A 526,860-nucleotide genomic window follows, 5' to 3' on the forward strand; every position below is an offset into this window, starting at 1 on the left:
AAACAAATTCTAAAGATGGCATTGTACATCGTTTCAAAATCGTGAGTTATGCTTTTTGACTAACGAACTGAAGAAACAAACATGTTGACCTCTTTTGCGTAGTATTTTCTTTTACTCAGCATCCTCGGGGCAGAGTTGCACCTTGGAGTGTTTATAGAAAGTTCCAGTCTCTTACCTCTCCAAAGCGCAGTGCTCTCCACATACGAAGAGAACCTGAAATTTTTAGAGATGTGTTGTGCTTGAATTCCTGACACTCTGACCCTGTCATTTCTCTGGGCTTCAGACAGCTGTGTCATTACGCACCACAGGGCTTGGACGCCTGGGCTGGAATGCACTGCCCTTGTCCAAGCCCTGCAGGCTGATCTCCCTGCACACTGCCTGTGTCACGCTTAGAAATGCGTACAGAACCCTCACAGTCCTCTAAATTTAAAGCTTCATGCGACATCCCTGCTTGCACTTGAAAGCATCTGGTCTCACACCGTCTATATTGCTGGTAAGTTTCGTCTGTGTTTCTGGCGGTTCTGCAGAATCTAAATAGGATTCGCTCATTTCTGGTAGACCGCCGCATTTATTATATTGGATATTGCCTTAAAATGAACTGTTCGTTCTTTCTCTATATTTTGTATGATTCGATTATCAAATGATTTGCTGTTTTGCTCAACAGACTTCAGAAAAGAGTCCCAGCTGCCTTCAGATCAATTGCTGTGAAAAACCTAGAGCAGGGCTGCCTAACTCTGCCCTGGATATCTACCGTGATGTATGCTTTTACTCCAGCCCTGACAAATCACGCCTGATTCAACTGCTGGAGATCTCATTGAGCTGCTAATTAGTAGAGTCAGGTGTGCCAAATTAGGATTGAAAGGAAAACCAACAGGATGGTAGATCATCAGGAGCAGGGTTTGGCAGCAGTGTTCTTGAGAATAGCATAACAACCAAAGTACTGCTTGAAATGTCCTATGATGGAGAATTTTTTGGTTAGTCGACACATGCACCTTAACCCGTAAATGTATCCGGATAAAGCACATTAAAGGTTACAACTTTCTTTCGCAAGATCTTTTCTTCATGGCACAATTTATATAATAAATATTGAGTGGCAGACTCTCAGCAAAATATGAGACTTTGCACGTAGAAGATATTGGAGCTGCATTGTGCAATTTTGTGATGGAACTTTGACATTTATAGTTTGGAATGTGGTAAATGGCATCGCTGTCCTTGATTGACATGGCTTTGTCTATTGTAAGGACACCATTACAAAATGGCTTGTGTGCTATGCAATACTTCTCCCTGGTAAACATCTGTGACTCATCCAGTTTCAAGTTGCTTTTTTTATCCAATGTAGCAAACTGGTCAGCACCACGTATCAATGGCAGATATACGTAGATGGCTATTTAGCTTTGTCATGTTGTGTTGGTAGGAATTACATTGCTGCTAAAGTTATTATTCAGTGAAATAGCTGGCTGTTTTGAAGACATACTGTTAACATTTGTCCTACATTATTTTGGAGGGTGGATATCCTGCCTTGCCCGATATATCCAAAACGGTCATGTCATGTGTGAACAGACACTGAATTTTTCTTATGTAGGAGACCTATGTGTGAACGGGGAGATACGCTAGCTAACCCAGATAATTGAACACAGCATGTTGTGGGTTTCATGTGTGGAAGGGGCTTAGATTGTACATGCCACCCCTAATTAAAGCTTGCAGGCATCATGCTGGAGAAAATTTGTGAGGTGGCCTTATTTTACCGGATGTCAACACTGCTGTTGGTGGCTATTCTAATGTGTAGGAAGTCCTTCTGAAGAGCTTGCTTTCTGTCACAGAGGTAATGAGTATTTTGGGACAGGGAGGTATGGTGTTATTGCCCAAATCTCCCTCTAGTACAAAGTCATGTTATGTGGGAGAATGCATGCACGTGTGCACATCTGTGTGTGTGTGTGTGTGTGTGTGTGTGTCCGCATTTGTGTCCGTTCGTCCGTGTGTTCGTGTCTGTATGTGTGTGTGTGTTTGTTTCTATAGAGTTGGAGACAGACTAGAGACAGCAGTGGGATCATTATCATCTGTTCATCCAGCCATCCCACTAAATATGGATAAGGACTCCAGCTGAACAAAAGAGGTGCTCAGAGTGCCTTGGCAGCTGTGTGAGAGAGATCACTGTGTATTTACATTCTGAGGGGACTGAAGAAAAAAGGAATCTGTACCAAACAATGTTGAGGCACATGGATGCTTTCCTTTCATTGAGGTGTGAAGTCACACTGTGGAAACGCTAGCTTCTTTAAAGTTTCCACTAAATAGAAAATGTAACTTGTAGATTTTAGCCCTTTAAGAAAGGGAAGATGCAATGCAATAGGAAGGATGTCTTTTGATTTTGTTCTTGTTTCGTCCGATTGGAAACGTGTACATACGATGTCACGGTTCGTCAGACCGCTGCAGCAGAGGCTTGAGGGTGAAGTACAGAAAAGCAAGCGGAGAAAAGTGAGTTTTCATGAGGGTGCAGTTGGGAAGACTGCTTGGCTCTCGGAGGTTTATCTTTCTGGAGTAATTCCCATCGGTACGTACGCTCCTTTCCTTTAAATAACAACAGCGCTTGACCCCGTGCTCTGACCCCGAAAAAATCCTCTTTAGGCAAGATGGCGAGGGAAAACAGGCTTTCCTGGAATGTACAAATTGGATTGGTTAAGGGAGCGCGCTCGCTCACTTTACTGCGGCCCTGTTGACTTAACAAATATCCTTGAGCGCACCCGCAAGACCCCCTTTCCAGCCGGCACAATTAATGTAAGCGGTTCTTTTGAACTCCTCCGCGCTCGCTCCTCCGCGGTATCAAACTGGATTATCCAGTTGCCTCGTAGAGCTCTTTATCAGTGTGCCGGAGAGGGACTACTCTTTGTTCTCCCCCGCAGCGAACCGAGCCTCAGCTGGCGCGACGATGCAAGCGGCTCTATCGGCAGAATCTCCACCTGCGAACGGCGGGGCCGCGCGAAGGCTTGGCCTGCGTCAGCGGCGCTGAGGTGAATCCAGCTCAGCGCGTCCCTTCAGAACCTGCCGGATATTTATTTTACCTCGCGGTTTATGCCAACTCCGGAGCCTTTTGTGAACGCGCGTTGAATCCAACGCACTCTAATTAGCTTCCTGTTGTCTGTTAATGGGGGAGATCGGGTAGCTGCTAGAGGCTCCCCCCCCCGCCCCCCACATCACACAGAGCGCCCTGACTCGCGGCCGCTCCAGCACTTCGCAGGTTAACTCCGCGCAGGGCTCGGGTTACGGGCTCGCGGGCGATCCGTTACGAGCCTTCGCTTGCGGCGGCTCCCCTCAGTGCGAGGCGGACGCTGCAGCGGAGGGGATGGCCGGCTCGGTGCGCTGAAGCCGCACCGCGCAGAGGGCGAGGCGGGCCCCATGGAGCTCCCCGCCCCCCGGGCCAGCTCCAGCGCTTTCCTGGAAACCTTGCGCCGAGGGGAGCCGTGGCTAGCCCGCGCGCCCAGGTGAGAGAGGCGGGGGGGGAGGAGGGGTCCTTTGAGGATTTGAGGAGAGCTAATGGTGAACAGCGCTGGGCTCTGTTACACTCTCAGGCACCTTATTCGTTCTTTTCTCCTCTGCTTTATCTTGTGAATCACATTGTTAGGGACATGTCCTACATTTGTGCCTTCGAGAGTGAAATCCGCTGTGCTGTCTGACAAATTTTATGAAATACACTCTTAAGTATTCGCTGTTTTGTGAATGCATGTTATTTTAATTTGCCGAAGGGGCAGACTTTTTTTGTTTGCCGACAGGTTTTTTTTGTTTGTCTTGCGTGTCTTTAATTTTCAACATTTTGTTACTTGTGAGCCTTTGTACTCGATCTGAGTGATGCTTTGAGTCAATCAAAGCAGTACTTCGTGCACGGTTTTGCAGATAGACTTTAAAGAGAGTTGAAACTGTGCCTGAGGCTGATAAATTTCTCTCTTAATCTCAGGCTGTCATACTGCCAGAGTGTCTGCCTCACTTCGGCTACCAGGCACTCAGTAACAATAACCATGTTCTGTGGCTCTTAAGCACCAACACAGTAAAATGCTTGTGCAGATATAAATTGCCATTTCAATTTGAAGTTAAGATGACTTCAAGGATTATTTTAGCATTACACTTGGTACAACAAAGGATTTATAAAGGAATCTACAGTGTTTTTTTTTTGTTTGTTCTTATTTGTTTTTTTTACATGAAACTTGTTACTCAGACAGCTTCTTGACAACAGCCTGTCTGTCACTGGATGAATGATGAATGTGCCAGAACTAATGAGCTGCCACACAAACACAATTCCACAGACAGGCTCAAAACCTTCCTCTGTCCTCTTTAAAACCCTGTTAACAAGGTTGCCCAATGCCCTTCCTGTTCATTTACCTCTCGCTGGCAGGTTCCAAACTTCAGGACAGGGGGCTTGTTTCTGAGGCCCACGCCTCCCACCCAACATCCCCAGAGGTCATGTTTTCATCTATGAAGGAGAGAAAACCCCCTTGTAATTGCAGCCCCCCCCCCCCCCTTTAAACTGTGAAGAAGAGAAGGAAGTACATGATGTCATTCATGTGCGAGGCTTTCATCCCCCACAACCCCCGACAGACATGTTCAGTGCTGGCTCATTCAGTCTGCAGGGTTCAGGGCCCACCACCACCCCCCCTCGCTTGCAGTTACCAAGCCATACCAAGCTTGTCTCTGGTCCCTGGTGCAAAATGGCTGCTGCTGCTGTTAATTATGCAGACTCCGGGGCTTTCTCCTCATCGCTCACAGTGCTGCTTACCCTCCACTGCACTTCACACAGAGAACAAAGAACACGCAGCGAGGCCTGGAGACGCACGTTTACAGCAGGCCCAAAGGGGGTTTCATTTCTTGGGGGCAGTGAAAAATTTTATGGGTAGAGTGGCAAGAAATGCATAATTTGCACTCATGGGTTAAGTTATAAAATCTATAGTTTCAGCAGCTGTGTACTGATCATTTTCATCAGTGACAGTGCAGTGGTTATAGAACTGGGCTTATAACCCAGAGGTTGCAAATTTAATTCCTATGTTGAACACTACCACTGTACACTGTTCACAAGGTACTTAATGGAGAGTTGCTTCAGTATATACAGCTGTATAAATGTAAAACAGTGAAAATAACTCTGGGTAAGAGTGTCTGCTAAGTGGCAGTAATGTAATGTCATTTTTAGGTTTGTTTTTTTATCATCGTGACTCAGGATTACTGTAAATATACTTCCTGGCACTGTTCTGAGTCATTGCTTGTTTTGTGCTATACTGGTGTTTTCAGCAAGGATTGACTATAGTTTGACTGTATGTTTGTTAAGAAGCCGTGTGAACAAACTGGCAAAAGGAGTTTCAGTGATTAGATTTGGGAGCCTGTATGGGTTTATAATAATAATGAAAGCCCTGCCAGAGACATTGGGGTGTTCTTTTCTGTGTGGAAAATTCACACTCAGCCACCCTGTCTGTCCCCTGCCACTGTTCCCCTTGTTTTCCATGGCTACCGTAAAAAGATGGATTGTTCACCGAGGTCTGAGGAACACTGTTCTATCAGTGAATTCTCATTGGCAGGGAAATGGGTAGGCACTGGGATCAGCAAACACTGCCAAGAAAACCCCCCTAATGAGCCCCCCTTCGACCCTTAGTTGGAACATTCCAGGTTGGCATGCCTCTTTGTCAGGACGATACCTCCCATGTCCTCCCTCTCCATCTTCCTCACTGCTCATTTGCCGGACCAGCTGCGGCCCTTTTTTTTCTGGGGGCTCCTGCGGGAGTCAGACCTACCCTGTCACTCGGCTGGTTACCACGGCGCTCGGCTCTAATCCCCGCCCAGAGTAAGCTGGTTTCATATAGAAACGTGCACAAGGCAATCCACAGTCGCACCCGCTGGTTTTACACCACTCGACCTGCAGGCAAGCTCAGAACCCCCCCTTGGCCCGTGCAGAGCGGCATCTCGCTGCTCGCGCTGTCAGAGTGATGAGTGGTCTTCATTAACGCGCTTGAAGGATGAACAGCTCAGCCCTTGTTTACCGCGGCCTGTCAGGAGCGGCCCATTGGCTTGGGCCCCGAGTGATGGACTTCAGGCGCTCTGTCCCAGAGTTCACTTTACGCTTTAGTTCACGAATCACATTAAAGAGATTCTGCTCTATAGTCACAGAGGCCTGTTACATTTCCAGAGACCGATTTTTTTTTCCTTGGGAAGGGACGGTGCTTACAGGCCATCACTCATCTGGTGTGAGTGTACTTTCAGCCGCAGGGATGTTCCGGATGCCACCGAACATCATGTCATGTCCACGCCAAAGATGCACAACAGAGTTGGGTGGTTTTCTTCTCATGTTGACTTGGTATCACAGGTACTTTGATATCACAGGCCGTTATGGGTTGGCCTCTTCAATTCTGTGCATGTTGTGGACTTGTGGCAGATGTGTACTGTTTAAAATTTTTTATTTTTCTCTTGTCTTGGTCATAACATTAATTATCAATTGTGATGGCAAGTGTTGTAGCACATACAAGCGTATACAATGGGAAAACCTTTGGGATTCTGGTTGGAATTGTAATGGGAGGACAGGTTGACAGCCAGGGTATGGCAGACTCAATTGGAGTGACAGGGCCTCGGCCAGAATCAGCCTAATCAGGTTGCAATTTTTACCATGGGCTCAGTTTGCCCATGTAGGTCACATAGCATGCAGGTACACCTTCCCCAGTTTGCTGCTGCTAACTATCTGGCCAAAGGCACACAATTTATTTGAATCGTAATATCTGTAGTTCTTGCCCTGCAGCCTTTTGTGAGATGGGCAACATTGCAGTGAAGGTGGCTCTTCCTGTACTTCCTGGCCCACTGTGCCAGAGTGGGATGGACCGTATTCATATCCTGTGAACGTGATTGAATGGTGACATACACTCAGAGATGGTGTGCGATAGATACTGTGGTGCGGGAAACTGGACACTAACCAAGCACATGGGTCTCTATGGCAAACATGGAGCTAATTATGAGGGGAGTTCATACAAGGGAGACATGCAGAACCTCATTGACATGGGGATAATGCAAATCATAATACTCCCCATCTCCAAACCCCATCAGCCGAGCTGATAATATCCAGTGTGGTTTAAATGGTGTTTTGAACATGCTCCCTCTCTCCTCCTGCAGTTGGGACGACAGCAGCTCGGTCAGTAGTGGTATCAGCGACACAATTGACACAGATGACATCAACACCAGCTCCTCCATCAGCTCCTACGCCAACACACCAGCCACCCCCCGAAAGGGCGTAGACGTACAGGTGAGCTTGCATTGGCGACTGCAGTCCAAATGAAGGCCTTTGAGATCCTGCAGTCTCCCAGTTGGAAATGGTGAACAGAACTGAGGCATACCACTGAGCCCACACCACTGTGAAAATTAGTTTCTAAAGGTCCCGGTATGCTGAGGTCTGTTGATCCCCTTGTACACAGTTAAAGAGATGGTTGCAATTTGGCCCTGTAAATGAACTTAATTAATTGTACAGCTGGTTTATGGGCCAACCGCATTACTGGGAGCAGCAGGGAATAAACTGCTACCTGCTTCCTTTTTCTGTGGTCTGTAAGCTTGCTTTGTCCTGAACTTTAACTCTAATGAATTTAAGCCCAAGTTTACATTTTTAAGATTCTTTGGCACGTTCTGCCATTGATGTCATCATTGAAATGATGGGGAATGAATTGCAGTCTTGACTGTATCAGGCACCGAATTGGCCAAAACTCAGTTTCATATCAGGGATCAGAGGGCAGGTTGGTCTGCGCCGGTGTTGTTTAATCTCAGCGCCCTGGTGTAATTTGCCTTGGCTGCTTCAGTCCTGATCATTCCCAGGATAGCCATGTTCTGATAACAATACTGCGTACGGGCTGAGACCACGAAGAACATGCACTTCTCACACAACTCCATATAAGGGCTTTTTTTTTGCTTCCACATCTTCAGCTGGGATGATGGCAAATCAGATTGGGGGAGAGAGGGATCCCTGTTGTGAGAGTATTTCTGTTTGTCATTAAGAGCAAAGCCCACAGATGCACAGTATTATAAACCACCACTGCCTAGAAATAGAAATGGATTTCATTGTTTAAAAGTTTTAATTGGGTTAACTGTAACCCTTTTCTGATTAGGTAGTCTTTGGCCAGTTCTGACTGCTGAGTACAGCCTTTGAAAACAGAAGAAGAGAATGAGTTTTAGGGAGACGTGAACTTCCAGGAGGAGACAGGACTCTGTGTTACATGATTCAGGCATGTGAAGCAGCATATGGTGACCAAATGTACCTGTACTGCAAGTATATTTCAAAGTTTCAAAGCCGGAGAGGGGTCGTCGTTGAAATTTGCCCTAATGCTTCTGAGAACTTGTGAGAAGCTGAGGACGTTTACAGCTGTGAGATGTGCAATCTAAGACACTGGGCAGACCGTCTTAGCTCCTGGAATTTATGTCCAATGCTTTGCCTCAGGGCACAAGGTCAGGGTCCAGTATTCGTATGTTTATCTTTGTGAGATTTTCTTGCAAGGGACATTGAAAATGCATTTCTTTTTTAAAACTGTCCACAGTTGGAGAGAATAACAAAATATTTTTGGATATTTCCTTGAAAAAAACATTTTACTTGTAGTTTTCATAGCAGTTTGGCATGTTAGAAAGGCAGAAGTCTTTGTCAGTACAACCTTTGGTCACCTTCAAACTAAGCAATTATTAACTCCTGCGATGCCTTTTATTCACATTTGTTGCTTTATAGTTTTGACTGAATATTCTCTCATCAACTCCAAAAACTAGTCAGGAGAGCAAATGCTTTCATTTTCAAATTAATGTTTAGCTGTGATTCAGCATTGTGAATGGTGTGGGCCAGGTGTGGCACCTAGTCCCCATGAGACTGCCATTGTAGCAGGCTCAGGTGGTGTGAGGAAAATACTCACCCAGCAAACAGGCAAGCTGCAGGGAAGTGTAGAAGCGAGAGAATGATTCAACACTACATCTCTCTGCAGACCAGACACAGTGCTGCCACGCCTTGCGTTTGTTCCCCACAGCACCAGACAGACGCGGAGAAGCACTCGTCCGTGGACCGCGCCGTCATGTGGTCCAGCGACGAGGTGCGCAGGTCGGACGGGGGCTCTGACAGCGGGGTCAGGATGGAGCCCGGCTCCAAGTGGCGGCGCAACCCCTCGGACGTCTCGGACGAGTCGGACAAGAGCCCCTGCGGCCGGCCGGCCCCCGCCATCTCCCAGACCGGCTCCTGGAGGCGGGGCATGACCGCCCAGGTGGGCATCACCGCGCCCCGCACCAAGACGACAGCGCCGGCGGTCTCCAGCGGAGTCAAGACTCACGGGACCGGTACGTACAGACACGCCGGTGCCTGTTGTGTCTGCCGCTGCAAACCGACATCTCCCCCTTTGTTTCCTCCTCCTCCTCCTTGTTTTAACTATTAATACATTCACTGGGCCATGGGAAAGTAAGAGGGGGGAAAAAAGCCAAATGCTGAACAGTCTGTCAAGAAGTGAGATCAGGTTACTGGAGATAATGTGGTGTCTGGGTTATGTGTCACAGTGTGCAGACTCACACTTCTGAAGCTGGAGGCGGATCGAGCTCTGAGTTCAGACATGTTAGGACAGCTCATAAGGAACTGTGGCACTGTGATGCACAGTTTACTGTAAATGATGCGGTTGTGCTATGTGGTTGATGAAGCATTATTGCTGCTTTGCGGGTGCGCAGGTAAAACGGATGACGCCAAGGTGTCGGAGAAGGGCCGGCTCTCGCCCAGGTCCAGCGGCATCCAGCGCTCGCCCTCGGACGCTGGGCGGAGCAGCGGGGACGAGGCCAAGAAGCCCCCCTCGAGCACATCTCGCACCCCGACCAACACCTTCGGCTTCAAGAAGCAGGGGTCCGGCATGACCTTCATCACGGCCAGCGGGGCCACCATCACCAGCGGCTCGGCCACCCTGGGCAAGATCCCCAAATCCTCCGGCCTCATCGGAGGGCGCTCCTCGGGCCGCAGGGACGGCCAGCAGGCCCAGGACGATGGCTACCTGCCCGTCAGCGCCCGCGCCAACCTGCAGTACCGGAGCCTGCCCCGCCCCAGCCGCAATGGCGCCCGCAACGGCAACCGCTCCTCCACCAGCAGCATCGAGTCCAACCTCAGCAGCAAGGCCGCCGCGCTCCCTGGGCCCAGAGCCCGCGAACCCGCCAAGGCCGCCGGTGGGAACCCCCTGTGTTCAGCCAATCAGACGGACCGCGAGAAGGGTGTGTCCTCGGATGCAGAGGTGGTGATGCCCTGCGGCTCCATCAAGGCAAGCCCCACGTCCCAAAGTGGAGGGGGCCTGGTGCCCCAGGGAGGGAGGCAACAAGGAAGCAAGTACGCCGATGTGTCGTCCCCAACCCTGCGCAGGTAGCTACCCAATCCGCTCCTCACTAGCACAAAGCATCAGCCGTCCTGCATTGCTGTGCCTAACGTCCCTTCATTCAAGTCCACGGCACCTGTGTACAATGTTCATTTACATCATGGTGGTTACATTTATTTAAGAAAATATTTTAGGTAAAATGGCGGGAAGTCCCGCATTGGTAAGACAGTCTGGTTAGAGAAAACACTACTTCAGGCAAATCAGGAAAAAGCATTGGCAAAAAACGGGAGAACAAGGGAAAACTGCCGCTCACACTGACTGCATTCAAACCAAATTTGGGTTGTTGTATACTTGTGAACAATGCAGAGGGCAAAAAAATAACACTGGCTTAATTTTTTGAGTATGAAGGCAGATGCAGGTTTTAGGTTTTAGGGTTCACGCCCTTAAAATCACCAGGGAACAATCAAAGCCTTCTCTGCTCTGTGCCTGCCAGCTCAGCACATCAGTCTGTAAATGCGTTGGGCAGAGCAACGCCTGTCTGAAAAGTAATCTTAGATTAAAGTAAAGCAGTTCCTAACCCCAACACATCAGTCGCTCAAGGTTATCGTATCATTACGACATCCTTGTTAGAGTCTTACTTTGCCTGTGAGTGGCCTTGCTAGCATTCACATTAATCTCTTGGAAGATGAAAGGCTGCCCCTATCATCAGACCACTTCTGTGCCCCCCCTCCTCCCTCGGGCCGCTTGGAACAGTCCAGTCCGATTAATTCAGAGGTCCCTGAGTTGATGCAGACCAAAAGAGAAATGTTTTTATTTGGTCTGACTGGTGAATGGATTGTTTTGGGGTCGTTTTCAGTTATTGCACAGGTTGGATGAAGTCATGAGAAAAGTACATAGCTTATTTTATCATTTGTACTTTTGATGTTAGTTTTTAATTTGTTTTTCTTTTTTCTGTTTTGTTTTGTCTTGACATTACTGGGGTCACTGCACTTTTGCCCCTAAAGAACAATGGAAATGCAGTTAATGTGACACACAGGAAAGTGAAAATGAGATCTGCCATCAGTATTCATCATTTAACTGTGGCATTGAGTTGCAGAGAAGGATTCAATGTTAATGTCTTAAATGGATCCCAGGGCCCTGTGGATAAAGTGACTGGAAGCCTCATTTGCTTTCTTTTGCTCCCTGTTGCGTTTGTGCTGTGCTGGTGAGCTCAGGGCTCTGTCTGTCCCTTAAGGCTCCGCCCCTCTATTATCCACCTGAGGTCTGTTTGAATAGCCGGCAGTGTTGACACAGCAATGATGAATATTATGTGTGAAAACATTGTGCTTTTTCCTCACATTGCCTTTAGATGACCTGTGCTTGCAGTGCAGCACTCTCTCTCTGCACAAGTGATTCATTCTCTCTCTCTCTCTCTCTCTCTCTCTCTCTCTCTCTCTCTCTCTCTCTCACATACCCTCTTCTCTCTTTATTGTGTAAGGCTCTTTGGGGGCAAGCCCAGCAAGCAGGCTCCAGTCACCACGGCAGAGAACATGAAGAACTCCACGGTCATCTCTAACCCCCACGCCACCCTGGGCCAGCAGGGGGCGCTGGACTCGCCCTCGAGCGGCACGGCACTGAGCAGTGGGGGCAGCAGCCCCCTGTACGGTGCCCGGGTGGGTGGAGTGGGAGAGCCGGCCCTCTCCTCGCTGGCCTCCAGCCCTGGCTCGGCCTACTCCGCCCCCACCAACAGCCTGACCTGGGGCACCACCCTCAGCAGCTCCTCCGCCCTCAGCAAGGAGGGCCTGGGCTACCCGTCGGTCAGCAGCCTGCACACCAGCTGCGAGTCCATCGACATCTCTCTGGGCAGCGGGAGCTTGGGACACCAGGGCCCCAGCAAGGAGGAGGCGCTTTCCCTTCTTGTCAGGACCGGCCTATCAGAAAGGTGAGGGCACCACAGGGCACGTTTGAGGTGCTGCCAGTGCTATTGGTAGTGTGATATTTAGGGCTGTGAGGTACTGCTAATGACTAATCAGCCCATATAAACAGCTCCTGTGCCCCATTTGAACCTCATAGTGGCACTGAAGCCCTTGTACATTTAAGTGGAGATGTTTCTCGTATGGTAAAATGTTAAATTGCTTTTTTAGCTGTTTTTCTTCCTTTCTCAATGCCAGCCCAGTAAACCAGTATAATACAGTTGGCATACTGAAATAAAACAACGTCATTTTATTAGAATGATGTCAGTGTCCCGATTCTTGTCTTGTGCAAAGTTTCACACATTGGGCCATTGGTAGATGACAACAGTGATGGAGCTGAGTATACAATACTCCCTGTATTTTGCAGGAGCATCCAATGGTGTTTTTGTGTTGGTCTTACTTGTTGAGTGAGCTCTCCTTCTCCTTACCCTGTTTTCTAATTCTATCTCTGTTTTATTAACCCTTACCCCACAGTCCCCTGTCTTCCCCCTCTGCTAGTCCTAAATTCAGCCGAAATACCTTACCTCGGAAGCAGGACAGGTAAAGGTGTCTGTGTTGTGTGGTGCGCACTGTGCTTGGTATCATTGTGGCTAAACCACTGGCTTGAGTATGTCTTGTTATGTGGCGTGATGTGCTGAGCTGCGCCTTGTCCTGAAAGCCATCTTAGGGAGGGCTGGTGAGATAGCGTGCTTAGAATGATAGTGAAATATTATTTCCATTTGAGTATGTGTTTTTGATTGACCCACATAGTTTTATGTGCACAGAAGGATAGGTATTACAGTGCTTTAGGCCACAAGCCCCCACCGAATGCCCCTATATCAGTCATTGTAAAAACATTGCTGGTCTGCAATCTTCATCAGAAACTTATGCGTCTAAAATATCCTTCATTGCACAGAAAATATGTCTGAGGCAGAGCCAATCAAAAACATGCAGTAATTGTGGAATGATATCAAAAACTCAGTGCAAAAATGGCTTGTTTATCTCTCACAATCCATGTAGTGCCATCTTCTGGCTGAATTGATATCGGAAATGTTTATAATTGAGACTAAATTTGTGAACATTTTCAGCAGTCCTATTGGGCATGAAAAAGAAGCCATCAAGAAACTTCATGTCGTCCTTGTTGCATTTTGTTCAGTGACCACATTTACTTGCACATCATTATTCTAATCTTATTTGGAAAATTTAAATATTCCGATTACGATACAGCCCAAACACCTTATTCTGAAAAGTGAGACTTGCCCATTTCGAATATATGAAATTAGAATAGGATAAATTGTATAGGCCTGTAATAATCCACAAATAAGCATTTAAACACCTTATTCCATTTACAACTCTTAAACAAGGTCTGTACATATATTGTACAGATTTGCAAGGTGTCTCAGATGTTGAAGTCAGCTAGTTTACTGTAAAAATGTTGTAACAAGCACAAAGCCTGCACTTCTGGACCGAAAAGGAGATGGAAGTCTTAATTTCTGTATTAAACTAATTCATCATTGAGCATGATATGCACAACAGAAAACATTGCAATAGTGTTTTTGTAAGGCTGTAGCAGACAAATTAAAGATGCACAGTTCTGTCAAACCCCAAAACAAATCAGACACAGGTAGAAAACGCGAGAAGCAATGTATTAAGTAGAGCTGTCAAAGTTGGCAAATAACTTGTAAATGTGATTAAGCCGAAATAAGAATATGCTTAGCTGCGTTAAAAAGTTTCACATGTTGATCATTATATTAATGGCACAAGTTAATGCATTAACATTGACAGCTCTAATTTTAAGGCAGTCAAACAAAACAATAGCAGCCTTTTGCACCCAATAAATTAAAAGAAACTTTATGCACATGGAAGAATTACTAGGATGCTGTTCTTTACCACTGGCTGAATAACATGAACTGAATATTGAGCCTGTGTACAGGAATAAGATTAGGTTATTCCTTTCATAACACGTTCATGGCATAATCGGAATATCAGACTGTAACTGTAATAAGGATGATCATTCAGAATATGGTGTGAATGTAAATGTGGTCATTGAAACCGTGCTGACGTGTGATACAAACCGCGGATTTTAAGGCTGCAGCTGCTCATCTCTCACCAAGCGGTGGTCCTGTAAGTGCAGGTGTGTCCTGTCAGCACATTCTTATTGGGCAGCTGCTGGGGTTTTTCCTCATCGTCACACTGGAATATGTCATCGCTCACAGACAGTGCCAGCAGAAAACATTGTTCTCAGCGTTGCATGAATAACCAGCGAGCCTGCAGCAAGCTGCTTCATGTGAGGATTAGAAAGGGGCAACACCTTGTGTTCCTATTGCCCTGACCCTAGTATCTGTGACTGCATGGTAAAGAGTGCACGGCACACCTGTATTGGTAATCGAACCAAAAGTAGCGCCCCGTTATCTGTTCGTAGGGCTTGATGACTGCTAAATCCCTCCCAAATGCTTTGCCTTGGTTGTCATCTTGTCTTGAGCTTCTCATTGTATCAGAACATGAGCAGGTAGCTCCTTGTAGTCTAGCTGCAAACCTAGAACTGGAAAGGCTGTAGCGCCACCACTTTGTAAAGGGCTTTTTCACTCTAGCAGCACTCTTCTGTCAGAAAGCTTGAGCTGCAACATGGACCTTGGGCATTTGTCACTCAGAAGAAAAATAAATGAATCACTTGTGCATGAATCACTCTATGACTCTGACAAATCTGATATGAGCCAAATCAAGAACTGATGTATAATGCAGTCTACAAAAGAAAAAAAGCTTTAAAGGGAGTGGGAAGTGGCAGGAATTCAGTCAAATTGTTGACCCACCCCATTAATCACTTGTCATAAACGCAGATTTGCTTGTCGAGCTTTTACTGTAAAGGTGAACAAAAGGACAACATGTGCGTTTAAGCAAATGGTGTCATGATGTGTTGGCTGGCAGGTGGGATTTGATTATCTCCCAATAGCCCTAATCTTCACAGGAGACTAGACGATAGAAAGTGGACCAGATGAAAGTGAAGTAGCTTTCCTTCCCAGCTCTTGGATTTAAATGATATAATGTCTTTTGGGCTTCTTGTCAGATCAGAAAAGATAGGACGAGTTGCCTTCTTTGTACGCAGTCAGAGCCTTAAATTGTTTGACATCCTGTGGCTTGGATCTGGAATCTCTTACGTGTGCAGTTCTGGTACCCGGCCCATTCTGTTCTGCTATGTCCTCTGCCTTTCCCTCTCCTGAGGCATGTGTTTCTCTGATCCTCTATCACAGTGACCTGCACCTCCACAGAAACACACTGCCAAAGAAGGGACTCAGGTACCGGTGGCTCTGACTGCACCCAGCGCTGCGCTCTCTCTTTGTGTTTGGGGTTGCCACCCCTCTCTCGCTCACTCTCTCAGTCACTCGCTCGCTCGCTCTCTCTGTCGTCTGCTTGCGCACACATGCTTTGTTTTTTATGTTCTTTCCACTTGTACTTTGCCGCTTTGTGTCATCAATCACCGTTGGCAGAGCCACGTGCACACGTGCATGTTTCCCTGTAGACCGCTCCAGTATTTCACTAGAGCTGCGCACTCTTATATTGGCACTCGGGTTGCCGATTTCTTTTAATTTATTCGTTTTTTGTTTATTTTTGTAGCAGAGACATTTTTGCTGTTTTAATTTTTAGTGTGAACTATGTGTTGTCATCAGTCCCAGAATGGCATCGTTACAAACTCTGCTCGGGCTTACGGAGTGCTCTGAGGAAGGGAGCCTCTCACTTTTATGGTTTCTTTTCCCAGAGTCCCTTGCGGTTATGGAGTGTTGTGTAGCATTTCCCCTGAGGGCTCTCCCCCGGGTGGGAGGGGAGGCTCACGGTGTTGACAGCCAAGCTGACTTAAACCTGGAAGTGTAAACACAGAGACTGTTATAAACTTGGAAGAGTAAATACTGAGGTCAAGAGGTCAGCACACCAGACACCTCTACTGGGCCCTGGTGTCATTGGTTACAGAACAAACTCCCTGCACTCACTAAAGCATATCTGTTGCAGGAACATTTGATGGGACATTCCATGCCAGTTACATGCACATTTTACCAATACATTGTTTTTCATGCTGGATGTGAACATGGTGGATTTTTTTGTGTCAGACTGACCCACACTATTGCCTGTGCTTTGCGTTTGTAGTCCTGCTGCTTGTTTGTTCATATGTAACTGCATCCAGACCCTAATGTAATGGAAACGTTTTCGGGAGGGACTACTGTGCTTTGTTGCTCAAGTCTGACCCTGCGTTATTTATGTAAGAGACTCGCTTCTGTTCATATGAAGCTTTTCCTATACTGTTACTATATCACTTGCAAATGTTTGTAGTCGAGCAAAGGAAGCCTTTTTTCATAACCATGAAGAATCCCCAAGGTTCTGGCTGCTACGAGTTACAGCACGTGAGAAAGGGCTCCGCTGGCTGTGATATCCAGTCTTGTTGTGTCTGCTGCCCTCGTGTGTAAGCGAACCGCGTCTGCCCTACCTGCAGGTACGCCCCGTCGCCCCAGCTGCGCAGTCACGAGGACGCCAAGGAGTGGCTGCGCTCCCACTCTGCGGGCGGGCTGCAGGACTCCGCCAGCAACTCGCCCTTCTCCCCCGGCTCTAGCATCACCTCGCCCTCCGGGACCCGCTTCAACTTCGCTCAGCTGCGTACGTTCCCTCCCGCGCGTCGCTCACCTCCTGCCGTCGCCCTGACAGCACGGGCTTGGCCTAACGCGCGACTGTGGGAGCAGATTGCTCTGACTACCTGTTAACCTGCTAACAAGAGAAATAATAGCCACTACTCTTGAGTTGCGGCTAATTTACATTACATTAAATTGCTTTTCTGGGGGGAACAAAAGTAACGATAGGTAGGTACTACCAAGGTTTTGCCAGTACTTGGTGGTACCTTCTTGTGCTTGAACATCTGATTCTTTGAATACAGTGCTTCTCATATGTTTTGTAACAGCATTTTGTGTCCAGTTATATGCAATGGACATCTGCCTATCATCGAGTTGTATTACTCAATGACAGTCGATGGGATTTGTCATTGTCTAGTCTGCAACCAGTCACAATTCCATGACCAGGCATATTATTCCAAATCCAACTTAGTGCTGTAATGTGGCATGTTCTGTGCTGTTCTTGAACTATTCACAGGCAGACCATTTGAACATGGTATGCAGTTCTGTGATGTAGGATGTAGGTTCATTGACATTTATCAAAAGAGTTCACCCGCGGTGCTGACCTGTATGGTGACGTCATGCTTTGCGTGTACCAGCAGCCAGCCCAACCACAGCTGCGCAGATCAACCTGGCCAACCTACGCACAAATTCCATGTCCAATCAGGAGGGTCCGTACGACCCTTACAGCGACTCCCGCCTCCGCAACTCCTCCATGTCGCTGGACGACAAGTCCCGTACCATGAGCCGCTCCGGCTCCTTCAGGGATGGCTTTGAAGAAGGTAAGCCTAAACCAAGAACCGAATGACTCTCTACCACACCAAACCTTCGCCTGTCTATGGTCTCCAGTATTGCAGTTTATGCCATAAGCTCAGTATTGTTGTGTATTAAACGTGCAGAAGAAACCGAAGAAAGTCCGAAAAGCATGATGATGTACCAAGATTACAGTACTCTCATTATATTCTTGTAGTAAGTTGCATTTTTTGGGTATATAACCAAGGGGTTAAACCTCTGAAAGTGGAAATGGAGTTCAGCTATCCTCCCCTAGAGAGTTTTATGATGCTTCAAATCTGTTTTTGTTCAAACATCTGAAGGAGTGAACAAAACCATAAAGAAACCCTTTGTTATTTTCTAAGGAGTATTCTGAGGTTGGTTTGGTTGGATAATTAACTACAAATTCTTGGCTCTGAAAAGATATTGTGATTCAGTGCTCATCCCCTGGCTTTCCAGTTTGCCAGTTCCCCTTGGTGACGTAGCTCCTTTTGGCAGGAGTACGTGTCCTGCAGGTCCAAGCATAGGCCAGACAGACAGTCGAGCCGGGCCGTTCAGACTTGCGGTGCGATGCAAAGCAGTCTGATAGACATCAGGCTCCAGTCACAGGCGGCTGCTTTGGGTTCATGCAGAATGCCAGCTGTAAAACCTGCTTTCATTTGCCCGAACGTGGTAGCAGGAAACTGTCACCCAAATGTTTATTGAATTTAAAAGATTTAGGATTAGTCAAATGCAGGGAAAATTCCATTTTTATTCACATCACGGTGCGTGTTCAGTGACCAAATCTCCAATATTTTTGCTGGAACATTGTTACTTTTTTCATTTTCTCTATCATTCGTAACAAGTCAAAGTTGCCCTTGGCAAGGAGTCCAATTACTGTTCTAGCCTGAAGGCTGAACACACGTGTAGTTCTCTATTCTATATCAAATGCAAAGCCACTAAAATGGATGTTTGACACGATGGATATTTTTAGGTTCTCCACAGGATCCGAATGGCATCATGCTTTATCGGTACTGCCCAGCTTTGTATGTCTTTCCTCTTAGCTGTGAGTTCTCTCCTGGTTCCCCAAAGACACGAAGCCTCACCATATTTGACATTGTCTGTCTGATCGACACACTGTAGCAGCCTCAGTGAATAAGCCCCATTGTGCTTAGGATCTTCCGTCCGTCAAAAGACTAAGAAGGAGTGTATAAACTCAAAGATACTGAAACAAAACAGTCTAACGCCTGGGGGCAGTCTGGATACATTCAGTCAAGAATCTAGACGATGCAGCCCTGCATACAAAGCAGGTGCTTTTACCCCGTAGGGCCAGTTATTCACACTTTACCTTTTGTAGTGCCTTATCTTTTCCCAGCTCTCTCACAGGGCTTGAAAATGACATAATTATAGGGCAAATTAAAAGTAGCTGACATTATAATCAGGACACTTGATGACAGACGGATCACACAATGCAGAAAAACCTTCCAAACAGTTTTTCACAAATAAAAGATGAACGCTGCATTGTTCATCACCGCTAACTGTGATAACATTGAATGGATGTTTTGTTGCAATGCTTGTTATAACTACTGTTATTGCTAACACTGAGCCGCCGCTTGACTTAGAACAATGGCAATCACATGATGCATTCCCATGCTGCTTCCTAAGCTGTCTAAGCTTTATAAGTCATGCTGAAATACTTATAATATTACAAATATTGTCAGTATTTTTGAAGAAATTAGTGTTTCGTATAGATTTACAGATGAAACAGTGGTAAATATCCAGCTTTCTTGCGGTTGTTGCTGTATGTACTGTGGTGGGAGGAACAGCCATTAGAGAAAAACAACATTCCCAAATCCCCATGCTCATCAAGTTTGGCCACACAGGCAACTTTGTCATGAAGCATCTTGCTGACACAGAAGTGGAAATTTATCTTGGGTTGTACTTTGATATGTAATGACAGTAATTTTGATAATATGTGGCAGGAGTTTGCGTTAATGGCTTTAGTTTTCCTATTGGATAGGGTTACTGCTACAAGGATATTATTTTATGTGATGTTATGGGAAATCAGGCGGGGGTATGGGAAAGTATCGTTGCACTGTCAGACTTACCAACAGAGTTGGAGGTGGTGGGAGGTGCTTAACTCCTAACAGAGTGACCTGCTAGCATGTTCAGTTGAGTTAAATGTGTCATCATTCATCACAGCCTCTAACAATTAATTTACTGTAACATTTCTCTGTGCTCAGAAATCTTACTGTTTATTTCTTCTGTTTTATGTCTCTAGTTCATGGCTCATCACTGTCTCTTGTATCCAGTACCTCCTCTATCTACTCAACGGTGAGTTCAAGTGAGACCGTTTACTGTTGCGAGTGTAAATATGTATATGTTGTATTTTTTTCACAGAATTATATGTTTGACGTCTCATGAAGACAAAGTGTTGGCTTGTGGTTCAGTGCGTCTGTAAGTGTGTAAGTGTGGTGTTTCAGACCTGAGGGAGGTTGTTAAGGAGGCTGGGCTGTCCTGGTTTGGTCACAGGGGAGAACTGCATCAAGCTTTTAGACTTACTATGATACACAGATACGCCCACATGCGCACATACACACAAAAGAGGGTTTGCTTTCCAAGTTCAGTGTTTTCAGGGCATGTGAGCCGTGTTGGTCCCACCCATGTGGAATGAGCCAATGCCCTTGCTTTCCTCTGGGTGGGCCGTGTACTCGGAGTCGGTAGTACACTGAAATGACGGCGTCTCTCTCGTGTGGTAACATGGGAACACTGCAGTCCTTAAGAGCAGGTGTCAGACCCACGATGACGGCCACACTCGCCTCCACTTACACACCGAAGCCTTGGGACACGGTAGGGAGGCTTTGCTTGATCAAAATTGAGTGTATTCTTTATGACTCAACTGGATGAATGGGAACCCAAAAGTATGTATGTATGTAATTTCGTTTTCGTGTGTTTTTAAAGTTCTGCGGTGTCTTTTTTTGCTGGTGCTTTTTTGGCTATTGTATGTGTTTTGCTCGATTATGTAAACATATAATAAAGGAATTAATGACAAAAGAGAGCTCATTGTAATGTTAAGCACTGCAATGAGCTCCTGCTCAGGGAAGTACATGCTGACTTTAGAGGTTGAATAAAATATGTTTTTAAAATGCATAGTTCCCAGTCCAAGCTATTGAGGAGAGTGGTGAATCTTCATTTAGTGCAATTTTATCCATTTAGCCTGTTAAGCACTGACTAGTCCATTAAGCACATTTGCATTAATAAAAGATTCTGTTCCAGATAAGATGAGGATTAAATCAGCTGTATTGTCTTTGTGTTACATTTATTCCTCCAAGATGCTCCCGAGATCTGATCTTCACAGACTCCCTGCAGGTTCCATTTCTGCGTATCCAGACTGACATGGTTAATTTATGACAGGAAGCACTGTGATTGGCACTTCCATGTCTGTTAGGAAAGCAGCAGTGCTGAAGCCGTTGCAGCAGTGCATCATAAGTGTCAGCACTTTTACAGCATGTCGAAACATGAATATAGCCGCCTCAGGTGTATTCACCCTGACCCAGGGAAAATAATTTCATAGCAGGGTCACTTTGTAACAACTAAATGTGTGTTTGTGTTACTTCTGAGACCTACCTGGCAACTGCAGCAAAACACACTCCACACCAAGAACTTGTACTTCAGAATCTTATATCAGATCTATTTCAGCTGGGTAAAAGAACAGCTGGATGGAAAACTACTCATGGAAGCCGTGTAAATCTTATTAACTTGATCTTAATGGATTATATATGGGTATATATACCGCTAAGAACTATATTATTAAGTTTACTTTTAACAAAAATGTGTATATTGCCTATGTAGTTCTATTGTATTTCAAGCTGATACGACAGCAGTTCCAACTTGAAGTACTTTTCTCATAAGTTTTGGACCAGTTCATTTCCAGTTTAATTGTTCCGCGCAGAGTTAAGGAAACAATGCACAATGCAGTAAATGTCATTCTGAATCACTCGCTCCCTCAAGCATAGTCTGTGCTTTGTCCTCCATTGGAACTATTACCAGGGAATCAAAACAAGTCTTTGTTGCTGCTTTTTATGGAGAACCCTAATTAACCAGGCCTTTTCTCCTTAATCTATAAATTATGCGTGGCTTAAAGGCAGAAAGTCATGTGCTGCAGGTCCCATCTCATTCCAGCTTTGTCTTCCTGCAGCAAGGTGATACAGGCAACACCGTTGCCTGGGGAAGCCTTTTCCAGAAACCATCCCTGTGTTTGTTTATCTGCAAAGTGCACTGTCTTGTTCAGCCAGTTTAATAACCTGACATTTTGTTTTCACAGCCTGAAGAAAAATCGCAGTCAGAGGTAAGGATGTGCATTTTTCATACATTTTTCAGAACCTTTTTGTTGTTACAACAGATAAAGAGGGCTCCAAAGTGGAAATCTGTTTATTTGTGCCGGCCTGGCATAGTGGACACTGTTTTTGGCTCTGTATCTAGGTAAAGGCCTTTTTAAAGTCTTTGAGCAATAAGGTCTTACGAGTCGTTAATTTGCTTCCTGTATGGGCCTGGGTCATGGGGGGAATCTGTGAACACCCCTTCTGTCCCTGTTTTTCTTTTCAGATCCGCAAGCTGCGGAGAGAGCTGGACGCTTCCCAGGAGAAGGTGTCCGCACTTACGACGCAGCTTAGCGCAAACGTGAGTAAGGCAGAGATAGAGCCTCTGTGTTTTCCATTTGTCCCAGCCTCCCCGCAGGCCCGGCTCTCATAAACTACAGCAGACCCCCAGACGAATGATTTGGGAGCCAGTGTTCCAAGCTTAACGCTTTCCACCTTGCATCCAGGAGAGATAAATGCCCCCGTAAATTACACCAGCATGCCTTCACCCAAACAAAAGGCACATCCTTTTAAAAACCTGACGGTGTTCCTGCACACCCAGGCCTTGGGCCTTTGCCATGACATTTGTTATAAGAAAGAATTCCTGGTATGATTAGGAAGGTCTGCTTTGTTGTATGGAGAAGGGCTAACAGCTGGTTACACTTATGGTTTTTTAAAATATATATATATATATATACATACATACATATAATTTCATTTTCCTGTGAGGAAACCTGGCGGAAATATCCAGCCAAGAGTTTGGTATCTGTTTGTCGACGGCGCGGATAATGTTTGGGTTTGGAGCGTCACCGACGTCTGTCTTCACCCCTGTGCCCTGCGCAAATCGCATGGCTGCCCTGATTAATGCGATAACGCACCTTCCAGCTCCCTCGTGTGCACGGCACCACCTTCTCTGCATTTCATCTTCCTGCTTGAGCAGCCGCGCTCCGGCCCCCACCGGATTCCTTCATCCGTCATTTTGGACCATATTGGGAGAGTCGGAGGCATATTGTGTTTTCGCATGGCTGGTTCTGTAATGTTAGTTTCTGTGAGGAGTGATTGGCCTTTCCTGAGTGTTGCACCACATTATATTTTCCATCAGTTATACATTTCAGTGGTTTGTTTTTCTGTGACATAGATAAACATACGACTTAGTACTGTTCACGCATTAAGGTTTTTGTAGCACTCCCTTGTTCATATTGATTATGCTGTTTGTGCTTTAATGAAGGTGAGTTTATTCTTCCTTGTTTTGGTGCTCAGTATGGCTGTGGTTATTGCAGTGAGCTAGGATAGAATATGTTAATCATTTGGCACGCAGTGATTGAGTTTGAATTTCCATAAATCAGTGTTCAGTGTTAGAGTAACATTGACCAGATATTGAAGTCAAAATTACACATAGCCAATTCAACGTGTAGTTTCTTGCTTTCACAGATTGTTAGCCATGCTGAATTTGTGGACTTTTTAAGCAGTTGTTGTTTTAAAACACATACTGCTTGCTGCTGTGAAGATGTGCCAGAGCTGTTTGGTTAAGTAGATGGCTGGGGGCTGTATTCCTATTAAATATGGTCTATAAACTCACTCTTGGATTTAAACGAACTATTCACCATAAGTTGGCAACAAACACATTTGATTTTGTTTTTTCAATAACTATATTGCAGCTATTGACTGCAGAAACTTATTTGTTCTGCTAAGTTGACCTGAATGGGTGCAGAGATTTGTAACATCTCATTATGTGCGAATCTGAACTTCCTTGCCTGAGAGCAAGGCATTTATGCAGTAATGATAGCCAGCAATAATTTGCTTGTTGTAATTGACACTACGTGATAATCACAGTCAAGAACTGGCTATACTTCCTTTGTTCCCCAGAATCATCACTTTACTTTATTGCATTTGTCATTATTTTTCTTCTTTTAATTTCTTTGGGGAAGAACATCTCTCTTCGTTGTAGCCCATTGGCATGACTGATCTCAGCCTTTTGGCTCACCGTCTGTCCTTGCAGCCAGTGAACCCTCAATCACTGCCTTCAATGTCTCTTGTGAAATCTTCCTCCATCGACTTCAAGCTCATTAAACAACCGGGCCTTCCCTCAGGAGAGATGCAGCCCAGCCACTCCTCTTTCCTCAAGTTACAAAACTAATGACAATATTTACACATTATGGACAGAGTGACTGACTTGAATGGAAATAGTTAGACAGTTTTACCGTTGAACCTGGGCTTAGCCTTAGTTAGCCTCCGTTCTCCACGGCAAAACAAATTAAGTGGAATTACATGCACGACCTGCCTCGGAGCACCGAGAAATATGACAGCGGAGCAGGGTAATGAAAGCCTTCCTCTGGCCCGCATCCATCGGGGGCACAGGAAGTTTCGCAGTTCTGCAGGCTCTTAGACCTGCCGTCCCCTCCGGCTCCCTCCATCAGTCCGGCCCCTCTCGATGAGTGCGCTGGAGTTCACCCGTCCTTGTTCCTTAACGGGACCCGGCGTGGGTTTGAACCTTGGTGGCCTGGCTGACGTGACCACACAGAACCTTCTGCGAAGGTGGGGAGTGGGGCAAACCTTGATTCGTGATGGCGTCTTGCCCTCCTTCTCCTCCTCCCCTCGATGGAAGGACTCCAAGTCTTTGCTTTGTCTGTACGAGTAAACTGGCTCATGTTACGCGGAGCCCGCTGATAACATCAGGACCTGCGTTTGCTTATCCGCCGCTTACCGCACGGCAGGACAGTCGCAGTCAGGAAGCTCGCCCGGCACGGCGTCCTCCACCGCCTCGCCACTTCTCACCCTCGCGCTCCAACCCGGAGAACATGTCGGGATCTCTCACCCTGCCAGACGGTGCTCCCGGCCCCAAATCGGGGGGCCCGGTGATGTGGCACCCTCTGAACCATTACCCTTCCCTGAGGAAGCGGCCGCACCTGACAAGGAGCAAGAGCCACAGCCCGGACTATCAGGAGAAGAGCACCCCTCTGTTTGAGGACCTTTCCATCCAAAACATCAGTGAGGTGGGGCCGAGGGGGCTTTGCTGTGAAGCATTGGGCTTTACTGTGCTGATGAGGAGCATGTTGGAGAACTTGCTTTCCCAGGATTCATTACCCATCAAGGGTTGGATCTTTTCCTACACTTTTCCTTTGACAGTACTTTTCTTCTGAAGCCTTTGTCATTGACTGACACTAGGGCTTAGTGCAGAGTTGAGATGAAATGAAAGCTGTTGGTCCTATTCTGTGAATGGCTGGTTAAGATTGGGTTTTCTTCTGTGGCAATGGAACAAGGCAAAGTATTGTATTGCAGTGGGACAAAAAAGTGGCTAAATATATTTGAGCTGTACAATGAGCTTTAAGATTATTTTAAGAAACGTTTGAAGTACTTGTATAGTAGTAGAAGCAATGACAGCAGTAGTAACAGTAGCTTCAGAAAATTATTATTGGTAGTAGCAATAATACCATTACAGTTTTGTTATTCAAAAAGACAAGCATGCCTCAGGACAGATTGTTTGTAATTCCTTGAAAGCAGTCAGGTGTTCATGTGGGCGTGAAGCTAGTGATGAAACTTAAAAACAATGTTTCTTCACACTAACTGAACTGTGACGTTTGGTGTTACCACTGTTCATACATACAGTGTAAAACGGTTCCATCTGCATCAGGTTTGCAACAGAAAATGTACCTTTCCACCAAGGACACTCCTCTGTACACTTGGCATAAGACATAGGGTCTCTTATTTCAGCTGCTGGCAGTGATTATGAGGGCTTGCATGGGCCTCATACTGATCTCTACCTTGCATTACTATCGCTGGAGCCGTGTCCAGACAGGCACAGTTATCATCTGAGAAGCCGCCCTCATCCTCAAGATTTGTGTCTGCATTTATTAGCATCTGTCCAGGTGTAGCTATCTGTCCCATGTGGCTGCAAGATAACTCCTCTCGTCGTAAGGAAATGCATCATTGAGCCGACGTGTGCATGCTGGGTTCTGCTGAATGGGATCCAACCACAGTCCTTTAGAGACCATAATGGGATTAATCCACCACGCTGGGTGCCGCGAGCACCTGGCCGCTGGCTGTGGTGGGCACTGCTGGCCTGTCACTGGAGGGGATGGAGACGCTAACGCGGGACACCTGTGTTTGTTCGCAGGCTCACCTGGTGGCCGCCTTCGAGCAGAGCCTGGGGAACATGACCATCCGGCTACAGAGCCTCACCATGACCGCCGAGCAGAAGGTACGTGTGGTTCGTGTGCAAGCGCAGTGCTACACTTTTCCCTGTGTGCATGTACTGCACATCGCACACCGATTGCAGCATTGGGCGTAAATTGGTTTTTGCCACACAAATGAAGTAAGCAACCCAACATCAGGTGAGACAAGCATGCAGTCTGTTTATTACTAGTTGGCAACTAACAGGTGGACAGTAAACAAACAACAATGGGTACATCTGCAGCCCTCAGATGTGTAGTATCAGCATGACACTTTGGTTCAACTAATCTGGTGCTCATTGCTGCCTGAAGAAGACCAGATAACAAATGGCATGCTTATTTCATTCGAGTTACTGCTCATACTTCTGTGTCGCTTTGTAAAGCAGCTGACACCCCCAAAGTTCTCATTGAGCGTAAGTAATTCCTCAGTGGGAAGCTGTTGACAGGTCAGCTGTATGAGGTCAGCCCATGGTCGTGAGATCACACTCACCTTGCATTGTCCCACAGGACTCCGAGCTGAACGAGCTGAGGAAGACCATCGAGTTCCTGAAGAAGCAGAACGCCGTGGCGCAGGCAGCCATCAACGGGGTGATCAACACGCCAGAGTTGACCTGCAAAAGCCAGGGGAATGGAAGTGGTGAGGGTTATGGATGCTCTGCCTCTGTCAGAATCCAGAGGAGAGCAGTACATCATGTACATCACTGACAACATGCAGTACAAACCAGACCCACCTGTGAGGGGAAACACTGGAAGCTTGGTCATACTGAAATAGGATTACCAAAAAGGGTTGTGTTAACACTGCAAAGTCCACTGTTCTTTTTTTTACTGGAAGGCCATTTTTATGCAATTTAGATGAATGCAGCACTTATACTATTGATATTGAAGATACAAATACTTAAATGCTTGCTTAGTAGTTGCAAAAGTAGTTTATGTCTTGGTTGTGTGAAGTTAATTTGCTCACATGCAAGTTTTCCCAGTTTTGGGTAGGTGATCATATTTAGACACATGCACACACACACACACACATGCACATATGCATGCACTCTTCCACATATTATGACTTTGTACTGGAGGTACAGTACATATCATGTGTGTTTATATAGAGCGCGTGCAGTGAAATACAGTGATAAGTGCAGTAATCAAATTACACAGAGAAAATTACAGTGTAATGGTGTGACTTTTATGGCTAAGATGGCCTCTCCTCTCCTGTCCCTTGTCTGCGCAGCCTCGGACAACGGTGAGTCGCAGCCGGACCTGCGCATCCGCAGACAGCACTCCTCGGACAGCGTGTCCAGCATCACCAGCGCCACCAGCCACTCCAGCGTGGGCAGCAACATGGACCAGGACGCCAAGAACAAGAAGAAGAAGAAAAACTGGGTCAGTGCCACGACAACTTAACTGGACTGCTGTATTTTCCATCGGAACCAATGAATTTACCCAAAACACGCAAACACCACCGTGGTACTCATTTGGCAAATAACAGTACATACAGGATATACTCCGTCTGGAGGTTGACAGGTGCTATTTTAGCCCCAGATGCTGAGCATCTGAATGTAAGCCAGGGATCTACACTTACATTTTGTGCTCGTAAGTTGAAAAATGTCAGAGCGCACTAATGCATCCCAATTAGTAGATGTGCACCTAAATTATTTTTCAAGTTAGCATACGTCAATTTTCAGGAGCAAATGTTCCCAAAATGGGAGTGCTGTAGAGTTGCTTATTTTGCTGAATTAGCCATAGGACAGTTCCAGTTTCCTTAGGTGTGTTGTGCAATGTTTTCTTGCGCACGTACTCACACCTCCCACAGTGTGTGTCGGGAGATACTTATCTGCTGTGTGTACCTGCCTTGCCCTGTTTCTCACGTATGTGTTTCTCACCATTGCGTCCCTGCACAGTCTTCTTGTACAGGAGGAAAGGTGAATACAGTAGACATGGGAGTGGTTTATATGTGGACCAGAGGCCAGAGTAAATCAAAGCTTTGACCCATCTTGCGGGCAGTAGCCCTGTGCCTAGCTTAAATCCACTCTTGTTCCTGGGTGTGACATTAGCCTTTATCGCAGGGGTCAAAGGTTTTATTTAATTCCAGCCCTGGTTGCCTTGTGGTGTATTAGAGTGTGTAGCCAAAACCGTGTTCATGGCTTTGTGTGGATTTTACATGTCCCCATGGTCAGTGCAGTTAACTCAGTGCTTGTTCTTTTGCTCTGTCCTCAAAAGACGGTGTCCTGCACAGGAGTGAAGGTGAAAGATGACGGTGTCCAGAGAGAGTGTAGTCTTATCATTTCTGATGTCTGCAGGCAACAAATACCACCTAGGGTGTCCTGACATTGCATTATGTATTATCAGACTTCTCACATTGTTTGTTTCGTTTTTCATTTTAAGTATTTTTTCTACAGTTTTACATAATACCCAAAAGCAATACATTATTTTGTTGCCTACACGCATCTTAGAGCTTGAGATTAATTAAGTCCTCTGGAGATCCATTGAAAAATGAACTTGGAGAAAGTGCTCGATTAGGTGTCCAAACCCACAGGACAAAGTTGGGCCAAACAAGAACTATACATAACTGAAAGGCACTTCTCTAGGATCATTTTTTTCCCCAGAGAACTTTAGGTACTGGCGTGTTTCTAGAGTCACCCCAAGCTCTGCTGTGTGTCCTTGAGTTTGCTAGCTCCTGTCATAGCTGAACCCTACGGGTATAGATTCTCTGTGCTTTTCATTTAGCCTGGCTTTCTTCTTGACATTTCCTTCAGCCCTCGACCGTGATTAATCCAGCCCCAACAATGTGCTGCCATGGCAACAGTGCCAGGCCTAAAGAATTTGCACAACACACATTTTTTGGACTTTGTACTGGTGCGTTGCAAACTTTTTTGTGGACGTGTCAGTTATGTGTACAGCCACACCATGGCACACACTGGCAATCACCTGACAAATACGGCCTTTTGAACTTCAGACCAAGATGCCTATCCCTAGCACTAGGGTATACGTCCATTTCGGCTTAAAATATGAACACACAATCTTACATCCTGTAGTAAATTGGCCTTTCCACAATAGACATCTCTGCTGTTCATCTGCGGTACAGGGGCCCTCCATGGTTCTGTGACCATGCAGAAGGCTGAACGCTGTTTCTAACAAAGCTAAATAAACACAGCCATACTGTAAGCCGCATGTGACTTAAAATGCCCGACTGCACTCCTGGACTCATTGTGTGTTGTTTTTGTGTCCTTTTTTATTCCCCTTTGTGCTTCGCTTCATGTGGCAGGTCTACGAGGTAAGATAGTTCTAACAAACCGCTTAACCTTGCTAACCAAACACTTTCTTTAACATCACTAACCCTCTCTTGCCTTCTCTTTAAAATTATGCTTCCCTTCACAACTTTACATCTGAAAATTAGCTGTTTGCTAACTGGCATTTAAAGGATTTAGGATGCGTAAACAAACGAGTTGAAAATGGCACCTTGTTTATGTCTACCTCCCAGTTTATCGTGGATTTGTATTTGATGGGTGAAGGTGAAGTTCAGGGCCATTCTTTGCATCTGGTTTTGAGCAGTCGGTTCCTTATCCCTCTGTAACTGTGAAATCCAAAAGCAGAGAAATGGTCATTCGTATCATTCATAAAGGTGCACCATGTTTATTCACCATAGCCTCTGATTAAAGGGGCTCAGATGATAATGATAGCACCTCGGTTCTATCTCTGGAGCAAAGTGGCCATCCAGTGGGATCGGGTCACTACTGTTTCTCTCGAATATGTTCTGTGAATGTTCTACTTTTGTTGTACTGAATGTACTCTCTTTTTCCTGTCCATGGAGTGCTGACAGTCTTCTCTGCTCTTCATTGCAGCTACGGAGCTCTTTCAAGCAGGCATTCAGCAAAAAGAAGTCGCCCAAGTCGGCATCCTCGCATTCGGACATCGAGGAAATGACCGACTCCTCCCTGCCCTCGTCCCCCAAGCTTCCCCACAACGGCTCCTCGGCCTCTACGCCCGTCCTGAGGAACTCCCAGTCCAACTCTCTGTATGTGCCCCCCACTCCTCCCCTTTACTCAAAGCTGGCGTGTCCTTCAGTCGGTTTCAGCCGATCAGATCCGGCCTTACTGGGCGTTGTGCACTTGATAACCTGGGGGGACTGTCATATAACACCACTCAGTGATTGGCAACCTGTAGAGTTTCAGTTGGTGAAAATGTAGCCAATTAGATCTCCCAGAGGGTTCTATGAGTGAAAATAATTGTCTCTCAGTATTTCCTGTGTGGTTTTCATTATCACTTTATAATTTGATCCCTGTTGAGCTCACATGTCCTATGACTCAGCTCCACAGCATTATTTGTGTGTAGTTTTCATCAATCTGATATGAAGAGAGTCCCTGCTTTTTGATCAGTTACACGATCACAGAGGACTGCACTGGTGTTAAGCGTGTCCTCCACGTATTATTGATGCAAAGTGTGTTACCTATATATTATTGATGCTTCTATAGTATTTGGTGCTTTTTCTCTGTGTGCCATTGTTGCTAAGCAGAGTCTATGCGTATTGCTGATGCTAAGTGCGTTTGCTGTATAGTCCTGCTGATATGCTTGCTGTCTGTGTGTGGCTGGTGCTAACCGTGCCGTTTGCTCCGCGCGTTCCCGCAGGCTCTCGGAGTGCACGGACAGCGAGGCGGAGACCGTCATGCAGCTGCGCAGCGAGCTCCGCGACAAGGAGATGAAGCTGACGGACATCCGCCTGGAGGCCCTCAGCTCCGCCCACCAGCTGGACCAGCTGCGGGAGGCCATGAACCGCATGCAGGTGAGATCTCCCACAGCGCACCGGGCCCCGAGTCGGATTTCACGAAAGGGGCCCGTACCGCTACCGCGGGTGGCACCCGCACCACAGCAGGGCAGCGAGCGCCAAATGAAGCTTATGAAGTCATTTCATGAGGGGCCCGTGCCACAGCTGTGAGCCACACCCAGTCAAGGAGCTAGCACTGTAAACAGACACACACACGTGCACACAAGCAAAATGAGAGAGCACACTGAAGCCCCGATCCTCATGCTAACAAGACTTGCATGCAAAGCTAGTCTGTGGGTTTCAGTGAATGCAACCATTTGTGGTTTTCGTGCTGTACTTGAGGAATGGCATTCAGTCTGGAGCATCCTACACGGAAGTAAGGCCAAGTAGCTTCAGGAAGCTTCAGGCCTACCATGCACAAAGAACGAGACACGCAGACCACGCAAGTCACAATCGCCGTGATTCAGGAGTGCTGTTGTGTAAGAGCCTGGCGTAGCCGTTGGTGTGATGTATGGGGATGTGTTTCTCCAGGGTGAGATAGAGAGGCTGAAGGCTGAGAACGACCGTCTGAAGCTGGAGAGTCAGGGCAGGTGCAGCCGGGCCCCGTCCCAGGTGTCCATCGCCTCCTCGCCGCACCCTTCTGTGGGACTGTCCCAGCACAGCCTCAACCTGTCAGAGTCCACCAGCCTGGGTGAGTCTGTGCGGTCACACATGAGTACTGGAGGTATAGTACATATCATGTCTGTGTGTTTGTATAAGCATGTGTCGTACATGTGGACTCGAGGTATAGTACATATTATGTCTGTGTGTTTGTATAGGCGTGCGTGAGTGAGTCTGTGTGTGACTGTTTTTGTGCTTTTGTATATGTGCGCCTGTATTAGAGAGAATGTGTGGCAGCTATTTTTGTGTGTATGTTGTGCTGAACTCGAAAAATGTGGGAAAACACATGTATCTGCATGCAGCTGCTTTCCCCGGCTAAAATACTCTGAGATTACTCATGGACAATGGTGTGTGTTTGTGTGTGTGTGTGTGTATATATGTGTGTGTGAGTTTGTGTGTGTGCACGCGTGTGAGCACACGTGTATCGGTGTGTGTTCCACAGGCTGCTGTAGTTCTGCTCTATGTTCTGGCTCTCTAATGAGTCTGCCGTGTGTCCCCGTCCCCTCAGACATGCTGCTGGACGACAGCGCAGACAGCGGCTCACGCAAAGAGGGGCGACACGTGAAGATCATGGTCGTTCTGGAGGAAGACGTCAAACGGAAAGAGGTCAGAGAGACCAAGGGCACAAACCATGACTGCTCAGGCACAATTACAGTGACACGCAACATGTGACTGACCAATAAGGCAGAGCTATAATCACGCACATACGCTAAAATGAACTGCTTAGGTGCGTAAGATCACGCTCCCTTATCGCTCTTTTGTATTGTTTGGACAGGAGTGTAGACCTCGCCACTTTCTTATCGGCTGCATAGGGGTCAGCGGCAAAACCAAGTGGGACGTGCTGGACGGGGTGGTCAGGCGCCTCTTCAAGGTAACCCCCCCCCCCTCCAAAAAGAAACCCATCCTGTTGTTGCTAATTAAGGACTTTTCACTGAGGTCACTGTGACCAAACTGTGACCGTCTGACCGCCCCCCTGTGCCACAGGAGTACATTGTCCACGTGGACCCGGTGAGCCAGCTGGGCCTGAACTCGGACAGCGTGGAGGGGTACAGCATCGGGGACGTCCACCGCACCAGTGGGGCCGAGACCCCAGAGCTGCTGCCCTGCGGCTACCTGGTGGGGGAGAGCAACACCATCTCTGTCACACTCAAAGGTACGCCCAGTTCACTGTCTTCTCTGTCACTCACAGGTACACCCAATTCACTGTCCTCTTCCTCACACTGAGGTACACTCAGTTCACTGTCCTCTTCCTCACACTGAGGTACACCCAGGTCACTGTCCTCTTCCTCATACTGAGGTACACTCAGTTCACTGTCCTCTTCCTCACACTGAGGTACACCCAGTTCCCTGTCCTCTTCCTCATACTGAGGTACACACTGTTCACTGTACTCTCCATCACACTGAGGTACGCCCAGTTCCCTGTCCTCTTCCTCATACTGAGGAACACACTGTTCACTGTACTCTCCATCACACTGAGGTACGCCCAGTTCCCTGTCCTCTTCCTCATACTGAGGTACACACTGTTCACTGTACTCTCCATCACACTGAGGTACGCCCAGTTCCCTGTCCTCTTCCTCATACTGAGGTACACAGAGTTCACTGTCCTTTCCCTCATACTGAGGTACACAGAGTTCACTGTCCTTTCCCTCATACTGAGGTACACAGAGTTCACTGTCCTTTCCCTCATACTGAGGTACACACAGTTCACTGTCCTTTCCCTCATACTGAGGTACACACAGTTCACTGTCCTCTACTTCATACTGAGGTACACCCAGTTCCCTGTTCTGTCCCTTCTGGGCCCTGCTTATTGTACCCATCCTTTTAGGTGCTTAGAGGTCTGTAGAATCATGCACTGGACTGATGGATACATGCTGTTGGAAATACAGTATCTCTATCTTTCACGTGGACTATTTTTATTGTGAACTATTGAACTATTGTGAGCTATTTCTGCTTCATAATCAGAGAAGCCTCAAGTCAGTCACATCCGATTGTTGTGAGCTTAGTGGGCTAAACCAGAATCTCAGACATGACCTTCAGGCCTAAATGTTAAAAATACATTTTAAGTTAATATCATTGCTAACCCCCAACAAAAAGGAATGTTGACAGCATTAAAGCCAAGCATAGCCAATTATGTTTGTGAACAGTTTCAGAAAATACTGTTTTACCAGTGTCTTAAGATGGGGTTGAAATGGTATATGATTTCACTTTATGTACATTGTTTATTTATTTATTTATTTATTTTTGAAGTCATCTTTTGAATCAGACTGATTGGTTTGACTTTACATTCGAGTGGTCTTTTATTCCCCCAAGATGTTGGCAGGCCAAGTTTAGCCCTCAGGCCTCAGGTTTTGTGTCTCAGCCTCAAATTATTTCTGTGTCATTGTATTTTCCAGGAGTGGTTTCTGTACTAATCTTGGTCAGGAAATTATTTTACATTTTTTCCCATACTACCAGTGAGTTTTCTGCTTTCTGAATACCCACTGGTAAATCTTTTTCAGTGCTATATGATTGGTTTCTTTTCAAAAATGTTTTGAAACAATTATATTTAGAAAAAAATATTGATTCCATTACAAACTCTGCAAAGTCAGTACCCATATATTCTACTCATTCTAGATATTAGATGCTTCTCTCCTAGCACTACAAATTCTTAAGAGCTAACTGGAGTGTTTATGGTTTTTGCTGTGATCAAGGATTCAATCAATATTTATTCTTTACATGTAAAACACAAAGAGGCTACAGCGTGTTAGCATTGTTGTCCTTCTTATGAAAACATTGAGAAAGCGCTTCAGGGACGTTTACGCTGTGTCTCCAGACATTTATCCCTCTCTCCCGCCGCTCTGTGTGACGGCGCTCTCTGTCTCCCCCCGCAGGCGTGTCGGCGCACAGCCAGGACAGCCTGGTGTTCGAGACGCTGATCCCCAAGCCCATGCTGCAGCGCTACTTCTCCCTGCTCCAGGAGCACCGCCGCATCATCCTGTCGGGCCCCAGCGGCACCGGCAAGACCTTCCTGGCCAGCCGGCTGGCCGAGCACATGGTGCTGTGGGAGGGCCGCTCGCTGGCCGACGGGGCCATCGCCACCTTTAACGTGGACCACAAGTCCAGCAAGGTGAGGCTGCCCTGCCACTGACTGCTACGCTTTACGTCCTTCCGCTCACACCGGAGCAGAAGGAGTTTTGTACGTTGCTAGGGGTGTTCCTTATGAAGAATTCTGTTATGGCTGTTGGAGTTCTCAGTGTACTGATTCCTAGCAGTGCTATGAAAGTCATAGGTTCCTTTTCATGTCCGTGTTATGCGTGAACATTTTTAGGCGGAAAGCAAGGCGTTAAAAAGTGACAGCTGGGCGCTTTCTGACTTTAATATTACTCTGAAAAACTGTGTTGAATCAGGGCCCTCTCAGCCATGCTTTGACATGCAAATCCTGAATAAACTGAACATCGGCTGCCTGTTGATTTCAGGAGCTGCGTCAGTACCTGTCCAACCTTGCAGACCAGTGCAACAGCGAGAGCCACACGGGGGACATGCCCCTGGTGGTCATCCTGGACAACCTGCACCACGTGAGCTCACTGGGGGAGCTCTTCAACGGCCTGCTCAACTGCAAGTACCACCGCTGGTGAGTCTGCTGACCTCACAAACATGGATGAACGCAAACACAGCCCCATCTGCATGCAGCTGCTTACCCCAACTTTAGCCAGTCAGGGACAATGCGGTGTGTGTGTGCGTGCGTGTGTGTGTGTGTGTGTGTGTGTGTGCATGCATGTGCGTGTGTACAGTATGTGTGTGTGTTTGTGTTTGCATGCATGCGCCTGTGAAATCATGTATGGTTTTTATGTCATTCTGTTGCTTCATCTCCATGCAATATTCTCTTTTTTTCTGTGCCTACAGTCCCTATATCATTGGCACAATGAATCAGGCCACGTCTTCAACTCCAAATCTGCAGCTTCACCACAACTTCAGGTATGCTTTTATATTTGTAACCTTTTTTCATTTTTGAAAACTTTACAAATCTTAAAATGTGAGACAATAAACATATAATTTAAACAGAATCGAACAGCAGTTTGCTTGAACTTTAAGCAAGCATTATTTTTTTGGCTATTACAGAGATCAATCCCTTAAGAAATTAAGGAAAGTAAGAAATTACTGGTAAACTGTCATAGACTGTTTCCAGTTGTCTGTTTGTACACATCTTCCTCCACTAGAGGGCATTATTTAGTTATAAATGTCTCAGATGTGACAGGCAGGGTTGCGCTAAAGGGTGAGCTCTGACTGATTGGTGGTCCGTTCCCGGGGGGCGTGGTTTCAGGTGGGTGCTGTGTGCCAATCACACGGAGCCGGTGAAGGGCTTCCTGGGCCGCTTCCTGCGGCGAAAGCTGGTGGAGACGGAGATGAGCAGCCGCACGCGGAACATGGAGCTGGTGAAGATCATCGAGTGGATCCCGCGCGTCTGGCACCACCTCAACCGCTTCCTGGAGGCCCACAGCTCCTCGGACGTCACCATCGGTGAGACCGGCAGCCCGCGAGTCATGGTTTATCACAGAACCTAACCTAAGCTGGGGTCTGAGCTTCTGTTGTCTATAAATAACTGTCAGTTTGATGAGTTAGGTTCTGTTATTGATGCTGGGCTTGTTTCCTTCCAGGGCCACGCCTCTTCCTGTCCTGTCCCATTGACGTAGACGGCTCCAGGGTGTGGTTCACAGACCTGTGGAACTACTCGATCATTCCCTACATGCTGGAGGCAATTCGAGAGGGCCTGCAGGTACTGCGTAGCGCAGTGATAGAACAGCCATTTCTGTTATGATGGTAACCATGTCTGTTACCATCACAAGCTGTGTTATTACCGTGACAACAATTAGAAATCCACTGCACTGAAAAAATGGAGCTGATGAGTAGAAACTAGGTTGTCTGCCACCAATATGATGAGTGGCTATATATTAACACTGGCTCTTTACATTGACTCTGGATTTTTACTCTTTGCATTGACACTGGACTTTTACTCTTCACATCGACACCAGACTTTTACTTTAGACATTGCCTCTGGTTCTTTACTGTTTACATGGACTCTGGCCCATTTGTCTTTACATTGACGCACAGAAATGACTGCCTCGCTTCTGCTGTTTACTAATAGTCGAAGTGTAATGATGAAAATGCTTGCCTTGAGTGCACAAAAATGCCATGTTTATTGCTGTTATAATTGTTACTTCGGCAAGGTGTATGATATATGTAGGTAATTATCTGCTGCAATGGCGGGCTTAAATATCTATTTGTTGTAAACATGGCATCCGTGTCCCTGTTGGCAGCTCTATGGGAGAAGGGTGCCCTGGGAGGACCCAGCCAAGTGGGTGATGGACACGTACCCGTGGGCGGCCAGCCCCCAGCAGCACGAGTGGCCGCCCCTGCTGCACCTGCGGCCCGAGGACGTGGGCTTCGACGGCTACTCCGTCTCCCGGGAGGGCTGCCACAGCAAGCAGGTCCCTCAGAGCGACACTGAGGGAGACCCCCTGGTGAGTGAATAGCACATTCCCCCTCCTACTCCCTACCTTAACAACCCCCAACACCCCCGCCCACCACCGCCCTTACTCACCCTTACAAACGCTTACCCTTCGTGGTCTTTCACAGATGAACATGCTCATGAGACTCCAGGAAGCAGCCAACTGCTCCAGCCCCCAGAGCTACGATGACAGCGACTCCAACAGCAACAGTCACCATGACGACATCTTGGACTCGTCGCTGGAGTCAACATTATGATGGCTGTGCTCTCTAAAAACAAAAACAATGAGAAAATTGTTCTAACCTGAGACAACTACTTGACTGAAATAAGGTGTCACTGTTGCTCCTTGCTTTTAACCCATAGCAGTGCAAACCATTTTCATTGTTAAATTGTTGAAAAAAAAAGGGTGCGGGTAACCCATAGCAGAGAAAAGAAAAACTTTTTTGTAAACGGGGGAGAAAACTGCCCTGCTCTATTTTTACAGTGGTATTTATACAAGGCTTTCGGAAGCCCAGATTTATGATGTGAAATTTACACATAATGACGTGTATCTGTGGAGTGAAGCGTAGTGCCATGCCCTTTTCATCTCACTGAAGGAACTGTTGCCTACGCTGCTGTGAACCAAACAAGCCGCAGGTGGCTGGACCCCTGACAGTTTTGTGTCCTGCGCTCCTCAGCTGCAGATGGTGCTTGCGTGGTCATCCTGGTGTACTGAGTCTAGATCTGCTCCCGCCCCGCCCCGCCCCGCCCCAGCTCTGACCCACGCTCCACCCCTGCTCCATCCACCTCAGCCCATCCTGCCCCGCTTTGATCCTACCATTTCCCGCCCTATCCCACGCCTGTCATGCCATGCTTCAGCCAATACTCCCCTACCTCATCCTGTCTCGCCCAACCCCTGTCCATTCCCTCCCTCTTCCCGCCCCTAACCGACCCTGCCTGGCCTCACCCTTTCCCACCCCATCGTACCTCATCTTTGTGCTACCACTGTCTCAGCCCTGCCCTGCACACAACTGCCCAACCCCTGCTGTAGAACACCCGCTTCTACAACTGCCTTGGTTATATGCTGCCCAGTATTTTGGGGTGACCATTCTCTCCTTTCCAAGGCAAGCAGTCTTTTAGCATCTAGCTGCAAAAGTCTGTCATTAAGCCAGATGAGTTCTGATTGGAAACATCTGAGTGAGAGTGTGATTTTGCATCTTAGCCTGAGAGGTTTTACTTGTGTACTTGTTTCATTCAGTACACCATATCTGTTAAGTCTTTTTGATGTCAAACTTGGAAGGAGGTCTATTTCCCCTCGAGATTTGAACCATTTTATTCAAGACAATCTATTTGACCAGTTGCATTATCTTACAGCTGCAGCTGGTTGGATATCTCTTGATGTCGGGCTTTACCTTGAGCATATTTTCTTCTTTTAGGGGCATAGAAACACCTCTACCATTGTAGCACTTTTCATGATACTGTAGCCAAGAAATCAGAACATTATGAGCTTGACCAATCTGCAGTCTCTGAGATTAGCAGTTAAATCTTGGTGCTAAACTTCAGAACAATGCCTTACTACTTTTGTAATAACTGCATTTACGCTATATTAGTATTGTGTCCTTATTTTGTGCATAAAACTACAGGGCTGTAGTGTTGCCCACTTCAAATTCAGCATTGGACAGGCAAATATGAAGTGCTGTGACACTGCTATCCCTAGTGCCAGGACATTGGGACGCTGTGAGGCAACAGTGTTTTTGGATTCCATATCAAGTCTTTACAGCTGACTGATAAAGAAAGGTTTCCTGGAGTTTAGCACTTGTCAATGTATTGAGGTTTGTGCCCAGTATCAGTTCAGAAAAGTGTGCGTCCCGACAGCCCATCAAGGAGAGGAAAGGTTTCGCTTGGTGCTCAGTCTACGGCCCTGTTTGCCATGCACTGTACAGACTCTGGAGGAAAATTACCAGAAGAGACCATGTTGATTTTTAGGGTTTTTTTACAGTATGTATGCCTAATGAGCCTTTAATCTTTCCATTATTGTCGTGCTCATATTTTTGTAAGAGAATGATGTCCCTGCATGAACCACTTTTGCTGCTTTTTGAGAAAGTTTACTTAAAAACAATGGGCAAGAGCAAAAAGGCTAGTTTTTGTGGGTGTTTCTTTTATTTGTTGTCTGACTGAATTAGGTTTTAAAAATTCTAATTGCAAAGAAACAGTACAGCCCATCTCCAGTCCAGTCATTACTGTTGAGATGGGATACCCAAGAATACCTGCTATTTTTTAAATGAATGCTGGTGTGTGAAAATGCAGTTATGAGAATTAGCATGGTAGTGATCTGGATTCAGTGTAAATGGGATTCTTACTCTTGTAGAGAGGTTTTTGTTTTATCTGGTTTCAAAGGTCACAGCATTAAGCATTTTAACCCTGTTGAGTGATGCACCACTTCGATTGTATCTCACAACTCTTCCATTGTCTTTCAAAGTTTTACCTGTTCATTTTGAGTGTTCCCTAGTTACTAGGTCTATGCAACATTCATTTTGAATTTTCAGTGGAAGCCAAATTGTTTCCTAGTGTTTTAGGTACTACCACAAATTGTACAGCAAGTGAATAGATGTGTGAATAATTTTTGGGTATGTATTTTAACTAGCATTTCTCTGTACATTTGAATACAATTTTTGTTATTGTCATTGGAAGCACAGAAAAAAAAGAAGTGTGGTTGTTTGTGTAATTGTGAAACTTGTGCCAGCTGGAATTTGGATGCTGAATTTTTACGGAAGATTGCTGTTGAATCTAGTAATATGAAAAGTCTGTTAATGAACATGTACTTTAATAGGTACATCTTTCTTTGTAACATAAAATGTAAATATTTGACTACCGTGCTACATTTTGATGAATTTTTCTAGCCATTTTTAAACAAAACTATAAAATAAGTATTTTACCTACAGTCTGCTTTCATTCACACAAGTCTTTCCAGGGCAATGTTGTCAATATATCATGTGGCTCCCTCAAGAATAAATTTGAACACTGTACCAGTCTTAAATTATTCATAATTCAATAAAATGAATGCTTATTTATTAATTGTTGCCGTTTAAGTTTTTATTATATTTTGAGCATGGATTTACATCATTTTTAGGGATGCACAATTTGGACATTTTGGCCTGGTAATAACCATTTGCCTGGCCGTGTTGGCCGATGCTAATACCAATGCTGAGAATAGCCTGTTTTACATTTTAGCATAAAAGCAAGTTACAACCAAGGTTCCACATTCATGAAAGAGTGATTGATTTAGCCTAGTGGAAATTCCATAAAGGTTTTAGTAGAGGTAATGAAGGATGAATTGCACATGCCACCTAATATAGAAGTTGCTGCATCCGCTGGTCCAGAGCCGGTACCTCCAGCGATTCCCTAAACCAGCATTGTGCTGCAGCTCAAGCTCAAGCACCTCAGCAGAGGTGAAGGCTGGGGCAGTTGGTTCCGAAAAGGCCACCAAAATCACTACCAATGCCCTAACACTCGGAGCACAGCCAAACTGACACTGTAGTTAATATTCCTGACTTTCCACTATCACTGTCAAACTAACTGTTTTAAAGTTCTACCAAAGGATCTTTCATTTGAAATTAGAAATCAAACCACAATGTGTGACGCCGTTTCACTTTTTACAGGAATTTAGATTTCAAAGTCTGGTATAGGCAAATCCTATGTTCACAATGCTCCACAAACAAACAGAACTGCATTTGATACCTTTGTATCCCTAAATCAAAACCATCAATGAAAATTGTGATGCTTGTTGTTTCCGGGTAAGATCAATGAATGGTCAAAAACTATTCTGAGGTTATACGGTTCAATCATTTGATTCTTTCTAGATTGAACTGTGTAACTCCTCAAAATTACATTCCCAAATGTGTAACCCAGAGCCTATTAACACTATGGATGGTAATCTGATTTAGCAAGTTACATCATAAAAATATCTAGGGATATGGTTGGATGAAAAACATTGTTATAAAACTCATGTATAAAACCTTTTCTAGTTTAAATTAAGCTGGGTTTTTATTTTAGAAACGAATTATATTTTACTTCCTGCCTATAATTGATGATGGTGATACAGTAATTTATATTTACAGGCTTCCACGAGTACTTTACATATCCTGAATAAAGTTTATCATGGTGCTTTGCATTTTATATACAGTGCTAAATATCTTACCACTGCCACCTTTATAAAACTACTGTTCTTACCTCCATAGCTCAATGCAGATGGATACATTGGCAGCTTTTAATTTCCAATGGTTTTATTGGAAAACTTGCACCATATTTATCAGGACTTATTAACCATTGTTCTTCTAAATATAATCTGCGTCCATGTAGCAATTTTCTTCTTACTGTGCCTCGAATTTTCTCAGACTTTGGTAAAACGGCTTTTAGTCATTATGTCCCATGGAGTTGGAATAACTTACAAAAAATAAAATAAAATAATTACCAGTGGGAGGTTTATCAAGTCAAAGAGTTTGTGCTCTGCTTGAAAGTTTTTGAAGTGCATCGTGGTTGTAATATGTTATCAGTTGCCCCAGGACTTCTGTGAATGTTTTAACGCGTTGGCTGTATTGTTTTGACTGTTTGATGTTTGTGCGCCTGCTGACCCAGTGTTTGGTATTTATTTTAGTCGTACGATCATACGTAAATAAAAACACGACAAACACTGATCATTTTGTGCAAAGCATAATTATCTCTGCCATATGTTGCCTCTTCTGTGATCAGGGACCGTCAGCTGACTTGAGCAGTACCTTTATATCAATCTACCGTCCGCAGCACATTCTTCTGCCTAAACGGTTTTTCAGAGGGGACTGCTCTCTCATTGATTATCCATTTTTCTCATAGTAGAATGTACACTCAAAATGTAACGGTAGAATCGTGAACGACATCTATCCGCCACTCAAAAACTATCTTGCGCCCTGCCGACAGCCTGGTGATTGTAAATATCGATTGGTGTTTCGGTTGCGTGTATGGATAACCTACATTGCAAACTCTGTGTAATATCGAATCCATCTGTATGATCCATCAATGTAGCCTACTAGGTGCATATAGATTCACTTGTCCGCTCAGACTGGTTTTTTACTTTTTACATTCATTTTGTTGACGTTCCCTCATATCTATGTATCGAGAAAAACAGACCAAATTGCTTTTATGGGGGTTATGAATTCACGTTCGGCCGGTCAGGTGATTGCAATAACCCAGTGCCTATGGGGACCTCGCGAGGACATTGTTTGTAATGCAAGTTTAATTCCCTGTGAACTACGTGCTTAAAAAAAAAAAAAAAAACTGGTGACCCTACTTTTGACCTCGGGAAATCAAAGCAAGAGAAACCGGAAACCGTCGTTTGTAAATTTGCTTACGCGCAAATACTATACCAGTAAGTCGCCCAGTTTCGGCTTTAGTTTTTGCACAAATTTGAAATACTCATCTTTAAACAGCCACTTCTTAGTTTCCCACAGAGAATGGAGAATTGTAATAACGGCATTAGGCTACTCTGCGTAAGTATTTTAAATAAAGAAATGGTTCAAAAGATTGTGGAAAACCTTTCCAGAAAGAATGAACACGTGGAGTAGCCTAACCTGTGCAGGAAGCTTCATCAAAGGTATCCAGCATCCCGACGTAGGCTACTTAGTAAAATGATTAGTAGGCTAATGTTAGGCTAAAACGTTATCGCATGCAGCGTTCTTCTAAATTTGATTTCTGGGTGGAAATTACGGAAATTAATTCGACTTTATTCTTGTATGTGAGAGATATTCAGCTACTCAGTGTCCTGCACCCCCACCGACAGTTTTACTAGGTAAAGCCTTTAGAAACTAGATGTGAGTATTTATTTATTTATTTTGGTGACAAAATGTAAAGTATATCCTAGGCATATTGTTTGTACTTTATTGTGATCTCATTTTGGCTGTTGTTTATTTAATCTAATCCAAGAAAATCGTAAACTTATAATTACATTGGTTTTCGTTTACCTTTAGGCTGTAGGCCTACATCTGAAATGGTAACCTATAAATGAATCCAAACATGTATGTTTTACAGCCTTCACAGCAGCAAAATGATTTTGTATGTACACATTTAGCCTAACATTTTAATAAACAAAATCATGTTAAAATCGCTCATAATATTGTTGATATAGAATGTTGCCTGCATACAAATACAATAGTATTTTTGTCCATACAAAATATTATTGGACCTAAGAGACTATATCGTAGCTATACTTCTCAAAAACAGTGCAAACGGCAAATTATTTCGAAGAGCTATGCCCATTTACAAAAAATAAAAATGTCGGTGTTCCGAGTTATCAATCCAGTTGAATCCCTGTTTTAATAGGACTCCGGTTTTCATATAGCCTAGGAATAAATTGTCCTGTTCAGCAGATATTTTTAGACCTATCTTAAGTATATCTGCTGTAGCCTATGGATGGATCATCCTCTTTCAAGCGTCCTTTTGCTACGTAACAGGTGTATGTCGATGAAAGCTATGTCGGTTTACATTGGCCAAGCATGCGGCATAAAATGTATATTTAAGTCAGTCACGAAACTGTTATTTCCTCGTCCTCCGATTCTGAAAAGTCTGAGTGTTTGCTGGAGTGGGACGGAGACGACTGTCGTGATTCCACATTGTTTAAATTCTTCCGCTCTGTGAAAGTGCAGCAGAACGCCTCGCGGGGTCTCTCTGTGTGGAAAGTTTCATCCTCTTCATCCGAGGACTTTTTCCCAACATCGCTAAGATCTGGGTTGGGGTTCATTTTCGTGGGCAGGGTTTGCTCTCGACACCCTCCGGAAGATAGTAGTTCCCTCTCTTTTGAATTCCTCCATTTCATTCTTCGGTTCTGGAACCAAATTTTTACCTGGACAAACAGAAGAAGATATTAGCCATTATATCACAGTTACAACACTCCTTAGCTGTGGTGTAATCACAATATGCAACTGCCTGTTATGAGTTAAGCCTATTCCTTAAAAAAACAAAAAACTGTGTGCTAAGTCAAATTGGAATCGTGGTTAGGCCTACGTAGCCTATTCGTTTCGCATTTTACAACCGGGCTTTGTTTATCGGCATGGGCGAAACCAAATCATGAAATAGTTTTCGTTGAACACATGTAAGAAGTGTTATTAAACCGAATACCATTAGAGGATGTTGAGCTAGTCAAACTGATAATTAGCCTACCTGTGAGTCTTTCAGCCCAAGTTTTGCAGCCAGTTTCTTTCTCTCGGGCTTGCTAATATATTTCTGTTTCTGGAACATTTTCTCGAGGGCTTTACGCTGCAAGTCAGAAAACACAGCCCGCCGGAGCATTCCCCTCCTGGGTTTCCCTCTCGCAGTAAGCGGCCAAGCGAAGGTGCTCGGAATAGGAACCGAAGTCGATGCTTAGGGAAAACAAAACAAGAAATACAATTAGATAAACCTTTGTATCGAATGCAAGACGTTTTCTCCCTGGCGAAAATAAGACTGAAGTGCTCTTGCTTTTTGTTGTTGTCTAGTAGGCTATTTCAAATACACGTAAATATTGCTAACGTTTTGTGTTATTTCGTTCAGTAAAATACTCCAGGCATCTAATTAGCACATTGCTAGGCTCTCACAATGGCATTGGTATGGTAAAGAGGTAGGCTAGGGTGTCCTTTGAGGACGTTCCAGAGAGATATAGTGAACTAAATGGAGTGTGAACGGTAATTGTGTAGTAATGAACTAAAAGAAAAAGACTGAGGGCAGGCAGCTAAATCATATATTATTGTAACAAAACACTTCTAAACTAAACATTCGCATTCCAGGACCATTTGAAAGTTATTGATGGCGGGAGGTGCATTTTGCCAAGTTTCCAGTTTCCATGTAGGCTATAAACACGAAAGGCTCATGCAGCTCAAGTTGTTTTGTAGAAGTCTTGACACCACTAACGAACCTTGCTATGATGCTCTGTGCTTATATTGCAGCAATGTTGTATTTCGTTTTGTAGGTTTGAAAATCCATAACGTTTCGTTATGATTACGCCTACTACTCAACAAGACCCTCCAGGTATTATGACTTGTAGACAGCCTTCACGATTACATTATTATTCATTTTGATTGATTCCTCAACCACTGATTGTAAACTATGATGCCATGTGTCTGGACCTCCCACCACTACTGCACGCAACTATACATGTGGTCTTATGGGAATGCTGAAAAACGGAATAGCTCACAATGGGAAATTAGTCCATGACTGGTAAATGCCTAGCTGTGTCATGACAAAAATCAGCCCTGTGTCTGTGTATGGCTGCCCAAGGGGAGCTGACCAATTTGTCATGGTGCTGAAACCATTGTCTGCGAACAGTGTCTAAGGGCACTCGCTCTGTGGGAATACCAGGGCGACGAAGAGAAGCCAACAGTTTCACTGTGAGAAGGGACCCGCCTCATTTGCCCCATGACAATTTTGACTAATTTGTAAATTTGTACAAAACGTTGCAAAATGTCAGCAGTCGCTCCTTTTGTTACAAAGGGGCATCGAAGTGACGAGACTGATTCCGCAGTATTGTAATGTTTTTGTCCTCAGAGCCACGGCCTATAGACAATCTAGTTTGCTTGCAGTTGGAGGGTGCTTGAAACAACCAGATTTTTGCTTACATATGGTAATATTATAATACAACCAGATAATGTTAAAAACGAATACCTGATAAATATGAAGATCTAATTAAAGGATAGGAAGGCCCATCAAAATAAGGAAATGGCCGCATGCACTGAATGGAAGACGATGGCGCTGTAAAGAAAAAGAAAATACAGAAAATTAAACTCAGAGGTAGTGTGTTTTGTGTTCCACACAATTTCGCTTCATAAACATTTGTAAGTAGGTTACACATTTACATAACTGTTTAAGTAAACGAGTCAAATAATATTTTGCGTTAAAACTACACAATACAGTATTTAATAGTTTTGACAAAATATTTAATCATGTGATCCCTCAGCCCAAAGTAGATAGGTAGCCTAGTTAAGGGATCACATCGTGTATTTTTGCATTAACACACATACTCAACATTTTGATTAAAAGGAAAACTTACCATTTATTTTTGGTGGCGCTAGGATTGCATTTACTCCAAATTTCAAATAAGTCGGGTCTCTGTTGGTGGAAGGTGAACACAGGGGCGAGTGATTTTCACGAGCCACGGTTGTGGAGGTGTTAAAAGCATCCGCCGAAACGATTTTGATAGAAGTGGTTCCTGAGTTTGCAACAAACGCTGTCGGTGACGAGACTGTACGGTGAAAATATATTGGTCGGTTGATCCGCAACAAATCCTCCACTAAAAAGGTGGAGTGAGCACTAAGTGCTGATTGCAATGACCGGGGCAACGTCCAAGCTGCTGACGGCCTAAAGAGGTTAGGATGTGTAGAAGGTGGCGTCATAATATTTGGAAACATCATAGTGCCGTTTTAAAAAGACTTCTGTATAATATTCTCTTGGGCTGATGGGTAGTTCTCTGTTAGGACCCAACCTGTGAGGGATTTTATAGTGGTCTGCTTTCAAATGGCCTTTCAAAACTGACAATTCGGACAATTGGGCTCAATGAGATTCTCCACATGAATTTTTTCAGTCAGGGATCTCAGCGCCCTGATTGGTTCAAGGGTGTAATTTATGATAGGATTAGACTTGTAGTTAACAGTTTTGCATATTCACCGCCTCTTTGGCATACGCTGTGTGTTTAGAATTCTAGCACGGTTATTGTTTGGGCGCGACATTTAGCCTACTTCAACTGCTTAAAACGCTATTTTGAACGTTACAAATTTCACGCTTGCTGAAGGGGGATTTTAAAGGAATCTGTTCGTTATTTAAGCCCATGCTGTTAGACAAATAATTAAATGGGCCTATTCGTTAAAAACGGCTGCCATGATGCTGTGTGCAGATATTAAAGTTGGTGTATTTATTAGGCTACTGTAAGATGTGGTGTATGCCTAGGCGGCTACTTGCTTTAAATTAAATTAACAGATGTTTTTTTTTTTCTTGTTAGCGTAGGCCTAAAAGTGAAAATTATGGTGGGCTATTTCTTTACTTGAAGAATAAAGAGAAAAAGTTTCGTGTCGCACAGATCTGTTTTCTGCTTAACCACATCGTTTAGGCCAATATAAGTTGCTGTACGCCTGCATGTTGTCAAACTAAGTTCACATATTTCCGCTGATGATGATGATAATGATTTATGACTGCCTATCCATACAAATAACAATAGGCCATTTTTACTGCCAGCAAAGTATTACGCTTAAAACTACTGATGTTTGTCCCTTACAGATGATTTGGTTAGTTTTATTAAAATTATTGCATGAAATAGGCCTATAATTTGTTTCAGAGAAACCATTGTTTGTGTTTGCTTATTCTTTGTGTTAGATGTTCTGGAGTAAAGTAGGCTATCAAAAGGATTTATGGTCACAGAATGATTTAACATATGCGTTAAATGGGCCTGTTCTCCGTTCATTTCGCTGGCTTCGCTGAACATTTGCAATATAAAAAATAAAGTGCAGCCCCGGCCATACATCTCTTATCCTAGTAACCATGAGCTGTGTTCTTCTGCTGTTTCTCTTTTTCTAAGACAGTAATTTATGAAAAAAAAATCGCATTATTCGCCTTAATTTCTATGTTTTGATTGTGTTTCAACAGTTTAAGCAATATATGATTAGATTATTTTAAACCTCTGAAACTTTAAAACTTCATCAAAGTTTAATTAGACTCATCACATGCCTCATCTGTGCTGAAGACTACACCTTACTTTATTTTAAATTGGTTAAGAAATTGGTTTATTTTGTTGGTTAAGAAAACCAATTTTATCTTGAAACTGGGATTGCTTCATAAGATTTTGGAGCGTGATTTCTATAATAGATCACAAAATAGTTTGTGATAACGGGAAAACGAAGATGTTTAAAGAATTTGGGGAAATGTTTCTTTTTTTATTTTTTTACTTTAGATCATTGTTTGCTGGTCAGATGCAGCCACCTGCGCTACACATAGATCCAGTTCAATAAATATGTCTCAGCCAAACTTTCTAGTAACCTAGGATACTATAAGTACCTGCAAAAGGCTGGAGAAAGAAGAATACATAGAAAGACACGGAAACCAACAAAAAGCAACGAAGAATGATTTTTGGTCAACATTTTCTTCTGTCAGTCCAGAAGTCTGAAATCAGTATAACTGTGACTAATGGCATTTGACTGCCGCTCTTTGTTTTGTTCCACTGACGACGCAAAGTCAGCGTTCAGCCAGTTTAATCGCCGAATGCACTTGTTGATGGAAGCCCGTAAGTCGTCTTTCTCAGCAGCTCAAAAAGCCAGTTCGTAGACGTTTTTTTGTGAAATTGTTTGCATAAAGTGGATAGTTCATGCCATGATTTTACCAATCTATTATTTGGTTCACAAATTTCGCCCCTCGTGTTTTTTTTTAATTAACGAAGTGAATTGATATCAGCCAATTATCCTAATCTTTACGGTGCCAATGGATATTTTATTCTGAGAAACTACGCCTGTTAGTCATAAGGAACCCATCAATCACAATTAAATACATAATGAAATAAAATAAATACAGCGTAATTTTCGGTTAATATGTAAATGAAATTGCAAAGGATGAACAGAATGTCATGATAATAGAATATAAAATATGAATAATATAACAAGCCTAATGGGCATAAAGTGATAAGTCAAATTATGTTATTGCCCCAGCCTTAAAAACAACATAATTATTTTTTAATTGAATTGCTGGTGCGTAATGAGATGCTGACATTTTCCATTGTAACAACGTGTATTAGCTTGTTTACGATGGAACGTGATTTTCAAATAGTTTTGTGGAGGTCGGAGCTAAGTACCGTCGGGATTGAGTTATTCCCTCATTTTGTCATAAACGATGATCTTTCGTATATTGCTGATTCTATGAAGTGTAGGATAAGCTGTGCGTCCGTTTCCGTTAGGCTGATATTAATACACATTTTTATCAATGTACAGAATTGTTTTCGAATTTCCAGCCGTAGCCTATTTTTTGTATGAAACCGGCATAGGCTACTTTATTGTAGATGACGTTGAAAATGATTGAAAATGGCTTGGGATACTTAATATCTTAAAAGTAAAAGACGCGTTATGTTTAGACAAAGTCGTGCCGTCTGGTAGATATTCATATGGATAAAACATTTTAAATTTGTGAAAGCGTTTAATGATATGAAAATAAAGTTACTGGACATTCGATACTGCTGGGACGCTTTTGATCTAGGTCTATGCTTTGTGTCATGAGCGTTCCATTAAATTATTCCTTGATTATGAAGAAAAAGAAATAGTGAAAAGTCATTATTCTTATTGGTTGTCCTTATGTCGTATCGTGTGGGGCCAGTTTGTATTCAGGTACGTAGGCCTACCTGTTACAGCAGAAACTTAACGGTTGGTGAAGAATATGCGTTTCCTTTTTTTATAGGCCTCACATTCTCTCTGTGCCGAACAAAGAGATGGTTTGCAAAAATATATAGTTTACTCTCAGTGACTGAAGCAAATGTGATCTTGTTTTTAATGCCACAACCAACTGACAGGCGTGGATGAATTCCATTGAAGACACTTTCCAAAAAAAATGGTCTGCATCCAACCCCGCTGAAGGTTGTACAGTAGTGTAATAAATATAAGTGGGAAAACACGAACAATTTCTATTTGAAATAGGTCACTGCTGAAATTTACCATGAGCAGTAATACCTTGATTCCTTTTAATTGAACTAATCCTCTCTTCATTTACACATCAAATTTACCTTCAAATTGGAGAAGAGGGGTTATGGAGGCTATCTTTTAATGAGACAAAGGCCAAAGCATTTAGGCTAAATTAATGTTATTATTTTCAGTCAAATGACCTTGTGACAGATTTGAACCAGGTTACACAGCTCAAACGTGACAGATGGCGTCCGTTGCTAAAACTTTGCCTCGGTTTTTTTTTTTTTTTTTTTTTTTCAAATAATAGTGACATGCTAAATTTGTAAAAGGGTGGATATTGACTAAATATTTTTAACAGCTGTGCTTGTGAGCCCAGAAAGTTCAAAATCAAGGACCCAAGTTTGAGGAACACTGCTTTAGACACAGCCAAGTCTGTCTGACCACCGACGGATCTGTCTACAGGTGCAATACCCAGGGAAGCATTGATTTCATGAAATGGTTACTAACGTAATGTAATGTAATTGATTAAATATAACTTTTTATGTAGTGATTATGAATGTCTAATTATATTGTCTGTGCATGTACATTTAATTTGAATCTGAAATAAATTTAGTATAATTTATATTAAGGAAAATAATGTACTTTTTAAACCAAAACTCTCTTATCAGAAACGATCCTCAGAAACGTTTAAGTTTTTTTTACCCCTTAAAACAGTGAAAGACTTATCAGATATACGTTTTCAGACCTTCCCAGTAAGAACAATTTGGTCTGTATGAGAATTGTAACTATCATACGAAGCCAGTTACAACTGTCATATAAAGTCAAAATAATTCATATTTGAAAAGGGTCGTCTTACATTACGCATGTTGTTTTAACAGCCTATAAATGGCCATGATGGCATTTCTCAGGCTTTACAGTCCAGTTCATACTTGATAATTTGCACATGCTGACATACCCTGAGTCATTGTAGTCTGTAGGCTATACGGTGTGGTAAAATGATAACTATTAAATATACCCTGATCGAGTACATTGTACCGATAGCAAACATTTTATCCCTTGTGGAATCGAGTACTGTCAGTGCTGAGTTTACACACCATTTTACTGTCTTTAAAGAATACAGGGAAACGTCTTGCTTTAATCTCTCAAAGAAAAAAAATATATTCGAGCTGAGTAAGATAGCTGCCGAAACGTTTCGTAGTCGTAAATGAGAGGTAAATGTATTATAGCTGGGTTGTAAATGTAAATTTGTCTGATTTGCACACATTTAATACAATTTTTGGCTTATTTCTGAGAATATATATATATATATATTCAAATATAAATTTACATTTCGCCTTAAACTTTAACTTTGCGTATGAATCTCACTTTACGAGTTTGTGCATTGTTTTTTTGCACAGACATTTGGCAGTCTCGTTTCACTTGCCGGTCGTAACAGTCAAGGAAGGAGCCAGTTTTAAAGCTGAATTTGCCATCTGTCTATAGGTCTTCTGGTCAGTATGCAGTCCATCACTGCAATCTGTGACATGCCATTTTGAGCAGAATGTGGAGGGTTTAGGAGAATGCCATCCTGAAAGAGTCCAATGGAGAGAGGGTGACCGTGTGAGCTTGGTGAACCCACAGTGGCAGTGTGCACGCTTGTTCCCCTGCCACATGAATGACGGGCGGCAGCGCTTGCTGGCTTGCCGGTATTGACGTGGTTTAGCCGAGTAATGGGATTGAAACGCACCATAGTATTTATGTCAGTTCGCATCTCGTCAAACTGATCACATGTGCCGCCGTGAAGTGTGGATTCAGTATTGAGAATTTGGTCTGTGGCTCAGTGTTAAAGGAACCCAAAGCCTTGTTTAATTCAGATATAATTCTCCTGCGAGTGTTTATTGATGAGTACATTTGCATAACAGCAGAAAGCCGTTGCCTTTTCAGCAGCTGTATATGTATGCCTTTTTCAGTCGCTCCCTTGCCTCAATAAGTTTAGTAAATGTATGTTGTGATGGACAGGACATTCTTGTGAATAGTCAAATGAGGCTACAAAGAGGGAAGATAATGTGTGGAAAAAAGACATTACACTTTTTCCACTCGCCAGAAAATATGTTTGTTAATAAAACAGGGCTGGTACAGAGGCAAATCCTAAGAGTAAAATAGTTTTTTAAAATTTTATTATTATTTTTTTTTAAATTAAACTTTAAAAGCATCATTTTGATTATTTAAATTCGCTCTGCATTATAATTAATATGGAATATGACCAATCTCTACTGTTTCCATTCAGTTCCATTCAATCTTAATTGTATTGCACTTTTTACATGCAAACTCACAAAAGGGGAGTCCAGGTCAATTTAACACACTTTTGGACCGCATCGTCACAGATTGTAATGAGATTTGTCATGCTGATTTGGTCTTATAAGAAACCCCTGTAACTAAAATGACTCTTTGACTAATCTGGGAGATACAGGTTACATTGTGGTTGTATATCATGGTAATTGGTGGCTGGGCTGTGTTTAAGGTGGTATGTCCAGCACTAGAGAATTGAGTTTGAACTTTCTACATGCTCATGAACCATCTCCATTGTACATGTTTCCATACCGCCCTGATACGCTTGTGATGGATTAATAGATCACCCAGGTGTGCTCGTGGTTGAACTGGTCACGGCAATTGGATGGACATACACAATGTTGAACAGATGCACAATCCTCGTATCAAAGGTTCTGAAGGAGCACTAATTTAGTTCATCTCCCTCCATATTGGTTTTGTCTATTCTAGTCTTGGTTGCATTGCAACCTTAGTGGGTACATTCATGGAGTTGCGGTAATTAGCCCAATCTTCATTAGCCCATATCTCCCAGAGTATTGATCTGAGACAAGTGTAATTTTGGTTTAAGGGGTTTCTTATAAGACCAAATCAGCTTGTTAAATATCATTAAAATCTGAGACAATGCGACCCAAAGGTTGGTTGCAGAGTGATGTATCACACACACACAACACACAGTGTTGACTGTAGCTGGTCTTAGGGGTCTTAGGGGATGACCTATCAGTCAACATTCAACAGGTTAACTCACAAACCTCTTCACTGAATAACGGTTAATGGTTGAATAGGTACTTGCTATCCACCTGCAGCAGTTGCACAGTTGTCTGTCCTCTAGCAAAATAGCTTTAGTGGCGCAGCTGGCAGGGCACAGAGTGGAAGGGAGGTAGTTTGCTGTTATCATGCATTTTTGGAGTACATTGCTGTTAGTGTTCACCCTCTCAATGGACATTATTGAAATTGGATGGGTCTACAGTTGTAACTGGGCATGACTAGGCCCAACATATTCTTACAGCCAGGCAGGATTTCTTATTCCTGAAAATGTCCTAAAAATTCCATAGACCATATATAAACAAATAGCTTAATGTTATGTTCACAACACCCACCCGCCCCTGTTTTTCCTTTCTTGAAATTCAGTTATATGGTCACACTAGGCATGACAAAATGATGCGATTAAGAGTTACTGGCATGGCACAATCGTGAAGATTTTCTGAATCTCTCAAGTACTTGTACATTACAATGTGCGTGCAGTCAATTGGCCTGCGGAAGCCTGTAATTGATCCAATTACATGCTTAAATTAGACAGTGGGAGACAGTCCCAGGACCGATGTCACAGCTTTACCAACCAGGATTTAACACATCCCGTTTATCTGAAATGGTTCTTCATATGACATGAAAAAAACTTTATACTTCATTTTATATCACAAGGTTGAAGTCATGCATTTTAACAATTTGAGACGTTTAAAAATGTCAGGGATATATCACAGAATTCTGCTGGAGCTCACCCAAATTATTTTGGTTTTATTCATAATAGTAATTTTCCCTTAAGCTACCATTTACTCCCCAGCAAGACACTTGATTAAAGGGCAAACAACAATAACAGTACTGCATAATTTTCCGAAATGGCCACAGTAAATTAAATACGAAAAATAAAATGTTCTTATTTCATTTCAGGTATTTGTCATCTGTCAAGTAAAATGTTGGGAGTAGCAGAGAACTTTTTAAAACTTTTAAAAATGCAGACCTGAGATTTTTTTCTCACACATTTTCACTTAAAGGCCAGTAAATATAAATATTTAAAAATGTATATTTGTACAATGGATCTATGTCCAGACATGTAGTAAATAGTATATTTTTTTCAACCTCTGATAAAATAAATATACAAAATGGCCCATTATTGTCTTCAGTGTTTGGGGGGAAAAAAGAGTATATATGCATGGTCTGTGAATGATGTCTTTACTAAATGCTGCAAAGCTAATATTAACTGAATGCAAGGGCCAGGACAAAGGCTTTGAATGTAAAGAGTAGAGGGGGGAAACAGAGAGGCTTAAAGCCTTCGCTGCTGGGGACAGCCACAGCCACATTGCCGTCTTTGCTCCCGTCCGTTGATGGCAAAGATGCAGGGCGAAAAGGTCCCAAACATTCCTTTGGGGTTTTCTGAACTCCACAGTCTCTGTGAAGAGGGGCCCTTTATTCAGAAGTGTTCCAATGAGTCGGTGCCAAGTTGTCCTTTGAAATGTAAAAGGAAAATGGTGGCAGTGGTGAAAGTCCAGCAACAACCTCTGCTGCAACATAAAATATGCTCACTATGGGACAATAAACATTCAGCAGCTGCTGTTCATTTCATTGGGTTTTGTGCAGGCACTTGTGTTTATTTTGCTTAAACTGAGATATCGTTTTTGGAATACGGCATATTGCAAATAAACATTATAAACCTACTAAAACATGCAGCACGTTTTGAATGTGAAAATCTCAGTTTACAGGTTTATAAGTATGCCAGAGGGAGAGAAGCAGAGCCATTGGTGCTGGAGCTTTAGCTCAAACCCATCCGAGAGAGAAACCAGGTCGAGCTCTTGGCCTAGAAGTGACAGTGCAAGGTGTTCTTTCTGAACCCATTGATGATTCCTCTCTCCATACACACAGAATCTGTGTTCCTGTGCTCAGCTAGAGAGTCCCTAACAAAAAGAATCATTTCAGAACTGGGGTCTTATGGAAGGAGTTGACTCAATCTCTTTCGGTGATGAAATCTCACCTGAAATTATATGTAAGTGTAGGGGCTCTATCAAATGGTCCAAGGGAGGGCTGCCATTGGTCCTCCAGCCAATGTTTTGGTGCCATAGTATTTTGTTTAGACCCAAAGCTCTCTTCCCATAATAATACATTTTATTCTTAATTAAACATGAACCGTCCGGTATATTTGTAACCAGTATATTTGTATATTTGTCTTGGTTATTTAAATAAAAATAAAATATATATATATATATATATATTACCTTTTCCTTAATATTTAGTCTGACTGGAATAGGGGTGTAGCTTTCATTGGCTTATAACCCGCACAGGGTCAAAGCAAATCCTAAGGCCATTTGAGAGAGGGCAACACAAAAGGCTGCTGGGGGTGTTGTTAAAAAGAAAGGGCTCATTCTATGGGGACTGAATTTGGTGCAGAGATGAAAACTTTCATTTGCAGTTTCGCTGTATTCATTGAGGCACTGCCCTGAAAGGGGACCAGGACAGAGCCAGACGGCTGGGTGAACTTTTACTCCGACTCACTCTGAAACCCAGCCTGCTTTGGGCCTGTAAGGGATGATGGGGCCAAATGCAGGACATCCCAGTTCAGGGATCCCCCAATTAAAGCTCAAGGCTCATCATGTGGACTGACATCCGAGGCTTCAAAGAAATTGGAATGTGCCAGCTCCTTTTCCTACCCAGTTATTCGTGGCCACACTCAGAGCTTGTTTTCTCTCAGCATCATTTTAAAACATTCTGAATTAAATGGTTGAAACATTCTTCTCCCATTTACTTCTCATTCAATGTAACCTGCCGTATCTGTCGCATTTCAAGAGGTCGGTATGCTACCTTCATTTGAGTAAACATTTCTGTCCATGTGCTGAATAGTACTTAAATATAATAATTAATTTTTATTCTAATCAAGTTATGGTACTGTTAGCAGAACATATACATTTCCCTGGGCATACTATGCCTCCGAAAGTAGTTACTCTGGATGCAGTCCTGTCTTCATCTTCATAAAGATTTCTTAGATTCTCTGAGGCCAAGGGTCTTGTCAGAACCATTAAGAAAGCATATGGAAATCTACCCTTCATATTTTTTAGATTATACCATGAACCCATGTATTGCCATGTATTACTCCATCAGTAGTGTAGATAAAGAACAGTGTAGCTGTAGTGTATTGGGTCCTTCAGGTCTGTGGAAAGTTGGCTTCAGTTGTTGCTGCTCACGCTCAGTAGTAATGGGAGTCATGCTCCTTTATCACTTAAATAACTGTCCACTGCTCTTACTTTCTGTTCTCATTAGGCATCTGCATTGGTCAGAAATTCTTCCACCTGTCAATCATGATCAAGTGCTGCTGTGTATGCGTGTTTGTAAGGGGAAAACCCCTGCCTTTATTAGCTTAGTATATGCTGTGTCTGGGAACAAAATGAATATTTAATGGTTATATTTCATTATATATATATATATATATATATATATATTATATTATAAGAGTAAAACATTTGTGTGTTTGTGAAAGTAGGAATTCATTTTCATAAGTGTATGTACAGTACGGCATAATCAAGGCAAACATTGCATGATTTAGAATATAGGATTAAGCACTGCCATTCATTCATTGTAACACTGACTTTGAAAAATGTCTGTGGAAATTCATTCTGTGCCTTCTGGTGACCACATTGACATTCAAATTCTATTGTAACATAGTCAATGAAAAATGAGATGGTAGGGCCCTTTCTTTGGGTCAGATACATGCAGTAATATTATTTTAGGTTTTGAAAACTGAGATGATGAAAAACGGGTTTAAGCAGACAAACCACATCAACTATCCAATAGGAAAATATGCCAGTATGTCATTCCCTGCTTTGGCTCCTGTGTCAGTGTAATAATAATAACACATTGTGAAAGGGCATGAGCCAGAACAAGCAGGCCCAAATGATGGGCAGATTAGCAGAAACAGATGGAGGGGGTTGCACTCCAACTGCTTTAAACAGACGCACGAAGACAATGTGTAAGCAGAGTTCATTGCCTCCAACAGATACTGCCAATCAAGTCCTGTGCCCCTCACCCCAATGCTTGCTGAATCCTTTTATATATACACCGAGAAGAAAGAATGGAGTTTAGTTAACACAAGAAGATCTTTCTGGCACATTCTACAGAACCTCGCTGAAGGACCTAATGGATGGCCCATCCCTCAAGGTTTTTTGACCTGTTTGGTTCAGTGAGGGCAAGAGAGGGATGAGACACAGTGATATTTGTTGCCCGTATTTTGTTACTGAAGAAACCAAATGAAGGAATGGGGTGAAATTTGTCAGGTGAAAATTTACTGGATCATCGTTTAGACATTATGATCTTTTGTATTATCCGTAATGGCCTTTTACATTTAATTAAATTCTACTTTTAAATATTCAGGTCCCTAGAAAATTGCAGTGCTGATGGTGCTCAGGCATGATGGTTAAAAAAAAGATATTTAGATGGTAGGAAACACTGAGCTGGTGCCTCCTGGAATGAGTCACATGGAGTACATAATTAGCAATGCTGTATGTTAGCCTTTCCTGCTGTCACTCCATTAACAGTCATCATAGCTGAAATGGATCCAGATTGAATGCCAAGAGCATTTTACGTTCACAGCACCTAAAATTATATATAGTGGTAGCTCTGCAATTTATAGTTTCATCATTCAGGAAAAAGTTTATGCCAAATTGACCACGAAAGGTGCATTTCACATGATATGCAAACACAATAAAAGCCAGGACAATGGCATGTCCTCGTTCTGGAGTAGTGAGGTCATTGGAATGTAGACACAGAAGGGGAAGTCCAATCAAATGATGACCCTAAATGAATTTTAAAACGATAAGCTAAGAAATTGGAAATTCATTTAGTGCCTATATTCCATCATCCTTGCTCTACTCTAGAATTAAAAAAAATAATAATAATTATATATATATATATATACATACACTACATGTCCATCCAAAATTCCTCAGGGACAGAGGCACCAAAGTACACTTGTGAAGAAAAAAGATGTAAAGATGCTGTAAACAATACACCCAAACCAGTTTTAAAAGTGTAACAGAATCTTTTGTCAGATATAGCCTGGCTATGCAAGTTGAATCTCCAGTTGCTTTGGGTGTGTTAATGCAGTGACGGCAGAACAGGCCCATTTACTGCTTGGCTAATATTTAAGTCCTTAGTACCTCATCGCATGGTTAACATGTCAGAATGCTGTTTTACCCAAGGACACAACCACAATACAAGGGAAGGAAGTAGATCTTCAGGATACAGCATCTGTAGAGCAGATCATTATCAGTTGGCTCCATCCTTTCTCTAGTTATGTATTTACTATTGTATGCTTTGTAACTGGTGCTGCAGTGCAATGATCTTTGAGTTTTGATGTTTACTTTGAATGCTCTCAATAGAGCCAAAAGGAAGAGAAATAGTATTTCAATTAGACGTGGAATTTCTGCATCGAAGGGCAGAAATCTTAGCCCAACCCAGATGTTTGACATGAATACCATTAGTAAGTTAGAAACAATTCCTGATTAAATTTTGTTTTTACCTGTATAAATGTTGCATTAGCTGTAATGTTACATTTGTAGTTTTATCTTAAGCAAAGAAGTCATCTTGAGAATAAGCATTATACAGTATATTTTTTCTGTTGATAAAGGAGGATTTTATGTTTTCTGTGCAGTGCTATGGAAAAAGTAACTTTAAAAGTAACAGCAGCTCACGTCCCTTGCAGACTGGGCTGGAGAGAGAGCTTGTGGAAGTGAGTGGGAGTCTATTCAGCAGTGTCTGAGGCCTTTCAGGCCTGTCCATAAGTGGGCAATCAGCCATGGGCTGGGCTTTATCTCTGTGGGCCTCCTACCTGCACTGGCCCCTCACGGGCCTCAAAAGAGCCTCATTCACTGAACCCAAGAACAATGGCCAAGGGGACAAACAATTCTGAGGAGTCTATCATTTTCTATGGTGTTATCTTAGGCGCTGAATAAAACCAGCAGTCCCCCCTTCCTGGCTCACAGTCAGCAATGTCTAAGGGAGCCAGTAGTACTTTACAGGCCTCATTCAGAGCTTTTCAACAGGTTCACAAGGGCAAGGAGTGCAGTGTATTAAAAAGGGATAAAAATGTCACATCACTGAGGCCAACAGCACCATGGCGGACTGAGGAGTTGAGCTTGTGAAAAGACAGAGGCTTTGTGGAGCTTGTCCGCCCTTATGTGCCTACAATAAGACCCAAATCCCGAAGCAAGACTTAAACATCAAATAAAATGTAACTAATATGTGTGTGTTTTTTGGTGAAAATTGTGCATATTGCATATATCATTTCATACACAATTTTGCAATTATTTCCCTGCAATTGTGTTCATATCTGCAAAATATTTCGTCAGATACTGAGGAAAAAATGTGCAGTATTGAAAATGATTTTCTTTGACTCTTAAAAAATGAGTTCCTCCAAGCTTGTCAAAGTGATCTAGTAGCCTGTGGAGTCCCGTGTTAAATGGACAACCAGCCACCTAGCTGGATCCTAATTCCCCGTGTCTAACACAATAGCAGTGATTATATGGTCATCAGTGCAATACCTTTTTCTTCTACTCAGTCAGTGCCCAGACAGATGTTCTGTCATGCCTGTTTAAGGCCATTACTTCTCTCCGGGGTCACACTCCAGACAAATTAAGGGTAAACACTATTAAACGCAGTCTGAAACTCGCTCAAAGTGCTGACTTTCACTTTTGCCTAGAATCTTGAACAGGAGCTTTATTAAAGACTTGGGATATAGACCAAATCACACATTACCAGTACTGTTGAGATTTTAGCCGTCAACAGCAAAATTACCAGAGGTTTATCATTTTAATAGGATGATTTGCTCAAGGTTTTACTTTGATCCTGCCCCTAGATACCAAAATGAGATTTATCGCTTAGGATGGTTGCAGAACAAAAATGGAAGTAGACATTGTTTACAGATTGCTTCAGCAAAAAGCTTGGTTTTCAGTTGGAAGATTTGTATGACTCTTGTTTGCTGTAGTACTTGTGCTTTTGCATGGAGAAGTTAAGTTAAATGTATATTGTCTCTCTTTCACTCTTCCTTTTTAAATCTTATGAAAATTTGCAAAATTACATTACATCTACTACATCAGATCATTCTCCATCACATGCCCGGTAAATTAACACACGATGCAGGTTTATAGTTGTGAATTCAAACGGCCACATCTTTCAGATCCATTCACTTGCCCTGACACTAAGGCAAATTGGGAAACAAATTGTTTTAAAATGGAGTTCCCTGTGCTTTGTCAATAGCCTCCCGTCCCCAACCCACACTCGCCCACACACCCCCTACCCTCCTCTCCTCCCAGTCCCACCCCATCTCCTTTGTTGTTCTAATGTACATTTAATAGTTGCATAGCCACGGACATCTGCTCGAGGAAGCTGATCAATATGGTGTAAAAGTTCAAAGTAGCCCCTTCATTAGCTGTGCCTGCTTTACAACCAGAAGGCAACAATCTAAAAAGTGAGCAACGGCAATGCAGGACAATGGTGACCCCATTAAGCAGTGATTTATCATGGCGGGTAGGCCTGCTTAACCTTTGGCCAGCACTGGGCTCCATCCCCTTGGAAGGCTCTATTGTTAGCCCAGGGGCCTCAACCTGAGTGAAAGGAAACAATGATGCAGTTAAAGTCAAATTAAATTATAAAAGCACATCAAATGGATAGCACTCTGTCTTAGTGGGCCAGTGGCTAAAAAGTGTGGGTATGGTGCAAACTGTCTCCTTCAATAAAATGACTGTTACCATAATTTGGCTTTGTTGGTTTTACATGCATTCATTTTTAAAAATATATTAATTCATTCAGTTTTGACAAAGCATTTTTTTTTGATTGTCACTGCTGCCATTGCAAAACTAGGTGTCTCGTACCTATGAGACTTTTTTTTTTTTTTAAGTGTTCTCTTTTTATTCTGTCTCCTTTCCGTCATTGTTCCCTAAACATGGCTATTATAATGGAATAGAAAGCTGACTTCAATCTTAGAAATGTATTTAAAATATATCTCAAAGCCCTGCAACTAATTGCAGGTTTTAACTTGCCAATAACTTTACCAGCCTCCTTAGCAACTTCATTTAAACACTAAAATATACTATTTCTGAAGTTTACTTGTAAAAGTAAATGTTCTTTATTTGCATATATTATTCATGTGAAAGTAGAGATATATATTTGAGCTATATGCTGACCCAGTTGCCCTACAAATGAATTCATATATATTGTGACAGCAGTATCTACATAATGAATGACTCCGATGAATGGAACTGATATTAAGCAATCAAAAAGGGCCATGTGGTATTTTGTAAAGCTTGGCGGCTGAGCTTCACGCTCACTGGACCAGCTCGGCTGCATAAATCTCAGCGGAAGTCGGGCGGATAAAATTTCGCCCGTGGTTTGTAAACCGTTTTGTTAATGCGTTGTAAAGAAAAAGGGGGAAAAACTTAAAAAGAATGAGCGGTGCTGAAAGGGAACAGTTGTGTGGGTGTGGAACACTGCCTCATGTCCCTCCTCCTCCCATCCCTGCCCCATTCTAACAAGCCCTCACTTAGTCACACCACCTGCCCGCTCTCATTCTTCAGGCACACAACCGCGTCTGACAGGAGCAACAGACGGAACCACGGCCTCAGTGTGCCAGAGGTGGTGGCAGGCGTGTGACCGGACACCAAGAAAGGGGAACCGAAAATTAAGCGGTCAATAATGTTTATATTGCCGGCACCACTGTGGGGTTGTACGACAGCCCGGACCGCACGGTCAGCCGCTATCAGCCCAGGCACTGTCATCCCCTCATTATGCCTGGAGGCCCAAGTTTTTATCCTTTCATTAACACTCCTGCTTGTTTCCGTCCTGTGGAAAGTCCATCAGAGCATTGGCACTGAGGAAACTAACTGCCTTTAGGAATGGGCACAAGTAGGTTTGAGAACAGGCTTTTTATTTTATTTCACAGTGTAATGACAGCGGAAAGGTTTGATTAGATCTGCCAGGCAAATCTGTGCCCTCATTTTCCCTAGCAAACCCAGACAGGAGAAGCAGCCAGATGAGCAGTGCTGTATCACTGATAAACTCTGACTCTAATGCAGAGGTGAACAGCTAGAGCCGTATTTGTTCCTGGTATTCATGCCAACCTCTGACCTCAGTTATTTCATTAGCCCTACCATTTATGCCTTCTGATGTACTAGTTACATTTCTTGATAAGCACATGATTGACAGCTGAGGTTGTCTGTTGGCTGTCTGTTTCTGTGTCCCTCGATGAAACCTTTTACTGTCATCTAATCTAAATTATGAGTTAACCAGTGTTGGTGTGTACAGCCAATTGGCTCATTTAGCCAGGGTAATTGGTGGAATCAAAAACCTGCATACGCACCAGCCCTCCAGGACTGGAATTGCCCACCCCTGACCTAATGGCCTTGATCCTGCTCTGTAGTCAGGAATTCCCGATGGGACCTGACAGATTATATCTGATAAGCTAAAGCCCCTTGTTGATTAGCCATTTGCCCCTCTAACATCCGATTTAACTGAGCATGTAGACATCTGGTAGTGCTCGACTTCTCACTCCCAAAGGTCTTCCCTGCTACCCTAATTGGCACTGAAGGGTCATGGTCACAGGATGGTCAAAACATATGACCTAATCACTGCTTTTGATCTTATATCTTCTCTACATTTACTATGCACCATGTTCATTGGTGCTCCGTTGTGTACCTCCCTTTGTGGGAGGTGTTCTGATGAAATGCACTGTTTCAAACATGTTTGCAAATACTAGAGACCAGGGACATTATAGGTCACATTACACCAAGGAGGGAACAATTCACCCATGCATTAATAGCACTGTGAATAAGGCAGTAGTCCCACTTTTGCACATATGCCTTTGTGTGTCTATTAGGAAAATTATCCTTTTTATGGCTGGCATGATTAATTTGCAATGACATGCCTTAGTGTGTCTATTAGGAAAATTATCCTTTTTATGGCTGGCATGATTAATTTGCAATGACATGAAAAGTAAAATCGGCTATGCCACCTGTGATTACACAATTCTTAATCCACGTTGGCCAACTACAATACCTATCGCTGTTGTTTTTTTGTTTTTTTTGTGTGAGTGATGTTCCACCTTTCAGTAGTTCTTGGTGAAGTACTGTATCATTCAGTCCAGTTAGTGAAGAAAATGATGTGGAAGACTATAGTGTATTGTGTGTTTGATGAAAGTGTCTGATAATTAGAGAAACACAATGATATTATTTTACTTTTGGAGAGTTCTGTGTTTTGTTACCTTTATAAATATGCTGAAATGTGAGCCAGAAAACATTTTCCCACTTTAAAACTGAACAGCTGTGTATTAAGAAAATGTGCAAGGGTTCAATGCAATGGTGAGATAAAACAGTATTTCCAAGTACCTAGGTACTCTGTGGTGTAGGCAATTATGATGAGGACTTTGTTGTATTAATTTGGAAATGATTTCATGATTCTGTCAGTGTTAATAATGAAACATTCCATATTACCAGACCTCCATGATCAGTTTGGCCAATTTTAAATGGTGCCATCTTGGCTGTGTTAATTTACTGGTGCAGCTATGTAATACTGTGCCTACCCATTTCCAACATAACCGAAAGTGTTGGGCTGAGGTGTATTCAATTGTACAAATGCATAATTTAATTGAACGGTTACAGTTTGACGATTTCAGTGAATGCTAAATTACTTTTGTTAGTTCGAAACTAGTTAATGGGCTCAGTAGCTAATAATCTGGAGATACCACCTGCTGTAGTTCCTGTTAACATACACGCCAAGTTAGCTTGATGAAACTGGGGAGATTAATCAACCTAGATTAAAAAAAAAAAATACTTGTCCACCTTTAAGTCTGGAATTTATTCACGGATAACACGGTTCTTTTGTATTTAAATACTGCAGCTTGAAGAAAAGCAACTTCAACTTTCTATTGAATTTAAGTATCTACAGCATATTTTTTGCTCAAATCCAAACGTGGTGATTAAATCAAAAATAAAGGTGGTGGTGAAGGTGGCAGGTGGCGGAGACTTTAATTATCTTTTCCTTTTGATCTAATATTTGAATTTTGTCTGATAGTTACCACTGAAGTAATGGTCAAAATTCACATAGCTTTTATTTCTCTTTTATTTTGACCATGCTATACACCCTCATAAATACTTAAGCTGTACCTTTTCTGCTGATATTGGTAGGTATACAGCAGTCCGGGTGTTGGTGGGGGGGTGGGGGGTTGTGGAGCAGTACAAAATCCCAAACAGAGCAAAGGTGAGCTCCCCCCAGTCTTAGACAATGAACTGAGGAAACAAAATAGTTCCCCCCTTTGGCTCTATCATAATTATTTAAGAAAGTCATATTGTACATTATCCTGAAGAAGTGTACCAGTTCCTGTTTTCCATCATTAGGAGTCACCAGCTCTCCTGTTGTTGTGCCATTTTTGCTTGTCTAGTTAATTGTTTCGCATGTCATTGTTTAATTTGGTTTATTATTATATACACCTGTGTCTCACTCGCTCTCTCTGCACTTCATTTTCTAAGTACTTTGTAATGAGGCCATTATGTTCTCAGTTGTGTTTCATTAGTTCATTTGAATTAGTTGTTTCTCAGAATATTTAAGTTCCTTATTCTCCCTTAGTTGTTGCTTGATCTTAGTGTTTGTGTTCACACCTCACTGTCCTAGTCTCTTAGGGGTCAATTTCAGTGTGCCTAGCTTGAGTTTAAACCTCAAGACCAAAGAACTGTATAACAACTGGAGCAGCTGTCCTATGCTGCGGAATAGCGATTAGTCATTCCACTTGAAATGCAGTTCTGTGGTCTAGAATTCAATATGAAGCCCTATATGCACTGTGCAAAGAGTCTAACTTACGAGGATAACTTACCCTTGTGTCACATCTGGATTAGCTACAATGTAACATTTGCACAGTACCTATTATGCTCAAACCATTGCTTTCATTCCTGAACTAAAACTTTAGATAGCACAATGGCACAATGATAACCCACCAGAAAGTCGAGGTCAAAGAAGAGAGTGGGCATCACATTGCCATTGTTTTCAGTTAAAACATAACAGACAACCACCTAAGCTACAGACTAGTCAAAAGCTGTGTTTTCCATTCTACTGTGGACAACAGGTGCCGGGGACGAATGGGTTGTTCCTGACATATTACTGGAAAGCGAAGCCGCTTCTGACAGTTGCATGGGATTATAAGGAGTCAGGCCTAATTGAGCTGATCTTTACAATAGGATCAGCTGCGTGGCACCTCACCCGTGGGGCCTGCTCTTTGCCAGCCTGTCCCTCTCACCAGAACTGTGCGTGAGCTGTCGAGCTTTCATAAGAAAACAATAACCAGCAGATTGTTCTGTCAGGCCCCATTAATTGCTATCATTAGCATCACACTCTTGAGTCTGCAGTACGCTGCCCCTGTAGCCTGAGCCCCCTCTATTGAAAAGGGTTGCAAGTAAGTGTGCTTGGTTACTGTATTATTTTTTGATAAATGTGTACAATGCCTTGCAGTAGTATTCAGGCTAGGGCTGTCATGATATTAATATTATCATGGCATGATTATCATGGCACAAAATATCACAATGGTATTATCGCGATATATATGGTGGTAATGCGATCATTGAAATAGAATGCTATCATTTATCATTAACTTTGTTTATTGATTTCAAATGAGTGTCTGTATTTATGTCTGTCGTTACTTTGAGGATAGCAGTATTTGAAGCAGTGTGCCATTACAATTTAAATATCAAAGCCTATTAAATATGTGAGGAAATATTAATATGTACATAATGTATATATAAAAAAATAATAATGTAAAAAAAATTAACATAAAGCACTTTATAATTTACTTTGTCTACTGGTTATTTCGCAAAATCCACAACAGCTAGGGTTAAAAAAAACTGTCCAAATTCAACAAGGTTTCTATGGAATGACTACTTTTCACATTGGAATTCACTTTTGCCAATTTTTCTGTATAGCCAAGGTATTTAAGAACTGGACAGAGTAAAATGTTTTTTCTTTATTTGACCACTTTTGACAACTTGTTAGGCCAGTGGATACTTATTGGATTAGGTTCAAAATGGTGTCAGAGCAAGAAAACAGCTATTGCTATATGAACTCGGCCATTTTGGATTACAAAAACATCTAAAAAAAACATGGGGTGACATAGCTCAGGAGGTAAGAGCGGTTGTTTGGCAGTCAGAGGGTTGCCGGTTCGATCCCCCGCCCTGGTGTGTTTTAGTGTCCCTGAGAAAGACACCTTACCCCTAATTGCTCCCAATGAGCTGATTGGTGCCTTGCATGGCAGCCTTTCATCTTTGGTGTGTGTGTGAATGGGTGAATGAGAGGCATTAATTGTAAAGCGCTTTGGATAAAAGTGGTATATAAATGCAGTCCATTTACCATCTATATGGACAAAAGAACCATACAGATGCAAGCACTTACAGCAAAACAAGCTATCAAAAAAAAAACCCAATAGATTCTCCCTGCACCCCCTCCCCCCCTTAGGAAATGTTCTCACAATATATCATAGCAGGATTTTTGCACAATTACTTTTTTTTTTTTTAAACATACCAGTTTTTACTATATATATATCGTGACACCCCGTAATTTCCCACAGCACATTGGTTTCACCATTATAATTTCCTATAGGGCTGGTGATTTGACTGGTGTGAGTCTTCAGGCACGGAAGTTGGAGTGTGCCCGTATAGATTGTGCTACCTTTAGATGTGACCAGCTGTTTATAGAAGACTGGTCACAGGTCCCCATACTCCGGAGGTACAAATGAGTGGTCAGGCTCCTCTATATCTGCCGACTGAGATCCTGGAGATGGGGAACTGGGGGAACTAGACAAAAGGTCAGGCAGTGACCATGACATTCTGTCCCCCACCCCAACATAGTTTCTGAGACTCCATCAATGTATGGATTATTGCATTTGAGCCAGGGGTGACCAAGGACTAGGGGTTTTCCAATCGCAACTGAATATGCAAATACGTTGTTTTATCTCCCCATACTCTAGGGGTCTGCCATCTAGTGCGGTGACAAATATGGCTCTGATAAACTTACCAGGGGTATTTTTTGCCACTGATGGACTAATGGTCTATCAATGAAATTTCCAGAAGCAACCAGAGTCAATAAAGGCTGGCAAGTTAAACTGGGACGATGCCCACTGTAGCCTGGGAGGGAGCAAAGTTCATGAAGTGGAGACATTGGGAGACGATGATCGGGCCACACCCTGACAAGTCTGCCCTTTTCCCACCAGTTCAGGGCATGGATTGTGAAGGTGCCCTGATTGTCTGAAGTAAATGCAGAAGCGCCCTTTCTGGTGCGGTGCTGGTGTGGTGCTTCCCAGTTGCATCGGTTCTTCCGAAGTGGTCGTCTGCATCCTCTAAACAGCTTTTACAGATGAAATAAAGTCACCATTGCCTCCACCTGCTCTCAGAATTCAATAGAATAGTCGAGCACATAATGTGACCCTCGCCTCTGTTCCACTACCGGGGTGGTCAAAACTTTTACTCCTCTCTCCAGGAGAAGATTGGATGCTGTCACAGATCAGTGACTGTCTCTCCCACACCGCCGTCGCCCAGGCTAGGGCTTTGCCTGAGAGCAGTGAGATAACAAAGGGTACTTTCAAGTGTTCGGTGGAGAAAAAACTAGATGGCTGGAGCTCGAAAGCAAGGGAGCACTTGGTTAAAAATCCTTGGCACTTACCCAGACAGCCATCATATCGTTCAGGTGAGGGAGGCTACGGCTCTCAGGAAGATGGAGGTAACCTGCCTCTCGATGAATCTTCCCCGGGTGTGGCTGCGGTGGACAGACGATGAACCGCGGCAGGGAGGGTCTGAAGGTTTTCCGCTGTTGACTGCAGCAGCTGATCGTGCTGGCTCGTCGTTGCACCCTGCCTGGCCAGAGCTGCGGATACCTGACTGACCTCCAAACACAAAGGAAAAGAACCTGAAACAAAAGTAAGTATCGAATAAACTGCTTAACACAGGAAAACAACAAGCATGAGAAGGGTAACTAGAACAATACAGGAACAATCGTGAAACTAAGACTTGTAAGGTATGTGAACTGACAATTAGACCAAGCAACAACTAAGGGAAATTAAGGAACTTAAATACACTGATAAACAAGTGAAGCAAATGAACAAATGAAACAACTGAGAACAAAACGGGCTAATTTCTAAATCCTCAGACGATCAGACGACTAGTGAGAAACAGGCGTGCCTAATAATTAGCTTAAAACAATAATGACATAAGGAGTGACTGCACAGGCAAAAATAACACCAAAATTGGCAAACTGGTGCTTGCTAGTGGTGTGAAGCAGGAACTGTTACATATTTCAAGTTTTTCTTTTTGGCAATGATAACTTAAAACCAGTGTCACCCCATGAAATTATTTAGTTTCACAGTTTTTTAATAAAATATCACACTGAACAACAACAACAAAAAAAATCTGTAAAAATATGAGAATTGATCAAGGGTCTGAATACTTACAAAATTACTTTTGCTATGTGATAGGCTAGGATAGCATAAGGTGCCTGAACTGTTTGAATAAATGTCTTCCAGGGGATGTTTAATAAGTATTTATACTGCAGTCATCCTCCAGCAATGGTGATGATGGGATAGCAACTGCTTAAGGTGAGGCAAGTTAGCAATGCAAATAGATTATAATCAGAGCAAGGTATTAGAACAATATAATTGTGTAGAAGCAACATTACATCAGGATACGTGAGCAGTCCAGTTCTGTGAGACACGGGTGGAACACAACATTTTCATTCTAAAATAAATTTCAACACACATAATATCAATGTAAAATAGAATGTGTCTTTTTTTAAACAAAAACAATATTTTTCATTTTAGAGACATTAGAAGAGGTGAAATACAATAATCATTAAAACGTCCATACATCCAGACTTCAAATTAACATGTGGAGATGACAGAGCTTTGACAGCAGGCACTTCTCCACTGAAGACTAGAATGAATACCTGCTGGTAAGAACAATGAGGTGACATTCGCTGTTCATGAAGGGGCGATTAGGAGTGTCTCTTTTTGAATCAATTCAAAGACCAGGGATTCTACAGGCAAGTCAGTCAGCTACATTAAGAGTGGCAGGGGATTTGAATTCATTTGTACTTCATTGTTTTATTCTTTTGGCCTCATGTTACATTGAATCTCTAAGGCAAAAGAGCAGTCTTTCTTGAAAGGGGCATGCAATCTTTTAGTCTGCCAATGACACATGCATTCATGGGTGGAAGGTTGCCAGATGGCAGCCGTTTTTGTTTATAATTCCAGCTCTGGTGATGACCAAGAGTTGTTGAAGGTGGCCTTCTTCCCATTATGCAATTGAACAAAAACATGTAAGATCATAATTCATATGTAATATTTATTTTGCCTTTGTTTAAAGTGATTGCACCCAATGGACACATAAAATGACAAAATACAGACTGGTTCATGTGCCTATTTCATCTGGATTATTTCAGAATGGATGAGTAAATCTTAAAGTCATAACTAAGGCTTATCTGTGAATATGTGCCCATTCAATGAATTATAAAATGTTGTCAAATGTTTACATGTTTAAATCAATCGTAATGTTTACACGTTTAAATCAAAGTTTACACCCATGGATACAAAGGTAGTGTGTAGGCATGGACATTTGACTTTTTTATGCAAAACCTTGAAAAAATGGGATTTATGTGAAAATATATTTGAATGAACTATACATGTGCATTCCTCTAAAAGGAGCTCTCAGTATAAATTTTAAATACTGAATAATATTGCCAGTACACAACATGGATAGTCAGTAATGCCCTCTGCTGGCAGAAAGATGTATTTAAGAAAAACCTGGAAACATTTATCCTAGAATAAGAAAATTCATGATATTTAATAATGGTGATAATGAGATACAGTAATAACAAAAATAAAATATTTTTAAAAATTTAATTACTAATGAAAGGTGAATCAGTGACATGAGCAAATGTCTTTGGCAGCACCTTTGCTATGTCAAACAACAACTGCTACTACTGCTACTACTACAACATCAGTAATTTTGGTATCATTGGATCATTTCTAATCTTGTGTTAAATGGCATTTTCTTATTTTTATATATATAGCAAAATAACGGTCCACAGAACAATTACTTAACATGTTGGGTAACGTGCTTTCCCTCCCATCTTGCCCTGGAACCGATAGTGCACTACTTCATTAATGTGAAGGTCACTTAGTCTGAGAATCAGTGACAGTAATAAAAAGGCTGCTACTGAATCATACATAAAGGAGACCACAAGGAAGACTTTTTTCATCAGTGTATTATGATGAATAAGAGTTATATCAAGCCAATGCAAAAACAACATCTATTTGATAGAGGTTAGGGGTATGTGTCACCTCATTGAATAGACTCTTTTGAACCAGTGTGATGTTGGTATAGGGAAGTAGGATGGACCTCTGTGTTCCAGGGAACGGGTGTAAGCTGTTAGCAGGCATGTAAGAAGGGGAAACCACTGGCACCATGTGGGACCAAACCGTGAAATTAATGTCAGTTCACATTTCATCACACGGTGGCTGTGAATTGAGTTCACAGTGCATAGGGCTGAGAAAATCCAAATAAGCCAAGGGCTCAGTTTAATTTATTCTACAATCTACAGGCTGTGAATGATGTTGAAATGAGAGAATGCCCTGACTGGAGCCTAACCTGTGCTATGTGAAGCCTGTAGTAATTCCTTAAAGAAAAAGGATGATGTTTTTTTTTTTTTTGCATTTGTAAACATAAAGCTGTGTAATAAGTATACATATTATGTATATCATTTCTAGTATAATTTTCAGGTTTTTCAGAAACATTTAGAAATATGTGAAATATTGTAATATGTTATGGATTTATAGATAGATTCATGTGTTTGTTTAAAGTTATGACAATCGTTTGAATTGTGGTATTTAATTACTTTTGTGAAAGCTTGCTCAGAATTTACAACATTTAATTAATATATTTTGTACATAGCTTAAGTCTTCTCATTCAATTGCCTTATGTCCATGTTTGAATATGTTCTCTCTCTCTCCCTCTCAAATGATTGTTTCAGAACACCCAGACTGGTGTTTCAGTACATTTCCTGTAGAAAACTGTAGTGATGGTGAACTCCCAATGGCAAAGTTTTAATTGAAAACGTAGTATTTGGTTTTTAAATAACAACTCACAACTTCGCAGAAAGATTCCTGAAACCAATACTGTAATTAACAAGCGAGGATGAAAGCTGTGTGATTATTGCCCTCTACCGGCGAGCGCGATCTCCCATGTTAAGTTAAAGAAAAAATCCACCGCAGAAGAACATCAACCTTATTTAACAGACCAGGGCGTTACTGAATAAGTCTTTCTTAGTGGCTGGCCAAAGCAATCTGTACACTGCGGCAGGAACGAATTTGGTAAAGGTGTACGTCTTTTTCGTTTCTGAAGAACTACGGATCACTTTTTACTTGTAGGCCCATGTCTATGTCTATGCGACAGTAAGAAGGCAGACTCTTTGGAAAATATTTAAAATAAAAGTCAGAACGCGATAAACGCGCATCTCAAATTTTGTTTTCAAACATAGCGAAGTTTTGGTATTTAAAAATACTCTTTTGTTATTATTATCATACTTTCGCCCATGTTGTTAGTAAGAAACGCGGTAACTTCTAATACGATCCTTATATTTTCGGAGTATCAGTGATTCCAACCTCTTAGTCATAATTAACAGGTCATGTCACTACTGAGGTGCTCTAACAACTCTAGATATAGCCTAATATGTAGACAATGCTTAGCCTGTGCGTCATTTAATCCACTATGTGGCTAGGTTTAACTGTAGTGTGATTAAGTGGGCATGAGTAATGTCGTATGTATAACTGTTGCTATGAAAATGAAATGTGTCGGCTGTCATGCATTTATCATCTATTGCCTTTTTGCTGCCGTGTGGGAGTTTTGGTTGAATATCTGTCCACTGCTCAGCTGTTGCTTTTAGGGTGCCACGTGGTCACTAGTGGCTGTGGGAGTGTGGAGGTGAGTAGAGTCGTCAGTTTGCCATTGTTTAGCTGCAATGAAAGTAATAGCTTGGTCAAGTAGATGTAAATATCTTTCTTGTAAAAATAGAGATTATTTAAAATCATTCCAGCTAACACAAAACGTTCTCTCAATGTTGCTTCCTTGTAATAGCAATGTTAGCTTCAGGTCACGGACAGATGAGCAGACATTCTCATGGTACACATCAGAATTCATGGTTCCTTCAATAATGGCAATTCATCTAGATCACAAGGCAGCAAGGCATCCACATGCATCACACTACCAGCATGCTTGACTGTTGGTATGATGTCCTTACTATGAAATGCTGTATTTGCTTTATGCCAGACATAATGGGACCTGTGTTCTCCACAAAAGTTCCACTTCTGACTCATCTGTCCATATAACATTATCCCATAAGTTTTGGGGATCATCCAGGTAGTTTTTTTTGCAAATGTGCAACAACCTGGACTGTGAAAAGGTATTGCACACTCATGCAGATTCTCTGATACTCTGCACATCCTCTGCCTTTGTTGTTCTTCTGGAACTCTGCCATTTAGAAACTGCTCTTCCTCTTTACTCTTCTCTTCTTCCCTAATGTTCAATCCTCAATGCTCTTTCCCTTTTGCTACTCTCCCTTTCTGTTTTGTTATCTTTTTTAAGCTAGTTAACCTAGATGGCTAAATGCATTATACAATAAGCCAGTTCCACTATTGCAATCACTTAATGTAATTCAGGCAAAGGAGTCTTGATTCTTTTGAAAACATCTGCACAAGCTTTTTATTTACATAGTGTAGCATATCAGAAGATGAGCTGCCATGTCTGGCTGTAGCAAAATTCAGAAACCTTCTTTAATAAATCAGAAGTTCAGGCTTTGATTCCTGTTTACTGGAATACTGGCAGTATATTTGGGTGCAGTAATATGGGACCTGTTTTTAAAGTGAGAAGGTTTGTTTATGCAATATGATAGACACTACAGGTCAAAAGTTTTGGTACACCCACAATTTTCAAGTAATCAGAGTTAAAAAAATAAAAATAAACTGAAATATTACTTATCAAAATAGCCACCTTTTGCAGTAATAACTGCTGAGCATATTCATGGCACTTGTTTCTGCAAAAGCAGTCCTCTGGTTCTGAAAGTCCACACCCCTACTCTGCTGTAGAAGTTCCCGTAGAAGTTTTGCATCTGTGTATTGCACAGATTGATCGGTGGTGTTTTTGTATGCTTAAATGTATATGTATGAAAGCCGTGGAATAATACATGTTTTAGACATTTTGACACAAGCAGGCTCGTCTTTTCATATGATGCATAGTTAGATAGCATCTTCCCATATCTGTTTGCAGCACTCTTATGAAATTACTGAAGGAGTGTTATATGCTTTAATGCAGTCAATGTTTCAGTGATATCATTGATGCATCCATTTGAATGCTTAGACAAAGTGAAGTGCTTCCTACCCATTACCTCAGTTAATTGAAATAACACCAAAAGACCAACCAAACCCATCCAAGTACCAAACCAGGTGTGAAATGCATGAGCTCTGGGTAAACTATCTTTTGAGAGAACTATAATTTCCCGTGAGAAAAGTAAAATGCAAAACAGGGTGGATAGTTGAAAACAATGATGCAATGTGAGCAGCAAATACACTGCTACCTGGTGAATAGACAGAGACTCTTCTAAAGTTCATATATTTGGTCCAGACATCAAGCGTTTTCCTGTTTTGTATCCTGGTTTGAAACCAGTTTTTTCTTAAGGTATTCTTTTTTAAGGTATTAATGTGTTACTCTTCAGTTTCACAATGCTGTGGCATATATACATTTTTTATGAAGAAACTATTGAACAATGACAAAAGGTACAGGGGCGCTGTGCCCTTTAAGCGCAATGGTTCATCTTGATCACAGCTGGTCCATTCACCTTTTCGGCCTTCTATGCTTGCTTTTCTTTCTGTGGCCAGCAGAGGGAGATGTGTAGCTCTTGAGTGCACTACCTGCCGTGTGGAAAATGGAGGGAAAATTCTGCTGCCGCAGAGTGGCTCCTCTTCATGGTCCGCTGTCTCTGCCTCAAGGGTGTGCTTGAAATTCATTACAGACAGTTAGCTGAGAGCCCGCTGATGAACGGCGAGGTCCGCAGGATCGCCTAAGCTAGCGGGAGGCACTGCTGAGCTGGGGGAGGACAGGGACCTGGACGGGGCCTACTATAGGTCCTGCAGCCACCAGGGGATCGTCAGTGAGACACTGAAGGCAGAGCTCAGTACAAAGCTTGGAGAGGAAACCAGATTACATGTAAGGTTCTCTCAATGTTGCAGGCATGTTGATCATGTATATACATTGCGTATGAGAGGACTCGGAGAATGGCGAACGTCGTCACATCTTACTGTCGCAGGGCTGCGTGGACGCTGTGAGTTTGGCACATCTTGCCGTCGCAGCGCTGCATTGATGCAGTGACACTGCCTCATCTTACTATTACAACGCTGAATAGACACTGTGAAACTGTTAGATCTTGCTGTCACAGCGCTGCGTAGACGCTCTGAAACTGTCACATCTTGCTGTTGCAGTGCTGCATGGACGCTGTGAGTTTGTCAGATCTTGCTGTCGCAGCGCTGCATGGACGCAGTGAAACTGCCTCATCTTCGGTCCTGCGTGGACAGAGCGGTACCGCAGAGATGCTTACGGGGAGGGTTGTGGAGCGTCAGCCTGTACGTTTCCTTCTTGGGTCCCGCTTTCGCACGATCGACGCCTTCCTAAAAAATTTACGCCACAGCGGCATTTGCGTCACACTTACGGGTCCGTCACGTCCCCCACTTCCCCTGCGCGGAGCGCGCGTAAGAGGAGAGCTGGCGCATCCCGTCGAATAGCCTGCGACAGCGAGACGTCAGTGTTTTACTTTCGGCCGTAAAACAGCCCCCCGTTGACGCATGGAGCCCATGCTCAACTGTGCTGCATTTTTAACCCTTTCGCCCCCTCGCTCCCCTCTCTCTCAATTTTACTCTGCGTTACCGCTGGTACCTTGAAAAATAAAGCCCCAATGTCCTAATTATGTCCCATCCGAGCAGCGCTTTACTTTCAATCATTCGGTGTCTATCTGAGCCCAAAATATATGAGCAATTTTTCTCTTTGTTTTTTGAAAAGCTTTTAATTGCTGGTGGAAAAAAACTTACTCTCAGTTTTCAGCCTTGGGGTGTATACATTTTATGAGGCTGCACACTTGCATGCATGAAATTGAGTTGTGTTTTTGGTGTAGATGGCATTTCAAATAAAAGGCACTGTACCAAAAAAAATTAGGTATCATTAAATGCCACGGTTATTTATGATCCGTTTACACTTTATTCTGCGTTCGCCCGTACGTTTCGCGGAGGCAGGAGAGAGGCGTTTGCGGCTAATTCGCGTTGCGCGCGAAGACGTGTTCGTGTGTAATTAAAAGAGGAGCGGCGCCATCACTTCGCCCCGCTCTGAGGAGGCGCTTGACTGGCAGGTTAATTAGCGGTTTGGCGCTCCGACGCCGCCGCTGTACCGAGGCCCCCCTGGCAGGGCCCCCAGAGAGATGAATTGATTCAGGCAGCCGGCATCGCGCGGACCCCGGTCGCCGCGGCAGCGGTGCAATTGATTCATTCAAACGGGAGCAAACTGTCCTGATTGGCCGAGCTCCGGTTCTTCCAGCTCTCTGCTCTGTTAAAACAGGGATGCTTTCTCTGGCACTATTGTCGCAGTGTTTTAGGGGACCGTTTTTATGCATCTGACAAGCATCACAGGATTCCAGTACAGCGCGCTACAATCTTTTAATTAAGTGGCTATTGTAAAATTTAATAAGGGTAATTACTACCCATTAAACCATTCTAAACTTGCATCGCATGCATTTTCGTGATTTCTGTTCTCAGGGCTGTACGTTTGAATCAAGGTTTAAAAATAACTGCAAACAATTTGGGTATGTGCCATGGTTCAGATGCCCTCCCAGAATGCACATTATGTAGCTGACCATTAGTTAGTACATGCACACAGTGCACCATTGATGTACGCAGACCCAGACCAAGTTGAATCTATTTTCAGTCAGTTTTTTTCCCACTTGGGCTATGTACTTAAATGCCACTGCAGTCTAGCAGTTTAACAGGGCTTGTAACCAAAAGGCTGTCATTCTGATTCGGCCATTTCTGTTTCACTTATAAGCAAGGTTCTTAACCTAAATTGCACAGTTTGAGCACAGTGCTTAAAAATGTGGCCTCTAAATTTTTATGTAATAATAATAATATTTTTTATTATATATGGTAATAATACTAATAACAACAATTATGATGTGTTTTTAACATTTGTGATTTTTAACATTAAAAATATATATATTTAAAAAAAATCTTTTTATAATTTTTTGTAATGCCCTCAAGGGCAAGGTTGCTGGGGCTCTGAGGCTCTGCTGACAGTGCTTGATTTAATGCACCCAGACTTCATTAGGCCCAGCGTGCTATTCTCCCAGACTGCACTGGGCTGATAACAGCCGAATGTGTCCCGGGTGTCGGTACAGTGTGTGACGGCCCACACCGCGGCCATCCGTTACACCCCGACGCTGACAGTTTAACCCTCTCAGACAGAGCGGGACGACTGAGCTTATCTCGGCTCTCACGTGACTGCAGCTCAATGTGAAGAGTATGCCCAGCCTATGCAGATTTTTCAGCATACGAACACTTCCAGCCTCTGAATATCAGCGCACAGCTTTCCTGTGGTAAGACTGCGCCTCCTTTGCTAACCTGTAGGGGGCGCTGGACTTAAACTTCAGGATGGGGATCCTGTCCCAAGTTTGGACCAGTGGTTGCTCGTATATCATGCCGTGGACGTCGCCAGACGAGCCGCTCCATCAGCCTGGTGCGGTGATATACGGCCGTCTGTGATGGACAACAGACTGCGAGCTAAGATAATACTTTTATTGGTTTTTGTATCTTGTTTCCTCCGCCTGATTCACATGTGTACCATAGAGTACAACATCAGTGGCAGTCAAAAGTAAATCCTCCTAAGAGATATCATAGTGCCTGTGATTGTTGCTTTACATTCTATTTATTTATTTATTTTTAGTTTAGAGGTTTTTCTTCCAGCAAAAATGAGTTTGACCGATGGCAGGATCTGAACTTTGTTTACTTAGAACCTGTTTCTTATTTTCTTTTCTTAGAATGTTTGTTTGTTATATTGGAACATAAGTAAAATAATATATATTTTTGCAATAGGCATGTGAAGTTTTCTGAGACAATTTCACGTAAGTAATTAGTTTTCCAAACATAGCAATCTTTTAATTGATGTTCATATGAAAACACTGGTTGTTCATCTTTCATGAATGCATTTAATGAGTTCTTTTATAATTTATGCACCAATTTTTTTAAATCTATGTAGACTTAATATATTGACCTCTTAAAATATAGATAAAATAATGCATTGATAATTTTTTTCCCAATTCCTTTGTAATTGTGAAAAGTTTGAACTGTGATGTGTACATTATAAATCAGCATCATTTCAATGATGAAAGTTGTTTTCCAAAAGAAGGGCTGATACTTCCAGAATGTAGTTTATTTTGGAATCTACCCGTCAGTCTTGCAGTTCAGCGACCCTGTTTTGACATTCTGTCTGTATCCCAGTGTGGGAATAGATTTGAATTCTGATTTGGGAAGTTCACGTCCAAATTTATATGTATTCTTTTAGTGTGGTTTTATTTTATGAGAAGCTACGGTTGAAAGAATGATCTTATTTAGTACATTCATTTGCGGTCCAGCCAGTCCCCCACTGATTTTGCTGCTTTTAGCATTGGTGCCCTCTGTGTCCCTTAATACCCCCTCTGTGGTGTGTCTCACCCTCTTTGCGATCATGTGATGGCTCCCCGTGACCTCTAGCCATCTGTATTTCTCTCTGGTAGTTTACTGCAATGAGACCCACGTCGGTAGGGATGCTTCAGTGATTTAAAGTCCGTCTGTGAGAAGTTCACGGCCCGCACCCCACCGCTGGCACGTCTGACATTACCTGGCATTGCGAGAACGCTTTCAGCCAGCGTGTGGTTTATGGCTTTCAGTGGAGCCTCCGCTGCCCGCGACGCATTAATCACAACCGAGCTCGTTTGCCGTTCTGCATTTCCCTCGCGCCGCTATGTGTGCGCTTACTTTTCCGTGTCAGAGGAGAGGCGCGTTCTAGCTTTCAGTGCTTGTTGTGTAACTTTACAGCACATAAGCAAACAAATATATGGAATGATAGAGGCTTTAATTTAACAGCCCACTGGTTCGCTGTCAGAGTTGATGTAGACCCGCAGTCCAATGTCTATTGCTCTCAGCTCCTGGTGGCTGTTCACTCCGAAGTGCACCGCACTTGACTTTGTCATCAGCCGCTCTGTATTAAAGTCGACGTTGTTTATGGCAAAGAGTCTCCGTTTGCTTGTTATGAGCTCATTAACATGCATTGGTTTCTGTACATGTAATGAGTATAATTAGCACTGGTGCTATTGATTTTTAGAAGACCGGGTTTATAATCCCCCTTTCTTTCAGCTAAACAAGCTTGGCAGCGAGAAATTGGCTGGCTTTTAATATTTTGATGAATCCCACTGGTTTCAAAGTACACTCTTATTTGTGTACTGCTGTTAGTGCTGGTATTTAGCCAGCATCACTGCAGGTATAAATGGCTCCTTAACAAGGCATACTGATACACACTTTAAGCTTGAAAGTCTCACGTAGATTACCCAAGACAGGTTTTCTCTCCAGTTTTTTTTAAATAACTGGCAGTTTACTGAAATAATTGGCAGAAAAAACGTAAGTTTGGAGTACGAATCCTGGTGCGCGTTGGACCAATCCGGAACTGTGTCCAGGTGTATTGTGGGATGCAGAATGGCCCACTTGACTTGCAGGTGGAAAGGGAAGAGGGAGGCACGCCAAAAGCCATTTTCACACCGGCGCACTCTCCCGTCCCCACGGTTGTCTCTGGCGTCGTCCTCTAAATTACACTTGTAACGAGATTAGCGTGTTTCCTTTAGAGCTGGCCAGAGAGTGATTGTGGCATTCTGGGAGAATGAGATAGCAGTAAGGGGCAGAGATAAGGATCGCTCCGTATAAATACATTTTAGGGGTGTGAGTAATTATTCTGTCCTCTGTAACATTAGCTGTCACGGTAATGGAATATTTCGAGAGATTGATATGGGGGCACTGGACAGGGGGAGGAGGATTATTAAAACTTGGGGGTGCAAATTGTTTGTAGGTCGCCCCCTCCCTCGACATCCACGGGTCTGCTCATCAGGGTTTGTGTGAAAGGATGGGGTGGGAGGAGCAATTATCAAACTGCACTACTTGTTCCCCCTCCTTTCCTTGTGATTGAGCTAGTGGTTTTGTTTATAATGATTTTTCTGTTGCTCCTCAGCAATTAGTGCAATTCTATTTGATCCACTGTCGGATACTGTGTGCATGCGCATGAGAGAGAAACAGTCACTCCATGTTTTACATGAAGCAGAACATTTACTGAGATGAGTCATGCTTTATTGGAGTTTAGCAAACAAAAATGAATGTGTTTAGGTAGGTCTTAAAATTGTAACTGTGACAGGAAAATTTGAATATGAAGAAAAAGGAAAATTAAAATGTTAACGACTTGGGTTTACAAACTGGAACAGAAAATGAAATAAAAATAAAAATTGCATATGTTTGGGGACAGTGAATTACAAGCAAATAAAATTATGAATTCAGTTGCAGCTGAACTTCCTTCTGGAAAGTTGTGTCCTCACAGTGCATTTAGTATTTTGTAAAAATGCTGAAAAAGACAGGTAATGTATATTGTAGCAGAGTGTGTATTAATAATAATAATAATACATTTTAAAACTAAACACATCCATTGAATGTTTTTGAATTTCATGATGGTTGGCAACAATTAGCTGCCATTGTTACGGACCGTTGATAGGTCATACCTCTCAAAATTAACAATTGACATAAACTTTGGGGAACTCATATTTACATTTTGATACTGTTAGTTTATAATACTGTGTTTGGCTCCAAATGGAAACTTGGCTATTTCATAGAGAGAAACCCATATTGACCGCCTTATTTGTGAAGAGGTGTTTTTACCTCTGTAATATCAGTACATTTATGATGTTATTTCATCTGGTGGGAGGTTAAAATGCACTGTGTCTGCAGTAAGTATATTTATGTTTGTAGAACAGCCTCAGTGTGGCAATGCTGCTATATAGTGGCTGGATTAGTGGATTAACTAGCTGTATTTGGGAGCTTTTGTTTTAGGTGTGTGGTGTTATAGGATTGGCCATGCAGGAGTTTATACTACTTATGTTCAGCTCAGCTTGCTGCCTATGTCTATTTTTTGTGATTTGTTTTTTGAAATATTGAAAAAAAAAAAAAGCTTTTTATAATTGTTTCTGAAAAGTATACATGCTTGTTTATAACAAAACCCAAAATCTCTTACAATAACTATGTGAATTGGCACACTACCCCTCAGACTGATTATGAACACTGATTTTGTAGTGGCAAGCTCCCCTTACAGTGAAAATCAATTTGCAAACCCAGCTATACACAGGTTTTTTTTAACCATACGAAAGGAATCGATCTTGTCAATCAAACTGTTCCCCTGTTCTTATACATTCCTGCTTTTGGGAGGGGCATGCATACCTCATGAGGAGTTGTATGTCAACAGTTAGATGAGAAGTACCCTGCTTAACAGAGAACCCTCATTCCCGTGTTGCTGATATGGCCAATTATGCACTGCTCCAGTCTGACACACTCAGAATTATATTCCAGGCTGTGGGGCACATCACCTAAACAGCTATTGCTTTAGCGTTTAGCTGTAGCTGGACACAGCACCTTAGATCCCCTTGATAAAGGTGTATTTAACCACACAGACAGAAAGCTCCAGCGATAAATGTACAGCAAACAATTTTATTTTGAGCTCTGAAGTTATCCAATATTTGCGCTGCATAATTTCATGCACCAGTGAGGATGTGATTACAAATCCTTGCATTGCTGCAGCTCCCTTACCAATGCTTATTCATCAGCTCAGTGCCGGGAATAAAACACTTCACATATGGTGATGTAACATGAAAACCTGCTCCAAAAGGCAGCTAGACTCCTTTCATGGTTAACGGGAGATAACCCTATACCTGGGCCAGCTCTTACTTTACTTATTGGTGGAAACCCTTAAACAGGATGACTTGCAATGTTTGCGTGCTATGTTGCAGATCAAATGGTATTGTTAGGAGAACAAGTCTTCATGAAACCAAAAAGTATCATGCACTCACTGATGTGAACCATTCATGCAGTTTCTTTTCCTGAGGGGAAAAAACAAAATTGGTTTATTCAAACAATTTAGTGATCAATAGCGCCACAGCAACAATATCTTGCATGCAGCTTTGAGGAATACATCAGACCAAACTGGCAGATGTGACATCTGTTGTAATTTTTTTAGGTCCTAATTTTCTTACAGTACAGTATTAATGGTTTCATTTTCAGTGACTGGCTACAATGTAATAAGGTTATCAACTCTAAGCTATGTCTTTAATGTAGCTTAATTCATTGCCCGCTTCTGTCCTGTTCTACTGCTGAAGTCTCAACACTGGGTCTCACTCAGAATACAGGTCCCACTTCATGCTTTTTCCACTACTGAAAATGAAGGATAGCGAACATAATCTTTAATGACTTTGAGGCCATGACCATTAATAAAATTGAAATCCTTGTCACTTCTGATATTTGTGTTGATAGCTTCAAAAGCTGAAAGGCTAACGTACATCATCTGATTGGGAATCATCATTTCAACACAGCTGATTAATTTTGTATGTAATTAGATGTTTTAGAAAATGGTGATAATTACTCCGTGATCTGTGATTATTGAGCTGAGGTACGCAGCCTCACGCTGTTTAGGAAATCGACGATCCATCCCTGTTCTTTTTCAGAGATGGGAGTTACATCTAATAAATGTAATTGTACTACTCCTCCCCCTCCATAACTCACGGTTTAGATAACTCATACTTGTGAATATGGCTCCCAGTTTGCAATGTTGCTTCAGTACTGTGTGTAATGGAACAAACAAACAATAGAACACGCACCAGAAGAATGACCTGCACCTGTAGTTGAAAGCTGTTAGCAAAAAAATACTACCTGTCTTTTGCTTGAAATTACAAACTGTAAGTTGAAGCGTCAAAGAGAGCATGTTCTGTCCTATCAGAACGATTGAAGGCTGTTGACTCAGAGAAGCTCTAGGAGGGTAGCGTATACAGGATGAGCTATGACTATAGTTAGGGAGATGGCTCTTGTCATTTCAGAACAGACACTGGGAGGGGAGCAGCTGTCAGCTGAAGAGCAGGCAGCTTCAGACAGCCAAGTTCAACTTCAGCCGCTTCCAGCAGTGCTAATTCCAGCCCTTAAAGACCCCTGTCACTCAAAACATGTTTTTTAATGGTTAACTCCTCTTGGAAGCATGGATTTCACTAAAGAGGTTGATTTTTGTGCAGAACTTGTTGCCTTTTTCCATACCTCCCTGAAATCTGAGTTGGAAACATGCAGATACGCACAAAATTTGTGACTTCACAAATATGTCAAACCTATCATGGTCCACTATGCAAAGATATTACAGGAGAATTACATGAGTGCGATGTGCTAAACGGAAACCTTAGTGCACAGGAAAAGCTGACTAGTAAGTGACATTCTCATGACAGTTGGTTGAACATGGCAGACTGTGCAGTTAGGATGCAGTCCCGAGGTAGGAACTCCCCTCATTACCAAAGGAGCCCATTCTAAAAGAAACGCGGGTGGAATTTGTTTATAAAAATCACATGAATGTACCTGACAGCATAGAGGGAATCTGTGTTTGTAGCGCACATTTTACAGATGACTGCTTCCAGAATCTGATGCAGAAGTCGATGGGTTTCGTGTAGAAACTGATTATGAACCCAGATGCCGTGTCTACTATACTGCATATCCCAGGACCACAGCAGCAAGCATTTCTAATTTGCATAATCATAGATCCTGGCATTCTCAATGAGGGTAAAGGTGTAGAGTAGCCATTTTCAGTAGTTTCTTATTTTCTGGTGGAAAAAACCTTATTATACAAATTATTGTTCAATATAGAACATTTTGAAGGGTTTAAGAACATTTATTTTAAAGTGTCAAATTACATTTTGAAATGTTTATTGTATACAATAAACAATGGTTGCATTATTTATTTATTTAATAGTTCTAGTCTTGAAAACTCTCAGGTATATTCAAACCCTGACATGCGAGTTTCTGAGTGGGAGTGTTCAGTATTCAAATTAGTGTACAGTAACACTGTAGGCTGCTGTGCTTTTTACTTCTCACAGTTGGGCTTCCGTACTTTAAATACGACGGCCCATTAAACACTTGAATGTTACTATTTGAAGCATGGCTCTGTGATTACTATTATATCCCTGTTATATAATTACATGCAATATATAATTTTAATACAATTGCACCCTAATTTTTAAAGGCATGGTTTAGTTGTACAGTGCTATTACTTTCATTTAAGTGATTCCCTGTTTATTTGGGCCTAATTTGTTTTCTTGTGAACTGTGCTATGCAGTTTTTGGCTCGTAAAATACATTTACTACATGATTGTGATTCTCTTGATGAGTATTTCTTGAGCACTATTCTTACCAGAGTACTTGGCAATGCAGAATTCTGTAATATGTTTCAGTTACACCTCAGTAGTGTTACTCTATCCACCTACCTGTGATGCTTTTGTGATAGTGCTGATGCACTAGCCCTAAAACCAGAGAAGGGAGCCACATAAATACTGTTTAATTTTAAATAAGCCATAAAACCAGATACGGGAGCCACATAAATATTGTTTATTTTTGTATATTTTGTTTTTGTTATTCTGTATCTCAGGATTCTCACACTTCACCATTTAAGCCCATACCTGTGCTCAAGTGGAATGCCAGTCACTGATTGAAGCATCAAAACCCGCACATACTCATAATCACAATCACTTCCAAATTGAATGGTTGGTTATGGTCAGCTCTTGATAGGATTGTATCAATTGAATATAGAACTGGGCATCCTCTGAATTAGACATTCATGTACCCCTTCATCCATTATTATTAAAATACCATATTAAATGGTATATTCTTCTTATCAATGTATTTATGCATTTTAAAGAAGGATGAAGGCTCATCATTCACTGCAAGTCATACATTGTACATTCAGGACAAGACACAAGTACACTTAAATGATAAGTTTCCGCTCATATGTTAACAGATGTATTAATATTCATAGAGGTAGTTGGAGGAGACTCACTTTGTGAAAAGTAGTGCGTAGGATGCCAAAACAGTGCTCTCAATTCTTATGTCCTTTGAGAGTCATTTAGAAAGTGGGTCACACACACTGAAACCATCCATCCTTGATAACCTAAATCTCACCCTCTAATTAAGAATTAGAAACACCTAGAGTAACAGTAGTAGTTTCCTTTTTTTATCAGCCATCTATCAGAATCTCCATTTTGGTGTAAATTAATATCAAGTAAAGTCAGTCACCATTTGGACTGATGCATGGGATTGAATGCTAGAATGGTTTTTATTCTTAGATTATAATGTCCTTAGGTTTTATAAATATGCTATACTTGAAAATAAATGTGCAGCAATTCATCTTTGAAGATAGAATGTCATGGCATATAATAAAATGCGGCCTTCACGTCAATCACTTGAAAAAATTGCTGCAACTCTACTTGGTGATGATTGATGGCCGGTAGTTGGAATCTGAACTTTCTGCTGCCTTATTTGGAATGCAAACAGAGGGCACACACCTAGTGAGTTCTGAAAGTCCTGGCTGACGGTGGTCAGATTATTAGAGAGAAAGAGAAAGCCGCACACTATTTACTACCACTGCCAGATTTATACAATAACGTTCGGTCCGCCTCTATAGAGAGGAAGTGATGTAAAAACATAGGGACTTACCACTAACCCTTCACTGACTGATGAGAAGAGCAAGTTCCCCGTCAGTGGTGCTGTGGCTTGATTCATGAACTCAACATTCATTCTGGAGAACAGGAGAATGGTGAAATAACATACAATTTCTGTGTTTTGGAAACGATGCGATCGTGTCCGAGGAACGGTTTTTAAAAATGGCTGTTGTTTCCTCAACATTGATCGGCGAAGTGAAGAAAAGGCCTTTGAAAATGAAAACATTAATGCTTTCCACTCCCACCCTAAGGATAGCTGTAACTTCAGGTCGTGTGCGAAAGCAATATGAAGTTATTAGTAAGTCTGATGGAAACCGTAATAAAACTCAGGGAGGAATAGAATGCGCTGTCTAAGGGCGACCAGACAGCTTTCCATTATCAAAGTTCATCAATTGCCATTTTCTCTCCTCATTTGAGATGGCCCATCGTGACACTGACCGGTGATGAATCAACCTTGGCGTTTTCAGCGAGCCAAGCCCTTGTCTGGTTCTGGCGTTCTGAAGGAGTGCTCTGAGACCCGGTCCTGTCACTTCATAATTTAAAAGAATTGATCCGTACTCTGAGCAACAAAAATAATAAATAAACAGTCTGTCCAGACAAGAGGGTATGGCTAACTTCTTCATATGTCAGCTCTGCTGTGCTGGAAAAAAAAAAGTTCATAAAACTGACAAAGGGGTGGCAAAACTGGTGGTCGAGCCATCAGTCACGTTTGACTTTTTTGGTTCAGCGTTTCAGTGGCCAAACATCGATGTCAAAGAAAGTCTTGCTATCTGTCCGGCAGTCCCTTAGCGGTTGCGTTTCGATGAACTTTCTGGAAAGAAAAAATGTGTTTGAAGACCTTGAAAAGCAGAACACCAAGGTTCAAGTCCTAGGAGATCTTGCTCACAAAATGCCACGAGCAGACCACTGGACTGTGAAGCGGACAGATTGCAGTGGGGCAAGCACGACCGGAATTGGGTCCTCACAGCACCGTAGACCCAGTAAATTAATCATACTGATCCTCTACGGGCCCAAGGTTGATGATGTCAAAACTAAGTTGTTCGTTTTCGAAAATGTGTCAACTGTATAGACTGTATAAGCTTTTGGTTCTCCACACTGGTCGGAGATGTGAGGCATTAGTTCTTTAAAACTTAATTTCCCAGGACAAAGGTTCCCATGAGATTATCTCAGTTACTGCCAGTAATAAGCAGGACAAACTTACTAAATTTCATTAGCGTGATTGTGTCATAAACTATATTGACTGTGAGAAAGTGCAACCACAGAAATGAAGGCACAAGGTGACAGTGATTCAAAAAGCATAACTTTAATGACTGGCAGGTTTTCTCTTTCTGGGCAGTGTGTGTGGGCTGGGAGTTAGACTGATGACGGATTCCCTCCTGAGCTTCATTATCTCCTGGTCCAAGTCTTACCTGCCTGAGAGAAGGGCCTCTGTAATCATTCATTCTGTCCCTGTCTGTCTGTTGCTCACTCACCTCTAGTCACAGGGCCCTGTCTGAGCCCATCAGTGACTGCCAATCACGTGTGAAAGCTGCACCCCCCCCAATCCCCCCTTTATGTACAATCACAATAGTCAGCCACTATGGAGGCCCCAAGTGACACTTCAGAACAAGGTATAGTTATAAGTGCTTCATAAACACTTCATACACCTGTCTTCTTTGGCATTCAATCACACATGCATATCTAAGTCAAATGTATCTATGAATTGTATGTGGCTCTGAAATTCTGTGAAATAGACATTGTGCCAATGATTACGTTAAGCAGTGTTCCATTTTCAGTTTAAACTTGTTGCAATTTTTAATGTTCATTTAAATAAGTTGGCAAGCCATATCCCAGTCTTGGCCTTGGCTTAACATCGTAGTAGCTGAACTGTTTGTTGAAATGTGTCGAATCAAACCTGCGGTCATTTTATTCGGCGTCTGGTCGTTTTAACGACGAGAATCCTCATCAGCGCTCCCTGCAAACTGAGCACTGGTGCTTTATGCCTGAGTTGTTATTAGCCCTGGGGGTGTGTTCTCACTGTGGGAAATGAATGCCGTAAAAGCGATTAACATAAGCATCTGCTAACATGGTGGGGGAGTCTGAACTTACTGCTGTGTGGGTTTTCAGAGGGCACTGGCCTCCTGCGTGCCAGCATGTGGGATGCTTGAGTGCCCACTGCTGACCGCAGTGGATTGAAGGGATTGACTGTGGAAGGCAGTTGGCTGCAGACCTGTTATTGCCAGAGTAAATTGCTATAACCATTTCCAGCATACTGAATGGTCAATCATTGTTCTGCGTTGCAGAACTGAAGATAGAACGCATTTTCATTGCGTTTTTCACTGGGCCTTTGACCATTGGGTCTATCAGTGGGGACTGGGGCAGCATTCCAGTATGGGACTGAGTCTTAGGGCCTGTTTGTGAATACACACGCACACACACACACACACAATCCCAAAGATAAAGTCCTTCCATTTCGGTTTCCTCAATGTGGTTTTAGAGGAAACCCACGTTTGAGCTAGGTGCAATAGCACAGCACCGTTTCTGCTCTTGGCAGTCTTATGTCTAGTCTTAATGAAAAGAAAACAAACTGAATTGAAGAGAATTGCTCTAGAGCTCCGCGTATAAAAAGACAATCACACTTCCCTGCTCCATTTGGAGAGGGACTATTATTTTTCCCTTTGCCCGAGCGTAGCCGACCGTTCTCTTCCTGCTCTTTGACTGAAATCCCCTTACAGGAGCCGGATCGGGCCCCTTCTGCGATTCCGGCATTGATAGTGCTCGTGAAATGGACGGTGAGGCAGCCCCCCTGAGGCTGTGTAATGATGTTCTGCAGTAATTAGAAGAGTGTAAATGAACGCATGGTTGGGCGAGGAGTGGAAATGCTAGGTGTTTTTTTTGGCCCAGCGTGGTACCGCGCTACCGTATCTCTCGAGCGTTTTCGATGAAAATTTGCAAAATAAAACCAACGAAATATGCTGGAGAAATCTATCCTCCTGGGAATCCAAAACAGCATTTTAAATCTATAGTGTTATCCTGTACACAAGTGGGTGAGAGATTCAGATACAACTGCGAATTACAGATGGATAGATAAAGCGGTTAGGTAATGTTTCCCTTATTCACCAGAGAATTATCCATTTACCTCAGGTAATTCTCCCTGCACACTTCTTCAATACTTCCTACCACCCCTTTGATAGCAAACAAGCCTCGCATACGAAAGCAGCAGTGCCCTGCTTTCAACTTTCACCGTATTAAATTGATTCCAAACTACATTTTCAGCACTTCACCTATCCTGTTTCATATTCTGCCCTTCTGAGAAGCCATCCATCAGGGATTGCCCCATGCCAAATCTTTCCAGTCTGCCAGGGCATTGTGATTCACATTGCATCCAGTGTGAAATGCATTGATAAAATGTCCAATGTCTCTCTTAGCTTTAGTTCATTCATCATTTATTTTTCTTCCGATTTGGTATCCCGGTCAAAATACTTTTTACACAGCCTTCAACCAATAATTAAAATTCTTTTACAAAAGCAATGGAGAGGTAAAAAAAACACAGTAAAACTGGAAAAAATACAAGCATCATCCGTATGTTTTTGGCAGTTTGCTATGGAAGTACAATATGTACAATATGTATTTTATTTCTAAATTACAAACAATGAAATCCATCCTAAGATCCTAGATGATGAGTTTCATCATTCAATTTGAATTAAGGCATTTCATCAAAAACCAAGATCAAAGTCAAGTTCTATTCATAGCTCTTGCATTCATTATAGAAGGTCAAGTAAACGTGCATGTTCACCCAACAGATTTTTTCAAAAATTAAAGAAAATTGGGTTGTTATCAGAAATATCAGCATTTTATTTTACCAGATATTTGTTATTTGGCATCTTGAGCATGTCTTGATGGAACTTCAAATTAATTTCATTTTAAGAAAAAAAATGTGGAAAGTGTTTTTTCTAGTTGGATACATACACATTTTTAATTAAGCCAATACCCCTTACAGCCACATTTTTTTAGATACTAGGGGGTAAATATATTCATTGGATTCTCATTTTTCTACCCAAGGTCCTTTCTGAAATGCTAATTCAATGAGCTGGGCGTAGTTACACTCTCCAATAGTCCATGACCACTACATTAGGCATCATCCGACTAATTCTCTTACTATGCTCAAATCATCAGCCCTGACATCCAAGTTCCCTGCTCTTGCCATAGATTTTCTGCTGCCTTTAATTATTTCCCCTCTGTGTTTTCCCACTTCAGCCTCCTCAGCCTCCGATCAATGGAGCTCAACAGTGTGAAGGCCAGAGTACCTCAGCTACAAAGAACACCTGAATATTCACCTTCAGCGAGTCAAGGCTAACCGGTGTGTTTACCTCAATCCATGATAAACTATTTGAAGAAAAGGAGCACATTTAAGCCTTTTGGTGTTCTTGCCGCCTGCAGTTTCCCCCTTCAATGTCACTAGGAGAAGGACGATTTATAGCAAATTTTTTTCTTTTGACATTTTGAATCAAAAACGGTATGTAATCATCACGTAAATCTTAGCGTAAGGTAATGTGATATAGAAAATAACACAAAAGGGCACAACCTTTTCATTATCTACTCTACAAAAATGTATCAGATGTAATTTCTCTACAAGAAAAAAAAGTAAATGGCCCTTCTAGATCAGTAACTGGTGAAGGCTCCTTTAGCAGCAGTACCTCTAAACATTTCTTCGAAGTGTTGCTCAGTCTCACATCACCCCAGAGAAATTCAGGACCGCCCTGTCTTACAGAATAGTTTCAACGTGCTTTCTTGTGTGAAAAGCTTACATCAGGTGCTTTGTACTCATCTCAACAGGCTTTCAGTTGCTTACAGTAATAGATCATACTTCAGAATACTCTGGTACAACGTGATATACTTGAGGGATCTTGAGCAATCAAAACAGTCCAAAGCCATCAAAATCCCTCCGCCATGTTTTACAATGTAGCGGGGTAAAGCTGCGGGGTTCCTCCTAGATAATTCTCCCTTTGAACTCCCATTGAATTTGAAAATTAGCACGGAAGAACCCCACAGCTTAAGAGCTGGTTACAGTGAGCTGAGGAATGGTGCATGAAGGCAGCACGCGGTAACTTTCCACTGCGGATTAATATTCTGCTCACAGGCTCCTGCGCAGGTTAGCTTCTTTTTATCGGTAATTAATTGTGAATGTGGTAATGCTGGGAAGGGGGGGGGGAATATGAGGGGTAGTTGTGTTGTGTAGGCCTGGCCACCCAGAGAATCATGGGAAACAATGTCAGGTGTAATTCTCCCTCCAGATGGCTCCCCATACAGGTGAGGCAGCGGCCTGTGAAATTACGTCCTAAATTACACAGCAGATGAGCTTTGTGCAGTGGCCGCTCTGAGGCCGCTCTTCTGATGCCCGGCTTCAGGTCCAAGGACATAATGCTGTCTATCTCACCTGATAGGACGCAGATCTCATAGGTTATTTTCCATTGGGTGAGCAGGGGTGAAGAGGCGGGATTTGGAGGGGTAAATAAAGTTCAGCTGAAGGACATAGTCTGTTAGGTGGTGGAATGAGGCTGCACATTGCAGAGCATTTCCATACCAGTTTTTCAGTCTGGGAGTTGCCTCTAGTTTGTCTTCATTTGAATCAGTTAGAGGCTAGACTCAGCCATGCATTATCTAGTGGGCTGGAATGGACATTAGCTGCAAGTCCTCCTTCCGAGCTTAAGTGATAAACACAGTTTGTCCACAACTGTTTCCTCAACCAGATTTATATTCCTGCTGGCAAGGCTGCCTGAAGGCTGATCAATGCAGATACTTCAGTTTATTGTACTTGGTGTGTTCATGTGAGTGTACTCTAATATAATGGTTCTAAACCTTGGTCCTGGCCACCACGGTTTATGCTGCAATCCTAGTATTTTTTGTAATTGCAAAAAAAAATTATTTTTTCTTAATCAGGTACTTTTCATGTTTAGAAGGATTACTTGCCCTCTTGAGCCACATTATGTCAGACATAGCTATAGAATGCCCTGAAGAATAAATGTCCCATATTCACATTGTGATACATTACAAATGAATACAGAAAGAGGTTTAAAAAAAAATGTAACCGAGTTAAAGACTGAGGTAAATTAACAGGCTCCTAACTGGTGAAAGTATGCACACCTGGTCACTAAAACTGAACATTTGGTACTGTAGATAATGAAGAATTCAAAGAAAAAGAAATCGATAATGAGCCAAATTTGTATTTTTAATATGTTGAGGGGAAATTTTATGAAAGAACCTAAGCACATGCTCATCAACCAAATTAGGAACCTATTGATTCCCCTGAGTCTTTAATTTCATTGGTCAAAAAAATGTTACCTGTTTTTATGCATTTGTTGGCAATATAGCACAGTAAGTACAGTGGGACTTTTATTCTTCATGGCAGGCAAAGACATTTCCGACATAATGTGGCTAAATAGGGTAAATCATCCCTGAAAAAGCATGAAAGGCACCTAATTAAGAAAAATTGACAGCTTGTTAACATTCTGGGATTGCAATTGTGGCTGCAACAAAAACCAGCCTACACAGTGGTCCCCTAGGACCAAGGCTGAGAACTGCTGCTCTAATATAGGGTGTAATACCTGGTGCTCAAAACATGACCCCTATTCTTAAGCATATAAATTTGCATCATATCAAACTAGCTCCTTATTTCACAGAGGCAACTTAGAAAATCCATAGTAGGCCTACACCTGCTGCATTTTTGAAACGGAACAATGTAATCCTTTTACTGCAACATTACGGATACATTTTTAGAACAGAGTGAGCTTCAGTGGGTGGCCTCTGATGGATTATTCTTTTCGTTTTATTTTAAAGGGTTTGTGCACTGAATGTGACTTAGTAGTTGGATATCATCTCTCCGTTTTAAAGACTGTGTGGGACAAATAAACAGTGACCTTGTCTTATAGCATTTGATGTGTGTATTAAAGGAAGGAGGGAAGCAATGTCTGAATCCTATCATTGTGCCTCATTAAATTCTACTGTTTCTAGACCCTGTGGTGCATATAACACTGCTGGCTTATAAGATGTGCTATGAATAGAATTTTAGCTGCGTGTGTACACCCAAGAAAGTAATGGAAAAAACAGCTAGTCAGCAATATGGTTGTTGATCCAGGATGAAGTCAACACAAAAGCTCAATTTCTAGCAATAATAGAATAGTACTTGGGTTAATGTGGTGTCTACTCGAGCATATTATGGGGTCAAGCAGAGGTCGCCGCAGGCAGAGGGGATGCCGGGTAGGAGGTGGACGTGGCAGGAGGACAATGCGCATGAAGTCAGCACATATTTGGCTCCCTGAATTCCCTGGAAATTTGACTAGGCCCAGCCAATTCCATGGCTCATTCACATTTGCTATATTGATTTGAAAGAGTGCATATTGCAAAGATTATCACGCTCCATCTGACATTGCACCTACTGTGTTTGTATGTTCTGAGACATTTTTTGCATATTTTGCTGTTTTAGTGACAGCTTTGAAGTATAGTCAAGGTACTTCTCCCCCAAACTGTCTCTGCATGTGCTGCTGTTTACCCTGGCTGCTCACAGTCTAATTAAAAAAAAAAATTAAAAAGAAAAACATTTTAAAAACTCTATTTTTATGTATTCCCACAGCAGAATGCCCATTCATAGTTCATTGGGGGAAAATGTGCTCCATCCATTCAGGATGGTGCACTCTAACTTGCACAGGAAGACCACCGGAAAGCTGAAGGGAATGCCCTGCTAACTGAAACCACCCTTCCCTGGCCTAGGCTATCGCTGATTGCTCATTACTCCCAGAGGACTCCCAGGCCAGTCACAGTGGGGTATGTCACTGCCTTGAGGACTGATGCTTTACCTGAATGCCCCCCACGGGAGCCTATTCATTTATCAAGCCTCAGCTTATCTGTGGATCTCTCCCCTGTTTTCGCAGTGTTTCTGGAAGAGGGAGCAGTCAGTTTTCTAGATGGTTCTCTCTGTGTATTCCAGAGGATCACTCTTTACATGTAATCCTGATATTGTAGTTTAATAAAGGTCCCGCACCATATAGTTAGTCAAATCAATCAATCAATCAAATTTTATTTGTATTGCATATTTCACAGCAGTTGTAACAGTACGCTTTACAGGCAACCCTGGCCTAAACCCCCACAGGAACAAGCCTAAGGCAACAGTGGCAAGGAAAAACTCCCTGTGGCAGATGGGAAGCAGAGGGAAGTTAGTATATATTATTGTTTTCATGTATTTATGAATAAAAACTAATTTGATTGCATATTTGAACATATTTGAGATGTTTTCACTCGTTAAGCAGGCTGAGCTCTGTACGTCCCAGGCCGACTGTGGAAGGCCCTGCTGTACGCGATGGGCCTTGCGACCCCGCTGACCGGGGGCCCTGGTTAGCGTCGCGGAGGTGCGTCCGGGTCGGCCTTTCGCTCAGCTGCCCGGCCGGAGCGCCCGCGATCCCGCAGCCCCGCCGATTGGTCACGCTCGGCTGGGAAAGATCCTCACGCGCATGAAAAATAGTTCCATTATTGGAGGCTTCCAGGCGTTCATTTGGTGTATTAGATTTCCACAATGTAGGGCGGCCTCCGCTATCATTTAGCACTCCTTTGTTGTTCGTGTGTTCATGGCGGGCTGGGGGGGACGGGGGAAGAGAGGGGGAGGGGGGGTATATAGGTTTTTGAAAGAGAGTCTGTGGCACATCAGGGTCTCGGAGAGTAATTGCCCGGCGGGATGCGAGGCCACTGGTAAGCATAGGAGGAGGAGGTGAGGTGCCTCCAAATCCATTAGGAAGCTGATGGCCATGGCTGAGCACTGAAGGTGTCCCTCCCCAGCACCCACAGCAGCTGCTTATAGAACAACACATCGTCCGAGCCACTGATTTGACTGATGTGGGGCGGGAGCGTGGCGCTGTTAACCGGTGACAGGCGGAACCTGGAGTAATGGTAACCTGTCTCCGCGCGGAGGCGGGCTGGTTTCACCGCGTGCCGCGCCGCGCCGCGCACTGCAGACACTGCATACGTGCTAATGTGCTAGCGCCCACGTACACTTTACAGTGTAGGCGGGCATCGGGTCTCACACATTATCACCAAAGGTTTTTTCTTGGCCCTGTGACGTTATGTTGACTTGCAGTTTGGCAAGGAAGCCCTTATCTCAGGGGTGGGCACTGTTTGCATTTTTAATGATTTGATTCACTCAGACTGATAACTAAATAACGGGCTGGAGAGCAATTCGGGACTGATGGAAGCTTTTTAACACAACTGTAGGGGCTAATGACTGTCACAGCTGTAAAACGATGGGAAAATTAGATCAGGACTGATTCCATGTTCTTTGACTGAAAATGTGGGGACCCATACCTAAGCGTTTCCTAGGATTTATCGTCCTGTGGACATTGAATTTCAGTTGCTTCTGTTGTCAGTTTGTGTGTGTGTGTGTCTGTGTGCATACATCTGTGAGTGTGCGTGTGTTTGTTGTGTGCCCCCATCTGATGTGGTCCACAGCACCTTGTGACTGACCTGCCTTAATGATTTGTGACAGGCAGGACCCCGGCAGTGGAGAGGTTCTGAGACACTGCTTTTATGGGCTCGTAAGGACAGCTGAAAGGTCACCTCTCGGGAGATCATTGGAGGGGGAAAAGGAGAGGGCACTGACACGAATAGAGGCCAAACCTGGAGCGCATACAGTAGCTACAATCCTCTTTCTACATTCTTCTGAATTTATCTGGGATCCCTAAAGCCAATCACTTCATGTCGGATAGGAATGTTTTCTATCGGACAAGAAGGTGATCCAGATTATCAGAGAAATTTGGTGACTTGAATTTGATAGGTCATGGCAGAATGATGGAGTTTTTTCAGTGCAACCATTTATTTCTCATTAGTATTAGTATTATAGTTACACACGTGTGAATTGACATTTTAAATGTGAAAAAATAACAAAAAAAGAGCAACGTACATTTGCAGGTTTTTGTATGTATTTATAAAGAGGGGAAATTTGACAAATGTGAAAACATAACATAAAGAGGTAAAACTCATCACATATCCCAGTACTGCAGAATATCTTGGGCTCTGATATCTGTCTGCAGTCTGCAGTCTGACACTGCATCTGGCAGTTGTAAACTGACTTTGTTATTTTGCCATAACCCGCTACCTCGGTTACATTTGAGAGGGTGGCTGCCTTTCTCTCTCTCTCTCCCTGCAACATTAACCTCTCTTTATCCTTAAATGTCTGGGAGTTTGTGAGGTATTGCTGAGGGATGAAGGATTTTTCCACTCTTCCCCGGCGACCACGTGGTTTCCGAGGGGCGGGATGACATACAGGCCCGGGGCGCTGAGTCGAGAAGGACACAGATGTCAAAGCCATGAATCTCCCTGGCGCCGCGCGGGCGCACGTATGCGCTCGCGCACAGTCTCGCAGAGCGCCGCCCGCTTCGTCCAATCAGCACTTTCTCTCTCTCTCTCACCTGCCTCTGCCTAATTACTCACTCCACTCATTACAGAGAGGGAGGGAGAAGGAGCAATGTGCCGAGTATGTCAGGTAAGGTGGCTCAGGAAGGCCCAGGGATTCTCGGCCAATCACAGTGGCTGTGTGAGCTGCCCATCATTTTACTATTCCTTTTACATCATGCCGTAACAATATGCTTCCGGTTAACTAGGTACAATCCTCCAGTCATAACACTTTTTGCACTCAAGAGTTGGTGAGTAGGTTGTTGCATTTCTTGCGTAAAAAGATATCTTGAAATCATGCATAGCCCTATTTTACAGTTTATGCTCTGCCTCCATATTGTCCTTTCTAAAACCTTGGCTTTATATTTAATCTTATAAGGATACACATACTTAATAAATATACTGTATTTTTGCTAGATGATATCAATGGCTATCATGCAATACTTCCACTGAAAGCTTGTTTTCAAAGTGACAGTTCATTCAAACAATAGTTTGTAGTCACAGTGGATTATCTGGCTGTTTAAAAAAAAAAAAAAAAAGTATTTTCCTTCCATCCATCTCTTTGTCCGATGTTGATTAATGTATCTCATCTAGTTCCTGGTATGATTAACTGCAGACATTTCTATGAAATATGTACAAATGACAAAATTAATGTAAGTTTACTCCACTCCCCAAACAGAATAATGAAATGTAACAAGTGAAGTACTGCTTGTGTTTTCTCGGGAGAAAGACTGCTTGTTTTGTCCTTGCGTGACTCTGGCCCTGAGAGAGAATTATGTTCCCACAGTGTGTGGTGGAGAGGGTCAGTGAGTATGTAGTGGTAATGATTCCTAATGCTATACCACAAGATACGCAAGGGTTCCTGGGGGGAGTTACAAGCCATGGGTTCAGTATGGCAGTGTGATGTCATTAGGCAGAGGAGGAAGGGGGTGTGGGGTGGGGTTACGGTTAGATATTATTAGCCAACTTTGACCAAGAGAAGTGGAACACAATTGGCCAGGTGTACAGTTACCACTGCCAATGAAGCCAAATGCTGCCATTTATCATCGGTGAAAGATATGCCTCTGCTCATGCTGCTGTAGCTCTGTCCTTTAATAATGTGTGCCCTGTAGGGTCTAACACAGACACTGCCCTTGCAGGTGAGTATGAGGCATGCTTTTCAGCTAATCCCCTTTGTTTGAGTGCAGGTGACACAATTGTGTCTTATGAGCCACAGTTGGCGATTCCAAATTTTGTATTGAAACCCATACACAACTGTGTGAACTGTTACCCCTTTGATGAATGCCCGCATGTGTAAGAACACCAGCTGAACTGACAATGAAGTGCCATTGGAAATTAAAAATGGAATCCACTGTATCTATCAAAATGGACCAAAGTGTCGTCCAATAAGGGGTCACCAGTAAATAAACTGAAACAAAACAAAAGTAATTTAGGAACAATCAATACCTTTTATTTCAGTTTGTCCGTAAAGTCAACTTATTAGCCCACACTTTGTAACATAAAATATTGTATAAATAATTTACAAAGGCATAGAATAATTGTTAGATGAAATAATATGTATTTTGCTTTAACACAATAGTAATCTTTTGGTCTCAATTCTTGTATGAATCATGATTGAGAGAGAGTCTGTCTCCTTCCTTAGTGAAGGTAGATACTGTTATTGTGAGGGTCCACTGTGGAATTGACATGTTTGCACTCTGGCTGCACTCTGGTGAGTGAACTCCAGGGCTTCAGCAAAGGCCTTCCTATTTGGTTTTCTCTCAAAAACCCCCATCACGACCACTTAATACTTGGCACCTTCCATGAAGGGAGATTTTCCATGTGGCAAAGGGGATCCTCCATCCTCTGATGACACTTGTGTAATGCAGTGTTTGTCATGAAGGCAAGACCTGACTTTTTATAAGACCTGGGAGAGACAATATGCAGAGAAGAGAACTCTTGAAGCTTACATAATTGTGTGTGCTGGGACCCTATATCTCACTCTTCGATCGTGCTCATTGACTCACTTGGTAAGGGATTTCCATCCCATATTTAGAGATATTGGTCGGCTTTAGATTTCCTCAGTGAGCCAGCAGAGGTTTTACCCCAATATTTCCTACTCTATTGAGGAGATATAGTATAGTAGGTATAGTAGCTGATGGCAGAGGCTGTTATTTTCATTGGAGGGAAAGTAGATAATTATTGAAAAATGAATGTACAATGCAACAAGATTGGAACAACATTGGCTGCAAACAGTTATAATCTAGCTCAATTAAAATAAAATGAATGCCTCTGGTGTTGTATTCAAAATTGTATTCAAACTGAATTTATTAGCAGTTCATTTGATACATTTCCTGCTTGCAGCAATAGTAATATTGTTTTAGTAGTGCATTTGTCTCTGTGATGCGAAGTAGGAAAAAACATTAGCATTCAATACCCATTCCATTTGTGATATGATAAATACATTCATTACTGTGGGTTGGAAACGTATCTGATGGATGTGATGGGACACACCCATGGCAAAATTGGTTTCCTGTTTACCTTGCAAGTGACCTAATTCCACCAGCAGTGTTGGTCTTAATGTTGAGATAGTGACTTGCACTGAAACTCAAACTTTGTAATGTTTGCTGCTTTATAATAAACAATTCTTACAAAAATTAATATTCAGCTAAATAACGTAGTAATAGTGTCCCTGTCACACAGTTTGGATGGCACTGATATAAAGCAATTATTAAACCAAGCATAACATATATATTTCCTCACTGAGAAAATCTATATATAGTATATATAATGCACCTAATCATAAACCTGAAACATTTTATACCTTAGAGGACCACTACACCCTAGTTTCAGGAAAATGCTGAAATTACTATTAAATGGGGGAATAGCTGTTGTATGCCTATATTCCAGAGGGACTTGCTAGGTGGTGGAAAAGTAATGCATCAGCAAGCCCACTGTATGTTGTTATTTCTATTAATACAGCTAAAAGAAGTGCTTTGTGGGTGGAAATGGCTAGATTGTGCCATCCCCGTTTCTTCCTGGTTGTACAGGGGGTACAAACAGACAGAATTGCATTGCATTCTGGGACACAGGAGGGTACTGATGTTGTCCGCTGTGCTACAGAGAATTGATCCCCCCAGAAAAATTCTACTTACTGCAACGCAGTCACTGATTGATTAACCTAATTATTCTTTAAGTTCTACTTTAGTAAACTACATCACTCTTCCAGCATTTACGTAAATGCTGTGCTGATGTAAATGGAAAAAGTCCCCCTTTCACTGGAATTCAAGCTTATTGTAATGCCATTAAGCACTTTATTAATGGTGGTCTCTTTTGCAGAGCACGAGGCATACTTTTCATTTTTATACCGATCATGCGTGTGTTCTCTCAAGGTGTTAAATATTATTTATGATTTCCTCATTACCTTTAATGGAGGGCTTGTAAAATAATGGGTTTTGAATTTTGAATCAATACTAAAATATTTTTCACTCCGAAGAACAGAAGGCTTTCCAAGCCATTCGCTGCAATGCAAGCCAGACGCTGTTGCAGCTGATAGAATCTGATGGTACTGCATTTGTTACCACAGAAATGCTACAAAATTGAAAACTGTCGCCCGGGATTAAGAGCCTGCCAAAGAGAGGAGTCATGGGTTTTGTTCTGTTTGATGGACATGACTGGATGCAAGCTATATAGCATGCACCGCTGGACCGAGACAGATCATCTGTTTCTGACAGTTCGACGCCACTGCCCATGTCAGGACCCTTTCAGTGTCAGGTACTGGGGCGCAGTTGTTCCGTTTGTGACCGGATTTGTTGTACAGGCGTGCCTAAGAACCTTAAAAATCAAGGCTTCAGATGAGGGGTCATAAGGACCATACAGGGTTGTTCAGTTTCCGAGTTTCAGACATGGTCACAGTGTTCGCTGGAATGTTTGTTCTTCTCTTGCAGATTCATACACATTGTATATCTTGGATTGGGCATTTGTGACTTCTGCTTAAGGATAAGTGACAGGCCCTAGCACACAATAAGTGGGCCCTACTCCCTACCTTCCCCCCCTCCACCCCCACCCCCCCAGCTCTATCTCTCACCACCTAATCAAGATTGTCAGACAAGAAGATTAATTACAGGTGCTGAGACAAATGGACGGGGAGATTGGCTGAGATGGTTCATTTCAAACTTCAGATGAATCGAGCACCTGCTTGATTGATAGCAGCTAGCAGAGCTTGAGTCCTGCAGGTGAGGGTAAATCCAAGTCACAGAGCAAAGACAGCACATTTATTTATTTATTTATTTATTTATATAAGTAGTATGGATCGATGTGAAAAGAAATGAAAATGTTTTGACTATTCTCCTTCAAAAGCGACGTACAATATGCTCTTATTGTACGTCGCTTTGGATAAAAGCATCTGGGAAATACATGTAATGTAATGTTTTGTGGTGCCAATATTCCAGGATTTTTTCTGCTGCTTTTCAAACTATTTTTTAAATCTGGGAAAAAATGGCTGAGTGATAATTTGAGAGTGATATTATTTTCAGTCTCTGCTGAAGGCCATGGTTCTTTGTACTTAAGCATAGGTTTTGGATTCATTAATACTGGGTCTTCATTGATTATAGCCTTTGGTTGTTTTTAAATGAGAAAAACCCTTCCTTTATTTTTTTTCCTGTCTCTAAAAGCATCATTACTGCCTTGCTGTATTTGGCCCAAAGGGCGATGTCGCATGTGAAGCGTATTCTGAGCATTGAAACCCATTCGCTTCCACGTGTGTACTTGGGAGATATACGTGATAAATGTTGGTGGAAATAGGATTCCACGGTGTATTTTGCAGTATATTTCAAGGAACTATTGACATTCAATGAGTGAAATTCTTCCACTTTCTCAGGCTGGGCCTGTGCCTTTGGTTTGCCGCTGACAATCCATTCATCATATCAGCCTGCCTAACCTTGCATTAAATCAACAGTGCAACCAGTTCAGGGTTTTTTTTTTTGTTTTTTGTTTTTTCCACAGATATAAAACAAATTCTTTTGGGTGCATACCTCCCCTCACAAAAGCCACTGTGTTGGGGTGAGGTATGACACCAACTGTTTACCCTAAACATTACTGACACATGCTGGTCACCCTTTTTCGATCTTTTGTTCCTGGTTGGACAGAACAGCAGAATAACTATAGCAGGCTTTTTAAAAATAATATTGGTCTAGTGCCAGGGTCTTGCATTATAACCATGCTCAATATAGGAAAAACACTGACCCACAGCTCTGACTGTTAACCTCATTTAATTGGTACAAGAACAATTTGCCACCCTTTCTTTTATTTTTATGGAAGAAAAAAACACTTGCATTTATTTATAAGTCAAATAAATTGAATAATTCAGTAGTCCAGTCTTAAATAGAGTGCAAGCTGATTGTCATAATTGTTTCCCCATCATATTAATGATGATCATGATAGCTTGTGAACTCAGCTGTCATTTCCTTACAGTATAAAAAACCATACCTTTTTTCACCTGTTTTAGTGAGCTTAAGCTTTCTTTTACTGAATTATTTTAAAGGGACACAACTATGGAGGTTGTCAGGCTATTAAGTAGGGTGTAGACACCCTCTATGGCAACACGTCCGCAAACCTGTATGTGTGACATCACAAATATTTCAAAGCATCACCTCTTGCTGCTCAGGATCTACGCCCAAAGTGCAGGGGTGAGAGTGGGCCGTGCTCTCCATTCACGTCTGTTTACCAACAGAGCTCCGGTTTGGGTTCAGGCCTGACGTGTGTAAAAGCAGTAATAATGAACCTCGCACCCGTAATTACAAGCAGTCGGTGCTTTGTGTTAGACTGGTGGTGATAGGCTTGGGAGTGGGTTCAGGTTGGGCGGTACTTTGGCAAGGAGAGCCTTCTAACCCTCCTGTGAGGTCGACTAGCGCAGGAGTGCTACGCTTGACTAAACCCCATCAAAAGCGCATTATCTGCCCGCTCCATGGCCAGCTGCATAATTGTATCAGGCTCCGCCACACGCTGCTCCAACATGATACCAGTAAAGGAAAAATGATGAATTGCTCCCTGTTGATGTAAGTGATGATGATAATTATTAATTTTCCTTTCCCCTAAGAACTACGGTACCACGCTGCCTCAGCCTCTCTCTTTTTTTTTTGTTCCCTTGTCTCCTTTGTGGGTTTCTGGAATTTTGCTTTCATTATTTATCCCTGACAGATTCCACGTTGAAGGCTAAACGCTGATGAAAATAAAGAGTGTGCATTTCATTTGTCCCATTTTTGTGCTCTCTCTCTCTCTCTCTCTTTCTCTCTCTCCCCCCCTCTCTCTGTCTCTCTCTGTGTCCCCCATTGAGAGGTAAAGGTAGGAGTTTTGTGTGGAACTTCTTTTCATTTCTGGCTTGCAGCTACAGTACCTGGCCTCGTTTCCTCTTTTAGTCCATCGATAGCCTTTGTCTTTGGCCTTTGTCTCAGTGGAGGGTGAGCACAATAGCCTCTTTTGTGCAAAGCATTAGTAAGCCCTACATGAGCTTTCCCTCAAATTATTTAACATCTTAATTTTTTTTTCTTTTTAATAAAATAATTTAGAACTGATGCCATTCTCTTCCAAGTTTATAAATAATCAGTGAAACAAGCTTCCAGTGAATTTTATTTCTTGTGTTCACGTGACCGGTTTAGGTGACCGATCCTGTGGTCTTATTAGCTTGCAGGACGCCTTTTATTTTTTTAGCCCAGTGGAGTAATGACTCTGCTCTCGCGCTTCAGAAATGCTAAAGCTGTCTGCAGTCGGTCCTCTGAAGGCGGGATGTTTATGGCCGCAGTCAGTTAGTCATCACATTCAATTTCCCTGCCCGTGTTTCATGGGACGGGTTTAAATTGGCACTTCGGTAGGTTGGCCAGTCCCATCAGAAGCCTGTCATCAGAGAGCAGTCAAGAGGGTCCCCCAGGTCCCCCGTCCCACAGGAGCCTCAGCAGACATTCCTGCATATACTGTATTAATATTGGTGCATTCAGCTGATGTAATATTTCCCAGCGTTGCAGCCTCTACATCACTGATTGGACAGTTTTATTTAAAATGTTGTGTGGCTGCTACCGTTGCTGTTGCGTTGCACTGCCATTGGGAGGCGTTTGGTGGGTTTGTTAGAATGCCAAGGGGGCTGGTACTGGCTGCCCTTGTGGTGACTGCAGGAAAAATGCCTGTATTTTAGCTGGGCAATTATAAAGTATTGTAACTGATTCTTGTTTGTCAAAGAACACGGACTAAATGGCTTTGTACAGTATACATTGTATGTGAAATTAATCATTTAAAAAATCCATCTAGGTAGACTTGTAGGTTGCTATATATTAATACGAGGGAGCGAGAGAGATGCATTTTTCAATTCAGCAGATTACAAAGGTCTATGTGTGTGTGTTTGTTTGTGTGGGTCTGTTTGTGTGTCTGAGTGTTCTTGTGTAAGACTTGTATATCAACTGATTATGTAACACCATATATTTTGTTATTGGTGATAAAAGGAGAGTGATCTATGAACTAAATCAGGTGAGTCTGCTCTGCTGACAAATAACTACAGCTATTTTTTGTAATTAGGGTCTAGCAAATGTTCTGTAACGATCACTCAAATTCATAATAAAGGACTTTGGAGGCTTATGTTAGTGTGAAAAAAGCCAAGGTCATGTGTCAAGGGGTAGGTAGAAAAACACCTGGAAATGTATATTATCATTGCAAATCCCATAGTGAAAAGAGGTGTTGTTGAATTTTTAAATTAGCACCAAAAATAAACTGGTTGCTTTCAGAACTAACCCAACACTACAAATGACACTCAAACGTACATACTTGCATGTGCTTGGTTTTTTTTTTTGTTGTTGCCGTTTTGCTCTTCATATTTTTTCCCGCACTTTCAGCTGTCTCTATCGATAAATACTGATTTGCTCTGTTGGAGGGCTGCCAGGTACATGCAGTCCAGACACAGTGATTATGAACTGTGGCCCCAGAGGACTTGTTAAGAACACAGGCACAAATCTGCCACGTAACCCCAACGTTTGTTACAATCATCCAGCACACACCCGTAATGTACCACATATACCAATTCATGTGGACTAACATTATGTCTGTATATCTGCTGGACAATATGTTGTAAGGTGTAGGTAATGATCATAGTCATTTGTGTCCTTGGCCATTTTTTGTTAAATGTTGTATAAAACAGACACATAATATGATGAATAATAAAACCGATGCACGATAGCTCGGTTTGGGAATAAGGCTGAGGAGTAGTTTCAGTTGTGAAGGCATCACATTGAAGTTCATAAAACACATTGAGGGGGTGGGGTATGATTCTCAGTCGGTGGATTAATGGCAGATAAGAATTGATCGCTTTCTCTGCTTCTTCTTATTTTAGTCTGCTTCAGCTCTGTGCAGGTTTGGATATCTCTCCATTGATTATTGCTCTCTTTGTCTGCGCGAGGCTTCCTCTGTGTTGTCAGCTGTGTCAGGATTAAAAGCTATTAGTTCCGCATCATTGCCACTACAAGCATGCTCCCGAGATTGATAGAGGGGCTCTGCTGCAGAGGGAGAAAATGCAGCGAATCGCCCGCTTGCCTCGCCTCCTGAGTCTCACAACCAGACGTTCAGCATATATTATGTTTAGTATGGAATTCAGCATTTGTGCCTGGAACATCCAGGTTGCTTTTGTCCATGAACTGACTCTGCTGATTTGCCGTTCTGTTCTGAGATAAACGTGCTTGTTTGAGATAACTATGCGGCTCACTCCATTTAATTTGTGTCCAACGGTGTCCCAATGCACAATTGAGCTTGTCCTTTAATGTAAAGCTGATTCAGTATCTTTCCCGTGCAGTTATTTTTTTTTCCCATGTCAGCAAATTGCGGCACTATTCTGTGTTTGGAGGTGGGGCATGGAATGATGATTATTCCTTTCGAACGAGTAACAGACCTAGGGGTGAAGTTCTATGTTTGAGTCCAGATGTTGTAAGCATTTTCATCTCTGTAGGTTTGGAAAACGGGTGTAAAGAAGAGAACAGTATCGAACCAAATTAGGTATAATAAAAAAGTGAACTTTGCTTTTATCTTCTGCTTACTTGCTTATCATACTTTTAAACGCTGGTCTTTCCAGTTTCACAAAACAGTTTGTAGGGTTTATTATAACATCATGTTTTATGTGTTTACGTTCCAGGCTGTTGTTAGACATTTTCAGCATTTTCCCGGGCAAGAAGTACACCGACAAGGTAAGTGGCGGCGTGTTACTTAACGGAGAGGCAATTACACATCTGTGCGTTCTTGCTTTCAGCCTGAAGTGATTTGAAGGAAATTGGCACACGCATACCTGACCTGCCTGCAGAATTGAGATTTCCCTGCTATTGAAGATTAGGGTGCTGTGCCTTTAAAAGGAGCCCCACTGTCATTTGTCAGAGATTTTTTCTTTGAGGTCAAGCTTAATTATTTGAATTGAGGCCCTTGAACTAAAGTCAGATTTGCGCAAATAAAGGTAACATCCTATTCAGAACATCAGTCTTAAGATTGAGGATATTTTTCATATAGAGATGCGCTGTATCTATCACCAAGCAGACAGCAGAATCTTCAAAGAACTCAAAAGATATATTAACAGGAAAAGATAAACTACAATGAAAATCTCCACACTCTGTCACTAAAGCACTTTGTGAACCTTTATCTCTATTTTCCTCAGGATATGTAATTCTAATTCATGGCAATTTCTCAAAGTGTTGAACTCTTGAACGCAAAATTATTTTCCAGTTTTACGTTATCACTTGAGTAGATTATAAGTCATTCCTTACCTTTAGTCTGTATTTAAGACCAGGTAGTCATTTTGGAACTCCTGTATATGTGTCTTTTTATCGTGGGGAAAATCTATTTGCCAAAAAGTGTCTGACGACGATGTTGCAATGGAAGAAAGGTTGTGTTTTTCTCAGTTTCACCTCTTTTGACCAGTGCATGCGATAAGAGAGAAAATAACAACTCGAGCAGTCATTTGAATTGGCAGAAGCAGATAAGAATTTTATCCATTGACATTCTGGAACACTATCTTAGCATTCCTGAAAGGTTGCAACCAAATTATCCTCATTTGGGGGGGGGGGGTATGATTATGATTTGTGTGATGTGTTCTGGGGTCTTAGATCGGCACATTGACATTCACAGTGTTCCATAGGTCAGTGATAATCTGGCTGGTGTGACCTATGGCCACCATTTCTGTTTCTACTAATTCCAACAGAAGGGCCTATGCTTTAAAAATAGCAAGGCATCTTCTGAGAATTCATGGAAAGCAATTTCCCTTGTGGGTTTTCCCTCGTGCGGCATGGATCACGCCTCATGCCTGCATGTGTTGGGGCTGAATAGGTGATTTTGATGAATGCGGTAGGGTTTTTTTCCCCTCATTGCCACCCCTAATGGCGGCCAGTCTAGCATGTCCCAAGAATGGATTAGGTTCTACCCCACCGGTTTCCTGAGTTCTGCTCTTCAGGACCGGCTGATTTCGCGGTATTTGTTATTTCTGTGGCAGCCGTAAGCGACGGACTCTGTGATGAGAACTCCACGCGGTCACTGTGCTGCTCTCGTTCTGATCTGGGAGGACAGCAGAGGAATCCTCATTTTGAGCGTGCCCCAGAGCCGCATATCGGATCTTCATTATCTCTCTGTTTCCCGTGATATTCAGAATTCACGTCTTATCTGTGATAAACCTCAAACTGGATAACGGCTCAGAATGGTCTCTGGCTTTGCAGGCCTCTGTGTTATTACCAATTAGTGAGCTGTGGGGAAGAGCGTTGGAGCTCAAAGGCTGTAGAGAGACACAGGCCAGGGCACGGTTGCTACGAGTGCAGTATTGGATTTGGGTCATCGGGCCCTACCAAAGCTCTTTGTCTTGAGCTCTGCTGTGACTGAGCAGTTTTCTTCCAATTTGAATCAATCAGGCTATCGTACCTGTGAGATAAGGTGGATATGGAACAAGTCTCCTTCTCCTGCTGTCTTCTTAAGCCACACAGAGCACATGTCATGTGAGATACACTATTCGCATATGGTGAAGCCATGGGGCCATGCTGCAACAGAGTGGAAGGGGCTTATCAATGTATTTAGGAGCACACAGACAAGACTTAATCTGAAATAAAAGTTGCCTTTGTCCTCTCTTGCCTCTCTCTCTACAGTGGGTCCATGAAGCATTCTGGTGAGCACATACGATAATGTTCCCCGTATGGTGGCCCAACATTTGTATTGATGTATTGTATTTTATAAATGGAAACTGTAACTATGTATATTGCAGTACTAAGCAGAATATCATATTGTTTAATCATGAAATGGTTAATGTGTGGTATATTATGATCATGGATGATGCTAGATGTTGATGGACACGTGGGCGGGACATGTTGCAGGTTAGCTGGCAGCCTGTCAGCTTTGAGGATATTTACATCAGTATCAGGAGAACCATGAGATACAGCCCTTTTTATACATTGTTCCCCAATCTTGGGGGCCAAGTGTAATCAGACAGTTGGCTGCACAGCTGTTTCTTGGCCAGCTGTGTGTGCTTGCATCAGGAGTCGATGCACTTAGTCTGTTGTTGTTGTTTCTCAACATGAGTACCAAAGACGTGTCAATCACAGTAAAGCAGGCCACCATGAGACTGAATCATTGTGAATCATTCAGACACATCGCCAAAATATTGGCTGCTTGGTACATTGTTAAGAAGCCAGAATGCAGTGGTGAGCTCAGCAATTAGCAAACAACCTGGAAGATTGTAGTGCACAACCAAAGATATTCAGTAGCGAAGAAAAACCCCCTTTAAATTGTAGAACAGATCAAGAACACTCACCAGGATGTAGGCACTGATGTATCAAAGGCTACCATAAAGAGAGGACTACACCATCATTACCTCAGAGTCTTAACCCCAAGATGCAAACCTCCGGTCACCCTCGAGAACAGAAAGGCCAGGTTCCAGTCTGCTAAAAATACATTAAAACTAGAATTTTGGAACAAAGTCTTATGGACAGATGTCACATGCATTAACCTGCACCAAGTTACAGAAAGTGTGGAGGAAAAAAAGGAACTGCTCATGATCTACAGCGTATCACCTCATCTGTGAAATATGGTGGAGGTAGAGTTATGACCTTAATCTCATGTCTTTAATGGTGATGTGACTGCTGATGGCAGCAGTAGGATGAATTCTGAAGTGTACAGAAACATCTCATCTGCACAGATCCAGCCAAACATGACAAAACTCATTAGATGGTGCTTGACATTTCAGGAGGACAAGGACCCCAAACACAGAACTAAAGCAACCAATGAGTTTTTCAGGTCCAAAAAGTGGAATGTTCTAGACTGGCTAAATCAATAACCTGACCTAAATCCAACTTGCTGAAGACAAGACTGAAGGCAAAACACCCCAGAAACGAATAGGAACTGAAGATGGCTGCAGTACGGGCCTGGCAGAGCATCACCAGGGAAGATACCCAGCATCTGGTGATGTTTATGGATCACAGACTTAGTGTACGGCTGTCATAAGTCCTAAGGCAAAGGATTTGCACCAAGTACTAAAATATGACAACTTTAAGATTATGTTAATTTATCCAATTACTTTTGGTCCCCTAAAATGGAGGAACTATGTATTAAAAGTCCTGTAATTCCTAAATGGATCACCCAATATGGTGTAAATACCCCCCAATTAAAGTCCACAGTCTGCACTTTAACCTCATAATTGTTTCATTTCATCAAATGCAATGTGCTGGAATACAGAGCCAAAACAACAAAAACTGTGTCGCTGTCCAAGTACTACAGACTGCACTGTGTGTACGTACGTGCGTGATTACATTCATATGTGTGTGTGTGTGTGTGTGTGTGTATGTGTTTGTGTACATGTATTATACATCCCCACTAACTTATGCATTCCTGAATGTCCATCTGAACATTACAGAAAAAGTTCACCAGAACATTGTAAGTATTTCTCTATTTCTTCATGTCAGACAGGAGATAGAGGAGGTGATTATCACACTTAATCAGCTCATTCGCTCCCCCTCTACACAGCACTGGTCCCACGCCCTCTTGGGGTGTTAAAAAGAGATTACATTTTTACACCCTCCACTGGCTGCCTGCCTACCACTCTCTCCCTGCAGCTAGTTTTAGAGCACACGACAGTGCATAGCACTGCCTGCCCAGGAAAAAAAATGCTTCTCACTCCACAAAAGAGGCTGCCTGTTTTACATCAGTGGAAAGAACAGCTCAAAGACAGACCAAGGGCAACAAACTTTGCATCTCATCTTCAGTGCATTTAGACAAGGGGAGGTGATCAAATCAAAGCCTTCCTGATTAATGATGGTGAAATGAAACAAACTCCTTTATAAAAATAAAACGACTGTTTTAAATATGGAACAAAGTCATTGTTTTGTTGTCTGTCAGTTCTGGCAAGCAGGTGATTTATCTCATGCAAGCCAACAAAAGTTATTTACTAAGCCTGTGTATTTTTCCTGTAATTAATTTTGGAGGGAGTGATGATGTGCCTCAGTGTATGAAAGGAAGCAAGTGCAGTAGTGTGGAGAGAATGACTCAAGTTGTGGCTGGAGTTGGCAGGTTAATAAATTGAATGGAGGATCGTTCGCCAGGCTTCACACTTTGTGCAGGCTCTAAGGATTAGAGCTTCAGCAATGGGTAGAAAAGAGGACTTATTTTTTTATAGAGAAGTTATTTCTATTTAGTCTCTTGTCTGTATCGTCATTACACTTTGAATGTCATTTTGTCACGTACCCATGAGGAGTGGTCACAGAATTGGTAAGTGATTGCTGAACAGAACTGAGGTCAATGAAGCCTACAGTACAAACGTGGCTAAAGCACGGGGTTTCCAAGGTGACGTGCTGTTGTCTTTCTGCTATAGCCTTTCCTCTGCATGACCAGAGGCCCACTGGAGCAAGTCTACGCAAAATGTCAGGTCACGCTAACTACGCCGGCCTTGTTAAGACCACGTGCGTGTTTTTGTTGTGTCAAGGATGGCACGCGTGATGTGTGATTCTTCAATATGCCACAGAAAATGCCGTATCAGCATGCTGCTTTTCACATCACTGCAGAGGTAGGTGTGCAGACAGGGAGATGGACACTGCAGAGCTCTCACTGTTTATCAGTGGTCCAGATCTACAGTCGTGTACTGACAGGGAGACGGCCACTGCAGAGCTCCACACTGTACAGTAGGTCAGTGGTTCAGACCTGCACTCATGTACTGACAGGGAGACAATGCAGAGTTGCTCACTGTCTGTCAGTGTTTCAGACCTGCACTCGTGTACAGACAGGGAGATGGCCAATGCATAGCTACTATCTGTCTGGTCACAAACATATTCAATTGAAACATTTATTTTTCTTTTTAAAAACACCAACATGTATTTAAAAAAACCCAATAACCACAATTATGTTCACAACTTACTGTCAAAGAAAAGCTATTTTAAAACCCGGACCATAGCAAAAAGGCAAAAACAACACCATCTACAAAAATTTTCTCATACCAAACAAAAATCTTATATTCTAAAACCGTAATGCACATTACATCACGTATACAGAAAAAAACAAACAAACCTGGCAAAAGATCACAATGCACATAGTCATCACAAAGTCAAACTTTTGAGACACCTAAACACAACATTAAAGCAACAAACTTTTTAAGGATAAAACTATACATGCATTGGTTCTCCACATGCTGCAGTTGTGCTGCGGGTGTCTCTCTTGCAGGGGTGGACTAGATGATCAATTCTTGAAGTTAATGAAATGTTGTAATCAGCAATTTAATTCATAACCTTGTTAGTCAAGGAGGTGACCGGGGTGATGGCAGCAGTGACAGCAGATGACTGTGATGAAGGTGATTTAGTGTGTTGAGTGTTGGTCATGGTTAAAAAAAAAGTGTGAAAGTGATGTTTGATATTTTGCACGAGACACAGATCAAAGCAAATATTTTACATTTTCAAATCTGTGAATATTTCCAGCACATCAGTTTCACTGCTGAACTGGTAATGTTGTGTAACACAAATGAGATTCTCTGTTGGGAGAGTGGTGTACTGTGGGATAGCAGTGGGCCTCCTACAGAGGTAGCCATCACTCATCAAGCAGTACAACAGAAGGTTTACATGGGTTTTTCCTTTGACAAAATGATGCTTTTAAGTAATTCTGTTTCACTTAAAATGTTAACAGTGATTGAGGTATTATGTTGAATTAATTTCATTGTTTCATTTAAGTTGTGATTAAGGCCTTTGAAGATATCACTGTTAAATTTATTTTCTGGCTCTGAATTTATGACTAATTGTCACTGATTGAATGTAAAATTGATTGTTTTCCACAAGATGATGACAGCACAGTACAGGAAATCCCTCCAAATACCACATGTGGAGTTCTGCAGTGTTTAAGCTCACAACATGAGGGTAATTATTCACTTTTGATGTACTTTGTATTTCAACAGTTTAACTTAAGTTCTTTACTCAAAAATGTAAATGGGCTGTCCGTACCTTCTATCAGCAATGCAAAAGATGGGCCTCTGAGCCCACTCATCTGCATTAGCCAGATTATAATGAACCTGCAGAACCCCAGAACACATCTGCTGTATATTATAGGTGATATATTAGTATATATAGGTATATACTGTAGGTATGTAGTGATATTTTTGTGATGTGATGTATCTTTACTCTAACCAAGCAGTAAATGCAGAAACCATATTGTGACAATTTTATATTGATAATCTTTAATGAATGGTTTAATTATGATTTTATAATGCTCATTTTTCCATTGTGATGTAGTATATTTTATCATTTTCTGCAAATAGTTGTGAGTGCTGTATTATGTAGTTGTATTGTGATTTGTCTTGACGCTGTGTATCTTATACGTGCTCTGTATTCTTTAATGTAAATGGTGTTCGTTTCTGCTTTCTTGTGAAGTTAGACTTGCAGCAGTAATCCTCTTTCGAAGCAGATTTGGTTCTCACTCCCTCAAATATGAAATACTTAAGTGCTGCTAAGAAGGCATTTGCTTGGAAGAGAGACTGTTTGCTGATAGTCTGCAAAGCTTTCATATGCTGGTCCATTCAGTCACTGTGCTAAAAATATACAAAATCACATGTAAAAATTTGTTATTTGCTCCCTCCATTTTGCTAACATTTCACTAGCTGAAACAAGGAGTGTAAGGGGATTCTTATGGAAAATTAGGTTGACTGTTTGATTTGACCGGATGTTTATGTGAAACTGTTGACAGTGTTGGATACAAACTAAAATAAGCTGAGGCCACATCAGGCTGGTCTTATAGATTTATTTGTTGTGTTATGAGATATGAAACAAACCGGTGTCCGTATTCTCTATTATGTCTGTATATTGAAAAAATTGCTATTAAACCAGTTCTGATTTGCAGGTAGCCACAACTGGGCCTACCAAACCAAACTGAATGTATTTTAAATGATTTCAAGTTTGATTTTATTTCCATTAATGGAGCAAACCTAAAACAACAAACCAGAAAAAACTAGCCTACTTCTGAAAGCACACCAGAAGACAGTGAACATCACAAGCGAGTGAACTTGACCTTAGCATGTCCTAAAACTAGCCTGGTCTACCTTCACTATTATTTGAGCACTGAAACTCTGGACTGGATTTTTGTAATACAAGTTATCCACTATTTTTTATCCACTAGTTTAGCATTGACCCATGTCTTATTCAGCCAGTTTCTCAGTAATTTCACCCGTCTTTAAATTTTAGGATATTGAAATGACATTGTATCACGGAAGCATGAAAAGGATTTTGGAAATGTGTTACTATTACCAGCATTATTCTGCATGGATGAGCCCTGTCGAATGACCCCAGGAGTGCATTTTATTTATACTGAATATTCTCTTCGTGGAGATGTGTTCCCCTTTCATCACTGTCACCTTAATATTGAGCCCAAGGGCAGCCTATATTGCTGTGTCCCTAGACTGGGCCTTTAGCACTATTAGCATTGCTTTTTATGTTGGTAAAACATTAAGCACTTAAATGCAATCTGAACACAAGGCAAATGCATCGGGTTAATCAAGTAAAATGCTCAGTCTCTTACTGCGAGTGCCCACTTCAATGCAGGTAGAAGTCATTTGCAGGTACACCTGCATCTCCTGCACAACGCTTCTTCAGAAGAAGTCGCACTCCTGTGACTGAACAAAACTGTAGATTGGCTTTTCCGGCTGCCGTACGTAGTCTTTGCAGCACGTTCATCCTTGTGAAACGAGGACACAAACGCACTCTGTTGATAAGTGCTTCAGCCCCTTCTGTTCGAGCTGGAGCTTCAGTTCCACTTATAGCTGCAGTGTATGACTGTCATAGGGCACTGTAAGTCAGCACCGAACCGCCGCCGAGGCCGATAAAACCTCGCCAGCCATCTCGGCTCAAAAGCCGCAGTCAGCATTTCCTTTTGTCCCACTTTAACCTCCAGCGAACGGGTAGGAAGGGCGTGAAGAAGGCTTGTTTGCCGACTGAGTAAACATTCATTTTCCCTGGCAATCAAACGTGCTGTTAATCAAACTAATTATCTGCCGTATTATCTCCTAGCCATAAGCGTGTCGCCTCTACTGTAATCATATGAGCACTGATTGCCATCTGGATAGGCTCTGCACACGCATGTCCTCACATATCAGCGCGAGAGCACTGCACACTGCCGAAATGTACGGACTCTCTAAGGCACTCAGGACAATCACGAACACTGGTGGAAAAAAAGTATTACTGGGAAAGAGTGAATTAAATGGGGGTAACTGCAAATTAACGTTTCTGTGCTTTAAATGCTAATGGCTGAATTAAGTGTTAATAGGAATTTTAATGACATTTAAAATTATTTTATGCTTGGAATGTTTTCAGTGGACCTCTAACAATTTGCGGGTGTCCCGCAGAAAGTTAAGTCGGTAGTATCTAATTTCTGTTCTTCTTTCACTTGTCTATTCCTCAGGGGTGGTCAGCAGGGACGGAAGGCGTCCCAGAGTTAAGTGGAGCAGGTGGACAGCTTCCTGAAAGAAGAATCCAAACAACTATTTGAAGCCCAGCAATACTTCTTAACAATAGAATATTTCATGTTTGAGCGCCAGCTCAAACAACATGGAAGCCAAGCATGGCATTAAGAAAGACGTTCCTGTCCTCTGACGAGCCCTCACACGTGCTCTCACACATTACTGTAGCAGCCAGCGAAACCGGAACAGGAACTGGACCTTCTAAATTGGGGTGAAAAAGAGAGAAAGAGAACGTCATCCTAGATCTGATATCGAAGCCATTTATAGTCTACTCTTTCCTTCTTTCTTGCTCACTTTTTATAGCCTGGTATGAGAATGAGTGAACAGCAGGACTGCGCTTTATGTTTTATCATAATATGAATGGTGGCGTAACGTTACCGGCTGAAAATGACGCATGAGCCGTAAAGCCCTATCACTGCACGCGCCTCCCAAGAAATAAATGAATCCTGAACTATTTAATCATGTAAAGAAAAATTAATTCCATGCTTGAGTCATCATTTGAGCTGTGCGATCATTCTTATTAGCGCATCAGAAACTCATTTAATCACGTGACTCCCTCTGAACTGAAACTAGATTCAGTTTAATTAAATTCATCCTTTTCTAGTTCAGGTATATTGATGTGCTTCCATTTCCCTTTTTCCCCACTGATTGACAGTTAGTGCGTTTGCGCATTTTCGCTTTTTTAAAATGATCTGAGGAAGAGGCCGCGCAGAGCTGCCCCAGTCTCAGTGTGAGAATGTGTTGCAAGTTGATTTTGTGCTGCTGTTTTTCAGTAGTGAAAAAGCTTCCTCTGCAGGGCTCCCATCTGTCTGTTCAGGAATAGCAGACAATGGGTTTCCAACCAAAAGTGCTGACAAAAACACACACATCATTGAACAGCTTGCTGACATTTGAATAGTTTTTTCTCTCTTCAAATTTACTGCAATATCACAATTACTCATAAATTAAATTTAAAAAAAGTATTTGAAAAGCAGCATTTTCTCATTGATCTGGACCACCTGGTATACTGTACAACATGACATAAACGTCAATTACACTTAAGTACACGAGTATACTTTAGGTGTACTTCAGCATACCATTTTTTCACTTGGGGTATATTATGGCACAGAAATTTTATTTATTAGATTTCACTTATCGAACCTTTTTCACATTAGGGTAGGTCAAGTTAAATGCAAGGATTTCACGTTTTCTACTTTAAGGGGAATTTATTCAAATGAGGGAGTTTACAAAATAAATGAACTCTAATGAGGCTAATGCAGTTAAAATTTAATTGGTGGATCCGTATTGACCTCATTTATTTTTTCAGCGCTGATTTGAGGTTTAGGTTTGATGATGCTATTTTTGGTTGAGCGAAAATCAAAATGCCGCCCTAATACTATTGTCTTGGTACTTTTGTGATATGATATGGCACTAAAGGCGGTATGACTGCCGGCCGCTTATACACAACACGAAATTCATTTCACGTCACAAGGTTTCTAAACTCGAATTCGAATTATATAGCGCTGTGATTTATTACGAAATTAAATGATTCTCCGTGTTATTTAGATGTTATAAATAAAGACACGTTTAAGCTACCCAAAAAGAATATTACAGGCCACAATCTGAGTATATTAAGTAATCTGCCCTCCCGGACACACTTTCTCCATTTTCGAGAAAACGATAAAGGGGCAACGGTGAGAGTAGCAGAAATCAATTACAATTATTCTTCGTTGACAAAGTAATTAAGGCTGAAGTGGCCAGTTAATTAACTGCGGAAAGGCTTATCAGTGCCGCGCTCAGATTTATGGCCAATTCTGCTGGTGCGTTCATTTCAAGTGATTATCAAACATTATCAGGGAACCGCAATACTGTTCTATATACAGTCTTTATATTAAGTAGCTATGGTCTTCTGGCACTGAAGGCAAATCACCCCAATTCACGCGTTTATATAAGTCTCCTGCCATGTTTTAATAATCACAATGTATAGCCTACTGATGGTGTCATAGCCTACAGACGGCTTAACATAAAATACAAAACATTTTCTTACATTTTAAGGGAGGTATAATAAAAGGGGCAGGCTATACGCTGTCTGGCAGTTTATCCCTTTCAAATGTAAGGCTGTGGTTAAAAGGATTCGGCTGGCGATGCGGAGTACTGTACGTCTTCAGTGTCAGCACTAACTATTGCTAAAGATAGAAAGTCACGCCTTTTTTGGCTTGCGTCAAAGGTTAATAGGCACCATCTACCGATCTTACTCCCCCTGTTCTACGAAAATAAACCTGGATTAATCCATGTCACACCTTTCACAGAGCAAAGCACGTACAAATTCCTTTACTTATTTGTATCACCATTATGTATGTGTACAGGATCATTAAATATATAAATATATTGCTGCCAATAATGTATATATAGATTTACATGATCCCTTTTATATAGGCTAGCCCACGTTTGAATATCTTCGTGAAAAAAAAAAAAATATTGATACATTATCTGTAGTTGCTAATATGCTGACTGTCCAAACGCCTTAGAATATAGCCTAACCTATATTCTCTATGATCTATCATTACTTTTTTTAAAATTATAAAAAATGTATAATAGATCATAGAATACAATCATACTTAAAAGGATGCTGAAACACTGAAATGTATTGTAAATTATATAGACAAATAGGCCTATATCTTGTATATAAGCGTGTCTTATAAAATATCTGTATATTTAGATATTTGGAGTGTAGTCACATCAGAAAACAACGGTCGTAATCATGTGAATAGTAGAAAGGGAAAAGCAATCAAATAACCGAATCTGTTGGAATTGCTTCGGAATCGCAGAACTTTCTTCCTCTGACATCAAAAGTCCCACTGGGTGTAAGACTGAACAACGCGTATTATTATACTTGCGCATGATATCCAACGAGCGGTGAACGTCTATATATTTCCCCCAGAGACCAGTTTTAATCAGCTCCAAATGAGTCAGTCGAAACACGCAGGCTCAACCACAATGAGTGACAGCAAACCAGAGCTTGCGCTTGTTGTCCCTTTAAAAATCTGAATCCAAGGCTAATAATTTATCAAACTCTTATTATCTAGAAAATGTCACGCGAAGGGCACCTTGCTATGCACTGACGCAAACCCAATCTTTCCCACGGAGGTATAGAAAGCATTGCTCTTACCGCAGCTAAATTCATTCGGTCTGCAGTCTTTACTGCTGTTTTACGCCTTCCTGCTACAACAGGCATGGTAAGTACTTTGTCAGCTTACATTTTTTTGCTGTTTTCAGTGTTCTGTCGGTAAGCTAAATAAAGAAGTTTGATATTCGAGTATTTTACCCATATTTTGAAATACCTTTCAGAACCCGCATTTAATTTTGCTGAATGTTGAGCGCTGGCCATGGTTCTGAAACTCTCACGCACTACTGCTGCTGTCTTTTCTGCCTCTCTCTTAGACACGGATGTGTTTTTTCCGTCTGGAAACTTTGTAAAACTGCACGTCCGAAGCTTAATATGTCTATTTAATATATGTATATTTTTTTTTTTTTACGATTACTCTGCAATTCGCTCGAGTGCTTCAAACCGCTTAATTTTTTAATTTTGTTCATCCGGGTGCAACCTAAATTGATACGCTAAGAATTCATCCTCTATTTTATTCATGTATGTTCGTTTCGTAATAAATTGTGTCTATGTTAATAAATCTATTTTTTAAATTTTATTTTCAGAAAGCAATTACTGTAGGTTATGTTTACATGTTTAACATGTTTTAGATTTTCTCCCTCCCTAATCTGGAAAATAATATGTTTTGGTTGGATATGCTCAGCCCTGCAGACCCTGCAAGACTGCTTGTCGGTGAACGCAGGGCTACAGCGGGCTCAGCAGCTTGTCTATTGCCCATAAACTCAGTGGAAGTGCTGTGCTGAATGACAGGGGGGAAATGGGGCGTAAAATTAAAGAATCTTTTTGTAATGCGAGAACTAGAACCCAACATCGTGAGCTGAAAGGCAAAGAAGCGGGGCATATATGCAAGAAGAGAGGGCTTTTCAAATACGAGGGAGTCCAATTTCATAAATGTAAATTTCTGATTAAGGGCTTAGTATTTCCCCTGTTGTGTGTTTATAGTTATACATTAAGCGTGGCTGATCCCTTGACATTTAATTTAGTCTTTTCTGTAGTAAAAGTGTAAGTATTTTGTTCATTAAAAAGACTGCACTGTGCTCATAGATGAACAGTAAAGTTGCCTTTGTAGTGTGGGTTATTATTTTGTCATTTAGATGTCTGTCTGTGATAATGAGACTAATGGGTAGATCTGATTTTGTAGGATATTTCCGAGCAGAGGGAGATGGCCAAGCAGCCGGTGAACAATCCAGTCAGTTTTAACCCGTCAACCCAGCATGAAGGAACCGATGGAGTTACAGCAAACAAACCGGAGAATGTCCAACACCAACCTTCCGACATGCAGCCGGCGCTGCCGCCGAATCCAATCAACGAAAGAAAAACTTTTTGTCCTGTGGAAAATAAGCAAGGAGAGGCAGAGGTCAACAAAGCGTATGGGACGTTTAAAAACCCGGCCCCTGTGCCGGTTCCCATTAATTCTGCACTCTGCAAGGATTCCACCGGAAGTGCGCTGCCTCGAACGGATGGTTCTACAACTGTTCATAGCACATTAATGTCTCACTGCACAGACGGGTTGTCTAATCAAAGTGTCACAAGGAGCGCAGTGGAACAAAACAACGCCACGGGCAACTGGACTTCCGTGAGCCAGACCACAGTTATACTCGGGACAGATGGTAACACTTCTGTCTTGCCTGGCACAGCGACCGAGGTAAGTGGTTTCAAATGGGTACCAATGAATGTTTAAATACAGGATGGATTTCCGTCTTGTATACCCATGAATAAAGGAATGGTGGTTAGGCGGGAGATTTAAAAAAAAATTTTTTATTTTGTTTTAAAGCTGCCGTGTATTAGCTACAACACAGTAGCCTACGACTTTCTTGCCCTCTGAATGTTACGGCACAGAAACCCGCAGCACTACAGCATTTAGTTCGCTCAGCACGGTCAGTAATGGAACCGACAAGACGAGAATGTAATTGTTGGTAATAAATTGTAAATGATTGTTGTGACTTAAGCTATTTTAATTATTTAAACAAAGGAAATTGCAATAACTTGTGGGGTTGCAAGCGATTGAGAATGTAGTGAAATTGCTGCTCACAGCCTCTTTAAATGGTTATTGTTTCACCAAATTGTTTCCACTCTGCAGGTGAACAGTTGAACAGGCAATTATAAAAACGTGTCTTTTTTCAATTGAACAATTAACATGTGTAACCGAAATGAATTATGCAAAGAGTGTCCCAATTATCTTAATTATTTGTTCAAGAAAATTCAAACGCTGCTTGAAGATGTAGGCTATTGTGTGTCATGAACACAATTGTATTTAAACATGTATTATAATATTATAATAGACGTACCTTATATGTAGTTATAACAAGTATGCTACATTTCCCGAGAGTATTTTACGCGAAACTGTTCCATCCAAGTAGCACCAGGAACATACCCCCCACCCTGTTCTCTAGGGACTGGTTACAACTCGTGGCACTGCGGAATAATGTATTACATAAGGATGCGGATTATGGCTATTGTTCAAAACCTCAGGGACACTTCTTGCCTAGTTAATTGATTTTTCTGTTTTGCATATTTCTTTTCCATTGGTAAACATGTAGCAGTCTCTTTGGCATAGGACTTTTAACATGAAAACCCCAGTTTCTTTAAATGTAGGTTAGCCTAGCCTAGAACATTGTACACACCCGAGCCGGCAGTGATGGCATGCCGATCACATTTTTCGTATAATGAAAACAGGCGTTGTTTTAACATGTTGATTAATTTCAAGACTTACACTTAGGCTACTTGGTTGTAATTTTTGATCTATTGCACATGCAATCTTGGCCATACCTGGAACGTATATGTAAGGCAGAAGCAATTTAATGTTTAAATAAATGTTTTCTTTAGGATGACGATGACGACCAAGGAGATGAGAACAAAGCTAGGGGAAATTGGTCAAATAAAATGGATTTCATTCTCTCCATGGTTGGGTATGCAGTCGGTTTGGGTAACGTGTGGAGATTTCCATACCTTGCCTTCCAAAATGGAGGAGGTAAGAAAAAAGAACTGCTGTGCTAAACCCATAGTTGTATTATCACGAACTTGAGTATTACTTCATAACACTAGCAACTAGAACGATAACTAGGAAAATATTTTCACCACAGCAGACTAACACTTCATGCTTTTTAATACGTAACATACCCCGACAAAGCCCCTGGCTATAATATTACAGCAACCGAACAGCGACCCAAGACCCATATCATTTGTGTTTTATGCCTGCCATGAATATGTCGCTTAAAGGTGTTATTGAAATGCATGCATTAGTTTGACAATGGCTATTTAAATGGAAAAAACCCTATCTGTACCATTTGTGTTCGTGGGCAGTTTTGAATCTTTGAATTATACTATAAATTATTTTCTTGATTAACAGTTTTCATTTTACAAAGTGGATATCTCAAAGACACTGTGTACCATAAAAAGATCTATTGGTGTTTTGCTAGTGGTGCTACTACTATGTAATTACTAATACTACTACGACTGCTACTACTGCTACTACTACTACTGCTGCTGCTGCTGCTGCTGCTACTACTACTACTACTACTAATAACAACAATAATATCGAAAATAATGAGCACGTGTGTATCTTATTGTTATTACTACTATTATTATTATTATCCGTGTGTGAAATTGTGCAATGTAAATCATTATTTTATAGAAACTATTTAAACTTCATTGCTGATAATGCAGTATTGAAACATTTCTGTCCAGCGTCTCCTCAGTGAGATTCTTCTGAAACGTTAGATGACAAATATATAATAGCCTATATGTAAATAATATGTGAGATTGGTGTCCTTTAATACGTCTACATGTTATCATCTCACTTGCAAACACGTGTCTGGTCATATGTTAACGTTAATTTGTTTCAGACCATGCTTAAACATGGCATCATTTCTTTGTATAGGTGCTTTTTTGATACCATACCTGATAATGTTGTGCCTCGCGGGAATTCCTATATTTTTAATGGAAGTATCTCTGGGCCAGTTCGCCAGCCAGGGCCCCGTATCTGTATGGAAAGCTATACCGGCTTTGCAAGGTAAATTTATTTACGTTTACGTTTATTCAATTTCTATACAGTTATGCTTTTTATATTAAGCAGTTCTGTTAGGACATGAAAAATAATTCAAACTGATACACTTGATATTCCTAAGAAAGTGGAGGAAATACAAACCAAACAAAAATATTTTACGATATGTGGCTATTTTCTGCACAAAAGCTACGGTTCTTTTACATTGCGAACTATACAAATGTGATGATTATAACCAACTTCTTTCCTACATAAGAATAATTTATATATTTCGTCTCATTTATTTATTTTAGGTTGCGGGATTGCCATGTTGATTATATCTGTCTTAATAGCCATATACTATAATATTATTATGTGCTGGACATTGTACTACCTGTTCGCTTCGTTGAAGGGCTCACTCCCATGGGCTAACTGTAAGAATTCGTGGAACACCATGGACTGTAAGGACAAAGATATGCTTCTTTTAGGTAAGAGAATGAAAAATGCCTAGCGTGAACGACCAACTTTATTAATGCGCAATGCGCCGGCCTGCTCTGTGGCGAAAAGAGACGCAATGGTTAATCCTTTCTTTCAAAGCTGAACATTATAGCATTCATCTGTAGTATTGAATAGAGTGAATATAGTCTATACAGCCACATTAAATTGTTTTGATATTTACTGTATTTAATAAGATATGAGAAATACAGAGATGTAATCAAACATCATACTTTTGATTCGATATTATAGCCTTAAAGCATTTCCTCGCTGATGAACAATTTGCTATTTTTGACATTTTATTAGTGTTTAATTAAGTAAACATACATGTCATTATTAACAACGAATCATTTTGTCTTTTAATTTATAAAACATGTTTAAAAATAAAATGATATTGTATCTTACAATAGGCTAATCTATAATCCCCAACTATCGTTAAGTAATTGTTGGAATTATAATAAAATCTTTGTGAATGGAATGTCTTTTCCCTCCAGATTTTTATATTGTAGGCTACAGTGTCCCTAAAAATGCTTGCTTGGCAAATTTACTGTATACAGCCGCTGAGCGTCACTATGTGTAGAAGAGCCATCTTGTGGCCTTATAGAAAATTACAGTAGTTAGTTCACGCTATAATAATACGACTGTAGCATCTTTCACTGCGGTTTGGTATCTATTGATCCGATATGAAAGAAGATACTGATCATAATCACAAATGCAAATATATATATACCAGTTTGCCTGCAGCCACTGCAAATGGAGTGTAGGCTACTCATCCGATGCAATGTCGCTTAAGCTCCGTTTTCACTGCAGGGTGGAAAGTATGACACAGTAAAAGAGAATAACATTCGGTGTTAAATTATATTCGCAATTCAATTTTCAAGTTAGTGAAACTTAATTAATTGATACACTTCTTTCCCTCTTGTGACAGACTCTTGTATACTACGGGACAGGAACATAACTTCGGTTAAGAACACAACCTTCTGTTTGACGGCTAATGCGGTTGGGAATCTAAGCAAACTCGCCAATCTTACATCAGAAAACAAAACCTATGTCAGCCCCAGTGAAGAGTATTTCAAGTAAGTGGATGTAAATTAGTACAAGTGTATTTTTGTTTCTCCGATTAAACACTTACTTGCTGCTCGACTGATAGAAAGGTTTCGGGTCATTTGCTTTATTATTGGCCCATCATTGGTGCATGCGCTGTCGGAGAAAAAGTGATCTGGGTAATTCTAAATTAGCTTTTAGGTCTGCTGTCTGCTCCCCTGTGTAAACAGATAGTCAACATCCTTATATGTTCAGTCTCCTCACAATACTGTCTGAAATGCATTTTTATTGGCAGGTACAACGTGCTGCACATTTCTAAAGGAATCGAGTACCCGGGAGATATTCGCTGGCCTTTGGCCCTCTGTCTGTTGTTGGCCTGGATAATTGTCTATGCATCTCTAGCAAAAGGAATAAAGTCATCGGGGAAGGTAAGGCAAACATTCAATCCTGGTCATTCAGCATTATGCCCTCGCCGCTGTTACAGTAACTCTACTAGAGCTCTCCATATCAATACCAACTTTCTGGAATGATCAGAATTCCTGTCAAAGATTTCCCTCTAGTGTATTTTTAATAAAATTGCAGTCTGTGTGTTGAAATCGCGCGCTTGTGCTGTTAACGCTTAAATACCAAATACAGCCAATGACAAACCATGCCTTCTGTCTTCGTTATTTTCGTAGGTGGTGTACTTCACAGCCACTTTCCCCTACGTAGTGCTGATCATTCTCCTGATCAGGGGGGTCACCCTGCCTGGGGCTGGTTCTGGCATCCTCTACTTTATAACACCAAAGTGGGAGAAACTGAATGATGCTAAGGTAATTACTTTACACACCATATTTTTCTCTTCAGGTGGACATACTACCAGATATGACATTGCTAAAATTGTTAGCATGGGGTAGCATTTTACGTGAACTGTGGAACTTGAGTTTGAACTTGAGTCGAGTTTGGTCGTGGTGGTGTTTGGTGGTTGGGAGGTAGATCACATGGGCTCTGTGAATCACCTCTGAATCTTCCATCTATCACAGATGAAAAAAAACATTGCACAACTGTCCCTACAACCAGTCATAATAAATGACACGCATATGCATATTAAATGAAACACGGTTCTGATTTGACATTGTCAATATGGCTTCTTTCTTGAGCACTACTACAATGTGACAAACAAATAACCTGAATTTATGATGAAGCCCTGTTTTTTAATGCTAGATTCCTTTATCATGGAACTAATAGACATATATGGTACGGTTTCTGCAAGGTATTATGTTTGTCTTTAGAATACATTGCTAAGCTTAGCTTCATGTAGGTTCTCAATGCTGTGGCTCCCCCTGCTGCCTCCCTCTGTAACCTCCAAACTTATGTTTTTTTCTAGGTGTGGAAGGATGCTGCTACTCAAATTTTCTTCTCACTGTCTGCAGCCTGGGGTGGACTCATCACTCTGTCTTCCTACAACAAGTTTCACAATAACTGTTACAGGTAATGGAGCTTTTATGTAGACATAGATGGGTCCAAATATATTAGGCTGGGTCTAGTTCCTCAATGAGGATGCTTTTTTTGCTCTTTGTAGTGTGGTTGAATGAACAGATATAGATGCAGGCAAGAGCTGCTTGTTCAATATTCACATAATACTCCTGTACCATAGAACTTATAATCATAAATGCGTGTAAATACCCATACACATGATCTGTTGACTAAGGATTTATTACTAGGATCTCAAATCCAAATTCTGGAGTGCTGCTGTCTGCTAGTATTTGAAGTGATCCTATATTTCAGTTTCAATTCTAAAGACTTTATTTATTCCCGGGGGGAATTAAGCAATTAAGTTAAGCGCTTAATTTAAGTCATTGATTGGCTTAAAAGTCTGTGCACCTTGTTTTCAAGGCCTGCTGACTGAAAAGAAATCACAAAAACCAGCAGAAATTGCAGTCCTCCAGGACTGGAGTTTGAGACCCCTGATTTACTGTATGTGGCTAGTTTGAATGTCATTCACTTGTCTGCTAATTACAAATATACATGTATAGTACTTGCCAGTGTGGAGTAATAACTATGGTTCTGTATCTGGGCAGGGGGAATGCATATTTTTAAATAATGAATAGTGCTGTGCTATTGGGACTCCTAAACAAGAAACCTACTTAACTTTGGGAGTTTGAGAAAGAATACCCAAGATGTTCTCTTCTATTCTCTCAACAGACACTGTAATTTACTCTTATAAGGCTAGGAGGCTGAATGAATGTAATGCTTTAAGAAATTGTCATAATGTATGTGTTAAACATTCAAGTACTTTCAAATTCTATATCCCTAATATATCATGCACACTCATAAAACACAATGTGAAAATTTATGTATTTGTATTTTACTTTGGTTAATTGCTTAAAAAGTGGGTTAGCTTCTGCATTATCCAGCTCTAATGGATAATAGGTTTTAATAACCTATAGTCCATTGTATGTGACACAGCACATTGCAGTAAGATGATTTAGACAGAATATAGATGTGGGAAATGGTTACACACTAATCACGATGTGCTGTAATATGTGAGTTGTGTCCTGTAAGTCTCACGCAATAGAATGTTTTGCGTATTAAAAGTTTATTTGAGAATAAAAGGGATTTCATATACTTTATTTAGTTAAAATGCACTCTATCAGAGCTGAGATAACATTTTTGCATGTGGGAGAGTTAACATTTTGCATCTGAAGACTTCATGTGTTGTGTAGTATAATGGGTAAGGAGCTGGTTTTGTAACCTAAAGGTTGTATCCTAATGGTTGGAGGTTCGATTCCTCGGGAGGACACTGTCATTGTAACCTTGAGCAAGGTACTTAACTTTCAGTGTATATGTAAAAAGTAAAAAAGTTGACACAACTATAAATAGTTGTGTAAGTTACTCTGGATAAGAGCATCTGCTAAATGCCCTATGCCCACAAACGACCTCAGACAACAGAGCTAATATGTTGTGTCAGTTTCAGACTTGATACCATCATTGATGCCTATATTCATTTTGTTTATTCATTTATAATTTCCTTAAAATCCTGAAAGAATGACTGAAAAGCTGAAAGATTATATACCTCTCTACCTGACTGATAGATTAAGCTATAATGAAAGGACTGTTTTTTCAGCATGTATTAATTATCTTTTCCACTAGAGGGCAATAGTGTCTCTAGTTTGTGAAGACCTACAATACCAAAGCATCATTACTTTAAGTGACTTACATTTTGTTGATTCTAGAGCTCAACAAACAAAATTTTAAGGTGTTCCATGTAAGTTTGTTTTAAAGAACTTTTGTTCATATTTGGTTGAATTTCCTTCACATCCTGACAGATATCAAAAAATTAAACTAAGAAAAAATCTGGTCTCTGACTGCCCCAGGCTCTGAAATCAGCCACTCCTAATTTCACCACACCTGAATCTTAACAACCAATCAGGACAGCCCTCTGCAAAACATCTTAGTACTGGGCTAAAGAAAAACCTGCACCCAAAAGAATGGACCCCCCTGATATAGTGAAAAGTGAAAGGGAGTAATAAAAATGAGCCATCGTTGACCGGTGACCGCCAAGGCAGGTTTCACTGTAGTTTGTCACTGTATTTGTAGGAGATGACCCATATAAGGACAAACCAAGCCCACCCATGCTGATTAAACATTTGACTTGAAAAGGACATACAGTGCTATCTGTGGCCAATGCTTGATTTCATCCGCATTTAATTTTGTCTTGATCGTGTCTCCTATCTTCTAGAGATACAATAATAGTGACATGCACGAACAGTGCCACCAGCATATTCGCAGGGTTTGTCATCTTCTCTGTGATTGGTTTCATGGCCCACGAGCTGAAGGTGCCCATTGAGAAGGTTGCTGATGAAGGTAAACTGAATAATCGCCACAGAGATCATGTTTAGCATTGGAGCAACAGTCCTGCAACAACTGTACCAATATTACTACATTGCATGAATTCAGTATGTGTCAGCTTAGCATAGGCCAACAGAATATGTAGTGCATACAGCTAAGTATGCTTGTATGTTATATATATATATATATATGTATATATATATATATATATATATATATTTAAATACATTAAAAATATTTAATAACGGTATTTTAAATGACAGATTACCAATGATAGGACTTTCCATGAAACATATAACTATATATATTATACAGCATGGCATAACTTAATGTGGGAGATGCATTTTTTTTCTTTTTTTTTTTCGAGCAGCCTTTTGCCGCCTCATACTGTACACAGAACACACTGTACTGCTGCTGAAATCACTTACGTGATTGGACCATTTGTCTTTCCTCCCCTTTTTCCTAGGTCCAGGCATTGCCTTTGTGGTGTACCCTGAGGCCCTGACCAGGCTGCCCCTCTCTCCCTTCTGGGCCATCATCTTCTTCCTCATGCTGCTGACTCTGGGGCTGGATACCATGGTAACGACTATTACTACCGTCTGGAAGTCTATTCTGGAATGTGCAGCTCACACCTTGGCTGTATAGGAAGCACTGGATACTGTAGATTTGCACATGAAACACCAGAGGGGTTTTGCCACACAATGATTCAATCCCCACTATTGCATTTTTGTATTATGCGGCATCTACTTTTGCAAATAATCAAAGATGCAATATCTGTTTTTCTGAAAGCTCAAAGGAACTTGTTTTGCTTCTGATTTGATTGCAATACATGTTCTCCTTACAATCTTCCAATAAAATCACAACAGTACCATGGACAGAATGTTGTACAGGCTAGTGGAATTGAAGGGGAATTTAAACCCGAATTAAGAATGTTCTGTTCATCTATATTATGGCCAACACATCATAACATGTACAGCATATCGACCTCCTAGCTATCCATCTCCTGTCCTGGAATAATCTCACATGTCACATGTTTTGCATCACAAGGGCAGACATGTTTAAATCACTTGGGCAGTTTCATTCAGTGAAGCACAGTGTTACGGATGCAGGAAACAGAAAGTAGTATGTGAAGGGTTCAATAAATTACAATAACATTGAATTTTGGTTTACGTTTCCTTTTGAATGATAAGCATAGGGCCTATATCCCAGTGACATCATGGTCTTTTTGAGGTAAAAGGTTTGTTTTCAACACACAAATTACAGGTCACAGAAATTATTTTGAGGGTGAGATGGGGCATATCAAATTATGATTGTTATTTTGGTTGGAGTTGCCCTTTATGCTAATGAGTAATAAACAAAAAACTCATTAAGACCTTTCTTTAAAAGTGTGTAACTTACTCATCTAACATACTACTGTGTATAATGATATGGAGCTACTGATGGTGTTCAGTCTTGCGGTTATCCTGAGATGAACCATGCAGAATTGCTATTGCTTTCACAGCAGCATGGGTTGTTGATATCTTCTAAAATAAATTGCTCTCACTGTTTAAGAATCTTATGCAAGCATATAGTATGTGCTTCAATGAATGGTGGCATTTCCTTTCCATTTTGTAAAAAAGGTCTTGATATAATTCTTGTTGAAGGCTAATTTAAATAATAAAAACACATTTCACAGAATAAAGAGCATATGTGGGCGTACAGCGCCTGAACAAAATGAATCAGCATGCCTTCTTTAACAAAACCGTACCTGAGTGAGAAATTTGATTAATTTTTCCAAGACTGGCTGAGGTTGACACTCTTTGAAATGATCCATTACTCTTAACACGCTAATGCTGAGTAGTTATATAATTGTGTTAAAGTTAGAAAAGAGGTGAGTTTAAGAGGCAAACTGTTAGGTAGCCTGTTTAATTGTTACTTATGGGAGATGGAGTCTACAACCTATAATGGTTGACATTTAAGAATGACAATGAATGCCACCAATGTACACTTAGATGAAACTATTCATAAGCAATTTGGATATAATAAAAGACAAGTGTAGCAATAAACAGATGTGAAATGTTCATAACTCCATTACTTTCTCCCCAGGAAAGGTCCAATAGGAACCAGGGGTAGAATCATAATTTTTCATATCCCTCCAAAGCCCATGACCCCTTCAGCATCCTTCCCACCCACTTTGCTCTAGCAGAGAGAGACAGAGAGACAACCTCAAATACAGTACAAAACAGGTCCAGGTAGAGTTTATTGAAAAAATGAAAAATGAAAATGAAAGAAAAAGTCAAAATCAATCGTAACTCTGTTTTCAGATTCGGACCTCATTTTGATTCCACATAAATCCTTCAATGCACCTGGAGCCATTGCTCTGTTGTGGCTGGGTTATATTTTTCTATTGATGATGAATGACTCTTCTTGCAAGGAGGATTAATGTTCTTACTGTTTTGGCCTTTGTGTGTACTGGATCATATACTGCATGTGCCTTTTTTGTTTCCGCATTTCTGTACTAAGCAAGATTAAATGAATTTAAAAGGAAAGGCAACACACAAATCTAGCATTAGCATTTTCTAACTTCAAGGTACTACGCTTAATATGGTCTATTAAGGTGATTTTGATGAATTGGAAAGGAGAACATTACACTTCCTGTATCTGAAAATAGGAATTTATTTCAAAAATTTTTGTTTGAAATAAAAAAATAAATTTCCCTCCTTTTGGAATTCCCAGTCAGAAGTGTTTTCCTGACCAATAATAGCTTTAAGCATCCACCATCATTTTGAGATGGTGCATAGTGGCCTGTTTTTCATATGCATATTATCCACAATGAGATCAGCTGACTCGCAATACCCAATTATCTACAGTGTCACCCAGGGAGGGAGGGCTCCCCCACTTTGTCTGCAGCAACTCTCATTGGTCGATGGAAATGTCACAGCCTGCCCGCCCCGTTTGAGTAGCTGCACCTACTGCCCTTGAACAGGCTTTTGATGTGTAGCGAAGTGGCAGCTAGCATCGTGGGCTTGGGAAGAGAGAATGTGAGCCTGTTTACACTCTCCTGAATTGAGGGAGGATACGTGAACTATAGCAGTAAAAATGCTTGGATTCAAAATAATACGAGCCGAACAGAGATGCAAATGGACAGATAGATTGTTGGTCAGGGATTCAAAGGCCTCTCTGGATTAACGACCAGGGTGTTGGAGGTTAAGAACGCTTGAGTGCTCAGGCCCGTGCTTCTCTGTACAAATGAGGCGTCTTACTCGAACCGTTTTGACTGCTGTCGAGCGAGGGTGGGGGTTACACGCTCAATTTCATGCCCTCAATCCCTTATGGGAAAACAACTCTGCAATCAGGCGCTCTTTAATTAGAGAGAAGCTTAATTGCCTGATGAGCCCGAGTCCTGTTTTGGTGAAAATGAATTAAGCTGAGAATAGATTGTTTTGAAAATAAATTTGCTCTGCGACTTAAACAGAATAAATCAGCGTTACTGCAGATTAGTATAATGTTAATGTAAGATTTGTAACTGTTAATCTTTTGTCAACAACACCAACCCCTCCCCCCCCTTCTTTTTCCTTCATCTCTTAGTTTGCTACCATAGAGACCATTGTGACATCGGTATCGGACGAGTTCCCCAAATACCTGCGCAAGCACAAACCCATCTTCACCTTGGTGTGCTGCATCAGCTTCTTCGTGCTGGGCTTCCCCATGATCATCGAGGTGAGCCTAACGCTAACAGTTTGGAGTTTGAACTGTGGCTAGGCGGGTAGCTCCAGCGTGATCACACAAAGCCTATTCATCGCGCCGCGGTGAATGACGGGGAGATACTGCCGAAGTTAATTAAGACATTAGTTAGAAGACTGAATGAGAGTGCCCTGACAAGCACAGACAATTGACTCCTCCGTTCTGTCGCTCGTCTCAGTCAGATGGACCTGGAGTAATGACCAGTGCCCCAACACAAAGTTAAATGGGTCAAACAGGCATCATTAAAACCGCTGCAATGCCTGCTGTTATCAGTTAGAATCATTAAAACAGCATGTGCAGCATCCCATAGATTCTGGGGACGTACCATAACACATTGACCACTTATCTACCTTGGAATCATATGTAGCAGACCATTCAAAATGGCTGAGTACAAAGGAATTCCTGGAGGAATAACTAGGTTTCTGTGCTGGAGTTGAGTGCAGGTTAAAAAGAAATATTGGAATGCAGGTTACATCTGAGACTGGCTGCTTGGATTGAAAGTGCTGTTTATTTCTTTATCCCATGGTACCTCTCTTTAAATATTGCAGAGTGGGATGTACATGCTGCAGTTGGTGGATACATTTGCAGCCTCCTATTCTCTTGTCATCATCGCCATCTTTGAACTGGTGGGGGTGTCATACATCTATGGTAAGCTAAGCATTGTCTTTAAAAAGTGCTTTTCTGGCAAAGTGATTTCATGTTTTGTGCCGCTGCCTAATCCCTTTGGGAATTACAATACTACCAGTTGTCCACCACTAGATGGCCCCAGCTCCTTGTTGGTCACCGTCAGTGGTCTGCTCCTGTGGTTATCAGTGAGGGAGCACAGGTTGCTTTTGAATTCCATTTGAGCGCATTGGAAATAATTCTCTATTGGGAAACCTGGTTTTTGGAGGAAAATCAAAATGAAAAAATAAATTGTTTGGAGGAATAAAAAAGTGGGTTGCTCTGTCCCATTTATCCTGTCACTCTCTCCTGGTGGAATAGTCACTGTTTAGAAGTCCTATTTGCCTCCCCCCTGACTTTGGTTTAAATAAAACTAGGTCAGTTTTTTGTTGTGTGCCACTGTATTTGTAAATGTAGTGAGAACTGACAACTGATGTTCTGACTCATTCCAAGCTCTTTTTTTTCATTTTTCAGGTTTGCAGAGATTCTGTGAAGACATTGAAATGATGATTGGATTCCAGCCAAACAAGTTCTGGAGAGTCTGCTGGGCCTTTGTAACCCCTACTATTCTCACAGTATGTCCAACCATGCCTACTCAGTTGGATATTGTGTTATCTTATGTAATAATAGTTCCCATTCACTATATGTTCAATATTTCACACTTCACAACTGGGAAATAATTCACAACTGGGAATTATCTGGAGGGCAGAACAATGATAATTATAATTCCTGAATAAGGGCAGACATTATGACAGTTAAGTACAGGTTCCAGTCAATCATGCAAGCCAGGCAGTATTGCGCCAGAACCACTCTCTGTGCTTACAAAATCAGCATCAAACTTGTGGTAGAGTCATTTCATTTATTCCCCTTGCAGTTCATCCTGGGCTTGAGTTTGTACCAGTGGAAGGTGATGACCTATGAGGATTATACGTACCCCACCTGGTCCATGGTTCTGGGCTGGCTAATGGTCATCTGTTCAGTCATCTGGATTCCCATCATGTTTGTGATCAAAATGCACCTGGCGCCCGGTACCTTCATCGAGGTAAGGACACAGAAGTGAAAATGGCTTTGTCCACTGCCAGAAAAAAAAAAAAACGGCTCAGGCCTGAGTCAATACCCTGATCCCTCTCATTAAACTGCAGAGGATGGAGAACTGGGTTCAGCATTAATTTGTCTAGTACTCCGTGAGTTCAGCAGAGAGAGTTAAATGCTCTGATTTATCTATAGTGATGGGACTTCAGTGTGTGAACTGCTAGTGCCATTCTTCTAGGCGTTATTAAAGGAAGGACACTCTTTTTGAAGGACTGACCGAGGCAGTCCTTACGCCATATGAAAGAATGTGTGCTCTTGGCAGAGTGATACTAAATAGGCTCTTCTCAGTCCACAGAGATGATGCACATCTGAAGTCACTGCAGTGACACAAGTAAAAGCAAAGAAAACTGCCTGATCAATTAATCCCTGTAAAGACCACTGCGTTTAATTATCCTGAAAGCACATCATACGGGCCCCGCATTTAAGGGTATTTCCTTTTTGGTGACTGATTTGTTGAAAATCTATCTCAGCTAAGCAGACATCACTTGTCTCTCTGAACAAATGTAATCCCCCCCCCCCACCCCTTTGTCTGATCCTTTAAATTCTGATGACGGGGTGGGGGCCCTTTGTTTTGTGTTCTGTGTGTGGAGGACAAGGATCACACCTGTGGCAATGATTGAAAAGTGACACATACCATGTTCCCCTGAAGTGGACATGAAAAAAATGGAGACTTTTTTTCTGTTGGATGTGTCATAATGGTTGCACTGCAATATTTATCTGTCATGAATATGTCTGTATCTGGGGCATCATGCATTATTGCGCATGTTATAGTGTATCACACATGGAACTGAATGAAATACAATGCTTCAAGTGTCTCTGAAGGGATGTATGCCTTGCTGAATGCACAGAATACAAGACAGTGGTGACAAACATGATAAAATATGCAGTGGGGCTGTATTATGCAACTCTGCTTTAAGATGCGATACCCACTGTTGACTGCTCAGGTTGTATGAATCGCTAAAGCAGATTCAGTGCAAAATGAAAGGTCTTAATTATGCAGGTGTGCCGTGAACCCGTGATATGGACACACAGACCACAACTTTAGCTGCAGTTCTTCTGCCCTGATCAGTAATCAGAGCTGCTTGTCCTGTCCGTGTGTCTGTAGTGCTGCATTCTGGGTAAATATAATTGCTTCTCTTCTTCCACAGCGCTTAAAGCTGGTGTGCTCCCCTCAGCCTGATTGGGGCCCCTTCCTGATGAAGCACCGTGGCGAACGCTACAAGAACATGATCGACCCCCTGGGCACAAACTCGCTGGGGCTCAAGCTACCGCCCAAGGATTTCGAGCTGGGATCCCAGTACCAGTAGCGACTGCAGGGGGCTATGGGTGGAAATAAGGCACGTCTCCCCACTCCTCCCTCTCTCATTCCCCCTCTCCCACGCTTACTCCTTTCTTCTCTTCCAGGTTCCTGAGTGGAGTAAGTGACCCAGGTGGAACCTTTCCTTTTTCCCCTGTGAATGCAGTGTTTTTTTTTTTTCCCTCATAGACTCATAGACAACCAACTAATGAATGCAAAGCCCTTTCAAAGAGGTTGTTCCAAAATTAAAATCATCTTGTAAAGCAATTTGTCTCCTAGGGAATACTGGGCCATGCAGGGCTTCTCCTGACAGATGTGTTTTCCATGGATTCCTGTACTTTAATGATAATAAAGCAGATGACACAGGCACAGAATGCGAGCATCTGTGACCCATTAAAATAAATTCATGGACAACAAAACATTAGCATTTATCAAGACCAAATGACTGGTCATAGCATCTATTAAATTTATACTTCTGCTATGAAATCGCAATATTGGTCCCATAAACTGGCACATTTTCATCATCTTTATGCCAGTAGTTGGACTTGATTGATCATGTGTGTAATTACATATCATATATACAGTATTTCCCCCTGTAAGCATTTAACCTATTTACCAACTTTAATGTTATCAACATTTATTGTAAGAAATATGTCATTTGTGCCTACTTCTATATCCTTAATATCCTCTGAATATGGTTTTGCATAATGCTGGCTGTTCACTATGTTCTAAATAGAAAAATGTTACTCTTCTATAGTTCTGTGTTGTAGAGTCTAGGCTTACTGTTCTCTCTTGGCTCAAGAGTTGATTAAATGTTCCCTAGCTCTTCCTCTATATATGGAATTTAATACATATTCTCTCTTATACTTACTCAAAGCAAAGCACATGAGTAGTTTAGAGCACATCCGTGTTGCTCCATCTTGTGTCTTTCATACTGTACATCAGTATGCTTTTCATCTTATCATACTGTAAGGACAAACACAAGTCACAGTGTGAAATTGCACTAGTACTTCGCTACTTTTATAAATATACTCAATGGCCATATATGTGTGCATAAAATTATATAGACTATTTACTGCTATAATGTTGTGGTCTCTTTATGGCACTTGTGGGTCATCTCCCTTTTCATATATCTAGTTTCAGTAGGCTTAAATATTAAGAGAGAATGTGTATGACTGTATTGTTGTATCTTGTGCAAATGGGAACACTTTTTAAAATGGTGGTCTTTGTGTCCATGTTGTGAGCGCTAGTGTTGTCATGTCCCAATGAGTATTATGAACAGTGGCTAGAGGGTGAGAATAGTTTTGGAAGAACAACTTTCATTTTTGGACCTGTGCTTTTATGGGATTCCTGTTGTGGAACTCTGGGGACAGTTTTGACATTTTGTCTGCCTGTCTGCCTGTCTATCTGTTTTCATGTGTCAGGGTCTCAGGTAAAACTGACTTCATCAGCCACATTTTGTTGATGCTATGTACGTTAGCATCCAGAAAATTAAATGTAGTGGTTTTATATTTCTTGCCATGTCGCTTTGAGACATTTTGAAGGGAGTAAATACTTCCTGGACAAAATTGGCATTGTAGACAAATGGCTTAATGTAATTTGTTCAGCTTTTGAAATTAAGACTGTCCTCTTTTAACTTGTGCCTAATTTAGCTTTAACCAGGCATTATAAATATGTGTTTTCCAAGGGACTTTGCCAAAAAGAGGTTGTCTCCAAATCTTGCAGTGTTTAGATCATGAATAATTTACAATAATTTCAAGGAGTCAATACAATCCTTAAATCCAGAGTGCCACTGCATCAAGTTGTTACCTTAATAAGCTTATTCTCCACCTGGATGGATGTAACTTGACTGTGCGTTATTTAATTGAGCTCTTATCTTCCAATGAAAGTGAACATTGTTTGATTTAAAGGCGTTTAACTCCTCAAGCTGGTGATGGGTGAATGAACTGTACTGTCAAGGGAGAAAACATTTCTGAACCTGATGACTAAAGAGATTATGCCAGCATATGACCACCATATACTGTAAAAAATATTATTCTTATGGTGAAATGAAGTGCTAAGTTTAAAATAGATGTTTTAATAATTGTTTAAAACACAGGGACAAAGCATAAGACAAAGAAAGGAATAAGAAAAGAAAAACCATGTTATGTAGTGTGTGTAGTGAAATGTTATGTTTTGTAATCATTTTATGTAAATTATTTCCCTGTGTGCAGTAAAATATACCCTGTAGATTTACATATTTCAAAACATTTCACTCACATTTCACTGATGTAGCCATATTGAAATTCTTATATAACACGCTTAGAAAATATACATATACATACATTCAGACACAGACACACACACGCACACACACATACACATATGTACACGCATGCATGCAAGCACACACATATTTACACACAGATCTATCCTGAAAAATGTTAAATTCTGTGACAGACACAGACAGATTGCAATAGAAATTTATTTAATTCAGAATTATTTATTATCCCTGAATTAATTTATGTGTCATGTGGTTACTGTGTCCTGTGTGTCCTGTTTCTCTCTGACTTTCTTGACCAGAGCTATGACTGTAGAACCCACTGCTCTACTCCATCTGTTCAGTGAAAATTTCAACAAACACTTTGGCAGTTTTCCAAAACAGAGAAAAAAAAGAAAAAAACTGCATCAGTCAATGACATTATTCTACAGAAAGTACAAGCAGGAATACAGTACAGTGCCTGTGAGCAACTGTGTCTCTGGCTGAAATCATACTTGTGTTCTCCTTTTTTCCTCCTAAAGTTGTAAATCACAAGGGATTTGCTTTCAGATACAAAATCATTAACAAATTATTATAAAACAAGGCAGCAAGCTTGACGTTTTTCATGTTTCTGTGTTTTTTTGTGATCCTGTTAGGGCCTTTTTAGGTATATGTATGCTTGTGCCCCTCCTAACTTTCTGCTTTGCATGCACCTGCTATGTTGTCATTGATGTAGAGTTCCATGTCACTTCCTCAGAATACCGGCATGTGGGGAAAATCATTGTTTTTCCTTGTATTCAAATTTACAGAAAAAGCATCATTTTATGCCTACAAGTCAACTTTAGGCAGTAGCTAACCAAAGAGGGAGACCTTTATGAAGGGTTCTGAGATAAGAAAATGAAAAAAATGTAAAAGAAATAAAATTAAAAGAAATAAAAGCATGTGTATTTGGGAGACAGAGATACTGCCAGTTGTTTTCCATTAGTGTTCATTGATATGAGCCAATATGTTACAATACATCTTCAGGTAACCATTGGCCTTATAGATGTCTTATAATTGCAGAATATTATATGTATGTCAAATTATAGATGCAGAGCAATCTAAAATCTGCCATATATATGTATGTATGAATATATATATATATATATATATATATACATACATACATATACACAAACATATGTATACAATATATATAAAATATCTTATGTAGTGTATGTTGTGTCTTTTTGGCACTTTATTGTGGACCTATCACTGTATAGGTTAAATTTCTAATTACTTGCGTAATGTCATATATTTTGGTGTGTTCTATGTGGGGTACTGCTGCCTATGGATATAGATATGTACCTCCGTCAGACCGTGACATCTATTGGATTGCCATACAAATAGAGTACAAATATAAAATTATGATGTTTTGAATCTTGTGCTAGAAGAGAAAATATATATAATATTATGTGAAAGGTACTATTTATTTTAAAATGTCATTCATTCTTGAGGCCCTACCTCAGATTTTGTATTTATGTATACAAATGCAATTTATGTATAATATCTTTGCCTATATTACTATGTCATAAATTAGAGTTTATCAAATAATGTATAACTTCCAAAATCTCTAAATAAATGTCAATGTTTTCAACGTCAGCACTGTGCCTTCTTATTCGTACATGGTGTGCAACACAGACAACATGACACTCTACAGAAATTAGGCAGGTTGGGGTTGAGCCTAGCATGATTAATAGGATCCTACAGACACAACTCCCAGGAGAAATTTGTATTGCAGTACCTATTCTTCTCAAAAAGGCCATAATTCCCTGGAGAAAAAAAAGAGAGCGAGATAGAATAAGGGAGGGGGGGAGGGAGGGCGAGGAAGATAAACAAGGAAATATGTAGTTAACCATCTTTGATGAATTCTCATACACTGAAAGGAGGCTATTAAAGCTAATCCAGTCAAGACAATTTGCTTCCAAATTCTGAATATTGGCCAATAGAGACCTTTAAATAGAACACAGGGTTCCATGCTAGTATTACCCATATCTATGTTCCAGTTTTTGTTCACAACAAATTATGTGCCAAAAATAATATGTATGATTACTGACAACAACAACAATGTCATTGTCATTATTGTGAGCTTCTTGGCTTTGTTAGGAAAACCTTCTTCCGCCAGCAATAGAGTGGGAGGTGTCTATTTCTTCTAAAGGGGAATAACGCAGAGAAATCGCCTTTAAATAAACTTAATCTTGTGCAGCGGACATAATTTTAATTTAGAAAATATTTTTAGTTTATTGTCATTTCCTCAAAAACCCCGAGCACAAACACCCAAATGTTTTGTAGGTCAGGGGCAGCACCACTGCACGGGTACAGACGGATCCCCCATTTCAGAAAGGTGGAATGGTCCAATCAGATACATCCAACATTGGTGTGTGCCGCATAGTTTCAAGACGGGCACACGAGCAGCTGGTCAAGTTTGGATTTCTGTGAAGCTCAGAGCTTTGCATTTCTCTGAGGAAACTGTACAGTTCCGACCACCACACACAAATGGATATTTTAGTGGCTATTTTACCAGTTCTACTCACAAGTAAACCAGGTAGGTCCCAATCTCAAGTCATACTAAGTGATGCTATGCGCGATACATTTATATTGCAGATTGTGATCACAATACATCTAGTGGCGTTTCGGGTATTCCTTCCTGTGTTTCAGTAGTCTTCGCGATGTAACTATATAGTGGTGTTTTCAAATTTGTCTGAAAACTTCCCTGTTATGGTGCAGCCAAAGCTCCACTAACGCTTACATTTTTTTAGAACCGATTGCAAGGCATCTTTAGAGAAACAGCCAACTACCCCAGGGTTTAGGCACATTTCTCGCACGGCGTCATTTAGCAGCTGTGACAGGTGTGATACGAAGCTGCGTTAAGTACCGACGACAAGATCAGAGATGTATCAGATTAAAACTGAAAACGAAAAGCCTCTTATTTGCTCCCAGTTTAATTTATATGACACGCCTTGTGAAGTCGCATAGGTACTCCAACTCATAGATACGTGCTAACCAAATAGGCTACATATCAAATGTTTCCGAACTTTAATGCGTGAAAAAGCTGGTGTGAAATTATCTTTGTAGGCGATGTCAAGCTCTTGCAACTTACAAGAGCACATGGGTCTGTTCTTTAAACAGCGCGTCCAGTAGTAGGGCGTGCAACGGCGATAGATGCAGAGACGTAGGCTACTTCGAAATGGGACCGCAGTCAAAATTATACACAGGTAGAAACTCGAGGTGGGGGGTGTTTCTAATTTTCATTACACCCCAATGTCAAATGAAATGTATTTGGTACGCGAATTAATGCAATATTGTGAATAGCCGCAATGGTATATTTTGCCAAACCAGTACATGCTCCACATCTTTAAAATTAAATTGTGATATTTGCAACCACTTAATTGTTTGGGCCAGCATGTGTAGCCTACTTTCTGCCACCAGTAACTGACTCGGTATCAGCTGAGTCATCACCAGTCATAACCCCAGCTAGAATCGGTGCTTGGGGTTACAATATATCTATAATGGTAACCAGGGAGTTTTAATAATTGCTTTGTATGTCTCCTTTGAGAAGTAGGTCAGAGGATATTTGTTTGAAAATTATTATTATTTTGTCCGCACAAGAACTGAATACTATATGCAGAATAGAATGTTTAATGCAACAGTTTATGTTCTGCAACATATTTTGCATTTCACTCACAACTGTCTTTCTTCTTAGTTTTAGGTTTTGGGATAGATCCCAAGTTGCAAATAGATATCATCAATGAACTGGACTTGGCCAATGCAACTTTTGGAATAACCCAGGTGGCAGGGCTTCACAACAACAGCAAAGCCTTCCTGTTTCGAGGTAATGGACTGAGTGCGTGAGCCAGCGACACTGAGGTTCTGTGGAGTTAACTGAAATGTTATGTTGGACAGTAGAACATCTTAACTGATCATGATTGCCGATTGTGATGTGAGAAATTTCATCGCATTTCAATATTTTTTTTCTAATTAAAGGCAATGACATTACATTAGAAGTCCATATCTATTATAAAGACACTATTATTATAATTAGACATATATTTAATAACACCGCTCTTAAATTGTTATCTTTATGCTGACAGTAAATGACTTCATGGTCTAATAAAATTATGTGAAGCTTGAAATGTAATTAAAGATGATGAGATGCACCCAGGAACTGCAAATGAGTTAACATCAAGTTTGTAACATTGTGATTAACAGTATCTGAGCAATGTAATGGGAAAACATGTTGGAGTTAGATTATCTTGGGTGACTTCAACATTTTAAGTTCTTTCATTTCTTACCTGCAAATAACATACCATGTGATTATTTGTCAAATCCTGAACATAGAACAACTACATTTTATTGATTAATTGGTGCTCTTTTTCTGACTTTCTGCAGCTACTCTGACTGTACTATTTTGTCTACTACTACTGCTACACGTTCATTTGTAGAGTCATATTTAGGCCACACTTCTAAGTGATTTGCATAAATAAAATAAAACGGAAAACACCAATCTTGGCCGACCTCCAAAAATGTGGAAAATGAGCTTGTAATAATGTTCAGAAGTGCTGCAGACATTGGATCATAACTGTTGTTGGTGTGACAAATAATTATTATCACATGGGATGGATATTATGAATGTGTAAATCAGCAGGTGAAGTTCTAGGTGTTGATTGTTACCTATGCTGCATTCCTAGCCTCACAATCATGCACTAGTGTTATTTCATTAATCTTCTTCCAGGTAGTGCTAAGAATTATCAATCAACTAACAGCAGTGCCAATGATTCTGATTGCAATTTGAAATATATATTTGATTGTTATTTCTGGAAATTATTTTCCTTGCAAAAATTAGGTGCCAGCCTATTTATGAATGGGATCAGAGTAGTTGTGCTGATCTAGGGTCAGTTTAAAGACTCTTAGCTCGTAATAAACAGGATATGGACTGGGGAAAACTGAGCCTAGATCAGTACTCCTGAGATGCTTTGAAAATAGGCTCCTGGCCACATCTCTGCTGCACAGACTCTTGACTGTAATCTGGGCAGGTGGGGCTCCATGGCCATAATTCTGATACTGTGACGACAATGGTTTCTCATTTTAAGGGCTCTATACTTGCTTAATATTTCAGGAATATTGTCAAAATATTTGCGAGTCTAACAATCTGGTTGAGTTAACTGTGCCCAGTCTATCTTGGTTCTTTATTAGAAATAAAACAACAAGGATCTGCAATCTTCTGACCACAAGCTGTGTAAAATGTCTCCTTGGTTGTTGGGGAACTGTTACTGGAAACAAAGATTTATTGCTGTAATTTACCCCCTAAATTACAATAGCCAGAAGTTACAGATGGAGCTTTAAATAAAGTTGTGATCAGTCCCAGCACTATAATGCCGCAGAAGAGATTAAAATCAAATCCACACGTTTAAGTGCTTGCAGCCTCTCTTTGTTATATGTCATGTTGGTACACTAGAATACTGACATTCTAACTGCTCTCAGCCCTGTAATTAAGATATAGTAATATTGATGTAGCCACATTCCATTGTGGTTTGTGATTATAGCAGTCCTAGTGCCCCGCAGTTGCAGGAATATGTATTCTGCGTGAGGTACTGTGGCTTTATTCTTTTAGTGTCAAGACCAGAAGAAAGAGAAACAAAAAGACTCCCCATGTACAGACTGGTTGTTATTTCACACATTTAATTTGTTCACGACTGCAGTTCTTTCTTGCATACTGTGTTATGCATAATTTGCCTTGCACTCTAAAAGCATGACAAAAAAACTGACTTGTACCACATGTAGAATTTGTACTTGATTGCAACAGTGTTCTTTTTTTACTTTATTACTTTGGAATTGTTTATAAAAAACTGGAACAGGTTAGTTTAGAAATTAAGTAAATAAATGTGGAGCAGTGTGATGAGCTGTGGGCTACAGCAAACAAACAGCTGAATAGTGTTTAAGGCAGTCTGTTCTGGAACTGCAAGTCGACTGATTCAGTTAAGAGGGTGTCCCTGGTCACATCATCATTACTCGAATGTTGTCCTCTTCAGTACGTCTGTCATCTATAGTTTCACTGCTCTGAAAGGATATGAAAACATAGGTGGCTGTGTTTAACAGCATGATGCCATGCCCACTGGTGTCAGTGAGGTACATGCTTTTCTGTGCTTTGCTTTAAAAAGTAATGAGCTGCCACACATTCAAGCTGCCATGTGGAAATAGCCTATGTTGTCTTTCTGTAGATAAAATGTATTATGCATCCATTGCGAAATTGAGAAATGCATTTAAATTGCCAACTTTGCTGACCAGAAAGGTACAATTTCAGAATTTTGTTGTTGAATTTGTGTCTGGGTGTTCTTAATGAACATATTTCCAAGCCAGGGTCTTGACTTAACTGAACTCATACAGCTCAGTGCTTGTCTGTTTAGCCTTTCTTATTGTAACAATTGCACAGTTGGTGGTGTTCAGAAAAGAAGCAGCCTCAGAAACAAGCATACCTGAGTTTCCGGTATTTTTCCAGTATTTTAGCACATTAAACACCAGTAAAGATTTTTAATAGAAACATCTATTTTCACTGACATTCAGAACAAAATGCTTTATTCGTAGGCTTTTATGTATTGGTTTGTGTCATGTTTTGTTGAAATTCTTTGCAGATCTAAAAAATTAGTGTAAAAGTTCACCAGCATCTTATGAGTTAAAGAATTTTGAATATATGTTCGGACCAGGCATTTCTAACATGAGTTTGAGAATAAAATTGTTGCACATTCTAATGAGGCACAGCCTGGGGAAACGTAAGTGAGGCTGTGCTGAAATCAGCACGGATGCCACTTTGCTTTCAGAAATGGTTTAATTTTTGTTCTTTTTAAAAAAAGGATAATTCACATTTGCTGGATCAGTGGTCAGACTGTATGCCAGGAACAGGCTTTGCACTTCGTAGAGGTTAATTAACTCCCAAGAAAAGTTATCTTTCGCAGTCAACAAGATTTCAATTATCTATGCCTCATATGAGTTTCCATTAATACAAATTTTAAACATTGGCGATTTTTTCAAATGGATTTTTATTCTTAATTTTATATTAAGTTAAAGCTTTTTTCGCATAAATATATCTAATTTGTAGCTAACTTTTAGAAACTCATTTAGAAATGAGTTAAGAGAATATGTACAACATTAATAAAGATGTGAATTTAATATATATTGAAGTAGTTGTTATACAAACACAATTCTAAGTATTTTATAAACCACAATGAAATTCTTGATTGGGATATAGGCTACTCCTTAATTCTGTATATATTATATTTAACCCTTGTGTTCAGTTGGGGTCAAATTGATGGATTTTAATGTATTTAGATATGTTTTGTAACCAGTGACTAAGCCAGTGTAAATGTGGTTCCTGTTTTATTTTTATTTGTTGTTCATCTGTATTTGATTTGTATTTTTGCCTATATGGTTTCTTAATAATGTCAGTTTAAAACAATACATATTGATAATCTACTGCATGAAAACCTTTTAAATTAAAATTTTTCATGCATAAACATAATTTATGCCCCCCTTAGATTTTTTTTATATAAAATGAATGAATGAGGCCCGCACGGTGATGTAGTGAGTAGCACTGTTGCCTCACAGCAAGAAGGTCCTGGGTTCGAATCCCAGCCTGGGCCTTTCTGTGTGGAGTTTGCATGTTCTCCCCATGTTAAACTGCGTTTCCTCCGAGTACTCCGGTCTCCCCTCGCAGTCCAAAGATGCGCAAGTAGGCTAACTGGAGACTGTGGTGCGTGTGCCCTGCGATAGATTGGTGGCCTGTCTAGGTTAGGATGTATTCCTACTTCTCGCCCAATGCTCGCTGAGATAGGCTCCAGTATCCCCTGCAACCCTGCCCAGGATAAGCAAGTATAGATAATGGATGGATGGATAAATAAATGAATGAATGAATGACACTTTCATTGTTAAATGTATCTAGCAGAGGTAAATGTTGATATTGTTTGGAATTGATATATAGAGTATTTTGCAATCATTTCTGTCTGTATTTCAGAAAATAATTTTTTTTTCTCGTATCAAAACAAAATTGTTTTTTGATTACTTGGTGGGGTCACCTAACTAGTTTTGAAGAAAAAAGTAATACTTGCATTATATTGGATGTCAAAGTGACGGAAACATTTCATTATTCTATGTTTCTGCTGATGAGTGGGTGGTTCTATACCGGAACAGAATGTAAAAACGATTGGACTTAAACTCTTTTGTGATTGCTTGAACTACACACGTAATTGCTAGGAATACAACTCTACAAACATTGACATAACTTCCTTAGTAACCAAGTTATTTTAATAATGAAATTGCCCTTCTGCCACTTAACTGTAATTATGGTGCCACACCATTATGGGAATCTAGAATTATGCATGCACTGTATTCATGAGGTCATTTTTCAAAAGGCTAACCTCTGTGGAAAGACCACATCCTAACAATTTGTTTTCAGGTTCTATTTCTTTTCCTTGCAAGCAATAGAAAATTGTCACAGGTATCTTTCTCTGTTTTTACATTTAATTTTCAGCTATGGTTACTAGCAAGCCAGTTGTTGCTAATAAAGCAAATGGTATTCCTGTCCTCTCATTCCCCGTTCTATGGAAAACCCCCCTGTTCTGCTCGTTCCCCACCCCCCATCCCCCCACCCCTCCACCCCCCACCACTACATATACTTTATTTTTTATGTATTTTAAAAATAGTTTTCCTTCATGACCTATTTTTCTTTCTAGGTCATTGATTTACACAGGGTCAGGTGCTGTTCGGATCCCATCTTTACCAGTTATAAACCTGCCGTACTGTCACGGTGTGCAATTCCTATTGATAAGTGTGTTCCTGAAAGCTATTTGCCCCTTTGGACTACAAATGATGGATACTCTTCATCAGAAAAAAAGATGTGTCTGCATAGCCCACGTAGTAGCCATAGTTGTTAAAATGTACAATTAATTTATGTGAGGATAGAAATAAAGAATTAATGCTCAACATTTGCTTCAGGACACATTAATATAAATCTGGCACAAATGTTGGAATGTATTCCTGATCTTATTCAACTTCAGAAACTGAGGCTTAATGCAGCAAAATAGTGGCTGTGAAATGGTTTCCTTTTACTGAAAGCATTGTTCAGAGACTGTAATAATGGTTTTCCTTAAGGTGCTGAAAGCATTATACTAAGGAGTACTTAATGTAACAAGGCTCTTTATTACCCTTATTAATTACTTGTGATGCAGAAAGAAAACGATTAATTCATGGTTCATCTTAAATATTCATGATACAAATTGACTTTTAAAATATGCGCAACACTGCGTTTCAATCAAATAGCATAAAACGCAAATGTATGTTTTGGCAGTTTTGAGCATTTATCTTGATCTCGATTATTTTGTGTGGTCTTCATATGCATTCTACTCTCTGGAGTTCACAAGCAAAGGCTATTCAGCCACCTACAGCATTCTCCCTCCACAGTCCATTTTGTGTTTGTTTGTTTGTGAGGATTCATTAAAAACAATGGATGTAAAACAAAATCCATTCAGGCCTGTAAAATTCTGGTAAAATATACAGTATGTAAATTCATTAGTTGAGAGAAAAATATGAAATATTGAATATTTTCAAATTAAAATGAGAGTAAGTTCTGTTCTCTCTCAGTCTGTGCCTGATACCCATTAGGGGTGTAAAAGTTCATTGTTCAACCACAATGTGAACACAAACTGGTGTTAATGTGTCTTGCAATATGGTTTAATTTTCTTTTTTTTTATTTTTTTATGTTTTGCTGCACTGTCGTTGCCAAATGCATGAGAAGATTCCTGTGTACCTAGATTGTTTGTGTTAATATGCTCTGTGGACTATGCAACAGCTTGCTCACTTTTAAGAGCTGCCCTTGTTTATTTGAAATCCATTCGAGGTCAGCAATTCAAATCTTAGATTTGTTGCCTGTATGGCTAATAGCACTTCAGTTATAAGAAACAATATAAAAGGGTATCTAGTTAGAGGGCCGTCTGGGTAGTGTAGAGGTATAAGCACTCGCCTACCACCGCAGAGGGTTCAATCCCCGGCAGCGGTATTTCCGGCTTGGTTAGACGTCCCTACGAACACAATTGGCAGTGTTCGCGGGTGGGAAGCCGGTGAGGGTATGAGTCCTGATCGTTGCATTAGCGACTCCTACTGGTTGGTCGGGGCGCCTGTTCAGCAGGGAGGGGATCTGGGAGCGATAGCGTGAACCTCCGCACGCGTTACGTCTCCCAGTGAAACTCCTCGCTGTCAGGTGAAAAGAAGCGGCTGGCGACTCCACATTTATTGGAGGAGGCATGTGGTAGTCTACACCCTCCCCAGACCGACAGAGGATAGTGCACCGACCAGGACCGTGATACAGACAGGGAATTGGTATAACGACTAAATTGGGGAGAAAATGTGAGAAAATGGCAAAAAAAGGGTATCTAGTTAGAACATAATTATTGTTTTATGTTGGCTTTCCACAAGATGCAGCTCAATAAGATACAATGTAATAAAAGGCGGACAACTTCAAAGTAAATACCACCCGTCTTGCATATGCAACCCGTCATTTCATTCATTGTAAGATGATCCCTAAAGTTCTGGTTCTCTAGGGTTAAAGCTACCGTCACACCTAGAATGAAAGCTAATAATACAAGCAATACATTTGTCTCAAGAAGACAGAATGCATATGTTTTCACTGCAACAGTAATTATAAATACAGCAAAAACAATAGCTATAACTATGAATTTCTATGAAGATCACTAAAAATTGCTATGGATTTGGAAAGAATCCCTGAGCAATTTATTCTTCATGCAGGCTCAATGATAAAACATCTTCAGCCAATCAAATGTTAGTTCTAAAGTGAAAATAATTTTGTAAGTAATTTTGGGGAGCCTACCCAATTGTATTGGCAGGATAAATATGTGCACCATCTGCAGTCCTTGTTGGCCAGTAACGACATCACCATTCATCCAGCTTGCTCATGATAACATATTCACATGGGCGTGTCCAATGAAATGATGAAATCGATCGATCGCTCAATTATCCCCGTGGTGAGTCAGCACTATAAAAATGAATTTCGGTGAGCTCTGAAATGAATGCGAGTGAATTGGGACACCCGAAGGAAGAGTGATGCCATTAATGGTGAACAGGGGAGGGTAATGTTACTAGCATTCACACTATGCAAATACAATGGGGTAAGCTCCACAAAATGACTTGTTATACCAAAGAGAAATATTACCAATAAGCCTCCAAATGGTGCTCACTAGGTAAACCACAAGCAACCGATTGAACAGTGGGTGTGGGTTCAGAATGACATGTCATCATCTTGATTGGCTAAAACCCTCCTTCCCTCCCTCCCTGGGTGATTCTATTGCATATTATGTAATACCCCGTGGGGCTGCCAGATTCAATACTGGACAGGGCCCATCCATGCACTAGAACACACCTTGACAGGATGAGCCAGCCAGCAGCTCCACTGCAATTATTTTACTTGGCATCCAGGATACATTTGTCTTTATGCTGGCTAACTGAAATTTCAACTGACACAAAATACTGCTGGGCAGCAAAACATTTTTTGATTTGAATTTACATAAAATAGTCTCCTGACAACAGGCTTTCAATTGTTTATCTGTCACAGAAAATGTTGATGATTCAAAAACATCTAACTCCTCAGCTGTCAGTTGGTTATTGTTAGCTGCCACTGTTTCTTACCAAGGCAGACACTGCACCCATCTCCACTCTACTGTGATTTACCCCAGACTAGTCTGAGAAAATGTCTTGTGCAACTGCAAGAAGCAGATTATGGAAAAACAAAGCTGCATAGCTTGTGCTCACCCAATTCCTATCGAAACCTAGAAAATATGCAGCAGAGTAAGGTGAGAGCTAGTGAGAATCAATTTCAGTGGCTGGCCAAACAAACTGTAAATTATGGAATCTTTCGGCCTCTTAAATCGGCTGCATGGCAATATTTGGCAACAAAAATCGAAACTGTGTTTTTTCGGGTTCCTGTCCAAACACATTCAGAGATACTGTATATCCATGCAGATATCCCTGTAGAGAGAACCCATGAACAACGACATACTGAGACCAAACTCTTATTCTCGGAGCAATGATTTTTTTTAGAGCATTCATGTTTATGTCCAAAATATTTCATTTGAGTGTCTGCAGAAGTGTATGGTTTTTGGGTGTTGTTTGCAGTCCCGGTCCACATGACTTTTGGTGGGTCATTGTTCAAGAATGCTCTCGACAGCAATAACTGTTATTTATATTACATGTTTACTCAACGTGTTTTGAATTTAAATAAAGTATATTCCGAATACAGTGTTTTATTCATATATATATAATTTTTTGTTTTTTCATCGGGGACCAATGTATGTATGTGAAATTACCCATGACTCAGAAACTCTTTCTATGTACCTTGTTACACTTCGAAAACACATTGCCTATGACAGGTTTTTACATTTTTTCTCTTTTGCCTGCGTCCTAGTACATTTCAGCTTTGACGTCTGCAGTCTCCTCCGACCACATACACTGTAAACAGCTCTTTAAATTGTGTGAGAGATGGAGTGTTCTGATGGCGCAGAATTTCCCATCATTTCAGAATGCCTTGAAAGCCTGGGAGAGGGCTCTGATCTCAGAGGATGGGCAGATTGTGAAAATCAATCTGACTTGGCCATCATTGATTACCAGTGCTCGGGCGGGAAGGAAGAAAGGGGTGAGGCTTGGAGGAGGGGTATTGGGCTTTTGAACAAGTTGGATTTCCCGGCCTCGTTTTTAAAAATTTGGTTTGAGCGCAGCTCTTCACTTGCGTAGATGTTCGCCAAGGGGTATGTAGGGTATTCTAAGCTGCTCTTCCCTGGCCGTTCAACCTTTTTCTTCTTTTTTTTTCTCATAGGAATTGTGTAAATTGCATCCTGTTATAAAACCATATAATCTGTGCAGGTTTTTGCAGTGATTTGTCCTTGTGAAAACATACCAAACCAGGGTTTTGGAGCGTGTCTGGCAGCGGGAGTTTTGGAGTGAAACTGATCTTATTTTTGTCTCATAAAGACACAGTGGCACAGGAAAGGAGGGCAGACTTGATACAGTGCGTTGGAAGGCTGTGGTGGTTTTTAAAAAATTATTTTTTTTACATTTTACATGACAAGTTCTATAGATTTAGTAAGACTTTTTACCCTCTGGTGATATTGACTAGTGTGGATAAAAATTTGTGTAAACTTGATATGTGTTAACTAAGGTGATGGCGAGCTGGTTGTACAATACTATGCTATTTTCTGTGGGATCAATGATATCAAGCGACCAAACCTATTTATGGGGCTCATTTGAACTGCCGGTAATCAAGCACCATTTGGTGTTGCTGGGGCATGATTTATACAAAACAAAGACAAAGATTGGGGAATTCATGTGTACTATTACAAGTGAATTGAACCATTTGTAAAACTATGAGTTCACTTTAAGTATTGATATCTTAAGAGACATTTTAACAGCATGTAGCCACCATTTATTTAAAAGGTGTTTTTAAAATGAGATACAGATATATATGGTAAATGGACTGCATTGATATAGCGCTTTTATCCAAAGCGCTTTACAATTGATGCCTCTCATTCACCAGAGCAGTTAGGGGTTAGGTGTCTTGCTCAGGGACACTTCGACACGCCAAGGGCAGGGTTCGAACCGCCAACCCTCTGATTGCCAGACAACTGCTCTTACCTCCTGAGCTATGTCGCCCCCTATATATAAAGTTGTTCTGTTTGTAGTACAAATCTGAATCTCCAACTTCTCTAATTAAAAACTTCTTATTAGTCTAGTTTAGATTATTTTTCAGATTTCTTGCCACAGACAGATAAATATTTATTTATTTTGTGCCTGATTAGGAAAGAGTGCTCTAGTAAGTGCAGCATAGCCATGCTTTTTACTGCGGTCTTTTGGTTTCCTTGCTTGATAGTAAAGAAAATACAGTATGTAGCAAATGATGATCCTAGGTCAAAAGTACCAGATAGGAACAAAGGTTGGGAGCATTTACTCTGGTAAACTTTTTTTTTCTTTTGCCTTTTGAACATAACTGCCGCAGTAACTATTATTTATTTACCAGTGTTCAAAACAAAGAAAGACAAGACTTCTCACTTTGCAGTGAATTTCACAGTCACGTAAGGCACCACCAAGAAAGTCCCACAGGTAATGTCCAGTCTGGCTTACAAAGCCTAACCCCCTCCCAATGAGGGACAACCATGAGCTCTCTCCAGAAAACTGGCAATCTTTCCAAATTTAGAAACAATCTCGCTTTAAACATAAAATGTTCTATGCCTAATGGACAGTGTGTCACACCAATTTAATAGATCATTTTAATCTTTTCCCTAAGCAGGAATATAATATTAACTTTACCTTAAAGTTAAAGCCTACTTTAATAGTATTTTGATAGCTCTCTAAAAGCATTTTTGTTGCAGACTTTCCACCTGCTGCAACTTACATTTAGTTATGTTTAATTTGATGCTTGAGAGTTAAAGCAGTCTGGCATTTTTAAAGAATCCATCACCCACAAAGTCAGTTTTTCTGAAGTACAAATGAAATATGCCTTACATAAATTATAATTCCTGATGCAACTGCGATTAGAAAACTGAAAACAATGTGTGTACTAATGCGATGTAAATGGGAGCTGGCAAGTAAGACCAGCACAGCAAACATTTTAAATGTGAAAAATTTCCAGTGTCCATGTCAGGCTCATGACATAATGCAGTCAAGAGCCATGTGATGAGTAAGTACTGTGTATTATGATATAATGGAAGCAGCTTCTTTTCATGTACAAATGGTTGTTCAAGAAGAGTAGCTGCAAGTAGAATTAGCCACTTGCTATGAGGAGATTTTCAGCATGGTCCCAGATACGATTTGAGCTCATAATAAGGTTTTAAAAGACTATTTCAGGACAACTCCGCTAACTACAGTCCCATGTGAGCAGTTAGAAAAAAAATAGGGCTCATCTGAACTCATTTCTGATTATAAAAAAAACTTTCACACAGAGAATGAGCCAGTACTTCACCCTACAGAAATGGCAAACTTTGTCTGAAAGAGGCTTGGATTGCGTAACTTTCTTCTAAAAATCTGATCTCTGCGGGAGGAAGTCCTGAATCATTCAAGGGAGGAATTAAGCGTTTTTTTTTTTTTCTTCAATACGAGCTGGGTTGTGTAATTATCTTTCTAACGAATGCAGTGACGTGTAGTCACTTTCATCCATCTGCTATCATTCAGATGATGAGTACGCCAGGACTCCAGCCCGGATTTATTATCACCATTTTCATCACCCTCCTGACTGGCGGCAGGACTTCTGGTGTAATTCAGCAATTTCACCCGTTGCTTGAACACCCTCCGAGCAGCTCATGGATGTCAGCCATTACTTTCACATGCCTGATAATACCTGCTGTCCCTTCTGCTCCTTTTCTCCCCCCCTTATATGTAGTTCAGCTGAACGATGCAGCTCACACCAGGCTTGAGATCTGGTGAATCAGTGTGGGCTTGCTTTCAGATTTAAACCAAATGAATCTAACTGTCACAATGTTGATTTAGATGACTTGCTTCAAATACAAGAGATTCAGAAGCACTTCCTGTTATTAAACGCTGACGTTTTTAGGGCAGCACTGATAAATTTAGTTCAAATTTATTGATTCAAAAGTCTGTGTGTCATTGGCTGTGGTAGAGGTGGGAAATCAATGACTGAATGGCTGAACTGTGTGACTGTGACATGACAGCAGAGGTGACATGTTGCTGTTCAGTTGTGCTCTGTGCTGAACCTTCTGCTGGGGGAATGGGAAAAATAGTTTGAATGCATTAAAATTGAAGGTGTAAGTGGACAATATGTGAAAATGTTAAAGAGGAGTGACTACTTTCTGAAGGTACTGTATGTGGCATTAAAAGGAGTGGCGAGTCATCATTGCCTAATATTTTAATTGCCATTGGATCATTAGTTCAGCTTTTTGAACATAAAGGAAATAACGGGAGGGTAATCTGTGAAACGTTTTGCATTATTCTTGGGATCAGTAGTGCGACAGTTCAGCAGTGTACGATCCTGTTACCTACAAGGGACACCAGTGTTTTTCTCCAGGTGATACAGGAAAAGGTACATGTCTTTCATTGGTGGTCTTGGATGTACGTTGGCTGAATTATTGAGTATGTGTTTGTTTGGTCTATTTTTATGTGGGACTGCCAACCTCTTTCATCCTGAATAACGACAGAACTACAATTGTGGTTGATGTATATATTCAGTAGGAGAAACTTGATTTATATTCAGCTTGCATAGGATGTACACTATGGTTTGGACTATTTTTCTGTCTAGGATTTAAGAGTTTTGAAACGAACTGCGAAACCTTCTTGATGCCAGCTGCACTCAAATAGCAGTACATGCAGTACACAGTGAGTAACTGGAAATATAATGTTCCTTTTTTACCACAAATACTTGTCAGTAGTCATTAAATACCCATTCTGTATTGTAAGTACTGAAAAGATACTGTAGATACAGAATTTCTTTCAATGTATGTTTTTCTTTAGTGGAGACAACTCCCAGGTCCTCAAAATGCATATTGCTTGTTTGTCTCCAGCGTATCTCCCCCATTTGATGTAAATAGACACAATTAGCCATATGCTCATGGCATATTAACTTAAATTAACTACCAGATTTTAGCAATGGGTAATAGTATTTTAGGGCATTATCAATTAAGTTCTGTTCAGGATTTCACCCGTGGATGCTTTGTGTTTCAAATGTGCTTTATCTTAATGACTGGTTTTTTTTTTTCTTTCTTCCTGATCATACTTTCTTCCTGATCAAAAAAAAAAATGAAAAAAAGTTCATGATGGAATTTGAAAGATTTGACTTTGTTATGATCATTGTGGAATAATTGTGTTCAGAATACCCCCCTCCCCCATTATTTTCCAATTTTCTACTGTGGGTGACATTTTTCAAACCAAAAAGCAACCCAAAAGTCCCTACTGTTGATATATGGATGGATTTAATGACAAAGATTTTAATATTATACCACTTGCTCGCAGTCAGGTGGCCATCGTGCAATTATAATAACTCATTATAAACGAATGATTGATATATAATTGCTGTTCAGTAGTTTTGGATGTGTCATTGGCCATATGTAATTATGCACATGTATCAGTGTATTTAGGGTAAGTTCAGGATAAGAATAGTAATGACATTTAACTATATTATTCTGAGGACTGATTGCTGGAGAATGAGCACAAATCAGAGCATTGAGGGATAAAATGTTCCAAGTCTGTGACAATGCTTCCCAAAATAAGTATTTAAACGGCCTCTGTATCATTTTGTTCAGACCTGAAACGGCTGGTAGAAAAAAACTAGGAATGTTGACAAGGGTAAAAGCATGTTCGTTTAGGTAAATTATTTGTTAACTATTTATTTATGTGCGTACTGCTAATATAAAAAAATATTTGGTTGTCCCAAGAACCTGAATCATAATGTTAGGGAACTTTATCTGTTGTATAATAGTTACTCATCATAAAAAATCGTCAATAGTGCTTTTGAGAATTCTGGAGCCAAATTGCATTTGCCTAAGAATAGATAAAAAATAAAAAAATTATTTCAAACTATTTAATTTCAAACTCCTACAGCTTAAATGAATGATTTGTTGATTGTTATTATGATATTATAATAACCATATTAAAATATTTGTTGTTGAACTGCATCTAATAGTCTTCTAATGCCATAAATTATGTATTTTGCACAAAACAAGTGCTGTTTTTGTAAATTGCAACAGATTTTCCCAAATCAAATGGCAAATATTTTTGTGTTTGCAGTTGCAAATGCGTTCGTACTCTACCATGGCCGCTAGTGCCAAATTTTTGCAATGTATGAATTATTTTTGTGTAGGCGTTGTACATGTCATGTTAGGATGTTGCTGCTGTCATTACTTGATGTTTTACCAAGCTTTCCATTTTTTGTCTGGTTGCTTCAGTATTCAGGAGCAAAAACACCCCTAGCTCTTCATTTTTCCATTCTTTCCGAGCCATGTTTTTTGCTTTGGTGCTCGCACTAACATGACGTCCACCACCAGGTGCAGGTCAAACGGGCTCGCATTAGATTCCGAGAGTCAGAATGTTCAGGAAGATCATATGGTCTCCAAGGTCATGCAGCTTAAAAGCGTATACACAAAAAGATAATCACCTTGCAGGCCGCTCTGACCTTCCAGAAGGTATCTGGCTTGTTGGAGTTGTTTTTCGCTAATAAACATGTCTCTGTATTTTGTAAAGGTCCGTAAACCACAGTCCACCACAATATTTGTTGACAAGAATGTTGACATTATAGGCCTACTATTTGATATGGTCAAATACTGCTAAAGCTGAATTTGCAATTGTGATCAACTTATTTTAAAGGTCTTTTGGTTTCCATGGCCATATTTCCTATTTGCTGCATAACCATATCTGGTAATTACAAAATACCTATATAAAATATTGACTGTGTTGTGGACAGTGAGTTTATGAATTTGAATAGACAAGCAGGATGAGACTGACCCAACTGCTACCCAGCCTGTGGAGTTAAACCAAACAACCCAAAAATCATTGAAACAACCCAGAAAATGACCCAGCAAGTTTAACCCAGCATTTGGTTTGGAAAAAACAAAACAGTATTTTTTAGTGTGAACCCCAATGCCCCTATACCAGGAACTTGTAAAGTCAGCAGCTCATCAGAAACCTATATAAATATCTAAAATATTTATCATACACAAAAACTGGGCCAGTCAAAAACACACTAAAACTGAAATGAAATAAAAACATCATGAAGTGAGCCATTCCTATAAGCAAGGATCTGAGACGTTAATCTGAGACCGCCTAACAAGTAAAGGGTTGTCTGCTCAAAAAGCACATCCCAATAGCATGATCAGAGGCTGGAGACTTGAAAGAAGTTGTTCAAATCTGATTCCTCCTCAAGGCATTGCAGTGTTTTGTTTGTTGACTTTACAAGATGAGGAAGCCTGGCTTTTATGTACCATTGGTTGCTACATGGGCAGTGCAGCCGGCGTGACTGAACATTGTTGTTTCTGATGCTGGAGAGAACATCTTTCTCAACACTGCAGCGGGAAAGGAGTGGCTACATCCAACATAGCTGCAATAGCTAGCTATCATTAACTAACATGGCAGGCTGTAGTAGTTGCTGTTAGAGAAGAGTAGATAAATTAGGAAACGTTTTGTCATTTTTCAGTAATGTTCTAGCCATTTGCTGCTTTTCAATGACATTTCAGGATAAGCAACTTGGTTCAACAAGTTGACTGAGCGCAAGAACACTTTACTTGCTTTTGTATTTCATGATAGACAAAATCATATGGGATACATGTGTCTGTAGGCGATCATCTGTTACTTCACAAGGACACATGGACCGATTTATAATATCTGCAGTATGTGTGACCTTTGTGTGACCGATACGTTCCCTGTTCTGCTTTTGATGGTTGACATAGCTGAACCCCAATTCGCCCAAAAAACACATCTGTTTGAATGCAAAACTTTTCTGATAATGTTAGCTAACCAGCTAGCTAGCTTGTAGCAGAGTAAAGTGGAGCTGTACAGCATTGACAGCAGTTTGTGCATGTGAGCAAGATGGTGCATTTCTCACAGAACAATGACGTTTTGCATTTCTCACGGACCACCCCCTTCTCACCAACGACCCACTCTCCAAGAATGCAACTACCCATATGTGACCACCGCAGTGTTATCACGTTGTTTCTGTAATTTTACAGCAGTAAGACGGCACTGCTACATTATAAGAGGGATACGACACTGCTGCGAAAGAAGGATACATGTTTTTCTTCGTCATTACAGAAAAGGCAGCAGGGGTTATTTATCTCTCACATTTATGAGGTGTGCATTTTTCCTGGCCTCAGGAATGATGATGGAGTATGTCAAATAAACCGGCAACATCTGGAGTGCTCTTTAATTAATAATTCATTCTCCGCATAATTACAGATGCAGAGAATGTGAATCCTCCGACTGCCTCTCTGATACGAGTCAGCTCTCTGTATACTCTAAGTCTGAACTTTAAGGCAAAACATACTAGCAACACACATTTTCTCTTTTTCACTCCTTGGTGTATAATTTTTGTGTTGCTCTCAGTGAATTAGTTCTTTGGTCACTCTGTCAAGTCCAGGTGGGGGCGACATAGGTCAGGAGGTAAGACCGATTGTCTGGCAGTCGGAGGGTTGCCGGTTCAAACCCCGCCCTGGGCATGTCGAAGTGTCCTTGAGCAAGACACCTAACCCCTAACCCCTAACTGCTCTGGCGAATGAGAGGCATCAATTGTAAAGCACTTTGGATAAAAGCGCTATATAAATGCAGTCCATCCAGTCCATCCAGGTAGCTTGATACACTGGATGGGTAGGTAATGGCTTCCATCAGGGACAATTTTCTGCATATTTTAATCAATAAAACATGCTCCGATTATATTGGTGTGCTGTGTGATGTGTCTCGGTTTCCTTTTTGCATTCAATGATAACCCTGTGTTTGTGAAGTACTGTAATGTAGGAAACCGGTAGTGCAAAATGGACAAGTATCTTCACAGAATGAGTAAACTAATTCAGACTACAACTGGTAGTAAAGAAGCAGCCACAGTTTGAATGCGGAGATCAGAATCAAAATAACGAGGGAGAATGAACAGTATAGTGTTGCGTATGTAGATGTGTACTCATGTGCAAGGTGCAGTAGTCTCAGATGCAGTGTGTGCATTGGGGTGGGGAGGGGGGCGAATTTGGAATATATCTTTGCGTTAAGACGGCCCAACTGATGTTGGGATCATAATAGTTGTTGCATCATAAAAGTGTTACAGTAGCCTGAAAACTCATTAAATCTGTTGCATCACCAAACCCAGTAAAGTGCAATAAAGAGCTTTTCCCACCTAGCTCCTCCTCTACATCGCCATTTTAGATGCTCTACAGGCTTTGACTGGGTGGTACCAGTGCCCCTCTCCTAAATATTTAACCTTTAAGTTGTTACTACCTTCAACATACTGAACTGCTTTGTTTATTAAACCACAAATGTATATTTAAAATGTCACCCCTGTTAAATGAGCACGGGTAAGCTTTATTTAGTTTTTGTGGATCTGTATCCGCAGAGGAATGACACTCTGCAAACTGACACACCAAGTCTCTGTTTCTGCTGCTGCTCTCCAAGTGAATTTATTGAATTGTTACCCGCTGGTATCAATTTGAGGCGTGTTTGAAGAGGCAGCTCGGCCCAGACGGAGGGACGGCGCGACTGTGCTGATGAAGGCGGGCCGAAGCGGCTCGGCTCGGCTCCAATCTCGGCCCGCTCCCCCCGTCTCCCCCCGTCTCCCCCGGTACCTGCAGTGATGAAAAGGATTGCCAGCTCCTAAGGTCACCGCATAAATACAGTCACCTCCAAAATTATTGCCGTTCTTGATACAGACAAACAAAAGGCTATATAAAATAAACAACATGGGTATAGAGCTGTATATTATGCTCCGGACAACAATATTCTTTCAGTCTGATAAAGTTTCTCAAGTTTAACAACTGTCTCTTGAACTCTTGAAATTTTTTGGTTGCTTGAAACTTCTGAAGGGAATATAGGAATGTTTGGTTCTTACAGTGTGATAAGTCTGCTGTCGGCTGTAGGTCAGCACCAGACAGGTTATGAGGTTTTCATGGCTGCTTCATTATTGGCTTGGTGTCTGAAGTGTGCGTGTGTGTCTTCTCTAATCTGACTGTGGCTTCCTCTACTCCCCACAGCAGTCTGCAGGGTTTTAAGAATGTTTTTACTACCCTGGCACACACCTCCTTAAGTACCAGAAATGGACTGAACATTCTGACCTTGAGTGACCTCACTCTGGACTATCTCGGTCGCTGTCCCTCCAGTGCGCTTATCAGCTGAGCGGCCATTTAACATTCGGACCGCACTCTTCTGGCTCACACTCTCCCTGTGTGTTTGCTTTATCTGTTCGCGTCTGTCTGCTGCGAGGCCACTGGAAGGTCAACATTTGGAAGCGACAGGCAATGAGTTTGAGCCTTTATCCTTTGTACCAGAGCGCAGTGGTGAGACTCTAATGAGAATGAAATAAGTTAGACTCATGCTAGTGCTTTACCCAGGAGTGTGCTCTGCTGCTTTGTGTCTGTATGCACTTGGGGTGGGATCGTCTACTTGAGTAAAGAAGTACAGTACTCACCAGCAGAATCGTAATCGCGTAGGAGAAAATGGGAAAATAAGAATTTATTTGCTCAATGAAACCAATATACAAAAATAAATATATTTTAAAATGGAAAATGCCACGTTGCGTGTGTCTGCCTGTGCGTGCGTGCGGCACAGGTTTTTTTTTTTTGTTGTACATTTGTCCACTTATGTATGCGGTGTATTCACATTTACACCCTCACCCCCCATGCCACTTAATAGTTTCTGTTTTTAATGTTTCTCTTCCTTGTAATGATGCCATCCATGCACAATGGGGTAGCAGCAGGTAAAGCTTAGGAGCTGGAGCTGGGTTTAGCAGTTGATTGTCGGAAGCAGTAGCCACATAAGCTACAGATATCCCAGCCCAGCACACCGATTAAAAAAAATATTTTGACTATTTTTTAGGTGAGAGATGTTGCACAAGTACACAAAAATATTCACAAAAATGTTGCACTGAGGTCAGAATATGATATGATTATTGAGAAGCTTTTGAGAAGTTGCATATGACATAACTTACAAGATAAGACCAAGCGTTATCCTGAATCCTTCTTGCTGTCTCTCATTCACACTTGGGAGTGGTTTTCCACTTTACTTTTTTGTGTGATGGTCTCTTTGACAAGGTGTCCTGTCTTAAAGCACTACTTTTAACTTAAAAAGATAAATTCTTGATTTGTATCGAGTACGTACAAGGATGAATAGAAATTGCAGAGGCAGAGCTGTTCCTCAAAGAGAATGAAGAGGTACAAAACACAAAATCTGCTTCCTGTGCACATGGCTCTCCAATCATTTAGATACCAGGAATCATATATAACAACTGCTGATGAGACTATATCTATACACAGCTTGTGCCCTGTGATCGCTTCTTTGGTTATAAAGCGTTTGAGTAAAAAGCTATTCTCTCTCTGGCAGTTATTCACTATTGAAAGAATTTCAGTCCCAGTTCTAGTTTAGGTTTTAGTTTCATTTACTTTCATAGCTTTTTACATTTTTTACTGTATATTTGGAGCCAGTTGTTTTCCCAGTGAATTTTCAAGATTGAGGACATATTTTTGGTGAGTTCTGCAGCATGGTCTGATAAATATTAAGGAATCCGATTCACTGAATGACATATAGAATTTGAAATGTAACAGAATTCTGATCACTTCATAATAAAGACAATGTAACAACACCGTGCTGTTCTCAGTAATGAGATAAACTAAACAATCAGATGAACCTGATGACTTGCACCTAACATCAGGTAAATGTTGCGTAGCCTTCATAGCACCAATAAGTATAAAATTAAATTAACAGCATACATATTATCCAATTTATGTAGACAATATGTCTGTCTATCATGGTTTAAAAAGACAATTTGGAAATAAATATAAGCCTGAGGGCATCCTGTGTTGTAATTACTAGGAAGGTGGGCTGACCATTTGAAGAAAATGAATTGTCCTGTGAAAAAAATATGGCATCTGGCAGCACTACTGGTGTATTTCACTAATGAGCTAGATCTTGGGCTGTGCATTCACTCCCTGTGTGGGACCTACCTAACTAGTAGAGAGTTTTGTTCATTGTTATTCACATTTCCCTTAGGTATAGCAATTTCTTTATCTGTATTCCAGTGGTTAGTATTATACAGAAACTATCATTTACAGTTCCAGAGGAAGCACATATTGTAATGATTGATAAGTTGCAAGTGTCTGATGCACTGAGGCATAACAATCAGGTGGTTCAGGTTTTAGTTTCTATTGCTTTCATTCGTTTAAAAATCAGTATGCTGCGCTACGGTGATGACCCATCAGCAACTGCAGCAATTGGAATCTCCAGTCAAATTCCTGCCCGAATTATGGATGTCCTATTCGCTACGTATACATGTATGCACTTGTTGTATGTCGCTCTGGATAAGAGCGTCTGCTAAATGCCTGTAATGTAATGTAATGTATAAGCATGCTCATATATGCCCCCTGCTGGTGGCTTGAGAGAGTGAAGACAACTCTTAGTTCTCCTCTGAAACACGCAGTGCCAGCCAGCTGCTTATTTTCACACTGCAGCCGCAAGCCACACACGTGCAAAGCTGGGGTCAGAGGAGACCCAATCATACGTGTGTGCAGACAGCAAGCCTTGAGCACCCGGACGAGCAACAGGGGTCGCTTGAGCAAATGAACACTGCTATCCCTGTCGACCGAATCCCTCCCGTATATCCCTTGGGTGATGCAAAGCTAATTGTGTGCCACCCCTGCGGGGCTGCCGGTCGCAGTCGGCACTGGCATGGGCCAAATTAGATCCGAGCCCGCGGTGCTCACTCATGCCACTAGGGGGGCTTTTACTGAGTGAGCTGCCCAGCAGCCCTGCTTATATAATTCTCAGTGCTTTTCTGACTCATATTGGTGTTTATTTTACGGCTCAGGTTTTTATTCATTTGGAACATTTACCAATGGCAGAGGAAAGATATTCAATATTATTATTTTTTTCTTACTTTGGAAGTTAAGTGTGGCTAATAACTGATTTTGAGATTTATACTAAGCTTGAAAAATGTTGTCATTGCGTTAACTGTTGAAATTGATATTTGCACTGCTGACTGCCATCGGCTCATCGGTAAGTAAGATTAAGTTCACCGCCGATAATTCTAAATATGTCCATTAATTTGTGCATTACACAGCATATAAACAACAGGAAAGGGGGGTTTCCGTGATGTATCATACAAGGTGCCGCCCAGTTTTTGTTGATACTGTACTCTCAGGCCAAATAAATACATCACAAGGTGTTGGAGAAAGATTATCTTGCTATTTGGAACCAATGCTCCAGTGTAATTTCAAGAGAATGCAACTCAAGCAAGGATTTTAATTAGGGCTGTAAACCTTAACACGTTTACTCATGCAATTAATTTTGATGTACAATGAACACTGTTTCATACATTTATATGATTGAATTGAAGAGTGGAATATTGATACATTTTTTCCATGGCTCATATAGGATAATAACTAAATGTCAGTATTGGCCGATTGTGTTTGAACAGTAGGGTATCAGTATCGGCCCAGAATTTTCATGCTCACGCATCATAATGCAGGTCATGGTGGATCATCAAATATATATATGCATGTGTCTTATAATAAATACTGTACCTCAAAATGTGGAAGTTCAACATAGATTGTCAAAAACAAAGCCTAAGTTCTCATTGCGTCCAGTTTTTGGGTTTTATTATGCTGGCATGGCCCTAGGATATACAGATGGGTATGTTTCTCCCTGCCCCTTGTTCTAATCTGAGCCGACTAGCTACCTGTCTAGAACTGGCACTCAGCCAGCTGGAAACAGTTCTGGCAAATCTATTGGGAGAACCCTTGGAAATCAGATTGATTTATACCAGCCCCGGTTCAAGACTGCTCTGATTGGGGGGCAGTCACAGATTTTAAAGGGGCAGCTTTTTTTCAGGACACAACGTGTTTTGGCTTTGTACTCCAGCATATTGGGTTTTAAAAGGAAGTGGGGGAGGGGCTATGCATAAAAATGGATCACCCAGTATGGATGTAAATTAAAGATGACAGTTTTTTTTAACCTGATATTCATATTGTTTCATTTCAAATTCAATGTGCTGGAGTACAGAGCCAAAACAACCAAAATTGTGTCACTGTCCAAATTCTTGTGGACTGCACTGTATATTGTTTTTTCTTTTCTCAAGTTGTAGTTAGGTATTACTTTATTTTTCTAAATGATGAACTAACAGTATATTTATACTCATGGCCAGTTATATGCATGTGGTCAGGAGGTTAATATCAGACTGCTGCCTTGTTTTTTGGTCCATTTTCCTTTGCAATTTCCCCCACCACCTCCTCTCTTTGGTGATTATGTTTAATTATGAGCTACAGTATAATACACAGCTTTAATTTTATCATATTCCAATTATGAACTACTATACAGGGATGCAACTGCACTAAGTTTCCTTCTAAACAAAGTTACCATTTTGAGTATCCACTTGTAATGTGACAAATTTCCAGTCATTTCCTACTTTCAGGCAGATAAATTATAACATGAAACCATAGAATACAATGTCATATTACTGATAAATAATAACAAAAGTTGACATTTCCAAGTTTTTTTTGTGGCAGTTTCCCCCCAAGTTGTCATCTAGGCGAAATACCTCTACTAATTATAAAACAGTGAGGATGGGTAATTAAAAAGTGTCCCTTTTAACAATCCTCACACATGGGCACCATAGAATGCAGAGGATTTACGAATAATAACCAATAATGTAACGTGCATATGTTTTTGGAGGTGGTAGGCTCAAACATTTATCCAAATAATAATCAGACCAACGACAAGGTTTAATAAAAATTTAACGCATCTAAACTAAAATCCTAAATGACTAGATAAGGGAGGGTATGGAAAGGGGACCAGAGAGTTGTGTGTATTCACCAGCACACTTGGTGCGAGAGAGAGTAAAGAATACTTTGTTCGGAGGGATGAATGAACCAGGCTATAGCTTTGGCCTGGTAATCTGGGGAATGGGCTAGGCCTCTGGAGATAGCTACACTTAGCTAATCATTTGCATCTTGCCATTCTAAATACACTATATGACCAAAAGTATCTGGACACCGCTTGGTCTGGGGCTGTTCTTCAGGTTTTGGGCAAGGCCCCTTAGTTCCAGTGATGGCAAATCTTAATGCTACAGCATACAATCACATTCTAGACGATTCTGTGCTTCCTCAACAGTTTGGGGAAACATGACAATACCCCTGGGCACACAGCAAGGTCCATATAAAAATGTTTTTTTTGACAACAGTGTGGAAGAACTTGACTGGCTTGCGCAGAGCCCTGGCCCCAACACCATCCTTCATGTTTGGGTTCAATTGGAGAGCCAACTGCAAGTCAGGCCTAATTGCCCAATCAAAAAAAAACGTTACCCTCTCATATGTGGCTTTCCGTCCAGACCACTGTGCATTGCAGTGTGTAGGAAACAATCTATTAATAGTACTTTGCTTGAATAAGTTCCAGCAGAGCCAGAAAAATAGGTTGAATGAAGTGTGGATTCTATTCACGAGATTTGAGAGAATGCTTATTTATCCATTGTTGGTTCCTTGTGAAAAATCTGTGGGTTACATCTAAAAGTCTCTGCAAGAATCTGCAAAAAAATTAATAAATCTGGAAACATCCAGACTATAGTAGTGTCAGTGCTATAAGCACTTGACAGAAAGCATTAGAAGAAAAAAATGTATCTGATGTTATCATCGAGTTAATGAAGCATGATGACAAGTATAAATTATACCTGTGATCCTGCATGGATTCCCATCCACAGCAAGTGTAGTTGATGAATTTTCCCTGCATGGTTGCATAACTGATGATAAACATCACGAAATACCACAGTGTTTAAAGCCCTGCCCGCAGTTTAATAACTAATGCTAATTGCCTAAAGAGCACAATTATTTAATAAACATTGAAGACAGAAGTCGGCTTTTCTGATCCACCAGTTTGTAATTTTGGGATTAAATACTTTTCTGACCCATAAAATGTGTTCCAAGAAATTCTAATTGCACAACCTGCAGGCACACCATATGCACTGCATGCCATGAATTAGTGGAAGTATCTGCCATCTGCTTCGTGTTTAATTGTCTTCTTTGTTATCTTTTTTTTTTTCCATGAAGGAAATTTCCATGAAAAAATTCTGATTTTCAAAAGGACTAAGGTGATTGTGCACGTAGTTAATATTCAATGTCACTGATCTCACAATTTGAAATATGTGGGTCTTTATGACCTGTTGTACATGCGACTGGATGCGATACGGCAGTTCCCACACTCTAGAATCCTCGTTGTTGTACGTATTTATTCTCTTTGCTGCTTAACAGGAGAGACGTGCGGAAGGCACTGTCTCTGAGGGCACAGGCCTAAAGGGAGCAGAGGGTTGCCTGTGAAGGAGCATGTGGAGAGACGCGCTGTCTCTCGGGTTATAGTCACCAGCGGTTTACAACTCCAAGTAAGCCTGTTAGCTAGACTGCACGTAAGCTAAAGAAACTGATCCACATGGGATCAGTTTACTGCCTTTACACGTTGCTGTCGTTCTGCAACACAACAAGTAGCACGTGCGTAGTCTATGTGACAGTGAGCCAGCACTGCTTCCAGCTCCAGCGACGATTTCACAAAACGGCGGAAGAATCCGAAAGAAAACAAGCACGGAACCGTCCAGACCCACGGCGCAACTCACTTCTGCAGAAACATTTTAGCTGGCACCGCCTGCGCATGCTTCCCTAAAAGGTCGTCCGTGAGTGAGTGAGTGAGTGACCACAATTTACCATGCATAGCCCACGGCGACAGTTCCTGCGCTCCGTGGGAAAAACAGGATAAAACGGCTTTTTCTACAGACAGAGAAAGAGAGATCCAGAGACGGCACCCAAGTCAGAGTTTCTTTGGTCAAGCCAGCACCACATGTAACCATCTGCGCTCCTGCAGTAAGATTGATTAACACCCAGGCATTAACTAGCTTTGGAAATGCCTGTTTGTTCTTTTCTTTTCAAAGAAGTGTTATCGATTGTATGTAATGTTGTGTTCCGATTATGCCACGTTGCTTGCTAGTTGGCTACGGCTGCCTAGCCCCCATACAGTAGCTAACGTATATAGCCTACTCTATTACATTAGTTTACAGCCCGCCTTCTTTTTAACCGATATCTGTACATGTGATCACTAATATTCATTCGATATATGGTCTCGTATATTTAGAATGTCATGGTGTACTGAGATTAGGTAGATGTAGCGTCAGTGGCCCATTCGCCTGGTATCCAGGCCATATTTAGTACCACATGCGAAAAGGTAATTCATGATTCGTTCCAACAGTTTTTGTCCTCTCCCGCCCCACATATGCTGGTGAATGCACATGACTAGACACACACACGCAACACCCTTGTCCCCCTTTCATGTCCTCCCTTATTTAGCCTTTTATGATTTTAGATTAGCTGTTTGTTTATTTTAATATATTCTGTTTTATCAAACCTTTCATTGGTCTGATTACTATTCGGATAAATGCTTGAGCCTACCACCTCAAAGAACTTGCGCATTTTGTTACATCATTGGTTATCATTTTAGTATTTAATATTGCAATTTGTAATCATGATTTAATAATTAATTTTATGAGACTAATTAATTATGAGACTGATTATACTTGATTTAATATTTATACCCCTGAATTCCTTGGTGCCTACTTGTGAGCATTGTTGAAATGGACACGTTATAATTATTTGTCCTCAATATTCTACATTTCATAGCGGTGTTTTCCTCTGCACAGGGCACAATCTGTATCGTCAGTATGCCTTGTTTTTCATTCTAGATTATTACAAAATAGACTCACTGAGACCTTGTGTGATTGAAGGGAAAAAGCACCTTTTGAAATAACTTCTGTTGAGCTAAATTCCCCATGAATGATTCATTTCTTTGGATTCTCAGAATTCTGAAAGCTGTGAAGAGAATCATTCATTGATATGAGTACTGTTAAAACATTCAATGAGTGTCCGTATAGCTCAATTAAAAGGGATTGATTAAAAACACCAATTCTCCTAAAATAAATCACCATAATTCACTTATTAATATTCTACCCTCACATTGGGGAAATTGGAAAAGTATATCAGTACACATGTACCATTTTGTCAGGCACTTATCATAACCAATACTGTAAGCAGTTTCAAATTAAATGCAAAAATTACCCTCTTAAGCAGGTAATTACCATGCCCTGTTAATGTAATAAAAGTCAGGAAAGTAAAAAGTAATTATAAAATGAGTAATTAAAGACCAACATGCAGTATGCTGCTGACGAGGCTGGACCCAGGCAGCCAGGCTTCCACCACCAGGCTGACAAAGAAGCAGGCAATGCCATAGCTGGGAGGGAAAAAATCCTGAACCAATTTAGCATGGATTTCATCCCACCAACACCCCCCCTCCCCCTTCCCCAATGCCCCAGAGTGTTGGGTAACGGAAATGGAACACAATGGAGGCTCATTTTATCAGTGCGTGCCGTGGGCTGGAGGATGTTGTAAGTCCCAGATTGTGGTCCCCTGGTGCCGTACACACCGACCAAGAGGAGCTTTAAGCAGCGCTGCATCAATGGGAGAGACCACGTGCGCAGCGGCCTTGGGCCTTCGCTGGGACCAACTTGCCGGTTTCCCGTGGATGAGAAAGCCGATAACGTTTATCTGCTGCGTCCCAGTGTCTCCCAGGGGCCCGAAGGCTTCCCGTCTGTGGATGCACCCAGATTTCTGTCAGGGACCGGGCACTTGTTTTATAGCATGGTGTCATGCTTCGCTAACTATGTGGAATGATTTACTGATGGTTAGGAGTTCAGGACATGGTATTTTGAGCTTACTAAGTGGAGTTTTATTGGGAGGCACTTGTTTAAATATAAATGAGTGGAATCTTTAAAATGATTCCATTAGGACAAAAAGACACAACTAGTGGAAATGCTTTTTTAATGTGAAACTAGTGTGATGTCATATGGCATGTAACCTTTAATTATAGCTGGACTTGGGTAGTGTTCAAAAAGATGCAAGCCTGCTCATACAGGAGGTCTAATTCCGGCAAACTGTCTAGACTTGATGACTTCATTGGGTCCGTATAGGTATGCCTACTCATCACAGCTACGTTTAAAGTGTTACAATATGTGATCTCTGTCCATTCCCCATCTTCTTCTCTGCTGTATTAACCCAATTCCCAGGAAGTCAGCACTTTAAAAGTATCTTTATGGATCATTTGTGATAGAACCCGAGTAGTCTGTGAATTGTTCCCTCAGTTTAAAGCACAGGAATTTGCTGTAGACTAGAGGGTTTCATTTAATTGGATAAGGGGGGACTCAAACTCTACATTGATGGGCTATTTGTTTAGCTGGATTTTTGTCTCATGGGGCAGCCTGGAAATGGCAGCAGCTGAGGCAGGCACAGGGTCCCTTGCTGCTTGCAAATGCCCGAATACCTGGGTTATTTTCACCGTTTTCCCTCCCCAAGCTGCCGAAATTAGACCAGCTCCCATGGGTTCCCTCCTGAAGATGAGCTTTCCTGGGTTCCCAGGGCTCACCGTGGTACAGAAATGGCCAGAGAGATCTCATTTGTCAACCAACCCCCCCCCCCCCCCCCCCTACAGCTGGGCCTTACATTTCAGTAAGTGGGCATTTGGGAGTAATCCACAAATAATAGGTTTCCTCATTCTTGGCAACAAATACTTTCGGGGAATTGCAGATTTGTACGATCCAAAGCCGTCATGCTTGTGCAAACATGACTAATTACAGATGGTAACATGTGAAGGTCAATGATGGTTTTAATTGAGTTGATGCAGAACATAAGTAATGCAGATCTCAGTCTGTGGTGCGCTGTTCACTTGCACTGGGATGGCTGTAGTGTGATTTTTTTTTCTGACTATCCTGTATTATAAATAGATGGAATGGTGCAGTATTATAAATTTAAAACCTAGAAGTTGAATCTAATGTAGTGCTCTTAAAACATTCACCCTCTGCTTAAAATTTGATGCAGTTACTTTTCCGTTGCACTGTCTGATCTAATTTTTAAGAATGGCAAGTCACAAAACTGAGCTTTACCAATGGGAATGAGTTTGCCATTATATATTATGAAGTTGTCCATCCCACTTCTCATATATAGCCATGCACCTTGTCTTTATGTATGTGTGTGTGTGCGTTCGTGTGTGTGTGCTTGTGTTTGTTTGTTTGTTCTAGCCATTTCTCTGGTCTGTGGCTTACAGCTGCCATTGAAGCATCAGCATTGTGGCAGACAGATGCAGGAGAGCAAGTCCACACATAACTGTGTCAGTAGGCATCTGGGGCTGTATTTTGGCCTGGGGTCCCTGTACATATGCATTTATCTATCAGGGAACCGGTCCAGACATTGATCTGAAGGGCTGCCTGCTTACATAGGTCTTTCCAATGGAAACAGTGCACTGGATACCTAGAACCTGTTCCACTATGTCGCTGAGTCTTTTCCAACAAGATAATTATTAAAGAGGGACTTTCAATTGTCTTCTTTAAACCATCCCCACCCCCCACCTCCTTCCCCTCAGAAAACTAACTAAAAAACTATTTATATGTTATTGTTCTTGAACTGTTGTACTGTTATATCCTGAAGGTGTTGTATTAACTGAGTTGTATCTTACAGTAAAGCTTTTACATGTACATTTGTTTTTACGTTCTTTGCAAATGTTTTACACTCTGAAATGTATAGAAAGATACATATATACAAGAGAGTTACTCAGGAAAGATGTGTGAATATTTGTAATGTTCATCACTGTCCAGTGTGAAGGCACTAGCCATTTCTGTTTATGGCACATAAATGTTAAGTAGGATAAAAAATTATTCCACAATTGTCAAATAAAACAACATGGGCTTCAGTTTTTTTATTCCCACCAATTGCAGAGGATTCCTTGTAAAAAATAAAAAAAAAGTTGTGGGAGCTGACAGCTCAATGCAGTCTTTTGGGCTGGCCTCTCATAGTGTTTGTAAACTTGCGTTTTCTCTTATCTCTGTAAATCATCTCCATGATCCTCTGCAAGGCCCCTGCTTCACCTTGCATGACTGCTGACAAGGCTTTTACCAATGCAACTTCCACATTGAAAGAATAATTTTGAAATTGGAATGCTCTGGATCGAGCCTGAGCTCCCGCGCCCACCAGCAGAAACCTTCCACGGCCGACTATTGGCAGGGTTGGGCCCCAGGAGGTCCTGGGAAGAAGCTTAACGTTCTTTGAGATCAAGCCTCTGGCAGTGACCCCAGCTCAGATCTTTTGAAGATCACAGACAACTTGACTCTGCGGCAACATCACATCTTCAGTGAAAGGCCAGTGTGAAGGTGCAGGAATTAAGTAATGCTGACTAATATGTGATCAGCTTGGGCCAAGCTGGGCCATTATTTTCCTGGAGATTTGCTTGTTGCTATCTGTCATTCATTCATAGCTGCTCGTTTTACTTATTGGAAGATACAGTAATTCTGTCTGCAGGCTTGGAGCAATGTCGTTATTCTATGTTTGGTGTGTTATTAATGTGCAACATTCTCATGCGGTTATTATTTCTGTATTTGTTATTCCTGTTTCTGTCTGTTCTGGGGAGGCACAGTGGTACAATGAATAGCACTATTGCCTCATAGCAAGATGGTACCACATTTCAATCCTGACTGAGGACCTTTCTGTGTGGAGTTGGCTTGTTCCTCCTGTGCCCGTGTGGGTTTCCGTGGGTACTCCAGTTTCCTCCCACAGTCCAAAGACATGCAATAGGCTAATTTTAGACTTTAAATTGCCCTTAGGTATGAATGTGTGAGGGAATGGTGTCTGTGCCCTGCGATGGATATGACCTGTCCAGAGTGTATTGCTGACTCTTACCCATTGTATGCTGTGATAGGGCGCAACACCCCCAACCCCCCTCTCCTTCACCCTGACCAGGAATAAGCTGTTTAAGAAAATGAATAAATGAATGGATGGATGGAGTCAGTTCATTTTTTTTTCAAATCTACAGAACTTGGTTCCACATTTATCCAAAACTCATTCTTATTAAGGAGCCATCTACTGTACAGCGCAATGTTCCTTCAAATAGATGAATACCAACAATCCTAAACTGCATTTACAAGTGTAGCATATTACTTGTTCCTGGAAATCTCTCTCTCTTGCTCTCTCTCACTGTGCTTGGTGGTAATGCGCAGGCGATGTGTCCCATGTGGCCTTTTGGACTGTGATTGTAACTTCCAAAATGTCTAGAGAATTCAGTCTTTAACCTTGCCAGAATTTTAAATTGCATATTACTTGCTAATGGCATTTTTATTTTCATTTGGTTGAATTTGTGTTACTTGGCAACCACAAGAGGAAGCATTGTGACTGGAGCACCTTTCCTTGCTCTCAGGTTTTTTATCTACACTTTATTACACATTGAGAAAAACCTTCTGCCAAACGCCTGAATCTGATGTAGCGCTCCTGGTCATCTTCAGCTAGTGCACAACTCCATTGCTACACTGACTTTTCCACCTCATATTTCTTAGGCTTCTCTAGTATGTGGTTCAGTTACCTCTATTAAAGCCCCAGTGCTGCCTGAATTCACTTAAAACCCCACTTACCGTAGAGTGGTTTTCTTATCACTGCCATTCCGAACCTCACATCCCCACATCACGTAGATCATCCTATACTCATGGACTGTTTCTCCTGTTCTTTCATTCCTTAATCTTTTCCTTTTCCCCAAGGCCAATCAGTGGTAGAACAAGCTGCCAGCAAAGTTTTGAATCATTGGGGATCTGGTTAACATGCACCTTTTAAACCTGTACTCTTTAAAACCTTGTCTGATTTATCATTAAGGACCTATGTTAGCTTTGTTTCTGTAGAATATGTTCCTAATCAACCCACCCGACATCCCCAGCTGAACCATTTTCCTTTTTGCAGTGTGTGATATATTCTCAGTGTGTTTTATGTGCTCATTTTCGTTCTCAGGATTTCGTTTTATATTGTAATTATTGCAAATGTTGTCAGTTGCTCTGGCCTTATTATGAGAGAATACAAAATAAAAGAAACAATACTCTAGGAAGGATAGAGCAGGCAGTCTACACCGATTGTGATAATCCTCTACCTTGGGGGAGTTGGAAAACACAGCAGCATACAGAAAAAAGATAAGTCTGCTCACTGCTCATGAGTAGTCATCTCCAGAGGCAGAGTGTACATCATCCAGAGTACACCCCCCACCCCCCCCCCCCACCCCCCTACCCCCAAACCACAAGTACAGCTCCGGTTCTCATCTCATCAGCTCCCGTCATAGCCGATAAACACCAACTACATGATGAATGAAAATGTTGCATGCAAATAGTCACTTCAGTTTTTATTATGCCTGGAAACCTGTTTGTTAAAGCAGGCACAGGGCGTTCTACAACAATGAAATGTGACTGCCAAATGACGCCAGCAAAATGGCAATAATGGCAAATATTGGATATGATCATGTATTATGAAGTCATCTTATTCAATAGGAAATTTTACACATAATGTTAGGGGTTTAAAATGCAGTCATAGCCTTGTATGCCATGAAAGTGAAATGACAAATATTCCCGTTGCTATTTTTAGGACTGTCGAGTGATTTAAAAATGGCTGATTATAAGTTTTTAAAATTTGCTCAAATTAAGCCCTAACTAAACAGATTTCCATTAAAAACATAAAATCATATTTTGAATGTAAATAAAACAGAGACAAGTGTAATTCGAAGGAGAAACACTGTTTAAAAATATATTGGCCAATATCAAAAACAAGTCAAAAAGTATAGGTCACGGTCAATTACAGGTTTTACAATGTCACATGTTTTCTTTCCACTGAGTTTTGATAAGACAAAGCACCTCTTCACAGGGCTGGACAAATCAGCAGTCTGGAGACCAATGTCTATTATTGATCAGAGGGCTACCACTTGAATTTATGATTTGTTCACCCCTGGCTTCAACATATGGCATGTTTTATTCAGGGTATCAGGCTTGTATAGTAAACACAAATTTTAACTTTGCATTCAATAGCTCTTGCTGATTATCTGTCTCCGTTATCATTTGTCACAGAAGCCATTTGTAGAGTTGGCTAGCTATTAAAACCACAACATGCCACCTGATGTAAATTTGAATCGTAGGAAAGTGCATAATGAAGTTTTTACTTCATCCCCTTGTTGACATTGACATCATACATTTTTGTAAACAGTCACTTTATTGCACACGTTTAATGGTTGTTTCCTGCACATTTTCTCACATTCACCAACAAGGGAGTTGATCAATACAAGGGAGTTACTGGTTGTACAGATTTCTAATCACTGTCTAAAGGTCCCCATTTATGTGTTCAGCTCAAGTCTGATCAGAGATGGCAGATGTGTTCAAGTGGCATTCTTGCAATGCTTTCTCATTGCTTTTCCTTCCGTTTCAATTTTGCAGATGTGGAGAGAGCCGTTCATGCTCCGGCTCACATCACAGAGAAAGTGGTTCAGCTTTTCAGGAATAAAAGCGAATTCACCTTCCTGGCCTCCATCCAGCAAAAGTCCGCCACATCAGGAATCATATTCTCCATCCATGAATCCGAACACAGGTAATGCATTTATAATATTCCTTTGTAAGTATCATTTTAAGAGGCCGTATTGGCAGGAACTGTCAGTGATTTTAAACTGCTAAACGAGAATGGCCCTATTGTTAATGTAGCATGAGCCTCACTGTTAAATTCCCATCTCATTCATTGCTAAACCATTCAGTGATGAATTCCATCAGACAGAAAAGATCAATTTCAGATTATTTTAGACTGGTAATGTGTGCAGTATGCATTAATGATGGAGGAACAAGAATAAAAAAGAAAGTGGGACAGTGGTCATATGCTGAGCTTGTTATTGCAGGATTAACTTTTTTTGAAAGTAATTTCTGACAGAATGGTTGACCACATGTGGAGATGTTCAGTCCCTTGATGTGTTTCATAAACTCGTGTATAGACATTCTTGCCTGCTGTTGAATTCTCTGCTTCATGAATGTGTGTCATCAGTAGTTCTTTTTAATGGCGCATTGAACATTTGAGGTATTCTGAGAAATTTGCTGTATGTGGTCATGGTGTTTATTGCAGCTGCTGTTGTTTTACACTTGGTTGCAATCTGTGAAAGATGGACGGACAGATGCAGCATTACCCTTTCATGAGGCCCACTTAAATGCTTTCAAAGAAATAGTTTTTTTTTGTTTGTTGTTTTTTTAAGGAACAGAAAGAAGAGCATCATTTTTTTCCCGTCAGATGCATCCAGCACCATTAAGTACAGCAAGACGAGCATTTGTGAAAAGTGTGCACAGTTCTGGAAATGGGACATAATAAACTGTGGTCTGGGGAGTTGGTAAAAAAATAATTTTTAGCTAATTACAAAAATGAAAATATATAGATAATAAATGAAATAAAATAAATAAATAAATAAATAAAAACAAAAAATAGCCAGATGGTTATTTTTCTAGCACTTTCTATGGGCCTGGAGAGAGGGCTGGTGGGCTGCAGAGGTGGCTGTGTTCACATCCTGTGCCTTTCTCACTCCCAAGGTGACCTCTCTCAGTGGCACACCTTAATTACCACGCTGCCCTTATTGGAAACCAGTAGGGAACATCGGCCTTACTAAATAGAGGCATTGAATTTTCAATGAATCTAATTGTTGCTTAGAATATATTATAATTTTCTGTGGGTTTTTTTCCCTTCTTTCTCCCAGATCACAGTCAGATCTGTGCATTTCCTCTCCTCCCACCATCCCTGTGCACTGCATGGGCTGTGAAATGCCTGAGTAGCAAAGCTTTGCAGACAGCCTGCCAGTGATATGAGATGGAGGATGAGGGTGTTCCATTATTCAAAGAGAGCACTTATTTATCATAAGAACAAGGACAGACGAGCTGAGGAACTGCACCCTGTTTTACCAGTGTATGCCAGGAACCAGAGTAAAAGGAATTCTTAAATTTATTTGTTTATTTTGTGAATAAGGTCCCGTGTGTTTGCGTCTCTGTGTCTGTGTGTGAGCTTTGTTTTGGCAAGAACGGTAGTGTCAACACACCTAAGCGGAATTGCTAAATTTGTACATAACACCCAGTTTGGTAGTTTCACTGTTTGAGTCAACAAATCACGTTGGGCTGCACAATAAGGAAGGAGTAAAAACATCTAGCCAGATTGCTAGTGGTTAACTTACTTGCAGGTCCAACAGAAAATATGCCAACTCCAGATCACTTTTCATCCCCTTTGTGAAGCTGCCACATTCAAGGAAAAGCAAGGTCAACTCTTGTTTTTGAACAAGCCCTGTTGGATTGTCATTTTGCTTTGTTGTACTTGTGCTTCTTCACCTCTGTGATAGAGTGCTAAATTCCTGCCCATGGAAAAAAAAAAGTGACTCGACCTAGGAACTGGATTTCCCATCAAGGAATACTTTAAAAAATCATATCTTCTCATGAGAAAAGAATTACACAAGTTCTTCCTCCAAACAATCAATGTGTTTTGCATATCAGTTGATTGTAAAAAAAAATGTATTTAAAAAATGTTATCCTCTCATTTAAGATATTGTTAAACTACACAACAAACATTTACATCATCAAGCTCTTGTTAGCCAACGAGCTCTTGTTGAATGCCACGGAGAGCTTTATAACATAGTTTTTAACAATATCGTAAATCATTTTACAATCAACTGATATGCACAACACATCGTTTGGAGAAAGAGGTTTCAAAGTAAACAACTACTGAACACAATGAAACCAACCCCTGGCACACCCACATGTAATTTATTCACCTAAAATCAACCGTTGAGACTACATAATAGGCGTACTACTGCATTTAGACACAATTCTCCTTCACTTCTCATTTTAGCCCACAGTCGGTGCTTCAGTTGAAGGGGGGAGATTTGACCCCTGATAGTTTTCCATAAAGCATCAGCATATCTACAAGTATATTCAACAACATGCTTTGAAATACACAGTGTAGTTTCATTTAGGAGCTGCTTATGTTGCAATGGATTTACCAATGATGGCTGAATGATGGTTATACCCGAGTCCCTGAGATTTTTGGTCATTTGGTACCTTACCTTTTTGCTTTTTCATCAAGCCAACACAAATGTCCAAGGCTTTAGTTACCCGATAATGAAAGTTTCCTGTTTTCAGTCCTCCCGAAATCACCCCCAGGTCACCTGTGCTTTGTCAGCAGCACTGATATTCCCTTTTTACTTTTTGTTGTAAGACCCACAATAGAGAGCAACGGCTTGTCAGATCCATACTATAGAACAAAGGGCTGCTCTGCCCACTCAGCAGCACACCGTGACCCTGCCTCATATTATGAGCCGAACCTTCGCTCTGGCGATCAGGCTCAAAGTGCTGGGAGATTTCAGAGGGCGTCTTGTGTCCCTATTCTGTGCCAGCTTCCATTCGGTTTCTCTGGGTCTGGTATCTCTATCGCTGGGGGCACATTCCTCTGCCTTCCTCAAAGCTTTTCCTTTGTCCACAGCCCTGGATCTCACTTAATCTTGAGTCATTTCTGGCAAGACTGAAAATGTGAAGGCTTGCACTTTAAACTACTAGTTGAAATGTACGGAAGCTGCTGATGGGTGTTCCGCTCTTGTTTGATATCAGTGGCAGCTGGTGCCTCCAGAGTCTGTGGAGGCAGTTAAGAGGAGTGAGCTACGGGAAAGTGGAAATCACAAACTGAATTGTCATAAACAAACACCAAGCATAAAAGCTGGATGAATTCTATTTACTGGAGCAAATTGTGGCAGACCTGACTGCACAACAATCTGTAAACAGCAAAAATAAATAAATAAAATGAAATAAAATGAAATAAATAAAAATAACTCCATGACCAATCAAACTCTCCACTTATTTCTCATTTTGATTGAACAGTATAATGGCGAAAGATTCTATAAATTTTTGTCATCGCTGTCAGTTTAGAAATCCCTTCTGGTGTGGTTCTCATTGTTTACTTTCAAATTTTGAATAAAGTGTGCAGAGGGACCTGTGAAAGTGGGCTTTTTGAATATCTAGATCGGTTTTATTATAAATGGCATCTGCTTGTCGTGCATATTACTGTAGATGCACATCAGAACAGTAGGAGGAAAAATAAAAGTAGTAATGCTGTCTTGTCTGATTTAAAACTAATAAATATGTACAAATCTAGCCAAGCCATGTTAAACTGAGTATTATTGAGTGTTTATATCCCCTTGCCACTTGAGAGTAGCATGCCATGGAAGCTGGAGGTTCGTGGTGCTGCTTGGGAGAAATTCAAACATGTTTAATATCCTTCAGCCGCTGCAAAAGTGCTCTCTGGAGCAGTACAAGGCCCTCACAGGGCATGGTGCATGACATGAGTTAAGATTCTACACTGTAGGATGATTTCATTGTGTGCACGCTTAGCTTTAAATGGTCGTGGCAAAACACTGCAGAGATATTAAAATCACTAAATCGGGGCTGAAACTGTTTAGCTTCACGTTTAGCATGACCAGCCTTAGACATAGGCTCTCAGTTTTTGGTGGCGCAATAAACATCGTAAAAACATCAAGTTTTACCTGATGGGTTTGAGTCTGTCGTCTGCAGGAGTGCACTGTGGTGTTAATTTAGGCATTCACAGCTATCTGAGATTAGAACTTTAGATGACTTGCTGCGATTTAACAGTTTTTGTTTATAATTGACTGAGATGAGCTGTCAGATCCTTGTTGATAAGAACCTTTATACCTTTTCTTTCAAGACAAAGAGGACCTGTGTTCGTCCATCCTGATAGTCATTTGATTGTATTGATTAAAGAAATCAGAATGATCGGAAATCCCTTTGATGTAAATGTGTTTCAGTGTCATACCAAATAATTCCAATGTCTGTTACTTTAGAGTATGCTTGTTGTTTAAGATTAATAAGATCCTTGTGCAAGAAGTTGCTATGGAAACGGGCTGAAGAGGAGTTTTAGTCATGCGTGTGCTGCATTAAGGCTAAAACCATTCCCTTTGATTTCCTAAAACTTTCAGGGACTGATATGCACATGTATTTTGTGGCTCAACTTGGCCTTCATCTTTTTACACCTTCATCTCTCAGTACTATAGTGATCTTATTAGTAGTTAACTGTTTCGTGAAACAGGAAAATATAGACTTTTTTTTTGGTACTGCACAAACCATAAACCCATCTTTTGCCTCTTGCCACATCTTTTCCTTGTCTGTACTTTTGATTTAGTGGAAACCTGCAACCCAAAATGAAAGTATACACAAACAAAGCAGCAAGGCCATAAAAGCTTTCCCTTTGCAGCATCATCCCCAAAGGCAACTTCCCACTCCAAAGAAAACAATTTTGTCCAAATATCATTTGCAAAAAGGACCAAAATTGTGCCAATCAGCAGAAAACGGTCACCACAAAAAATGGAATGTTTCTGTCCGCCTACCACTGGGATTTGAGAATAGGTTTTTGTTTTAAAGAAAACAACACTGGAAAGGGGATCGCCTCATCTATGTCACTGGATGTTCATAGTGTGCCAAAATAACGAAGATGTGCCAAAAATGAAAGTATGCAGCCGCCTACCTGTTCCTAACATAAATAATCCAAAACCTTTTTTGCGGTTTTCTTTTTTAAAACTTCAGTTACGCTTTTTGTTAACATTTGTATAGTGGGAATGTTTGTTGTGAAGGAATTCAGGAAGAAAAGGGAAAAATGTAGTAATCTAATGAGGAGTATTAAAACCAATTAAAATATTTCTTTCCCTTCCACCCCTGAGAGCGCTTTATATTTGTTTTAAGGAGCCAGTCGGGAATGCTCTCTCTGAAATTATCCATGGTTTACCTTGCAATTATCATTCATGCAAGCGTTAATGAGTGGTGAAGTACAAGACTTAGAACTTGACTACAGGACTTGAAATCAGTTTGATGGCTCCTGGAATGCATGAACTGAGAGAAACTGAGATCTATTCAATCAGCATTTTGACTTTTGCTTTGTCCTGCGTTCTTCAGTGTTAGGACCATTTAAGTGATTTTGTCAGTTTGTGGCAACTATTTGTGAAGCAGAAAATGAACACTTTTGTTTAATTACCTGTCAAAGTTGAGAACAATTGTAGATTAAATCCAGGGCATTGAAAACCAGACATTTCAAGTCCATGCAGGCTGCAGTCAACGTTTGTCGATAAATATTACGGTCAATTAAATGCAATTGTTACTTCTCCCCCGGCAAACACAATCCCTTTCATGAATTTTTGTTGCTGCTAAACTTGCCAAACTGTGTTAAGGGCAAATATTGATTGAATCCAGCCTACCATATGTTGGCTCTTACAAGACTTGAGCTTGCCTTGTCCACCTAGGCATTTCCTCAGGTTTTTGTGTCCTGGAGTTGATCAGTAAACCTTCACTGATGAATGGACTCTGAGGTGAGGAACTGCCCTTGGGAATAGCCCCACTGATCTGGATCTTGCTTAATGCCTGTGCAACCATATTACAGAAAGGTTTATGGCCCAGAATAAGGGACATGCTTTTAATTAGGTTTATAAATAGCTATGCAAAAAAACCAGCATGTTTCCAGTGGGTTCTCTTTCACAGTAACCGACACTCCTATATTGTCCTCCTGGCATGATTTAAAAAAGATTGATGTGCCAAATTGACAATGCAGCTGCTCAGAATATTAATATGAAGAACCTGCTCTCGGGGAGCTGTGGTGTCCCTCAGGGACTAGTGAACAGCAGGAGAGCTTTGTGCCACTCAGAGAAAATTGGACTATGCCATCCCAGGACTACCTGGGTTTGCATTAAACACTTCCTGCTGTATATGTCTTCCCACTGTGATGGTAATATTTCCCACTCACAGTGACTCAATTGCTGCTTCACTGATGGCCCTTTCAGACCCATCTCTCTCATAATGGCTTCAGACACAAAAGAAATGGGGCTCGATATTGCCTTTTACTTTTATGGGCTAGTTTCGCAGGTAATCATCTTTTGCTTAGATGGTTAATATAAGACCTCTTTCTAGAGCCGAGGTGCATGGTAAGTATGCACATTACAAATGGAAGTAGTTCATATTTTAGATCGTTCGTATTTCGCTGCCCCAGAAGTGCCTTTGCGACACATCTCATTAATCTATATGCCAACCTCAGTTTAATCTAATTGAAAAATTACTTAGAATTTTCACTTTTTTTTTTTCTTTCCCCCCTTCTGCCCCACCCCCTGCAATGCACTGTCGATGGCAGCTGTATTTATTTCGAGAGGTTCCCGGTTTAATGTAACGGAAAATTAGGAGATGGTTAAATCCACACTCTGAGAAGCCTCACTTGGTATTCCGCCTAGCACCCCGTCCTTGTTCCCATAAATATGGATGAGGGCTGCTTGGGTCTGGCCGGCGCAGACGAGTCGAGTTCGCAGCAGTTGTGGGAATTATAAAATGTCATGCTCAGCTGACTACAGCTCTCTCATTAAAGGCTCCTGCCCCTTTAGCTCCCTGTTTATCAAAACCATCAGGAGCTGATCATATACATACACCACAGCCCCTGTGACCCGGTGTCACTTGGCCCTGTTTCATCACTTTGGCATCATCAAGGAGTTTTATTGAGTGGGCCTCCGCTCAGCCAAGGCTCTCTTTTTGCATGGCCTAGCCCCTGACCTCTGTTCCCCTGGCGCTGCCTGTAAACGATTTTCTTTTAAATTTGTTTTTCCTACCCACCACTTCATTATGCAGGTAGAATGCGATTGTATAGTCAGAGGCACCCTTTGTTTGGTTTTGTTTGACCCCACACTGACCTTGTTTTGTTACGTCTCTTTGAAAGAAGGCACAGTCACTTTGAAAAGGACTTGAGTGGCAAGGGGGGATGGGGGCGCGGAGGTAAAAAGACTGAATGGAGATGATGCTCTTAAGGAAATTTCAGCTGTTTTGTCAGACCTTTTTATACAGTTCTTACTCACAGACTTAGCTTTTGTGTTTTGTCTGGGGGGTGCATTTTTGTTCTCCTTTACTTTGCTTTTTTATTTGGAATTTTTAATATGTAATATAGCTGAGGCAGCCAATATTGTGTGGCATAAGGTTGAAAGTCAGGAAAGCAGATCTTTATGTAATACTCTAAAGATTTATTTTTTGATTTATTAAATCTCCTGATCATTGATGACACTTCACCTGGGCATTTATGTTTGGGGCAGGATTAATATGATTTTTGAAGAAGGGAAAAAAGGTTTTTACATTTTTTTGTGTGCACATGGCCTGTTTTTCTTTATTAAAAACCACTGCATGTGGGTTTTTAGTCCCAAACCAAGGCTATGACACGTTGGCCTGTAGAGATACTGTACGAGCCGTATCCACAGTTATTGGTGATTATCTGTCCCTCCAGTTATTTTGAGATGGAGAGCAGTGGCCTCCGGGAGGAGATTCGCTACCGCTACCGCTTCAGAGGGAAGCCCCGCTCCGAGTCCTTCCCCTACAGGCTGGCCGACGGGCAGTGGCACAAGATTGCTCTGTCCATCAGCGCCTCCCACCTGCTGCTGCACATCGACTGCAACAGGTAAGGCACGCATCCGCTTCAGAACTGTATGTCTGCCAACATTACAGTAATGTGTTGGCAAGTGTAACATTAACGCAGAAATGTTACTCCTATGTGTGCAAAAGAACTTAATGCATTTGCTAATAATGTGTTTAAGTCTGTTTGATTTCTTACTAATAGTTCAGTCTTATTCCCTCTTTCATTTAATGAAGAAAAATCATTGTGTTTGATGTCATTTTTAACACGATGTCAAAAATAGGCTGCTTGCGAAACAGGAGCCATGTTCTGGCTCAGAATGTAAAAGACTGGGTTTGTTTAGTATTCTTCACTCTGTGCAATTCTACTCTCTGCCCTGAGCTATCGATTCTGCTCCAGCAGACAATGGATACCTGTAATGGTGGTGTAGCTGTCCCAATCAATCCACCCCTGAACATGAGCAATGTAGCTCCTTATTGGCGGATCTATTAGTCAATGGCTGTGAGGGCATTGTCTCCTTCACTACTTTTCAAGGATATTCTCACTAAGAAAATTTTTTTCTTAGTGTACGCAAACGATGCATAATTTAAGCAATTGAGGAACAATTTATTATTCCCAAACTTCCTTATCTTCTACCCTTTGATATGTAATCAGAAGGGCAAGAGGTTATCCACATCCAGCATTTTAGAAAGTGGTTATCTGTGTTTGATGTTTTGTCATAGACCTAAGCAAACACAGAGCATGGAGGTGACTCCAAATTGCCCCAGTAAATATTAGCAGAAGGATTTCAGTATTAACATTACTTCCCGCTGCTTTCTGTCAAGCCCATCTGACTCATTTTTATACCAGAGGCCCTGTTTCAGGACTGAAGGAGAGACAGATACACTGCTGGTGAAAACAAGGGTCAAGCAGACTTTGAATAATGCTTTTGCATGCTGTCAGGTCTGTCAGCATTTAAAAGCATTGCATCAACAAAATAATGCAGAAGTGTGATGGACATGGCCAATGCGTGAGATTTACGAGCCCCAGTAACTGTGTTTGCCTTTCAGGAGCAATAAAACACTGTAAAAATATGTGTTAGGGTTCCCGAATGGTGCTCGTCTGCAAAAACTCAGCAAAAAGGCTCGGCCCTTTAGCCGAGGCGAAGCTGGTTCAATGTTTGGCTTGTTCTTAAGTCGTTTATGAGCAAGTGTCACAAGTGGATTCTTCCCTGATTCTTGGAGCTGAAAGTTGCTAGTTGTCAGTGAGAGGTGTGCTTCACCACTAGCTCTCTATGGAAAATTATCCATGGTGTCTCTGTAGTGTAGAGAATGTGACTGGCCCATCGCCTAGGTGGAAATGATTTAGAAATCCAGTTGATTTTTGCCTTTGGCAGTTATATAGGCTATATAGTCAACATACTTTTCACAATCCTGTAATTTTGTTGTATTATACTAAGTATTATGATGGTGATTTATTATTTTCTGTATGTTTTATTTATTTGTTTTGTTCTTGTGCAAATGTATGCAGCATTAAATCACTTCTCTGATGTCTCTGCTACCAGGTGCTTCAGACCAATGGTGAATTTCTAATAAGCTTGTGATAGCTTGCCAGAGCCAGATGTTTGGAGGTGGAAAGCATCCTTTTCTCTGGAATTAATTTCCAAATTAGTAATAGCAAGGGTCACATTGAGACAATTATGGGCTGTAATTGCTCGTTCAAATTTATCTTTCAACCTCATCCCTCACGGTCATTATTATCCCACAGTAAATTTCCTGCTTTTATGGTCATGAATCTGTTTGGCTAATTACGTTCATGTCTTTGGATATGCTTGTCAGGTTCCTGATAGTTTTTACAGGGTCTTTGTAAGGTTTCTCTTCATGACTTACCATGTAGCAACATGAATTTGCATTAAATGGTTAAATTCCCAGAACATGTTGCAAGGCCTTTGCTTTAAATTGGATCTTTTTGACTTTTTGTGTTGCATTCTGCTTGGAGCCATTTTGACTAATTTTAACAGATAGCATTATGCACCATACATTGGCTTTTGTTATAGTTACAGATATGAAATTATGTTTCACTCAAAGCTGTTTTTTTTTTTTTTTTTTTTTTTGCGTGTGTGAGCAGTAATCTTTGGTTTGGGATTCAAATTTGAACCACTTCCTAAGAGTGCATGGTGCCATGCAGAAGGGGAGTAAGCTCTTGAGCCGGCAGAGAACGCTTGTACCTTGTGAAATGTGTCATAAATGTAATGTTTTGTAGTCTTTGCGAAGGAACTGCAGTCCAAAATGAGCTTGAAGATATGTCCAACTGCTATTTTTCTATATGAACCACAATCTTTGTCTGTTTGCTTTAAGATGGACTTATTTTCTGTTATTGCTTACAATGGACCTACATCAATAGTCCCCCTGTTGAGTTTTCTTTGTGCTGAGCAAAGAGCCTTCTTTCAGTTCAGTCTGAAGACATTTTAAAGATTGCAGGTAAATGTTCTGCTTTAAAGCTGAATGGCTGGTGGAGTGCAACTTGGCCTTTTTCTTGTTTTGAGAAATGTGAAAAAGTTTAAACTGAATAAGTGAGTTCTGCCAAAACCATTATGAAAGTGTCTTGTTTACAAACAAAATTATACACATGGAACCTGCATGGAACCTGCAGAATTTCCCATACTGCACATGGCCAAGGACCTACAGTCTGTATGCATCAAGGATACATCATTCTTTCTCATGAAATTCAATGGTTGGTGGCCTTATGACCTAAGTCGGCAAATAACAATTTATCACAGATTTAGACGCTGAACAGTAAATCATAGTGCCAAATATAATACTGATCAAACAATGTTGAGAAACATTACTGAGTGCTGTGTAAAGTTATTAGCTTGTGGAAAACACATTAACTTAGGTTCATTTGACCTAAGGCAAAAAAAATTTTTTATCCCCCCAAAAAATGTAGTTGTTTGAAGTGTCCTCAGTTTATTTTAATAAACTAGAGAGAGGATCATTCGTAGATTCAAGCTTCTCTTGACTGCATGAAAATGAATGCCTCAGACATTGGGCTTGCCATAAAATCTTAATTTCTTAAGCATACACTTCTCTGAGGGTCTTGGTTTATCTCCTTAATGAACAACTCACTCCTTCACATACAGAGACTGATGGCTTTATTTTTGAGGAAGATGTGAATGAATAGATATTTTGCCCTGAGCATCCTACCTGATTACTGCCTTATTTTCTGCTCCATGCTTTCACTGGAAGGTGAATGGACAGCTGTATTAATTCTATCAGCATTTTAGTTCAAAAGCAATGGAACACATCCACTGTAGATAGTCCTTTTGGTTTTGTGAATTACAATCAGTAGAGAACCTGGCTGACCAACTGGTTGATTATGAGCCAGCTACCTGCAGCCAAATGTCTGCTTCCATCAGGCAATCTTCTGTGATTATTGTCTTCATAATAAAGAAATATAAGGTATTCATGTCCACAGATCCTCTGCATAATTCCAGTTTTAGTGTGGAAGCTGGTGCCTCAGAAGCAGCATTCTCTGGTAAAGTTATCACTGATAGTATTTCAATTCCAGGTTATATATAAATAAAATGCTTCTACTCACAGCTGCTGATACAAAAGTGGATCTGTAAAGCTCTATAAAACTGGTATTTATAAAAACTAAGCTTCCCTTAGAAATTTGTGAAATTTCAGCCTTTGGTGGCATTTGCTCAAATTGCATGCATTGTGCACGCACCTCTTCTGCTGTATGTACATAGCTATTAAATGACTGCTGTCTCTGAAATTCTCCGAAGGTGGTGTGACTTGGTATTCCAAATTGGGGCGAAAATAATAGGGAGATAAGGATAGTGTTACATAGGTGATATGAGGTGGGATAGATTGTAAAATCGCTGTCTCTTGTGGTAGAAATACGATGTAGGTAATTAATCAGATTACAGAGATGGGGCTGACAGATTAGTTGGATAGTGCAGCAGGAAAGGTGGAAATAATAGAAAAATTCAAAGGAAAGAAAATGTGAATTTGGGGGTTTGGCCTGGCTTGGCCGGAGTTTTCAAACTGTCCCAGCCTAAGGAATCCCTGGGGATGGGGGAAGTCTACAGCACTGGAATGAGAGATGATTCCCATCTTATCTCCTCATTCCTTGGCTGTCCCTGCTGCAGTCACGTTCCAGGCACCACAAAAAATACAAAGCCATATACAAGTGTCCCTTCTGTGCACCCGCAGCTGTGTGTGTTCGACAACCCAGGATGTGCAACCAACCAACCACACCTTTAGGCGATCAGTCATACACCTTGACCTTATGATTTCCCCCAAGAAACATTTTACCAAAAATACTGGGAATCGAACATTGGGAGAAGTTGACGTTGGAACGTAGGGTAGACTGTTTCAGTTGTGGAAGCTTGAAGTGTCTCCTCCCCTTGATTAAAATCTGAAATGGAGAGAATTTGAGAGAGATTTCTCTCAAGCTAATTTCTTTCTAATTTCTTGCTTATTATTGCGACATCCACAAAGGTGGTTATCATGATAATGCTTAGATGATTTTTAACCTCTCTGTGAAAACAATTTTATATCTTCCTACAGATGGATCATAAAAAAATGTGTATAGTGCATGTGTCCATGTATGCACACTAAAAATGTATGGTCTAATTTTGTGTCTGAAGAATATCATGGAATTTAAAAATTATATTACACACTTAAAATTATTAACATTGTTTTCTCATGTCTTTTAAATTTGAAGTGACTGTATTTCCACTCAGTTTCCAAACATTGAAAAGAAAATTGCGTATTGTTTGAAAGTGGCATGAAATGCAATTATTTAACTTCCATTTCACTGGCCTGAGGAATATGATGTCTGCATCGTGTACTATTTTACATGGGCAGTTCCAAACTGGTGGCATTTCTTGATTTCTGTGCAACTGAAACTCTTTCATTAATACCTGATGTGCCTGATGACCCATCATGGAATGGACCTTGACAGATAAAGAACCACGTAAGCACTGAAATAGCAACAAATTGTATCTGGCCCTTCGGTTCTTAAGATCAATGGGAAGACTTGTAGCAGAGCTCAAATAAAAATGCAGAGGAATAATAGTAGCTGTCTGCACACTCGAGGCACCAGCATGCTCTCTGCTGATAATCACCTTCTTTCATTATAGAACCTAATGAAGGAGAAGTTTAAATGTCAATAAATGTTAAACTGAATACCCTTGCATTCAAGCAGGAAGTAGGTCACCTTGCATATACTCTCCACTGTCATCAGAGCCTGCTGTTGATTGTAAGCTAAAGAGCACACAAAACAATTTTGAAGGTCTAGTAAAATGTTAAAGTAAAATAAAGTAAAAAGAAATAAAATGAAATCACACCTGAAGCACAAACGCAAGGCTCGTTTATGAAAGATATTTCACAAGGTGTGGGTTGAAGTCGGATAACAAAAGCATGCCCTACTGGACGTCACAATGTTTGACTATTTCTAAATGTTTTTCTTCACATTTGCTCTTTTAAAATGCTGTATGCAGCAATGCTTCTGCATATCTTTCCTGGAAGGATTTGTTCAAGGTAAATTGCTTCAGGATACAACAGCAACCCAACTCTCAATTGACTCAAACGGCTGCTTTTCCCATTTCTTAATTTATTGATTACACTATTTGTTAAATTTGTTTTATGGAACATCGGACAGTTTTCTTCATTTCTCGAGTCTGGTATGCCCCGTACCACTGCTAGAGCAATCTCTGGATCTCCAGCCTCGAGGAAGTTGCAGACTAGCACATGCCGCACAATGTGCTCGGTTTCAGCCGCCTGTGCATTTCACTTCTCAAGTCCAGCTGCTGGGCTGCACAGCCTGCATATCTTACGCAGCGAGAGCAGGAGAACCACAGGCACCGACCACAGAAGTTATGATTGCCTGATGAGGTGGAGACACCCTGCCAAGTGAAAGACTTCCTTGGAGACACTGGTCAATTCAGGCTGGCCTGGACCTGAGTGAACACAGCATCTAAGAGCCTTGTTTGTTCAGATATTGCATCTTCAAAATATTCTCTAATCCACTATTATTTCTGCATCTTTACTGAAGCAATTCATGCAGTGTTTTTTGTTTGTGGATTCAATAGTGACCACACTTTGTTTTGAATCAGAAGATATTAATCAATAAATTAAATAGTTGTTTAATTTATTGATTAATAATAAGCTGTTTCTTTCTTAATCGGCCATCTGCCCAAAATGTGTTTCCTAAGCGCTGGTCCTAGTTCACTCCTCTGGTCAGTTTGTCAGAGACATCTTGTTTCACGCCTTCAATACTATGGACACTGCAATGGGGAAATATTTTTTAAGGAAGGTGAAAATCTGGGGAAACTCAACATGTATTGGGCTGCACCGTGTATACATCTAACACTGACTGCACAGTGTTCTCGGGTCATTATTGGACCTTTCCCAGCACCCATCAGGTGTCTAGTCTAGTCTAGGCTGTGGTCACATGGAGTCGCAGCTCCATGTGACCACAGAGAAGCTAGGGAAAGAGAGACACAGCCTGGAGGAGTAGATTGCACTGGGGATGCCCAGGGGAGCAATGGCAAGGCGCTTAATTTATTTTCGCCAAATATGTGTCTGCAGGCATCAATAGCAGACACGGCACGTTATAGCATGTATCCCTCTATAACACAGCCAGGAGCTCAGATGCATAGGTTATGCTGTTCTTCAGTTAGATCCAAGCACGGTAAGAACATGAGATTCAGCATTGCGAATGCCAAGTTGAGAAACTCGTCCTCCATCCATGAAGGATTTTCAGGGGAACATTTCATTACTTCAGTCAAAAGATCTTGATTTTTTTCAGTTATGCTTTTAGAAGGCTCATTTTTTTAGACGCTAGAAACTGGGATTCTAGGTTCCTTATCTGGAATTATATCCTTTTATTCCATTGATTGCTTTTCACACATATGACCGGCGTCTCCAGTCTGACAGGTTAATGCCTTGGCACGTCACATCAGGCCTAGCTTAGTTACATAGAATCATTTGCGTCCTCCTGAGCATGTGTAGGACAGTCCATCATCTGTGGAACACAGCTGTGAGTATTTCCAAACATTTCACCGAAGATAATGTCTGCTTTTGAGGCGTTGCGGACCATGTCAAGTGTATTTTATAGAATATGCAAATGCAGAGGTTGAGGGATATCCAAGGTCTTTCAAGGTCTTTCTATTGCAGAGGCATTAAGAGAAAATGGAAGTGATTGCCATGTGTTTTCCATTTTTGCTCTCTTGTACCCCTTTTTATTTTGTGTAGTTTCTTGTCTTTCTTTACATTGAATGAATCTTACAAGTTCTGGTCAGAGGTGAAAAAGAAGAGGGCAAACATCATAGCATACTTTATCATTTAATTGGATTTCAGAAAGAGACTGTCAGTTACCGTTCAGGGATAGAGTGTTTATGGAAACATAATAACAGCATTGATTTAAGCAACACTATTTTGGAATGAGTGAAAGAGATCCTTTAAAAGAGAATGATTGTTATTTTCAGAAAGCTTGACTTTTGGTGTCATTTTTTTTCTTTCTAAAATGGGATTTATGTATTAAACTAAGTCCTTTTTATTTAGGAAAGTTTTATTAATATTATTATATTACTGAACTAGCCATTCAATTAACATTTTATGCTCTTCACTTTTTGGGTTTAGAGTAGAAACTGCCCAACTGACATTGCCCAAATATTTAAGGGTATAATAGATGCTGAAATGAAAAGCCAATCAGATTTGCATCCTGACATCAAGGTGTTCTAGAGTTCAAATGTGTCCTGTGATTTTCCTATTGAGCATGTGCAGCACAGGTTATTTGTCTTCTTGTTGGGTGCTGTTAATCCATCAAGCATGAGCTCCACTAGAGAACCTATATTGTTTGGCATTGTGTCTAGGATTAGGAGGGTTTCTATAGCAACATGTCACATAGCATATTGATTGCTTGAACTGGTATTCAGGTTTTATATACAGTGGTTGGGATGGTTGTTTAATTATACTGTAAGGATGAATCTATTTTATCAGTGCCCATCTATTCATTAAATGCAGTGTGAAATATACCTCTTCCACCAAACCCCTTTGTACAGATTCCAAATCTGACTAATCCTCACCCATTAACGGGGTGTGCTGTTTAAATGTGAGCATCACAGACACTTGGAAAATATCTTAAATGAAGCAAGACACTTGTACAGTTTACTTGTACCATTTACTTGTACCAGCTTAGATTAGTTTGTTGGTAGAAATAAAGTAACACAAACACAGTTATCTTGGCAAAGATGCAAAAAGTTTTTAAAAGTTTTTCTTTAGTTTGAAATGAGGTACCGAGATATCACATAGATAAAACAGGCAAAGCTTTACATATCCTGGATCAAAAAACCTCCTTGATCTCACCGGCCCTACAGACAGTTATTTCCTCAGCTGTGGTTCATTGCAATCACATCAGCTGTGGCCCATTACCTAATTATGGACTCTTTAAGAGGTCTAGCTCCCAGGCCTAGAGAGGAGGATGTTAGGAGAGTGTTTGGGAGCTGGGCTATGCATAGTATGGTGGGTTGGTGTCTGTTTTTGATTGTTTTTGTTGTTCTCTTGCCTTCAGTGTGTTTGGTTTGTATTGGTATTTTTGTGTTTTGAAGATTTATATTGATTTGGTGTTCTCTACTAATAAAAGGTGGTAGACCAATACTTTTTTTGTTTAGTTTCTCCTGTCTGTTCACCATGTGAGCAGTGGCCACCCCCAACCCTGCCTCACAAAATGTAAAGAAGGCTTGATTTATACAATGAATGATGTGTGATCTGATTTGCATTGTTTCTAACCCATTACAGGCACGTATTTTTAAGACTCTAACATGCAGGCCATATTGCTTTACCAGGTTAATGCAGTGCAAGTTCACAATGACCATTAAGAAAAAATTTTACATATATTTTGGCACACGTAGTAAATTATTATTTACTATAGCCAGTTTGATTAATCTGGAGGTACTTTGCAGTGCTCCTCCTGGTGAAGTATGTGCATCTGGGATGCCAGCATTGTGTAGTACCCATTGTGCACCAGAATATGGAAAGATGTAAGAGGAGTGATTTATTTTGACAGTTATACTAGGGCATGATGAGCTGAAGAGGTTGACTTGTCAGTTCACTTAACTTGTGCTGAATGTGTTCAATATAATCCTGCAAATACTTGACCTTGAATATCCCAGAAACAGGAATTCTTGCTGGTGCTATTGAAAGATATAGCTGAATTAGTATGTTATGAAAAGCCTTGAAGATAAGAGAGCATAATTCAGAGATTTCTTTGATACTAGAACAGCTAAGCCAGGCACTTTTTAGGTGTAAATTACCAAGCTACTGAGAAAGAGATGCATTTGCTCGTTTGTGAGTTTTTCTATACATATGTGTTCTTTCCCACCCCACAGAAAAACACAGTCCACAGATAAACAAGCTGTAATCATTTCCTTCTAAAAAAACAGGAAGCACAGTCAAAATTGCTGCTTTTAAAATTATTTATATGTCATGTCTAGCCAATTGACTGACTGTTTGTTATTTAAAACTTGTCCTCAATTTTCCCTTTATAAAGGGTAGTGTCCATTAACTGCTTTGTTTTCTAGACTGAAAAGAGACCTTTGTGTGTGTTATTTATTTTTTTATTTTAAAAGTTTATCCAACGGACCATGTACAATAAAGCATTGACTTCAAGCTTGAAATCCGATGTACTATACAGAGATATAGCTGAACAGCTAAGGTGAACAGTGCGTATGAGTCCCTCATTACGGTTTTTACCTACTTCCATCCTAATAGGTAGTTGGAAAGCTCTACTCTATCATTTAATTAAACAGGCTGCCCTGAATGCCACAGAAGGGGGAAGAGGAGGTTAATATGAAGTCACACATGGCAGTTTGAAATTTATGCCATTAGCTATCAGTGAGGTCACACTGAGATGTGCACACCTTGGTCAATGAACATTGGTAAATTTGTGTGTGCCTGCACTAAATTGAGAGGAATAAAAGTGGCTGCACCCAAAGTGTCTACACAGCGAATAAGCAAGCTGCTTTTTGTTGGTGGTTGAAGTTTGTTTCCAAAATCAAGTAAGTTTTAAGGTTAGTAGGAAAATGCAGGAAAAATGCTTTGTTTCATAACTGCACGTACTTTTTTAACCACCCCTCTGATACTTACAAAATCGGCCAAATCATCTTCTGTTCCGACAAGTTATTTTTTCAGGGTAGAAATCCTTTACCTGCCTTGCTGATGAAATTCCACCCATTGTATAGTTCTGGTATGGAAACGCATTGCAAAAAGTTACCAGCCATGAATTAACTTTCACATGCTGACGCAGAGCGAATGGTGCAAGGTCTGATCGCCTTATTAGAAAGGAACCGGTTGGAAAGTGACAGGACAAGTAGCAGCATGGAGTTAAAAGGCATCCTTTCAGGATTTCAGCACTCAGCACAAAGAACAAGCTTAAGGCTGCTTTGGCATTACGGTCTGTGTTCTGGTATGGTGCACTAGATCAATTTCTGAGTTGACAAATTGGTATGGCCTACTTTGAGAGGAGGAAATTCAGCTGTGACAACATTCACTTTCAGGCGATGTGATGGGTACCTCCTTACATCAGTAGAACTAGCTGATATTCCGAGAGGCATCATACACATTTGAATGTATGGACTCTTTGAGACTTATTTTTTTATTTAGCTGTAACCTGATGTTGCTCATTGAAAAAATCTTGAAGTTCTTTGTACTGCTGCCATTTTCTCTTGTATAATTTCATCTCCCTAATGCACTCATTTTCACATTCATTGCATGTCATTCCTCATTTTTTACATTTTCACACAAGCAAATTTTTGTTTGCTCATAATTCATATTTCAAATAATTCCCCACTGAGTCTGTGATATGCTGTGAGTTAATTATGGTGGAATGTTATTCTACCTTCAGATGGAAGGATGGGTCTGTAGTGGTCTTTGCTGGTATTTGATTGAAATATAAAGCATGTTCTGATCACTTAAGTGCTGTCTGGGAATAATTTTAGTTGGCATATTGAAAATTAATTTAAATATGTTTTTCTCCTCTGGATATTGTAAAATATACCTATATTTTGTTTGTTCACCAATAAAATATTAATGTTTTAGTCACATGGGGGTTTCTGAAAACTGGCTATAGTAATAAAACTGAGGCCCTTCAAATCTGGCCGAGACACTGTCAATATTGCTCTCAAAACGAAAGCTGCACTTTTGATAACATCTTCCTGAAGATTAAAAAGAAGGACTTAATTTTCTGTTGGTTCTGGAAGTGAAAACAGTGTTCAATAATTCATTTTTTGATAACAGCAATTTTCCAGTTAATCGAAAAAGCAGTTTGATTCATTTTGTTTTTGTTTTGTCTTTTCTATTTGTTTATTTTTATGCCTGCACCTCGTTCTTCTCCCCGGTGTGGAATGCCCAACTGGGTTTTTATCGGCACTTCTTGCCGCAACCTCGTCTCTCATTTGAGGAGAGCGCAGATGAGCGTGCGCTTGTTTCCGAAGCATGTGATGTCGGCTGTCGCTTCTTATCGCGCTGCAGTTTACCAGTTGATACTTTGCGCAGCCGAACACATGACTTGCGGGCTCAATGGACCAGCGGGGATCACTGCTGCTCAATGAAATGTCATCCAGGCCGACTGAATCCCTCCCATCCCTGGGCAGTGCTAGAGCCAATTATACTCTCTCATGCCAGTCTGTTCTGAGTTTTCTGTTACGCTACCCTGCTGAATAGGATTTTCTCTGAGCCATGCTCCATGTTATTCTCTTCATTTATAACTCATTCATCCAACAGAAATTAATTCTGAAGACCAAATTCTGAATGCAGTGATTGAGCGAAGTTCTGAGAAGAATAAGGAATTAGCTTATCAGTCTCCATTGTGCAGTGAATCTTTACCTTTTGAGCTGTCAACATAATTGACTCTAAGACTGAAATGACAGTGATGTCTTTTTTCATGGATAAAGGATAGTGTGGCTATTATTATGATTATCCTTGTTGGTTTTCTGGGCAAATGCACTCAAGAAACCATTTCTGTTTTGTTTTACATTTTCAGACAGTGCTCTTGATGGTCCCGGCCCTAGCCTAGAACTAAAATGTCCCCACTGTTAAATTACCAGCCTAATTGGCATCTCATTTTCTAGTTTCCATGTGCTGTGGTGGTGCAGGGGATGTGCTGCTGTGATGATTGCATTCCTCAAAGCCTGCTTAATCAAGACTTGGCTGATGGTTAATTTGGTAGTTAATAAATTATTTTATAAATGATATTTAATATGTTAAATAGTTAGCACCTTGCTAAAGATAAGGAATACATTTGGCCCAAGGCTATCGACTGAAACCCACAATTGTGTGTTGGCAATGCAACGGTCTTGACTCGGCAAGGCAATAGCCGTGCCAGTGGCATCCATTCTGAAAAGGGCAGCAACAGTGAGTCTGTCACACCTGAGGAGAGAGCAACCCCACTCTCCAAACCCCATTCATCAACACGCCTGCACTTTCCCCTCTCTCTTTACCCAGCATTATTCACTGCTGCTTTAGGAGTGTTTCTCTTTGCGTCACACACTAAGGAGGAGTTGTGTCGTTGGCAGGATTTACGAGCGTGTGATAGACCCTCCACAGATGGACCTGACCCTGGGCAGCGGAGTGTGGCTGGGACAGCATAGCCACAAACACGGCCTGTTCAAGGTAAGAGCACCATGACACCATGTCTGCACACCCAAAATTGCACTACTCATTCCAAAACAGTGAAATCCAAAGATGCCATGATGAACTGTAATGTGGACTGTGTTACTTTCTACAGCAGACGTGCTGTCGGAAATGCATCAGTTAGTAACCGCAGGTTATGAGGTCATGCACCTATCGTACATCGCTTTGGATAAAAGCGTCTGCCAAATAAATGTAATGAAATGTAATGAGCACCTTTCATTAATAGGGTCTTTTGTTTCAAACTGTGTTATCAGTTGCATGTGTTATGGCAAAAAGTGCAGCTTTGCTTTTTTAAGCAAATAACCTTGCCTACACAGAGTTTAAAAAAAAGAAGTAATGGGACATACATATACATATATATATATATATATATATATTGCTTCGTACTCTGCAATTTTTGATTTGTAATCAAATGCGTATGTGGTCAAAGTGCTCATTCTCAGCTTTTATTGTAGGATGTTTTTATACATTCTGGTTTCATCATGTAGAAATTACAGCACTGTTTATGCAAAGCCCCCCAGGGCACTGTAATGTTTGGGACAAATTACTTCACAGGTGTTTATGATTAGCCAGGTGCATTCAATTGCTTCCGTACTGCAGGTGTAAGAGAGCTTTCTGTATCTAGTCTTGATTCAAGGTTTTTGATTGATTTTGGAGTCTATGATTACCATTTGTCAACATGAGGACCAGAGTTGTGCCAGTGAAAGTCGAGGAAGCCATTATGAGGTTGAGCAATCAGGGGGAAAAAACAATGAGAGACTTAGGCCAAACCTTAGGCTAACCAAAATCAATTGTTTGAAACATCATTAAGAAGACAGCACTGGTGAGCTCAGTAATCTCAAAGGGCCTGGTAGGTCAAGGAAAACCTCTACAGTTGATGGCAGAAGAATTCTCACCATAATGAAGAAAAGCACCAAAACACCTGGCCGACAGATCAGGAACACTTTACAGGAGACAGACGTGGATGTGTTAGTGACTGTCCGCAGAGGACTTTACAAACAGAACTACAGAGGCTACACTCCTGATGACCCAATGTCTCCAAACTCATTTGACAGCACTTCATCCCACAGCCAGACAATGATCCCAGACATACCCCAAAAGCAACAAATTAATGTTTTAATGTTTTTAAAAAACATTATTTTTGACTGGGCAAGTCAATCACTTGAACTGAATCCAACTGTACATGCATTTCTTTTGCTGAAGACATAACATATGGCAACCAGCTCCCAAAACAAGCAGGAGCTGAAGATGTTTGCAGCATAGGCCTGGCAGAGCATCACCAGAGAAGATGCTCAGCACCTGGTGATGTCTGTGGGTCACAGACTTTGCATGCAAAGGATATGCGACAAAGTACTGAACATGAATACTTTCATTTGGATAACATTAATGTGTCCCAAACAATATGATACCCTGAAATGATGGGCTATGTATAAAAAGTGCTGCTATTGCTGTAATTTCTACATGGTGAAACCAAAGTGTATAAAAATATGTCTTTGTCCCAAACATTATGGAGCTCACTGTATATATGACAGCCCAAGCCCAAGAGGGGTGTGTTGCCTTCACGTTTTTCATTTTATACAAAAGCGCCATGTGTTAAGGGTCCTTTGTTAGAAAAGAGATGGCAAAGTAAACCTGCAGTAGTTTATCACTGTTCTGGTGTTGAGGGAAATAATAAGAAAAGAAGAGGAATGACTTCACTGGTTAGTCTTTGTGTTAGTCTATGTGTAATGTGATATGGAGCAGACGTAGCAAATTATCTGCATCTATATTTGTGTGCAGTGAATTTACTGTACTGTGGAATTGTGGGGGGAAACCCATATACTTGTTTGTAAGAAAGAGCCTTTCCAGAATAATGATTAATATACAATATAACGGTTAATTTATCCATTTATAGATGGAATTAAGGTAAAGGAATATATCTTGGTTTCATTTCCTACTGTAGGTCTCTTTACCTCTGCTTATTTCATAGCTCCTGCCTCTCTCTCTAGTTCTCTCTCTTGTTGTCTGGCCCACTTGCTCTTTCTCGCTCTCTGTCTTTCTTCCTCTAGTGCACTTTCATGCTCTCTATCTCTCTTTGTCTGCAGTTTCCCTCTAATTACTGTTAGTAAAACGAGCATAGCTATTCCTTTGGGAGACTTTACGGCAGTGCAGAGACAGATAGAGGTTACAGTGCTACCTGTCTCACACCTTCCAGATCCTTCTGAAAGGACAGCTGGTGAAAGAACTGCTTGCAATTATTATTTTTTATTTCTGCATTGATTAACACCAGTGTATTATTCTGCATTATAAATGCATACAGGCAAGGTGATAATGCAGCAGGATTGCTTTGGAGTGCTCTCCTGTATCAAGCCAATGCAGGCAAATTACCTGTAATTTAAATGTGCCAATATCATACTAAAGAGCCATAAGTGGACAATTAAAAACAAGGCTACACAAACACACACTTGCACACGTACAGTACACATCTACTTACAAGCATGGTATTTACCGTCCTAGTATGACTGTTCAGTGTTTTCTGGATGTCAAGGAAGACCAGATTATTTGAAATGCTTTGCTGAAAACCATGCAGAGCAAAAGCAGCTGTCATATTTGCTTGTTTGTTTGTTTGTTGTAGGTCTGTAGACAGTACTACTCTATATACAGCCTGTCTAATAAGCAGACATCAAACTTGTTTCACTTAATATGGGTTGCATTTTTTTGTGTGATGTGAATATATTGTTGCATAAATATGCACGACATGACAGTCCTTAAAAAAGAAGAGTTATGTTTAAGTTCCAGTTCTGTGTGCCAACTGGAATAATGGTCCAATGCTTACCTTGGTTTTAAACTTGATGCTATTTAATTCATTTTTATAATAAAATGTGTGTCTTCTTGAATGATTATTAAACTTTAATACATTTTCTTGTTTTGGAAGTATTTAAACCTTTCCATGAAACACATTTTGGCACGGAAGGCTATTTTTATCGCTGAAAACCTCAATAATATTTCAGCATTTACTGCAGTACTACCAAACATTTTTCATCATAATGCAGTCATGGGTCCCAGATTTTTGCAAGTCCAATATAGCAGGGATCTTCCTTACACATTGAAGATGACATTAAGGTATATTTTCACTCACCCCCAGTACTATATATCATCCAGATAATTTAGCTGAGATCTGATATGTTTTCTAGATATCTGCTGCAACTCACCCCATTACACTCGACCTCAACGAGTCCCTTTTGCGGCCTTAAACACCAAAAGTTTACATTCGAAAAAGTCAACGTCTCTTTCCAAATATCATTTTTTTCCAGATGCATGTGTCTGTTGGCTAGTAGCCCCCCAACACCCCGTGCCGACTGCCGCCGATGACTGTATAGTTCCAAACAAATACAATTTATTTTGGCTAATTATAATGAAAGTTCTATCCAGTTTGTACTTTGTTGTAAGTACTTTACAAATAGCCAGAAATTATCTTTGACATTATTTATCATTTTAGTGCCAATTGTTACCATGCTGTAAATCATAGCCACCATCCTGTTTTTGCCGACTATCTGAAATTTCTGTTGTACAAGGTGGCCTGGATTATTTAGTATTCTACTCCTTGCGTATTTTAATACAAGTAGCAGTTGTCGGTTTAATCTTCAGTGTTAGCCATTAGCACTTAATGGGAAAGCCTCACTATTTCTTTGTCGCAATTCATTATCAGTCTGCCGTAATAAGTACATGCCAGCTGTATCCAGGAGCCAAATGATGAGATAATGGTGGTGTGTCAGACATTCAAGTGGTGAGCTCATTGGAGGTTTTTGATGTACGAGGTCCTGTTTTAATAGTGAGTAGGTTTTGTGTTTGCTTTGGTCTGCTGGCATTCAGTGCATGTTTCTTTGCATAAATATGGATTAGATTGCTTGTTATGCAATGACTGGTGTGTATGTGTTGATTTCATTAGCATATGTATTGATTTGGTAACATACAGTTTGGTTTAATTGAATATGGATGTTTTACTTTTGTGTGTATATTGGTTTGAGTAGCCTATGTATAGATTTTCCAGCATATTGACTGGTTTTAAATGCCTAGGTCATTTAAAAATACCAAAAAACCCCTCCTCCTAATAGCCAGGTCTATAATTGTAGGTTTGATGATCATGCATTATGCTTGTTATTGGGAATAAATAACGCCTACAATTGTTTTGCCTTGCTAAAGTTCACCTTCAATGCACACACCAGCAAACATATATTTGTGTGTGTGTGTGCGTGTGTGTGTGCAGTACACACACACACACACACACAGAATTATCCCATCCCTTCTGGTTGTAATTAATGAGAGCATAGTCATGTGTTTTTTTTTTTTTACCTTATTTCTGTTGAAAATACTTCTTTGAACCTTATACAGCTTTTTTTGTTTTCTGAAGAGTGTTTATTGAGATCTGCATTTTTTTGTTTATTTTGAGCCAATTTACTATTTTTTCTTTCTGGTTCTTGAGCAGAGTCGTCTTAGATGATTACTTGCAGTGCAAATGACACGATTGCTGCAAAATGCACTGCATTGGTAAAGTTTATGACACGCATCGTAATTACGACAGACGTTTTCCCGTCTTTAGGCTAACATGTGGCACAGAGAAAACGAAGACAATGGAAAGCTGTTGACCTGCATAATCATCGTCGAGTATTGCATAATTGCACGTTACATGCCTATAGCTTTGTCCTGGTAGGTATTCCAGTTCTCTGCTGTCAGGGATGAACGGGGCAGCGCCTACGTTGGCACAGTTTAGCCTCGTGAATGACTGAGCAGGGAGGGATATGAGGCTTTATGAGTTTGCATGTTGATAGACACGCTGCGGCGTCGTTGTTGCGGATGGCAGGCGATGAGATGAGGTGGTTTATGGTCCCCGTCTTACAGTGCCCTCCCGGTGCCCCGCCATTCAGAGCCAGGGCAACCTGCTCTACACGTTCAGCCCCCTGTCAGACACCGGAGCAGGGAATTTCAGTCAATGAGACGTGACCGTACACTGATGCTCACTGACAAGCACACTCCAGGGTCATTACCCCTTCATCCGGTCCTGGTAAATAGTCCATGTGTACACAGTCACTCTGAATAAACCATTTATTGAAATAAACCATTTTTGGACACTGATGAATTTATGAGAATGGAATTCTGGATTGGACACATTTGACTCGTAGTGTGGTGTCACTGCGGTTTATTATTATTTTTTTGTTTGTTTTTTAATTAAAATAATATAAATTATACTTGTAAGCTTTCATGGGAATTCCTGTCAAAGACCCAGTCAAAAGTACTGATGAATAGATCACAAAACCATGGGTGTCATCTTGACCGGTAACACTAGCAGAGTTTCTGCTGGAGCAAGTCATTTTTAATGTCCTACTGTCTGTACAGATGCGGTTAAATTAAAATGTACTTTTGTATCTTTCTGCCACTTCAGGGTATCATTCAAGATGTCAAATTAATCTTTACTCCAAATGGATACATCACACAGTGTCCGAACTTGAATCGCAGTAAGTACACCAGCTCTCTGACTTGTTACCCAGGGGAGCGTGGCTGTGGGGGGGGGGGGGGGGGGGGGGGGGCTTTAGAGATGTATGTGCCCACACGATTCAGCAGAACAGCTTTCTGATGTGTCTTAGTGAAGCCTGAATACATTATTTTTAGTCTTTCGTTCTAGTCTTTATTTTAGCCTTTTTTGCTAATATTCAGTTTTTAGTTTCTTGTGAAGAGCCTGTAAAAATTGAAACCCTGTAATGTACAATTCTTTTAAAAGCCTTTGAGGGCACGCTACTTGTATCGCATTGCCTTTCAAAGCCATAATAATATGGCAATTTGTCTTTTTTTACAGTCAGGAATATTGATGTGGAGGAAAGGGCCCATTTTATCAAGTGAAGCCAGTAATCCCACAAGACTGTCTATTCAGGCAATCTCTTTTCTCAGTTGAACATTGGTCTCAGCACAGAGTGGTCCTTTCAGTCAATGAACAGGGAGCAGAAATATAGCTTGTACAGTTAAATTTGATTTGTCTTTTGAGTGTGTATGCGTGCTGTTTTCATGTCATATAACATGGGTGCATTTATATTAAATCTCTGGTTTTCCCCAGTTTATAATGAATGGGCATGCATCTGTTCTCACAGTTTCTCAGAAATTTCCTTTTCCTTTGACCATAAGTAGGCACACACAAAAAATGGAAACCTATTTGTATTGTGCTTGATGCTTGTTCAACACAGGGTTTTGTTTTCATTTTTAACAGTTTATAATTACCACTCAGCATTTAATATGAGGGAAGGGATGATTCAAATTTTCCGGGTCGTTGCGCTGACCCTGAAGTCACCCAGTCGTAGCTGAACTGAAATTACATGTCAGTTTATTTCCTTGGCCATTTGAGTTGTTGACAGTGTTTCATCTTAGTATCTCTATCTTTCTTTCCCCCTCTCTTTGCTCTGTCTGCTCTCTGTTCTCTGTCAATCTCACTCTACTTTTGTCCTGTTGAGCCTGCCCAACTTGTAGTGATTTCCTGAGCCTGGTGCAAGGGATCATGGATCTGCAAGAGCTGCTGGCTAAAATGACACTGAAGGTTAGTGTTGCAGTTATACCCTGGGTGGGGCCAAAGATATGCGGGGTGTCCAGAGACAGCATTCAGGATATGTTATGTGTCTGAAATGATTTTTAATGGGAACGTTTAATTTACTGGCTGTACTGAAATTATTTCCTTAGGAGATGTGCTCGCGCTGGGCAACTCACAGCTCTTCCAGTTCCAAATTCAACACCCAGTAATTAACAAATTAATACATGAAATGTATTCACAAACAACCTGTCACAAAGCAAACCAATTAGTTTACTGCTTTATGACATTTCGAGCACATGTAGCATAAAATAGAACTAGAACAACTAGAGTTCCAGGTCTAGGGCCTCCCCGGTGGCGCGAGCAGACAAAGCGCTAGTCCTCAGTGCTGTAACATACCCTACAGAGCAGAATTTTATCCTGGTTTTGTTTGTGCGTACTGGACTGGATGTCCCATGGCACCATGTCTAATTACCCATGGGGTCATCCAGGGAGATGTGGTTTCAGCTGGCAGGGCATCTCTCACCTCATTGCGCATTAACCATTCCTCTAGCTAATCAGGGACCTGTAGTCTGCCTTGCCAACTGTGTGTCTATTGTCATCCACTGGTCCTTTGCTGGGGAACTGTGCAGCACTGAAGAGAGTCAGCCGGCAGAGGCTGTTTTCAGAGGACATAACTATCAGGCAGAATGAAAAAGTTCTTTTTAAACAAAGTTTAGTTTTTCGTATTTCAGTTGACATGTCAAATGTCACACGTGATCTAAAGACCCTAAAATGTGGTGATTAAAGATGCAACAAAGCTTTAATATCTGTGCTGAGGTTGTGAATCTTTTGGACAAACCCATGATTATCAACTACAGATAATCATAGGAATGCATTGTGTGAGTCATCCCAGGTTTTACCAGTGGTTATTTACAGTACCTTCTTGTTGGTGGCTTTTAATTGCTACAGTAACCTGGCCATAGTAAGACCTGTGATGGCTCAAATTCCTTGGGAGTGCTGTCTGTATTACAGCACACAGGTCATGACACATTTATCCACCATTTTCCCATTATGAAACCATAAAAACTGAGTAGGTGTGCATAGTTTCCCAGGCCATTGCCAGGTGACTGTGCTGTGCTGTACAAAACTGATGTTTTGCTGGCCCGTCTTATGCAGTCTTTCGCTTCGTACCACAGTTAATTACAGATATATTCATTATTTTTTTTTTTACAGTAAAGTATGGATATGAGTCACAGCAGGTGTCGGTGCTTCATAGAAACAAAAATTTACATTTGCACAAAAAGTTTTCAAAAATGAACTGCGGAAAGGCACTCACGACTGCGGGGGATAAACATTTTCTTTCGGAGACGAGGCTATTTGCAATTTGTTTGGGCGCAGAGGAGCTGGGAAGTGGAAAAGGGTCGTTTTTTTTGTCGCATCCACCGTCTTTCCTGCAGTGTGAAGATGCATCCAACCTGCTTTCATAGTCAATAAGCAGATTAAATAAGCAGACATAAGGAGATTAAAGGTTTTGATCTCATGCTGTTGCATGCTGCTCGGTTTTTGGTAAAAGAAGAGGATTAATATTATTATGCAGGCCCCGCCGAACCATGGTGACTGGGGGTGATTTCACACCTACATCATTTGGTTTGGATTTTCTGACCTTTTTGTTCATTTTGTTTGGATCATTTTGACTGGTGTGGTATCATGTGGAATCTGGTACAGACCAAAGAAAATGCAAAAGGTTCACCAAAAAGCGAATCTCGGCCCTCTTCATTCGGACTGTGGTGCGTATCGTTTCCTGTGTGAGAACTGTTTCTATACAGTCTGACCAAGTAGAGTAAATCACAATGTCTGCACTGTGTTATTGGTTCACAGCAGGTTGTTTGAGTTGTGTTTTTGATTTTGTATTGTCATTTTTGCAATCAATAATTGATTCGACTAAGGTAAATTCCAGAATTATGAAACACATTTGCCATTTGTATGTTTTTTTATTTTATTTATTTTTTTTTTTTACATCAACCAAACGAAAACATACTTTCATGTCAAAAGAGATATAGAATAACTATGCTTGGAGTAATCAATTAAATTATTTTCATTTCATTTTTTTCATTGTATTGAGCTGTGTTTGTGTGTGTGTGTGTGTGTGTGTGTGTGTGTGTCTCTCTCTCTGACATGAGCCCAACTAGAACATTATCTGATGTGCAGTGAATGTGCAGCTCTGATACAACATTAGAGCCACTGCAGCTAGGCAAACATATTTACTCCGTAGCACTTTGCAAGGGCTAGGCTATATGGCATTGTAATCATGAATGCCTACCTCACTAGTCTGGCATCATACACCACGTAGTGCTGCTGAGTGGAACAACAGAGAAAACCATAAACAACAAGGTCGCAATTGCCCACCAGTGGTGCTCCATTCTGCTTGCCTTGCTGTGATTTAAATTTTTATTGTATTCCTGCCGAAAGGTCCGTTTTGTATTTGGTTATGAGAAACTAACTGGGCCAATAGAATGCAACAACCCTTGTGGTCTTTGGTTGAGACTTTAAAAGCACTATTATATGTGAAAACACCCTCATGCTTGAACTCCATAAACTGGGTCTGTTATAATGGAAAATTTTTTACTGTGCTACTGTAACAGCAGGGAGCACGTAAAATCGTTAGAATACTCTCTTCTTCCAGCGCAATATCGCACATTGCTTTAAATTTCCCTTTGGATATTGTAGTCTTGCCTGTTCTAATAACCCGGAAAAAGCAAACAAGGAACCAACATAACATGATACAGCTTGGTAAACTTGAATAATTCGATGCAATAAAATTTTCAATTCACGTTGTGGAACAGCGGATCACAACAACAACAACATCAAAAAACATATTAACCAGTGGCTTGTTGGATTTCATTGTCAATACACTTTTCATGAAGGCAGTTCGACAGCACTGCCTCTTGTTTTAATAACAGTGGAACACATTGAAAGCATATTGGATGTCGAAGTAAACCATATACTGTGTATTCTATTGACAATCCATATGCTGGAACCATTCCTATTCAAATACTGTTTAAGTAATCGATGTGCAAAAATTAATAAATGACAATTTTTGAAAATAATTTTCTGCTTTGCCAAATCAAAAATTATTGACAGAATGCGCAATTTATTAACACAACTTAAATTATTTCATTTTTCTGTTTATTGTAAGTTAAATGATAAAAGTAATGACATGGATATCCTTTTGCTCAGCCTAACAAATATCTTGCTGCCTCACATAAACCATTTATGTCAAATGAAATAAATGTCTGTTCTTTCTGCTGATGAAAAACATTGCCTGTCTGAATGGTATGAGTGTGAAAATAGATGGAAAGAAAGGTGCTGAGTCCAGAAATGTCCACCAGGCTACACTCTCAAAATTTCTGGGGACAACATGGGGACAAAATCATGCACAATTGAAGTGGAAAGAAAACAAATGTAAATTGACGAGGCTGGTTTCCAGTAGTTCTTCATTTCTTAGCCCCTTGTGCAGTTTGCACTTTTTCATCATTGCCTGCCTCTCATTATTGTTCATTGTGACGTGTTAACATTTTGCATTAAAACTGTAAAATAGAAGCAATAAATAACATTTAAATGATCATAACAGACTGGATGTGGCCTTTAGTGTCTTTGAATTTTAATGTTAGCTGTTATTAGCACTTACTTGTATTATGGTAGTACTTACTGCTGTAATTATGTACCCAGATGTGCATGTTGGTGTGTTGATGCATGAACGAAAGTGGACTGTAAAAGTGTGATCATTTTCTGTTTATTTTTGGTGAACTGCCAGTTCTGGATTTAGGGCTGCTTAGACAACCATGGGAAAAACTGTCTAATAACAGACAACTGGAGCTGTCTGAAGCATATCTTTTACAGTAGGAAATGTCTGCAGTGTTGTAAATCCCACACTGTGCATAAAAGGGGGACCCTAGCTGTTCTGAAATGTTTCAGTCTGCAAATGTGTCTGATTTACAGGCTCTGATGATTGAGTCTGCATTCCACTTGTGATGCCTGATCCACATAACCCAAAATAGGTCCTGTTTGGAATCATTTGCAAATAAGCAAAGATAGTGGATAATCCAATCCAATCACATAACTCGCTTGTTTTTGAACAATGAAAATGCACAGTTCTGAGAAGCGAATTGATTATTTATTCACAATTAAGAACCCATAACGTCTATACTCACTTTGAATCTGTTCTAAATGAATTACTGCAGTACTAGTTGACAGTGTTTCTGGTTCACTATGAAGAACAGTTGTTGAACACATTTTGTGATTTTAGAGAATACCGCATGCTTGATTTTATTACATAATTTATTGAAGTCAGAATTGAAAAATAATTAAGCTTGGCTTTCCTGCCAGTAATTACATTTGAATGTGTCTGTGATTTATTCTCTGCCTGCCCCTAGTGAATTAAGTGGGAAATGAGGTCTTTGTAAGAGGAAGAAAAAGATGATACCACATAGAACAAAGCATATTGAATCTTGTTATGCCTTGAGACATACTGATTTGCACATTGAAGCTGATTGTAGAAAGGCTGTTTAATATTTTTTTTAATTAAACAATTAAAGTATCATATTGTTATAGTGATGTATAAATATTTGTTCTTTACCAAATGAGTAAATAGAAAAATGCAGTTGTTCCTCAGAGATGCAAACCTCTGAGTTATGGTCTGACCAGCTGACCAAATACTCCATGAAACCAGAAGTAGCATACATTTACACCATATCAATGTCAAGCTCTTTATTATCATTACCAATGCAAAAAATGGCTAGCATTATACTGACAACCATTCCATTGATTAAAAAAGCTTGAAATGCTAGACAAAGGGGCATGCCTCAGCACTATTGCGAAATGGCACAATATGTAAAAAAACAAGTGTTTGACATAAACAGGCAGAAAAACATGAGTTTGCAAAAGAAAACTAAATTGAAGGTCACTTTAAAAAAAGGATCAGAAAGCCAGGATTGGAAAAAAATGTTTTGTTCAAATGAGATCCCGATTTCCACTGTTTTGATTACAAATTAAAATAAGCTTAATAGCTATAAAATGAGAGTAGCCTAAAAAATAAGGTGACTGGAATGGAAGTACCACTCCCAGTCAATTTTGTCCAATTCTTTTGTGCATTTTCACAAGCACATACGAGCCTGTGGTTAAGACTGGAACTAATAATCAATAGTAATAGACAGCTCTTCTTCATAAATTACTGCTGGTATACTGAGTTTGCACAATAAAGTGTAAATTCACTGCACATTAGCATTTTAAAAGCAGTTTCACCACTGAAAATTCTTCAGCACCACTCTGTCCTTTTATTGGGTTATTGATCTGGCCCTGAAAACAGGGTTGTTGAATGGCAGATTTTCTCCAGCATTACCATTATATTAGATCATTTTTGCATAATGATTCTTTTTTGTCCTTTTCTTGGCACATGTTAAAGACTACAAAATTGCACAGTATAGATTTTTCCACTATGTGCAATGAAAAAAAAGTTCTTTAATGTGTATATTCCCTTCATGCATGTGGCCCCAGATGAACAAAAGCAGGAAAAAATGACGAGCTATTTAGTTAGTGAATGTTAGGCTATATGCCTCACCCTAACTTTTACCTTGTTTCCTTTCTAGTTCTTATGCAGTTCCATGAGCTGTCCTCATACTCAGAGCTTGGTAAAATAATGAGCTAGCCTGATAAAAACCAAGATTACAGCTGCCAAAGGGGGACTGCTTTTGGAACTCCATAACACTCAATACATGAGTAGATTGGAGTACGATTAGGTTTTAGGATTTTATTATGAGTTTTTTATTTGTTTAGGAGTTTTTCTTTTATTTTGGAGTTTGCAAGGTTTACTATGAAGTAGTGCTGAAACCAACTTTTTCATGGGGTTTCTGCTAACGTGCAAATTAGCTAGATAGTCCTGCAGTGAAGTTTTCAGAGGCCTGTTAGTGCTATGTTTGTAGCGGAGACTAACCTAAAAATGGAGTGCCTTGCAATGTTTAGATATTTTATTTACTTTCTGTGAGCTGCCTGGGTCATGGGCATTTGAGTGCCCTCTGCTTGTCTGTTCAGGGCCCTTTTCATTTGAAACTGTTGAAACTGTCACGGTACGCCTCTGTGCTGGGGTGATCTGAGTCGACTTTTGCAATGGGAAAAAAAATGAATTGTTGTTGAAAGATCTGTAAGCTTGAAGTTCTCTGAGATTGAGACATTGAGAGATTGTCAAATTCAGCATTGTGCCCTGCTCTTTGTGCGACCTTTTCTGTGATCAATAGAAGTGCATCAGGTAGATAGAGTGCCTTTAAAAGGTTTCTAAGTAAATGCCAGCAGATCTTAGGAGCGGTCAGACTGAAAGCCACGACATTCATGGATTGTCATCTGTGACTGGGCCTCTGTGACACATGTGTATGTTTAAAAAAAAACCAGTTTCTTCGGTTTCTGTGATGAGGAAACAGTTGACTTGCGGGAGTTGTTGGGGGTGTGATACTATCGGGCCTGCGTCTGATCATCAGATCCCACTTTTGATCTGTGTTTGTTGACACTGTCTCCGTGCACAGGGGTGTAAGGGCAGAGGTGGAGGGCAGAAAATGCTTCATTGCCTTGGATAAAAGTGTGTTCGGTTTTTATCTTCTCAAAGCCTGGTGCCGTTATTTTTTCGTCAGTTGAATTACGCCGAATCGAGACTCAACCAGCTGGAGGGCTGTCACTGTGAGAAGACCTGCAAGGTGAATGGCATGGTGTACCGGGACAGTGAGCAGTGGGTGGAGTCAGAGAACTGCAGAAACTGCACTTGTAAGGTAGGGCTCTGCCAAATTGAATCTGTACCAATACAGTGACCCACCTATTTTATGTCACTTCACGCAACCAACAACAGACAGTGAATGTATCTAGATGAGGAATTTCATGGGTTGCATCGATGGATGTAGGGGTTAAGGTGAACATAGTACTGGGTATTAGCCATCTTCTGCTGCCATTCTGCTTAACTACCTTAGTTGATTATAGGATTTAGCATTGAGACCTTTGAATGTCCTGAATTATACAACATAATGTAATTCCAAACGCACCTCTGAGTGCTAGAGTTCAATTGGATATGCAAGTACTAAATTGACCAATACAAAAAGGTTGTCATGGTTCCTTAAAATGAGTAATTTGGGATGACTCGCAGATAATTATGTGGGCCATGGCACAATGAGGAGCTCGAAAGGGCATGCCTGAAATTTAACTGGGACACTCATCCCATTAACGCAAGACATAGAAAGCTTAAATATTTTAGAATCCCATCAATTTCAAGTCAACAACGTGGGAGAGGGGTGGCGGAGGGAGTAACACAGTTAGCCATGTGTGAGATGGGATTCGTACTGTACGTGAGGTGACTTGCTTTGTGTTTCGAAACTCTTCACTCAGAACGGCGTGGTCGAGTGCAGGAGGATATTCTGTCCCCCCGCCAACTGCTCGCCGGACACCCTCCCAGTGCACGTCAAGGGCGAGTGCTGCAGGAAGTGCAGGCGTAAGTACGAGTCCTCAGTGGCATGTCAACCACCTCATGAGGAGGGCCGATATCACCTGAAGGAGACTCCACTGTATGTCTGAGATTTTAGCACCCCTTTTATTATTATTATTATTATTATTATTATTTATGTATTTTTTTTTTTTTTTGCGGCTTAACCTCTAGCTTCAGATGGGAATTTTTTCCATCCTGGCTGCATGCTGCATGCCTTCACCTTGTCATAGAACTCCAGGGCTTCCTAAGCTTGGTCCTGGGCCCATGTTCATGAAGAGTGTGAAACATTCTAGGGAAAAATACTTGAAATTACTGATTAACTGTCCCATAACCAGGACATGATGAATGTAGCTCTGGGCCTAGAAATGTTAGGTTTTTTTGTGTATTGCTTTGGGAATAGTAGCACACATGCACGCACATTCTTTTCATTTTTTTTTTATCATTGGGATTTTTCTAGCAGCTCTTCAATCATTTTCTAATACATTTTTTAAATGCTTTGAACTTTTTAATGTCATATTCAGTACACAGTACTTTAAAAAATTTATTTATTTTAAGGTGTGCAATGTAACATTGTATTATGCTATGCTATTTATACTTTTATTTTATTTTTAAAATTTCTTAACATTTTGTTTTTTACAGCGAAATGTAGGTACATGGGCAAGATATTTTCAGAGGGACAGAGAATTTTGACAATGAGCTGTCGAGAATGCAAGGTAAACGTTTATTTTCCTAATTACATTTTACTGGTCTCGCAAATTAGACTAAACTTAATCTTTTGAAATTGATCAGTGGACCTTAATACATAGGAGTCCCAAGCAAGTAGCTCAATTTCTTCTTATTTTGTTCTTGTCAGCAATTAATGTAATGCTGTATGCTAGGAAAGGTAGTTTCTGCCTCATGAGCTACCATTAATTTCTTTATCCACAAAGAAAATATCAGCTTTTTCAGAGTCAGGCTGTGTAAAATGAAAGAAGAAATCACCATTAAATTTCCATTAAAGATAGTCTTTCCAGTCTTCCAGTTGAACCTTCAGGCAATGAAAAGTCCACCGAGTGATGTTGAAACTTTTAATTTTTAAGAAGTTAATGCACTTTTTTTGTTAAAAACATCAGTCATTTTATGATATATTTTTACGATCAACGATTAAAAATGGAAACCTGTGGAATAAATTTTTAGCTTCTGAGTCTTTGTTTTTATGATTTTTTAGAACTCATTTTTATAGTTAGTGAGGGGAAGCTTAAACTGCACCTCAGGCAATAATGGGCTTAAAAGGACCAATTGGTCAATAATCCATACACTAGAACAGTTTTAAGCTGTCTGCTTTACATTTCAGTCCACAGAGAGTTAACAGAATGTAGAAGCAGAATTCAAAATCTGTCTTTCTTTCTCTCTTCACTTTTAACAATATCCCCCTCTAGTCACCTTGGGTACTGGCTGGCTTGAGAGGATAAATCATGCAAGGCCACTTTCATCCCTAGTAGGCACTGAGGTTGGGCAGGGACTAACAGTTTTATTTCGAGTGTGGTTATATCACATAGAAGGTCCCTCTGAGACTTTATTATCTGCTTGACCTTCAGGCTTTCCATATGGCCTTATACTTATACTTCTCAGAAACAGAAAACTGGGTGACAAGGGACCAGCCAAAGCATTTATAAAACATGTTAGCCTCTTTAATAAAACACTTTTGACTTGTAAGTATGCATAAAGTTTTGAGCTATAGCTGTGGATGTAAGTGTGTACTGTATGTGAATATATGTGTATATGGTGCCCAGTCCAGACTCTAAGGATCAAGAATCTATCCTTAACCATTCGATTGTTGCTGACACAATAAATGTGCAATGGCTGCTTTTATTATAGTATTCAGTGAGCATCCATTCCGCAGGGACCCATGGTGAAGAATGTATTCATGCTGCTTATGTACCTGTGCGTTTGGGTTCAGGCTATTGTGGCAGTGTGAATGCACTACTAGGAGGGCGTCCATCTGAATATTTAAGTTTCAATGCATCATTTTGCAATTTAATAGTAAAACAGTCTTATGGTAAGAGACTATACAGTGTACGCAGCCTACTGAATCACTTCAATTTAACGTTAAATAATAATCCTACTTTTGTGACCTATGCAGCCTATTGCATGCACTTTTATAAGTTATGAATCTGAATTAACACCTGTGTATATGTATGAGGATAAAGCCTCTGGGACGAAACGGTCGTGACTGATTTTTGGAGATTGTTTGTTTTTGTCAGGCCTTACTATTTGGCAAACCAGAAATGGCCTTGGGCAAAGCTCTCTATGTTTGAGCAGACCTGCAGACATTTAATTAAGCTGGAGGCATGTGTTTTAACGTGGAGACCCAAGACTTGATTTTCAGCTGCACTGTGCTCAGCCCTGGACAAGTAAGGAAATCCCATGCACCCCAAACTCTAGAGACTTCTGGTTTAGTTCTGGTCATGGTCTCAGGTGATGTCTTTTAAGATGCCTTCCTGTGTTTACAGTTACTAGGCTATTCTTCCACCCATCTAATATATGAAATTTAGGAATAGGTCTGCTATATACAGCCTGGAGAGTGAATGGATTTTAACAAAGGGGAAATGGAACAACAGGAACCTACCAGGGCATTGAATTACAACCTGTAACAACCCCCAAATCATCACAAACAGCACCTGGTCAGTTTCCAGCCCCAAGGAGCCTAAACATTGAATAGAAAAGCCATCCACACCATGATACATATTAAACTATTTGAGTTGGGCACAGTGCCAGTGCCTCTAATGAATTACTCATGCCGCACCTGGAAGAGAATAACCTTTATGCAACATGAAGGATGGAATTATCTGAACTTCTTCGAGTCCTACACTTAACATTTTGAATCCTCTTCTCGTTTCAATACAGTATCTCCAAATATAATCTGAATCTGTCGCAGGTGGACCTACAGTATATGCGTTGGTCATAAAGTCCTCAGCCATTTTTTTTTATGTCCCACAGAATGGGATGATGGTGAGAGTGATGGAGAGTTGTCCAAACCTCAACTGTACGGTGAAGGAACAGATTCTGCCAGAAAACAGATGCTGCAACGTCTGCAGAGGTACGCTTCCATGTGCTCTTGCCTCTCGTGTGCTTGGGATTTGACAGCACCAATGCCCGGTTTGAGTTATCCATCGATCCATTTTGTATCATTTCTTCCTTTTTTTTCTTTTCTTTTCACGAACACTGTTGTGGTATTGGCTGTTGTACAGAAAAGAGCAAGCTCTGATTTTCTCCAACTAGTCAGCTAGAATCTATTAGACATGTCCATTGTGTTTGGAGATGTGCTTTTCTGCAAAACGGATAATTGGTAAATAGAGGAAGAATATTTAAATCTCACTTTTTAAAACCTGTGGCTCTGGTCTTGGACTGCTTAAATTCCCATGTGTCTTGTTCAGCGCCAGGCATGGAATTGTTTTGTGTGAATTGCATTTTGTGAATGTAGCATATGGAACATCAAGCCCTTTCTAGTACCGAATCCTGAAGTTGTTCCACAAGCACTGTGAAGGGTCCGAGCCCATGGGAACGGACGATTGTGAATGAAACACAAGGAAGCTTTCCTGCTTACTTTAAAATACAGGTCGCCTTCCCTACTGCATCAGCCCTCCCATGTCAGAAGTACTGAAAGCCAGATTAAAGTTGCAGAAGGCTTCTGTATGGCAGTACTGCTGGAAGAAAGCAATTAGCCTGTCTGTAATCTTCCTCCGGACGTCTGCTTGCACATTCATCCCCTTTCATTTGCAGGCCCTTATATTTCTCTCTCGTCCCCTGTGAATTGGCTCAGTGCTGTTTATTGCCTGGCATTATCCCCCTTTGGACCAGGTATTCCCTGTAAAATTGGTTATTACCAACGAGTCATTAAATCTGCATATCCTCCCAATTCAACTGAAAGCAGAGTTTAAAGGCTTGGCAGGGAATTGTGGGATGCGTCAGTGTGAGCGAGCCGTCACACAAACGGCAGGATTTATTTTATCGTCTGCTGCAGAGTCGGTCAAGTGAAGTCAGAAGAAGCCTACTTTTGAAAGACCACCTACCTTCCCCTATGATTGCATTTATAGTCGTACCTTTTTCATCCGGGGGTGATTTTGGTGAAGTAAGATTTGAAAATGTGCAGACGGAGCTGTATCTTTAATAAGACCTTCACTGAGCTCTGGTATATATAAAAAAATTTAAGTGCAGGGTTGAGAATAATTTAAATTTAGATTTTAGTATAAGTCAGTTAACATTGAAAAGATGTTCAGAAATATTATCTACTCTGGATTCCACCATGATTTGGGAGGAAACTCTCTCAAGCTCTTCAGTGAACAGAATGTATGTATGGCGAGGTGAATAATTAGGCTTTTGTTCATCTAACAAAGCAAACTGCCAAGCTGTGATAATAGTGCTTTAATGCACCCTCTCTTTCTCATTGTGCTTTTAAGTGAGGCTACATCAACAATGAAGTGTGTGTGTGTGTGTGTGTGAGTGAGTGTGAGTACAGTATGTGTCATCATAACCCCGATAAAGTGCCCAACACTTCTGTAAAGGAAAAAGTGTTATAATGCAACAATTTTGTATATCATAAAGGAAATAATACAATGTATGTGTAGCTTTCCGCTTTAGTGTAAAAACTGTTTTATTGATGTTTTTCCTTAAATAGCCTAGTTTATAAATGATTATTTTCCTGTTATCATGTGTTTGAATTTTCTCAGTGTAATAGGTGTTTTTTTGTGATCACTCCTATTTCTGCAAAGAAAGCTCCTGGTGACCGGCTGAACAACAGTGCTCTTTGAAGCTGCAGCAAGTCTGGAGTTCTATTCAGTTTATTTTCCTTTCAGGCTACGACTTCTGCGCTGAGGGACTTAACTGCGGGGAAAACGCCGTATGCAAAAACCGGAATAACAAAGCGGCGTGCGAGTGCAAGAGCGGCTTCGCATCCGTCCACGGAGACGCTACGTATTGCGAAGGTAGGAGACCTTCCAAAAAAAAAAGAAGCCGAGACTACCCACTGTGGCTCAGTAAAACCTGCGGAACAACAGAGGGTTCTGGGCCTCACAAATGCGACAGTTTGAACACAGCTGTTATATAAAGAGATTAACGTCTGCGCATCGCCGGTGCTCTGCTGTGACTTTGCTTTGTGCGTTCTCCATTGCGCCGCGAGCTCGGAGGCTAGCGCTTTCACAGTTAATGTTGTTTTCCTGGTTGTCATCATCGCGGTGTCAGATACAGTTTGCTCTGTCGGGCAAGTAATTTACGACGGTCATGACTCCTAAGGAAAGCCGATGGTGTTTAAAATTTAATTCATAACCAATTAAGGGAGCATCTGCAGTGCTGCACCTGCCTTGATTGGTGTTGGTGGCTTGATGTAGCCCTGGGTGTTGTTTTCTGGTCCCTAGTCTTTTATGAAATCCTTTTTCTAAGGGCACAATTCTGATGCCTTGAGGAAGGCTGCATGTGGTCATCTGGTTATTTGGGTTCTAATCAGAACACTGAATAGAACTGAGGCACATATCACTATCACTTCTGTCACTTACTCGTCATGCCTCTTTCTGTGGAGGTGTACAACTGCAGGGGGAAAGCTAATATGAACAATAACAAATGTGGTATTCTTCTATGTCCTGTTGGCCTATTTTTAATGTCCTGTTGTCCAGGGCGACGGTGTAGTATAATGGATAAAGAACTGGTCTTGTAACCTGAAGGTCACAGGTTTGATTCCTGGGTTCTTATTCCTTGAGCAAGGTACTTAACCTGCATTGCTTCAGTATATATCCAGCTGTGTAATTGGATGAAATGTAAATGTAATGTAAAAGTTGTGTAATTCCACTAAATGCCTGTAATGTAATGGACATTACTTGGCTGTGTTGGCTAACAAGTCGACTGGATTCCCAGTAGCTCTAGCCAAACTGGAGCACCCTTCCCAGCTTTCACACCCATTCTGTGTTTGATGGCCATCTTTTCTCCTTACACTGTAAATGCAGGGAAATCGAAACTGACCCCTCTACTGTTTGATCACAGTGAGCACATTTGTATCCAACCATTGCACATCAAAGATAGCAGGAATAGCAGGCCATACCATTGGGCTACGTAACACCAGATCTTTTAATGATTTGAAACACTAATGGGTTTTTTTTTTGTTTACCCTATGTCTCATGAAAAATGAAATAATGATTCATATATTCCTGATATAGCTTTTTTTTGTGCTACTAAATAATTGTGGGGCTTGCTTCCTGTACATTTTAACGTACATGAGGCACTTAACGCTGAATTCCAGTGAATTAGTTTAGGATCATTGCTAATTGTATAAAATAATGATTCAATTCTATTTCAGTAAATATTCATATTCATTCATGTTATAATTTTTGTGTTTTTGTCACGTTCCTGTATGTTGGGATGGACAGTTTTTTTCTGAGAGTGTGCCTATGAGTCTTAAATATACAACAAATGATTACAGCTTGAATATATTTAAAAATCATCAATAAAAACAGTCTATATCACGTAATTGTTCTGACAGAAAGTGTGCTTATAGTGGTAGTTTGCCCCCATTTTCATTCTGCTACATCCTGAATCTGATGAGGGCATTAATTTTCACTGTGAGAAACATCTCAAGGTCAGAACTGAGTAAATGGTCAGTTAATTGATTAATAAAATGCTGATTATTTTCATTTCCAGACCACAGTGTAGCAGATGTGTTTGTTCCATGCTAACTGACATTCAGGTGAATACAAATTACAGTATAATAAATCTGCTGGACGTACACTCTGATACGCCTAATGCATATGTTATTCATTTTAAGCTGAAGCTAATGCTTTAAAAGCGTGACTGTTGCTATTAAATGACTGTGTACTGCCCTTATTACACATTTCAATTGATTTTAATATCGCGTCAGTGTGTATTTGAATATTTACTTTAATAGTTTTTTCTTCCTGTCAGTATTTGAAATACCCCGTTGGATTTGTAAGGCTCTCCCCGTGTTGCATATAGGCGTGTATCAGAACCTGAATTTTGTACTCAGAAACGGACAGAGAATGCGTTCTGCATCGTTCAGGGAGCGAGAGCTGCCGCAAGAGTGAGCATCAAACTTTTGCGGCCGCCCGCCTCTCTTTTCTTTTAAATTTTTTTTCCTCGGCAGTACTCCAGCTGAGCTGCACAATCTGTGCACCAGAGGACTGCGTTTGTTGCACAGTTGGCGCAGGTCAGACCGCAGTAGCCAGATTAGCATCAGATCAGGGGAACGGCTAACGCGCCGATGTGGCGGGGCGTACCCCGTCTCACACGACCCTCCCTGAGCGACGCCATGGCCAGTCACTCAGCTCCTCGCGCGGGGGGAATGGGGGTGGGGGTGGGTGGGGGGAGGGGGCTGCTGCTGACCAGCTCTTTCACGGTCAGGATTCCCGCGGTTCAGATACTGGCTGCGGGGCATATCTCTGTGCTGCAGTCTGAGGCTTTAGCTCGCACACCGATTGCAAGCCCTTGTATCTCATTTTTTTTATTTTATCTTCTGCTGAATGGTGCTTTACCGATGGTTTGTGCCCCAGCTGCAGTGCTCTTACCTGACCTTTAACTGTCGTCAAATATTAATATCTCAGGGCTTAATCCACTGACAAACCAGCCGCGCTTGTAGATGTCAGGAGACTGGATCTTAAGCAGTTGGATACACGGTATAGTGGGTAAAATAGCTGGCTCAGCTGTGGCTGATGCAGAATACAGTGTTTGTTTACAAACGCTTTGCATTAATGAGCACGTGCGCCGCTCCCGGGTTGTTTTGAGTGAAGGACGGGCGATTCCGTGCACCTGCCCACGAAAGCCTTCTTGAATTTCCCGCTCTTCCGCCGCGCCGTGACCTGGTTTGCAGCGTGCTGTCGAGCGCTCATCGACGGGGCCCCCGTGCCAGCCGCGGCCAGGGCCTGAGCAAGATAAGCGGCACGTCTATCGGCTGCTGTGATGGATTTCACTTCCAATGTGGATCGATCAGCAGGCAGCTTATCGTTTCTGCCATTCCCCTGTTCTAAAGCCCAAAAAGTGACTTCTCCCAGCATCCTGCAACTTCATCACCTTGGCACTAACAGATGCAGGAAGGCTAATAACTGCAGTGGGAGCCAACCCACCACAAAGCACCTGCCCAGTAGTTATAAACTGCCCACTCATCCATTCCTTCATGGCAAGGCACGCAACCTTCTTGGCGCTAATCACGGAGGAGCCTTCCATTAGCAAGACAGTCCACAGGTGTGTGCGTGTACTGTACATGCCAGCGTTAATTTCGTCACAAGTGCCTTCCTTCCCAGGGATGTGCTGCTTTTCCGCCATTGCACTGGTTTGGTTATTACTTCCTGGGCTTTTGGAGAAACCGGAGAGAGGTGATTCACAGTCTGTAATAAAACAAGTGCGGTTCATCTTTATTGAGTTGTCAGCGACAGAAAGCCACTCGCCCACATGATTTACCCCAGAGATCCAAATTGTTGTTGGCAGCCTCCTTCCCCTGAATGTTAATGTACGAACTGTACGTGCAGATCTGTCAATTTGAAAATTCAGAAACACATAAATTGCATTAGACTTTGAATTTGATTAGCACAGAAAGCTATGCTAATTTTGAAGGAGAGGAACGTACAGTGCAAGGTCATCACTGAATACATTGTCAGTTCAGTGATTAATAAAATTCTGATAAAATTGTCAGTTCCAGGCTGCAATGTAGCAGCTGAGTAATTGGTTTGCTGCTTAATGACATTCGGATGCTGTACAGTCCTGTACATTTTATTCATGTGGTCGTCTTTGAGGCTATGTTCATTAGATGTAAGGGGCAGCGAGGTTGGTGTACAACTAGAACCGAATGAATAGTAGCCGTCAAGGCAATTGTATCCGGAGAATGCGTATGCATATCCTTTTCCAAAAAATGTTCTTGTATAAAGCATGAACTATGTATATAACCACCATTGTTTTAGATTTGAGTGGTTAATATTAATTAATATTAATCTCTGTCTTTTAGTGTCTGAAGATTTCTGCAAAGTAAAATGCTTAGAAGCCAAACTGTGCAAACTTTCTTATTACAAATTCCCCCATTATTTCCACTGCACATTTATAACAATTCAATGTACAATTCAGCCTTGCTATTTACCTTTTATATATCTGCATAAATCCTCTGAAATGCAACCCATCCACTTTAACCACCTTTTAATGCTTCACTGACAGTCCGGCCAACATTTCCTGCATTAATGGGTATAGCATGGCCCCATAAAGAATACCAGTGAATGATTTAATGTACGGTTGTTAAATGTTAAATGGCGCCGATTAGCCTCGACATGAACATATCTGGAACCTGGGCGAGTGGGATCTCAGTGCACATCTGCGCGAGGCCTCCCTCCCCTGCTGGAACACGGAGCTAAATTAGGCATGCAGATCCGACAATATGTCTGTCAGTCGAGCAGAAAAGCCGGGGATCCCCTGCAGACTCGCTGGGAGATGAGAGGAGCCCCACCTGCTCGTCTCCCTCTGTACCCCGAGCGCGGGGAAAGGAGGCGATGGAGAGCCTCCGCGCGTTCCCCCCCTGATCTGAGACGCGCTGGTGCCGCCTCGAGCCGGCAGGCCCTTTCGGTCGCAGCGCTCGTCTCGCGAATCAATCCGCACCGCACCGCTATGCACGCTGGGCCTACTTTTTTTGTTGTTGTTGCAAAAATCTAAATATCAAGCAGGGCTTGCGCTGGGCTAATCATGTGCATCTGTCTTCTGACGGGCCAATGAATGGGCTGCGTTTGAAATTCTTTGTCCTCTGGTTTGACAGCGCTGAGTGCCTCCTTTGCGCGGCAGTGTGTCTGGTGCCATGCAGATCTATTGTAAGCTTTCGCATGCGGTTGACTGCCTTTTAAAAGACATAAGCTAAAAATACAAAGCCATGTTTCTCTGTTAGTAAGCACATTATTTTCTCATAAAAATCTATTATTCCGAGGAACAGACTTACAGGACAGCAAGAAATGCGAGGTTATTTCCCCAGAGATATTTGCATAATGTGGTTTTTTGTAATCTGGTTTGCAGTGCCTTCTGAATCCCGCTGCTCATAATGCCTAACGCACGGTATTTGCAACGCATGCCTTTTTCAAGCTTTCAAGCCTCTCTCTCTGTCGGCAATGTACGCATGCACTGCATGCTAATTTTACCTCATAAATGCTATTGACTGTTTTAACTTCTGTGTAGCTGTGGGTGTGTTGTCTGCGTGTGCATACCTGCTGCTGATTTTTGATTATTTTGCAGCCCTAACAGAGGCTGTACTCAAGTTTTCACTGCAAGCTTTGAACCCGCAGCCAAGCAGTACTGTAAAGTGACACTGAGCTATTTATTGCGTAAACTATTTTTGCACTGCTATTTTCTATTTTCTGTACTCTCTTAAAACGCCTCTTTTTTAGACTGAGATCACTGCAGCAGTCAGGGATTGAAAGAGACAGCGAGGTCAGCCCCCCCCCTCCATGTTTGATGTCCTGTAATGTAATATAGGCTAATCCTTTCAGGGCTGGGAGGTCATGCCCTGTGTATTCCGCCGGTGTGCGTTCTCAAGCGGTAAATTCTCATAACTGTCAATGGAGCTACAGATTGACATATATTTTCCCACAATTATTGTGGTTAACACTCTTGTGACCTCATCTTTTGGACTCTTTAGAACAGAGATGCACTTCTAAAGCTGCAGGAATCTTAACAAGAAGGGAATGTGTAAGAAGGACATTTTTAGAAAAGAAAAATGCACTATTGATCCAGTTCCTTGACTTAAAAAGCATAAAAAACTGGTCCCGAACAGTATTTCTGTAGAGTAGTTACAAAGCAATAAGCAAGCCAAAATCTAAGTTTGTCTTCATTTTAAGACCAGATTTTGTTTGAGACACTTTGTAGAAGATGGGATACTTGTAGAAGATGAGGTGAATGAAATACTTTGGTTCATTTCCCTCTCTCTCTCTCTCTCTCTCACACACACACACACACGTGCACACCGACTCCCTCTCACTCTGTCAGTTAGATTTTCATAATGGAAGAAATACTTGCCTGGCTTTCCCATATTAATGAGAACATGCACACCTCCCCCCCGTCCTTGGCATTAGATGCTGACAGTGTTTTATCTTAGTGTGTCTCTCTCTCTCTTTCTCTCTCTCTTTTCTTTGAGTGTGTATATGGCAGTGGCAGGTTGGTGAAAGTGAACAGGAAGTTTGGAGCCAGGGGTAACTCCCACAAAGGGAGTAAAGGGGATGACAATGATTCAGTGAGTGGGTTTGACCGAACAAGCCTGTTTTCTGAGATAAGGCCCACAAGTTATGATTAACAGTGGCACTGCCACAATAAAAATGCTAATATCCAAAAGCCTTTTGTAGGTATTTGCTGGTACCACCTCAAATCTCATGTACCCTGACAGACTTGTCACCTCTCACCTAAGACTTTGGGTGCATGCAGCTAATTCTGGCCTCTTTAAAAATCCTTCCTCCTTAATGTCACTTTCTTTAAACCACATACATTTCTGAGAAGGATTTAGAATGTTAAATGAACCCCTTTGATCTAGTAGAAACTTGCATAATGTCACCTTTGGACTACCTATCAAATTTCTGCTGCTTCAAGGTTTAGTCAGTAAGGTCTGATGTAAATGCAAGAACTGATTCTGTAGGTTTTATGACACATAATATTATGACTTGCACATTCAGGTCTTCTGTGTATGCCTCTGATATGATGTAGAGACCTCATTTGGTTGGTAAAAAATATTTCTACAAAACCCGTTGTTTGTGTGGGAGTAACACGACAATGGCAATCCATGGGTTACATATTTTGTTTGACTGTAATTATTACATTAAAATGTGAGTTGCCTGCCAGGTGGTATAGCATATTATTATGTGGGATTATATAATTATTTCTTGTGATTAAGAAATGGTAAAAAAAGTCCCTTTAATGCCCCCATATGCTATGACATTATGTACCAGTGAGTTGTAGTTGCATTGCAATCATTGCATTTAATTATTTGAATGATGAATACTACGAAGGAGTCCTTGTGTCCAGTCCTTTGAGGACTTATGAAGGTATACATGGTCTGCGGTTCACAGAACAGACACCATCTCATTTCATTATTGCAGAAATGAAATGGCGTTTTTGGAAAGCCCTTATGGGAGTACAGTGCTATCTGCCACAAAGGTCAGAGAAGGCATTATCTTAATTAGAAAGCCAGAGTACTGCACAGGTTCCCCTTGTCCATTTCTGCTTCTGCTTGGCCAAGCCATTGCAGTACTGCGAAAGTTGTGCACCTCATTTTATGAGGACCTCTGGAATAATCTGGACTTAAATCTCTTCACACTGTTAATTGCACCAGTGGTTTGAGGAAATAATGATCTTATTATACCCCGGTAATGAGAGGATGGTCAGAGTGAAGACATCATTCTTTTTCTGTTAAGCAGAGGTGCGCAACTGCTTCCAGCAGGCATGGTATTGCTAATTTGCTGGCCATTCAACTGAGACGTTGGAATGGGAAAAGCTATTGCCTTGTCTTATTGAAGGAAATTGCTTCCGTGTTACAAAAAGGCCATAGCATTGCAGAAAATGGCATTTTGGAGGGAAAAAAGATGACCATATATCTTGCAATATTTACAAAGAAACGGCTTCTCGCAGAATTGTTTGGCTGCCCTCCTATGCAATGTCACAGAACAATCTGCCTGTTTAGAATTCAAGACCCTTGCAGCTGTTGTTTACTCTCCTTGGGATAAGCACATAGGTAAGTGTAATCTTGACACTGGTGATTGGATATTAGATGGCCTCATATTCCTGTTGTTGAAATGATAATTTATTTACTCTAAGACATTTAAATGTATTAAACAACTCTTAGCAGATCTTCTGTTTTGTTCATTTGAGGGTGACATTCATAAGCAGGTCATACTGTAGGATCACAGTAGGCCATTTCACTATTACGGGAAATGATGTCATACATCACAGTTTTGTCACCTTTTTGTGTATCATAATTATAGGGGTTATTAAACATTGTACAATGACATATATATATATGTACACACACACACACACATATATATATATATATATATGATATACGTATGTATTCTTTATTGTCGTCTATTGCATTGTTCTATCACCACTTATAGTTTATTCTTTAATTACAGTGGGCTGTTTTCATAGGAGTAATTGAAAATGAATTCAAACTCAATGTTTAATTCAGATTCAGTCACTTAAAATTCATAAATTAAAATTCCACTGCAAAAACACTGCTGATTGAAAGTTGTACTTCACGAAATGTTCAGAAGGACCCGTATAAGGTTTTAGAAGGTCATTTTGTGAATTTGTTTGCTTAATGACGCAGAAACAACATGGATTATGATACTGATATTCAAAAATATTCATGAGTTTCATTGTCATTTTTATCCCATGTGGGGAATGCTTATTTGTGTGTGCTTCAGCCAATTTCGTTTTTGCCATTCTCTGGTGGCTGTCTAGCTCGGCTATTCTTGCCTTTTACATATTGCCGCCTGCTTATCTTTTGGCTACAGTGCATTGTTTCCAGCTGCAGTGTTTGCATGTGTATTTCTGTTCAGAAGCACACAAATGTCTGCCACAGAATGTGAGATCACCCCCTAGAGCCTGAGGAGCAGGGTTTGTTTCTTTGGATGGAGGCAGCAGTATTTAGCTTGACAGTGTAACCCTGTATTTTATTGGCTCATCCAAAACCAACAAAGGTCCTATCCCTGTTGCATATTGAATTATTTTGACCTTTAAGCTGTGCTCTTACTGCGTTTGACAGCCATGGCTGTATATTAAATTGGCCTGTTCAGAATGATAAAATGAGGCAGACTTTGTATATGTGAAGTATTTCTATGGTGCACATTTCTCAAACTTTATTTTCTGAGGCTGTCATTCTGTTGCTTATTAGCAGTAAAAAAATAAAAATAAAAAAATAAAAAAAGACTGAGTGGTGACATTGAGGGTGACACTTTTTGACCACTGCTTTTCAACTTGAAGCTGAAGAAATTGTTTCGGCGCTCGAGACAGCTGGAGTGTTTCCCTCGGATTTGTCATGTGCAAACGAACAGTACTGTACAGGCAGTACTTCTGTGTGAAAGTACTTATGCATTATGGATGGAGATTGCAGATTGTTCCCTCTCAGTAGCACCGCAGGGGAAAAAAAGCACAGTTCACAATGAGGAGTTTCCATTAGAGAGGCTGCATGCATCGTGTCTGTTCGCTACACACAAACGCTGTACTGTACAGTATAGTGCCTCGAAGGTTCGGCACCCAGTGTGGGGAGATGAAAGAGGGCGGCAGTTGAAGAAGTGGATGGTGGTGGGGGGGCAGGGAGGGGTTACATTTGAACCTACCGTCAAAAACCGCCGCTGATCTCCACCTCTTTTAAAGATACCAGTATGTTTTATTTAGGTTTGTACATGCGGAATCTTGAGCTGTTTGGAGAGACTTTCTTAGTTGACTTCAGTTCTTTTCAAACATCGACTTTGGAAGAATTTACATGGGTAAAGCAAATGTAAACATTTATGAAACCTTTTTTTTCTTTTTTGCTGTCTGTTGATTAACCCTCTGCTGATATCCTCAAAACATCATTTTATGCTCTTATCAATGGGGTATTTGTGAAGGCGGTCATGCATTTTGGGTATTGTTGTATTGTGGTATAGCATTGCTTCCACTGACAAAAGTGTTTCAAGGACTTCGGGTTCACGCGTGCTGTTCTGTGATGGATTGTCCTACCACGCTGACAGGTTGGTTATTCATTCATGACCACATATGAAAATGACCGAGTTGATAAACTAATTAAATGAAGCCAGGCTCTTGACCTTGGGGGGAAAAAAAGAATAAACATCTTGAGGGAAAGTCTGACATGTGGCACCGCATCCCCCGCCACCCCATCTGATCTTGTAACTTGTAATCATCAGCCTTTCATCGCCAGTGACAATTTATCACAGGCTGGTGTGAGGCTGCTCCTGGAGAAAAGCCTCAGATGCTATATGTGCAATGGGATGGTCGGCAATTGATTAAATGCACAGATAAAAAGGTCAGATTGATTCTTTAAAAGCAATTGAATTGTCAGACGGTTTTTTTTTTTAAATCTCCCCCTTCCTCACCTCCCCCTGAACCTTAATACCTTTGTTTTGCTTTGCGCTGTTTTCGGTGGAAGTTCACAGATGACATCAGAAATGCTCTTGACAAAATCCTTGTTGATGAAGATGAAATGCTTTTAAATAGCCATCAGCAACAATGAAGAAACTAAATGTGAATTTAAATGTGAACACTGAGCCTAGGTAAATGTAGGAATGGGGGAAAACATGGATAGCATTGCTTTGGAACAGTGCTTTATTTTGTGTAAACATGCTGATTCATAACAATGCCTTTGGGTCCGTAATTTGGTTACCAGAAAGATTAGGAATTCAGTTTTTAAAGATTTTAAGTTGTCTGGCTAATGACATTTCAGCTATTTTATTCCCTCCTTTTTGAGTATCTAGGCTGAGAATAGACCTGATGAATTCTGAAAAGCAGCTTTTATTGCTGATTTCATCCCAGAAACTCTGATGGACTATTGTTTGACTACATGACCCCCTTGAAGCATATGAACCTTAATCTTCAATAAAAAAACAAGAACACCCAAGATAGTTTTTTTTTTTTTTTTGTTATATTTGCTTATTTTGGACACAACTTGGCAATACCTCGACCTTCTATTTTTTATGGAATGAGGGAATTCTTTTGTTTGCACAAACCTCCATAGATATAGACAATACAGTAGTTATTATTAACGTCACCAAACTCGTAATTATCCATGATTTCCTGAAATAAACCAATTTGTAACTCATTCAAATCAACTCATTATTGAAGATATTTAATATTGCAGTACATCATTTTTATGTTGTTTCCATTCATGTGTTGCCCCTAGTTAGTAATTTGAATTCATACACTGAATAATTTATAGAATAAAAAGATGGCTATGCAAGATATAAACAGACTGGATTGTTCTTGCATGATAATTTTATCTCCTTAAATTTCCTTGTCTTAGTATCCACGCCGTGACCTGCACAGAGAAATGTAAATGAGAGAGGCACTTGACCACTGATAGTGCGGAAAGGGTACAGGGGTCGGGTACACTGGCGGAAAATCAGCCTCAAATGCAGACACGGTAAAGACCTCAAACATTCAAATGCAGTGTGGGAGAGTGCAGTGCTTATAGGCATGACCTTCACAATGTTATGTGCGATCTGTACTTTGACTTCCTCAGGTTGAGACACACAGGAAGTATGGATAATCATATCACAAGTCAGTTTGAGTAATTTACACGAACCTGTTTGATTTCTTTCCCCCTTTAATCCCCCTTCAATTTGGTCTGACACACAAGCAAAGGACTATATTCATTTGTTTTGATTACAGAGAATCTCACAAGGATTTTAACATTTTACGTGATCCTGCTGTTCCCCTGTGACGAACAACTTGCAGCCATGTACCATAATTAGGAAAATAAGTCATTAAAAATTCAAAATACATTGATACATTTTATTTAAATGTGTTACCATTATAGTGAATGTGATTCTGAACCATTTTGTTGTCACGATGCTTCCATTGGGTTTAGACAGTTTGCTGTATGATACTATCCAACATTTAATAGAAAATGGCATTCTTTAGGACAATAAAACATTTTCACAAATGACTGTGACACTAGAAAGATAAGGATAGCATGCCATAATTATGTCCCTGCTGAAATAATGAAGGCCATAAATTACCTAGAATAGAAGGAAACTATAAAGAGCGTGACCAGGCACATGATAAACCTTTCCAGTATTTCAGACCGCCCAATCACCAGATAAGCTGCATGAATTACAGCATATTTATTTGTTTGTGTGCTGGATATTATCCTTGGCTTGACTGCGGTGCTCTACGGATCCCGGTCAGAATTTGTTTGTATGTTTATTTGGCTAAAGTTAATTGCAAGTTAATTCTGTTAAAAAAATAAAATAAAATAAAAACATATATAATTGTAAAATGCTACAACCTTTTGGAATCATATGATACAGATTTGCCTCACTCAAATAATACTGCAGTAAAAAAAGTACATTCCCTCATTTGGCTTTAATTGCAATTAAACAAATTTGTGGAAGTCAATCCAATCATTTTGGAGGTGGGGGTGGAAGGGCGGTGGAGGTGTTGTTAAATTGGCTGAAATCTTATCTACAGGGCCTTAGGTTCTTTGAAAACCATAGGTAGCCTAATACCACCTGCCTGTAGTGTAAGTAAAATAGGCACTCAAGTTGCAACAAATATGTCAAAGAAGAAAGAGTTAGGCCCAGATGCACAGAGCCAAGTAAACAGAGTGTGGCAAGGTTATTTCCTGGAGCAGTGCTCAGTACACATGCAGAAGGGTGCCAACTGATGGGCAGTCATTTTAACAGTTCAGGTAGAAGAAAAATAACATCAGAGGCAGAGGACAAATATCTTGTGATGTCTGGCAAAAGAAGCAGTCGTAAAACTGCACCACAACTACAGGAAGAACATCCTTTTAGACCAGCTGATCATAGTTGCCTTTTCACTATAGTCAGGGAACCTGGTTTCTCTATAGTTGCATTGAATTCTTCCTGTAGTTGTGATGCAGTTTTATGACCGTTTCTTTTGCTATATTTGTCTTCTGCCTCTCAATCTTCCTGGTCTTCTGCTGTTAACATTACAGTCCATCATCTGGACCCTTCTGGGTGTGTACTGAACAATGCACATGGGACTCTTAAGGTTCTTTGCAATTTCTCGCTGGGAATAACCTTCTGGCCACAATGTTTACTTGACTCCAAACATCTAAGCCTAACTCCTTCTTTGCCATGTTTCTTGCAAATTTAGTGTCGGTTTTACTTGCACAACAGGCTAAAAGGGACTAGGCTACCTGTGGTTTTAAAAAATTGTAACATAGCTAGGATTTCACTGAATTTAATTTAATTACCCCTCCACCTCTCTCCCACCCCTCCACCTCCCACTTTGCAAAATGATTGGATAGACTCTTTGAAAATGTATTTAGTTGTAATTAAACCCATATTAGGCTATTTTGAGAAGTTGTCTCTAAGATTATTTTTCAGCAAAACTCAAAAATAAGTTGTATATCACAATCAACGTTCACAATTCTCAGGATGGTTACTTTGCACACCGAGAATGATAAACTGTCTCAGAAACAGTGGAACCAACTGAGACAGGAGGAAGGTCCTCCTGAGAAGCAGAAGACGTGTGCCCGGGCTTGAGCTGTCCCATTGATTTCTGCTTTGTTTGTTTTGTTGATTGGTTTCATTTCCATGTGAAGGGGTAATGGAGACTGAAATGCACTCTGAGGAGACTTTCATTTAAAGTGGGGGAAAGCATGCGCTTGCTACATATTGGCTGCTGACAAGTTGAAACAATTACAGGAAGATTGGCTTCATGGGATTTACGGCAAACAATCCCATCTTGATTTTCTGCTCACTAAGCTTCTGAACACCCGCCAGTAGAAAAGATTTTTCAAGCCTTCTGTCTAGGTGTTACAGTACACCAGGGGAACATGCTGGCCTGCTGGAGCATCAGGGTAGGTGGATCTTTTGCTACAAAATTCATAAACTGACAAGTATGTATTGGTTTACTCTCTTGTCACTCACGATGATGAGCAATAGTTCTTGGAGGGCTGGCATCAATGCAAGAATTGTTTCTAAAAAATAATGCTGGTTGTTTAAATACTACGGTTTTTATATCGGTGCTGTGTGTCTGTGGTGTTGCTATATTTTATCAACTTCCTGAAACTGAAAGATTATCTATGGCAGGGCTGAAAATTCTGTTCATATAAAAATGCATTTTACCCCTTACCGAGCAGTTATTGTAGAACAATCATAAAGCTGTTTTATGTCCATTAAACTCCACTTTAAATTGTAATAAGTGGCCAAATAGCTGGTAACAAGTAGTAATTTCAACTTGCTGCAATTATCCTTTCTAATTCTGTGCCACTAGGGGAGAATAGTAGTTTGTTATTTAGTACTTGAATTCGCTTTAAAGGAAGCCCTCCCTTGCATTTTCTTTACATTCCCACTGTGGTTTTCACACATTGAGATCCCCATAGTACATTTCTCCTTTCAGCATTCAGAGAACATTAAAATTAAATGCCAAACGCCTCTTTGTATACAAGGAAGCATTCTTTCAATGTACACACATTATGTATATATTAGGGATGTATCCGAATCCGAATACTGTATTTGGGAAAGCACGAATAATGCGATGGAAACAGATATTTCTTCTACCCGAAGTTGCTCGATATTATTCGGATTCTGAAAAATTATTCGGAAAAAAGGGTCAGCTCCATGTCAAGTTCTCATGGCCTCTATCTAACGTTACACGGAGAGAGAGAGAGAGAGAGAGAGAGAGAGAGAGAGAGAGAGAGAGAGAGAGAGAGAGAGAGAGAGAGAGAGAGAGAGAGAGAGAGAGAGAGAGAGAGAGAGAGAGAGAGAGAGAGAGAGACTGCGCTGCAAAACGTTTAATAAATAAGTTCTGTGCGTCAGCCATTATGTTTCTTCAGACCGATTCTAGATAAAAAATGCCCAGTCTGTTTGCCACATAGGACTTAGATTTCACTAACAAGTCATTTCATTTACTACACATTATTGAAAAGTGATCGGTATATTCTGTAGTCGCCCCCACCAAGTGAGCGCACAGCAGGCAGCGGGCTGAGAGCTGACCGTTCCCGGCTATCACTCAGGGAAACTCTCGCATCGAGGAGGAGGTGCGGGAGCTAGCGAGACACAAGCCTGATGTGGCAGCTGGATTTCTTTCAAACCCCCGCAACCTATAGGCCTACATCAAAATCAAGCTTAGAACCTGTAGTTTTTAGCAGTATGTGTTATTTTCCTCCATTTAAAAAAACCCAGTCGAAATATTGAAAAAACTGACGTTTTACCTTGTATTTCAGTCAATATTCATCCGTTTAAAATGTAACATGCTGTATGTATCAGTCATAGGTCTTGGCTATAATGAGCACGAAATCCATTCATGGTAACAGTTGCCACCCAGAGAAAATATGAGGACATCAGATGGTTTGCAGTCTATCCAAACATAGTTCAGTAGGGGAAAACTAAATAAATAATTAAAAATAAAACCGGCAAAAAAAGAAGGGCATGTAGGCTATTACTGTTAAATGTAATTACTGTTGTAAAGTAGTAATTCACGTTTCCCTAGCGAACTGCAGTAACGTTAACACATCAAGAAACGCGAACGCAGCATCATTGAAATTTAAGATTATTCCCTTCAACTGAAGCACATGTTTCTAGATATCTTTACTGTAAATAGTTTCTATTCCAATGCAAAACGGAATCTTTCGATTTATAAAACATTTTTTTCTGTTTATGATTGTTCAATGCACCCGGGGGGGGGGGGGTGCTGGGGTTCAGACAGTTCATAAAACTTAGTTTAGTTCAAAATAAAAAAAGAGAGAGAGAAATATGAAAAGTACAGTATGAGGATGTGGAAATATATTTCATAATGAATTATATGCCAATGCATTGCATTGCATTGCATTACAACATTTGCCTGATTTAACGTGACGTCCGGTATGAACCACGACCACTTCCGTTATTCTATCCGAATACAGATACAGATACAGATAATTTTGTTGGTTGAACGGATACAGATACAGATAGAAGATACAGATAATGACGTCTCTGCACACCCCTAGTATATATATGGTATATACTTGTCAACTACAGTAATTCCTTAACGGTTACACTGGAGGGCACTGACATTAAATACAAAGCAAAGAAAAAGATTAACCATAGAAAAAGTAATTTTTTAAAAGCAGAAATCTCTAAATAATTTATTTTTCATATTTTTAAATCCAGACAGATTTATTTATTTTCAATTGCCTAGCTGTTAGCTTTTCTTGTATTTTGAAAGTGTGTTTTTACAGGCCTTGAAAGCAAATATCATACTCATGTCCTGATTTTATTTCAGCGTAGTCATGGTCTTGTATGCTTGCTTAAAATGTAGTTCCTGTATTTTGAAAAGGTCACTTTCTGTTGAACAGATTTGTCTGAGGACTAGTTTTGTGGTCTTACATGGAGTGTGGCTGCCTTCTGTATTCCTGCTATGTCCACGATACAATTGCATCATTAAATTATTAATTTGCAGATGTTCTTATGCAGGCAGCTTATGTATTGTCCATTCATGCACTCACACATGCACATCATTTCATATATTTAATGAGGAAATTCATGTTAGAACAGTAGTGTCTCTCCACACTGGCCTTTGTTCAAAATACTGTCCTTAATGAATTATAAAACTCTGCCCTAAAGTGATGTTACTCAAATGATTCTTTTATTTTAATTTTGTTTTTGGGACCAAACATCATTCTTATGTGCAGCAGGTCTGTTTTTTTTTAGCTGAAAATTTGGTGACTTTGGGCTGCCAAAGCATTGAAATCTCTGCTAACTCTGCATTCCATTAGCACCGTTGGGATTTAATAGACCAGCGCATTTGGAATTCCCTATGAAGATTACTGTCATACGATCCATGGCCTCTGAGGACCGTGTGCTGTGTTTAAAAGAAGGCATTCCTGCTTTGTTCTTTTTTCATGATTATAGCTTTTTTTTTTGGGTATGACTTCATTATAAGAAAAGGAAGATATCTGATTCAGGAGAGAGATTCAGTTGAGCCTGTTCCCTGGAGTCCTTTACCTACTGGGAAATTTGGAGGTGATCTGATCAGAACATAGCCTGGCTTTACTGACATGCCTTAGATTTGTTCTTTCTGTCTCAGACCTGTCCCAGCGGATTCAGCTTGAGCCCATCCGCTTGGACGAGGAGCTGCTGCTAATTTGGATCGGGAGTTTTTGAGTTACACATCTGGATTAGTCCAGTGCGACTCTTTTCCCAACAGAATAGACCTGACTTACACCTCTGTAATGAATAAATAAATAAATAAATCAATAAATAAACATGCTGTTGTAGGAAGCCTTTTTTGTGTTAAAAAGAGTTTCACAGATTTGACGTGTTGTTAGAGAAAATGATCAAATTCCCTCTGCTGAGAAGGCATCTCTGTGCTGTACAAATTGCACATTGCTTTGTTGTGTATGCGTGCGTGCGTGCATGCGTGCTATTATTGAAGCTAAGACATTACAGACAATCTCATCTCTGCTTATCTCTGCAAGCAACCTTTACTAATTAGTGTATGCTTACTGATTATTAATGCAAGTGTATTTTGTATGCTTTTGTTTATTGTTATTTTATTATTTAATAATAAAATATATTACTTTGCTTTGAAACCATATTAAATATGAGTTTAAACCAGCATAATGCAAACACAAGTCTTTCTTGGAGGAATAACAGCAATTCTAACCAAGTTGTTTATTGAAACATGGAAACAGATATTTATGCCTTTAAGTCTTTGCTTATTGTGTGTGCATACAGTGTGTCTATACACATTATATGCACCGTTGTTGAAGGTTATTCATCATTTTAAGCTAATTTATTGTGCAAGTGCCTGAAACCTTGACATTCTGTCTTTCCGGAACAATGTAAAAATAAGCCTGATTGCTGCCTGGTGCGTTTCCTCATGATGTAAATGGCAGCAGCTAAATCACTTTAGGGTGGTTAATTGTTCGTTTTGTTAATTATTATTCATAAAAGATTGGAATATATGAGTCTTTTTAAAGTATGGCACTTAGACGAAAGACTAGAATGTCTGTCATTGTTCCAGTATTCGTGCAGAAAAACAAAAAAGACTCACTGTAAATATATCACATTTTTTAAAAGGTTAAAAATGTGTTGTTGGCGCTTGAGAGATTGTTTTATGTGTATAATATGCATGCTTGAATTTCTTGTCGTGAGACCCAAGTGGCAGTTTTGGTTGCTCAAAGAAGTGAAGATCTTCTTCTCATTTATTTTGTACAACTGATTTAGAATTTCCTTTGGAAATAAATAGGTTATCTGCAGAAGCCTTGGTAACATATAGAGGAGTACTAAGGAAAAGGAATATGTAGAAACCAAAAAGCTTGTTGTGAAGGAAGATCAGCGTACCCCAGATTCTATCCACAGGGGGCCGAAGGAATGCATTTGATTTCAAAGCAATGTGGCTGTCCCGGAAATAGACTGTGAGCTGGGGTGCAAACCTCCTGTAATCAATAATGCTGCTGGACAGTCTCGCCCCAGCCGCAGACTGACTGAAATACACCCCCCCCCCCCCCCAAAACCATATTAGGGACACATGAGGAAAAGTAATGAAGCTTGAACTTCACTTTTGTAGATCACACCTGTTCTAGGACACTGCCCGTTGCCACGCCCCTTCCCCCCTCCCCCCCTGCTGGCACAATCCACCCTTCACCCTTGAGGTGGCAGGTGTCCCCTGGGCATTCGCGATGGTGCACGTCCCTGTGCCAGATGGCACGAGCGTGCCCCACGCGGCTCCACAGGCACGTGCCCTCCCAGGGCACTTCTCGTTCCCGCCACCTCCCATGCCAACCGACGGAGCTCGTCCTACCAGTCACGGTGCGGCGCCAGCCAGGTCTGCTTAATCAATTAGGAGTGGATTAATTCCGGCCAAGTGCCTGCATGTCCTCCCACTCACAGCTGCACAGCCACAAACAGTGATAAATAGAGTAGCCGCTCTGTGCTCTATCTGCAACAAGCAGCTCTCATTCATCCCAAATGCAATTGTGTTTTATACTGCAAAATAACTAGGTCTTAGCACACAGCATTTTTGCCTTTAGTCACCATCTATCTTCTTGGTTTAATTGAGCATGTTCTCTTGTAGAATGTATAATTGTTACTTCAGTTTGTTTCACAGACCTAGAATAAGAAATATTGTCTGCGCGGAATTAATTTTTATACGTATGCTAATGTTAAATGATACGTCCGCACACAACTGCGTGCGGCTGTGTCGGAGACTTTAGGCCACCGTAATCTGCGCAGCGCAGGCCTGTCAGTTTGCAGTGTCAGTTGCTCTTTTCCACCTTCCGCAATGTGTCCAAAAGGCAGAAGCAGCAGCAGCAGCGGCGGCTGACCCCTGTGATTAGTATTCTTACGGCTCCGCTTAGCTACACTTGACCGCTGCGGGACGGAGCCGCCAGCCGTCCTCTGACCGCCCAACTGAGACGGCTGCTGTCAGCGCCCTTTCATTCCAGAGGTGGGGGCTCCGAGCCTGCACTCAATTTGCCAGGGGGCAGGAGCGGTCCGTCCCGCGTCCCCCCCCCCCCCTCTCTCTCTCGCGCTCTCCTCGCGTGGAAATGTTACCGGCCTCGGCCGCAGTGCAAGAAAACACTCGGCCTTTAAAGATGGAGCCGCAAAATATCGTTTCCTACGCTGTTGCATTTATAAGATATTTATCATGTGGTTTGATAGGTCTCCCTCCCCTTTGGGGGACAGTGGCATTGTTCCATGTGTTTCAGTGGCATACCGATATTGTGCGGCTTTCTTTGTTCCTTTGTCTTTGTCTCACAGCATTCAGTAAGATTAAATTTTCTTTTGGAAAGCATCCGCATTCCACTAATTTAAGTCTGTAAATTAGGGCTAATTTAAGCCCTATCCATTTTATGCAGAAGAAACTGAAAAAGATTCAACGGTAAAGCCAGGGGAAAGCTATATTCACACAAACCATTGAACTGAAATAGTTTCAGAACATGTGGGCCTATATTTGCTGGCATGTCTGTTAGCGGTGATATCCTCAACAAGATGACCTACTGGATTAATCAGCCCCCACAAGCTATTTGATGGATGGGCTGGCTCAACTTGGAGTTTTCACTAATTGTGAAGTGGTACATTTTCCATGGTGATGATTATCAATGTGGATATTTTACAGTTTCACTATTTTTAATGCTGTAAATGAAGGGCACATGTTCTTTCAGTAATTACCTTGGCTGTGTATCAGTTTGCATGTTCCAAAAAAAACTGGAAAAAACAAAATCCGGAAACAACAATTGTGTTTTACTTTTCAAAATTTTAACTAAGTTTAACCAACAGATTCACATGAGTGCATGCATTAAAATGATCAAATTACGGCTTGCTGTATTTGTATGTAATAGCCAATCTGGCTATCATTCCTTTATTAAATGCTAGCAGAAAACTGAACATCTTGCATTTCATTACAAAGAAAATATTGAATTTGTTGTTACTTTGTCACATCTCTGCCTACTATGTCTTCCAATGCTGGGAATAGTACTGTATCTAGAGCATGAATGAAAGAGTGAATGAAGGTTTGAAGGTTCAAAGGCCCTTAGGTTGACCAATGCCAGTCACTTCGTATCATCACCTGACTGGTGACCCATGCCAGAGACCTGGCTGCTTCTGCTGTCCCTGCAGCATTTCAATGGACTGGGACCTACTGGCGCCGGCTGTTTCCTGTCCTTATTTCTCATTTATTATCAGCAAAGGAATCTGAAGACGGTTCTGTAATGAGCAGCTGCCTGTGGCAGCAACTGTTGTCTAATATCTTGAATAACTCTATTTTGACAAGCAACACAAATTGTTATTTTGAGCCACGGGGGGAAAGGGGGCATGTGTGCCCTTCTGGTAATTCTGGCTGTGATCAAACATGGAAGAGAAAGAGGCCCGCTGTGCTGACAGTGGATCCGATTGCTTTTGTTCTCCCGGCGAAAACCTTGCGGATGGCGAGCCTCTGCAGGAAGCCCTGCGGAATGTCATTTGCAGTAAATGACATGCATTTAACACATGGGCGATTCTTCACCCGTCTGATTTGGAGAGAGGGCAGTAATGGAGTAATGGGGATGATCTCTTAACATTCCGTTTCCCCCTCCCCCCCGGTGAAAATGAGGGCGAATGGTGGAGATATGACAATTAGGTTCCCGAGGTAAAAGACAAGCAAAAAAAAAAAAAAAAGAAAAAGCGTCGTTCAAAATCGGTCTGCTCATGGTCTCCTAATAATGCGACTTGAAATATTCAGCAGCTCTTACTTAATGTAATAGAAAATGGTTTCGCAATTAGTGTCAGTCTCTTGCTTAATCACAAGTGCGAGCTTGATATGGAGTAAAATGCCCTTCCATTAGAGCAGAATCGCTTTTGCCAGTCAGTTGTTGGAGAAATCTTTCTCCTCGCTGTGCTTCTCCACACAGGGAGCTGTGCGTGACAAGGCCCACTAATTTACTGGGTGTTTGTAGAGGGTTGCGTCTCCCAGTCTCCGCAGATGGGAGGAGCTGAATATTTATAGTTCTTGCAGGGGAGAGTGGTTGCCTTGGAGAGCCGGTTGACTGTCGGTCGGTGTTGGTTCCGCCCAGCGTTCTGGTGAATGACACGCCTGTGCCTCGGCTCCCTCCCCTCCCCAGGAAAGCGTGAACAGCTGGTCCCCCATCAATCCTTTTCATGCCCTTCATTGTAAGTCAGGCTCTTCATCCTGGCACTGCGAATGTGCCACTAGGCTGAGCTCGGACACGTCCCGCCCACTTTGCCGATGGAACGGCAGGTAGAACGGGAAAAAAAACCCCCAACAAAAACATGATTAATGGCTGACCCACTGCCCCTACAGCGTGTGCAGGCCGGGTTTCCTCACAGGCAGCGGGAACCCTTGACGGCTTCTTTAGCACAGCCCGGCATCAGGGGCAGCTAATTTAACGCTGAATGTGCCATTTCTGGCCTAACCTTTTCTTTTTCCCCTCCCCCACCTGTCCCACACCACTCTGCACAGTGCATGAATTGCAAATATGTCATCTGAGTGAGGAGGGGGGGCAGCTCTTTGGAGAGCCTCCCCGTGAGTGACAGTTTATTGTCTCACACGTGTGGCGGCTGTGGGAGCCTTATCTGAGGGCTGCCACACCGGGCCTGAGCGACCCTTCTTTAATTGGACTTTGAGCGAATGAACATTTATCGCGCCACTTTGTTCCCTCAAAAAAAAAGCACACGGCCATTCGCCGCGTCTGCCACCCGCTTCCGCCCGCTCTCAAATTGCGGAAAATAGCGGTTGGCAGGGGTGGCCTGGTGCTCAGCGAGCAACGATTTATCATTGGCCGATAACATCTGGGCGGCGTACGGAAGCAGGTTTGCGCAGAAGGACACTGTGTAAGGCGAGACACAGTGCGGCACAGATAAAAATAGACCTGGCAGCACCGAATAGCCAGGAGGAGGAGGAGGAGAGGCAGAGGCACGCATTCCCGGAATCACCTGGCTTCAGTGCTAATGAACAGTCGGCCAGATTTCAGACAATGGATAATGATGCAAATTAGAAATGCCGTAATTCAAATGGCTTCTATATTTGGTCCAGCTGTGCAGGGGAGCACTGTGAACTACATGATTAAGAACTCCATTGAGCTACTGTACTGACTTCTAATGACTAATGGCAGAAAAACAGGAAACCTTGGATGCTCTGGCACGGTTTAAAATATTTAAGTCTAAACATAAAAATTTGTACCAACCAAGATTTTGTATAGCGTATGCCATTAGTCGCTAGCATCATATACAGTAACACGGTTTGAGGAATTATGTGGTTTTGCATAAGTTCCCTATAAAATAGATAGACTGAATAAAGAAGTGCTACATTACGTTTGTTTAGCAAGTGTACGTTTACTGGAGCATGCAAATATGTTTGTATGTGAGGCTATCTGCGCAAGCTGCAAACATTAATCACAATAATTGTAGCAAAACTGGAACTCCAGTAATTACTCTGTAATTACTTTGTAATTACTGTCTTTGACAACAGTATTGAATCAACACCAGTGTTGTTTTCGTCACAAGTTTTTGATTTAGTCATGGTCTTAGTCCTTTGACTAAAACAACATGACTCTTGTAAAAAAGAAATCGCATGCATTTGTGTGCACATCTGTGCGTTTGTCAAAGGAAATTATGGAAATATCAGGGATCCGGGGCTATGCCTTTGAAAGAAGGGTTGTGTAAAACTGAAACTCCAGGTATGAATAAAAATGGTGGCAGTACATCTCATGGGTCAACTGCTGCTATTAATCTTAGTTGTATTTGTCAAATGGAACAGTAAACCAAAATGATCTTAATGTGGGAAAAAATTTTTTTTCATGTGTGCATAAATATGTATGTGTGTGGACATATGTCTGCAGGTCTTAAAACTTAATTTTGTCCAAATGCCCTTTATTGCAGCTGCAGCTTAAAAAACAGGATCTTATCTCTGCACATCTACTCAGATTCCTTCATTTTTCCCACAAGCACAATCTCTTGTGCAGGGATTGAGACGATGTGCCGCCTGACCCACTTTTCCAGGTCTTGCATCGCCGTGGTGTGGGCCTAGCCTGGCCATCTGTTGTCTCCTCTCATTCTCTCAAACCGAGGTCTCAGGACAACACAAGCAAGCAGGGTTATTGAGACACCAAAATATGTCACCTCTGAGTGCCTGTGGAGCAACAGTGGACCACCCCTTCTACAGGAGGACCTAGGGACCAGCTCCCTGCCTCTTGTCACCTCCTCCCAGTCCACTTCACCAGTCCCTTTTATTTTTTTAGAAATGTTTTTAGTATGTTTCCTGTGCAAGCCTTTAATACAGATACTTATGATTAGCATGCAAATGTGCACAGATTCAATGGCTTGGCACTGAAATATCCATCAGAAAATGATGGCCATTGCACATTTAATTTCATATGTGTAGAATTATGAAAGTGGTGCTGCAAAACCATAGGTCTGTAAGTGCTTCCTACTGAACACATTGTGAACACAGCTCAGTGCTACAGTGTGTATTGGGGAAAATCATTTTGATATATTTGCAATGAACATCTGTTCACTGTCTACATGTACATTTTACTGAGCGTTAAACTAGTCATCACATTCAACAAAAGGCTCAATCTTTTTAGCCCATGAAAATTATAAGCTGTTTTCCTTTAACTAACTAACCACTTATTGAATGCAGTCCTAACGGTACTGTCAGGCTTAAATACAGTGTTTACTTATTGAACTCATATTATGATCCTGATACTTGTGAATGTATTATTTGTTTAGACATAAGTGATCCTTGAAATACTGTACTCCTTTGGTCATTATCTCTGTTTAATTGTATGGAACGACCAAACGAAAACAAATTTCCTCTGTTGTCTGTAATTTTGCTTCAGGAAACTGTCTGGTTGATCTGAGACCAGCTGAAAGGCTTTGTGTGCATGTGAATTTGTGGCCTTACATTGAAGGTGTGATGATCAGAAATAGCAGCAGTACATAGCAACCACTCATTAGTGGTCTGGTGAAAACTGCAGAGTAGTGAAAAAGTATTTGCCTCCTTTCTGATTTACTCTATTATTGCATATTTGTCACACTGAATGGTTTCAGATCTTTAGACAAAATTTATTTAATGAAAAGTTATCAAACACCCGTATCACCTATGTGAAAAAGTAATTGCTGGCATCAACTTAATAACTGGTTGCACCACCTTTAGCAGCAATGACTGCAACCAAATGCTCCCTATAATTTCATATCAGTCTTTCAGATTGGTGTGGAGGATTGATTTGCAGAATTATTCGCTTTAATTAAGACAAATTTGTAGGTTTTTTGAGCATGAACTGGTTATTCCATATCTTGCCAGAGCATCTCTGTTGGGTTGAAGTCAGGACTTTGACTAGGCTCCTCCAGAATGTTAATTTTGTTTCTTTTCAGCCATTCAGATGTGGACTTGCTTTTGTGTATTGGATCCTTGTCTTGCTGCATAGCCCAATTACGCTTCAGCTTCAGTTCACAGACTGATGACCAGACATTCTTATTAAGAATTTTCTGGTACAGAGCAGAATTCACGGTTCCTTCAATAATGGCACCCAGGTCATCCAGGTCCCCACACCCTCACACTACTATCACCTTGTTTGAATGTCGGTATGATGTTCTTCCTGTGAATTGCTGTATTTGCTTGATGCCAGATATAATTGGACGCGTGTTGTCTAAAAAGTTCCACTGTCGACTCATCTGTCCATAGGTAATTATCACAAAAGGTTTGGGGATCATCCAGGTGCTTTATTGCAAATGTGAGACGAGCATTGATGTTTTTCTTGGTTAGCGGTGGTTTGCACCTTGAATCCCGTTTTTGCCCAGTCTCTTTCTTATTGTGAAGTCATGAATACTGACCTTAGCTGAGGCTAGAGAGGGGTGCAGTTCTTTGGATGCTCTTCTGGGATCTCTTGTGATTTTTTGGATGAGCTGTCGCTGCGCCCTTGGAGAAATTTTGGCAGGCCACTGTTCCAAGTGTTCTCCATTTGGAGATAATGGCTCTCACTGTGGCGCTCACCGAGCTTTTGAAATGTAATCTTTTCCAGACTGATATATTTCAATAACTTTTTTTATAGACACTTCTTTTGTGATGACTACTTCACTCTGATGGTAAGGTTCAATATGAGTGAGGTTTAGATTCAACAGGGCTGGCTTCAGTGGAGCCTGGCTGCGTTCACTCAACCAAATCTGATTATCAATCAAATTTGGCTAATTGGTTGATTGAGTAGCTAAGGGATACCTTTTTCACATGGACCATATGGGTGTTTAATAACTTTTTTCATTAAATAAATGAAATAATAATTTATAAAATGTATTTTGTGTTTACTCCGTTTTCCTTTGTCTACTATATTTTGAAACCATTTGGTGTGACAAATATGAAAAGATGGAAATCAGGAAGGGGGAAAATACTTTTGTCACAGCACTGTACATGTTTTAAAGGAGGACATTCTGAGAGACATTGATATTTTTTGTTGTGATGTACACTGCCATGAAACCTTGGCATTTGTGGGCAATCTGTAGAAAGACAATACAATTTCATATCGTCCCTGGTTCCAAGGGTACTTTCCTAGTCATCTAGTACCATCTGCATGTTATTAAATATGCTGGCACACATCCAGTTTTGTGAAGAACAAAGGTGTGTGATGTCTGTTTGTGCTCTGTTTTTTCCCAGCATCAGTTCATTTTCTCTGTTCATTGACACTCTTTAGCACACGCACAATCATTTGCATTCAGCAGCATCTGTGCAGCTAATATTTTGGCAGTCAGTGACATCACACCTGTGAGCACTCCAAGCTTAAGTAGGTATTGATATCAGAGTGATGCATCATGGGCCATGTCTACCACACTCTTGAAATAGCTGTCACCTCCGGATGTCACTGTGGTACACAAGGTACCTTTATGATATAGGCCTATACATTTCTATTTCTTTTTTGTGCTGCTCCTGACAGATTTAAAATGTGCTGTGCATTTCATGACTGTATATTTTCTGAAAAATTTATATTGGGTTGTGGATGACATATAGTTACCTACACAACAATATAGCAGCAGTGAGAAAGATAGGTTGCCATTTTGAGTATTCTTAATGCGATGGCCGACATACGTTGTCTAAATTTCTTGCACATATTTTTAACTTGAACATAGTCCATATTAGAAGCACTTTTCTATGGACGCTCACCATCAAGTTGAGTTTTCCAATTTTAATTTAATGCCAGATTATAATTGCAAATGATGAATTATCTATGGGGATTGAGCTGGCTTCAGGCAATGTCCTCAAATGCATCTCTTCTGACTGCATCCTAAATTACACACAGGAAACTGTTGATGTATTGGGACGTTGTGCTTATCTGATTGTACTACTTCAGTGGGAGGGGAAATTTGCCAATATTGAAGCATACACTTAAGAAAATGATTCTGTCAGAGTTACAAACTCATACTAGCCATTTTATTTTGTTCAACATACACTACATGGCCAAAAGTATATGGACACCCCTTCTAATTAGTGAATTTGGCTACTTCAGCCACACCCAGTGCTAACAGGTGCATAAAATAAACCATACAGCCATGCAATCTCTGTAGACATACACTCACCAGCCACGTCATTAGGTACACCTGTTCAACTGCAAACTGCACCTGTTAACGCAAATATCTAATCAGCCAATCACGTGGCAGCAACTCAATGCATTTAGGCATGTAGACATAGTCAAGACGATCTGCTGAAGTTCAAACCAAGCATCAGAATGGGGAAGAAAGGTGATTTAAGTGAACGTGGCATGGCTATTGGTGCCAGGCGGGCTGGTTTGAGTATTTCAGAAACTGCTGATCTACTGGGATTTTCATGCACAACCATCTCTAGGGTTTACAGAGAATGGTCTGAAAAAGAGAAAATATCCAGTGAGCGGCAGTTCTCTGGGTGAAAATGCCTTGTTGATGGCAGAGGTCAGAAGAGAATGGCCAGACTGGTTCGAGCTGATAGAAAGGCAAACTTTGAAGCAGATGGGCTACAGCAGCAGAAGACCACACCAGTTGCCACTCCTGTCACATAATGAAGTGGCCGGTGAGTGTATATTGGCAGTAGAATGGGTCATATTGAAGAGCTCAGTGACTTTCAACATGGCACTGTCATAGGATGCCACCTTTACAACAAGCCAGTTCCTCAAATGCCCTGCTAGAGCAGGCTTGTTCAACTGTAAGTTCTGTTATTTTTAAGTGGAAGTGTCTAGAAACAACAGCTCAGCCGCGAAGCGGTAGGCCACACAAGGTCACCGAACAATACCACCGATTGCTGAAGCGCATAGCGTATAAAAATTGTCTGTCCTCGGTTGCAACATTCAGTACTGATTTCCAGACTGCCTCTGGAAACAATGTCAACACAAGAATTGTTCATCAGAGTTATGAATCACACTACTGATGGCAGTCTGATGGATGAATCTAGGTTTGGAGAACGTTACCTGCCCGAGTGCATAATGAGAACTGTAAAGTTTGGTGGAGGATAAATAATGGTCTGAGGCTGTTTATCATGGTTTGGGCTAGGCCCCTTAGTTGCAGTGAAGGGAAATGTTAATGCTACAGCATACAATTACATTCTAGAGTATTGTGTGCTTCCAATTTTGTGGCAGGACCATAAAGAAGTGGTTTGCCGAGTTTGGTGTGGAAGAACTTGACTGTCCTGCACAAAGCCCTGATCTCATCTCCATCGAACACCTTTGGGATAAAATTGAAAGCTGACTACGAGCCACGCCTTATTGCCCAACAAATTGGGCTAAAGTAAAGTAAACAAGCTAGAGCTACTATCGATAGCTCAATAGCTAGCTAGCTAACTAAACTACTTTAGTTAGTTATTGCTCAAAAATCTTGATCAATATTACCTGATAAAACCTAGCATCTTTACTTTGTTTACAATTTGTCTGTATCACACGAGCTTTGGTTGTGGTCGCTGTCACAACTGATGTCAAATAAGCAGGGATACGCTGCCCCCCCCCCATGTAGATACACTACACTGGTGGGAACCGTTGTGGGGAGGGATTGCGTTGACAATTTGCGCACGTAAAATTGACGGATGAATTGTGTTCGATGCGTCAACCATGATACATTGTTACAAATGTGCTCATCATCCACTGCGACGTAACCTGCCCTACACTGCACTGCTGCCAGATAGGCCTAATAGACAATAATAGAATACTACGGTTATTAGTGTGTATATTAGCTTGCAAACGTTTTTTTAGGATTTATAAAGCAGTCATACCCAACATTTAATATGCACACATTATCAAGTTTATTAAAGGCAACAAAATATATAAAAATCCCTGCCTGGCACGAGGCCCACACAGGCCCGAGGCAGTGTACGGTTGCCCCATTCGACCTTCCATAGCGGTGGGCCTGGCTTTGTAGTTTTATTGAAGTTTCCTTAATTTTTCTACAGGTTGAAAAGAATAGCTGTCCCTGTCTGAATTTTTAAGTTGAACCTGCACTTCAGGTTCTATTGCATTGTTTTGGAAGCCTTTAAATATTCTCACAGAATATAAACAGCGAAATGTGCAGCGTCATTCATGTCTAACCAAGGCATAAATCTCCACTCCTGGGGGAACTGCCGAAAAAATCATCTGTAATATCCCAAAAAGTGAATTCATAAATCTTGATTGCTTGGCGTATGCAGGTTTCTGTTGCAGGTTTGCCTTTTATTTATGCTGCTAAAGTTGGTTATTCAGGGGAAGTGATTGGTGCTTGTTCTTACTTGGCTTTTATCCACAGAGCCTGGTATTATCTTTTTTGTTTTGGCTGTGTCTGTGTTTTTATTTATTTTCCATTGGTATTTCTATTTTGTTTTATTAGTAACCGTGTAGATGTCTCTATTGGTTTTGTTATTGGTGGTGTAGAATTGCCCCAAGGTTATGTCCAGTCTTTGTTCTGCATGGTGTTGTGTGTTATACAGAGTAGACATTGCTTTTTTAGGTCACCAAATGGAAGAGAGGCACATCTCTCGCTGGCTCCTACTCGTAAAGTGTAGGGGACTAACTGAGTGACATGAAGGCCCTTCTGCAGTGGTAACCTAACGACCCAGGGATTAGTTAAACAGAAAGGGAAATTGTGTTTGTGAGAATTTTAGAGATTATGTTCTTATGGGTGGGGTTATTCCTCAGCATACAGCCTAAAAAACCCCTATATGGCTAAGGGTGGCATTCGTTTTAAACAATTTTAGTATTTCAATTAAAATTAAAATTAATAAAAAAGTTTCTTGCTCATACATAAATTTCCTTTCCTTACATTTTGATTGAGTGATTAAATCTGCAACCAGATGCTGTGGAGAATTGTCATGGCTACAGGGCATTTATCAAGGTAAAAATGGATGAATAACCTTTTTTAAGGGATATGCCTTTAAGCTACTACTGCCCTGGAGAGACAAAGCAATGTTTTCTCACTGCTGTGGTCTCTCTGGCACATTTGGCTAACAATAAGGATAATAATGGCTTGCATTTATTTAGCACTTTTTCACACACACTAGTGATGGGAGGGGGACTCTCCTCAAACCACCACCAAACCTAATATAGTCCAGACTCTGTATGACATGTAGGCTCATGCTGACTCTCCACTGATTTAACCACATGGAAACATTGTTATATTTTTAATTCTTCTTATTGTAGAAATCAGATTTTATTGGGAACACTGGTCCATGTTGTCTGAAGCAGACACAAAACTTGTATGTGTAGAGGAAAGCCTGGATGTAATTTGAGAAGAAAATGCCTGTAACATTGTCAACTTAATATTTTTTTCCTCTTCCACTTCAATGCTGTCCTGCTTTCAGGAGACCCGTGCATTCTGCTTTTATCTTTAAAGAAATTCACATGCATCCACTTTGAATAATTTGTGCAGTCTCTGTTTCCTTGCTCATCACTCCTCTTACTGCTGAGAAATTATTTTTACAAATGAACATTAATGCATTTCCTGTCTACCTCTATTGTCCCTTTATATTGCACCACAGTAGTGTGCATCCTGTTATCCTGGAGAAAGAATATTTAGTTTGCATTCAGACGTTTTTATATTTTATCCCCAATTTTCCCAGCTCGAACTTGTTGATCTCCTGTTGACATCAGGAGATGGCAGACACATGACACTTCCAATTCACATGACGCCTATTCTCGCTTCTATTCCCACACACAGACCCACCACCGAATGTATGCTACCAGCAGTGGCATATAATCAGCGGAACTACCCAGCTTGCTTGCTATCTTTCCCCAGCAAGGCTGGGCCAATTGTTGCCTCGCCAATGTGGACCTCCAGCCATAGCTGGAAATGCCACGACTGGGACTCAACCACTTTGCTTTTGGAACAAGCGTCTTTACAGCGTGAGCCACCTGGAGGCCTATTCAGACTTTTATAATTGGAGAAAAAAAGCATTACAGTATTAGCCACTCCAGAGATCAGCCTGCTAAGGATTGAGGGAAAGAGGCATTGTGATCATTTGGATATAATAAGCATTTGTCAGACCAAGTGTCCCACTGGGGACTTTTTTCAGGGCCATTGTTAATTATACCAATCTACTAGGGATAATCTTCACCTGGGAAATGCCACAGATCACCTGTGTGTCTGCTTATCCACTAGCAGAAAAAATAGCTCTGTCATTAAGCATTGTAACCTCAAAATCACTTAAATAAGGGCCTTTTTGCACTGTGATCCGATGAAATGTAAGTATTTTGAAGTCGGTTCCTTTTTTATAAAAGTGTGACATCCAATCACTTTCCATCCATTTTACATTCTACATTTTACATTTCATAAAATGTACTAATTAAATGTAAATCAGTGTAGGCTTCTACTGATAAATATATCTAAAACAAGAAAAGGGCAAGTTGTTATTTTTTAGAACAACAGCTCTTTAAATCAGTATGTTATAGCATTGCATATCATTACTGCATTATACAATCTTACACATTATGCTGTATGTTGCAGAAAATTGTTATCCTCCATTTTCTTAGCTTGGCTGACTTTCAGCATTGTTAACCAGCAATGGTAGCATTTTATTACAGGTGTTTGATTTCTAGGTCCTTCTAAAGAGGGGTGTACTCAAGTAGATTTCTTTCAAGCAGTCCTCTGTGTAATATGAAATCTTAAATTTGGAGTAGAATGAGATTCAGAATTTAAAAAAAAAAAACTTGAGCTGCCAGTTGGACAAGCATTGCAAAGAGCACTCTTCAAGTAAACTAATTAAACCAGAGGCCAGTGTAGAGAGAATCTGAGCACCGCCAATATTTCATGGTGAGGCTGTCTAAAAAGGAAATGCTGATAAGACAGGGGGCATTCCTTAATTAAATGCGGTGGGAGATAATTTTTTTCCTATATTACTCTGTAACGAAAGCCTGTACATCAAACGGAGGTGTCGGCTCATTCCTTTTCAACAGTGCGAGATAAGCGATATGAATTTGTTGTGGCCTCCTCCATGTGCCACCGTCGTGTTCTGTGCACAGTTTAAACTCCCCCGATGTAATCAGTGTCCTTTCATTGCTTGTCTCACGCTGCTAAAGAACCGCAATAGCAAACATCAGCCTTTTATGCTAGGATGAGAGCTGTGTTTTAATACAGAAGAGCGCAAAGGTGAGTGATATTTCTCTGACAGAAGCAGGTTGTAGCTGTGAATATTTATTTGAGAGCATAACCAGAATGTACAGGAAAGTACTTGCTCTGCTCCAATGGGAAATGCACAAGTTAGACTGCTCCTTTTTCCTGAAAACCTAATATATCTGTTTTACTCCAAAGGCTGCTTTCAAAGTGTAGCGTCTCTTGTGGCCATTGTTTGATATCAACTGTAGTTCTTTTCGCTAAGAACTATTACCTAGTCAATCCATGTTTTTCAGCTGATTTTTAATGCATGCGTTGATGTCCAAACATGCATAGTAAACAGATCCTTGTGTATTAGTCAGGACAGCCAATTGAAATATTGACTGCAGATTGAAGAGCAGGTAGCTCTTTATAGCACAGTACAAGTTTATATTACATCCGCCTGTTGGTGAGATCTGAAAGGGTTGGGAATTGGGATTAGATATAATTACTGTTGTTAAATAAATGTATATGGCACACAGGTATATTATATGATATACAGACACACACATGTATTCTATTGCCTTTAAAATGTAATATTGTTGGCAGTGTCCCCACAGGATTTCTTTGAAGAAGGGGTGGTGAGATGGTACAATGCTACTCGGGATCGAGTCACGAGTCGTCGGGGGGGTTTGGGCGTTTCTGCTGTATTCATGGACTGGAGGGTGTTTGCGAGGGCATCCACTTGCATTTCATTTTTGTTTTATTCCCTTCATTTGGAGCCCCCTCGGATGGATTGCACCCTAGATGACTGCCTATGTCACCTATGCCTAGCGCCTTACATGACGTGACCTGTGTAATATGACAGTCCCATATGTTTAATTTTTCCACTTTGTGTGCACGGAGTGTACAGAATAGGCACCTCAATAAAACTCCTTTCTGCCTTGCCTGGCTGTTTGTGTTGCTTACACAAGTGGCAGAGCATCCCTAAAGATGGTCAAAATTGTTTTATATAAATTGTAAATGACATGATAAATGTAATTTGGCTTTGTCAATACAAGTGCGTCAAATATCAGAGACGTAAAAGCTAATAAGAGACGGGAAAATATTGAAAAAGGATGTGGGAAGAGAGGATTAAATATTCAGTGTAACATTTACCGTTATGATGACAAGCTGGCTAAAGTAGCTTTGTTTAAATACTGCTCTGTGAATGTGAATATTTCTGAGTTTTATTTTCTAATGAGGATTGCAAATGTTAGTACTGAATTACTTTTATAGGCTGGTTTGTAGCGAGGGACCTCAAGTCAGGCTGCTTTCCACACAGACTCCCGGTGTTTTTTTACAGCTTGACTGCACCTGTATCATTCGCGTTGGCTTCTGTATTATCTGCGGTTTCACTGAGCACGGAATGGTTCCCACTGTCGCCATTCTGCCCAGTCTTGTTTATATTTACATGGAAGAAAGATGCCTTTGCGCCTACATCATGGCAGATCGGGGTATTACTACTTCTCCTACTTCTTTGGGTTTAGTTGGCGATCACATTCACTTTTAAGGTCCATACACCGCCACCTACTGCGCTGGAGTGCGAGGCCGGTCACAGCCTACCTACATAAAATTATTTTGCCTAAATATGTCCCTCTAAAAATGCTTAAAAACAGCCGTACCCACCACCTCTTTCCCTGTTCCTTTCCCTAACATCCCATACATTATCATCCCATCCCATCCACATGTTTCCTGTCTCCTCTCCTAACAACTCCCATCTACATATACAACATCCAATCTACCATCCAAGTTCCACTGTTCCTCTCAAACAATCTCCTATCACATCATACAACTCAATACATCGCCTCCAACTGTTTCCTCTACTAAACACTCATCACATAACCCTGTTTCATGTCTCCCAATCCGTTGCAATGATGCATTTAGTCCTGCATATAGTCGTAATCTGCTCCTTATAACTTCCTCTCTCTCACGATTCTAATTCCCTACTGATTTTTTGTGTATATTATAATAATGCCTCCTTTTGCTACTATTGTCCCATTGATTTTGCTAGATATTGATCCCTGATGATCATGATCAATGACTTCCCTATGGCCCAGTGCTACCTGTATATCGACCCTCTCCCTCTTCCCAGCAAACTTAGCCACAGCATCTGTGTTCTAATTACCTTCTACCCCAACATTAGCAGGTAACCGACAAAAACAAAGTACCACATCCCATGCTTTCCAAAACCATCAACATCACCATTATATCCACAAGCAAACCCCCCCCTATCTGATCTACCAGACTTCAGACTATTGCTGTCTGCTGCAGCAGAATCAGGGCATATCACTGAGTGGTTTTACCTCCTCTACCCATCTTAATCCTATAATCATAGCCATCATCTCAGCTGTATACACTGACACAAGATCCGATAGCCTGGTATAAAGTCTGATATCAAATTCTGGGATATGTACCTCTCCTCCCACACTGCCACTGACTGGATCCGTCGATCTGTCTTTGAACAGCCTGTCAGGGAAGTGAGGATTAAATAAAATATGCTTAATTTCTGAATCCAGAAGTTTCAATAGAGCTATGGTTAATGTTAAATGGACTGCATTTATATAACGCTTTTATCCAAAGCGCTCATTGATGCCTCTCATTCACCAGAGCAATTAGGGGTTAGGTGTCTTGCTCAGGGACACTTCGACACGCCCAGGGTGGGGATCAAACCAGCAACCCTCCGACTGCCATACAACCGCTCTTACCTCCTGAGCTATGTCACCCATTCTTATTGAATGTCTGGCACTCTGGCACTCTGAAAACTGAAAACAATTGCATCAATAGTTAAAATTCCTCACTTATCCAACATGTAAAATTAATCAATTTGATTAAATTTGTTAATTATTATCAAAGATAATCAATGGCTATTCCCCAGTGCCTCAACAGGTGATGACCGGAAGGCCCCACTGCACAATCTCAAAGCTCTTCCCTGTATTTTATGTCGCTGTATGAGATTTGTTTTGGCTGCCTCATCATAAAGAAAGTACCCATAGTCTAAATATGACCTTATTAATGCCCAATACAAATGTATTAATGATTGTTTGCATCCCAATCATATCCTGTTACTGCCGTCATTAGATTTAATACCTTCCTACATTTTGTGTCAGTATAGTATTTTTTCCATTTAAGCCACTAATCTAACCACATACCTTGATACTTAAATTCTTCTACTTTTCCAATATGTTGTTTGTATATTTGCAATTTTGCATCCTTAATCCTTTTCCGAGAGTAGATCATAAAATTGGACTTAGCCACAGACATTTTAAATCCCTAAGTCAATGACCAGTCTTCCACAATATTTACAGCTTCCTTATCACGTATTTCACATTTCTACCCATTTTCATATTGCTCCCTCATCTGCATACAGGGCCACTCCCACTCCATCATTATTGTGAGCAATACTGGCCTAACTACACTTTCCTGGGGAGTACCATTATCCACTTCAAATACATTTGAAAACTATGACCCCACCCTTACTTAAATGCCTCTATCGAACAGAAAGTCCATAGCCCATTTATATAGATGCTTACCAATGCCATTTGCATTCAACTTAATTAACAGTCCTTCCCTCCACATGGTTCTAAGCCTTCTCTATGCCAAAATATATGAAACTCACAAAAACCATTTCTTTCATTGTCAGAGCCTTGTCGATCTCTGTACATATTGTCACCTCACCAATGCATCCATGGTTGATCTCGCTTTCCTAAATCCATGCTGTGTATCACTGATCAGTCCCCTGGCTTCCAGGAAATACATCATACTGTTCACTATCATTTTTTTCTATTATAGGCAATAGGACTGTAGCTGACCATTCTAGAGGGATCTTTTACAGGCTTTAAAAATGTAATACTGCCACACATTTAAAACTCATCCATCCATTACAGACCAGTCCTCTGAATCTTATTTTATAATTCTAATATGGCTGCCATTACATTGTCTGATGCATGTTATAACAAACTTATCCAGGGGCCATCCTTCCACATCCCTCCAGAGCCCTTGTCAATTCATACATAATAAACAAAACCCCCCAAAACGAATGATTTTGTGTATTGCTGGAATGCACTGTCAAATGAACTCTCTGCCATTATTTTGATGCACAAAAAGATTTGAATGGTCAACACCAGCCTCACAGCTATTTACATAACTGAGGTTTCCCATGCGAAATAGGTTTAGGTGATTTCATTTTAAAAAAGGTAGCAAATGTTGGCCAGTGGTTGCATGCAACAGTATTAAGCACTCAAAAATACATTGTTTCCTTATTTTGGCAATGAAATAAACATGCTCACTCTAGCATATTTACTGATAATAGAGTGCTAAATCCCACAAACTATAAATTAAAGAGAGAAACAGATAGCACTTACTAGAATATGTCAGAAAATAAATGAAGAGGTCCGACCCCACACCCAATGCATAATTGGATCAACAATACACAACGTGACATACACTGACAACCTGGGAACCATTGCCATTATTAGGCTAATTCGATATCCATCACAGCTTTCAATATTACAATGTTTCAATGATCTATTCTTCTATTTATGCTTTATAACAGTCGGCAGTGAATATCCTTGCATTTATTTCATAAAATGAAAAAAGAATCCTTGGATTTACTTAATAAAATTATGGACAGTGGTTTAATGCGGTTATTAAGCATATATGACTTCAACTTAATCAGTTGCAATGATATACTCAATAATATTGCATGCAACCACTGTCCAACAATTTATTTTTCTGAGTGTAGGCCTATGTTATGTTTTATTGGCTTATGGTATATGTTCTGAATGTGTTATAGCTTATGTTGAAATATTATAATTGGCTGTTCCTATTTTAGTTCCTAAATTACATTTGCACCGGTTTTTCTTTCGAGAAGCGTGTAAAATTTATTTAAGCTATTATTGAAATTAACAACAAAGATTACATCATGTTCATCAGAGTGATGCATCCCTGGTCAGTGGCAGCTAATGTACATACACTGAATTGAAAATTGAAAGGGGTGGGTGCTAGGCTTGGCATTAGTTTCAAAGGATGTATGCTGGAATTTCAAGGCAGTGTGTGCTTCGAGACCTTTGTTCTTGGTTCTAGAAAAATGTAATCATTTTGTTTTCTGTTCCCCTATATTCTGTGAACTTTGACCCCTGTCAAATGGGGCTTCGCTTGCCTTTCCATCAGGATCTGCATGCTGTCAGTATGCTACCACCGTGATGGGCTGCTGCAGCTGGACACAGTGAGACCTTTTTCACCCTACAGGGTGGGTCTTAATGAGGTTTCCTGAACTGGCCTTCAATCACAAGCCATTGTTTCTGTGGGTATCGCATTGAAATATGACCCCCCAGAAAGAAGTTATCAAACCATTCCTGTTGCTTTTTTCTTATTTCTTTTTTGAAAAAATGTACTCTGCTTGTGTCACCAAATTTGCTCAGACTAGATTCAGCAAATGACAACCTGCCTAGCTCAGAACAGCAAAAGAGTATAATTTATTACAGAAAATCACTGTCAGTCTTTTGTGCTTTCGTTTACCATGGGCGAGACAATTTTGTCAGGCAGACATGTTTCGATTAACCTCCACTGCATACCCCCCGTGCAAGCTTTACCCACAATCCTGGAAGAAGACAGCCATATTTTTAGAAAGTTTTTTTAATCTCTCCTCCTCTCTCTCCTTTTCCCTCTCTCTCTCTCTCTCATTCCCCAGGCATGACCTACATCTGCCTGAAAATAAATAAGTAAGGCTGCAGGCACCCGACGAGTCAGAGAAATTAATTACCCCTGTGTGAAATGACAGTCCCTTGCTCTGTCACAAATCCTCACCTGCTCTGTATGCTCAATGTCAAGAAAATGTGCAGAGATCAGTCAAAACAGATGGGATTAGCATCAGGGAGAGCTGGGAATGGAAGACAGAGATAGAATTGCCTTTTAGTCCAGCAGTGCTTTTTTTCAGACACTTTTCCCTATATAGTATTTTGAAATGCCTCTGGTATATATTCATGTGTATTAAATGATATATATATTTTTTTAATTACATCACGTGCACGGGCTAACCTTTTCATGTTCATGTGACCTTTTTTTTTTAGCATTGTCTATTGTACCTGCTCCTCCACTGGTCTAACCACAGACCTGTGAATTTTCCAGCAGACCGTGTGTGGCAGGCGCTAGTGGATTGCATGCATATATTCATCAACAGATGAAATATGCAGGGAAATTGTGATTTCACCCTGAAGGAGGAATGAAGGACATTTGGAACCTCTATATGATACTGTGTGTGGCTGATCGTGCATCCATAGTACTGGAAAACAAGTTGAAAGAACCTTAATGTTTCCACTTTCTTTTAGGCTGTGACTTTACTGTATGTTCTGACCTGACTTTGGCAACCTTTAGCATCTGAAAGGCTGATTAGATGATTAGTAAAATGTGCTCATAATGATGACTTTCTACACATGGTAACATTAGGCAAATTTATGGGTGGACAAAATTATAATCTGTTTTGTAATTGGCCATATTATCTGAATTTGGGTGATATGCTCAGGCGAGGTATCCTCCAAAACTTCCCAAATTCATTCTCTTCCTCGTTCTGGAGCTGTCAGATAAAAGCATGTCACTCTACATCTCTCGGCTACTCGAACCCTCAATACCATGCCCCCTGACTGAGAGTTTGTGTGTGATTACTTGCGTGAGAATCGGGATTATGTGTTCACTGAGGGAATGATTTACGAGTAGATTTTTTCCATTTTCCTTTCGCTTAACCCCTTAATCCCAAGAATTTATCAAGGCAAACTTTGGTTTGCAGTACTCTAAAATAAAGCCTTATAACTTTGTGTCAACACACTGCAGGGACATGGATTATGGCTGTATTTGAAGGACATAAGTGTTCCAACAAGACTAGAACCTAGGTAATATGTGGGGAATTATTCATGGTACACAAATAATGTAAATAAAAATGTGAATCTCTTGTTTAGTTTGCAAAATACACATCAACTAGTGGCAAAATTATTGTACTCAGTTTATCCCCAACATGTTTCCCACCACCGGAAACAGATTGTGCAAAAAAAAATAAAAAAGCTGTGAAATTCTGCAACGGCTTTCCCAAGATCTGTCCCAAAGCCTCCGCAAATAGCATATTTTGGATGTTTTGAAGTTATCTATACCACAAAACTCAAAATGAAAAAAACGTTTTCAGTGTTTCAGTATTTTACAAGAATTAACATTATGTTGAATGTTAAAATACGCACGCTTGCAGGATTTATAACAGAACAGTAATATTAGTTCACATTGAACTTTAGTGACTAACATTAGTGACTTTGCCAGAAATTTTTTACATTAGAAGCTTTGCAAAAGAGAAAGACGGTCTGTATCTGTGGCAGCTGCAGTGGCTGATTGTGATGTCAGCTGCAGGTGTGTTGTTCACATTCTGAACATTCCATCAGTGTTAATCAATGGGAAATTTTTTGCAATATTAAATTGTAAATATCTCAAAAAATATTTGCACTATTGACACAAAAAGCACCGGCAACAAGGTGAATCTACTACCCAAACTTCGTAGGTCTTGCTGAAAAGCTGTCGGAGGAGTACCATACATAAAATGTATGTGGAATAAGAATAAATCATGAGAACACTAAATTTTCTATTTCAGTAAACGTACATGCCCACCAGCAGGCCTATCCTTCTGTCTAGAGCACCCTCTCCAAGCAAGTCTCCGCTTTACAAATCTGGAAATAAAGCCTCTAATTCAGATCTGGTTTTTGAAGCTCTTCAATTACTTATGTCACAGTGTAAAACCTTTTTCTCTGATCCACCATAATTAGAAATATATATTATTGCACAATACTAAGCTGTTTTGAGCACTAGTGCACTTCAGTCTGTGCACTCTCCCTGCTTGTCAGCACAATCTACTTTACGCTCTGGGGAGGGGGAGGCATATGCACACTTGGATTACTTGCAAATGGCTGGACCCATAGACACCAATGATGGCTTATTTTACAAGTTACAGTGTTGTTTAATTCATGCTATATTTCATTCAGTTGATTTAAAGTAAACCTGTCACTGTTCCAACAACCAAACATCTGCTGACTGAAGAACTCCTGTACATAAAGAGAGCCTCGGATGGTCAGAAAATGCCGGCCATGTTGTAAGTGGACACTTAGAATTGGATTGAGTTGGAAATGGTGCCTGACGTAGCAAACCGCTTGAGCTTGAATACAAGCGGAGGAATTTTGGATAATAAAAACGTTCACATGGACAAAAGAACCATACAGATGAAAATACTGGATATACTAAAAGTGAGTGCGATGTAGGTACATTACATATAGACATTTGAAAATTTTTTATGAATGATTTTCTTAATTCGGTGATCTGATGCTGTTCTGAAAGCTGAAAGGGTATACAGTTTTTTCCTTTCTTTGGCCTGGTCTCTCCCAACAGAACCTACTCAACAGAGAATAATCGAGAGAATAATCCACAGTGGGTCTGTACCCTTGGGATAATATAGTCTGCATGTCCCAAACAGAATGTGTCACATGAGCCACCATGAAGAAAAGATGGTCCTGGCTTTAACTAATAGAATTACTCTGCATTGAGACTAGTTTGTTCCAATGGATTCTGCTGGTAGATGTATCTGTTTTGTTAAACTAAAATTCTCCCATGAGTGTAATAGTTGGCAATGAGTAGATAGTGTTATTCACCATTCAGAACACCACTGGAATACACCAAGGTGCAAGGTAAATACAAATTGTGATTAGGAGCAGAACATGGGCAAACATTGCAAAATAAAAATATTGCATTTTTTAAAAATAATTACACACATTTTTATGATTTTTATCTACTGTACATGTGACAGATGTTCTTAGTTTTTTTACAATGTAATTTGAGCCACAGCATTGTGCGAATTTGACCGCACCTTGAGAAACGCTGGTATAACTTATGGCACTGTGCTGGGCTCAGCAGGACGCAGTTTTATGTTCTTGCAGTAGAATGGAGACTGTGATGTATAGTTGAGGCTATTCACACTCGCGCATTAAAACGAAGACAATTTAAACTCAAGGAAAAACCTGTCTGGGATGACAGCATACATAATCACTCCAGGGGGTAGTTTATTGGCCCTCGGTACAGGTAGCCTTTAACGTTGATAATAAGAACGTTCTACTTTGATGCTTTTCAGGGGCATTCGAGCCTCAGGACTGTAGCGACAATTGAAGTGGTTTATGCTGGGTGGGTGCTTACGCTTCATATTTTTACTTCTTGGAACTTTTTTTATAGGTGCTGTAGATTATTCAGCGTCAGCTTAAAGCTGTTAAAAGAAAGCATTTTGTGCATCTGGTTGTAAGTACGGTAAGAATTTTATATGCAGGGAGCTCCATATCGTTTTGGACAAAGGCAGATATTTTTTTGATTTGGCTCTGTACTTCACGCCTTTTATTTTGTAATCAAACAATTCACTTGTAGTTAAAGTGCAAATTCTCAGCTTTTATTAAAGGGTATAAGAAAACAGACACAGAGACAGAAAACAGAGGCCAAACAAAACATTTTGGTAGGTTTACCAAAATCAACTGTTTTGAATGTTATTAAGAGGAAAGAGAGCATTGGTGAGCTCAGTAATCACAAAAGTAATACTTCCACAGTTGATGATAGAATATTTCTCACCATAATGAAGAAAAAAAACTAGTGTTCACAGAAGACTTGCACTACAATATGCAGACCATTAGTTAGCTGCAAAAACAGGGTGGCAATGTTAGTTTTCTAAGAAGTACCTGAAAGAGCCTGCGGAGTTCTTGAAAAGGGTCTTGTGGACAGATGAGACCAAGATTCACTGGTATCCGAGTGATAACAACTACAAAGTGTGGAGGCCTATCCAACTATTACATTTAGCTAAGTTCTTAATCTTTCCCATCTACTCGCTGCACAATTCTGAATGAAACCCTTTCACATTTAGCCCAGCCCTTTCTGTTTCTGACCTTTGTTGGTCATGTACGGTAGGAGTGTGAGGAGAGTGTGGTGCTACTTTGGCTTCTCATCATTCAGCTTGTGGAAATACAGCTGCCGAATGGTAGCGTGAAGCATGCATGTTTTCCTGTGATTATAGGTTATGTGATGAAAAAAAAGAAATTCAGCTAATATGAAATCAGAGAAACGTGTTACTACTAACTTATGTTTTGGCGCACACATGATCATGTACATATAGAGGCCCTTCTAAAGAGACTGTTACCTGCCAAGAGTTATTGCTGGATGGTAGATGGGGATGTAGATAGATGCTTATATTGTACATAATTTTTGCCATTAAGGTAAGCTATTTAAATAGATATTTATATGCGGCAACATTTGAGAGAGTGAGTCTGTGGTCCAGGTCCACTTGTCATTTTTGTGCTTGTGTGTATTAGTGGTTATAGCGTTTACATTGTGTGTGATTGTGGTGTATTTATGGGGAGAGGAAGTACCAATTTGGCCGGAGGTTGAGAATTTACAGTAAACCCTGCAATTTCATCTGGGAGAGCTTTTGTGAGTGCAGGGTGAGAATGGCAACTGAGTGAATAGCCACAGGGTCTACCACCGGTGAAACTGGTCTACCATTAAGTTACATGATGGTGTTTGCAGTATATGTATGGAATACTCTGTTGGCCTTCAATGTTCAACTGTATCATTACAGACCAATCTAAAAGGATTTTAAAAATCTCAGCAGAGGTATTTTATGCACTGAGCCCCTGTTTTTCAATTTGTCTGAGCTGTACCTTGGGAGGAGGACTTTTTTTTTTTTTTTTTAGATTTTTGGATTTTTATTTATTTTTTAACGGGGCATGATGTGCCTGTTTTCCCATAGATATTGATGAGTGTGCGACTCAGATGCACTACTGCCTCGCCAACACTGTTTGTGTGAACCTTCCTGGGGGCCATCGCTGTGACTGCCTGCCCGGTTTCATCCGTGTGGATGACTTCTCCTGTACAGGTAAGACAACACACTATACTTTTCCTACACACTATGCCTTTTGGCCACTGTAATACCTATAGCAGTTGTTACTCCATCAGTATACTCTTCCTAGTCGCATTAACAAGTGGCCAAGCAAAGCTTTTCTTAGTAATGACAATTGCTAATTGATAATAATAGCGCAGTTGGTGCTAATGATGAGGAGAGGATTATAGGTTTTGTGTAGCATACAGTAGGATTCTGTTGTTGTTATATTATATTTTAGCTTCTGTCACAAATTGACTTGAGTTGATTGCTAACGTCTTAATGCATCCTTAGCTATATGACACAAGCAATAACAAACAAGTGGTAAAAGGGATCTTAATAGAACATTTTTTCTCCTCTACATTGGCTTTCTGATATTGTAGTCTTCATCTTGTTCAGCTGCAAACTATGTTTTGCTTCTGTTTTATTTTTTCTGGCCTTTTATATTGAACACTGCTAAGACAAGATCCTTGTCTAATTTTGATAGTACACTTCAGTGCATAATTTCCTCCTCAAAACCCAAATTTACTGTGGTGCATCATTTAGAAGAATTGGCATTCCCTAAAGGGACATTGGTGAGAAAACAATGACCTGGAAGTATATATGAGCTGTTATTTATAGATATTTTGTTTCTGAGTAGAATGCAAAAGTTTTGCATGAGATCCTAACCCATGTCCCTTTAGGTGCTCCGTAGCATCCATCTTGCACTATAAAAACAAAAACATTGTACATAAGAGTATTTGGTTTGTAGTTATTTTACAGAACTTTTATGATGGCCTTGAAGGGCAAGACAAATGAACAAATTAGAAAACATGAAAACAACTTTTCACAAAATAACTAATCTGAACCCGCAATATGTGTTGTTGATGTGTTTTATTAATTGTTTTTGTGTTTTCTGATTTGTTAATTTGTCTTGCCCTTCATTGTCACTCTATGCATATCTTTTATAAATCTTTTTATTTTTTATTTTATTTTTTTACACAAAATGCAGAATAAAAATGAAGAGGACACCTAATCTAGAACTTTCATATTGAAGATGTTCATTTTTTTCAATAAATAGCATAACCTCTCTTTTAATACTGAACTGTGATACTGAAGCAGTCCTTTCAAAAAAAAGGTAAACTACTCAGAAGTGCTAAAATAGTCTTCTAAAAAATAAAAGCACAAGACTTCTTGGATATTACTATTAATATGTGAAGTGATGCACTGAGCATTTAAAACAGGTTTTTCTTTTCTTTTCCAAATGCTTAATCCTGTATATAAGAGCCCTCAGCTGCTTCTGTGAAGTAAAAATCTGTAGTATCGACAACCACAGTTTGTGGATGGTTTTGATGAGCGTCATCATATTGCTTTCATATGAGAAATGAAATGAATATGGTAAGCCAAAAAAATAACTGGAGAATGGAAGATTTTGACGGCTCTGTGGTTTCTCTTGTTCACTTTTGTCAATGGTGGCAATCCATTGAATTTTCCCTAGGCTGTTGACATATTAAACCAAGCCCGTGTGATACTGAGCACACTGCATCATTCTCTTTGTGTTTGTATTCATTCAGCAGGGCAATTCAGTGTGAACCTGGCAGCCTGTATCGCATCTTCTTTGTTGTGAAATGATTGGTTCTGTGCATCTCATTAATTATACCCTGCTGCTTTGTGCAATCCTGAAAGTCTAACTCTCTAGCACACTGACTTAGGTGGTCTGATAATAACAGAAGACTGACTGGTTGATTTAGTTTTTGTAGCTCTGAAAGCACCAATGCATTTTTACCCACCTTGCCCTTAGGCATTATCCTCCCCTTACCTGTTACAGAAGCTACAGATGCTCTGTAATTGCAGTAACTCAACAGCAGGGTCTGCAGATGCGGTAGAGGGCTCATGGGTGGCTTGTCGGGTTTTACGTGCAGTGCACTCCGCGGTCTGGTATTCAGTCCTAACCGCACCAGCGGTTGGCAGTCACTCAGGGTGGTGCGCAGTCGAGAGTTGCGTCACAGAGGGACGGAAATTGCCTGTTGTCGGGGCTGTCCCTGACTCAACGTGCAAGATCAGCGGATCTTTGATGAGGCACCTGCGGTACGTCTGCGGCAGGCTGCTCAGGAAGTGTTCCCTGAGGCAATGCCTGCGCAGCCCAACAGATGGACTGTGAACCAGTGGTATAATAGGCGTGTGCATTCCATTTGGGAATTAAGAAAAAAAATGTGGCTTGTAAAAAGGTGATGAGACCATATTGTCTAATTATACTTGCTATACTTTTTTTGGATTGTAATGTAAATCATTGAATAGCACAGATTTTTTAGCGGAATTATTTAAATTTAAATTAATTATTCAGTTATTCAATTAAATTATTCAATTAATCTAAAACTCTAGGGGTAACTCGGATAATCATTTTTAATTCAAGCTAAAGAAATGATATGGTCGGAATCTGGTTTAAAAATACATTTATGTCACACCATTTAAAAGAGCTGACGGGTGACATCTCTGTTCAAGTTTTCAGGGTTTCCCTTTTCAATGACTTTATTTCACTGTGCAGTACAGCCAGTTGAGGTTTTTGATTGATTTTGTTTTTTTCCTGGAATAAATCCTCCAATGACTTTAAAAATGTAAGGATGATTAAAGATATGATTTTAGGAGTGTGATGTACCAATACCAATAACAGATAATTTATCAATTGCTGTTTGAAGGTCATGCCTTGTTCGTGCTAAGGGATCAGAATCTATGATTTGGGGGCAGTCAAGTTCTTAAATCCATTCAGTTATTACATTACATTTAATTAGCAAGCTTTTTTTCCAAAGCGATGTACAAAAGGGCATCTCAAGGTCATTGGAACAACTACAAAACACAGGTTCGATAAGATACAATACTCATTTTGTACAGTTATTCTTAGCCAAGAACACAGTCCAGTTCACACAGTGAACATTATTCTGACCTAACCTAAGTACAGATAAGTGCTTGAATGGAGGTACAGTACATGTAACATGAGTGGCACGAAAGAGGGGAATTACTAGTATATCAGAGGCGGCTGGGTGGTGCAGTCCATTTCGTTGTTGCCTCGCCACCGGACCGAGGACCTTTCTGTGTGGAGTTGGCATGTTCTCCTCATGTCCCTGTTGGTTTTTTCGCCAGGTACTCTGGTTTTCTCCCACTGTCCAAAGATATGCAGTAGTCTAATTGGAGGCTCTAAACAACCCTGCCCCCCTTGTCCCTGGCCAGGAATGAGTAAACCTGTAATAATTAATGAGCAATCCCCTACAAGTAGCATTATTGCTCGTATACTGTGGTCCCCGTTTACATTACAGAATCATGTTAAGAATGTAGTGACCCAGCAGCTATGCCTGGAAATTTCATACAGATTTTGTTGAACGATAGGTAGAATTTTTGTTGCTTATTAGATAGAAGGACTTTATAAGTCAACCAAACTGATCCGGTTACTTCTGCTGCATAGTTTTGGTGGGGGGGCTCTGTGGTTGACTGAGAGTGTCTGTGAAAAACTGCTCCATTCTGATGTCTGAACTCTTTGGTCTGGTGCCACAGAAAGTGCACAGGCCACATTAATGTGTTGGCACTGTGGAGACAGATTAGGAAACAAGTCCCTGTGCAGTTCTATTTCGAAGCAGAAAAGGGTACCATTTTCCCTGCCAGAGTGCTGGCAAGTCTATATTAATATTCTGAAGGTGGTGCTGTGTCTTTTCCATTCCACCGCCCTTTGTTTTGTGCTAATTGGCTTTGGGGCTAAAATAAAAAGTTTGTCAGCCCACTAATTACGGCTTGCATTGCGAACCGGTCGCTGATTTTTATTTTGTTTATTTATTTATTTCCGGCAAAATAAAAATCCTTTCGAGTGCAATGCACTGCACATAATCCTGGGTGTTTTGCTCTGTAAGCCCTGCCGTTTTAGTTCTGCATTGTATGACTTGTTCCAGGAGTGCTGAGCAAATGAGGGTCACTTTAACGCGCTAGTCATATTCACCGACTAATATTATCTGTGTACCTAAGCCAGATAATGCGTACAGGTTTCTCGTATGAGCGCACTCACGGCCTGCTTTTCCATGTCATCTCCTACCTCTCAATATTTAAAATGAGCCTGACATTTTCTGCCCTGCGCCTTATTGCGCTATGATTGTGATGTGCCGCACCGTGTTTCTTGTTCAAATATGGCGCTCTCTCTCCTGCATGCAGCGTCTTACTGTGGTGCAAGGGGGGGGGGGGGTAGGGGGAGGGGGAGGGTTTGCACTGCGATAATATTTAACGTACCCTTTCATATGACTGCTGAGCTGCTGCCGCTTCTTCCTCTCTGCCTCCTGCTGCTTATTATATTGCACTTCGGTCATCTCTCCAAGATACCATCTTGTTCCATTTTATGCCGTTATAAATAAAGAGCGGGACTTATTAGAAAGCTTCGGCTTTTCAAGGGCAATCTGAATAAGCGAGCAAAAAATGCTCTGCCACCTGTGTGAGTTTTGTTTTTCTCGCATTAACTGTTGGCAAACAAAATGTATTGTATTCAGCGTGGGGTCAAGCAGTTGGAGTTTCCATTCTTTCCCCTGTGTTCAGCTCACTGAAGAAATACCCCCCACGGCACTGCCAGGCAAACACCTCCACAAACTGTTGTTGCTTCTAAAAAAAAACAGTATCTTATTTTACTTGTATTTTTTTAACTGTTAGCTTTGGCACTAGAATAATGTGCAAAATAGGCTTGTGGCTACCTAACTAAAGTGGTGACCTACACTGACCAGAACAATATCTCATTCTCTGTCAAACCATACATCCTTTAGGAAGAATTACGAGTCAATTTTTTTTGTATGCAAAAAGACTGTGACATAACCTGTGTTTGCATGGAGTTTCCCCTATATATATATATATTTAAAAAGTTTTAGATGTGGTTTTTTCATTTGCTCATCTCGTTGCACAATAAGTGGATAAGCCATCTGCTGCATATAATGAAATGGGTTACCGACTTCAAAATTGCAAGAGAAAAACATTTTATTTTGAAAGATACAATTAATTTCATGCCCCAGCTGGGTATAAAATTTCAAAAGTTTATGGTAATGAAAAAACTATACTTTCTTGGGTATATGCTTATATATTGAATTCAATCCAAAATTGAGTTAAACAAATAATTACTTTTCAGCTCAAATGTAATGAAATCCAAAAACTTGATTTGTTTTCCACCATTGCCTTATTGGTGACCACATTCCTGATTTAATTTTGAGAATAGATTATCTCAGACCGATTGACTTGCCCAAACAGGGAGCAGACATCTATGAACAATCTGTAAAAGTATGGCTGGGAGTTTAAATGTGTTTAATCAGCGTATCACAAGAGGCAGCGATGGCCCATGATGCATTATCCTCTCTTTCTTTTCTGAGGCACATAGAAATTATGTGAAGTGAACGTGTGCAAGTAGAATCCTTGAATACCTTGACTAGCACATTTAAAGTAGTAAAAGATTTTGTCAGTAATAGGTAGTTTGGGGTATTCGGCAACTTATTTTCCCCAAGGTCTGCTTTTCAGTTTTATGGGCTAATATAATGGGTTGCAACTTCTTATGGTTTCTCGACCCTGTATTTGTTATGCATATGGGAGCTTTAGAACACTCCCCTGAAGGTTATAAGATCTTTACAGAATCGACTCAGAATATTTATTGAAGCTACATCCTGCCGTCAGCTGCATGTAAAATCTTTTGGCCAGGTGTGCATCTAGCCAGAAACCCATACACAGTCTCATTGGTGTACAGTTTGATGAGCCGTCTTGAGACTGAGAAGAACCAAATTTACACTCAAGAATTAAAATTTTTTTTTTTAAATAAAATCAGTTCTGAGTAATGCCTTAATATCTGAATGGAAGACAAAGGCCATTGTACTAACCATCCATTCTCTAGCCGAGCACTAGACCTTTGCTAGTCTGTCCATTTAACATTAATTGTGTATTACTGTATGTTGTAAAACATTTTAAAGACTTAGCCCACATGTTCTTGGTCATGTGCTTTGTCCTTCCAGTAGATCGAACTGGCTCTGTCCCGAATACTCATTAGAGACTTTGGCTGTTGTGCTGTGGAGACGCTTCATCTTTGGGTGTCTGTACTTTTGTAAAATCAATAATTTGTTTGACAGCAGTTGTTGGATGTTAGTATGCTAATGAAAAAAGTATAACAGAAGTTCAGCCCTATTTTCTTTCCTGCACTGCAAAGTTGTTAACACCAAGCCATGCAACTACACTTAACTACAGGCAGCAGGCTTCTGAAAAACAAAAGGAATTCATTATTAAGTGTAGATATTGGGAGTACGTACAGAGCTCTAGAAAGCAAGAATTTTGACGCCAATAATGATGTGTCTGTTTATGCATCCCACCAAACACATTCGCATAAATCGCCTAGTGCACACATTTTGTTATCCTAAATAACGTTACACATTTTTGTCTAACATAGTTTCCACTGTTGCAGTATATACAGTACAGTACAAAGAAAGCAAGCACTGTTGATGATATATTAAAATTGCCCAGGCAACCTCCATTCTTTGTCTATACACATGAGATTATAAGGTTTTGGATTTCAGAATTCTTATCTCCATGGAAGCACAGCATGACCGGTTCACACGCATCGTCATCTCTCGTTGTCAAGGGTCGAATCTGATATGATTCATCCTGACATGGAAATCATTTTATAATTATCCTTGACGAGCTTAAATTAGGCAGAGGTTATGTGTATAATATCCAGAATTGTTTTCATTTAGTTTTTTTTTGCTCTTCACAGTTCCAAGATTATTCCGGCAAGCCATTTAGATCAGTATGACTTTGAGGAGTCAACAAGATGCATGCCGAAAGTATCAACACGGAAGACCCCTGTTTATACCTGGGGCACCCTGTGAATGTTAAGGAGTGTGGAAAAATCTTCATTGACCTTCTGTCTAATTTAGCACTAGGCCCTGCATTTATTTTCCCTCTCTCCAAAGCTCAGACTCATTGTAAGTAGAAAAACCATAAAGGGGTCACCTTGCATCCACTACCTTCCTCCATCAATTTAATTCTAGGTCCCAATAAATAAAGAGAGCATCAGTGCTGCATCACTCGCTCACTTGTGGCTACAAGGTGGGGGATGGTTATGGCCCAGATGGATGAACTTTAATGCGATCATTTCAAATGATTCAAGATTTTTGGCCTCAGTTGAGTTTTTTTGTGTGATGTTTGCTTCTACCTAACTGTTGGGAAGGTATTAGAAGTTAAGCTGAGCATGATTTGGGCGTCCAGGCATTTTCTGAAGAAAAAAAGGTGAGAGATAATGATCTTTGAATGAGGTAAATCTAGGACACGAGGATGGTGTTCAGCACAGCAAGACACTTCTCAGTAAAGATCAAACTTGTGTCTGAGTTTTTGTAAATGATCCATATTCCTCATATTCTCAGGAAAATTGAAAAAATGAGAGCAAAACGGACACAAATTTAGCAGTGTTTAGCTTTATTGTGTGTACTGCATCTTCCAAGTTGATTCCAACACTATGCTTCTTGTCATGGAGGTACCCACCTCCATGAAGAGACTGCAGAATTCTGCCAGTAAGATTTATTTGTGCCAAGTGACACTGGATGACTTCAGTAGCCTAAAATGGATGGATGGTTTGGCATTACTGAGATGTATTTAATCTTCACTGTAGACTGATGTTTCCCAGATGTATAATAAACATATCTGCACACATCCCGTACTTCATCAGTCAGAGAATTTTTTTGGGAAAATTGTTTAATAATCTGTTAAATTTGCTTCAGGGCTCAGTAAGTGCAACTCATTCATTGATTCCTGCATATCCTTGAGTATCATGACAGACAATGGGGAAATAATGGGGGATAGGGGGGATTGGGGGTTGGTGTCTCTGAAAGTAGAAGCCCTTCGCCATGAAATCTGAGAAAGGAAGTTGTTTTGGAAGTAAAGGTTAAGGGAAAAGCCTTGCTGCATTAGTAGACACCACCTTTTTTGCCCTGTTGATGCTCTGATGTCAACCAAGTCAAAAGTTGGCAATCGACATTCAAGTCATATTTAAGTTGACTTGACTTGACCACATTTTGATGTAATAGGTAAGTTGCCCTATGCAAACCCTTGGATAAATATCTCCCTGGTAATTTACTGCACATTTCTGTTAAGCACCTTTAATGTTGTGTGTGCTTCCTTTGGAGAAATAATGGATTTCCAGACAGAGGAACACAAATTAACAGGAAAATTTGATGAATGAAAAAAGTAAAATCTGATCAGGTGCTATCAATTGATTAGTAATATGTTTACCATGTAGGAATGGGTCCCTTGTTTTTCTTATCTCATTATATAATGGAATGAAATGCAGAATTTGCCATTTTCCATTCTGAAATGGAGCCATTGGTGAAGCAGTTCTGTGCTGCAGGCTAGCCAATTATTTCATTGAGTTTCTTCAAAGCTACATCAGAAACCTGCCTATCATGGACACTTCTACATTGAGATTATAGTGAAAAATATATATTTTTAAAACAAATGGTCTCCTTTTTTTCCTCCATATTTGAAATTTTTCATTTTCATTTTCCCTAAGGAACTTAAGGAACTCCTACTCCTGAATTTGTTTGTGGCTGACCAACAGAAGGAAATACAAGATGCTGACTATAACACTCGTCTTTAGCATGCATTCTTTTGGTTTGCTAGCTAAAAAAGTGAATATAGTGCACTATATATACGTAGCGAATAGGGAGTGGTTTTAGATAAAGGCTAGGTTTCAGGGTATTCACTATTCATGACATAGTCCCATGGCTAATCAAACGGAAAGTGTATTAGCGGTATTGTACATGCTGATGTGTCTCAAACTTAGTATCTTTCTCTGCTTGTATTGTTACTATATTTGCAGTGTTTATACTGTATGTCTGGTTCATTCCCCTGGCTAGATGTGGTTTTAAAAAAATTATTGAATTATTATAACTTACCATTCCACAGGTAGATTTCATTTCAGTCTATTATATTCAGTCACTGGAATAATTCTTAGCCAAAAAAACCCAAATATATCTGATAGTAATTGCCTAGTTATGGCCAGAGGAAAATGGGCACAAACAGTGTCATTTTAAGCTGCATAAGGCATTTTCTTTGTCTTGCATATTCTCAAAATATTAAATTAGTATTTCAGCCATATACTTTCGCTACAGCATGCCTTTGCAATTTAATGAAAGCACTGTACAAACAAATGTCAAAGGATTTTGCCATGCTCCACTTTTTAAAAAAATTACAATTACAATTCTTCCTGTTCTGTCCTGCAAATTAACAAGCAGCTCAATTATTGCAATACATGATTAGTTTCTTCATAGCTAGTTAATACATATTCATCAAAATGAGACACACCACAAATAGCACAAGGTATATTAACATGGGGAAATTTTTGTAATAAGTATGGCATTGTTTGCAGTGTCATTTGTCACAGAAAGTATCCCAGAAAAAATGAAAGGACACATGTTTAAGCATGTTATAAGACACATTGGATGACAAACCCTTTGTATTTAAAATAACACGACTTTGAAAAAATGAAAATTCTGTATGTTACTATACGTGTTCTTTCTTTTTTTTATTTTAAAGCACACCACATTTAAATGAGTAGGCAATTTCATTTGTGCATATACAGAGCGAAATGTAGAAGTAGAAATTTCATACCCCTTATGCCCAATGAAAATAGCTAGCCACTCTAGTGTTAAAGTACAGTTATTAGTGAATTTGCCAATTAAACTGGAATGGGAAATAGATTTTTATGGGGGAAAACTCTGTAATTATTTGAAAATAAACCACAGGGAAAACATTTAGCTGTGTTCCAAGCTCATTGTAGGTCAGTGCTCCCTTCCAGCTGATTTACAAATGGATTCACTCTCTCACCAAAGGAGCTTTTCAAACACACATTCCATTATTTTATTTTAAACATTGTTTTCTGTTTTTATAGACAGACATTATCTATCACGCAATTTATAATCTATATACTTATAGATTGTGCAAGTATAATTAATAAGTATGTGGATAATCTTTTGATTTATTTAATAATTTACGGAAAATAAAGTGAGGAACAGGAACGATGAGCCATACTGGCAGCTGGCACTCTCACCCGTGCCCCTTTCTCTCCTCACAGAGCACGACGAGTGTGCCAGCGACCAGCACTCCTGCAACAGCAACGCCATCTGCACCAACACCGTCCGCGGGCACCTGTGCACCTGCAAACCGGGCTACGTGGGAAACGGGACCATCTGCAGAGGTAAGGCCCCTCCGCCCTCAGCGGCATCGGGGTCTCGCGCCCGAGCCACAGCCGCCGCCGCCGCCGCCGCCGCCGCCGCACCTCTCTATACCTCCTCTCCACCCCTGCTGTGATTGCCGCAGACCGCTAGTTGGTGGGAATGATGAGAATTGATTTTGGTGTAACAGCCACATCTCCCTGCGAGCTGTCTTCCACTTCCAACACCCTCTATTCTCAGCCTTTACGGCCCTGCCATCGCCGTGGCGAGGATATGTCTTATTTCCCAGAGGAAATAAAAACAAATCTCCATGGGGTATTGGGAACATCTGGCCAATGGCCATATATATATACACACGCAGTAATGTGTAATGCCAGTACTGTGCAGGATTGAGACTAAGGGAAGGGTGGTGACTGTTCACCGAGGCACAGTAAATTCATAATGGGTCTAAAAACAAGGCAATGACAAGAGAAAAACAAACTCACAGTGGCAAAACCTGAGGAATCTAATTGGAGATCCCTGCCACCTTTGGAAAGAGTTTTTTTGGGGGGAGGGAGTGGGGGATGAAAGATGAGCCAATAAGAACAGAGATTTGACTTTTGGTTTGAGTTTCACTTTCTTTCTTTATTTTTTATTTTTTTACCAAAGTGAGCCACATAAGAGAGATCTGTCAGCAGAATAAGGGGGTGTGGGTGTAAATGAATTGAGGGAAAATTTTGCTGAAGTATTTTTCATGCAGAGTTGGAAGTGTCGGGCTGATCATGCAGTAGAAGCCCTGGCCTCTGCCTCTGGGACTGTCAAAGCCAGGCTTGCCTCAGCGCTAGATCCTTTCTACATAGCAGGGAGCACATTTTTACATTATGTTCTTTGGACTTACTTGCATTACTGCAGGGAACAAATTGCGATGTGTAGCCAGCAATTAGGTTGCCTTCTTTTAAAGACTGTAAAAATTCACCTGGTGCTGTCAGGTGAACTTATCTGCCTTTAATTAGAACAGGGAGATAGTGGTGGAACTCTCCGTGTACTTTATTGGCCATGTGACAAAGAGCTCTCTTTCCAGCATCTGGCAGCAGCAGATTCGGGGGGTGGGGGGGGGGCCTTCAACGGACTAGCGGATACAGCACCGGCTGACCTATGGTTGTGTAATAGAGATGCACGTTTGACTAAGAGGCAGCCATGTGACTGGTCTTGGGAGAGATCGATGCAATTTTCCATCCTGACAATTTGTACGCTGGATTTCCCCCCAGCATTACAGGCACGGGGCATGCTGAGATGTGGATAAAAATAGGAAGGAGGGGAAAAAAAAAACTAATTGCACAACTTTACTGTTACATTCACATATTTCACTCTGTGTTAGATGAATAATCTGCATAGAGTCTGCTGGGGACACAGCGGGTTTATTGCTTTTGGGAAAAGTAGAACAACTTGAATAATTTACTGATTTCATATAGGAGATGTGAATGTTGTGCATATAGCTGTGGTTTATACAAGCAGTCACACTCATTATTGCACTGTATATTCACTACAAATTGGTTTGCTCTTTAGATGGCTAAGATTAGAAATGGTAATAATCAGTCTGCGTACTAAGTGTGCTAAAAGCCAAATTTTCTGTACTATGCTATCCATATCATAGTTTTAATGTTTTTAAATGAATATGTCACTTGATTATTGTAATCAGCTTATGCTCCAAAATATGTTTTGATCATTATGAAAAACTGATGGAATAAAGATAATTTAAGACTTACATTATTTTATGGCACTCTAATGTGAATCCAACCTCCTAAAGTTTTACATTAATCTTAATATGGCTTTTTGCCTCTCGGTTTGAATGCTCTTTGCAAAAGAGCAGGTAGTTTGTTTAAATAAAAAATACTAGCCTACCTTTTGTGAAAAATAGTGATCAGTTGACAATGTCAACAGTGCTTCATTGGTAAGCAAGACTACTAGATGAAGCCAGCCAGTATGGACGGACTAATGCTGGCACAACCTTCAAAGCTGACTAATCTGACTAACCTGGCCTTACCCACTCTCACTGACAACCACTCAACCGAGTCCCAGTTCCTGATCATACAGTAAAACACTGCAATCTAGGGACACAGTAAGTACATTTTACAGGGTGAATAAATTAGAACAAAAAATAGGAATGCTTCAGACATTTCAAGTTTAATTGCTGTTTGCTTTTCTACCAATCTATGACACCACAATTAACGCCACATGAGTCATAAATTGGTGGGAAAGCACATAGCAATTACTGTAAACTTGAAACGTATTCCTATTTTTTGTTCTACATTATTCACCCTATAAAATGCTATCATTTCAGCAGACACATATTTTTCCTGGCTGTTTTTGTGCACATGCCAATACAGCATATGGGGCAAGTGGTTGAAATGAGATGAGAAAGAATTACATTGGCTATGGATTTGGACCAATTGCATTAATGACCAACCATGGAATACTTCTGGAAAAATGTATTCCTGTATATTAACGTATGTAATGTATATAATGCACAGTAAAACCACATCCATGGTTGAGTACTGACAAGGGACAATAGCACAAAATAAATTCATTTGCAAGAACGTCAAATTTTACTACCGTGAAATTGTCCCTTGTCACTACTCAACCATGGATGTGGTTTTATTGTGAATTATATACATTTATACATTATATAACCTGTTTGTTCAGATTTTTTTTTTTTTTTCTGGCATGAAAAATAAATATTGTGCCTCTTTATATTGGCTTTTTATGTAAATAGAGTCAGGTAGTGTAATGTTTTGTGTTCACATACAGAAAAAAACATAATTTATTTATGTCAGGTTTTCCTAAGCAGTTGCGCTGGTTTTATGTAGGCTGCAGTGTTTGCTCTGCAACAGATGTTTATAGCTGGGTCATGCGTAGGGTAAGGACAACGTTGTAAAGAAAGTCTTTTTTTTAATTACTAATATAAAGGTTCTCTCTCAGGGTCTTGTTTTTTTATTTATATGTGCACAGTGCAGCAGGCGCATGGCTGGAATGACATAGTGCCACAGATAAACACAACCATGAGAAACCACTTCACAGCGGAGAGAGGAACAATAACGGTGTGCTAGTAAAGCTCAGCCGTTTACTCCAACCCTCAGGGACATCATTAATATATAGACAATGGCACGGAGGCTGGTGAATTGATTTGAGAAGAAGCAGTAATTCTTCAGCTCATTTTGATGTATTACTTTGCTTTTAGAAATAAAGAGGACCATGAGGTTTGGTAGAATATCTTCACTGGGTTTTTGTGTTTCCACCCCCACCCCACTCCACCCCCCATGGAATATGTTGAAATGATGTGTTCGGCCCCGCCAAAAAGACCAATACAGTTTTTTTTATTGCAACAACGCAATAATGCAGCAATTTCAGGTTTGGAGATGGCGTAGATTCAAAAATAAAAGAAGGCAGCTACCATTGCATTTCTGTACCGTCTGTTCAAGTCGGAAAGCGAGGCTTCTCCCCAGTGAAGCAATTTCGCATTTGATATGGACTGAGACCCCCCTGTGTTGTAACCGAATTCAGAGCAATCGCACACATTCCACAGCAGTGCTGTTCTTACCTGATGTCATTCATATGTAGCATATGCATGCATCTGTAAACCTGTCGGTAGCTGACAACTGTTTGCAAAAAATAGCTTACTATCCACCATGTGCACTCAGACACAAAACAAGCTGAAATGCCATAAAGCACCCGTGCTGTATTATGTTGATTAGAAAAACTCAAAAGAACCATTCAGTCTGAGGTTTGTATTTTAGGATCTACTGTGTGTGTGTGTGTGTGGAGGCATGGGTGTGTGGTGTGTATATGCTTGTGTGTATGTGTGCGTGTGGGTGTGTGTGTGTGCACAGTGCTGTAACACTATACTGCCCCCTTCATATTCGAATGTCCTCCCATGTATTGGCTCCACTGTCCACCATCCACCACCACTCTAAGCTAATCAAATGTAAACCGATACATTATTTAAATCTGTTTTACCACCAGTGAAAAAGAAAACCGTTTGGGAAAATGGCCTCTTGCAAACACTCACATACCTAATGCCAGCAGAAAATAAACAAACAGCCATGAATAAATATTAGTACATTAATAAACCATAAATGCTGTGGATAAAAATTCCTAAATATTTAAATTAGATATTCTATGAGTGAGAGAAGTGAGTGGCTTAACTTGGATGTTCCTGATCAAAAGAAGCAGCGCGTCTCAAATTATTCCACTAATTTATGTTGTACTCCAGTGTTTAAAATTGCATTTTAAAAGAAAAGACTCTTGAATTTGACGATAAATGCTTTTGCTCTAATAGTATTTCAGTCTAGCAAGTTGGACAAATAATTACATTTCCAGCCACATCTATAATCAATTTGTGTACAATTGGCATAAGCCTCTTTGAAACAAGAATTATAAAGATGAAATGTAAATATATACATATGCTTTGCACAACAGTATGGATTGCTTAAAAAGGTTATTCATCCGTATGGTTTTGTTCTGAGAAAAATACCTGTAGTTGCTTTGTGCCAAGCCTACATCATACTGAAGGGCGATTTGGGCTGATAGCTATGATAAGTTGCAGTGCTTTTGACACAAAATAAGTGAATTGCTTATTTGAAATTTTAAGTGCCCTTATTTTCTTGTCGGTGAGAATGTCTAGAAGGTTTTTTTATTTCCTTCACTTTGATCTTTTTTTATGGACCCAAAACTGGAAATTGCCAGCTAACACGAACTCTGATAGTGTATAACACTGGGGTAATATATACTATACTCTGTATACATTACTCTAGCTCAAGCATATGTACAAGAGTAATGAAAAGCTACAAAGGATTACAGTGCATAGATTTATTCTGTTCCTCCTTCAGAGGTTCAACAGATATCTTTGTCCTGCAGATATCTGAGTCACTCACTGAGCAAGACAGGTGTTCGACGCTGAATAAGTTTGTCAGCCTGTATCCCTCCCATTATGCTCCAAGTCACAAAATGGCAGTTGGATTATTCTTTACTTTGCCTACGGCTCCAGAAACTGCTGCAGATTAACAGTACGTAATTGCACTGTAGCTGAAGGAGCCTATGATTAAAATGCACCATTTTCCAGGAGACAAAAGCAATCAAGGCCTAAGAAATTCTGAAGAGCCTAGTTTCAGCTGTTATTATTAATCATGGGAAGATTCTGATTAAATGCTAGCGCAATCAATTCCAATTTTATTTCTAAGGTTGATCTTGGCAGGACATGTTTAGAACCGGCAAGTGCTGTCTTTCGGATTTACACATTGTTTCCCCACACCGCCGTCCTTTGAACAGCTCAAGTATACTAGAGCAGACAAGCAGACATCCACAGAAGCGTTGCAGTAGAGCAAGACCTGTAAACCTAATGGTGAGAATTGAATCCTAAAATGCGCCTTTCACTGACGGCACGGATTTTGTTCTATCAATTTTGGTAAGCAAAGGGGACGGCGGTTTTTCTGGGAACAACAAAGCATTACATAAACATCTTCTGGGCACATTGCAATAAACAGGCACACAGTAGTACAATCAAAGTGAAAGATTTCATTGGTATCATCAGTAGACTTAGTCTCGTGTGACTGTGGTAGTTAGTCACATCGGTCAGTTATGATCAGGGGACAGCCCTCAGCTGCACTGTCTGATTGAGGGTAACAGCTCTTTTTTTATTCTTTTTTTTTTTTTGCGGTGGAGGTGATTGGTTTCCCCCGTGACGACTTGGCTATGGTATAACAATTTTCACCCCGCCGCACGTTTCTCTCTTGTAGTTCATTTTCTAGAGGGAGGGCTTGGGAAAAAGAAGGCTCCACTGCAGTGCTGCAGGCCATGGGATTTCAGGGAGTTTAATTGAGTGTACGTTAGAACATAAGATATCATTGGAAGTGTAAAACACATTTTGTGCTGTCAGTTTTCATTACTGAACGAGAAGCAATCAATGGCAGAATGGTAGGACGCTAACTCCAACACATCGAGTAAAATACTCAAGCTCAGGAATGTCTCAGAATTTTGTAAAGCATAGTACGATGAATCATTTCTCTACCAGTTTAGAAAATCACATTGAGATAATTGCATTTGCATTGCATTTTTGAGTGCCAATTTGCTTTGTGCTATGATAAACTGTGCTAACTGGATTCCATTTCAATTGACATCCCTCAGTTCAGTTTCTCACATCTATTCAGTTGTCATTACTATCATTTTATATATTGTATTGCCTTTGTGTGGGATCCATGCATTCTGTATGATAATAGGTTCTACGGTTAGGCTTACAGTAATGGATTCATAAGCAATCATTTATTTAAGCAAATCAATTTGAGAGGGCTTTTTAAAATAACAATCTGCATCATTATTTGTTTGTTATTTTAGGAAAAATCTGTGGTAACCAGAGATACTTGTTTGTCTGTTCGTGATCAACATTGAGCATTGCTTGACATACTGTACAATCAAACCATAATCAACATCTTTATGATGTTGTAAGACTTTCTGCTGTTGCTATAAATATTTTCTGATTACAGGGTGTTTTGTATAACAGGTTGAAGTTTGAATCAGACAGAAACACAGTGGTACTGCAGTCAGGCTGGATAGCAATGTTTGATACAAATCTTGGGCTATGGCATTATTTTGTTATTGATGGTGGTGAGGGTTTTCAGTGGATATTTAGGTTCATAAACAAACTCCATGAGCATATACATGCATGCATGTATGTGAATTAAACTAGAAGTACACGACAACAATGTCAAGACAATATCCATTATTAAAACAAACATATTAGTGAAATTTTGTTAATTGTGATGGATATTGTTGGGGTATTGTTGGCAAAAGCACTGTTCTTTGCTTTAGCAAAATATTGGATTTTGAATCCAAAATAATGAAATCCAGACATGAAGTACACTGGATTGTAGACTTAATGCATCGTAAGCCTTTGGCTCTATAATCTTGAAGACTGTCAATGGTTTTTATTAAAGGGTACTTATCTGTAGAACTTTTGTTAAGACATCGGCACAAAAATGTTTAACCTCAAGAATTAGCGCAAATATCACATATTTCCAGCTACAAAACGAATATCCAACAGCTGCATGGGTAAAATGCTGTAAATGTTATGTAGAAAAGTATAGTGTAGAAATGTAGTTTTCAGTTTAGAAAGATCAAGAGTAATGATTTGGAATTCATGGCCTGGTGTTCCTCGATGTTCTGAGACTGCTTTAAAGGGATTTTTCCTTGCATGGGTTTTCTTTTTTTTATATTTTATTTCAGTCTTATTATAGTGTTTTTAATGACCCAGACAATTCTGTGTGTGATAAAGGATATTTTAGATACTTAGATGTTTCTGATAACCTACTGGTTTTACAATGGCTGACTGGGACATTTAGGGGTTTCAGGTCTGAAGCATGGAAATAAACTTCAGGTAACTCTGAAACCAAGTGTACAATGACAGTACGCCTCTAGGTGATATACATGTACATATTACCTGATCTTATTTTCAGTTATAAGGGTTTCATACAGAACTTGATATGGCTGCACTCAAGGACATTAGTACCGACATGTTATAAAATCTTTTAATTATCTTTTAATTGTGAATAAATTGTATAAAACGAATTCATCCATATGTACAGCCTTTGGAAACTTAACAGTGCAGTACAAGCTGCTTCAGAGTTCGAGTTGTTTTAGACCAGGAACCTTGAATTGTAAAGCTGGCTGGTCATTAGAAACTCCCGTAAATATCTAAAGCATCCTTAAATGCACAGTGTATAACAATCAAAAACATTCATTAAAACTCAAGCCCAAAAAGTGAAATATTACATGGAGGCCATCTTTTGTATAGGCTAAACACTCTCACAGAGCCAGCTGGCTCTGTTATCTGTTCTCATCAATGTTTCAGACCAAGAGGACATGCTATTATCCAGTATCCACTCATCAAGTGTCCCCACTGCTCCTGATTATCTGCTTTGTGGCTACTTTTGTGCTTCTCATCCACGCCGATGCCCATAGCCCATTAATCTAGTAATGCTCCCATAACCACTCGACACTTGGCCCAGTCACAGACACTTTAGGTTCCCGTAAAGACCTCCCTGAATGAGCACTTACTTTCCCGCCACCTCCCCAGCAATGGCGGGTCACGGTCACTGCCACACTGGAGGGGGGTGGGGGGCTGTCTGGGCAGTTGCCCAGATCAAATAGTCAAGGTTGCAGTGAAATGCAATAATCCCACTATGGGGCGTAAGTGTAATATAAATTTCATTACAGATTTATAAGGCTCAGGCCACTTAAAGCAAAGCTCTAGTGTCTGCAGTGGCTCATTAGTTCTTGAAGACTGTACTCATTTTATGTTTTTGGCAAAGGAGTGTTTTTTTATTTTTTTTATCTGCAGAGAAATGAGGTTTAATTGGTGGTGCTCCTCAGAAGTTCCGCCGAAGGTCTTCAAGGCATAGCAGATATACTTGTGAAAAGGAAATGTGCTGGACAGCATATGTCTTGTTAATGGAGATGGGATGAATTATGTTGGGTTTGGTTCCTTCAGACAGAGCCTCAAATTTTTTATTGATTAGTTAGAGATGAGTCATTCTCCCACCTTTGCAATTTGTCATGTATTTGTGTATTTTCACCGGGCTAGAGCACTTAATCTGACAGGCAATCATTCATCATGGGACTGAGATCAGGTTTTAATGATTTGTAGAAACTTTAACATTGGATCAATCATTAACATATTTAGTAAACTAATGTTTTATTTTGCCTTTTAAATTTGAATACACATGTGTCTGTCTGTTGGTGTGTAGTTTGCTTAGTTTTTTTTTTTTTTATCCCAAGGGAGAATTATTTTATTGTCACATGGTATTCCTTCAAATGCCTAACTGGGACCAGCAGTGAAAGCAGGGTCAGGATGGACTGATCAAACAGCCCCAGGATCATTTGCATTTCCTCTGCTTTCAAACAAAAAAAAGGACGCTTCTCTCCTGGGAATACCGTTTGCTTAAAAGTCCTCCTCTGGGATGGTTCTCATCAGTAACCCCCAGAGTCCCAAGATGTTCCCTACTAGAGACAAGCTGTTCATTAGTGAACAGAACTGAGACAAGCTGTTCATTAGTGCCCAGCGAGCAGGACGCATTTAAAGCCACTTGTGCTACGCAGATGACAAGGAGTAGGCTGGCCATAAACTGAACCAGGGAGGGTTGGTGCTGAGGTCCTCCAGGAGCTCACTTTAGACTCTGACAGCGACGGTTCATCTCTCTGGTGTGGTACTTAAGAGCTTTGTTATTCTAATCCCTCCAGTGAAAACTGCTCGTGTTTATATGCTTGGTTTTATTCTACTTTCAAGTCTTTTGATCACTTATAAATAATGCACACAGACATGAAAAATGTTGTATCCTCTGGAACTTGTTTTATGGCCATGAGCTTCTGAACCATTTGAAGTGTTATCATTAATTCTATATTTCAGATTATAATTTGAATAATTAATGAACTCAAATAAGAAAATGTTAGAAAAAAATGAAATGAAATAAAACTGAAAAAATATATAAATTGTGTCCCAACTGGAAAAATAATTAATGAGGAGAAATTGAAGAACCAAGTGTATGGTTTAAACGTTATTGAGATTTAGCATTCTCTGACAACTTGAGACTGATGCAGGGGTTAGCACCACAACTGAACTGAGAATAATTTAGCCTGTTCAGGTTTTGTACGCAATTTTTGGCATATAATTGGAACTCACGGCTCTTGATCTCACATTGTACACAGCCGAATGTCAAATGGGGAAAAATATGTAGATATGTTTTCCTGGGACATGGAAATTAGTACAGAAATGATAGCTTTGCCACTGAGACTCCTAAAGGAAAGACAGCCTGCACGTATGTCATTAAAATGGCAAGATGTTTATGCTCTTATGAGTGGCACTGTAATTGTCCATTGCAGAAGTTTGTCTCTTTAGGAAAGTAATTCTGTCATTTAAAAAAAGACATTTTGCATTTGAATTAAAATTCTGCATGCCCCTTTTCAGGAGTCAATCTGCACTTTGACAACAGTCAGTCTGATGTCTTATTACTTGAGCCACCACTTGAAAGAACACGATTAACGTCTGGCTTAAAACTTCATTGCTATATTTTTCTAGCTCAGAAACTAAAATGGCATGAAATTTGTGGCCGCTCAAGTGACATCCTCCACAAAAGTTATGATTTGTGACAGACATTATACTTGTAAAGTTGTAAACAAACCTCTCACCTTTTGAGGCACTGTGTGCCAGACTGTAACAGGAAAAAAAAACAAAAAAAAACCAACTAACTGAAAATCCAAATTCTTAAAGTCCACTCAGCGCACCTACTTTGACCCTGGGTTTGTGTGTCCTTGGGCATAGGCAGCGACATAAATAAATGACATTTGGAAAAGTTAGTGACAAGAATTTTAAAGGATAATCCATCCTTTACCCCCTCCTCTCCCAGTCCCCTTTCCTGGTGAAGGAACCTCCTACTCTGTCCATCACCTCTTCTTGGCTATTCTGTCAACATTTCTCAACACTTTCGTTTATATCAGAGGCTTATTTCAAGCATTGACTGGCTGTCATCTTCCTGTCCACACACCACAGATTAGACAGTTGTATCAGTCTTAAAATGCAGACACATTCACATGTTCAACCCAGTCTTGGTGAGCTGTGTTCCTCACAGACAAGACACTCTCTGTGATCAACAAGTAATCACTGTTAGTCGAGTATGCTGGGAGAGTAGAGATCGGCCTTGTGGAACACATCTTTTTTTATTATGTGTTTAATTGAATTCCAGGGACTGTCATGCTCATATTTAAACAGACATTACCATGATTGATACCTAGGTATTTATATAATGGAGAGCCATTTTGGTTTCCCGTTCAGTTCAATCTTACAAAAGGTCCAAATTGAGTCATGCTTCATTTCTGTCCACATTTGTTTCCCATACAAACTTATATAACAGGTTTCCCAAAACCAATTTCAAAACCGTCAGCAGAGAGTAATACAATGTTAGCCACATCCATGCTAATAGTGTAGAATGGAGAAATGGGACCATTGTTTTTAACTTATTCATTAGGAGAGGTTCTGTATTCAGTGCTGAATCACCTTTGGCTGCTGAGAGTTATCCATTGTTTCCGCTCTTCTGCCCTTTTACTTTGACCTATAAGGGCACTGTGGTCTAAGATTAATAAAGTCTGAAAATAAGTCAGTATTGAACTTCTCATTCCGGTGGCATGGAAGTTTCCGGTATTTTACCTGCAGTATATCTAATATTCTGGTTCTCTTCCTTAGTGCTTCAGTCAGTAAAGGTGCTTGCTGCCAGTGTATGTGAGACCCTTTTGCCATAATTCTCGTGGTATGAACCTCAGCTATGTTGTGAGATGATGGCAATCACAAATGTGAAGTTACGGGCCGTTTGGTTATGGCATAGGTATGGTGGCTTTAAGTCTACTTGGGCTCCTGTAACACTGCATTTGTTCATCTTAAAAAAAAGGCCAGGTGCATCTGGCCTCTTCTGGGCTAAGTGCATTGTCATCAGTGAGAGACATACCTGTCCTTAAGTCAGTGCAAACTCTCTTATTGCTGTGTGGAAAAATAACTGGCCCATGGAAGATGTATTGTTGGAATCTGTTGCGGTGCTCCCTGCACCAGGTGTAGGTAGCACAGAGTTAACTTGACGGGTATTGTCCATTCTAAATTGGGGAAGGAAAAATGGAGAGTGGCGCTGTAGCCTAAGGCCACCCAGATGAGATAATGGAAGTTACTTTTGGATGAGTTTATGTCACTGCCCTTACTGTACATGTGTTGGTTGCATAAAAGTTGGTTGTGAATTTTGCACTTTTGCTTTCTGTAATTGTTCTCTCATGTTTGGTTGAGAGTGTAATGACCAATATTAGGCTGACAATATTGCCACTGTCGGAAGCTACCTGCACAGCTAATGAGAAGCAGTTCAGTGAACTGAGAGCTGTTGTCTCCCTTCCCCTTTTCATTACCACTGAATCATGATGTATCCCTTAGACACAATGCAGATCCATCAACTGTAGATCATCTTCATAGCAGTAATTGCTTGCGAGATAAAATGTTGTGCACCATCTGTTTCAAAAATTGTTTTTATTTCCCTTGTTGACTTGTGTGTCAAACCCTGGTAATCTAGTTTGTGTAATACCCTTTTAATTTCAACTGCCTATAAATAAAAGTAAAAAATATAAATATTTAAAGTGCTGAATGTTTAAAGTTTTTTTGGCATTCACTGTGATGCGTATTTTAATTGCCATATGGTAGACCATTTAGTCCTAGAGTAGAGCACAGAAATATATAGTGACTGTCATTGGGAAATTAGACCTACAGTAGGCAGGCTAACAACATGAGGTTAAAAGATTAGATGGTAAGATTCAATAAGAGTGAGGTTTAGATTCAACAGGGCTTGCTGCAATTAAACCTTGCTGTGCTTTACCAGCTGATTCTATTAAACCTTCAATTAAATTTGGTTAATTGATTCACTGAGTAGCTAAAGGGGCAATGACTTTTCCACATGGATGATATGAGGGTCCGTTAACTTCATGAAATAAATGAAATTATTTTTTTATTTGTTATTTTTTTAAATAAAAAAAAGTATTTTGTGTTTCCTCCGTTTGAAACCATTTAGCGTGACAAATGTGCAATAATAGAGCAAACACACCTGTTATGACTGTAAATGTTTTTAAAGGTGTTTACTGTGTTTGCACACATCGACAGTATATCTTATTCACACACCCATATGCATGCAAGATTCTATGGGAACATGTGGACCATATGCACCATTTAAGATCATAATATGATTGGGCTGACCTTGTGTTCATCAAGGAAAACAGCCTGCTTAAGGACTTGGAAAGTGCATTTGTGTTTATTACACGTTTTGAGTGCAATTTTCATGGGCACGATCATTTATGTAAGATGATATATCCTGTAGTACAAAATACCCACTTTTTTGGTAGCCTGCTGTTACTCTCAGAACTTCCCTCCCATACCGGGATGCATTCCCTATGTAGCATCTGTAGATTTCCCCAGTGCAAACTTGTACAGTGTTTATAAAGCAAACATACTGCTACTTATGTCTGGCAAAGTATGATGCTGCCTGTCAGGCTTAACAGAGTTGCACAGATCAATATTGCGATATTACAAATTCTGTCATTTAAGCCAGTCTTATTTACCAGCCTTAATTGTCATTGTTTACATCAGTGCAGGGAGCTTTTTTACTAAGTGAATTACTGTAGATGGAGGAATATAGGGAAGCAGAGCCTTTTTGTCTCGATGGGGATTATTTGTTTGTTTTCATAATGTGTTTGTCTACAACACGCAAGTTCTGTGATCACCAAAAGTTGTTTTTGTATCAAAATGAAAAACATTTATTTTAAAGAAAAAAACTGGGTTGAATCCAGGCCTTTATGTAAATTAGGAATTTGAAATCAGGTTTGGAAATGTATGTGTGCCTTAAAATGTGTGTGCTTAATGTTTTTTATATTCACATGGCTAGAACTGGGAATTTGCTGGAAAGGTTATTTGTTGAGTGCAACATTTAAAATTCACTCCATCACCATGTTATATTATATGAGTGTCACTGAGCTATACTTAAATACATCTCAGTCCCAAATAGCATGCACAGTGTGGCACAGTTCATTTAATGTTTGTCAGCAGTAGAGTTTAAAGATGAGAATTTTCTTGTGTTGTAGTGTGCTTACCATTTCGAAAGCCCTTTACTTAAAACTGGCAGAGGCATTTTGAAGGATATCCATTTCACTTTTCAGTTGGAGTGTGATGTGCTTTTGTAAAATAGTGCACAAAAACAATCATACTCTTTTCAGATTGATTTAATAGAGTTTAAAGGTCCAGGAAACTGGATTCAAATTGTGGTTATATTCCCCAGAAGTAGCAATTGATTTTCTTCTTAATATTTATTTCAAGCTTTTAACCCAATTACAACCATTAAATTGCAATAAACACTTTTAGATTATTGTGACCTGTTAAGCTGGTAAGCACTGGGCGGTTGTATATTCTGCGTTTATTAATATTCATATGTGTAAGATACATCATATGTAAACCATTCCTTGTCACTAGGTCAAAGCAGGTTGTCCAGTGCAGTGACATTAGTCTAGCAGAAGGCATGAAAGAAAGCAACATACTGTAAGGTAGGCTTTACCATCAAATAGTTAAACCTATAAATCATTCAACATGTAATAATGTTGTAACACTGAGGTACTGTACACTAATGTTAACTCAACAGCAGTCTCAAACTCCAGACATTACACCCAAGTAAAGCAAGGTTTTGATTCCACATATCTAAGCTTTAAAGCTATTTAATTATCACTAGCTAATGGTAGGCCTACTTACAGTACCAATCCATCACGTGTCTGCTCTGCAACAACCGTTCACTAGCAGCAAAATTTGGGAGGGAGGTAAAGGGAGGGAAGGCACTACACCATGCACCAGAACTAGTTTTTAGCAATGCCAAATTGTTTTTGTAGTTGGTGAATTCCTCATGAAAATGGGCACTACAAATATTAACTGTTGGGGTTATTGCAATAATGCAGTGCCTGTGGGCCTCCAGAGATGAAACCCATTTCTTGAGGGTCTCTTTATTTTTGGGAAATGAAAAAAGCAGATTGGTTTTATTGCATCCAGAAAAGGCCCACTGCTTTTCAGACTTAGCTTGCCCGCACCAAAGTGGCAAGAGCATCACTTTTCAAGTAGAAAGGATTTCACTGGTCTTACTGTTTTGGTGACGTGCATTGTACCCAGCTAACCCTGCCCACTGAAAACCTGCCATTTAGCGAAGGGGGCAAATGAGCAAATCTTGATCCAGCCCTTTTTTTTTTTTTTTTTTTTGCAAGAATGATTTAAAAATATTTATGGGGCCATTTGCGAATGTAAAAAAGCATTAAACAAATTCACAGATTTCAGTTTCCTGGACCTCGATCATATGCACTCTTTCCTGTTGAACAGCACCTGTGTCAAAAGCAAGTGTGTGGGCATGACAGCATTTAAAGCATGCTGGTTTGAAGGTTTGCATTCTGTGTGTGCTTGTTTATGCATAAATGCGTTTGTGTATGTGCGCGCGCATGTGCCATTTCTTTTCATATGACACCAGGTGAAAATTTTGATAAGGCCCTGTCCTCATCCAACTTGGAATATTCAGCCTTTTTTTGCAGGCATTGCTGTCCTATCTCTAGATGTAAAAATCAGTTACTTTGTAACAAATGACAGAGTGTAGGCTGTATGTATTCGCAACAGTCACAACAGCTAACATATTTATTTTTAAAGCCAAGTTTAAAGCAAAACACAAGCAACAGCTCCTCCATGTTTACAATTCCCCAGGAAATTCTGGCACTGTAACAATGGCCCGGAAGTACATATGCGCTGTTATTTATAGATACTATTTTCTCAGGAGAACGCAGAAGTTTTGCGAGATTTCGCAAAAGTATTTATTTATTTATTTTCCGCACCTATGTCCCTTTAAGGGCTTGGTACCATGTCATATTCTCAGATGATGTTAATAAGCATGTTTTGATAGATTTTATAGATTCCATATGTGTCAGTAGAGGGTTTGGATGGGTTGAAAGGTGCATGGGTAGAGTAGTGGAGGGGAGGTGGTGCTTAATTGTAGAGTAGCTCTTCAACCTTGTTCACTCTGCATGCCTCATCTGCATCCCACACTCTGTGTACGACACATTTATTACATATTTATTATGTGTGCTTTTAGTTATGTGTCTAAAAAAAAAAAAGGTTTGTGATGTATTCAATGCACACATTTCAATATCAGAGGGTCAAATACGGTTACATTAAGTTGCTTTAACATGATATTTGTGCCCTTGAGGTTGTTTACTGTTAGTCAGTTACTCGCTAGGAGATATTTCACATACATACAGAACAATAAAGAAACAAAGCCAGCTCCTGTAGGTGAGAGTGGATGCGGCTAGCATGTCTCTGCGTTTTTAATACGCATAGCTGTTCAACAATGAACTTTTCCACTAACTATAATATTTATTGTGAGGGCAGTTGGGGATAGGGACTGGGAAGCAACCCCTTCCCCCCCCCATGTCAAACTCACTCCTACGCTCCTGCTTGTATGATCGAACCCTGCAGTCCCTGCTTCAAAGAGATCTGAAGTACACTGATATTACTCTGAACATTATGGTACATAGATTTGAACTTGAACTGACTTTTCTTTTAAAAGGCTGAACTATTTCCTTAATTTGCTAACTTGAAATACAGTTCACGTGTTTGTTGTTGATCATTTTTAAACGTGTTTAGTCTTGAATAATTAATACAAATTAAATTTACATTGCATGCTGCTGTGACAATTAAAAGTCTGAGTGAATCAGTGGAATTGAAAAAGAACCGCTAATTATCAAAAACTCTTAAGTGCTTAGCGGCCCTCAGATATGTTTTTAAAGAATTTCTCATTTAATTTAATTCCAGTATTGTTGTGGGGCTTCAACATGCTTCGGTTAACACACTGTTGTATGCAGGCATGTAGAAAATAGTTTAAATAAATACAGTGCTACGTTTGTCTTTATATTGTTTGTATTGCACACTATAGTAATCCTGAATCTCACTGGGGGAATGTTAAATGTAAGAAATAAGATTAAAAATACTCAGACAGCTGTGTCCTCTGGCAGCATTAGTAAAGCTTCTGCCAGCTACTTAAGCATACAGGATGGAATAAGAGCAGCCTAATATCATCTAAATGGCGCTCTGATGACATACATTATTGCTAATGACAGTATTTATAATACTATGATCATTTTCAATCTTTAATTTGCAATGGCCTTCACATCATAATTTTACATCTGTTTAGATTCTAGATGTTTTTCCCCCCGCAATGTGCATGTTGTATATTGTACGTATTGTTGTTTTAATGTTTTAAAGCAGTGAATTTAATTTAGTAATTAATCTGTTAATATAATGGCATTTTGTTATAAATAAATTATCAAGCTTCTCTCATGTCTTACACTTGGATGCTCAGTCACGTAAAGACTGTCTTTATCAATGACACAGAAGTGCTTCCCACAGTATCATAATGCAAAACCAATCTTGGATTCTAATTTAAGTCTTAATTACAATGCATAAAAGTGCAATGAACCAGCAACCGGCTGTATTAAACAGCTGAAGTGCCTTTAATGCAGGCTCATGGAATGATATTGATCTATTATTAAAAGAGGAGAGCGCCAATACCTGTCTCGCCGTTCCCGCCAGTGATTGAACTGACGCATGATGGAGGGGAGACAGGTGAGCTCTGATTCTAATACCAAGGGAATCCTGTCACATTTCATCCAAACCTAATCCCCAGCCTCAGGGTACTGATCTGTCTCTCCTGCACCTTTCCCTGTTCCGTGCTGAAACCACCGCAGGTCAAGCTAGTGCAGAGTCTCCTGCACTCAGGATCTGTGTTGGGGGGGGGGTTTGAGTTTCACCCTCTCACAAGGCCATAGTGGAAGAGCCCTGAAAATGCTCCACTTAATTGATGCCATTAGTATGACAAGCTCCAATTTGTGCCGTGCTGATGAAATTAAAAATGATCATTATAGAAAATGGTGTAAATTGAGTCAGGGTAACTGTAATAAATTTTAAAGAGTGCGTTCTATTAGCGCAGAACCAATCAGCCTCCTAAGTAGGTCCTGATAGAAGTTTTCAAAAGAGGGGAACCAGTCAAATTAAAGGCTGTAATGGCTTTTGGCACAGTCGGTTTATTTATACAGTCGTGTGATTATTATCCTTTTTGAAGGCCACAAAGAATAATATTGGCAAATTCTGTGGGAGGCACGCTTACAGCAGGGCCTGGGGGTGTAGACTAGAGCCACGGAAAACTGGAGTTATTTCATCAAGCTATTCTCTGTCCTTTTTTCCCCAATGCCTTTTGTTCAATTGAAACCACTTTCACCCTCTGCCCATCCTCATCCTGTCCCCCTTTGTTGCTTGATTTCTCTTTTTTGTGATGGGAATTTTGGAATTTCCACGCGTTCACAGTACACTTTGACCTCCGGCTACAAATGTTCAAAAAATACAATACATATACAGTCAAACGTAGAATGGTAGAAAGGCTATTTCTTCATGGTCAATTTATGACAGGTTTTTTTTTAATGGAGTGGGAAACCCAAACAGGAAGCTATAGATGGAAATCATTCTGTAGAAAAATACTTTCACAAAAGAGTATAATTTTTGTCAATTTAAAAGGCAGTATTAGAAATTTTTTCCAAAGAATGTTGAAATGACAGGTAAATGTGTATACTTGGGAAAATCACTTTGTACTTAGAAATACAGGGTGAAAAACCATAACATTTCATGGAAAATGTTATATCCCTGACTCCCTACACTTTCAAAAATGCCTGAAAATGGAATGTAGAGCTTCTGTGCAATTTTATTGTAAAACCTGTGATGAAAAAGAGTTATGTGGGAAGAATATTTCACAGTGATGTTCATTTTCTGACAACTTTTAATCAAAAGTTTCTTATTTATTCTCAAATTTTGATTGCCAATTAAGTCTGTAAGCCAGTCCTCTCCTTGCAAAAATCTCCATCAGCTATGCAGGGTGTAGACTGACTAGCATACACTTCCTCCAAAACATGTTCAGCCAATCACCACTTCTTTTCACTCTCCAGTCCATCAGCTCAGCTGCGCAGACACACAGCCCTAATATTAAACACCATAGATTTAATCTGCTTACATGTTTTTTCAACATTTTAGCAATAGAATTTCACTGATGTTCATTTTCTCAGCGCGTCAGGTTGTCAAAATAAATTGTAAAATTGGCATTCAGGTTACCAGACACCAGGCACCTTCAGACACCAAATCTAAGCTATTTTTAATATAATAAATATAATAAAATAATTAATATTTTAATAATTTCAGGTATTGAGCATATTAATTATCTTAACCGAACTTAATTAAGCTTGCTGCTTTTGTTATCAGGGCATGTAGGGATAATATTATTTAGTATTAAGGTTTTGTAACATTTTGTAACTTGTATTGTGAACCTTTTTTAAAAAATGTACTGTAACCTATGGTTTTGCTGTGATGCTTTCTAGCAGATTATTATTATTATTATTATTATTAATAATAATAATAATAATAATAATAATAATAATACCTAAAACACACATTTGAACAATTACTTAATCCCTTTGTGCAAGCCCCCTAGTGGCCAGGATGCCAGCATCCTGAGATTTCCCAACTCAGACATTGTGCCCCTGCAACCAAACTATGAGTGGAAACAACTATTTCTTCTAGCTTTTACTTGTAGATGATACACAACAACTAAGCCAAATACAGAGTTTCTTGGTGCCACCATTGTCATGTTGTTTGTCCATATAACAAGCACCCCCTGCCTACTGTCATATACAACTAATGTGGCAACTTGGACTATACCATCTATCTGGGAGTGCATACAGATATTCTTAAACCACCAAAAAAATGGTATTCTGCCATAGCCAAATATATATATATGGAAATATATTTTTTTAATGATGAACTTCCTTCCTCTGTTTGACCCTCCAGCATTCTGTGAGGAGGGCTGCCGTAATGGAGGAACTTGTATATCCCCCAACACCTGCCTGTGCCCCTCTGGCTTCACTGGGCGCCATTGCGAGAAAGGTAAGACTCCTCAATACCTGCAAACTTACTGCATGAATCAAAAACTTCTACAAAGCCTTAAGTGAGGACTTAAGGGAGGCTTTTTTTTTGGGTGGGGGATTTCTACACAATCCCACAATCCTATGTTAGATGACCTTGAGACTTCCTCCTAGCTCTGGTCTAACTTCCTAGGGCCAATAACAAACACCTCACCTTTGATTTCTTTTACAGCGGGATGTTCTTGATAACAAGTTGATTTATTAATGCATTGGAGTGGCAGAGGGGTCACTATGGTGGCAAAATTGTTTTCCCTTGCCAATATCCCCTCACAGCATGTAGGAAGGTTGCTGAAATGAATTAGTGTAGCTTCTAGGATAACGGGAGGCGGCTCATTTAGCACTCTCGTCCTCTTTAATAAGTGCACGTCGCATACGTTCCTTCTGACACGTCTATTTAAAAAGCCTGCTGGGAAAAAATCCCCATCCCCTTCCGGATCTCTCGGCTTAGAGAGGCCCTGTCAGAATGGGTCGGAGAGCCTTCGTCCTGTCATCATGGCCTCATAAGAGGTTTCCAGGCTTAAGCGATCAACCCTGCAGTCACAGTGTTCAAGACCTGCTCGCGCGGTCACACGGGAGACGCGTCGAGGTTAGGTTTGTGCCTTATCAGCAGTTGCGCCAAAGTGCCGGTGAAACTGCTGCCTTGGCCCTGAAGCTATGCAGGTCTTGATATGTTTGTTTTTCTCGGCTTCTCTGGGTTTTTTCCACTTTAGCCTGGGAATAAATGGGATCTTATTCTAGACACGGCGTGATCACTTTTTGGACCCTACATTAATGATCTGAAGGAGACCAGATAGCCCACTGGGATTTGCTCAAACCAGTTCTGTCAGGCTAAAATAAGCCATTTGCCCTCTTTTCCTTCCCTGACGTGTCAGTCCAAGCTCCATCTTCAAAAGCACAGTGCAAGTAAAGTGACCAAGCAAAGGCTTTGCATTTGTAGATTTATATGTGTTAATAGCTCAACAGAAATCACAGCAGATGCCATGCTCCAAAAGATGTGTTTAGGTTCGTTATTTTACATATATGTCAAGCATATCTTCATAATGACTGAGATTTCAGTTTTGCGTTCTTTGGCCTAATTTATTGGTTCCACACCCTACTAAAGAGTATGCGATTCTTTAACATGAACTGTTTCAAACTGAGCTGGGTGCCATCAGGAAGGCCAAAGCGTGTTTTTCCTACAAAAAATGTAAATGCAATTATACATCTCTGATATGGGTTGTTTGAACACCTTTATCAATCACTGCTTCCAAAGTGTATTGTATTACACGGTCTCATCAGGTTTTGAATATCAGCACTTACCATCATGGTCTGGAAAGGACTTAGTTGTCATGGAAACTTATTTTGAACAAAACCTTGAGTGATTAAATTATTGCAGTTTCTTTTTATTTTTTCCTGAATGAATGCTGATTGGTACCCTATTGCTTTCTTTGAATGCAGCGTGTTTTGCAAGTGGTAGCTGTATTGTGGTAATATAGCATTATACCTGACATTTCCTTCTGCCCTTTGAATGAATACTATCTGTTATGCCAATTTGAGGTTCTGATACCATGCCAAGATTAAACTTCATGTACTGGCCTACGAATCTAGCAAACTCATAGAATATATGGAGTGTACAGTGGGAAGAATGCTAAAAATAACCGTGCATCAAAGAAGTTCGGAATTTTAGTGTTACAGAATTAGAGTTCGCTTCGTGCTGCAGAAGACTGTTGCCCTGAGGAAGCCGTGGCCGCTTCCAACATTGGACGGCAATGTCATATACAGTATTTTGTGCGGACGGGGCTGCAGGCGAGCAATTACCAATCCGACTGCCCTTGCTGGCCTTCCCTGTCCGTTTCCTTCAGTGATTTGGCCTGTTTCTCAGGTGCATCACAAGCTCTGTGAGCTCACCACGAGAGCCTCCGCTTTCTGCCTGCTTCCGTCCCTTGCAGGCATTGCTATTTCCAGCACTGGCCTTGTTTCACGCTAAAAGTGCTTTATAATCACTTGCCTCGCACACTGATCGGCTCGGTTCTAATCAGATTAAAGCCCTTAATCTGTGTTTGTGTGTGAGAGCTCCTGTTATTTCCTAACTAAAGACGATAGGGAGAGTTGTCAGGTCGTGTTTTCGTGCAACTGTCTACTCACGCACTGATTTAATATAGCTACTGTATGTCGCTGACCTGTGGAAAGAGTACCGCAGGCAGTGTTTCTGTTCTCTGTTGATTGGAGAAAATCATATATGAAAAATGACAGTTGGGACGAGAGTGAAAAACTGGTTAAACTTAAACTCAGCTTTATTTCCCGTTTATTCCCTTCACTGCTTCTTCAGACCATAACATGCTTGAGCCATTTCTGTAACATGCAAAAATGTCCAGCTGTTCTTGGTGCAATCACATTATTGAATTAGTTATTTCTGGGGGTTATCAGTTGGTGCATCCAGTTAAAGCACATGGCTGCGTTTCCGAGTTTCGATGTACCTTAACGTTTTACGAAGGTTCTTAAGGTATACCTTCTTAAGGGAAACCGCTTTTTTACGAGTGTTTCCCAGACTATACCTTAAGGCAACTCTTAAGGGACAACTTAAAGATACATCGTAAGTTGGAGCTGGCCTTCACTGTGGTGCTGAAAAATTTATCAATCGATGCCAAGCGAATCGATTGTCTCACTTGTAAAGGCTTGTGAGTGACATTTTAATATAACAAGTGTTGTCATAATCATTTTACATCAATCTAATATTGCAGAAGAGGAAGCTATGCCTACTAGAGATCATCTGCTAATCTCTTTAAGAGTCCGTTAAGACGAGACGTTGTGATAGTTTCAATAAATACGTACATATAGGCTACAAAGGATAAAATAAAAAAAGCATCAATCGGGACATATAAGCCATAGTCTGGGACTTCGTGGAAGCCCAGGGGAAAGGATATAGGCTACATATGGGTGAATTATTTTGTTCTTATTGAAACAAAGGTCTAATGTTAATTTGTTTCTGTCACACAATATATAGGCAACTGTAGCAGCATATCACTGCACTGCACTGATTCCCGCGAACTTTTCTCTGCAATGCAAAAATGATCGTAGATGAAAGGCAAAAGCGCGTCTGTGGAAATTGATCATGATGAATTCTATACCGGGTGCCTTATGAATAGGTCTACCTGTTAAAGTGATTTGTTCATCCACCTTAATTTGCTGTTGGATAATCTTAAGTTTAACCAAGAATATCATTATTGGGTTGTTTACCGAAAATCGTAAAACAACATGGTAAGAAAAATGTTCCGTAATGTTGATATTTACCCAGTGCTATTGTTTTATATAGGAGGTGTGAACTAAAGGAAGGGGATGGAGATCATTTGGCTATGTTTGTCCATTATGAGCCACTGTACCTGTATGTGTGTTTATGGCTAGGCCAATCAACGTGCTCTAGTTCGGTCATGCAAGTAGACTCACTCAACGTTGTTTTTGCACACACAGGTTTTATATTCTTAAGAAACCGGCGGTTTGTTCCAAGTCAGTGTGATCATTGACTCACACACAAACGAACTAATTTCTACAGGGTATGCAGTCAGAAAAGCCATATCCTAAGTTAGCGCCACTACGTATAAATTTAAAAAACTTTTTTTTTTTCTTTTCACAAATTGTATTATTATCATGGATAGGCCCTATACTTACCATCATGATGGGGATAGACAGGTAAAACGACAACATTCTCACGACGTGCTATGCACAGACACGTTGATTGGATAGTTACTTTTCGTAAAGTAAATATTAAACTCATTTTCGCATGCCGATGTGCTACTAGATGCGCACTGTAGTACAACTGTCGGTTTGAAAAGCAAAATGTTGGCGTAATAAGGCTGAAACCGCGGAGCGCAGCGCTAAGGGACAGCTTACGAGTGCCCCAGACCACCCTTTTAAAGGTATACCTTAACTAAGGTATACCTTAGTTAATTTATACTAAGGTATACCTTAGTTAAGGAGACGCTGGGAAACAGCTCGAGAGCTAAAGGAAGAGCTTAAGGGATACCTTACGACGCACGTAGCGCCAAGGAGACTCTGGGAAACACAGCCCATGCTCTTTCTGCAGTGATTGATCACATAAACTAGTATACAGTACTGATACTGTTTTGTCTTGTTACGAAATAACCCACAAACAATACTTGCAAAAAGCATATTGTCATACATTCATTGTGAGGCTTATTAATGCCTTCATTAACACGTCAGTATTCCTTCCTAAGTAAATACTATATTTGTTTGCTTAGCAGACGTCCTTATCTAGGGTGATTTGCAGAGGCCACGTTCTAGATCCCTACTTGAGTATTTGGCTGAAGCCATTCACATTATGTATCTTGCACAGGTGTACAACAGCAGCAACTCAGCTAGCCAGTTCCTTATACTTTCACTGTCCTCGACAGTCCAATGATTTTTAAAGGATGGCATAATATGTTTTGTAAAATGTTAAATAATATGTCATGACCTGCGCATTGTGTTGTCATGAATTACATTATTACACCAGCTTCATGAAGGCATTGAGAATGTCCGTAAGGGTACACACTGTAAAGTGTGACTAGGTTTTTTTCCCTTAACATCTTTTATAATATCTGCACATTGGTATTATTAATGAATATTGAAAAGCTTTTTTTCTGTGTGATCACCCCTCCTGTTTCTGCGCTTGATTCTCAACTTCTGTGTTCCCTTTTGCAAGAAAAATTTGCACCCTACCATATTTAGTGGTCAAATGCAAAGTCCCATAGTTCCATATAGTCTGAAAAGAGCATAATTACCCATCTTCATCATTATTCTAATCCATTACCATGGTCCTGTTTCTTTTGAACCTCTTTTTACTGTGTTTTAATGTTTTGCTTAATTAACATTTTCATTATGTGAATAACTTGATGAGTAATGACAACTATTACAGAAATAGATTTTTTCAGGCCATAAAGAAAATTGCTTTATATACAGTGAGCTCCATAGCATTTGTAACAAAGCCATATTTTTTTTCTTGATTTGGATCTCTACTCCGTAATTTTAGATTTGTAATCAAACAATGCACATGTGGCTCAAGTGCAGTTCCTCAGCTTTTATTAAAGGGTATTTTGGTTGTACCACGTTGAAATAACAGCACTTTTTATATGATGCCATAATGTTTGGGACAAATTGATTCACAGTTGTTTCTAATTAGTCAGGTGGGTTCAGTTGCTTCTTTACCGCAAGGGCTTTCAGTATCTAGTCTTAATTCGGAGCTATTGATTGTCTTTGGGGTCTGTTATTGCTGTTTGTCAGCATAAGGACCAGAGCCGTGCAAGTGAAAGTCGAGGAAGCCATTATGAGCCATTATGAAATATGAACAAAATAAAAACTATCAGAGCCATAAATCCCCAAAATTGCCAGTCCGCCAGATGATACCCTGTGTCATACGCCATACATGTGGTCTGGGCAGGTGGGTGGCGAATGGTTCAAATAAAAGATTAGACTGTTTCTTTCACACAACACTAAAATCACTTCTAAACTGTAATTGAACGTAGTTTTGAAGTATTGAAAGTGGAACTATCGGCCATTGAGACTAAGTTTACAATACAGCACTCTAGCACGGTGTTTATGCCCTCACAAACAGTGGTGGAAAGTTTGTGCACCATTAGTATGTGCTCAGTCATACAGTTCAACACATACAAGAACAGCGTGTTTATTTTAAATTAAAAGGTTCATCGGCACACTTCTCTCAGAGAATTTTTGGCTTTTTCCGGAAGTATCCGACGAAAGAGCATTTCTCCCCTCTTTATTACACGGAGGAAGCGGCATGGGAGAAGAAAGCCAAACAGAAACATGAAGCTTGATGTGGAAACGACTCTGAACCCTTTCAAAGCAGGTGCTTGTAAAGCAAAGACTAACACATCATTTCAGTAATTAGTTTCCTCCCCATGGACCCTCTGCCTTTAGCCCGGGGTGTTTGGAAGATTTGTTTTCCTTGCCGCTTGGTTGCATATCCCCCGTATTATTCCGGCAGTAGCGCTCGGCGGCGCATGCCCATCTGCTGCTTCCACAACTGGGTAGGAAGCGCATTTATTTTCTGCTTTTCATAATTGAGCCCCTAAGGTATGATGCGCTGCGCTCCGTGTTCTTCGTTCTCAACTGAGGAGCGGCCTTTAGTCTTATCGGCTGAGGAAGAAGAGGTGAAAAGCATCAAAAAATAAAAGTAATGGAAGAGGATGAAGATTTGTCCAGATCATACTCCGTCTGCATTCTTCTAGCAGGGAGAAGCATAGAATATACAGTGCCACGGTGAATTCACAGGCCAAGGCAGAGAGACTCAATATGCTTAAACTGAACATTTTGAAGGGTAAAATAAGTTTTCATTTAATGTCAGCAGAAACTACAGAGGCCTTTGAACACAATATTTGGTGAAAGCACCTTTGGCAAGAATTGCAGCTGTAAGTCTCTTCCAATTTTTGCACACTGATGTGCAATTTTTGCCCATTCTTCTTAGCAGATCTGCTCAAGCTCTTGTAAGTTTCTTGTGGATCGCTTATGAGCAGTAGTCTTCAAGTCCTGCCACAGATTCTCAAAGTTTTTTTTTTTTGTACCTGCAAGCCCAATGGCAATGCAATTAGAAGCCGTCATCTAACAATAACTTTTTTGTCTTAAATTATCTGTTTATCTGTCATTGATTCAAGGTGCAGCGCTATAACCCGTATATCTTTGTAAAGTTTAGACTCTTCATGGTTTGATGCAGAGGACTGTGTTGATTGGTAAAACCACTAGAGATAACAAAATAAATAACAAGACAACTGTTAATACTACAGCAATGGTATTGCCCTCATCAAAATTCCACTCTGAGCTATAAGCAATCAATCCACTTTGTACAACTGTTTTGAGGAACATGTATCTCCTGACTTTTCCTCCAATACCTCTCTTGTGGCCGGACCCAAGTGGAAGATATGTGCATTAACAATTTGTCTTGACTAGAACCCGTCGCGACCCCAAACCCCAAAAGGGGTTTCTCAAGAGTCCCTGCACACTTGCCATGGATCTTGGACTAGCTGATGAGCTGACACATCACCTAATGTAATTAAGGACTGGCCTCCCCTTTTATTGCTGTTAAGTATTGAAATGCAATTTATTTAACCCGGACATCAAACCTAAGGATAGCGTAAAACTTGTAATACCTGAGTTTGCCAATTGGGAGCGGGAATTTGAATTGAGGTGCAGTGAAAGTGAGCTTTTAGGGATAATTGAGGTGCAGATACGTTTCTTTGGTGACTGTAAGTGAGAGGATGAGCAGTGTGATAGTCACATCCATCCACTGACAACCTACGAGCCAGGACAGTATTGCACTGTGATTTAGGATGTACATCTCTGAACCAGCACTTAGACTTTCTTTGGATTAAAATAGCTCAGTCTAGAACATCTGTCTTAATTTCTTCTGAGGTTTCTAATCATTTCAATATTTCAAGAGACGTTTAACAGTTAAACTACAATGAATGGGTTAAATGGGATATTGTGTATAATGAAGTGGACATCACTTAAGTGTAGATCTCCAGTTATATCTAAATCTAATTATAGTAGTATTTCAACCTTGTCATTAAATGGTAATTAACATGCCTTCTGTGTGCTGGACACCAGTTACTTGCTAATAATGTTTGCTGTCCTATAAAATGTTTTGACAAGCAGAGACCATCTGGAAATGATTTTTGTGTGTGTGTATATATATATATATATATATATATATATATATATATATATATATATCTTTCAACAGCATAATTGACATTTCTGGAGTGAATGTTATTCATGGAAAATGTAATGATCTTTGTGTGTGTTTAGAGAGGATGCTATTATTATACAGGTAATGTGTACTGGTTGTAAGACCTACTGGAAAGTTAAGTGCATATTACTGCTGTGTGTATTGTCGGGGAGGTATCATAAGATATACAGCAGAGGCAGTAACAATGGCTTAAAAGGTTTTGTGTTGTTTTTACAGCCGATCTTTACAGTCTGTAAAGTATTTCACTGAGCTCTGTCTGTAAACTACTTTTCTGAAAGTTAGGGTGGAAATTAATAAAGAAAAGTTGCATTTAGATTCTTAAATACATATTCCTTTTGTCCACACATCAGGGTTTTTTTTAGTATTTATGTTTCCTAGTGCTAAGATGAGCTTGGCAGAGAATATTCACTTTAGACAAAGAAGATAATTTATTGTTGGTGTTAGTTCTCGTGTAGATTTACCCATGCCACAAAAAGAATGTTTTGTTCCCTTAAATTGAACATTGCTGTCAAATACCAAATGTTTTTACAAGTTTACAAATGCATTTTAAAATGAAAGACTACAATTATTTATTATTAATTAGCTGCTACACGGAAGACTACAGACATTTCTGCTCATTACTGGCTGGCAAGGTCTAAAAGTCTTAAGAAGAATTAGCCTTCAGTTGGCTTGCTGAGTGAGTAAATTAGCATACAATCTGCCTAGTGCCTACTAATTTAATCAGATTCCCAGAGAAACGGAAATGAGATTGCTATCTGATATTTAATCTGTAGTTATACTATAATAAAATAAAACGCTTTATTCTAAAATAAAGTTTTTTTTTAAATTAGACTGCAGGCAAGAATACAGACACATTAGCTATCTTTCTGGCAAAGCCTATAATTCTCATGAAGAGAGCTAGGGCTTCAGTTAGCTGGCTAGCAATTATAAATCAGCAAAGAGATAAAGGAAGTTGATTGTGGTTATTTTTCCCCATGGAATGTGTTTACTTGGACATTATAAAAAATATTTTCAGTAACTGCAGACTCTTATTAGATAAACATACAGAATCATTGTCCCTTTAGCATGTTTATGTCAAATGCCCTTATACCTTAACACTAGATGTTATAGGTCATTACAGACAATACTGTACTCTTGGGGCACTACAGACTGTTGTGACTTTAAATTCATGTGATCACTTAAATGAAATAATTTTGATTAAATAATTTAGTCTTTCCAATTGCTGCTCACCTGTTATGTATTTGGAGAGTTAAAATGGTATCTTTAAAGATGGGTGTGGAATAATTTTGTCTGACAGCTTACAGTGGCATAACTCTTTATATTTAAAATGATCACAGTTGTTCAGAGTGTCAAAAGCATGATGTGAAGCTGAAAATAAGAAGGAGGACCCAGACGTCAAAATTTCAACCAAAGAAAATGTTTTGCAGAATAAAAAGGTTTTCAGATCAGCAGCTTACAAGAAAATGGTTGCAAATATTACCTATCAATTAGACGACAGTTTGAAACAAGTATTTATGGATATGTCAAGATTCTGGGGAGGTGCACTAGTTCAGACTGAATGCCATTTTACAATGGTATGAATTGATTTTATGATATTTGGGCTGTTTTTATTTAGCCTACTTCATCATGCTGGTTGTTAATATCATGGGAAGGTTATTACACAAGCACTACATTTCTGTACCTGTATAATTTAGCATGTTTATAAAGAATTGATTTGTAACTTGGCAACATATAAAAAATAATTTTAAAAATTGTAAAACAGAGAAGCATGTCAATCTTGGTGTAATATTATGTAACAATAAGATATTGGAATGCATTGATGTCAAAGGGCTCGACATTATTGGCTCTTGGTGAACCTGTAGTGCACTTCTTGAAAGCAAGGCTACATATCCTAGGTAAACTATGCATATATCGCAGACACGAACATACATGACAAGTTTACCCAAATTAATATTGTCTCCTGCATCTGTTTAAATGAGGCAGTGAAACCTGAGGTCCAAACTAAAAGTATCAGCTACATTTTATTCTGAAAATGTGTATTGTAATGCTGGTTAATTTATGTTCAAAGGAAATGTGCTTTTTGAAGTCTGTTTCTGTTTTGAGTTAGAATCCTCTAGTGTTAGTACTGTTGCACATGTTGTCATTTATAGCATCTTTGAATCTCATCTGGACTGCCCAGCTTTCTCCACCCCTCCTCCACCCTCCCCCTCACATACTGCCATACTGCTACTGACTGCGCAACTCCTACCTCTCTTTTCTTCACATCCCTATTAAGTTAAAACAAGGTGCTCGCAATAATGTGCTTCCCTTATGGTAATGTAGTGGGTGTTGCTCGGCCAGTTCGCTAGTAGGCATAGTGTGGCACAGTGAAGCGAAGTCTTTGTCACAGGTTACTGTGACAACACGCTCTAGCAACGCAGCCCTCACGTTCAAAATAACACTGTTGTTAGCTAGGGGTGGTTTCGCCTTTAGCTGTCTGTAATGCATTCGTCTTTGGAGGCTTTGGGCGAATGAGAGGCGCCGGTTCAAATCTCACCTCAGGCTAAGTATGTGCTGCTTTGACCTGAACCTTGACCTTCTCACAGGGTGCTGCGGAAGACGTGATCTGATAAGTCAAGGGGGAATCCTTCTAACTTGGGACCTGTTAAATGCATGACCTTTCTGGTCTCTGTCCTTTTGCAGAAAATAATTTTGGGCATAAGAAAAAAACTGAGATTGAAATTAATTAAAATTCAAAATGCCATTCTGCAACAATGGTAACTTGTGACAGAAAAAAGACATTTAAAAAAATCACTGGTTCGGGAGGTCATCTTGAGCCGTTATTGAGGAGCACAAGAGATGGAACTCATCCAACATATAAAAGAAAACTTGAAGAAGCCAATCTGTGCGCACATTTGGAAAGAAACTGTAAGGAAAATGTATGTGGAACTAGGCAGTGTGTGTGATATTTGAATATCAGAAATGCAGCTTTGAGTCCACATCACAAACAGGGCTAGTACCTGCAGTGGTTGATCCGGCACTCCTGAATGAGTTCCATCCATAGAGGGCTACTTTTTCCTTAAAGTAGTTGTTGGATCTGAAAAAGAGTACTGCAGTCCAGTCACTGTGAGTGAAATCCATTAAGACAGCACCAAGCTCTGGCAGCAGCATATTTTCTTTAGTAACTGAAATCTTGGATAGATAATGAAATGTCATGCTGTTGACTTCCTATGTGAAGCACCTTAAGCAAATGCCATGTCCTCTGCAAAACATTGATGTGCAATTAAACCAAGGGACAGTGGTTGGTTGTGAAACTGAAAAATGTTCTGCCTAGTGAGCATAACCATCTGTTCAGGGTTTTCTGATATATAATAACACTCAGAGGGAGAGAGAAAGCGAGCCACAGAAATTCAAAATACAACAGCCAATACCTAGGTCAGGCACCAACTGCTAATATTCAGAAGAACAAGCAGTCTGCTCTTAAAGCTGCTCATTTTGTTTGATAAAACATCCAGAGATTAACTTCCAAACTGTGTTTGTGTGTTTGTGCTTTTTTGTGGTGCTTTCCCCTCCTGTGAGGCAGACATTGACGAGTGTGCAGAGGGCCTCATTCAGTGTCACAACCACTCGCGCTGCATCAACCTGCCTGGCTGGTACCACTGCGAGTGCCAGAGTGGTTTCCATGACAATGGGTCCTACTTGCTCGACGGGGGTTCCTGTGTTGGTAAGCAATTTAAAAGTACTCGTCTTGCTCCTCACTTCACAAGCACTGCGAAAGGCCTTTCAGTCTCATTCCCAATTAATTCTTCCGGGCCTTCAGAAAACGCTACGGACAAATTCAATGTGCGGAGTACATTAAGTCAAGGTTTTTTGGCAATCAAGCTTTCCTGCTGCCGTCCTCACATGTTCTTAATAAGGAAACTACCCCCAAGGCAATGAGTAATTTGTAACGGGTAAGTCTCAGTAATGAGGTAGTGCTAAAAAGGAGCGCTTTAACATAATTAGTTATTTGTTGGTTGTTTTGTTCAGCCTTGAACACTCATTAGTTCTCCGAATGATGTACTGGCGGGTTCTTCACATTCCTTTAAAGACTGAGACCCATGACTTGCATGTACATGAAGAGTTTCTTAACCTTGCCAAAATGCTAATCATATTGTGGAAATGCAATATATAGGCAGAGGTAAGTGGCCTTGGTGTGTGTGATGGACAATTAATGATCTTTACAGTTTATGTATTCAAGGAAATTACAAGGTTACATTTTATTTTTTTTAAATGTGACATTTGAGTGGGAGTGAACAACACTTTTCTGGTCAGAATGTAAATTTTCTGACAAATTCAAAAAGGCATTTCTTTTGGTCTAGAATATGGGCCATTAAATTATTGTGCACAGTGATTTAACATTTAGCTGAGGGCCTCTCATGCCCCCTAAAAGGCTAAACCCTTTCCCCCTCCAGGACCTGTGACACCACAGGGCATTTGGAGAGAGAGAGATGGACAGTGGACAGTCTGTCCTCCTATCATTTGTTTAACTTTGTTCAGATTATAGAAAGCAGAAAGGGGTACGAGGACAGAGAGGTTACCGCACTATGGACTGTGTCATCGGTCGATGACTTTTTAAAGCCCTATGTTGCAATAAACCAGGGGCATAAAACAATCTCTAGTCTTGGAAGGACACAGTGTCTGCTGGCTTTCAGTGTGTTTCATCATGAGTGATTAATTTAAGTTGTTGATGGGCAAAACAGTCCACACATCTTGTTTTAAAAGTGTAAATTGGCTGGCGATCGAAAGGAAGCCACGAATAAACACTGAGTAAACACTGTAAACACTGAGACACTGCAGCCCTCCAGGACTGGAGTTTAACACCCCTGCTTTAAACCAAGGGTATGAAATAGCTACTTTTTTACTGTTCTGTGAGCCAAACCAGCACAAAAACAACAGAACCATGCCAACACAAAAATACAAATGCTAAAAATAAAAGGAAATAAACTCAGATTTTGCTCAAGATGCTGGTATGAATTTTCTTTCATTTACTTAAAAATCACAAAAATTACATCCTTCTTCCATTAGAGATTTTACAGGATTGTTACTTTGAATGCTGTTATGTAGAATCCCACAAATGCAGATCATCCAGTCTCTTTGGGAGGGATTTTTTATATAGCAGTTTCCACAATGTCATGATAAATGTTGACAATTGTATCAGGTGCCTTTATTTGTTTAGTGAAAGAGGATTTCATGGCCCAAATAATCACAGCACAAAAACATTCCTTATGTCGTGGCTCTGTTGCAGTCGCAGATACCGTCACATTAATGACCAATTTATCAAGACTGGTTGTATGTATGCAAGCAAATAAATTAAACCCCCCCTCATTCACAATTTTGCAGTAGAAGACACCATTAAAAAGGGTCAGAAATATGTTACAATAACATAAAAATATGCATGTGTACATAGTATATATATATATATATATATATATATATATATATATATATATACACATATAACAAACCATGGAGGATGTAAAGAAAATATGACGTGATGTTAGGCGGCATACAAAAGAAAAACTATGAGGGCAAAAAAATTATAATTACAAGGGCAAAAGACACAGATGGTCCAACTTAGGAAAGAATATTAACTCCGATAGAGCAACAGGTGGAAAAATCTCTAAAAATGAGCAAGTTGTGGGGGTGGAAGAAGTAGACACAGATGAACTAGTAATGGGAGAACACCACACAGGGTCTGAAGATAAAACTGTAATCTCAATTCATTATACACCCTACTGAATGCATACACAGAAAAATAGATAAAATTCTCAACTGCATTTTTTTACGAACCGCTAGCTGATGACTTCAATAGAAGTCTTGCATCCTTTCAATAAAACAAATATAATTTCATATTATATCTGAAAATAAATGAGAAGTGACTAGTAGAGACATGCGTGAAACATTTTAAATCTTGTCTCATTACATTACATTACATTGCATTTATTTGGCAGACGCTTTTATCCAAAGCAATGTACAATAAGTGCATATTGAATGTCATCGGAACAACTACAAAACACAGGTACAATACAATTATGTAACAGTTATTCACAGCCACGAACACATTAAGTCCAGTTCACACAGTGAGCATAGGTTAGGTCAGAGAATAATGTTAAGTCAAACTAGGAGGTATGACAACAAGCTACAACATCAAGATAACAATACAAGTGCAATATAAGTGCAGAATAGAGGTACATGCAATGTGAAAGTGGTACAGGAGGTAAATGTGTCTCCTTTCCAGAATACTATGCATCGGAGGATGCATTTGTTTTAAATCTCTGCTCTATGCAGCCCACAAGGGAAACTGATTTGTTGGCCGAGGACATGTGTATAGCCCTTCTCTGTCATACTGTGTGTGAGCTATAGACAAATTACCGCCTGCCTTTAGGAGTTCTAAAAATTCTGACGCAAAGAGTGGAGTCACAATTAAAGCATGCTTTTGTAAATTAGACCGAATACTTAATTGGCCTAAGTTACATTATCTGAAATAATTGAAAATAATTATATCCTAATGGTGATTTTGACCCATTTGACCCACTTGCCTTTTGCTTTGGAAATTTTTTAAAGAAATCTAGCTCCCTATTTCATATATTGTAATTCTCCTGCCTGTTTCATAATTTAATTCCCTTACCCCCCTCTATTTTAACAAGCTGTTTTGTTTTTTACATCTTTCATATTCTGAGATGTAGTGGTCAATGGTTTGAGCAGAAAAAGTGCTTGAATGCCTCCTGGGAAACATATCTGGCTTCCATGTACTGCTCAGGACAGTGGGATTTTTTAACTGTAATATTGTGAACTGTGTGACACTCAGCGGACCTTGTCAAATCCTCCCCACTTCTCCACTCCCCAATGTAGCAAAGCATATATGGGTGACCAGAGCTTTTTACAAAACTGGGTATTGAGCTGCCTAATGGGGAATCCATGCAGAAAGGGCTCCTTTTTATTAAAGCACAAGGGCTCCTTCAACCCAAAACTGCAACCCCCCTCCCTTAAGCCTTGGTAGGTGGTCTTTACCACTCACCATACATTTAACACTACACTGAAAAAAGGATGACAGTCTGACTGATGAATTTTTCTAATCTTTTTTCTAAGCTTTTGCTATGTTTGGAGGCTAATCACTGCCATTATGTTTTGTACATTTATAAGGCTCTGCCCTCCCTCAAACAATGATAAATACAGAATCGCAGACTACAATCAATGATGCCCTCCCCAGAAAACGCTATTGATTGCCCTTGGATCCTCTCCAGCATGCCTGAAGGAGGGTCCAGAATAGTAAGCCAGCGCCATAACACTGAGGCTCTGAGCGTATTAGCCACTAACACCCTTCCTCTCACTGAGAACGGAGGCAGGAGCCACTCCTCCCCTCAAAAGCCTTCCTTTCACCTTTGCCTTAACACCCTCCACGTTTTTTTTTCTTTTTTCTTTATCATGGGCTTGAATTACACTGTGAGTAATTTGAATTACATTCCCACTGGCACCCTGCATTTTGGCTTCAATGCCGTTTTAAAAAGATATACCTGCACAGGAACTTTTGCCTTACCATATAATCTTTATGTCCAGGGTGCCCTCTGGAGGAGAACAAAACTTTCCGGTCCCTTCTGGTAGAAATAATTCTCTAGGGCGTTTTTTTTTTTTTACTGAACATCAAAGTCGTTGGACAGCAGAGTTTTTCCCTGGTATTTTCATCATCCGGATGCCAGCCTTACACTATTGGTAGGGGCTTGTCTCCCTGCACTTTTACATCACATGCTCGAGCATATTGACCCAACAGTTGGCCTGCTGTGTATAGCTACATCATGAAAGAGATCTTTGAGGTAAGCATTCCAATTCCTGTTTTGAAATGACATTGATGAAATGTTTTTAATTAGTGAAATACATAGAAATATTTAGTAATTTTAGTGAACAACTGTTTACTCATAGGAGTTAGCAATTCTTCAGTGATCTATTTACAGGTAGTTATCGATAACCATCAGCTAGTAAACAAAGAAATGTTTAGAATATAAATATGTCTAAACATTACATGTACAGCCTTGCACATACAATCTGATAACTTACAACCAGCTATACAGTATGCTTGTTTCGGTTTAATTAACTGCTATTGCCTGTATTTTATAATCCCTGCACACACAAAAAATAAAGTTTTTCATTAAGCAGGGGTCTCTTGATTGGCAGTAAGGACACTGCTGCCCTTCTGCTGCTGAAGTATGGCTCCCACTTTCAGAGCTATCCTAGATGACCTTCAAAAAATCAACACCAATAATGTTCCACAAAAAAAAAAAAAAAACTCAGTTGTGAGCCTGTCAAACACTAGTGATTTCCTAGCATTCTGTTCACCTGCTGCTGTTGTCAGCTCCTCGTGGGACAGAAAGGTTTCCAGAGGCAGACGCTCCCAAGTCATGCTGTAGCTCTGTCATTGCTCTTTCCTCGGTTATCTGTTGAGTAGAGCTCAGAAACAAAAGGAAATTGCAGCCTCCTCAAAGCCATGTCACCTGTCAGGCAGTTTAAAAACTGTGGTCCGTATCTACCAAGAGAAGTGCAAACCATCATGAGTTGGCAGACAATTAGCGCGCACAGGCTTGGACAGTATTGCAAGTTATCTACTGAAATAGTCAAGCTAATTAACATGGGTGCAGCTTGTTAATTTGAATATGGACAGTGGAATATAAGTGCTTGTTTTGTGCTTGTGTTTCTCCGTCAGGAAGTTTAGTGACTCAGGCTTGACAGAGGAAAGTTTCCTTTCCTGCAGCAGAATTTTAGGTTTTAGTAACGGAAGCAAAGAAAAATATCCAAATTCTTGAAAATCTCAATGTGTTGCCTGCACATGAAAAAACCATTTTGGCCAGGGCAAATGCAGTGGGAGGAACTAAGCATTTAATAGATGACATAAAGTAGTTGGTAAGATGTAAGGACTACAAAGAAACTAGCTTTTAATGAAGTGTCTCTGAGATATATGGTTGAGGGCTGTGGAGAGGAAATGGCATTAACACCTTAAGAAGAAACAGCTCAGCTGTCATTAAATGCCATTCAAGTCAGGTCAATGGCATCAATTCAATCAACTCTGTAATCAAGGAATGGGGCCAGCCTCCGTAAGATGATTAAAGCGACAATGCATAGCCTAAATGCACAATTTACACTGGAATAAAATTATCTAATAGGCATCAATTTAATTTAAACCGAAGCTGGACCCACCGACGCTGTCCAAAGTCCTTCCCAAGAGCCTCTGAGCCTCTGCACAGCACAGCTGATGGGGGGGACGGGGACGTACATCGCACTTATAAGCACAATAAATTACCTCGGAACACCCGTTGCTATCCACTTGCTTCTGCTCCAGGAACAATGCAGTCAGGCCACTTCTGTCAAACCTGACCGTAGTGCATGGAGACCGGTTTACGTCTATGCTGTGGAGGTGGCACACAGGCTCTCAGGGCACCTTCAGCAATTGCTGGAGTTATTTTGGTTCTGAGCACTGGAGGGGGGAGGGGGCTGGTGGTTCTGTGGATGCAATGAAAGGGAGGGCCTGCCATTTTCTTCCCAGTATGTTATGAGACTGGCCTACAGTGTTCCATAGTCAGGAATTTGTGCTGGAAAGATGTATGATGTTCTCTGTTTGCCGCCAATGAACAAAAAAATTTATATTTCCTTGTTTTTCATGCATTTGAGCCCTTGGACCGCATTCCTACTCACTGATGCCTTTTTCACAGTGAAAACCTGGGCTTGGATGTGTTCAAGCCTGGAACAAGAAAAGTGAAGTATATGTACTGTGAAAATTATCTCTGGTTTTGTTGGATGGATGGTAGATTTTTTTTTTCTAACCATAGGTTTTAGAGTCTGGGTTGTGTGTTAATAAACAGATTGCACACAATGATTATGACTGTATGGCACAAACATTCTTTCATGGTCATACTCACTCATTTTGATATACATGACCTTTTTGTATGGTGTTCATGTGAAAATGAAATAGCTGAAATTATCATTGACATCAGTTTTTTAAAATAGATTTTTGGGTATGTATGTGCATTCATAAACAGTGCGTGCGCGTGCAAGCGCGTGTGCGTGTGCCACTGAGACAGGGTGGAACAGGACTCTGTAGAATATGGCACGGACACCTATTAATCAGCAGTGAATTATGAAAGTGTGTCTCTCTCCCTGACAGGTGTTTCATTTAGTTTATACAAATTGCATGCCGCTCATTCACATTAAATTGTCCGACGCACTTTTTCCTATCATAGCAAGCTTATGCAGAATCCAATCAAAATTCACATTTATATGCCATTCCTTAAGGTCAGACTCAAAGTAAAATGAGACCTTTACTGCTGCACGTTGTCACTGTGTTCTGGCTTTTCTTACCTCGAAGGTAGAGTGTGGCTTGTCTGTGGCCTCTCCAATTGTAATTATTATTATTATTCCTTTTTTTTTTGCGGGGGGGGCGCGTGTGTCTCATTTACAGTTGAATTTTAACGATTTAAGTGCCTCTGTGCTTATGCAGTTGTCATTAATATGCAACGGGTGAAAATAAACCTGTAGACAGGGAATTAATAAATCTCAGTCTGGGCCTTTGGTTGGCGTTCGACATTGATTTATGAAGAAAATTGAAATGCAGAATCAGAGAAGCACAGAGAGCGTAGACTTCATGTAAATAAATAAATGTATAAATATGTTCTAGCTACAGGTATTTTGTTTTCTGGCCATTCTTGGTTCTGTCAGTCACACAGTGTTTCTATTTACTGTGAAATCTGCATGGATGGAAGTAATCTTTTTGTCAGGCATTTTCACTGCATGACAAATTGCTTTTTGCCTAGTACTGTAAATATTAAGTATGAATGCAGATTTGCACCATCGCAAAAATGTACTCTTGCTGTTTGGTTGATGCAAACCAAAGAATTTCAGGTTCTCTGGAGTTGTAAAGAAGGATTATTTCTGATTAGATGGAAGCCAGTCAGTCTCTATCTTAATGGAGTGCAGTTAATATTTGTTAAAATACACTTAATATATGGGTTTCTGTTGAGACCATTTTGTTGTATTGTAAGTATGGTTATGCCTTCATGGTAGGGGATGATGACAGTCCCTTGTCTGGTCTTCCACCACTAACTGTGCATGTCTACAGCACTTTTCCCATTTCTCCAAGTATGTGTAGACTCCAGCCCCAGCATTGTCCTCTAGTGCTGATGAGTGTGTGTGTGTTTTTCAGACATTGACGAGTGCGCGACTCAGACCCACACCTGCTGGAACGAGTCCACCTGTGTGAACCTACAGGGAGGCTTCGACTGCTTGTGCCCCGCCGGGCCCACCTGCACCGGCGAGTGCCCCCAAGGGGAAGAAGTCAAGCACAACGGCCAGGTCTGGACCCTCCAGCAGGACCACTGCACCTACTGTTCCTGCAAGGTGGGGGGTTCACAATGCTTAAAGAGGACCACACAGATCTTCAGATCTGACTGCTATTATTTATTAAAGCTTAATTTAATTTATTTATTTATTTATTTATTTATTTATTTATTTATTTATTTATGTATTTTTAACCCTGCAAATTTTTTTAAATTTGCAAATTGCCAGTTAAGCCTCTCAAGTCGCTGCTGTGCCACTCACAACCATGCCTCCAGTGCACTTGCCAATTTGCACAGTGCTACAGGAGAAAGCTAGCACTGCCTCTCACTGATGTCAGCTCTTAGCCCATAGGTGAACTAGCATAAATTTGGGAATAAATAATACAGGTGTTACCAAAGGGACCCTGACCAACTTTAAAAAATTTCAGACAAAATGGCTTCAGTAGTTAGTTATTAGCAGCTGCATGTATAAGACACTGATGGTTATTGATGCCATTTTGTCAGTGTTGTCCTTCCAAAAACACAAACTTTTTATATTGTTTATATATTTTAAGCCTCCAGAATGAGCTGAAGTTAAAGAGTGCGTGAATCATAAAATTTATTAAATACAAAGCTGTGTCCCTAAATTCCATCCAGTGTCACCCACAGAAAATTAATCATCCTCAAAAGTGAAAATTGTCTTCACTTATAGTCATATAGTTTTTGGTGAAGAATATGTTTGGGAGCTGTGTGAAAAAGAAAACTGGTTAGGGTTTTATCTATTTTTGAAGTGTGGTATTAATTTTCGAAGATAATTAAAATAAAATTGCTTGCCCTTCTGGCTTCCTGTATATGTTTTTAAAAAGTTCATTCTTGCTTTGTGACATTTCAGAACAGGCTTCAGCTTGTGGCGTTGCGCTAGCTGAGGAACGGGTGACATTTTGTTTTATTTATCATTCTGCGAGGCTTTGTGTGTTAGGAGCTCAGATGAAGCGTGCCTACAGAAGGGACTCATCGCGGCGCGTTTGTCTTGAAATCACGCGTCTTGACGGTGTCACCTTTTGAAGTGAAATCATTCCGCGAGTTGCGACTCCGAGTTCACGCCGGCGGAGAGACGTCGGCGGGTTTCCGTCAGTCTAACCGCTTAGCCTCGGGATCCTCAGATATTGTCTAATCCTCCTCGCTTTCATCAGACTGCGGCTCGGGGACGAGCATTTCAAACCCACCGCCTCTCTCTCTCTCTCTCTCTCCGTGGGACTGCTCTGTCGCTGCAGTTGCCCTGAGCCGCGATCGCAAATCAATTGAGATCACAGGAAATTCTGCCATGGCTCACATCGGGATGCAGGGTACACTGTCTATATCTCAGGCCTTGATGAACCCTGTCCTCTGTGTAACTGCATACTGCAACTGCAACCTGCAAGTTCTTCTATCTCCAGTTGAATATTTTAACAGCCCTGAAGGCACTGCAAAGCATCACTTTTCCATAAATGTACTGTACTTGCAATATTTTCAGGTGCAAATAAGGTCTGAAATATTTATGTAGCAATTCCGTGTAATAATTTCATTAAAATTTTTCTCTCAGATACTACGTAAATTTCAATATATTTTCTGATAGTAAGATCATTATGCAGGGTTCACCTTGTATTCAACACTGTTCTGAAATTCCATTAAAAAGTTCTGTCATTGAACGAGACCATTTGTTACCACAGACATAAATATTTCCTCACTATTATAATAAGAAGTAACACGACACAAGCCATATTACATTATTTTGCATCAGTATCTCAGGAAACCTGTTTTCTATTTCAAATAAATATTACATGTACAGATTAACATAGGATATAACTTCTGAGGTTTAATAGCTCATGTCCTTGAGCAGCACCACTATGAATTCACTAGCATGGTAGCATGGTACAGCTGTGGGACACAGGGCATTCTGAAAATGTGGTGTGGTGTTTAGCTGTTTGTATATGACTGGAACCAGAGCTGTACTTACAATTTAGCAAAGTCTGCTAAATTCAATTACAAATCAAAGAATCATTTAAAATTTCATTGAGGTTGGTCATGTGAGTCATTGACGTCCGTGTTGACAAATTACTTCAATTAATAAACACTGATGGAAAATCTTGTAACAAGGCATGAAAACCTAGGTTAACAGTAGAAGTTAAAGGTTAGCACGCGCTCCTTAACCTTCCGTCCATCTTTTTGCACTCCCCCTCTGCTCTCCGACTAGGACGGGAAGGTGCTCTGCAGGAGAATGCCGTGTGACTGCGAGAGCCGCGGCGTGGACCTGTCCTGCTGCCCGGAGTGCGACGCCCAGCAGACCGGCCAGTGCCTGCACCAGAGCGGCCACACGCTCTACAGCAGCGGGGACAGCTGGATCTACAGCTGCCAGAAGTGCCGATGCCTGGTCTGTGCCCACAGTGTGTCTGTAGTCTGTTTGTCCGTAGTTTTTCATTTCACAGCATATGGACTTGGCCAGAATGGGGTCGAGGTGGACGCTGGTTCCGCGGAGAGGGCCATGGGGTTCATGAGTGGATTATTTCCCCTGTGTAACTGTTACGGTGGAGCTGGCAAGCTAAATGATTTGCAGCAGGACAAAACAAGTCAAGCTAGTTATCTAACTTGGCTAACATTTGCCAATGCAGTAACTTATGGACTGATAGTTAGTGCTTTGTCTATTTTAATATGATGTGAAGTACCACCTTTTTGAAGGGTAATTAATTTGCTCTGCTAGCTAGCACAGAAGCTGGTTTGACTGCATTGCTACAGGGCAACACTGTAGAAGTGCTCTCTGCCACTCATTTTTTGTTGCTTGCATCACTGCAAGGTGAATCGCTTAACACCTACACCACCTCGCTTGTCAACTGCTATAAGAGTATATATATATATATATATATAGAGAGAGAGAGAGAGAGAGATAGAATTGGAACCTCTAGAGTTCCTCGGTAATTGTATGCCACCAAACGTTTAAGTGATATAAATGTGCATTATGTAGAAAAAAAATCACATCAATCAGTATCTTAAAAAAAGAAATGATAAATTATACTCCTTTTCATCAGGTTTGGGTAAGTGTAGTATAAGTGCAAGTGTTGCTTCTTCAGGTCTAGGGGCACTGATTAATGGCATTTTGAAGAATGAAGAGAGCATACATCTACTTGAAGACAGTGTGTCAGAACCATTAAATATGTATGAAAAGACATGTTGTATCTCAGCACATCTGTGAACTGAAGATATCAATGGAAAGAGGGGAAAAAACTTAAGTAGCATTGGTTACATTTGTATTTACAGTACAGGCTAAAAGTAATTGGCCACCTGTGGTTTTTCTTTTTTTTCTTTTTTTTTAAACTTTAGGTATGGTCTAATTCAGTTAATATATGTGCATTTATTGAATGACAAAACCGATGTATAAACATTTGTTTCAATTTGTACCTACAATAACACAAAAAGATTAGATTTACTTTTAAAAAAATCATTGTAGACACGACTTTCCTTGAAATAGACTCCTTTGGCCAATTAAACAAATTATCGGGAGACTATCCAATCATTTTGAAAAGTGGTAGGTGGAAGGGTGGGAAGCTGGAGGGGTTCTTAAATTGGCTGAGATTTTTTATAGCCACAGGTAGCCTAATACCTTTAGCCTGTAGTGCAAGGAAAATAGGCACTAAACTTGCAAGAATTATGGCAAAGAAGAAAGAAGAAGGAGTTAGGCTTAGATGTGCGGGGCCAGGTAAACATATTGTGGCAAGAAGTTTGTTCAGTGAGTAATTGCGAAGAAGCTTAAGGTGCAGTGCTCAGTTCACACTCAGAAGGGCCCAGCTGATGGGTGGTAGTGTTTTTTAAATTAAGTCTAAATTAATGGAATTGTTCTCTAACTCAAGTTTTATTTAAAACACGACAGGTGGCCTAATTCTTTTGGCCTGTTCTGTACCTCTAGTAGAGGCTTTACCTGGTGTGCCATGCAAGGGTCCAGTTCAGCCACAAATGTGATTGTCATTTGTTCCCTTCTGCTAAAATGACAGCAGATGTGATCTTGTAATTAATAGAATCATGACAGGCACTGGATAATAGCAGCTGGCATGAACACTGTGTTTACACAACCCATGATTAACCCCTGTAGAATCCGTCTGTCTGGGAGTCTTCTGCCTTCGGCTGCAAACTGTTTTCCCTTTTTCTATTTTTTATTTATTTTCTTTTTTTCTTTTTTTAAAATTGTGAACTCAATCAAAATCCTTCCACTGTATTTGCATTTAGTCACCAGAGAAAAGGGGGTTCCAAGATAAACAGTGTTATTATAATTAGATTTTGGCCAATTAAAATAAAACCAATTTCAAATTAGTATTGAATTTATCTTTTCGACTGGCATTTATTCCCACCTACTGTACTGAAATGTGTCCTTTGTGCTCCTAGAGTAGTGGCCTTTTTACTCCATGAGCTGTGTGTTAAGGTGACTTGACTAGAAATCATGCTGCGCTGACAGCTTTGCAATTAATTCTGCAATAATGACACATTAATGTGGAGCTGTTGCCCAGCTTGGTCAAAATAGCATTTTTAATTGCTGCTGCCTGTAGGTGACTGCATGATTAATATCTCATGTGAAATTCTATTTAACTTCTGACTCAGATTTACCTCCATCCTCCTCCCCCCCAGCTGCGAAAGCCTATCCAAGTGGCGTATTTATCCGTTCAGTCGTACTTCCATTGTGTTGGGAAAAGTCAAGCGGATGGGTTGACATTCAAAATCTGTCCGAATTTCTCAGAGCCACAGAGTGAAAGTGCTGCAGGAGAAGTGACCCGTCTCCCTCTCCCTGCCCCTCTGTCCATGCAGGATGGAGAGGTGGACTGCTGGCCCCTGGCCTGCCCCATCTTTCCCTGCGAGTACACCTCGGTGCCGGAAGGCGAGTGCTGCCCTCGCTGTGTAACGGACCCCTGCGTCGCCGACAACATCGCCTACGACATCAGGAAAACATGCCTGGACACGTCCGGCATCGAGCGCCTCAGCGGCTCCGTATGGACCACGCCTGGGTCTCCGTGCACCACGTGCAAGTGCAAGGTACGAGGGCACACGCGCACACTTCAGTGACCCAAAAATGACAAACGCGCAAAAGGCACAGCAGCTCAGCTATCGCGTTCTGCCGACACAGGACCCGTAGTCTTTTAGAGTACATTTTAAATGCTTCAATAGCATGCGCGTTAGCTGTCATTGATTTATGACACTGCATTCATAGAACGCCGTAGACCGTATCAATATCATGTAGTGTGGGCCATTTTTAGAATATATTTTGCTTTCATTGCCTTCCACCCATATCTCTAGGTAAGATATGTAAAACATCTACCAGAAACCTTCTCCAGTCATTGATGTTTATTTGCTGTTTAGGTAATATTTCTGATGTTATAATGCATACTGTATGCTATGTATAGTCAGATTTTTCCACTAGTAATAATCCAATACTGAATTATAATTTCTCAAGCATTTTATTTTGATGTGGTTTTATGCTCTGGTTCCGCAATGGGTAAAGGTGACCACCACAAGCACAGACTAGTGCATCACAGGTACAAGCTTGAGCAGCACTGTTTGTCCTGTGCAATCTATGACCGGGATTCTGCAGTGGAGCAAAACAATTGCCTTTGTCTTATGAAGAGTTGGGTGGGCTTATGTTGGCCTGAGTTATTTGGGTTACCTGCACTAACTCCTTCCAACAAAATAACTTGCGCTAATAAACAATCAGTGGTCATCAGTGAGAGACACAGCTCTCCTGATTCTCAGCAGTACTAGACAGCTTATAGTTTCGAAAATTCAGCTGCGGCCACAGGCTCAAGAGGCACGGTGGTGATTCCAAAACATGGAGGAAAAACTAGCCGTATGGCTATCTGGGACTACGCTTTATTTATGTTATATTTTATGTTATCTGAAATAAGCATAGGTACTAATATTATTTTGCTGGATTACTTTTCTTTGGAGACTCAGTCAGCACTTTTAATGAAACCGATATTTCGATTTTGTGCAACAAAAATTGTAATTAAAATTGTATTAACTGCGTAGATGGATGGGTTAACCTTACAGCAAAATGTTTGTGACAGAATATGCTATGAGAACATATTTACCCTGAAGGCAAAAAACAGCTCACCTACCTATATATATATTCCTCTCTTTCTCAGAACGGGCATATCTGCTGCTCGGTGGAGATAGAATGTCTCCAGAACAACTAGATGGAACTCTCATGGAATACCTCCTAATACAGAACTGGAATACTCATCTGGTTTTAAGAAATCCAACTCATTTTTTTACACACCAGACTATTGCCAAAGTCTCCACACCAGAAAAGTGACTGGAACTTCATTCTCAAGGGAACCAGTTGTTCTGAAGACAGTTGAGAATCCGTAAAAGGCCCAGGTGGACTGACTGTGAAGGAAGGAACAACCCTGGGTTCCATCCTCACCCATCCTCTGTAAATGTCACATTTCAGATTTTCGTCTTATCATCTGAGGAGCAAATTAAAACGAAGGGAACAGAACACTGAGCCACATGTGTTACTGCGGACAGTACCTGTGAGCATACTTTTTGTAAATTAATTTTCACAAACCATAATTTATTTTACATGCTGTAAATATAATAACATTCATATGAACAACCCCCCCCCCCTTCCCCGCCCATCTCAGTTATTAGTGTCGCCTGCTATTTTGGTCTCAAGAGTGGGAAAACGGTACCAATTCCGCCTCGATTTTTAAGAGAATCGTTATCGTTAAGTCTGGTTTTAAAGATAGCCCTACTAAATTGCCATTGTACTTAGCGAGTGATTTGTTCATCCCCGGCAAAAAAAAAGCAATTAAGACACCTCTTGACAGAAACGAACGTAACCTTTGCTAAGACTTTTTTAATACATCAGCAGACAAGGTCGTGCCAATGAAGGATAACAAATGAAATGCGTGCACTGATTCTTCCCAGAAGTGCTTTACTAATTCTCAATGCAGAGAGTGTTTAAGGGATAGACAAGGCCCCTTGATTTTCACAGAGCATTAGCATACCTCTGACAGTGTGACAGCATGGCTACAGAAGAATACAATTAAAGATAAGCCACACAGATGGAGACTTTATATGCCAATAGTTCAGGAGGAGGTCAGTCTTGTTTACTTATTGGCAAGCTTATTAAATGGGAAGGGAAACTAGCTTCTGCCTTCTAGATTCATTCCAGAACACAGAACACACACTGTTTTTTTGCTGTTCTAAACTCTTTTGCTTAGTCAACCTATTATGTCTTGGGTTGAGATTCAAGGGACATATTTGAGAAAACAAAGCTACAGGTGCTGTAGTGTGTGCCATCTGTTTGTATGTGCTTTAAATCAGTCCAATACAGCTGCTTCAGCTTAACCAACAAAGTAGACTGCTTTGAACAATGAACAATATCCTTAAGAGGTGATGTCAGGTTTATAGGTCTTTTTTGTTTTTTTAACTCAACATAAAATCTGTATTTAATCTTTTTTTTTCCACACGTATGGCAGTGGATTGATGCAGGATACATTTTCTGGAAAATTGTAAGTTCTATTTCAGTGCAATTTATTGGATAATATCATCTAAAATTACTGTGAATTACTTACAATTATGTATGAAGCTAGATAATATGGTTGCTGTTTGCCCATTTTCTATAGAAGCAAGCTTCTGAGCTGTACTGCACTATAAAGAGATTACCATTTCATCCTCAAACACCATTTAGACAAACCAAACAAAACGTTTTTTATAACAGAGGCTGTTCTACACTTCACATCTTTGAACACAGTTTAAGATGGAAATAGCGTTTTTCTTTCTTAGTAACTGGTACAAGCAGCCTTTGTGTAAAAAAGCACAAGCAGAGTTGTCCTCTGAGAGTTTAAATGGTTTTACCTTGACCAATGTATTCAAAATCAGAGTTTTCCCGGGCTCAAAATAGGGCTTGGGCATTGACCTGCAGTTGGTTTGGCGTTACTGCCACTGTCAACTCAATGCGTTGTGTCCCTGTTTTAACTACATTTAGAATGTAAAAGTTCTGTGATGTCTTCAAGAGGCCACCACAATGCATTGAGATATATGCTATAAAAAATGAAACGCGTGGCAAAATAACAATTTAGGTCACTGTAATATTTATTGAAGGGTTACCCCTTGTAAGTGCCAGAATTGGGGGGGCGGGGGGGGGATATGGCCTATGCTGAATGATCAAGAAATTGTAAGGGGTCATTCTACAGGAATAACGGTATTTGGAATTGCAGTATTTATTGCATTGCATTTTCATTTTTGTTACTCTAAACCTGAGGTGTAATATTTTTAAAATTGCATTCACCTTTTAACTGGATAAATCCACAGAAATGCCATCGAAATGTATTTAAATTAATTTTATACATTCACTCGAAGAATTTTTGCACCATCCCTTTTGTCTTTGGTGTTCCTTGTACCTTGAAACAACATTATAAAAGGTTTTTCAGAATTTTATTTCTCAGTCCAGTCTGCACATAAAAAAACAGTGTAGTTTAATCAGTGTTTCCCACACATAGGTTTTTAAACCCAAATAAACGAATGGCAGCCCAAATACACTTGGAGACCCATTTTTACAATTTTCTTTTTTTCATCCATCCAAGAAAATGACACCACCCTCAGTCGATTAACTAGCAATCTCCCTTCACTCTACTCCTCTCGTCCAATGTTCATTATGTTTGCATTAGCTAAGGTTAGACTACTAAATTTTCATGCGTTTCCTCATCAGATATGATAGAGGGGAAGTAGCAGGTAACCCAATAAATAGATGTTAAAGGTGACACGTAGACCATTTGTCATTTGTTTGTCATATCTGTTATATATATATATGTAACATATGTAATATATTTAATTAATTTATTTTAACATAGGCAATGGACCATTTTGTGGCGATGGGTCCCAGACTGGTGCCACAGATCTGTGGGAAACATTGGGTTAATGATCATAGTAGAATCCACTTAATTGCCAAATCTCAAACCATTTCCCGTTCATTCCATTGTAAAAAGATATACCATATACCAATATATTTGCATGTGCCATTATATTTTGGGATATTTTCATGGAATTATGTCCAATTACATTGCATAACGATCTCTAAATATAAGTTAAAAGTCGGCAGTCGGCCTCATAAATAAACCAACAGTTGCTCTATCATGACACAAACCACCAAAATTTACAGCTGCCGGATACTCTTGAAAATAGCAGACCCCTGAGTGGCACGCACAGTTGTCTGCAGTTGTCTCTCTGTCTACTGCCTCATTCTTTAATGCAATTAAGCAGATTCTACTGAAGGTAATTTAGAGTGTCTAAGATTGTACAGTACGTAAACTTCAAAGCAGTTAAAACTTTAAAAATGCAAAATGCAGTATTATTCATGACCAAATTGTACCAGTAAATGCTCGGACCATTTCTAATTGTTTTACGCTTTATTTTTCTTATGCAGTCCCTCCCATTGGCAGCTTGAAAAAACAGTTATGCAGCCCACATAAGACGTTTCAGTGTGGAATCATTAAATTAACAGAATCATTCCATCAGTGAAAGTGAATGACTTCACTGCTGAAGCTAGCCATCAAAATCAAAAGGGTCAGATTTGCTTTTTTTTATTGATTTTATATTAAATTGCTTCAGAATAACACCATGTTAAATGTCACTGTAATGTATTTTAATTAAATTTGAATTTTTCTTTGTTGTTGTTGTAGTTTATGTTTGTTGCTAGTACTATGTAAAGCAGGGCCCATGTAAAGAAAAAGGGTATGAGAATACGTGTTACACATTCTTAGGTCTAAAGATGCCTAAATGTGGTGAAATTAAACCTTTTTAAAATAATTTTTATTGCCTTAACCCTTGGAATATGTTTCTTTGAATACATGTATATACAGAAAGAGACGCACACGGACACAATTGCTCATCCTCATTTCAACAACTGAACTGAAAATGCAAAATCGACATTATTGAATTCAATATTGACATTTTTTTCCAGGGCACATATTTTGGGCACCTTCTATCTAAGTACAAATGTGGAACCGTCACATGAGTCCATGGCAATTTGCCTTCCTTTGACAGACAGGTATATTTTTTAATCTCATTATCTAAATATCCCACAGTAAAGTGGTAAAGTGGTCTGCAAAGCTACAGGGAAGCAGTTGAAGGAGATGGTTATTGACATGCTTTAAAAAATAACATGTAAATATGTGCAGGGAGTATCTCATTGTTTGAAAGTCTAAATCTGTATAAATTTATATTATTTAAGCTGTGTGATTATTCTGTACTATGTGATATAAGGTTTTCTGTAATTTCCACCAAAATGTCCAACTATAAAGAACTGCATTACCAGAATAAAATACAAGACAAACCAATGTTGTGTCAACTAAGTTCATAATTCAATTTTATGTTTATGGCAGGTGATCTTTTCCATACTAGGGTTCCATGTTATTAGATATTTGCTCATTGATGCCTCAATGAGTCAGCTAGGCCTATAATGTACATTACTACTGTTTTTGAATTAAATTCATCACCATGCAGTACTTGTACTTAAAGGGTTAAGTGTCAGTTGACTTGAAGACTGTGTTGTGATAGTTCTCTGTAACTTCTTAAGTTAATAAATATTTCATTTGGTTACTTTAACTGCTGTGCTTGTCTCACATCATTGAATGAATTAATGCAGCATTCAATAATTAAAACTGACCTTTTTATGTTTTTAAGAAAATGGTGAAATAATTCTACATTTTCTGGCATATTAGACTTGAAGGAATACATAGTATCAGTAAAATAGTCAATTTAGTTTCCAACATTTACTCAGTCATAGTTCAGATACTTGCTGTTTACAGAACATATTCAGACACACCTCACATACTGTAGTTGTCCATTTTTAATTGGTGGATCATACGCATAGACACGTTTCCATAGTTCTTGGGGGAGTGACTCATAAGAAGCAGAGAATAAAACATCTGTAAAGTGGAAAACAATCCTTACCTGAAGCTGAGAATCAACTAATGGTAGTACAACATATACAAAAAAGGAGCCTGTGTGAAAAATTGACTGTTCCCCATTCTAATCAAATATATGCCCTCATTTGCTTTTTGAAAATGCAACTACAGAAAGTAGTGATTCTCAGATGTTTGCATTATAGATGCAATTGTACATTTTTTTTTCATTTTCAGGACATACAATTGGCTCATTCTTGACCCAGGTCAGTTACTACTCAGTGTGTAGCATTTACCATTTACAGTATCACCCACAAAAGGCCAGGGAAAGTGCTCTGTCACTGTACTTCATTCAGAACACACAAATTCTCATATTTTGGCAGTGTGTGCCAAGAAACCATATGCCCTAAAGAGTGTCTGAATTTCAAATGGATGCAGTGTTTTTTATTCTGGATTCATCATCTAGGGATATATGGTATTTCAAAAGAGCAGGGAAATGGAAAATGAAAATGTCGCTGTGCATTTTTCCTGCGAGACACTTCAGTGTGTTATGTTTCAATCCCTCATTCTACTGTTGCATTTCATATTCTGTAGTATATCAAGCTGTCTTAACCAAATCCTGATAGACAACAGTTACTGACTTGAATTATATTAGATGTGAGTTTAAAAAAAAACATTTTAAGTATTGCATATTAAATGTGGCTTGAATCCTTTTTTGTATTTTCAACATAAAGGCCCAATATTCTCAACTGTACAAAGAATAGTTATAATCTCAGTCCATGTATAAAAGTACTAATTTCTCTGTATCAAATTATATCTGTTGCCACTATTGTTACCAAAAATAGCTGTTCAAAAGCAAAACTACCCTTGTTTTCTTCCAACATTTGTTCATGTACCCCATGTTACATTGAATGAAAGGACATTATAGTACATTTTTTCTTAGCTACCCCCCCCCCCCCGAGTTATTTTTCAAATCGTCTTTTTTAATTGGAAGTGAAAATAAATGGGACATATGAAATTTATTCTCAGAAAATTAAAAGTAAAAATAATTCCGTTTCAAAATGTTAAATTTAACTACCATTCTTACCTATTCTGCTTTAACACAAATTTAATTCAGCTCTTCCGGTGCAAATAAATGATTAATTAGCCATTTCATTGCAATAATTTTCTGCGTTTTCTTATAACGATGAGCCATACACCGCTGTAAATGATAAATTTAGCAATGAAATTTAACCATGAATCCTGCTTGTACTGTCTGGGTAAGCATATCACACTGGGTTTACCTTTGTAGCTGAGACACCACCTTGTTCCCCATGACATCAGCTTTCCAATAACACAAAACATGATTACACTGTATTATGGAGAACCTAAGTTTTACATAATGCTGATCCATTCGGATACTTTGCAACTGAGCGCTCTCTCTTTATCACACTTGCAAGCTTCCTGTCTGCACAGTAAGCAGTCTGTTTTCTTTTGGAGGTCTGATAAGCAGTACATTTCTGTAAACTGCCTTACAATGAGTATAGATGAATGACGCATCCTCTGTGAGGTTTGTACCAGGGACCCTTTTCATCATCCTCACCCTTTGCATGTATCATTTGTGTTGTTCTTTTGAACAGAAATAATTGTACTAGTACGAACAGGAAACCATCCTTTCTACTGTAAGTCTACCGCATGTAACAATGAATGTTACAAGCAAGCTAACCTCCATAGATGTGGCTAGGATGTAACCCTCAATTAGTGCCTTCAAGCTGGTCAAGCTGGCTACATCAATGTCTTTCAGGTTTGAAAGTATAAATTTAGTCCAGGGGTATTCTGACATGTTCCTGATGCCTGAATGTGTAATACGTGCAGACAGGCAAATTTTCTTTGGATTCACTCTGGTCTGTGTGAATCATCCCATGTTTGGTCCTTTTCTCTGTCTGTCATTCTGTGCCAGGAATTTAAAAGGAACTTGCCAAATGTAATCTTTTTCAATTTGCAGTAGTTTTTATAAAAATATTTGAACTGACAACTATTTTTAAAAAATCCACCCACAACAAGGGGACACGGATTGTCATAATCAGTATTGAATTCTTAATAGCATCTTGAAATAACCTGGCACATATTGTAACAATTTCAGCAAGAAATATGTCAGGCATATCACATTTTTGAGCCATTGCACTCATTTATTAATACAGATGTAATGCAGATTCCAACAAAAGCACAAGAAGAGTACAACTGGCAGAACCATGGCTTTAAGAACTGCTGCCCACCCCATACTCCTTAAATACACAACATGCGACCCCTTAGGCAAATCAGCTATACAAATAAGCGGCATATAACTGGCAAGCTAAACAGACCAATAAGCTACATAGACTGTAGCTAGGAAGAAAGCATTGTACCTTGCAATGAAACAAACTGTGACAGCTTAGCCAGTTGCCACTACAATATATTACCCAGTTAATTTTGGGAAAACTTTCAAATTTTACTCATACCTTATGAAGGCATGTAAGATATGGTTACTACATTTAATGAGTACGGTCCAAATTTGTGCAGCAATTCATAAATTCAACTTAGGTTAATTCTAAGTAATGTTATTTATAAAATAAGTCATTTTGATATTCTAACACCTTATGTATTGGGCCACTTCTCAAACGATTATCCCATTTGCACCACCTCAATCTTCTAAGTTGATAAAGTAATTGACACTAATTAAGCACAGATAACTGACAGTGTTCTTTAAAAGCGACACTCGCGTGACAAATTCAGTTTGATTTCTTACCATCATGGACATGCTGCAGTATTTTAAAATGTTGTACAGGCAAGTGCATGTTAGTTTTTGTTATAAGCAGTGGAAAATATCCACATTAAAATGAGAGTGGTTATAACGCTTGCACACAAAAAAGTTACAGTAATAAGAATTAGTATTATAAGATTTATAAGTATTAGTAATAAGAAAATAGTTTGTGGTTTATAATATAAAAAAGATAAATTGAATAAAAGTGGTGAATGTCATGCATAAAATTCTGTGATTCTGTTTGTTTGATGGTCTCTTCTGTTATCGATTCACAATGCTTGGTGAGAATTTGTCTGTAGGAAGACATGCATCTTTCTGCATCGACTGAGTTTGTTACCATGGCCAAGTATTGTTTTCACTTTTGAGAAATGCTTGGAAACATTTCTTTAGCTGTATCCTACAATTTACCCAGCGACATTGCAGTGCTGTGTTCTTGTTGTGAAAATAATTGCCCAATTGACAGTTTTTGTCAAAACCCAGAACTGGATGTAGTGTAAGGTTGACACATCCAGTCTACACACTTGGGATCAAAAATCCTAACAACCATACAAAATTTGTGAGCTAGTTGATAGAAACTCTTTTGAGTTGATCAGGATTGTGCTGTAATGGTAAATGGACTGCATTTATATAGAGCTTTTATTTAAAGCGCTTTACAATTGATGCCTCTCATTCGCCAGAGCAGTTAGGGGTTAGGTGTCTTGCTCAAGGACACTTTGACATGCCCAGGGCGGGGTTTGAACCGGCAACCCTCCGACTGCCAGCCAATCGGTCTTACCTCCTGAGCTATGTCGCCCCTAATACACTGCAAGTCTCTCTGCAACTTCACTACAGGTTTCGACACATTGGTGGTTCATTGTTTTGTCTGTGCTATGAATCTGCTGAAAGCAAAATATTAATTTGTAAGCTGTTAAATTTTATTATAGACTTCATGGATTCAGATGCACTGACTTTTGTGTGTGGTGTGATGCGTATGTGCTGGTGAAATACACACTCGGTACTACCTCACTTTTTTATTGTTGTGTAAGAAAAAAAAATCACCACGTACATTTTTAAATGCCCTCAGTTGTGACGTCAAAACTAACCTCTTGTGAAAACCATTCATTAACAGAAACCCACACTAGGTCAGCCTAGTCTCAAAGTAATGCACACTGTTTTGTGATTTAGCAATTAGAATCTATTGTCCACCTGATTTTGCAACTTAACAGCTTGTCAATTGAAAGCATGTATATTATGTGTATAATCAACTAACTTACCTACCTTTTATTAAATAGCAATCACTGAAGAAACGGTTGCACTAGGTAATATTTTATTGATATCTCAGTACAAAATACAACCAAAATGTATCCATAATCAGATTATAAGAAACTACAGCTAACATTAGCACATAACAATAATGGCAAGAAGGTGGCTGAAAAAGATTTTCACCTTAGGAGCAAAACCATTTTATCTTACTTACAGTATAATATGGGTTTTCCAAATTTTTCAAACACCACCAGACTCCTTCCCCTCACTCTTTCCACCACAAACGGGAAATGTATTGTCAGGTACAAGCAATTGAGCAGGAGCAGCTGCAGCAGAACAGAGCAGCCAAGAGGGATGATAAACTGATCTCAGAGTTGGTCTCAATCTCAGAGTTGTCACCACTCAAGACAGTAATCTCATTATGTCACCACTCAAGCCTGTCTTTTCCATTGCTGACAGATGATTCCCACTCAGTGTTGAACTCAGACCTTAATTCATGTTTCTTTGTTTTTAAATGTTGGTCTATGGTTTGCTTCTTCGGATTTATTGATAAATTGCAAGTTGTGCAAAATAAAATAAATTAGTCAGTATACGGTGTACTAGGTGAATACTACTTCACTCCTTTGCTCAAAAACATGCTTTTTGTAGCATTTAAACATCCATCCATGTTCCCTTTTCTTCCCCTGACTCTCCCAACAACTAATTGTTTTTATAAATGTCTCCATTAGAAACTCAGTTGTATGATTGGTCACTTGACTGTGCAGTTGAAGTACCTATGGGGACCACTGGAGGATAACTAGTTTGAAATCCCTCCACATGGTGGAGATAAACTGGTGGCTCTACCGCTGTAGTAACTTATAGTCTTTTCTCAGTATTCACTCCTAAAAAGCATCAATGCACACACAGATGAAAACAGTGTGGTGGCATGAAATAAACATATCTTTTTGGTCTCTCCGGTTATTTTTATTTTGCCGGTTTGAAGGAGCCTCATATAGCTTTCAACAGTACAGATTCTCACCACTCTTCTCAACAGCAGTGTGATAAATGTTTTATGGATGTGTGATTCATAGAGGCCTTGGCCTCATTAACATTGATCTAAACATTTTCAGCATCTCTCCTTTAAATGTTTTATCATCACCACCGTAAATGGAGATAAAAAGCCTTGCCCTCCATCACATTTAATACATGCCATGTCTCACTGCTTGTATTAGCTTCAACAGTAGGAAAGAAGGAAAAAGGAGGTAATGGAGATTAAAAGGAATGGGGGAAGATAGCACTGTGAGGAGAGAAAAGAAAGCAGCAAAACAGAAGAAAGAAATGAGGGTGAATTGGGACCTATACTGAAGGCAACAGCATAAATGTTTTTTCACATTTGAGAAAACATCAGAAGACAAGTTTCAGATGTAGGGTTTTGAAGTGGAGGCTAAAGCCTCAAATTCAGATTCACACGAATACAGATGAAAACAAGGTTTTCATTTACAGATCAACATATGCTGTTCTATTGTACAGTGAATGTAGAGTGAAACATAGGAATAATAATCTGTAGTTATTTTTGTTGTTGGATCTGAAAGTTGCTGAGCTATTCACTCTACTGTGAACAATCTGTCATTTTCATCAGATGACTTCAAGTAACTGACCATCATACTGGTTGAGGATCCTTTGGACATACTCAAGCTGACTGAGGTATTTAGTGGAGCAAGGTGTCAACATTATCAGTTTATCTGCCTCAGTGAACGCTTGAAAGTCATTGTAAGGCTTATGTCATTTACAGCTATTGGAAAAGTGGCTAAATGTATCTCTGCAGAGCTGCTTGATTGCTTTGGGTATGACTTTACATGCATCTGAGGAGCAAGAGGGAAGCAAGGTGACAATTACAATGTATGTGGAACACATTAGATTGCATTGCTTTGATTCATGAAAGTATAGATTTTCTAGTCTTGATCACCACATTTGCTCTGTTTGTTCCAAGTGCAGTTACATTTGACTGTAGTAAGCAGTCTTCCTCAAAGCAGGTCATTAGCTCTGTGAAAATGGTTTCCGTGTGAGCTTGTGAAACATCTACCAAATGATAAAATCGATACTACAATTTCCCTTCAAAAAATCACAACCATCGCAAAATTGTGTGAAATGCTAATATCCGTAGACTTTAAAAGAATAAAGGGCTGTGTTCAGTCTTAACCAAATCCCTTTTCAGTTATTGGCTCAAACCATTTTTCACTAGCATGGAGGACATATTTAACTATTTTCAAGTCATAAAAACAGTCTCCAGTGGATTTATTTATATTACATATTTTTTAAATTTTATTTACTAATTTATTTGAAAGGGACCTTGCACAACAATTAATGTATCTGGCTTGCCAGATTTAGGTCAAGAGCTTATTTTCATCTGTAGACCCTTGGAAGGTGATCCAGATGCTTATGAACAGTGAATATTGCATTACAGGCATTTAGCAGACAATTAAATTGGTACGAAAACTTGAAAAGTAGACTACTGAATGACTCATAAAGTGTAAAGCATAGGCCTACTAATGCCTCTAACCAAAAGCCAATGGATGCAGTCTAGCAGGCTATGTTATTTCACTTGTCATTAGAAGCGGCATTGTCCTTAATTATATAATATGAACAGATCTAACAATTAAATTTGACTTATTCACGATTTATATTAAGCAATTAAAAGATGTTGGACATAACTGCAAGTTTTTATGTGAACAACAACATCAAGAGAAATAAAAATATATGAATATAAAATATAGATCAAATCATAGTTGAAAATATAAGAAAGGTAGCCTGTTGCAAGGTCAACAAATGAGAAATTACAGTCAAGAAAAGTAATAATAATGCGAATACATAATAATTTAAATAAATTCATGAGTAGGAAAATAAACTAAATTTAAATACAAAACCCCTCTGGATTTCAGTTGGTTACACAAGTGAATGTAGGCTACATGGCCTATATATTTTACATACTGAGCAGACCTGTGTCAAATACTTATTTGTTTTGGATTCAAATACTTTTCTGTGCTCTATTGATCTAGCCTGGAGTACTTGAGCCTGCCAATATGACTAGAAGGCAGGGTTTGCACTTTTTGAGAGTATTTCATTGGTTCCAATACACCAGACAAGATCAGTAAAGCGTAGAAAAGTATGTGAATCTAAAACAAATACGTATTTGACCCAGGTCTGATACTGAGTAATTTGCAATTCGCATTTATGAAGACCAGCTGTCTAACTTTTTATGCATAATATAATATAATATAATATAATATATAAAACGAAGGTGAATTTTAATTTCAGCAAGGAATCATCTGTATGCAAGGCTCAGCCTGTTTCCACTTTAGACACTATCCATGAATAAATGACCTCTCATCCAATATTTTCTTCTAATTCTTAACTCAGGAAAACTGGTTTGGTTGCTTTATTGATTTTAAATGCATATATTACTCCATGAACAGCATGCTCTCAAGAGAACAATTGTATAATTTCTATTGTATGGTACATACCATTTATCTCCATCCATTCATAGTATTGTGAAATGGTTAGGTACATAGCCATGGTTCAGTAAACAAACAAATGCTCACCTGTCCGAGCCTGCCTCCAAACTGAAAAATCTCACGATATATGAAAGTAAAGCATACTTCACACCGGCCATCACAATACTGTAAATACCACCTCAGTGCTCTGTCATGCTTCAGCAGGCCTGAAGATCGAAAAATGTGTTTCTGGAGGTCCTCTCCTTGTTTATAGAATCACAGTTTACACATGTTGCTTTCCTTTCAATTACACTGTGTAAAGGGCAGCCAGTATCCAGGTCACAGCATACCAAAGCCTGTAGAAAGGCACTCTTCACAGGGAGGTGAGACATATTCAATACACTGTAGGAATAGTTGTGCTATGAAGCAGAACAATGTGGTCGGACAAACCTAATGTGATGCAATACAAAGTTTGGGCCATAAGAAGTTTAATAACCTGAAATAAAAATTTCACAAGAAAAATCTCTGAAAACATGTCTCAGTAGGGAGAAGGAAACAATGGCACTTCAGGGCCAACAGCAATCACACTTACAGAACACAAAGCCAAATATACCCGTGCTCGCATTTCCAGAACATTGAAATATAATGGTGTGGCGGGGATGAGGAATAATGAGTGCTGCAAGGAGCTCAGCCACACTGACCAATGTACATTTGAAACTTCTGCTAGGGAGTGGCTGAGCCAATTCCTGCAGGGGGAAACTGTAAGGAAAAGTAAAAAAAAGGGTTGTTAATATCTGGGGGGCAAAGCCATTTGTCCTGCTTTCTTCTGTTCATTCCTGTAGTGCTTCAGTCTGTCAGAATTTCCAGGTGTCCAACTGTCAAACATGACCTATGTTCACTAGGATAGCTTTGGGGGAGTTTGTCATAGTATCAGCCACCTCCAGTCTAAAGGAAGCCATAATTTCCTGTGCATCACAATCAAGAAGAAAAAGGTCATTCCCTCCCAAAAGCATCCCTGGGACAGCACTGTACACATCAACAAGCACTATGAAAGGGAAAGGCACAAAGCAGATTTGTTTGCTCCCCACCCTAAAGGAGTGTAGACATACATGCCCTGCGAACTCTTTCTTCAGTGAACAGAGCAGAATTCTCTCCTGCCGCTTTTTAAGGGAGTGAGTGTGGCCCAGGGGCTGTACTTTGAGGTACAGCCATTATGGAGTTGCTGGTATTACAGCTTTGAGTCAAGATTATTATGGTTTATAGGCTTCATAAATATTACTCACATTCTTTCCCTTCCAACCAACTGCTATGCACCCATACAAAACTTTTGCACTTTTATACAATACTGTTCAGGATAAAATAAAATGCAAAACAGCACAAGGTAGGCATGTTTAAGACCTTGAATCAAAGATGGCAAAAGTTATGTCCCCAACTTATCCCCCACCAGCTAAAAGAATTGTTTAAACATAAAAAGCAACCGAATGAGACCAAAAGATCCTCTATTTCAAAGGCAAATTGTGGTAGTTGTAATGTGATATAATGAGGTTTAAATAGCAAACCACACCCCATAAGGGGTAGCAATATCTTTGAGCTTAAAATGTTTTTTTAATTCATTAAAGATCCTGATGGACTATTGTTACAAGTCAGCCGATCATGCATTTGCTGTAGTCGATGAGGAGTATTTTTTTCATCTGGAAAAAATTGTGGCATCTTGACACAGAGGCATGAGTTTCATTTCAGTAAACAGCTGTACTGTACGGATGAACAAATATTAAATTAACATATTTCACATATTTTAAAAGACCTTAGATCAGTCACAAATGTTTTATTTTTTGCTCTAGGCAACAGTTTACATCAGAAGGGAGCCAAACCCTATTTGGCTTGCCTTGGCAACAGCAAGCTGCCGACAGCTTTTGCATACAATGCCAGGGAAAGCTTGTCTATAGGATTTATAGCACTATAAACAAGCCTGGAACATTGCCGTATGAGCAGTAGGAACATAATGGTATTGTATTAATGTTAATGGTTTGGGAAAGGTTTACAGCTTAAGTCAATGAATATTAAACATTCTTAGCCATAAGCAATAATACAAATAATTTTTTTTTAAAGTTTTTTATTTAAAACAAGATAGGTAGTGGTGTCCTTCAATTTTAAATGTGGAGAATTGTCACTCACTCCAGTTAGAACAACTGGTAAAATGCAGGGCTTTCACATTAAGCTGTAACAGTGCGCTTTTTGCCCTGGCAAAGATTAGTCATAATACTGTGGCGGGATTTATGTTGCCATTTTGGCCATTTGTCAGAAAAGCCATCTATAGTGAAACCTCCTAATTTAACTAGTACAATTGGTTTATGTTTGAGTTATGTGTAAAGTAACCATAGATGTATGGAGATATTGATATACTTGTGTGTCACTGGAGGAACAGGAACAACAGCAATACTGCACCTGCATGGAACTGATATGAAAGTCATGATAAATAGATGATCCCCCAATAAATATCTGAGTACTAAAAAACACAGCATCAGTTATTTATTTTCACCACCGCAAGCTGACTATCCATTCACAAGGCTCAAGAAAGCAATGGGAAGGGAATGCGATTTAATCAAAGACCTGCTGGGGCTGCAGCAGGTGCAGGTAATGCGCACTGAAGGGGCCCATTGCCTGATTGCAGTGATCACAGTATGGACAAATGTCAAGCTCTTTGAAACACTTGACATTTGTAAAACTAAAAACACGTTCAAAAGTTTGGTAAAGGCCGAGAGTGCCTGGAATTTCATATGCTCATTTTAAGCACTTGAGTACACTTTGACAGTGATGCAATCAGGAAAATATTATGTTGTAAAGTCCATCAGAGCATTCTTTTTCTGCAAGCAGCATGAAGCATTTCCACAATTTTCTACCTGCTGTTAGTTAGATCTACCCTTACACGTAATAGCAATGGCAAGGGGTAATAACATTCCAAGAACAGATTTTGAGAACTATAGTCAGCCTGTCTTGATATTATAACTTCTTTCATTTATACAGATGTGTTTAAAAAGGCAAAGAAAATCACTCGTATTCAGCTACAACAGGGGATTGTTGATTGCCTCTTTTGCTAGTGCTCTTGATTTTCCTTGTGCTCCATTTCTATTACCAAGCTCACAAACTACCCTTTAAAACTGAACCCACAACCAAACAACAGACTTTTTCTTCCACAATTCTGTTCATCAGAAACCCTAACAAATATACTCAAAGCATTGCAGTGAAATATTAATGAGCTCTGCTATTAGTGACTTGAACAAGAACACATATAAAATGAAATATTGTTTATTGTTCAGTTAATGCAGGGTGGACCTGGTGCTTATGTTAATGGGGGTTTGATTTCATGCTGTTTCTCAAAGTAGCATAATCAAGGTCAGTGTAATTAAATATGGACAATGAAAGACAGGAGTCATTGACAAGCCTCTGACTGGGTAACAGTTTTGTAAGCAATCAAAATATCCATTCACTTTCAAATTAAATAGCTAAGCATTATTTCACTTATTTTGAAATAAGTCCGGACTACACAAAAAAGAATGTGCTGGTGTTAAACTTAAAACAACAAAGGCAACAATTTGCATGGATAGATTTGAATTTCAGCTGATTATTACATTGGGATGTTTAAACGTATTGCTTTAATTTATCAAACTAATTAAGATCAGCAGCAATGAAACACAGATTGATCCATGGAATAGGGTAGACTTAAGACAGCCAAAGGGCTGTCTGGGAGATATGTGGTGCCCTGTCCGAAGTTGGCCTTTATCATGATACTGCATTAATTAGCACCTTGCCCTGAGGTGATATGAAAATCACAGTCAAAAGTACCATATAAGGTGATTGATTACCTAGCAATTTGTAGGCATGTCAAGTATTTGGAGCTTGCAGAAATACGTTGCGAAAGTAAAACAGAAGAAAGCAGATTGGTATAAGGATATTGCTACTGATCCGCCGTAATAATCAGACATTCAATTCATTCATTTCAGACATGTTTTCAAGGATTCCTGTCAAAAGAAGGCAATACCCTTATTGGAAAAGCATGGTGAGGAGGCGTGTCCACAGGGCTTGTCCACAATATTCTGACCTAAAATATTCAATTGACTCAGCCCTGCCATAGACCTGATCTTGATCTGGGTGCACAAGAGGAAAGCTGATATGGAAAAATACATACAAAATCAGCATCAAATCAGCACTTGAAGATTACATTTTTGTTGAAAACCATGAAAGATCTTCAAATAGAATGAGACAGTTTTACTATAATCTTGCCAATTTGAGGCTTGTTTGCTTGTCAGAAGATTTTCAACAGTGCAGGGCCTTTGATGATGATGTTTGACAAGCTAGGTACTAGGGCTTAAAATAGAAAATAGACAGAAGGTATTAAGCAAAAATGCTTTCATCATTCATTGCAGCCATGGTGTTGTCTGATACATATCACTGAAACTGTTGGGTCAAATACAATGCTATGAGGAGCAGGGGTAAAATTCTTTCTGCTTAGCCTGCTTTTCACAATTGTTCTGTAATATAGTCATAATATGGTAAGTTTTTTTTACTTAAACAATCAAATTACCCCTTTTTTTAAAACAAATACAACCGTAAACCATGTATCTCCCAATGATCTGTGAGTAATATTAATATACCATGATTATTTAACATTTTCTTATAAAGTAAGTGCACGTGATACTGTATGGCAATATTAATGTAACATAAGAGCCACCAAAGCAGCGATTCACAAGAGGAAAGAATAGTGCAATGCATATGAGCATGTGTATGAAAATAATAATTCAAATAATTTATTTTTCCTTCTTATTGACATAATGTGATAAGATGATGAAAAATGCAACCAAATTTTAACCAAATGAGACATTTAATATTTGAATCCAATATTTATTGTTGTTGTTACTTCTGTTAACAAAGCCTTATTATTTTATTTGGCTACACTCATTTTATAGCTATAAACTTTGGTTTATTAACCAGTACTCAAGCTAGTGATACATTGGAATTCCTTCAGTAGCCTACATCTATCATTATTTTTGTATGCTGGTTTTCTGATCCTCATATCATTTTCAGTGGCCCACTACCGTTGTCCTCCTTTGCATAGGCTACTTTTAAATTTCGCTCCTTCACTTCTTAATTTCAAACACTTTAATTTCCAGCATCGTTTAATTTTGACATTAATTTGAGCTTTTTCAGTCAACTGACTATAGGACTCATTTCAGCTTAAAGTCATACTATGCATGATTTTTATTTTAAAGTAAAAAAGTAAAAATAAAAAAACTATTCTAAGGCATATCTATGATGCACTGGCAATCTCAGTCTTCATACGTATTCGCCGAATTTGTGCACCTTTAATCTCTATTTTCTATTCTAAAGATTTCGCCTCGAGACAGAGCGGGACATTACTCAGGAGGAAAGCACCGAGGACAGCCCTCATCAAATAAAACAAAACGATAATGATCGGAGGAGACGAGAGTAGGGCATAAGACTAGAGATGGTGTCTGGGCGGAGATCGGAAAAAAAGCCTGTTGTAAAGAGCTGCGCTTTCTAGCAGCCGCCGTTCAAAGTCACTTGACCATATGGATCGTTTTTGGTGAAACTGAAATGTGTCATCATCTAAACGTTATTGATCCACATCGCATACGACATGGATCAATAATAACGTTACAATATGATAATAACTCATGTATATGCATTCCTAAGTGATAGGCTACGTGCCGACGCACTAAGATGTTTACTGAATCAATCTTATTCACAGATAGCCAAATTCTGTGACATTGTATTGATATTTTTCACTATTAATAGCCGCGACTGCGGAACAAAACAACCGCGTTAACCTCCACTGCAACCATTTTACGTCATCTACCCACAGTGCACTGCATATCCAGAATAATGGCGACCTCCACAGGTCAAAATTTCAATTTAAGGCTGGGGGTGTTTTTGAATAATTGAAATCTTTTGTGTGGTTTTTACTACACATTTCCACAGTTGCCGACAGGGCTAGTTTGAAAACTAGTCAACCTTGGCATTATTTTTCTTTGGTGAAGTCAGCTGAAGTTCGCCACGGGGATGAAAAGCCACGTGAAGTTGGCCTGTTTTCTGTTGGACCTGTAAGTAATGTTACTTTTAGCTAGTAACCTTGGTTCTGTAGCTTTTGTATCAAATTCTGTTCTTTTATCAAAATGTCTTCCCCCCTTTGGGAACTGCTGTGACTGTTTATAGTTGCAACTTAGCTGGCACGGTAAATCACCTGCATTTATTTAAATCAGGGGAAACTCATTCGATGCAACATGCGTGCTATCTAGCTAACGTTACGTGTAGCCAACCTCACTAACAAAGCTAACAAAGTTGCTAAAAACTTTGAAAAGGCTATGGATAACTTCATGAAAAAGTCATTCGCTTTACAAGTATATTAGCTAGTTGTGGTAAACCTATTACCAGCTAATGTTACTTATTCCACACGCGATTCCTTTTTTATATCCCAATTCTAACTAAACGTCCGGGGGGATGTGTACTCAACGGAGGTGTGGGTGGGGTAGAGGTCTCAGGTGGTGTGAGTGGTGTTTACAAACACTTCAAGTTGAAGGGCCACACAATCCTACATGGTATACCTTTAATGCTTGAATTACTGTAGCATCAGTGATGGTAATAAAGTGTTTGATATTGAGTAAGGATGCATATCATACCACCGTTCGATTGACCAGTGAGTCTATGAAGCTCACATACACAGTATCAAAACATGCACAAAGAAAGTTATCTCTGCATTCATGTTTATGTTTCTGAATGAGACATAGATGCTTAAAATACACTTTGAATGTCAACAAACAGAACTCTGCTTTGGGACAAGCCAGCAGAAAATCATTTGTCATACTGCAAAATCTCACTTCCTTAGTATCTATTTGAATTTAAAGTTCCAGTGTCATGTTAAACATCTGCCATTCAATATGTAGTGTCTCTGGTTGTGTTTCCATGGCTATCAGGGTACGTCTGTTGAGCAATTTGGCAATCACAAGATACATTTCTAAATTGTATGCATGGCTCTGCAGTAGCTGAGTTGGTAAAGGTGTTCATCTTTTGGACACACTGGGTTGTACAGTGGGGGATTGAAACCTCGGCTATGTCATTAGCCAGCTATGACTGACATAATTGGTCCAGTGGGGATAGGTTTGGTTTAAGCCAGCTAAGGTTCTTCAGGTTCTTGCTGCATTATTGTGTCTCACTGCACAAATCAGTCTTCTGATAACCTGAACTTTGTAGGAAGATACAGCAATAATCCCTGGCCTTAGCAGGAAAACTTCATATGGCTTTCATTGTTATTGTTATACAGCATTGGTATATGGCACTATACTTAGCAGGTGCAGTTAAATTAGCATGGATGCAAAATAATTTATTTTGACCTAAAAAGGAAAGGTTGTAACAAATCATTCATTTGGGTCTTAAAATATCAAAACATTCATTGGGCCAGCTTATAAATGAACCCAGAAAATATTTGTTTCCAGGGTATTAAATACCTCAACAATGCCCTCATCATCCACATGTAACCCCTACCTTTTTTGTAATGTTTGTTTTGTTTTGTTTTTCGGCTGGGGCCAGCCCTACAAACGCGAATGTTTGTGACTGACTGAGTGACTGAGTGATGAAGTTACACCATTGGTCGGCCGGAGAGGTCCAGCCATATACTAGGTTTTGACCTGGTCTTGTTTGTACTGATTCTAGACAAATATTCATATATGGGATTCACATAAAAAACTACAGTTACTTAAAGTTCTTATTGGTAGCAGCAGAAGTTATGGCAGTGTAGCAATTTAATAACACCCAGAGGTATTGAGATTGGCAGAATATGACAACACATTTGTTTGACAAAGGGAACTGCTCAGTCAGAAACGGTTTCTAAACATCAAGTTTCTGAGATGTTCAATTATGTTAAAAAGCTAAGATCTTTTTTTAGCAAAACTGAGGAGATTTCTGAGACTGTGTGAAAATGCCAAGGCATTACAGCAAAACCCCTCCTGTCCTGTAATGTAATGTAATGTAATGTCCTTTCGGGAAAATGGTAGTGCCATCTCTCTGGATCATTTTCCCTCAGATGTGACACCCAAACCTGGCTGCGATCACTGTCCCTTGTGACCACGCCACCTACAGCATGATCATATTATTCAGATAAGATGACGAGGCTCTACCCCGGTTTCGCACCTGGCATACAATATGTATGCCAGAATATACTGTAGATGTGGCTCTAAGAGCCAAGACTCCTGCTCTCCTACAGCTATAAGTGAGCTATGGAGAGGCCTGATGTCTGGGCATATGGGCTGGGGAACAAGACTTGTGGCTTGTGGTGAACAGGGAGAGACTTCAAACAGCTCCCAATTTACTCCATCTGTTCCTGTGGCATTCGCAAGTGCCATGGATTGCAGCTTGTTTCTGACAGAACTTTTTCTTTCCCTGATTTTCATGAAGACTGTACCAGACTTGCCTTCCTAAATTGAGTCAAACCTGTGGTTAAGCATTCCAGTGCACATTCATGCTGCAGCCTTAGTGTTTGTGTGCTTGTCTGCGCTCTCCTGAATCGATAGAGGTTGTTTCAGTGATGGGAGGGGCTTACAGTATGAACATGACTGGCCATTCCAAATTGAGAAAAGAATATTTGGAATTAAAACATGGTTATTATGAGTAACAGCAAAACCAGTGCTCTGATGAATCAGATACCCCAGTGTTATAATGGGAAAAGAACTGACAAATGAAAATTGTTCTGATTTTGCCTGGAAAAATATAAACTGGTGTCAGGGGATACCTCAACAATACAAATGCTGTTTCTGCTTTTATTTTTAGTTTCAGTCTCAGATGTTGGAAGACATTTCCTCAGCAGTGGCTCAAAGATGTGTAAAGGGTACCTAATCATGCAGAAAATCAAATCAAATGGCTTTCTTGCAGTCTAATTATGGAGAGGAACCCAGGCATTTGTAGTGCTCATGAAAGACATGAGAGTAGGAGGTGTGGCCAGACCTCTCTCAACAGTTGATTCTTTCCCCCTAGTCAAAAATTTGACCCTCCATCAGTATCAGAGGGCCTTGGGTCTTATGGCAGCAGATGCATCAGTAACCCCTCTGGGCCTCCTCTGTCTGATGCCTTTTCAGAATTGGGTGAATAGCTCTCCATCCCGTCCATGACAGACATTGTTGGCTGATGGTAAATTATAACTGTAGGACAGCACTAAATCTTTGGCTTAGTGCCACCAATCACATGCCAAGGGTCCTTATGGAACCCATTTTGTCTAGGGAAGTTACAACAACTGATGCCTCCCCCAAAGGCTAGAGTGCTGTTGGAATGACTGGTATGTACACGGAAGAGGGATCCCTCCATGCCTGCAATCACCAAGAGTTGTTTTTCTATCCCTACATCACTTCTTAGTGTTTAGGGAGAAGCAGGTGTCGGTGAAAACAGACACCACAGTGTACCAAGCTGGACTGAGGCTAATGTTACACACAGCAGAGAGATGACTCCCATTGAGAGCACACAAGAACCTGACCTCCCCTCCCAGGGATCTGCAACAATGCAGTGGATCTCCTGTTTCTAGGAGATATCAGGTAGGATACCTAATGTGAGAAATAATTGTTATTTTTGACATGCGTCTAAGTTTTGATTTAGCTACTACAAGGTGAAAATATCCTTTTTGTCCTGAATATTAAATTATAATAGCAATATAGCTATAATTTTGCAAAATAGTTTAATCAGTCTGCTGTTGAGTTTCATGTTTCCCATGAGACAGGAGTAGAACCAATACATTGCCACAATCACAATTAAGAGCAAGTAACTGTAGTAGGCAATTCATGTCCTCAATTCTGAACTATGTTGTTTAAAATGGCAACTACTAGCCTATGTAATAATGATTGTACAGAAATTACACTATTGCACTCTACCTACTTCCATCGTTAAGAGTTTAATTAAACTATGCTTTTGGCCAATTATGTTGGGAGTGTTTTACCAATCTTTAGATGTGCTTCAAGTTCACCTGCTTAAGTTGATTCACACAGTTATAATGATTAGCTCTTAAAGGAGTAACATGGTGGTTGAACGTGACACTTCCCAGTTGTCTTTAGGCAACAACAAAATAAATGTGCATAATTTTTTTTATTATTCAGTCATTTCAATGTACTTTAAAACATATTTTTCTAAGCCTAAATTTCCCACTATAAAAGTTCACCCGAACCGTCTGGGCGTGGTAATGAGAACTGTCAGTTAGCTATGATTGACAGACCGTGCCCCATTACCATAGCTATCCCCATGATAAGCGCTCTTTTTGGGATACTTTTCACAAGCTAGCTTACTTAGTAGTATATCAAGTAGGCCTATCGATAGATAGCTAAGGTAAGGACGTTGACTTATATCCAATTATAATTTTTGCTATCTAGCTAGCCAAGTTAAGATAAAAGCACAACTATAACGTCCTCATAAAAGCAAACTAGCTAGCTAACGTTATCGATAGCATTGCCTTATGAAAGCAAACTACCTAGCTAGCTAACGTTAGCTAGCTAGCTAGCTAAATGAATATAACCAGAAGTAATCTTATAGTCCTTAAAAGGCACTCTAATTTAAGTGAACCTAACGTTAGTCAAATATTTGCATTGTCTTGCCCGTAAGCCAGCAGCGCAAACTATGGGTCTGGAGTTATCCTTGGGTTTACGGGGCGTGGAAAGGGGAGTGGTTACTGTGTTCGTGACGCATCAAGTTGACAACTTTCTCAACCGGTTGAAAATAGGACGATAAATTTAAAACGCATATTTCTCCAAAAATACAGAACAGACATATTTAATATTTTACTCATTGTGTTTCTTCAATGCCTCTTGTGCAAATAGCACATAAAACCGAGAAAGTGTGAAAATCGCCATGGTACTCCTTTAAAGCAGATAGACATGTTCTGAAACAAAGTTTGTTTATACAAGGTGAAACATTCCATCTTTGAATACTTTGGTCTTTATTTAGCTGTGGATTTGAACAGTATACTCTTATAAATAGGGCCACAAGTTTGTTTTCCCACATGGTGCTTCAGTCCTCCACCAGCTAGAGGTTGCAATAGCCTCTGTTTCAAGCCCCTTCTCAAACAATTGTCCCATTTTCACCATCTCAATAATCTAAGTTGATGAAGTAATTGTCACTAATTAGTATTTATAATTGCTGCAGTGATGCTTTTCACCATAATGTCACTCCAAATGTTTCCCAGATGAAAACATGTAGGCCTAACAGCAACAGAACCTGAACCATCTACAGTTCATTTTTGTGAAGCTGTTTATGCATTTAATGAAACCTTAAGATGCAGTTTGCATCTTAGTGTGTTTCGAATTTGTTCTCCTAAATCCACTCTGGTCCAACAGATAGCCTAAGGATTTAAAAAAGAGAAAATACCCAATAACCTGTTCCCCTGGCTTGCCACAAGGAGCCCTGTACATCAAGATTGCTCCTGCCATCTCTTCTTTAATGGGAATAGGTCAATTTACAAAAAGAACAGTTTTCAAGCAGGACTATCAATATTACAAAAATGTTTCATTATTAAATCTCATTATCTATATCTCTTCCTGGTGCAATCCAGCACATCCACCAGATAAGTAGTGTGAGGGTTGAGAGCAATTTTAGAGACTTTGTTCCCTAGACAGGTCACCAACCGCAAGCCAAGCCAAGTACATAGACAGTGTACTCTTAGCCATCTGGCCGCTGTGTTCCGTGGTTTCTCATATAATATCCTGATATTCTGTGCAGTCAGCACAAGTTCATGCACATGCTATTTCCCACCGCAGTTGTTCCTGTGCCTCTGAATGAGAATGTAGCTTGCAAAACCACATTAGCCAAAGACTGTATGCAACGGTTTATGCCAGTGTTGATGACATTGCTTTGGAAATTGGTTTCATATTTGACCTCTAGGGGAATAAAGGCCATCAGCCTGAGTGGGGGGAAATAATTAAGGAACATTTTTTGGAGGCATTCCATGGCATTTCGTGACCTTTCATCACATTATCAGAGGCCCCAGAAGGAGTTGAGGAGCAACTGGTTTTGTTTGTGAAGGTCCCAGTGAAAGGTTGTTAGGGTTCAGCTTCTGCCCTGCTTCCCTGATTTCTCTACACCAGGGAACACCAGTAAATTGTGACCCATGGGCCAGATCCTGCACTATTGGTGTTATCTCTCAAAACCAAATCTTCCCTTTACTCTAATCATAATTTTAACTCTGCCCTTAATCCTAATTCTAATTGTAACCCTAATTCTCTGGAAAAACAGCTGAAAACTGCATTGTCATATAGAATAGCCTATATCTTGCGTTCATATTGTATTATAAAGTTTTAATAAAACTGAAAAGAAAAAGTACAAATTGCCCTTTTAACTTCAGTTAAAATTGAATAAGAAGCCGCCACATACATTAATAATGTAGGTGAATGGGCCAATAGGTATTTAATAGCTGCTAAGTGGAGGGTATTTTGTTGAATTTAAATTTTCAAGGGCATTTCTGCAGCGGCAATAATCATTTTGTCATCTGACAGAAAGCATGCCTTGCAGGATAATCAGAAATGGCGAAAATTAAGAAAGGAAGCATGAAATGTAATGGGAGAAACATTTGTGACAATGGGTTTTTTTAAAACAGATTTTTAATTGTAATAATCAATGGTTGCAGTGTACTGTACTTTCTCACCCATTTCAGAGAGTAGAGTCTGTAGAATGAACACAAAAAATGGCACACAACCAGAAGTTAAAGAGACCTGTGCAAACTAACAGAGCATAAATAATACAAAAAAAATCAGAAAGCTGCACACTCAGTTTCCTCCTTGCTGTGTTTGAGTAGATGCTGTCACATACAGAAGTATGTCTGATTGTGGGTTGCAGTTAACCTTGATGGTTGCAGAAATCTGAATTCTGAGTCTTTGAACACAGTTCAATCTGCTCTAAAAACAGCATGAACAGATGGTCCTGTGGAGTTTTTATTTTGGATTTCCTTAGCCAGTGCTGCAGCACCTGACTGGCGAGAATTAAAAAGAAGCTGGCTTTGAAAAGAATCAAAACAGCACAGTAATTTCCACCTGAGAATGGAGTCTGCATCACTGCGGTTGTCCAGAACATCCATATTCATTAGATATTTATGCACTCCTTTGAGAAACAGCAGCAAAAAAAGGACATGTACATGTATTACTGTGAAAGTTTTTGTATTGCTCTACTCTGATACAGATAGAAATTAAAATGAAAAAGAGCAAGAGTGTCCACCCTATCAAATTCAAACAATTGAAATAATGTTACAAATAGTTCTGTAAAACTCTTCTGGAATATTGTTCCACACTTCATCCACAGTAATCCATTTGGATAATAGAGTGAAAAATATGTGTATGTAGTGCATCGTGGTCAAGGCGTCAAACCAAAAAATATATTTACATGTTCATGTAAATATTTTAATACGTGAGTTGTCCTGACTGAATTGGTTTTCTGCTAATTACAAATGATTAACTTTAATAAAAATGAGCTTTTGATAAAGATATATAATTATAATCAATTTCATTATTCTAAATGCTTCACTTTTAGTTGGTTAGATGGCACATCTTCATGCATCTGTCAAGAGAGAGAAACAGACAGGAAAAGAAAGACCACAGTTCATTGTTCTGTATGTAAACCATTAAGCTCAAATAGCTCCTGTAACCATATCTATGTTCACTTGTGCTGTAATGTGGTGCATCTAGCTTTTCCCTTGAAATAATTATTTGTTCAACGTATTGAAAGGTTGTTGAAACAGTGCTGTTAAACTTATATTGTGTTAAAGAAAAGATACTTGTAAATCCTACAATATGCAAGTGCTACTTTCTCCACAGGCTGAATGCAAATTACACAGTTGATAAATGTCATTTCAGTAAAAATCTCTCCAGACAGCATGACAAAGAAGAGACGATTCATTTCTGTTGAATCAGTTGAGTCAGTCATGGCCAACTTACGTCCACACTTTCTAAATGTTCCGAAAGCAATTTAAATAATTTTTTCAAGTAAATTTGAAATCCACCACTTCACATGGGTATTTCTCCACCAGCCAACAGGCATTGCTCCTTTCCTTCAGAAAAAGCAATTATTGCATCTTTTTTTCCTGACTTTATATGTGCATCCCGGTTGTTTACAGTTACAGGGGAGAATTTTTAATAAAATCTGTCACCAGGCCCTGGATGGGAGAGTGGGAATGACCATGAAAGTGGAAGGTGGATCACTCAGTTGCATCAAGTTAACACATACCTCAGGCTGTTCATTGAAAGAATTATCATTAGTTTACCTTACAATTGCTGTTTAGTATGCAGGACTAATAGGAGCGGGAAGTTTCACAAGAAAGTATTTGAAAACAAGCATTATGAAGACACCACATCGCCAAATGTACCAAATAAAGCATTTTTCAACAATATTTATTCATTAAGCTTTGCAGAGAGCTTAGAATGCCCAGTCAAATACTTTCCCAGACTTCACAGATCTCAGTAGATGTTGTAAATATAGATATGAATATGTTCAAATTTGCATTACAGTATACGATAAATGAAATATTATCTTTGCTCATAATCTTATTTCTCAAAATACCCTACATGACCAAAAGTATGTGGACACCTGATATCCATCAGCTCATCCAAATTTGTGGGCATGAATATGGAGTTGGTCCACCCTTTGCTGCTATATCAACCTCCACTCTTCTAGGAAGGCTTTATATTAGATGTTTGAGCATTGCTGCAGGGATTTACTTCCATTCAGTCAGAAGAGCATTAGTAAGGTCGGGCACTGATTGGGCAATTACATCTGCCTCACAGCTGGCTTTCCAGATCCCAAAGGTGTTGGATGGGGTAGAGGTCAGGGCTCTGTGCAGGCCAGTCAAGTTCTTCCACACTAATCTTGACAAAACCATTTCTACATGGACCTTGCCGTGCACCCAGGAGCACTGTCATACTGAAACAGGAAAGAGCCTTATCTGAAATGTTGCCACTAAGTTTGAAGCACAGAATCATAAAGAATGTCATTGCATTAAGATTTGCCTTCACATCAGAGGGTGGTGACACCAAAATGACTGGCAATACATTTTTTGTGCAGTGTTTTGTGCAGCGACGGGTTTACTCCGATGCAGTTTATTGCTGGTTGATTTAATTAGCGGTATTAATGTGACGAGAAGCGCTTTGTCGTTTGAATGCATAACACGCAATTCCTTGCGCCCACTCCCACCAGCATTTTTTTTTTTCATATTTTTTTTTTTTTACATCAGATTTGACATCAAACCATGTATTTTACTTCATCAGTTGTGCGCCCTTCTCCGGATACAGCGTTCACTGAACGAATAATAGCATCCCATGCATCTTTTTTTGTGTTATTTTATATCCACTACTGACGCTACTAAATATGACAGATCGTTTGCTGTTCACTTCCTGCAGCAATACCTCCACTTCAGAACTACTGAAGTTTTCTTACGTTTGGAGTCCGGTGCTCCACCGTCTTTAGGTTTTCGTTTGGGGATTATTGACTTTGCTCTCAACTTTTATTTTCGATTTCTGTGTGTTTACACGGCCCTGCAGTCTCATGCCCTTTTCTGGGGATTGGCGGGGCGTTTACCTGTGCTAATTAGGAACAACTGGCACGTGCTTTACACTTACGAGGACAATGGGATTCATCATTTTAAGAACACATGTGCGAACAATTCTGCGGTTTAAGAACACGTCGTGAATCTGACGTAGACTTTTCTTAGGACCTTTCTCAAGAACAAATTTAAGAAAAAACTTAGGAAGATATTGGTGAATGAGGCCCATTATTCTTATTCTTTATTTGTGTATTAGGCTATTCCTTGTTTTCTTGACTGTAATCTTGCATTTGATGATCTTGCCATAGGTTACCTTTATTTCTTACATTTTCAACTTGGATTTGATCCATATATTTTTATATATATTTCAGTTTCTTTTGTTTTGTTGTTGTTGACATAAATACTTTTGCAATAAAGTCCTACACATTAATTTTTTTAATTTCAATTGCAAATGAGTAAAATTTAATTGTTTCAATATGTTCAAATGACCATCATTGTCGTCAACGTCATTATAAACATTCCTGTAACATTATTTTTCAAAAGCCTAAACACTTGTTTCACTGAAAATGTAATTTCCTTTTACTGTCTGTCTCACTGCAGCACGCAGCAGGCATTAGTACTGTACGTACATTCAGTACATGTACGAGTCATTGCTATTTCAGTACCTTTCAGGTTTTTGAACCAACTGAGTCTTTCAGGAGAGGAGAGCCTTCTGAATGTTTTATACTCTTCATGAAATTAGGTCATTGTGGGTGCTAAAATTAATGCTGGATGAGCACTCGGCGTTTTAAGGTTGTAAAAAACGCGGCCTTTCTAGTGTCAAGTCTATGGACAATTTGGCGTCCAGATTTCTAATTTTGAGGTTTGATTCAAATTTAATAAAGTCTACAGCCACGAAAATATAAAAAGCATGTATGTCTCAAAAGGACCAATATAATGATGTCTTTTGGCAGGATCTGTTAGGTTTAAATTGAGTTATGTTTGCACTACGTCTTAATTTTTATGTTAGAGATTAATTCTGAAACGGTGGCGATATCGAGATTCAAAAATCGCTGTTTTACATGGGAGAGCTGACCAACGCTACCGTGCTCAGTGTAATATATTTGTCTTCCAGCCAAAGTCAGCTGACCCTAATTTCATCAATTTAATTGAAGAAATTAACCCAAAGTCCCATCCAAATATTGATTTCTGACTGCCACTGGCATTACAGTTGAATTTGTGAACAAAGTATAAAGCTAGTCATGCAAGTGTGATTGTATCTCAGTGCCAAGCAAGCGTGGATTTGATTGCACAAAAATGATAACGGTGAACCTTTTATGTACAACTAATTGGCTAACTAATAATTTTATCTGCACTGAAGTGTGGGACCTTGTTGTCATTCATGATGTCACTGCAACTTGCCCATTTTCTAGTCCTCGCACTTTAAAACTTGTTCCGGCACCACTGTGGAACTGCCACGGCACCCCTGGTTTTATAACATAACTTACAGTAGCAACATAACAACTTTGGCCAATATAGCTCGGGTTTATGATCCCAAAATAGCTCATGTTAGATAAAAAGTGAATGCAGTTTTTATGAGCTATAAAGGAAATAATAATGTGGAATTGTTTTAGGTAAAATCAAATGCAACAGAAACAATTTCATTAGGTAAGTTAAATTGCTAGCTATATCTGCCATTGATGTGTGGTGCTTGTCTACTTGCTACATTGGGTATGAAAGCAACTTAAAACTGGAAGAGCCTGACAGAGATGTTTACCAGCACAAAGTAGGCCTACATAGTACAGAAGCAATTTTGTCATCGCATTCTTACAATAGACAAAGTCATGGAAGTCATTGTTTATTCCATTTCTACAATAAATGTTCAAATTTCAGTAAAGTATTGATTTTTAAAAATTGTGCCAGAAATAAGGTCTTATGAAAGAAGGTTGTGGCTTTATCCGTAAGTGTTGCCGTTTTTGTTCACACTAAGCCAAACTTAAATTTGCAAAAGAAAACTTTAGTAAATTTTACTAGGCACCTACCAGAAAAATTGGGGGATCTTACATGGAAAATCTACTACAGCTCTGTTCACACAGGATGCTGACAGAAGATTTCTCTCAGAGAGAAGGGGTAGTGGTTTAGCCAGTCTGCAGCTGTAGCTGTGGGTAATTAGGTAATCGGCATTAACCTTTATCTGTGTTGCCTGCAGTGAGACTGGGGATACAACAGTGAGACTGGGGATGCACACAATTAAATACAGCAACAGCATCTGCCACAGTAACAATAGCAGCACTTGTCACAGCACAGCGACACCATAGCAACTGCTGTAGTTTGCGACATTAAATAGCCTATAACCTGCTTCTGTATACCTGGCATCCATGAGAGTATTTTACACAATCTTGTTTCAGTGGTGTTTTATTGAACTACAGGAGATGACATATTTAGATGTGTGTACCAATGTGTGTTATAATACTTTTGTATTATGTCATGTGTTCCTATTCTAACCTTTTCTACTTGGCTCTCGTTGAAAATACTTGAAATACTTTATAATGGACAAAAAACATTTTGTCCATTTTTGGAGCAGTTTTGAATATGTTTGGCCCCGTAGTTCACCCACCCATCTCCCTATACTGATTAAAAGATAATAATTTCCACTTATAAAGCCTGTAAAAGTGAGTTCCATGGGTCAAAACTGATTGATTAAAATGTATAGTTATGATTTAGCTACAGCAGTGCACAATTTAGACATTTTGGATAGATTTGGAAACACTAAGGGACACCAGGGTACACTGCTTGCTTTTTGCTTCATAAATCTGTGGTCATTCTGCATATCACCCTCAGATTTTGCAAACGTATAGTCAAGGAGTGTATGATCCAGGAAAGGTATAGTTTTACAGTTTTACATTTTTGACTGAGTATTCAATTGCAAACTGAATGAGAACAACTTCATTTTTTTATTTTCAATTTCAATTTCCAGTTTATTTGTGCTACTCAATTTGTGCCTGTTTTGTTTTGCTTCAGTTAAGGTATTTTCCAGTGATGCTCACATCTGGAGTTATAAAGCCCGAAATAGAACACTCTCTAAATGTGAAAGGATTTTCCAGATTCGGTATGTGCTCAAAGGGGTTAACCCTTTAAGGTGTAAGATCACAAGTGTGATTTTAATGTTTTTAACTGAAAATCCTAATGCTTATATAACAATTGCGACTGGTAATTCAAAGCAATGGAGTTCTAGAACACTGACTGAATTTAGAAAAAAACATTCCAATAAATATACTCTTCAATGATAACTGTCAATGATATAATTCCCTAAGTCCCATAGCATATGTGCTTTCCTGTGTGTGTGTGTGTGTGTGTGTGTGTGTGTGTGCGTGTGCGTGTGCATGTGTGAGAGAGTGTGTGTTTGTGTTAGTGAGAGAGAGAGAGAGAATGGAGAGAGGAAATAGGTTGACTTTTCAAAATATTTTGCACATTTCCCACTGGTACATAAATATCACAGTTCTAATTATTATTAGCTTGTTTTTCTTCCTTCATTTGAAAGTGTGGGAGCAAAGGCCCCTACCACCCACTGACTCAAAATATAATTTACAGAACAAATCATGTTCCTGAATACATAATACCTTTACTCCTACACTGAATTTTTATATTTAAATTGACCAGCACATCTTTTTATACCTATGTGAAATGTGTATTTCATACTGTGGTATTTTTTTCACTCGGGAATGTTCAAAAAATGTTTTCATAATCTCAAAAGCTAAGAAAGATGTCGCCACTGGCCTTGTTTCATTTTGAAACTAACACATGGTCTGCCGTGCCCTGATGTAGACTGTCCCAGTCTTATTATCTTTTCAGCTACATCACTTCTTGGCATATAGTTTCTAAACAGATTATGAATATTGATAAGTGCAGTGTATTTCCTGTAGATTGTAAACTTTGTAAACTTAATGTAAACTTTAGTAACACTGTGGACCAGTTCAGTGCTTGATGGTCTCCTGACATTGGCATGGGATGGCTGTCCATAGTGGTCAGTAATGTCAAATCAGATGGGCAGTGTAAGATGGGACATGGATTCTAATCACTGAATGTGAATTAAACAGAAAATTTAAGAAATTTAATGAGAATGAACAGTTCCAGGTTAATTAGACCCTGCCAAATATCTGAAATAATCATGAAGATATTGTACCTATTAATGATGAGGAGACAAGTTTAAGACACAACTTCAAAAGCATGAAGCGTTAAGTTCACCAAATTGCTATCACAAAACCCAATCTTAATTAAAAGATGTCTACTTCAAAACCACTTTATAATCCCTAAACCCCCGTACAAGATAAATAAGGTCTCATATTTTGAGTAATTATTTAAACTAGCTTAAAATCTCTAGCTTTCCATTAGTTATTCATTATCCCCCACATATTATCAAGATAGTACTGGAATTGAAATTGCATCTACATTGTTGTCTTTTTTCAGTAGCTGCAATTAACATGGGTCAGACTTTATAATAATAAGCAGTCATGGTAATACTACGGTATGCTTGGAAAAGACATGAAAGTGTGCTTGGAAAATATTTCATTATGGTTATGTCCATGTACATGTCAAAATCCTCATACGCTGTGCATGCACAGATTTATATAACAGGTAAATAAAAGAAGACCCTTAAGACTGCTGTTTATTTATTTAGTCCTACCTGCATGCTGGTCACCAGTCCCTGCATTCAGTTTAACCTTTGCATTTGTATAACTTGTTTCTTATTCATGGGTCTGACTAAATGACATTGTCCTGGCATTGCACTCCAATTCAAAGCCAATCAGGGGGAAAATGAAATTCTCACTTGACTGTTTTATTCATATTCCAGAAAACTCACCTTATTTATTATTTATATCTGGCCACTCAAAGCCACAGCATCTTTATCTCTCTGCTTTATAGATAAATTAAGCCCCATCCTTAGTTTCTTTGTATGCCACAGGGAAGGGAAGGCGCAGAACCCTGTGGATGAGCTCGATTTATAGTGATGCATTTTGCCTATCTACTGTTTGCTATAGTTAAAAACATAAAAGATGAGAATCTTGTAAATGGAGGACATTATAGTAGGCTGGGTTTTAAAATATCGGGCCAAATATCCATGCCTTCACTGTCTCTGCAACACAAGGCATGATTCATCATTATGCTTAAATATTATTATTTTAAGTTTCATTCTGCACTCAGCAGCGGTAAATATGTTGAACAATTCAAATAAACCCTGAGACATTATGCTGTATAAAGAAAAAACACTTTCATTTAGAAAGCCATTGTACTGGTTGTGAAAGTGGTTTTTACTGTTTTTAAAATAGTCATGGCAATATACAAGAGACATCTGTGGTTCATAATATGTTCCCTCTTTTAGGTTGTCATCTCAAATTATCGAAATTACTTTTTTCAATAAGCTGGCAGATGAACACATTGACAAAAGAAATGAATTCTTATCCTGTAGTTGTGCATCCAGCTCACCATTAACAGTAAGGAACAAGTTGTGATTTAATCAGATCCAGTCTGCATGTCTCTCTCTTCCTGTCTATTTACTCAATGCTGCTTATGATGTTGCATTTACTAGATACAGAGCCAAAGCTGTGTGAAATTATCTAGAGCTAACAACTCTATTAATTTAGTGTTTAAAATGGAGGATAAGTCATATACATACATAACATCTTTCATGAAGGACTTAAACACCCTGAAGTAATTTAGGATGGATAATGATCCTACATGATACAATTATGTAATGATTCAATAGATGTACTGATACAATAAGGGGAAATTAACCAAGAACATGATCACCATCTTTAATTTCATTTGTGAGGTATATACTACCATCAGAGCTGAGTTACTCTTAATGATTTTCATAGGCTTTTTTTATTCCAGGACCATTGCACAGTTGAAATGCAGCCTGATCTGCCTCACAGTTGGCTCGGTCAACAAAGGTTCTCTGAACCCCAACCTTACCAGTTTGAGTTTGGGTTATGTCCAGAAGTCCACAGCGTCAGGATGCAATTGGCTCTGTCCCATTCAGACAGGTTAGGTTTAAGCTTGCCAGGTCCTTTTGGGTCACCTCTACATTAGAATCTCCCAGTGAATAGCCAGGCCCTACATACTGTTGTTATTAGTGTGGAATTGGTTATTGTTCCTAAAAGTGACATTTTTCCTATAGTGCATGTTGTGTAGGCTACTGTAGCACACAGCTGTTTTCTATTGTGTGCAGTTTCTTATTTTTCTTTTTTTTTTTGTGTAAATTTTTTTGTATGATCTGTTATACCTGCTCCATAGACTGTACGTGCCATGTTTTATCTTTCATCATTTTTTTATTGTATTGACTTTGGTGGAAAGCACTTTGAACACATATATTTAGAGCAATATAATTATAATTACAATTATTATTGTTGTTGTTGTTGTTGTTGTTATTATTATTTGGGAATGGGGTATAAGGGGGAATCAGGGCGGACTAAGGAATGCATACGGGAGAATAAAGAGAGAATATGGATGGATGGATATAAGAGCCTAAGAGATATGAGGGGAGTATAGAGAGGAAATAGCCGCCAGAATATATTGCCTCATTTCACTGAGTATGAGAATAGGAAGATACATCACAGGGCTTTTTATATAAAGGACAGTGTGAAGAATTTGAGCAGTGCATAGGGGTGCAACATAGATTAACCAGACCCAGGGACAAAGAACACACCGGGGCACACTGGGCTGGAAAGCAGGCAAATCTCCGGATTCACTCACCAGGACAGGAGAGGGCATCCTATTTATGGCATCGATATTATATATTACGCTGAGATGTGGCTCTTGAAGGATTTACTGACTTTTGAATCCTAGAGGGATTTCTGCCATGCTGTGAGAGATGTACAATATGCATGTAGAGGTAAAAGGGAATAGAGGACATTTTTTTAAATGCACCCAGTTGAGGGTTAATTTGTGTGAAAATCTTGGTCTTTTAGATATGGCCTAAGATACAGCCTTTCGGTGTTTTGTAATTGGAATGGGAACAGCCTATTGTACCTCGTGCCAAACATGCAATCAGTCACACTGATCCTTCTATGCTGGTCAGGTGCTATGGTCAGTAGCAGTCCTAGGCATCGACAGTGTAGGCAGCTGCCCTAGCATAGCAACTTGCTAATGATGATACAGTGTATATGGCTTGCACTCATAATTAGGTGAGTGTGTGTGCCCACTATCCATTCTCCTTATTTGCATTTCTGTTCATTTTTGTTTGAGTGTATCAATTTTCATAGTTTTTTGTCTCTTGCAACATGTTTCAGTTGTCCTGTTTACTTTGGCTTTTTGTATATGTTTTGAAATTCGTTTCTGATTTGTTTAATTTAGAGCGCATTTAGAGTGCATTTCCCTTATTGTTTGTGCTTTTGCTTTTGAAGCAAGATCATCTTTGTGGACCACCATAGGTGAGGGCACAAACAAGAGTGAAGAACATAAATTGAATATGAGACTGGAAAGTTTACAAATTCTGCATCAACATGAAGAGGTCAAATTTAGGAAGCTCAATGTAGCTGCTGAATTTAGGGAGAAAAGTGCCATTTGAAATATTGCCTTTGCCACCAAATAGACCAGGACCACCCCTGGCTATCCTGCTCCACACATCAGTAGAAAGGAATAGTTTAATGTCAGCTCACAGACCAACTGCAGCACAATGTATCTGCTTAGCTGGGCCTACAAAGGAAAAATCACCTTTGACCACACAGGAGTCTAGTTGCAACAGCATTGTTAATGTAACCATTTTCTTTATGGTAATTAAAGTTGTTCATTCACAAACGTTGAAGGTCCTGTACAACAAAAAACAAATAGTCACTGCAACATTCTTAACAAATACCACTTTGTTTTTTTAAAATTATCTCTATTATTTTTTTTATGCTTGTTTAATAAAATTTAAAAAAAAAAAAAAACTGTTTGGCTCCTCCACCTCTAGGCCATTTTATCAAACAAAAAACCTATAGCCATATAACAGTATCACATGGGGATTGTGAAATTCCTGTTTAGACAAAGTAAATTCACTCAGAGCACTCTCACAGTTAGAGCCTCCACATATTGGAACTCTATGCCTGTCCAAAATAGAGCCTTTATAAAAAAATAAAAAGGCTTTACAAAATCTCTAAAATGGTTGAAATCAATCAATCCAGTCATATAACCTAATGAAATTTTGGGGGACCTTGCCTCCCCCCCCCGGCCCAGTGACCCCGGTAACAAGGCACTTACACTTTGCTGCGCACTTTAATGTCTGAACACTTCTTTTAAATGTCTGAAATGGTTTCGCTGCTGTGACATGCTACCAATCCACCAGTCTATTTCAACCAAACAATGTAGCCCATCTGACTTCTTCTCCCGTAACGACCTTCTTGATTCCACACTTCATGAAGTATCTCTGCTTTATTTTGTGGTCTGACTCAATTCTACATGACAACTCATTGGAATGACAAACTGATTCATATGAATATCAGTATTCACAGTGGGCATTTTCACAGCTCAACTCAGCGGATGAATTCCGGAGTGTAAGGTAAGGGCTGCCTGTATGTGTGAACCGGCTTCCGCTCCTGTTTCTGGATTTTTTTTTTTTTTTTGATTATTCATTGGAAACTCCTCAAATCAGTCTTGGTGCCATGTTCACATACAGTAAAGAACATCTCCTCCCATAGCATGCAGTAAATGCCCCTCAATACAAGAGGGAGGATGGGCACTTGATTTATGAGCTCTTACTCATAAACAGCGTCCTGTATTCCCTCGGTGTCCCGTTGTCCAGAAGCTGTCATTCATCATCCAACAGGAGAGCCTCACTTCAGGGAAAATAGAAAAAAAAGAGAAACATTCTATCGATTTCCCCCCATCTATGAATAAAATAGAGACTGTCTTTGTAAATCACTGCGAGTTTATTCAAAAGGCACTCATGAAAAATAAACTACTCTCAGAGTGCTGGGAGATCCCAGGCCACCGCATGTAACCATAGTTCCTGCAGTATCTCACAGCTGAATTTGCAGATACACGTTTGCTCCTGTATGATGAATGCTTGTACTTTCAGTGCGGTTGTTGACCATGTGCCTTCTCAGTACTTTCTCTGAATTTATCTCCTATTGCTTTGCACTGATCAGTACGTGGACAGCAGAAAAATGACAAAAACTTTGATCTATGTTCAATGCCCGTACAGGTGAGCAGTACTGAGAGGGTTATTTATAACCGGGCGAGATTCTGGTCAGATGCTAAATGCTGAGGGGAAGCATTTGATATTGAACTCTTGCTTCCACGTAAAAAGCACAGATGCTCTTTACAAGGACAGTCCACTCTTTTGCACCACATTTAGTTAGCTGAGGGGTGCACAGAGATTTTAAACTAACTATTTTTTTGCCAACCATTTTAAAGACAGTCCACAGCTATATACTAGCTGATTAAACAGAAGAAACACCTTATACTGCAACTGTCAACTTTAGACAAAATTTAGAGCTGTAAAAACTGCAGATTTCATTACTGTTCCATCAATGTAAAACGGTTGCCAGAGGGTTTAATGTGATCCTGAGCTAAAATAAATATAAAGTAATTGCATAGAAACTACACACTTAAAGTGTATTTCGAGTGTATGATTTGGAGTCACATGGTTATACTCCACTCAGCAGGATGAGAACATAATGTGCCATGAGTGGAGCGGCACTGTATGACTGTGTGTTCCGCCAATGTGACTATTCAAACAGGGTAGCAAAGCAACACATTCTCAAGAGTTGTTGAGCTCTGCCGACACAGCCATTGAACACCAGAGGTGGAAGTAGACATGGGGGGAAGGTACTTCACAGAAATAGCAAAAGAGAATGTAGGGTTGTAATGAAAGCAAGTTAAAGAATGAGAAAGAGCAAAAAAAAAAAAAAAACCATTCCCAGACCACCCTTTCACATGAAACACGTTCTATAATTCACTTTCCCCTGGACCCAGGCACCCAGCAGGATCCAAAGGGTCCAACAGCAACTGACAACATATGAAAGGGTCCAGGTAATTTGATGTGGGGCGACGTTGAAGGGAAAATAAAAGATGGAGGGGGGGCCAAGCTGTGAGCGGCGAGGTGCGACGACAAAATAATTGAATCTGTATCCTGCATAGGGCCCACTCGTTGCACAGCCATCTTACAGTGGATGGGTGGGAAGTTAAACAGATAGAAGCAAATCGCATCTGGCCATACCAGAGACTGCCTCTTCTAAGGCTCTAGAATGGCTCATAGAAGCAGCCAAAAGCCCAGCAAATTTGCTGACCCTCAGTTGAAAAACGACATTTTCCTTCAAAATTCTAATATTCTGGGTGAAAGGCCTTTTCAAAGTAATGTCTTGATTTGAGTTTAGATTTATTCGAGAGTTTAAACTTTGTTCATGCTGGATATACAGGGCTGCATTAGGATGTTTTCGCACAGCAGCTACAATCAAACTGAACAAACGCAAATTCTCACTTTAAGCTCAGAATATGAAATGACAGCACCAGCAGTTACGTGAAAACGGTTTCATTTGGTGTTCAAAGTATATTCAAAGTTTTTGCATCAAACGAAAAAAATTCCTCTTCATTACAAAGTTCCTTTTCAGTTGGATGCATCATAACGGAAAAAAAGTCTTCCAGGGAGATCTCAATCTGAATAATTGGCTTTTGTTTTACTATGGGATGAAGAGAAAGAAAGCTACAGTACCAAAAATGTTCTTAACCTGTGAGGTTTCAAAAGGGGTGATTACATGGCATTGTCTCCAATCTCTCTCAACCTCTCCAATCTCACTCAACAATGAATTCCAGCGTGGATATGTCACCACTATTTTTACATTGAAAATAAGCTGTAATTCATTAAACCCAGTTGGCAGAATACCAGGGCTACCTAGAACCCTCTCAACCCAATTTGCCATTGATAAACTTTGTTCATTCCTTTCTGTTTTCCAGTGCTGTGGTAGACATGAAGCTCTTCTGACAGCTCCTTTATTGTATCCTTACCTTATTAAATAACCCATGATGAAAAGAGAGATAAACCCCATATGCACTGCTGTACTTCATTTTGATTTGTGCTGTGGAGGGGGGAAAAAACTGGGTCAAGCTTGAAGCAATAATGACGGTATAATGCACTCACACAATCACTTCTCCGGCTCGGAATAAATCAAAATGCAGCACCCTTCATAGATAATAACATTCCCCAAGATATGAATTGATACCAAAAAAGTTAGATGAATGAATCCACTACCACCTAACACACATTCTGCGTCGCAGTGGCATTCAGAATGCCTGCCTTTTAACAGAATGCCTGTCTTAACCCAAGACTGATCAAATGGACTATGCATGACTAAGTAAGATAGTGTATAAACAACTGGGGTTGTAATACACACGGAAGCCATCTGTATGTTTAATTAACACAAGGGGGGGGGGGGGGGATACCTGGATAAAGAACTATGCATTGTAGACCAAATGATTTTCATGGATAATATAATTTCAACATTTAAAAACGCAAATGCTGTTGCATATTTAATCTGACAAATTTATTTTCATTGGTGGCTTTTAAGCATTTTTTTCCACAGAAATGTGCTCAGTTTTCAAAGTTATTCAAGACCAACAGTGCTAATTATTAATGTCTTCTGAACTCCATGAAGGTAATGTAAATCTCAAATCAGACCAAAGCCAGTATTGGGTCCCAAATAATGAGTTTCGCGTGGAGCTGCCACACTTTTGCTGCTCCCACAGTAAAGCAGATAATTATAACACTGACACATTTAATCAGCAGAATATCACCAATATTTCTCATAGCCCAAAAAAAAAAAAAATGCATTTAAGATACTAAATAAAAATGTGCCTGGAGACTTAGTTGATAACCCCCTGTTTCCATCGAAGCACCTTGCTAATGGCCTCTGTTATCAAAACAATCATTGAAGTTGGTTTGAAAATTTACACCACAATGACACCAATGGGGGTCATTTGCTTTAAAATGTTATGCACTCTGAAGGCAATGTTATATACTCACATTTAGTCACAGCAGGAGCTCAGTCGCCTTAAATTTAATTACAGTATACCACAAACTGTGATCTGAAGCATTGGGGAGGGGGACTCAGATCAGACGTAACTGTATCAATAGTCTTATTCAACAAGGTAATTTTTCCTGCACATTGTACAGGGAGTAGAATTGTGGGCAATGAGATTTTGTCTTGAATACCGTTTTAATTACTTAATTGGAGCACTTAATTAGATGGGAACTTGACTCCTCCGTTTTCTCCATGTTGATAATTTTTCTCATTGAAAAGCAGCTCTACAATGACCATGACTGTACCCCTCCAAGACTGAAGCAGCAAAGTGCTCAAAGTAAGAGGTATTCCTATCCAATCATCGTAGCAAGATCTCACAGCACCGTTCTCCCCGTGCTTATGATTACTCAGAACATTAAATTAATCCCTTGTGTTCACGGAAGGGCGTTGGAGTAAATGTAACACAATTTTTCATCAAAATTGTATTAAACACAGGCAGTCACTGACAAAATAGTGACACAAACTTTGTGATGTTTGAGAATCCATTTGAAATTAACACGACCACTATTTAGCTAACATGATTTTGATTAAACGCATCAGTGTGTTTTCAATGATGTATCTGTTCTTCTTGTTTTTAGTTTCACTACAAGTTAATCAGACCCTCCCAAGCACACACACTCACACACAAACACACACCCACACACACACACATGCATACACACACACACAAACACATCTTCATCTTGGCTGTTGTCATTGCGTGAAGGATGGGGCATTAACATTTAAATGTGTTTCTTAATGCAGACCCATTTACATTTATATTACAGAATTCCACAGACGACAGAATTCCATAGATGGAATTCCAATGATATGCAATACTGTGGTGGTTGGTCTGTTTGTCTGCCTCCCCCAGAGTTAAATCTACACAATGTGCAATTGTTATGGGAATCCCCATTGTTTCCTAGAATTCATTTCAGGGTCAGATGCAGGAAGTTGAGTGTTGCCAGGCAAAGGATTTTGCAGAGATATGAGTTACTGGAAAAAGCTAGAAGCGTAAGCTTATAGTTTAAGCTCTAACATCTGACATCAACAGATGAGAACCACAATTTTTAAAAAGCAGTAGTATATGTAACTGTAAATAAAGATATACTTTAAGCTAAAATGGTTTTCTTTATTTTCCAACAAGCATTCAACATTGTCACTTAACATAGAGCCAATAGTACAGTTACCCAGTTCTTGTCTGATTCCTACTACATCTGGGAACACTGGTATTCCCCTCGAGGGTGTTTAGTAAATACTATGAGTATTATGGATTTTGAATTCCTTGTTGGAATGCTGCACCAATATAGTGTTTTCAAAGCATTCAAATGATATTTTGATATTTTGAAAATAAATCTGACATTCAATAATCTGGCACTCTACTTGGCCACCTGTGGGAGAATCTGCCAGCTGTACCATAAAGGAGGTAAAACATTGCTGTCTTTTCTACTCTGCTGAAACACACACACAAGAAAATCTGAAAATCTTCTGCTAGCATGAACATACTAATGTGAACAGAATATCTGCTATGATGGGAATTTATTATATTATGGCTTTCTGTACTACTGGCAGGCCTTTTTCAGTTCTTCTGAAACAACATGTCTTGAGTGTCTATCTACTGGTCCACTGGGTTTTTGCATACTTTCACTGCATGACAGAAAAAAGCTTTACTTACAGGCCTTGTTTATTATGAATCTGTATGTCCATGTAAATCTGTGTTCCAGAACCACCAGCTATAGGCAATAGGGAGAATTTGTTGTATCAGGAGACTTTCTGCCCAAACCCAACTTGCAGTTTTAATGCTTTTGTTCCTCATGGAACAACCCCTTTCAAATTGTTTTATTCTGAGTCATTCTGATAGGCTGTTTACTTAGCGATCCCAGGATGACTGTTGGGAACCTCTGAGTGCACGTTGGCTTGTGTAAAGTCTAACCTGATACGACAGTTCCCAGAAGGCTGTCAACTGTCACTACCAAAATTCTATTTTATTCATGGACTCAGATGCCTGCATGCAGAAGGGAATCAAGAAAAAAAAATGAGCGGCTATATACAGCTGCCAACAAAAATTTCACAGTGGATGCTTGTATCCACAGTTGACATGCCAGTGCAGAGAAAAGGTGTCAATCTCATGGTCATCCTAACATTCAAAAGATATGGAGACAAGCTCTCTGACTCACATATGCATTTGTCGAACAGGAAATAACGAGAAAATACTCAAAATTGAGTAAAATGGAGGAAGAGAAAGAAAACTTGAAATCCATAACTGTATTGGTAGAACAGTCACACAGGCTGTATATGCAGTGATGTGGAAAAGAAAATATACCCATTACCCACTTTCATTTCTAAGGTTTAACACAGTATAACACAACTAACCCTCATGTATATATTTCACCAAGTCCTAATAATAGATAAATCTAACCTCGTGTGAGAGGTAACACATAACACATTTTACTTTATTTATTCACAATTCACAAAGTTGGGAATGCATAATAAAGAGTTCTGAGATATGATGTCAAGTTCTTTCTCTTATATCTGGTAAATATGAATGTGGAATTTTCAATCCGTAGACAAACTTTAAACACTATGCCTTTACTTAAGTCATTCTTTTTAACCGGCATTTGGAGCCTTCCTTAAATTCCGCTCTCTCCCTGCTCCCGACAGGGTTTTCTCTGACTGCTTTCGAACAGGGTAATCACAGTGACTGGGTCTTCAGGTCGTATAATGTTTCTTGGGGATCTGGCCTGGAATTTTCATGAATAATCCAAGAACCAGAAAGATCAGATCAACAAGACCAGGAGGAAGCTGAGAATTGCAGAAGACCCACACAGAAAGCATGCCGTACAGCACTGCTGCTTTACCATGATCTAGGCTGAGTTTGCATAGTTTCCAGCTGGGGTGAAGAAAGAGGTACATATCTGTTTCTGTATCTCTAATTATCACAATCACTTGCATGATCTGACATTCACTTATATTTCTTTATAGGCTCAGGAGTGACAACTGTAGACCAGTTGTTGTATATACAGCTAATAAGTTAATTAGCATAAGAGTAACTGTTGGAAACCAAAGTCGGCATACTTATGTCTGGCAGGAATCAGGATCCCAGTCCCTGATCTGGAGAATGCAGCACATGGTGTCAACTCCAAGGATGTTTTTTACACATGTAAAAAATGTATTATTTTTTGCTTGTGCAAACAGACCCAACTTGACAAAGCTCATGTAAAAAGTGGGTCTTAGCAGAGTAGCTTCTGAGTAGGACATGAACCCTTTTTCCACTGATTAAAAAAGAAACGTCTTCCAAACAGATCTTGTCTCTTTGCAAAGCTTGGTTTTCTGTTCCTCAGAATGAGTAAAGGCACAATGTGAAAAGAGGATCAGTTGGTACAACAAAGGAGGAACTGGCTAAAATGTTGGTTGCTAACTGAACTAGCCATGGAAAGTTAAATAGCTAGCCACATGGGATGGAAAACAAAGCAATTCACTTGAGTCTTTGGGTCTTTGATGGGTTTTATTATTTGGGTCATGCAATGGTTTTCTAGGAAAGTATGCAAAATATGATAATAACTGGACTGGCTAACCATCTGCAGTAATGGCAGTTACAAGTGATGAATGTTTATTTACTGCACCTTATTACAAATTCAAAAATGGTGAGTGAGTTCCTGCCTTTCCTCAAATTGCTCTTGCGCTCTGGGTTTGCCTTCAAAGCTTGCTGCGCCTGGCTACTTTAATCTAAAAACAGCCCAGGTATGACAGCGGTGGAAACAGTGTCTCTTGGCTAAACTGCAGCCACAGGCCATTGAGACCAGCAGTACAAATCCTGCTTGCCATTTCACTCACAGTTGAGAACTGCTCCACAGAAGAACGAGCCTCAAATCCATCACTTCTCAAAAGATTCCTTTTTTCCAGGTCAGAAATAGTTTTTCTTTCTTTGAAATCCGTGAAATGCACTGAATTGTAATTGGATCCTTACATGGGGAAATTAGCAGTTGTGAGGTGTGCTGAGTGGATGCCTCCTTCAAGGATCATGCCCTTAGCATTGTGGTGGACAAAAATAACCTGGGTCTGATGACCTCTTACCATGCAAGTAAGCACACAACCAATCAAGAAAAGGTACAATTTTTGCAATCCCAAAATAGATATTACAAGTTGATCTGATTGCTCAAATGAATTTGCTTTGTACTTTATGAACAATAACTCATTCATGATTGACAATCATCAGTACCCTGTGCACTGTTACTTCCTTTAACCTCACCCTGTCTTCAAACATCTTATAGCAATCCTGCCCTGTTATATTTAGAGTAGTAACAAAATTTAATTGGCATAGTGTTGCTATAATTACTGCAAACAAATCAGAGCATCATAACCTTCTCTGTGTTCATCTCACCAGCACCTACACAGTTTAGTTTCGTTGTGCTTAAAGACAACAGAACCCAAATGAACCATTTTTTCATGATGTCTCCATACATACAATGAACTCAGATTAATTTAGAAAATCCCAAGATATGGCCAGAATTGCAGTGTTCCAGTGACTCCATGTTTACCTTAACATGTAGATTTAGATGCAGGTCTTTCTTTGCGATGTAAAATGCTTACAGCAATGAGTACAATAATATCATATGATAAGTCTTGCCTCATAAGCCTCATTAGTCCTGCTTTTTAAAAGCTATAGTTTTAGTGTGGAAGTTTCATTTCTTAGTGGGCACTGAGGAGAGCAGAGCACTGCCATCACCAATGCATCAAAATAGTAGGCATAAGCAGAGAAGAACAATGTCTTTCATTGTGCTTGTCCTAAATTTTTAATATTTCAGTAGCATGGGAAGCCTTCACGAGCCTGTTTGAAGTCTGGCTGAGGTAGAAGATTCCTGTGGGCATAGAAAATAAACAAACTAATTCAGATGCTTCATTAAAATTTTCTTTTGTTTTCTTGCTACACCTCTAGATATTGTGATTGCCTTTGGCAGGAGGTGTGAAGAGTGGTCCCATTATTTTATATCTGAACGCAAGCAATGAAAGTTCATGCCTTTCAGAACAGGGGAAAAAATCATACAAAGCATGCATGGCTATGTCACAGTACAATTAACCCTGATGCATCATTAATTTGACTTCAGTTTGTTTTTAAATTAAGTGCTTTATTGTCATAATCCTTACTTCCACTCTAATTTTTAGAAATATTCAGTCATTATAACCAATTTCCCAGAAGATTTTCAGCTCTTATGACACATTTATGTTATGCTACAGCAATTATGTTGGCTAAGTGAGAAAATATGAATTCATTAATTTGACTGAAACTCACTGGGACCTGTTTTGGTCCCAGAGCAGACACTTCTGGGGCCTCATTTATAGAACGGACTTAAGATCAATTTTGATCTTAAGTATGACGCAGAAAACCACATATAAGTAGTTATTTATAAAACCTTACTTCGACGTGGAAATGATCTTATCTCTACGCAAAGTCTAGACTTGAAGTAAGTGAATTTCCTGCTGGTTATGTAGGGGTATTGCAGTTTTGGACGCATATGCGTCCAAGCCTGTGATGAACTTTGCATTAGCTTTATGAACAATTTGATAGGAATTATCAATTAAAGTTGTGAGGAATTAATTGACAGACGCAAGATGTTTTGAATTAAAAACAGGCTGCAATGTTCTATAAATAGTGTGTCAAATTAGAAAAATGTAACCATGGCTGTTCTTGCGTTATTGGAAGACATTGAAAACCGTGTTTTTAGAAGGGAGAGAGTTTTCAGAGACCGGAGTGACATTTTTGTGCATGATGATCTTCCAAAATGTTTGCTTTTCTCTTTTGGTCCTGACTAAACCCTCTTTTGTGCTAGCATTATAAAAGGGGAAATCGCTGATTGTAAGGCACGTTCAGGTACCGGTTAAGTTAATTTGAGATTTATAGATCACAGGTGCATAAGTTACAAATGGGCTTCTTAGAACCTGCATAAGCAAGGTTTTTTATGCTCAGTATCTTTTATGAATCGAACGTAAGCACCGTCGAAAATGATCTTAAGACTAAGTTCAAGTATAAATCTAAGAACATTTTTATAAATGAGGCCCCTGGGCACAAGTGGAATTGGTCGTTTTGCCGCCAATGGAGATGCGGTGGCAAGACATGAAACAAACAGCTAATTCTCGAACATCTACCAATTTGTCTGAATTAAAGCAATTCTGCAAAGAAGAGTGGGCTGAAATTCGTCCACGGTCATTTGAAAGATTGATACCAAATTATAGGAAACATTTGGTTGCAGTTATTGCTGCTAAACGTGGTGCAACAAATTATTAAGTTTAAGGGAGCGATATTTTTTTCACATGATGATATGGGTGTTTGATAACTTGTTTCATTAAATAAATGAAATAATAATTTAAAAATGTTTTTTTGTTTACTCATTTTCCCTTGTATGTCACATTTTGTCTAAAGATCTGAACCCATTCAGTGTGACAAATATGCAATATTAGAGGAAATCAGGAAGGAGGCAAATACTTTTTCACGGCACTGTATATAAAACACAATAAAATACAATGTAAATCAATCATATATGGCAAAATACACATCACAAATGTTTGGATTAAACATACAAACAGAGACATCCCAATCTATAAAGGAGAAAGTTTGCATTTATAGTTCTTAATTCAAAGGCTTAAGACAGTTGCATGCAACCACTGTCCTAACAGTGTATATCGATATTTAAATAAATAATTGCTTTTTTTGTTACTGCACCCGATGAACAAAAGCTGGAAAAAATATAAGCTATTTCCTTAAGATTAGGGTACATAGCTTGCTGTAATTTGTCCCTCCTTTCCAGTTTGTATACAGCTCTATGAGCTGTCCATATGCTCAGAGAACTAGGACATATCATAAGCCTGCTAATGACCAGGATCACAGACTCTGAAGGGGGACTTCTTATGGAGAGAGATAATGATTAGTCTCAGTATTGTTGACAATGTATTTATCATGACCATAAATAAGAGACAAGTCACAAACGTGTTTTACTATCCTAAAACAAATATCTTTCAACTTGTGCCTTGTAAATTGTCATTCAAATAAATGTGCACCAATTTATACAAATGCATACCTATTTATGTATATTTTCCCTTTTGCACAAGTACCTCATACTCAATCAAAAATATTTTTCCAATTTCCATATTTTTTGCAGTAAGACATGCTCAAATGTAGAATTGGCTTGTGAAGTGTTACATCTACATTCGCAGATCAGGAGACGCGTGTGCATTCAGTGACGCTAGTTTGTTTCCTTTTATATTTTTTTTTATTTTGAGATGTCGTCCCCCCCCCCCGTCACCTCCCCTCAGTGGATCATTTTGCGCTGTGAGTTCCATCTCATCACAGTGGCAGTCTGCAGTTGGTATTTCCCCTCCAAGATACCCTGTGTGGCGGTAGACTTGAGACAGCGAGAGACGTTTGGTGCTTTTGCAGTGCCTTTGTTTTGGTAATCAGTAGATTTTCAGCCATCTTTGATGGCAAGCTGAAGAGCATTAGAAAAACACAGCACATACCTTGGAAGGTAACCTTCATCAACATAAGTGGAGTAGATAGATTGCAGATATCACTTTTCATTATCATTATCATCATCATCATCATCATCATCATCTTTAGCACAGTTTTCTTCAGCTTGACAATGACAGTGGGCAAAGGCAGCAGCCATGTTGGTTGAATTGTCAATGACCACTGCATTGACCTTGTTTGAAATGTTGTAGTGCCCCACGATTTCTGCATATGCACTTCCTATTTGTACTCCTGTGTGGTGCCTTGTGAATCACATACATCAAAGCTTCACACTGTTAAAGAGTCCGGTCCAGAACATAGTGGTCCATCACTCTGAGGTAGGAGTTTATTGATAACTACACCAGTGATTTAGAGTGAGACATACTGATGTTGCTGTCTGTTCATGGGATGGCCTTGACCCTAAGGTCATTGCACGGTTTCTCCTACGATACATTCGGCAGGGTGGCCCACCTAGCCTGCAGAGTTTGATGGCCCTTATAAAAAAATATAATATGGCAATGTCATGTTTGAAAACTAATTTAATATGATTTAATAATCAATAGAAACTTTGTGACCCATTTTCAGAAATTATCAACAATAAAGGACTACGTTTGTGGTCAAAGTATGAAATTTCAGCATTTTGAGTCACTGTTATCTCACTGCAGTTGGCTGCATGGTCATGCGCAGATGAGTGGATTTGTTTATGTTCATGATTTACCACAGGAAGACCAATAACTAGCTTAATGAGAATGTAGCAAAGACACTTGTGTTTGGGTTACCACTGTTTTGCGCTGAGTGTAAGATAGAACCCTTCATTTTAATTGTGGTCAGTGGGTGTTCAGAAGGATTGGTAACCAGTGGAGATTCTCACACAAGCAGGGGTGAAAACACATGGCAGGTCAAGACACACAATATAACCCCCCCCCCCCCCCAAACAAAAAAAAAAACATCTACTCAACCTGGCACTCAGTCACCATTCTGCCATCACATCCCTTACATAAAAACCGCTACATTGTTGGGGTATATATAAATCATTTGAAGAGTATTTGTATTGGTTGTTTCTTTGGAGTAACTAAAATACTACAAATATTATATCATGTTTGTTTCTTTGAAATACGTGAATGAATCATTTGAATAATTTGAACAACAAGTATGTGTTCTCAAGTATTCATTTTCTCAGGAAAGTATTTTCAAATGCTTTAAATTGAAATCATTTCTTCGAGCCAATTTATTTGCAAATACTTAAAAAAATATACCAAATCAGTATTTTAAATGAGAAGTATTTAATTAGTATCTGTATTTGACCCAGGTCTGGTTATGTGGTACATTACAATACGACCCTCAGAAAGTCAGGACATTTTTTGTGGCTGTGTTCTGTGCTGTGTTCAATGCTACATAGCCACACACCTTGTATGTGACCTAGACCTTACAGAGGTACATTACAAGAGAGCCAGAGTTACATGTGAAGATTGCAATGGAGATTACAGAGGTAGAGCGTGCACAAGACGGCAGGGACTGGTTGGCTGCAGAGCTGTTTCCCTAGTGAGTACATTCATTTTATCAAGTGCATGTCTTGAATGAATGAAACTTGGTTAAAGTGGTGAATTTTTTTTGGTTATTTCAAATAGTGGTATTGAACAAAAATTGACAGCAAAGAAACCAAGCTATAATAAATTCAAACTAAACATGCGGTCTTCTATCCCGTTCTCTGATTCGCAAGCGCGGTGCCTGTTAAATTGAATCAGTAGCGGTTATCAGGACGATGGAGAGGCAAACTGGAGGGTAACTCTGCAGCTGCCTCCTGCTCCTGACCAGTCTGAGAATATTCACCCGGTGGAATTGTTCACAGAAACCATTTATTATTGTTTATAGCACTGGCATATTAATGGAAAATATATTTTGTTTGAAGAGGAAAATAAACACTGAAAAAGGGTATTCAGTCTCCCCTTTCTTTTGATATGAGTAATAGTTTATAGATGCTCATAATGGAGCTTCTCATAATATGCTTGTACTTGGCTATGAGGAAATTAGAAGCTGGCACGAGCACACAGTTTTTATTAAAGTAATTTGAATGATTTGAAGGGTGATTTGAATGGCAATAATGCAATAAAACCTCCACCACACTGACAATCAGTTTATTCATACTGAACCATTTAAAACTGTGCTGCAGTTGTGCTAACACAAAGAGTCGAAATGACAAAAATTGAGTTGCACAATTTTTGTTGGTACCGTTTAATAATTGCATCTTGACAACACACATATTAATCACTCTGACATTTTTCTTGCCAACATCATCTTCAGGAAAGCGGATTGGGTGGAGGTAAACATATTGTACTCATAACAACCAGGTCTGTATAATAGCTATGTACAGAAAAAAACATTTTCTATGGGGCCAAATGACTCATGATACTTTTTCCTGTCCAAACACTGATGAAGTTCTTTCAGCTGTTTTGCAATTAACTTTAGTGCGGCAAACTAGGTATCTTGCATGTATGGTAATATAAAATTACTTCAGGGCTATCCTCTCAAATGAGGAAATAATTAATTTTGCCGATTGGACAAAACAATTGTGCAATCAGAAATAGATTACGAATAACACATTGCCATTTCCTCGGCTGTTTGGCATTTAAGGGTTAGGAGGAAGAAACTGGCACAGCTTATGCAGATACACCATTAACCTCAAGGTAAAATGCAAGCCAAAATGTCCCCTCAGTCCAAGTCATGGCTGGGAAATTAACAACCTCTTTTTTTTGCGTGACGTTACTCTAAATGTTGTGAGCCCACAGTCTTATCAGCAGCCCTCCACTGTGGTTAAAGGAAATGTCATGGAGTATAAAGTTAATGTACTGCCACTTAATGCCTATCTGTTTTTTTCCAGGGCCACATGAATCAGAACAGAGGAGTGCAGTATATCCTTCTTTGGTCTATAGCCTGTGTAGTGTTTTGGCCTTCAGGTTCCTCAGCAAGGTCTTAAGGCACTTAATAATATACAAGCTCATTGTCTGTTCATTGTCTGTTCAAATTCATTAATGGTGTCAAAGCCACTGAGTGCAGACTGAAAACATATTAACCAAAAAACAATGTTTTCCAAAAATATATATATATGGAAAGAAACTGCAGCAATGATATGATCATGCAACAGGAAGGTTAACTAGTAACATGGTGCTGGGTTTTTTTTATGGTGAACTTCTAGCCTTAAATACAACTGAAATGTATTCTAAAACCTGCATGAACGCAAAATCTATTGAAAAGGATGCCAAAGGCAAAAGAGCCGGTGCATCTGCATGATAATTGATACTGAGATGCCATCTGCTGGACAAATTTTGAAAATGGGAAAAAATCTAAAATCTAAATTTAAAGATACCTATGGGAAAACAGAAAAGTAATTGGCTATTGTAAACATCTGACAGGCCCAGATGAAGAACAGTTGTTAAATTACAAATTTTGTAACACAATTTTAGCACTAGATTTGAGTCAGGATTAGACATGTAAGCTGTAGGCTAGGGGCTGTATTAGAACCTTAATGAGGATTTGTATTGCATTTGCAAAGACAGCACGCAAGTCTAACCCCATGACATACCAACAAACCCCTCAAAAAAGTAACAATTCATTCTTAATTTCTTCCGCATTTTAGCCTCCTCAACCCAAAATTTCCCTTTGAAACAAGATAAAAGGGCAGTGGACATTAAAAGAACAAAAAATGAGACACAGAATTCTTCTCATCAGAAGTGTATGGATTGATGATTAGTTATTAAAATTTTAATTCTGGCAAGTCTTCTTGTCAGAAGTTTGTGGATTGATGAATAGTTCTTACATTTTTCATTCGTAAATTGTAAAATTGTATTAAATTCTGTAAAAATCCCACAAAACATGATGAATATAAAATTTACTGGACCATTGTCCTGTACAGATGTTGAAATAAAACTACAATAATGACATCCAAATTAAACCAACCAGCATTCAAATAAGAGCTCATCCTTTTTATTTGTATGAAAGGGGTTGCTTTGAGATGCATGCTCAGAATGTTATCACTACAGCTCATAAAGCAAATATTATTCCAGATGGAGAAGACAACACATTATACATTTGCATAAATATGACTACAGATACTTCATGCATTTTTCATTTCAGAAACGATTCAATTTGACATAGGGAATGCTCAGCTGTGTTGAAGTAATTTAAAGGGAATCTTGTTGCAGTGAATTTGTTTGAAGTATTAAAAGGTTGGCCATACACTTGTCTCTTTTTGTTTAAAACAACCAGTATTTCCTCAGAATGTGATTATCTTGCTAGCAACCATTTTATGAGCATAAGCAAACAAGATGTGGGGGCCTTGGTCAACAGCAAACCTCAGTCAGTGATAAACAAACCTTATTTTCCTACTGATCTAGAAAGCTTCCTTCACAAAATAGTCCACAGTACAAAGGAGTTATCCAGGTTTCAGTTCCTGGTATTCAGTTCAGATTTAGTCAGTCATTTGTGAGAGTTAATTCATGCTTAATGCAACATAACACAGATGAGGCTCTGTGCCATTTGCTCTGTCATTGAACCTTTAATTTTTTCACAAATTTTTTCCGCGATCATGTGGCTACACTTGCCACAATTAGTTTCCAATTGATTTCACCTGTCAGTCCATAATTGAATCAATTAAAAATGTAACGTCTTTCGAAAGGAAGTATTTTTAATACAATATTTTACAGAAAATTAAGGCGATAACTTGATTTGGCTGATGTCCTGGGATATGAATGGTAAATATGTATTCTTCATGGCCCATGCGGTCATTTATGACATAATATGACCTTAAGAGGGTACACTATCCTCTAGGAGACATTAAGGGTCTCATTAAGAACAATTAGCAGCTCATTACTATTCAGAGGGTGCAATTATTCTAGGAGCAAAACCAGCATACACACTTGGTCCCCAGGATGAAATTTGATAATCCCTGATTTAGATCAGCTTGCGTTGGCTTAGAAATGTATACCACTCTGTTTTTCCACTTTAAAAACCTCCAGTTTCAGAGGCGTTTCATGTCAAATTCAAGAGTAATGTTATATAAGAAATACAAGATTTTATGAACAGTATCAGATTCAATTAGTTAAATAGGCCCACAAAACTGTTACAACCCAATGGTTTAAGCAAGTCCAACACAGTCTTGTTTAAAATGCATATAGTTATGGCGGATGAAGAAATGTAGAATACACATAACACCATAGCCATAGCCTTTCACATGAGAACAGGTTACCAATTTGTATTGTATTGGTATTCTATAGAGTTTTCATCACTGTATTATTTATTTAAAGTACCTTTTTCGTTTAAACACAGTGCCCTCCAAAATGATTAACAGCCAATGAGCTACCTACAGTATATTATAAAAATGGGGAAATTTATATTCTTGTATATTAATACAGTTTCTCAGAGAATAAGATTTTGTTGAACAAGTATTGTTTTACAAAAATATATGTCACTATTAACATCCATAATAATTATTTTAAATGGATCAACATGCTCCTTTACTTTATTTGTTTATTTCAAATTTAGGGAATTATATTCTGGCCTCCAATGGCTTCCAAATCAAGGGTCATACTTTACCATGGGGAAAGACAAAGAAGAGTAAGCGTTGTTGACCTCAAGTCTTGGTTGAGATGGTTACAAGCAAATGATGATACCACTTTCCACGGTTAGATCTATGACAATGTAACTATACAGAGGACATGTGTGGCCTCTGGCTTCCTGACAAAATACTGACCCTCCTCTGAGTCAAGTTCACAATTAACATCTCTGGTCAACCAAGGCATAATTAAGTGCCTGTGCCCTTCCTCTTATGACCCTGCAATAAACTCACTGCTTGGTCAATTAAGGTACCAGCTTGGAGCAGGAACATCCCTTTTAGGAGGAAATGGGGAGCACAATTTAACACGCTTAAACATTAAAGCAGTAATCAACGGTTTATCTACTATATCAGAATTTGATTGACAGCTCTGATACCATGAGCTAATCAAATGTTCATGTACCCAAAGTAATCTACCAATCAGGTTCCAGGGAACAAATGTGGGATTCTGTTGTGTCAATGACTTTGTGATGATGGATCCTTTTGCCAGACACCAAAATATTTATCTTCTGCCTTTATCCCTTCTTCTTTCTGGTCTTTTCCTGTTAACATTACTGCCCATCTTCTGAGTGTATACTAAACACTGTACCTTTGCAATTTCTCACGGGATAAACATGCCACAATATGTTTACTTGGCTCAACACATCTAAGACTCACTGGTGGAGTCTCCTTCTTTGCCATATTTCTTGCAACTTTGGTGCCTATTTCACTTACACTACAGGCCAATGGTATTGGGCTCCCTGTGGTCTTAACAACTTAAGATTTCTGTCAATTTAACTACCCTTCCACCTTTTTCCATCCCCTCCACCTCCAACTTTGCAAAATGATTGGATAGACATACAATTTGTATAACAGTAATTAAAGCCGGCTTTTTTCTAGTTGTGTTTAAGATTATTTTTCAAGTAAAACTCACCTTTTTGTCATTGCAAGTAGAAATTGAAAAACAACTTTTTTCACTTTGGTTTGTTATTCAATTAATTTGCATAAATTAACCAAATTCTTCTTTACCTAAAGTAAAATTAAAATTAAAAAAACACAGATGGCCTAATACTTTTGGCTTGTACTGTACATTTACAACTTCTGGAGGTGCATCTTTACGAGATGCTGTGGAGCTTTATTTAGACACAAACCCCTGAATACCCTTTATCTGCCATTGTAAAGCTGGCAGGTTGTCAGAAACTCTTCTGAATATCTAAAATGTCCTTCATTGAAATCAAAACCATACACTACATCTAAAATAATTTTAAAAAAACTATGGAAAGCAAGTTATCTCTTATAGTGGGAACTACATTTGAGTTGATTAAAATCTTTAAGTAAAGACAAAAATTGCATCTAGCTCAAGTCACGCTTACTGCACCTGTTTCCCACACCAAAAAATTAAAATTAAAACCCTTGGAATCCATTACCCCGTTATGTTCAGCTATTTCTCATTTTGTGTCCCTGACTTGATAAAACACTGGAACATTTAAAAGTCACTAACATTAGCTGTTGTTTTCAAAGCAAACACTCTTCAAAGCAAATTTCTGCACCTTATTCCATCACTCACAAAACATTTAACATGCAAGCACACACTGGTTTTAAAAAAACATATCTTTATTATTGCCATTTCACTACAGATTATACACTTAAACTAAAAATGATTAAATGCTACTTCCATCTTAAATACAAATCGGAAACTGTTATATGCTACAGTGTGCAAGAGGCATTGGAACATAAGTAAACCATGTTTTTAATATGCATTTTTCAGAATGCAAACTACAGTATTTACAAAACATCACTTTATACCATGCACCGTGATTCTGAGACAGAATCGTTACTTCAAGTTTTACAATAAGAACTGGAGGGACTGCTCCTTGAAAATAATAACCTTTCACCGAGCTGTAATGTTTGTTTTAACAGGATCTTCCCTATGCCAATTAAACAGGCCTCTCACTCTCACCCTCACAAATTCCATACAACCAGAATTTCACTATTTTCAGTAGCTATATTACATTTCAATGTGAATTTTCCATGTCTGGCATATAATTCATGGATTTCAAAGCTAGTAGCTTATGTGATCGCAACACTTGCAAACATAGTTACATTGAGTCAAGCTAATGGTATTCATATGCAGAAAAGTCACAGACTAGGTAGTTATGCATGTAGCACATAAACATGGTAGCCACAAACCATGAAAACTTACTTGCAATGTTTTTTGGTAGTTGTAGCTGGTTAGCTAACACAGATGGCTATCATTCTGCTAGCTACTGGCTACAGTTCACTCAATCCCTTTCATCCCTTCAATTTTAGTCTAAACGAAAGTCTATTCTAGCAAGCAAGTACATTTTCTTATGCAGTGGGTGGAATAGCAAGGTGGACCTACCCCCATTATTTTTAGGGTTGCTTTGTAGGAAAAACATGAGAATGGATATTTTTGTGGACCATTTATGGACACCTTAGAAAATAAATATACAGAATATACAGGATAAACCTAAGGATTAAAAAACCCACAGTGAATAAAATCAAAAGACCCTGCCCTGCAGTTTAAAAGTGGCATTTCCCCCCAACCCCCATCCCCAAATAAATAACAAACAGTCCCCAAAGAAAAAGACTAATCAAAGGACTGACATAAATTAGAACTCTGATGACAAACATCTCATTTACTAAGAACTCTAAAACCTGTTTAAAAAAAACTACACTACACATATTACAGCAACCAACACAGATAAACTGTACACAAAAATCCTAGAATGACTTTTTTTTTGAAAGCTTGCATGGTTGGGAAGCCTGGAGTATATACAAAACAAATTGTGCCACAATACTTTTAACAAAAAGGAGTCTGCTTATTATACAATTAGAACTTTTTTCATATATATATACACAAATGACAACAGAGGAGCAATGGCCAGAACGGCTCATTGGCGGTTGCTCTTTATTCTCTCCAGCCTCTTCTTGAGGTCGTCGAGATTGGTGGAGGGGGAGGAGGACCGGGTGGGGCTGTGAGAGTGCGTCTGGTCCTGGTGGTAGTGCTCGCGCGACTCCTTCAGCTGAGACAGTTTGCTGTGCAGCATGTCTGTAGAGGAGGCCACCGAGGGCTTGGACAGCAGTGATGTCAGCGGGGGCCTGTCCTCCTCCTGCAGCTGCTGCTGCTGCTGCTGCTGCTACTCATGGGAGGGCAGAGAGTAAAGTCATGAGCGCCATGTCGCAATGCGTGACTGATCGTGCATTCATGCCCGACGGTGGGGACCTCGCTGAATCACCCTTAAGTGAACAATCTTAACTCAAAATGTGTTTGCAATGTCAGAAAAAAAGTTCAGCTAAACGCTGGCAACACTCACACGAGTTTTGTGAAAAATCCCAGGAAAGACACTTATCAGCCAGTAGATTGGCCAGCTAATCTTATTACGAGGCATGTTGCTATTAATCTCCTATTACACAGGGAGCTAACAAAGACAATACTACTTTATAAAGTAACAGAAAAGGTCAAATTTCTAGGTATTTAAAGGTCAAAAAAGTCATGTTATAGGCAGAGGCACTGATTTAGTGCATGACGAATGTGACGACAAATTGAGACTAATATGAAGACTGAGCTACAGAATAAAGTGTCAGGCGGGCAACATTGGGCTTGCAATCCAGTTTGCAGAGCAAACCATCATGACCCTTCTCATTTCATGAATAACAAGTCAGTGCTTGAACTGTTCAATATGGAGGACCGATAGTACCATATAAATAAAATAAATAATTTCTGTGTCCTAATATGAGCCAAACCCCAGTGGGTGAACTCCAACCCACTAGCAAGTTTGGCAAAGAGAAATGATCTGTACCTTCGAGTTTTCCAGTCCGTGACGTTGCCTCAGTATTTTCAACCTCTCGTAGTACACGGCAGGCTTAATGTCCTCCCCATTGGTACTGAGTGGCGTACTGCTGGGGTTTGGCACATATGCAGTGATGTCTGTACCATGTTGGGGAATTACTGTGAGGTGGAGGAGGACATGGTTATGAAGTTAAGATCAAAAATTTCTGTAATTCCTCACAGTCAAACCAAAGTGTGTAGAAACACCCTTAAACAGAAGCTTAGAATGCACACACTAACCATGTGTGAATATTTGCTTACAAATCTAAAACCTCTATGGAGTACAGAGGGAAATCAAGAAAAAATACGTCTTTGTCTCAAACGTTATGGAGGGCACTGAATGCATTGAGAGATGTTGAAACATGAAGCTCGGCTCTGCATAAAGGTGGCAGGGTACCTGTGTTGGAGGGCGGGATCCTGCCCTTGCCCTCGCGCTCCGACTCGATCATGCGTAGCCCTCGCTCCACGTAACTCTGGAAAAACTGGGATGCATTTCTCAGGAAGGGCTCGATGTCCGCGTCCGAGTACTTCTGCTTGTACTCGTAGAGCTCCGTTAATCCCTGCCAGAGAAGAGGAAGTGGTCTCAACCTCGAAGAGCACCACACTACATACACAGCCTGTACATCTCAGTGCTTCTACACAGAAAGAAACCGGCATCACCTCCTTAGTGTTTTCCTTTGAGCCGATCTTCTTGAAGATTTCCGACAAGATGTCGCTCACTTTCGCTTTGGATATTTTTTCATCCTGAAAGTTATGGAAAAAAACACCTCATCACTACATACAAGTGAAACCAATTATGGCTATTGTCAGGAAGAAGTATTAAGTTATACTAAAAGAACGGCAGCAGTCAGGGGTGATACTGAATTGGCCTATGTGCAGCTGGTGCTGTAAGTTAGTGATGGTGCATGGGATTCATGTTGAACATACCACTCGCATGGCTCCTTTCTCTGTGCCTTTGTCTGACTTCATAATGGACATGTCACTGGAGTGCTTCACGACACGCCTTAGGTGGGTTTCTAGCTCCGACTCGTTCCTGTTCTCAATCATGGACAGGTGATCCAGGATCTGTTTGGCAGCACAGTGGGGGGAGGGGGTGGGTGGCAGTTGGAAAGTCCAATTTGACAACAGAACACAAAATGGACCTCCATTTGCACACCGCAACACTTTCTGAAGATGCTTTTCAAATCAATTTTGTTTAGAACTGCTTTTAACTTGACAGTTACCACAGGACCTTGAAGCAGAAACACATTTTAAAACCAAATGATTCAATAAAACAGGAATGCCTCTTCATTGGTTTTGGCAGTGACAATGGAGGTAGAATGCAGGTTCTTGGGCTTTCCCTTTAAAATGGCACAGTGCACTGCCAATTAGCCCCTGTTATGGCAGCTACATTAAGCATACCTTGGCCCCTCGAAGCTTGCAGAGCGTGTGCAGCAGGGTCTTCAGGGTCCTGTGGGGCACGTCACTCTTCAACTGCTTCAGCTTCTCCTTGGGGAACACCTTCATGAAGTTGTGGACGTCCAGCAGGATTCGGTCCAGGTTGATGCTGTTGATGGTCTCTGGGAGGAAGCGAATCATCCTCCACAAACACTGGACAGGGACAGGGATGGAGGAAAATGGGAATGAAGACAGGCTTGGCAACAATCTCATCTCACTTCACCGGGCCCACACAACTGCGCACAACAAATTTAAGAGACAGAAATGCTGTCAATACCTTCATGACCAGCTCAGAGAACTTCTGAGAGCCTGCACTGGTAATAAGGCTGTCCTGTAGCAGTACCAACAGTGCGCTAAGAGGTGTAAAAAAAGAAATTAATTAAAAAAAAAACAATAAAAAAACATAAAAGACAAACAGAAGAAAGCCATTCATTAGAATGTTGTTAAATCTTGTTAATATCCTGTGCAATCAAAATAATTTTAACAGTAATACACATAAAAAACCAGAAGACAGCAAATAATATATTTAATTTATTTTATTCATTGAGCTTTTTATCCCGAAAGCAACAAAGTTCTTATCCTGCCAACTACAGGGACATATTGGTCAGCTGGAGACATTGTTTTCTATGTTATCAACACGGATATTTACATTTGAACAAATAAGAATGTAGTGGCCAGCCATTCAGAAGTGAACTTGAAATGAATATGCATCACAAAATTACTTACCCATTTCTCTCACACTTTCTTACTCCTTTACACACTTTACAACAAAACAAAATTTTATTAATTTGGAAAAAGTAGGCATCTTTATCTTGTTGCTTAATGAACGCTTTAAATGTAATAAAAATGGATTGCACAGTCTTTAAATATAAAGAGTAGATCCCATTTCAAAATCTATGGAGGAATTCAAATGTAGCGTTCATGCTGAGCAAAATGACACTTTATGCAAATTCGGGGCGCAGCCATAGTTCAGGAAGGAAACAGGAGACCTCACCTCAAAATGTTGGTCTGGTCCGACTTCTCCAGCACCCGCACTACAAGCAGGTTGACGGAGCGGATGAGCTGCTGGCCGTCCTCGATGTCCTCCACCCGGGAGTCCAGCATGAGAGTGATGAGGCCGTGCATCAGGTCCTTCAGCACGCCCATGGAGGCCTCCCGCGCCAGACCCTCGATGGAAAACAGCTGAAACGGGACCACAGAGCGATGCTGTGAGAACGTTCCAGTAGCCTGATGCAGCCGCACAAGGTCTTTTAGCACAGATTAGTGAGCTATTTAAATAGGACTCCATTCTGCTGGTCAGGTGGCCCCTGTGTATATGGATGTGTTTGGCACAGCAGACCTATCCCTCCGGCTGGTGCAACTCATCACTCATTGCAGAGCGAGAGGAACCTCAGGGCCATACCTGTTTCAGTAGCACAAATGACTAGAGCACCGAGCCATGGTGTAGGGGAACAAAAACCTGGAATAATGGAAATGTCCATAGCTCTAGCCTATTTTAACACACTTGATCCAGCAGAGATTGAATAAAGCAGGTGTGTTCAATCTTATCTGAAAGGGCTGGTGCACATTTGTTTTAGCTCAGCTTTAAGCCACCTGATTCTATTGATCAAGCTCTTGTTTGAAGACTGTAATAAGTACATTAGTTGAATCAGGTGTTGTAGTGCTGGGCTAACACAAAAACCTGCACCCACACTGGCCCTTTTTTGGATAAGACTGATGCATTTTTGTCTCCACTCCACAATTCGAGATTTGTAATCAAACAATTTACATGTATTTAAATAGCAGATTCTCAACTTTTATTAAACGGTATTTTTAATACATTTTGTTCTCACGTGTAGAAATGACAGCATTTTTTATATACATGTGTATGGCTGCTACAGGTAATGGCTCACTTGAAGTGAGAAGCACTAAACATGACTATTTTCATTTACATAACGTTAATATGTCCCAAACATTACAGTGCCCTGAATATGTAGTATAAGATGCAGTAATTTATACATGGTGAAACCAAAATGTATAAAAAATTCCCTTTAATAAAAGCTGGACATCTGCACTTTAACCACATGTGAGTTTTTTAATTACAAATCTAAAACTGTTGAATTGTAGAGAGCCAAATCAAAAAATATATATGTATTTTCCCAAACATTATGGAGGGCACTGTAGCTTTCTCTAAATGTGGATACAAAAATGTGAGCTTTCCCTTGTCTTCAGCAGCAGACACAGAACAGTCCCTACAGAAAGATGCAAATTACATTAATGCATCTTAAGCATTTGAAGGAGAAGTCGCACTAACATTATGCAGATATTCTTCCATTGCTAGGCCTGTGTGATGCTGCCGTTCTGTTATATAATTAGCCCTACTTACATGTAAATGTTTATATATTGTTTTTACATTTTATCCACTTTCTTATACTAATTCAATTTTTAAATGTTAAAATGAAAGAAATAAAAAATGTAATTTTAATTTAAAATGTGAAAAGTTCTTAACCGCAGAGATGACTGACCACACCTGCTTGTTTAAAAACAGAAGCAATCCCCCCTGCTTGCGCATGACTCACAGAAAGCATGTTGCCGATGATGCAGCTGTAGAGCTTGAAGATTTCAGCCTTGTCCAATCGGTCGTCAGCCATGTGCGTGTTGTAGATGAGGCGCAGCTGCATGAGGGTGGCGATGAGGAACTGATCGATGTGACCCGACATTGCCTCTGCTTTGTCTTCCTGTCTCAGCACCTCATCGATCTGAGTGATGTCACATGCGTTTGGTTAGTGAGCTTTGCTCTGTTTATACAAGGCCAAACATATTTCCCCTACCTTTGTTAATAATTAGATTTTTAAAAAATGATTCTGTTAATAGCACAGGGATGGCAAAAGAATGATACTGTGTTCCTGCTCTTTCTTTTGTTATTGACTTGAGGGTTGTACTTAGGAATTTTAAGTTAATTTACTGTATTTCAGATTTATACAAATGGACAGCCATACACTGGCAGCACAGGAGCCTGATAAGTGTCTAATGGAGAATGAGAGTGGGCAATAAAACTACATTCTTTGAAGACTAATGCATTACCTGACTGCAAATGGTAAAGAGGGAGGTGATAGCATGTGGGGGAGAAGATTTAGCATCCCTGAATGCTATCATACTACACGTATAAAAATGTCAACATAGACTGTGTGCACCTGTGCCAGGGCCTGGATGCTTGTATTGATGTCCCCACTTGCCACCTGTGATATAACAAAGTTGATGGTGGAGGCAATACTGTTGTGCAGGTCATCAAAGTGGGGAGAGACAGCACGGATCCTGAGGACATAGTTATACATACTTAATGTGTTTGAAAAAAAAAAAACGTGTTTAACTTTTTTCATTAAATAAATGAAATAATAATTTTAAAAATGTGTTTACTCAGGTTCCCTTAGTCGAATATTGAAATGTTTCTAAAGATCTGAAACCATTCAGTGTGACAAATATGCAATTATAGAGGAAATCAGGAAGGGGGCAAATACTTGTTCACTGCACTGTACTCTACCTCAGTGAAGGGATGGGTATGAACACTCACTTGGGTTCTGGGATGGTCACAGGTTCCAGAAGCTCGTCCAGTTTATGCTGCACAAGGTCGGGCAGCTCGCCGACCCTGGTGTGGTCATTCTCGATCATGTCCAGGTCCAGCTGGAACTCTTTGGGAACCGAAGGGGGCGACTGCTCAGCGCGAGCGTTCTGGGCCCGTGCCTGACTGTAAGAGAGAGAAGTGGGTGCTGAAGATCCACGAAGAATAAAAAGAAAAAAGAAAGAAAAAAAAAAAAAACATTTACAAGCATTCAAGAGCATGCAATCAAGAAAACGTCTTCCGAGTACAAGGAAGGCTATCTACATCAGTACATCGGTCCTTTTGTCCTCATGCCTACTTCCACTTCATTTTGAATTAATGCCTAATTTCACCTCATTCTGCTGAGTGCTTCATAGGGAAAGAATCCTATATTAAGTGGTGATACTTACATCCTATAAGTGCGATACATAATTCTGTCCAGGGAAAGCAGTGAGAGAGGTCAGAAAGCACATTTAAGAGAGGGAAAAGGCTCGCGAACAGGACGACACTTTGAAAAGCATGCAAGTCAGGAACACTGTTGAGAGGAGATTATGTAAGTGGAAGCACTACTCTGAAAAGCTTTTCAGACCACAGCAAGGTGGAGCCGAAGCCATTAACAAGGAAGTGAGCGTACTTCAACTTATTGGGCACTTCTTCCTGGGGCGCTCTGCGAGTCTGGCTGGCGTTGTGGTTGCCTGGCTGTGCTCTTTGGGGCTTCTCCTCCACCTGCTTCACGGGTGCAGCTGGAGACTTTTTAGCAGAACGCTTGATCCTTTCCTCCAGCATGCTCATGTCCTTCTCTGAGAGCTTTCAAGAGAAAGTTATACAAATAAAATTGAATTGAATTTAAAGATCAGTTAGACAGAATGAGTCTTCCTAAAGTCTTTATATTTTTGCTGTTATCCAAACGGTGATGCTCACAGAATCTGGAATAATATGGTACATAATTTGGTATACAGACAGGCCCTTCCTCTCATTTGGACAACCCATAATGTTGTGAATGCGTGAAGTGAAGTATGATCATAATGTTATTTCATTAGTATAATAGGTAATATGCAGACAACTTGAAACAAACTTTCAAAACTAGACAACCAACATACATTTTAGGACAGAGCAACTTACATTGCCAATGAGTTTGAAAACCTGGTCCCCACAGACATTGTACACTGTAACCACAGTGTTGAGGGCGGCATTCCGCACTGAGGTGTCACGGTCACCAATATGCACAGCTATCTCTTTGAGGGACTTGGCTGGCGTTGGCTGGCAAACGTTCATCCCATACGACTCAATCAAACAGCCCAACTCTTCTAAGCATTCTGGTAAAATTGCAAAGGAACATTGGCGTAAAATAGTTCAATTAATTATTTTGGGAAAAGGGATGGGAGAAAAATTTGCCTTAAAATTTTATTTGGATGAACACAAACAGGATGTCTCAGTTTACAGCCTCCACTGACCCGATCGCTGCTTGGAGTTCTTGGACTTAGTCCCCTCCATGAGGAACGTGAAGACTTTACTGGCAGGGTACAAATTGCAGAGCATGGTGAGAATGGAGCGTACATCCTTGCGAACAACATCCTTAGATTCCCCGACCTGAAGGAAGGAATAACACCAGCAAACTCAAAGTGATTTCTCCACTATACTGCGGAACCCTGCTATGGTGACCTTCTCAGAAACCTTGCGGGCAAATATCTAGTCTTAGTTCTGAGACAACTCTGATGTTTTGGTATTCAAACTAATACCATGTCCAACATTACTTCAAACAGATGCATTATTCATTGACATGACAAGATTTTTACATCAGGATTTGTTTTTCCTCTTCATGGACCTTCATTTTGTCAAGATAGAGAATACAGTGATAAATGGCAGTGGCACTTCACCATGGGCAACTCACTTTGAGGATGAGGTAGGGGACAAATGAGGTGGCCTCGTACTCGCTGAGGTGGTAGTTCTCCCTGCTGAGCATGGAGAAGAGCAGCTTAAGGTATTCCAGGGCTTTCATCAGAATGCTGGTATTAGTGTCAAAGAAACGCAGTGTGAACCACTTCAGGATCAGGTCCAAGCAGCTGATGGTGGCCTCCATCTCATCCTCCATGCGCTTCACCAGACAGAAGAGGGACACGGGTAAATATGTTTCCAAGAGAAGCAGCCTGAGCATGTCAGCCTAGGTTTTACAATTAGTCATGGTATTGTGCGTAGGCTTGCAACCTGTATGTGGTGAAGGATTACTTTAAATTAACTGTAATGTGACATAGGCTCAATGAGTGCAGGTAGCTACAGCTGTTTGTTTGTTGTCTACCTGTTTGGAGTGCTATTCGTGCAGTTTGTCATGCCCAGCAGTACACTGCAATAAACAGAAGGTACATGAAGTTTGGTAACTTGTAAGGATGAACCATACCTCGATCATGACCCCAATGGCTTTAACGTGGTGCTGGAAGTCAAAATGGAAGAGCTCGTCCTGAAGCCACTTAGCCAGACAAGTGGAAATCTGAGCCTTTAGCTGCTCAACATACTCATCTCGGGGGGTCATGAAGTTCCACTTCAAGATCTGCAGCACAGAGCAGTGACCTGTAAAATAATGCTTTCCCAGCTCTGGTGTGCACCAGGTAAAATCCATTTTGACAAACTGACAGACAGAGATAAAGACTCTGAATCGCATCACCTTCAGCGCTTTTTCCTCCTTCATCCTCTGCTCTTTTGCATTTGGAACCAAGATAAAGATGGGGCCACACTTGTCTTCCTCTTCCTTGGCAGTCATTTTGACAGGGGTCTTCTTTCCAATACCTCCCTGGGAACAGAGAGAAGGGATTCAAAACTGCATGGAGTAACTGCATAGCCCTGAGCAGACTACATCATCACCTGGAGTACTTGAAGCCGCAAAAGTGAATCTATTGGAATTGTGGGCACTCCTAGCAGAGATCAGTGGAGTCTCAACGGTCCCTGCAGTTTGCTTTGTTTCTCCTTTGACAGCCTGTTATTTTGTGAAAATCTACATTGTCCCTGAATACCTGCAAGGTGTTTGGATACAAAGTATCTCATGCATGCTAAGTAGGCAAGTTAAAGTTGTAAGTGGCAGACATACACAGTTGTACAATATCTACTACTGATACATAACATCTAACACTGATGCATCCTTATCTGTATTGATGATACAGCACATGCAGTAGGAACTAGCAAGCATGGAATGGTGGAGAGAGCTTCACCTTTCCTTTGGCTGCTCCTGGTTTGACTTTCTTGGTTTCTGGTTTGGTTTCAAAGGCCCCAGAATCTTCACACTGGGTTTTGCCTGCCCCTGATTCAAGGATAAAAACAGATCTTAAAACCACACTCTACATAGGCTAATTAAAATCAATTTGAGACAAGCAGAGTAAATGAAAAGAAATTGGGTACTGGCACACAGCGCACTGCAGGTGAAGACAAGGGGGTGTCAACTTGTTCATGACATGAGTCATAAACAGGCAATTTAAATCTGACATTTTCAACGACATTATCACCAGTTGTTAAATGCTGTTTTGCATTAAATTTAGCGTTTTATTATACAATAATGATCAGAATAAATCAGCAAGATGTGAGAGAAATTACCATCAAATCTATAGCTCACAAGAATAGAACATAGTTCTATCTTACATATTTATCAAAAGTGAGTTATTACCAAGGGAATGCTTTGTTATGTCTTTTTTATGCAGAAGAACCACCTGAAATTGCTTTTTAAAACATATAATGATATGATATGGGATTTGAACATTGTAAGATCTGAAATCCCAAAGCTATACTACATAGACCCTATAATTCTAATCTTTGGAAAGCGCTTAGTACAGTGAACTCTTGTGAACCAACCATTGGCAGCCCTTCCAGCAGACATGCTGGTGGTAGACTTTGAGGGGCCGGCTTTGGCTGGGGGAGCAGCAGGCTTGGCTGGCATGATGGCGCGAGCCTTCTCCAGCATGCCCACCACCTGGTCCTTGGAAGCAGGCTGCAGAAAAGGGAAATCAGGGACCACTGCGATGACAGAACACAAATCTGTGTATGGACGAATTCACCTCCTTAATGTTTGCATTACCGATTATGTGGGCTTTTCAATGCATACTTCTTCTAAGTGTGCCACGTTTATCAAAGAATATTAAAACACTACAGCAATTAAAAATGAATTATCAGGCCTAATGGCAATTCTTAAATAGATCTGATTAACATCTGACAATCAGTTCACATTGTATTAAAAAATTCTGGGGGTGATTCATGAACTGATATTAAGCAATAATTATTTTCAAAAGCGAAAAAAAACAGGATTTCACTAAATTGAACTTCATCTGGTAGGTCAGAAGGTTACCAGGGTAACCCTGTGATCCAAGAGAAATGCCACCCCTTGTCATCGCTGCTAGCAAGTGTACCTTAAGTTTTCCAGTGGCTTTGACCATCTTCTCATATCCCAGGTGCATCATGAATGTAGGCAGAGCATCCTGGGCCTTCTTTCGGACGTCCCCGTTTCGGTCCTCCAGGCAGGTGTATAAGTAGGGCACGAGGAACATTAGATCTGGGGATGCAGTGCACAGGGTGGGAAGCTTCTCTGCCAGCCAACCCAGAATCTGCGACAGGTTGGGTTGAGAGTCACAGCATTACATTTTTATGATGGGAAGTATTATGAAAGCAATTCATTAATCTAGTAATATTTTTTGCAGTCTTCTACAGGCATATGCATTAAAGGCTTGAGAGGGGGAACAATACTTCTCAGATCATTCTTAACTGACTGGTGCAAAATGCCCCTGCATACATCTGATTACACTCCTGGACTAGCAAATTACTGGGCAGATTAAACCAGTGTTTGTTCATTTCAGTGAAAAAGGCCATGCACCCAGCTCCTCGTACCTCCTGCTTGAGAAACGGATTCTCCCTCCTGAGCTCTTCAGAGAGGTCCTCCCCGTCTAACCACTCCTTCATGCCTGTTTGCTCCTCCCAGGCATTCAGTGTCGCCATGGCAGCAGCACGCACAGTGCTCTGGAATAGAGGGACAAAGCAACAAAAGCCTGAACACCACACAATTCATTCCACACACACATACACACACACTGTGCTACACACAGCACATCTGATGTGATGATACACAAGCATATCATAGGTACACCAACAAATAACAGGTTAGGCTCAATTCCCCCCTCTAAAGTTAGTGTTAAGGATTGGTTTAGCAGTTGAGCCATACTGTAAGAAAAATAAAAACACACAACAGGCAAACACAAAAACTGCACACACACACACAAACAGGAACATTCTGAACTCCAGAATTTCCAGGGGTTTGTACCTTACTATCACCCAGCACTGTCATGATGGGGAAGCCCAGGTTCTTCACATGCTGCTTCAGGGCAGGGCCCATGGCAGTGGCCATTTGTTGTAGGATAGACAGTGTCTGCTGGACCTGAGAAATAAGCACACACTATTATAACATTGTGCACAGCTGAGAATGTATGTAGGAGATAACTGCATTTAGGATGCATCAAGAACATGACAGACATGAGATTATTTACACTAATGCTGCACCTTCTCTAGGTTGAGAGATGTTTTGACATAAACAAACTAGATTAGCTCAGTTTAACTTCAATATAACTCAGAATTTACCCAGATACAGAATGGCTGTGTCCTAATCGGCTAGAAAACTTTCACTTTTCAGCCAAATGTAGCCGGATTTTCACCTGAATGTCTTTGCTATTGGATATGATGTTTTTGCATTTTGGCACATTAATGACTGCCTGGTTGGTATGAATTCTGTTTCTGTATTTTTTAAAGAGATGTGACTGCAACAGCCTGAAATACAATGTTTTCTACAACTACTGACACAGCTAACCCGAGCAAAGTATGTGTTTTGTTGGCGCATTAGCTTCATCATCTTGGGAGCATAGGCGGGGATTAGAATGGAGGAGAAGACATTTTTGATTGTAAACACAGGTGTGAAGCAAGGAAAGAAATGTATTAGCAACATAAATATGTCCATAAAATATAAACTATTCAATTTCCTTAATTTCTCCCCACTGTACATGCTTCTTACCAGAATCTTGTTGGAATCAGTTAGTCGGGCCTTGAGTGTATTAGGAAGTTCACCCACATTCGGCTGAATAAATCTGGCCTCAGATATTAGTGCTGCCACCTCATCCAACCCTTCCTTTCTGATTTTCCAGTTCTTATCCTCAATCTTGGACACAAGCTCGGATGTAATCTTGTCACTGCAGATAGAAGTTGAGAAATGACCGGACTGCCTTTAAAAAATAAATATTTTTAAAACACAACAATGTTCTGCACGACAGGGCAAACCTGATGTCTGCTCTGGGCAACAGGTCCATGATGTCACTGGCTCCACCCTCCTCCTCTTCCAGCTCATCGCCATCCTCGTCTTCAATCTCGATCCCCTTCCTGGTGGAGCCTCTGAAGGAGGTGGGTGGAGACTGGCCCTGCATCTAAGGTACAAACACCCACATCACCACCGTGGGACAGTCCTCTACAGTACATCCGGCTACTCCAAATGAAATGTCAAATTTCAATGCTGGTTAGTAAAGTCAGCAAACTTTGTTTTTAATTTAAAAACGCACCTATGTTCAGACCCGAACAGCTTATTAAATATATGCCTTAAGCAGCCAGACATTCAAATATTTCTGTAAAATTTCCTCTATCCATCTCTAATCTTGTGTATCCAACATTCTGGACCTGCACTGAAAGTCTCTGGAACAAATCAATGAAGGACAGAAACTACCAGCACAAGGGAAAGAACTTGAACTAAAAGGCCAGGGCATGCCACTGCCATTTGCTGTACTTATTGTAGCATTAATCAACGAAACCTACCTTTTCAAACTCTGCATCTATCTGACTGAGCAGGGCTGGCTTCTCATCCTCAAAGAACATGCGCAGAGGAGCTCCCATGTAAAGGTACATGACACCAAGCAGGGCAATCGCAGCCGTCCTCACAGCCTGCAGCACAATTACTATGCATCAGTTACAGGGTAAAAATGTGTTTTAACCACTTTTACAACTTACTTTTGATCGCAAATGTTGCTGTAGAGCCACTACTTGACATTAACTATTGATAGTTCAAATAGGCAAGCTGTGAATACTCACAGGGTTGGTTGCACCCAAAGCAGTCTTTACATTATTGATGAATCCTTTAACGTTTATTCTGAAGAGATAAAATACATTGGTAATATTAAATTACAATGGAATACTATCAATACAGTTTTATATGTCCATAATTTGATTATACATAATTTAAATTAAATAAGTACTATAACAATATTCTACAAATAAAATCCAAGATCATTTCTGAAATTCAGACCTTAGTCCAAACTCACCCTGAAAATCCGAATTCTTTCATGGCATTTGCCAGCCAGTTCAATGCCTCAGCTTGGTTTTTAGGGTTCTTTTGAGAAAAAGCCAGTGACACGACCTGCAGGAATGACCAAAGAGAATAATTTTCAATATATTATTTCAAAGGTAAAAATATAAGCACCAAATCTTTGAGTTTTAGTTTTTTTTGTTGTTGAGCAAAACATAGTTTTGAGATATCAAGCTTTAAAACTCCCATGTTCCATTCTTTTAAATAAATCTGCATTGGTTTTAACACGTTTAAAAAAAGTTAGGGTTCAGCTTTTTTTTTACAGCAACAAAGAGCATTTTCATGTTAGTAACTAAATTCATAGAAAAATGTCCAATAGAAACTTATCATTCTAAGCTCTAAAATTATCTAGCATGGACGCTAGGACACGTCCACTGGGGACTGACCTGTTCTGCGGTCCACGGCAGGGAGCAGGCCTCTCCAATGGCGGTCAGGGCCTCTTTCGCCTTCGCCCCACACTTCACATCCCCCACCTTATCCACCAGCCCGTCCAGCACCACAAACGCTGACGTCTTGGAGAAGCTACCCTTCTGAGCGATCAGTCCCACAATGTGCAGCTTCATCTGCATCACCTGGACACAACAGAGAGATGCTGAGGCTGACTGTAGGATCGTAAACCGCCGCCATTTCCTGCACAGCTACAGAGGGCGAGCGAGGGATACCTGGAAGTTGGTCTCTTTCCAGCCAGGTTTCTTGGCCAGCATTCTGACGAGAGCTTGGCATGGCATGTCATTTTTATCCATTTGCTCTACTGCCTGAAAAATTACATAACAATTAAAAACGCAATAGCCATCCTCCAAGAGTGTTGGTTTGTGTGCATACAATAACACCTGTAATCCTATACTGGGAAAAATAAAAAGGTTAACTCCCATGATTGGGAATGACACAGGTTCTCAAAAAATAGAAGGATCTCTGTCACCCTTTGGAACTCCTCCATGCTGGCCAATCGTTCCTTCCAGTTAGGGCTGTCCAGCAGCTGCATACAGGTGGCAGGAAGCACAAGGGCAGACCTCTCCTCACACACCTCGAGCTACAAGGCAAACACACGTAACTCTATATCACCAGGAAGTGTGACAGCAATAGTTTTGACATACATGTGCCTTCCACCCTCTTCAGTCGCAACTTACAGACAGTTCAGTCTCCATTATTTCTGGGGCCTTCTTTACTTTGATGCCTGCAGCTGCTGCCGCAGATTTTCCTTTCTTTGGAGGGCCAGCAGACTACAGAAACAAAAAATTTGCATCAATGAAAGTATATCAGCATTGCATCTGCGCAAAGTGAATCCAGTATGTCAGTTACTCTAAATCTCACACATGCAATGGGAACCTGGTGAGCTGGTGAAAAGGACCAGGTGTCAATGGAAATCACCTTAGAAGCAGGAACCTTCCTGGGAGGTCCAGAGGGCTTTGCTTGGGCCTCTTCTACAGGCTGGGCCCTGGGAGGTTTCTCCTTCTTCACTGTCCTCCCTCCTGCTCTCCCCGCCCTGCCACTAGCCAGCTCCACTTTATCAGCACATTCTTTTATCTGTTGATTGTAAAGATTTAGGAGAAACAAACAGCAAACATCAATAATGGCCCGAGATGCTAACCCTCACTATAAATCTCTATTCATTATAGCGGATTGTCAAAATGTTGTCAATCACATTTCTGTCTGCAGTAACCTTGTTTGACCCTCGTCTGGGAAAAACCTTCTGTTGTGATATCGCCATGTTGACTTTTGAAATCAGGCCAAAGCATTACGCAACGACATGCTTAAAGCAATTCATAAAACCAAAAGTCCAGAAATGGTGTCAGGTGTCTCACCTTGTCAAGCTTGAGCTTGTCCAGATCAGTTAAATAAGGACTGACGGCTTTCTCCCCCACCACCTTCATGGCTGTGCCCAGAGCTTCAAATGCAGCATCTCTCACCTCGGGGGCTGAGTCATTCACTTGCTGTCATGGTTAATGAAAAAGTACCTTTTTACTATATGTCTATCCTGTTTCATTCACTTGTGTACACACCTTTCAGTATTGCAAAATATTAATAATAATGTCAAGATAATAATGATAATGATAACAGGGTTCAACAATAAAGATTGCAGGCGCAATAAGTAAAACAGCTTGGCTACTTGCCCAATTGGGCAAGTGACAATTCAGAGCCAATTTACAATTCAGTTTGGTCAAATCTCCATGTGGCCCCTCTAAGCCAGCACAGAAGCTGAGTTGTGTCACATGGGTTGCCACTGACCAATAATAGAATTTCAGCATTAATACAGTAGACACTTGTCCACATCTCACATTAGTATATATGACAGCTCATCAATAAAAGATGAGACTAAAATAAAAAGAATTTTCATGTGAAATCTGAAATGCTGCTCAGTGCTAATTGTCCCTGTCAAACAAATTGCATGAAGTAAACAAACACTAAATACTACACATAAAATATGGTTCCAGTTATTTCAGTTGTTATGGTACGTGTAGTGATAGTAAAGCCAGTTGAAATTTGTGGTTTGTGTGTCTCCAGAAATCACAATGACATATGCACTTTCATGCCTTATAGCTGCACAAGCCAGTATCTGTGACTGCTATTTACATAAATAGTTATTGTTTGCAGTAGATTCAATTACAATAATCTAAGATCTTCATCTAATGCTTAATCTAATGATTTTTTAAATTTTTTTGATATCTGATGATATCAGATAAATAACATACCTTTGTTATTACAATGTTATTGTTGGGCATTGTGTTGCTTTCATGAACTTTGTGTCACTGTAAACTTCGCCATAATGGCGTAAAGTATAAATTTGCCATAAAGTATAAATTTGCCTAGCTTAGAAGTAGATTTCTTAAAAACCTGCCCAACCAGGCAATTGTGAAAAAACTGTAACGTTGAATAATACAATTCCCCTTTACTTCTGAGTACCAGAAAGAGGCTGTACCTTGAGGAATGCAGCACAAAAGGGTTTGAGAACACTTTTTGGCAACGTGGAAGGAGTGCAATGGCGGAAACTTCTTGCCAGGAACAATGAGGCTTGCTGCTTGATGGATGGATTCTTGTTGTCCATCACAGCCAGAATATCTTCACTGAGGTTCTGAAGAGTTGTCTACAAGGTGGACAAGGCTGTTGAACCCACTGATAATGTGCATTAAGTCACACAGATGGAAACTGCATTTTAACAAGGAGGATGCTTCAGCACTGTCACTGTATCAGATTAAACACACACTGAACGTATGCATGCAAACACACTCATTAACTATGCCTAAATTGAAAATTTGCATCCCAATATTCTACAGGATTACTAAGTATAAACATAACCTTGCTGCCTTACTCACAGTTAGGAAGACTGCATCAATAGCCTCTTGCAAGGCTTGAACCACTTGTGCCTTCTTCTCCTTAAACTTCTCTAAAATTGTTGGCACCACCTGTAAAGAGAAGTAATGGGAATTCTCTGCAGGAACATCATCAGCTAGCTATAGAGCCACAGCTACTACATCAGTAATACAGAAGGACTTATAAAATGTGGGAAAGAAAGTGCTCAGAATATTCAGGAACATGTTCCTGACTGTGGGAACCTACTAGTCCAGAATATGTTCCAAACTTCTTCCTGAGACCAGCTGCCAATCCAGCAACGCATTTTGCTGCGAGTGTCACCAGCATGACATTAGCATCTTTGCCTACAACCTAAAAAACAAATCAAGAGACAACTATTCAGAATGTAAATAAAAGACAAGGAACAAACAAACAGACAGACAGACACTCTCCCCAAATTCTCTTCAAAGCAAAAATCTTACCTTTTTCAGTGCCCTGACCAGGTCTCCATAGTCACCATTTTCCAATTTGGGGTTTTTCGTCAGAACTTCTATTGCTTCCAAGGCTTCTTTCCTCTCCTGCCACTTCTTTGCCTCCTGAAACAGCACAGCACAGCACAGACATTGAGGCTGCTATATATTTACTGTACAAATGACTCAAAGGGAACAATAAATAATCAAGACAATAAAAATAAATGTTAAAACTGTTGCAAATCCCTAACTGCCTGCAAACAAGCATGTACAAAGATAGTTAACTTCTGTGGCTAGTGCTTTCTTTCCAAAACAAAACTCGGGTAAGGGTAAAAATAAAATAAAACAGACACACACACTCAATATATTCTTACAAACACCCAAGGGGAAAAACATTCCATCTTACAATTTTCTCATAGAAGTCTTTGGGAACTTTAGAGAGAATCTCTACAGCCTCTAGGAGCTCATAAGGATCCACTTGAGGGGAGGCTTCTTCATCGTCATCACCTAAGAAAAGTTCATGGATGAGGTTGAGCATCAGTGAAACACCCAAAGTAAATCTGGTCATTAAAGTCAATGGTGATCTTTAAATTGCCCTCGTTGTTTCATCTTCACATTCCGTAATTAGAACACACAACCAGAAGGTGGAAGATAGAAATGTGCCTCTGGCTGAAATATATATTATAGGGGTCCCAGTGCTCTCCCTGTTAGGCTGCCACTAGGTTCACCATCTCCAAAAAGCATTACAATGGAAAATGAAGAATTATGCAGACTACAGCTTTAAAAAAATAGACCTTACCATCCACCTCATCCCCACCAGCTGCCTGCTGTTGCTCAAATTTGGCTTTCAGGTGTTGCTGTGAGCGCAGAAACCGACTCTGTCTCGGGGCTGTCGCTGGCAGCTTTACCCACTCCTCCTCCAGTTCTTTCAGCTGAGGGAGATGAAAACTCATTACAGCCCAGTTGATTAGTCCCTTCTCAGTCTATATCTGGGGGAAAGATCCCTTTGAGGAGAGGAGTGTGGAGCCGTATGGAAACGTATAGGCCTAATCCAACCAATTAAAATGCATAAATTGAATATGCACATCTCATTGCTGCCTAAAGTAACAATAACTTCTCACTACACAGCCTACAAATGGATATGGACAACTTTTGTTCTTAACATTCAATGCAAAACATTAGCATTTTCTTGCGCTACATTATTCAATCACATTTCCTGTTGTTGCCAACTTTCTCATCCAATGTTTGTTAAAAAAAATCGAATTCAGCTTCAGCACAACCTTGTAATTGTAGCTATATCTGTCTTAATCCTTCCCGGAGGAAGGATTTCCTGGCTGGACAATGTTCAGCCATTTAGCCACTTGTGTGTTAGCTGACATTTTTCTTGATGGCCCAAACAAGTCAGTCATCAGATAAGTCATCAGGCCTAAAATAAGCCCTTGTTTTAAATAACAGCCATAATATAATGACATTCTTTGCTATGCCTTGTTGTAGGTGTCACAAGTACAAAGTACTATCAATGGAGTAGTGGGCACTCCCAGCAGTACCTTACACAAACCCCAGCACTATGAATTTAACTGACTATAGGGCTGTAAGCTTGTTAATATTACCTGCACGGAATTGATGTGCTGTAACGGGGGACGAAGGGCATCACGAATCCACTTATAGATCTCTACAGCCAGCAATTTAGCCTCGTCTCTGACTGCTTTTTCACGAGACTCAAACAGCTTTGGCAGCAATTTCACAATTGGTTTTAGCGAAACGATCTTGGAACCAAATTCACTGCAGAGAGGAAAATTACACACAAGTAAAAACAGAGTAAACAAGTTTATTTTATGCCATAACAAGTAACAAGCAAACAATAAAAAATATTTAGAGTATAAATTGAATGCCATTCTTAAATTTACATAAAAATCTCTTAACAGCTTTTTCATTACTACCAACTTACTAAAATTGTTTCAACAAAGTCTCAACAAACTTTACGTAAGTGAAGTCGCACAAAATTGCAAATAAACAAAAATGTCACATTTATGTAACCACAGTGACTGCTACCTACGTGTTAACTTTGCAAAGATTTATAAGGGATAAGAGGTAATTTGTTGACTCAACAGAATCAAATCCAAGTCACACTCACCTTAGAGCTTTCCTCATTGTTTCAACACATGCCACTACAATCTTGGGATTTTTGTTATCCAACCCTTTGATTAGTTCTTCTTGGACTATCTCCACCTTTTCTATCTCTATGTACATCAGGCATATTTCAGTTCCTAGTTCTTTGGCCCTAGGTTTGGGCTGGTTGAAGACTTTACTGACCACTCCAGAGACCACCTCACCAGTTGTTCTGAAAAAGAGTTGGTTACAATTCCCTGTGTTTAATGTTTTCAAGCTTCCAATGCAACAGAAACAGAACTCTCTCATAAAATAACAAAGTGGTTCCCCCCATTGCTGGAAGTAAAAGAAATCCAAATGGCAGCAAGCACATAACCGTAATTCTTGTCAAAGAGGGTGAATGCTTTCTAAGCATACACTCAACAAAAGCACAACAAGCACAGAAAGTCTTTTTCAGATTCCATTGCAGACATACTTTTTGGGGACAGTGTTTACTTTAAATAACAGTACAAGACATTTAGAAATGTATAAACATTGGAGTGCATCACTATAAAACACAGACAAAATTAAAACAAACAGCATAATCCCTGTCCTAGTCGAGACTTCACACACTGAGCCAGTCTGATGATTCTCCATAAATAGACTAACTCTTAGGCAGGTGTCAAATATCTTCATTGTTGCAGTTCACTCAGGGAAATGGTGTAACTGAAAAGAGAGTTCTAAAAAAAAATCAGCGATTAACCTTTTCTTCTTGTAAACCATGGTGGTTTTCGAACTGATGCCACATTATATACCATGTTGTTAGTTGTATACAGTCCAACATCTTTTATACTCACTTGCTGGCGACGTGAGCGTTTTCAATGTAAGCGAGCGCTGCCTCGAGGCCCTTGAGCTGAGCCACTGCATTAGAGTCAGTCACAAACTTCTTAATCTGTCCCAGGTATTTGCTCCATTCGGGACTCTTCTCATCCTCTATACTCTGGAAAAGCTTCACTGCCTCTTCATAGCCATTTAATCTGGCCTTCCACACCTTAGCACAGGATGAGAACACAGTTAAACAAGGTGTTTGGTAACAGAAGGGGGGAAACAAATCTGTTGACATATGAAAGGACAACAGATGTAGATTACTCAAGACATTAATGTCTCAGTGTATCTCTATCCGAGATGCTTCTTTGGCTTTCTTTTGCTATTCCAGCCCTGTTTTTGTTGGTCCTCTGAGTAAACATCCATGTGCACTTTTGTACGTCGCTTTGGATAAAAGCATCTGCTAAATAAATGTAGGCTAATGCATGTGTCTGAACGCAATTCATGAGAAATCCATTTCATTTGGCACTTCAACTGTGTGCTGAAGACGGCACAGGTAGCACTGTTGCCTCACAGCAAGGAAGGTCCTTGGTTAAAATCCCAGCTGGGGCCTTTCTGAGTGGAGTTTGCAAGTTCTCTCAGTGTCCGCGTGGGTGTACTACCGTTTCCTCCCAAAGTCCAAAAACATGCAGATTACGTGAATTGGAGAGTCTAAATTGCCCCTAGGTATGAAAATGCATGTGTGAGTGAATGATGTGTGTGCCCTGTGATGGACTAGCAAACTGTTCAGGGTGTATTCCTGCCTCTCGTCAAATGCATGCTGGGATAGGCTCCAGCACTCACCCTGACCAGGAATAAATGGATATAGATAATGGGCGGAACTATGTGCTGAGAAATGTAATGCCTGTGGTTAGTTTTAATTGTGATATAGGCTACAAAATATCACACACAGCAAGGAATTTAAGCTAATAACATAAATGCATTTCAATTTCTTCTTATATGATCAAATTTCTCTAAGTACTAGCTCAGGCTGTCTGCCTGATAATTATATTTATTTATTTGTTTATTTGACAGAGACAATGCACAATAAATATGCTGCCCCAGATATAGCTAAAACCTCATTTCCATCGGTGGTCCCTGGGCAGAGTAGTCACGCACCTTGTGCTCGCATTTCTGATCAATGGGCAACTTCATCCATTCACTGTCATCCGCCATGGCGATGTGTCTGTGTTTATCAAATATTTAAACCTGAAACAAAAGCAAAATTGTAGCTATTTTTAGCTATGTTTGTTTCAAACCATTAATTAAAAGACTTGGCTGACAGGAACCAACATTAGACTGATTCTGAATTTAGCATACCCCATTGTACATTCGTTCCAGAAGCATACATCTCTTTTTGTTTGGTGATATAGGCTAGTTATTATGACAAGAACATACAACCAACACTATGAAACTAGAATGACCTCATACTATGGCTAACCCCTTTCTTAAAATAGAGACATGGATCAAGTTCACTGTAATTACAGCTTTACAACCAGACTTGTGGTCCTTAAGATATTTTCTGTGAAAAACAAGACAACACCCCATTTACAAAAACGCAATACCTCCGATGAGCAGCACGATAATAACCAACAGGTCTACAACTTCAGCATGCAGTCAGACTAAGACAGCTTACAGTCAACTGTGGTTACTTTGCTTGACCACAATTTCAGTAGCCTATTAACGGAATACTCTGTCATCTCGTTAAACATATAAACACATTTAATGCGAATGACACATGCCAAGCTAGGAATTGTGTAGGCTTCAAAGCTCTACAAACGCCGAAACTGCCATTTTCTATGCATGCACAATCCAGCCAATTTGTTAAATAAGCTTTCCATAGCGCTGATAAGAGCCCTTTCTATCTCTGTCGAATAGATAAATAGATGTAACGTGCTTTAAACGATTCTTCATGGGAGGGACAGCAGTTTCATATTTCATATTGATCCAGGCAAATGGGTTAAACTGGGCTCGAAGATAAAGCGTCTGGCGATGCTTATTTGTGCAGTAGGCTAAGGCTATACATCATAGCCCACACTTTATGAATCCATGCCAATGATGTTTTATAAAATAGTAAATATATACTGTGTAACCAGCGATAAAAATAGGTTTAGATCACCATTAAAAAAGAAAATAGGCCAATACGTAGGAGCACTATTAAAAATTAAATATTTTAACAATTTAACGTTAGGCAGTTAAAAAAGAAAGAAAAAACCCCACTAACGTCGGAAAACATCTCATAGTATGAAAATTGCATGGAAATTGTACAATGCCAATATTTCGTAGTTTAAACATACAGAGAACGCTATGACAGATCCAGATGGGGATGTCATTAAAGTCCAGCAGGCCAGCTATGGTCGCTGAGTGAGGATGTTTACATCATGACCCGCTTCTGTGTAATATTACCTACAACTGGACCAAAATAGCAATCGTGATTTCGAAATCGCTTGCAAGCAATCATACAGCCACCCTTGTATGCATCTTCTACATTGTGGTGCAGCTATACTGTTTAAGATAGCTACTGTAGCTAGCAAGGTAAGATTATGATACACGCACGAGCATCCTTTGGCACAAGAGACCGGGCCCTGCTTAGCCTGTAATTACCAGCATAAACACGACCGCAAGAAAATTGCTAACGTTTCTATCAACATGACATAAACAACGGTAGCACTCTCGAAAACAAACCGAACCCGTAGCCTACACATGTCACCGCGCAATTACCCTTGCCTGCTAACAACATAACAGACTATTGTTTCACAAAAAAGCAATGCCATCCAATACCAGGCCACGAAAACGGTACAGCAGGCTGTAGAAATGAGTCGGAAATGAATTAAATAGATCGCTTTCATGCTTGAACGTTAAAAATATGCACATAAAAAATCTCACACCCGCAATGATGGAAATGGTCAATTATGTTACCTGCTTCTTTTGGACGGCAATATGACGGTATTAACTAGTACTGATGCAGGGCCATTGCTACCGGAGCTTTGAAACGCCTCCAAGGGCGGAGAGTCGGAAGGAGGGGCTGAAGTGAATCAGGGAGCTTGCCTCTCAACAAGTCAAGCACGCGCGCGTCCACTGCGGTTTGAGCGTTACTGTAGTGTAAAAAATTACTGAAAGTAACAAGCAAGCTATACAGCAAAATTGCATTGTTTGTACTTTAAAAAATAGTTTACCGTCGAGATTGTAACTTGATTGCAAATTCAGGGCTTAAACTTGCGAACGAAAAGCCTCTGTGCGGCAATCATTACTGCGCACATCCTCCTGTACCTGCATTGACAATGGCACGGCTAGCTAGCAATGCCAGGTATATCTTAACATCTGTTGCCTTATTGCATTCGTTTATTCATCACATACTGACTAGTGCAGGGAGACGACTATGCCATTTAGCCCGTGTCGACTTGGCCGTCCGCAATTTTCTCGATCGGTCAGAGGGGTGTCAAGCAGCCGTTTGCATTGTTACAAGCCTGCACTATGGGGCAAAACATTCGTCCTGATCATACCTGAGTCAAATATATTTGATTGAAATCCCAGTACATACACTAATAATTTTCCAAGCTATGCCCTATTAGCATATCTTATTTAACAATGAAAAAATGTTTGGTTACAGTATTAAAAAATACTTTATTTCAATGTATTTGAAAGCAATGTATAATATTTGAATGTATAGCTTCATTGATGTCCTTGTAAGTACTCTAAATATCTTCTGTTCTATTATTTGAATTACAGCCAACACAACATTGATTGGTCTTTTTTTTATTATAACATCGCATGGTCACACAACGTTCACCCCTTTGCAAAATTCAACTGGAAAATAAACCACATTACACTTAAGAATTATATAGATTTAAAGAGCTTGCATGAGATTTATACAATTCAAAATTTATACAATCCTCCAAAATTAGTTGGCTTATAAAGGAAAATAGGTCACATCATGTCCCATTAATACTTGCTAAACATAATTTTCTATCAGTTGTGGAATTTTATGTAAGCCTTTATTCATGTCCCCCCTGGCTGCCATTTTACCAGGGGGATAGGTTTCTGAATTATCTTAAAAACTTAAAATATAATTAATTTGTTTAGTTGTTTAGCTAACTTTAATTGAAAGTATTAAAAATATACCAAATACTACATTTTCATATGCAAATGTTTAAATGCTAATGTATTTGATGTTTCAGTATATTCAAATTTAATGTAACATAACCTGCCCTGAAACAGCCTCTGTAAGTTAGTAAACTTTTGTAATTATTATTATAGCCATCCATCTTCAGTAAATGTATTTACCTCATGCACAATATGCTTATGTGCATGAGGATGATTTATAATTGGCAATATATAGTTAAATGCAAAATTATTCAGACAGGGACACACTATTTTGTTTGTTTGTTTTGGCTCTGTACTCCAGCACATTGGATTTGAAATAAACAATGAATATGTGGTTGAAGTGCCATCAGCTTTAATTAGAGGGTATTACAACCCTTTTTATTCATAGTTCCTTCATTTTAGAAGAACAAAATTGATGGAGGATTGGCTGCTCAGCTGTTTCTTGGCCAGCTGTGTCTTTAAATCATTAGATCATATACAAGAAAGCAAACAAAAAGAGTTGATTCTAAGTGTAGAATTTGCATTTGAAGTCTGTTGCCAAGTGTGAATGCCAGTAAAGCAGACCTATGTGCTAGAGTACAGAGCCAGAACAACAAAATTGTGTCACTGTTCCCAGACTTTTGCATTTAACTGAAAACTAGAAAGCTAAACTTACTACATTACGCACCTTGATAGGTATATAACAATATAATTCCTGTCGCCCATGGTCCTGTATTGCCAGGAAATCACATATTTGAACCATTAATATTTTGCCTCACGCCCATTGTCCTATGTAGAAGATACCAGAAGCTAAAGTATATGTGGAAGATACCAGAAGCTAACCTACAAATATTCATATTTATATATTCTTTTATTGGTAGTGAACTGTTCGATGAAATTTTTTTCTGCAAAAGGTCTACAGAATGTAACTGCAAGAGAATGTATAATGAACTTTAGTGTTCTACAAAGGAGTATATAAGCATTTTGCCAAATTGGTTTTACCAGGATCCATTAGAGTCAAGACACAGTTGTAACTTCAGTATAATGTATAATGGTGCAGTGTGCTACATGAAAGTAACTCTCACATGCAGACTAAAATGTGTTAGATGTTGAATCAGTCTTGGAAAGTTATTGTATTGTCAATGGTTTTATGACCTTACATTCTCCACCTTGAGAATATTAAAATATTTTGAAGATACTCAGAATATTTAAATAAGCTTAATTTCAGAAGAATATTCAAGCTAATTTTAGATGATTTGCTGGCTCTAATCTGGTCCCAGAGTTTTGGTCATTACCACATCACTTACAGGTTAACCTGTAATGCCTGACATTGCTGATGAATGATGCAAACCTATGTACAAAGCATTGTCCACTGGAATTTTAATTTTTGCATCTTTAACTTGTAATGACTAAAATATTTGCAATAATAATATTTACTTGCAACTTACTGTATACACTGAACATAACCATGCAATACATTATTGGCCATTACAATGGAATACATTCAATGATGTACAATAAATCAATCAATAAATAATGGAAATGAGGTACAGCATCTACATTTGAAATGTGACACCATTATGAGGAATTTATTTCACTATAAACATGTTCACCTAGATATGTATTGTTTATGACTATAAGAAGTTAGAGAAAATCTTCCACGGTCATTTCAACGAATATTAAATAGAGTAGTTTGTGAATTTTCCATCCTGATGTCAATCACCAGTTTCATATCTTCAAAAAGTAGGTCAAGGATTTACAGCATCTCTGAAAGAACAATTTATCAAAACAGCCCTGCGAAATCCACTGAATAAAGAGGGGTGCCATATTTCCATTTCAATGCAAATACAGTTTTATATCACAAGATAGCCAATGAATATTTCACTGTACAATGACAACATAGCTGGTTAGTATTGTAAATGAAAAGAATTACATATCAAATATGTTCATATTTACACACTACATGACAGAAAAATACAGAAATGATAAATATTTCAGTTAAATTTACAATATGTGTGAACAATATTTTGGAACGTAAAAACACTATTAAATAACTGGCATCAGCTATATCATTTACATGGTTAAAAAACAAATGGTTAAATAAATCCAGCAAACATTTTCTTTTCCAGTGAGTAAAATTAATGTCAAAACAATCAAAATCCCTTTGTACAAAAAGAACACATTTTATACAATAAAATCAATACAAGCAACCAGTATTTTCAACAACAAAACGTTTTTCAATTAATATTTACATGACCATTTGCACTCAGGCAACTAAAAGCAAATGAGTTATTGTTGCTGATGAATGAAGTATCGAGTAGTTTGTGTATTTGTGAGTCATCTCACATAGACCTTAGGTTAAGTAGCTGCCAAGACCATTAGCTGTGGGTCTCAGTGCTATTTTTAGCAGCAAATCAGCACATGGCTGAACTTGAGTTAACTTCATGATAAATGTAGTCAGAATTCATAAATGTCCATAAGCATCACTACAGGTTAAAAAAAGCACAAAATAAGTCAACAGAATGTCCACAGATGCACTGCCTTAAACATATTACACAGCCACCAATTTCAGTATATTATTCAGTTATCTGTGCACCTAAATGTCTGAAAAATATCCATATTTTTGTACTCCCTCCCCACCCACCAGCTCAAGTAAAAGCTGATTTTTTCCTAATAACTATTTCATGTTCTAATTATTGCTGCAAGAATAAAGCTTATGTAATCCTAATAATTCTGAACTTGCGGATTCTAAATAGCATCATAGAGGTTATAGTGTCAGACCTAATTTTATATAGAGGTGATAGATAAGTGCATGGTGCATTAGAGACGGAGCAATTGTAGATCTAGTGTGAACAAGCCATCAGAAATGCCAAGCATTACAACCTAGGACTAATAAAAACACAATTAAAAAGGTTTGGCACTTATACTTCATTGAAACTGCTTTCCCCGAGTATCAAACGTGGACACAATTTCAAAATGCTCAATTTTGCATTACTTCTGCATGAACCTGAACATGCTGAATATACTGTTCTGGATGCAGTGGCTTTCTAATGAGTGGTAAAATAGCTTAACAAATCCAAATGCTGTTCTGATCTCTCAGTCGGGTGATTAACCCATGGTCTAGAATATCACAGTTAGATATTCTATAAACAACACCTTTATTGAGAAAAGTTGGCACTGTCCAAGCAAACAGTTCTGCCGTATCACTGACATAAATATATAGCAAACCTTTTTCTGAGAATGAATGTCTACATCTCCATTTTTCCACCACATCAGTATAACAACAAACTGAAAAGTACAAAAAGTTCATAAATAGAGCTCATAATGACACAAGTTGCATCAAAAAGTTTTCTGTATATTAGTCCTGGAACATACAACACCCAATCAACACCCTGCCCCCCCACCCCTCCCAAAAACAAAAATCAATGCTCACATTTTAAACAAAAATAAGTCCGAGAATAGTTCTTTTCTTCCTTTAAATGGCTCCAGATAGGTCCTTTGCTATTTTACTCCTCAACTTCAAAGTTTTTTTCGCAGCTTTCCTTTGTCAAATATTTTCATGAATGCCTCTAAGAATGTCTGTCAGTCTTCTGCCAGCGGGGGCAGCAGTGAGCCAGCAGGCTGTGGAAAGCGGTGTGAGGAGATGGGAGAACAAGATGGGAGGGTGACGTTGGCCTGACGGGAGTCGGGGAGGCGTCAGACCTCACTTTCAGTAGATGGCTTGCAGTGTGGGGCCGCCCAGCCGGTGTCGGGCAGGGCGGAGTGGCGCTCGGGCGTGACGCCGGGGGCGGTGTTGAGACTGGAGCACTCCGACTGCTCCTCCCGCAGCAGCTGCTCTGTCTCGGTGTCGTCCAGCGAGCCGCTGCTGGCCTGTATGGACACGGTGTCGGTCTTCATGCACACGTGGAGCCCGCCCCGCGATGGCTTGATGTGCTTCAGGTCTTCCCAGTACAGCTCCTCGCTGGACAGCAGGTAGATGCCCTCAACGATCTTAATCTTCTCCTTTGCGTAACTGTTTTCATTGCCGACCTATATGCGGAAGCAGGGATATTCATGACAAGGGATAGTTAGGAAAGCAGTAATAACCTAATACCGTTACAGAAGTGATAGCATAACCTTATCCTGCAGCTTCTATTCATACACACAGGCATTAAAAGCAAAACACCAAGATCATCATTTTCTTTGACCACCTCTGTGCTTTGCTGTTCTGATTCATATCGATATTTGTAAAACCTAATGCTATGTGAGGTCAGATAGCCAAGTGGTGAGAGACTTTCAGTCTAAATAACTGACTCATAATTTTCTTTTTAATGTTGAAATGTTGGTCATTTTTATATCATAATCCATTAGGGAGATACATACTGAAGGACAGATAACTGAATGTTTCATTTAAAGTATTAAACTCTTCACTGGCGTAGATGCAGGAAAAACATGTATACTTATAGCAATGCTTATTCAATAAAACATAGCAAATATGGAAGGCTGGGCTTACTACAAATATTAGAAAGGGGAAAGGATCACACGGGGTCATAACATCACACATCAAAGATCACCACAGGTTTTCTAGAGTCCTGATTGTGAAATATTAGTCTCAGACAACACCAGTCAGCAGTCCAAGATTACTGCAGTATTGTAGTACCTTATCAAAACACTCAGAAAGCATGCAGTGAGAATCCTGATTTAAATAGGAGGGATGTTTATCAGGAACCGAGAGGAAATTAGTTTTTGGGTGGTTCGATTCCTTCATGCCATTTGACTACCTTCATTGATTTTGTGGAAAACTGATCAAAATATAAAAGGTGAAAGCGAGTTGTAAGGATGAGAGAGCTGTAATGAAGGAAAGAAAGTCAGGTTTAGGATGAAACATCGCCTGTCCTTGCCACAACACTATATGACTGCAATAACATGATGCATGGTGTAGAAACATTTTACACAATGCTGTTCTCTAGAACTAAAAACTTGGTGTGTGTTTGTGTGTGTGTGTGTGTGTGTGTTTTCACAATTTTGTACATAAGTCATAATACAGCGCTATTTTTTGTGAATTATCATGAATTTGTTAACTACATGGCAGCCAGTATCCAATGTCTTCCTTTGGGTTTAATCCCACTGTAAAGTACTTAATCAGTATTTCAGCAAAATGGAAGCAGTGTCTGCAACTGCTGTTAGCACTACGGCACCTGAAAAACATGGAGCCAGTAGAAAAAAAAAAGTCAATTGGGATCGTGTTTAGCATAGAACAAAATATGGCAAAATGAAATGGTGTATTATACCAACAAGCCTTAAGATAAGTTATTTATTTCATAGCACTATGTAGATCAGAGGTGGGGAACGAGGGTCGTATCGGTTTCTGGTTTGCATCCCATCTTCTGTCCCAACATTTATGCCATCTGATAATTTCATGGTATGTGCATGAATGTGAGCCATAGACTGTGTCCCTGCATGAAATGTTCTACAATGTTTCAATCTATGAGTGAACCAGTGTTGTTGTATATGACCAGTTATTATTATTTTTTACCTCTTTCTTATACCGTAGTTGGTTATAAATAGGTGGCTTTTGCACATTTTCAATTTTGACCTCTTGAGTAGATGTTCTGTATGAGGGATTGCTGTAAGTAAGATTACTCAGTCCTGGGTCTGCGAACTTAGACTTTTTGTGTCTGGAAGAGAGAAAATAATGACAGTCATTAACACTGGAAGAAAATGGAACAGACTCTAAAAATTATACTTTCTCTGATATGATTACAGGATTACTGACAGTTCTGCCTGACCTAGAGTGAACACTTATAGGTCTCAGGGTGGTTAAGAACATTGGTAGAATAAAGAGGATGCACTAAAAACAATAATGTAATGTATTGTCTAATATAGGTAGACCTACCTGTATATAATGAACACTGCTATAAGAATCAGGATGGTTAGGATCGTAAGTGTGCCTCCAATGACATAGCTGATGTGAAGGCTTGCCCCTATAAGAGAAGAATCATTATCAATACTCATTACTTTATAAAGTAATACTCATTCTTATCCCGATGAATCACAGTAATATGAAATTAATGCAAAAGCAAAAGAGTTGCACTATTAAATTTAAAACATTAGAAGCTGACAGATGAGTAATAATGACTATTTTCTATTACTAAACCGCAGGGGTTTGTTGGGAAAGACTGAACTTCACTTTATATAACAGTTGCTTATATAAGACACAACACATAAAGCATTTATTTTAATAACAATACATTTTGCAGAGCAAGCCGAATGGTCTAAATTATAGACTAGAGATGCGGGATAATATTGGGATCATGTTGCTATCGGTTGGTAAAATAAGATTATGACTGATATGATGGGGTGATGATGCAATACATGCCAAAGATATGTTGTACATGATGCTGTACAGTACATTAAGTGAAAATGTCATGCTCAAAAAGTAGCCAATAAAAGAAAAGCTATACAGAGGCTCAGTAGGTCTCTAGACTCATGCCCTACTTAAGAATAAAGTAAAGAAGCGTAAGAATTTTATAATACAAATTCTTTTTTATCCTTAATTAGTTGAAGACGGAGTTCATCTTCCATGAATGTGGAATCTTGGCTGCAGAGTGCATTTGCACTATAATGTAAAACAGGAATCAGTCATTTTGCCAGCCAAATATGAGTTACCAATACTGGCCCCAAAATTCCCATACCCCTATTATAGACCAATTATAAACCAAATGAATTCAACCTAGTTTGACATATTTTTTTTGGTGAAGTCAAAATCACATTAGTATGGCTGTGTAGAACTCAAGGAGGACAATCAACATAAATAAGCAGAATTTGCTTTTACCCTGTGTAGCTGTCACCACATTGCTCTGCATACAGCCTTCCAGGGTCAACATCTTGTCTGTGCAGCTAAATAAGCAATTACAGAAAAGCAAACATATTAACTAGAGATAAAAGATGAGATCCAAGGCTTTAGCTAACAGAGTACAATCCAGATTATGACCAAGAAAAGTGACAAGCTGACATTGTGGACCACAGAAAATTCAGTGACCGAGTAAATGAATGTAACAGCGATTTTATGTATTTGCCTTTAACTTTACTGGAAATACTGGTAATGCAAATATATTGAACAAATATTGAACATTGGTTCAATTTAAAGCACTATACAAAAGCCCAGGATGGTCACATGGTCACAAACCCCACAGACTGCTTACTTGATCACGGGGGGTCCATGGTTGGGCTTGTCTGTGACAGACTTGGGGATCTTGTTTGGTGATGGCAAGCTGGTACCACCATGGTCAGCAGATGTAGGGACGAAACCTGGAACTGGACCAGAGTCAAATAATGTGAGGGCAATGCGCAGTAATTTCACTCAGACGAAGATAGAAAACAATTAGTGATATCTGACACCACGTCCTGAAAGTGAAAGTGACAGATAACTGTACTGCTGTGAGGATTCGACGTACTGGTGGAGCACGGCTTGCCGTCTGGCTCATCTGGGCAGGCGCACACAAAGCTGTTGGTCTTGGCGAAACAGAGATGAGAGCAGCCCCCGTTGTTCACGCCGCAGTGGTTGGTGCCTTTAATGGGAGGGGACGCGTTTAGCTTCAAGGCAATGCTAACATCGGGGTAATCGCTTAATGAGCACGTCCCTGGTTTATCATTGTAACAATAACCCACTACATCATAGCTCACACAAATCCGCATCTCAATAACCACAGATCAAAAGGGAAAAAGTAGGTTACACTAAGGGATGGCACTTTATGGCTTCCAGTGTAGGCTCAATATGATTTTTAGATCAGGCTGCAAACTGGCTTTGGGTTTAAAAATAACTACACCAAGGATGCTATCATGAACCTACTGCAGACATCAGTTGAAATGTCCTATGGTTTTTAATGCACAGCATCGCAGGCACTCTGTAATAGAGAGGCCGAGGGCAGCAGCTGTTGGCGGTTCTTACCGCTCTGTCTCTGCGGGGACACCACAATGATGTCCATTAATCCCTCCACATTGGCCAGCACCGTCTCCTTGCTGCGGCCCGTGTGCTTATCTATGCGCTGGATGGACTTGGTTTGCCAGTCCGTCCAGTATATCCAGCGGTCTTGCTGCGAGAGGTGGAAGAGAGGGATTAGTGAAGAAGAGCCCGGATTCGACTGGGGAAAGGGAAGACAGAACAGAGACAGAGAAGGAGAGGGTGTGTGAGAGAGGAAAGGAAAGTGGAAGGAAGGGAAAGAAAAATGAAGGTCAGAGATTTAGAGATGGTGGAGGACGTCATGCTTAGTTACATGAAAGAGCAGAGGAAGGAAGGTTAGCAGGTGAGTGAGTGAGCGACTGAGTGAGAAAAGTGGTGATTGGACGGATTCACTGAAGGATGAGTACCTGTGTGAGGGCAAAGGGGTGGGAGACCGGGCTGAGCAAGATGTGACGGAGCTTTCCATTCAGGTCTGAGCTCTCAATCCTGTCCAGGTGGGCATCCACCCAGAAAATCCTACAAAAAGAATGATGATATGTCAGGTGATATATGTCATTTCAAATGTTTGCACCTAACACTCAGACATCCCAGGCGCGTTTTACCTGCCTACATTTTCTGTAAAAAAAAAAAAAACAACTAATAATTAAGCTCCAAGAAAAGCAGAAGAATGTCTTGAAGTGTCACAAAAAGGGGAGTTCTGTTCTATATAAACATATTGGTTTCACATAAAATAATTGTCATGGCCTACAGTTCCATAGGAATGACACTACGTACGCTGGTAATGTGATTCCTTCCTGTTCTCACCTGCGAGTATCGTAGTCCAGGGTCAACCCGTTTGGCCAGCCCAGGTCAGTGTTAATCAGAACCTTGCGGTCAGACCCGTCCAAGTGCGCCCTTTCAATTTTGGCAACATGACCCCAGTCTGTCCAAAACAAGTATCTGGAGAACGCAATCGATACAAGGCAATTTCAGCAATGTTATGTACACAAGATACACAAAGCAATTTAATCCATTGCCTGCCCAGTCAGGTCAGTCAGAATCATTTAAATTCAGAATGGTCTAGCAAGCATTAGCATCGCTGTCTAAACAAACAACTTTCAAGTGAACTTTAGGAATGTAATAAGAATAAGAATACGGACTAAGAATATGTCCAGAAGGCTCCAAGTGTTCTCTGCTCACCCTTTGCTGGGGAACACAGCGATGGCTCTGGGCTCGTCCAGGCTGTTGTTGATAAGCACTTTGCGGCAGGAACCGTCCATCCGGGCCACCTCAATGGTGTTGCGGCCCGTGTCGGTCCAGTACATGTTTCGGGCCACCCAATCCACCGCTAGGCCATCTGTAGTTTTGAGGCCCTGACCAATGACAGTCTCCATACCACTTCCATTCAGATTGGCTCGTCTGGTGGTTAGGGGCAAGGGGATAGATTCATGTAAATTCATTCATTTAAAGTGCCTCACAGTTCATTTAAACAAATAAATAAAATTTGTACACTAATACTTATAGATAGTATAGTTTAGGATATATTTTATATATATAATTACTATTGTATACACACATAATAGCATGTAATTACCATAATTTTTTTCAGCCACTGAGTTATGAATATAAAAACAGTGTAAAAAAAAGTTAATTTAACATTTATGTTATGTTCTTGTAACGTGAGGAAATACTAAGACATATTCCTTGCAATTTCAGTTGAAATGTCCATAAAGTTCCTTTTTGTGGGAGAAGGATCAGTACCGGATGACATCAAGGGTGACATCGGTGTAGTACACCTTTCCCTCCACGCTGTCGTAGTCCAGGGAGATGACGTTGTGCAGCTCAGGGATGGCCACGTGGACGTCGGTGTAGTCGCTGGTGTCCAGAGAGATGCGGCGGATGCTGACGCGGTTGGAGAAGAGCAGGTAGGTTTCGGGGCTGTCGTCGCAGGACCGCCCGTCCTCCTTCAGCAGGATGCCGGTGGGGCAGGCGCAGGACGTCCCGTTGGGATTGGGCAGGCAGAGGTGGCTGCAGCCCCCGTTCCACCTGCCGCACTTGTTGAAACCTGCAGCGCAGGAGTAGGGTGTCAACTTCAAGCCTCAGATAAGGCTATCTCACTGGTGCCAAACGTTTGGAGGATTGGGACAAATGTGAAAGATAACACACAAGCTTTTCGGTAAATGCGGTACTTGAGGTGCATGAGTGAGCACCACAGTATCTGATTGAATCAGACCCATACCTGAGCTGACTGTGGTCAGAGGTGGTTCACAATTGGCTTCACCCAAGAGATTCTATGGGAGGGATTAAGCACACATGTATGATTGGGCCTCCTAAAAGTTGCCTTCACTCTTCTGAACTGGCAGCAGGGGCCATATATGAGCATACAAATTTCGGTGGGATTGGAAATGCCAAAGTTAACAAAGGTAACACAAGGCTTAACTAGCTTTTCAATGTACTGGACTTGGCCAAGTTCAACCCTTACTGATCAAAATGGAAAATATCGCAAAGCACACTTTTCATGTCTCCTGCTCTGCAGGAGAGGTCTGTCCACATTTGGTAGCATTCCCTACAGGCTTTCAGTCAACCCTAAGCCTTAATTATTCAATAGATTATTCGAGTTCCCACATGAATAGGAACTTAACTAATCAGCAATGCCAAGTGTCAATCAGTTGCTAATTCAAAGATATTTCCAAGAGCTGGCATAATTATGGAATAATTATCTCAGACCACAAATCATTCCTTGTGAGCTTCATGCTTTGAGGTCGCCTTTAGAAAGCTGCATCATCTTGCTTGTTTCAATTGCATGATCATGCAGTAATGAGGATTAATTCTGCCCAGAAGGCTGAAATAATCAAACCACTAAAACTGATTTTAAAAAACGATGTCATCAAGTGTGCTAGCTGCCTTAGAGGTGAGCTTGCCTGGTAGGACGATGTCATTTCTTTGTATAGCCGAGCTCAGAGTTCTGGGGCAGTATCAGCCAGGCGCAATGCAAAAGACCAAGACTAATGTCTCATTTCATGGCCCATTGATTTCCCTAACAATGACTTCCTTTTGTTGCGGTGTCCCAAATGACAGACCCGTTTAACAATGCCCCGACTATTACCCCCCCCCCCCCCCACCAGAGCTGAGTATGAGTATGCCATCAGTATTGGTAACATGGTTTTTTCCAGACACAAACCATCTCCATACATTTTTTGTGGAGAGCAATTTACTCCCAAGCTAGGAACACACATCATTTGGAGTTTAATGGCAATGTACATTAAGATGTGCGACATATGGGTCATAACAAATCAAAGGAGAAAGGAAAGCTATACAAGCTAAAGCTGATGTAATGATTTGTGCCAGAGAATGCCATTGAGAATTCATCTTAGGCAAAACGGATGAGGAATGGATGATCCTATTTTGTCATCAAGTGGGTGGGGGCGGGGAGGTTTCTCCAATGACATCCGTATTTTTAAGGCATGCAGCCTCCATTCTTTTGATTAGGACTAATTTATACTCGCATGTGTGATTCAACTGTCATCCAAGTTTAAAATCCAAGTCTCCTGTAGGAAATGTCTCTTCCATTTCCTCATTCAGAGACTAACCGTCAGTGCGACATGCCTGCAGAGTTGCCTGAATATGACTCTGAACAGGAACCAATTTGTTCCTCTGACTCTCATTATCCCTCATTTAAATTGAGACAAATAGCATACCATCCATGTCAGCTGACAGCCTACAGAGTCTGCTCATACGATGAAGGAGGATAATGGAAAGTTAGAGCGGACAAGGCATGCCAGTTCTTGGTTGTTTTAATAAGAGCAGAAGGAGAACTTACTAGATTTGTTCAGACTGAATGGAAAGTGACAGTGATTTTTTCAAAGACCTATGTCTGGGTACCATTTTTAAAGACTCGACTGTCTACAGCCCCCTTTAAAATCTTTCAAGATGCACTGGCTTGCAACAGAATGTATTCACTAGGCCAAATACAAGCAGCCACATGTGATGCTACAAGTAGATATTTCATCTTTGATTTTCTTTTTGTGATTAAGCCTAGCTAGTAAAGCCAGCTGTGTGAAGCCAGTACAGGGTGTGCCTTCCACCAGAGGTATATTACATGGCCAGTAGAGAGAGTTACAGTCCCCTAGTTCATCAAATATGCAGTAATGGATAAATCTTAATGATTCTGGTTCAGGAAAGTTGCTGTCTTTAAATTTTACAACCAACTGGAAGACTTAATTAGTCTAATGCCCAAGGCTCACGGCTAGTAGTATTGAGCATGTCTTCACCCAATATTTCCACTAGAGGGCAGTAAAGCCATCTTGCAGGTAGGATATGACTTGGAGAACGCAATAGAGATCCCACACTCGTCCCCACATACTCACCAAGGGGCCTCTCTCTGTCCACAGCCTGAATGTCCATTAGGCCTGGCAGGTTGCCCCTCACGGTGATGATGTTGGCCCCGGTGTTCTTGTCGGCCCTCTGGATGCTGCGGCTCTGCCAGTCGGTCCAGTAGATGTGAGGACCAAGCAGGGTCAGCCCGTAGGGGTGCTGGACCGGGGACACCAGCGTTCGTCTGTTGGCCCCATTCAGATCTGAAGCCTCAATACGCTGTGAGGACAGAAGTGCAAAACACTAACTCTGGCTCCGTTTTGACCCTTTCCCTCTTCTTTTAGGCCAACAGGAGAAACTGTTCACATTTCAAAATGATCATTAAGAAAGTTATTTAAAGAAGAGTGTGTGTGAGTGTTTGTATTTTTGTGTGTAAAGCACATGTGAAGTGATGTGTGAGTGTGTGTGTATGTAACGTACATGAAATTAAATGTGTTTTGTGTTTGTATGTGAATGGGCGGGTGTGTTTGGGTGTATCTGTTTGTGTTGTGAGAGTTTAATTCAGTTGATCAACTAACCTCTGTGTGAGCATCAGCCCAGAGCAGTTTGGATCCAGCCTTATCGACAGCCAACCCATTAGGCCAGCCCAGGTTGCTGCTAATGAGAACGACCCGGTCTGTCCCGTCCATATTGGCCCGCTCCAGCTTGGCATGCTCTCCCCAGTCCGTCCAGTACATATACCTGCCAAGGATTAGAGCATGTAAACCTCAAAACTGTAACAGACAAGTAGGTAACATTACAAAGAAGGTACATAGAGAGTACACTTTGTCTAGACCCAGATTAGCAGTTTTGTATACCCCATCTCATGGTAAAGGGCTATAGCCCGGGGACTGTCCAGGTGCTGCCAGATCAGGACTTTTCTCATGGACCCGTTCAGATTGGCCACTTCGATGCGGTTGGTGCCGGTGTCGGTCCAATAGATTTTCCTGCCCACAGAGTCCACTGCCAGACCGTCTGTGGTCATCAACCCTGAGAAACACGGGAGGGTTTAAGCACACCCGAGAGGTTCCACTACGGGCCAATCCAAATACGGTTTCATTTTCTACAAAATACACAAACCGCACATTTTTAAAGGAATAATACATCAATTATATATGGAATATGAGTATTAATCTGCTCAAATGAAAATGTTTCTTCAGAGAGCCATAATTCTGTATCTTGTTTTGAAAGTCAAATATTTTCTCTTACCAGTTGAAATGACCTCTTCATACTCTGTACCATTTATATAGGCCCTGCTGATTCTCTTCAGTGTACTATCAGACCAGTACACTTTTCCTGCAGGAGAAAAATTTCAGAAAATGAGCTCAGAGATACAGTACATTCACTATTCACCAAAATGTTTCAGCACTCCAAAAGTAGTTTAAATGTTAACCTAATTTATAACTTCTGAGAGAGCGATACCATTTGTTAGTCTTGTGCATCAAAATTGTAACTGGGTCGAATGTGTCATGGTTTCCCTTTTTTTACCCTCTTTTGAGTCTACGCCGATGGCGATAGTGTTTTTCATGGATCCGTTGAAGGCCAGTACAACATCAGCAAAGTAAGGAATGTCCAGGGAGACCATGCGAATGTCTGTCCTCCGAGCGAAAATCAGGAAGCTGTTCATCCCTTCAGAGAAAATGCAAATTAGGGGAGTAAGGCAGATGGGGAACTCTAATTAGTCGTATAACACCTTGCAAAGTCTCGACTGATGCAAAACCAACTCTCAACACATCTCGCAGAATCCAACCATAATCATAAGCTCACATGTAAGCTTTCTACAGTGCAACTACTACTTAAGAGATTTTACAAAGCAATTTATGCAAAAAATTACTTTCCAGGAACTTCCATCAAATTCCTCAGCTGTGTGGTTCATTTGGAAGTTGAACTCACATCTTAAACTATTATTAAAACAAGCACAGTTTCCAGAAAGAACATAATAAGAGTCGTGGTAGTGTGATTTGTTTTAAGCAGTCCTCTTATGTTTCTAAGCTACAATTGAAGTATTACCTGTTAGTATACACACATTCAACTTCTGAAAGAACTGCATGGTTGAATGACTTGGTTAGAAATTACTGAAAGGTCACTTTCGAGCCATTATCTGAAGATACATATTCAATTCCATCTCCTATTGTTTTTGGACATTGACACAAACAATACCAGCCCCTGGTAGATTTTCTGTTTGTGTAATTTGCTAGAGTCTTCTTTGAAAGTACATCACATTGAAATGCTAAATATTTAACGTACTTAAAAAAAGTATTTATTTTGTATGAATTGTCACTTTAAATTTTCATACATGCAATAATCCCATCTCCCACAGCCAAACAGCCATGTGAAAGAGACCAGTCCGGTTAAAGGCGTACACAGTAGACCCGAAAAACAGCGCGTAGCTCTGACAGTAAGAGTTAACACTGCATGAGGTCATTGGCATGGACTGACAGGTGCAAGGTTTACAAATGGTCCTGGGGTGGCCGTTTCATCCCCTGGGTTTAGAGATGGAAAGAGGGGACTCCGATTTCAAAGCGGAACTCTGTTCTTTGAGGAGTCTGTGGGGCGCCAGGGGAGGACGGATGGGGGACAGGGGAGGGGGGGCTCTCCTCACCATCTGAGCAGGTCCTGCCATCCGCCTGAAGGTTGATTCCAGTGGGACAGGAGCAGCTGAAGTTGTTGGGGAGGGGGGCCAACAGACAGAGGTGGCTGCACCCCCCATTGTTTTCTTGGCACGGGGTCTCGACTGCAGAAGGGAGATATGGGATATGAGATTCAGTTTTGTCAACTTAAGCATGACCCTGTTGTTGAAATAGACTGTGGACTGAACTGACCACATTTAGTTACCACAGGAACAACATAGTTTCCAACTATGGTAGAGGAATATATATTTGAGAACATCTAGGTAAACAGTACTGCTGTACTACACAGGCATGGAAAAATACTGCCCACATCTGCTGTAATGTGAAGATGTTGAGTATATTGTAGGTTTTCATAAATGTAAAATTCACTCAGCTAAAGATACATCGCCAACTGTTAACATCAGCCTGTTAAAGCATTGCGGAGTGGTGGATAGAAATAATGTGAAAACATTGATACAAAACATTAATACAATGCTAAAATGATGAGCTGTAGAGCTGTAGTGAAAGAGAAAAGATCAAGAGACAGAGTAATGAGCAGCAGACTTATGATGTGTAGACTAGCAGCATGCAATGGTTGAGACGATAGACATTTCTAATAGAGAGACAGTAATTACAGTGATGAGTGTTAAGACTGTTGTAGTGCAAAAGAATGGACACTTTTCCGATGCAGTGATTAAAGTGATGACTAAGGTTGGGTGTTTGTCAGCATGCACAACAGTAGGAACAATAACAAGTGCTTGAAGTTACCAAAAAAAAATAATAATAATAATTTGTTGGCCATTTGCCGCTAGGAACAATTAAGTAGAATGCATTGGCAACCTAGTGCATTTAATTACTTTCGTCCATCAATTCAAGAAAAAGCATGCTTTTTTGCCTTTAACAGAATGTTTTTAGAAACAGAGCATGCTCAAATTGCATTGCTAAAATAATAAAACGGGGTTACTGTGTGTCTATTTTTATATCTTTAAAGTTTGTTTTGCTACATTTCATACATTGTGAGGTTTGAGTCTTTTATGAAATGCCTGCTGTCACTGACAATGCTACCGCAATGGGGGAAGGAGCGCTCGGCATGAGCACTGCTGACAGAGGCCGTCAAACATCTGATTGCAACAACTGACAAGGATGGGAATCTTGATCCCAGTGCATTCCAGAATCTGTACACATTGTCACACTTTTTTTCTCCAGGCCAATATAGTTAAAATGCTTAGGCCTATTCAAATCACACTGTGGGCTATATTAAGGTTGACGGTTACCATCTAAAAATGCCAAAAAATCACGGAAAAACAGACGAAATTGCAGACAAGGCAAAACATGGGGAAAGTCTCGAAACTGCCAAAACTATGGCAATCACCAAATCTGTGACACCTGCGACTTCTGTCACAAACACCCAGCCACAGTAATGACCTGTAGGCTGAAGAGTTGTGAAGCAATGGATGCTTTATTAATTCAGACTGTAGAGGTACAGTCCGAATTAATAAACAGGAATGCATGTGCGTATGGTACAGCTCCCTCACCTGATGAGCGGTGCCTGTGGAACATGTGGATGTCCATCAGGTTTTCCAGGTTCTCAGCCAGCGTGACCCGTCCCAGGCCCGTCAGCTTGTCAGCACTCTGGATGCTCTTGGACTGCCAGTCTGTCCAGTAGATCTGGTCTTCATGGAGCGTCAGGCCAAAAGGGTGGGGCAGCTGAGTGCCAATCAATACCTATGAAAATATACAAATCTGTCAAATTAGGGGCATGTTCAAAGAATGAATCCATTTTGAAAGGTCCTGTGCAGGATAGAAGCCCATATTGTCCTGCTCAAAGGATTACTCATTTCTACATGTTAGGCATTTAGCAAATGATACTCAAGAATTGTTGGCTAGATTTAGTACCCAGCCTATAGTCAGAAGGCATGAAAGCTATTTTATGGTGCATATTAGTGATTTAAATACTGTGGGTAGGGACCCACAGGTGAGACATGAGAGACACTGAGATGGGTCATAAGATACATGCATATGCCATGCCCCTTCCATAGACAATGGAATGAATCTACCTACAGTAATCACTCCATAGGATAGTGTACATGACCTTTATTTAAAAAAAACTGTTGAACTCCCATATCAGAATATATGAAAGACTCCTTTTTTGATGAGGGTTTGGTCACAGAAAATGTATTCATTGTTTAATAGTGAGTTGTAAAAGAGTCAAAGTTTGGGAACCTGTGAAATACATGACTTGAGCTACATATTCCACAGATTCCCACTCAATGGCTGAATATTTCCCTCTCTACAACAGAACATTTTAAAGTACATTTGCAAAAAAGTAACATTCAATCTTGTTCTGTCCTGTAGCATTCACAAACATTCTGCTGCTCCCTACCTTTCTCTCTGAGCCATCAAAGTTCCCATACTCGATCGTCTTCATACCAGCATCAGCCCAGTACAATCTCTCGGTCTGGTAATCAATGGCCAGGCCGTTGGGCCAGGTCAGATTGAAAGAGATGATGACCATGCGGTTAGAGGCATCCATTCCGGCTCTCTCTATCTTAGGGCTGGCACCCCAGTCCGTCCAGTACATGTACCTGAGGACGTAAATGCAAACAGATGAGTGTCCCTGAATACAGATTTACAAGTAATAACACCTGTCTCTTTTCATTTGACATCCAGCACAACATTCAGTCTGAAAACAGCTCCCACCTTTATTTGATGCGCAGTGCAAGATACTCACCGTCCAATCGGATCCACCACTATATCCCGGGGTCGGTCCAGGTTCTCCCAGATTAGCACAGTGCGCATGCTGCCATCAGTGTTGGAGACCTCGATCCGATCTGTGCCTGAGGTGGCAGACATACAGACATAAGGACAGGGAACAGGACTTTAGGTGCATTCTGGGACCACAGAGGCCCAGTACACAATACAGATCTGATCTGGTGGTCTAGTTCTTGAAGGGTAACCACTGGAAATGTTATGTTGTTCATCACATGAACTTGCAGTTCATTGGGTATGCACACTGAACTATGAAAAAAACTGATTTTGCTACAGATAGCCATTTCCTTCCAAGGAAATGTATTGCCCTTACTGTTCTGTGTTAAGTGATCAAGAATGACTGTTATATAAGGGTTCATACAGTATTACGGTGCTTAAGAAACCACTAGCAAATTAGTCATTTAAACAAACAAAATGTACCTACTACAGTACCATGAATTCTTAACTTTCAAGATTGAAAATTGGCATTAAAATGCAGTGTCAGAAGTGTTAGAACTACAATAGCACACATTTTCTTTGAAAAAAATTGGAAAAAAGAAGTGCGTGCCAACATTCAGCTTGAATTATAAAAGAAACTGTTACCAGCATCTGTCCAGTAGAGCTTATTGGTAAGCCAGTCAATAGCAAGACCAGCTGGGCTCTCCAGACTGGTGTCAACAACCATCTGAAAGGAATAAAGTATGAGAAATTAAGACAAATAAAACTCATGTCATATTCCAACGAAAACAAGAGATGGACATGCCCTGTTAATCTTTTTCCCCATCTATACAGCATAATATCTTGCCATTTTAATAAACACCAGTAGGTGGCAATATTTATTTAATAAAAGTGGAATGTTGGATTTTTGACAGATTCTTCACAATCATAGGACACCGTGAGTAAAAAGGGAATAACTGAACTATAGCAGATGTTTCTTCTCCGCATCTCCTGTTCAGATGGCACTGACCTCCTGTTTGGAGCCATCCCACTTGGCCCGGTTGATGGAGTCAGTGGTGACATCTGTCCAGTAGATGCATTCCTCCTGGGCATCCCAGTCCAGCGCCACCGCGTTGCGCACGTCCGCCAGTGGGATGACGTCATCCGACCTGTCCTCGGTGTCGAAGCTGATCCGACGGATGTCCGTCCTTCGGGCAAAAAGCAGGAACTTGTCAAGACCTGATCAAAGACCAAAGGTCTCTTGTCAGTCTTCTAGGTTTAACAACAGGTCACCACAAACAAACACAGCAAAGCTTCTTCTAAATTCACTTCAGCAAAGCTATAAAACTACATCACAACAACACTACATTAAAAGGTAATGAAGCAGCCAGATGTTGAAATCAGGTATGAACAAAGGACCTAATTTGCCTAATTACCATTGTGATGCAGAATAACTGGTCTATCACACTCTATGCCTAAAGTTTTTCACAGGCTGCAGTACAACAGGAAATACAGTATATCGGGTGTAACTACATGTGGAAAAGTTATGGAAATTTATCAGGGACATATCACGTATAAATCAGTCATATTACTCCACACTCTTACACAACACTCTGCTAAAGAGCCTGCTCTAATTGTATGGCAATGTGGCACAGTAGTTAAGGAGCTTAAATTAGAATTCAACCAAAAGGATGCAGATTCAGCACTTCTGTTGTACTCTTAAGGGGGAAGTATAAAACAAGAATGCAACTGGATAAATCACCCAGCATAAGGGTGTGCTCTAAACAACTCAAAATCATGCAGCAGTCATGTACACAGGATATGCGATCGACGGTCAGCTACACTCACTCTCAGCGCAGTTGTGGCTGTCCACCTTTTTGAAGCCAGTGGGGCAGGCGCAGGTGTAGGTCTTGTTGCTAGGCAGACACAGGTGGCTGCAATCCCCGTTGTCGTCTCCACAGCGGTTCTGCCCCCCTGGAAGAAAGACACAACGATGGAGGTTTTGTCCCGCTGATTGGAATGAGATAACTTTTGAGAAAATGCCACCAATACACCCTGCTGACCTGCTGGCTGCCTCTGTGGGTGCAGGGTGTGGATGTCCATGGGGAAGTGCAGCTTGTTGCGGATGATCTCCTGGTTTTTTCCCGTGAACTTGTTGGCGCTGTTGATGCTCTTGGTGTGCCAGTCGGTCCAGTATAAACTGTCCTCAAACACTGTGATGGCGAAGGGGTGGGGCAAGCCTGCAAAATATGAACATCATACTAATATAAACGGTGCACTATATGAAAATACAAAAAGGTGTGTGCCCTGTGTGCTTCTTGGTATATGAGGTTCTGGCTGCAGCAAAAGACCAACTGAAAACTGTAAGAGCCAGCTTTCCCAATGGTGTATTTTTAAAAGACAGTGCTAAAACTCTACCCTCATTTCATAGAATGCCCATGACACATTTCAGTGCTCTTTGTCAGTCTCACAAAGAACACACTATTACAGATTCCGGCTTCTCTAGTAGTTATATAATAACTTGCTAAAAACGCAAACAAGATTAAGCAAGTCTAGTTCGGCTGGACCCTGGATACAGCCTGTGAGGAACACTGTGTGTCAGGAACTGGAACCTTTGACCCATGACGTTTTGTCCATAAATGGTACAGGACCCTCTTTTCATGGAGGTTCCAGAATATACTTGCTCATTATTTAAAGTCAAAAATATATAACGTCTTATTATTTTTACATAACTTATTCATTTTTAATCAATAACAAAATGGTATATATATATATATGGGTAGACACATTCATCTTCCAAAATGCACAAAAAAATCTTTTAAAATATCCCAAAACAGCTTGTGCAGGAAGCCCCTTTCAGGGCAAATAGAGTCCAAATGACCATCAAATATCTCCAAAGAGGTCATACAGCACAATTCATGCATTGCACAGTGTGTCTAAATGGCACGTATTTTCATCAGTATATGGCACAATAAGTCTCGACAGAAATCCTTATTTTTGAAAGCCTGGATGGTCATACGCACCCCTGCAGAATACTGCTCACTGTGCCCATAGCCTTTTGGACTCAAAGCGCAATTGTTCGGCTACATAAAACTTTGATTATACTGCATAAGACATTTGGACAGTAATTCTAAAGACCCATGCATCCTTCCACTATTTTAGATTTTTTTTGAGTGATGTCCTAAATCATTCTTGCAGTTTGCCTCCCATAGAAGGTCTATACAAATTATAAAAGCTTAGCCCTATTTCTGTATTTGTCAAAGGAGGACTTCAGAGTGTTTTACAGCTATATATAATTAGGGGAATCCATTAGCTAGCTATCGATATTTGAATCAGTTATGACAGTTAGCTAGGTTAACTAGCTAGCAATGTGGTTATACTGTACTTATTATAAATGGTTACCTCAGGACCAGCTGACTGAGGACTGTTTTTGGCCATGTCACTGGAAAGCAGTTTGCCAGAGAATTTGTCAACAACTCCTTTTTTTCCCCAGATGAATGCTAAATTTTAAGCAAGTTTATAGGCAATAATATATAATGTAAATGAGCCCATACCCCAACGTCCATATCGTGCAACTGGCTGCAATACAAAAGTCAGTTATTTTTAACTTTTTCTCCCTGCTATTATTTGAGCACACGCGAGGAATGCTAGCACCCTCTCTCCCCCTTGGCCCCTGTGAAAGCTGGAATGACAGCTGCAGCATGGAGGGATTTTTCCTATGGAGGCTTCTGTCCACATATCACAGCCTGTGGCCCCACACACGAGTCCTTTCCTTGGGAGTCCCTGTATCCACCCCCCACCCCCACCCCCAAGGGGACAAAAAAAACAAAAAACATACGCAGGTGCACAGGTGTGAGCCAAGATCAGTATGAAAACACCACCAACAACCCAAACCACATCAAACACAGAAGTGCTGGCGGCTGTCCAGCTTCTGTCACGGGTAGGGGCCCAGAGCACACGTCTCATTTGTTCGGCCTGTTGTTTGAGCAAACAGTAGGGTTGAGTGGGAACTGCTCTTCGGAGCAGCACCTCATTACAGACTCTTATTCTTACAATACACATCATTAAAGGCTTTTCTCTGAGCTGCTAGTCCTAACCCACACTACCACAAACGTGCTGAAGTCCCTTGCTAACCCATATTTCATCACAACGTTGCTGCAGCATTCTGCACCTTTTTGGGTGAGCCCATTCAGAGATCTGGGTAGCTTCATTCATATTCACAAGTCTCCCTATTTGTGACAGCTCCTACCAACTGACTGCAAAACAGCACGATACCAATCTTAGCCATGGCTCAGGAGAGCTTCAGGACAGCCCAGCATTGCTAAAGGACACAAAGCTACCCACCATTTCTCCGCTTCTTTCTCCCCAATTAATTTATGTGGGCCCCGCAGGAATTCACTCTGCTGAACAAGGCCCTGATCTGGTAGCCCAAGGATGGTTTACTCTCCCCGTAAACAACTCGAGGAGGGTTTTCATGCCAGAGCGGCTTCTGTGTTTAGCCAGCCAAAAAGCAAGTCAGTTTTATTTGGTATGAACAAAGTACATTGCAGACTCTGAAGGAAAGCTGCCTTGGCCTGCTTTTCTGACCATGATTTTACTAGTCAGTTTACAAGGGGCTGCCCATTTCGCATTTATTGAGGGTATGGCGTTGATCTCTGCCTTCTGTTCCTTAGACAAGTTATATGTCACTCTGACTCAACAGCAATGCACGCCAATGATCACTCTGAAGTACAGTATAAAGCTTGAAGTCGGGCCAATTTTTTGTCTTAAGGAAATTAAATTTCCTCTAAACTTTAATGTAGGGGGCTGTAAATCTAATCCAAAGTATTATATCACAAATTGAGAGGTCTATGGCAAAACCTGAGTTATTCAAATTCACTTAGAAACAGGACCTGTTTGGTTTGACTCTGCAGGTTTGCCTCAAGTTCTGTTTTCAGTTTGTCAGAAGCGGGCCCCACCTTGGCTTATGACCGCTTTCCTATTCTGGCCGTCCAGGTCTGCCCGTTCGATCACATGGTGCTTGGCGTCCACCCAGTATATCCGGTGGCCGGCGTAGTCAATGGTGAGCCCGTTAGGCCAGAAGAGGTTGGTGTCAGCGATGATGCGTCGGTTGGACCCGTCCATGTTGGCGTACTCGATGCGTGGGGTGGTGCCCCAATCCGTCCAATAGATCTTCCTGAAGACAGTATAAACAAGCTTGCATAACACTGAAAATGTAATGCACTTATCTTGATGACATAATGCTGACAGCCTCTGAGCCGCCCATATTTGTTAATTTTGCATTTTGTATTTATATAAATTTAAAACATGGTGAACAGTTTAAAAGTGGATTATATAAATAAGCAAAGCTGATCTATAAGCAATGAATAAATCCAAATCCAAAGTCTGATAAGTCTGATAAGACAAAAAGTCTGAACATGCATTTTTAATGTGCAGTTCTTTGTCAAATGAAAGCAATCAGAAATTCAGAATTTTCAGAGATTTTGTCCTATGGACATAGACAGATCGACAGACTCGTACCCCTCGATGGGGTGCAGGGCGATGGCGCGGGGCTTCTCCATGCTCTGCCAGAGCAGCACCTTCCTGTGTGTGCCATCCAGGTTGGCCACCTCGATGCGGGACGTCCCAGAGTCTGTCCAGTACAGCTTGTCGTGGATCCAGTCAATAGCTAATCCACCTGAAGTGGATTAACCCTGAGGTCAAACACTGCAGACTGATACTTCAACTTCAGCACTAAAGACACTTTCATTCCCATAGTTTACGATAGTGGGCAAACCTGGTCCTAGAGTGCTATGGGTGTTTCAGGATTTTGCACTACTTGGACCTTCACACAACAATGATTTGATTTAATGATGAGGTTTAATGAAGGTAGGAGACTATGTGCTGGGCACTACAAGCAGTCAGATAACCCTCTGCTGTCTTAGTGATCTGGCAAGCAGTGCCTCAAAGTAAGCCACTGCTTGTAGCATAGACATGTCACCACCTTACATGGTGACAGTCATAGACAGAAATATTGCACAAAATTTTTTCTCCTGCAAAACCTGCCTTATACTTGTCTTGACCAGCTGACTTAAGGTCATGATTAATTTAAGGAAAGATCTGAGAGATTATCATTTTGTATACCATTTTATAATAATATAGTATAGACATTTTTTTAAATTATCTACACTACTACAGGTACAGCATGTGATTCATCTCTCACATGTTTGTTGGAAAACAGCTAAGTTTTAAGTGCAATATTTAATGCTATTCATCTCAGAAAAATGTTCACATTGGACCATTTTTGATTTGGCTTTGGAATTACAACTTCCACAAATGTAACATTTCAGCATCTCACATAGACAGTCCTGCTGGCAAGTAAAAACATTGAGCCATCTGCTACTAAGCAAATACAAACCATTCGCAAATCATTTTTAATGCTTTATGCTAGAACCCTTTAAAATGCATAGTAGTTGATAGTAGTTAATAATAAATTAGTTAATAATAAAGGGGTCAATATTGAATATGATCTTGCTCATCTTTGTACGTGGAAGAGGGAATCCTGAACAGGGGCTGCCAAATGTGCCAGGTAACACCACAGCATTCATGAACCATTTTTCCAATTCACAATTTTTCATTTTCACGTTACGGAACTCCCCCCCAAAAAACATACAACAAACACACAACATACATTGCTGTAACAAAACCACCAAGCCTCAGCATTGTTGCCACATCGCAGCAACACTGCGTGAACACTGTACACTGGGTTGGCAGTACCTGGGCTCTCCAAGCCGGTTGACACCACCTCCTCTACGTTGCTGCCATTGAGGTTGGCCTTCATGATGCGGTCCAGAGTGACGTCGGACCAGAACACCAGCTCCTTGCTGTGGTGGAAGTCCAGCGCAATGGCGTTCTCCAGATTGTTGAGCAGAAGAGTGTACTCGGAGCGGTGCGGCAGAACCTGGCGAATGTCGATCCGGTTGGCGAAAAGCAGGACGGGCTCTGGACCTGTTCCCAGAGAAAAAGAGGTGAGAAAGTAAGAGAGAGAGAGACCGTTTAACAAACCCTGAGGGACTTTTCCAGTTCCAAAGCAAAGTTGGATCCAATTTATGAGTATTATACGAATATGAATTCAGAGCTCAAAAACAAATGCAAAGCATTAGTACCATTTGAAAAACTGGTTTCAGACAAATTTCAGTAGGGTATTTTTTGGCCATTAATTAATTTAGTAAATGCTCTAATCAGGACAGGAACAATAAGGACACTATGAACAAAACAGAAAGCAACACAATGAGTAATTGTAATGTACAGTGGCAACAATTAAACACATAAGCAAATTATTTATTGCTGGAAAACCATTTCTTACTGCAGTTATGTGTCAATTTATATGAGCAGAACAAGAATGTGGCCTTTTTTCACTGCAACCTCTAACAGCTCCAAGCTGGATTGGCCTTTGAACAACGCTTGAACTTTAACCCAGACACCTCCAGACACACTCTACCTACTGAGAACAAAAATGTTACCATGTCAGAGTGTAAAAAACTATTTAAACTATACAATAGCCGGGTGTAATTTATGGAATGTGTGAACACCGATTGTGACGCACCTAATGCCTTGCAGCTGCGCTTGTCGGGCCTCAGCTCATATCCCTGCACACACCAGCACTGAAACTCCCCCTCCGTATTGGTGCAGCCCTGGCTGCAGTAGCCTTCCTCTGCACACTCGTCCACATCTAGGTCGGTCCATGTGGTGTAGGGGAGAAACAGAGGGGTGATCAGGAGATCCAATTTTCATTTACAGGACTGACAGACGGATTAATCACCCTAATATGAGGACGCCCATTTACGGTTTTCATATGTCAATTCCACATTTAAAATAAATAAATAAATGGAAATCAGTTTGTAATTCAATCCCATAGCTGCAGTATACATTCACAAATAAGAGCTAATTTCTTTAAGTAATTTTAAGAACATTCCTTAGCCAAATAGCTGCATTAATACATCCACTGCAGCTCAACACTGATCAGACCATGACAGTGAATAAATAAATTTAACTCCCTGAATTTCAGGATCATCGCCCCCTTCTATCTAAAACTAGAAATGGTTATATAGGCAGAAGCTAATAAAAAATGTGTGCCCTGCAGGATATAATACAAGAGAAAGTTTCAAAATGAGCTCTTCTTTTCCGCTGGCAATAATGAGAAGCTATGAGCTCCAATTTATTATTCTAGTGACACCAAGCACCGTGAACGTAGCTCGGCTAATATTTCGTGGAACTAAACAGATTGTTGCATTACTTTCGCAAGTAACCTGAAATACTCCCAGCATTGAAAGTTTGTGTAATTAATCTAATAGTATAATTCGCTTTTAAATTGTGCAGAAAGTTGTGTAACTGGCAGGCCCACTCTCTTACCATGACAGGATTTCCCATCATCCATCAGTCGGTAGCCGGTGTGGCAGGTGCACTGCACTAGGCCCTGGGCCATGTGACACTTGTGACTGCAGCCGCCGTTGTTCACGTTACAGCTCCCCTCACTCAGCCTGGGCCCTAAGAGCCCACAAGACAGGTAAGAACACGAACCGCACAGGCAGACACAGCAGCATTCCCTCACACAAACATGTGCACACACACATACCTACACACAACCCTGCGCACACAGGCACCCGTAAGGAAACGCAGGCTAGAATTAGCGTACACGCCCAGACAACCACACACACACACACACACAGAGGAACACAATCCTGGAGTTCTGAAGCACCACAACGGACAGGATTTTGCTCCAGCAAAGCCCTTAATCACCCGTTCTGCTACGGACCGACGAGAGGTTCGAGACACTCACGGCATTCTTGGTGCGGCCGCTCGTCCGTGCCGTCCCCACAGTCGTTGGCCCCATTGCACACCTTCCTGTGGCCGATGCAGCGGCCGTTCCCGCACAGGAACTGGTCAGGGGCGCAGGGCGATGTGTCTGAGACCAGAGAATGCAGGCGTGTTAGGGTGTCACAAAGTCCGTCTTAAACGGAACAACAGTATTACATTAACCATTTTAAAGCCCCCACATGAATGCAGGCAAAGAATGGTCAAAGCCACTGACTGTGGCTGAAATGCTCTAGGTCCTCCACAGTTTAACTCTCTGGCATTACACAACAGGGGACGCTGAACGGGTGAAGGATGGAGTAAGCATGGAGACTGGCGTTACCCGTCTTCTCGCAGCTATCCTCGTCGCTGCCGTCCGAGCAGTCGTCCTCGCCATCACATCGCCATGACAACCGTACGCAGCGGCCGGATGCGCAGCGAAACTGATCAGTGGTGCACATGGATGTGGCTGGAAGAGATAGAACAGTGTGAGAGGCCGTGCACACACAGACACATGGACACACGGACAGACAGACAGACACACACACACACACACAAACCCACACATACGTACACAATCAAACATAGGTGACTGTACTTACTGCAGTTCTTCTCATCGGATTGGTCGTCACAGTCATACTCGCCGTCACACCTCCAGCCAGCATTGATGCACATGCCGCTGCTGCACATGAACTCCACTGAACGACAGGGCTGGTGGGAGGCTGGGGGGAGGGGGGAGGGGTACAATAACAAGTCAATAAATATATTCAAGACATGATACTAACTATTATATCTGGTGGACATTTAATTTTACGAGTGCAATAATAATAATTTCCTGGATACTATATATTAAACCCTTGAATGGTCATGCAATTAGATGCCGTCGCCTGACAATAACATTGTCATTAATTATTGTTTTTATTGGTCAATGATTCAAGGTGCAGCACTATAACCTGTATACTGCTGAAAAGCTTAGACTCTTTCACACTATGATGCAAAAAAAAAAAAAACATCTCAATTGGTAAAACTACTAGAGATAACAAAAGAAATAACAAGGCAGCCCCCCTTCCACAAGAGGGCTGAAATTGACACCCCAGGATGACGATTACGATATTTTATAATCCAAAAAATGTCTGCAACAAGACAAACGGCTGCTAATCCTTCTCTACTGGGATTTAAGTGAACAAATTACCCCGAGTCAAAACAAATGAATCTTTGTACTCTTTCTACATAGGCTAGGAAAAGTTAATGCGTTGTTTTCCATTGAGCTGTATGCGTTTTCAGAAGCACCTGAAAACAATCATTTCTATAAATACCCACGTACTTTATTCAAATGCATCATAAAAATATATGCTGATGTAGGTTTAAATGAAGCTGAAGGAACTGTGTACGCATGCATGTTTGCACGCGCACACACACACCTGCAAATCCTAATGGCTCAACAAGTGTGGAGAAGCCAAGAGAATGCAAAAAGAAAGCAAAACCCCCTTCTGTAAAACTATCTGATGTAAAACGTATCAAAATAGCAGGTGGTTTTCACCAGGGAGAATAAAGTCATTAAAAATGCTCAGTTTTCCCCTGTAGGAATGTACTTATCAGCTAATACTGTACACCGTCTATCACATCCACAAAACTCATTTATGGACAAAAAAGCCAAGGAAGATTAAGATATTTCATCTTGTATAAGCCGGAGCCAAGTACAGATCTTTGTATTAAACAAAGCTGCCTTGATGCTGTCTTCATCGCAGTGGGAAGGCTGAGGAATTCCTCCTGAAGATGAGTCGTCAGCACAGGAATGTCTGTTTGCCACATTGTTCAAGGTGTTTTCTTTTACTTTGAAGCTTGCTCAAATTTCTAAAAAAATGTTAAACATCTTACTGCAATTGTTATTAAAAATGTGGTGTGAAGAGGAAATGTGAAAAGGAAATGTACAATTATTCATTATATTACCAAAGAATTAATCCCCTTTACCACCCAGAAAGTTTTTTTTGTAAACATTCAACAATATAACAAGACCAAGTCATAACCTAGTATGTGGCTGGACCGGCCGACCAATGGTGTAACTTCAGAACTCGGCCGAGTTTTGCGGCATTGCACATAAAATGCAGTCCTCCAAAAATCTGGGATGAAAATACAGCTTCAAAAATTCAACTAATCATATTAAATACATGACAATCTGCAGGAGCAGCTGAGAGCAAATTTCAAGACTGCGTGTTCTAGCCAGATGAACCGCAAGGACACTCCGCATGGCACAGAGAGCTGGCCAGGGACATATCGTAACTCCTGTCTCACACAGTCAGGCTTCAGAGAGCTAGCTCTTGATTTCAGTAAACAAAACAATAAAAATGACGAACGACCAACTAGAACTGCAAGCCCCTACTCCATTGGTTAAAAACATAACTTTTGTTTGCGGTTCATCGGAGAGGCAGAACCGCTCCTCAATCTGAGTATACGCGCATCTCTTAGCTCAGAGTTATGAGGGAATTGCTCCATAAATACAAGCGCAGAGGAATTTGGGGGTGTTTGTGGAAAAGACACTTTCATGAAAACCCTAATGCAAGCCCGGAGTGGCGCTGACTGGGTTTGTACAGGTGTTAATAATTATCTAACTCACAGAGGTCTGTATCTTTACAACTGTGTACTCAGGCAGGGCCAAAATACTAAATAAAAAGCTTGCCCTGGCACAGAGTCTCCGTCATCGTTTACTTAAGGCTGCAGCTCGCCCTGTGATCGTTTTTTAAATGGAACAACCTTAGAAGTGTGTCATAATATGTGGGCTAACTGACATGGCAAAGGGATTCAGCTGCAAGGTGTTTGTGTAATATCAGAATGACAGAAGGCCTAGAGTATTTGACTCAACACCATAATGTTTAACACTCTGTTAATGTGCTTCCTGTTGAGACGCACAGGGCCGCACTGTAATCCCATTATCGGGCGCAGCTGGGACCTCGGCGTGGGCCAGGACTCAACATGAGAGCAAAGCAGGTGCAGATGTGTGTGGGGTGCGGTGGCCCAAGGACCCGTTTGCAGCAGACAATGTGCAATACTTATGAGCGTGAGCACCATCCAGCTGTCCCACTCCAGACCTCAAGACTGCTCCCACACTCATGCCATAAGAAATATACTGGCATTCAGGGGTTCACTTAAAAGTTCTTTGTAAACAGACTAATTATCGTTTTCTTTGAAGGCATGATGTAATGCTCACAATTATACACATGCACATACACGACCGTGAATTTTGAACCTTAGCACAGGTATCGCGTTAAACATTCCAAGAATATTTTTCGGGTGTTTTTGCTGTGACACAAAAAAAACTGAAGACTGAAAATGTCCAGATATTCGATATCAGATATTTACTGAAATATAAAATGGGAATGAAGGCTCGGTGCTCTAGTCATCCCCCTGTAATTTCAACATGTTGGTGCAGTGATGCAGAAAGTGTGAAGGAATGCAGTTCACGTGTTAATGCAAGCTTTCTGGAGGTGGCCCTTACTGCAGTCAGACTCATCGGACCAGTCCCCGCAGTCATCGTCCCCATCGCAGTGGTAGATGTCCAGAATGCAGCGGCCGTAAGCACACTGGAACTCCTCCACGCTGCAAGTGGCCATCATCATGTCCGAGGCTGCATGGGGGACAGATTTACCACAAAACATGTAGAAATCGGAAATATAGCACAAATAGAAGCTATATAATAAAGACAGAATAAATAAACGCTACGAGCTGGATTGTTTTTTTTCTGTTGGATAATGAATAACGATAAATGAAAGCAGATGGTGCGTATGTCCCTCCCAGACTTATTTACAATTTAGAATTCTGAGAGTTCAAAGCCGCCTTTGAAACAGAATATTGTAAAGAGCAGATTGAGTCTGTTGGCCTTTAATACTGGTTTTTACCCATCCTGCACTTACACATTGAGATATACAGCAGTCTCCAAATTTCTGCTCAAGTTTATATGCTATATTTATGGCCCAATGGATTTACTCACAAATGTAAAAACTGCTTGTTGTGGCAGGCATTTTTGCACCTCTTTTGATAATTTAATAACCACTTCATATACCATCTGCGCTTTTACCAAGACGACAACATACATACTGTAGAATACTATTTTGAGTTGCAATTCAGATCAGACATGCTTTACTTTTTGGTCAGTACTTTTGGTTGACACTGATTTTAAAAGCAAGTATAGTACCACATGACAATGACTGCAAATAAAAGAGAACCATCTCTGGGACCAATCAGCTTTAAAAAAAGAATATTTATCTTCCTCATCCCCACAACTGTCATTTGAGTTTGCAGAGCAAAAACATGTGTGGATATACTGCCTTTGAGGTTCTATCTGCCTATGATGACATTAAACAATGGCAATTCAACAGGAATGCTGTCTACCAACATTACACAATGAAGAGCAGAAAGCAGATATGCTGGAAGTCCACCCTGCCTATGACAAAACGTAACAATGCAGTGAGGGGACAGAAACATGTGACTCTTGAATCGTCCTCAGGTTTGTTTGACTCAAATACAGTATACGGTAAATATAAACGATAGGCTAACAACATGGGCTGGGGTAAACATTTAAATGTGCAGCAACTATATTTATACATTCAATACCAGCGTGGCTTGTGATCAAGACTGGCAAAACAAAGAATCCTGCTGGTAACCTATCCAACCATTACCATGACTCACCTGGGCCTTCAATGCCTGCAAACACTATTATTAAAGCTCAGCTTAGTATGTGATAAGATAAACTACGCAATCACACAACATCTACAGACCTGTCTCTGATGATGATGTGGTGCAAATATTCCATTAACCCTCACCCACCCTTCACTGCCAAGCACTGGTTACCTTTCAGTTTTTCCCCTCACTGGAGAGAAAGGCTTCATTGAAGCTTCAGGTTAGGGAAAAGACGGGAGGCTGTTCCCCACAGTAAGAAGCAACAAGCTTTCAATCCCCAAGCTCCCTGCCAACCCTGGCAATTTGCAGCCAGGACTATTATCAGCACAGATGAAAGCCGTGCCCTTAGCTAGTCGACAGCACAGAACTGCGCTTTGAAGTCCTCCTGAGAGGCCCTATCTGAAGAGGAAGAACCGCCAGCCATCATGTTCAATATTCTCTTCACGTAGGTCAGCCCACAGCCTCACTGAGCCCCCATCTAATTTAGACCTCACATTTATATCTAAGAGCAGGACATCCCTTCTCCTGTATACCCCTGGGGTTTTATGGGTTTGAGAACAGGTGTAGGCAACACTAGACTGAGGAACCTTTTGTAGAATCACACATCCTTTATCAAAAGGTTTATAATGCAATGACTAATTTAGCAAAACTGTTTATTGGGAAGGGATCCTATGGTATCCAGGTAACCAAGTAAGGCACAGCATATCTTCATGTTTATGTGATTATTGGTACACCATCTCACAAAATCCAAGCTCACAACTATGTTGCTTATCGCTTCACTGCATTGCTATATCTATCAATCATGTTCACAAATCATATCCTTGAAAAATATAAAACTTTCATTAAGGACATAAAAAAATAAGAAATTATTAGAATAATTTATGCTGAACATATCTAAACCTTTCAAACAAGTGTATGATGCAAGGAAAAGGTGAAAAGCCAAGGCATGCTCTGGCTGCAAGCAGAAGATGGGCTTTTGGACCAAAATTGGTTTTCTGACAAGCCTATATCTCAGTTGTCGTTCAGTTGACAGTTTCTTCAATTCAATTTGGAAAAGATTACATTCTGATGTATCCTGGAAGGAAAAGTCAATAAGATCTTCAGGTGTAAGTATTATCTGTCCAGAACTTGACTGTAATGAGAGGTCATAGAAATTGGAAAGCTGGGTGGGATTGTTTACTGGAGTAATCATTCACAACATTTTAATAGAAACACAACAAAACTTTCTGTAAAATTACCACTTTCACTCCTGAGTAAGTAAAGGATAGAACGAGGGGCTAAATAAACTGTAAATGTACCAGAGCACAGTAAATAATATGACCAACGTCTCTGGCCAGGCTATTTTAAGAACATCACAGTAATCAGATTTTTGGGCTTGGGCCATCTAACAGTAAAGTAACTGCTTTTAAACAGTCAAGTCTAAAACCCATGCAATACCCAAAAAGCGAATGGCCTCGCAATTTATCAGCCTCATTACAATTTTGGCATTCTTCATGATAGATGCATTACCGAGGGACTTCCTCTAAAATTTGGCATGGTAAATGTACCTCCTGCTCCAGTGCAGTGGCTTTCATGAGCCAGAAATATCTATGGACTGACTACAGTCCTATACCGACTAGTTCCTTATTAAGCTTAGGCTGCACAGCTGCCATGTTAGCCAGTTTGATAGAGGGCTTTGCTGTTAGCACAGGCATGCTGGGCATTCTGAGGGTAGTTTCAAATGATTCTTTTTATTGCCCTTACTTCAGGATGTTATCGCATGGAGCATTTAAATGTCAAGCACAGCTCTCAGCCTGTGATTTACTGTAACCCCACCCCAGTCCCTCCCTGTGTGAGGAGAGGCGTGGTCTGAGGGTCGAGCTGCAGGCACAGATGTGCCGTGCCCCGCCGGGCTGTGTGCTTTGGCGGAGTCGTGACTCACGGCAGTTCTCCTCATCGGAGCCGTCCTTGCAGTCTGTGTCGCCATCGCAGTACCAGTGCTCCGCAATGCAGCTCCCGTCCGTACAGCGGAACTCTTTGTCTGAGCACTTCCTCATGTCTGGAAAAATAGGGTGGAGGGGTGATATGGGACAGTATCTTGTTGTCTCTGTAGCTGCCTACTACAAAGGTCTGAGATTAGCCCACTCTTTGAACAGGTTTGAGCTGATTTTGAAGTACACTGTCACCATTTCCCCCATTTTCCCAGTGCAGTACATTTTGATAGTATACACCATTCAAAATGTACGTAGGCGTCTTTTACTCAGGATGTGGGCAGGGCTGGATTACACACAATGTTTACCCATCTAGTCAAAGGGTTTTCTCATGCAAGTGGGTCTTACAGATTTACTGACAAAGGGAGGAAAAACAGATTTAATGGGATCATCAGTTTGTTTGTTTCCTTACTCACCAAATTTGATTATGGTTTTTACAGCAAAAAATGGGTTCAAAGCCAGAATTAAATAAACATTCAAACTATTTGCTTATCTGCTTTAAAACGAGCTCTCTCGTGTAAGGATTTGAGGAAAGCAATTGATTGGAGTGCTCCCCCTCGCTACATTTCAAGCATAGTAAAACACCCCTGGACTTCCTGTAAGGCAGCCAAATAAAAAAATAGCCCATTAACAAATGCAAGTGAGAGCATGGAGCCTTGGGAATAGTACTGAAATGCCCGTAATGACCTCTGAGGACATTTTGGATAAATATGAAAGTAAAAACAGGACTTAAGAAGAGGGTTGATGAACCGCCCTGAGGATTTTTACAGTCAAGCCCAAATCCCCCAGTGCTAATGGATACCCCTGAAACATTCACCCACCTGCTCTGTCTATACACAGGGAAGGCCTGGAGAGCTGACGTGGTCATTGAAGTTTTACATAAAAGGCCCTAAGGCTTGTGGGGGAAAGTGATCATAGTAGACATCACCACAGCCTGCTGTGTGCTCTCACCTGAGAGGCTGAGATGACACAGCAATGACCAAACTCTCTAATGGTGAACGGGGAGTGGATACGATCTCTGATGGGAATTAGTGTGTCAGAGGGAGGGAGCAGAGTCAAAGACAGATTAGTGTACCAGCTCTGTTTGACACAGGAAGTAATTAGTCAACATGATCTTCCCTGAAGACCTTAGGTTGTGTGCAAGGACAAAAAGAAAGGTGTCCTTTCAGTTTTCAGACAACCGACTGACTTAATAGCTGTGTCCACAAATTAGGTCCTAGGGTTTCACAGATCACAACCAGAGAAGGGGGAAAAATCAAGCCAGCCTCTGAAAATATGGAGAGAGAGAGAACCAAAAACAGATGTCCCTCTTAGAGGGACAATCTCCTAGTGTTCGGATGACCTCCACAGGGGAAAGAGGGCATTTAACCCATTAACCTCACTTCAGCTTGGACAGCGGCATCAGCTTTAGAAACCCTGCTGGGGTTTTTAATTTCCAGGAAGCCTATGGGAACACTTAGCTCCATTTCCGCAGGGGGAAAATGAGCCCACGTTTACTGCAAGCTCAGGCGTGCGGACTGGCCACAGATGTTTTGGTGCTCCATGGAGACGGCGTGTTTTGGTGTTGTGGCAGAGGCGGGGGCAGGGTGGGGGAGAGGGGCGGGTACCCTTGGCGGCGACTCGCCAGGCTCGCAGGACTCACCACACTGCTCGTCGCTGTTGTCCCCGCAGTCGTTGTCCCCATCACAGTGCCACATACTGCGGATACAGTAGCCATTCTGGCAGTGGAACTCATCCTCCTCGCATTCTCTGGGAGCTGGAGCAGAAGAAGGGGGAAACGAAGGGGGGGACAAATCAAAACGCAACATCGGCACACACATCAACACTGCCGGGGAGCTTATTTACAGCTGCAGTGGGCTTTTCCTGATATCTCAGATTGCGGAAGGAGGTACAGAGTGCCATAAATAAGCCTTTGGTGAGAGAGGTCTGACACATCAAGAGGTGGATGGTAGGCCTTCACTCATAAAATGTCATTCTTAAAATTGAAGGGACATCTAATTCCACTGGATGACTCTGGAATTGTAATGACATGTCTGAGATTTGTTCAGAAAACATTTTCTGGTGTCCAGTGCCCAATCCCAACCTTCTATTACAATGGAATATCTGATAATGTGCCATTCTTGTCTTGACAAATACACTTTGAAAAGTATATTCAACCCAGTTAAAGACTGTAAAAGACCTCTAATCAAGCTAGCCAACTAACCACCTAATAGTTTAATGACTTTAATGTTACTCACGATACCAAACCCGCTAGGCCTAATTTAAGGAAATGTTGAAAACAGAATCCAAGCTGACTCAAAACAATCACATTTACCGTAATATACGACAAAGCACAGCTTAACCAGAGTGTTAATGATTGACAGAGCCAAACTATTTTTAGGCCACAAGGAGGATGTGTTTTATTCAGAAAGAATGTCCCATCAGTTAATATCCAGATATTCAGTCAGTATTCAGAGGGTGTGTCAGATTAGGCCTGAAACATACCCTACGCAAGTACGCAAGTACGCAAACTACGCCAGGCCGATGCACTGCATACGCAAGGCCTAGCTGTACATACTCAAGGTGCGTTCTTATGTCCCTGTTGAGGTAATAAAGGAGGCAATGCAGGACAGTTATGAAAAGACAGTAGAAAGTAATGTGTGACACCGCCGCTCACGCTTGTGTTACATTAAGATTTTCAGGTGACATTTTAGAATGCAGCAATAAATGAATATTATGTCACATTATTGCTTGAGAAAGGGAAGATAATAGTAAAAGAATAATAAAATGATTTGTTACCAAACCAAGTAGTGTACACAGAAGATGCTGAGAGCAGAATTATAAAGACTACACTGCAAGATGCAAACCTCTCATCAGCAGCAAAAATTGAAAGGCCAGATTAGAATTTGCCAAAAATACAGAGATGAGCCTGAAGAGTTCTGGAAGAAAGTTTGATGGACAGATGAGACCAAAATAAAGTTTTACCCAAGCGATGGAAAGCCAAAAGTGTGGAGAAAGAAAGGAACAGACCATGATCCAAAGCATACCGCATCATCTGTGAAATATGGAGGAGGTAATGTCACAGCTCGACCATGTACAGCTGCTTCTGAAACAGGCTCACTCGGCTATATTGATGATGTAATGGAGGATGACAGCAGTAGGATGAATTTTGAACTGTACAGCGGATTTTGTCGGGCTATGAACAGAGAAATGCCACCAATCTCATCAGCCAGCACTTCAACCTACAGCAAGATAATGATCCCAGACACACTGCCTATACATCCAAAGCATTGAAAAGTGGGGGAAAAGGTTTGGACTGGCCAAGTCAGTCGCCTGATCCAAAGGAGCATGTATTTCACGCATGCATTTTGCTTTGATTTACTTGAAAGTTTATCCGTTAACTTAATTTAGTTAACTTAATCTGAAAAACAGCTGTCCCTGTAAATGTTAAAACATATAGGCATGCAAATACCATGAAATAAAAGCTGATTGTCTGTACTTGTCTCATATTCATATTTTGATCTCAAATCCAAATGCCTTAAAGGGGTAATTTGGTTGAGACTTTGTGCAAATATACACAGTTGGCGTACTTCAGCAGAAAAAGTAGTTTTCGATGAAACCTTGTAGAACTTAAACTCTGTGGATGTTCGTAACTGTGACATTATTTTTCAAAAGTTGATGTGATTTTAGAATGTACATTTTTGGTGCTTTGAGGCCACAAAAGCTACAGACCCATTGAAGTCCGTTGTATTAGTGCAAGCTGCAGCGGACAAATAAAAAACTCAAACCTCATCTAAGCGAAACTGTCTGGATGTATTGATAGTACTCTGGATAACTGGAAACATACCTTAATTTCATTATTGGGTGAAACGCCCCTTTAAATATATAGCAAAACTAACTAATTTCACTCTACCATTACCATACTTATAGTGCCCTTCAAAAGTATTGTAATGCTGGGTATGTACTGTATCCTGACTATTGAGGATAAATCTGCACAATGTTCTATGCATCTTTCCTGCATGTTAATTTAGAAGTTGAATGTGGATCAGGGTCGGTGTCCCAATTAAATTGCCAAGACACCTGCAACAAATGCACGGCTGCTGAGGTTGTGCAGTGCTTGCAGGTGGCTCTGGGCTAACCAGCATTGTACTGCAGAAAAGCCAAGACATTCGGCACGTTACTCTGAAAGATTGGGGATTCTGGGAAAGAGGGCAGCTTAAGAAAAAAGAAATCTGCTTTGAAACGTTGTGAGTAAACAAGGTCTGCGGCAAAGGGAGAATGCGGAGATTAAAACCAGAGGCGCAGGAACCTCCTTGATGAGTAGGAGACCCAATTTTATGTGAGGCCACATGACTTTGCTGAAAAGCCAGGGGGACTGTCAAGGGATTAGGCAAACCTATACACCTCCTAGTTATTAGGGAAAGCTCTTCACCAGCTGGGCCCTATTTTAGTAACAAACACTTGTTACGAATACCTCCAGGCTTGGAAGAAGATGTATAAACAAAGCACTGAAAAGCCAGCCTCCTCAATTCAAGTCAGATTCTGGCACAACTCTGGCTACAGTCACTTAGATAAATGCTACATAAAAACTTTATACAAAACATGTAGGTACCAAATGGCAACTTTTAAAGGACACATGAAACTCCCTGTAGGTTAAATGAGCTGAGGGGTTAGAAGTCCCTTGATTATTGATTGCTCTCATTTCTTATTAAGGTGATGACAGAATAACTAAAATGTCACTGTAAAATGCAAGGCTTCAAGGCTTTAAACAGTAAAGTGGTTGGAGAAATGGTGAGTGTGGGTGTTGACTTACATGTGCATCTCAAACACTCCAAAAACTTGATTTGGAATAGCAGAAGTGTCACCATAATGTGTGGTGACAAGAACAGGCCATATGTTCGTTTTTAAGACGGGCGCAGAAGTACGCAAATAACAACACTTACGACAATCCTGCTCGTCGGAGTCGTCCTCACAGTCGTTGTCCCCATCGCACACCCAGGACCGGCGGATGCACTTGCCATTGTCACAGTGGAAGTCCAGCGGGGAGCAGGTGGGCAACACTGCGGGGGTTCAGCCACAGACAGTTCAGTTAACGGAAAGGCCTTGCTAAAATATGCACGCGTGATTAAAAATGCATATGAACTCCAGTCACGGAAAGGGCAAGGACTTGAGTTGACACTGAAGCCATGACCTCGGGTTCTTTTGATGCATTTACGATGCCTGCCTGGATGAACAATGCCTTACGGGGATAGTTCAGGAGTTTTTAAAGGCATTTCAGATTTAACGTATGTTAGCAACGGACAATTTTTGTGCGCTAAGAATATATTTGATACTTCCAGAGGTTTATGACAACCTACCAGCGTTACAATGGCTTTTATAACAGCTTGTACAGCAACCTTATGCCTCTAGAGGTGATGTGTATATTACTCGACTTCAAAAAAAAACAAAAAAAAAAAAACATTTAATCTCCAGTTGGAGCCATTTCCTATGACCTATGCAGTTTGCACGCCAGGGACCACTGCGGGCAAGGAAGGAAAGTGACACAGCTTCCTGCATCAACAGCTCTACGTGTGAGAGAAGGACCTCAAAGCAGCAACAAATCAACAGGACTGAAAACGGTTTCCACTTGTGTAATTCAAAATTGGGTGGGGGGAAAAAAACTGACAAAAATATCTTCAGGTCACTTTCAACAACTACCTTTGAACAACTAGATCTATTGTGGCTAGTTGCCCTCAAACTGGATGTCAGCACACCAGTACACTTCCCCTCTTCAACGACTCAGCTGCTATCGGTCAGGTCTGAATAAACACCATCCAGCAACATAGCTAATGTACAGCCACTTCTGAACTGATAAGACAAGTGGCATCAAAATAACAAGGTGTTTTTATGATTATAATTGTGCATGAATGAAATGACCAATGTTCTAATATATATAGCCTCTGGAAATATAACATTGCTGTACAAGCTGCTTTGGTATTACTGTACCTGAAGAGTATTTTCTTGCTTTAAACTACAAACCTGCCGATGCCCCTATACGAGCCATTGTAAAGCCGGTAGGTTGTTAGAAACTTCTGTAAATATCTAAAATATCATTGCACACAAAACCTGCCTGGGCCATTTGAAACCATACACTAAAACCAAAATAATATCAAAGACTCCAGAAAGTGAACAACCCCATTACTGGATTCACTCACAGTACAGGGAAAATGGCACCTGCAAAATAAATTACCATGGATCATTGATTACAAGGCAGCACCAGCAGACCCAGTCTGGGAAAAGGACACACAAGAGGGAGGGCTGGATGGACAGCATGGTGGAGACATGAAACTGCCTAGGGTACAGGACAGTGACAACAACCATTCACTCTTAGGCCACAAATAGCCTAAATAGCCTAGGGTTAAAACACAGGAATACACACAGGGGCCAGGATTGGCATCGGGAGACATGGATGGAGATTTAATGCAAATGCTGAGCCGTTTCCATGGAAATCTTGATAGTAGCCTAAGGGAGGGGGGCATCTTTGGGGGCTTCCATTTGAAGGCCATTAGGTGACAGGTAAAAGGAGAGGTCTAGCAAATACTTTACACAGGCTACCGCAGATGTCGTCATTTACCTGAAAAGGAATTAGCCTTTTGTCAGAGGTCCCCTCTAATAACAAAATCCGAACTGTTCCTCAACCGTTCGACCATGCACAGGGTGATGGCCACTCCAGCCCTGTTCCTGGATTTCAATGTACGCCCTGCCCTGCCTCTGTACAGCCATTACAAACCAAGTTAATTGCGTAGGAATTATAAATACCATGCTAATTTAATCTCCGCCTCTGCTCTTTACCCATTATGAAAAAGGCTAAACCTTTGTGTAGAATGGCAGCATAAATGAAATTAAGAGTATTCATATATTGAATTAAGAGATTGTATGTTTGTGGATGCCTCCTTCCCCCTATGTGGTTCGAAAGCTTAGGTCAATGTGAAATATTGGCCACTAGTAGTAAAAACTCAATAAAGAAAAAGGAAGCCAACTATTCATTTCAACACGGTGGTAGCATTTTGCAATGACAACATAACAATGCCCAAGTGAATGAATAAATCATTGGTGTGGAGTTGAACCACAGGTGAAGGCACTACTGACCCAAATTTCTCTTCATGCATACTTCATGAATCACAACAAGCTGGGGTCTCTTTTGGAACCATCCAAATTCATAGCCAAGGGTTGGGCACAGTAGCAGGCCACAGCAAAATGGAAGTATAACATCAAAAACAGAAAAAGAAAAAAATAAATGAAAAGGAAAATACTTAGGCCATTCAGGAGTTTATGTTATTCAAATAAATAAATAAGGCATAATTAGAGTCATTGAAAAGAACTACAGAGTAAGACGAGACAAAGAGATAATTCATAATTTTAGGAGATAATTCAATATCAAGTTCACCCTGTTATTTGATGAATTTATGCTGTACATCACACAAAGACTGAAATAGAGAAATCCTTTTTTTCTTCTTAAATAATGATACAGAAATAACTTCACTAAAGCATTTATTTCTTCCCTCACTGATATTCGGAAGTGAATGGAAATGAAATGGTCTTAAGTAGGTCAGCAAGATTTTATGTACTAACAAGTTGCTTTAGTATCACAAGCACATATGAATGCCCAAATCAGGGGAGAAACAAAAAGATCTTGGAAACATATGCTTGTATCATTTCACGTTTCTTATCTTTACATCACAGTCTCATGTGACTGTATCTTCCATGTGTCACAGGAAGGAATGCCAAAATGCTAGATTTCTCAGTCCACTTCTCTGTATATTCCCAGCTTTCCTTATGTAACTATGCTCGAGACCACATGCATTTGGAATCTTTATAACGGAAATTCCCCTGAATTCCTCTCAATACCTGATCATCAGGGGTGAAAGTAAGTCAGTTTGTTCAGGTTCACCTTACCACTGCAAAATATCTCACAGGTAAGCTGCACAGGAAGGGTACATGACACAATGAGTAATGTCTGTCTGGGTTCTTTAATTAAGAGTTAAATCATTAACCATATTAACTAGGAGGTAAAATGTCGTTTTTCAAATGCAATCCATGTGTGAATTCAATTACTAACTAATGATATACTGAGCATAAAAGTCAGACTAAAATAGCGCAATAAGGAATGCAAACAAATTAAATGCCTGAGTCCATCATGCATGGGTACTGTAGACCCTGAGGTGAAAGTCTGGTTCCTGCAAATTAAGTTTCACCTAGAAATAAAATAGGAAAGGAATGTCTTGAAGAAAACCAACCACCTTTGTATGCCCCACTGAACTACACTAACAACAGAATGATTACATTTCACCACAATACCCTTGTCATGTTTAAAATGTTGTGTTGCAAATTGATTGGCCACCATCTTCAACGCTCATTCCTCTTCAGAAAAAAGATAAACATATTTCAGAGAGCTTTACATGCATGGACCTTGTGTAAAATAAAGTTGATGGAGTCCTACATAGTCACACAGCTGACTGGCATCAATATGACTGCAGAGATATGTATTGTCAATAAAAGGAATTTAATATCACACTTTCACACATTCTTGTCTTTATACGTCCCTTAAGCTACCATGATCTGCTTCGTGGAGATGTATCATTAACATGTTTAAGATCTGTAGAGGACCCCTGTGCAGGAGCCTCTGTACTAAGGAACACTACAGGGACTGATATATCTGGCTTAAACTGCTTATCATGAAAAGCGCGGGGGAGGCTGCAAAACAGATGTACACTCTTGAGAATTGCCGAACAGCCCAGAAGAGACCTATAATGCTGTGAACAGGAACGGCACTCCTTAACAATGCATCCAATAAACTGCATTTAAATCCTGGTCCTCCAGCAACTACAATCTCCAGTGTCTTCAATGTGCTGCTTGCTCATAAAACTGCCCAAGGAAGGAATAAAACAACCACATATTTCAGTGCAGAAATGGATACTTGCAGATGCTGTGCAGCACGGTCATTTTCTTTTGTTTTCTGAGGGTACTGAAGCCGAACAGCCATTGAGAACCTCACATAAACTACCAATCTGCCGTCAGCCGTCAGCCTCTATACGATTATTTATATTCCAAGGCCACCGTTTCACCGGCTGAGATTTTCAGGTCAGATCAATTTCAGAAGCTGCACGTTTTTCACCAATATTTTGACTGCACAACAAATAAGCATATTAACAATCTTATGCCATTTGGGGGGAGCTACATATTCTCTTTTATTAGGATTATTTACATATCCAGATGCTTACAGTGCATTACTTGTCTTGTTTTGGTACTGTGAATTTCATATCAGCAGGGAGCACACAACTGCTCTCACGGCTGTGACTGTTTTGTTTTCATTACACTGGCAAGGGAAACTTTATCTGATTTCTGGCACAGCAGTATTTTCACACATATTTTTGCACATATATTATAGCAGGGCCACCAAAGAAAATAAGCGCATTCACAATGGCTTCCAAAGTAACAGATGATATTCAGGCCCACAAAGACCAAGAGTTGTAAGACAGAAGGCTCATAAAAATCAGGCACAAAATGAGGCACAGACAATTAAAGCAAACAGTTAAAGAAATTTCACCACAGCACTATTGCACACTTTCAGTTTAACACACCAAATCAGTTTAAATGGGATTAAACAATGTCATAGTAGTTGCCTCAGTCCTATACACTTCCTATATGTTTCCTATGTGCGTATTAGTTTGTGAACAGTCCACAAACAGTGTTTGATGGTGCACAGACACTCATGTGGCTTTACAAAAACATGAAGTTCCTGTGATGAAAATATCTGCACTTTCTGAAAGTAAAAAAGAAGCTCGATTCAATGTCACTCAAAGTCACTTTGAACTCATCTTCCACCTGCAGCACTGGGCACTTTCCTTTCTCTTCAAATTCACTCAAACACCAGGATGCCAGAAGTCTAAACCCCATATTTCACACATACAAGGTCATGGAAAAAAAAATTATCAGCACAAAAAACTACCATAGGAAAAAAGGGCTCTGTGATCCATCTTCAGAGAAACTAGACTTTCACAAGGTATTTTAAGTCACTATGTTTGGTAAGAGAAAGCTATATTCAGGGAGTGTAGCATGGATACATTAGAGAGAGAGAGCAGTCCCTGGACTGAACTCTACATCAAAAAGAACCACAATGGCCACTGGTCTCATGTACACTTTAGCAAAGTTGCTACAAAACTTGGGTCTTGAATGCAGCCCCTCCTGCAATTATCAGCAACATGTGCATTTCATAACACTACTAAACCAATGCAAAAGGCAAGACGAGGGTGGGAAGTAAATCACTGTTGTGCAAAAACGATAAAAATAATCATCCTTTTTGTTGTCGTCAAAATGACAAAGACCGGTATCATTAGCAAAATCATTCATCAACAACAGCAGATTGCATTTATGAAGCTCCTTCCACAATGAGAAACTCCTTTACAATGAAAGGACTCTCGCATCAACCATCATTAACATGTAATTCACACCTAGGTAATGCACGGCACCATTTTGTTACCAGAAATCAGAAATACGATTAAACTGGTATGGAATTTGGGAAGTTAGGTAACCGTCAAATACAACCGGAGAGCAAATACACATGCGTGACTATTCTCATAACCCTGACAAATGGTTCTGTTCCCCAATAATTTAAGGTTGGACTGTATCAAATTGTCCAAACATAAATTTCATTCATAGGTAGATCCAGAAAAAAGAGACCAATTTCATAAAAGATTGTACCCGATAGGGCAACATCAAATTAAAATGTTTGTCATTAAGCCATGCGAGTGCCTCATTGCTGTATGTCAGAACTGTGCTATTTGGCCATGATCTGCAAAATCTAAAGGGGACCACAATAACAAATAAGCCCCACAGCTATTATTATATACCAATGCTAATGGCATTTAAATTGCTGCTGCAGTTCCATGGTCAACTGATTCTGAGGTTAGATGCTAAATCAAGATACTGTGAGAGGAAACCACTCGCAAGATCTCATTACTGCTGCCCTGCTCTAATTCCAAGTTTAAGTCCCAGAGTGATATTTTTGTGACATCTACATGCATAACAAGGAGATCCAAGCACTGTAAAAGTTGACTTGCTGACTTGACATTTCAGATCCAGGTGCTTTTGCGGGTGTCCTCCAGGCACACTCTGATGGTGGAATAAACATTTTCAAAGGAAGAAGCTTTTTGTGTTTTAGTGCCATTCAAGCTTATAGTAGTGTGTTGCCAAAAGTTTGCAGCAATGGAAGGATTATGCAAATTTCTAAATGCAAATAAGAATAAAAGCCCTGAACAGAAAATAAATTATGAATTCCTTCGCTGTTGGGTTTCCTCTTGCATCCACGATAATGGTGTTATCAGAAAACGGTTCTCCCGGAGGTGAAAGGGAGAAAAATTGTTCATAATCTACTTCTTACGAGATCCCTTCGTACCACACTGGTCCCGGGCATCTCTGCTGGTAGGCCTGTGTTCTGATTGGCTCAAAATGAGTAGCGGATTAAGAGGAACCATAATCTTGTTTTTGTTGAGCAAAAAACAGCAGGATCTTCCTTACCCAAGAACGACAGAAGCGGTGGGACACCTGAACATTTCATTTGAAGATGCCAAAGATTGGCTTTGCTGTACCTCAGTTTTTAAACTGGAAGGATAGAGCTGGTCTTATCTTCAGCCTCCTTCGACTACCCCCCACATGTTCCACCTCCAAAAAAAGGCAACACTAGCAGTCATCCTCAAATGCAGTGCACAAGCCTTTACTCTTGGCAGGGGGGGCTCCACTGCACAGGGGCATCACAGTTGGGGTGCTAGAAAAGCAGATGACGGTGCTTTGACACCGTCCTCAATCCGTTCTCCTGAATGAGGAAATCTGAGAGCAATGATGAGACAGGCAGGAAGCAAAGACCTGCAGTACACCTTTATAAATCTCTCCCTTTGGCTGCCTTAGTTCAACCAGGTAATGGATTTTCCCAGCTTCCTCTTCTTCATGTTAAAATTAGGTGATGCCATAGAGCCATTTATACATGCTGGGGAACCAGAGTTTGCATATCATGCATTAGCCATGCTAGCTATTTGGGTCATGTGGTTGCTAAGATACAGGTCATTAAATAACATTTTGTGATAAAAATAAAAACGGTAAAATAGAAATTAAAACTGCTCGTGGCTATAAAGTGAAAGCTCCTCCTGGAAATTGAAGCAGCAGCCTCTGTGGTTATAACTACATCAGGTGGCCGTCTCACACAAACAGTAGAAATAATTTCATTGCGCAATCTAAACTCAAACATTTAGCCTAGTTTAACCATTTTGCCATGATGACAGCCAATCATGCCTGTCAGTGGTACACAAAAACTTTGAGGATGTCCATACACTCTGCAGTATAACACATAGACAAGTACAGGCCCAGTCTCACAGCACAAACTCAAAAAAATCCAATGTCTAGTGAGTTTAAGTAAATTATATAATATTATGGTGGGTCTAATGTTGACTAGAAGCTGAAACTAGTAAATGGCTAGCCCTGCTGTTTACTTATCTTCACTGGACTTTTCATACCCTCCGGATTCCTTCCTTAACAAAATATCTGGATTCCTAAACTGCACTATACTGTGCAGGTCCCAGAAGGGTGCCACTATCTAACCACTGCAGGCTTTCCCACAGCTCTTTGGGATTGCCTGTGGCGTATCTCTCCCTCAATGAAATCAAATGTGTGACCTTTCAAAGCATACATTGTTTATTTGGAATTCCAAATCCTAATTAAATCAGGGGCTGACTTCAAAAATAAACTCAAACTAGTGCTACCTCCTCTTCCATACATTCCTGAAGTACATAATACTTAGTGAGAGTATGTTGCTTACTTCACATGACCAAATTGAAATTACACCCCCCCCCTTCCCCGTTTATGCAAGACAATTAGCATACATTCCTGAAGATACACATTCAAATAATTTTGTGGTGCTTATCCCACTGTATTTGCGTTTCATGAATACTAGCAACATCAGATGTCCCTGTTTTCCGTTAAAGGCAGCACTGTTCCTCTTGGTTTTTGGGTTCCCGTTCACTCGCAAATTACTTGTGTTGTAACAAAGTGAAATATCCCTTTAAGACCTTTACCACAGCATTTTTATACAAAGACAGCATTGAGGGCTGAGAAGTCTAATGTAATCACATTGGGCACACACTATTTTACATCTAATTTACAATGATTGTGGTCTGGGTGCAGCATACACATCTGTTCGTTTTCAAAGTTCAACACTGAGAAATTAATTCTGGGGGACCAGACATTTCAGCTACCTAATTTGTGCAATGAGCCTCTACAAGGTATACTCATCAATTCTACAGGTCTCGCAGTACATCACACAAAGAAAGCAAGATGCATGTAACTCAATTCACCCATCTTAATTACATCATTATTCAATTAATGTAATGCTATCAACATACATAATACTGTATTACACAAAACAAATGAACACTGAATTTTCATAGAAAAACAAAAACCTGCTGTTATGTCATTGCCCTTTACAACAAAACACTTGGATTTTCTTTCAGTGCAGTCTCCCACCATTGTATTCGACACATATCCAAATGCCTTTAGTTCTGTACAGGATCTAGTGTATGTAATGAGAGATTTGCTTGTGTACTACTGTGTACTACAGACACAGTAGTCCGCATAAACTATAACAGCTACGCACGGGTGAGGTTAGATCTACACCTAGATCTGAACACAGACTCATCATCGATGCTACTATTGTCATGGCTTTTGTGAGCTCATCAGTGACAGTTCTGACATTTACTCATGCATTGGTTACACACAGTAAGGGACACTCATTGCTATCATTGTGAAATGATTTTGTGATATGCTTCCAGCCGGTTTTGCACATTGCAAGTCACCTTCAGACATTTTCACTTCAGGCAGACATTTTTTCAATGGTTTTATTGACAGCTCATAAAATCATTCTGGGGACCTGGATCATTTGTTTTACATTGAGCTAACCAACAGCGTGTGGTTAGCGAATCTTGATGGACCCATCGACAAACTCGACTGAAACACTCACTTTACTACCAGTGTGTATTAATGGTCCCTCACATCAGCAGCTGCATGAGATCCATAAAATAAGTCAGGCAAAAAGTCCCCTGACACACACAAACACACACACACCACTGCCTTCATAGGGCCCCCATGAGCAAAGCAGGACACGGCTGGTGTGCAGCTCGGGTGGAGAGCACATAATGGGTGGTGGAGGGAGGTAGTTTGAACCTACTGCAGCCGTCCTCGTCGCTGTGGTCCCCGCAGTCGTTGTCCCCGTCACACTGCCACTGCGCTGGGATGCAGGTGCACTCCCCGAATGCGCTCACGGCGCAGGTGAAGTGGTTCCTCCCACAGGAGCACTCTGCGCTCTCCGCTGCACCTGCGGCAGGGAGAAGACACACAGTTATCCACACTGGTTATCACATGGAGTGTCACACAGACTGTCACACGGTAAGAGACCCAGCCCTCCCATGCACCACCGCACAGACCCACACTGGAGCCTCCCCCAGTAGCTCTGCCCCCTCACCCAGTGTTGCCCTGGCAATGAAATGCACTTCCCTTGGTAATAAGCACTCAGGAGTATTCCTTTCCCTCCAGTACTGATACTTGTACTGGTATACAAAAGTTAGGGCAAAGCATAGTCTATGAGAGTTTAATGCGTGCAGGAGCAAGGGAGAATAGGAATCATCCTTGGCAAAGCCTGAATAGGAACACTTTGGAGCACTTGGAGGGGAGACAAGATGCTTCTGCATTGCCAGGGCATTGGAAGTGGGCCGCTTTCAAAGGTCCAGTTCTCATTTGCAGCTGACCCGCAGGGGGTGAGCAATGGCCAAAAAAACACTAGCCACTTGAGTGCAGGATGGGGTTCAACAACACTGTACTCGAGACTCTATGGCGGAACCAACATAATAAATTACTGAATGCACTCAGAAACCACGTCCTGTCCATCATGTGCATACTGGAGGTGGGGAGGTAAATTTAGACTGGTTTAAGCTTGTAGCCCACATTGAAAGAATGCCTATAACAACCTATTAATTTTCATATTGATATTATCTTATGCAGGACATAGAAAAGGATAACTCTACATTAATACAGCTTGATATTTAGGAGAATGTGTATTTTGCAGTAAAAAGTGAGGAAAGTTGCCAGTTCTGTCTGCACATTAATCAGTGACCCAGTGAGACTTGACTGAGTTCAGGCACACAGTGCTGGAGGCAAAACTCAACAATGGCATCAGTAGACACAGGAGGGCCTGGCTAGAGAAGTTAAAACCTTCAAAACCACCCCATACTTCACTAATGGCCATCTTTTCCACCCTTTCACACTTTTCTTCATTCCCCTTTCCTCCACTCCCTTCTTCCTTTCAAATTGAGTCAAATATGACAAAAGATGTGTTCTGCTTAGGCATCTCCTCCCGTTCCCCTGCTGAGGTCGACCCTACGACTGGAACCAGGAAAAGTTTTGGTTCCCATTAGAAACCTGTGGAGTGGCTTTCATTATGCCATCCTTCACCCTCAATGTGGTTTTCCACATTCCACAAGCTTTTCTGTCACCTTCTTAAATCTGTGTAATGCAGCTGTGTAATTTTCTGTGCTTTATGGTTATACTGGGTATTTTAGGTACTATTCAAAAGGCATTACCTTTGAAGAGACACCCTAGCTGACAGATGTTCTTTTCTGCTCTCAGTTGGGAAGCATGGCAAGATCAGGTTTTCTTTTTGAAACCATAGTGTACATTAAAAGTACCAGGTCAGCCATATATTCTGAGGCATTAGAGGTTTGGCTAAAATAACTGGTGTATGTTCTGGTTTTCACAAGAACTCTTCTTAGATTACTGTGTGCTCCTGTCAAGTTGAGCCACAAAAAAGCTAACCACATTTGTCACATGCAGTATACATTAAAGGGCACTGTAAGAGAACAGTAATTTTCTAAAACCATAAGCAATTACACCCATAAATGTTCAAAAGATCTAAGATTCCTATAACATTCCTACACATTAAAGCAAAGTATGGTAAAATGGCATAGAAGACAGAGTAACAGTTAATGAAATGAACCATTTGCCAAGCCCGATAACATTCGATATCTTATTTGTCTTTGTAAACCAATATAGTGTTTCTGGCCTATTATAAAACCACCAGGCGAAAGAGGAAAGGGTGTACCAACCCTCAGTTCCACTCTTTAACAAATTTACATTTAACCTTGCATTTCAACTTATTAAAATCCCAGCCAAACTCCCCATCTGGCATTTCAGCCTTAGCCTGACTCCTCAATGATAACACCGTACCTGCTTGACAGAACATGACGAAAGAAGAAACGGCACCAGGGACATTACCTTCGTCTACACAGGTGCGCTACCCGATTAGCCTTATGACCTCCCCATGCTGTGCCCACCCAACCCATAAGTCTCCTTCATGGGTCTGTCCACTTCCCGATAACGACACCAGCAATGCAGCCAGAGTGAGGGGCATACTCTGGGGATAGACCCAAGGACTATTACATGCAATGTCAGAGCACCTTTGCTTTTGTTAAATATATATATATATATATATATATAAATAAATAAATAAATAAATAAATAAACAAACACATTAATGATTAATTATTCACCAAAGGTAAGCTTTCAAAATATGCAAAAGCTCTGGGAGAACAATACATCTATGATGACATCTACTTAAACAGGAGTAGGAGTTTTCTTTTCAGATCTTCAGCTCTCTTAGTAGGCTACACGATACTTCTCCTCTTTCTGCCTTTTCATCATACAGACCATTTCATTTCTATTGCATATGCACATGTGCACAGCCCAAATAGGGTATCAAATAGGACTGAGCTCCAGAAGTGTCTTTACAAAATGCCCTAAACTCAGTATTGCTCAGCATAGGAGAATATAGGGACTTTTTCTACAGTTTCATCTCATTTACTTATTGCAACTGGCTGTTCGAATCAAGTGAAAGCTACTTAGAATGCTTTTTATCTATCAAGCTAACATTTTGATAGCTAGAAAGCAGAAGAGCAAGGTCAGTTTCATGGGGTAAAAGGCAAGGTAGGCCAGGGGTGTTAAAGGCAATGAAAAACAAAACCTGGTTAAGCACATCAACAATGCGATGAATGGGGCGTTTGAGCCTATAATGGAATGGAATCACATTTTCATGCATCCATGTTGCAGTGCAGTTTTCCCCCCGATGACAGGCTGTGTTAGCCTTGAGACTGCTGGAAATAATAGGGGAATGATATCAATTTCTCAACAAATGGGAGGGGCGGTGGGCAGGGCCTGTGGCCAAGCGGCTGCAGCGCTTCCCCTGTTCAATAACGGGACAAACCCAGAGAGGCCCGTGCATTTCAGAGGGGGGGGAAGAAAATCAAATCACAGCAAATTACATTACTTTCAGGCGGGAGGGTAGCAGAACTCAATTTGACGAGACAAAGGCTATTGAGTCTAGCAGCATCTCCAGTGACAGAGGAGGAAGAATTTTCCAGGGGATTAGTGGGATTTCGGGATTAACTTCTGAACAAACTGACAGGACTGGTTCCTGTGAGCATCCAAGCGGTGTAAACGATACCCATGACCACTGGGGCCTATGTGATTCCACTGTTTATTTTCAGTGCCAGAATCAAAAAAGTTCTGTATGTATTTCCTAAGGTTCTAAGTGAAGTCACATCAGAACAGGATTACAGATGATCCATTTCAACACATTTCAAACATAAAAGTGTGAGAACATTTCGGAGAGTAAGATAAATTGTTCTTTATAAGGTACAACTCCTACAGAAAACACTGCTTGACCCTGAACATCCACTAAATACGGAGTGACCAGCAAACCTACTTGAGTGTACAATAAAGCCCAACAAAAGCACAAATAATGACAGTGGAGGATAAAGACCAGGATGTCTGCCAGATTTGGAAGGATGCAAGCTGAGGTTTTCATGTAAAAAAAAAAAAGAAAAAACAATAACCTAAAGGTTCAGGAAGTTGTGGTTACAAGACTAAAGAACCCCACAGAGGTATATCAGAGGGCAGACCATGCTTTTGTCTGAATCTGAAAAGCAAAGGAAAACCACCTGTGAATCACCACTACCTTACTAGAACTGGGCAGCCACAAAAAAAATAAAAAAATAAAAAAAACAATATCCACATGTTTACATTTTTCAGGAGGTACATCCAGTGTACATATTTTTCTATTTTAATGTCAATACACCAACCTCTATAAACTAAAGAGCAAATTCTTGACAAATACTGGATGGTTTATGGCTGCTGGGTGTGGGGGGGGGGGGACCTGCAGAACATCGGTGGAAAACAAGACTGAGAGACTGAGAGATAACCGTGTGGGTTGCAAGAGACCATGAGGAGCTGATGCAGTCACCTGACACTTCCCGACTCCTACGGTGGCACATAAAGCGGGAATGATAAAGACTGACCGTTAAAGACTGGGGACCTCCCAAGTGACACCGCGGAGGGCCCTGGCTTAATGTGCATTTATTGCCTTTACAAAGTTTATCTAAGTCTACAATGGGAGAGGAAGCCAAGGGAAAAATGCCTTGTGTCCAAAAGGAGTGGAATTCAGATGGGGTTTAAAGGATAAGGAAAGGAAGACATGCCGACCCCAACACCACAAGCCTTACAAAGTTTAATAGTTTCTCAACCGACCGAATACATAAACTATGACTTTGAGCAGGAATTACATTTTCAACTCACATAATTTGACCAACATTTGGGAAAAACTATATATTAAACACAGGGTATCAAGCCACAATAAAAAGTATACAATAAATTCTGTATGATGTCTATGATGTCTCAGCAATTTTTCTGATATTGACATTTCTCTCAATATTCCATATAGAAACTTTCACGCCGACAGTAAACGTTAGAAAAAACAGTTCACAGGCTATTAAAGGGGTAGATCTTTAGCTCTCTGGGTTTAAAAAAAAATATTATTTGAGGATTAGTTTGTGTTATCCACTTTACAAAAAAGCCAGTAGATCATCAGAAACTTTGCTAAATATCTACTACACCTTTCATCGAACTATCCAATGAAATACTCCACAAAAAAAATCCAAGAAATTCAACTGCCCCCTGTTGGATTAACTACACATCCAGTTCTTCACTCAAGCAATTCACTTCTCAAAAGGTGATCTTGTGATTCAACTGGATGGCACTGGCATCATGCTCACGGTTCACTCAGACAAACATTTGTGGACAGCAAATTAAGATTTTCCAAACCAAGGCCCTTTGTAGGACTCAAAGTGAATCCGTGTTCAGTCTGTGTTCAGTTGTTCTGAATATGGAAGCAGCAATCCTGTTATTTTGACCTCCAATGATATTCCAAGGTCTGGCGATGACCCAGACTTGAACCACAACAAAATAATTACTCCTATTTCTTTGAGCCAATTTTCTTGCGGTGTCTGACATTTTTGTTGTGTATTGATAAATAATATTTACACAGCCATTGTTAGCAGTGCGAGATTCAAAGGAAAACGCTTTACTTGAATGAAATGTCAAAATCGAGATGTCACCCTCTAGCTAGCTTGGTCAACATGAGTGAATTAAAACAGAAAACACTCCTATGTTGATTTAATATTAATAGCCTGTGTGGCAAAAATGTGTTTTGATCAGAATGCCAAAACATATTTTCATCTCATTTCATCAGTGAATTAGTGTAAAACACTGATTTTGAAATGTCCTGCATTCCAAAGACGCAGCATTCCACGGGACAGCGCCCATGAAAAATGTTACCCAATATTAATGCAGATGATAACATTCAAAAAGCCTTTTGCATACATCATGCAAAAATGTGGCCAATGATGCTGAAAATCATAATGAAAATCAAATAAACCCCAGGAAACATTCTGTGTTAAGATAAACTTTAGGTTACAAGTAGGCTATTTCTTGAGACACATATTACCATAATCATTTATACATTAAAACTAAATGAGTCTTTTCTCACCTACGCAACACACTGAACAGGTTCAGAGGCATTTGTAAAGCTGTCAGTAGGAAGTGAGGAGGAACCTCATTTTTACTGGGCCACCTTTTGGAACAGATCCCCTGTGTAATAAAACTCCCTGTTTCTGCTTGATTAAAATCACTATTCCAATAAGCAGGTTTATACCTCCAAGCAGTGAAATACATCAACACTAGGACATTTTAATATGGATCTGACCCCATACAAACAAAATATTTCGCACATATTACAAGTTGCAGAAGATACACAGTAATGGACTCAAATTCTGATATTAAATGTTGGATTAAAGAACATAAATAATTCACAAAGACTTTAAAAGGGTAAAGAGTTTGAGCCAAAGCAGAGCCAGGATAATTTTGCATTGCAAATGCTTACGGAGGACTCTACATTGCAACATACTTCTGCATCTCAAGTGGAAGACGAGGTGCCCTTGGACTCCCTCTCAAGATGCTCAATGCCCTGGGGCTCCGATGCGTCCCGAATTTCCTCCCGCCCCCACAGAGCCCAGCGGGGCCGTCCTGCCGGGCAGGACAGGGCTTAGCGGCAGTGCGACAGTCCTGACAGCCGCGCTGTTCTCGCCTCCTCATATACGGACTTAATTAAAGCGGGTAATCTGATCGCAGCGCCCAGTCAAGCACCGTATTAGGGAGCCGGAGTGGCAGGTGAGCGGGGCAAAGGACAGTGCCGTGACAGCGCCGGCGAAAAGGAGCAGCACCGCGGCCCTCATCGCTAACTCCACTCAGCCATCCATCAGGCAGGTTCATTTAGCTGTAGGAATTACGGTGTGCGCTACTCCAGACAGCAGTTATTGGGGGGGGCTGGAGAAAAAAAACGTGCAATGCTTGTCAACACTCCTGACCGCATTGTTGGAGGCTGGCCAATTCTGTCCAAGGGATCTCACGTCTCAAGTTGTGGTACTGATCAGAGGGAGCCAAGACCAGAAATGCTCGCCTCATTGGACTGGTTCAGCATTGCAAAATTATGAAACCTCAGTCATGAACTATGAAGATCAATGGACAGAAAAAGACATAATAGCATATTACTTTATAAGGCATAGAAAATCCCTGCCATGTAATTAATATATCCATCTGAACTACGTTCAAAGATAACACTCAGGTTTGGCACTGAAGGACTACACTGGCAAGAAACTAGTGCATTGATAATACATGCATCAGCAGGGACCACCCAACCACACACAGACACACACACAAACACAAAGACACATAGAAACAGACGCATGGACGCACACACACCACCTGGGTCTAACCCTAGCAGAGCGGCTGCCATCCACGGTCTGGTATTTTTGACATGCCAGCAAATGACTTGCAGGAGCTGGGAAGGAATAAGCACAGCAAAAACCAGCATGGTGAAGCTCAGTCCTTCTCACAGTCAGCAGAGATGACAGCCATGAAGTTCTGCGCAGCTGTGCATCACTGCCAATAAGAGTGAGGTTGGGCCATTTCTTAATAAATTTCCATAACTGTCAGCCATTTTACATGACATTGGCCCTCACTCTCAGTACTTTGTGGTTTTGGACCAATTTTAGAAATGGGTGGGAAGAGGGCTGGATTGTGGCGAGAGATTTTGAGAAACTGGAGCTGCTAACTGAAAAGCCCGCCCACCCAAAAAAAAAAAAACTGCCATGAAGCCTTTGTTTTTAATATTCCTTTTGGCAGGATGTGAACCCTATTACACCTTATTTTAAAATAGGAACCGTCACAGAATGGTTTGGATCTGGCCGTTCTACAAAGAGGCTCAAAGATTCAGACATATTAAAGCTGATATAAAGCTGGGGAAACATGTAGAGAGGTGGCGGGGCACTCAAATTTTCTTTGTCAACAACACTGACAGGTTTTTGTGCTGCGGAAGAACAAACTGAAGCGAACTCTCTGAAAGCATTAATGAAGCAATGTAATAAATCATGTCAGGCTGAGGAAGTCCGTAACAATACTCAGACAGAAGGTTTTACTCCTGCACCTGGTGAGAGCCACTCATCCTGTTGCTAATCTCTGGACAGGAACACTGACTAAGCACGATATAAGTCCTGACATATAGCTAATATAATTGCATTCTTTTACTCACTAGTCAAATTCACCAGTACAGCTATTGGTTAAAAAACCTCTAACATAACCAATATGTGTGGGCCTTTTCGACAATGAAACCACATTATAGTAATTAAAGGTGCCACCTTTGTGTTTAAATGCTACAATTATCTATGGATGTTCTCTGTATAAAAGAGAGCCTGCAAATAGAACTCTCAATTCCACTTCGGCACTGTGAACTACAGTTCTGCTCTGAAAAGGCACAGTATCTCAGCCCAAGAGGAGATTAATCAAGCAGATCAAAAGGCTCTGACGAATGATGAAGATCTCACAAGCTGTCATTACTGCACAGAGGCAGACCTCCATGGTCTTTCTGTGGCTGTGAAATGGGGAGCAGGTGCTAGGCGGGAAACAGAGGCCCTTTTCTGCTGCATGCTGAGATTCAGCGTGAAAGGGTCGGCGCTACACACGGGTGTCCGGTGAACCCGTGACCCGCCGATCAGGCAGGGAGTGTGCCGTGGGCTGCTTCTGCTCCAAGAAAACCAGGCCCACCCCGCACGCCGACTGAAACTTGGCCCGAACCGCCAAGGCTTTCATCTCCCAAGAGGCGCATTCCAGTCGCTAGTTCAACAGTAGTTGAACAAATACACAGTAAAAACTCACTGCACTTTTCACGGGTGAGCCAGAGGCAGACAGAGGTAGGCCCCTGCAGCGGGCCATGTCAAACAAATGGGCAGGGAGCCCGAATTAGACGAATGCCGCTCCGTGTTTTGCATTCTTCCGATGATGCAGGTAACAGAGACTTTTCTATTTATTCACAGGACATTTCCATCAGATAAAGGTGGTAAAATGAATGGATTTTGGGATCTTGGGAGGGGCAGAGGGAATCGCCAACCGGTTAACAATTGACAAGGCGTGTGAGGACTATGATCTGCTTGGCTGAGAGCACAAAGGCTCTTGCTTTGACAATTGCGACCATGGGTAATGTGCTGATCATGTAGTCTTCCTCTTGTAATCCGCAGACTGTTTCTGGGCTAACAGTATTCTGTGTTAGTTCCTGTATAAGCACTGCGTTCAAGTACCCTCTGCATGGCCCATTTGCAATGTCTGAGATTGGGGAACCATAAATTAAGCACAGTGAAATGTTCCATTTAATTCCATTTGCAGTAATATATCTTCTCCATCATGGGAATGTGTCTATGTCTATGTGAATGTGACAGATGTCTGGTAACACTTACTAATACAAAAAACAACACTTAAATGTCTACCCAGAATATTTTCATAATAATTATGGTATGGTATTTCCTAAACCTAAATATTATAGGTTACTATATTATCTTACATTTCTGTTCAGTGAATAATGGCGGTTCAGAGCAAAATATCTTCCTGCACTTTGACATTCCTCTTTGTTGTATGGACAGGCTAAAATTGCAAATATATTTTATTTTACTAATGCCACAAGGAAGCCTACTTGTCCAGGGAAATCATAGTCTTAACAGTGTTGAAATATTACACTCTATATTACACATGCAAATAGCTACATATTTTTTTCAACCAGAGAAATAATTGACTATGCTACTTATGTAGATAAGCAAACATATAAACAGGAACATACATCCATTGTGACACCAGTGGGCTGACAGACATTGCTACTGACAAGCTTAGATATAATGTGGTAGTACTCTTCCAACGTCCATTAATCAATACTAATATGGTGTTCTTCTAGTGGCCTAGCCAACACTGCTCAATAGTATTTAAATAAGTTCTCTGTATGTTAAACAAGCAACAGAATATGTGATCAACATGCAAAATTAATTATTTATCTTGCAAGCAGACAGTAAACTCAAATAAAATTAGAAGTACGCTCTTCCAAATGAGGACCATCTTAAAAACATTCTACTAATAGTCATAATACTCTTGCTGAAACTACATGTAAAAATCATTTTAAAAGCTTAAAAATTTCAACTCTTAAATATGATGCACTTCTGGGATAAATCAAACCAAATTTCCAGTTGAAAAATCTGTGCCAAACATTTTATATGAAATTAGCAGATGCACAAGGAATGTTAACATCTGTATTTGCACTGAAACCAAGAAATAAAAATTGACATGGATGAAAAAGGAAAAAGATATACAAAGTTAAAAGAGCAGGATCAGTTTAAAAAACAAGTGCATTTTATCAAGGATTTGGCCATTTTACAGCACCCATCGCACTTTCTTGTCAGAAGGTAAAAAATTCCGTAGTGAAACTGTAGTGCCTGGCAACAGTCCAATCAACAGCAAAGCCCAGCGCGGAGATCTGAGCACTATCTGATCTCCAATCTAAGGCACACAGCCAACACCACTGCACCCCTGCACCTCCCTCATCCCTCCTCACAACACCAGAACAAACTCATCCCAGAACTTGATCACTGCATTTACAGGTGCTAACCAAATGATTGAGAGGATATCAACTCTAGTGACTGAAGGCAGTACAAAAAAAAAGACAAAAACACAAACGCCTAAAAATGATTAAGAGGTAACCAAGTGTAAAAGATGGACTATCCGTACAATGTTTATTTGAGCAAGCACTAAGCATTGACCATGAAGGACATCACATTTCAAAGAAAGCACAACAATCCCTTTTTAAGTGTATATAATCAGGGCAATTCTAAGATGGTCTCAACAGCAAATTTGTCACACATCATTTGCTTAGTGCGAGATACAAACAGCACTGATCCTATTAAAATGATTAGCTGGGGAGGGGTTTGTTCAATGCCATAAAAACGTATCCTTTGATTTCATTTGCACCAATTGGTGTAGGAGGCTGATAATAAATTTGATGCATATCTTCAGTTCAGACAATGACAACCACAGTAGGTCTTAATGGTGTTATCAGTTTAAAAACAGAAGAGGCAGCATTGAACTAGCTACTTGGCACAGCACAGGGGTGGCCATTCTGGCCATTTCAGCAGGCCTCGCTGCATCGCAGCGGGTGTACATGGGATAAAAAGATCAGAGAGGGGCAAGATTTCAATTCCTTTCTGAAAGTGAAATAATCATATTCACTTGCTCATATTAAGAGCAGACCTTGAACAAAGGGTACCTATCATCTGTATTCCAGAGCACTAAATGGAGTTAGCACTGAGTAGCAACTGGACAAAGTGTTGTGCATGCATGTGAATTAAACACGATTCCGACAGTTCTACAAGGACTCTTGCCATTTTGCTCTCAAATTGAAAACATTTAGTCTCATCTTGAACAAATTACCCTTTGTTGTGTCTAAACAAGCTTTATGTCTACTGTTTTGTTTGACCTGTAGCTGAAAACGGTTTCAGCTTTCAAGTGACAAGACCGAGAACTTGAAAAACATCACTTAATCTTGTATTGACAAGTGTGTTAGACTCAACCACTCAATTACACAGCACATCTATGCATTAGAGACTAACTGCTTCTATAATTACTCCACTAGTTTCTTTTTTGATAGGTAGGTAAATGGCTAAACCAACAGATAGAGAAACATAAAAAAGTATACACACTTGAACCCAACTAACTGCCACAATTATACACAGTTGAACCCAACTAACTGCCACAATTTTAAAAAGTGCAGTGAAGGTTTTGAGAATAAATCGGGCACATTTCAGTGTCACTGGCATTCCTTGGGCAGTTGTCTGTCCAGTCACTGCCCAGCCCAAACAACATCCTGTTATTCAATTTGAAAGGTTAATAAAGGACTGCATTCTATAAAAGGCTTAGCTGGACAAAGGCACATTTGTTATTGTAGGCATCATTTTCCACTTTAACTGTTGGGCAGACATGGTCCATGTAAGCAAAAGCATGGGTCGAGCTCCAGGCTGACAGACTGAAGTACAGCTGGTCATTTTCCGCAGGGGCCAAAAAAGCCAGAAAAACCAGAACCAGAAAGTTTGGGTCGGGCCCTTTGTAGCTGGCCCTTTAAATTTTGAGTGCAAAGCACCATGCAAGCTGGATAGCAGTTGTAGCTAGCCTAAGCTATGCGAGTGACAGAATGGATGCCTCAGAGTGAAAGTTATTGAGTATGAAGTGAGGCAGCAGCCATCGAAAGGAAAATCCAAGGTCTGGATAAACTTTCACATGTTTGTTGACCAAGCAGCAAATGAAAACATGGGGTTTGTAAAATAAGCAACAAATATTGATAACCCAGTGTTGCCAACTTTTGGGGGAAAAAACAAGGCCTAAGTCACATTTTAAGAATGGAATTCGTAATTCTGGCGATACCCTGTTCAGTGGACTATGGTAGCCAAAAAATAGGAACATCAACGTTATGACAGTATAGGCTACTGCACAAGCCTGGTGCCATGCACCATCCACTGATACAATCCAGACATCAAGTGCATCTTTTTCAAAAAAACATTGATGATAAACCAAACCAGGGTGAATTTACTGTACTGAAGCACTCATTAAAGTCTGGTTCAAACCGGACGGGTTTTCAACACTTGAGGTCTGGGTCGGACTGAAAGGTATGTAGGCTTATGGGTTATGACGAGTTGGGCTGAAATTTTTGGGCACCTTTCAAGTTCTACAATGAAGCATCTGGGCCCATTTAATACAGGCCACTGCTCTCCAAGTTTTTTAAATGCATCTAAATGAGATCGTTCTGTTAAAAACAGCAAACCTAATGCTTTACACAATTTGAAACTGAATTTTACAACAATACCTGCTGTACCCCTTCCGGGTCCCACATAAGAGACTTAAAAGAAATAATATCTCAGAGATCAGTTACAGCTTCTCAGTTAAAAATGATTGCACTGCACATGATATATTAGGGACTTGAAAGTGATGTCAAGCCAATACTTGACTTGAAGTTTGCTGGAGGGTGATGTAATATGAGGTTTTCTACAAACATGATTAACAGGATGAAAGAACAGTACACAGGGCAAAAAAAGCCAGAGGGTTGAGGAGTACTTTCTAATTGCTGCCTTAAAGGCAATCATTTAAAACAGGGTGGTCAAGCTTAGTCATACTGAGGATCATGTATTGAATTGTGAATCAAATCAAGGGCCAGACATGTAGTACAATAGAGTCCTCTATTTTAAAAACACACTGTATGCAAACCCATAGCTAATGAAAGAACAAGGTAGTCACTCTTGTGAGGTTTGTTGCAGAGGTGCAAGTGATAAACTTATTGATGTCATGTTTAACAGAAGGAACAGCACATTTACAAAAAGTGTGAAAGCTCAAATTGTGGTTTTAATTTGCTAGTTGAGCATAATGGTATGCTACAAAAACCAGAAACTTTGCTTTGTTGTCAGTCCTTGTTAACAGTTGGCTGAGGCGTTGCTATTCTACTTTTTGTACACTTCTGGATTTGGCAGCATTTACATGAAAAAGGTCTAATAGATCAACATCGCTTAAAGCCAATGAGAGTACACGGGGCATGGGGGGTGGTTGGCCACCCCCCTCCCATCACCAGTGCTGTGTAGTGAGACCACAGCAGCACACAGCACGCCCTGCATTGCAAATGTATACTGCCACAAACCAAATGTCTGCACTATTTCACGGGCCAGATTTAATTGATTATCTAGATTGATATGTGGACCACATAAAAATTTGTGGGGGCCCATATCTGGCCCATAGGCCTGACGTTTGAACGTGATTTAAATAACTGTATATCTGGTAACACTGGACTGTATATTAGGACAGAACCTCCATTAAATCCAGTTTGTCCATGTGATTCCTGTTGGAGTACTGAAAGGCTCTTTTCCTTAGCTGATAAGCAGGATGTTTAAAAGTGGTGGGTAAATGTTTCTCGGGTTCCCTCGGGCTCAAAAGGAAAGATGCACAATAGTCCCACAATAGACTGGTACCCTGGAAAATTCAAGTCTTCAAAAAGTGGTGCACACATGCACTCCAACACTCTGGCAACAGAAACAAAAAATACTAAAGAGAAAGAATATATGAAATCCCAAATGATTTTGAGGTTCTTAAACTTGTGTGAAAAAGATGATTCATTTGCATAGAAGTAAACCGAATCAAACAAAGAATTTCTGGCAAGCAATACTAAATGAAATTGTGAAGAGAAAAAAGCGGTTGAATAAAATACAGTATATTTAAAAAATCAACTGTCATTTTTAATAATCGGAGACAGTCCTGCTAGTCAAAATAATCCAATAGTGCGTGCATCTCTGCATGTTTGTGAGAAAGCGTGTTTTAAATATGACTAAATTGTATATATCTAGATCAGACCGAGATTCACTGGTTTTCTACAGGGGGCACTGAGCATTCAAAAGCACCTCCACACTGAAAAAGTGTGACAAAAGACAAAAACTCTTCCTGCAGTTCCCACAGTATTTCACCTGTCAAACACATAAAACAATCTCCAGCTTCAGAGGTGGAGCCTGTGGTTACCTCCTGCTGGGCCAGGACCAGTAGAGACACTGTCACCCATTTTTTACAGAAACAACATGTAGAAAAACATTCGTAAAGGTCCCGAGAAGTGTAGAGTTCAGCAATTTCTTGATACAAAAATGTAGCCACTGTGGGCCAATGACATAGTCTGTGATAAGATATGTTTCACAACTAACATTGAGTAAAAAATGGAAAGTTTTCATGTGGAATTTGACATAAAAGGAGACAATTGTTAATTTATCCAAAACAGCCTCTATAAATATCTGCAACTTAAAAGCTGACTTTCAGGTATTGTTTTCAACTTAATCCATTGATCGTTTTAAATTGAATTTCACACCCTCAGAAAAGCAACAAACCATCAAATACATTAACACTTCAGTAAAAGTGGAACCACATGGAGCAGGCAAATTTAACCAGGGCGTTCCGTGGAAAGTGTGCAGAAAAAAAGGACATTTCATGCTGATGCTCCTTAGATTTTCTAAGGAAATTTTTCAATAGGGTGTTTGAGTGTGCTACAAACTAAAAAAGCTGTTTATTTATTTTGTTGCTTATTTTATGCTTCTTGGGGACCAGTCAAGTATCAAACAACAGAGGAATAAAAAATATATAACCAAAACAACATTCACTTGAACAATGCCACTAGGCTCATTTTAAAATGACTTCCCAGACAAAACATCCCACACCTGTAACTCATACATAGAAAATTTCATAATTTTCTAAAAATGCAAACACATGATGAAATATTCAAGACTGCTAAAGATCAAGGAAATCTCATAATCACATAATATAATCACAATAAAACTAATTGACTAGTTAGAAGATCCCAGAGAGCCATGGAATATGTAAGACAATGGTAACATGACCAGAGGTCGAAGGCAAACCCCCTACCCAAAAAAACACCTAATGACATGTACATTTACTGATCCGTTACGACACGCTCCATCCGCACAGCCCCAGAAAACTAGCTACTACAACAAAAACAATACAAATCAGGATAAAGTTGTTTCATGAATTGGAGCAATATTCTGCATTTCAAAAGAACAAGCAAAAAAGCTAGGATATAAATAGTTGAAATTTCCGGCCTGTCCTATGGTTGTGACATACGTAGCCCCTAACCCTGTACTGGCTTCACAGAACTGCAGGGTATTTGTCTTAGCAATCCAAACAGGGTATCGTGTGTCATTCTCTTGGTGTCTCAATTATCAACAGAACAAAAAAAATACTTTTTTGTTTGTACAGTTGAGTTCATTTTTTTCTGACACTGCACAATAAAGATGAGCATAAATTAAATTAGCACTCATTCCTTTTTTCTTGTGAAGCTTTTCCATCTTCTTGTAGACTTTATAGTACCCACTAATTTTGATATTTCATTGTTTGAACTCTTCACACCCCTCCCCCCCTTACTTACCCAAAAACAAACTAAATGTACATTTCTAAAGCAAAATCTAAAGGCTAGCAAGCATTAAACTATGACACATGGCACATTATGACCCACTTTAAATCCCCAGTCCGGTGATCCTGTTGATTTGGCACTGAGGTTGAAAACCATGTGGACTGGCAGCAAGGTGCAAAGCCAAGGTCTCCCAGCCAATATCTCCAGCGGAGGTCTGGACCAAGATAACAGCCACAGCCTCAGGGAGATATGAGCAGTTGTGATATTTTCATACCTGCAGGCACTGCATGCACACAAACAGATTGCCTTTGATCTCAGCAGTCCATTCTGAAAGATTAAATGGCTCGTCATAGCGTGATATGAGCATGAGCAGCACAACGTATATACTTTTCACTTTCATTTTCTGTTTTCACACTCAAGTAATGTAGGGGTTGTCCTAAAGTAACTCCTAATGACCAACCAAAGTTATGCCATGCAACACACCCACGTGTCATGTGCAGACAAACTACACAAAGCAGAAAACCATTATTTTAAATATGTTAATATTCATACATTCTGCTATTGCTTTTGTTTTAAAGGTGACGAATCACTGTGCACTTATAACACAAATAATGATTATTCTGGATTCTTAGTTTCATGTTTTTTATTGAAACTTCATAGTGACATATGTTGTTATAAGAGCAAACCTACATATTATATTTTTTATCTGGTTACTGCAAAATTATACAAAAACCTGGAAACTAAACAGCCTTGTACTTTCTGTAAATGAATGCTTCTCCTGGCAATTAATAAAAAATAAAATGCTGACGAAATATTTAACATTTTTCATAAAAGCAACTTTGATCAATTTTTTCTCAACATTTTTTGAGTTGTCCTCCACCAAATCAACCTCATGTCAACTAGAAAAGTGCTGTTTTTAGAGCATGTGCCCATCCACAATTAATTCCTCAAATGTAGTACGATGAGTTCATTGCATTATTAAAGCTCCAAGATGAGGAATGTCAAAAGAAATGGGGAGGTACATAACCAGCTAATCAGAATTTTTTTTTCAGAATTTCACTCATAAGACAGTTATTTTGTGGTTACAATTTCATGCTGAAGATTATGAATGATGAAAATAAATTAAGCAAATTCTTCCCACAAATGAGCCAAAACAAGGCATCATTAACCATCCGTTTTAGGAATCTTAATTAAATTACCATGCATCATCCACTACCTCATTTCAAAGCAATGACAAATCCAACACTTACACTGGAACTAAATAAATGACAAAGAAAAAACCTTTTTCAAGCTCATGTAGAACAGTGATTGAACCACATTTCACATTACTAGAATTATGAAAATTGGGACAAAATAAAATTAGACCTATTTTTAACTGACCTTTTCTCTTCGGAAAAGGAAGTGTGTACAAGGCTTTGGCAAGTATACCTGTAACTGGCAAGCAATCATGTGTTCCCAATTTTAATGTGGCAATTTGGCAGTTCATTCTCATTCTTTGATCTCATGTCATTGGCAGGATGGGATACCATGATTAAGAATTCCTATTAAGTCGATCTTTAGGTCAGGCTTGCCTGTTAAAATGGTGTCAAAGCCTCAAAGCAAACCGGACTGAAAGCCTGTGCTGTTCTGATTTCTAGTTGATTTCTTCAGTCCTTGACTGAAGTGTCAAGTGAAAATGGTGCCCCGTGCAAAGAACAACTATTTACAGGCTCTATCTGGCTTTCTTGTAAGTTAGTGAGAGAGTGATATGTCTTGCAGTAACATGTATGAGAATTGTATGCAAGAACAATTCCCCATGGGCTATTAAAGCAAGAGCTGCTTTAGCAATAGGCTACATGTCACATATCAATAGAAATCAACAGAAAGAACGGGACTATGGGTCAATCATGATTTTCATCCTCCAAAAGCATATGTTGCTATGATGAGAAAATACACACAATAGTTAAACAATCCAATAATAACTTATACTGTGGATACAAAATAGTTTTTTCAAGCTTATTTTTCAATTCAGTTTTTAGCACAGCATATTCCTGACCAGCAGAAACATGGGTCAAATGTGACTGGAAACCATTTTTCCCCACTTACAACCTTCTTATCCCAAAAAATAAGGTCAAAAACTGTTCACCACTTTATGGAATAGTAATAGATTTGTTTCCAAGGCAGGCTCATACTGTTTTGATTTCATAGTTGCACAAAAGCATCTCTTTAAGATAACTGGCACCAAATATTTCTGCTCACAGCTTCCAGAGGAAAATGTTTCTAAAAGTCGAAGAGAGAATGCCACAGCAGCAGCCAGGGACCCACATAAATCCATTCCTACGATCCCAGACTATGCATTCTAGAGAGAGAGCTGCTGTCAAGGTTTTCTACACTTTGATTAAATCATGATATGAAAAGAATGAATTTTTCAATGAACAAAAAAAGGATGAAAACCCTTTTGCAGCATGTACACACACACTTTCTTATTTGTCATGTCATAGCAGTTTGTTGTGACAAACAGCCCTTTCATGTCATATCTAAAGCCAAAAAATGAGCATCCACAGCAGTTGTACAGCTGAATAGTGCTCTACTTTCTAACCACAGGTCTTTGTTGGCACACCAGCTCTCCCTGTGAAAGTTATTTTTTTTTTTACAAAAAGTAGAACCCTATTTAAAGACAGATTTATTCAAGGTGTGAATTGCAAAAGGAATATTTTACATATTCAGTACATAATATGCAATCAATCATAGTAAATATTGGAAAGCCTTCACTGAGGGACAGAATCGGTCTCATACCATTTTTAATTTTATACTTAAAAAGTAACTTAACATCAAAATAAAGATGTTTTCAGGTTCATCTCACAAGCCTGAATAATTAAGGCATTGTAAAAGAATCTTAACCAAAAGAGTGCCAACGTCACTGTTTCTATGACAGTAATCAGGTTATTCCAAAAAAATGAAAATAGTTATTATTACGAGCAATTTATATTGAAAGCAGAACAGGAGGCATTTGTCTTCAAACAATACTCATGTTTGCCGAAGATATTAATTTCTCCCTGACAGAAATGTGTGGCTATAACCCACAACAAACCCGATATGCACATTTGACATTTTTTGTGACTTCCCCGCAAGAACAAATGTTACATAATTGAGTTAAACCTTTAAATCGCTAACTACTTCTCAGAGTGGCCGATTTTTGGATGTTGTGTAGAGAGAATCCTTAAGGCTGACTCACTTCCACCACATGGTGAGAGACAGAGAGTTAGTCATCTATGGTTACCCCAAGCAGGGGCGTCACAGTCGGGGGAATAGTGGAACTGACAACACAGGACCCCAAGGTTGGGGGGGGGGGGGGATTATGGCTCAAAAGGCCTGGACCAAAAAGTTTCCTTTGGTCTACAATTTTCAGGGAGCCCACAAAGATTGCATTTGTGTGGGGCCCAGAAGTTTGTGCTACTCCCCTGTCCCTAGGCATTGTGTAGTGGAATAGCTCTGACTGAGCATTTATATTCTGACTGAGCATAATATATATTTAAGGAGAGGTCTAGCAGGGCTGAGGGCTTCGACAGAAAGAACAACCCTTAGTCTTAGCCAGACTGAACTTAAGATGAGAATTCACAATCTAACATGAGATGTCTGTCAATACAGCAGAAATGCAACCCCGACCTGAGTGATAGATGGAGTTAAAGAGACAGAAATTAATAAAACGGCATGAGAAACCACGGGAGGAGATAACAGACCCAAGAGATTGTATATACAGGGAAAAGAGGTGTGGGCCAAATAATGGTGCCTTGGGGGACACCAGTAGGAATGTCTTAGGCACAGTATAAGCCACCATCCCAGCAAACCCTTAAGGACCTGCCAGAGATGTAGGATTCAAACTACTTAAGATGTATTATCAGAAACCCATTTTAAAAAGTGCCATAAATAGAAGATGTCTCACACTAGTCCATCCTGTCCAAAACTGGTTTGATTATTGCATAGTCATTTCTCTATAAGGGCAGAAACAGTGCTCACATTTATCCATTTGCAGTTTTCCCAGCATGAAGCTTTAAAATCCCAATTTGTTTGTTCCTGTGTGATTATGTAAAGGGGGTGGGGGCAGGGCAAAAGCCTTCCCACACTGTGCAGGGCCTGAGGTGCTGGCACAACATTAGTTTAATCCAACTCCCCCCACCCATCGCTGATGAAAATCATCTTGACATTGAACACTGAACTTGTACTGGATCAAGCCATGCTGTTCTCCACTCACAGGGCCTGTGGGTGCACACTGCTTCCGCCTCTATTCTACACAAACCAAAAACGGATATACATATTTCTCAAAAAAATATGGCTGGTACATGTCAGAACTCCAGCACAACAAATAAAAAGATATTAAACTAGAAACAAAAATTAGAGGTCAGATGTTGTTCTGAAAGGAAATTTGTTAAGGGCTGTTCTTTTTGATTGGAGCATTCATAAACTGATAAAAACACTTTTGTGGGAGAATATTATGATGAATATACAGTGAGCTCTATAAAGTTTGGGATTTTTTTTTCTTGATTTGACTCTGTACTCCACAATTTTAGATTCATAATCAAACAATGTTGTTAAAGCATAGACTGTCAGCTTGTAAAGGGTATTTTTATAAATTTTGTTTTCATCGTGTCATAATAACATAATTTTTTATACAGTCTCCCATTTCCGAGCACCATAACGTTTGCGACAAATGGCTTCACAAGTGCCAGGTGTGTTCATATACCTGCAGGTACAAGAGAGATTTTGGTAATATAGCCTTGATTTTAGGCTTTTGATTGCCTATGGAGTATGTTATTAGTGTTTGTCAACATGAGGATCAGTTGTGCCAGTGAAAGTCAAGGAAGCCTCTATGATGCAGAGAAATAAGGAAGAAAAAAAAGTCATAAAGACAGGCCAGACATAAGGCTTACCAAAATGAATTGTTTGGAACATCATTAAAAAGAAAGAGCGCACTGATGTGCTCCGCAATTGCAAACGGCCTGGTAGGGCAAGGAAGACCTCAACAGTCGATGACCAAAAAATCCTCAAAATTTGCCCAAATTGCCAAATTGCCCAATATCCAAATCATACCGCTGTCATCCTACAGCAATACAATGATCCCAACCATACTTCTAAAGCCACAAAGGAGTTTTTAAAGCCAAAAACTAGAAAATTCTTGACAAGTCAAGTCAGTCTAATCTGAAACCAAATGAACATGCGTTTTATAGGCCAAATAACAATTTAAGGCAACTAGCACCTGAAACAAGCATTAACTTGAATAAAACCCAAGAATGAGCACTTAAACCATGTTTGAACTGTCTGATTACAAATCTAAAGTTGTGGAGTACAGAGCCAAATCAAGAAAAAGATGTCTTTGTCTGATGCATACCAGTACATAGCCTACATACCAGTGTATTATATGTAAAAGACAACAACCACATTTAAAGGCTATGCCACTGCCATTAGTAGGGGTACAAACAGACAGGGAAACATTGAAGGAAGAAATGTATACCATATGAACATTAAACAAATTAAGTACTGGCCTTGGCTTGAAGAATTGAGGACAGTGAGTAAATGAATTCATTGTAATTAAGATGAAAAAAATGTACCAAAAGCAGTAATCCCTGGCCTAAAGGGAGACCAGCACAGAATGTCTTTTATGCCCTAGAGGCTGCATCCAACTGCTCCTGCACCTCAGCCAGGGAGACTCCTGGGGTCTACATTTGTGAGGGTCCCCATTGATTTGTCAGCAGTGATGAGTGGGCCCACAGCTTTTCCCACAATCCTCTGCAGCTGGAAGATTCTCCCACAATGCACAGCAGGGGTGCAGGCTGAATAAAAGGCCTTTTCCAAACTGCAGTTAAATGTGAAAAGTTGGAGGCCTTCCCACCCCCACCCACCACTTTTTGTCCTCCAAAAGACTCAACCTGGAGAAAAAGAAAATTGAGCGACATAAACATAGGCAACTAGATTGATTGGATGCTGGAGAAAGAAAGAGTTTTCAGAGCCATTCGTACCTTCTCAGCATGACATCATAGAGGAAGAACAATCTGGTCTTTTTTCTAGCAAGCAAACCAAAAGTTAACACTTATGCCACACTGAGAGAGCACTCAAGTAAATCACAAATAAACTGCCACAAAAGAATTTCCTATTCAAGGAGTGAACACCATGCGTTTTCCCATATAAGCATCAATACCAAGTTTTACACCAATACATGCATATGATGTTGACTGCAGTACCACAAAACCATCTGACCTCATTGTTTTTTAACAGTTAAAGTAACAAACATGTTTTCAGCTTTCACATGCCCCAAAACAACATCTTTAAGGCTTTGTCATAGTCTTTTTATCAGGTAAACAGTAGGCCCTGACATGCTTCTTCTCAAAGGGCTGCATGTAATTATCTTGATAGGTCTTATATTTTGGCTTGAAGTGTTCCCTTCTCCAACACCATGAGAGGCCGTGACTCAGTGGAGTTCCTGCCACGGGAATGCAGATTAGGCTGTCCCCATTGCTCAGGAAGAAGAGGAATTAAGTGGTCATATCCCTTGGACCATGGAGAGAGAACCCAATATTGCTGAACAGCTGAGATTTTCAGACACAGAAATGTCAGCACATGTAAACAGCATGAAAATATGTGAAAACCCAGTGTCTTGACTTTCCAAGGCTTCAGAATGTAGCCTCTCTGATGTTCCTCTGTTAGCAAGAGGAACATTAAAAGCCCACAAGAAAAACAAACAGGTAAGACTCTAGGCCTACAGTTTTCACTCTAAATGCATCTTCTTATAGGTTAGTCTTAGCCAAGAACAATGGAATAAACTCTTCTGAAGTACACCTTTAAAATTTCAAAATAAGTATTGTAAAACTGATTCAAGGAGATACAGTGAGACACTAATGCAATATTACGGCAAATGTTGTACATTTTGTAGCAGCCACCAATTTTGTCAGAAAGGGAAGGCACGATCAATATTATTGCAATAGGACAAAAATGCGTTGGCTTTCAGCCAAGGACTTAGTTGATGAAAACCTCTCAATATCAACTAGGCAGAAAGCTGAAGTTAAACAAACAGCCTGTTTAAAGAAATGAAAAAGAAGACAGAGAAAATGGCTTGGCAGGGAGTCCGAAGTTATTAGCAGGTATAGGCTAATCGTAGCTGTGTGAACCCAATGTCTGAGTAGATGGCTAAATTTGGAATAAAAATCTTCCTGTAGTCACTGTTGAATCCCTTTGCAACATTATCTTTATATGAAGGACAACATACATTTCAAAGCCCAGTAATAAAGGATTTATTAATTGAATAAGGAAACATCCAAGTAATATAATAACTGTGAACACAGATCCATACAGTATCTGGCCTTTCATCTGATCTGCATGCTTGTTCTCCTTCTAGTCGAAACCAAAATTGTGCAAACTGAATGCAGCTTATCAATCGACACTGTTCTTTTTGTTGTTGGTGGCTAGAGTATGTTTGTACATTCTGTTTCCCAGATGATCTAATCTACACAGGTTTTGTAAATCAATGCAGGCAGCCCTCAACTCGAAACTGAATTGAATGTCACAATCAATACACCTGTATTTTCAGAATACCGCACAATTCTTTCCCCTGCATTACATTTTTTTTCTCTGCATCAAAATGCAGAACCTTGAGTTAATGCTCATTCTATGTCATGTAAAAAACAAGCAAAGGGTGCGGTTTGAAGAAACAGCCATGTAAGCATTTCTGCTAAAAATCCAAAATTATGTGTGGACTTTGAAAAAGCACAGAGGTGTTTCAGTAAAACAGTTAGCAATTATAATACACATTTGCAACATTGCTCCTGCCAAATAGTCAAATTCATGCAGCAGTTCACTTATAAATCTGAACATATTGCAACTGGATAAAAAAAATGCACAAAGGAACAAAAGACAAAAACACAAGCCTGTTTTGTGCAGCAACAGTGGTGATCCACTGCACTGTTGTCCTTCATGGAAGGGCTTCCTTTATGTTTTTATTTCTTTTTATGGGGCCACCAAAATTTCAGTGCACATGGCATTAAGACCAGAAGCTCTATGTACAGCCAGCTAAGACCAGACGTAACAGGGGGTGAGGGGAGACACTCATTCAGGACATGCACTGGACCAATGCTGCGACTGCAAGCTGGTCCATGATTGATTAAGCCTGCCAACAGCATTAAGTCCCAATGGACTGAACATGCTGGTCTCCAGACACAAAAAGAGGAACAAAAATTATGTTCCTACTTACAGTGTGACAAAGAAGGGGTCAGAGGTCAATTACAGGCTGAAACAGGAGCCTATTCAAGATTAAATTTTCTGTGCTAGGGCCACGAGACCCAGTAAGACTGACAGGACAGTAGAAATGATGAAAAATAAAACAAAACTGGGTGACAATGGTTCACCGAGACAAACAATATGCCTGGGATTTATTTAATTTAAAAAAGGACTTCAACATGAATTGATTTGTAACAGCTGTCATCTGCTCTTCTCCTCCTTTCAATTCAAGCTGGAAAAGCACTTAACTGGTTCATAAATGAAGACCACGGTCCTCCATAGATCAATAGGGCTGAGCACTCTCTTCATACCACAAGGGAAATGGTGTGTTTTGGTAATTTCAGAAACATGGTGTAAAAGTCTACGTCAAGATTTCACCATCTGATGCCTTTTGGCCTAGTGGCAGATATTCATCTGAGGCAGTTCTGCAATGGAAAACTTGGAATATCTGGGTTGGACACAAAACAACTACTGTGATGATCACAAGACCGGAAGCAGGTCAGAGTCACACTGTACTCGCAGGCTAAGAGTCAAAAGACAAAGGCCTTGACTCCATTAGGAGCACAAAGGCCTAGGGTCCAATTTATAGCTAGGGTGACCCCTCAAACTTTCACCCAGTTATCCATTGATGTGGAAGTAATTTTCATTCAGAGCACATTTACTGACTCTATTAAATATTCAGCAGAAGAAGAAACAAGAGGAAAATAAAGTGTTGTGATATTTATTTTGCACCAAAATCCAATACCCTGATTGTTAAGGAAAGAGTCCACATGCTATGCAGCATACCCTATTTCATGGTGGTAAGAAATACTGGACAAACTACTTTTGGAACCAGCACACCACATATAAGAAAATCTTGGGATTAAGAACAGCAATGGCTGTTCTCAGTAATCCATGCATGTCCATCATGTTAATGTGAGGTAGACCTAATGTAGATCTAAAATTGAATTCTGAAGGTCACAGAAAACATTAACAAGTATGAGAATTTGAATTTGGGGAAGGTTCAGTGTGTTGTACAAAGATTTCAAAATAAAGGTCAATTTATAAATGCCCCTGAACATATAGTACCAATGTCATTTTACTTGTACAAAATCCCTCTGTACCGTTTAATAAAGACACACCATCCGTCTCACTCGCCAAAGGTAATATCTCAGAGAAGTGAAGAGGAAAACCACCTCTTTGCAGTTTTCTTCCCCTTTCTTCATCCCCAGACCCTAAATCTGCTCACAAGAAATATTTCCAGGCTGTTTCATGTTACACAATTGATACACTGGTCTATGCCTACAGACCCAGCCCAGATTAAATCAAGGTCATTGCGTAGTACCAGGTGCAATGAGGACTGCTTTGGCAACCCTCCAAAGTAGATATCGAGCAGAACGGCTCACACCAGCCATACATCTAACGACCAAAGTCCAATGCACCCCTGGTATTCCACCATTTAGCATCAACTCAGTCTAACACACCTGGTCAAGGGACTGTTGCACACACAGCGGAGTTCAAGCTATAATAAAGCAATGGTGCCATTTTAATTTAGCTGTGTGCTGTGGAGGGTGACAAACAGCTTTCCTACATTTAGATTTTTAAAACTGCTCAGACACCTTTGTGAGTTAACTCACTGAGTTTATGACAAAGGGACACTGTCGGTCCCAAAGCAGTGGAGCCATTTCAGACTCAGTAGCAGGTTCTGCCTCTCAGAAGTCCTGTTGCAGGGCAGTAACTGAGACAGGAGCATACAGCAATTGTTCTGCTCATTTAGACAGATTTTCCAGGGGGATCAGAGAACTGGGTATACATGAGGCTGAAGAGCAGACTTGAATAAATCTCAATACAAAAACACTACAGTATTTTGATGAGTAAATAAGTAAGTAAGTAAATAAGCAAAACAAAGGAAAAATGATATTACCTTCCTGTCAGTTTGTCTGCATCAGTAATTATATGACACAGACTCTTTCTATTCTTAATTCAACATAAATCAAGGATGAACTAACCTTCAACAACTGGTCATATTTTTTTAAAAACCCACATGATAATTTTTCAGGGAATGGTTACATTTAGAAAATGAATGATTACTCCATAGCCTTAGATGTTCTGTAGTCAGCTTTGTAGCTGTAACAGTAAGTTTTTTAATTTGTTCTACATGGCTTCTCCACTAAAAAAAATGTATATCATTAATATGTCCTATTGACATTATTTATATAGCTGATGCTCTATGCTGACAAAAAAAATACTTAAAGTAGCACTGCAGCATAGACTGTGGATACAGGACACATTGTCAAACAGTAGATCAATATAATTTTTTTAATCCACAATATTAAGACTGAGCTTAATAAATTTATAATAAACTGTGACTATTATCATGTATGATCATATGCCCACTGAGTTGGCAGATATGCCTACTGTACCCACGGTAAGGATTCTTTTATGGTTTTCCAACTAAGAACACAGCGTCCCTGCTACTCCACCCCACTGATGATATCCCTTCCTTTGAACACTAAAACAAAAACAAGTTTTCCTTTGTTTCTCATTAAGAGTTTGGCTGGCAATTTGCTTGCCAAAGAAAATACATTGTTTTGAACAGCTTGAAGGCGAGCATTCTGATATTGGTGTTTGGTGTTCTGTTGGCGACAGCCTGCATCCCCCACAAATTGTTGAGCTGTCTAGTGACTTCAGCAAACATTCAGTGAAGTGAAAATGAGGGTGGAAGGGTAAAATGAAAAACCACCAGACTGACCTTCCAAACCACAAACATAAACATGCGCATGAGGCAGGAGTCTGTAGTAGAGCAGTGCTGATAGAATAATTCAGTTATTCTAATTATTCTATAATATGTATAAAATTCTTTCTGGAAATGGTTCTCTAATCAGAAATCAATTACAATTTAAATGAAACAAATGATTTGAAATGATTTACTCTGGTGATCCTAGTATTTCGCACCAAGCCGTACTTCAAACGAATTGTGAAATTTATAATGCTGTGAAGGGACACAAAAAGCGTTAATAAAATGAATAATACTGTAAAATGAGGGGTACTTTAAAATTTCCATCTGAAGAGAGCTTTGTGACCTCGGGAGTAAACTTGCTGAAGAAATAAATCTAACTCCTTATTGCAGAGACAAACTTTGTTCAGCTGGTTGTCCCCCTGCAGTGTGCTAGCATTAAACTCAACATGAAAAGAGCTCTGTCCCTAATAAAGGTCCTTTTGGCAGTTGGTGATTAAAAGAGATGCATATAAACAGTTGTTGCATAAAGCAGATGGATTTTCCATTGGGAACAGTACTCAGGAGAACTGGATTCACATGGGGAGATGGAGGCAGAGAACCATCACAGAAAATATCTGGAATACATGTTCTCTCTTCTCATTTAGCTCTACAAGTACCAACTGAGAGCATTAACATGAAACATGAATAAATAAAAGTTCCTGTGGCATCTTATGTCAAAAATAGAAATAGATTTAATTACGGATATTTATAAAATCGATTCACATTCCATTAAAAATACTGTAGATTTCAGGAAAAGGTTATATTTAGCAAACATTTCACTTACTGCCTTTGATGTTTTCCCCTTGCCCCCATTAATAGCTGCCACAATTAAAATGCACAAATTAACAAGGGATTGAAGTGAAAAGTCTAAGAACTTTCAGCAAATGATCATTTATACATATTCTCTGGGAAAAATACCAGGAGATTATTAACCAGCGACAGATCGGCCTCTAATTAGGCTACACCAAGGTCGAATTCCCCAGAACTTTTGGCCCAACAAGTCTCTTCCAACTTAGTGTCTACAGAGTGACCCAGAGAGAAATTCTCCTTCACTACTATTCTCGGATGCCAAATAACACTTAAGTGGAGGGGATGAATGAACATTTTATAAAACATTCTATATGACAATAACACTGCTAAAGTAAGACGCTATTATACCAAGCTGATCACTCCATGTAATGGACTAGTTTCAAGTGAAAAGGAGACAACAGGACTTTATTTGCCAAAATTACCCATGCCCTTGGGGCACTAAAGTGTACATTGGGAAATAGGAATAGAACACAGAACGGCCTTGCAAGCAAGCAGTTAATTAACTGCTAAAGCAGGGGCTAGGATTAAGTCTTGTATATATATAAAAAATAATAATAAATGAGAAATTTTAAACTGACAAGGAAGAATAGTTAGTGGTCCTACACCAAAGGAAAACAAAGGAAAATCCTACAACAAAGATGAAAAAAAAAAATGGAAGAACACTTTTATTGCAATTATTAACAACGCTAATTGATGCCTACCATTCAAAATGCAACTAAAACAGCTAAACAATAAATCATAGATTTACAGCGTGTTAATTTAGTTTCCTTCACCAATGATGAAACTGTCTGGAATTTAAAGGGAGATGCAATATGTCGAAGCTGAATGATCCCTAAATGCTAATACGTCCAGACAAACTGGTAGTATATCAAGTTTCCACAAATTAGCCTCCCTCACTGAAAATTCCCCTCCGGATATTAGTCATTCAGGTAGCCCTGTAGCCCCAGAGGTAAAGAATTTAGAAAATGTAGAATATATAACCACAACCTTTCCAATGGAAAGAAAAAGAATTATATATACTGTAACTGTCACAAGCACCTCTCTCGTTATCGTTGCAGCCTATTTTAAGAATGTGCCCACACAGCAGCCAATAACAGCCCATATCGCAGTGGCAGCATACATGGCCTGTATGTCTGCAACACATCACCCCACATCCTACCACCACAATCATGGTCAATATGCAGTCAAGGACATGATGAGCACTGTAGCACGCAACACCCCCCCCCCCCCCACCCACCCCCAATCTTATGTTCTGCTCCTGACCAAACCTACTCCACCCATTTGGTGAACAGAAGGTCATTAATCTCAGAGGTGTTGAGGGTGTCCTGAAAATGTGGGACAAGGTGCCAAGAATAGCTTCTACCTGAACCACAGGAAGATGGAGTGGCATCTAAGTCACTACAGGGGGGAACCGAGGGCTACTTGCGTCCTAGCAATGACGCAAAGACAGGACTCCTCCAGAAGTTACACTAGCCTTTAAAAATACAGACCATGATCAATTCTGCATTTATCTCACCCATTGCTAATATCAGCTAAAACATTTACTGAATGGGTGACATGATCACCCATCTCCTTGTACATTAGTACTATGGGGTATCAATACAAGATAAAGATGATAGCAATGATGTGGGAGTCTGTATTTTTCATATTTAAGTTGTAAGTTGGTTAGCTAGCCAAGCTCTCATAAAAGTGTTTTCTGCATCATATCACAAAATAAAGTGCCAACTGGCACTGAAAAATTCCTGATGAGCAAATAAACATTATTTTGGACTAGTTAATCCAAGCCATGTCAAGCGATCCATCAATTTCCAAGCTGACTGTATGCTCAGAGTATTACTAATGTGTTCAAGTGTTGCAGATTAACCCAACACATACAGTATCTCCTAATTCTAAAATAAACCGAATGTCATGATTAACACAGACCTACTTGCATTTTCAAAACAGCACACTTTTTTATTTCTATGCATAAAAAATAGAGAAACCTGCCCTCCATGCTCAAAAGTCATTGCAAAAAAACAACTGGGGAGCACTGATACTTTGTGCAAGTGCAGACAAGGAGACATTTATCATGATGCCTGCTACCAATTCCAAACAAACTGCTACCAAGGGGCCATTACTCAGACAAGAACTTAAAGATATAATAATGCACTGGACTACAGCATTTACATTTACTTAACATTTTGCCCAACATCCTGTTAAGCGATTAACTAATAAGGCAAAAAATCTAAATCCAACTAGTACTATTCATCATGAGTTACCTTTCACTGATGCTGTTACACTTTGAAAGGAACGTAGCTGAAATGAACATATTCTGATGTTCATATTTACTGCCAGAAAAGCCGAATTTGCAGGGCGGACACAAATCTGAAAACGGACACACTTTCTGCCGTGTACAGCATGTGTCAATGTGAGAAACCACAGTTCTGTGTAGAAAATGGACACAATTTTGTGGCATAAATTATCAGGACATGACAGTCCACATCTCAGGACATGCCATGAAATTTCAGTGCAGAGTCCATGAATTAACCAGGAATATCCAATTCCAGAAATCCCCGATCATAGATGAAATCTGAGAGTGTGCAGAAGTTTCTGGAAATACACATGGGGTTGACATGGGGAAACTACCACTCATGACCAAACGACGTTTCTTAGACAAAACTGCATTTCAGCAGTAAATGCCAGGGTGTAAAAATGTTTTATTTTTTGGAATCAACAATCCCAAAAGTAGACGTAGTCAAATTAATATTGTGACAAAGTCTGGCACCTCTTGGTCAGCACACTAGATGAAATGGAAACTGGATGAGGATGGCAGTATCTGTGGTGCCACTGTGTCAATGGGGGAGGAGGGGATGGGGTATTTGAGGGCATCTTGCCAATGAAGTATTTAACAGGCAGCCCGATGGCGCCAAAGGCAAGAGGAGCTTCTTTATTCCTCCCGCCCCAACAACTGGCCCGAGACATGGCACCTGTCAGGGCTCTGCTGTAGGCTGGCACGACAGGGGCAGCGAGCTGGGAGACACATTCACCACGCACCTCTCAAATCCCCAGATTCATTTCCTAATGCATGCATCACACTTTTTTCCTTTTGCTGAGGGGGCAGGCACCTTGGCACAGAGCACAGCAAATCTCTACTCTGAAAAAGGTGACCAAGGCACAGTATGACTAAATGTCAGGGACTTCACTTGGATACAGACCTAAAAGGTCCAAATACTGTGGCAGGAATTTTGTACAGGAAACCAAAATAAAAGCATTCATGAAAATTATATGAGTGAACCAGTCACCCACAAGTTAAATGATCAATTATGTGTGTATTAAATTATTTATGTTCGTGGAAATGCAAGTGCTTTTTGGGTACCAAGCCATCATTACTGCAGTAGAGGGGCCCTTCCAAAACAAATACCTTGACTATCGTCAACTGTAATTTTATATTAAATATCGCGGCCATTTTTTTGGTTTAATAATTATATTATTCACAATCTTTTCGCAACAATGACTAGATCAACTTTGGTCTCTCACTTATAAAAAGAGATGAACACCATGACATTTCTATGCTCTTAAAAAAGTTTTCAGAAAAGATAATTAAGAAATTAAGAAAATCTGAGGAATAAGACAAAATGCAAAAGTGAGCTCATCTTACACACAACATAGTCACTGGGGAATATAAAACATCCTTTACAGGATTTATTTGGAATATTATGACCATGTATACAGGGATATAAGCCACCGTTGGATTTCGCTGTACATGCAAACAAGTTATTCAGAATATTACCATGGATACCAACATAAGGAGTCAAACCATTGTCCAGTATATTGTGTGCGTGTAAATATAGTCACTAGTCAGCGGTGTCAGATATTTCAGTATGTAAGAAGTTTAAGGGCCATAAATGAAGGATTATTCAGGTGTCAAGTTTTCTTGTTGCTACCAATGTGCACGTATCAGCTTTACAGTACGGTCAACCTCTAGGGCCCAATACCTATACTAAATCGGGTAAGCTTCCATTACAAGCAGGATGCTGTTGAAGGGAATCTGGACAGGGGGCTTCTTAATTGGCAGAAGAGGGACAGAACAGATGAGATGCATCCACAAATGGCACTTGGGAGTGAGCAGGTCATAAAATTAAACCCAGGATGAGTTTTCTAGCTATTCATATCTCTTTTTTGCTGTTTTATTCTGCCTCTTGCCTCAGATGCAATTTCAAACAATTATATGCTCTTTTCCACCCAAGGGAAAATCAATTAAATTCCACAAATTCTACCCAAAGGATCGGCCATTGCAAGTAATCTTAAATGCTGAAGAAGAACTACCAGTATGTTTGTTTACTGCATGGAATTCTTTAGTATAGCAGGCACCAGGGGCATTCGCCTAGCCCGCAATAAAACCCGCAGCACTTTGATTGGACGACATTCTGGCTTGCTCTATAAACCTCTCCCAAGGTTGCAGTACTAGTGGTACAAAGCATCCAAAGTCTACAAATCAGGCTGTTCCAGCCAGAATAAGGTTGTTCATGTGGAGATGCACAAGTATTACACAGACACAAAAACAAAAGACCATTTGTTAAATACGTTTTTCCTATTGCAGAAGCTGCAACCACTTCTTAAAATAATTTAACTATTTTTGAGTCTAGGCATAAATGTTTCCATTTCATTCCTACAGTGTTGACTTGACAGAAAAAAACAGTCTTGACAGTGTCCCATCTTTGCAGTGTTAAATGTAAAATAATGACAATGTTAAATTCTCAACATTCTAGTAATTCCCAGTCCAAAATTACTGACTTAAACAGCCTGCTTTTCTTTAATGGTAAATAGTAAATGAACTGCATTTATATAGTGCATTTTCCAGCAACAACTGCACAAGGCACTTTACAATGAATGCCTCTCATTCTCTCTCACACACACACACACACACACACACACGGACACACACGGACACACACACGGACACACACGGACACACACGGACACACACGGACACCAACGGCAATGAGGCAGCCATGCAAGTCACCAACCAGCTCGTTGTGAGCAATTAGAGGTTAGGTGTCTTGCTCAAGGACACTTTGACACACCCAGAAGACCAGGAATTGAACAGTCAGATGACCAATCTACCTCCTGAGCTAATGTCAACCCCAATAATACAATGCTATATAAAACTGAGGTGAGCAACGTCAGTGGGCAAAAATAGAATACGTATTATTGTGTGGCAGCAGCAGGCACGACAGAATGCTTGATCCAAAAATAACATTTGAGCCAGAAAGAAAACCCGATGTTAATGGCAACTTGCACTCAGAGTTGTAAAGCGTCGTAACCTACGCAGTAAGGCATTTTGACCTGCAGGAAACAGGGGTGCTGTAATTGGTATCGGTTTTAACCACAGGAAATCTACAGCACTGTACATGTCACCAGCTAAAACTTTAGAATGCAGTGATAATCATTAAACATGATAAGGTACTTGGTGAAAGTATGCATTAACTATTAATTAATTCAGTGGAATGCCTAAACTTTTAATTACATTTAATGGTAAACTCTGTTGTCAGCAGGTGAAATAGCCTTTACTCTGAACACCTTATTTTAATACTTGTTTATCTCCTATTCATTATTGCAAAAATTCAAAACAAATTCTTCATACAACTTCTGTAAGTATCAAAAATGTCCTTCATTGCAAATAAACACCATCTGAGGTGATTGAAAACATACACTAAGATTTTAAAAATCCCAGAAAGTGAAACCTCACTTTAAGGCTGAAAAGAAATCCAAGGATCAGGTGTGTGGCCGGAAAATTGCACTTTCCACTCTGAATGCAGGGCATATTTTTTGAAGGGTAATCGAGCTTGTCCTTTATAAAAAAAAATCTGTTTGCCTGAATCCAACTTCACAGTCTCCTCCATTTTAATTAATAGAACAAATTTTGATTGAATTTGGAAAAACGCATAGCAAAAACAACTCAAAAACATAAAATACAACAGCCCTTAAACTGCCATATGTGGCATAGTACATATGATTAAATCAAAGGGTCAGTCTAATTGTTTGCCTTTGATTTGACAATAAAACGTGCAGCCTAGTTTTCAAATTGAAAGTACTGAAGACACAAGCTACGTAGACCGGATTGCTGAGAGAAAAGCAGAGGTGGCTGGCCATATGCATGTTACAGAAGAGTATATGCTTCTCTGCATGCTTCTAAATTCACAAATCAGGCCAAATTTGACTAAAGAAAAAAAATAGATCAAAAAAATATTTAAAACATCACGGCACACACTAGACTGTTGTTTGAAAATGGCAGCGCTGATTGAAGCACGTGAATCAAGTTCTTAAAATTTTAATCTGAAATAAAGTCCCTACAGATTCTTACACCTCTTGAGATACATTTTTCCAACTTCAGGAAAATAACAAGCGCACAAAGAACCCTGGATTATTGTGTGTAATAGTTTTATTATGAGAGCGTGGCAGAGAGGAAAAAAACAAAGGATATCCTTTGAGAACCATTGTTTAGACAGCAAGTGCTGCATTGCGCCCCCTTTTCCTTAGCCTCCTTCAAACCTGCACTACACTGTCAAAAGCCACAATTTACACACTTTAAAAAAGGAGGTTGGGTTGTTTTGACACCTTGTTCACAGAGGTTTCTTTGAAAGGGCCTGAGCCAATACAACTCTTGAGTTTGGCGACTTCATTAGGAAGCAGCTCTTTCAGACACTTTGGTACCCTGGCCCATGTCTGAATGGCCTATTGGGGGTTGATACTGTTTGTTTAAGAGGCTGGTGCTTAGGCCCCTTCATTGATGAGCACTCTGAGAGAAAGACATGTACGTGGTTGGAAACTGTAGAGAAACACAACATGGCTGCTCTCTTGGGGATTCACAAATCAAGACAAGAGTGAATGGGGTTTAATGGAAACAGAATAATTTTACATCCAATTAAAATAAACACATTATTGTGAACAGCCCTCATTCTAAAAATATATACTGGCATGATTGTACAGCCTAAGTGATCAAGTATTACTTACTGCAGATATCACATTTCAGTACAGACTCAGTCTTAGTAACGTTAATCCACAGAACCCCTAACCACAATGTGTCGGCACGGACACATTCTAGCATTCGATATGGGTCACAGCATATCACTGTAGCTAGCAAACATGAGTAACACAGTTAAATGTGTAACTCATGGAATATAGCTCAGGATAAGCATTTAGCTATTTGAAGCATAAAGATAAAGAAAAAAAATCTCAGCTAAAATGGTCACCTCTTAGAGCTATACAGATATCAACCTGGAATCAAACTATACAGCACTGGAAAAATGTTTTTGTCCAACATTTTGTACGTTAAATATATATTTTTACTTAATGACAAGAACAATGAAATGGTTAGCAAACTCATTGTTTTAAAGTTTCCCTTAAAACCAAATTTCTGCAGCGCGACTTTTGGTTGCTGTAGCATGATGTGTCAGCCACAGAACTAACTTACCACAAATGGTGTGTGCGCTTTTGTGTAATATAAACTGGTATTTTCATAATATGCCATATATTACATACATACACACACTTGAATGTACACACATACAAATCTATTTACCACAGCCCCAACATTTTCCCCATTTTCATACGACCCCCACAGTCACCACACTGCCATGCTTGCTGAAAATCCTTGGGGACACACTTGCATTATTTATAAAGGACTGATTAATACTGGATAACCACTTAGACAGAAAGGAACCCCTGGCCCCAGGTCAAAATGCTAGTGTGGTACGTACCATTCACATTTCACCAACAACGCCTTTACCAAGATGTGACATTTGGCGTGCGGTGCATTGTGTATCAAAATGGAGGACAACAATGGGGAAATACATTATACAACCTAGCACATATTTTCTTCTGCCTTCACGGATATTTATGGTGGCTGGTAACTAGTGTCATTTTGGCCAAACCTATGGGAAGCACTGGTAGTGGTAGCTAAAAAACTAAAGTATTAACTTTTTAATTAAGTTTTATTTGTTATCATCTAATCTGAATGAGGTTTGTGAATTGTTTTTAAATGCCAGTGTATGTCAGAAATTCAAACTCATAAGTGGTAGTAGTCCAAAATTTGGCCTTTTTCCAGGTGCCATCTTGACAGTGGGTGGATGCTTTTCGCACAAGAGTACAGGCAGTTCCAACATTAGAGCATCATCTGGCTAGACAGATGTTTTTGTTGCAACATAACAGGGGGTATGAAGACATAAATGTCAAATAGCTGCATGGCTGTCAGCACCTTCAGGATTTCTTAAAGATGAAGTGCAAGTAAACCATTATGCATCCAAATTTATTTTAAAAAATTATCATTCATTATTCTTTGATTCTCCTCTCTTGAATGACAACCAGCACATTACTGGCCCACCAAAAATTGATTATTATCTGCGCAAAAGGGGGGGAGGGAGGAGAGTAAGGGTTAGCATATAATGTGAAAACACTCAATTACAGCACCTTCAAAGATTAACAATGAGGGGCAACAGCTGCAGGCCACATCAGAACTGAAGGGAGGGGTGGGGGCGTGGAGACAGAACTGGGACAGGGAGACAAATGGTCAGGGTGAAAACCAGAGTTGCAACTCACTGTAAAAACGGTCCCAGCCAAAGAGAGTGCAACCAGAGGAAGGTGCTGGTTGTGTGTGCACGTGGGGAGGGGGGTTCTGTCCACTTTCTGCTCAGGCACCAATTACTGAGCTATAAAGGTGTTTTTCAGTCGTACAGTCTGTCCCTCCCCCTGCCAGCCCCACAGTCCTCACCCAGGCCAGCGGAGGTCCCCACAGTTGTTTTTTAACACTGGTCTTTAAACTGATGTAATCTGTAACAAATGGACATATGATGTGACAGAGAGGAAATGTGAACCCTTAGCTTCCGTGGGTTTAGAACTGTCAGAGATCCCTTCCACCAAGGGACAACCTACCTCCTCTACCGCTCCACTGCATGACACACCAGTTTATAATCAGACACACAGCAGCAGTACTCCAATTCAGCTTGCTACATTTGTCAGGTAATGTTTGCAGCATCGAACGCTGACTTAAGCCACGGAATTGCTTGCAAGTTGTTCACCACAGTGTTGGACCGATGGCATGAGAATGATCATTTTAAGCCTCTGTAGTCTAAAGCACAAGGACCATCTGGAGCAATAATACACCAATGTCCATTCATGTTTCCAACTAATGCCTTCACCCAAACAATGTGTCATCATTTAGGCTCAAATTCTTTTCCATTCAGTTGACGGAAAGAAATACATTTACAAAAACCAAGTAATTTGCTCATCTCAAATGCTTAAGTTAAGTCAATGCTTACATTTACTAAGGGGAAATCATGCTTGGCAATGAGCCTCTCTCAACTGTTTTTGAAGTGCTCATCTCCTAAGGCTTCCCTTATTGCACACATATCATATCTTCCATTTAGACACTGTTACTGGCCTCAGTTTGAGATATGGTTCCAGCCACTCTCTATGCACACTGCGAACACTAAGGGTAATGAAAATAGTCCCTGCCTAATCTAAAGATAGCATCTGATATGCAGTCAAACAGCAGCTCCCATTCAACTGTGTGCCCTCATTACTGTAACCTCATGTAGCACGAGGGACCAGGAGGCAGGAAACCCCCCACTTCACCACACAAACAATTACCCGCAAGCAGATTAAAACAAAGTTTATTTGCTCTTCCCAACTACTCCCAAAAAAAATGCTCTGGACTGGTGCTGTCAATTTGGGTCTGACATGCGGAGGTGAAAGGTCCACCCTTTGCTGCTATAACAACCTCCACTCTTCTGGGAAGGCTTTATACTAGATGTTGAAGCATTGCTGCAGGGATTTGTTTCCATTCACCCAGAAGAGCATTAGTGAGGCCCGGGCACTGATTGGGCGATTAGGCCAGGCTCGCAGTTGGCTTTCCAATTGATCCCAAAGGTGTTAGATGGGGTTGAGGTCAGGGCTGTGTGCAGACAAGTCAAGTTCTTCCACACCGTTGTCAACAAAACATTTCTATATGGACCTCACAGTGTGCCCAGGGGCACTGTCATGCTGAAACAGGAAAGGGCCTTCCCTACACTGTTGGGGAAGCACAGAATTGTCTAGAATTTGATTGTATACTGTAGCATTAAGATCTGCCTTCACTGGAACTAAAGGGCCTAGACCAAACTATGAAAAACAGCCCGATACCAAGGGGTGTCCAGATACACTATATGACCAAAAGTATCTATGGCTTGGATTCAACCAACATCATTCTGTAATTTTTGACCTTGAATTAAACTTGAAAATTAATTTTTACTATGTGAGGATTTGGCATGTGGAATGCAACTGAGGGCATTTTGTATGTGGAATGGCTGTCACAGACATTCATGCCAAAAATTAGCAGCCTAAAGCAGGCATACACGTTGTACAATATATTTACTTGAGGATAGCAGAGTAATGGATCACATGGACACAATTTGCACTTTGAACACAAATTCATTCCTCTGAACTTATTTTCATTCACAATCTTGGTGCACCAGGCAAACCAGCCAAGTGTGGGGATGAAGGTAATGCTCAAATGAGAAAGTCACGGCTCAAAGTATTCCATTCACACACAAATTCCAGTACTTAAAGGGGCTAGATGCCTGTGAGCTGTATGACATTGGTCAAGCAGTAGTAATCCATCACCATGGTAACCTAACAAAAATAATCACTTTACTTCCTACATTGCACAATGGAATATGCATGGAAATTGAAGGATATAAAAGGAAGATGATAATACCATTGATGTTTAGAGGACTGCCAACCCAACACAGAAAACTAAACCAAAACAAAAATAAACTTCTTGGCTCTTCCAAGATTTATCTGACGGCTTGAGCGGCACGTAATCTGTGAATGTTTGTCTCACAGGCTATTGCTACCGCATAGCCTAGATTTCACGAGACTGAATTCCTAAAACTTTAATAAAATGGAGGAAAAAAATGGATGTGACTGACAAAACCTACCAGCATGATAAATTATTCAAGCACGCTTTTTTCACTGCTCCCGTGTGGATTCAACTGAAATGTTTTTGAAAAAATTAAAGCACAGCAGAGCAAGAAAATATTCATACATTAAAATTACTGCAACCAATTAGTGGAAATCTCTGGACACTGAGTTACAAGTATATACAGGGAGCTCCATAATGTTTGGGACGAAAACATTTTTTTCCCCTTGATTTCTAGACTTGTAATCAAACAAATCACACAAGTTAAAGTGCACATTCTCAGTTTTTACGAAAATGTATTTTTATATATTTATATATCACCAGCACTTTTTATACATAGTCCCCCTTTTCAGGGCACCATAATGTTTGGGACAAATGGCTTCATAGGTGTTTCTGATTAAACAGGTATGTGCAGACATAAGAGAGCTTTCAGAATCTTTTCTTGATTTTCAGTGCCTATGGAGAGTCTGTTATTGGCATTTGTCAAGATATAATATTCATTTACATAACTAATTAATAGGTCCTAAAACTTATGGTGTCCTGAAATCAGGGGTCTATGTACAAAAGTGCGGTCATTTCTACAAGGTGAAACCAAAGTGTATAAAAATATCCTCATATATCCACATATGAATTTCTTCATTTACAAATCTAAAATTGTGGAGTACAGCACCAAATCAAGAAAAAAAATATATATCTTCGTCCCAAACATTATGTAACTCACGGTATTTATACTGTACCTTTTGTCTGGCCCAAGAACAGTTCATTTGCTCTATGTCCGCCCATTTCCTTCTGTCTCAGCATCAAAAGAGCGAAGCAATACTATTCAACCACTATGGGTAACAAATAAAAACCAAGAAGGTCAGCCTTTACCGACTATTCTTTTTTCATAATTCAACAGTTTTCAGCTGTGAATTCACCTCAGCTCAAAATTGTTTAAGACTTCAGGGTTCACTCTCTTTCTGCTGAAATTCACTTCCAAAGACTGATAAATACACAGACTAAGATAGGCTTTTCTATTTAACATGTCCCTGGAGGAGCAATTTTGTAAACCACAGCCTCAGCTGGTCAACGCAGACAAGAACAATTCTCTAAACGGTGCTTTATCAGTGAAGCTTCAACCTTCTGAAGTGAGGGCAACTCACAGGCCTATTATTGTTCCTGCTCACATCTTACACGTGCCCTTGAGACACAGTGAATGCCATCTTTAACCACTGACACCTCTTGTCACATTCACTGAGGTAAGTTCTCAATTCTTCCCGGTTCAAAATAATAAATGTTACTTCTGAAAGATCTGCTTAACTTCAACTGATGCTTTTGTTAGGCCTTACTCTTCAAGGCATTATGTGGTTAATTTTATTAAAACAATTAATGCCAATGCAATGTACAACAATAACTGGCAGAATATACAGTGAGCTCCACAATGTTTGGGACAAATAGGTTTGTAATAAAACAATTCACTTGCACACTCTCAGCTTTTAATAAAGAGCATTTTTATACATTTTGGTTTCACCATGCTGAAATTACAGCATTTTTAATACATAGTTCCCCCATTTCATGGCATCATAATGTTTGGCACAAAAGCCTTCGCGAGTGCTTCTGATTAGTCAGGTGTGTTGATTTGATTCTTTAATGCAGATATAAGAGTTTCAGTATTCAGCCTTGATTATAGGCTTAAGGATTGCCTTTGTTACTGGTGTTTGTTAACATGAGGACCAGCGTTGTGCCAGAGAAAGGCAAGAAAGCAGTTATGAGGCTGAGAAATAAGGGAAAACAACAGTCAGAGACATAGGCCAAACCTTAGCTACATCAAAATGAATCATTTGGAACATCATTATGAAGAAAGACAGTACTGGTGAGTAATCGCAAAGGGACTGGTAGTCCAAGGACGACCTCAACAATTGATCACCAAAGAATTCTCACCATAATGAGAAAAACCCCCAAACATCATGACAGATCAGAAACACTCTTCAGTAGGCCTGCATGGATCTATCAATGACTACTGTCCACAAAAGACTACACAAACAAAACTACAAAGACTACACTGCAAGATGCAAACCACTATTAAGCCGCAAAAAAGGATGGCCATGTTACAGTTTGCTGAGAAGTACCTAAAGAAACCTGCAGAATTCTGGAAAAAGGTGTTGTGGACAGTTGAGATCAATATTCACTTGTATCAGAGTGATGCAATAGCAAAGTGTGGAGGCCAAAAGGAACCATCCAAGATCCAAATAACCCCCTCATCTGTGAAACATGGTGGTGGAAGTGTTATGGTTTAGGCATGTATGGCTGCCACAGGTACTGGCTCAATTGTCTTTGTTGATGATGAAAACACTGATAACAGCAGCAGAATGAATTCTGAAGTCTACAGAAGCACCTTATCTGCTCAGGTTCAAGCAAATGCTTCCAAACTCATTGGACAGTGCTTCATCCTACAGCAAGAAAATAACCCCAACATATTACTAAAGCAACAAAGGAGTATTTCAAAGCCAAAACTGGAAATTTCTTGACTGACCAAGTCACTCACCTTATCTGAATCCAACTCAGCATGTGTTTCATATGCTGAAGAAAAAACTTAAGGAAGCTAGCCCCCAAAACAAGCACGAGCTGAAGATGGCAGTACAGACCTGACAGAGCATCACCACAGAAGATGCCCAGCATCTGGTGATGTCGATGGGTAACAAACTTCAAGAAGTTACTGCATGCAAGGATATGTAACAAAGTACTAAACATGACTACTTCCATTTACATAACATTAATATTGTCCCAAACATGCTGCCCGGAAATGGTGGGGCTATGTATAAAAAGTGCTGTAATATCAACATGGTGAAACCAAAGTGTATATTGTCTGATTACAAATCTAAAATTATGGAGTATAGAGCCAAATAAAGAAAAAAAAATGCAGTTGTCCCAAACATTATGGAGCTCACTGTATTAATTTACATGTGCTTATATAATTAAGACAGTATTGGACAGGATTTGCACCAAGTTACAACTGAGGTTTTCATGAGGTTTACACTCATGCAAACCAAGAAATGCATTAGTCTCAAGTTGCTTGGCTTAGGCTGTCTTCCACAACTCTCAATAGGAGCGATTATATAGGATTATCATTAAATGCCCTACGTATTCAAAGTTAAACTAAACAAAATAATACACAATAAAGTATTAAAATATACAAAAGAGTGCAGTACACTCAGTTTAATTTTTTAAAAGAATGTGATGCATAAAAACACAGCAACTATGCTTTACAGCAACGTACGACTCCTTTCCAAAATGTGCACCGTTTAAATTTATTTATCAACAGAATATACCATTTTATTTTAAGAGTGCATGAGTCGAAATAAACAGAAAATAAACAAGTCATACCAGACTTAAAAAATAAATATCTTTTAGAACAGTGGTCTTCAAAATATTTCTCAGAAGGGATTTATCACAGAACACTGGACCAATCTCACAGGGTAACCTGATGTCTTCACACCTTATTGTTATTTAAAAAAACACATCACGCATGCCTGAATTGGTTACATTAGATACACTTATACGCACGACTTTAGAACTCAATGCTTTAGAATTCGTGCACCTTAGAGAAAATTGAATTATATGCATTTTTGGTTTCGTTAAATGAGTTTATTAGACCTGCCCTGTATCTTTAAAAGGCTGTCCGCGACACCTCGGCCAGGTTTCAACATTCCAGCCTGCGCGAGGCTGCTGTTCCAACATGCTGTAAATACAAGCTGTTAAAGTGGTGGACTTGAATCCCCATTACTCATGATCTGGAGTAGGGGTCTATGATGCACAAGACTCAATTTTGGCGTGAAAAAGGTATTAACACCTACATGTAAATAATACATTACGACAATTACACATCATAAAAATTTGACAGAATACATTATCTAAATCAACAGCAACCGTTACAATCATAACATGCGCTATCCACAATAAAATATCCTGCAAGTGACCATGAAGTATAGCAACACATAATGGAACTCAATGGACTAACGGACAAGACGCCTGTAATGTAAACAAACATTAAAGGTATAAGTTTTAGATATATTTTATCACATTTGGGGTGCACTATGGTTTTTGAACGTTTTACATATATCTACTTTCACGTCAAATTGTATCTTTCACTTTCACGTAAAATAATATCTAGCCACTGACTGTTCAATATCAATAAAAAATACTGATACGATTCACAATAACTTGTAGATTTTGGATTGTATTTACACTAATGTTGCGTTCCTTTTTCAGCAAGAAACCCGTTTATTACTCGTTTGTTAATTATTCAAATATCTTAGATACGCAAAATGTTACCTTTTAAATCGCGTTCGCATTTTGACCTCGTCTGCAAATTGCATTGGTGGTTATACAAAACAGAAGAAAAAACCTAAAAACAGCCCCCTACATCACCTTACATACTATACGGCAAAGCTCACCAAAAACGTATTGTAAAAAAAAAAAAACTGCAAGACTATTCGGCAGAGAGCGGTATCGTTGAGCTGAACACGAGTTTACGCGTCTAATGCACAACCCAATTTGCAGCAGACCGCAGACTGTATCAAGAACGCTCACTAAATACCTATAAACATCCTGTTTTAAACGTACTTTCCAAAGACACACAATGGCATATGTAGAAAGGCAGTCCGTCCGAAGTTGCACTTACCTTGAAAGCGAAACAGCAAAGTTATTACAGTGCCGCAAAGCACCCAGGCAAACTGCATTTTGGTGCTTGCCTCTGCAAGTTCTGTTTTTTGCAAAAGCTCTTATTTGCTGATCTGAAAGAAGGCCCGTTAAAGCTGGGGATGTGAGACTAATTTCATATCATGGCCGGCTGGATTCTTCGTGCTCCTATAGTACCCTGTGTTCTATGCGTTCTAAATCGAAAAGTTTCGCCGCTCTACCGCTGGTCACTCAATGCAACTACTTCCTCCAACATGTTCTGCCTTTCCCCTCAATCCTGGTGGGATCAAAAGAAGCGTCGGACTGTACCAACTTCTACACAGGGGATGTAAAGTTAAATAACAAGTTGGCTCAAAATAGGAAAAATCAGAGGGCTCGGGTGTATTTTCACAGCGTAGTTCAGATTTATTATATAATATTTCCAGATTATAAAATGTATTAGTAGCAAGTTTTATTTTAGATACTATATGAAATATGCAAGACCACCCCCGGGGGTGTGTTTAATTTTATCGCGGTCTTGACGGTTCGTTGTGTCATTTCCAAAGTTATGTCTTCTTAAAAGTTCATGCCAAAAGATTAAATAGTAGAATTGGGCAGAAGATAGTGTAGGTCGGGACAACTAAATCTTGTGCGCAATTCTATCCAGTAGGGTTCACAATTCCGCGATTTTAGCACGTGTATTAACCCCCTACCCCAGCCCCTTCATCAGTAGGCCTACGCATCGGTACCTTGTGCAAATTCGTAGAATGTGAGTTCTTTTTTTTTGAGGGACCGAATTAGTATCGTTTAGTAGTCTCTAAAATATGCCTTTAAAATATATTTATTGACGACACTTAGAGATTAATATAAACTATAATTCCATAGATCTATTCCAGAGCTATATAAGCTATACATCTAGATTCAGAGAGTTCCAGAGCTACTTGAAAATTGGAGGAAAAAAAACGTAAAATATTCAGTAAAAATGTCCGGCTGTATAAATGGATAAAAAAGTAATATGTGAAAGTTGCTCTCGACAAGAGTGCCAGCTAAATACTGAGATGGAATGTAACAAGTATACAAATCTGGCTCATTTGAATATTGCTCATCTATTAGAAGCTGAGTGTTACTCGATCAGTAAAATGTGACACCATTAAATTGAAAACTTGAATATTACAAAATATAAAATTGCCTTTAATTTAAAATGGCTCACTAAGATCTTGGTTGTAATTGTGTGATAGAGACAATAAATAATTAAATAAATAGAAATCGAATGCTCTTCGGTTGTTCCTGCTTAAACTGGGTATGCTTGTTAATTGCAAAAACAACAACAGATTCAGGATCAGTTAACAGTTTCGTGTCTCCCCTATTTCGTGTTCAGATGCTCTCACTGGTTTATCATCAGACTATTTGACAAGCCATACACTGTATTGAAATGCTAGTTCATGTATTGAGATGTAATGCTAATTCTTCAAACCTTTCTTCAAAACTGAATGGCTTAAAATACCATCCAGTTTCATCATGTAGCTTACTGGCAATAAGTTTACTGGCATGGCCCTAAATGGACAAACAATCCCATAAAGGGATCAGTTGCTTTAATGTTAATCTACAATTGCTTTATTTCATCTTGTCCTTATGAATACTATACCTTCCTAAAGAATACTACACCTCGCCTGAAAATAATGACATTATTTGGTGTGTAGATGCATGGGTTGCACATGCGATTTAAATTGAATTCATGATTAATGTTTGTGCAAGTGGAATGATAATGCAAATTGATCCTAAAATAACCTTATATGCAGAGGTCCCAAACATGGCCTAACTAACTGGCTCATAATATCTGTGGGTTTGTTTTCTTGAACAAATTAATCACTTCACCTGTGCACTTCATGGACTGTCTAAGTCAGGGATCCTTTCGACTGTAAAATATTTCTCCTATTATGTAGATTCTATAAAAGTTACAGTCCCCTATTTAAAAACAAATCTAAAGCAAAATGTCTCTTGTTGAATGTGCATTTAAATTTATTCTATTTCAGATTAGTGTTGCTCGAAACAGTCTTACTGTATACATAAATAAACCCTATGCCTCAGAGCCATTGCATTAGATTGTGTCATGTTTTACCCCATTAAAATGGTTGTGCTACGCAAGCATGGGCAACTACTAGTTAAATGAACCTGGACTGAAAATTTATATTATGACTTGTCCTCCTTCTGAAATTACATCCTTGAAATCATTATCACCTAATTAAAACAGAAAATTTGCCTTCATAAGAAAGGTTCACCATTGTTTTTTCCTAAAATCCCTGTCCTATAGGGAATGAACATGCATTACTATCAATATTCCAGTCGGATCTGCCTAGGTACTGGATTAGCATCTGACTAATCATATAATTAGCGGTTCATTGTGAAAAGTACGTCATTTTCTTAACACATGGAGTGGAAGGAATGCAAACATGGACATAATGTCAAACAAAGTCCTTCATTGATCAAGAACACCAGTATCTGCCACATTGCACACAGGCAGATCTAATATATTCAATAGTTAGCAATTTATCCATACACAGCCAACAAAACAATAGATAAACATTTACAGTAAAAAAAACAACACAAATATGGTCTTGTCATAAGGTTGTAGGGAGACTGATAAGAGAACTTTGTGTGGCAGATAGATATAAGACATGGCACAGACGATTATGTTTTGCACATGTCAAAATCGCATCCCATTTTAAAATGGTCCTCGCTGATTCACTGTATCTTGCTGCTGTAAATTACAGTTCAGTTGCAGATGGTATCAAATGCCTGTTGGAATCTGAGATGGATTTCAACAATGTAACTGCTTTCATCTGGGCTAATGCAAGTTACATATTGAAAGTATACCAGTGAACCCTCAAAGGCCGATGCTAAATGCAATCCATTAAACCTGCAAAGCCCATATTATGTTTTTTTTTTTTTTGTTTTTTGGTAAAAAAACACTTTGGTTTTCATACAGGATATCCAAGGACAATGTTGCACAACACAGCACTTGTGGACTAATAGACACAATAACGGTTTAGACCTTCCAAAAAAATTAAATTCAATCACAAAGTTTACATTTTCATTTAATTTCAGTTCATCTCTTTTAGTCTGTTTAAGTTGTATTAGTACACCCCTGCAATTTAATTATTATGAATAGCCTGCTACTTTTTCATTTTTGTGCAGGTGATATGACTACCGTTTTTATGTGTGCAGGCTACTTCTCACTGATTAATATAATAATATAGAAAACTATTAAAATATTAAATCTCCACATGTCTATGGTTCTAATAACCACACCGAATGCAACATATGACCATGTAGGAACATTGCTGTCAGTCATTGTTAAGCACCAACTGACTTGTATTCATGACTAGCGAGGTGTAATATGATAAATGTCTAACATGTGATCAAAGAAGACTCTACAGACCTCATGCTGAGGGACGACTTGGAGTCAGGTGAGAAAACTTTGTGAAAATGGTGACCTTAATCATAAGGTACATTGGCAACTTAAAATAACTCCTTTGTGATTCTGTACAAAAATGTCAAATAAAGAAAATGTGTCAGTTTCCTCAGATCTTTAATAGAGCAGCATGTTAGGCAAAACATTTTAACCAGAGAGAATGAGAGAGCTGTAATAAATTCATGACTTCATTCCAAAACTTGAAAGAAGGCAACACATTTTCCAGCTACAAAAGATGCTCCCTTGAGATGACTTTCTTTGAATTGTCAATCATGGCATACTTCTTTTTTAACCTTGAAAACAACATTTAAATTATAACTAGCCATGGGCTTTGATCTATTGGCAAAAGTTCAAAAACTGGCAAGGTATTTAAAATGGGGAGCAGAAACTTCTCTTTCTGACTTCTTTATAATGGCATATCATGTTATAATGTGTTGTGATGTCCAACAGAACTCTGCATTAATGTGTGTAATCATTCTTACAGGATGGATGTGTGAAATCAAGCAAGCCTTAGGGGTTTAATAAAAAAAACCTAAATAATAATAAAAGAAGGCCTAAGATTAGTATTAACCCTATATGTCACACTATTATGGATCAAGATACATCACCTGAAATTCTTTGAGTGTTGCTGAGATAATAAATCAAGAGCATTAAGGTGCAATAAGAACATATTTGAATGGCACTTTTCCCATTTGTATGGCATTATGTGTTTCCATAACCAAATCTTGAAAACCCATTTAATTTCTGATGATTATAACATTTCTGTAAAACTGTCATACTTACAGTGCAGCAAGCCACCCCAATTAACCATGTAAGCACTATTTGAATCTGTGCTGTGATGGGTAGCATACAACAGACTGCCCCAGAGGAGGGGGGGGGGGGTGGGTGGGAGGAGAGCAGGTGGAGTAAGCTACATCTAAGCCAGGCCTTCTTTAATACAGCACAGCTGCACTATAGAGCTGGGCTGATGTGTCAGGATTATCTACCCCCACATATTAAGAGTTAGTCTGAAGGCTGAATCCACTCAAACAGTACCTACCAAGGTCAGTATACATCCCTCACTACCCACCACATCTTGCTGGTCTATTATCACTACTGGCAGACATCAACCACCACTGCAAATAAGAAGAGGAAATGGAGGTTGGAATATCCATTACCTCCTAAGGTGCTTCCTGTCAATCATTTTATTGGAAGTCTGTGGATTAAAAGCCTTGGAGTTCCTTTTAAAAATGCATTACAATTATTGTATTTGCTCAATTCTTCTGTTCACTAGCTGTTTTCTTATCAGGCTTCTCTTTAGGCAACCCCTGAAGAAATGTTATTTTTTCTCATATTAGCATGAAGTTAGAGGAAGCATATGTAAAGAGTACAGATAGGGCATTTGAGACCAATAATTGGATATTTAACTCAAGAGCCTGACAACACTTTCCAAATAAACATCCAGAAGGCTGTTATACACAGCTAGATGTGTGCCAGCATATCCAAATGCTCTATTTTGGTAAATGACAATGTGATACACTGTGATATGCTACAGGGATATAATGGTTACTCTTTTTTGGAAAAATAAACCTGAGAATGTATTTGCCCATCTTGTGCAATCAGTGTATCAATAAATATTTTGGAACAAAATAAATTATTTAACTGCATTAGGTGTTGACGAGACTCAGTGGATCACACATTAATATGCAGGTACTGTATTTTGTCTAAAACATAATATAGAAAAAAATATTAAATAAATTGACCTGAATATACAACATCTGATTTCTTTCTGAGATAACATCCAGCATAAATAACACCAATTGAAATGTGATAAATTCTATGCAATTCTATTCATCACCTAATTCATGATGGCAATATATTGTAGATACCAATCAGTTAAAACTACTGCATGAAAGCTGAATGAAAAAGATTCATGAGATTAGGTGTCACCATCATTATGGCATTGCCATAAATGCTTTGTTGAGGGTTAGCTCATTGTGATTTTGATGCCACTCCCAAATGTCCCAGTTTTAGATGTGTTGCTGACAAAAAATTTGTAAGAATAAAACTGTGCGAATACTCCTGTGATTCCAGACAGAACAAGGGAGAGCGATACAACACATAGGCCTGCATGAACACAGATGCTGAAAATTTCTTCCTCAGTGCAGTAGTTGATACCAGCGTGGCATTTTCAAAGATGAGAAAGCCTTGTTGAAAATGTTCAACTAATGAAGAATATATAATGAAGGAAATGTGTTGCTGCTTTTTCATGCAGAGACTCCATAGGATACTCTTAAACATGGAGAAATTACAATGCCTCTGATTTTCTTACAGTTTGTATCCAAACAGGACAATCACCTAGACATCAAAGATGGTGACATATAAGTAACAGCAATTATTATTCTGATGAGAAAATGTTTTGACTATTACACACCCCATTTATGAAAAATTAGCCAAGTGTCTCTGTATATAGCACCCCAATTTGATTTTATAAAAGGGTTGTATTGGATTGCTATTTAAAAGTTTCCAATCCATTTGTCATGCACCTGCTATAGTCTTTACAGGCCATTTTCCACCGTGGACCATGCAAATGTACACCTTGGAGATAATAAATCTTTTTTGAGTGGAGCTACAAGGCAGGGCCTGCAAATAATTGCTTTCTGATGGATCGTGGCACAGCACTGAAACCTCCCGTATCAACCCCCACACACAGACACATGCTAAACAGATTTAACATTTATTAACGCCTCACAATATTTCTCATTTCTCTTTCCTGCGGCATTCTGGAATGGAATTATTACGTCTAAATGTTAATGACTGTATCAGTCCAGATTGTGTCCACAATCCAGAGAAATATTTTCTGTCTGATGACACAAACAAATATTTCTAAGTATACACTTCTCACCTTGGTGAAAGATTCATACAAGAGGCGAACTCATGCATTAAGTCAAGGGAAGGGACTACAACATTATTTACAAAAATACAGCGCTTGAAATATCACAGTAACTGACCATTTAATGACAGTGATACTGACAAGAAGCGATAGAAGCATAGATGGTTTGATGTTTTCCCAAGAAATGCCTTTCTGCGGTAGTCATTTTCCATATAGGCACATCTTTATTAAAATCAACATCCTAGCCGATACACGGGGATCATGCTTTTACTGAATCTGCGGTACCCCTTTAAGTGAAAGCAGTTGATTGAGGAAGAGAAAACGTACAAGAAAACTAATGTGTGTCCACCCTCCCTGTTTGCTTGCTTGCTCCCCTGACTGTACAGGATCTCCTGTCCCTGGACACCCAAGTTGGGCCTCACCCTGTATCCCAACACTCCTGGATTCTAAAGGATGCATGGAAAAATACCAGATCAGGCCATCACACAATCTTACCTGTTCCAGGACTGCTCTGCTGTGGGTTTTAATACAGGCGGAGTGGCGTCGTCTGTCAAGTGTGCATTGACAGTAAGGCTGTCAAAAGTGCCATGAAATTGAGTTCGAATATTAGCTTTTGTAATTAGTTAAGAGTTCGAATATATTAGAATATCATTTGCCTATAATTCACAAAAATAAGCTGCTTATTGTCGGGCGCAATATGCACGTGACGCTCCCTCCAAACTGGCCTGCGTGTTATTTTCCACAAGCGGGCAGTAGAATAGAGGACATCGGTGAACTTTCATACTAGGTTACTACATCTGGGGCCTCATTTATAAGACGTATTTTAGATCAACTTTGTGGCGCGTACGTAGAAAATCACGTCAAAGTAGTGATTTATAAAATTTCAACATGACTCGATTTGACTGTGGAAACGGTTGTGGCATCACGTCAGGTCTTCACTTCGCGTATGCAAGTTCATTTTCTAAATGAGCCCCTGCAGTTTCTATAGCCTAATGCGCAAATTAATAAAGCACTTTCTCATGGATGTAATTTGCCACAACTCGACATTTATTACTCACAATAATAGGGAAATGATTGTTTATAGGAATCCCTGTTTATTTCTTAACACAAAAACTATTCAAACGGCTAATACCTGTAGCCTAAAACAACATAAATTACTTACTCTGTTTAGTTTGTTTAACTTCTTTCATCATCCAATTTTATCAAAATCTTCAGAATAAAAAGGAAACATAGCCTGCCATGGGAACATTATTTAGCCTAAATTGTTAGCTGACCAGATCTGTTGAACGAAGTAAAAAAAGAGACTGGCTCGCGAGGCTAGCTGACCAGCAACGTTAGGTGCCCATGGAGCTGAAAGTATCACCGGAGGTTATTGGCAAGGAAAACCAGACGATCCACTTGCCTGGGGTCCAGGGCAGGAAGTAACGTTAGCACAGGAAATGAACTTTGCGTGCATGAACATGAATCGCCGCATGAAATGAAAGCCTGTATATTCATGTAATATTCGAATGCTCAAATTTAGGTTCGAACTTACAAAAAAAAAAAAAAAATTTTCGAATAGTTTTCGAACTTCGAATATTTTTTGACAGCCCTAATTGACAGATATTGATTCAAGGCATTGACATTGTGATGGATATTTTGATAACTTGCTGATAAACAAAGACCAGCATTAATATAATTAAGAAACCATTGATGCACACTTCCATACTCACAGTGTGTAGATCAAGAATTAAATCAATGAATGCATGTTCTTTTACTTCTGGGTTATACATTTTTACAAAGGGGTTTCTGAAAAGACTTGAGTTGTGATGACAGCTTTGTTCATAAGCAGAACACAGCTAAAAGATTAACAGCTTAATTTTGACAAAATGTCCAGCCATATGCTGAGGAATTGTTTTGGGCATTAACAAGTCAAATATCTTGGCAGTGTGCAAATAATCTTTTCATGGACTTTAACTGAATACTATACACAGCTGAAAACATTTGTCTTTATTTCCAGCATAGAAAAAAAAAAAAAAACATACACAGCACCTGGTCATTGCTGTCTTTGAAACTTAATGACGTGAAAAATGCTTGATGAAAGAAAACTCGTAGGACTTCCATGACTCATATCCCCTGCAGCCTCAGGGCCAACTGAGTCTTTAAAAAGAAATCTGTTATAGCATAACCAGTAGCACACACCATAGTCTAAGCTAGGTGCACAGAAAATACATTGTGCTTTGATATTCTGAGCTGAATATTTTCTTACAGGCTAAGATTTATTTGAAAACATATCTTCCAGGCAATCATTCATTATAAACCAATTACTTACGTGGGTTACCTAGCACTCCATGACAAGAAACTGTTATTTTTTTGTAACTGGCAATCATAATGCTGGTGTTTCTATTGGTATTTCTGATTTAACTCTTTAGCCCATATTTAATGTAACCACAAATTGCTTTTCATTAACTCCAATTGAACAATTCATGTAGGTGCTTCATATGTACTGTGTAACCATTTATTTTATTTATTTTTCATTTTTGGTTATTTAAGGAAAACTCTACATGTTGTGTGAAAGAAAAGTCATAGAAGGTGTGTAAAGATAGAACACCTTGTGCTTAGATTAAATCTGAGGCTCAGTCTCAGTAATTATGTTCGTAGCATTAAGGATTCTGGTGGTTCTGGAGACATGCTGATGGTGCTGGCTTACTATAACAATCGCAATTCAGGAAAACACACAAAGCATTCGAGAACACATTGACAATAAGTCCTTTAATGTGTAAAAACTATTTAAATATAGAGCTTACCACATCATTTCAAGTGATTTATTAATTTCAGTATTTATCCAGTAAACTCCTGAGGCTTGGCATTACATTATCCATCTGCTTTAAAGTGAGTGCATGCATGCACCATGATGTCATTCACTTTTTATCTGACTGCAAAAATTAATCTGTTACTTCGCAAGCAATAAAACACTCTACAGCAAATGTAAGAAAATGGTTATCAAACATGAGGCCAGTGCATTAATATCGCATTGAGAAAACCTTTCAAATGGTGATTTACCATGAGACTAATAACTACAGTACAGGTTCTTGTGAATTCCCAGACAAATGGTTTATCATTGAAATTTGACACCTTGCAAGTAAAAATTCTCTGATAATGTCCTTGCAGAAATATTATTGAAGCATGCACAGAAAGATAGTTGTGCTTTAATAGGACCCGATGCTGCCACAAACAAAGCAGCTTATCTACTTTTGCCTTTGGCTTCCAGCTGGTACAATTTCATCTCTGGCCACTAGGGGACCGCCCCCCTAAATAGCTTGACATCTCATTTTGGTTTCCTCCATGGTTGCTTTCATTGTAATAAAATTGTCCATAATTTGCACAGCATGACTGTCTGCTGGCAGGACCCCAAAAGTCTTGTCCCGTTGTTTATCTACAGCGGAGATTCTGGATTACATGGAACTTAATGATTTACAGTTAGAGCCATAGAACTGGGGTGATACATTGGACTCTGGGGGTCATGGCAGGAATAGTCAAAAAAGGAAGTTCAGACATTCTCCGACTAACCTCCTTGTTGAACAAAATTAAAGAGGCTCATAAACACACAATTTAGACCAGACACATATTGATCTGAAAATCAATACCTTTTAAAGTCTACAGACTTTGAATCACAGAGCAACATAAGAGTAAGTTCTGTTTTGTATTACATACATTCATACATAAGGGGGTTATGTATAATACATACATAATGTATAAACTAAGAAAATAATTTGTTTTGGTAAATGTATTAGGTAGTGAGTAAGTGGAGGCATGTGTGTATTTGTGAGTATGGTTTGGAGCACATGCATCTTACTCTGCACTCGCTTGACGTGATGGAAGACATTGGAATAATGGGAAAGGCCCATGATAGGGCATTCCAAATGAGGAGGAAAAAGAAATACAGTGCACAATTCCAAGTAGGAATTTTTTCCCCTTGTCTGAAACATTTTTCCTCAAAATACTTTGAAAGTATTCCAACAGTAATATTCTCTGAGAAATCAATTGTGAAAATGAATCCATTCAAGTAGAAAAAACCAATTCAGAGAAATATATTTGGCTCTCAATGAACATGGAAGATCCCATCTTTATGCAAACAAAAACCTGGAAAATGACTTGAACCAATACCATAGGTGGACTGGCCACAGCCCCATTACTTTGACATTACATTACATTACAGGCATTTAGCAGACGCTCTTATCCAGGGCAACTTGCATAACATTTATACAGCTGGATATATACTGAAGCAATGCAGGTTAAGTGCCTTGCTCAAGGGTACAACGGCAGTGTGTGTGTGTGTGTGTGTGTATATATATATATATATTTATTTATTTATTTATTTTTATTTTTTTTAAGTGTCTGTGTACTTCACAATATTAACACTTCAGTTAATCTAAATATACCACATCAAATAGTTGTTGGCCCCTAAACTTTTGTAAAACCTCTATTTTTATTATGTTTATTTTTATATACTATACTTCATTATTTATTGAATCAAATTACTAACCACATGCATACATATCAGAATAATATAAATTGCCACTATTTGGTACTTGATACTATAATACTACATCTGTTTCTATTGTTTTTGCCAATACATTTTTTTTTTTTTGCATAGATAAAAAATACTATTCAGTGTACTACACAGGTTATTAATATAGATTAAATGAATTTGCAAACTAAATTAAATGCCTCTCACTTGAGTGATTTTGTACAAATACATATTAGGTTTGCCTACAATACAGACAAATATGAAGTCACCCACATTTGAAAGATCAAAAGTAATGGTGAGCCTTGCAAGCTATCAACAAAACCATTGAGAAAAATGTATACATTCAATATAGAATAACATCTATGGAAATCCAGTCATAAGACATAATGACCATCAAAATAAAATCAACAAATAACTTTTGTTCACCATAAAAAACAGAACTCTGGCAGCGTTTCAATGTGTCTCATTTACTTTGATGGCTTCAAAAAAATCTATTTTCTCCTGTGCAACTCGGAAGCATAACATTCAACAGGACATTCCATTTTTATATTGGTTGATTGTATATGGCACTAAACTGCCCTTTTGAATTGCACGCAGTATAATTGCTATGACCGGAATCCTGATATGATCATGAAAAGTGACTGTGGATAGGCTAAGAATCCATTGCTTTATGGGATATATCACATGGACTGTTGGACAACCCCCAAATCATTGCTACACCATAGATTGTGGTGCCTGGAAGAAATCTGCATCAGTCAAGTCTCACTGCTGTAACCACCATCAGAACAGTGTCTCCTGCGTGCACCCACAAATTTGTCTCGAGGAGAGGGGAACTGTTTTTTGCCAGTGTAAACTGAAGAACCGCAGCCCATGGAAACAGGTCCTTTCAATCCCTCTGCAACCCGGCAGTCCAGCGTGATTTAAGGCTCTGCCGGAAAAATCTGGAAGCACTTTAACCCGCTTATTCAATTTCCTTTTAAACTCACAGGATGCCCTAAGTAAATAATTGTTTTCATTTAAATAATGACATTTCATTGCCTCTAATGCTTTTAACATGTACAAAGAAATATTCAGGTGTGCTGGGAGTTTACTCGCCATGTAACCCTCTCTCCCTAAATACTTTAGAGAGGTCCTCACTGATTGGTCAGATGCTGAAGAGCCTTTAAATATTATAATCGAATACATTTCATTCCAGCTAATGTGACAAGTACTAAGTTGCCAAGTAAAGAGATGAACACATTTTAAAATACAACCACTTTAAAATGGTTTAAAATGGAGCATTGTTTTATATGGGAAATCATTAGTGCGTACTGGGTATGTGGGCCAAACCAAGATAATCAGGCTTGCCCTGCTATGGCACCAGCAGTGTCAGAGTCTTGCTTAGCTTTCTGTCCTATCCCACTTTTTTCTTTATTTGGACAGATCATGGAACATGGAATAAGCAAGAGTGTACAATTTAGAGTACCTCTGGGCCTGCAACATTTGAAATTTCTGAGAGGTACATTTGTGGTTCTGTGTCCTTTTTTCAGAATGCATTCTGCACAGTCTCATATTTGTTTACATTCTCAAAGAAATTGTTTCTGATTTATGGCCTGTTAAAGTTCCAGTGGTCAAAAAGATTTGTGTTCAGAAAGGTCAAATAGAAGTTATTTTGAACTAAGATTGTCTGCTTCTGGTCCTTTTTTGAGATGTACTAGATAAAAAATCCATTACACAACGGAGTATTTCAACAAAAACAACAATTAACCAAAAACAATTAACATGAATGCAGACTAAAGAGGGCATCTTTATTGGCATCTGATACTATCGATCATGCGATCTTAAAGGATCAGCTATAAACTTGGGGTGGTCATGAAGATACTGTACTGGACTGGTCCAGGTCCTATCTGTCTGCTATTAATAACTGGTGAACCAAACTGACTGAGTACATCTCACATTACTGAATATAAATTTACCACATCAGAATCTCAGGCCCCAACAAACCATGATGATGATGACCATCATCATAATCATATTAGGCACCACTTCTAAGACATTAAAATTATTTGAAGGGTATTGGGGAAACAACAAAAATGGCTAATGGTTAAATGAATGTCAGCTAAATGCCAAATGTAAATGAGAGATTTAGCTTTTTGGCAATGTACACCAGCAGTTGGCTTGGCATCAGAAGAAGGACACTTATGTCAAAAAGGGCATCATACCTACGGTGACCTACTGAGGGCAATCTTTGATGTTGTGGGGTTGTTTTGTGTCTACTGATCCTGGGGCTCTTGGAATTGCAAACTCCAGCAAGTACCAAGACTTTTTTGCCAAAAAACTAAAGTTAAAACTTGGCAGTGAACGGATCTTTCATTTAACCAATGATCTCAAGCATACCATAAAATAGTTAACTGAGCACAAAATTGTTTTGCACTGACCATCTAAAGACTTGAACTCAATTGATTTAATTGAAGAAGGCTGTTTACAAGTTCAGATTGAAGGATATAACAGGTTCTGAAAGATACTGTATGGAGTTCATTTTTATCAAGGGTGTAAATCATTTCACAGGGATTTCGACCTGTAGTTATACAGTCTATTATTTAAAATTTTATATATGCCCTTTTGTGTTTACATAACCCCTTTGTAAACTTATAGATTTGTCTGGAATGTCTTCCTCTAGGTACAAGCAATGCTTTTGCATAAGAGGACTTGCTGTAATGCCAAGATTTGTACTTCAATAAATGGGACAGCATAAGCCTAAAGTTAAATATATTGTGATGCGTCATAGTGTAACACTATAATATAATCTGATACAGAAAAAATTAATTTCAAGTCATTTTTATCCAGGAGGACAGTATTTAATGCAAATTATTTTTTTCAGACCACAATCTTTACCATAGAACAGACCTTATGGTGTAGACTTTAGCTATGACACATTTCACATCAATTCTAGGTTTGAACTTTTTTCTTATTTGAGTTTTTTATAAATTATATGTAATGACTTAAAAAGAAATGGAAACATCTCTGTGCCAGAACCAGTTGTATTAAACAGAATGCAATTTGTACTCAATGTATGGCTGCTCACCTTTGTAGTCTTTAAATTAAAATTAATTAAAGGACATCACAATCCAGTATTATTCACTTCTATCTACTACTCCCTTTTTCTGGCGATGTCTTTCATTCACAGTTCCATGCCGACAACACCAGACACTGTTTGATATCACTTGTGAGACATCAAAAAATTTCCCAACAAATGCAATCACTAGCTTTTAATGTTACAGGCAGCCAGGCCTGTCCAGCTTCTATTCACATGACCCTATCATGCCTATGTGGCAGCCTCCCCTTTGGATATCCTGTATTTGTTTTCCTTCGCGTATCTTGGTGTTCCCACCCAATGGTAATACCCGCAGTCAGTTGTTTTTTTTTTTTGTTTGTGTTTTTTCGCATACATTTCTTTGGTGAACACACCCACACAGGACATGGTAGTGGTTATTTAATTTGAAGATCATTTTGGTCATTTCTCAATACACTTAAATGGAAAAGGTTTTTTCTTGCCAGTTTCCAAAAAGAAAAATAGGAAACCATGCAGATAAATCGGAAAATTTCATTTGGACTACAAATAAGGTGCACAGAATTAAATTGAAGAAATAGACAAGTAGTTATATAGTAATACTTGTGAAATTCTGAGAAGACTCAAATTTAGGACAAAACTGGTCTTGAACTTGTTTTCCTAAAGAAATTATTTCTGGTATTTGAGGTATCAGGCCATGTTATTCAAGAAAATAAAGTTCTTCACATTTAAAAGATGTGATATCGGAATATTCAGAGACGCATTGCCCGAACCACACTTAAGACTGCACTGTTCTGCTGTTTTTCCTTCGAAATATGCTCTTACATTTCTCATGGGCAGACAGCTTCTGCACTGTCTGCCAAATGTGCAGTTGGAGAGTATCACACATTTCACCCTTAAGCAAAGTGAGGAAAGATTTATTGAAACAGTAGCTTAGCTTAGCTTTTGTTACTTTTGCAGAGGCGCTGTTTTTTTAGGCTTGCATGTGACATAATGTTTTGACCCTTTATAGATCTTTTTATGAATAGGACTGTATAGTTCATTTTTTTCCTCAGGGTGCTTTCTAAGCAGCGTTACTGTTTTAGTCATCTTTTATGCATTTTCTTTAACGTTGGTAATTTGGCACTGGTGTCACCCTTCAGATTAGTGATTCCAGCTCTTCTGCTCTTGCCTCCCTCAGATGTGCAGTCTCAGACTCATCAAACTACCACTAGTGCTGAACTAAGGTCTTGAGCTGTACTGTTTACATCTTGTTTAAATTTACTAAATGTTCCCAATAGTCGTTTTTACTGGCAGAATTGATCAAGCTAAGATAAGACAATTCTGTACTCATATTGAATATCTCATGAACACTTTGGATCTCAGGATGTTTAACCTGAAGTATTGTTTTATGTCTGTTAGTTATTTACTTTTGTAAATCAACTCCAACATTGAACCCCAATTTATAGGGCATCCAGATGAGCCTATCATATGCACAACCACGGTACCGCACGTGACCACACAATTTCATCTTATCCTTTGGTGAAGGCTTTCAGTATCAAAGATGATAAGAATGCATTTAAAATACATCCAGTCTGGGTTTTGTAGGGGTGCAAAAAGACTTTCCCACATTGCAGAAACTGCGGTAATTCTGCGGTAATTCAGACCATTATACCCATTGTGAGTGGCAGATTTCGCAGACCGTGGGATATCGAGGTAAGACCGTGTTGCAGTCGGGTGGGTTCAAACCGCTGGCGGTAAGTGTCCTTGAGCAGATACAACCTAACCTAACTGCTTGGGAATAGAGCCATTAACGCTGATAAAGCGTCTTTATCGTCATTAACATCATTAAAAATATTCACATGGCACAAGAAGAGACCAACGTTTCGTTTGATGAAGAGTACTGGACAGTGAGGTATCATTACTGATGAAGAAGAAAGACATTTTGCTAATTAATCTTAAAGTAACATGTAGATTTTTATGTATAATGTATTAAGATTGTTGAGGGGCACACCCATGTGTAGATAATTGTACAATAATATTCCACATGATTATGCATTGGCTATCGTAAGCATAATAATCATCATTAGCTGAGGTCTTGTAGAGTGTTGTTTGCTCCCTAGTAATAAAAAGAAACTGAGTTCCTATATATTTATTGAAACAATAACCAATTTTTAAAGCTCATATGCAAACATATACTTTTCAAGATAATGCTAATACTGGAACATGTCAACTGTGAAAATGAATCACCTTTCTCTTTCATGTTTGTCATCACCCTCCTGCTGTCATCAGTAAGGCAACTGTGATTTCTTCATTCTGGTTAAAACAACTGTGTAATACATATTTACCATGGCTTTTTATGAGTCTGTATGCTGCAATTATGAGCAATGTCTTACTTGAGCTCACTGTAAGAGCTTCTATACAAACTTTCTTTGTAAAAGCATGCCCCAAGCATTGCAGGTGTAGTTTACTTTTTTGTAACCACGGATGACTGTAGCTTTTTGTCTTGTGAAAACATTTCTCTTACCAGTGCCATAAGCAATAAATCATATGTTCCACCAGAGAACATTTTTACTGGACTGGTATATGGCATGCTTTATTGCTCTTTCTCCCATGGTAAAAAATAGTGCATATTGAAGAAAGATATTGATAAACAAATATTATGAAAATAAAGAGCATGCGGGTTTCCCTCTCAATAATGGTCTGTCTCACTCCGCCGCACTTCCTCCTTGATGGATAGTCACTTCAAATAAGTGCCTCTAACTCAGTTTCAAACAATTTGCAAATGATTCTCTGAACTGAAAATGTGAAGTGTATGGATGTACAAGTTGAATGCATGTTTCTCTTTTCTGTGGTTGTCACACAGTGTTTTTATCAAGGCTAAGTAAGCATAGGGCCATAATTCAAAGAAAAAAAACTGGTTTTGAACAATCCAGAGAACCCCAGGCTTTAAGTATAAAGATACCTTTGCACTGATACTAGGTAGTTCTTCTTCCCTGCTCTTAATGCATGGAATAGCTTGCCAAGACTCAGTTGAGTCCTTGCAAGTTATTCCACGCATTAATAGCCAGAGAAAATACTAGTATCAGTGCAAAGGCTTCTTTCATTTCTTTTGCAAATGCTAAATGCCCTCTAATTTTCCCTACAGAGCTCATCTATTATAGTATCATTACCCATGGAAGAAGTCGTACATATGGGTCACTGCCCTCCTTTATTCTGTGAGATACAATGAAATGGCTTTAGAACCATAGATTAATGTATATTTAGTTTGGCATTGCAAAACACTTTGGAGAGGAGTACATAAATGTATAAGATAAATGAGCAGAGTGCAAAATGAAGTTATAACGTATGTCAGTGGCACCCCCAGCCGTATGCCCATATAAAGATGCAAGTTAATATTTTGCAACTAAAAGAAGATATAGCCTACAATTAAGATACATGCTAACACTTAAACTTATCACAATAGTATGTATTTCAAAATAACAATAAAAATATGTTTCAGAGGAGAAAATAAACAATTTGACTATCTATTACAAATATCCCTGAAATTCAAGAATGACTGCTAGTGATTTGCAAATGTTTACCACATGTTGCATATCGACCACCCATTAGACTGATCTAGGACCACCAGTGCTGTGACATCCATATATTTCAGCAGGCTACAGGCAACACATTCAAACTTAACTAAATCTTTGTCAGACACATGATCGGTGGATTAATTAATCATGCAGTGGAAAGCTACAGGGAGAATTAGAATCAAATAGGTAGGCTCCATTTTCATTGTTTGTATTTTAGCCTGTTACTTAGCCTTAACATTAATTTGGCTTTGATATTACTGTGCCATTGATGGCTACAATCATTGTTATCACCAAAAATGTAATTCCCAAAAACTGGAACTGTTAATAACAAGGCCTTTTCGATGATACACATTGTAATTATTTAAGTTACAGCATAAGTAGTAGTTCTATGCATCATTTTACTTCTGGTAATCTACTGTAAAGATACACTGTGTGAAACACTTCTGCGGATGCCGTGTTGTATGTAACTTTGTATTTCTAAAACACAAAGTTGAACCATTAACATTAAATCTCTCATCCAGACATAGAGTCCTATTCAGGCTTGGAAGAAATATGCACCTGCATAAACATTTTTGTTCAAAGTTACATGTATTTTCTAAGCAGGTATTCAGACTGGCTTAATGCACATGCTTTTCTTCAATAATGGGAGGTGCATGCTTGTATGCACTGTAGTCCAAAATTTGCTCAGGTTAAGCACACACCCATGGGTGAACAAAAAACTAGAACTAGAATTCAACTTACACTGCATTTCTAGTACGTCTGACTCCTCTAAACACATATGAAAAGTAAATTATGAAAAATAATTAAATTGAAGCATTTGTGAAATTAAGAGACCATTTCTGCACATTCACAGCAAAATAACAACATATGTTGACACTGTAAAGCAGAAATATTTTGGAATATTTTTTTAGGTCCGCATTTGTGACTCTTTTCAGTAAGTCCATTTGGAAAAGTAATAATGAAGAAGCACCTCCTTACTATTCTGTTTATTATTGATTTACAGCCAATATTTGTTTTCTATTTGACCATCATAGGAGGCCATTGTGTAGGCTCTCCCCGTGGAAAGCTTGGATGTTGACATGAGGGGTGAATCGGTAATGAAGCTCCAAGTCACTTATAAAAGGTGTTTATCTCCCTCCACTTCACATTTCGAATGTGCAAATGGATTAAATAATAGTCTAACACAAATATAAGAAATATGCAAAACCTTAATTTAGGTGCTGAGCAGAGGGGTGTATGCAAGTAAAACTCACAACACTTGTGAGCTCCAGCTCATAGGCCTACCTTTATTGTGCAAAACAGACAACATTTCAATCCCTCGGGATCAAATCATTGATCCAGAGGGATCTAAACATTGTCTGTTTTGCACAATAAAGGTATGTGTTGCGAGCTTTCCTTGCATTTATGGATGAAATAGGCAATAGATTATTGTCAGATGAGTTAACCCTCTAGAAACCTTAGTGGCTGCAAATGTCCACTTTAAAGAATCCCATAATGGCACAGCAAACTGGAACACTTCTGAGCATAACTAAGTCCATGGTTGGAATCACAGAAATATATATTCCCACCAAAACACAGGAATTTGTACAACAAAAACTCTGGTAAATGAAACATAAAATATGGGTACATTTCAAGTCGGAATAAGCCCCATGGTGTATAAATCCCCTAAATCCAAACCCTTTCATTATATCACTGTCTCCCCACCAGTGCTGGAGAAACTACTCTGAAAGTGTAGTTGTACAAGCTACCAATTACTTCACATCCAAAGTAGTTACACTACAGCCAAGTCACCCTATAGAGAAATGTAGCTTGTGAAAATGACCAAAAAAAGTATAGTTCAAACTACTTAGTAAAATAATTATCAAAAATAATTGTCATCATGTTCCCTAGACATGACGCGCACGTGAGCAATGCCTTCGCTTTGCACATGGGGAGAATCAGCAATAAGTGGCAATTGGCTGTTGACTGATGGCAACTATTGGAGCAGAGTGGTTCTCACCAATCAGGATTAGAAGAAAAAGAGGGGAGCTAGGTATTTGGTCAAATGGATTTGGAAAAATATATGTAGTTTAGGGCCAAAAGTAGTGGGTAGTTCCTGTAGTCCATTGCACCTCAAAACGACAAACGCATTTAACTTCTACAACTGCTGCACAATTTTAAATGGAATTAAACTATCAGCAAACTGCTGCAAAATAAAAACAAACTACTAGTTTCACTTCATGTGGTTAAACTACTTTCCAACACTGCCCACCACCTCTTGACAGATCTATGGAGACATCATTCCAGTCTCCAGTTTGTATCCCAGACTTTAACTGGGCAATTTGTGACTGGGGCAGAACTGTCCATCAACCCCAAAGAGATACAGCCATGATCACAAATGAACCTGAACTGTAAATCAGAAGTGACTGGTTCAATAACTAATGTATGACACCAATAAGCTGTAAATGACAAGCTCATTATCTGACATATGCTTGAAAGGCATATGGCTACATCTGGTACTGAATGTATTCATGCGCCCTAAACACTGTTCTTAGGACAGGGGCTTTATTGCACAGGCTCTTTCCCGAAAGGAAATGAGAGGCTGGTTAATGAAGTGCCAGGCAGTTTTGAAGGGGTAGACGGCCCGCATTTCTAAAATCAGTGACCTGTGAAACCTGAAGGATATGGGACATTGGCTAGCCACAAAATGTCTAATGTCAAAATGCGTGCCTGTGGAAGAGGATAATAAAATTAACAATCCAATTTCAATATGACCTGTGCTCTGTCCCCAGGAAGGGATTAAAAGTACCTGACTTCAGAAATGCCAAAGAGCCAAAGAGACTTCAGAAATGCCAAAAGAGTTTGAGTGTGCAGAGTAACTATTTTAAGGGCTGTAGAGAGGCGGTATTAGTGATAGACATAACTGTTATGTATTCCCACAATGTTAGTGATATTCCTATACATATTCATATTTGGAGACACAAAACCAAAATAATGAAGAAAACCAGAAGTGCATTTAAATGAATTCTCCCATGGAGATACTGAACTGACAGTAGAGAACTGACAACTTCATGAGGTCCCTTACAGCCATCCCACCATCATACCTAATTCTATCTGATGTAATTAATAGTATTGAGTAGATACACATGGGTAATATGTTTTAATGAGACCAGGAATTTCAGCATCAAAAACTCACTATGTCAGCCCATGATAATTTCAATGGATTTTGATTTAAAATGACTAAACAACTTCCTCAGTTGCATTTCTAAGACTTAATAATCAGGTTTTAAAATACTGACACAGATAAATTATCAACACAAGGCAAAAGTGTACCAGTCCCATCAGACCAACTACCTTGGTTTAATTTATCGTTAATTTACCCTAACTTATGTTTAGGGACCATTTTCTAAACATTTTTTTTTTTTTAATGGTGAACAGCTTCAATTTCTTCTGTTCTAATTTATTCATCTGAACGCTGGCACAATTCAAAACTGTAACCTATTTTAAATACAGCCATTATACATCACGTGATTTATAATAATAATAATTCTTCAACAAACAAAAAAACAACAAAAAGAGAGTGCCAGATCAGATGGCACAATGTTTGCATCAGTTCAGTTCTGTGGTTGATACATATAAAAAGGTAATGAGCCTATCTCTAAATGCCACACTATTCAAAACAGATGTATCACTACTTCTTTTTGACAAAGGGTATGGAAAAACATACCATTCTCACTGAAACAAAGGGAGAATAAGCCAACAAATATTTTTTGCAGGATTTGTTAGCAACTCACTGAGAAACTGATTCTCATGTGAACAAACACAAAAGCCACAGTGAGGCTACCAGTTGAGCTATCTATTTCAGTTTTCTGCAAACCTTTGCTGAAGAGTCAGCCTAAATCGCTCATATCAGTACTATGTGCACCTTCAAAATGCATGGTTACCTTTTCAGTCAATGCATGATTTAGTTAATAGTAACAACAAAGACATTCGTGAAATTTGAAACTCAGATTAATACCACTAATTTCATGTTGGATAGAGTGATGAATAGAACTTAAATGGCAAAGCTCAGATTACGGTACATTTTGTACAATGAACTATTGTACAAAGTAAAACATATCAAAGCTACAGAGTCCAGAAGGTATTTCCTTTGTCTAGAAACAGGGGCATATCATATGCAATGTTATCATAATTAGCAGCAAAACTTTGTATTCTACAAAAGACCAAAGCCAAATGCACTTTTTCAGATAAAGGCAAATGTTTTGGTGGTGTGGTTTCATGAGAGACAGTGGAATGCACAGGCACTGAGGTCAGTGCAGGTGTGCTTAACATACACAGCTTTGAAAGTATCAGGCTGAAGAAGCTGAAGATATAAAGAACAATGCAGTTCTCCAGCTCAAACAAAGGGAATAGTCCCCTGAGAGAGTTTCACTACCACATTAGTCCCCCATCCACCGCCCCCCCCCCCTTCCCCCACCCCTACCCCAATGTCTGCACGTGCATATGGGAGTGCTCCTTTGTGCTCTCTCAAACCTGTTGAAACGGCTGCCCCTATTTTGTGGTGTGCGATGTAGTCAAAATGCCTCGCAAGGAATGTTTTTTCTCCTATGCAAACCTTTCACAGGGTAATCAATAGGCCGGGCTACGTAGGAGTAGGTATATACTTAGGGCAATGTGGGAGTGGGTATAAACTTTTTCAGAGCCTGGTTTCACAACTGCCTTGGTGACTGTACATGTGCAGATGGAAACTTTCTCTGCGTAGTGCGTACCTAAATGACAGTGTTGAAGACGCTTCTGTTGCAGAGCTCTGGTAATGGAATTCTAGTGCATTATTCCAATCCCCCCAGGCCACTGCTGCATGACCTCATCCATTTATCCAAAATGTGAAAACCAATAACATGGCATGGAAGCCTACCCAGAAGCAGCTTGCTTTTCTCAATCTCATTTTCTGCATGTTTATACGCACCCACATAACATACCGCACACACATCCATCTTAGAAGTATGAACACACTGAGTAATATAAGTACAATTTCACTGAAGATATGAATTATTCATTTGTTTGCAGAGAATTGATACTTATGACACTTTAACAGTGCATCCGTAAAGGCTCACAAGTGCTGAAATGTTTATGATTGTTTAAATAGCCTAAACTATAACTAAACTAAAGCATATATACACGTAAATGAAGGTTGACTTTAACCTCATATTGTTTTATTTCAAATCCAAAATGCAGTAGCACAGAGCCTAAACAGCAACAATTATTTTGCTGTCCAAATACTTACAGACTTAAAAATATAGTCCAGTAAGGACCATATGTACTCTATTATCGTGTATATTATATATATATATATATATATGATAATAGAGTACACACGGTCCTTACTCCCTCACAGTTTATTTAGAAATTTACATTAATCATCTAAATAAGAACTTAATCCAAATAATAAAAAATAAACTGGGAGTAAAAAAATTATAATGAATTGCCCTAAAATTAAAATGTCATTTGGTTCGGTATTCAATGAAAACACAGAATTGTGTGTTGCTTTGCAACCATCCCTTCTGGTCGTTTTAATATTTCAGTATCTGTTTTAATCCCACAAATTATTATGACATTGGGCAGGAGAAGAACATTCTCAACAGTATGAGTAATCTGAAAGAAGATCATTGGAATTAGAGTGATGAACTTCAGTAATTTCTAAGGTCTGGCTGCAAGCTGTAGGCAGAAAGTGAATCATTGCATCTGTGCAGGGGAAGTGGCGCCTCTGTGACTGAATGCCCCATGAGGTGTGGAATTATGAAGTGATAATGGGATCTTAATGCATTTTCTGGAGAAGTCACCCCCTAAAAGCTGTAAAAATGTCTTTGCCTTCAGAAAAACAGCGAATATTACAAATATAAAAGGGTCACGGTTTCTGCCAGACTGGCCTGAATACTTGTCATACTTGTCAAAATTTGGTATTTATCAAACCTGTGCATGCCACACACAGGCATGGTTTTTTTTGATAAAGCATGCACTGTAAAGCTTTATTCCTATGCCCAGTCAATGCCCTTCATTTGTGTTTAATTGCTTACACTGAAATACTAATATTATGATGAGATAACAAGTGCACTGCCATTACATCTAATTGATTTGATCTGTCTGTCACATCTTCATAATAACACAAATATATGAAAACACTGTTATTGTCCTGAGGAAATTATTTTGTATGATGCATTGCATTCTTTCATCACACCTCTCACTGTTAAGGCTGATTTGCAAGTTATACATAACTATTTAGATATATTTATACATGACATTGAACTTCTTGATTGCTGATTGATTGCTTTACTGCTGCTTGTTGAAATGAACAGCAATGTCCTTGGAACAGCTATGATACATACTTCTAATCTCTTATTTGACCATCAAAGTGATACAAAGAATTTTAATGGCTTGCAAGGTGACTTTTCAGTCTCTAGTTTGCACATGCATAAAGTTGTGTATGCACTTTCAAATTTAATAAATTACAATTTGTCATGGAATTAAGCATACATGGTTTATGCACAAATAAGCATACACAGTTTATGCACAAATCTGTGCAAACACACATTTGATGAATGAGACCCCTGGCCTGCACCCGTGGGCTAACCCACATGATCCTGGTTTCAACTCCCAAATTTGTATGGTGGGTTTCCACCTGGATCTCTTTAACTGTAGTTTTTTCAGCTGTTCTCATTAATATTTTCCCTATTATCTGAGCATAATTGTTTCCATCAGCTCCCACACATACGTTATTCTATTCAAAAATTGGAAGAAAAAATGTGTTCCAATGGAATAGATTTTTCCGGATGCTTGATTGGACTGACTGAAGGAATTTCGGAAATGGGCCATCTTCAGGCTTGGGTTCATTTTCTGTGGTTGTAAAAGTCAGGGAATGTGCAGAATGTAATGGCTATTTTAAGTCCTATCCTAAACTGGGAATATCTGACTTTGAAATGCAGCCTTTTAATTGTGGAAATTTTCCCTTGCAAGATTTCATATTGGCTCTACGCTCTGTTGTAAGAACAGAAAAAGCAAATATTTATGTATCTCAAGGGAAAGAATTAGTTTTGCCTTGATGGACACTCACACATGACTATAGGTTAAACTCAAAGCGATGGGATCATTTGAGGTTGCATATCCATCACCGCAAGCTGGAAGAGCAATTATGTTTCATCCGTGGTTTGCAGGCAATGACTGCCAGTGTCATGGTGTGACAAAGCTTTGAAATGCAGTATGCAGATCTGGAAATTGTATCCAAGATAAAAGGCCAGATGAAACTGGACAGCTGAACCTGAAGTCCGATCTAAGTGGTTACATTTATAAGCAAGCAGTTTTCAGTTATTTAAATTAGCCAGATGCTGTATTATACCATTATTGTCCTTCAGTCCTTCAATATGTTCTGGTGATTCTGGTAATTAAGACTGCTTTATGTGGAAATTAAGACTGTGAGTTATGATATCAACGGGTGAAACCTGAAGCAGATCTATTTTCAATCTAAACTGAAAAGTAGAACGTGGATATTGGTTTCATTATGTTTCATTATCTGTACACAAAATGTCTGTTCATTATGTACTGTATAATTTCTATTTTAAAAGCTTTAATGAAAGGCTGGAGCTGGTTTAAAAAATAGCCTGCGTTACACTTGGCATAACAGTGTTATTTTGATTTGCATTCTGAATGCCAAAAAAAGCTGAACTGGAATTATAAAACATTCTCTCTGGTCATTAACTGACTATTACAACAGTTGGTAGCAAAGCATGTAGTTGTTTTTTCCCCTCTGTGTGGTCTGATTTTATTTGAAATCCTTGCAAAAAAATGATTGTAAACACATACTTCCACATTCAAAAAATACCTTTGCCAGCAGTTTTTATGCATTTGCTGCCCTATGAATTTGTACTGTACTGATTTTCCCACTACAGCCCAAGTAAAACACATCTTAACTCCAGCCTCAAACCAGCTCCCAGAAGCAGGTCCACATCATAACCCTAAAAGGTTCAGCTCAAAGTAGGTCCACACTCATATCTGTGAGTAAAGTTTCCAGACTCTCCAAATGACAAATCCCGTCCTATTACTACCAGACTGTACTTTTATAGGAACATTTTATAGCGCAAACATATGTGCACTTATGCACACACATGCATCTGCACCCATGAAAACATGTGCACAAATGCGTTACATAACCACATACACATGCTCACATGCACATATACACATCACACACACACAAAAGCACAAACAATTACACACAGTATAACGTAATGCTACTACTCCCCTGTGATATGTTTTTATTTTAGGTCACACCAAACGATGGGTAGATGACAGGTTTCATGCTGGGTTAAATATTTATACACCTATCAACTGGTAATAGTCTAACACCCTTAGAGATGAGAGTGGCAATAAAATGAAAGAAACAAGGCAATAAAAATAAATAACTCGTTATTTGTTAAAAACAATGGCCCTGATGTGAATGGATTCTGCTTTGTTCCACAAAAATTCTGCCAACGCAAATAAGTACCTTATGTAAAAATGTTGGACCACCATAATGCATTTTTCCCTCTGGCATAATTTCTGATGACTTTTAATGGCTCTTGAGCCCCCTGGTTCTAGATGGGCTTTTCTGGACGACAACAACAACGAGCTGTTGTAACTGGTGTAAATGCAATCTAAAAGCTGTTAATGTCCTCTTAAAGTACACAGATGGCCTTTCAGAATGAACTGTGAACTGGGGCCTTACAATGAATTATTTTTCCAAGAAACACCTCTGGATTGTAACAAATATAACACTTCATAATAGCTACAATTTGCTTGCTAGTTACCTTAGTAACTAAGCTACACAGTGAAACCTGTAAAGTTTATTTTAAAAAACTCTTCATCACTGAAATCACAATTAATATTAAAAAACAACACCTACATTCAAAATAAAATTGTTGGTATTCAAAATTCTAAATGAGGTAAAGTAACCAACTTCGAATCTGGAACTAACTACTACTGGTGTAAACAACCAGGGTAGCTCTGTTTGAAAAGTAAAATGCAAAAAGATTATCATGAATGGATCAGCATGTACTCAAAGTAAGGATTTTTGTCATCACATCACTTATTTAATGATAATTTCTTAGAACTGATGCATTTGAAAATTACCAGATACAGGTTTGCAGGCTAGAGAAATTTTCTCCCTAGTTATGCCTGTCTTAGCGACTAGATATAACCCAGCTAATTCCATCTTAATTTCTCTGAAGTATTGCACAGTAACACACTGTATGTTTCTTGTTCAGTTTGACTGAAAAGACAGAGCATAGCCACCCAGCGCATCAACATCATAGTTCTGAAGTGTTAAAATCTCAACCGTTGAAAATGGGGATTCATTTTGGCCAGTACTCAATGCAAAGGCTATATTGCATGCAATGGAAGCGTAATACAGGTAATAAGACCAAAACTACCATGCAGTTTCCATCTTTGCCCCATGCGCACAGATGAAACGCAAGCCACTCTGAGAAAGTGTGATGTATAATATATAATGAACAGATGATTATATTCTCTTTGGGGAATCATTACCCAGCTTGATGCAAGCATTCATTCTTTGTTTGGTTGCAGCCAAGGTCTGGTGGGAGGAAACATCGTTATTCTGTCAGTCCTGAAGGCACTTTGCTGACAGGTAATAGCCAACAGCCTAAGGACAGAAAAAGGAAGAAAGAAATTACTGCTGTCTCCTCCTCCATGCCAATAACTGCCAGCTGCAGTAGTCAATTTATAATTCAATCCTGTCCACAGCACATGTTGACACCCTGGATGCTTGGCTCTTGAGGGTCGGATACATTAGGGTGAAAGGTCTGTTTTGTGTTTGGCCAATGTATTCAGCAAGTAGCCAATTACCACACAGCAGCAGTGATTGTGTGTCCTGTATTAGTTCCCCCTGGACTATCTATGTCTCATAGGTCTCAGCTAATGATGTTGCCAGTCTGGAGTCATTATTCCTGAGGCCAGGACAAGGTTCAACCTGCTCCTATATTCATGAATTCACTCTTATTCCATCTTTCACGCTTGCAAAAAAACCACAGCAGAGATTTTGAAATGGCAAGAGCCTTTTTTTGGGTGATATGACCTCAACTGAATCTACATTCATCCTTTTGTTTGATTAGATGCAAGTGTTTCTGTACTTTCTTCACAAACTGTTTGGCAAGTTCAACAGTCACCAAAAATGAACTCGCTAAACGGTGTTTGAGAAGAAATTCCCATTTGTCAACATACTGCCCAAATGTTGAGGCCTATATTATTATTCTCTTTTTTATTATTATTGTTTTATTTTTTTTAAACCATTATCGGTACATGCTGGCTTATATGCCAATTTGCAGAAATCCACACTCTCAAGTGAAAATGGGGCAAGTTACAACATTAACCTATTTTTGAAAACAATGGATGTACCTACAGTGGGAAGATCCCTTCTTCAGACAGTTTCACTTTCAGCATTCTTCTGTTAAAGAGTACTTAGCTGAAGTCTGTCAGAGTGCCAACCGCATTAAGCAGGGCTGGTTGTGCTGACCTTCTGTTATTGTGCATTACGAGATTCCAGCATTATGCTGAAGTACATCCAGAGCTTGTACTCAGCACAACAATCTCTCTCTCTGTCTGTTGTGCCAGGTGTGATCGTTCACTCCTGACACCTGAATCCTCAAAGCCTTTAATTTTTCTCAAATAACCTAAAAGGAAAGATTCAACAAACATATTTTTATTCACTACTTGGATGTGGCATTCATCTTGAGCAAACATGACTTCAAAGCTGTAGTGTTAACTGATTCTATTTCTCGTTATTCTTTTTGAGTGTAGGTGTTTTTCCCAGCATGACATTGAAGCGAGTTGTTTTTTTAGATCTGAAGTTCATGCTCTTTCATGTTTGGGTAAATATCAATGCTCTGCATATAACTGTCAAGCTAAAGCACAAAGCACAAACAGCCCACAAAATGAGCTTGATATACTTTGGCATGAGCTAGATTGCATCACGTTGCTCTTGTATTATTGTTGCTTTAAAATGCATTTAATTGGTTCTGGTTTAAATTCTGGGTGGAACATATTTGTTGAAAAGTACCCTCAAGCAAGGTAATTTAACTACTGAGACAGCTTTATTAAATATACAATTGTTAATACCTAGCTGTATATTGAAATTCTGCGACCTTAGATAACTTTTCCTTATTTGTGCTCAACATGGTCTGTGGTTTAGGATGATTACTTGTTTGTATTCTGATTTATTGTGACAGAAAAAAAGCTTTAATTGTTCCTTGGAACCAAGATTTACTTCCAAGTTTAGGGAAACTGATAACAAAGAAGCGTCAGACTTTTTGTTAATCTGAACCTAACAGAATGTAGAATTTACAGAACAGAACATTTGTAAAGTTATTGAAACAAGGTATGATGGTTCTGAAATTTGAAATGCTTGTCATTTGTCCCCAATAATAATGTGTCAGAAAAGTTTCCTGGCAAAAGGAAGTGAAGAGAAAGGCTTATAGGAATGCAGCCAGTAAGAAACAGAGAATGACACAGTGAATCAGAAAAGAAAGAGAGACAATGACAATGCTTCATCTGACAGATATGTCATTAGATACAACACCAGAGCAAGGTTAAAACACAGAGGGAAGATGTAATTGCCATCTGCCACTGAGACAAGCCTTTTTAGAGAGCGCACCTATCTTAGCCTAGATACGTTGTCTGGTGACAGCATGTTTTGCTGTGAATACTTCAATCAGTTCAGCTCTGATGATTCAACACCGTCAGTCACACCACTTCACATGTCAGCCACCTAACCTGTTATTGTCCAAGTCCTAAATAACATGCAATTAGTAAGAATGCTTATGTGAACTTGCCACATGTCAGCAAGGATACCAACAAGATGTAAGCAAAACTTAACTCAGTAATCTTCCCAGTGAATTTGTATGTATGTTACACAGCTATATATTACTATCATTATTGTGATTATTATTGTATTATTACATAACATCAAGAAAAGGCCCGCTTGAAAAAGGGCATGTACATGAAGCCACAAAGACTCAGCACTCCCTGACCTGACATGGCAGGAGTCATGAGTGGTACAGCCCATTGAGGTCACTGTTTCGGTTACAGGCCAACCTCTATATTCACTGGTTTGAGCCTCAGCTGTTACCTTGGTGTGCAACGCTTACACTTCCCACAAACAATGTTCCAAATGTGTAACTGTTGGTAGACTCCAATTTCTGAATGTATAGCCCTGCTGTATTTAGAAAAAGACAAAAAGCGACCAATACTAAAATTCCAAGTTGCACATGAGGCAAATAATACTTTTTTAAATACAATTTTGAATCATTTGGGTGATTGATGAATTTGTGCATATTTGGTTATGAAGAATCAAAGTATGAAATTATGGCAATTTGTCAATCAAAATTAAGGAAAAATGTTGATTAATTCCAGGAGTGAATCTCACAGTGACATGGTAATTGCATGACTTGGCACAGGCGTGGCCTGCGACTCATTTTGCGTATGTCCTCACATATGATTTATATAGCTTACATTTGGCATATTATCGATGCAGCTGAACTTCATCAGAGCCATTCAGTTTAACTTCCTTAATCAAAGTTAAATCAGTAGTATCCACAAGGAAATGTAACAGCCTACCAAAAGACTTTTTAACAGACTGTTTCGTTTAATATTCTTTCTGAAACTCTTTGATAACCTCCATTATTGGTGAGAAGATATGCTCCCAATTTAAACTAAAATGCAATACGGCTTCATTATATACACAAAGAAATGACCTTCTGTGTATGTGCTTCTATGAGAATATTTTTTGGCGGATTGCAGCCAATATTTATAATAATGAACTTGGATTTGTATGCCTGTTAGTGCTCACAAGCTCTAAGTGCTTTAAAGTAAAGCGGGAAGTTCACCATAACCACAAATCTGTAGCACCAACTGGGTTGATGCATGTCAGCCATTTCTTGCCAGAATGCTCACCATGCAATGGTTGATGTTGCAGGGAAGGGAATTATTCATCAAATAAATAGGAATGACTAGGTGTCAGGAATGAGACGGCTGAGTCAAGAAATTGCCAGAACAACATGGATGCTCTTTTAGATAATTGACATAGAATGAAGACCAGAGTGGTGGCTTTTTCCATTTGAGGAAGGCAACTACAAAAGCCGCGTTTCCACCGCAGGAACTATACCCCGGAACTAGGAACCTTTTGAGGAACTCAGTGCGTTTCCACCGCAGGAACTAGGGTCTAAATTTAGTTCTGGGGGCTTTGTTTTACCCCCCAAAACGTTCCTGCTCGGGGGGTAGTACTTTCCGAAAGTACAGGAACCTTTTGGGTGGAGCTTGCAGCGCTGAACATTTCTGATTGGTCGAGTACTCGTAGCATTTGTGTTGTATTTATTTTCCATTACATTACATTACATTATAGGCATTTAGCTGACGCTCTTATCCAGAGCGACTTACAACAGTGTAACCAAACTCAGGATCAAGTCCACTTAAGTCCATTGAATAAAATGCAGATAAAAAGCCTTTACTGTAGTAGCATACAGTAAGGAGAAACAAGATAGTCTGAACCAAAAATTTTTTTTTTTTTTTTTTTTTTTTTTTTTTTAAATAGTTATGGGAGAGGGTTTAGGGAAGAGGAGAGAGGTATACAGAGAAGAGGTGCGTCTTGAGTTTCCGTTTGAAGGTGCTCAGACACTCTGCTGTTCTGACCTCCACTGGAAGATCGTTCCACCATCGTGGGGCCAGAACTGCAAAGAGTCGAGACCTTGTTGCTGCTCGTGTAGGGGGAGGAATCAGCCGCCCTGTAGTAGCCGATCGGAGCGATCTGGCCGGCTTGTAGGGTCTGATCATCTTCTGCAGATAACCAGGAGCTGACCCCTTGACTGCTTGGAAAGCAAGCACCAGTGTCTTAAACCGGATGCGAGCTTGCACTGGTAGCCAGTGGAGGGAGATGAGGAGGGGAGTGACGTGGGAGTCACGAGGGAGGTTGTAAACCAGACGTGCTGCTGCATTCTGGATGAGCTGAAGGGGTCTGGTGGCTGATGCTGGGAGGCCAGCCAGGAGGGAGTTGCAGTAGTCCAGACGTGACAGTATCATGGCCTGGACCAGGAGCTGTGTGGAATAATTGGTGAGGAGTGATCTTATTCTGCGGATATTGTACAGGAAGCCATTACCCGCCATGTTTGAAAATATGCAGCGGCAAACCAATTTATTTTCATAATAACTTCAAATCAAACTTGTATGTTATGCGGCGCAGTAGCCTACTTTTGGTTATAGCCTGTCAACGTCTTGGAATTATAACGTGTGCTCTTCTGTTCTTTTCTTGCTTTAGTATTCGTTTTATAAAATGCTAAGCATTCGTGCTGGGACAGCATATTACGTAGGCTACCAAAACATTCAAACGGATTAATTCGGTTGCTGAATATTTTCTTCCGGATTTTCTTTGTTAGCCCGTTGTAATTGACTCAAAACGTTTGATACAGTTATGTGAGCTATGCGGTAGTTCTGCATAATTAACATTGGTGATACAGTACAAGCAAACTGGAAATCACCTTCCGCACTTTTTATCCGGGTAAAATAACAGGTTAATTCTAGTAATATTCCCTTTAGCTTTTTCAGACTGCCGTAATTTTACTCAATTTTACTGCCATTTTTCAATTCCACGAAAAGACCAGGAAGACTATGGACTCATTTATGGTGCATGGTTCGCATCTGGAGGGCACACTTCGCTGCTCGGCTAGCAGTAACTTCGAAGGAAAGCAAACGGTGGCTGTACCACTACTAATTTACATTTTCACGCAAGTCCGAGTTTTCGTTCTATTCTTGTCATTTTGCGATTAGCCTATATGGAATTGACGACGAGAAAGTAATAAAACAGCAAATTGTTTACAACGTGTGCATGTTTTCTGCTGTTAATGAATGTGTTTGAGAGGATATATGAAAATCAATAAATACAAAAGTAACCATATATAGTCATTGTTGGTAACCCGTTGTATATAAGTGGAATAAACCCCTCCGGGCTGTCCCGGTTATTAGAAAATAATGTAGGCTACTTCGGTGGTAGTATGGGGTTACAGAAGAAATCATATGACAGATGGACCGACGACAACGTCAGTGGGCTAATTTGCCTAATCTTCGAGGTACTTTAGACCCCGGTGGAAACGCAGACAAGTTCCGGGTAATTTTGGTGGAAACGCGGCTTAAGGGTGTGATATAGATTCTGTGACAGATTTCTTTAATGTCTGTGGTTTGAGGACTTTTAAAAATAAAATTCCATCAACAGAAAAACAAAATGACTTGTCTTTGAGACAAATTGATACTTGATAAGTAGAGCCACCAGCTTGTCTCTCCTTTGTTTTCTCACAGTGGATTTCCGTCCTCTGCCTGCTAGGTTGCAAAAGCCATTTGTCAAGTCACATCTCAAACGATTATCCCATTTGCACCACCTCAATAATCTAAGTTGATAAAGTAATTGCCATTAATTAAGCACAGATGATTGACAGCAATGTTTGCAAGTAACACTCGCATGCTAAAGTCAGTTAAATTACAACCACGGACATGCTGCAGTACATTAGCATGTTGTACAGGAGCATGATAGTTTTTGTTAGACGCAGTGGGAAATGCCCACATTAAGAAAGAGAGCAGTTATATCACATTTAACTTTTACAAAAAGTCTAACAGAAAAAATTAATCCATGAATCAACTAGTGAACTAATCATGGTCCTCAATCAAGGACTTTAAGTAGAATCAGGTGTCTTAGTGCTGGGCTAAAACAAAAGCCTGCAGCCACACCGGCTTTATATGGATGCTGGTTTTTGTAAACCAAGTGACCTGAGGTAACTGTGTAATCATCTGCTGAAACTGCTGAAAGCTGAAATTGATGTGCTACTCATGTTCTGAGTGACAATGAAGGCCAGCAGACCCTGCAGCTCTCCATGATCAGGAATGAGGACCACTGGCTCAAATACATGATTTTCATAGCTTTCAAACTTCCATCCATATTCACTTTCCTTACTGACTCTCCCATTATAAGATCAACTAATTGTTTTTATAAATGGCTCAATTATAAACTCAGTTGTACAATTAATTACTTGACTGAGCCAATGGAGTGCCTACGGGGACCCCTGGAGGATAACAATTTAAATGCAAGTATAAATCCCTCCAGGTCACATGGTGGAGACAAACTGGTGGCCCTATTTATAAAGATTGGACAAGATTGTAATTTACAGTGTTTTAACAATTATTGGTTTGATTGTCTTGATCAGTGAGGACAATGCTTGCGGTTTTAAAGATTTTAAAAAAAAAAAATTATTGGGCTGAAACACAGTACATTTTAGAATGTTTCCAACTTTGTAAATATTTTGATTTGGTTTGTTATTTCATTGGAACAAAATTAAGCCTACGAGCATTAGCATGTGATTTATGGTGGAGTTGTTCATTTCAGTAAGTGAGCAGAACAATCTCGTTTTCCATTGCAAACAAAAGCCTGACCAAACTCCCATTATCCTCAATTTTCCCAAACCCTATTTACAATTCTGTAAATGATCTATGCCCAGCTAACCAAGTGGTACTTACCTCGTTTCCATGTTGCACTGGCAAGAGAAGCTTTCATGTGCACATTCACATGAATATAATTCACACAAATTGTCCATATTTCTTCTGTGATTTTATAGGTAATAGAATATATTTATTTCAATATGTGTTTAGTTTAATTTAGTCTAATGTATCTATTTATTAAATATAAATAAATATTAATAATTCTACATCAATTTGTGACCCACAGTCCTTTCATATTATGTGGAATATAAGGTATTTAAAACTATAACCTTGAGTAGTCAGCCAAATGCTATGCTCTCTCTTTCTCTCTCTCTCTCTCTGGAAGAATGTGTTGCTCTGTGGTAAATTCCATGGGTTGTTTTTGCAGTCTAAATATTTTCCATTGCTGAGCACGCAGCTCAGTTGGAGATGTACGTGAGTTACAGCTGTACACATCTTGGGGTTGTGTAACACACATCTAAGTATGCTTTCTCAAACCCCTAGTTGATTGGGATTGCATGGACAAATCTTCACCCTGACTCAATAATAGCACGTGACAACAATGCATAACATCCCCCAGGAGTTTCCTTTGCAATGGCATAAGTAAATGTCAAAAAGAAATTCAGAGCAGAAATTCAAATGCAGATCAGACACAGATAACAATACTTGTTTGCAGATGCTTTTTGGAACACTTGGAAGTGTTTTCAGCATTTGCAAAGGATGCAAATCCCTTCATTTGCATTAATGATAAATAGGTTTCAAAATATAGTGAGTAATGAACTGGTGGTAGCATAGTGCTATGGATAAGTACATCTGCATGACAAGTAAACAATGTAATGTAAAAATAAAAGTGTAAATGAGGCAACATTTGGTAAAGAAGGAAAAAAATAGGCAAGAGTATAGTGGTTAATTTATCATTTTCATTTGCCTTTAAATGCAGATCATTAGTCTCACAGGAGATACAGCTTAAGAAGGGTACTGGAAGTATATATATATATATATATAGAAATATATACGTACATACATAAAATGCTTGAAAAGAACTCAGGATCCCCAGAGAAAGCATTTGATCACATATACCAAAAATTTATGAGCAGGGATATACCAGGATGACTGGAAATGAATTTTCTGATTTCCCGGAAGACACATATGAGATGGTGAAAGAGTGTTTTTGGATCTTCACAGTGCAAAAAGCAAAGGCCCACAGTGCACAAAGCAATGTGGACAGCTTGTGAGTGTTGAATTAATATTGAACATTTTATTGTGTAGTTTGAAAAATTCTCCATTTTTGATCAAGGAATAAAGTTTTGTAAAACTTATGGATAATAAGTTACAGATTTATTTCCTTCTGTCATGATCAAATGCACTAGAAAGAGAAGTAAGTACTTCCCATTCAAACTATACAGTACACTGATTGCAATCATGAAACTGGACTCAGGCAAGAGATCTATTTCGGCTTTCATAAGCTTTGAGCTAACAAACACTATTAAATTTTGACACACATCTATACATACATACATGATCACTTGATTTATTTTCATTTCAAACTCACAATTAAAGCATGAGTCATGCAAACCTTTTCATCACATGCAATTAAGCAGTACTCTTAGTCTGCTCCTGTATTTCATCAATGGAAAACCCGGTATGTGGTTCATTCATCTGTCACCGCTTCTTAAAGTGGTGTGACAAATATTTCTCGGAATGACAATCAGTTTGAAAAAGTGTCTGACGGCAGCAGCTTGCTTTCAAATTAAACATTACAATTAGCAGCTTCAGTGAATGCTTCTCCAACAAGAGCCTCCTGAACTGCACCATATGCTCTCATGAATATTCATGAATTAAACAGGTGGGCCTCTCAGCTCATTCCTCCACTACAAAGCCTCACATAGCACTTTGTATTCCCTTTCAGTTTTTTTTCCCTATTGACAAAGACAGGCAACACAAAATTATCCGGAACAAAATGACAATGCAGTACACCAAAGTTAAATTAACTTCAGATCAGCATAATAAACTTGCTGAGCTTTGTAGAGGATAATCATGCTGTGAATCTTATTTAAGTTTAGTTCCCTTGTTCACATCTCTCACCCTTTTATAGCAAGGAATGAAATCAGCTATTAAACTAGTAAAGGAGTACCACCTCCGTAAATGTCAATCTGTGTAATATGCAACTGAATTGCTAGATCAAAAATACTAAAGCTGCTCTAGAATATGACAAATTAGCAAACTGTAATTGAATTACTCTGTACCTTTGTAGAGTTAGCAGTGGCCTCTTTGGCAGTTACTAAGGTGAAGCAGTGTTACACAAGTGTTTTTTCCACTCCGCCATAATAACATCAGTGCCAGCAAGAAATGGGGGGGGGGGGGGTGCGCTGTCACTCAACACCACATCTCTGCTGTCATCCTACTTCCTCAGCAGGAGAGAGACTGGAGTGGGTGCCGTTTCACTGACATGATAATCTACTCCAAACGGAACGCTGGGAAGCAAAAGAGCCCCTGGTGACGTGTGAGCCCGGTCTCTCAGTCCAGACGTGGAGCTTCTTCAGCAGTTGGTGATGACTGTGTTATCACAAGCAGCAATCACTCCACATGGCTGATCGTACCATCTCGTACCTCCTCACTCTCAGGCGCTGAGGGTATTTCCATGTTGTGGGGGGGGGGGGGGGGGGCGGACTGGCAGAGTGGTAAGACGGAGCATGCAACCAGTACAGAGTAAGCAGAATGAATAAAATCCTGTTAAAAATCATGTTAGCAGTGCTTATCAGCTTATCAGTGTTTTCTCGGGACTGTCAATGACTCATCCTGCTAAAACATTGGTTCACAGTGTAATGGCATACTGACCGTGCCAATACTGGCTTTGATCTGCAGCCCAACAGGGCAGTGCATAATTGCAATTATCATTTTTCAGGGAGAGTCAGATTCCAGCTGGCAGGGTTGTGCCTGCCTCCTCATGCAGCTTCAATGACTCTGGTCAGCTGGTCAACAGCTGAGGTACGTGAAGTACAAACCTCTATCACAATGACTATATAGTTTAGTTGGTGGGGCTGCAGAGTGAAAGAAGAGTGAGAGTTGGCAGTACAGTTTGGGGCAAAGAACAGTGCATTATTGTCTAAGAAGTACAAGTCTCTGCTGGCCAAAGTCAGGCACAAAGCAGCAGGGTGGAGCAGCTAGGTGACCACCTTACACAAGTCTAACTCCCTTGTGAGGGGTTCCCTTTCTTGAAACTGGTTGCCATAGACCACTAAATATACAACCCCATGCTGATTCTCGATAGGTATCATGCTTTTGCATTTAACACTTAATTTTAGAGAAGAAATTCTGATGGATTGAAACAAACACATGATTTCACTAGCCAAATAGATTTGATTTCCTCACAGTTCAGAGCCTCACCCTTGTACAAAAAAAGAGCAGAAATAGCCTTCCATGGGCAGGGTTTGTCTGAATAGATGAGTGGCAGGCCCTGAGGCCTCGTTCTGAAACATGATGCCCGAGATCACAATTAATCATCAGAAGTCTTTCATCGGGTCACATTCACCTGTGTTGACACATGGGCAGTTGCCTGACAATTATATGCAAAGAAACCATGGAGAACCATTCTAAGAGATATGATAGATGTGTTTGCTGCATAGCACTATTTTAGTGGTAAATGGAACAGGAACACAATCATGATGATTACCTCAACAATCTTAGAGTGTTTGAGTTGCCCTATTCTTGTTCAGAAAGGGGCGGGGTACAGATGCTCAAGTACCTGTATAAAGGATTCATTATTTACAACAATACAAACTGTTGTTACCGACTGGTTTTGCTAACTTTTCAACATTAACCAGTCTCTGCAGGAACAGGTATGTAAAATTAAAATTACAGCAGACTAATGTATACAATAACTCTAACTGTAGTGTCCTTGGCCCTATATAGGCAAGGGCGTCTTTTTCTATTTCCAAAAGAAAGTACTTTATAGTTTTCAAAAATTAAAGTTATATGTGTATTATTCAGTGACGGACCTCAAGTTTGGATTGAACCTGCCGCTGAAGTAGTATGTTTCAGCTATCACTATAAACCGACAAAAAGCAGGTGCTACCACCAACTGTACTGCAGGACCTCTCCATTTACAGAAAAGGAAGGACAGCACTGGCTTCCTGTACATAATCTTCTCCACATTTGTTTGATTTATGCTTCATAAAAAACAATAAATCGCTTCTTCCCCAACCAAAAATGTTTATGTTTGAGATTGGGGAAGAGGGGGAGCGTAAGAATAGATTTTTTTTTTTAAAGATCTGTTACCAATTAGCATGCGTGTGATCACAGCTGGGAGGCGTGACAAATTCAGCATCAGCGTCTCTCAGCTAATGTGCTGCAAATAAGCACGAGCCAGTTCCGTGCCCCATCTGCTATTTGACAAAGAGACCCACCCTCATAAAGACTAGTACTTTGTGTTCAAATGATTTCTGCACCAGTGGTACAGCACATGTTAAAACAGGTATGATGACAAAGAAAAATATAGAAAGGAGCGCAAGATATGATGGCAGGCTGGTCCACCTGTCAGCTGTGAAGAGATATGCAGCTGCTCATAATTTTCCACATTTTCCAAATTACAAATGTTTTATTTTCTAATAAATTGAAAAATTCTCAAGCTGACATACAACTGAACTCGCACTTCCGTGTTTATATCCGTGTGGTTACAGCATGTGTATTTTCATGTTAATGAAACACACCTGAGTGAATTTGACGAGAAATACACCGCAGACCGTAAGTATTTGAACAGTGACACAAAGCTGACAGTCTGCACTTTAACCTCATATTCATTGCTTCATTTCAAACTCAATGTGCTGGAGTACAAAGCCAAATCAAACAAAAATTGTGTCACTGTCCAAATAATACTTATGGACTACACTGTATATATCAAGTAGATTTTTTATATGGACCACACCTTTATATATCAGCCGTGGTGCGTGATTAGCACATTCAACACAAGATTTTCTTTGGGATCACTTTAAAATCACTTATGGACCGCATCCAGAAAACCTAAAGCAAATGGCATGCATACATCAAGTTTCAATTATATACGGGAATGGTATGGTAAAGTACTTATTTGGCAGAGAAACAAGGGTCTCTCTTTCATCCTACATGCTTCTCACACAACACATGATGAAAATATTGTGAAATTGCTTCTGACATAGTACTCTTTAAACAGATACTTATGAAGGTATACCATGATAATTATTGCATCTTAGCCCTTCTGCTTGCTAACTGGATAAAAGACACATGAGACTATGCTTGAGGATTGTAGTTTTCTTTTACTGAAATAAACCTAGTAATGAACACAGGAAATATATTGTACATGCCGTATGTCAAGCACACCCTAAAAAGACAAAGTTCTTAAAGGGGCCTGGAACATTACAATAATAATTTTATAAACAAAATTAAGTGGTGTCAGGACATCCTTCCCTGACTCCCCTTTTGAAGTTTTAAACAAGAAAAGTATTAACTGTGGGGTTTTGTGGAGCACAGTCCCTTGCCTGCTTCTTTATTTTCAGAGGTTGCACTAGATTAGCTAGAAATATGGATAGCCCAGTGGCATCTGCAGTCCATCACATAATAAGATTCAGTGTATGACTGTTTTTCACTTTAATGAGAGGATCATTTTGGGCCCAAACTAAGAAGTAATCTCTTGCCACTGTATGTTTTCAGAAACACCTTCTCAATGTTCCTCATGATGTCCTGTCAGGGGGGTGAAAATGATGAGCCGTCTCATGACACCATGGAATTGCCAAATCTGCATAAAACTGTTCTTTCTCCCCATGCTTGGTGAAAATAAATCCTCTTAATGAGGTGTCCACAGGAAGCACAGCCTGTAAATGTACAGCCATTTGAAAAATGGATTGTCACTGGCAATACAGGAAAATGTCATTCAAAAGAGAACTGGGGGATAATTATTGTCACAATTCTGTCCTAAATGTTTGAGCTAAATCTTAAAAAACAAAATTAATCAGCCTGTTCCTGTCTGCATCTACGGGTGCTATGAAAAGTATAAAAGTCAATCAAATTGAGTAATGATTAAGGGACAAGGCAGTAAAATGAGAGGCTGTAGTGTACCCTAGTTTTCTTGAATGTATCTGATTTGTAGATTTGCAGTTTTATGTCTGCTTTGAGATCAGTATTGGTTCTTTTAGTTGCTTCATACAAGTCACCTGTTATTACTGAGGCAGATAATTGCAGTGGCATACAACAGATTTCCCACAATATGCAGACAATAATAATGACAATCCTATTTTGAGTTCCATGTTACACCCGTTTCTAGCCATATTCAGAATGTACTGCATGATGCCGTTTTCTGATGGGAGACTGTCTAGTTATATTGTCAATGATAATAGCACAGCAATTATAAGACTAACTGCTATGCCAGTGTGAGGCCCACAGCATAGCTTAGAGCAATTGCTTCGGAGGAAACCTATTAACACCCATGTGACACATTCAGCCTACAAGAGTGTTACTGCCCCATTAGAACTTGAGACGGAATCATCATCATCTTTAAATGGGCAATTTCAATGTCACTAAGGCAACACTGCTTTGTCTGTGGACACCAACCCAACTTGTTCAACAGTATTAAGTCAAACAGACTCAGACAAGCCTAATCTGGCTGTTCAGCAGAATTCTTGCAGTGGCTGACAACAAATAAAGTTTGACAAATATGAGAGACACATTTCAGGTCAGACAGGGTGGAGTGGCAGGTTTTCTGTGCTAGGGCATACACATTGACTTGCATTTGGAAAAATGGGGAGTGTTTCTGTGGAGGGAAGAAGCCGCATGGTTCACTGGTCCACAGATAGCTGGGGTTGTTTGAACATGGCTAATGTTCCTTGAAGACTATAAAGAAGGAGTAAAGAGGGGATAAGAGAGAAGGACCACCCAGATCACAAGGGCTATGCAGACGATCGGTGTTAGGCACTTGGTGCTCAAGTTAGCAAGAAAGATCAACGCTCTGTCATGAAGGATGATTTCACAAACAAGGAAGTGTGTAGGAGGGGGATTTGTAGTGGTTATGGTACAAATAGGAATGGCAATCCCCAAACCACTTTTCTCTCTAAGAGGTGTTTTGAAACTGATCCTCCACCCAGCACCACTTTTATTTTATTCACAACGCCTGCTTCACAACGGACATTACAGTCAATGTAAAAATTTCCAGTAAAAATGTTTCAGTTACATTATTTAAGCTGCCAGCTTTTTTGAGAACAAATATATATATAGTTAACGATATTCACAGTCTGTTTATCTATTGGACTTGTTTTTTTTTCAATAAATAATACTGGTTTCAAATTTACTACATATGGAATAGGGAAATAGACTATCACCTAGCAGAGGGGTGAATGAAGCAAATAAATCTCTGCTGAAGCACAAAGAAATGTACTTACTACTCCATTAACAGAGGAATGAGCACTGAAAGGCTGTTCCCTGTATATAGGCATATCTTTTCAATCAGAGGCTGGCCTCCCATGTGTCCTCTGGGGCTTATAAACATAAAACAGACCTGTTTTAAGCCTGACCTGGGGACGACTGAAGAGCAAGGGTGTTTACAAATGTTTTGCAGGGATATGTTTTGTGTTTGTCTTCAGGCAGCCATAAACTGTCTGAAAACCAAAACGGATATTTTGGCTTTACTTAATGGATGCTAGTGCTCCCTCTGCCCCTCTCTCGACCCCACTTCTTATGGGGTAGGGGACGACGACCCTGTTGACCCTGGGTTGTTTCAAGATGAAACCAAGTGCTAACAAACAGCCATTCATGTGACTCAGTCCCATTTAAAAAATAACTGTTAGGTCTGCTATACCTGCATTATACCTACATTATGCTCCACTGTCATATTCTGCTTCAACATCCAAGTGCTGTGCCTTGAAATATTAATTTCAATGTCACTCTCCTAATTATTATTATTATAACAACAAAAATAACAATGCTTAAACATGTCCAAATAAGAGCCTCTGCCTTTTTGACAAAGAACTGTGCAGAAGGAAGAAAGGACAAATCAACAAGGCAAATGAAAAGAGGCGTGTTACAGCATAGGTGTGTTATATTTGACTCACTTAATCTTTTGATACATGCTTTGTATTCTTATTAGCACACTCACTTGCCGGAGAAAAAAATATCCTTGATTTCATGGCTTTCATTCTGGACTCCAAATCCAAGATAAATGTTTGGAAAGCGTTGCCCTGGTTCCTAAACATGTACAAGAGTGCTCAGGCATAGCAGTGGCTCTAATCTACCTCTACCTCCTATTTTTAGTGATGTTGATTGAAGAGATTAATTAAAGCAAGTCTCAGGGAAGCTTTTTCCACAAGTTATAATGGAGAGCAGGTGTAAGTACTATACCTTCCAGCGACAACACAATTACAGTTCAGAAAATAAAAAATGAATTTTTCTGTTGCCATAGCATGCTGTTTCTTGGAAGAATCTAAATAATTTTTAATTATTCTGTGAAAAAGTTGCATTTCTTGCTAAATTAGTTTTATATCTTACATACTGTATTTATGAAAGTATTGTTTCAGCCTTCCATAGCGCAACTGTTAATAAATACATGCTCTATCATGACATTAAACAAGATGTTATATGAGGAGGTATATATAGCTTTCTCCCCTTTCTCCCACAGACTACAGATACAGGCCTAAGATCTCCTACTCTCCTCCTCTCTGTCAAGAGTACAGCAGTACAATTCCACTGTAATCCCCTCCTAGTGGAATTCTTCACAGTAGCAAACCTATTGAAAGTTTTATTTTCCACAAAAATGTTGAAGCACCTTAGGCACAGAAATACAGAATAAGGGTGTGGGCATATTATTACATATTTTTATACTGGGTTGGTTTGTACTGAGAAGTCACAAAATATATGATATCTGCTCCGTGTTCCAATGGGGAAGTTACCTCATCATTGATAATGGGGAATGTAACAGATGTGTGGTGACACTGCACCTGGGTTTTCACTAAGGCTGAACACGTAGGAGTGTACTGGATCTCTTTTCACATGAAAAACACAGAGGAAGAGAATTACCCCCCAGCCCTGAAACTCTATCTGAATGCAAGAGAGGACAGGAATGTCTTTGTCTTCCATACTGGGGGAGGAATTCCTCCATTTTTAAATAGACGCCACAGAAGAACGTCTCCAAGATTGTGCTGCACCGCGAGTGCGGCACAGCATCCAAAGGCAGAGCTCCAGGCCTAGCGTTTCAGGAGCTGCTTTTTAATCGTGCCGTTATTGTCACCCTCAAGGGGGAAGAGAGAAAAGGTTCCTGCTGTCGTTGCAAGGCCCGCTTTGATCTAGACATTGGCCATTGGCAGGCTTGGCACTGTATCTGATGACAGATTCAAATTGTCTCTCTGCCAGGTGCACCGCTCCACTATTCTCTGATTCTGTATGAAGCTCAAGCACCACAGAAGTAGGGGGCTGAAAGAAAGGGGAGGATTCTCTCTTCTTCATAACAAATAAATAGAGCTCTTTTCAACTTGGACAAGCAGGAGGAAGAAATTACTTCAGCCATGATGTAAAGATTCACATTCTGGCAGCACCACTACATTAATACATTTTTGTGGTTTGGATATGTACAATTCAGATTTTTGCAAAGGCAATCTTTAATGTGTAAATTATTTATAAAGCATTTAATGGAAAATTCAACTTTGTGAAATTTTGCACACATGCACAATGAATTGTTAATGCTTTAACTAAAGACTGCTTTATTTCAATATAAACCCCTGACTCTAAAGGCTGAGAACCTGAACTGACTGGTGGTAGAAGATCATGGAGGTTCTCTTCCGGCATTGCAGCTAATTTAAACAGCAGACATTTGTTGACTGAAAAGGAGAAAATTCAGCTGTTGGATTTACTTTTACTTTTAGTCAATGTACATGTGATCCTGCAAATTAAACCAGGAAGCAAAAGCACTATCATCTTCATGTGTGGCCATGAATCATAACAAATAGTAACTAGGCTACATAAACAATAAGTAAAATACTCCATCTACAAATCCCACAAATCCCATGATGAAGACAATGGCTCTAGTATTTCCATCAAACACTGGTTTGGCAATACTGCACTATAAATCCTGCATTCTTTAATTAAAGACAATGACTTTACTTATTTCCAAATGTAATTATAAACTTGCATTAAGTGTGATTTCACAATAAGGTCTAAATTGCCTTTTAATTACTCCTCCTGAATAATTTTCATTTTTATGCCTTTTCAGTTTTTTTCTCCCCAATTCTGAATGGCCAATCATGCTCAGAGAATAAAGCCCATAGCAAATTTCATTGTCAATTCAAGAGAGCACAGCAAAGCATGTGTGCTCCTCCAAAGCATGTAATGTCAGCCGCTGGTTCTTGTCACACTGCAATTTGCAAGTCAGTCTCAAACAGATATAAGTCAAAGGAAAACATTGCATGTGCACCGCAACAGATGAAATGACAGGCACAAGATCAGCCAGCAGGTGTTGCTGGTGACCGACGAGACACCCTCATTACTGTCCGACTCAAATCTCTGTTTGACAGAAGAACCAACTGTGTCATCTCACAGACCTGCTGGTCACAGCGAGCATTGGCATGGTCCATATTTGATACCAACCCATAGAGCCCATCTGTGCTCTGGAACAATGCTTTAACAAAATGAGCCATCCAGCAATTACCATTTTTAATCCAATGAACAAGTGTTTGTATAAGGAAATGAAAAAGCCAGTTCATTTTGCATGGAATCCTGCAACGGTTCAATGTTTAACTTTGTGCAGAGTGTCAGGCATACCGTCAGGCTATGGGTGCCATTAAAGGTGTTTGGATGCTATTCCTTGGAGTTTCCTTTAGCATATGAACATAATTGAGGGCTTCAACATCCACATCTATGGGTGTTCCCTTTCAAGATAAGAGATTCAATCTGCATTTAAAAAGCATTCAGCAGTGCTTAAAAATGTCAATTATCCCCTTATGCAAAACAGTTAGTAACATAAATTCTTCCCCAGGACATTGCAAAGGCTTCATTTAATGATAGTACATCAGCCAGGTGCACCTCTTTCGTTCCATTAGCCCTGCTTCCACATGTTTAAAGGAGTCACATGGGACTAACCTCCAGTTTTGGGTATACCGTACATTGGATTTGGTCATCAAACTGCAGCTGTTACTTGGCTCCATTTTCTTCACTGATCACCACCATTTAACAGCAAATTATATTATCCAATGCAGATTTTTCACATGCCATTTTTTCTTTTTATGACTTAAGTAAATTGTGCTCATCTGTTTTCAGAGAAAAGGGGAAAACATAGGACAGGTTTTGTACTACTAAGGCCAGGTTGGAATTAAGGGGTGCAGTAATGAAGATGCTAGTTAAACAAACACTGTATGCTGCCTCATGTTCTCCTACGCTTAAAATATCTATACTCCATTATGCATACACTTGCTCTTGTTCAGGTGGAGAGATAAATCACTTCAAAGGTAGCAATTTATCATAAGATATAATCAGGTCACAGATCATTATGGGATTATATCACAGGATATTCTTGTTTTGTATGAAAATATGAGAACTGCAGAGACTTCTTCAGTCACTGCTAGTAAATGTACATTTTCCAGTTCTGCCAGTTCACCTTGGTAAACTGGCAGACACAGAGAGTACGTTCCTCTGCGCATGATGCCACAGCTTTCCCAAAACCACAAAAGAAGCTGAGATTCACCCTAGTAGCTAAACTTAACCAACAGCTTTTTTGATATCCTTTTCTCCTTACTGAAGTTACTTACTCTCCGTGTAGCATGCCTCCTGGATGCGCTCTACTTGTCGACACAATGTGGTTTTCACTTACATCGTTCCACCTATTTGCCTCCCTCTGTCACCCTCATCTCTGGGCCAATTAGAGGACCCCCTGCTGAGGTAATGGCTTTCATCATGCAGAGAAGTTGCCACTCGCCCACTTACTCATTTCAGTGAGTTCACGTTTCAGATTACTGCTGTCATCTGCAACTTTGCCAAGTTGCGTTGCTACTTTTGCTTCGTTTCACACTTTTGCACTGCGTAGTTCTTTTTTTTTTTTACTTTATAGCATTGAGGACATTTTACTTTAGGAGGGGAGGGCTGCTGAGACTGGTGCAGTTCAGTTATGACATGGTCATGACAGACAGGTACTGCTTCAGTGCACTGATGTTTAGCAGAACTAAGCCCTCTAACACCCTGCTGATGTTAAAATTTTGCAGCAGGTATAAGTGTTTCTCTTCTCAAAAATAGCTGAATGCACACTTCCCAGTCTGTTCAATGCTCAGTTCCCATTGCAGAGGAAACATTCGTCTTGGTCCTGCTACAAAAAAAATAAAAATAAAAATGCTTGAAGGTGCATCAAGCATTCTGTAAGAGAGCTGAGTATCTCCCGGCCTGTCTGTCCAAACACTTCACCGTGTCATGTTGGATTTCCCCAAACACAGATGGTTAAAGTAAATCCAGACAGGAATTTGTATAAGGCCGCGAGTATGATTGCATTAAGTCACCATCCTGCAATGTCTCACTTCATGCACGATTGGAGATTCTGTTGATTTTGGACCTGGATTTCAGAGTGATTTTCTTAAACCTGCTGCTCATATTATCCAAGGGTGCAAGCAGGCAAGACATCTGCATTTAGTAAACCTTCCAGCTAATGGCAGCTATCAACGTGTCACTCCTGCCATCAATATCAGCTTTCTTTCCAAACAGAAGTACTTACCAGTCACTTTCCAGTCCTTACCTAAATATTTATAAGCAGTCCAACAATGTGACTCTAATATATGATGTTTGGAAAATAAAAAAAAGGATTTCTCTATACGTCTGAAACATACTGTATATATTTAAGCAGTACAAATTCAAACATAAGATGGCTGACAGGCATACTGCACATGGCAGCCTTGTTTCCACAGTTACACTGATTTCCCTTTGGTAAGGCACTTAGAGAGAAACATAAATAACAATTCCAATCTGTGCTGCTCTGTCTCTGAAACCTCCCCCTGGCACACAGTATTGTGTACAGCCTGAGGAGAGAGGAGCGACGGATTGGGGAAGCAAAGACACATTCTATTGGGACATCTACAAAAGAAAAGTGAGGAGGCACACACAGCTTAGAGAGTCAGTCCTCTTTTCCTCGCACATGTCATTGTTATTCTTTCCTTACTGTTATGAGGTTTGTGGAGATGTTCTTTTCCACGTATGACATTTTCTGAATAATTCGAAGGTACAAAAGGTAGAAAAAATGTCTGATAGGTGGAGTCCTATTATTAGCTATAAAAGGAGTGTATGTGCATTCCATAACACTGTCATGAAATGTATGCACAAGTTAACCGGGTGACTGCTTTTGAAGATGCTGGGAGTAGCATTATGCGCTCATACTAGTCCCACCTGAGATACCCAAACAGTCTTCCCACTCCCAAATATCTGATGAATTCTGTAAGGGCACTAACAGACAATAAATAACATGGCTTCGGGATAGGCTTTGTCCTTACTGTGACCTTGGTGGGCATAATTTGTGTATTACACAATCCCGTACATTCATTGGATTTTGAAGGACAGACACCTAGATGAGCAAGCACAGCTGCTGCCCCAAATTATTCCTGAGCTCACTGTTGTAAATAAGGGGGTTGCAGTCTCTCTTTGTGTGTAATGGTGAGGAGTCAGACACAGACTTCAGGCCATGGTTCTGGCAATTTGTGAAACACAGCAATAAAAGCCAATTAGCCAGCTACGCTGAAGACACAGGCTACTAACTTAGGCAACTAATCCTATTGTTCTGGGTCTGTACTGTGTATTCAGATAGACTTTTGTGTTACTGAGTAGCTCTGTAAATGCAGAATGGCAGTGGTAGCCTCGTACCTTTTTAAAGGAGACAGCAACAAGAGTTTCTCAAAGAAACACAGAAGGACAAAACATGCTTGAGGTTGCCAAATATTACATACAAACACGCTTACAGCACATCATTTAACTACAATAGGATGATTACAAGAATTCACTCAAGAGAACTCACTTTTCTCAACTAAGGGATGGAGACTGAGGGTAGGGCTTCTTTTCAAGACTTTTACCAAGACAGGGAAAATTCAAGACAAAAAATACTAACCCCTTCGAGATGTTTCTGGAGAGAACTGTTATCAAATACTAGGACGTATTATAAGGAAGAGGATCAAACTCAATGGTTGTATCTGCACGTACCTTGGTAAGACAGCTCCCCCATCTGGGCGCTGATGATACTGCAATCTGGAATGGCATATTTCTCCTTCAAAAATCTGCATTCAAGTCCTGCATGAGGTACATGGACATGCAAGAAATTATCTGGTTAAATCACAAGTTAATACACAAGTGCTCTTGCAGGACTCTTAAAGACCCTGTTACTTTTGAAAGTAAGTGCTGAAAGTGTTCCCAATAACCTAATTGTATTGGTAAGAGTTTATGATAACTCTGTGGTAAAAGCAAAGTTAGAGAAAAAAATAAAGCATATACTGAGAAAATTTATTTTACCCTCTATAATCACAATCACAGGTATATTTCCCATAAATTTACAAAATAAACATTTTAAATAAGCTAGTGGCTGAGCTGTACTATATAATTGACTCTCTGCACATCTCCAAAAGGACATTCAGAGTGGCGCACGAAGAGTTAATGGGACAGCAATGCAGCAAATATACAGTAGTACAAGCTAAGCACACCTGCCTCTTTATACCAGTAGCTGCTCCTGA

At 40.0% G+C, this 526,860-nt stretch overlaps 6 protein-coding genes and 2 long non-coding RNA genes across 29 annotated transcripts in view; 5 read left to right on the forward strand and 3 right to left on the reverse strand.

The window, feature by feature from the left end:
- Positions 1-40,125, forward strand: part of LOC135255262 (neuron navigator 2-like) — a 194,369-nt gene extending 154,244 nt beyond the window's left edge. For 7 of the 16 annotated variants that reach the window (XM_064336200.1, XM_064336201.1, XM_064336190.1 and 4 more), the window contains 28 exons: positions 7,129-7,258; positions 9,006-9,309; positions 9,688-10,360; positions 11,791-12,234; positions 12,740-12,805; positions 15,493-15,537; positions 16,725-16,885; positions 17,493-17,675; positions 19,925-19,977; positions 21,968-21,991; positions 22,249-22,323; positions 26,116-26,199; positions 26,678-26,807; positions 27,396-27,547; positions 28,066-28,095; positions 30,007-30,179; positions 30,791-30,944; positions 31,458-31,617; positions 32,095-32,192; positions 32,362-32,457; positions 32,571-32,739; positions 34,457-34,692; positions 35,042-35,196; positions 35,469-35,540; positions 35,887-36,083; positions 36,221-36,339; positions 36,881-37,084; positions 37,200-40,125. In XM_064336200.1, coding sequence (XP_064192270.1) covers positions 7,129-7,258; positions 9,006-9,309; positions 9,688-10,360; positions 11,791-12,234; positions 12,740-12,805; positions 15,493-15,537; positions 16,725-16,885; positions 17,493-17,675; positions 19,925-19,977; positions 21,968-21,991; positions 22,249-22,323; positions 26,116-26,199; positions 26,678-26,807; positions 27,396-27,547; positions 28,066-28,095; positions 30,007-30,179; positions 30,791-30,944; positions 31,458-31,617; positions 32,095-32,192; positions 32,362-32,457; positions 32,571-32,739; positions 34,457-34,692; positions 35,042-35,196; positions 35,469-35,540; positions 35,887-36,083; positions 36,221-36,339; positions 36,881-37,084; positions 37,200-37,328 — 4,516 coding nt within the window. In that variant the 3' untranslated portion in view covers positions 37,329-40,125. The remainder of the gene's footprint in view (positions 1-7,128; positions 7,259-9,005; positions 9,310-9,687; positions 10,361-11,790; positions 12,235-12,739; positions 12,806-15,492; positions 15,538-16,724; positions 16,886-17,492; positions 17,676-19,924; positions 19,978-21,967; positions 21,992-22,248; positions 22,324-26,115; positions 26,200-26,677; positions 26,808-27,395; positions 27,548-28,065; positions 28,096-30,006; positions 30,180-30,790; positions 30,945-31,457; positions 31,618-32,094; positions 32,193-32,361; positions 32,458-32,570; positions 32,740-34,456; positions 34,693-35,041; positions 35,197-35,468; positions 35,541-35,886; positions 36,084-36,220; positions 36,340-36,880; positions 37,085-37,199) is intronic. The other 9 variants (XM_064336191.1, XM_064336193.1, XM_064336194.1 and 6 more) reach the window with 9 other exon arrangements.
- A 2,332-nt stretch (positions 40,126-42,457) lies between these two features.
- LOC135255267 (uncharacterized) lies at positions 42,458-114,738 on the forward strand. Of its 2 annotated transcripts, XR_010330134.1 has the most exons (5): positions 42,458-42,676; positions 88,904-89,006; positions 104,223-104,274; positions 110,365-110,442; positions 112,973-114,738. It is a non-coding gene; the product is annotated as an uncharacterized LOC135255267 (long non-coding RNA). The 2 variants fall into 2 exon arrangements; XR_010330133.1 differs by lacking the exons at positions 42,458-42,676; positions 88,904-89,006 and adding an exon at positions 103,663-104,086.
- Positions 42,681-46,707, reverse strand: LOC135255265 (homeobox protein DBX1-B-like). Its single transcript, XM_064336211.1, has 4 exons — positions 46,100-46,707; positions 45,715-45,801; positions 44,239-44,438; positions 42,681-43,921 (listed from the first exon to the last, which is right to left on the reverse strand). The coding sequence occupies exons 1-4, from the start codon at positions 46,458-46,460 to the stop codon at positions 43,604-43,606; spliced, it is 966 nt and encodes a 321-aa protein (XP_064192281.1). The 5' UTR covers positions 46,461-46,707; the 3' UTR covers positions 42,681-43,603.
- Positions 114,739-115,794: 1,056 nt separating the features above from the next.
- LOC135255270 (sodium- and chloride-dependent glycine transporter 2-like) lies at positions 115,795-135,980 on the forward strand. Of its 2 annotated transcripts, XM_064336218.1 has the most exons (16): positions 115,795-116,245; positions 117,317-117,820; positions 119,002-119,146; positions 120,056-120,187; positions 120,472-120,645; positions 121,581-121,728; positions 121,992-122,124; positions 122,374-122,508; positions 123,063-123,166; positions 125,418-125,542; positions 125,994-126,106; positions 129,095-129,226; positions 129,799-129,898; positions 130,388-130,488; positions 130,788-130,955; positions 132,154-135,980. In XM_064336218.1, exons 1-16 carry the CDS (start codon positions 116,243-116,245, stop codon positions 132,310-132,312), a joined length of 2,376 nt encoding a protein of 791 aa, XP_064192288.1. In that variant the 5' UTR covers positions 115,795-116,242; the 3' UTR covers positions 132,313-135,980. The 2 variants fall into 2 exon arrangements, with proteins under 2 accessions (XP_064192288.1, XP_064192289.1); XM_064336219.1 differs by lacking the exons at positions 115,795-116,245; positions 117,317-117,820; positions 119,002-119,146 and having other exon boundaries at positions 120,064-120,187; positions 120,570-120,645.
- Positions 135,981-136,889: 909 nt separating this feature from the next.
- Positions 136,890-312,485, forward strand: LOC135255269 (protein kinase C-binding protein NELL1-like). Of its 2 annotated transcripts, XM_064336215.1 has the most exons (20): positions 136,890-137,125; positions 138,284-138,412; positions 170,615-170,765; positions 178,494-178,664; positions 191,182-191,278; positions 196,719-196,791; positions 197,776-197,858; positions 204,506-204,640; positions 205,248-205,350; positions 205,984-206,057; positions 208,324-208,423; positions 210,180-210,308; positions 252,847-252,972; positions 263,072-263,194; positions 282,673-282,768; positions 294,104-294,244; positions 301,748-301,941; positions 304,093-304,269; positions 306,687-306,911; positions 308,018-312,485. In XM_064336215.1, the coding sequence occupies exons 1-20, from the start codon at positions 137,077-137,079 to the stop codon at positions 308,066-308,068; spliced, it is 2,427 nt and encodes an 808-aa protein (XP_064192285.1). In that variant the 5' UTR covers positions 136,890-137,076; the 3' UTR covers positions 308,069-312,485. The 2 variants fall into 2 exon arrangements, with proteins under 2 accessions (XP_064192285.1, XP_064192286.1); XM_064336216.1 differs by lacking the exon at positions 294,104-294,244.
- Positions 312,486-326,089: 13,604 nt separating this feature from the next.
- On the forward strand, positions 326,090-343,710 carry LOC135255271 (uncharacterized). Its single transcript, XR_010330137.1, has 3 exons — positions 326,090-326,394; positions 329,693-329,868; positions 341,712-343,710. It is a non-coding gene; the product is annotated as an uncharacterized LOC135255271 (long non-coding RNA).
- An 18,828-nt stretch (positions 343,711-362,538) lies between these two features.
- Positions 362,539-386,959, reverse strand: LOC135255272 (cytoskeleton-associated protein 5-like). Of its 3 annotated transcripts, none has more exons than XM_064336220.1 (45): positions 386,805-386,959; positions 385,005-385,094; positions 383,879-384,072; positions 383,068-383,274; positions 382,544-382,715; positions 381,733-381,865; positions 381,340-381,440; positions 380,946-381,059; positions 380,731-380,835; positions 380,487-380,576; positions 380,093-380,257; positions 378,978-379,106; positions 378,544-378,699; positions 378,303-378,395; positions 378,095-378,205; positions 377,838-377,930; positions 377,562-377,747; positions 377,132-377,226; positions 376,902-376,959; positions 376,629-376,754; positions 376,104-376,246; positions 375,841-376,015; positions 375,100-375,213; positions 374,670-374,798; positions 374,195-374,389; positions 373,644-373,779; positions 373,010-373,098; positions 372,469-372,594; positions 372,205-372,354; positions 371,701-371,904; positions 371,264-371,399; positions 370,932-371,125; positions 370,444-370,616; positions 370,220-370,243; positions 369,783-369,956; positions 369,406-369,526; positions 368,791-368,970; positions 367,227-367,414; positions 366,510-366,585; positions 366,197-366,385; positions 365,723-365,860; positions 365,456-365,539; positions 365,193-365,355; positions 364,767-364,915; positions 362,539-364,103 (listed from the first exon to the last, which is right to left on the reverse strand). In XM_064336220.1, exons 2-45 carry the CDS (start codon positions 385,059-385,061, stop codon positions 363,858-363,860), a joined length of 6,081 nt encoding a protein of 2,026 aa, XP_064192290.1. In that variant the 5' UTR covers positions 385,062-385,094; positions 386,805-386,959; the 3' UTR covers positions 362,539-363,857. The 3 variants fall into 3 exon arrangements, with proteins under 3 accessions (XP_064192290.1, XP_064192291.1, XP_064192292.1); XM_064336222.1 differs by having other exon boundaries at positions 363,969-364,106; XM_064336221.1 differs by lacking the exon at positions 370,220-370,243.
- Positions 386,960-389,536: 2,577 nt separating this feature from the next.
- LOC135255273 (low-density lipoprotein receptor-related protein 4-like) lies at positions 389,537-478,449 on the reverse strand. Of its 2 annotated transcripts, XR_010330138.1 has the most exons (39): positions 478,173-478,449; positions 435,243-435,389; positions 425,935-426,051; positions 422,655-422,768; positions 420,964-421,080; positions 417,862-417,990; positions 414,971-415,090; positions 414,712-414,837; positions 414,355-414,480; positions 413,928-414,062; positions 413,122-413,247; positions 412,293-412,523; positions 411,057-411,213; positions 410,495-410,712; positions 407,600-407,776; positions 407,385-407,510; positions 406,567-406,775; positions 406,203-406,284; positions 405,583-405,688; positions 405,235-405,436; positions 404,387-404,576; positions 402,845-402,976; positions 401,731-401,871; positions 401,452-401,538; positions 401,061-401,232; positions 400,782-400,944; positions 400,257-400,482; positions 397,651-397,954; positions 397,090-397,308; positions 396,715-396,849; positions 396,318-396,426; positions 395,899-396,043; positions 395,405-395,518; positions 395,153-395,264; positions 394,783-394,847; positions 393,844-393,931; positions 393,484-393,625; positions 390,647-391,997; positions 389,537-390,596 (listed from the first exon to the last, which is right to left on the reverse strand). XR_010330138.1 is itself a non-coding variant. In XM_064336223.1 (38 exons), exons 1-38 carry the CDS (start codon positions 478,228-478,230, stop codon positions 391,665-391,667), a joined length of 5,700 nt encoding a protein of 1,899 aa, XP_064192293.1. In that variant the 5' UTR covers positions 478,231-478,449; the 3' UTR covers positions 389,537-391,664. The 2 variants fall into 2 exon arrangements, 1 of the variants encoding a protein (XP_064192293.1); XM_064336223.1 differs by having other exon boundaries at positions 389,537-391,997.
- Between the last annotated feature and the right edge of the window lie 48,411 nt (positions 478,450-526,860).

This window comes from Anguilla rostrata, chromosome 5 (genome assembly GCF_018555375.3).
Source record: "Anguilla rostrata isolate EN2019 chromosome 5, ASM1855537v3, whole genome shotgun sequence".
Taxonomy (NCBI): domain Eukaryota; kingdom Metazoa; phylum Chordata; class Actinopteri; order Anguilliformes; family Anguillidae; genus Anguilla; species Anguilla rostrata.

Coding starts and splice junctions, on each gene's coding strand:
- LOC135255265 (XM_064336211.1), bottom strand. CDS start 46,460: ATGATGTTTCCAAATATTATGACGCCACCTTCTACACATCCTAACCTC. Junction 45,802..46,099: donor AGCGCCACCAAAAATAAATG/GTAAGTTTTCCT, acceptor TTTTCTTTACAG/CGCCATCGTCTTCCATTCAG. Junction 44,439..45,714: donor TAGATCTTCATATTTATCAG/GTATTCGTTTTT, acceptor GTTTTCCCTAAG/CATCGACTTCGGTTCCTATT.
- LOC135255270 (XM_064336218.1), top strand. Junction 119,147..120,055: donor TGCCTTCCAAAATGGAGGAG/GTAAGAAAAAAG, acceptor TTCTTTGTATAG/GTGCTTTTTTGATACCATAC. Junction 121,729..121,991: donor CCCAGTGAAGAGTATTTCAA/GTAAGTGGATGT, acceptor TTTTATTGGCAG/GTACAACGTGCTGCACATTT.
- LOC135255269 (XM_064336215.1), top strand. CDS start 137,077: ATGGATATTTTAGTGGCTATTTTACCAGTTCTACTCACAAGTAAACCA. Junction 170,766..178,493: donor ATCCATGAATCCGAACACAG/GTAATGCATTTA, acceptor CTGTCCCTCCAG/TTATTTTGAGATGGAGAGCA. Junction 208,424..210,179: donor ATGCTGCAACGTCTGCAGAG/GTACGCTTCCAT, acceptor TTTTCCTTTCAG/GCTACGACTTCTGCGCTGAG.
- LOC135255272 (XM_064336220.1), bottom strand. CDS start 385,061: ATGGCGGATGACAGTGAATGGATGAAGTTGCCCATTGATCAGAAATGC. Junction 370,617..370,931: donor TTTTCAAACTCATTGGCAAT/GTAAGTTGCTCT, acceptor TTCTCTTGAAAG/CTCTCAGAGAAGGACATGAG. Junction 366,386..366,509: donor TCTCTGAGCTGGTCATGAAG/GTATTGACAGCA, acceptor GTCCCTGTCCAG/TGTTTGTGGAGGATGATTCG.
- LOC135255273 (XM_064336223.1), bottom strand. CDS start 478,230: ATGCAGTTTGCCTGGGTGCTTTGCGGCACTGTAATAACTTTGCTGTTT. Junction 435,390..478,172: donor TTTGCTGTTTCGCTTTCAAG/GTAAGTGCAACT, acceptor TCCCTGCCGCAG/GTGCAGCGGAGAGCGCAGAG. Junction 401,872..402,844: donor TGGCAGGACCTGCTCAGATG/GTGAGGAGAGCC, acceptor TTTTCTCTGAAG/GGATGAACAGCTTCCTGATT.